Source organism: Cydia pomonella, chromosome 4 (genome assembly GCF_033807575.1).
Source record: "Cydia pomonella isolate Wapato2018A chromosome 4, ilCydPomo1, whole genome shotgun sequence".
Lineage (NCBI taxonomy): Eukaryota > Metazoa > Arthropoda > Insecta > Lepidoptera > Tortricidae > Cydia > Cydia pomonella.
In genome coordinates, this window is record NC_084706.1 from 9,373,525 (window position 1) to 9,950,240 (window position 576,716).

At 36.6% G+C, this 576,716-nt stretch overlaps 16 protein-coding genes and 2 long non-coding RNA genes across 45 annotated transcripts; 13 read left to right on the forward strand and 5 right to left on the reverse strand.

The window, feature by feature from the left end:
- The first annotated feature begins 5,457 nt into the window (after positions 1-5,457).
- LOC133517039 (large ribosomal subunit protein bL28m) lies at positions 5,458-7,722 on the forward strand. Its single transcript, XM_061850161.1, has 5 exons — positions 5,458-5,640; positions 5,716-5,983; positions 6,111-6,430; positions 7,107-7,288; positions 7,548-7,722. Exons 1-5 carry the CDS (start codon positions 5,620-5,622, stop codon positions 7,606-7,608), a joined length of 852 nt encoding a protein of 283 aa, XP_061706145.1. The 5' UTR covers positions 5,458-5,619; the 3' UTR covers positions 7,609-7,722.
- A 7,023-nt stretch (positions 7,723-14,745) lies between these two features.
- On the reverse strand, positions 14,746-50,776 carry LOC133517037 (probable phosphorylase b kinase regulatory subunit alpha). Of its 8 annotated transcripts, XM_061850155.1 has the most exons (20): positions 50,420-50,776; positions 49,316-50,304; positions 46,583-46,796; positions 44,283-44,392; positions 40,195-40,342; positions 38,527-38,691; positions 36,718-36,885; positions 36,042-36,171; positions 35,433-35,521; positions 34,838-35,023; positions 32,302-32,558; positions 31,503-31,541; positions 30,600-30,728; positions 29,957-30,095; positions 28,538-28,582; positions 27,260-27,367; positions 22,243-22,361; positions 21,854-22,111; positions 19,640-19,904; positions 14,746-19,295 (listed from the first exon to the last, which is right to left on the reverse strand). In XM_061850155.1, the coding sequence occupies exons 1-19, from the start codon at positions 50,676-50,678 to the stop codon at positions 19,683-19,685; spliced, it is 3,774 nt and encodes a 1,257-aa protein (XP_061706139.1). In that variant the 5' UTR covers positions 50,679-50,776; the 3' UTR covers positions 14,746-19,295; positions 19,640-19,682. The 8 variants fall into 8 exon arrangements, with proteins under 8 accessions (XP_061706139.1, XP_061706137.1, XP_061706138.1 ...); XM_061850153.1 differs by having other exon boundaries at positions 14,746-19,904; XM_061850154.1 differs by lacking the exon at positions 40,195-40,342 and adding an exon at positions 43,759-43,906 and having other exon boundaries at positions 14,746-19,904.
- Positions 50,777-55,115: 4,339 nt separating this feature from the next.
- LOC133517036 (adenylate cyclase type 9-like) lies at positions 55,116-70,451 on the forward strand. The gene is made up of 8 exons (XM_061850152.1): positions 55,116-55,243; positions 55,812-56,170; positions 56,304-57,319; positions 58,175-58,429; positions 58,681-59,022; positions 62,054-62,430; positions 63,349-63,513; positions 66,769-70,451. Exons 2-8 carry the CDS (start codon positions 55,884-55,886, stop codon positions 68,578-68,580), a joined length of 4,254 nt encoding a protein of 1,417 aa, XP_061706136.1. The 5' UTR covers positions 55,116-55,243; positions 55,812-55,883; the 3' UTR covers positions 68,581-70,451.
- A 1,608-nt stretch (positions 70,452-72,059) lies between these two features.
- On the reverse strand, positions 72,060-148,341 carry LOC133517040 (gamma-aminobutyric acid receptor alpha-like). Of its 5 annotated transcripts, none has more exons than XM_061850164.1 (11): positions 146,645-148,341; positions 107,962-108,311; positions 105,554-105,621; positions 102,290-102,510; positions 98,207-98,289; positions 93,629-93,763; positions 84,479-84,606; positions 83,168-83,353; positions 82,448-82,579; positions 78,273-78,447; positions 72,060-73,296 (listed from the first exon to the last, which is right to left on the reverse strand). In XM_061850164.1, the coding sequence occupies exons 1-11, from the start codon at positions 146,683-146,685 to the stop codon at positions 73,268-73,270; spliced, it is 1,548 nt and encodes a 515-aa protein (XP_061706148.1). In that variant the 5' UTR covers positions 146,686-148,341; the 3' UTR covers positions 72,060-73,267. The 5 variants fall into 5 exon arrangements, with proteins under 5 accessions (XP_061706148.1, XP_061706147.1, XP_061706146.1 ...); XM_061850163.1 differs by lacking the exon at positions 72,060-73,296 and adding an exon at positions 76,844-77,692 and having other exon boundaries at positions 83,267-83,353; XM_061850162.1 differs by lacking the exon at positions 72,060-73,296 and adding an exon at positions 76,844-77,692.
- LOC133517035 (uncharacterized) lies at positions 120,746-129,039 on the reverse strand. Its single transcript, XR_009799316.1, has 2 exons — positions 127,230-129,039; positions 120,746-121,815 (listed from the first exon to the last, which is right to left on the reverse strand). It is a non-coding gene; the product is annotated as an uncharacterized LOC133517035 (long non-coding RNA).
- A 25,585-nt stretch (positions 148,342-173,926) lies between the features above and the next one.
- On the forward strand, positions 173,927-215,167 carry LOC133517042 (gamma-aminobutyric acid receptor subunit beta-like). 3 transcript variants are annotated; one of them, XM_061850168.1, is made up of 10 exons: positions 173,927-175,002; positions 191,242-191,345; positions 192,769-192,836; positions 195,641-195,786; positions 196,516-196,673; positions 199,075-199,190; positions 199,798-199,966; positions 200,211-200,459; positions 200,954-201,142; positions 212,590-215,167. In XM_061850168.1, the coding sequence occupies exons 1-10, from the start codon at positions 174,920-174,922 to the stop codon at positions 212,766-212,768; spliced, it is 1,461 nt and encodes a 486-aa protein (XP_061706152.1). In that variant the 5' UTR covers positions 173,927-174,919; the 3' UTR covers positions 212,769-215,167. The 3 variants fall into 3 exon arrangements, with proteins under 3 accessions (XP_061706152.1, XP_061706153.1, XP_061706154.1); XM_061850169.1 differs by having other exon boundaries at positions 196,516-196,670; XM_061850170.1 differs by lacking the exon at positions 173,927-175,002 and adding an exon at positions 183,746-183,865 and having other exon boundaries at positions 190,590-191,345.
- A 4,679-nt stretch (positions 215,168-219,846) lies between these two features.
- Positions 219,847-287,435, forward strand: LOC133517053 (low-density lipoprotein receptor-related protein 4). The gene is made up of 35 exons (XM_061850196.1): positions 219,847-221,736; positions 226,166-226,311; positions 229,795-229,971; positions 233,148-233,260; positions 236,653-236,857; positions 243,494-243,623; positions 250,227-250,333; positions 254,869-255,028; positions 256,742-256,889; positions 256,987-257,306; positions 257,393-257,579; positions 257,652-257,805; positions 262,925-263,134; positions 263,228-263,409; positions 263,513-263,676; positions 263,809-263,946; positions 264,057-264,162; positions 264,272-264,422; positions 267,333-267,494; positions 267,777-267,992; positions 268,401-268,591; positions 270,515-270,604; positions 271,697-271,859; positions 272,119-272,252; positions 272,331-272,418; positions 272,504-272,609; positions 272,690-272,993; positions 273,223-273,551; positions 273,625-273,748; positions 273,901-273,995; positions 274,240-274,483; positions 274,612-274,870; positions 278,434-278,625; positions 278,902-279,071; positions 279,732-287,435. Exons 2-35 carry the CDS (start codon positions 226,257-226,259, stop codon positions 279,864-279,866), a joined length of 5,709 nt encoding a protein of 1,902 aa, XP_061706180.1. The 5' UTR covers positions 219,847-221,736; positions 226,166-226,256; the 3' UTR covers positions 279,867-287,435.
- A 3,119-nt stretch (positions 287,436-290,554) lies between these two features.
- Positions 290,555-318,017, reverse strand: LOC133517043 (sorting nexin-25). Of its 3 annotated transcripts, none has more exons than XM_061850172.1 (17): positions 317,991-318,017; positions 313,174-313,481; positions 311,079-311,251; positions 309,927-310,113; positions 308,389-308,632; positions 307,658-307,867; positions 307,069-307,243; positions 306,314-306,474; positions 303,906-304,079; positions 302,832-302,969; positions 302,063-302,203; positions 300,951-301,081; positions 300,435-300,577; positions 299,670-299,820; positions 298,957-299,087; positions 296,898-297,046; positions 290,555-291,383 (listed from the first exon to the last, which is right to left on the reverse strand). In XM_061850172.1, exons 1-17 carry the CDS (start codon positions 318,000-318,002, stop codon positions 291,324-291,326), a joined length of 2,688 nt encoding a protein of 895 aa, XP_061706156.1. In that variant the 5' UTR covers positions 318,003-318,017; the 3' UTR covers positions 290,555-291,323. The 3 variants fall into 3 exon arrangements, with proteins under 3 accessions (XP_061706156.1, XP_061706155.1, XP_061706157.1); XM_061850171.1 differs by lacking the exon at positions 317,991-318,017 and adding an exon at positions 313,676-314,256; XM_061850173.1 differs by lacking the exon at positions 317,991-318,017 and adding an exon at positions 313,562-313,679.
- LOC133517051 (vesicle-associated membrane protein 7-like) lies at positions 293,353-296,220 on the forward strand. 3 transcript variants are annotated; one of them, XM_061850193.1, is made up of 4 exons: positions 293,353-294,492; positions 295,069-295,252; positions 295,740-295,798; positions 295,888-296,220. In XM_061850193.1, exons 1-4 carry the CDS (start codon positions 294,421-294,423, stop codon positions 296,179-296,181), a joined length of 609 nt encoding a protein of 202 aa, XP_061706177.1. In that variant the 5' UTR covers positions 293,353-294,420; the 3' UTR covers positions 296,182-296,220. The 3 variants fall into 3 exon arrangements, with proteins under 3 accessions (XP_061706177.1, XP_061706175.1, XP_061706176.1); XM_061850191.1 differs by lacking the exon at positions 293,353-294,492 and adding an exon at positions 294,503-294,925; XM_061850192.1 differs by lacking the exon at positions 293,353-294,492 and adding an exon at positions 294,503-294,925 and having other exon boundaries at positions 295,743-295,798.
- Positions 315,938-318,133, forward strand: LOC133517049 (pyridine nucleotide-disulfide oxidoreductase domain-containing protein 1). The gene has a single exon (XM_061850190.1). It carries the CDS (start codon positions 316,099-316,101, stop codon positions 317,533-317,535), a length of 1,437 nt encoding a protein of 478 aa, XP_061706174.1. The 5' UTR covers positions 315,938-316,098; the 3' UTR covers positions 317,536-318,133.
- A 3,740-nt stretch (positions 318,134-321,873) lies between these two features.
- On the forward strand, positions 321,874-333,723 carry LOC133517052 (vesicle-associated membrane protein 7). Its single transcript, XM_061850194.1, has 4 exons — positions 321,874-322,320; positions 322,397-322,625; positions 329,433-329,500; positions 329,946-333,723. Exons 1-4 carry the CDS (start codon positions 322,117-322,119, stop codon positions 330,102-330,104), a joined length of 660 nt encoding a protein of 219 aa, XP_061706178.1. The 5' UTR covers positions 321,874-322,116; the 3' UTR covers positions 330,105-333,723.
- A 2,172-nt stretch (positions 333,724-335,895) lies between these two features.
- LOC133517046 (proton channel OtopLc-like) lies at positions 335,896-420,662 on the forward strand. 2 transcript variants are annotated; one of them, XM_061850186.1, is made up of 9 exons: positions 335,896-337,290; positions 371,724-371,972; positions 373,925-374,071; positions 382,774-382,891; positions 385,109-385,217; positions 389,190-389,378; positions 411,764-411,924; positions 414,513-414,675; positions 419,324-420,662. In XM_061850186.1, the coding sequence occupies exons 1-9, from the start codon at positions 337,067-337,069 to the stop codon at positions 420,331-420,333; spliced, it is 2,370 nt and encodes a 789-aa protein (XP_061706170.1). In that variant the 5' UTR covers positions 335,896-337,066; the 3' UTR covers positions 420,334-420,662. The 2 variants fall into 2 exon arrangements, with proteins under 2 accessions (XP_061706170.1, XP_061706171.1); XM_061850187.1 differs by lacking the exon at positions 335,896-337,290 and adding an exon at positions 364,227-364,909 and having other exon boundaries at positions 419,324-420,658.
- On the forward strand, positions 395,259-397,675 carry LOC133517047 (uncharacterized). The gene has a single exon (XM_061850188.1). It carries the CDS (start codon positions 395,669-395,671, stop codon positions 397,517-397,519), a length of 1,851 nt encoding a protein of 616 aa, XP_061706172.1. The 5' UTR covers positions 395,259-395,668; the 3' UTR covers positions 397,520-397,675.
- Positions 397,668-401,585, forward strand: LOC133517048 (uncharacterized). The gene has a single exon (XM_061850189.1). It carries the CDS (start codon positions 399,679-399,681, stop codon positions 401,479-401,481), a length of 1,803 nt encoding a protein of 600 aa, XP_061706173.1. The 5' UTR covers positions 397,668-399,678; the 3' UTR covers positions 401,482-401,585.
- A 10,568-nt stretch (positions 420,663-431,230) lies between the features above and the next one.
- Positions 431,231-502,739, forward strand: LOC133517044 (proton channel OtopLc). 10 transcript variants are annotated; one of them, XM_061850174.1, is made up of 16 exons: positions 431,231-431,496; positions 470,980-471,171; positions 474,240-474,400; positions 489,533-489,717; positions 490,609-490,844; positions 491,103-491,183; positions 491,905-492,019; positions 492,140-492,300; positions 492,408-492,573; positions 494,693-494,854; positions 494,984-495,349; positions 495,759-495,975; positions 497,184-497,468; positions 497,903-498,137; positions 499,229-499,396; positions 500,317-502,739. In XM_061850174.1, the coding sequence occupies exons 2-16, from the start codon at positions 471,007-471,009 to the stop codon at positions 500,455-500,457; spliced, it is 2,844 nt and encodes a 947-aa protein (XP_061706158.1). In that variant the 5' UTR covers positions 431,231-431,496; positions 470,980-471,006; the 3' UTR covers positions 500,458-502,739. The 10 variants fall into 10 exon arrangements, with proteins under 10 accessions (XP_061706158.1, XP_061706162.1, XP_061706163.1 ...); XM_061850178.1 differs by having other exon boundaries at positions 497,957-498,137; XM_061850179.1 differs by having other exon boundaries at positions 497,238-497,468.
- Positions 502,740-508,020: 5,281 nt separating this feature from the next.
- On the forward strand, positions 508,021-511,013 carry LOC133517054 (uncharacterized). The gene is made up of 3 exons (XM_061850197.1): positions 508,021-508,691; positions 508,813-509,008; positions 509,650-511,013. The coding sequence occupies exons 1-3, from the start codon at positions 508,250-508,252 to the stop codon at positions 509,993-509,995; spliced, it is 984 nt and encodes a 327-aa protein (XP_061706181.1). The 5' UTR covers positions 508,021-508,249; the 3' UTR covers positions 509,996-511,013.
- A 34,447-nt stretch (positions 511,014-545,460) lies between these two features.
- On the reverse strand, positions 545,461-546,807 carry LOC133517513 (uncharacterized). The gene is made up of 2 exons (XM_061850845.1): positions 546,686-546,807; positions 545,461-546,400 (listed from the first exon to the last, which is right to left on the reverse strand). The coding sequence occupies exon 2, from the start codon at positions 546,358-546,360 to the stop codon at positions 545,881-545,883; it is 480 nt and encodes a 159-aa protein (XP_061706829.1). The 5' UTR covers positions 546,361-546,400; positions 546,686-546,807; the 3' UTR covers positions 545,461-545,880.
- A 3,225-nt stretch (positions 546,808-550,032) lies between these two features.
- LOC133517055 (uncharacterized) lies at positions 550,033-573,776 on the forward strand. Its single transcript, XR_009799318.1, has 3 exons — positions 550,033-550,067; positions 552,567-552,614; positions 572,780-573,776. It is a non-coding gene; the product is annotated as an uncharacterized LOC133517055 (long non-coding RNA).
- The last annotated feature ends 2,940 nt before the right edge of the window (positions 573,777-576,716 follow it).

Genomic DNA, 576,716 nt, shown 5'->3' on the forward strand with positions numbered 1-576,716 from the left:
AAACGTTAATTTCTCTCTAATTTTTTTTCACTTGCACCGCTTTTAATATATTTGATCACTTTTAAGGCAGCTTACTGAAATACTAATCGACTTATAATTTTATTATTTATTAAAAAACTCTGTATTTATACTATACTATTTCTATTGTTTTATTAGTATTGAAGTCTAACAACATTTTGGTGGTAACTACTGGGAAATCCCACCTTTTACTAGTAGTTACCAGTGGTAAAAGGTGGGAAAAAAAATCCCAGTATTTACCACTAGTAGCAACTGGGTGGTAAGCTGGTAACTAGTGGGAATAACCCTTTTTGTACACAAATGTGACATTTCTTTCTGTATTTGTTTCTGTATGTTGGTCTCAAATTAATTGTGTTGGAGCAACATTGTGATTTTTTGTTTGGAGTATTTGAATGGCCGTTTGATTTAACAGTGGCGGTACTTCCATACGAGCCTAAAAGCCGGGCTTGCCTTACTTGTATTTATATAGTTAAGAACGAATGAATTCTACGACACTCCTTCCACAGAAATGCCACGAAAACATATCATTAGCCTTGCCTACTCCAAAACTCATGGCCCGCCACTGCCTTAGAAGATATTATTACAAAAACAATATAACTGGGAAATTCACATACTTACAACAATACGTACAGTCGTATATGTATACCCATTGTATTATATACATTCACTGAAGATATATAGAATAGAATAGAATTTGTTTTATTCATAAACACACAAACAGTAATAGACATACATAAAAGAGAACATAGTGAGAGTAAAGTGTCACGACATGGCCTCATCTCAGGATGTTGCTGGCGACTTCCAGCGCTGATCATCCGATGAGACCATCAAGTGCGAAATAATCACGGAAAGTAACAGATAAAAGGAAAGAAACATAAAATAAACCGAAATAAATTATGCAAAGTAGACAAGCTAATACAAAAAGATATATTCGTACAACATAACGAACGAACATACTTAACACTAAGTTTAAATAAAATTGCACGGACGAAACGAACGTACCTGTACCGGTCCAGTCGGATCATATCGTGGCGCGGCATTAAGCGTGCATAACTAGCGCCAGGGCTCCTACCAGGAAAATCGAAGTTCGTCAATTGCGGGCATTTTTCTCTGTCACTCTAATTACGTCTTAGTAAGAGTAAAAGAGAAAGATGCCCGCAATTTGCGAATTTCGGTTTTCGCGGTAAGCTCCCTGGTCAGCGGTAGCTACACGAATTAAATTCAATGACAGATTTGACAAACATACTAATAAGATGAATCTCATAATGTCAATCCGTTTTCGATCATGAAAACCATAAAACAAAGTTGACTAAAATACGTAAACAAAAGAAAAACGAATAGTAACATAATAAAAGGATGGTGTGTGGGGAATGGTGTCGATTCCATTGCGGAAGGAACAAACAATAATATACAAATAATAAAATAAGGATTCAATCACAACATTTGTCCCCTGATATTTATTATAAAATGAAAAAAATAAACTGTCTAAAAGACTTACTCCCTTACAGACACATATTAAAAAGCATTGATTAGTTAACTCACGGGTTACAAATAAATTTCCGACATAGTGTAATTGGTGCAGTCGAACTACATAAAGGTGTACCTATCCACCTAATCACTCATAAGATTATTTATTATTACGTTACGACTAGGGCTTGCAATTATTCGCCCATTTTTGTATCCGGATAATTCGAATACTGATTATTTTACTATCCGGATATCCGGATAAAACGAATTAAATCTTTTATTTGATTAAACTCCCTTTAGTATAAAAGGTTGCGTAACAGCAAGTGTTATGGTATTTTTAGGCGTTTTACCTTTTCGCCGATGATTTTACGGTGATAATCAACTTCGGAAATTTTTTATGAGAACGTTTTATTTGGTTAAAATTTTTGTTTCTAAGTAGATTATTATTACGGTATATAACATTCAGTTACATAGGCGTGATAACGCGATGCACGTGAAATACGCCGTTGTAAAATGTCCTTGTAAGGTCTTGTGCAAACATACAGTTGGTAACCGTTAGGTTAGGTTAGTAAAGTTAGTAGTATTAATTATTGTTGGCATGCGATGTTAAACTTAAAAAAAACACCTATATTTCTTACACATTTAATTGCTTGATTAGATGGTTTTTCGAATTGTAGGCACCTAGGCACAACTGTATTTGTTACAATGTATGGGTTATAGAGATTCTTCAATCCTCCGTTTAATATTGGTTGCCTGCCATGCGACATTTATTTCTTAAATAACTTCAGTTGATGCAGAGATATTTGGCTTTATTTCATATAAATTTGTCTACCATGAACTTTAATGCTAGTCAATTCCTTCAACAAGTTGGCCAATTAGACAATAGGGTTGTTTCCATCTACAAATCTTAGGGCGGAATTGTATCCCAATAAATTCTTTTGGATTATAAGAACATGTTAAACTACTTTTAGGGGACCTGTAATGACCATATTTTTGTAAATATTTAATTTAAAATATCTTTTGGCACACGTCACGTGACCAAACTCGAAACGTCATTGAAGATTCTGATGACGTCACAACTCTCGGATTGACACTGTTGACAGTTAGGCGATCAATAACAAATGAAAAATGTCAGTTGACAGCTCGTATCTTCTACGTGTGTATGTAGTTATGTGTCAAACCGTAAACTGTGACGTCATACAATTTTCAAAGAGCGTTTTGGGCGCGAAAGCATCTGTCAAAATATATTTTGTTAATTTAAATGAAAAATGTCAGTTGACAGCTCGTATCTTCTACGTGTGTATGTAGTTATGTGTCAAACCGTAAACTGTGACGTCATACAATTTTCAAAGAGCGTTTTGGGCGCGAAAGCATCTGTCAAAATATATTTTGTTAATTTAACATATTGAAAGCCGTTTTTAGTATAAAAGTTGAATTTTAGGGCAACTTTTAGTTAATATAGACCGTAATACAAGCGTTTCAAAAAATTGGAAACAACCCTATTGACATATGGGACAGAACGAGGTTTTGATGATATTAAAAGAATCGAATATGTCTTCTAACTTTTGAGACAGTCTCTTCTCGTTGAGATATTACATTGCGTTTAAGGTCAATCAAAGTTTTCTTTGCAAATTTATTCAAACTACTACTTCAATGGCTACTTCAGTGACCCAAAAAGTCTCTTGGCCTATGACAAACATCACTCAGCCCTGTTCTGCGCCACTTCCCGTCTTAAAAGACTTCGTCACTCTAGCACAGCGGTACCTGAGACGCCCGAATGGACGTTCTCCACCTGGGTGCCCCACATATGCTCTTCTCACAGCTCGATCCTTTCCTATCCTCTCCAGGTAACCAAATCTGCGAAGTCGTGTTGTTTTAAGCGCTCGCTAGATGGTCACCAACAAGCCCCCCTCCCCCCCCCCCCCCCCCCCCCCCCCCCCCCCGACCGCGTGGCCTTGGTCTTGACAGACCGTGTAGGTGTAAACAGTTGATTCCAGCAACATTTTGTTTGTCCTTTAGACGCCCTTGGTCTGCGATCGACCGCCGTCTGATGGTCTGGTCTAAGCCGGTCTTAAGCCATCTGGCCAAGCGACAAAAGTTTTTTTAGTTGTGTATGTATTTTATTATGTTTTTCAGTTGGTTTTCAAGACTTCTAATAAATATAGGTTTCTTTTTCCTTGCACCAATTTTACATGTCTCTATTTAGTCTGATGGTTAACTGGTAAAAAACGATAAGGCATTAAGTCCGCCATTTGTACATTATTTTTGAGTTTTAAGTATATAAATAAAGGCTTGCATTAAAAAATTACATTTATGATTTAAAAAATGCTTAGGTAAGGCAGTGTTTCATCCACATCCTTTCATTTTTTTCTATATATCAATTGCAGGTGCCACGCCGAATTTTTTTAATTTCTATAGGCTACGGGACATTTTGTGCGCTTGCAATACGTGTTGTGTTGTCCCTCCGCGAGTTCTGAACACACTGTGGTCTGCCAGCCGTCTAGCCAGAGAACTCACGACGACCCACAGATCAAGGTCAGACGGTCTGAGACTTGTCACTGTCAGCGACCGTCTAGCAAGCGCTTTGATCTTGCTAATTGTATTGAGTGTTGTAATCACCGTCTATAGCGTTTTTATTACAACTTTAACGTTTTCGAATAGATTTGTCAAAAAATGCAATGAGATTTTTGTCATATAAAGTGGTATTCGAATTATTCGTTTTATCCGGATATCAACTTAATAATTATCCGGATAGTAAATTGGACGGATATCCGGATTGCAAGCCTTAGTTACGAGTTAGTTGCGTATGCTGAGCCCGTTCGTTTTGCCGCGCATGCCACTTTTTTTAAAGCAATGTGTGGCAATAAATGGTTTCTTATTCTTATTCTTATACATAGGATTTATTCATTGGCTATTAATTCCAGGCGATTTTTTTGTTCCCTTACACGGCAGTAGCCTTATGTAACTTAAATTATGTGTTATCATTTCAATATACTCTTGTTACGACTGTATGGCTGGCTTCATTCCTAGGGTGACACAATGTAGACCATATTTAAGGATATTTGAATTAATAAAATCCATTTCCTGCCTTATTATATGCGTTTATGTTCAAGATTTATGTAATACACATATTAGTAAATTAAAACATGTAAAGGTCATCAGTAAATATTTCGAAATATACTGCTTGCAGTATTCTACTAAAATGCCTGAAATAGCCTGAAAAATACCCTGTTATTTACTTAATTATTTTGAAATTATATCAAAATGTATGGATTCACTTCATATAATACAAACAGCATATTAAGGTCATAAATTATGTGTAACCGAAGAATTTTGATTATAAGTGTAAGTTTTTATTAAATATAACGTGGAGGCAAACAAGCGTACGGCCCGCCTGATGGAAAGCAGTCTCCGTAGCCTATGGACGCCTGCAAATCCAGAGCAGTTACATGCGCGTTGCTGACCATAACACTCCGCACCCTCGTTGAGCTCTGGCAACCTTACTCACCGGCAGGAACACAATACTGTGAGTAGGGTCCAATGTTATTTGGCTGCGGTTTTCTGTAAAGTGGAGGTACTTCCCCAGTTGGGCTCTATCTGGAATGACTTCCGCTGTGCTGTGCCCTACCACACAAAGCGAGATGGCATTCACAGTCCCCATACCTCTCTTTTGGACGTAGTTTAAGGACATACCCGGGTCCGTCGTCCGGTCCAGAAGTAATTCCTAAATATCTTCATTTACACTTCACTGCCTTTTTAAATGGAAACCACGTAAAACGGTCAAAATCTCTAAAAATGTAAACTACCACAATGATATCATTTTAACATTGGCAACATGTGCGAGTGAAACAAAGGGCTCTTGTTTTGCTGTCTCAAGTGGACTGTGGACAGTTTTCTCTAGTCTAGTACGAACAGATTTCTTGCTCAATGATAAGGTTCAATTTAGTATGGCAAAAAACGTGACAGCGCCCTCCACTCGATGTATGACTTCAGGCTTTTACCATAGCATACATCATATCTGTCTGGCAAAAAAATCACATTTCAAAGGGCATAAATCCCTAATAAATTGAACCTAGTGATAGTCTCAAATTTATGACGATCCTAAATTTGAATTGATATTTTAGGAACAAATAAATGGCTTCGTCACGCATTCAGGTAACCTTTTTATATTTCATCAGCCTTTGAATGAACTCATTTATGGCCACGATCTATATCCGTATACTTTTTCAGGCTACTGCGCGGCATTTAGCTAAGACGTTCAAGAAAAAAGGCAGGTTTGATGTTGGAATAGCAGCTGACTTGCCTCAGGCATACAAGAAATTTTGGCGAGAGTGGAAGGTTTTGAAACCTGCTGCTGTTCATTTCGTCCCTCAGGAGGGAAAGTGGAAACGAGACGAGCTGACGGGAGAGACCTTGCCCATTCAAAACGTTGCTATTCCCCTAAAGCATCCTACGGAAATACATGAGGGTATCTGGGGTGGTGAAGCTGTGATTAAAGGTTGTTATTATGTTTATGTAATGCCATTGTTTGCCAACATTACTGTCTAACTACTGCGTAGTTTGTTTTTGCAAGTTTTTAATGCAATTAATTGCTGTTACTTTTATATTTATTATGTCTTGTTTAGGTTTCCAAAAACGGGATCCTCATAAGCGGCGTGTACCTCACTACTGGGTTCCAGTATTGAAACGTACAGTGGTTAAGTCTGAAGTCCTCAACACTCATCTCTCAGTGACAGTCACTGATCGGACTATTAGACTCATCAATGACCACTATGGATTTGACCATTACTTGCTCAAGACACCGGCTTGTGACCTAGTGTCTATGCTAGCCCTGAAATTGAAAAAGCACATATTAACAGAATTGATGAATGGGTGCCCAAGATATGCCCATGATCCTGCAAAACAAAAAGAAATTTATGAGGAATATAGAACTTACTTGTCTTCGGTAATGTTCTTTTTTTTCATTTGTGTTCCTACTGTTGAATTTTTATTCTGTTACATATACTTAGTGTATTTATTTTGTAGAATATTTAATAACAAACACATGTGGTTGAGACCCTCAGTCATGAGGAAACAAGGAAGAAGAAGTATATATTTACAAGTGTTGACACACGTAACACTTTCGTTGCTAGGCGCCCCATTTCCAGTTCAAAATGAACACACATACATGTTCTTGGCAGTGAATGTATTAGTATGGTATGACCAGTAAAGGGGTCTCGTAATCCCATGGTGGTAAAGAAAGCTAAATTACAGGTTCACACACTAACTTCAATGGCACAAGCTAGCTAATATAAACCTACTTGATAACATAAACTAAAGTGACATCTTAAGGGTTTATTTATTTTATCTTTATTGCATAATACAGGAATGGACAGAATAATGCCATAAATAAGGGATTCTTTACCTAGCAGAAAGAGTTAGTATTAGGTCATTTAGTAAGATAATATAAAACATAAGGGTTGTTTGATTCCAAGGGCTTAAACTGATTTCTGTAGCAAAGGTGTAAAAGGTGTTAATTGAAGTAGCACTCTGCACTGGAGTTCTTTATTGGGCCTCAATCTTCATAGTACTAGAAACTTGAACCAAGCAACATTTTAGATATAAACATACTTTTATTTCAGTACACTCCAGAAGAAATTGAATGGTATGGACTGACCTGGTATGAGGCTCTGTGTAAAGTAGCTAAGCAGAAGGAAGCTGCCTCCAGACCTGTGCCTTTAAAAAATGTGTACAGAAAGAATTTAGTGGAGAAATTAAAAGCAGCTGGTATTGATGGTAGCCCTGCATCGGCAGAGGAAATTTCGTGAGTATTGTTTTGTTACAATCTGTTCAGATTGGAAATTTTGACATTGCACAGTACATTCATTACTCACACCGAAGAATGGCTGATTGGAAACAGTAGGTCTGTATGGACCCTTACTATCAATTGAAGAGAAATTTGAGAGCTGATAGATCTCCAGTTTCAGTAGTTTAACATATATTATTTAAAAGATGGAAACTGCAATAATATTCACATGATTTAGTGATAGTTATTTCAAAAGGAAATTATTATTGTATTTCAGAAACACCACATCCTGGTTGTCAAAAATGAACCTGTTTGGGAAGAAAGATGAACAAGCATAGTGAAGTAATGTAGTGAAATGATAATATAAACAAATTGTTATGTAAATGTATCATTTAAAAAAAAATAGTTAGGTACCTAGTGAAGTTATGAATATAGTTTTGTTTCTTTGCGAACTGTTTTTGAATGAAACCTCATTTCAAAGGAACAAGTCATTTATTAACACATATGGCTCATTTGACACTGATTTTAACTATCAGAAAAATTACATTTGATACTTATAATAAGTATTTAAAACTATTCACAATTATAATCAAGTCTACATCTGTCTTTGATGATTATTTTATGATGAAAATATGAATTGATAGTGTACAAATACAAAGGCATAATTGGCTACCATAAATATAATTACTCCCAGTTACTCTATGATCTCTGCCTTAATACTAGTCATCTCATCTAACTGCATTGCAACATAATTAAAATATACGAAAAGTTTATATACTTAGCCAATTTGTGACATGCAGGTCAACATTCAACATCTTGTTTAAGGTAAGGTTTTGTAGAAAAAAAAACATTTTTGGTGCTGATTTTAATTGCCAAGTGAACTTCTCATCAGCTGGCTATATACTCAATCATAATCCTAAGTTCCTCAGGAGCTACATTATAAGAGACTATTATATTTACCAATATTATTATTATACCAAGTATATCATCATGGTAGCAACGTAATTAACAATCCTGACTGTTTTAATAGAAGACATAGACATTTTTTATTTAACACCACCTTAAAAAATGTTTACAGGCAATGTTACAAAAAATTACAAGCCTTAGAATTAAACTAAAGTAGGCACAAATTAATATTTACATGTAGATATAAAAACTTTTAAAATTATGATGCTAAAAAGGAGTGAACCTCAGCATGTGTTGCAGCAGTCTTACCTACTACAACGTTGGTTATCAGGCCGACCCTTCGTATAATACGAATTTGCTTGCTGCTAGTCCGAAACTATATGGCTTAGATTATTTTAGTTTATGTAGAAAATAATAAAGGTATGCATATACAGGCTGTTTCCTGTAACAGGAGCAATAAATTAAAATGAAGATTCCTTAGATAATTAGTACTCATAATAACAATAACTTAATTTTCCAAAGTTCTTAAATTTAGAGAAAATAGCAATTAAAGTTAAATTTAACAGTCAATGGATGCCGACTATCGCGATATGATCGCTCAACGGTGGTTTAGTGTCGTGGTACCGGCAGGGACCGGAAAACCCGTTCATTTGCCTTACCCGTTCGGAATGGGTAACCCCTTCATACGATAAGCTAATCGTTTGGGTAACCCGTTCAACCGGTTACCCAACAATAATGATAACCCGTATTATTCAGATTAACCTAATCGTAACAAGTGGTTACCGCTTACAGGAGCTGATTCGGTTTGTGTTTTGCGTGTACTAACCGGTAACCTTTCGGTTTAGGGTAAGCCTTACCCCTCTCCCGTGCCTTTCCCCCGCCGCTGCGGCACCGCGGGAGAGATGGGCATTACGTAATTGATTCGATAGGTATATTGTAACTACCGACGTAAAAGTACTTTTCGTTAATGTTGACTTACTATATAGATGCTTATTTGTATCCGGTTTATAACAGGTTTTAGTAAGATGGCGGCCACACACTTTGTCATAAAAATCATCATTTTTAGGTTTTAGGGAGTTCCGATTTCGAAAATGATAACGATTTTGGAATTCAAGATGGCGGCCATGCAGTAAGTCATAAAAGTCGCCATGTAAATCGGTTTTTAGGTTTATGGGAGTGCAAATTTAGAAAAAGATGACCATGTTGGAGTCCAAGATGGTGACCATGTACTATGTCATAAAAATCGTCATGGATGTCGTTATATAGGTTTTAGGGAGTGCAGATTTCGAAAATCATGACTATTCATGACTATTTTGGAATCCAAGATGGCGGCCATGCAATTTGTCATAAAAGTCGTAATGGATGGAGTCCAAGATGGTGACCATGTCATAAAAATCGTCTTGGATGTCGTTTTATAGGTTTTAGGGAGTGCAGATTTCTAAAATCATGACTATTTTTGAATCCAAGATGGCGGCCATGCAATTTTTCATAAAAGTCGTCATGGATGTCGTTTTATACGTTTTAGGGAGTGCGGATTTCGAAAATGATGATCATTTTGGAGTCCAAGATGGCGGCCATGCAATTTGTCATAAAAGTCTTCATGGATGTCGTTTTATAGGTTTAAGGGAGTGCGGATTTCGAAAATCATGACTATTTTGGAATCCAAGATGGCGCCCATGCAATTTGTCATAAAAGTCGTCATGGATGTCGTTTTATACGTTTTAGGGAGTGCAGATTTAGAAAATGATGACTATTTTGGAATCCAAGATGGCGGCCATGCAATTTGTCATAAAAGTCTTCATGGATGTCGTTTTATGGGTTTTAGGGAGTGCGGATTTCGAAAGTCATGACTATTTTGGAATCCAAGATGGCGGCCATGCAATTTGTCATAAAAGTCGTCATGGATGTCGTTTTAGGGAGTGCAGATTTCGAAAAAGATGATCATTTTGGAGTCCAAGATGGTGACCATGTACAATGTCATAAAAATCGTCATGGATGTCGTTATATAGGTTTTAGGGAGTGCAGATTTCGAAAATCATGACTATTTTGGAATCCAAGATGGCGGCCATGCTTTTTGTCATAAAAGTCGTCATGGATGGAGTCCAAGATGGTGACCACGTACTATGTCATAAAAATCGTCATGGATGTCGTTTTATAGGTTTTAGGGAGTGCGGATTTCGAAAATGATGACCATTTTGAAATCAAAGATGGCGGCCACACATATTGTCATAAAAGTCATCTTGGTAGTCGTTTTTTAGGTTTTAGGGAGTGCGGATTTCGAAAATCATGACTATTTTGGAATCCAAGATGGCGGCCATGCTTTTTGTCATAAAAGTCGTCATGGATATCGTTTTATAGGTTTTAGGGAGTGCGGATTTGGAAAATGATGACTATTTTGGAATCCAAGATGACGGCCACGTACTATTTAATAAAAGTCATCATGGATGTCGTTTTATAGGTTTTAGGGAGTGCGGATTTCGAAAATGATGACCATTTTGAAATCAAAGATGGCGGCCACATATTTTGTCATTAAAGTCATCATGGAAGTCGTTTTTTAGGTTTTAGGGAGTGCGGATTTCGAAAATCATGACTATTTTGGAATCCAAGATGGCGGCCATGCTTTTTGTCTTAAAAGTCGTCATGGATATCGTTTTATAGGTTTTAGGGAGTGCGGATTTCGAAAATGATGACTATTTTGGAAGCCAAGATGACGGCCACGTACTATTTAATAAAAGTCATCATGGATGTCGTTTTATAGGTTTTAGAGAGTGCGGATTTCGAAAAAGATGATCATTTTGGATTTCATGATGCCGACCATGAAATATGTCAGAAAATTAGTCATGGATGTCGTTGTATAGGTTTTACGGAGTGCGGATTTCGAAAATCATGACTATTTTGGAATCCAAGATGGCGACCATGCAATTTGTCATAAAAGTCGTCATGGATGTCGTTTTGTAGGTTTTAGGGAGTGCGGATTTCGAAAGTCATGACTATTTTGGAATCCAAGATGGCGGCCATGCAACTTGTCATAAAAGTTGTCATGGATGTCGTTTTAAAGGTTTTAAGAAATGTGGTTTTCAAAAATGATGAACCTCAACCATGTGTATCGTAAAGAACTCGTCAAGACATTTAAAATGAGCCTAAACTCGATAGCATTATGGGAAGTCATCGATGAGTTCCGCTGACACCTTCCGATTCCACCATCAGACCTTCGTCACCATGTGTATCGTAAATAACTCTTCAAGACATTTAAAATGAGCCCTAACTCGATAACATTACTAGTAGTTATCGATGAGTTCCATCAACACCTTCTGATTCCACCATCAGACCCTCGCCAACATGTGTATCGTAAAGAACTCGTGAAGACCTTTAAAATGACCCCAAACTCGATAGCATTACTAGTAGTTATCGATGAGTTCCATCAACACCTTCTGATTCCACCATCAGACCCTCGCCACCATGTCTATCGTAAAGAACTCGTCAAGACATTTAAAATGAGCCCATATTGGATAGCATTACTAGTAGGTATCGATGAGTTCCATCGATACCTTCCCATACCACCATCAGACCCTCGCCACCATGTGTATCGTAAAGAACTCGTCAAGACCTTTAAAATGAGCCCAAACTCGATAGCATTACTAGTAGTTATCGATGAGTTGCACTGACACCTTCCGATTCCACCATCAGACCCTTGCCACCATGTGTATCGTAAAGAACTACTCGTCAAGACCTTTAAAATGAGCCCAAACTCGATAGCATTACTAGTAGTTATCGATGAGTTCCACTGACACCTTCCGATTCCACCATCAGACCCTCGCCACCGTGTGTTTCGTAAAGAACTCGTCAACATATTTAAAATGAGCCCAAACTCGATAGCATTACTAGTAGTTATCGATGAGTTCCATCGATACCTTCCCATTCCACCATCAGACCCTCTCCCCTATGTGTATCGTAAAGAACTCGTCAAGACCTTTAAAATGAGCCCTAACTCGATAGCATTACTAGTAGTTATCGATGAGTTCCATCGACACCTTCCGATTCCACCATCAGACCCTCTCCACCATGTGTATCGTAAAGAACTCGTCAAGACCTTTAAAATGAGCCCTAACTCGATAAAATTATTAGAAGCCATTGATGAGTTCCACTGACACACGAGCTGTGCACAGACAGCTAACGATAAAGAAAGTGACAATAATAGGAGTAATAGGTACTAAACAAAAATATACCAAAATCAATGCAACGCCTTACCATATTAGGTAATTTGCCTTAAACCTTAGCATGTGTTTTGAAATCTACGTTGTGCGCTATTTGACTTAACGTACACTTTTGTTTGAATTAGCAATATTAGGTCGGCAAATTACAAAGCCTTTGACAAATACCGACTGCCGCCGCGCCGCGCCGCGCACTCGCACGTGCACGTAGGGAATGGAACCGCCGTGTTTCGCGTCGGGCGCTACGTTAATAGACCATATGCAATTTACGTAAAAGCTAAAACAGCTTGTTCGTATTTAATCAGCGCTTGAAGCGATAACCCTTTCCCGGGTTTTTAATATCGGTAAGCGCTAACCTGAATTAATTCAAATAAAAGGATTAGCTTCTTAACCGGTAAGCCAATCAAAAGCTTACCGAAATGAAGCGGTTTTTGGAACACAGCTTTACAATAACCCGGGTTTTTGAACGGGTTAGGGTAAGCGGGTCCGGTCCCTGGGTACCGGGGATGCTACTTCAGAAATAATTTTAAAACAATCGAGATTAGGTCTTATTTAGGTGTACTAGGAACTATTTTCATTTGTAAGATACACAAAATGGCACCCGAATTCAGAGATGGGCATTTCGTAATTGATTCCTGATTTCATGATTACTCGAAATTACTTTTGGAATCTGATTACCGGTTCCCAGATTACTTTGTAATCTGACTAGCTGATTACTAAGTACAATTACATTTGAGGAATCTGGAATCATCTGTTGGAATATTAAAATTACTAGTAATTGGGAACCAGTGTAGATTCCTTATTACATGAATGGATTACTTGATTCCTTTCAGATTACTTCAAAATATATTTTGTTATACATAAAGCTATATTTCTGACTACAGACGTAAAGTATATTTCGATTTACTATATAGATGCATCTTATTTGTATCCAGTGTGCAGATTTCGAAAATTATGCCCATTTGAAATCCAAAATGGCCATCATTTTCGAAATCTGTATTCCCTAAAACCTATAAAACGACATCCATGACGATTTTTATGGCATACTGCATGGCCGCCATCTTGGATTCCAAAATGGGCATCATTTTTCGAAATCTCCACTCCTGAAAACCTATAAAACGATATCCATGACGATTTTTATCACGTAGTGCACGGCCGCCATCTTGGATTCCAAAATAATCATTATTTTACAGTAATTATAGAGTTTCACACATAAAATGTATTTGTCTTCTGGGATAAAAACGAAGGAAATTATTTTGACATTAAGTAATTGTAATTTAGTCTGGATAATATTACGTAATCAGATTACTCGAGTAATTGATTACCGAGGAATCACGATTACACTTGTAGTTAGATATATTCAATTCCGAAGGAATCAATTACGCAAGTAATCGGCGGGATTGACTACAGTAATTTAGATTACCAAAGGAATCGATCACTAAGGAATCATGATTACTGTAATGTAATATGTAATTTAATTCCAAAAGTAATTGATTATGCCCAACTCTGCCCGAATTTTGGTTATTTCTTTTAAATTTGTCCTCAAAATTGTGAAAATCTATCAGTCATAACTTTTTGTTCAATTCATTATGATAATTTAAAAAGAAATTTTTGATTTTGACAATTAAATTGTCAATGTCGGGGAAAAAATGGCACGAATTAATTACGATGCCCGAGAATTATGTGAGATGATTTTGTTGTACGGAGAAGCGAGAGGCAATTCTGTTCGAGCTCTTAATTTATACCGCGAACGTTTTCCTAACCGGATGCATCCTGCGAACGGTCGCGTCATTGTGAACGCTCTGCAGCGTGTGCGGGACAATCAGCCCATAGTCGGCAGAGTGCAGCCGGCACAAGGGCCTGCTGCAGCATTCAACGTCAGACTAAGACTAGCACTGGAACGGCGGCTTCTTCAGCACTTCCGTGAACGTCCAACTACCAGCACAAGGAGAGCGGGTCTGATATTTGGTGTCAACAACAGTATTGTGTACAAAGTACTAAAAAAGAATAAGAAGCATCCATACAAATTTTTAAAAGTACAGGCTTTGTTGCAGCGAGACTACCTAGTGCGGCAAGTTTATTGTGAGTGGTTTATGGCTCAGTGCCATGGGAACAGACGCGATATAACATTCGCACAAAATGTTATTTGGACGGACGAATCAACGTTCACTAACAATGGACTATGGAATCCAAAAAATACCCATTATTGGAGTACGGAAAACCCCCGTCTAATGAGACAGACAGCTCACCAATATCGGTTCTCTGTTAATGTCTGGGCAGCTATTCACGGAAATACAATAATTGGTCCGGTATTTATTGATGGTACTTTGAATACAGTCCGTTTTTTACAATTGATAAATGTCACTTTATTACAGTATTACAACAATCTGCCCGAAAATGTAAAAAATGTGACATGGTTCCAACTCGACGGAGCCCCTGCTCATTCCGTTGTGGCAGTCCGTGAAAAGTTGACCGAAATATTCGGAAATCGATGGATCGGACGATGGCCACCGAGATCGCCCGATTTGACATGTTTGGACTTCTTTTTATGGGGAGCTATCAAAAACGACGTATATTCTACCTCTCTCAACGTATTTCCCTTGCCATACAGAGAGGTAATGCCGCCAGTATCATGGGGTCCATGCCGCAAACAGACCTGTTAGAAGGGGTATTCTCTTTATAATTGGTTCCTTTTTTTTTTGTAGGTAAGTATATTTTATAGTAGATAATTTTATTTTATTTCTAGGTTTAATTTTAGTTTTAATTTTGTAATATTATATTTTAGTTAGATTGTTTAAGAGATTTATTAGAATAAATTTTATATATTTCTGCCGAAGTAGATAATGTAGAAATGCTAAAAGATCGAATTACTCCGGCATTTAACACCATACGGCAACGTGATCTAAATGTAGTACATCGAAATACATTGTTAAGGTACAACGCATGCATACGAGCACATGGTCAGCATATTGAGAACATTTTCAATTAAGCAGCTAGTAATTGTGGATTCTGAGAAAAGTATGTGCAATATTAGTTTTTTGTACAACAATATTGTTTTCTTTATTTTTTTTTATTATACGTGCATAAAATCTAAATGTGTTAATAATTTCATTTGTACCAAATAAAAATCGTTAAAATACTCGAACTTCTTTTGACAGGTGCCATTTCTGGTTGATTTGATCTTCTTGACAAAACTATAGTCTGGCAATCCAGTTTTGTCAGTAACAGTAGAAGAAATAATATAATGCATATGCATATGCACTCATCCCTTTTTTCGGGGTGATAGTACTAGCATAAGATAGAGACAGTATGATTCATTCAGACTATGCTTTAAGTGAGTAAATTCCTAGCCCAACTATAAATTAGTCCTTATTTTCAAGGAATAGGAGTATTATTATTGTATTACGAAAACGGCCACCCTTTACTTTTCAGTTTCGTTGGAGGTTTTCGCCAATGGATTTTTCATTAAAAAAAATATGATCGAAGATATAGGCTTGTGGTACGACAAACCACGAAATCCCGAATGCAAACTTTTTGATTGGGATGGGTTATTTTTTTATTTAGTCGTAACATACGATTCGAACTTACTCGGATATATTCGTTTAATCAATTGCAAGTCTAGTAACCGTAACCTAGCAACTATGGTTATAATAAGTAGTACCTACTTGACTATCCGGTCACATCCGGTCTGTCTTTTTGTAACGTTTCTATGGCTACAGGCTATTATTATAAAGTAACCATAGCAACTTCACAAATGATTGGTAAATAAAGTTCGGAAGTAATCGTGGTTTCCGGTACTTTCCTACGATCATAACCGAAGTCCGTTTTCACAACGCTCACGTGACAAGACTCAAAATTTGCGTGTTAAGATTACATTGACAATGTCAAGTTGTCGAGTCAAAAGTTTTTTTTTCCAATAAGTATTACAAAAAGATTACAAATGGTGTGAATTGTGTTTACGTTATTGTGTGACGTTACTTAATTACAATAAAGCCAAAAAGGAAACCTAAGCCGAGGTTTAAGTACTTTGTTTACGATAACCATCCATCACTTGCCTAAGAGCCGCCATTGTAAATAATGTGCAGATAATAGCAATAACCAGAGCGGCGTCCTGTACAGCACGTGCCCAAAGTGTGCTGTAATTCTCTATTATCGACAAAACATATTCGTCTTCAAGAACCCTACTCCTGGCTTCAAAACAGCTGATTGGCGTATATCATGAAACATGCCTTCAAACTGCTGGTACAATAATTACTAATAGAACATAAGTACCTACACATCAGTAAAAAAAGTAAGCCGCGTATTGTTTGGACTGAATAAACATGTTAATTCTATTCTTGTTTATAATTATTTTAGGTAGGTAACGTTTTTAATGTTATTTTCTAAACAGGTACGTAAAAGTCTGTTGTGTCTATTTGTTTAGTCGCATTTTTATCAGTTATCTATCGAGTATTTATGCGTAAATAACACTTAGCGTAATCTTTGAAGAACTGTAGCTTCCGTTTTGTTGACATATGTGTACGTTTCTGTCACGTTTACCGAAGTATTCCGACTAAACATGATAGTGAATTAATGGTTGCCCAGCGTGGCGGCTGTACATTGCTGGTTCGATTAATTGTGTAAGAAAATAACAGTATTTTTTTTTTCATTTTAATTAATTAAAACCACTTGGACTTAATAACTGATTACTTAAGGGGTCTATATTTTAATTTATTGCTCCTGTTACAGGAAATACCCTGTATATGTTTGTGGATATATTTATAAGATTATACTGTATGATACTATGACATATGTGAAGGTATAGGAAAAGGAAAACAATAAAAAATATTATGTTTCTTTTTCTTGGCTTGACTTTAAAAAATTTATCATATAATCTTATACAAATGTGGCGACAAAAATCCTAGGTTTAGATTAATTATAGCTGGCGCGGATTTTTGACAGTTCAATGCAAATCTCGCCCAAGCCACAGAATATTCCTATAGATATAGGCAATTACTGTGACCTGTAATTTTTATTATTAATAAATTGATTATGATTATGAATAATAATAGTACTACCGTACAGAAATTACACTTCCTACAAAAACCGATGTTTGACAGCGATTCAGGGACGAATCATGCTGTCCCTTTCTAATGTAGGGCACTATCCCTTTCGGCTATTTAGGGTTGTCAAAATTCAAGTTATTATCTTATCTGTGGTACGACCGCATAGGGACGTCAAGTTGTGCCAACCTTAATATAGCTCATCAAACGAAGCCCAAAAACAGCCCAAAGGCGGAAATAATTCGTGTATAAGCGAATTGTGGTATAGTTGTAGATAAAGGTATCTTGCACAACATACTGAAAGTACTGATGGATGGGGGTGGCGCTAACGGGTGGGGAGGTTAAAGGTCCCATTTTGTAGTTTTTCGTGAATAACTCGTGGGTTAATGGCCCATAGCAAAAATGTTCTTTCACGCAAATAAATCAATTTGATGGTCCATTTTTCTATATTTTCGTAAATAACTCGTAAACGGTGGCCAATAGCAAAAAAGACTACTTAAATAAATAAAGAATCTATAAGGGTTCCGTTTTTTGCCATTTGGCTACGGAACCCTAAAAATGGCGCGATACAGCACTAATAGCACTATAACTAACTAATGAGCCGCTTTTTGTCTAAATAATGGTCTTTGTTTAGATCTTTTACGTTCAGAATCGCAAAAGTATAAGTTAGGTAGGTATGTCAAACCCACAGATCACCTGTATTACAATATACTTACAAAGGCGCGTCCTGTAATAATTTAGTATGAGATAGCAACCGCTTATTTCAGATGAGTTTACGTTAACCACTTGTTCTCATGTAGGTACCTATACTAAAAATACCTACAAACTTTAGCTGTAGGGATGAACATGGGCCTATAATATGCCGACAATATATGTATTTAAATACTAGAGATGCTACGAATAGTGGTTTTGGCCGGATACCGAATATTCGGCCACACACTCGGCCGAAGCACCGAATATTCGGTAAAACACGTGTACCTTTTTTATCACATTTTTCAGAAAAATAGTCGCCTACAAAGAAAGGACAATGTTTGCTAAGAGTTAAGTTTTATTGCTCATTAGTAGTGTATTTATTTATTTATTTATCCGTTATTGCACAATACAAAAAAGTACAACCATTGGGCCAAACAGAAACTTACAATTGGTGCAGAGAAAATCAGTACAGAGAGATAAAAGTCACAATCTAAACACTACTATTATAAATAAACATGCATAAATACATAGTATTATATTAAATAATGTAGTGTATGTAGTTAAGAGTCGAGCATATTTAGCCTATGATAAAAATTAAATCATTTACAAGCAACATTGCTAAAAAAAATTCATTAATAAAAACATCCCTATAATACATTTTCAGCACATAAAAAATATAATATGGTTTATGGTACACTTTATTAGTGCATTTTTAAATAAGTGGGTGTAATAGCTATTCGGCGTTCGGCCGAATACCGAATATTCAACAAAGTGGCCGAATACCGAATAGTTGTCGAATATTCGTGGCATCTCTATTGAATACTGTAGGATGCAATTCGGTAGGCCCGTTCGTAGCATTTTTTAAGTAATAGGTATAATATATTGCACTCATGTGTGGTGACGTCGTCATACTCGTGAAGGATTCATAATACGGTCGCCGCGGAGTCTGTGAAACCGCGCAATCCACGTGAATGTCGCTTTATTAAAATGCCAATCTACTAATACTTCTAAAAACATTAACAGGTAATATTTCACGATTCGGCTAACAAATCGGCAGTAAAGGTATTCTCGAGCTTCATGCTCAGCATTTCGCAAGCGACATTCGTGAAACGCCCCATAATCGGCCTCGCGTGGGGGCTGGGGCCGGGCCTGGAAGGCCGGGGTGGCAGCGGCCTACGTGATGGCGCACTCGACGGGCGCGTCGGGCGGCAGCGGCCTACGTGATGGCGCACTCGACGGGCACGTCGGGCGGCAGCGGCCTACGTGATGGCGCACTCGACGGGCGCGTCGGGCGGCAGCGGCCTACGTGATGGCGCACTCGACGGGCGCGTCGGGCGGCAGCGGCCTACGTGATGGCGCACTCGACGGGCGCGTCGGGCGGCAGCGGCCTACGTGATGGCGCACTCGACGGGCGCGTCGGGCGGCAGCGGCCTACGTGATGGCGCACTCGACGGGCGCGTCGGGCGGCAGCGGCCTACGTGATGGCGCACTCGACGGGCGCGTCGGGCGGCAGCGGCCTACGTGATGGCGCACTCGACGGGCGCGTCGGGCGGCAGCGGCCTACGTGATGGCGCACTCGACGGGCGCGTCGGGCGGCAGGCGCTCGGCCAGCAGCGCGGCCACGGCGCGCGCGAGGTAGCTCATGGTGCCGTAGGAGCCGCTGGGCGCCGAGTCGTACAGGTGCTGGCACACGCCGGCCGCGCCGCCGCACAGCAGCGCGCCCTCGCCCGAGGCCGCCCCCGCCTTCGCGCAGCACAGCGTCGCGTCGCCGTTGCATCGCATCTGAAAGTTGACGGTGCTCGTCGATTACCGGAAATTTTCATCACCGTTGCTCGAAAAAGATCTTATTTCATGCAGGACTAAGACCTATATTATTCCCCGGGAGTTTTGGATTAATTTTGTGTCTTATCTATTCAAACCTTCCTTGCGTTGTCCCGGAAATTTTGCCACGGCTCAAGGGAGCCTGGGGTCCCCTTGAAAACGAATCCCCAGAATTGGCGTAGGCACTAGTTTTTACGTAAGTGACTGCCATCTGACCTTCCAACCCAGAGGTAAACTAAGGCCTTTATGGGGATTAGTCCGGTTTCCTCACGATGTTTTCCTTCACCGAAAAGCGATTGGTACTCGCGACCTCCGGATTGAAAGTCGCACGCTCTTACCGCTAGGCCACCAAGAGGTGGCGTCAGGCGTGGGCGACGTGGGCCATCGCCTACGGCCTCGCGGTCCGAGTGGACTCGCGCCTCAAATAAGTATACGTCGAACACAACGTAAAAATGTTCATTATTTTTTGCGCCACCAGAGGGCCTCGCTAAATGTACCTTGCCCACATAAAATTTTGATCTTGCCCCGCCACTGCCACCAGCGCTTCTCTAATTCATACAAACCAAGTAGCATAAATGATTAAATGAGTTTTAAAATTACTGACGTTTATAATTTAATATTTTTGTTTATGTTTAAGTTATTTAATTTGATAAAATTAATAGCCCCGTTTAAAATATTTTTACATGATTTTCAATCGTGGCTGAATGCCGATTAGGTGTTTATTATTTGTGACCGCGGCCGACAAAACGTCCCTTGCCATAAGGACGCCTTGTCAGGTTATTCGTATAAAGATACAAGCAAATCTCGTCCTTATGGTAAGCGACAAAATGGGACGTTTTGCCGGCCGCGGTCACATTTTTCCGCTACGACGCACGGTTTAGGAGATACAACCCTATAAAGATTTCTGCATGGCAAAATTTTTCTTGGTAAAAAAGAAACCTTTCTTTATAGGGCTGTATTTCCTAAACCGTGCGTCGTAGCTCAAAAATAATAAAATTTTCGTTCCTCATTATTACCCGTATTTAATAACAAACAAAAAAAAAACTAATTTGTGCGATCTGTATGTATGTTGGTTTTTCAGGGTTAATTCTTTATCATGAACTGATTTCAATAATTTTTGTTTTATTTAAAAGAAGATGTCTTTAGTATAATTACATAGGAATTTCAACTATAATAAACACCTGCAAACGGGATTAAATTGCAAATAAAATTATAAAATGTTTTTTGTTAATTAAAAAAAAGTTATCAAGATGTGGTCGGATTTATCTTTATGATAATGTTATTATTATGTAAAATTTTCATAATTTTTCATTCGTAAACTTTGCGTTGCGTCAGCGTTGTTCATTATTATTCCAAATTTCAAAATCGCACATTCGATAGCTTCGCACCATAAAGGTTCCTTTTGTACGGAACCCTAAAAACAACATTTATTGTACAAAAATTGCTTAGTTTTTTTAATGGCTGAATGCCATGATGCTGCCACAAATGCTGCAACTTCCCGGCCAAGGTCTGCAATTTTGTAGGAAATTTTATTAAAGAACTCTCGTCTAGCCGCGCCCGAAACGCGATACTACCCATTGAATGATTGATGAAGAACATAATATCAATATGTCATTGCATGTTTGCATTGCAAGATATGTCATGTGTCAGACCTCACTTCTATATTTTAAAAACACTATACTCCTGTTTCTGTCGACATTGATGTAGACTTTTTTATTCACTGGTTACGTTCTAAAGGATTTAATTACCAAACACGAATTTTTGTGGTTGTTATAAATCCATTCCATCGAGGGCCATCTACTAAGTACAGTAGTGGAAATGTGTTACATCATTTTCCCTAACCTAAGAGACTGTTGCCGTGTCCTCCTAACTGACAGAACGGAATAACAACAAAAAATATGTATCCTCACCTGGTCTTCCAAAAATATCTGATTAGCCTTATGCACCAGATGCTCCACTGTAATAGTCCCGCCCAGGTGGCTCACCGCCTTGTATTCTACCACTAGAGTCAGCACCATAAGCGCCTCTACCACTAGCTGCCGGTACTCAGGCTGGGGTATAGAGTTCAGCACCGTCTCGACAGCGAGCGCGAATTTCAACTCTCCGGGCGTCATCTCTTGGGTCAAATTCGGTTGCAGCACTTTGCCTTGGATGACTAGACCTTGGCACTGGGGAGAAAAATATATGGTTCAAAACAAAGTTTTGGATTTTCAAAGAGAATAATTCCTGAAATGTAAAAATCACATGGTCTTTTTAACGCCGTTTAAAAATCCACCCAATATAAGTGGTAGAAGTATACCTTTTCCAGCACGCCCCACACGCGCGGGTAGAAGTCCCGCGGCACGCGGTTGAGCGCGCCGTCCAGCCGCCGGCGGCGCAGCCACTGCCCCTGGCGGTCCGGCTCCGCGATCGGCGCGACTGACAAATTATATCGGCCTGTATTATTTTCACCAACCAACAGGCAAGCGGGAAATTCTCTAAAACTTATATACAAAGTAATTAACGGAGCTCGTCACTGGTCTAGTAAATATCAACTTATACTTACGTCATTATCATTAGAAATCGGAGTAATACCGTGTTCAATATGGGCATTAGCATTTGGAGCACGATACTTCCGAATCCCATTCTCATTGCGGCTGATTAAGGTGGTTCGATTTTCATACAAAAAACAATCGCTATTTATTAATTAATTACACAATATTATTACATAAATAGTTGCGCATCTATCTACTTTCGAATATTCATTTGCGCTAAATTAATAAAAAAACTTTGTTTCATACAGAAATCATGCAATAATCAACGTTATATTTTTATAAATTTTACTCATGTGTGTGTGACAAATGTCGTGTACAAATACATTGCGGCGTTGCCACTCCATGCAGCGGCGCGACGTTGCGATGTTTGACGCGTTTTTAGCTGACTCTGTCGACACTGACACTCAGTGTGACCAGGCGTACGATAATTGTCGTACATGTACGATAATTTGGGCCCCGGTATGACGTAATGTTCCAAAGAGCATTATCGTACACTAAAGTACTATAATTTCAGCCCTTGGATGATGCCACCTTAAAAGTCTAGTAATTTGAAGCAAAATATGACACTTTCTCTCAGAAATAGGCTAAAATTAGTATCTTTTGGGTGTTCGGCTCCTTGGTGTAAGTTTAAAATGTCACAATTTCCTGTATACCGTTTGAGTCTATCCCAAAAATACACAAACATAAACAGATTTTTTGCGCAATTTAGACGAAAATTGTCTTTTTTTTATTATTAATTGGAAGTTTAAGCTTATTTTGCAAGACATTTTTAGGGGCTGCCTTTTTGATTGGCGTACGATATTTTTTTCAACGGTACAATAATATTGACACTCAAGTACGATAATTCTCTTCCGCTCACCTGGCAACACTGCTGAAACTTGACAGGACCTGGGGGCCTACCGCGAAAACCTAAATTCGCAAATTGCGGGGATCTTTCTCTTTTACTCTCACTAAGACGTAGGTAATTAGAGTGACAGAGAAAAATGCCCGAAATTCACGAATTTCGATTTTCCCGGTAACCGCCCTGGTGCTTGAGGTACTTGATAGAAAACAACGCTGCCGCATGTTTTGAATTGTGATTTTATGTGTTTTTGGATTGAAAATGATAGCAACGTCTAAATCAAGTTACAAAAATCATCGATATTCTGGTCCGCGAAAAACCAGGAAAAGTGTAACTGTAATTGGAGTCTACAAAAATGACCAATTCATAGAAAATATGACCTAGAAACTAGTTCACTTTTATAAAACTCAATTTTGCCCGAGATTGTACTTAGGCGAATAGGTACCTAAGGGAGCTAAGTGTATTGATCTTGAATAATTAGTTGGCTAATACATATATGACTCCAACATGATATGGACATTTACATCATAACTATTATACCTAGTTGGTTACTAAGTTCTGTTACTCGATTTCTTTCTTTCTTCCTAGCGTTGTCCCAGCATATTGCCACGGCTCAATGGAGCTTGGGGTCCGCTTTGACAACTAATCCCAAGATTTGGCGTAGGCACTAGTTTTTGCGAAAGCCACTGCCATCTGACCTTCCAACCCAGAGGGTAAAACTAAGCCTTGTTGGGATTAGTCCAGTTTCCTCACGATGTTTTCCTTCACCGAAAAGCGACTGGTAAATATCAAATGATATCTGTTCTGAAGTTCTGTTACTCGATTTGCAACCTCTTTATTTCCGTTAAAACAAATGCTACCGAAAAAATAAAAAATGACATAATGTGGTGGATTTGTGAGCTATAATTATATACCACACATAACGCTTATCTCGTCGTATCTATAATGAATTGGGGCCTAAAAGAGAATCGTATTCCAATTTTTTGAAACGCTTGTATTACTTTCTATATTAACTAAAAGTTGCCTTAAAATACTAAAAACGGCTTTAAATATGTTAAATTAACAAAATATATTTTGACAGATGCTTTCGCGCCCAAAACGCTCTTTGAAAATTGTGTGACGTCACAGTTTATGGTTTGACACATAACTACATAACCACGTAGAAGATACGAACTGTCAACTGATATTTGTCATTTGTTGTTAATCGCCTAACTATCAACAGTGTCAATCCGAGAGTTGTGACGTCATCAGAATCTTCAATGACGTTTCGAGTTTGGTCACGTGACGTGTGCCAAAAGATATTTTAAATTCAATATTTACAAAAATATGGTCATTACAGGTCCCCTAAAAGTAGTTTAACATGTTCTTATAATCCAAAATAATCTTTTGGGATACAATTATGCCCTAAGATTTGTAGATGGAAACAACCCTATTGCGTTGCACAAATGTGGGCACCCGCCAAACATGATTTTGGGTGTGTCATACTCAGGGCTAACACAGATTCATTTCTGTGAAAAAGGTGTGAAAACCGGAAACTGGAAACCGTTCTCGAACCAATAGTGAAGCCCTTAAGCCACACCCTATTTCAAAACCAGCCATGGATCTTTGAACAGGACTCAGCTCCTGCACATAAGGCAAAAACAACTCAAGCCTGGTTTCGAAGGAACAAAATTGACTTTATTGCCCACGAAGACTGGCCGTCCTCCAGCCCGGACCTTAACCCCCTGGATTATGCCATATAGCAGGTTATTGAGGAGAAAGCCTGTGCTAAACCCCACACAAATCTTAACTCCCTCAAGCGGGCCATAGTTAAGACACTGACGGAATTAGACATGACAATCGTGCGTGCCGCTATTGATGACTGGCCTCGTCGTTTGAGGGCCTGTGTGAAAGCCGGAGGAGGCGATTTTGAATGATATTGTCATACGTAATTCCTGATTTTGTGTACTTCATTTTAATATATACTTTATTAAACTTTCGTTGGTATATTTTATGTAGATAAAGATTATTGCAGTAACAGAATTTAATAACCAACTAGGTAGAAAACAATGAAACACATAAATTGGATATGATGTGATCCGTTGAATGAAATTGACAATAAATAAAATAAATAAATAATTTTCTATCTCTAGGCATTGTGTGAAACTTCTAGTTGTGTCAAAATATCGGGAAATCAATAATATAAACAAACATGGTAAATATCTCATTTCTTTTTATAATGGTTATAAATAGAAGGCCATGCAATTTTGTAACTCACTGTAATTTAATTAAATGTATCGTAAAAAAATGTTTTAATTCTACTGTAAAATAGTACCTACTTTTTTAAAGGCTGGGCAGTAAGGGATTGCTTTAACTTTAGAACAAAACAACGTTTTTTTTTAAAAAAATACCGGAAAATCTGACTTACAAATTTGGACTTTCTTAGGTTCATTCATTCTACTTAGAATCTTCTCCACCCTAGCATTAAAAAAAGATATCCTAAAATATCCATACCATTACGTCACATTTTAGTGTGAAAGAAATTACAATGTAAAACTAAAATTTCAGTACAAATTTTCGGGTTTTTTTAGCACGAGGATTGATTATGCTAGTGATTCTGAGTTGGAAGAACCCAAAAATATCATGATGTGTGAGAGTCAGATTTTTAATATTTTTATGGAAAACGCTCATATTTCTCATAAAATAATTTATTAATAATAGGTACTTGATAATACTGATAACAAAAAAAAAATTAATGAGTCTCGAACCCACATCCTCTTGCATGTATTTCCACGTACATACCGCAACGCTATTGAAGCCTACTCACGCTGTGCCAAATTGTCTACTACAAGGATCCCAGTAAGACTGTTTGAATGTGTGAGTGATACTTAGAAATAGAGTCAAGAAACATTCTGTCGACATTAAGGGGTAGTTTTTGTACAATGAAGTGTTCAATGTTTGTTGTAATAGTTCAATATTTATTTAAAGAGTGCGCTAAACATAATTTACAGTATAGAAATACCAAGACTACTCCACAAAAAAATTAAAACTCAAAATTTGCAATTGTGGCGCCATCTAGTGAGGTTTAAGCTTTGGGTAACCTAGTCGAACCACCTTAATATCATAATATGCTAGGACCATAGAGATAATTGATAAACATGAAATAGATTTCGGCTTGCGGGATTGTTTGAATACAATAGTGAGTAGAATCTCGAGACGAGCTCAAGTCGAAAACGAAAAACTATAATAGACCATTGTTAAACCTGTCTTTGTGTTGCATGCAATATCACTATTAAATAGATGTTCCATTGAGAATGTTCCAGGATTAGTCAAACTATTAGGAGTCAAATTATTTTCAAATAGCCCCATGTCACAAAAATATAATTATATGTTAAAAAAATTAGAACAATAGATTAATAGTACCGGCAGAGGCCGGGAAAGGGTAATTCGTGGAAGAGTTTCCATTTCACAGAAGACGAATCCACGAATTGCTGTTCCTGCCGAGGCATATATAGTGCTTTTCTCCAAACATGCGAGGAAATAAGGTAAATTAATCATATTTTCTTAAAAGAACCTTCACATCAAAAACGTCAAAATCAATTTCCCTCTTTTAATAATTAAAATTATTAAAAAAAAGTTAAAGGCATAAGTTAGTCTGCCATTGAGTACAATTCAATATTCGTTAATTAAATAAATTAGGCGTAAATTTTTCCCGTATACCGCATATGGGATTTTATAGAATACCGTAGTGACAGCAAAATTTGTATAGCAACGTTTAAAATCGTTCACACGGCGTCTATGCGGGAAAGCCGTCTAGCCTAACTTAGCCTGTCTTATTATGGTATAGTTCGTGTCATCCACGATGACGCACAGATTTTTCAAATCTAACCTTTAATAACATGACATTACGAGTGAAGGCACTCGTCGTCGTGAATGACACGATCTATACAGTATATACATACTGTCCTCAATGTTGCCCTGGAGCGACTGACCAGACTCCAAGATAATTTGCGACTTCTTGCCGTAGCGATGCGATTTGTTGCTCACGATCGAGAAGTTTCCGCGGCCGACTAAAATAAAAATCATACATTAGGAAAATCTGTTGTGAACATTTGTTTTGTGTTAATTCTATTGAGTTGCAGAAAAAAAAGGGATATCCTGATAATATTGCATGTTCCTGTTCTAAAATAAAAAATAATTATTAGATACAATTTAAACAAACAATAGTAGGTAACAAATATATATTACAAAAAATAACAGACATATTTTATTAATCTCATATACACAACTATTCTAGTTTATAATGGTCTATAATAGTACATTCTGTATTAAGGGCGGTAAACAAAAATTTACGAACAAGTGTTAATTAAGCCCGAAGCCGAAGGTCAGGGCTTAATTAACACGAGTTCGTAATTCTGGTACCGCCCGCGGCACACAGTGTTTTTCATCACACTTGTGAGTAAAAAAAAACTAAAATTTTTGCGAAATAATTCTTAAATACAGTGAAATTTCAAATATTCGTCGGCCATATTGTCATTTTAGACAGGTTAGGCATCGAACGCACAGATCCATCCATTGAATATTGTGTAAAAATATTTTAAACGGCTATTAAATTAATCAAATTAAATATTTTTAAACATACACATAAATATTAAACTATAAACGTCAATATTTTAAAAGTACAACTTTTTTATATTACTTGATTCGTATGAATTCATAATATGCTATTATGACATAAGTAATTAAAAAATATGGCCATACTGAAATAAAAATAATTAAACTATTACCGCCGGTTAGCATTATATAGCTCCTTCCATCTCAGTATGCTGGCATACAATAACACCGTTTACGAGCAAGTGTGATGAAAAAATATAAGGAGTTGTATCTATGACGGCGAAATTAGTAAGGAATGTAGAAGTAGCTAAGCAGGTGAGGTGTCATAACTAAACACTATTGTATAATCTGTCTCTAAACACATTTTTTAAGAGAATAAGAGCGTGTAGACCATTTTAGACACCTGGCCCGCTTAGTCACTTTCTGCTGTTAGCTGTTCATAAAAATGATGAAGCTAACAAATTACAGTGAAGAGGGGCCATTTGCATGTAAAACCGCAACAATGACGTCACAAATACATATACATACATAAACAAACGTAAAACTCTATATCATCGGATTCTATTACAAAGGGGGTTTACATTCGACATATACAAAAGCAAAATTCCGAGTGCACAAGAACTAGCCTTTACTCTTGGCGAACTTCTCCTTTATTACACACAGAGAATTTGCTGGAAAGGAAATATATATTTTATATAATTGCAGGTGGTATATAACGGTAAGAGGACCATCGGAGGTAACACTTGTATGGAATTTCCTCTTTCCCCACATAACTATAAGTGTAATATAGAAATATGTATATTAGATGAAGCGGAAGATAATATTATATAGAATTTTACAAACCCTATATAAATATTTATTATATTCTACATTAGTACCGATACAGCTAGAGTCTGAACACCAAGTCGTGTCACAAAAAAAAACGGGGTAATTTCAGTACAAGCCGCACCTGGCAATAAAATTACCATGAAATTAAATGACAGAATGAAACTGGCAGCTTATTCGATATGAAAAAAAGTTGCCATATAATTTAAAGAAATAGTTTGTAACACGATAACCCTATCGTGCCAACCTTAGTACGCAGGTTTGCGTTACATTCAGTGTTCAGTATATTTATTGCATCATGTTGTTTTTTATAAGGTGTTAAGTTTCTGGTATAGTCTAGTATTACATTTCTGGAGCAGACATTTGCGATCAAATTGCGGAATTAGGGTATAAAACGCGGGACTCCTTCACCCGGCCTCAGTATACTAACTCTAGTAACTCATATTTGGCCGTCAACGTATTAAAAAGCACGAAAAATTAACTTTCTAGGCAGGGTAGTGCCAAGCGAGCGAGTGAGCCCAGGGTGTCTTCACGCGTTACTCCCGTCGCGGTATATTCAAATTAAAACCACGCGCTCTTTACTTTATAACTGAACGTTCGTTTCAGAGCTTGTAACCTAGTCTGGCATGAAAACGGGACAATCAGCGTCCCGCGAAGGCCCTTTGCGGGACTCGACTCGCTGGTAGACTCCAGTAAGACAACAAGGGTACTAAATAACGTCAAAATAGACATTGACACGAAACAAAAACAATTCTTTTTATGGTGGCTAAAATATGTATGTACCTACGATTATAAAAAATAAACCGTGACCCATAAAGTCTCGATCTAGATCTTAATAGAATGTAAAATAAAAACAACGTGACTCGTTCCTGACCGGTACCTGAACCGAGTCACGTGGTTTATGTTTAGGTACATGGTTCTTATTTCCGAATGGAATCACTATAGACTAAACAAAACTATGTACTTACCCCCTTATTCATAAACGTCTACTAAAGTTACGAAGCCGCTAATAATCGTTTGTTCCTTTCCATCATACCAATACGTCGGAAAGGGACAAACGATTATTAGCGGTCTCGTAAGTTTAGTAGACGTTTATGAATAAGGGAGATACTGTGTACCTACTATATTAAACTAGAATAACACTATAACTACAATTCACAAGTTGTATGGAAACAAGCATGTTCCCAGATACTCATAAGTGGAATTGGATTGATTCTTACCACTGTTGATGGCAAATTCTTTTCCGCTGAGAATGTGGTACAGCAAATTTTTCATTTCGAATGGAGACAAGTTAAGAAGGTGCTCCGATGCCTCCTCGCCGTCGCAAGATAGCGTCCTGGACAGTTCCGTGGCCATTACCTGCACAAAAGATAGTTTTGTAACTATTAGAGGTATCAGTGCTTGCAATCGTTCATCTTTAGAAGTACGATTTTACGCAAACCAAGAAATTAACACTTTTCTCTATTAAGCAAAGGTTACAAAACTATGATGGTAAAACGAATTAATTCTAATGTAAAAGTCAATTAATTACAATTTATAATATAGGTAATTATTGTTTTTACTCATTTAATAATTTACCTTAATTATTTGGATATTATCATTCCGTATTGTACAGTCAAGGTATTAAACATCGACACGGACAAAGCGCCAAAAATATGTATACACGGCCTTACTGCCTATACATTAAAGTAGTGTGTACATATTTTTGGCACTTTGTACGGACTACAGTGACTACAGTGAAGGTACGGACCTTCACTGTAGTCAAGGTATTAAATATAGACACGGACAGTGTCGAAATATATAAAATAATTACCTATGCGAGTAGAGTTTATTTAGTATTTTGCGTCAAAAAGGTTACGAAACCTGAATAATTAGTCCGACGCGTAGTCTAAGCATCTCCAGGAACAGCTGCGGCTCTGTCCTTATGAACATGGCCAAGTACACGAGGAGCTCTTGTGTCAGCATCGCCGTACTCTCGTCGTCGCCATATGCCTGGGGTCAAACAACTTGTCACTGAATATTTACTAAGAGGTCTCAAAATAAGCACTCGAAAAAATATCATACTTTGCTCTCTTGTTGTACAAATAACTATAGTTCTACGATTTTTCTTTATGAAGGTTACGATCCTCAGGGCTAGGGGATTTTGTTCAAGTCTAATTCCCACGAATGGCTTTTCTGCGTGTTAAATGACTCACTCTCATCTCATACTAAGAAAGAACAAAGTAACTGAAAAAAAAAAACATAGTAACGATGATTTTTTAACCTAAATATTCTTATCTGGGCAATGTAGCGAAACGGTGCGTGAGGAATGAAACATAGTAACGCACACACAAAATGTACAGTTAGCAACAGAAGTTGCCAAGCAGGAGAAGTGTTCAAAATGCACCCGTTTTAACCCGCGTAACAATAAAGGTGTGTTTAGATAATATCCTAGAACATCTGGTCCGCTATGCTACTTCTGCTGCTGACTGTATATAACATTTCCTACTGTATAGTAGGTACATGTATAGTTATGCCGTTCTCGAGAATGTTCTCCATTTACTATAGGGAATATTCTCGCAAGAGAACATTCCCCATACAAAACCGAGAACGTTCTCGAGAAAGCACAACTATAGGTACATGCATGTTTGTATGTATTAAGACAAATTATATCTAATTACACCAAACATTACCTTCTTACGGAAATCATTCCTCTTATAATAGGTTGCTTGTTTGTGGAAACGAAGTTCAAAGCAAAACGGGAATGTCTATCTACCAAAAAATTACCTTCTTATGTTCGTGATCATTCTTCTCATTGCGAAATGTCTGCGTGTAACAAATAGTGGAATATTTTAAATACAATTTCGATTAAACCTTGTAGTTAAAACAGCAGTAGAGTCGCACCAAGATAAATCTCCCCATGCAGATTTATATTGGTGCGACAAAGTGTGGGAGTGTCCTTATTGATTTTTTAATGAAAATACAACGTTCATAATGACACTCCCACACTTTCTTCTATTCCAATCAGTGCAAAGTTAGCTTAGACGGACACCGCAAGCGTTTACAAAGAGCACGAGTTCACCACACATAGGTGCAACTTTACTTCTAAAATGCTTATGTTCGACCAGAACAACTATGTCGTATTCTACACCATTTAGCTACAATAATGCATGCATGCATAATGCTACAATAGCCCAGTTATAACCAGCTTAATTTTTTGTAAATATTTATAAATAAACGAGTAATGGTCGTAATTGTAAGCGCAACTAAAAAAATCGCGTCGCGGTCGCGCTTCTATACTTATCCGGGAGCGCTGTGTGGTGACCTCGAGTGTATTATATGCTCCGTCTAAAGAAAGGACGCTTACACGACGAAATTTTGTACACCGACCCACCTGTTCCCACCTTTATCGCACGCTTGATCTTAATGATAATTACATTGCTATGCCGTCCATGATGCCGGCTATCAATGTCACTGTGCGAGCGGGACAGCGATATATTTATGCGCGTGCAATAGAGATGGCATAATGTACAATCCTTGTGGACAGAGTCTTTAGTGGTTGAGATGGTCTGTGAATTGTCCTCACCAAATGTATCAACTGCCTCAGCTCGTTCTCGGGCAGCGGCGCCGTGATGGTGTGCTCGTTGTTGGGCGGCATGCCCACGGTGATCTGCTTCTGGCGCACCAGCAGGTCCGTGACGGCCTTGGCGAGGTCCTCCACGCGCTTGCCGAGCATGCCGGCCGTGTGCCGCACCAGGCCCCACAGCTTCTGCGTGCACGCCTTCTCGTATAAAGCTTTCAGGAGGTCTTTCACTGTTACAGCTTTGCCGTTTTCTGTCATGCCTGGAACCAATCGTTGATAGTATAAGCAGTATAAAGTGTAAGAAAAAGTCGTAGTTTTAATTTGAAATGTGGACATATTGAACCTTTAATGCGCTAACGTAACTGATTTTATTCTGCTGCATCATTTTTTCTTCCCATACACTGAAATGATCTGTGCATGAAACTGAGTCGATCCGCATTCAATTTAGGGTAAACTCACACTGGACCAAGATTTTGACTACACGAAAAGATTTTGAAGACAATTTTCCTATATCTTAAATAGATTCGGATTTCCTCTTACTGTCGCATTAAAAATACACTCTAATTGACTTCACGCATGAAAAATATTATTCAACTTTTGTACAATAATCACGAAACTCAGGAAAGTAGTCTAGTAATGTGATATCCGCTATTTTTTGTAACATTTTTGTACAGATATTCGAGTTTAAAAATTATACGACTATTATACGTACTTAAACGCATTTGTTACGGCGTAAATAGTCAAAAACTTATTCTTCATAATTCTTTTGCATACATTTGGCGAAACTCTGAGCGAGATGATGTCTTGATGTCACATCACGCTCGCTTTTTGTATGAACCGTTTTCACGTGCGCGCGCCACTTTTACTATTGCAATTTGTAAGTTTCTGGCATACAATATAATAAATAAATAAATAATAATAAATAAATATTATAGGACATTATTACACAAATTGACTAAGTCCCACAGTAAGCTCAATAAGGCTTGTGTTGAGGGTACTTAGACAACGATATATAAATATTTATAAATACTTAAATACATAGAAAACACCTATGACTCAGGAACAAATATCCATGCTCATTACACGAATAAATGTCCTTACCAGGATTTGAACCCGGGACCATCGGCTTCATAGGCAGGGTCACTACTCACTAGGCCAGACCGGTCGTCAACTAATATATATCAGGTTTATTACAAACAATTGAATCTCACGGGAAGTAGCTTTGATTGCTCTCTTTAAAAAATATCATGCATGAGGCTAACCTTAGACCTAAAGCTCAGCTTCTCTCAACTAGAAAATCACTGTGCCACTTTTTTTTTTATACAGTTGTTCAAAAAGTGTTACTTTATGTAGCTGTTTAGCGTTCGCATTCGATTAACATTCGCGTTTACTGACAGTAATCCATACATCCACACCAAAGAGTTTGGATGTCCAAAAACTTTATATGCTTATTATTCCGCCATTACACGTTTCTTACGTCCAAAAAATTATTGAACGATATAAAATAAATATTTATTTGTTAGTAAATAAATTAAATGTTATATAATACCATATTTCATTAAAACATTTTATTTTTAATTACTTATTGGCTCAATGAAACTATCATTGCCATGTTGGCTGTTAACAGAAAAAATGAAAAATGAAAAAGTATAAGCGGTGCCCACTATTTCCAGTATTTTCTCTTGAAATTTAGTTTATCAAAATAATTCAACTTAAATTGCAACTGTGATAGTGTTTTTGTATGGAATGAGTTGTTGCAATTAATGTTTGCAAAATAAATCATCGCTGAGCGTAGTGTATAGTGCTGAATTAACATTCAAGTTCAAGGGAAAATTCGTAACATTAAGGTCTGTAAGCCGTCTCTCACTTAACAAATATTTGTTTTATTGTGATTTTCGCCTATGGCTCATAAAAGATATCTCGGGACTCGTATATAATGACATACTTTGTACAATTGCATTGAAATGTACTATACCAACGGCCTGAGACAGGTGGTAGACGAGACGTAAGTATAGTCATGATCTGTAATGGCGATGGCTAAGATACGAGTCATACTCGTGAACGGGTGCTGTTTATGGAGACCGGTCTGTTTAAGCTTACACGGGCTACATGTTATGTTATAAGTATGTAACTTTACTTTTGAGTGGCATTAACGTGAGACACTTCATTCGGTTCTTGTCAGATTTTTTTTTTTTTGTGTTTTTATTATTTATATAAGAATTCAAACCTTGGAAACCCTCTACATCTCTAAGGATAATTTAATGTTTTTTTTTCTCTCTGACACTTAGAGACTTATACATCTCTAAAGAATTTTAGTATTTGTTGGTTTAATTTTTTATCATAGTTTTTTTTGTGTAATTTGACATTTAGAGACAGCATACATCTCTAATAAAGTATATATTATTTGATCGATTACATATTTGTAATTGTATTTTTTATTGATTGTAAAAATGGACATGTAAAAGTGCCCCTGTGGCCTATTTGCTGAATAAATGTATCAAACATTTATTCAGCATAAGTGTGCGTTTTTCACACTTACCGGTATTGAATTCAAGTCCGTGTGTGTCGACCAAGTACTGCAGGATGTCGCCCTGCTCGTCCAAGCTCTCGGTCTCGCGCAGCATCGCTACCAGCTCGTCGGTTTCCTGCTCCGCGTACGACACGCCCTGCGACTCCGATGCGGTGCGGTTGCGGACGATGACAGGGATGTTCTTGTTTATAAGTCCTGAAATAGTACATTACTATAGAGGACGGGAAACGGAGGGTTGCAGGCCAAGTAGATATAGACGGCCGAGCGTAGCGAGGTCGAATGGGGATACGCGTCCGGCAACCCCTGTTTCTCGCCGAGATTTGTATAGTGCTTTTCTCAAACTTACAATGAAATAATAATAAAAAAATAGGATGATGATGATGATTGTTTCATGTCCTAATGTCATAGGTTATTCAGTGCGTTGGGTTTCAAAGGGGAACGAAAATTTGATTATTTTGGCGCTACGACGCACGGTTTAGGAGATACAGCCCTATAAAGATTTCTGCATGACTTAAAAACTGTTACAATAAATTCTCTTTGGTATCAGTACGAAGAGTTAACAACTTTGCCCCCTTGTAGAACAAATAACTATTCTTAAACTGACCTTGTTCTTTGGGCGGAGAGGGTAGTTTTTCTTTGGCGACATCCGTAGGTGTAATCGAGCCAACTCCCAAACCGGTTGTAGACGTACCTCTAAAATATTATTAAATAATGAAGATTGTCTTGATTAAATATATGCAGATACTGTCGAATGGTACCGTGTAATATGTATGTCAAACCATGGTCAAACCTTAATAAGACAAAATCTTCAGTAATATGAAATAACGTGTCATTCCCTTCCCTCGATATGTGCCAAAACTATACGTAATTAGAAATATTTGACCTCAATTAGTCCAAAGATGTATCAAATTATGAACAGCAATAAAAAACAGCCTGTTAAAACCTTGTACAAATATTGGTTATCAGTTTTTGTGATATACTATATATTAAACTGAATTGTCGTTTCTGGAAATTACAGTAATTTTTTCTCTTCAATAAAATAAAATATTTCGAATTCGGAATTTTCGGTTGCAGATTCGCAAGCTGGCGCCGTTCCGGTTGCGACAGGGACATCGCTATACACGTGCATAGAGCTAGCTGTCTTCCTCACACAACGGAGCGGCCTCCGGATCCTCCTCAGTGTGATAATCGTGTAAATGTGTGGGTGTCATACTTGGTGATAGATTTCCTCCTGGCGTCGTCAGGAGACGGGCTGCGGCCGTAGTGCGGGTCCACCTCGAGCCAGGAGGGCTTCCTCTCGAGCTGCGGACCCACGTACTCGCCTTCCATGCCGAGTGTCTCCGCTGAAAACGTATTGCTAATTTTTATAATACAACCACAAAATATGTGCATAGAATATGCACTGTCTAACAATACTGTTTGATTTCACTCGCTAGACAAAAAATAAAAATGTTTGTTTGACGTAAAACAGTTTACATTTTCACCGGTTCTAACTTCAACCTTGGCTCATACCGATAAGTTTTTCTGGGCATATAATATCATTTGATAAATCTCAGCCGCGTTTGGGTGAAGGAAATCATCGTGAGGAAATCGGACTAATTCCAATAAGGCCTGGTTTCCTCGTTGGCTTCGTAGCAATCGTAGGCAGACGTTTTCGCCAAAACTAGTGCCTAAAGCGTGAGTTGGGATCACTTGCCAAGCGGACCCCAGGCTCCCATGAGCCGTGGTAAAACCTGGCACAATGTTAGGAAGATTATGAGCTGTATCCTATATTTCGCGGTAGCTATCATTTTTATTAATGTGAGTATTGACAACAGTTATATCGAAGTTTGCTTTTGTCAACTCCTCGTTTTTGCTAGAAAAAAGTTCCAGCAATAAATATGACTCACAGTCCACATTGATGGAGCGCGTCTTCTTGATGGCGCCGCGCACGGACATGCGCCGCTTGAGCATGCGCGCGTTGGGCGCGCCCGCCGGCCGCGGCAGGAAGCTCAGCTTGTTGCTGAACGACTTCAGCAGGTGCTCTTCCAAGTAGCTCTGCACTTGAGGGTTGAGTTCTAGAAACAAAAAAAACATAACCTTTTAACTCTTAGAGACTTTATACATCTCTAAGGATAATTTGATAAAAGTCATTTAGTTCTGACATTTAGAGATATTTACACCTCTAAATAATTTTAGATTTTTTTTGTATCTCTTTGTTTTTTATTATTATTTGTATCTCCGTTACAAACTCTCGGGTTTTTAAGCCCGGTCATTTATAAGGCGTGCGTGGGGATATAGATCCAACACGTAGAGGCCGTTTGGAGAGCTTTGATGTCATGTAAAACGCCTGCTGGAACCCATTCATGTGTACATAAATAGATACCCATAAACCGGTTTCAGCAGGCATTGGAGGCTATTGCAGAAAAATGGAAAGAGTCCTGGTCTATGGTTTGAATTTGGGTGAAAAATAAGACTGGGCTATTGCTAAGAGTTCCGGACACCTGCCATAACATTGTGATATACAGTGTTATCAAGGCAAGCGGTGACTCGCCACTCGCTAGATGGGCACCTGATGCGCCATCGTTAAGACGGCCAGGCGCAACACCGGCGTGAGCGGCTCAGGGGTGTCGAGAGGTGTGCTGCGCTTTCTCCGAAGTTACTCGCGGCGTTATGCCCTTTAACACTTCCACCCCTGGAGCGTATAGCTCTAACGTCTCCCCTCTGGATGGCCAATTAAGGCAAGCCAGAGCTGAGAATCCTGCGGGTCCCCTTGGGGTTCCACTCCGACCGACGAAGACACGCCGGAGACGGAGACCCTGACCGACTCTCTGGAGCACTCGGGTCCGTGGGGTCGTTACTCCCCAACAGCTCACCACAAGCTGCCCTGCGGGATTATTATTATTATTATTTTAGTTATTTTTTTGTAATTGTATTTTATACTTAATTGTTGATGTGCTTGTTTTTGTTTGTATGTAAATTCCATGTTGACGTGTAAAAGTGCCCTTGTGGCCTATATTTGCTGAATAAATGTTGAAGTTAAGGCCCAGCATACAAGAAAATTGCCATAGAAATTTAAACCAATAGTGTAGAAAATAAGTTCAAATTTCTTTTGTTTAAAAATCATACGAAACAAAACGATCGCATATCTATGTTCGAATTGAAAATATGACTATATTTTTACAATCCATAAATGCAAAACGGAATTAATTCAAGTTAGGGAAGGTCTCCCAAGACCATTTTCCAGTATGTATTTTCGAGCATGCTCCCAAGGCCCGTTTAAAAAATTCAAGCTGTATGAAACATACAATCTATTTGACACTAAATTACTTCCAACTATATATCCGTAATGGAATCCCTTTGTTTGACATAGACATAATTATTGAAAGTCATAATGTAATGATAGTCAGATTATAAATGTTATGTATTTTTCATGTAACTAAATGATGTTAGTAATTTTTTTAATTAATTAAAATTTATTCTGTAGTCATAACTCTGAAACCCTTAATTCTTCAGGAATTTCCTTAGGTTATCCTATAGATAGGTTAGGTTAGGTTTGTTTTATGGCAATCCTGAAAAGTTACGCGTTTCTGAGAAAAAACAAATTACGACTAACGAAAATGCGGACAAACAATATATTATGACATAAAACTTTATGGGAAACAATTGAGACCCATCTGCAATACTTAACTCAATACTATTTTGATATCCGGACTTACTATCTGGATATCCGTCTTCTTGACTTCCCAAGAAACTCAAATTGGTTATGGCAGAAGTGCTTAAAAAGTCCCCCAAATGTCCCAAAGTCACGCGGGTGCCATTAATGTATCCGGACTTCAATTTCTTCATGGTTGTAATCATGGCCATAGGAATTTTACCCTGGTCTGAAAAGCATTGTATGAATCTATTAGATGAATAATATTGTTATTGGGTATATAATAAAAAGCTAGAAGCAAGCAAGTTCAATCAAAGTCACCATAGAACTTAATACATAAAGACGCTAAACAAAAAGAATTTCGTACATTGATCAACCGTTTCCCATTTCTATCGCACGCGCAAATGTATATTGCTGTCCCGCCCGCACAGTGGCTATGACCGCCGACATCATCGGCAAAGGCGGGTCAATGAATGAAATTCTTCATGTTAAGCGTCCTTCCTTTAGTATTATTTGTAAAACCAATATTCGCAAGTTGCTTATATTGATTACAGTCAACTTTATGCGACGATATAGATATAATTTAGTGTGAAATGTACGTAACTTAAGTATGTAATCCCCTTATTTCACAGTCAGCATCAAATAGATGGTGACTAATTTCTGTGTTCATATGGTAACAAAAGTGTCTTGTATTATACCCACTTTCGCTGTCACAATCTATATGATGTTGATTGTACAGTGTACATTTTCTAGCAATCATATTTATGGAAAAATATATGAGACAGTTAACAGTCTGAAGAACCGTCAGCGCTTGCTAGATATTTTAGATGCATTGTCAAATAATTATGACTACAGTCGCAACAAAATGTTCATTCTGTTGAAAACTCTGTAGCAGTAGCATGTTAATACTTGTGCAAAAAGACCTCGTGCAGGCATGCAAAGTGTTAACTAAATATTGATGGGATCTATCAAATGCATAGAAATATTAAGTAGGATTGTATAACTTAGTAAGTGAACTAAAATAAGAGAATACGCCTATGAACGTTTAAATTAATTAGGTATAAATAAAATTATAAGACATTATGTTACTTGCGCTAAATTTGTTATATTTGAGATAGTTTCACACTCCCTTTGTCACAATATTACGTCACACGTTAATGTTGTGACAAGGGGAGAAGGGAGTCACAAATTTTGTGACGTCACTTTTTACCTGTATATTATTATGTAACCAAAATTTGTTTTTTTTTTATTCGCTATACAGGAAATCTAGTAATTGGAATGTTAAATAGTTTTTATTCCAAATAGGTTTTGTGATATAAATTAGCTTTTGAAAAGAAAAATATTATCCCTCCCCTGGATCAAAATATCATGAAAATCGTAAGAAGAATTTATGGATGACTCTTAACAATTACAAACAGAAAAAAAAAACTGACTCAATCGTTCGTCAAAAATGACATATGTAAACCCATATTTGCATGTAGGTATAATCAGCTCCAAAATTATATGACTCACTCTGCATAAAAATTTGGGTCCAGCCTATCTGCAGCTGACTGTACCATCGATTCCACTCATAAATAGCTGCCTTCCTATTGGTTGCTAGAATTAGCCTATAGATTTTAACTAATTGGCCTGGCTATTACGGCAGTCAAAGACGAACGGGTCTACTTAATAGATCTAATAGTTATTTATTGTTCGTATATAGCTTAATAAGTAATAGCATCTGCTAGTTTACCTAACAAATACTGCGTGGCTAGTAGCGTGATGGTCGGGCGGCCGAGCATCTGCTTCCAACTCATCCCGAGGAAGGCGACGTTCGCGGTGAATGTGCTCGCGAGCAACGCCGGGTCGCGCGACATGTAGTATTCCTCGTAGTCGAAGTTCTAGGGCACACCCGAACGTTAACACTTTGAACGCCCGCGACGCTTACGACTATACTATTTAGCATTACGTGACAGCACGAATTAACAGCCCGCGTAGCCAACGTGCCAAACGTTGACGCTCCGAAGCGAACGAAACGCAACTGTCAGCGTCGCACTAATATGGAAGGAGTGATAGAGAGAGGTGACTATATACGATACGCTACGGAGCGTTAATGATTGGCACGTTGGCTACGCGGCCTGGTGTCTAGAATCAGAGTCATCACGCACGGATCTTCAATTAAAAATCTGAAGGCCTACCTCGAACCATTTATTTCCTTCGTCCGTCTATTGACGCTCTATTCTATTCTTTAACGCTAGAATATTATATGTAAGAGTGATAGAAAGGCAGATAACGAAATATCGATTTTCGCGGTAGGCCCTCTGACTAAGAGATCTGATTAATTACGACTATTAACGACTATAGTCAATAAGCAGAGCGTTCAGGCGACGACGGCATTGACAGAATGAACTGACGGACAGTCCCGTCTCATTCATATAAATTGTCAGAATTAAATCATTATGGTATACATAAACGTAGTGATTATATGCTCTTTGGTATACATCGAAAATAACATCTAATACCATTAAATATACCTCTGCCAGTTCAATCTATCTAATTCTAGATACCGTAGAGTACAGGACATATTTTAAAACTATCAAAGGAGCATTAATCTCTAAATGTGTTTTGCAGTGAGCATACGGCAGATTTTAACCCCGACAGTTCAATTAAAAACGTAGAATAAAATCCAGCGCGATATAAATCGTGCTGTCATGTCACAGGTGCATTATTAGTGTAGTAACTATTCGTGTTTGCCATGTATTATAAAAATACAGTTTTGCTCCAGGGACTGATTTCTGTTACGGTATAACGGTATGGTAGCAGTATAAAATTACGATATCGATACATTATACCGGTTAGGCCACGCGGCTCCGATATAAAAGTATCGCTACCGTTTTAAAATAACGGTACCGGTATTTTTTCCGGTATATACCTTAACCGTTATTATAGTCAAATTGATAGTATTAAATAAAATCAAAAGGACTTACACTTACATATACAGCTTCATCCAATAGGAACCAAGTTGGCGCAAGGCGCGGGTGGCTTGGCAACGAAGCCTAAGCTGATAGGGTACCTTTATGAAAGCGGTTAAGGTACCCGAAAAAATAACGGTACCGTTATTTACCGGTAGCGAAATAAATTTATTCGACTACCTAAATGGTTCTGATTAAACCGGTATTACGTCATACTGTTATATAAAAGAATAGAATAGAATAGAATTTTTTTTTATTTAACACCACATTGAAACATGTTTACAGGCAATACTACAAAACATTACAAGCCTTAAAATGAAACTTAATTAGGCACAAATTTATGTTTACATGTAGATATAAAAAACTTTTAAAATTATGATGCTAAAAAGGAGCGAACCTCAGCATGTGTTGCAGCAGGCTTACCTACTACAACGCTGGTTTTCAGGCCGACCCTTCGTACAATACGAATTTACTTGCTGCTTGTCGGAAACTGTATGGCTAAGACTGTTTAAGTTTGTGTAGAAAATAATATAGGTATGCAAATATATGTTTATGTTTATGGATATATTTATAAGATTATACTGTATGATACTATGACATATGTGATAGTAGGTTTAATGTTTAGGCTAAATAAATACGTTGGGTAATAAAGTATATATTGAGGAAATAAATAACATGAATGTAATAATTTTACTATAAGTAAGTACCGAGATTAACAAAGTTGAACGGCGCATAAGAACGATTTCGACCACTACAGATACGACGGTTTTACTCTTAGTAGCATGCTTTGAAATTCTAGAAGTTGTTGTTTGAGTTTTAATTTAAAAGTACTAATTGTATTTAAGTTTTTGATAGGTGGCGGTAAGTTATTCCAGCATTTTGTTGCTGAGTATTTAAAACTACCTTTGAAAACGGCAACGTGACAGCGAGGCAGTAACAAATCATCGCAAACCGATCTGATTCCATACAAGCTTGACCTGCTACCACGAAATTTAAACTTATTAAATAGATACTCTGGTTTAGACGTTTTAAAAACACCAAATAACAGAGATGAAAGATGCAATTCTCTGCGTAATGACATTTTAAGAATACGTGCTGAGTTCAAATATGGCGTCACGTGCTCTCGTGGGGCGACTCCAAAACAGTAACGTGTGCAGGCGTTTTGCACTCTTTGTACCATCCGGTCTGTACTAGCTAATAAACGTGGGCCATAAACGACATCAGCATAATCAAATTTAGAGAGTACTAATGAAAGACAAAACTTAATTCGCAAATCAACACTAAGGAAATCGCGAATCCGATAAAGTACTTTAAGTCTGTAAAATGCGTTCTTCGCAATTTGCGCTATGTGACCCTCGAAACGCAATGACTCATCCATCAAAACTCCCAGATTAGAAAAGTATCGTTATTTTTCGGTTATGCAGTCCCTGTTTTGCGTTATGTCTTTGCCATTAGGTTTACGAAGTTCTAACACAACAATATTAGTGGGGATCTCTTTTTTTTTCAAACCTCATCGTTGTCACTAATAGCTCAAGAAAATTAATAAAATCAGGAGAACTTTAGTTATACCTTTTATTCAGATTTTTGCTCATATCTTGAATATTTTTACAAATAGCAACGTAGACTTTTGCAAAAACTTAAAAACGGCTATAGAAGACCCGCATTCGTTTTGAAAGACCTATCCAACGACACCCCCACTATAGGGTTGAACCCATAAAAAAATCATAGGGTATGTTTTCTTCTAGTTTTTATTTTACGACTTTTCTGAAAAAAAGATCCTGTAACCTACACGAATTATTTCCCCAGATTGTCCATATTGGGGTTAATTTTCTTAAGTTATAACCGATATTATTTTTACTGTAAACCGAGCCACAGGACAGGGACTATATAACAGGCAGACTATATAACAAATTTCTTGGCTGTGTTTTTGGTTCGATATCAACAGATACAACGAGTATAACAAAAGCATCTCCTTGATATAATGTAAATAATTTAAATTATAATCAATTCTTTAGACACAATTAAAAACACTACGAGAATACAAACTGAACTTAAAGTGAACATTTATATATAAAACATTTGTAGGTACCTAAAGTACCTATGTGTGCCTCTTCTATTTTATTACTAATGTGTTGAATATACCTACATTGACACATATATGATTAATGTGTTAGTAAAAATAAATAAAACTCTTTTTTTAGCTTATACAGCAAACTTGGATCCTAATGAAAAACCTTTATAACTAAGGGAATCTATAACTAAATAGAAACTCCATAAAAACACATATAAACTGATACCAGGATTCACAGCAAGCATATCTAAATTAAAATAAATCATAACAATACCTAAATATGTTTGATTCAAAGTCAAGACAACAAGTGGACGACCAAGGAGGTTTTGCCAAGATGACTTCAGGAAATTAATTTCTGCTTTGAGTGTGTCAACCATCAGCTCATAATCGGAAGCAATGTAGAAACGCTTCATGTCAGAAAACTAGCAAAATAAATAAAAACCGATTATCTTTCAAAACTATGGTAATACCAAGTATTCATTTTATTTTTTTATTTTATTTATTTAGGATTACCAACAGATAATACATCTTACATGCACTTAAATCTATATGACAATCAGGACTGATGCTTATCTAATTATAGGTAACCACATCTTATATTATAGGTAACCACATCTTATATATTCATAATCAAATATAACTACAAAAAAGTAGGTAATATTTGATTATGAATACTTGGTGAGTATTCTCACCTAACTAAACAAAGGTTAAAGTAAAACAAAACGAATAAAAATTGTATATAATTAGGTAATATCTTAATAGACTAATTATTGGATAATAATACATTAGAAAAATTACCTGAGGTGTGAAGGCGAATATCCTATCGTTCAACGAGTACAGTTTGCTTGTACTGAGTATACCAACATCTCGAGATTTTCTTCCAGAGAGTCCAAGCTTTTTGTTTCTACCTGAAAATAAAAGCACAAGTCTCATAACCTGCCTAGGGATTGCAAACCGGATTGATTTTCAATCCGGCCGGATCCGGCCGGATTTTAGCTATAATCCGGCCGGATCCGGCCGGACCGGATCCGGATTTGTATAAGGATATTAAAGTTAATTAAATATAATTTTTTTCTAGTTTTTTGCGTAATACGTATTCCTAAATCTGTAATCTGAAGTTAATACATAACTTCCTAACAATAAAATAGAACTTAGTAGTAAAAAGTGTTACAATGTCAATATCACTTTAAAAACAAAATATGAAATAGGACATTTATTATATTTAAAAGCAAAGCAAGTGCTCAAATGTTCGTTTACAATTATAAATTTGATTAGTTTCCAAAGCCTGATGATGGGATGTGGGGTGGGAATTGGAACTCCTTGAAAGGACAAGTTTTCGCAACTGCTCTTTGATTGAATTCTTTGTAACGTTGACATCCATTCTTGTAACAAAAAGATATTTTACTTTTGACCAAAATTATATTAAATGCGCTCCAATATTATCTTGCTCTCATTTTTTTGTCGGAGAAAGCAGTAGAATGTATGATTAAAAAAAAATTACTTTTTTAAAATTACAGAAAGTATATTAGTCAAATTACAGGGAACAAAACACGACACGACGATCTCATGCGAAAAATCATAGTGTAGGATTGAAAACCATCGCGGAAAGGGACTCCCTAAGAGATGTTACATAGATCAAATAAAGAATTAGAATGTGGAATTGGCAAGAGACGAAGGAAATTGCATGAGATTGGATGAAATGTAAAGACAATTTTTTTTCTCTTAAATTTGAATAGAAAAAAATCTATGTTTTTTTCATTACATATATATTCTGAGTACACTAAAGATTATTAATATTATCATATATTCATTCACACATATTGATGAGCCCAACTCTAGTCGGTTGAATACCGCCGACTTAATTCTGCTCATTTGTTTAGTTTTAAACTCCTATCATAACATTATGACACAACATTAACCTTCTCTTTAGCATAAATTACAAATGCCTTCCATGGGATCTCATTCCTTTAATTTTTCCTCCTATTACAGTATTTATGTAATCGTCATATCGTGCCACCAACATGAAAGAAGAAGAAATCCTCTTCTGTTCCCAGTCATCGTCATAAAAAATATATTTTTATCTTACTAAATTTAAATTTTTTCATTCGTTTTTTGTTCAGTTCAACTTCATACCTCTCATTCGTCGCCTTTTCCTCATCTAAAACGCACAGCGCGTGCTGTATTTAGGCGTTTATTTAATTTTCCGGATCCGGTCCGGAACCGGTGATTTTTACCGGATCCGGTAGCTCCTAAAAAGTGCCGGATCCGGCCGGATTACCGGATCCGCCGGACCGGATTGCAATCCCTAAACCTGCCCCTCTCTTTTTTCCCTGCAGTAATGTGTATTTGGCAGGGATACTGACAACTACATTAACAAGACCTGCGGTGGCAGCATTGTTCCATTTTTATCACTTGTCACTATGCCCGTCACTTTCGCGCTTACATACACATACTTGTTTGAACGTGACAGGCATGGTGACAAATGATAAAGATTCGATCATCTTAGCCCTACTGCGGCGGTATCATGATCGCAATTTTGTATCACTTCTCATGTCATGTGTCACTTTCGCGCTTACTTACTTGTTAGAACGTGACAGGCATGATGACAGATGATAAAAAATCGACCATCAAAGCCAATCATCATTAGTTTCCGAGATAATAGTACATTGTGATACAAGTGTGCTACGTTGGTCATAACACATGAGGCGATATTGTGCGCGAGAGCTGTAAGCGTGCGCGCAATAAGAAAGCCAATGTGTGTAATGACTAATGGATACGCGTTTCATACGACGTTTTTCAACACACTTACGAAAAAACTGCATAAATTTAGAGTTAGTTAGTTTTTTCGTAGACAGCAGATTTAGTAAACTGCTCTAAAACTGAACAAACATTTTTAAATGAGTTTATCGGTACAAGTATGAAATAATTCTACACAAATCTGTTTAACAATATAGCCGCGGACTACTTTACAGTTTTTTTGCGATTTCGGGGTCGGCCCCATAGTAAAGTTGTTCTGTATGACCTACATAATTTCACCTCAGAGTACGGTCAGATATAATTAAAACACCTGTATAAAGATGTCTGAGGTATGAATTTACCTAAATATGTGTAAAGATGGCTTAGGACTCTAGCTGGTTGCACTTCTATAGGCGCCACCTCGGCTATTGTTTGTACGTGCAGATCGTACTCGATCAACTTGTCCCGTATCTCATTGTCCTCAGCTAAGATGACAATCTGGACGACTACATCTGGCTTCTTCTCTGAGCACAATCGTCTGTTGAGTGGATCTAACTCTCCAACTGCTAGGAAACCCTGCAAAAAAATATTGTCACATTAAATTTAAAATGTTCAATATTTATTTATAGTGAAAAAAACGGTCCGAGTGAGAGTTCGTTTTACTCGCGCACCGAGGGCTCTGTACAAACTTTGAATTATCCCATGGAACTTTAAAGGCGAAAAACATTTAACCAGAAGTACCTATACTGAGTATAATTGTGTACAGCGGCATCTATCGCCAAATGTTGGTTTTTCGAGAATAATTGTCTATCATGTGAACCGATTTCAAAAACTGTTCTTTTATTTGAAAAAAGGTGTCTTTAATGTAATCTCATAGAAATGTTTTTTGTTAGTAAAAAAAGTTATCAAGATGAGATCTGATTATATTTTTCCTGTAAAATGTATAATAATAGTAATGTTAATATTATGTAAACAATTCATATTCTTTTCTTCGGTAAATTTCGGAGATAAGCCCCCTCCCCCTTCCGTATAGGGGGAGGGAATAGCATTTATTTCCATATTTTCCTTTAAATGTTTTTTTTTCACTATGGAAAAAAGAGATAAAAATAGTTTGGAATGTACAATTTGAGCTCTTTCCAATGATACCCCACTTAACCTAGTCACTAGACTTTGAAATTTTGCCCCCTTTTCATATTGGGCATTTTCCGTTGTTAAAAAAAAAATACTTTCAATGTGTCTGGGTTAGCGTTGTTCTAAATTTCAAATCGATAGCTTAAGTGGTTTTCGAGATGTTTAGCATTGTGACAGACACACAGTGGCACAGAGGGCCTACCGCGAACCACGTTCGACGTGTTGCCTCCCTGTCACACTTACGTGCGAATTTACAAGTGCGACAGAGAGGCAACGTGGTTCGCGGTAGGCCCTCTGTATGTATAAATTACTCTATGGTTTACGAAAGGTGCTAGTACTGCATTCTGGCGGCCGAACATTGCAGTATTACTCCATATTATATATAAAAAGTTATACTTTAGATATATCGTAGCTCTCATACTTTAGATTTTTTTGATATCTAAAAAAAAACAGATTTCGTAATTATGTCACTCACATAAACTGATGATCATCAAAATTCTAAAGTAAAGTACTTCCCAAATTCCTAGAAAGCTAAAATTTGGTATTTAATGTAAGCTAGTATCAGCACACAAGCAACAAAAAAAACTAAAACCTGGAACTTGCACCTCCTAACCCCTTAAATAAGGGGATGAAAGTTTGCACGAGACTTCCAAAAATTTTGAAGCTAGAGGTCTGAAAATTGATTTACGGATTCCTTGTCAAAAATAATAAAACAGACACATATTGCAGAAATTATTGTAAATCACCCTTTAAATTAGGGGATCATGTTCTTGTCTTGTAGTGACGAAACGGCCTAGCCACTTTGATTTTGACTAAAGTGTAGAGTTTGTGAAGTTAGGGCTTGTAGAGTTAGAAGCTTGGCTCTACATGAGATCTGATAACTTTTTGTCAGTGTAAGCCTTAAGATTTCATCTAAGCAATATTTTACATGAAAATATTTTTCGTGATATTAAATATTACTCGACCGCAATCAGAGTATGATTTGGAAGTACCGTTAGGACAACAGTACTAATATATAATAATTATAATCATAAGTCAATCTATGATAATATTCCTTTGTACTACAAGCCCAGACTACTATGGACTAGTAAGTAAGTAATCATTTATTGCATACCATGGTACAATACAGGTTGTTACAAGTGATAAAAGAGTTCACATGGCTCCCCGGTGGGGTATGGCTATTTCCTTAACACTATATTTACATAAGGCTACTTATTTCTAAAATATGATTTTGAAAATATGACTAAACGAGCGAAAGCCCACAACTCTTTTTCAGTTTGGGCAAATATGCTTTCGAATGTACTGTTTGTCCGGCTGCTCGGCTGGTTGCAATTCTCATGAAATTTTTGAGCAGCTTTGATAATTATATGCTTGGATTTCTTTTATCAAACTCACTCACTAATCAGCTTGCTGAGGCTCTAGTTGATAATGGCAATGAATGACAATAAAAAGTCACATCTTCACACATATTTGAGCGCTATTCCTTATAAATATTATGCCTTTTTGGGTTCTGTACCAAAAAGGTGGTTATGTACAAAAAACCCTTATGGTGCAAGTCAGTCTGTCCATCTGTCATGTCACTAAATATATATTTAGTAGACATATGTCTATAATATAAGAATTGTGGAAAATTATTAATAGACAGGTGCCAGGAAATTATCTTCAAAATAATGCATCACATATTTGTATAAAGAAAACTATAAAATGAATTTGATGGCTTTTTTGAAGATTTAAAAATTCTTCATAGTGCAATAAGTATTATCATTTATCTGCATGCCCTACCATTGAGTGTCATTTCATTTATTAATTACAAAACTATATATGTGCTCAAAAGTATTCTAATTATGGTTTCACAATATCATAAAATTTTGGACTATTTGAAGAGGCAAACTGACCCACCTGTCCAAAACTTAACCCAATTGAATGTTACCAGATTCATATGAACAGAAAACTTGTTTCCTTACCTCTTGCAAGAGCTTTCCCAAAATATACAAAGACTGGGCCCAAATAAAAGGACAACGGCCCAGGGGTATACGCTCCTGGCTCCCAGGTTGACACTGTTCTAGATCAGCCTTCTCTGGTGGCACAGCGTAAAGTTCTGGTACCAACTTTATTCCATCATCCTCTTTCCTTATCATTACATTTTCTAACTTCTGCATATATCCTGATATATTATGTTTATCTCCTTGGAAGCAATAATCCAAAATTAAGTAGCAGAGGAATAGAGGCCACTCACATTCTATGTTCTCAAACATTCTCAACTCCCAAGGCTCATAATACAACCTATTTGGGTCTTCTCTTGGTGTCTTGTGACCATCTCTAAGAAATCTTTTACAGCCATACTTTCCTTGTAGTTTATTGACTATGGTATCTCTAGTTTTGGTTATTAACTGTGGGTCATCAACAGCAAATGCTGGATAGCTTATAATTGAAAGCAAGCCAGAATCCAACTCTTTACTATTTGATTCTCTGGGCAACATGGACTGTAACACTGCTTGGCATTTTTGGGCTTCATCAGCTAATACATGGATGACACTAGAGGGGCCACCTCGGGCTCCAAAGAGGTCTAGCTCATTCATAGCCTCAAGAGCAGCTTTTGCCATGCCAATAGAGCTGGCATTCAATTCTGGCAACCCATGGTTTGTTTTATCACCTCTCTCCCAGATACCATAATCAGGAGTGCAATAAGCTGACTCAATATAAAACACTAGGTTCTGAATAAAAGCTACCTCATCCAATGAAAACACAATTTGTAAGCCTGATGCTGTCATTTGGGCAAGGATGAGCAAATAGAGGGAAATGGCATCAACCTGCAGGTGGCCCCACTCATTGTCTTTGACCACACTGCGGCCAGTGGTGGATGAATACTTGGCATGCAAAGAGTCCAGGGGGTGTTGAGTACTTTTAAATTTCTCAACTTTGTCTTTTTGTTGCATCATGGCCATTAATAGACCTGTGGATCAATAAATAAATAAAGATATAATCAAACTGTAAGGGTGAATAAATTGTAACTACTATGAAATGTGTGGCAGATTAATAAGAAAAATAACTGCAACAAAGTTTCGTACCTCTCATTAATTTAACACAGCTTTGTTCCAACTCATATGTTTTGGCACGGTCTTCATCTTGATCTGCAATCTTTTTGAAGGCCATAGACAGGCCCCATACTGCTAATATACAGTACAAGTTGTCCCTGATCCATGCATGATCATTGTCTGGGCTCGCAGGGAACAATCCAGTAACTGGTTGTTGGTGATCTAAAATCAACTTATGCACTACCCTTTGGTAATAGTCCAAACGAACTCCGGAATTACTACGAGTCCTCATCGTGGACCACTAATTCACTTGCGTGTTAATAAAGGCAACTTTAACGCAGCATTTTTGCAAAATCGTCTGTCGTCTATTTTGATTATGTCATTTGAAAGTCGCAATTGTCAAATGTCAAATGGTCGTTACCATGTGTCATGTGTTACCATTAAGAGTGTTCGAGTTAATACTGTAAACGCTCAACATACCAGCAAAGTTATTTGTTCATATCATTTTGTTTTGAAATTAATTTGACATTGACTATGGTATGCATTGCATTGCCTTGACACTTGACACGTCTAGTTGAGCATCAACGTCGCGCTACGCAACTGCAAAACTCATTTATGGAATATACTCAAATCAAAACTTTTAAGCCCAAAGTTTTTTGGATTTTTTGTTTACCACAATGGTTTTGTGTCGCTTACGTTTTCTTATCCTATTTATTCCTACAGCCATAGGAATAAATGAGACTATGTCTGAAATCGAATCTGCCCACAATACCACAACAAGTGCACCTAAAAACTTGTTACAAAAAGTAGACAACAGCACTAGGAAAGAAATGACTTTGCCCATTGAAGGTGGTGGTAATATTGTAGTTACGCCGCGAAATCTATCTTTATTAAAAGAAAGTGATGGTATTCTATTATCCAAGATGCCGTCCGAGGAATTTGGAGATACTTCTACTAAAACCAAAGGACACGTCGTAGGCAGAACAGGTGCTCCGGTAATTCCAGACGCAAAGGAAATTTCAACAAAATCTGTTGTTATTCAGAAAAGTAGTATCAAATCTAAGCTTACAAATATAACAAAAAAAGTGCCTCCTCCATCATCAACTAAGGCCCCTCATAAACCCACAGTTTTAAAATATGAAGAAGAAAGTAACATAGTTGCAGATAAAACATCTCATCCTGGAATAAGTGATGGGGCATCTAAAACCCAGGCTAATAAGGCAGGCAGCCATCCAGGGATGATAATGCCTATTGTAATAACAATACTTGTAGTTCCTTTGTTTGCCGTGCTGGGCTACATGGCTATAAAGAGGGGACAAGAAGCCTGGAAGAATAGGCATTATAAAAGGATGGACTTTTTACTTGATGGGATGTATAATGACTAAATTTGAAGAACATTTTGAATACAAGTAGTATGATTAAAAATCACTGCTTTATAAATTAAGGAGAAGCAATAATGTTTAATTCAACTATTTGTTTAACACATTTACATTGGTTATAAATTGTGAAATCATGTGTTCATTGTTAACAAAATACTATGATATGAATATTAAGTTGTTAATTTAGTTAAGGGGTCATCCATTAATTACATCACATGTTTAGGGGTAGGGAGGGGATAAAGAAAATGTGACATATTGTGACAAGGGGGTGGGGGGATTCACAAACTTTGTGATGTCACTTTAACTTTATCAGTTACCAATTTTTTTTATTCGCTGTACAGTTTAATAAGGAGTTTTGGAACGATCATAGTTTTTATTCGTTTAATTTTCTTTCCTAATTGGTTCTGTGTTATAAAACTACTACCTAATATTTCTGTTATCAAAAATATTTTGATAATATATTAATAATACCTAATTCGATTAGCTGGTTTTGTTGAAAAAAAAAAAAAAAACCACCAATGAGTCATCACACCAGGGGGGAGGGTTTTGCCAAATGTGATCAACTGTGACAAGGAGGGATCAAAAAACCTCGAAAAACGTCTGACGTAATTAATGGATAACCCCTAACATAATTTGAATTTATTGTGGTGCTTCAAATTGTGCCTTATTGATGTTAATCAATTCAAACTGAATAGACTAGAAAATAATTTTGGTCTGTAGGTGTTATGTTGCAGACTCAATATTACAATGTTTTGTCTTCCTTTTATGATATTACTAAAATTGTATTGTGATAATAGGTAAAATAAACAAGTAGCTTCATAATTGGTTGTAATAATTATAATATTAAATTTTACATAAATGTTAAATATTGTAGTTACCAGAATTTATGGCCAATGTTTTGTAAAAAGTGTTGTCTAATTGCATTAATATCTGTGTTACTTTATTATAGGAGAAAATTTGCTGGTTGGTTCAAATGACAAAAATTAAACAATTAGTGTAATTAAAAATTTGATAGACTTAAACAACTACTGATCCAAACCTGCCATTTGAAGGAATATAATTCATGATATATCATAAATGCTAGACATAAAGCTAAGCAATATATAATCTATTGTTGAGTATATTCATGATTCATTGGTAATATAATTATATAGGTATGGTATATAATCTTGCAACAAATTCTGTGATGCTTGAGCAAAAATATATAAGTATGTTAAATATAGTTATTGTATCAGCCAGTTCAACAGGTCAGGTGGTGTTTACGCAAAAGCCAATTTGGTTCACCAATATTAGTGATAAATTTTTGGGGGCATTTTTGTTTAATTTAGAGCGCTCAAATATCACCATAAATCTAAAATCGGCGATTAAATTGGAGATTGACGCCAATTTGGTTTCTGATCAAATTGATCTGATCATCCCATGGTCTGGCCTTTAACTACAGAATAATATGTGAGCCCCTGAGTCATTATCAGAATGTAATGTGTCATGCATTTGCCTCAATAAATTTGTGCATTTTTTGTAGTGATTGATAGGTTTTTGTACTTCTAATTTTCTACTAGCTATTTATACCTAAATATTTAAGAGTTTTTTTGGATTATTTTTTGAGTGGTAATGTGTCTAAGAGTGTAAGTACAACCATGTTTTAAGATTTTTACTAATCTATCCAAACTTGCTTTTTAGTTTTTACCAATTTCCCTGTATTTTTATATTACATATAATTATGATCAAGTATGATGTTAATGGCTCTTGTCTATTTTGTTGAATACATATATATTTGATAAAAATGTTTTTATTTATTTATTTCGGCATCTATTAGGGTTGTTTCCAATTTTTTGAAACGCTTGTAATACGTTATTTTTACCCTAAAACGGCTTTAAATATGTAAAATTAACAAAATATATTATGACACAAATGCTTTCGCGCCCAAAACGCTCTTTGAAAATTGTGTGACGTCACAGTTTACAATTTGACATAACTATGTACATACATACATACACCATGGAGATATAAAAATAATTAATCTTCTAAGTCCGTGACATACACACGTAAAGCCCCCTCCACTATGCGCGTGAATCGCGGCGCGAATTGTATGTCTATGCGGCGCGACTTCGCGGCAGTGTTGCCAGGGCTCTGGATTCATAAGTTTCGTTTCCCTAAAAGTCACATTTTTGCTGATTAAGTCACATTTTTAGGGTTTCGTACCTAAAGGGTAAAAACTTAAAAACTATTACTAAGTCTCCACTGTCTGTCTGTCTGTCTGACTGTCACCAGTTGGTCACCAGGCTGTATCACATGAAACGTGATAGCTAGCTAGAGTCTGGCTAACCAAATTTTGTTGACAGATATTTTCATGTTGTATCACCAATTGTCTATGGCTTAAAAAAAGCTAAAAGTATGTTGTCAATTTATGTCATTCGTTCATATACTTCGCGCTTAATAAGGGGTTTATTTGAAATAATATTAATAATGACTATACTGAGTGAGGTCCCCAAACTATTATTTAAGCTCATAATTACGATAATGTGCGAAGTCGACGTGAAGCGTTGTATAACGAAAAACTGCTATGTTTACAAGTCGTAAACAATTTAGTAGGTTGGTGCTCTATTAATATTTTAATACTTTAAGTACTAGTTCTAACATTTACTGATTAAGTACGTGAATTTATTAATACCTGAATCTCATGAACAGGATAAGTGTGTAAAGAAACGGATAAACTAGAAGTTCTGGAAAATATCGATAAAATCAAAACATTGGAACGTAACGAGTTACTGAAAACAAGGCTTGAGTCGGTCAGGACCGAAGAACTAAAAGGAATGAAATCCCACCACGGACCGAAAGGAACTAGTTCATCTTAAGTGCTCTTAATCGGTCTCGGTCCTTTAGTTCAGGGCTCCTACCGGGAAAATCGAAGTTCGTCAATTGCGGGCATTTTTCTCTGTCACTCTAATTACGTCTTAGTAAGAGTAAAAGAGAAAGATCCCCGCAATTTGCGAATTTCGGTTTTCGCGGTAAGCCCCCCGTAGTCGGTACGTCAGTACCTAGTAACAAATCGGTCGGGAGCGAATGATCGGACTGAGTCAAGGTCAAGAAAGTCGTTAGCTCACGCTCTCGCTCTGTTTATTTGATTGATATTTGCTCCTGAATTAAATGAACTAAAAGAGCGAACTAGTTCCTTTGACCGATTGACCGAGATCGGAGCGCTCTTTTTAAAGACCGAGCACAACTCTACTGAAAACCACAGACTACTCTTTGGACAGGCCTTGGATTTAATCGTTTGGAATCCATATTTGTAAAGCGCAGAGCATTCTAAACCTTGTCTGGAACAGTGTCGGTAGCAAAAGCAAATGTCAACGTCAGTTCGATAAAATAGTAAATTTTGTCTGTGGTCGTAGACTCTCAGTACTTTCAGCTTTTAGTGAAGAGACTTATTTTTCATTGCTGATTTTAATTAAGTGAAATGATAGACTGGATTTGAAACGTATGTTTGTTTTATGCTTACGAATAGAAATTCTATGACTTACATTTTTAAGAGTTTATGTATAATTTAGTGATAACCTTGATTTTGTGCATTCGACTTGGTGCCTTAACTTTGGTCACAGCGATTTTGTTATTATTATCGTAGTAAATACTGATAATCTCTTTCCTCATCATAATATATTCACCGGTTCTATCTTTCTCAAAGGGTTGTAAACTCTCAAATAATGAGGTCCAAATTATGTTTTTTTATTTATGTTATACAAACAAATCTTGTCAGCTTTTATAATTAGATGCACCAGAGTAATTTAGTTACTATCGCATGTTATGTGTTCTGAATTAAGACCGGCTTCACTTACATTTGACATTGAGTGCTTTTTGTTCCCATTACATTACTCATCTCACTCCTACAATATTCAAAATTGCAAATTATGGACAAGGACATAATATATCTAGGTTTATGTTTAGAAGAAAAATCAACCTTATAAATTAAAATAAATGTGACTAAATATTCACTTTTTGGAGTACACTCTGGTAATACTTGTCTACTAAAATCAGTTATCATTTTGTAGATTTCAATATGGGGAGGCCCTACTCTGGTATGATTGGACAATGGATAGCATGAAACACTTGCAATATACACAATGAGTGCCCCAAGTGGGTGTGTCAACTGCAGTGATGGCTCAGAGAAGTCTGACTTGAAGCATGAGGCAGAGTGCTCAGAGGGGGAAGATGCTCAAATTAGACTTGCGCCTCATGTGCAGGCATACCTTGCACATAATAGCCCAACAACCAACTGTTGTGGGCTCACCATCCCCATCGCTTTTGAAAGGGCTGCCCCGGGTACATGGTGGAATCCCAGATTTGATTCCAAGATACTTGAAGGCCAATATAGACATAGTTCCTTTAGACAAATAAGATTAAGATTCAGGTGAGTTTAAAATATAAATTTAAAACTATGGTAATATGAAAAAAAAAATGCATGAGAACCCATTTCTAAATGTTATAGCTGCTAATTTTTAAATGTTGTCTTACCAAAAATGTTGTTTTTCTTTTAATTTCAGATTTGCACTTTTATACATTTTGATATTTTCTATATCATGGTTTGTCTACTTTGTGGTCCTGGGTTTGAATGGTATGACAGTGAAATGGCCATTTCTGTGTTCTATATTTGCTGGAGTCCTATTGATAACATCTGTTATGTTGTATGTCACATTCACAAATGTATACAAGCGGTATACATTCAAGATATCCTTAGTTATGGCCCTGGCGCTGTGCACTCTTAGCCTGTCACTTGTGACACTCACCACACAGGTGCAGCCGCATGGACTGCCTCCCCGCGCGGCCGACATTAGCCAATCAGGACACTTCATCATGTGCATTGAAATCCTGTTAATTATATATACACTTACACCTCTACCACTGTTTGCCTGTGTTATCACTGGAATTTTATATTCAGTTGTTTTTGAAGTGTTGAACATTGTGTTGCACCTGACCGAACAAGAATGGCAAGGTCCCGGGCTATTTGTAAGGATCCTGTTGCAGCTGTGTGTGCACATTATCGGTATACATATATATTTAATGACATTTGTCAGAATGCGCGGTACGTTTATGAAAGTAGGTCAGAGTTTGTTGGTGCGAAGGCAGCTAGAAATGGAAAAGCAGTTGAAAGAGAAAATGATACATTCAGTGATGCCTCCAAAGCTCGCGAGCTGCCTGATGGAGGAGCAAGTTTTAGAATCAGAGCCTAATCTGAAGAATCGTCATGATCCACTCAATGCAAGGCCTTCTAACCCCGCAGCAGGAGATATTAAGTCACTGTTCCGACCATTTAACATGAGCTGTATGGACAATGTCAGTATTTTATTTGCTGATATTGTCGGTTTTACGAAAATGTCCAGTAACAAAGGTGCTGAAGAGTTAGTGAATATACTGAATGATTTGTTTGAGAAATTTGACGAGCTGTGTCAGATACACGGCTGTGAGAAGATCTCGACATTAGGGGACTGTTATTATTGTGTGTCGGGTTGCCCGGAGCCGCGCCCGGACCACGCCACATGCTGCGTGGAGATGGGGTTAGGTATGTATAATCACTGACACATGACACGGTTGTTTACAACAAGGTGGTTGTATTGTTAGTATGTTCTAAAATGAAAACTGACGCGTAAAACTTCCGATCTGCGAGCTAACTAATCTAGTAAGATACTGCCTCACATATTTTTTGAATTATGACCTACCTACTAATGTCGATTCTTTTAATTCGTTTGTACAGTTTTGCACAGCTTATATACAGTTTTTTTGTCAAATTATGGGCAAGCTTGACGCCCTAAACTTATAATTCGTCCAAAAACCATACTTAATTGGGGGCCACACAGAGCTAGCATACGCGCGAGGCAATTTCCTCACGCACAAACCAGCCAGTGTTGACGTGTTCGCTCTGTGTGGACCCGCCTATTAATGTATATATCATTCATAATTACACATAAGGTATACCCGGTCGGATGGAGGGTAAGATCGTATGATCATATTTTCTACCACATAGCAGTTATTTTACATCACAATACACCAAACAATACAGTGTGTGACGCAATTTCATTCCGCCCCTCTTGCTATATTGTACGTAACTGCTCAGTCGTATCAGTCGTGTGTTGCGAACGTTTTAAAAAAAATGTGAAAAAGTTGAAATTTAATGGAAAAGACCGGAATTTTTCAACGTATGCAACTTATTCTCCTTGCTTTACGCTATGGCGTATTCACACACGGTATACGATACACGGGAACAATTTACGCCGTGTGAACCTAGCCTAAGAGTTCGAATTAGCAATTAGTCCGATTTTAGTCCAAGAAGGTTACATGATTTCTTTGTACCACTGAGTCCACTTACTTCATTGGTAGTTGTAAAAAATGGATAGGTGAACGTGTTATTAATTTGTAGGTATGATAGATGCGATCCAAGAATTCGACAGAGAGCGCGGGGAGGGCATCAACATGAGAGTGGGCGTGCACACAGGGACGGTGCTGTGCGGGATCGTGGGCACCCGCCGGTTCAAGTTCGACGTCTGGAGCAACGACGTCTCCTTCGCCAACAAGATGGAGTCCACCGGCAAGCCCGGACGAGTACATGTCTCTGAAGAGACAACCAGGTTTCTCGGAGGCTCGTATGTTCTCGAAGAAGGCGACGAAGTATTTGGTAATTATTACCCATAAGTGTATTTTAATGTCTCCATTGTGATGACTTAATTATAGTCGCGTCAAGATAAAGTTTTACGATGTTAATAACGGTTATCACACTGATTAAACTGGGCCACAATTCTTCATTGTTTTAACAGCTACTCTTTTCATATTTTGAAAATAGCCGCATAGTAGGTTGGTAGGTAGTTTGACATAAATTTCATGCATTTTGAATTGATCATTTTGATAAAACTTATTGTATATATCCAGGTCATAAAACATACTTCATAGAGGGTCGCCAGCTGAGCTCCCCGTACGACCACGAGCAGTGCCTCACGCCCTCCAACCCCGTCAACTTGCGCCTCATTATATCTCCCGCAGCATCCCCTCAGTCCGTCCTTTCTTTCATGCAACCCCCGCGCTCTCCCCAATCTCCGCAAGGCTTCAATGACGCTCGGAAATCGGACAACTTTCTGGCGCCAGCTCCCTTTCATTTCCGTGCTAAGGCTAGTTCGCTGCCCAGTATATTGGACTCCGACGAAATGGATGAAAAAAGGGAGAAAGGCTTTCCGGAGGGAACCGACAGCTCATCTAAAAGTCCTACGTCTGTAGGTAAGTTGACTGAATATTATTTTAGTCTATTCAGTTTCCTTTCAAACATTTTTCATTTTCCAGACGCGTAATGGACGGCTTTCGGCATATTTCAGATAATAAATCATATTTGAAATTGGTCGATACAGTCATAGAATAATATTATCACAGCGTGATCGTGACAGCGTATCATTCTAGTCGGGTAAACTCAAATTATGTTTCGGAACCAATTCGGTAAATATTGTCATTAGGTATATCGGTTTCGTGTGCTTGGCGTGTTTTCCCATACCGATTTTATAAATTCGAAAGTAACGTGCTAAATTATTAAATTCTTTTGGAAATCCTTGGAATGGACATGACACTGACTAAATCTCACGCGAAGAGCTAACAAGATATATCTTATAAATTGTACCCGGGAAAATTCATTTTATCAGCATAAGGCCCTGATAAGATATGATGACTCGCCAAAGGTGATTCTACAAATAGAACTAAGAAGATGAAAAATGAACTTATTTCATTGATAAGCTGTTTACGAGATTTGAGTGTAGAGTGTTAAATATAGAATTACTAATTTACAAAGCCATGTTGCCATTTAGCAAACGCTTGCATCCGCACTATCATAGCGCGTGACATAGAGGTGAAGGACTTCAAACGTTTCCACGCTAAGTCCATGGACGAAGATTATGGCGAATAAACTGCTCGAGATCAAGTCTATCGTTACACTTATTATGTCATCAAATGTAGAGCATGAAGCTAAACTATTAAGGTTGTGTATATCATGACATTCATTACTGAGGCGGATCGTCACGTTGTCAATGCAATCAAGTTGAGTTAACACGTGCTTAAATTCTAACTGAGAGTTCAAACAGTTCAGGTGTCAATAAGATAAGCGGTCATTCGATAATTAGTTGTCATAACATGCCGCCGTTATGGATAAAGTCAAACATTTAAGTCGATGCCCAAATTTCATCATATTTACCTAATCACCTGAACAGGAAAAAAGAGGGCTGCATTTTCGATTACGTATTATACATATAGAATGTTTGTATGTCTGTTTTCTTTGGGCCTGCTGGTATGCATATAAATAAAAAAAATCAATAGATCTTTATAGCCGAACCAATTTTAATAAACAAACGCTTATCGAGCGAAGCGTTCGCGAAGGTCTCCGTTTTAGCTTGGGCTAAATGCTTTCGTATGTCCGGATGTTCTCGTCTACAGGTCGCAATTCTCAACCAAATCTCGTGAAATTTTGTGACCGGACTCCATGATTAAATAGTTTTTTTGTCGTTTCAGTTTTTTTTTTTCAAAATGGCGTGTGTCATACATTTAATCAGTTTTAACCCTTTATAATGCATAAGGTCGTCAGAAATTATGCAAAATGTAACCCTATCACTTTGAAACAAAGTTCAAAATCATGTGGAATATATATTCCCTCTGCCTTATAGGGGAAGTACGGACAAAATGACACATGCTGTTTGGTTTTTTGAACCATATATCTCGTTATTTAAAGTAATTATAATTATTTTCAGTTAATAAAACTTATCATAAGTTCATTGGCTAACACTAACACAGCCTTTTAATTGAATAGGAATAATATTAATATTATTGTTTTATTCAGAAAAATATACAGGAATAAGAAAACCATTGGGTCCATATAGTTGTGGGTAAAATTACACACTAAGCATTATGCGAGTCCAGGCAGGGTGAGTATTAGTGAAACAATGATAGCCGGTTGAATAACGAACATTAATTGTATTGAACCGCTGCCGTATATATATATATATATATATATATATATATATATATATACTATTTCCGATATTGCTAAAAACAGAAAGATAGGTATCCTAGAATATTAATATCTATTCTACCCTTCGATTAAGATCGCGTTTGTAGCGATCGCAAAAACATGTCTTCTCTCTCATCTTCAAACACGTAAGTCGGGTAGATCAAAATCCAGCAATTTAGGATTACCCTGAGTGGCCGTGTCCGCCGTTAGACTGCGACGCTTAGGCTGTAGCGGGTCGCTCCCCACCGATGTAGGAAGGTCATTCCATGTCTTTCTGTGGATGTGTGTGCTGCTGGTGATGGCCAGCTCTTCGCTTGATTGATTACCCTGCCGCGGAGACTATCACTACTACTACGCATGTGAGAGTAGCACGCCCTGTCTTTTGTCTCGCTCCAAGTGCTGCATAAATAGCGCGGCGCCCGCGCACGCTTCATTCAGTTGACTCCGGCCGCCGATGCGAACCCATGTCCCATAGCATGGATATAATGGCATACTACAATTCTAAGGACATAGTTTAAATGTTTGGTCTTCTTTAGAACATCAGCACATGAAGTATGAGCCCAACGAGGACAATTTTTACATCATAACCAGTTTTCACCGGGCTTAAAGTTCATTGCAATTATTATAGGGACAGTTCTCTTCATCCTCTGTATGGCATAGACTATTTAGTTTTGTCCAGTGTATATGTATGTACTTATGTCATTTTGGCCAATTGTAAACAAGACGCATTCAGAATTATATTTAATGAATATCATTGGTATTTAGCTAAATAATAACAAATTACTACTTATAATTCTCATAAAAACTGAAAAAAAAAACTCTTGTATAAAATAAACTTATGTGGGCACCAAAAACGTTCACACTCATTACTTCGGTGCGACTGAGCCAATGATGCCGGGAATCTCGCAGAATTGTGTCGTTAAACTCACTACAGCCCGCCAATTTCGAAATAAGCCCACTGTGTCATTTTGTCAATACATGTTATTTCCCCTAAAGACTTTTAAGCTATGCTCGCGAGATCTACAGCTCACAAAGCCGCTAGTCTTTTTTTGTTCCATAAATGTAACACCTCTGGAGTTGCAGGCATCCATAGGCTATTGTGACTGCTTACCATCAGATGGGTCGTATTTTTGTTTGCCATCGGCGTGGTATTAAAAAAAATCGGCATTACCTTAACGCATGTAATCAGTCGGGTATACCTACAAACATTTTCTTTAAATCTTTTTAGGAAGTTCTACAAACATTTTCTTTAAATCTTTTTAGGAAGTTACGGCAAGTACGCAAGTAAGTTGAAGAATTGGAAGGTGTCGAAATTCTTAAGAAAACATTCCGATACCCCATTGCACGCAATAAAGAAACAAGCATTCAATGATGCCGACAAAACACTTCAACTACTGTCGTGCGGCGACGCGCCATCGAGCAACGGTTACCAGCAAGTGCCTATCGTGATAGAGGCTCAGGACACCAAGGCCAGGCCGACCAGCAGCAAGCTCAACACGCCTGTGAACCCCGACATGGTGTCGTTTGAGAAAGAGATCATCGATATCCGGTCGTACCTGAGCCAGTCAAGGAGTAACATGTCGCCCTTCGCGAGAAGTAGCAGCTATAGGTCGCAGTACGGAAGGCCTACTAATATTGACGTAAGTTGAACGTGACAGTTACTGCACTCAAACAGCTGATTTTTTAACAATTGGTTCTCTTAGGTACTTTTGCTTATATCGGTACATAATACATACTCAGTCAGGTCATATAAGTTCTGTCACAACAGGTTTTGACTGATAAAATGTAATACAACGCTTTTAATAAAAAAAAGTTAGCCATGATTTGAAAGCTTGTTTTATACTGATCAAAATAATTCGTTTAAATTTTCGATCGGGACTTTATTTACTATGTACTTGTTTAGTTGTCGTTATTGTCGTTTGATGCGAATACGCCACTGGATTATGAAACATTCGCAAAGGGAGTAAAAATCAACGATATTCATAGTAGCAACGAGTACCTACGTAAACAATTCGTATTTGATATTGCCAAGCGCTTGTATCGCTCTCCTCTTGTCTTGTAAGTGTAATGAAGCTGGGCTGGGAGTCTGTGAGATGCGTATTTTATTCGCCAACTCTATAGACAAATGAGCCATAGTGTCAGAGCGGAAAATCTGTTTTGTACGACGAATATTTTCTGTTCGAAGTACATTTCGGAGCCCAAGTAGCTATGCGGGTGAGGTGTTCTAAATGATCTGAGCGCAACTTTGCTGCTAAGGCTGCTATCTTCAGGAAAAGTTGCACTTACCACACTTGACAGACCAATGAACGTTGTTCAGGAAATTTCTCTTGCAATAAAATTTAGCGAACGTTTTAACGGTGACAGATGGTTTTGTGTAACCGAGGGGCATCTGGCCCGCTTAGCAACTCGTGCTGTAAACTGGCCGTGGTTATTTATTGACAAACTTAAAAAAATATCGTGAGTGCAAGCTTCGCTTGCGCTTGCCTGTTAGAGTAGAAAATCGATCTACGAAATGAAAAAATACAAAAAGAGTGAAAAAGAAAAGGTGTATGTTTTAGATCCCCGTGTGTCGCGCGCGCAGCTCGACGCTGGCCACGCAAGGGGAGCTGCGCGCGTGCGTGCGCAAGCGGCAGGACGACTCCGTCAGCCTGTGCCCGTCCGTCAACAGCCGCAAGGACAGCGGCATACGGAGCACCAGCCGCCGCTCCAGCATACAGCAGCAGGTAATCATTTAAACTCGCTCTTACCCGAGGGCCACGCTATACCATTGTTTTAAGAGAGGCCTAACGCGAAATTATAGTTGTTATATCGAATTATTACACATTCAATCGTTACAACACAGAAACTAGATTATATTTGTAAGGCAGACTCTAGCCAAAACCTTACTATACTAGGTCAAAGTTGGCTTGATAGAGACAGGAAAAAAAACACGAAAACGTGTCTTATTGTATGTAATTTCAGTTGTATATCGTTATCCTAAATAACTTGGAAGTATAATTTTAGAATAAAATAACTAGCGACGTCACTGGCAACAGTTTAGGCTGTAAGTATATCATCAGTCTGAAAGGTTTTACCCTTTTTATGCCGCTTGATATTTCAATCTCGCGTAGCAAGTTTAATTAATTACCGCGTTCGCGCTGGCGCGGGTGCATTGTAGGTAAAATCCGTCGCACTGCTATTTAACTCACTTACCCGCTTCGTGTAAGCGCGCCAGCTAGCGGACACCCGTACCCGCATCTTAAAGAGGGAAGAATAAATCTTAACAAATCACTTTGATTTTGATGTCGATAGCTTCAGCATAATATATTCTAGGTTTATAGGTTTCGCTTTAAAAAAAAATTGTATTGCAAATTTTGAAAAAAAAAGGAAAATCTATAAACCTAGTTTTTATTGTGTCAATAGGCGGGCCGGTCCACACAGAGCGAGCAGCCTCGCGAGGAAATTTCCTCGCGCGGCAAACGCCTGGCCGGCCCCGCGCGGCCGCGTGCTCGTGTAACTTTTGCCTCACTCGAGCTAATTTGCTCGGCAAGATGGCGTCACTCAGTCAGCTGTTCAAAATGGCGCCGCACGTAATGAGTGCAGTGGATTGCATTTCCTTTATTTTGCTATTTAAAGCAATTCAAAAGAATATGAGGTTGAAAAGAAGGACACGACAATTTGCGACACTCATTATTATGAATTTTTTCCAACGTTATCACGGTTTGACAACTTTTAACGTAAGTAGATACGATCAAAATAACCAGGCGCACCATCAGCAAATACGTCTACACTGGCGCGCTGTAAACGTCTGAGGCGCCTGTGAGCATATTGAAAAACCGAAACCGAGCGGCTCGGCCAAGGTCACGCTCGCTCGTCTACACTGGGCGTTTTGTGCGCGAGGAAATTGCGTCGCGCGTATTCTCGCTCTGTGTGGACCCGCCTCATCATCATCTCCTAGATGTTTCCAACCACAGAGACTGCGTTCTACCGCTGAGAGCGTCGCTGGTGCGCTCTCAGGTGACTGATATAGCCAATTTTTGCTGCAAATGTCCCCTCCGACATAATTGTAAAGTATGGCCACAGGTGGTCTGGCCTTCAGCTCGTCACGCTTAGAGTCGAGTTCTGTGTGCCGCCTAGCTTCAAACTAACGCAACTGCGTCTGCACAATATGCCACACTGTCACTGGCTAGACTCTCCCATTTCGTTGGCTCTATATGAGCTCTTTTCATATGCCGCTTCAACACATCTTTGAACAGCAAGAACTGGCCGCCTTGTTTGCGCTTTCCATCTTGCAGTTCGCAGTAGAAGATGCGTTACGCGACTCGGTCTTGGTACATGCGGGAGAAGTGACCGCACCATCGTAGTTGTCGTCTCATTAGGTAGGCCTGTATTCCAGCGACATCGGCACGCCTAAGGATCTCTGTGTTTCTAACACGGTCAGACCAATGGACGCCCATAATTTCGCCTAGGCATCTCAGATGAAAGCTGTCTAATGAGCGAATATGCTTACGATACAGGCACCACGTTTCTGAGGCATACAAGAGATTCGGCAGGACAATAGCCATGTATACAGCTATTTTAGTAGGAAGCTTTATATCGTGTGACCGAAACACCTTGAAACGAAGTTTGCCGAACGCTGCCACCCGCCGAACAACATACTAAAAAATCATGGAGAATGGAAATTATTTAGAAGTGGAAAAACGACGATCACGTGGTATATTTCCCTCTTAACGAATGTATAGCGATCGGTGTCATCGTCAAGCATTTCGTGTCCGGGGCGTTACGTGAAATCTGCCAACAGCTGTTAACAAGCAGGGCGCTACTGGCAAACGGGCATTTCTGTTAAAATAGTACGGGAGCGCCTAATATTGGATTTGTTTTAATTCTTGCATGCTTTGCTCCACTTTCATAAACTAGAGCATAAACATATCTTTTGTGCAGCCTACGCACATCCATAAAAACAAACTTTACGAGAATGATAAACGGAAAAAAGTATTTTAATGTCATAGGTTACGCTGACGGGTATATGTATAACTAAATTACCTATCAGTGCACTATGTTAACGGTGCAAAAAGATCCTTTTAAGATTGGATAAAATCATTACAATACTTCCAATCCTATATAGCGGGCTTTTATTTAAAGATGGACTACTGATAAAAAAAAATACTCTGGCCTAGAATGAGGATATTTGATTGTTGTAGGTTGAAAATTCTTATAAAACATCTAGATCGAGATCTAGATATCTGGCCGGATTAACTGTGTCGTATTTGTTGTCTTTAATACCTTATTCTTCTTTTTAGAATCTAGAACAACTCATCCAGCCAGCTTGGTTGCATGCTGGCCGTAACGGACGGTTAGAGTTTATGGTTCAATTTGTAATGGTTACTGGTCAATTGCATTAACGTTACGGCCAACACTGATATTAAGTCTTTATTAAAAATGTTAATCGTTTAAATCTTAATTTAATAACCAGACATAGAAGTTTTTGTGGCAAAAACGAGTTCTTGAGAAAATGAAACATCGACAAATAATAACATCGATAAGTCAGTCATAGATTAATAATTAAAATATGGAAATTCTACTTGCTGTAATTTACCGGGAAATTTCAAGAATGCAAATCAATTACCGATCCGACCATAATTTCTTTATTATATATATTAAGTTTTTAAAAATAAAAACGTAAACTGTAGAATACAGTGTCAAAATATAAGAAACCTACCAATGGGTGTATCAACGTGTCGAACGTGTTGTGTATTTCGCGGTAGGTATCTTTTTATACAATGTTAAAAATATCTATAACGCTACGGTAACATCGATAGTAGACATGTCGATATTTGATTTTGTCAATCACTTTATTTTGCCACAAAAACTTCTATGTCTGTTAATAACGATGTTATATTTAACTTAAATATTTCCAAGCCTCCAAAATATATAGTCCAAATTAAAACAAATAGAAAAACATGTTGAGAGATGAGAATCAGTTTGTATTTAAATTTCAGATATTTGCCCTGAACCACACGGCGATAGCGGTGTCGCAGGTAGACATGATGCAGCACCGCGTGTCAGGCTACTACACGTCGTCGCAGTCCTCGCTCAACGAGCCGTCCTCGCGCACGCGCCTGCCGCCGCCCCTCAACGACCAGCAGGTGCAGTCCCTGCAGAAGCTGCGCAAGCAGTCCGACCTGCAGCTCATCCGCTGCGTCCAGGACAACGCCAGGTCGGGCATCAACTACTTCGTCCAACCGCCCCTCAATAGATTCACTCTCTTCTTCAAGGCGCCAGAGATAGAGGCGCAATATCGCGACAAAGCGCACCGAAGCGATGACTGTGAGGATTTCCCTCCGACTCTGACCACTTCAAGATTTAACACCGCTTTAGATATTCTTGTTTCTGCTATAATCTTTTTAGCCGTTTCCGTTTCGATATTCGTTTTGTATCACGCGTGGAGACAGTGGATCGGGTGGTTCGTGCTCTTCAATGTCATAGAGGCTGTTACAATATCCTGCTGCGTCTACCGACACTACTTGAAATGGAAGACGAAAGGGAACCCTCCCGTCACGGACACCATCCAGCGGTCCGTGAAGGTATTTAGGCAATTAACGGATTGGTTTCCGTGGCATGTATCGGGCGGGCTGCTAATTAGCCTGCCGATTCTGGCTATTTTAATAAATTTCTCCTGTAATTACACGACGATGCCCATTTTGAAGGGCGAGCAGTCCTTCTACGTGTATTTGCTGTGCATTAGCATAGTCCACTTCTGTAATTTTACCCAAATGAACTGGCTGGTGAAGAACACTTTGGTGACTGTATATGCTGGCCTGTTCCTGTTCCTCGCCGTACTCGGGTGTCACGAAGTAAATACTCAATATTTAGACGCTGATATTATGCGGCCTTCAATACTAGCCGCTACTTATAATAACTCATTAAACGCGACCAATGACTATTCTGACGACTGGCTAGAGAACAACAGTACCGAGACAGGCGAAGGCACGCTGCACAAGATGCATTTAACGGAGCTTTATTTAGACATAGTTTTGCTGCTGATGCTGGTATGGTTTCTCAATAGAGAGTTTGAGATCAGCTACCGTCTCAGTTTCTACAGCAACGTTGTAGCCAACCGGGATAAGCAGAGGGTCCAGAACATGCGAAACCAAGCGGACTGGCTCCTACACAACATCATCCCGCGCCACGTCGCCGACCAGCTCAAGAACACCGCCAAGTATTCTGAAAACCACAAGGACGTCGGTATTATCTTCGCTAGCATAGTCAATTTCAATGAAATGTACGACGAGTCGTACTTAAAGGGAAAGGAATACCTTAGAGTTCTGAACGAGTTAATCGCGGATTTCGACGAGCTATTAGAGAGACCGGAGTTTCAGCACGTAGAAAAAATCAAAACTATCGGAAGCACGTTTATGGCGGCTAGCGGACTCAATCCAGACTTGAGGCACTCTTCCCGCGGCTCACACGATCATCTCTACCAGCTGATGGACTTTGCTTTAGAAATGCAGAAAGTTGTGGACAATTTTAATCAAGATTTGCTAGAGTTCGATTTCATTCTTCGGATCGGGTATAACTTTGGGGATGTTACGGCTGGGGTTATCGGCACAACCAAATTGTACTATGACATTTGGGGCGACGCGGTGAACATCGCGTCTCGGATGGACTCGACGGGAGTCGTGAAGCGTATCCAAGTGGGCGAGGCGTGCATCCCCGTCTTGTCACCCATCTACGAGTTCGAACAGCGCGGCAGCGTGTACGTCAAAGGCAAAGACGATATGAACGTATATCTCTTAGTCAGAAAAAAATAACTCTAGATGAAACAAATTATTTATAATGGAAAGTAGAATCTGTGATTTAATTATATGTATATTTGTTACTACGTAACTAACGTAATGAGGTTACAGTTTAAGAGATGCTTGGGTCATACACTTATTTAGGTTCTAATTGAATTCCTCTGGAGTTGCAGGCGTACAAAGGCTACGGAGACTGCTTACCATCAGGCGGGCCGTATGCTTGTTTGCTACAGACGTAGTATTAAAAAAAATTTGATTGGATTGAATCTGTTCCTGCAAGTTCTGAATATCGTTGAAACCATTATCTATAATTTTGGTACAGGCCAAAGTTACGTCGGTTTGATCGTACAGCTCTCAACCAGAAAGAAGGCTCCAGTATGCTTAACTTTTGGGGACAGAAGAAAGAACTTTTGTTTTAGAAGCCTGTGTATGGCCCGCTTATTTATTGTGTGCATTACAAAAGTGATATAATGGCTTAAAGAAATACTCCAAATATATAAAGGATATTAATTTATTGTTATTTGGCTTAAACCTAGCACTCACTACCCTGCTTGCAGTCCTGCTATAGCGGGAGGTAGCCCTGCTAGAGCGAGATGGTAATCTTACTAATGACTATGTTTGTTTCTCACTTCAGCAGGCAAGCAGGATCGTGTGCAGGTTCTAGCTTTTAGCGTGTCGAATGGCAGCGTGTGTGACGCATGTTTATGTGGTGTAAAACAAATCTCCTTGCCGCATTCTCTAATCTGTAACCAGTGCTCTAGTCCACTATGAAATTTCATTGAACTGTATTATGTGACTAAATATTATTTATCCGTCTTATATGTATTTGACCGTAGTTAATTATGTAATTATTAATGAGGAATATTAAAGATTCTTCCAAAGGGTAGCTAAATGATTTGTAATGATTCGAATTGATAAGATGAAAATCGTGTTAACTACGAATGCGTAATACAAAGGCAACGAAATGGTATGGGTTGTGGGTGAAACCTGACTTATGTTTATGACTTTGTTAGCCGTGTCGATGTATCGTAATATCATACTTAAATCCGATTTAGACAGTTTTTGTAAATGTACGAGTACTGCGTTCCGAAGCTAATGTTTTCCTATAGCTTACAGAGTAATATTGTAAAATGAGTAGCAAATTATCCGTCAATGTGTAATGCCTCAGCTTTGGTGCGCCCTATTTCAAAAGTAGAAGCATGTACTGTTCTTTATATCCAATAATACGATTATTCAAGTAACTTAGTAGTGATTAATATATTACAATCAACTAGCGCAATTTACTAATGTATAGGGTTGCTGCGTTTATTGTCTACATAAACATAAAATTGTATTTACGTCTGAAGACGATTTGTGTCTTCGTTAATGAGTTTTTTGTGTGATTGTATATGTCAGATACGATGAGCTGTACTTGTACTTATGTACTATATTGCTCGCAAAAGATATTCTAATGCGAAAATTTTACAACCGCGTGTCTTCTCATTACATACCTTGTAAGAATTATTTAAACTTATGATGAAAGCCTTGACTGTACATTCCACTTGTATTTATGATATTGCCTTCGAATATATATTTTCTAGGGAAACGAAGTATTTAAAGAAGGATTTTTTCAGAGGGGAATTTTTACTGAATGTTGGACCAAAACTGGATTATTAGACGCAATTAGCTCTCTTTAAATCTTACCTCTTTGGTAATATATTTGCTCTTTATACAGTACAAATTCGAAGATGTACTGGTATATTTATAAATAGAAACCTTCTTGTGATACGTGAAAATCGATATATATGACTATAATATTTAAGGAAAACATTTTTCTTTATATACATGATACCTAATCCCTACCTTTTTCAGTAAAACAACGTACAATAATAAAATATTAAATTTAATCTTTCGTATTACTTATCCACCACCTTTCATCACCACCTTACCTTTCATTACCTATTACGAATAGGGCTTGCAAATCGATTATTCGAATATTCGACTTGTTTTGATATTCGAATATTCGGCCGCAAAGTTTTCGAATATTCGAATATTTTTTTATTACTCAAAAAAATCTATTTCATCCGCTATAGTTACAGTGTCTGCGTGTTTTGCCTGTTATTTACAGTGAATGAGGAATGGTAGGTATCCAAATGTGAAGGAAATAATATTTTTACTAATACAGTATATATTTCGCACATGATGCAATTTTAAAATTTTTAACATCGAATAGTTGCACCAAAGCGTGCTGGACTTGTAGGCACTTATTCGCCAGTTCATTGAAGTAAGCTACCAACACGTTTTCCAAGACTGGACGTTTTGCTGATTTTCCATTGAATAAAAGTTTCATATGCCGCCAATTATTTTTTACCCGATTTTGATAGTAAAACGCTATCTTTCTCGGCTCTTGCCTCTATTAGTATTACTACTGGCAGCGTCAATTTTATGTGTTCTTTATTTTCAATGCTTGAAAATTACATTTTCGTCAATATATGTATAAACTAAAAACATGCAAAACTATTCCAATTTTATGACAAATACGGAAAATGAAATTTTTTTTACGCACGATTCTAATGTGCGCGCAAGACAAAGGCGCGAATGAAATCGACAAACAGCCAATAAAAAAAAAATGTAAAAAAAGCTAATATTTTCGTACTTTTATTCGACGGATGGAGATCAAATCGATAAAATGTTATGTTATTTCATTAATGTAATTTACGAGATAATTTAATCTATAAATTATGTTTGGTGTGATAAAACCTCTTTGAACTAACATTTGAAACCTAATAGTTGGTTTAAAAAAATGTATTACTCAACCAAATTAAGAAGGCTCCGTTTCCATGCATATTATGAGCAATCAGTTAGCTTCTTAACTCAGTCGGATAATATTATGAAAAAAGCACGAGTGTTATAATATACTGAAAAAGCACACGTGTTTAATATCTAGGATTATGAGCGAAAAATCGGTGCAATGAAAAGGTCGTTTTAAGCAAGTGTGTTGAAAACGAATATGAATATAAAGTACCCGGGATTGCTTACTTTTTATTTTTTTTACTCTTTCGTTTTAAAACTGCCAATAGTCAACAGCATTACTCATACAGCCAATGAAATTGTTTTAGAGAAATTAAATATTAAATAAAAATAGATTGAGAAAAAATGTACGTCTTTTTACTATGAAGGGGAGACTTTTTGCGATAACTCAATAACAGCTAAACTGATCATGTCCGCTATAGTTTTCATTTAATGTCTTTCTTAAGTTCTATTTCTACGATTATTTTCATATCTTTTGGACTTTTGGGGGACAAAATCTCCGAATATATTCACTTGATCAAAAAATGTTTGTTGAAGACCCCTATTAGTTTTGAAAGACCTTTCCAACAATACCTCACACTGTATGGTTGAAGGAAGAAAAACTTTACGTGAAGGGAAGGTACCCTAAAAAAAAAAAGGTTTTATTGTACGACTTTGTCGGCTTTATTGGTTTATATATCCATGCCAAATTATAGAGAGGAGAGCGTTGGCAGTACGAGGAAATATGCTCGCCCGCAGGTTTGCACGCTGTACACAGGAAGTAAAGATAACACTGTTCAAGGCTTATTGCCAGTCGTTTTACACGTGCAGCATGTGGGTGAGGTTTACACAAAAGGCATATAACACGATACGTGTGCAGTACAACAACATCCTCAGAATGCTGCTGAAGCGACCAAAGCACTGCAGTGCCTCTGGCATGTTCGCAGAGGCAAGGGCAGATGACTTCTTTGCAATTAGGCGCAAACGAATTGCCTCTCTGCTGAAACGTGTGCGCGGTAGCAACAACAGCATGCTGAGGACGTTGGCCGAGAGACTACTGCCTGCTCACTAAATACTGGGTCGGTGTGGTGATTGGGAGGGATAAGTAGGGTAAAGCCTCTTGGTGAGGTGGTAAGGTATGGATTAGTTTGTAGTTAATTAACATAGAGAATAAGATAGCTGTTAAGATTTTTACTAATATCGCTATGGATTTTTTTAATGGTCCGAAATAAACAATTTTTATTTTATTTATAGCTTTCTAGCACTAACCATTACGGAGTAAAGCCTCGGACAGACAGACACAGACAGACAGACGGACATGGCGAAACTATAAGGGTTCCTAGTTGACTACGGGACCCTAAAAACGTTGAAAATCTCTTTCACTTTTTAATTAACGCGGACCTAAGCGGAATGTAACTCATTGGGCAATGTCAACATAAGCATCCGCTATGATAAAGTTAATTGTTTTGCTTTATATATTTTGTTCCTCTAATATTCATGGCGCCAAGTTTGAGACAACACAGCTGCCACCGCGGTAATTAAAGAGCCTGTTTGATCAACCAGTCTTGTTATTAATTGAGAGCCTTAATTTCTCTCTACGAAAGATACTTTCAATGACTTTGCTGGCTCTTATGACTGTATTGAACGTCTTGTTCGAGTACTTAAAGCTACAGTTAGTGTAAATTATTCCATTTAAGAGTCCGCAGCAAGCTCAGCCGAATTTCACCTTCCCATACAAACGGAGTTTCCTTCTCATTTTAAAACTACGTGTTGGATTGTAATGAAACTGCACATACAATCACATGAGGTGTATCTATGCCTGTAATTAGTTTATATAGCTCCAGCTTGATTCTACCCACTTTTATTTCCTTTCACTGGATGCTACCAATATTCTATTGTTACCAAACCGAAATGACCTACAATACAACACGTGCTACTTCGCACCGGAAGATCGGAACGTATCTGGAAAAATAAAATAATTTAATATTAGGTACGTCATTTATTTCTCTTATCTTTACATTATAGTGGAAAATTACATTTGACATATTATCGTCATACATATTATTATTATAATTGTAATTAGGTAACAATTTTAATCCCATTTGTTGAAACGATCACAGTAAATGTATAATTATATAAGTTATGATATCTGAATTTTTCACACATACATTCTACATAAAATATATGTATATAAGTGAGGTGTATTCGGGTAATTCCGAAACAAGAAAAAAGTGGTGGACATTTCCCATAAGGGATTCATTACAACGGAATATCAGAACTGAAAATGATTTTCGGGAATAGTCAATTTCCGGGATTGCCCGATTACACCTTAATTATTTAAGCAAGTTAAGTGGATGGATGCAAACACGACAAAACTAGTAAAAAATATCGTTTTTGCTCTTCCGATAGACAGGAAAAGTAAGTAGACATTCTCAATATAAGTACACCTATTGTTATTATTTTTAATTACGATACTTGCCAGCTACGTAGGTGATATTGAATTTCCTTAAACATCTAATATTTTTTACTATTTGAAATAGGTACCCTTACTTTTACGGTCTTTTCGTAGCTTTGGTACATGTTTACAGCGGCGTAGCGTATGTGTTTGCCGCCCGGGGCCGATCAGAAATTTGCCGCCCCAATTTATGATCAACATCACTTAGTCAGGTCATAAGTTCTATCACAAAGATTTTTACTGATAAAAAAAATATAGATACAGTTTTGCATTAAGTATTCATTTTTTATACTACGTCGGTGGCAAACAAGCATATGGCCCGCCTGATGGTAAGCAGTCTCCGTAGCCTATGTACGTCTGCAACTCTAGAGGAGTTACATGCGCGTTGACGACCCTGACACTCCGCACTCTCATTGAGCTCTGCCAACCTTACTCACCGGCAGGAACACAACACTATGAGTAGGGTCTAGTCTTATTTGGTTGCGGTTTTCTGTAAGGTGGAGGTACTTCCCCAGTTGGGCTCTGCTCTAGATCTGGAATGTCATCCGCTGTTCTGCCCATCACAATGCCCATACCTCTCTTTTGGACGTAGTTTAAGGACGGATCCGGGTTCAAACATATGCAATATTCGAAAAAGAAGTTATATTTTATTTTATTTCGCGTGTATTCGCATCTAACGACAATCCCAAAGTAAACAAGTAGTAAATAAAGACGAGCTTTACATAAAAAAAAATATTGCATTTTTATCAGTATAAAATAAGCTTTCAAATCATGTCCAACTTTTTTTATTAAAAGCTTTGTATAACATTTTATTTGTAAAACTTGTGACCTCACTAAGTAGTTAATAGACAAGACAAAGTTAGTTGGAAAAGGTAAAATACAAAAAATATCCTCAAAAACTAAAACTCGACTACTGAAAATTTAAAAAGAAAAAAAACATCTGAAATAATCACACAGAAAATAGCGTATATTTAATTCTTTTACATAAAGAAATACAATGTAACATAATTTATTGAATTACGTTCATACAGTGTATACAATTACACTGTATGAACGAGAAACCCGTCAGATTTTAACCACGTATTCCTGTCTTAAGGAGCAAAAAAAATTATTTGTATTTTGATCAAATTCGGCAAAAAAAAAGTGTGTGTGTACCTATGCGTTTTTTATGTGTTTCCATGTACATTATTTTCAGAGGTTGTGCAATAAAGAGGATTTGTATTGTATTGTATTGTGTTTTCTGCCCACGACACGTTATTTATTTTTACATGTTGGCAAAAAAAAACTTTACACCGAATAAATAGTAGTTTTTTTTTATTTGCACAAAAATTTTGCGAGTTTACTTTAAAACTTTAATGTGTCTTAGTAAGGCCACATAGTGCTGGCGTTGTCGCAGCCATAAAGGCGTTTTTCACTGAGTTATTACAAAAACGAATTTTCACAAGAATTGTCATTATCTTTAACAAGACCGATTTTAGAAAACTTCGTATGACATTTTAGTTTCTAAACATGCGACAAGACCGATTTTAGAAAACGTTGTACTTATGACATTTTACTTTCTAAACATGCGGTCAAGAATACACTTTTAACATCGGTCGGATTCCCATTGTGTATATTCAATATTCACAAAAATATTCAAAGCATAGCCGTGGTCGTTTGCTACGGTCATAAGCTTTAAGAGGGAAGTATAAAGCACATGATTGTCCATACAAAAAGATAAAACGTTTTTCCACTTCTAAATATTTTCCATTCTCCAGGATTTTGTAGTATGTTATTGAGACAATGAAAAAACTAAATTAATAGGTTTTCCTTTTTTTCAAAATTTGATAACAATAAATAAATAATTCTTAAAAAAAAAACGAAACCTAAAAACCTATAATAAATTATGCTGAAGCGATGGACATCAAAATCAAAGTGATTTGTTAAGATTAAGTTAGTGGAAAACGTTTTCTCCCGAAATGTAATTTCATAGAAAAAAATACCGCTATTCTTCCCTCTTCAGGTACCTAAAGGTTCAGATGAGAATGTTTTCTTATTACATACGTTTTAGAGCGCGATTTTCAGTAGTCTGCCTTACATTGAATTATTAATTATGGAGTTATAATTTCGTATTTAATTATTTTCTGCCCTCCGGGCGGAAAGCGTCAACTTTTCTCTCGCTGCGCTAAGCGAAGCTGCCGCTTCTCGCCTCCAGCAAAAAATAGACAAATTTAAATTAAATTAAAGTCTTTTTCCATTATTTTTGTGGCAGGGCGCCTTCTGTACAGCAGCAAAGCGCCCAATGCATCAGGTTACGCCCGATGCTTTTGCATGAGGGCGCCGAAAGCGCCCGCAGCGCGACACGTACGTCGAGCTACGCCCGACACTTTCAATATGAGGGCACCGAAAGGCGCCCGGCATTGAATCGCGCGTATCGCGCCACGTTTATCGGGCTACGCCCAACTATTTTTGAACGAATGATGGCACCGAGGGCGCCCGGCTGTAGATCGCTCGCAGAAGGCGCTGTGTTAAATTTGATGTGACAACATATAGGGTTATAGGCGTGTTATAGGTTATACCTATAACCAGCGAACAAGCGTGTAAGCTCGTCAGTGATTTGGAACGCACTCCGGTAGCGATTGGCCGCCCCCGCACACCCGCCCCGCGCCGTTCGCTTCCGCGGTGCGTTAGTTCGTTTCGTGGCTTGATTTGAAAATATTGATTTCTTAATTTTATATTTTTTTAAATACCGTTTTTGCCGCCCCCTCTTATATGCCGCCCGGGGCCATGGCCCCCCTAGCCCCCCCCTTGCTACGCCTCTGCATGTTTATTTTAACGACAGTATGCCCAGGTCGTATATATAATTATGTTTAAGTATTTATGTTTTCTCTAATATTTTTCTTTATTGTTTAACATAAATCTATCTGGTTTTAAACTACCTACACGAAGATTTACAATTATATTTTGCTACGTTCATTGCACGGTATATAAAACGGCGTAAACACTGCGGGTACTGCAGGGAGGTGTCCTTTTAAAATGTTTCGCAGTCACTCATCGGAATGAAACGCATACACGGAATATTATAATTATTTATTGCAACTTATCTCTTGTCTTGGTCGTCTGGAAGAGATCGCTCCTTGTTACCTAGCTAGTCCTAAGCTTGTATTTCGCTTTCTGTGTATTTTTTAGTTACTTACTTGCTTACTTATCTTGCTGATAGTTATTATACGCTATCCTTTTATTTATTTATCTATTTATTTCATGTTAGTTTGACAATTAAAACTTATATTTGTACCTACTTAAGAAGGTAGGTATCTAGGTATTTTCTATAGAATCTATAGTTTAATTAGATACATACTTATTTGTAAAATCATTTCTAAGCGTCGGCAACCCTAGCGTTGTGCGGGTGCGGGTGCGGGCCGGTGCCGGTGCGCGCGGTGCGGTGAGTGGTGCGTTGGTCACTCCATTGTATTTTTGTGTAGGTATTGAAACCGTAGGTAGGTATTTGCGTTTTCTTTGAGATATAAGTATCTGTTCGTAAGAACTATCATATAATCTGTGATTTTGGCGAATCGCTAGTTGACAGGTCGGGGCGAAGTAGTAGTAATTAAATAATCGAAAAAAAAAAAACAAACTAAGAGGCATAGCTGTGGTTAATATGCAAATCGTAAAAATATTTTTTCAATTTTAATATCTAGAGAGGTAAATGGGGACTACGTTTGTATGGAGCAACGGTCACGTGACGTCGTCCTCTTTACTCTTAATGAGACAGCGAGTTCATGGGGTTGTCACTCCAGGCAAAATCAGTTGCGGAGAACACGTAGACGAGCCAGTAAAAGAGGTTGAGAAGCGCAAACGAAGCTGGGAAGAGGACACGAGCGGCGCGGTCGATGTGCGATACGCTGTTGATGTGGCCGCGCATTCCTACGGGCAAAGAAATGCCAGCGTCAGCTTTTGAACACAATCATGGTAATACAATACTACTGAAGTGGCCCTTGGCTTTCAAGCCACGATAATAGTCAGTCAGTCAGGTTTTCTATATTTGCATTGCTATCTAAAGTTAAACAAGTTATTATTTACCAAAACGGACTTAATCGCGTATAATTAAGCTTTTAAATTTACCTCCAACATTTCGAGGACGGCGTTATCACCACAGTGAAGTCCCGTTTTAGTCAGTATTAATGAGTAAAAATCGTGAATGTTACATCAGCGTTAATCAAGTTATTAACTGAGGTGGCTGGTGAGAAGTTATTATGGTCAGCAGAGCTACAAACTGGTTCAAGGCTTGGCTGCATGAAGTCGATTTGTATTAAGTTCCGTACCTAAGTAGAAAGGTAATATATAACCTAGTTTTAGCCTAAAAACTCAGCTAAGTACATCGCGAGTTCTTACCCAATGGCCTCAGTGGTGATAAGTGGTAGACCTATAGGTAGTTACTTGATGTTATGGAAGGAAAGGAAAGGTTTTTTTTATTAGTTGCTTGGTGGTAGATGGAAGTCCTCACCAGCTTCGACCTGCCGCTTCCTCCGGTAAAGGTCGTCTCCGGCGAGACAGTACAGCAGCTGCCGCCAGCGAGGCACGCGCGACTCCGTCTGTGTGGTGCGTTCCATGGTCAGTCGGACTACGGGCTCAGAGCCGGCTTCCGCTGGAGAGTTGCTTTGTTGCGGCAGAGTGAAACTCTGGAAAAAATGTTAGTTAGTTTACTTTTGTATCTTATGTCCTGAAAAGTTATTTATATTGTAGCCTGTACTTGTGTTTAATAAAGTGTTTATTTCTACTACTAATTTCCAAATGACGCTCACGGCAAGCTTCAGCGTTCATTAGGCTATGCTTGCATCAAGGACTTGAAGTCCAAGAGAAGTAGCTGTTGCTAGCTAGATATCTCAACTCTGCAGAGGATGAAGCATATGAAAATCATTTTGAGGGATGTTATGAAATTATGAAAATAATTGCATCAATCAAAACAAATGCTTGTGGAGACGATTCAGTTTCAATTAAAATGTTACGAACGACCCTACCCATAGCTCTACTTTTAATAACGGCCACCATTAATAAATCCATTTCCTCGCAAATTTTCCCTACAAAATGGAAATTAGCAAAAGTAAAACCGCTGCTTGCGAAATGTAGAGTTGTATAAAGATCTCCGACCTTGTAAAAAAAACCGTCGTTACTATTCCGTCACAATAAGCTAAACTGGAGCTTAAAGTATAGTAAATTGTTAACCAAGGAATGAAACGGTACCTTTCACCCGAGTTAAACAAATAGGCAAATTTGCATAATCAGTACCTTATTAAAGTAAGTCTTTTTACTATGAAGGGAAAACTTTTTGCGATAACTCAAAAACAGCTAAACTGATCATGTCCGCTATAGTTTTCATTTAATGTATTTCTTAAGCTCTACTTTCACGATTTTTTTCATATTTTTTGGACCTATGGTTCAAAAGTTAGAGGAGGGGGACACATTTTTTTTTCTTTCGGAGCGATTATCTCCGAATATATTCACTTTATCAAAAAATGTTTGTTGAAGACCCCTATTAGTTTTGAAAGACCTTTCCGACGATACCCCACGCTGTAAGGTTGAAGCAAAAAAAAAAAAATCATCCCCAATTTACGTGTAGGGGAGGTACCCTAAAAAAATCAATTTTTAGATTTAATGTACGACTTTGTCGGCTTTATTGATTTATATATCCATGCCAAATTTCAGCTTTCTAGCACTAACGACCACGGAGCAAAGCCTCGGACAGACAGACAGACGGACATGGCGAAGCTATAAGGGTTCCTAGATGACTACGGAACCCTAAAAATACAAAGTAACCTAAAAGTAAAGAAAAGACCACAATATTTTTAACGTACTTATAAGTAATAAATAAAACGTATAATGAGTCGTTAAAAATATTTCCAAAGTTTGATGGGTCAATTTATTTTCATGCAATTTTGTATTGCAGAATTGTTTCATTTATAGCGACTTCTCATTTGATGTTGGAGAAGGAATTATAATTACTTTATATTTTTAAACCACCCTATTATCGAACCTACCCAAATTTTACGGAAATCGGTTTAGAAATGCGACCTGTAGAGTAGAACAGATGGACATATGAAACAATGTTTGCCTAACAGGCCAATTCGAACGTACACTGATGTCATTACCATCTAAAAGATGTCATTCAGTTATCATGCTTTTCGCTCGTACTCCTTACATGTATTGGCTCAAGCGAGACGCAATATAACTAAATAAAATGGTTCATATTCGTGCATTCTGATGTCAGAGTACGTTCGAAAGTGGATTGAAAGCTGTTTAACCGAGATGCTTCGTACGCATTGGTTTGTTTGGTTTGCCAGACTTTTATTTTTTTATTTTTTTTATTAAGAAACAAACAGTCTTACAAAACAGATAAGTATATAAAGTAACATCTTTCTAGTTATAGACCTATAGTTTCCTATATGTAAACAAATATTAATAAAAACTTATCACTATAAGTATAAATTACATGCATATGTATGTGTGACAGAATATGTAATGAGATCTTAATTTAGCTATTCAGGTATTTTTATTTTAATGAAAAGTAAACTAATTTCTTAAACAATCTTAATAAGCTGCTAAATATGTCTACGTTTTGGCACTTTCCATTGTACAACCTACATGTGCGTTTAATGTATGAGTGCTGCGCATGTTAGTTCTGCTGCTTTTCACTATTCACTATTTTTTCCTCCTCGAAGTCCTCGAGTCGCAATAGAAGGAGTTTTATACGGCTCGATTCGAAGAATGATTAAGACACGTTTAAGATCTTGGAAAGATCTTTAAAAGATCGATAACTAAACGACATGTCAAAATTGACGTTATTTCGATCCAAATTAGAATTTAGAAGGCTCTAGGATAATTTTATTAAGACACAGCACCCGAGACAGCGCAGCGTATAAACAACTTACAGCAAGATACCCAAGGTCAACCACTACTCTAAGCAATATAAAGGTAACTTTCGGATTCCCGATCGCAGCTGCACTACTGCCGTAGTATTTGTAGCGCGACATTACTGCCGACTGCTGCAAAAAATCATCATCATCATCAGATCCACTTCATGGATTTGATGGTTTTTGAGAGAAAATGCTCGATTTGCTTAAGGATACACCCAAATCACCATAAACGTGCCCTTAAAAATGAGGAGTTCCCTCAATTCCTCATGGATCCCATCATCAGATCAGAACCAAATTAAAATGGGACCAACTTGGATATAACTCCTTTCAAACAAAAAAAAAAATATTACTCAGATCGGACCACGGGTGCCGGAGTAATCGGTGAACGTACATAAAAAAAATAGCCACAACCGAATACAGAAGCTCCTCCTTCTATGAAATTGAAGTCGGTTAATAAATTAAAATACCCGCAGTAAAATACTAAACAAATTATCCTTACCGCACCACAAAACTGTTGGGTATTGAGGGGGCTTTAAATTCTCAGGCAGCCAAAACCTGGAACGATCTGCCTCCACCTCCAAGAAATAGTTTGTCCCAAAATACTTTTAAAACTAAACTGAAATCAATATTACTCTATAAACAGAAGAATACTTAACCACCCTTGAAACAACTAATAAACAGTATTTTTTTTTCATGTCTTGACATACTTAGTAGTTTTTTTCTTGTAAGGTAACTTAGATTATAAATAAATGTTTCATGTGTAAATATGTACTTATCTGACCACATATGCCTTGTTATGACTTAGATTTAGTTATTCATAAATTATAAAAACACTTATTTTATATTTTACTTACTTTTGTCACACTTATTGTTTACATAAATAAGACTTAAGAAATTATGTTTATTTAATTGTGGCTATTCAACATGTCTATTCGTTTGTTTTTATTTTTACGTGTTTGTATTTTTGTATGTGTTATCATTGTTCTTATGGATTTTTATATTTCAGCATTAGCTGGTAGTTAATGTCAGCTACGGGCCAAAGCAAAGTAGCAGATGACATAAAATCAAAAATGTACTTTTGTTATTATTGAAGTGAAACTTCTTATGCGACTTCCAACAAGGTTGCGTTAAACGTTTAACGTTATCATGGAGGGGGTGTGAAAGCACTGTTGCGTTAAACGTTCAACGCTCCTGGGGAGGGGGAATAGAAAGAGACAGAGTCCAATATTCCAACGCAAGAGGGAGAGAGAAAGAAAGATACACAAATGTAGAAAGTAGGAGAGAGAAAGACAGAGAGTCAGTAGATCCCAAGCACATGCGCGTGGTATTCTTGCTATGCAGCAAAGTAGGTACACAGTGTGAGCGTCGTGAAATTAGCTGAAAAAAGTACTTGTTGTTCCATTTTAATATAATATTCATTACTAGATGACCCGGTGAACTTCGTATCAATTATATCTTAATATAAACCATATGTATTGTAGAGTATTATTTTCATCTCCACATTACGAAGTTTCACTTCTTCCGCGCGGAGGGGCTCCACGCACAATTTTTTTTTCTTGCAACTACTTTAATGCGACCTACCATTTTGGTATATAGGGGGAGTTCGAGAGACTTGACAGTGTTATTAAAAAAAAAGTGACAAAATTAATTTTTTTTTTTATCAGCACTTAAATATCACGTAACGTAATACCAAATACCTGGGCAAGTCCTCCGGACGCTTACTACCTTGTGACTGGGAAGCTTATTTTAATAAATTCAGGTTGCTCACGTAGTTGGCAGCTGATCTGGCGGAACTCCGGCGGCGAGCGGCGAGTTGTCGTGCGGCAAACGCGTCGCCCCCCACCTCCTCGATTAGCTCTTCCCATTCCGCGTCGTCTATCACGATCTCGCCAGAGCCGACCTGATCAAAATAATAGGTACTTAATCATTTTATAAGATAATACTGACTGGTACCTACAAAAATATCAAGCGATATTTAGCTAGTACGAAAGTTTCAAGATAATCTTTGATAGATACGAGCCGGGGTTTCGAGCCCACAACCTCTATTTTGAAAGTCGCTCGTTTTACCCCCGGCCACAGATTATATAATAGTTCTTACGAACAGATACTTACCTCTCAAAGAAAACGCAAATACCTACCGTTTCAATACCTATACAAAAGTACAATGGAGTGACCTTCAACGCGCCACTCCCCGCACCGTGCGCACCGGCACAACGCTAGGGTTGCCGACGCTTAGAAATGATTTTACAAATAAGTATGTAGTAGTTCATATGGCGAATGGCCGAGGGGGGGGGGGGGCATACATATAGTTAGAAATGCCTACCCCCCCTTTCCCCTTTTGCAAATGCCCATGAAATAACATGATTAAGCATTATACTGTCGATTTGGCCTGCTGCTGCCTTGGATTTATATGAGAATTCTGACAGTTCAGTAGGTACAAGTTTTGCGCCTATACCTACCACAAGACGATTAAATGCTATCATACTACCTTGGTAAAGTAATGGACGCCAGCAAATTCAAGAAGAGTAGCGATGCAGTAGAAGAAGCTCATGAGTAGAAACCAATCCAGGGCCGTCGCGTATCGCACCTTGGGCAGATCAGTGCGAGAGTCCAGACTTATGGTGGACAGGGTCAGCACGGTTGTAATTCCCAAGCCCACGCGATCCGACGTTGCCTAAAATGCATAATAATATCAATAATGTCGACTCTCAACAATGAGATCAAAATCAATAACAATATTCAGTTAGGCAGTTCTGTGTCAACGTATATGTTCTTGTTCAGATGCTTTTAACAAGCTAATCAGTGACGAAATGAAAATTTGTTGATTAATCTTGTAGATGGGTACGTATTCACTAGGGTTAAAGTAAACCACGTGTAGTGTACTTGTTGCCTGTTTAAAAAAATATTTAATGATGCACTAAAAATATTCGTCTAACAATTTTAGTGTCCGACTGAAGTTTCGGTTTAGACATAAAAATCATTTTTCGGCCGAAGGTTCGGTTTCGGCCAACAAACTACCGAACCTTTCGGTCACGACTTGAAAACTTACATTGTACTTTCAGATCGCGTTCAACTAGTTTTCTATCATGATAAGTGAATTGTAATTACTTAGTTTTTTTTTACTTAGAATTGGTGTGGTCCGACACCTACTCATTACACTGGTTTAATTGTTCATATGTCTAAAAAGAAAGGCTACAGACATTTGTTTCAACGATTTTCACACCTCTAAAAGTTTCGGTTTCGGCCGAAACTGAGTTAACCGTACCTTCGGTTTTGGTCGAACTCTAAGCGCCACTTGCACCATCCCACTAACCTGGGGTTAACCGGTTAAACCATTAACCCAGTGTCAAATTGTACTGGTACCAAGGTAACTCCAGATTTGACCGGTTAACCTCGGGTTAGTGAATGGTGCAAGTGGCCCTAACAAACTTGGAGGTACCTTTACTGCCCCACCACGCGTTGCCATTGGAAAACTCATTCAATTACTAACTAACAACAGCGTCTGAACTATCATCTGGCAAAGTATCAAACGGGAGGCGATGACAATTTTTTTCCGTATTTCGGTGGCTGCTATTCCTCAACCCACCAACGGAGCGGCAGCTGACATCCACGATGGTTCATAATACATAGTCGTTAACCACTACTTATATGAGTTTTCGCCCGATTGGTCATGGCAATCTGTTCCTGGCTCGCGGTATATTAGTACGGTTTAGCAAGGACACAAAACCGATGATTTGGCCTTCGTTTGACCCGCACTAAATGCACTGTGTATAATATCTTTATTTAATACATAGGTTACCTCGCGGTGTATCCAGAATGATACCCAGGAGAGGACTACGATGAGGATGCACGGCACGTATACTTGGATGAGGAAGTACCCAGTGTGTCGCTGCAGGTTGAACGATACTTGAAGCACGGAAAAATCTCCTGCACAAAAATTACTCTTATAACATTAATAGACTTTCCAGTAACATTAATAGTTGTTTAATCTGCCGTAGACTGGGGGTCACTTTGATTCGTGGGGCAACATTGAGCGTCAATATGAAACTTTATATATAAACTGCATAATTTTACACATTTTTAAATCATAGTAACGGGACTTAATCGCGACCACTCGAGACAACGGGGACAACGCCGTCCTCGAAACGTCGGTGGTAAATTTAAAACTCAATACGCGATTAAGTCCCGTTTCTATGATTTAATAATTATATAATGATACCAATAGTTACTAAATAACGTTACTGGGTGATACAACTGTACAAAATCAACAGCCACATTCCCACGAGGGGAACACCAAAATGCCCATTTTAATCTGTCATTCATTTCCTTATCGAAACCCATGTGAATCCTTCGAGGCGTAAAAGCAGATTCGTGTTAATGCCGCGTAGCGCAGAGTCACGCCACCGTTCTCTTAAAACATTTCCATTCGCCTGTGGCAGAAAAACTGAAACATATTTTTATTGGACAGCACTTGAACGTCTATTTCGGGCGTGAATGAGACATTCGGTGAAAGAGTACTTAAGAAACATTTTGTGATCGGAAAACGATTACCTACACATATCGTTATATTTTGATTTTTATTTTAACTTCATGCCAAAAAACCGGACTAGGATGAAGAACAAGAACTTTAAAGTTTCACTTTTTTATAGATATACGTTTGTCAGCCTACCACATGTTTAGCCATGATCTTCTTGGCTAAACTATTTACTAAATAGATAAAGCTAAAGTAAAAAAAAATGGTTAAGTACCTATTCTTTTTTTTGGGAGAAAAAAAGAAAATGACGAATTGATGCGATAGGAGCTGATGGCACATCTAGAATCCATTACTTACCTCCTTTAATGCAATTTCACGTTATTAGATATTATATAAATAGGTTCATACTTAGAATATAATAAGTATAAATATGTGTCGTCCCTCCAAATTGACTTACAATGAAAATGCCTTTTTCTAAGCAGACAATATTAATTAGAAGAGGTGAAGATGTCTGTATTTAAAGCAACACACACCTCATTACCTCTGTGATGTGGAGTAATTATACAAGGTGATACTCGTATAAAGTACCTAATGTCAGAATGAGAATGTGTCATCAATGTGTTTCATATTCAATTACCAAGTTAAACCCTATCTAATATGAGTAATTAATAGTAGGTAAGTAGTAACGCCACGTTACAACAACGAATCTCAACCTACTTTGTGTGTTTTTCGCGAGCATAAACAAAACCAATCGTATTTATTTTGTACTTATGATCAGAGGGTATTTATCCTTGGGCCATATGCTTGGAGCAAGCCGTACCGCCCACGGCTACCTTAAACCACACGCTACTGAATACTTAACTATGTTTCGGTAGTTATTTTTTGATATTCATTTCATTTTATAATGTTACTTACAGTATAAAATGAAATGAAATGAAGGTCAAAGACTATATCTACACGTTTCAAAACTTTCAAAGAAACCTGGAACCACTTTTCAAAACATCGATTAACTATCACTTGGAAACCAATTCACATTATGACATTACGAAGGTACTTGTGACACGTCACACCTTGTAAAAAGCATAGATAATGTAACATCGTAACGTAATATTGTTTCTGAGAGGAGCACGCGACATTGGTAATTCGGCACTTACGATAAAATGATCTGTTAGGTTGGCATTTTCCTGAAGTGCGGACAATCAAGTTAGTCCGTGAGCGGATGAAGCTTGTTTGCGATTAGTAGAAGAGATGAAAGCTTATGAGTACCTACGCGGGCTCTGCGAGGTGCGCCAATATTTATATTCATAAATATACTTTAGCAAGTCATATTTATGCGAGATGTTTCATGTAAGCAGGACATAAACATAAACTAATTAATTTTTTTAAGATGTACAAATGTTATAAACATGCAAAAAATATAAACTATAAATGAGATTTTTTTATCCGAATATAAATGTTCATGTTTGATGCAAACTTTTATTTTTAACAGGCAACGAGACAATTTTAACAAGCCCAAACACAATTGGGTTACGTTGTTTTATCACAGAGTACCACTTCCTGTGTCCATCATCAGATCAATTCGATGGTACCATGATATTGCATTGTCACACAACTTACATAATATATGAAGTTTCAGCCCAACCGAATAATGGGGAGTCAGTGAACGGAAATAAAACTTGGGGAGTAGGTTAGCTTGCAAAATTTAACCAGAACACATACATACCTACATACAAACATTGCAAGTTAAAAGGTTGTGAAATGAGGAGTCTTTCAACTCGCCGGTATTTTGTCGGTTTCCGTATCTAAAGGAATGGAACTCTATGTTATTAAGCCTCCATTGTCCGTTTTGTCTGTCAGCGAGCTCTAGCTCAAGAATTCCAATATTGTTCACGTTGAACATATATACTGATACTATAATCGTATATACGCTGGTGGTAATTACTGGGAATTATTTTTCCTAGTAATTCAATTCAATTAAGGTAAAACCCATAATTAAATCACAACAACAACAATAATTATAACGCTCTATTGGGATCGATCTATCATCACTGACAGGACTATTGTAGCCAATAAGCATGACATCGAGATAATAGATCGGTCGCAACGCCGGGCCGTGCTCGTCGACCTCACCATCCTCCATGATGAGAATCTCGTGAAAGCCGAGAAGGACAAGTCCAGCAAGTACCTAGACTTGGCTCACGAGATAACCGCCATGTGGGATATACATTCGACGATAATTGTCCCGATAGTCATTTTAGCGAACGGTCTCATAGCGAAGAGTCTCGACCAACACCTTCAGAGACTCTCGCTAGGTGTTTGGATCAAGGGTCAGATTCAGAAGGCGGTGATCTTGGGTGGTGATACCCCACTTGACCTACTCAGTAAACTTTGAAATTCCCCCCCCCCCCCATTGATATTGGGCATTTTCCATAGTTAATAATAAAAAAAATACTTTCAATGTGTCTGGGTTAGCGTTGTTCATAACCAGGGGTCGGACAAAAAGTGCGGATGACGTAAAAATGACGTACTTAATCTTGCACACAGGATGATGTTTGAGTTTGTATTTAAACTTCCGTGTGACATGTAGTAACAAAGTAGTATTAATGAAGTAACAAAATAATCGTAAATAAATCCATGGAATTAATAATACAGGTGGTAGGGTGATGTAGTGAATAAAATAAATTTCACGAAACTTGTTACCATAAGGTATAATTATTTGAAATTAGTTAGAACAAGTCTGTGGGATCCTCAGATAAATAGGTTTAATAGTCAAAAGTGGGAACAGTAGGTAAGATTAGCAGTATACGTGTTTGTCACGTACCTCCAAAAACGGAAAATTGCCACAATATTCGAGTAAAGATGACATTTTAGAGCGTTTTCCTTATATATTAGTAAATATAAATTTTAGCTAAATATAATCGTGAGGATACAATAGCTAAATAACGAAGTCAATTTATTGTTCAGTTAGCGTCAAATACTTCGTAGCAGTCAAAGTAGCCAAATAGTTCGGTACACCATATATTTAGTATGGTGTACCGAACTATTTGGCCACTTTGACTGCTACGAAGTATTTGACGCTGACTGTTCATCTGATTGACAATGTGTCAGTCAAAAATGTACTTACTCATTTCAAGTGGCGATATCGTTTAATAAAGAGGTTAATAAAGAGATTGATAAATGATACGTGATAATTGTTTATGAAAATCAAAAATACTATTTGAAATCATCCTATAAGTGGTTTGACGTCATTCGCACTTTTTGTCCGACCCCTGTTCATAACTATTCCAAATTTCAAATCGATAACCTAAGTGGTTCTCTAGATATTTAGTGTTGTGACAGACGGACTGGTGGGACTCTGTCCCTCCGACAGAGTCGCACCATAAGGGTTCCTTTTTGTACCTTTTTGATTCAGAACCCTAGAAACGTCGTAATGGCGGGACATGCCCCTACTAGCCAGCCGAGTATGAAATTCGCTTCGAGCGAAGCGCTAGCTCGCTCGATTATTTTTGTTGCCTAATTTTCTTTACCGGCACCGCATATCACATTCCCGTTTCCCGATTATTTTTTCGACATTTTTGATTTAAAAATCACAGAAGATGTACGAGGTAATTCTACAAAAATAACTGGCTGGATATAGGTATAATCTTGGTAATAAAATCAACAAGTCACTTAATCCAAAGGGTGTCCGTGGATGTAAGATTGTCGTTTATAAAAAGGGTTTCAAAATCAGGGTATTTCTTTATTATTTCATAAATAATTAATTGTTCCGTGTTAGTCAGATAAAAAGCTATAATGGAAAATGTGGTTTTGATTCACCCTAGATTATTCGGTCGAAACAAAGCCAGACAAATAATCTAATTGAATCATAAGAATGGTCGGAATTGCAAGACGCTATTTATATTTGTATAGGTCACAATTAGACCGCGTTAATAAAGGGAGTTCGTCATGTTTGCCGCAAACAAAGTTACTTGGGAATAAATGCTTCTTCTTTGGCTGACAACAATTAACAATATAACGAGGAAACTGTTCTCGACGCCGACGGACCACAAACATGATGAATTTGGTATTTATTTGTGCTTACTAACACGTATTTCGGGTGTTACTTAAATGTTTTCTTTATTTTGAAATTCATGAAAATAATAAGCACCTATAATTTAATACTTCCACTATGCACCAGCTTCATGGTATGAAATGAATCCCGTCAAAAACATTTTCATGTAAAACAAAAGGTTGTCAGATCTCTTGTAGACCCAAGCTTCTAACTTTGTAAGCCCTAATTTCACAAACTCTACACCTTAGTCAAAATATATCGCTTGGCCGTTTCGATACTGTCACATGGGCGTAAGGTGAAAAATTGATTCACTACTCATTATTTTTTATTATATAAAATACTTCTTGTAGTAACGAAACGGCCAAGCCACATATTTTGACCACGGTGTAAACTAGGCTTGTAGAGTTAGAAGCTTTGGCTCTACAAGAGATCAGCCCGTGTAGCCAACGTGCATATCGTTCAGGCTCCGTGGCGAACGAAACGCACCTGACACAGTCGCACTAATATGGAGAGTGATAGAGAGAGATGACTACGCTACGCTACGGAGCGTTAACGATTGTAACGTTGGCTACGCGGCCTGATAACTTTTTGACAGTGCGAGCCTTATGGTTTCGTCTAGGCAACATTTTTTTAAATTTGGATTTCACACTTTTTGTAAGTTGCTTATGACAAGCCTCCATCCTCTAATTTAAAGGGTTGGGGGTGATTTACTATTAAGAATCCTGAAATATTTTTTACTGATTTTCCATACAAAACTTCAACTCCCTTTTCCCCCTAATGCCCTTTTTCTCCCCCTTTTCACCCTTACGTGGTGATTTTGGGGTTGAAACTATTATATATTCTTGCCCATAACAAAAACTATCTGCATACCAAATTTCAACTAAATCGGTTCAGCAGCGGTTATTGATTCCCCATACGACATTTCACCCCTTTAGGGGCTAAAATTTCAAGCTTTCGAATTTTTGGGTACATTAGTATGTATGTTTTTTTTTTGTTTTTTTTTAGGACATTATTACACAAATTGACTAAGTCCCACAGTAAGCTCAATAAGGCTTGTGTTGAGGGCACTTAGACAACGATATATATAATATATAAATATTTATAAATACTTAAATACATAGAAAACACCCATGACTCAGGAACAAATATCCATGCTCATCACACGAATAAATGCCCTTACCAGGATTTGAACCCGGGACCATCGACTTCATAGGCAGGGTCACTACCCACTAGGCCAGACCGGTCGGTATGTATGTATTTCAGGTTCCTAGGACTTCAGGAAGTACCCTAAGGGTTATGATGATCATCACTGAGTCAGTGACGAAATCGGGGTTTTTAGATATGAATAAAATCTAAAGTATGAGAGCTATGCAATTGGAATTTTTTTATGCTTAATAAAATCACTATTGATATTATATCCCGAGAATTTTGTTTATTACAGTTCCGTAGCCAAATGGCAAAAAACGGAACCCTTATAGATTCGTCATGTCCGTCTGTCTGTCCGATTCTGTCACAGCCACTTTTTTCCGAAACTATAAGAGCTGTACTGTTCAAACTTAGTAAGTGGATGTATTCTATGAACCGCATTAAGATTTTCACACAAAAATAGAAAAAAACAATAAATTTTGGGGGTTCCCCATACTTAGAACTGAAACTCAAAAAATCTTTTTTCATCAAACCCATACGTGTGGGGTATCTATGGATAGGTCTTCAAAAATGATATTGAGGTTTCTAATATAATTTTTTTCTAAACTGAATAGTTTGCGCGAGAGACACTTCCAAAGTGGTAAAAAGTGTGTCCCCCCCCCCCCGTAACTTCTAAAATAACAGAATGAAAAATCTAAAAAAAATATATGATATACATTGCCATGTAAACTTCCACCGAAAATTGGTTTGAACGAGATCTAGTAAGTAGTTTTTTTAAAACGTCATGAAATTAAAAAAAAAAATTTTTTTCATCATACCCATACGTGTGGGGTATCTATGGATAGGTCTTCAAAAATGATATTAAGGTTTCTAATATCATTTTTTTCTAAACTGAATAGTTTGCGCGAGAGAACCTTCCAAAGTGAAAAAAAGTGTGTTCCCCCCCCTGTAACTTCTAAAATAACAGAATGAAAAATCTAAAAAAAATATATGATATACATTACCATGCAAACTTCCACCGAAAATTGGTTTGAACGAGATCTAGTGAGTAGTTTTTTTTTAATACGTCATAAAATTTAAAAAAAAAATTTTTCATCAAACATATACGTGTGGGGTATCTATAGGTCTTCAAAAATGATATTTAGGTTCCTAATATCATTTTTTTCTAAACTGAATAGTTTGCGCGAGAGACACTTCCAAAGTGGTAAAATGTGTGTCCAAAGTGGTAACATGTTGAACAAGATCTAATAAGAAGATTTTTTTTTAATACGTCTTAAATTGTACGGAACCCTTCATGCGCGAGTCCGACTCGCACTTGGCCGCTTTTTACAAATTCACGTCTTATCATTCCTGACAACATACCATAAACTTTTTTTAGTAGATCGGTGGCAAACAAGTATACGGTCGGTTGGTGGTAAGCGGTTAACGTAGCCTATGGACGCATGCAACTCCAGAGGAGTTACATGCGCGTTGCCAACCCTAACACCCCGCACCCTCACGTACCCCCGTACGTAAGGGTAGACATAATTAGGTCGGGTATTTGTTACCCACCATAAACCCTACTAAATTTATGGTCCCCACCCCGATTCCCAATAAAAAATGTGCGACTGTGACAAGGACAATCAATCGCTTTCTCTGCTACAGAAAGATACATAAGACTATCCCGTTCTGTCAGTTCCCTCCACCACTCATGTCCAACCCATACTTAATAAGATTCATGGTTTTTTCCTTTTGAGGTACGGAACCCAAAAAACGGTCAAGTGCGAGTCGAACTTGCGCTTCAATGGTTTCGAGTGCGTCACATAATTTTTTACTTTTCTTCTTATGATTTACTCACGGTCAATCCTTCTTTTCTGCTATTTAATTTAATAAAAGGTTTTTCTGCTATTTAATTTATACAATATGCTTATATTTATATATATTTATTAGTTTCTGAGATAGTTAATAGTGCATCTTCGCCTATTGTCTTAAATTTTAACTGACAAATTATTAATTAATAATTTAAGAATGTACATAAAGCTCCGACTTTTTTTAAATGATAGAGACGGATCACTTGATGGTAAGCGATTACCGCCGCCTATGGACACCTGCAACACCAGAGGGGTTGCAAGTGCGTTGCCGAAATTTAAGATGGGAGTACGATCTTTTCTTGAAGGTTTGAAGGTCGTATCGGTCCGGAAATACCGCAGGCGACAGTTCATTCCAAAGATTGGCTGTGCGAGGCAGAAAGTTTCTGGAGAAACGCACAGTTGAGAACTGCCAATCATCTAAGTGGTGAGGATGGAAATATTGTCGCTCTAAGCGATGGCGAAAACAAGCGGCAGGGATTAATCTGAACAATTCCTCGGAGCAGTCGACGTTATACATGCTATAGAAAATACAGAGCGAGGCCACATCTCTACGCAGCGCCAAGGAGTCTCAAGACGCATGTCAAGACGCATGTCAAGACGTAGCATGTGTTTCCCATGTGTAACGAAAAAACTTCTTAGAAGATGGAATGACCAGAAGCGGGATTTAAATGTCAAATGTTAAATGTTTTGGCGAACGGCCTGTCCCAGTGAAGTGACCCTGCCTATGACGCCGATGATGGTCCTGGGTTTGAATCCCAGTAAGGGCATTTATTTGTCTGATATTTGTTCTTAAGTATTTATATAAATATAATATTATATCGGTTGTCTGAGTACCAATAATAATAATATCATATTTTTTTTATTTCGAAGCACGAATTGTACACCTATGGAGTCTGTACAAATTTGAAATTAGAATATTTAAAACTATGTTAGTACTTAGACTAAGATATATTAAAATTAAAACTATAACTAAAACTAGGAGCACATAATATTTTGTAGCTATATAATACATTCTTGAGCTTACTGTAGGGCTTAGTCAATTTGCGTAAGAATGTCCAATATTAATTAATTAATTAATTTATGTAGTTATGTATCTTTATTTATTTATATACGATCGAATGCGCTTATTGCGCGCGAAATACACTGCGAGTCGTGTCAAGGTGGAATCATAACAATATCAAGGCTTTAACAAATTGTAGAATCTGAATACCGCTCCAGGAGGCGTCTTTGTTGAACAAATACTAATTTTTACGACCAACAGCGTGCAGCGCTCGCTGAACGTCTCAAATACACGTCAAGTGCGTCTTGTCGTCGTACGTTGTCTTTGGAAGCTCAACGCTATGCTGCACGCCCTCCGAACGCGCCGCTAGACGCTCGGCACTTTGCTATAAGGTTTACAAAATGTCAGTAGTGTAGACGATAAAGTACCTTCTCGCCTGGTGAAGGTGAAGTTTCGGTAAGGGAAGCTGATTAGGTCGAACTGGGACAGCGTCATTCCTGGGACAAAGTTGACGCTTTGCGAGTTCTGCCACTGGTACACCAGTTGCTGGTTGGAGTAAGCATCTGGTCAAGCAAAAAAATGTTACTTATAATTGTGTATGTAATTGTAAGCTACGGTTTTAATCAGACCAAAATTTTATAATAGGAGCAACCTAACACTGACGATTCTAAATATACATTACTTACAAGAATTATATACTTTTTTCTAGTCGTCGATTGTAATAGTTGAAATAAATTTCGTATAGAGTCAAAGTAGTCAAACCAAGATAACTTGGCAGCGATTTTGATAGCCCAGACGGTGCATGGGTTATTTTAAACGTTAAATTTCTGGCTTATTAGTATTAGAGTTAGTATTTAATTTTGGAATATTTTTTTTCACACTGCACCCACCTTAGCAAATTTCTGTTTGGCCCAGTGGTTGACTGGTAGAGAATGCCTCAAGGCATTAAGTCCGCCTATTGTACGTTATACTTGTACTTGTGAAATAAAGTTTAAAAAATAATAATAATAACAAATTTCTATGAAATTATGACGTTTACTTGACACTTGCACCGTCTGACTGGGCTATCAAAATCGCTACTAACTTATCTTGGTCTTACTCTACCAAGCTATAACTGCGTACTTTCATGTATGTGCACTCACTCATCTATAAGATTCGTTTCGATACACTGTAGTCAACTATAATAAAAATTTTGACCCATCATGCGCCGCCGTGCTCCCACGGAAAAACTATTGTCCGTGAGATCTAAGTTCACACATTTGACACATGACAACCCAACTCCCATAGAACGTGAACGCGCATGACCCATTGAAATTATAAATAAAATCCCGTAATAATGATTGGGTATGTCAAGTACTTAAAAACAATATTTCGCTTTCCTTATATATAACTTATGTTACGTTTTTTTATCTTTTACTTATTGAATAATTTACGATACTAATTTATCACGCAAACAGTTACCTCTTATGTCTTTTCTTTTTTTAAAGTAGTGTTGAGGTCGAGCCTGCCGTTTCCATTCAAGCGAAGCAATATGAAATTTCCGTAAGTTGATAAAAATCAATTAAAAATTAATAAACGATACATTTAAAACCAAATTACTATAAAATGAAATACGATGTGAACAAAAGGATATTTAATAATACAAACTAATCAATACAAACAAATAATACAAACTTGCAAAAATCTGCTGTAAAATCCATGCAACTAATTCGTTTATAATCGCTAGATTTAACTAACGATACGCCTGCCTCATCACTACAAACTTCAATACACAACTGTCAAATGTGTGCATGAACTTAGATCTCTCAGACAATACACGGGCGCGGGGCGGAAGTCGTGCGTTTATGTCTACATTTTTAGGGTTCCGTAGTCAACTAGGAACCCTTATAGTTTCGCCATGTCCGTCTGTCTGTCTGTCTGTCTGTCTGTCCGAGGCTTTGCTCCGTGGTCGTTAGTGCTAGAAAGCTGAAATTTGGCATGGATATATAAATCAATAAAGCCGACAAAGTCGTACAATAAAATCTAAAAAAATAATTTTTTTAGGGTACCTCCCCTACACGTAAAGTGGGGGTGAATTTTTTTTTTCGCTTCAACCCTAGAGTGTGGGATATCGTTGGAAAGGTCTTTCAAAACTAATAGGGGTTTTCAAGAAACATTTTTTGATAAAGTGAATATATTCGGAGATAATCGCCCCGAAAAAATAAATAAATGGGGGGACACATCTAACTTTTGAACCATAGGTCCAAAAAATATGAAAAAAATCGTGGAAGTAGAGCTTAAGAAAGACATTAAATGAAAACTATAGCGGACATGATCAGTTTAGCTGTTGAGTTATCGCAAAAAGTTTTCCCTTCATAGTAAAAAGACTTACTTTAATTAGGTACTGATTATGCAAATTTGCCTATTTGTATAACTCGCGTGAAAGGTACCGTTTCATCCCTTGGTTAACAATTTACTATACTTTAAGCTCCAGTTTAGCTTATTGTGACGGAAGAGTAACTACGGAACCCTACACTGAGCGTGGCCCGACATGCTCTTGGCCGGTTTTTGTCTACTGAGATACTTACCAATTTTGCTCGAAAAAGATCTTATTCCAAGCAGGTGTACTGAAGAACAAAGGCCTAAATCATTCCCGCGGGAGTTATGGATTGTGAAAAACTCCCTAGGGAGTCATAATTTTTTTTAATTATGTCACTCATTCATACAAACCAAGTAGCATAAATGAGTTTTACTTTTAAAATACTGAAGTTTATAATTTAATATTTTAGTTTATGTTTAAAATTATTTAATTTGATTAATTTAACTGCCGTTTAAAATGTTTTTACATAATTTTCAATCGTGGCTGTATACCGCATAGCATAGGTCTGTGCCTTCGATGTCTAACCTGTCAAGAAATAACAAAATGGCGGACGAATGTTTGATATGTCACCGTATTTAAGAATTATTTCGCTTAAGTTTTTCTTCGCAAGTGTGATAATAACATTGCGTGTGTAACTCCGGGGGTAAGAATATTGGAAACTCGACTGTTTTTACAATACAAATACTTACTCTTTATTGCACACCTCAATACAGAAACAGTACAAATAATACAACACATAAAGAAGAGGTAAACAACAGGCGGTCTTATCGCTAAAAAGCGATCTCTTCCAGACAACTTTTAGGTAGCGGAATAAAAAAAAAAATGTCATGTCAGTAGGTGTTCCAGATGCAATAAAAGAAGTCTAGCACAGAATAAACACAAAACAAAACAATATATCATATACAAATATAAATAAAAAAGATAAATATACAGGGTGGCTATATAGCTGTTTTTCTGATTACTGTATATTTTTTATAACGACATCGTATTTACCTATAGGATATGTAAAATATGGATCACGTAAACAGGTCTGAAATAAAGCATTTTTATGTTTATTATTATTTATAGACCTAACCTAGTCTCCGCTGTATTCTACCGAACTATAATAATATTCCATTGCCTAATACCACACACATGTAGGCACACTAACGTTACGGGGCTAAAATGTAGTGCGTATTACGGTAGGTACTGGGGCCCATTTCTCGAACGGTATTAGACTAATATTATTAGTGTGTTGGCATGGTAACCTATACGATTTGACAGTTCATAGACTAATAATATTAGTCTAATATCGTCTGAGAAATGGGCCCCTGATATGCGTGTAGCGTTTAAGCTATTTATGTCCCTAAGTCTCGTTCCAGTAATTTTGCCGGTCCATTTAGTACTGTTCGAATTTCGATCATAAGCGCACATTCCGACCGGATAAGTTTCACAGGTATGCACTATACTGTAGGTACAGTCGAGTGCATTTTCAACACATGAAGTTAGCAGAGTTTTGCTATATTGAAAGACGACGAGTTTTAACACGTTATGTAATTATCTATAAAACTTTATACCTACTTACTTAAATATTAAAACAATTCATGTTCATAGCAATCGATGTGTTTTGGAATATTTATGGTAACATTATTTTTTTAAGAAGAGGTACCTACTTAAGCAGATTGGGGGAATTTCGGGGCATATTTCCAATGAACTTCATTTAACTTGACTATACACATAAAAAAACCTCGTGGAAAGGTCCCGAAAATACATCAAATCGGCTTGAGATTACCTGACCCTGATTTAGATAAAAAATCCATAGTCGGTAACAAGGCCGATAATCTCATCACTCCTAACCTATTCTTTATACCTATTATTATTTTGTCCAATTGTTAAAATCCAATAATAGCTACTCATTATATCCAAAACACTACTAATTTATCTTTATACTCCTCTCTAGAGATAAGCACACAAAATGTTCCATTTGCACAAGCATGTCGAACAAGAGCTTGCATCGGTTAGGGAAACAAGGTTAGGGACTAGGGTACAACCGCTGCATGTTGAGCGCTTTAATGCAACTGAGACGCTTTTGAGTGAGCTTTATTTAGACCACAGTTTTCAAAATAGATTTCAATAAAGATTTATTGCTCATACTCGTAGTAAATAGAAAGCCTGACTATGAAATTCAAAGAAAAGCAAAATTTGTTCAGGTGTGAGTTCAATATACTATCAATTGTAAGTAATGTCATAGAGAAATAAGAAATACATAGAGTGCTCACTCTATACATCAGTTTTGTAACCAAAACGCTTATTATTTTCGTAGTCGACATCTAACATCTAGCTACTTGACGCTAGATATAGACTACGAAAATAATAGTATATTTGGTACCAAATTCGTTGTATGGAGTGAGCACTCTTGGTCTTCTTAATTCTCTTTGGTAATGTATCTAATACCTCTTATATCTAATACTTATACATATAACAATTCACCATTTGAAATCTTACCGTGCAAATGCACATGCACAATGAAGCCAAGTGGCTGTGAAAGGTGTAACTTATAGTTAGTCACCATGATTTTAATGAGTATCCTTTAAAGAGTCCAATACCTACGGTTTCTGTCGATTATTACGACATTTATTCTTATTAAGAATTTCTATTAAGTACTTACAACTACCAAGTATAAGTGGACAGGACTGGCGATCCATTGGAAAATTCCGAAGCTCCATGGGGCATTTAGCTTTAATTGTCAACCTGCAAAAAATATTGCTTTTAATTGTCGGGTTTATTATGTTCAGGGTACAAAATAGGAAAGTATATTAGTTCAAAATAACACTAACGCACAGTTTTTTAGTATATTTTTCTGTTGCTTTGTGAAAGGGAAACATTCATGGGTTTGTCTGTTTACTTATCACATATAAATTTACTCTTTAAATAAAAACAATTCTTTGTTACGACGATTCCTACGATTGCCTACGAGTAAAGAAGGTGGATCATTTTGTCCTACCCTAATCAAATGTCATCTCTCAGGCAATCCATGACCATTGAGCACTTTGCCATGGTAACTAACTACACCCTAAAGACATAAGTCACTTTGCTTGGCTCACAAAAAAAGGGAACAATCTCCATTTATTGGTCTCAGTGTCTGTTACATTACATCCATAGATTAGTATATGTTATTACTGTTACATCCTTACAGCATTCTGCAATAACGGAACATCTGTAATATATAAACAAAAAAATGAAGTTCCCCATCTTACATATTTTTTGGGGTTGTTTGTTGGAATTACTATGTACCTATAGCTAGATCATTCCTATATCATGTGTTCCATAAAACAACATCTTTACAAATTATGTCATACGATTAAGTAATTTATATAAAAAAAGGTAAAATTATATCGAGACTTAATTTTTTATTATTACCTACCGCTACAACCGCCATCAGTCCAATCAACCAGTTGCATCCGCATTCGTGCATAATCAGTGCCTGTTACGGCTGTTACCTATAGGTAATTAATATAACTGAATCGAACCTAACATCATGGTGATGTCCAATCAAATATTTGACCAAATCAAGTGCCAATATGTAAGATATGCAGTAAACGAACATATCGAAACATAACTTATCAAAATTCTTGGAATAGGTAAAGAGACATCTTTATAATCACAATAAATTATGATTACGGTTGGCCTAAGACTCTAAGGCAGTGTCTTACCTGAGCGAAACACTCGCGAATGCGAAGCGGCGCGGGTGAATTCAATCCTTTGATACCTATGGAAGTGTCCTACGTGGGCGACCTCCGAATGCCGTTGGGCCGCCGCGCCGCGCCGCGTCGCATTCGCGAGTCATCGCCCACGTAAGCCGCGCTGTAACACGGCCTGATACTTCGACTTACGAACTGACATATTGAACTTGCCGTAGCATTAGAGTGTACAAGAGTACTCTTACCCTTGTATCGTTGTGTTGTGTGCTGTTCTGTATTGTCAGCCTTCAACACAAGACAGTGCTGTTCGGTGTTTTTTAGGGTTCCGTAGTCAACTAGGAATCATTATAGTTTTTAGGGTTCCGTAGTTAACTAGGAACCCTTATAGTTTCGCCATGTCCGTCTGTCTGTCTGTCCGAAGCTTTGCTCCGTGGTCGTTAGTGCTAGAAAGCTGAAATTTGACATGAATATATAAATCAATAAAGCCGACAAAGTCATACAACAAAATCTAAAAATTTAATTTTTTTAGGGTACCTTCCCTACACGTAAAGTGGGGGTGAATTTTGTGAATTGTCTACAACAAACATTTTTTGATCGGAGATAATCACTCCAAAAGAAAAAAAAAATGTTTCCCCCCCCTCTAACTTTTGAGCCATAGGTCAAAAAATCGTGGAAGTAGAGCTTAAGAAAGACATTAAATGAAAACTATAGCGGATATGATCAGTTAAGCTGTTTTTGAGTTATCGCAAAAAGTTTCCCCTTCATAGTAAAAAGACGTACATCCACAGTTCATCCCTTGGTTAACAATCTACTATACTTTAAGCTCCAGTTTAGCTTATTGTGACGGAGGAATAACTACGGAACCCTACTCTGTTTGGCCGGTTTATTATTTATTTATAAACAAAAGTGATACAAAAATGTTACGCAGTTGTATAAGAGCATAGAACACATGGCACAGTGACACTCGGACACTGCATTAAAGTTAAAGCAAAATGTGTAGTACATACCTAACAATTACTACTACATCAGTACAGGAGGTTTTACTAATAGTTTATCTACTTTACGCATGAATCTTCAAGTGCGCCAAGCACTGAAAAGGGTTGTGAAGTTTCTTTTTTTAAATTAATATTATCCATCACAATTTACGACCAATGAATAACTCGGAAGGGTAATCGGAGCGTGAGATTTTTCACTCTGTCAATTAAATGGCGGATGCCGACGGACGCTATGTTGCTCGGCGGGTATGAAATTAATGAGCGCTATTTCCACAACCATTCGGTGCCTACAGGAAAACGCATTCATGGACCTTAAAACCACTTTATTATGTTTTGGGAAGATTATTTAAATTAGTGAAATATTGGATCTTTAGAGTCCGCAGCAAGCTAGGTTCTCCATATAAACGTAGTTACGCTATCATTTTTAAATGACTAGCCAGATTGCTGTGAAACTTTGTACTTACAATAGGGTAGGGTATCGGCCTGTAATTAGTTTATGTAGCTTCTACCATACTTAAAAAAATACAGCGAAATTAAGTTATTCATACATAACTTGTTTTGCTCTTTTTCGTTTGGCTTGTAAGCTGGAGCTATATAATCTGATTACAGCCATGTCCTTGTATGGGAAAAGTTTCATTACAACCCAACACGCAGTTTTACAATGAGAATGAAACTCCGTTTGCATGGGAAGGTGAAATTCGGCCGAGCTTGTTACGGACTCTTGGTATATTTACAACACAAATTATAACTAAAATAAATATAAATTATAAGAAGATTCAATCTGTATCCATCTAGTACATACAGGTTTTTTATTTAATCAACTGCAATAATTTACAGGGTGAATATATCTGAGCAACTTTTACTATGGGACCAATCCCGAAATCGCGAAAAAAATTGACTATTTCATACATTTTGCTTGTCTGACCTTGACATTTTCTATGGGAGAGTAATTTTTTTTTGCGATTTTGGAGTTGGTCCCATAGTAAAAGTTGCTCATATGACCTATATATTGACCCCATAAATTATGATGGTGACTAAATAAACACCCTGTATTTATTTACAGTAACGATATCTAGTTAGTTGCTCTTAGTTTCTTAGGCATTTTCTGCAAATAGACAGTCACTGTGTTTATTTATGTGTGCATTGTTTTGTTTTGTTATATATTAATTTTCAATTATAAAATTTATAATTTGAATGTATATTCTGTTATTAGATTCTAATTATTATTATGATGTCTGTCTCTTACAAATTCTCGGGAACCATGGGGTCCCTGACATTTGGAAGGCTTGCGTGGGGCCGAAGCCAACACGTAGAGTCCCCTTGCAATAAGACAATTTCCTCTAAATGTAATGTGACATCGACCGACGGTTATCTCTGTTCACACTATAGTAGTGCACCACAGGACAAGCCCCGGTTAAAGAAGGACTATTGTAAAAAAAAGGGGGACTAAAAGAAACCTGGCTGTTGGGTTGAGTTGCTAGTGGACTAGAAACTGGACTATGGAGGATACTATTTAATGGGACTTTTAGAATCATTTTGGAGAAAAGAGCCGCACTATATTATATATAAGGAAAACAATTTAAAACAGTACATTTGTGATGACAAAATTATATTTGCAGTTGGTTGTTATGTTTATTAGTATGGGGAGAACTACAAGGTTAAGTTTGTACCGCAATCTTACCTGCTATTTGTACCTATTCGTATTCGTGTAAAATTCTAAAATAATAATATAATAATAAATAATATTATAGGACATCATTACACAAATTGACTAAGTCCCACAGTAAGCTCAATAAGGCTCGTGTTGAGGGTACTTAGACAACGATATATATAATATATAAATATTAATAAATACTTAAATACATAGAAAACACCCATGACTCAGGAACAAATATCCATGCTTATCACACGAACAAATGCCCTTACCAGGATTTGAACCCGGGACCATCAGCTTCGTAGGCATGGTCACTACCCACTAGGCCAAACCGGTCGTCAATACTTAATCGTATTCGTTCTTGTAAAGTGCTATTCTTTGCATCACGAATTCGGACATACCTCATCGAGTACAATATATCGCCATGCTGACTGATCCTTAACAGCTTGTTGGGCACAGTTATAGTGTGCACATATGAATGTTTGCCATTGTAGAAGTAAGTGTCGGGGCGCCAGATCCGCTCGAGCATCTTGATGGATAGGGACAGTGAGCGAATGGGCCCCAGGAAGGAGAGTCGGGTGTCGCGCCAGTATTGCCTGAAGTAGCAGTCCATTGAATAATCCTGGATGTAAATCTTTATGTTAATTGAAAAATATAAACAGTAGCATATTGGGATTACTGAGCTATATCTATTATACACTAAGATTTAAAAACTCTCTCTCAGGCAACTCGTTTGCATTCATTTACCTATTTATTTGGTCGTTATGTACAGTCCACGTCAAAGATATGTTTACATTTTTCGCCTTCAAAGTAAGTAAATTATGTAAGTAAGTAATGGTCGAATCGAGATATTTCAGAAAATGTAAGTTTCTGCTTTTTGATTTTTATGCTTTATTTTACGTTTTTGTAACCGACAGTTCTTTACGCCCTCAAGTATTGCACTTCTAAAAACAATTATATGAGCGCAAATTTAAGAGTTTAATTAATTAATACTTAAGAACCAAAGAGTTCCGATCCTTTCCGCATTCCATCGGAGATGTGATAAATTAAATTCGATGGTGCCATTTTTTTATATTGTTGTCTAAATACATGTAGTAGGTACAAAAGTAGCTGATGAAACAAAACGCCAAATATAGATAAATTTCTAGAATTTGCGTTCAAAAGTATATCTTTTACAGTCTTTGTTGTTCTATATTAAAGACATCAGTTTTTGTTAAGCTGTTACAGAATGTTACTACTTTTGATGCTGACTGTACCTATTTCTGTTCCAAATTTTTATGTCGCTATGACAAGATAAGTAATAAGGTTTTTATTACATTGTTAGTCTTTTGTTTTGTTAACAAGTGGAATCAATGGAAATCTGATTGCCGCTCAATGTTGTGGAGTATGAACAACATTGACTTACATATTTTCAGGTTTATTTACGACAGAGAGAAGTCCGTCAAATTCCGGAGATGAGGCTGGCAAGACTGAATTTTTAAGGATTGGATTATGCTATATAGCAGTTTAAGGATAAACCCTTATTAATGCCGAGGTAATGATTATAACGACCAAATACGGCAATCAATAATTAAGGCTGACATTCGACTAACCGTCGGCCCCGATAACGGCTAAGGTTAATTATCCTTACGAAGAGATTTTTTAACAATGAGTATTTCATATCTAAGTAGAGTGCCATAGTTGGAAAAAACAGAATGGTCGGCAATCATTCTTCCATAAACCGATTGATTGATGTTGACAGCAATATCTTTGAATGAGTTTTACTTTAAAGTGGAAAAGTTTACTTTCATTGACCCAAAACTTGCATTGTCGACGGAATATCTCGTTTTTACTACAAATTAATGAAATGACTGGTGGTGGACTTTTATGTTGGCTGTTGTATTGTAATCCTACATTGCAGCAAAACTTAGCCGTTGGATTAATAATTGGACACCACGAGACATTTGGCTGGCAGTGCTGGCACAATGTCTTCTCACTCAAAAATATATTTGTTCTTGATACCAACATTCTCCCACCCCTCAGAGGAATTTTCAATATGATGTATTACTTATAAACATCAAGTGCCCCTCCGAAAATATATTGTAGGTACCCAATACAAACTATCAACCTATTTACAATCTTCTAGAGGTGAATTTTCAAACACGCTGAAATCCCGACGCAAAAAAGGGGTGTTATACCTATGTGTTTGAAGCAAATGTCTATCTGTCTGTCGCATCGTAGCTCTCCAACTGTTAGACCGATTTCGATGCAGTTTTTTTACGTGAAAGCGAGTTTCCTTGCGGTGGTTCTATTAGAACCGCGGTGGTTGTATAGAAATCGATCCAGCAGATTGAAGAGTATTAGCTCTTTTCCAAAATAATGAAAGGCATTTTTGGCGTAAAATAGATTTTTTGGCATGTAGCGGAAGGGTTTTTTTTTTTTTTTAATTGAATAGTTATTTTCTCATGCCTATTGTGTAATTGTGTATTTTTACGAAAGCTTAAACAGAATAGTCGTTACTGATACAAATTTTCAACCCCTTTATTAACCTCACCTCAATTAATTTTCAAAAACGCTGAAACCTTTTTTTTCTAATATTGTGTTTATCTATAGAGTTCCAAATCTCTTACTAAAAATAATCATTCCCGAAAAAACTTTCAATTCCTTTTTAACATACCTACTTCGGGGTTGAATATTTCAAATGTTTTCAAAATCATTTCTTACAGTCCGACTCAAAAAATGAGATACGATAACGATAAGTTCTGGTTTAGATAAGTTCTCATTTAGATATAGTCTGTACAGAAGCAGCTCGATTCGGGCAACCAATATCACTTTGATGTTAGAAATATCGTAGATAGATCTTATCGGGTTCACAGCGGAATCGAAATAAACGTCTTTTGATATGTCGTTTAGCTATCGATCTTTTAAAGATCTTAAACGTGTCTTAATCATTCTTCAAATCGGGCCGTTATTGGTTGCTTGCGTTAGGTTAGGTATATAAACAGCCAATTGCGAAAAATTCAGCGATCTATGTTAAACAGTTTGGGCTGGACGTTGATTTAAGTCAGTTAGGGAGGACTTTTACGTTTATAGGAATATTATATTATATATTATATGGAACTTCGATGAGGCGAAATCCTTGTTAACACGAAATAAAATGACATTCCCTTTTCTCTTCAAAGCCCAAAACCTCCAAACTCGAAATATTTAACGTCATTATCACGAGTAACCAAAGATTCCCTTCACGACACGACGGGAATGATTATATGTGTATACCTACGTCTTATTTTCGTCCTAATTAAAACGTCCCGCTTTGTCGCTTGCCAATCTTGCCATAAGGAAGTCTTGTTCGGTTATTCGTATAAAGATACAAGCACATCCCGTCCATATGGCAAGCGACAAAGTAGGACGTTTTGCCGGCAGCGGTCACTTGCCTATCTTTCTACTATCTTTTGATGTATGTAATATAAGATCAGAGGGCCTACCGCGAAACACGAAAAAAACGAAATGTATGTATGACTCTTGCATATTCGAACGATAGAGAGGCAGATAACGAAATTACGATTTTCATGTTTCCCGGTACGCCCTCTGGTGCGGTTGTCAGCCGCGCACAGAATGATGTAGAATGTAATGTTGTTTATGAACAAAGAGGTCCCTATGTACGCGAATAATGGATAAACGCTCACCATATCAAGCTCTGATATCGGGCCCATACTCCTTATCAATATATTGGTTTGCACAACTGTAGGGTAACCTGAAATAAAGTTAAATATGAATACCTGTAGTGGGAACTAAATATCTAGACTAAGGTAAAAGAAATCCGTATTAAGAAAAAAAATCAAATAATGACAGTTTTTCATCACACTGGCTCGTAAAAGGTGTTATTTCATGTAGGCGATACGGTCCGTAAATCCTAAATTTCGACCTAGGGCTAAAATGTATTTTTCAGTACATAATGTTGCTACCTTATTAACTATGTCGAAAATTTAAAGAGCCATATCAAGCGATATATAATCGTCCTGTAAAACGTTATACTATACATGTACGATACATTGCGAATAGGCAATTCGCAAATCATGTCTATTTAAAACACTCCCTTCGGTCGTGTTTTAATTTATCGCCACTCGTTACGAATTTCCTATTTATTGCACTTGTATCGTAATGTACTATTTTCATCATCTTGCTAGACGATGCGGTACGTAAATTCTAAATTTCGACCTAGAGCTTTAATGCGCAAAAGTTTTATATTACTCTTTTTTCCTCACAAGTGCGATAATAGTACATTATGATACAAGTGTGCTAAGTTGGTCATTACATTACGAGGCAATATTGTGCGCGCGAGCTGTAAGCGAGCGCGCAATAAGAAAGCCGATGTGGATAATGACCAATGCACACGCGTTTCATACGACGTTTTTCAACACACTTGCGAGGAAAAAACAAAACTTGTAAATCAGATTTTTTTTGTCAAAACAGTAAAGGTACAATTTTCAAAATGGTGACATCGAATAATTGCACCAAAGCGTGCTGGGCTTGTAGGTACTTATTCGCCAGTTTATTGGAATAAGCTACTAACACGTTTTCCAAGAAAGACTGGGCGCTTTTGCCGATTTTCTATTGAATAAAAGTTTTATATGCCGCCAATTATTTTTCACCCGATTTTGATGGTAAAAAGCTATCGTTCTCAGTTCTTGCCTCTATTAGTATTACTGGCAGCGTCAATTTTATGTGTTTTTCATTTTCAATGCTTGAAAATGACATGTTCGTCGATATATAAACTAAAAACATGCAAAACTATTCCAATTTTAGACAAATACGGAAAATGGTTGGCGCGTTGTTTTTTTTACGCATGAAAAAGGCAAAGGCGCGAACGAAATCGACAAACAGCCAATTTAAAAAATGTAAAAAAGCTAATATTTTATTCATTAATGTACCTAATTTACGAGATAATTTAATCTATAAATTATGTTTGGTATGATAACACCTCTTTGAACTAACATTTGAAACCTCATAGTTGGTTTAAAAAAATGTATTACTCGACCAAATTAAGAAGGCTCCGTTTCCATGCATATTATTTGCAATCAGTTACCTTCTTAACTCAGTCGGATAATATAATGAAAAAGCCCGTGTTATAATATACTGAAAAAGCACGCGTGTTTAATATCTAGGATTATGAGCCAAAAATCGGTGGAATAAAAACGTCATTTTGAGCAAGTGTGTTGAAAATAAAATTGTATGTGCCACGGGCTGTACACAGTAATTACGAACTTGTGTTAATTAAGCCCTCGAATTAGACTTAGGGCTTCAATTCGGCCTCGTTAGTAAATTCTTGTTAACGGCCATCTACTCAATTTCTACGCAAGGAAGGTATAAATTAGTTATATAAAATACACTTCCTTTAAAAAAATGTATAAAATATTAAATATTACACAATTTTCTATCGTGGCCGAATGCCGGATGGATTTGATGCCTAACTTGTCAAAAATGACAATATGGCGGACCAATGTTTGAAATGTCACCTTTCTTCGCAAGTGTGATGAACTGATGAAAGACATTGTGTTTGCCACGAGCAGTACAAGAATTACGAACTCGTGTTAATTAAGCCCTCGCCTTCGGCTTTGGGCTGAATTAACACTTGTTTACCGCCCTTAATACACAATGTAGTAACCTAACCTTAAATTAATTTTTACCATACCAAGTTGTGTTACCCATTTCTAAAGTAATCTGATGCAAATTTGATTTCTCATGTTGATTAGTAGAATTTGACTTTTAAGTAATAATTTTGAATGATTAATAAATAACAACTTTCGTTTTAAATTTGATAAAACAATTGTAATGTTTTACAGTTAGTATTATACTCGCGTTGGTGCGATGAAAGATTTTGTGTTTCATTCCGGAGCAAAGTTTGTCTATCCCTCGTGTGTTGATGCCTTCGCAACTACGCTTGTGGATCAATTTCGGAATCTTTCGCTTACTCGGGTATCAAGCAATCGGGCAACACAGGGGGTTAAACAACAACTCCCTCAACTTGCCTCCCTATAAAACAAATAACCATTCCTTAACTGGCACACTAATATTAAAACATGTCGACGCATACCTTTTCCATGAGTAGGGAGCTGCGAGTTCTCATAATTCTTCAAAAGGTTCTCGAGCACCAGAGTAATATTTCTGGAAACCGCGTCGTTGATGCTCCTTTTGTTTTTCCACATATAGCGCGTGTCCATTTCACCAAACGTTGTGTTCAAATAATTGGAAATTATTTTGTCACTGGTGTCCCAGTAGTCACGGTCGCTATAACCGGGGGCTTGTGGAGCTTTTTTATCAACGCTGGACAAAATCTTGGGAGAGTGTTGTGACGCCGCCTCGCGGGACTTCGCGGTCAGCGATATTGGAAATGTTCCATTTTTAGTTGTCAAGTAGACCGGTCCTTTTGCGTCAACTTGCGGGCTGCAAGCAGAGAATGTTGACGTTATTATATTTTTTTAAATGCTTCAGTAGAGCGCTGCAATGCCAGCCTCGATGAAATTGCGCTCGGCAGCTGAATAGTGTTTTTTTTTGTTTTATTTTACCCTTCATTGATCTCTTTCCCATTGGACCGTGTAATGAAGATTTTGTTTTTGCAATTATATTGGAAGCTCGACGGAAGTGTATGTTCTTAGAGGCTTAAGATATTAGTACCTACAGATATACTCGTAAGACCAAATAATATTTGATAATATTTGACCTTTTTATTAAGGTAGTGGCGATAATGCAATGCAACCATTTTTGGCATTGAGATTACATTCAAAACATTAGACACATGTATGTGTCACTGTCGATATGGAGTTATTAGTACTTTCTAAACCTAGATATCTATTGGTGAGAGAATGAAGTCTGATGTCTATTAATAGTACATTACTATACCTTAGAGGTCGGGAAAAGGAAATTATACAGACCAAGTAGACATAGACGGATACGCGGATATCAACTACTACTCAAACTTGCAACAAATAAAATATAGTCCATTTGTTATATTCGTAAATTGTGTTTTTAGAAGTTAACACAGCAAAAAACAATTTACGAATCTACTACTATTTGATTGAATGCCAAGACGTCGTGTCACAATTTGACGTTTAAAAACAAAAGAAGGTTTAATCAATGAATTGCCTAGGTCTGTTGATCAATGTCTGGCTCAATGATCGATGGGTAATAAAGATACTTCAAATACATAAAAATAACTAGTCGATTATCAATCGCTTCAACACTAAAGGGCCCCTTTGATTACTCGTACCAGTTCGCAGAACAATATCGGCCTGTCAGTTATTCGCGATTGTCAGCTTTTGCGAATAACTGACACGCTAATATCGTTCGGCGAACTGGTACCTAATCAATGGGTCCATTAAATAATTAGCAATGCAAATGCAATAATAGCCTGACTAAAATATGATATCGTCGTTTTTTGGGTTCCTTAGCCAAAAATAGCAAAAACGGAACCCCTATTACCCAAAAACTGTAATTTATATTTTAATTAAATTTAGAATGTAGGTAGATTCATATTTTTTGTAGACCGCTACGTAGTTTAGAAGTTAAAATTAAAAATATATATTTTTAGGGGGCACTCCATAAAAACTTAACTGATTGAACTATTTTCAGTAAAAATCAATTTGTATAGGATTTCAGGGTGTGTCCATTATAAAAATTGTTCAGTATGGATACCTACATATTCATCCCTCAGAGTAGGGTCAAATATAACAAAAACAACCTGTATTTACTATTTACGTAAGTTCATTTTAATATCTAAACCACTTACTTGCCAAGTCAGTTAATTAATAAAAAAATAATTCTAAAGCAATACTAATTTCTGTCTAGAGCTATCAGTATCCACCTGAATAAATTGGAATCGGCTAAAACTGTTTCTTTGACGATATTCATCAAGTCGTATTTCTTTTTAATTGCTTGAATATAAAGCAAACCCGGACTAGTTGGAGTAATGGCATTTATTCTGGAGCACCTTTGGAGACCCTTGGCACGGGGCCCGGGCGGTTCTTTGTTTTGGGTTATGTTAAAGAGGGTTTCGGTACATCTTGTGGATAAAAAAATATTCATCGCTGCCTTAAATCTCGCAATTCCTTCGATATCTCTGCATACTATTAGTCCTAAATTGTGTTACCTAGCTATATTATACATACTTAGGTTACGTCCTGGAGCAAACTTAAGATTCACATATAATGCCAGCACAACACTGGAGCAGCATGTGCAGTTTAATTTACCTATAGATTTGCTTATGATTTTTGTTCATGTTATTTTATGACTTGCAACGGACCTTACGATTCCCAAGCCCCAATACGATTATCTCTACGAAGCATTTGTCCTGTGACACGAGTAACACATGTAACACATGACCTTCATTTAGCATCAAATAAACAGTGGGGGGGAAGGGGGGGGGGGGGGGGGGGGGGCAAATGGCCCCATAAATAAAAATAAAAATTGGGGACAATCTTATATAGAATATCGACCTAGCCCCAAACTAAGCACAGCTACTATGCATAGTAGCTTTGCTTAGTTTGGGGCTAGGTCTATCCATAGCTATGGGTACTAGGCGACGATATACATACGTATAAAGATAAATATACAGGGTGGCACTTAACTATGGTATTTGCTGAAAGTATAGTGTTATCTAATTAATTTTTAATCAAATTATTATCATTTTAAAGCTAGGTTAAGTAAAACAAAAAAACATTAACAATTAAACGTTTTATTATAGGTGACAACCCTGTCGCTATAAAGTTACTATTTACATTTGCACATGACACATATCAATCACTTCACATACCTAAAACAATTTTACACAATTTACATGCGATGTTCAAAAGTACCGCCATGTCTGATTATGCAAGCTGCTGCTCGTGCTCGCGTATGTTGGTGTACTTGCGACAAAATTTGGGTGCGGATATTTCTCCTGCGGAGAATTTCAAAGGCGACCGTAAGCCTATGCTTCATCTCTTCTGCGGTGTTACACTCTTCTTTGTACATCATGTCTTTTAAAGTACCCCACAGAAAGAAATCGAGCGGCGTTAGGTCCGGAGACCTAGGTGGCCAACGGCGTGGACCAATCCACTGACGCCCGAAAAGTTCAGTTAGTTTACGTCGCACTTCATCTGTGGAATGAGCTGGTGCTCCATCTTGTTGGCACCAGATAAGTTGTCTTTCGGCCAATGGCAAATCTTCGAGATAATCATAAAGCTCCGTATCTAAGAGGTTCATGTATCCCACTCTATTGAGAGTTGGTGGTAAAAACACAGGCCCTATAATGGTGTTTCCGTGATTGCCGTCCAAACGTTCACTGACCAACGATATTGGTGTCCTGTATAACGATATTCGAACGGGTTTTCTTCAGCATAGACATGCTCGTTACGCCGATTCCACATTCCGTTTCGTGTGAACAAACTTTCGTCGGTCCAAATTACGCGTTTGAGAAACTCTCCATCGTCCGCCAACCTTTCCAAAAGCCACCGACAATATGCTTCCCGGACAGGACAGTCTCTAGGAAGCAAAGCCTGAACCTTTTGAATTTTGTACGGGTGACGGCCGGCACGTTTTAATATTCGTAGTATTTTTGTATCATTCGTTTCAAAATGTCGGCCCACCTGTCTCGAACTTGCTCTTGGATTTTGATCGAAGTATCGCAGTACCCTCTTCAAATCGCACAGCATGCTGCACAACGCGTCCACCGCGTTGGTCGTCCAGCCTTGTTCGTGGTACGATGTTCCTATTGTTGGTAACACGATCAATAGTACGCAAAATTGTCATATGCCCTGTTGGATGGGGTGGTGGGTACCTGTTTCGGTACACTCCGCGTACAAAAAAAGCTAATTTAAATAACCTCTAGCATTCAATTAATTTTGAGATATTTTTAATACCATATCAGATATTTTGCCAATGACAAAGTCAGCTGTATTCAATCAATCGTCAAGCAAAAAACTGGCCAGTATTATTAAGTCTTAAAAAGTTTCGTCGCTACATGATAGCTTTGTTACTCTTTTAAATATTCTTGACGAAGATATTTTACAATTTAAACATTAGATTAACTTGTCAATAAATTATAAAATTGTAACAAAAATTAAGTAGCAAGTATAAGTGTAGTCCGGCAAACCAAATGTCAGTATTTAATAAGAACGTAAAAAATACCATCATTCTAAACAACATATCTTTTTTTAGAATGATGGTACTAGAAAATAAAGAGACAGTATGATTTTGTTTGTCTTTAGTTGAAATGAGTTACTTCAGTGTCAATTCCTACACATGTATAGGCAATATGTCATTTATTTTGCAGTGACATGTAATTGTCATTTTTTTATTTTTGATACTAAAGGTCATTCAGGAATCACCTTCAAATTGCTTAAAATGTTACCTTAATATTTATTTGTTAAATACTTAAATAAAAAAGTACCTTATTTAATTAGATTTTTTTTTGTGTTTTTTTTTTTTAATATAATTTCAGGTTTTAATTTTATAGCTTTTTGACGTTTAGTAGATAAATGAGTTTTATTCTAAATTAAATAAATTCACTGTTTTATTCGAATTTCAACATCAGTCTTGTTAATACTAAAACAACACATTTTGATCACGAAATCTAACATCAATGGTTAACAAAAAACATTGTGTTGTCATTAGATGATCAAACGTCTTTGAGAAATCTGAGAATATACTTACTGCAATTAGTTTCACGTCTCTCTTTGTGGTCATACGCAAAGTCGTACCATAGAGAAAATTATCTGTTGTGTGAACTGTTCAAATAAAAAATAAATATTACTTATATGCTCACAAGTTGTTTTCCACACGACAACAAAATATTTTTTATGCGCAAAACTAAAAAAGAACCCTAATCACTTAAACTAAAATGATGAGGTACTCAGCAGTCTATGGAGGTTAAACCTCTTTATTAATTTCATTATCTCGGGCCGACAATATCTATGTCTAACTTCCGTTCCGAGTTCTATGAGCGACCAAATATTAAATTACCTGCCTACGTAAAGGTTACGTAAAGGTCAAAAGGTGGTCTAAAGGCAATACCGATATGCGGCAACTGCTACGCTATTGCGAATGACAATGATAATGTATAAAAATAAATTATAAAATATCCTTGAACTATTTGTAGGTTAATAGTTTCTTCAACAATTTCTGTAGGTGGCCAAACTGGCCGATATTATAAGAGCGTTGGCCGACATTGAGTGAGATCTCTTCACTTTACGCAAGATGTTCGAGTTTGGCGTGAAGAGCCCGGATGACTTTGTGCATGTATTGGAGGAGCGTCAGATGCACAGTCGCCCCAATTGCCGAGTGATAGGCTATGATTGCGCCTTCTATGCATGAACTACCTACTTGATTACTACCCTTTATGCCTCCCGTATAAGCCTTGCGATTGATTCATCAATAATCCATAACAGTGTTTTTGACTATCTCCACAAAAAAATAAAAATAGTTGAAAAAATAAAGATAATTCACACAACAAAATTATGACTGATGATACAACTTTTAAAACGTCGAATGTTAGACATTTAAGAAAATTTTAATGAATAGGTAATAGGTAGCCCCACGAAGAGAGACTAAATAAGTACACACAACAACAGTCATGTTACATATTTATTCATAGGTTAGGTACATGACTCATGTACCTAACCTATGAATAAATATGATGTATAAGTCGGTGCCATTTTAAAATTAGCGAATAAATATAATCACACATAGGTATAATAACGTAGGTTTACTTATTTGTATGTGATTATAGTCATTTATCATTCGTTTAATTCGCCTCATCTCCAAATTGCAAGGCAGCTTTTTATCGCTCTAGAACTCGTATTTCTATATGCCTTTGTCTGAAAGTAAGGGCAGAAAAGAAAGGCTCTTCATTGTTACGCTCGGCTCGATTGATCTCGTACACGTGACAATTTAATTAATTAAAAATGTTTAATGAATAAAGCGACACTTTGACTTTGCCAAGAGAGGTAATCATGAAAGATATTTTGGCGCTTTACTAAGGAAAGCATTTGTCCTATAATCCCAAACATGAACGTTGCGTTGGGGTGAGTGGTATTTAATTAGTGGCAGTAGAGCTAGAGATCCGGGTATCACAATAGCTTTTTCAACACACTTGCACAAAACGGCGTTTTTATTCCACCGATTTTTGGCTTATAATCCTAGATATTAAACACGCGTGCTTTTTTCAGTATACATATTATACCACTCGTGCTTTTTCATTATATTATCCGAGTGAGTTAAGAAGGTAACTGATTGCTAATAATATGTATGGAAACGGAGCCTTCTTAAATTGGTCGAGTAGATTTTACAACATAGACTGGCGGGAGCCGGCGCCCCACCCGATCCCGATCGCCGGTGGGGCGAGGGGCGGCAGACAGTATGACAGATGCAACACTGCATACTAACCTATTTAACAATTAAAATTTGATTAATATGAAAGTTTCTTATTTCCTCGCAAGTGTGTTGAAAAACGTCGTATGAAACGCGTGTGCTGTGGTCATTACACACATCGGCTTTCTTATTGCGCGCTCGCTTGCAGCTCGCGCGCACAATATCGCCTCGTGTGTAATGACAAACTTAGCACACTTGTATCATAATGTACTATTAAAGCACGGACGCAGCGTGAGCCCAAAATAACTAGTATAATACGCCCTACAATTATGCTAAATTGTTATGGATCTAAAGGTCATGTTACACTAGACTACATACTTAAGAGCTATAGAATAGAAATATCTCCGTGCTGCCAGGCCTCGCGGACAGATCTCGCACGTGACCAGTCCCGCTTTCAACTATCGCTAACATTAATGAAAATGATTTCCCGCTAGTCGCTAATTTGTCTAAATTATAACGTTACAGTTTTGCAGACGATTCAGCTGTACTGGATAAGCTAATTTATCTCAAGATTGCTATTCTGCAAACAGATTTACCTAAGATACCTACGACGACGATGCTTGAGGCAAAATAACTAATTAGATCTTCCAGCTCCTGTTTGATCCCATTATCTAAAAGGAAGTAGGAACGTTAGAAGATAATTAAATGTCGTTTCGTGCGTAGGTACTAATAAAGTATCAAACACGTTATTAGAATTGTTGGTTTTTGTTCCCCAGTTGTGATATAAACTGAACGCCCTAGAGAAAATGGCAGGCTAAAACCCACGTGGTGGTCCAATATTAGAAACGACCTGAAGAACCTGAACATCGCAGAACAGACAGCCCAGAACCGACCACTCTGGCGCAAATTGACAAGGAGACCCGACCCACACATAGGTGGGATAAGGGAAGGAAGAAGAAGAAGTGGTGATATAAACTGAAGCCTACCTGTCTTGTTACAGATTCATGTAAGTAGGTAGTAAATAGTACCTCCATTTCAAGTTTGACAACTAGATTTTTTTATTTTGAATATTAAAATCTAGTTACAGTAACTCACTTGAAGATTGAAGTAACTAAATGCCTTTTCAGGGAAATTTACGTAGGGTTATTTTTGGGCCCCCCGCGGGTTGCCCACCTTGTCGTGGTGGAGGGGCTTAGTAGCCGTGGCTTGGTCACCCACGGTGAAGCGAAGAGGCAACCAGGGCCGGCCTGTTTGAGGTGCGGGCTGGCCCGAGGAGGACGCTCCAAGTGGGCTTGGTGAGCCCGCTTGTGACGCGCTGGAGGTGGACCGTCGAGGAAGAGGAGTGTCGGTATTGCGGTGAGCCGTTCTCCCTATCCTCGACGGCCGAGGTGGGATCGCAGGGGAAGAGGCGTGATGGTATCACGATGCGCCACTCTCCCTATCCCCTGCGACCTTGGCGGGGCCGTTCCGCAGTAGCGGCGTTGGTGGGGCTGCAGAGGAAGAGGAGTGTCGGTATTACGGTGTGCCGTTCTCCCTGTCCTCTGCAGCCGAGTTGTGGTTTGCGGCAGAACCATGGACCTCATCTGCCGCCGGGCGCTGGGAGTTTTCTGGCGCCCGTGGCCTCCTTGTGGCGGGCTCGGGGGGGTCCGCTACACTGCAGGACGGAGGCCGAGGAGGAAGGCGCGTCAAACCATCTGGCGCGCCTAGCGTGAAGGGCCTTCGGGCATTTGCGAGGGAGCCGCTCGCGGGCGGCTGCCGCCGGTGGGGTCGCGGATGAGTGCGCAAGCGTTCCCGTAACCCCACCAATAAGGCGGCGAGGTGACATATGGGGGGTTTTTAGTGGGTATACCGTCGGCCTCATTAGCCTGGACGGGAGTCCCACATAACCACTCGGGTCGCCCCCCGCACCCGGGTGGTATGCGGAATGCATTTTCCCACCTAGAAAAAAAAAAAAAAAAAAAAAAAAAAAAAAAAAAAAAAAAAAAAAAAAAAAAAAAAAAAAAAAAGGGTTATTTTTGGTAAAAAAAACTCAGTTTTACTTCACGGTTATTTTCGTATTGCAAGTGGGAGGGGATGCCTCCGAGATCTCTTGACGAATATTTTTACCCACACTATTTCATTTATTCCCTCCCAGGAATCATATCTGTATGTTCGGTAATAAGACAAGTGACGGCTATTCAACATAGTATGTACAAATTTTATGCCAATTTCGAAGTTTCTACGTACCTACCTTATAAAAACAAAAGAACAACTTCGACATAAAACTTAACTGCGAATCATGGGGTGGCTAGTAACGACGAGTTAGGAGCACTTCGTGGGTGCGAATCGAGAAAAGAGAGAAATAGGAGAATAACTCTCATTAGTACGCCGAAGCTACATGCCAGATAAGAGCTTGGGACATTTTGCTGTATTATTCGCACCCTTTTTCTCAACATTTCTATTTATCCATATTATTACGCTACTAAAATATTTTATATATGATATTACAGTAACAACAGAACAATACTTCTTTATTCGGGCCTATTAATAAATGGTTCTTTGGACATCACTTTTCTCAATATTACATTTAAATAAGGGTCAACTTCACCAAATCAGCATTTTTATCTTATATCCATGGAATTTTAATATATTGATTTGATACATATAATAAAATGTAATGTGACAATTTGTAGAAAAATAAAATAAAGCCAATATTACTTTCAGCATACACATATTTATGAAATTTTGGAATAAATATTTCAGTTTGAAAATTCGATCCGGGCACGGGATTATTTTTGTCCATGGGAATTGGATTTGCTGGCACGGGAATTGATTTTCTAAGAATTCATCCTATTTAAACTATGTTTTATCATAATTCAAGAGTGGAATAATAAACTTCTAGGATTATTAAGGACCTATTTCACATTTGAGATCTATTTGCATGTTTTTAAAGCATCATATAAATAAAACTAATGATTCAAAAACTTAAGTAATGAAGTTAAGGATCTTTCTGAATTAAATAAGAACAGATGTTATTTTCTTCGTCTGATTGTTATTAATGATTAATAGCCATAATCTGACTTTAAGAAACATCGTCGTAGTTGATTTTAATTTCGTCGATGATCGTATGAATATTTGGACAGCCTTTATGTAGGTTTGTTTAAAAGTAGCCTATTACTGATATTTACGAATTATTTCTATTGTTTTGGTATTTTAATGAGTCTAAATATTAGCATCGTAAGCTTTAACGATAGAAATTGTTAGCATTCATAAATATTGGGCCAGTTGTAATAATTGTTCCACGATATATAACGCTGCCTGCAATATATAACCTAAATAACGCTGAAAGACATATAACAACCATAGTACTAGCATTGAACTAATAAAATAAACGATGATTTCAAATTCCCGTGCCTAGAAAGTGTGGCACGGGAATTGGGTTTCGTAATAAATAAAATCCAATTCGCATTCTACTGAAATCCAATTTTATCCTCAATATTAAGATAGAAACGAGCTATAAATAATAGGTATAAATAAAAAAACATAGGTATAAATAAAATAAATAAATATTATAGGACATTATTACACAAATTGACTAAGTCCCACAGTAAGCTCAATAAGGCTTGTGTTGAGGGTACTTAGACAATGATATATATAATATATAAATATTTAGAAATACTTAAAATACATAGAAAACACCCATGACTCAGGAACAAATATCCATGCTCATCACACGAATAAATGCCCTTACCAGGATTTGAACCCGGGACCATCAACTTCGTAGGCAGGGTCACTACCCACTAGGCCAAACCGGTCGTCAAAATAGGTATACATTTACATTTACAATAAAAAGATAACAGAAAAATTCTTGACTAGACATTAAAATTAAATTGAGTATAGTTGACCCACAGGCTGCACGTGTAAAAAGATTAGCAATATGCATCAGCGTGCAAACCTGCGAGCCCCCATGTCACCCCGGACAGCCAACGCCCTGCGCTCCCTCTCAATGTTTGGATTGTCCGAGAGGCACTCCCTAACCCAGTGACCCAGGTACTTGAAATTCTTGGTCCTATTTAGAGGTATTCCGTACAACGAGATTTCCGGTACCCTATCCACCATATGCTTACGCGGCTGGAAGGCAAGAACCTCACTTTTAACCACACTGTACCTGAGTCCATCAGTTACGGCATACTCCTCGCATTTACTCAAAAATTTTCGGACTGCACAAACAGAGGGCCCCAGCAGCACCATGTCATAGAGGTATTCCGTACAGCGAGATTTGCGGACCCTATCCACCTTATGCTTACGCGGCTGGAAGACAAGAACCTCACTTTTAGCCACACTGTACCTGAGTCCATCAGTTACGGCATACTCCTCGCATTTACTCAAAAAAATTCGGACTGCACAAACAGAGGGCCCCAGCAGCACCATGTCATCCGCGTAACTAATATTATTTACCATTTCCCCAGCAATTGTACATCCAATTCTGGTACTGCTGAGATCCTCTATGAGCGCATTGATGTACAAGTTGAACAGTCGCGGCGAGGTTAGAGGTTACGAAGTTTGTGCCAAAGAAGGTCGTAAGCCATCATATCAAAAGCTTTTGATAGGTCAAGAAAACAAGCGTCAACTGGCGTTTTCCTAGCGGTATAGTATCGGACAGTGTTCTTGAGACATAATATAGGTACGAGTATGTAAAACTAGTGTTCGTTAACGAAAATAATATATTTAAAATATGTATATACATTATTGTGGCCATGGAAATTAAATAAAAATTGTCGTCCTGCCCGTTTTTATAGTTCTGTCGTAAATTTCTAGAAACTTCAGTAACTTGTCAAAGTCCTACGTATATATATTATCTGTTGAAGACATATGACAGAACAAGAAAAGGGAAGTGCAGTACGAGCCAAGGCTTCACGTGTGACGGAATTTTTCGACAAAAATTTACTCTCGATCTCGGACAAAACATAGATCACGAGTTATTTACCACATAGAAGTTAATGTCTTATATGCTCAGTGATAGCAAATATCATCTAGTTTAAGTATTTAACATTCAATAAGTGATATTAGCAGTTTTTAGTAGGAATTTTCATTATACTCAAAAACAGATTCCGGACAGGGCACGGGAGTAATACTTAATTTAAGCCTTTAAGTATTTTTAAGTGTGCCCTTAAAACAAATTATCCAGTGAATTCATATTGACCTCGGTGTGCAAATGTGACTTCTTTATTATTATTTTTTTTAATTTATGTAGGCTCACAAACAGGTTACAGTCATTGCGTTTACATGGATATTAGAGGCTTACAGCGTTCTGAACTGGACTCTAACCCTAAATATGTGTGTACATCAAGAACCAAATTTACATGCAATAAATTAGTGTTAATGTATAAAATAAGAATACAAAATAAATAAATGGTACGTATTATCTGATGCAACCTTCCGATTTTCATCTCGTACACAAAAAAAATAGCGTTTAGAAAATGACCCATAACCATCTTATGTTTTAAGTATAGTTTATAGTATACAAAATGGCAAATTGCTGCAAATACAAAATAGCTGAGGACAGATTAAATGTATGCGTAATTTTTCAGTATCATGATTTTTACGGAAAATGATTGTAGTATTCTACTTACACGAATTACTCACATACGTAAAAGTCTATTTGCCCCGTGTTTGGTGTTTATTAGTTACGTTACGGATAACGACGTGTAGTAACGTGGCCAAAAACGTATTATGACAGTAAAAACACATTGATGTAAGTAAGCCAATGCGGTGTAAGTAAAACTCCCCGTTAATAGTGTATTATTATTAGGTCGGTAAATAGCAATTCGTGGATGGGATTTGAAACGGACTCTGACAAATAAGACGAATCAACCATCAATTAATCAATCATTCCTGCCGAGACATAGCAAATGTTTAAGGCACAACGCATAGCAAAATAATCGTGCATTATAAAGTAATAATTGTGCAATAGTAGATGGTTAACCATGGGATGAAATGATGGCTTGCACCCGAGTTAAACACTCTTCTTTTTATTTCGAATACGGAAAGTACAATTATTTTTTTATAGCATTTCTTGAAGGTACTTTCAAAAGGTTAAAGTTAGGTAAAAGTATACGTTATTTATGGAATGGGGAGTTAAATATCAGGATAGAAATTGTATAACAAATCAATTTAAAACCAAATTTCAATTGCTCATCACAAAACAAATTTAAAAAATTCGTACTTGGAAAGTAAAATGCTCTATTGCAGACACGTGTCACTTTCTGCACACTTCTTAGAACAACAACGACCCTCTTTCAGAGCATGAGAAACGAAAAATGTATGTATAAGCACGTTGTTTTTAAATCATATGTGTATTCTGGCACACCCACTTTGTCAGTAGAAAAAGGTGGCAAATTAAAAAAAAAATGAAAGCGCTAAGACTTGAAATTCCAGAGAACATTTAAATTTCGCGCCTTTTTCTACTGATAAAGTGCGGTCTTGTAAGAGCGAGACATGTAAGGTCATTGATCAGTGTATCCCACAACATTCCGTCTGCTAAAACAGTACAATAATGAATTAGTTTTTTATTTGAGTTTGACCACAATGGAAAACTTTCCGTGCTATTTGTGATACAATAAGTTAGGTTATTTCCGAGTATATTGGAGAAAAAGAAGATAACGAGATTTTGTCTAGCAGGTGACCTTCAGTAATTATTTTCCCTTTGTGTCGACGACAAAAGCCGTGATTGTACAGCCTCATCGGCGGCGTGGAGAGCCCTCAGCACGAGCACTCTCCGCCTGTTACAAATTGTGCCAAATTGTCAACTCAGGCCCCGATCGCTCTTGATTCAGATATCGCAGCTCCGTCCACTTCATACTATAACACATTTATAAATGTTTGGCTGGATTATTGTACCTCTAATTATTATTTAGGTGTTATCAACGCTTATTCAAACTAAAATGTCATCAAACAAGGATGCCATGCCAAGATACTAGTCTGTTAGCAGTGTCCACGGACGAGTTTTAATTTTGCTGTGCCAACATTATCAAGTAGCCAATTAAAATTCTCTGGTACCGACGGACACCCTCTTTTATTAATTATTCTATGAAAGATTTAATTTATGTACCTTATTTTATTTAACATGAAAATAAGTGAATCAAAAATGAGTTATCTGGCTAAAATTGGTACATTTGAATTTCATCAAGACTATCTCCGAAAACGGGTTGGGGGAGATCCTGTGCTGTCTTAGTAGGCGGGCATAGTGGTGTGGTGTTTGGGTTTGGGTCACTTAACACGTGTAGCGACAAACAGCACGAACTCACTATGTCCACTATACTGTCACCACACTTACTGGCTTTCTGCTTCAGGATTACAGGCTTCCATGCTGGCGGCACAGCCCAGCCGCTGTCTCGATTGAAATTAGGGTGCCGCCCAATCTCGATCGCTTCACGTCCAGTAATTTCGCAAAATCTGTCAAATCGAAGATAGTGCGACGTGCCTGTATCCAGGGCGTGCTCTGCCACTGCGGAGTTGCTGCAGTCCATCTTCTTCACACTCCGTATGTGTTCTAGGAGTCTAGTGGACACGTTGCGTCCGGTCTCTCCTAACTTTACTTTTGAGTAGCATTATGGACTAAGGTCTGAAATAAATGATTTTTATTTTATTTTTTTATTAACGTGAGACACTTCATTCGGTTCTTGTCTGATTTTTTTGTCTTTTAATTATTTATATAAGAATTTAAGCACACTCTCAATTGGACACTCTCTACATCTCTAAGGATAATTTAAGGATTTTTTTTTTATATTTTATCTCTGACACGGAGAGACTTATACATCTCTATTTTAGTATTTGTTGGTTTTATTTTTTATCAGTTTTTTTTTGTGAAATTTGACATTTAGAGACAGTATACATCTCTAATAAAGTATATACACCGTGTCCAATAAGTTCAAATACAGTTATGATCCTTAATAAAATAAATTTACGCGTAGTTTATGTTATGAAAATTATATTAAATGAAAGCCACATTTATATACAATATTTACAACAAATGTTTTGGAATAACTCCACCTTTAACTTTTTTTACAAGTTTCAAACGTTTCTCAAAAGAGTCACAAGCGGCACGCACCGCATCCATCGGCATATCGTCCCATATTTGCATGATAACCTTTTTAAAATGGCTCAGGTTTGCGACTTTATAATTATTTAGTTTCGAGAGCATGTATGACCATACGAAATAATCTAGTACGTTTAAATCTGGAGAACTTGGTGGCCATTCAGTTTTCGGCAAAAAATCGGTCAAATTAGCCTTGCACCAAGCTTGAACAGCGTTTGCCGTATGCGACGGAGCTCCGTCTTGTTGGAAAACATAATAATCGTCTGCAAACATATTTTTTAAATTTGGGGCAACATTTTTCTCCAAAACCTCCGATTTATAGTATGCCGCATTGATTTTGACGCCTTTATCAATAAAAACTAGAGGCAGTTTGCCCCTCTTACAAAGAGCACCCCAAACCATCACTGATGGTGAGCTCTGGAACCTAGGCACATTCTTTTCATACTCTGGAATGTCTTCTATCCGTGCTGCCCACAACCGGTCGTTCTGGGCGTTATGAGGCTGCTCTAACACAAAGAGTTTCTCGTCTGAGAAAACAAATTCGTCACCTGCGTGCCAAGAAAGTATGGTGCTACATCTTTCTACTCTCTTTTTCTTGGTTGCATCTGAAATGCCATGTACTTTTCGTTTTTTATAAGCATGACATCCAAGATCTTTTTTTAATATATTATGTACAGATCCCCTGGAAATTTTCAGATCAGCAGCTAATTTTCTAATAGATCGGTGTTTTTTCCGCCGAATTCGCTCTCTTATAGCCTTTACCACTTTTTCAGTTCTAGCTGAGCGGGGCCGACCGGATCTTTTCCTGTCCTCTGTAGAAGAGATCTCTTTATACCTTTTTATAGTAGTATAAACCAGATTCCGTTTAATTCCATGCGGTTGTAACGCCTTGAATATAGCACATGGCCTGTCGCCTTTAAGGAATTTTCTAATAATTTCTTCACGAACGTACTTCATCGTGTATTCAAGCCAAACTAAAAATACGTGACTCATGAAATTATAGTACTATGTTTATGTCAATATACTTTTTAAATTAAAATAAGAATTTTATATCCAGCGATCCGTATGTCTATACAGCAAGTGCTAAAAGTTTGTATTCGAACTTATTGGACACGGTGTATTATTTGATCGATTCCATATTTGTAACTGTATTTTGTAATTTTTATTGTTTGTAAAAATGGACATGTAAAAGTGCCCCTGTGGCCTATTTGCTGAATAAATGTTTGATATTTGCACCGCCTTTAATAGCACAAAGAGTGGGAGTGTCATTATACCTATACATCACATTTTCTTAAAAATTTGCCATGGAAATTTGACAGACTTAAAATCATCTTCTTCTTCTTTTACGATATGGATTCCATTAAATCTATGATGTTTTTTCCAATGTCAAGTGTCCATGTTTAGTAGTAACTTTTAAGTGTGGTCGTAGAGTATGACGTTGTTCGGTAGTTGCTTTTAGTAAAGAGTTAGCTGGGCTAAAAGCCACGATGACATGGTTAAACGCGTTGCAAGATTTGTTTTTCATTGGCTGCACACTTTCCCGATTGTTCACTTCATAATAAGCTATCAATATTACACTTTAAACAACATTAATGAGCAAAACACAAAAAACTATTATCGTGACGTCTTCGCCATCTTGAATCTCTACGACAACCCTCAACTTAGAATCTCTTGAGGCCAACAATTATTTAATGACGTATTATTTATTTAGGTTACAGTAAAGACGTTTTGAAACCTCATTTGTCCAATTATAATGAGTACCTATTTTAGAGAGAGGGTTAGAGCCTGCGTGCTTTTTTGACGTTCATAAGGCCATTGCAATAATGTCTACTCGAAAATAAGTTTTTTGTCCAAAATATTTTTTTGATACAAGCTTTTATCGCTGACAGTACTTTTCTTTCCACAGGAGCCTATAAATACTCATCGAGACTAGCGATGGGCAATTTCGGAAACATTTCACATATTTTCTTAACGGTGACATATCAACTGTTGAAAATTACATATTTGACAGGAAATGTTTCTAATAAAAATGTTACCGAATAAATTTCATGTAACCTATCTGCTACTTCAGACGTCAGTAGAATGGATTTTCATCGAAAAATTCGATATTAGATGACAGTAGCCGCGTGGCTTAGGGGTAATCGTACCCGGTTGTTATACGGTGGATGGAAGTTCAAGACCACGTTACGCTGCGTCTTATTTCCTTTTTTTCACATCTGCTATGGTTTTGCTTCATATGCATGTATTAAACATATTATGTACCTACTTACATGATATTTCATTTCAATCTCTCATACATGAAATTTTATTTTACTCTCTCATATTCTCTTCTTAGCGCTTCATTCTATTTGTCATGCTGTAATTTCGATATAAAAAAAGAGGCAGAGCTTTAATTATATATCTAAACATATTATAATATTAAAGGCGCCCCGCAGCGTCTATGTCTGTTCGTTAAAAACTCGAAAAGTAAGAAAAATTAAAAGAAATATAAGCGAAATTTTCCATTTGAAATTTAAGTATAAGTTTCACTTTGAAAACTTACAAGTTGCCCATCACTAATCGAGACAGGTTGCGTTCTTTTATCATAGAGGTCTAATGGCCACCTCCTGGCTCCTATCTCCAAACATACCCACGCTTTTGCTTTACTGCAGTCGAGTAAAATATAAAAATATACTTGCTTCGTTAAGTTATCACCGCGAACTCACAGTGGTCTTAAGTCCTTTGAGCCAATCCTTGCTATTTTAAACAGTTTCCAAAAGAACGAAACAACAGGGAAGTTCTATGTAACTATCAAACGTGCTCACACAATTTCACGAGAGTCAATTCAATAATACCTTCGCGGCGGCAGTTCATGTACTTAACTCATAACTTAAGCTTTTTTTCTTAAGTCCGACTTACGCTTGACTGTAGATTTCTTATAAGTTTTCCTGTAATCTATACGTAGGCAAAGAACTATTTTGTGTATTAACCCAGTAATAACGGAAATAAAGAGGAGGATGGTAATCTTTTGCCTATTTTCTTGAATAACTACGAAAAAAAAAATATTGGAGATTCTCACAATGAGGCCTTTCATTTGATATGTAACACAATAAGTATAGTTTGCAAAAGTTTTATTTTTAATTTTCTCTTTTACCTCCTATAAGTGGCCCCTATGTTTAATATTAATTTATTTAAGTTACATGTCCGGCTTTGGGTCACAGATTTACATATGTGTACTAAATATCAACATTATTGGTCTAGTAGTTTCGGAGAAAATGGGCTGTGACAGACGGACAGACAGACACACTAGTGATCCTATAAGGGTTCCTATTTTCCCTTTTGAGGTCTCAGAATGTCTCAAAAGTCATGGCGATATAATCACCTTAATGACACTACGAGCAAGCAGAAAAGTCGATAGTTCAGGATCTCTTTATTATATAAATAAATTTCAAAATGTCAACTATTTTAGAGTCCTAAACTAACAATTCACAGATTGGTCTATTTCATAGCTGCGCGATTCATATAGCGATTTTATGTAATCATACAGGAAGACTAGAATGTTGTTCATAAGAAACAAGATGTTGATGAGTTGCACGCTGGGGCGGGCGGGGCTGAGCGCGCGCGGATCGGTGAGCACGCATAGATGACCCATGAGCACCATGCCGCTGGCCACCGGGGCCTCCACCAGGAACAGCTGCTCCAGCACGTACCCGAGTGTCATCACAGCATGACCGAAAAAGGGCAAGTATAGCGTAACCAGTTCCTTAATTTCTTCCATTAGGTTTTTTTACCTGCCTTGTGAAGAGGCTTCTTCTGAATAGTCGTTGATTGACACTCTAACTTATATTTTTTGAATTGTGCTACAAGTGACAATATGTTTGCTGCTGCATAATAGTAGTTTACATTACAAATACTGGGTTTAAACGATCCTACGTACGTAAAACTATGAGCAATGTGCATTATCTGAATGATAAGTGAAATGAGTTCTCCCCCGAAGATGAGGCAGTTGCTGCACCAAATAAAACAGGTCATTTTGCAGCGTGTACCAATGTTTCCGGTTATATATCCAAGGCACGCCATGCAGGTCCCCAAAATCGACAGGCAGATTCTTCTATAATGTTGTCGTGCGGTTTCCTTGCTTGAAGGTCCACAGCATGAACAAGAACTACTACACTTCACAGTCAACATAATTATGTGAGTTTTCTGTTTGTTAATATTACTTTAATGCCAAAGCTTTATTAATCTTCTTTGAAAGGTGAGGTTCCAGATAATATTTTAAATCCATAAATATTATGGTTTAGGACATCTTTTACCCAAATTTCCTCACTTTGGTTTGAGAGTATTACTTATTTATTTCATTTTGACATGTGCCAAGGCAGGTACGACTTTGACTCAGTCGTTGCGACACAGTCATCGATAAGTATAGAATATGTACCTAAGTAACTACTAGCAAAAAGGCTGATTACGATTCATAGAGTACTTACTACGACACTACCTTTATTTTTGTCAAGATAGTTTTTAACAAATCTTCATAAACACATAATTATTTTCTTAATGGTAATACTTGTAATAAAGCTATTTCTCGTTAGGCGACCGGTGCGTGTCGCCTTGGGCGTTCTGGGAAAAACAAGTCGTAAAGGAACACTAAGAGGTTTCCTGTTAGGATCGTCAGGCTGACAAACGTGGCTCGGGGCCGGTTTGGAGAAAACAAATTCGGGTCCGCGAGCATAAATACGTGCCCCATCAAAACCATGCCACTCGGGAATGGCGCATCTAATACACCTAAATATTCCAATGCATATCCCAATGCCAGCAAAACTTGGCCTACATGCGGCAAGTACAGCTGAATCAAGGTTCTGTGGGGCATGAGTGCAGTTTGCGAGAATCAGTACAATAATTCATATTAGTTTTGGTCCCTGTGTTTCTGTATCATTTGGATAAACATATAGATAGGTACCTACTCATCAAGTCATTGTAGATTCCGTAGCAATATGACTGTTTGCCATAATGGTAATTCATGATGAATCCAAGAATAGGTAATCCATACACAGCGTGGACTATGATATTTAATTTTTTTAGTTGCATTGTTTATTTATTTTGACCATTTTGACGTAAGTATGTTTACTTATTTGTAATGATTAGGTCAGACGTCGTTTTGACGTATATGTTTTTCAATCACTTCAGTTGCGTGTTAGCCGATATGAAGAACCAGTATCATTAGGTTGAATCACCTATTCTTTACCGATAGTTGTAGCTTGGATGTAGCTACTGCAAAAATAATAATAAAATTCAATCACGGGTTACTTCGACTCAAAAAATGGTAGCCAAAGGACCAATAGAGAGTTCTCTCGAAATCCACTGAGAGTCGGACAGAAGTTGTACTTATAGTAGCTGACATTTGGAAATTCGTCGTCCGCGATGTAGGTACCAAATTCAACTTCAACATTTTTGAAGGGAAAACTTCTTTAGCGGCGCTGTGCACTTTTTGTGATGGGGGCAAAATGTTAAACTCGCGACAGGTCACATGACCGACAGATTCGTCAGATTGAAAATTCGTAAGACGGACACGTGATCTGATCGAAAAACTCCATGATGGTTTTAGTAATGGTGATGGTATGGAAGGTAAAGGCAAGGAACAGAATCTCCTTAGGCAGAACTGTTGCAAATATTGGGAGCGTGCACCAAAGAGCATATAATCACTATACGTTTTAAGAGACGGGACTTCCATACTAGCGAGTGGAATCCGTTTGTTTCGCAAATCATTACCAAAATGTACGACAAAGAACTGTCAAAGAACCATAGTACCAACATAAGCAATTTAATTAGTGTAGTACGCTACACGCTTGCGATAATCGATAAAATGGGTTAGGGTTGAAATATAGACTCTTGTCTGCAAATTTTGTACTCGAAATCAAGTTAGGATCGAGTCCACATTTAAGTTGTATGTTATATAGTGGATAGTTCTATGAGTGGACTAATACGTGGTCGAGCTTAATGTGGACCCGATTTTTTTTAGAACACTTTGTTGTTCTTCACCACTAGGAAGGATCAAAGTAGCACTTTTCTTCCCTACTAGGAGGGATCACTTTTTTCCTCTTTTTGCATACTTCTTAGGTTAAATTATTTAATTTAATAGGGTTGTTTCCATCTACAAATCTTAGGGCAGAATTGTATCCCAATAAATTCTTTTGGATTATAAGAACATGTTAAACTACTTTTAGGGGACCTGTAATGACCATATTTTTGTAAATATTGAATTTAAAATATCTTTTGGCACACATCACGTGACCAAACTCGAAACGTCATTGAAGATTCTGATGACGTCACAACTCTCTGATTGACACTGTTGACAGGTAGGCGATAAACAACAAATGACAAATGTCAGTTGACAGCTCGTATCTTCTACGTGTGTATGTAGTTATGTGTCAAACCGTAAACTGTGACGTCACACAATTTTCAAAGAGCGTTTTGGGCGCGAAAGCATCCGTCAAAATATATTTTGTTAATTTAACATATTTAAAGCCGTTTTTAGTATAAGAGTCGAATTTTAGGGCAACTTTTAGTTACTATAGAACGTAATACAAGCGTTTCAAAAAATTGGAAACAACCCTATTAACATTAATTAAATTTATTTTATTTATTTATTTTTTATTTGTACCATAATAATTTCCTCATAGGTGATGTAAAAAGCAGTATGTAAATTTATCACGTGGTAGCAAAAATATTTCCACCTTAGGGTGGTATTCCACCTATCCAATTTCTTGGTCCAATGTTATTGCGTCTCACTCTGTTATTAACAGAGATCGGACAAATTTGCGTCATTGCTCGCAATAATGTGGACATGACTCCAAAATTAATCAAATATGTAATCATTTAATTAATTTCTTACTTGACTTAAATTTTAATTCCTAGTCAATAAATACAAAAGTTTGTTAAAGTATAGATTTATTAAAGAAAATAATCAGTATTTTTTCCAAATTTTCTGCAGTCATGTGTGTTTTCTATGTATTTATATGTATATATCGTTGTCTAAGTACCCACAACACATGTCTTATTGAGCTTCCTATGGGATTAAGTCAATTTGTGTAATAATGTCGTATAATATTTTTTATTGATCACAAAAAGAGAGATTAATTTACTTACATTTCAGATGAATATATTAAATAATTACTAGATTTAAAAAAATATGTCAAATATTGACCATTAATGCATAGATGATAGATAATTTTCCACTGAAAATCTTCGACGAATTAATTTTGTGTCATATTGCATGCAAGTTCTCAGGAAATTTCTCATATTTTATTAAATTACTTACACTGATATACAAATAAACATACAATTATCGATAGTTTTAGTACATCCCTAGTTCACAACTAAAAATAATATAAAATATCAAATTTTCGATGTGTTTAAAGCCTGCTGCACCAAAATAAGGTCATAAGTATCTAAACCAATACGTACCGGTCTTTATCCAAGGGAAATTTCGCCATAAAATCCCTTTTTTCGTGATTTTCTCGAGTGGCTCGCTTGCCACATATTTCACACTTAGTAAACCGTTTTCTCGGTGGCATTGTAACAAACTCGTTCTTTACTCTGATCACGGTTCACTATTTTCAATATTTTCACTAAATAATAAAGAAATTGCACGAAATACCCGAACAAAACATTGAAGCCTTCATAACAAACAAAACAATTAGGCTGACAGTTGCCTTGATGTAAACTTGACAGAATAAATAGCACTGACGTTTTATTTTCGTTGGCAAAAATTTGCGAAATAAGTTCCATACAAAACTTATTTTGTTCCTAGTTGCGTCAGCCTGGCGTGCACGATGGCAGCGCCGCTTAGCGTTCGCAACTACTGGGGAGCTGTCAAATAATGAGCTCAACACAATAAAGATTATTCCCTAAAAATGTTTACTATAATACAGTTACCAATGTGCGGAATCTTTTCGTTTTTAATGTTAAAACACTTGACTTTTGCTTTACTGGAAATAGGCAGAATTATCTGTGTATTTTATATTATTCGGTTAATTTTCTTCGTCGTTGTTTCGTTACAAATGCAATGAAAAAATTATGTTTCACTATGTTTTGATGGCCCACTTCGTGATCCTCTTCCTGGGGATATGTATGATGCTTTCAAGTATAAAGTTTTGCACTTCTTTACAGGTTTTAATCAACTCATTTTATGTTAAAACATACGTTTCGCTTATCACGTTTGTTGTGACAGACGACAGACAATTCTGCCAAAAGTATGTTTCTGTCTGACGGGCTTTCAGTAACTGTCATTATAACTAATATTACAATAGGGTTGTTTCCATCTACAAAGCTCAGGGCAGAATTGTATCCAAATATTTTTTTTTGGATTATAAGAACATGTTAAACTACTTTTAGGGGACCTGTAATGACCATATTTTTGTAAATATTGAATTTAAAATATCTTTTGGCACACGTCACGTGACCAAACTCGAAACGTCATTGAAGATTCTGATGACGTCACAACTCTCGGATTGACACTGTTGACAGTTAATTTCCTCATAGGTGATGTAAAAAGCGTTTTGGGCGCGAAAGCATCTGTCAAAATATATTTTGTTAATTTAACATATTTTAAAGCCGTTTTTAGTATAAGAGTTGAATTTTAGGGCAACTTTTAGTTAATATAGAACGTAATACAAGCGTTTCGAAAAATTGGAAACAACCCTATTACCTAATGTTGGTACACTATATTAGCCATACTATTTTATTAATATCCAAGCAAAACTCTGCGTTGACATAGACTAGATAAAATGTTTAGCCGTTACGTTGGTAAGCCTGGAATAATACTATGTGATATAAAAGCCTAATTTCTAGCTCGATGTTGGAAATTGAAGCGGTTATTGGGTGTGGGTAATTTCAAAATAAACACCAACGCTTACAAATTACTAATTATATTTTAACACAAAAAAAAAAATGGAAAAAAAACTGAGCGGAGGTCGTGGTAAGGTCCGTTAGGTTATCAATAAGCCTGTCTGATTTCACTGACGTAGTAGGGTACTCCCCTGACGTGGCAAGGTGAACGAGCAGGGCCCGGGTCGGTCGTCGGGACGTCTCGGGAAGCGCCGAGGTCAGCTGGTGGGTGGATCGAGGAAGACTCTGGCTGGCTTCCTTCTCTGCGGCCGGATCAGCAGGTCCCTCCTGCCGCCGCCGTAGGCTTACGCCGTATAAATGCACCCTGGAATTTACGTCGTCCAGCTTTAGGTCCGTGTATTAAATGGCCGCTCGGTATGAAACCCAGTGATGTCGCAAAGCCGTAAGCAAGGGAGTAGCGGCAAGTAGATGGTGGGTGTTCATAACCAGAACGGAGTTACAGCGTGGCAAGTACCAAAAGCATAGTGCAAGCCTTGGAAATTAACATTACAATAAGAGGAATTTACTAATATGGTAAGAGTGCATTCGAGCTAAGCTTGAGATGTAGGCTATTAATTCTCTAGAGTTAATTAACTCTCTTGGCCGAATGTATGAGGCGCCATTTTGTAACGGTACTTTTTATGGTACGCCGCAACGGCTACGAGCAGTACATAGTAGAAATGATATTTAATGCTTAAATTAGGCAATAAACAATTAGAAAAATAACATTATAGGACAATTAGAACACTAGCACTTTCTTAAAACTAGGTAACGTTCAACACTTACCCTTAACCGGGGGTGCACAACGGAAAATACGTTATTTGACTAGTTCGTTAGGTAGCTCATTACTGCGAATTAAGTATTTAGAAAAAAAAATTAAATTGTCCACGGCGAACACTGCCGATTAAACTATATTACTTGAAATCGAACCGGCGCGTGAGACGACACGGCACAAGGCTCGTGAACGCGACCGGCAACGTCCGTCCTTTAAGACGATTGCGCGCAGAGTGAGGAGCGGAGATATATGGCCAGCGCTATAAGAATGTTCGCGAGAGTAAAACTGCTGACGCAAGTAGTTCGGCCGAGAGTACACTCGCGCGCATTATGTTGCATTATTTAAAACAAATTAACATATTGGTTTAAGACCTATAATATTTATTATTTAAAGTATTAGATGAGATTGAGATTACGATTAATTTAATACCTATAGTAACGTGCATCGTTACAAAATATATAAAGTTTATTGTTGCTAGGCCTACATGAATAAAGAATATATGAATAATTTTACAAATCGGGTCAGAAATGACGGAGTTCTGAGGTAACAAACATACAAAAACAGAAAATACAAATATAAAACGAACTCAAAAATACTTACCTAGAAGGACTTTTCTCATAGGCTGTCCTTTTATTAGGGACCTTAAAAGGATTTATTTAAACCGTTACCGCCTCACAATTTACTCAGAAACTGAAATGGTAGATCTGTTATTGTTTGGCTAGGCGGTAAACTGGATCAGCCGGATTAACAGTCAGCTGATCCGTCATCATTGATCAGCAAACAACAACCGGACCAAACTTATTCATGCAATGTCTACTGAACTGAAAGTTTCAGCACATCCGAGCCTATGGATTAATAAATTACTTCATATTTTATTCAGAATACATAATATATATTATAAGTGTTTATTATTGTAATTTCATGTTATATTACATATTCACATTCCAAAGTTGAATGTTATGCAGTAGCAGAAGCAATGCAGTGTTAACTGGGAAATTAAGTGATTAATTTTGTAACTTTATCAATTTTTTAAGTATGTAACTCAAAAACCCTTTCCTTTCAAAATTATTAAAGGAAATTAATACGCATTATTTACCATCCCTCAGAGGTTATCATTCCCAGGAATTAAGATTGATAAAGGTGTCCCTCGCGTAATAAATCTCTTTTAGAAATATAAAATGCTACACGAATAAACATTAGGCGCCCGTAAATAATGACGCGGTGAAATATGGATTTTATGTTAAATCTATCTTCATAACGAGTCTGAGTTTGCATATAGATAGTGGGTTATGAATATTGCATAGGTATAGCGGGTTGAAGGTAACGGAGGGTGCATTTAGGCGCGCGCTCATGTGTCCCTAAAACCTCCGGCAGGTAAATACGAATTTAGTCGAGCGCGTTCATTTCCACCTCGTTATATCATACCACTAATCGGATTTTTGCGTCTGCTCAATACTGGTCTTAGACAGTTTCTCACTGATAGTTGAAATAAGTACTTACTTTGATGTAGGAAGTAAAAGGTGTATGTAATACGGTTAGGTTAGATTCTGAAAGAGGATTTAAATCCGCGCAGTTAATTGGTTTTTAGTAATGCGTGTGCTTTTAGTGTCTAAATTAAATTATTGTGTTTAGTTTGATTCAAGGCTCGGAATCGGTTTTAAAAATATCGGTTTTACTCCTAACTTTCATAAGAACTTTTTTGTAACCTACATGAATCGGTTTATTCAACGAGCGACGAGACGGCCGGTTGGCCTGGTGGTGTGCCGCGTAAACAAAGACACTGACATTGTAATCTGACAAGAAAATTATTTATTTATTTAATTTATGACCGGTTTAAAAATAATGGTTTATGAACGAAACCGAAATTATAAGGTTTTGCGCCAAGTACATGATAGCGGTTTGGAAATTTAACCGGTTTCCGAGTCTTGGTTTGAATTTTGAATCGATTAACCTTGTTTCAATTGGATCTATATCTGAATCCCTAAAGTTTTTACTCCTATCTTTGCATTCCCTAATATTGTTTGTCATAATGATCAGTTATTATTATTATGTTAGTTATGGAAAGTAATTGTTATTATAATTGATGAATAGGAAAAGTAACTGTTATGATAATTGATCATCAGGGCAATAGCTATTAGGTCAAAACAGTTAGAGCATGTTATTTTGTCCCAAAGATTATTAGGGATTTCAAAGAATATGGTAAAAAATATTAGGGATCATGCTAGTTATGGTACAAATGCATAGGACAAATGTGTCTTAGACTAACCATTACATTATGGAAAATAATTGTTATGACAATTGATCGTTAGGGCATGTGCCCATTAGGACAAACCAGTTAAGACAAGTGACTTTAGGACAAATGTTGTTAGGGATTCAGAATGACACCAGTTTCAATTACCTACCACTGCAACAAAAAATCTTAGGTACCTAGTAAGTAGGCACCCAAGTAGATATAGTTGTTTTTTCCAACCTCCTACCTCCAACCACTTATTTCAAATCTACATAGATGTTAAATACTTAAGTGTTTAGTGGTTGTTGACATTGACTAGCGTCATCGCGGTCGATAGTTGGCAGTCTGTCAAGTTTGCGATCTGCCCTTGCACGGCGCTCATTAAGACCCTCGTGATGATGTGACATTTTCCACGTTAACTTTCTACAATTGGTTATAAATAAAATTCATCTTATTTCACTACTACGGTTAGGGCCTGTTTCTCAATGTCCAAGTAAAGTATTGGATAGCTAATTAACAAATAAATTAACTGCCAGATAAAACTAACTAACAGTTAAGCATATTTGAAGATTGTGAAACGCGAACGATGTTTTTTTCGTCAGATAAGTGGCAAGTAGCTTATTCATGACTTTACTTCGACATTGTGAAACAGGCCCTTAAACTCATGAATTTTACTGACAGTTATTTGCTTTGGACTCGGGCATCTTTCCTCGCGTTCCAATCTATTAACTAAACAGGCGTACATAGTCAGCAGGTATCCGGGAAACTTCCCCAGTTATTATATAGCCCTCCAATATTACCTAACAGCTAATGGTACCTATGCCAATAAATAAATATCTTGATTTTGGCACTTTTTTTTATAAATTTGTTCAAGTCTGGGCAAGTCCCCTGGACACATTATAAAAAGCCTTCCTAAACCCTACATCAACCATTTGACCTCGTTACCTTTTTATACGTGTTCAAACTGTTCGTTCGTTTTATGCCCTATATCTGGTTTGGTTGAATATGTAGGTAAGTATGTAAAGTTTGTCACGATCTCGTCATGATGTCGGGCAAGCACTCAAAGGATACTCGTAAATTTCAATACTCTTAAAATGTATAGGGTCGAATCTCTTGAAAGGCCCTTTCTATAGACGTCGCCGAGTGCGATAAGCACGTACGTTGCGATATTTCGTGTTAACACCCCTTAGCGTTTGCGATAGCGGGTACCTACTTCGTTCAGTTTGGTTGCACGGAAAAAAGCATGGGAAACGAATATATAAGTGAGATTTGAGTCTGTCCTATTTCATTATTGACTTGTTGCTGCCGGTTCAGCTCAACCATATAGAATTCATATGGTTTTATAAATGAATAAGAATGGATTTTATTTAATCCACATGCCGTAAAAGGTGTCCCAACATCTTTCCTCTTCTAAAGAATCAGGAGTAGGTACATTGAATTTATTGACCCTACATTTCAAAAATTCATAATGTAGGTAAGAAACAGTTCTGTTACGATTCATACACAACGAACCAAGGTACGAGTAACATGCAACAAAACTAACAAACTATTAAGACGAAAATGGGGCATAAATCAAGGCATTTTAAATCGACTCTCAAGTCAGCTGTGAGTTATACGCACAATGCCAATCTGGCCTACCAAGTATTACTCTTAGGGTTTCTGGTTTCTCGACCTTTTTCATTTCTTAGAAATTTTGAATTTTACTATTTTCAATTGTTTGCTTTACAAGTATTCTGGGGGCTTTGCACAAATCAGAGTCATAGGAGTCGTAGGTGAGATCAATAATCAAACAAATGGTAAATTTTTAGTTACCATAAATTGGACTTAATAATCAAAAATTCAACGACAAACAAAAAAACAAAAAGCTATAGGTGCAGGCGTGCGCGTCGGCGATATCATATGCTATAGTGTATTTATTTTGACATTTAACAAAATGTAAACAAGCCACAAAAAGGGTATTTTTATTCTTATGTTTTTTTTGTGTTAACTGTAAGAATAGCATGTATTTTTAAGAAAATAAGTAAACTCTATATCAATATACTTAGCAATTTACCTATAGTTTGTCATGTCAACCTAAATGTATTGTACTAAAAGTATTAGAAATATATAAAAAAAAATTTAAAGTACAAAATGTCACGGAACGTGTAGAGTAACTTCCCCGGATTTTGTGATATTTAATTTTTATTTGAAAAAATATGAAGTGATTTGTCCCTATTCTACAACACTGTTAAAAAATGTATGGATATATAAAGACTTTATATAATTTTATACAACCTACATTTTGTAATCAGTTTTCGTGTCACCGCCGCGCGTGGTAATATAAATATGCAGTACTTGGTAAAAAAATATCTTTACGATTGGCAGCCTTTTATGTAGAACAGCAACACTGTTGTTGTCAAATTTGCAAATGGCTGAAGGGAGAAGTTTTGTTGAAAATTATTTATTTGTGTTAATTTGAAAAAAAAAAAAACGGTCAACCTTAACGCGTCACCGCTGTTTTGAGTGTTAAAAGTCAAGTCGAAGTAGTTTCACGTTATTGCTTGTAACATAAGATATACCTCAAACATTCGAGATTAAGATTATTATTTAACATTTGCAAAGTCAAAGGAAAATTTTAGGTAATACCGAACATGTTCCAAATTATCACAACCGTGGCTTCAAAATTCTATCACCACCACGGACTTTTGAGCCCGCGTTCGTGACATAAAGACACGTGGTCGTGACATGCTTAATCAGTTTGATTAATTTAGAGGCATACGCACTCTTTAGAAATGGTTTTTTATTATCTATAGATCACTTGTGATTAATGCCCGACTGTCAAAGCAGAAAAATGGTTTTCACGTGTATGTTTGTAGGATGTGTATCCGATTATTTGTCACGCTCTACAGCCTTTATAGTTTGCCGGATTTCAACGTTTGAGCTTTCATTAGACTTGTCGTAGTCATGAGAGTGACTTAGGCTATGTTTATATTATTATAATAGTGGAGTTGGCCGCCAAAATGCCGAAATGTCACGAGTGAGGGACACTTTTTCACAACCGTGATTGTGTACTCATTTTATTTACCTTTGAGGGTGTTAAGCTTGACCATAGGCATCAAAAATTTGCTTTTTATATGTACTTTTGATATATGTAACAATATGTGAAAAATAAAAAAAACTTTTACGTAAAAAAATCTGGACACAATTTAAGAATCACTTAGGCAAAAACTTTCAAGTCAATTAATTTAACTATTGAGGTATAGTATAGTATTAGAGTCGGCATCTCCAACAAAATGATTCCACACCTCATTGAAGTGCCGGCACTTCATTGCGTTTAGTACGTCTCCGACTACTGGCGAGATGCCAGTGCCACACATGTAACGAAAATGTATTCTAATAATATCTAACACGGAGGTGCTAATGATAATCTACCTTATTGTTATCTTGTAATTTTTTGAAGTGGTTTTATTATATTTAAAGAATATATTATGTTACAAGCGCGACTTCATCAAAATTGCTACGAGTACGAGAGTGAAACACAAAAGGTTTTAAGACTATTTTTATATACGAGTATTTCAATATCGGCAGTGTCACAAAAGAAACAAAAATCATTACACTTTAATGGAAATAAATACATTTTATCTAGATTTTATACAGTACGTATTTAGGCAGAAAATGAACAGTTTCGCCACTGACTAGCTATTATTCTTAAACTTAGTGACAAACTTCAAAAGCCGAAAATGGCGGACACAAGTTGTTCTCAATAGCGTGTCTAGTACGAAGTACATTTATGTCAGTGGATTTGTCGCCTCGATAATTCTCGAGCACAAAACCTAATCACTCTGATAGTCGTTATTATAGGTAGTTTATATAATGCGTTTAACTATTTATTTGTAACTAGGTAGGTACATAGATTTCTGTAGCATTCCTGTTAAAATCCTTGTCAAATAAGGCTATCGTTTTCTCGTGGTTTTCTTTTCGTATATTTGCGTAGGTAAAACTTAAATCAACTAAGAATTCCATTTTATTTTGTATCTTATACTTTTAAACGAGCAATTCTTGTATATTTATATATATATTTCGGAGATCTCGGAAGCCGCTCTAACAATTTCGATGAAATTTTCTACATGGAGGTTTTCGGGGCCGAAAAATCGATCTAGCTAGGTCTTATCTCAGAGAAAACGCGCATTTCTGAGTTTTTATATGTTTTCCGAGCAAAGCTCGGTTTCCCAGATACTAACATAGGAACAACATGACGACTAAACTAGCCGACATTGGGATATCTGGAACAGCGTTAGAAATGTTTAAATCATACTTATTAAATCGAAGTCAAGTTGTTAAACTAGACAACTATGTTAGCAAGCCAAAAAGCATCAGTTATGGTCTGCCACAAGGATCTATATTGGGACCTCTACTTTTCCTAAGTTATATCAATAAAATCCACGAAAAAGGACTACAAGGATATATCACCTTATATGCTGACGATACTTGTCTGTTCTACTTAGGTAGTTCGATCGAAATGGTAGTCAGTCAAGCACAACAGGATTTACTCCTACCAGAGAAGTGGTTTCATTCTAATCTTTTGACTATTAATGCATCTAAAACTGCTTGCATAATATTCGCTGCCAAAAATAAAAAAAATATCAGACTATACCCCACTAAGTATAAATGGCCAAATTCTTAAAGTAGTAGACGAAGTTAAATATCTAGGACTGATACTTGACAAGCAATTCTCATGGAAACCGCACCCAGAAAAAAATGTCGCAAAAATATCAAGTCCAGAGGTTCGATTAGACCAATAGTCAGTTGCCTACCGGTGAACGTGCGATACACAATATATAATTGCCTAGTAAAACCTCACAAAAAGCTTTTGAGTGCGAAGATGGTGCAGGAATCATAAACTGAAAGTCCTCTAAGACCCTTCTCTTCTACTAGCTCTTCATATCACTACTGAAGGCAGCAGCTTTTTTTATATACTCTTTACCGTCCCCATGTTTATGTATATTGTATCTTACTTTAATAAATATATGACACGTTAAAAAAAAACATTCCTAATTGTATACACTATCTATAAACTCTATATTTTGAATAACATAAACGTTAGGTAAGCGCGCGTAGTAAACCATCAATTATGACTCTTTTCGAGCATATATGTTCAAGAGTTAGAAAATTCAGAGAGTCATAAAAATGAATCGACCGACACCCCATTCACCAAAAGGAGGTAATTAGTTTGACGTAACCGTGGAACACACGACACAACTATTTATATCTTATACCTTTAAACGAGCAATTCTTGTATATATATATTTCCGGGATCTCGGAAACGGCTCTAACGATTTTGCTGAAATTTGGTATATGGGGGTTTTTGGGGGTAAACAATCGATCTAGATTAGTCTTATGTTTGGGAAAACGCGTGTTTTCGAGTTTTCATGCGTTTTTCTTTCGACGCAGAATATGGTCGCTAATTTCGTGTTGCCGGCCACTGTTCGTCTGATCCAGCGGATTAAGACGCGGACTGCTAAACGAGTGTTACGGGTTCGAATCTCGCCCGGTGAATAACTTTTGTTTTTTTTTTCTATGTTCAAGTTTATATATAATTTTTTAATTTTTATTGTTTTAGACAAGTTTAATTTAGTAAAAAAATGTAGTAAAGATTATCACCTATACACCACCATATTACAATAAATAGTTATAACCGAGCAAAGCTCGGTCGCCCAGGTACTAAACTGCTAATATCGTAATCCTTAACGTAGTCGGGTGAAACAGTACCTAAATTAAAACATAAGATCCTCTGCCTCTACAGGCTTACAGAGCGCTGCAACGGCAAAAATATTTCAAGTGTTAAATCGATTCAGCAATTTAGCATAAGTACGAAAGGCTTAGTAGATACAGTTTGTCCGCCCATAAAGAATAAGTTAGTAACAATATTGAACTGTTTTTATTAATTTATGACCAATTATTTCTGCCTTAGCTTTAACTTGTAGTCACTATCGCACGTAGGTTCCTACTAATGAATCTTATTACCTATTAAACTTTCTATTCGGTCTGCAATTTCATCCTTTTTGTCATTATGGTGTTTGGTTTGGTATTATCGCATTATAATGATGTTTTGTAATAAGTTGCGTTGACTGTTTACAATTATATATATATAATGAGTGTATACTTTACCGTGGACCCCCTCGTCAATGGCACGTTACACCGTCACGATACATAAATATACGAAAATACAAAGGCACGTTACACGTCATACTTTCCCCCCCGTCTTGCGTGATCGTAAAACGTGGCGATGACGTGGCAGTCTGCGGTAAAGTATGAAGCGCCCAATAAATAGAAAACTGTTCAAATCCGTTGCCATCGGTCTGACACGCCATTGGCCTGTCAGTTGATGATTCAAAATAGAGGAATAGATGGCGCCTCAAAATAAAGAAAGCCGACCTCGCGTAACGGGATAAGGCGAGGACCAAGAAGATGAACAAGTGACATAATAAAACAAAAAGCTATAACTCTCTAAGAAGCCCTGCATGAAATAAGATCTTTTCCCAGCAAGTGCGATGAAAAGATATTTATCTATGGGCCAATAGTTACCTGAAAATGAAGATTTTCATTTCATTTCATTATTTAACACTCAAACTGTGTCTTTATTCCGAGTAGCTAAAGTTAAAATTCACAGGAGTCCGTCATGTGGTAACATTCTGTTAAATTTCGTTTTTTTAGGTTACTGGATATATAACACTGGGTTCACTTGATAATGTTAGATCCCAATCCATCAAACATTGTGAGTCAACGGCGGCGAAGTGCAGGACATGAGTGAACGATTGATAAACAACATGAAAAATCTGCTTAACATATGTCCTTGGCTCCTTGTCAACACTTATGAAGATAAATTTCGACTTAGGTTCGTTACCGGCCGTTTTAGTCTGGCTTTTATCAGCTACTTCATGAAAAGTGCCGCTTTCAATGCCAGTAAATCAATAAAATTGTTCGCTACACCCGTTCGTAAAGGCTCTCTTTATTCTTCAAAAACTAATGACAAAATTGTATTTAATCCACAAGAGTGGCAAAGTAAATTCATGAAAATTTTGAATGGTTTTCTCATGCAACCTAGTAGAAAAGTCTTTTACAGTACATATGGTGCTACTTTACCGCACTAGTGCGCAAATTAGCATATTACGTTACTGTGTCAAACATTTAAAGGGCCATATGTACCTACTGTAAAACGTTGTACGATACATGTGCGAATAGGTAAAATTCGGTCGTGTTTTAATTTATCGCCACTCGTTTTGAATTTCCTATTTTTCGCACTTGTATTGTAATGTACTATTAAGTGACGATTTTGAATGACAAATATTTGATAGCGTTCATTTAGATTTGATTTGTAACGTTTTACAGTTAGTATTTTATTTTCCTCACGTTGGTGTGGTGAACGAAAAAAGTTGTTTCACTCGGTAGCAAAGTTTGATTATAAGGTGTAATGCCTTAAAACCCTCGCAACGCTCTAGAATACACTGTTCGAACCACTCGCTACTCTCGTGGTTGAATTTTGGAATCATTTACTTGCTCGGTTATAAATATTGGCAGGAGGGGTAAAACAAAGCTATGCCGCCTTGTAAAACAAATTTTGCCACCGAGTGAAACACAAAACTTTTCACCATACCAACACGAGGAAAATACAACCTGTAAAATATCAAACAAATAACTATTGTTTCACAAGGGTGCAAAGTTGTTATATTGATAATATCGATACGCGAGCAAGCAAAAGATTCCAAAATTGAACCATAAGCGTAGCGAGGGGATCGATAAGTGGAATCTTGAACGTTGCTAGGGTTCCAAGGCACGAGGATTAAATTTTTTTTGCCACCAAGTGAAACAAAAATTTTCACCACATGAACGCGAGGAAAATACAAACTGTAAAATATCAAACAAAGTATCAAATCCAAATAAACGTTATTAAATATTTATCATTCAAAATCACCATTTAAAAATCAGTTCGGGTTCGGTTGGCTGGTAAGCCAACATAAGAAAACAACTCAAAATTTGCATCAGATTAGGTACTATGCCCCACGTGTGAATAAAATACAACTTTCTCATCAGTTTTTAAATAATCAAGGGAGCCTTTACCAGCTGGTGTGGTGAAAAAAAATTCCGATATTAAGGTGTAGGTATTGTTAATAAATCTTGTATTGATTGTTAATAAATAATAATTTATTCGTACATTTATGGTATTCCCATATAAGAGCTTGCTAGGAAAACACCCGTACACAAGCATTTAGATGTGAGTGCCAAAGCTAAGGCAGCCGTGCTGCCAAGTAAATATTGTGCATAAACAGAGCAAGCTGGGTGTTAAACGAACCACGAAAGCTAACTAACCAACGGCACCTGATTGGGCTCCCGTGCGGAGAAGTAAAGGAGCACTAAGTTAATATTATATTAATATACTGACGAAGGTAAAATTACCACATACATAGTTTGAAAGTTAGAGAAATTGTTTGCTCGGCCTACCTACTTGGACAAGATAAAATTACTTACAAAGGTACTACTTAGGATAGATTTTTAAATTAATGGTATAATAGTAGTTTTCAACACACTTGCTTAAGACGACGTTATTATTCCACCGATTTTTGGCTCGTACTCCTAGATATTAAACACGCGTGCTTTTTCAGTATATTATAACACTCGTGCTTTTTCATTGTATTATCCGACTGAGTTAAGAAGGTAATTGATTGCTAATAATATGCATGGAAACGGAGCCTTCTTAATTTGGTCGAGTACCTAATACATTTTTTAACCAACTATTAGGTTTCAAATGTTACTTCAAAGAAGTTTTAACACACCAAACATAATTTATAGATTAAATTATCTCGTAAATAACATTAATGAATAAACATAACATTTTATCGATTTGATCTCCATCCGTCGAATAGAAATACGAAAATATTAGCTTTTTTACATTTTTTAAATTGGCTGTTTGTCGATTTCGTTCGCGCCTTGGCCTTGCGCGCGCAATGGAATCGTGTGTAAAAAAAAATAACGCGCCAGCCATTTTCCGTAATTGTCATAATATTTGAATAGTGTTGCATGTTTTTAGTTTATAATATTGACGAAAATGTCATTTTCAAGCATTGAAAATGAAGAACACATAAAATGGACGCTGCCAGTAATACTAATAGAGGCAAGAGCTGAGAAAGATAGCCTTTTTCCATCAAAATCGGGTGAAAAATAATTGGCGGCTTATGAAACATTTATTCAATGGAAAATCAGCAAATACGCCCAGTCTTTCTTGGAAAATGTGTTGGTAGCTTACTTCAATGAACTGGCAAATAAGTGCCTGCAATGAACTGCAATTATTCGATGTTAAAACTGTAAGCCACCATTTTGAAACTTGTACTTTACTGTTTTGATAAAAACAAGTTTTGTTTTTTCCTCGCAAGTGTGTTGAAAAACGTCGTATGAAACGCGTGTGCATTGGTCATTACCCACATCGGCTTTCTTATTGCGCGCTCGCTTACAGCTCGCGCGCACAATATCGCCTCGTGTGTGATGGCCAACTTGGCACACTTGTATCATAATGTACTATTACAGTACATATGGTGCTACTTTATCGCACTAGTGCGAAAATTCGCATATTACGTTACTATGTCGAACATTTAAAGGGCCATATGTACTGTAAAACGTTGTACGATACATGTGCGTATAGGTAATTCGCAACTCGTAGTATTTAAAGACAGAGGATACAAATTGGAGGAGGCCTTTACCCAATAAAGTGGGGTTCCTTTACATAAATACATAAACAAAAAACAAGTTTAAATATTTACTAACCACATAAGCTTAAAGAAGAAAATAGATATTATTTAAAATAAATTTAGAAATAGCAGTACGTACGAAAGAAAAATATTCCAAGTTTGTAAGTAATTGTCAAGGAAATAAAGAGCCTTTATTATTTTTTTATTTTAGTATAAGTGTCAGGATATTCGAATTTAGGCTATACGGGTTATGCGTATAGAAGGATTCAACATAAGAATCTTATGACATTTAACCTCTAGGTTGGAAATTTCTTAAGCAAGAAAAGTTTATGATGCGCATAAACATTAGGATAATCAATTTATTTGGATCATAGTAATGCCAATATTGGTTATGCGAAGTGAAAATAGGCAAGAAAAATTTATGCGTTCCAATATAGACCCGTCATGTCATTAAGGGCTTGATTTGACGAATCTGCGCGTCATCGTGAAAGACGACACGAACTATACGCGCTTTGATGTCGTATGCGACAAAACTGATAGGGTCGGACCAAAATAACTATGCACGGCATTTGCATTGACAAAGTGTGGCGATGTCATCATTAATGTAAAATTTTCTGAAACCCTTACTTTGTTACATTCAAATTGGTACAAATTTAGCTGAGACGAACTCTACTAACTAATCTGAATCATGTCTGATGTGAATAATTTCAAAATGACGTTCAGTGTTTCGAAATAGTTTAAAAAAAATTATATATGGTTGCATATTTACGGAATAATATCACGACTTTGCTCGCCAAAGGCAGAATTCTTCAACTTACGGTATTGAGTTGCTCTGAACAATGCAAACGATATGCTGCAAAGTTATTTATGCTCTGAATAGTTCACAAAGGAGCAATTAAAAGTTTAATCCCTTTAGTTAAACACTGATCGCGCTGACGACAGCACCTGCTTGTGGATAAATCACTCTTAGTAAGTAGTAAGGCCTCATTCGCACGAGCGTTTAAAAAGCGTCGCATTAAAACCTGACATTAGCAGTTCCACGCAAAAATTCGATATAATGGCCAACGCCCAAAATCGAAAATCCGACAACGCCCGATAAATACACGGTAATCCATTTGTGTCATACAAACGCCTTATAACACGCGATGTACAAGCACTCGTACGATGACAGTACCTTAAGTAAAGTAAAGTAAATTTTATTTGTGGAACACAGGTGTTACATTTAAGGTCTTATATATAAAGTAATAAATAGAACTCTGTGTTTTGCCTATTGGCGTACAAATATTTAAAAAAGTCACATACATATGTTAATAATAAAATTATTACAAATCAATTACCTAAATTAGGATTATCAGTAATATTACAGCAATAAAAACATTTATAATAGAATAAAATAGCAACATTTCACAAATCTAGAATATAATGATGAAGTACTTACATGTTAAACTAGTATCTATATATATAATGGACAAGTTATAACTATTTCAGGTATCTTCAAAAAAATCATTTACTGAGTAATAGCATTTGTTTATTAAGTATGATTTTAGTCGTATTTTAAACTGGTCGGTTGCAGGCACTTTATATAATTTGGGATATTATTGAAAATTTTTGGACCCATACCCAGTATACTCTTACCCAAGAAAGCTGTGTTGTGTTGACTATTACAGATGTTATTAAGATATTGTACACGTCCGGGAAGATTAAGATTACAAATACAAATAGGTAATCTTTTTTATTGCACACCTCAATAGAAGAAAATAATACAGAAAGAAAACAGCAACGCAAGTTAAAGTACATAACAGGCGATCTTATCGCTAAAAAGCAATCTCTTCCAGACAATCTCCAGGTAGCAGAAATTAATGAATTTACACGACATGTCAATATTCATTTGGAAAACATAGGTACAGGATATAACAAAAATAGTGGGGATCCGTTTTAGGGCATAATCGGTATCGTATTTTAATTTGAGAAAAGTAGAAGAAAAAGTTTTGTGACACTAAGTTTCTGGTTCTTGAGATAGCGGAGAGTTACGAAGTTGAAAAAAATAAAATACAGAAGGGACAAAATGTGAGAGTTACGACCTTACGACGAAGACGAATAGCCACCTGAGCTATGAACAGAAGTGATATATTGTTTTTTTTTCTTTATTGAAAAAAAAAACAGATGCCTTTGTCTACAGTCCAATAACATTTACAGGTACATGGTTACATGGTATAATTAGCTGTGCTCGAGATTCCACAATCCAAAAAAAAGCTATGTCTATCCGCAGAGATTAAGTTTTCTATGTGTACAATTTTATTGAAATTGGTTGTTTAATCCTGAACATGTCACAGACAGTTGCTTTCGCTTTTAAAATATTAAGTATGGATTATTTGTGTAGTCAATTAACATAAGTTTGCAAATAATTTACTGAAATTGCTATCCTTATACCACATCGCAACTAATATGCTCGGACAGTAGTTGTGATTTTTGGCAAAGTGTTAAATTAACATTCTACATATTGTTTGTTAATTGTGGAAAATATGGTAGTAATTTATTTTAATGTCCTTGATATTAGCTAAAAGACATAATATTATACCTATAGGTACATATTAAAACATTACTTTCCACTTTGTTACGAAAAGTGGTATACATATTTTTAAATATAAAAGAGTGAACCGCAAGTACACATTATAAGGTCTCTTGAAAACATGCGGCTTTGTATACAGAGCCAAATATACCTATATGTATATATCTACGTAGGTACGTTAACTTAATAATTAAACCTACCTTAAGAACAAAAAACCGCCAACCAGCACAGCCACAAACATGTCTTAAAAGTTCCTATATAGTTAGACAAGTTATTAAAAAAGTGGAGTTACAGTTGCCGCGTGTTTATATCGCTTAAGGGCGCGTTAGGTATTTGCGGCGCCGAGACGTGCGACGCAGATGTTCGTATAGACTTGCAGCATCCCGCCGAGCGCGGCCGAACCGCGCATGCGTCCACTCCGCAAAAACACCACCGCCAACCGCGACCGTGTGGTTCTCCGAAACCTGTTCATTGAAACAGGTGTTTTCAAAACACAATGAACTTGATATATTTGAATCCTTTTAAATACGAAGCTGAATAGGTAAATAAATTATTTAATAAAAACGAAACTTCTTAATTAAAGTAAATAATGAGCCTGCAAGTGCAAACCTTACGTCTTATAACAAATTTCAAATATATGGGACGTCTAGCCGAAAACTTTATTACTACATGCAAAAGGGGTTTTCAACCTATATAATTAACTTGTTTTAAATACATAAAATAATCTAATACAATACGGAATCTGCTTTTTGACATTGTTTGTTTGGAAGTTTTCAGAGTTCCCTACCATGCATATTATTATAATTGTGGCGAGAAACTCTTCGTTAATTCAAATTGGTTTTAGCATGCAAGCTTTAATGGAAACTGAACTAATTTCGAGACTTGATTCTGCGTTACAAGAGATATAAGAGATATAGGTCGGACTTCTTATTATTATAACAGTACTGAGAATATATTTGAAATACCAGTAAGATCGCTAAGGGCCTATACAGCATTACATTGGTCCGTAACACCATACAATTTAAATGAATATCTCACGACTTATCGTTAATTAAAAATTACATTATGAGCCTACGTGTAACTTGTACGAAATCTGCTTGATGCTTGAAATTAGTGCCAACTTTTACCACGACATGCACTGCAATCGCTTTACTGTACCCCTGCCATGCACTTCGCACGTAGCTAAAGTTCAATGATTGGATTGTATTGTCTTTATTAACCCAAGGTTTGTACATGAACCCACTCGGACAATTAGCCAATGTTTATAGTAAATATGTCACTTTTTGAACTGTTGTGCACTGTTTTATATTTGCAATAGGGTTGAAATATTCTTAGAATCAGAGATTGTATAATTCAATACGCTGTCAAATTCAAGTTCTGACAGCGGCTTCCCATTTAAAAGCCTCTCCAAGTCTCCAAGTCTTAAATATTAGCCAGTTTTTGTCGCACTTGTATATTTTCACCGCAACAGCTGTTAAAGGCTCCCTTGATTGTTCAAAAACTGATGACATAGTTGCATTTTATCCACGTGGGGCAAAGTAATCAGATGCAAATTTTGAGTTGTTTCTTAATGTTAACTGGTGGAATTTAATTTTATATGATGATTTTGAATGATAAATATTTAATGACGTTCATTTGGATTTGATTTTGTTTCATATCTTATAGTTAATATTTTCTTCGGGTTGGTGTGGTGAAATATTTAGTGTCACTCGGGGGCAAAATTTGTTTAACCCTCGTGCTTTGAAACCCTTGCAACGCTCAAGATACCACTCACTTTTCGGAATCTTTGGTTTGCTCGGGTATCAATATTACCATGAGCGGTTAAACAACAACTTTGCGCCTTTGTAAAACAAATAACTATTTTCTGGGGTACCTATCACAACCTCAAAACATTTATTGTTAAATGTTTCATTTAATTGATAATTTAAATTTAATTGATAATTTTAATTTGATTTAATTGATAATGTTTTTTATTAGCCAAATTTTCATATGACTAAAGGCGTTTTTTTTTAATCCATTCGTTTAGGTTTTTGTGTCCCTTCACAAAAACCTAACAGAATGGATTCTTCTGGATGCCTTTTCCAAAAAATTTAAATATTAATGTTTTTTTAAATAAGTGAAATGAAAATTTGGAAAATGTATTATAGGACAATCATTTTTCGAAATTGCGATATCGTTTTTCCTGTTTATTTTTTACATGCCAAGCAGACACGAAAGTGCCTATTTCTTCATCTATATCGGTAACGCGAGTCCTTATTGTGGCCGCCGCCTCGCCCGCCTGATGCGAATTCATAAGGCTATCAGGGTTACGTAAAACGGTTATTGTTCACATGCAAGAATATTATAAATATGTATGGTTGTTTTATTTATACTTAATATAATAAAAATAAATAATATAAATAAGGAGCGGCTGCTGAGCACGCGGCGTCCCTTAAAAAAGATAAATACTCGGCGCTGAGCGGGTATTTATCCGTTCCTCTCGCTGTGGAGACTTCGGGGTGCTGGTGCGCTGAGGGTAAATCCTTCCTCGGGATCTGGGTTGTCACCTGTTAGAAAGATGCCTTGATACCCGCTCCGGGTTTTTCCGGATGCAACGCATGCGGCAAGGCAGCGAGCGTGATGGGAACCTTTGCATCGGGGGCAGCCCGGTAGTCAATAGGTAGGTAGTTATTTTATGCATATTTTTAATTAGTTTTATGTTTAGATATATTTCAGTATGTATTTCCATGAAATAAATATTTGGGAAATAAATAGTATAAATAATTCCTCTTTGAAACTATCCACCTGTCAAGAACAATTATTCCACATAAATTCCACTGCAATACGTCATCATTTCATAGAAGTTTGACGTCCAAAATCGCTGCAGACTTATCTTGCTCTAACTCTAAAAATATACCTTAGCTATGTGCCTATTGTATGCCACTATCCCGAAATGAAAATATCGTGTCTAAGTTTATTTTATTTTCTCGTTTAGAGAACGTATCTCATGGGTACCAAAGAAGTATATATTATCCCTTACATTTATGAGAATATAAGTTCAGTTAGATTTCGTTATAAAAGGAGATATTTCTAGTAATTTATTAATTTACACAAATTATATGTACTAGTGAATATAATATGTACGAGTCTTATGTATATTCTAAAATAAAGTTAACCTATGCCTATGACTTTTTATGTAATTTTATTAGAACTAAAACAGGAATAGACCGATCTTATCACGCCGATATTATGATGTAAATTTGGAATGAACAAGATGTTGCAATCCGAATATTTATCACTGCAAAACACAGGCCCCCGTGCGTATAAGTTTGAGCTCTTGCAAGACATGTAAAGCGCCGGCACAGAGAACAATGGCGGGCAAATGGCGTGATCCCTAAAGACCGGGCTGATTGCTCCGCCTCCGCCTGGACTCCAAGGTAATGGGATTCGAATCCGCTGACTGATCACTCGTGAACACTCTAATTGTTTGCATTAAATTTGAGATTGAATAACTCGGCGAGCAACTTCGAGTGCTTGGGTAACGGAAGGGATGTTAATTAAATGCCGAAATTAGATTTGTTTATATGAAACCTCGGTACGGATTTGGCTTGCTTTGAATTGTGTGTGTATTTTTTTAATTATATATTAAATATAATACACCTCTTTTATAAATACTTGTATTCATGGGACTAGTAAAATTTACATCGAAACAGTTAAACGAATGAAATGAAATATCTCATTATTATTCAACAACGGCGACAAAAAATCCGGAGGCACGTGTGTCAGACGCTACGTCTTATGTACGTTTAACATATTACGTGATGTATATTTTAAGGTTTTTTGTAATAATACATTTTCAACGTTCATTATTTTTGTATGCCGGATTGAGATAAATAAAATAATAAATAAATAAATATTATAGGACATTATTACACAAATTGATTAAGTGCCACCGTAAGCTCAATAAGGCTTGTATTGTAGGTACCTAGACAACGATATATATAATATAGGTATAATTATAAATACTTAAATACATAGAAAACACCCATGACTCAGAAACAAATATCCGTTTTCTTACAGGAATATATGCTCTTACCAGGATTTGAACCCGGGACCATCAGCTTCATAGGCAGGGTCACTACTCACTAGGCCAGACCGGTCGTCAAATAAATATATTATTAAACAAAACGTAGTTTAATTTTCAAAGGAAAAGACAATATATTATATCTCAGTATTATCACCGTCATTTTGATAGGTAATTTACTTAGTTACCTGAATATTAAAGCGCGTTTAAACCGTCAAGCAAGTTGGTGAGAACATTTTTACAACAAAGTTATCGGGAATTACGTAGCAATCAAGGTATTGGCGGCGTAGCTCCGCTACACTCGTTGCGGGAGCTACATAGCTACAGCGCTGCAAAGTGCGTGGAAATAAGCCCGTAATGTAAAAATAATTTTGTATGTAAATTGCATTTGGAAGCTCTTGGAAAACATTTGGAACTTTAAAGCTCTTTCTTAGGAATATGAGTGATGTAATAAGACCCGTAGCATCTGACACGACCGCGAAATAACTGAAGAAGATAAATTAATGCAAAATAGCACCAAAATATTCATAAATGCTCGATTTGATTACGTGAGCAATCTACATTAGTTTGAAGACAAATTAAAGCATTACCCATAGAATTAAGATATGTATTAAGGCGCGGTGTATAGTAAAATGCGCTATTTTTAAATCGATATTTACAGGCTTGTACAAGGATTTCATCGATTATTTTCTAGTATGTATAATTTCAGTCTTTGAACTAGCCGTATGCTTGTCAGAAACACGATGGCTCATCTTTTTCTCGATAGATTTTTGCTTTGAAAATATGCTTAAAACTGTATTTATTTCGATATTTTAGAAGTACTATGATGAATATCAATATGAAATTTACTTCATTCAATAGCTTTTAAGTAACTCTAACATTTTGCTTGTCAGTTTATCGATGCGTTAAATTTTTCATTCATAATTATGAATTCAACATTTTGTCTACTAAACGTTACCCTGCGCGGCAATACCGTCAGTACGCCAGTACGCCCGTGACCACTGTCAGCGTCGGACCTGTGCTAGTTTAGCGGACGTTACATAAAATGGATAATCACACTATAAATACACAAATATGTTAAACACACAATGTTTTCATCACTCTTACGAAGAAAAAACTAATTTTTAAGCTAATTGATTCTTAAATACGGTGACATTTCAGACATCCATCCGTCATATTATCTTTTTTGACAAGTTTTACACACGCACCTGTCCGGCATACAGCCACGATTAACCAAATGATGAAATGGTGCCTTGCACCCGAGTTAAACACTCTACTTTTCATTTTTAATACGAGGAAGGTAAAATACATGTACATTTTAAAAAACACTGCTAAGTATAAAATTCAGTAGTACTTATTTCGTGAGGGGTACCTACTTTTAACTATCAATTTAGGTAATAGTACATTACGATACAAGTGCGAAAATTAGGAAATTCGAAACGAGTGGCGATAAATTAAAACACGACCGAAGGGAGTGTTTTAAATCGACACGAGTTGCGAATTACCTATTCGCACATGTATCGTACAACGTTTTACAGTACATATGGCCCTTTAAATGTTCGACACAGTAACGTAATATGCTACTTCTCGCACTAGTGCTATAAAGTAGCCCCATATGTACTGTAAAATAATATTTTAAATGGCTATTACAGTAGTAATCAAATTGAATACCTATTTTTAAACGCAAACAAATAAAATTAATCCACTTGTTTAATTTATATAAGTCATTATATTGGAACAGCTTCATTTTTAACACATACAGGATGCAGGAGATATACTGGATTTAAATATGTGGGATTTAAATAGTGCTTAGTGAAAGGTACCATTTCACGTTTTTGTGGAAGTGCTCAAATGGCTGTAATAGTTGTTGGCTGTAATGTTATAAGTGTTGAATTTGTTTGGTATTTCTGGTTTATTAACTTTCATATGGTATACACTTAAGACTTTATTTACAACATTTATCAACTATTTTATTTTGTAAGGTGAGCAGGAGTGATATTTACCCTTCAAATTCCATTAAAAATTTTGCAAGTACTCGGTTCGGCAGTTCGTATATATTTGTACCTCTCGCCAATATTTTTATTTCACTGGTTAATTATTCTGTAAATTGAAGAATGTCACTAAATTCCATTTTTGATAATGTTAAACATAAAGTCCTTTGTAAAAGTTTGGTATAATACTTTTATACCATGCTATTTCTGTTTTGTATGAAATGAAAACTGGTGACATTTTATTTCTTATTTCAAGTATAAATTTCGATGACACTCTGCCGTCAATTTCAGGTCTTAGCCAATTTTACCTTCTTCTTTAAAACCTTGGACCTTGTTATGTGATATGCTTTTACTATTTTTCCTGCCAATACAAAATATAAGTGGAAAAATCGATCGAAAGTTTCGCAAAATATATTTTCTTCATTTTTGCATTAGGGTGCTTATGTGTAATATGTATATATTAAAATAGTTTATTTTTAAATTAATCACTAGTCAAGGCCTATAGTATGTCCCTTCAAGTGGCAGAAGCCAAAACGTAAAAAGTAGTCACGTGGCGGGGCCCCGTCGGGTGTTCAGCGCGGATTTAGAGAATATTACAAATTCAACTATTTAAGCTTATCTATGTATAAAAGTATATATTGAAGCATATATCGTTAGAATAAGAACTAAATACGCTATTCGAATAGAACAATTAAATTATTGTCTTCTTCTTCTTGGTCCCTCGATGCTGAGGATCGTGACATCATGTCCTTCTGTTGAAGTTGTCCTTGTTGTTGTTAAATTATTGTAATGTTTATGCATTTCGCCACATGCACCTAACTAATCAAACCTAGCAACAGTGACAGTTTTCCAGTTTCGTTATTAAAAATGACTACCACCACAAAACAAAGTTATGATCGGAGGTAATTGTTAATTAATTTTCTACGTAGGGCTTAAAATTCAAAGGTTAAGTCATAAAAAGTGCCCGTGAGGAAACGGAATTTTTTTAACCACGTATTCCTGAGGCCATAAGAAGAATTTCATGTACAAGTTTAAGTCAATTCCGTAAAAAAAAAATTGTTTTTTTTTTTTACTTTTTGTATGTTTTTAAACATATTAAGTTCATGTTCTTGGAAAATTTATGGATTAATATAAATTGGTACATTAATTTTCGTAAAAATTAGTCCATTCAAATGGTACCTTGTGACTTTGATATCTGTCAAGAAGGTAGTCTAGACTAAGTCCCAAAGTGGCGACTGGCGACATAGCCATTAAAAAGGCGTTATGCACTAAAACACAATATTTTTTTTAATTGGTATTAACTCTGAAACTAGGCGAATTAAAAAAGTTTATATGACATTTTTGCCTCTAAATACGATCCGGAATATACTGTTAAAATCTTTCCGTTTCCTCGAGGGCACCGTGTATTTACAAAATAACCTCTTTAAAAATCAAGACAGAACTCGACCTAGGCGTTCGATTCCGGATGAACGGTCCTTAGCAACCAAGCGTTAACAAGCGTGTGTATGTATGTTTTCCTTGTCTAACTTGCTAGCTACTTTTGGGCGCTAGAAGAGCGTAAATATACTTCAAAGCCTTTAATTTTGCCACTAAATATGGCAACACCTCACTAGCCACCCTCTGTTGGCCGACAGCTTTCTGGCTATCGCATCGACCGTGAGTGGTGGGCCACCACTTGAAGGGATAAATAACATAGTTGACGATAAAATAATTTTGTTCATCGGAAAAGTTTTGTATGTTAATTAACTTTACGGAACAGGTCTTAACTGTACTTCTTTCCAAAGGAAAATAATACTCATTGAGACAATTCTAACAACCTCAAACGCAATTTGGTTGCGATATTTTGACACAGAGTTCCTATGGCCACCTCCTCTCTCATGCATCAGATCAGCTGGATGGTACCATAATATTTCATTGTCACCCTACTTACATATGTATGCAGATTTTCAACTTCATCTGAAACCTCAGTGGGTCAAATATACTTGTAATATTTGATTACAGACAGAGTAGACAGACACCAGACTGATTCTTTATTAAACATTAATTAAAGTCAGTCAATTATACTCATTACTATATAACTTCGAAGTAGTAGTAGTAGTATAAGTGCATTTTTGCCATTATAAACTTTAAATAATAAATAATAATAGCAGTTTTCTCGACTTTTGCATTTAAAATTTATAATCGTCTTCATTGTCGTCAATTCAAAAAATAACATAGAGTTAGTCGTTACAGTTAGAGTCATGGTTCTTTTTTGAGAAGATAGCATAATTTATCTACTTTTTGGAGCTACATATGCTTGTGCATACCTTATGCTTATGTTTTCAGTTATCTCAATACCAGCAAAAATATGCTACCTTTTTACGTTCACTTTCACAAATTACTTAGCTTTGCTAGTATTCTTCCTTTTTTCACTACTTGCCCGAAATTGACTTCTATTGCATTTTTAAGGTCAACTAAGTTTTGAATAGGTATCTATATATGATTTAAAGCAGACAGTTGTAACTTTTGTCTGAATTAGTAAGTAATATTATTTCGACACAAAACGATTTGGTATCATTTTACTAGGTTCTCAATTTGCCGCGGTATATTCTAGTATTATATATAATTATCAAATTTTTAATTTAATTAAGTTTAAATCATAATCAATATAAATTTCCGGAAAAGATCCCAGAACTAACAAACCAGAATACGGATGGCGTCAGAATAAGGACGTAGGCTTGCTGCGAGCGCGGCGCGTGGGGCGCCCGCCTGCCTGCTTTACCACTTCGTCTGCTTCACCCCCTTAAGGCGCTCTTATAGACGGATTTTAGGTTTTTGAGGGGGTGAAGCAGACGAAGTGGTAAAGCAGGCAGGCGGGCGCCCCGCGCGCCGCGCCCGCAGCACACCTACGTCCTTATTCTGACGCCATCCGTATTCTGGTTTGTTAGTTCTGGGATCTTTTCCGGAAATTTATATTGATTATGATTTATACTCAATGAAATTAAAAATTTGATAATTATATATAATACTAGAGTATACCGCGGCAAATTGAGAACCTAGTAAAATGATACCAAATCGTTTTGTGACGAAATAATATTACTTACTAATTCAGACAAAATTTAAGTTACAACTGTCTGCTTTAAATCATATATATAGATACCTATTCAAAACTTAATTGACCTTAAAAATGCAATAGAAGTCAATTTGGGGCAAGTAGTGAAAGAAGGAAGTATACTAGCAAAGGTAAGTAATTTGTGGAAGTGAACGTAAAAAGGTAGCATTTTTTTGCAGGTATTGAGATAACTCAAAACATAAGCACAAGGTATGCATAAGCATATGTAGCTCCAAAAAGTAGATAAAATTTGCTATCTTCTCAAAAAAGAACCATGACTCTAACGGTAACAACTATTTCTTTATTATTTTTTGAATTGACGACGATTATAAATTTTAAATGCAAAAGTCGAGAAAACTGCTATTATTATTTATTATTTAAAGTTTACAATGGTAAAAAATACACTTCTACTTCGAAGTTATATAGTAATGAGTATAATTGACTGACTTTAATTAATGTCTAATACAGAAGCAGTCTGTTGTCTATTACTCTGTCTCTAATCAAATATTACAAGTATATTTGACCCACTGAGGTTTCAGATGAAGTTGAAAATCTGCATACATATGTAAGTAGGGTGACAATGAAATATTATGGTACTATCGAGCTGATCTGATGCATGAGAGAGGAGGTGGCCATAGGATCTCAGTGTCAAAATATCGCAAGTATCGCAACCTAATTGCGTTTGAGGTTATTAGAATTGTCTCAATGAGTATTATTTTCCTTTGGAAAGAAGTACAATTAAGACCTGTTCCGTAAAGTTAATTAATATACTTAAAATAATATACAAAATTAATATAAAATAGTATTATTAAATTAATATACAAAACTTTCCGATGAACAAAATTATTTTATCTTTAACTATGTTATTTATGCCTTCAAGTGGTGGACGACCACTCACGGGTCGATGCGATAGCCAGTAAGCTGTCGGCTAACAAAGGGTGGTAAGTGAGGTGTTGCCATATTTAGTGGCAAAATTGAAGGGTTTGAAGTATATTTACGCTCTTCTAGCGCCCAAAAGTAGCTAGTAAGTTAGACAAGGAAAACATACATACACACGTTTGGTAACGCTTGGTTGCTAAGGACTGTTCATCCAGGAGCAAACGCCTAGGTCCAGTTCTGTCTTGATTTTTAAAGAGGCTATTTTGTAAGTACACGGTGCCCGCGAGGAAACGGAAAGATTTTAACAGTATATTCCGGATCGTATTTAGAGACAAAAATGTCATATAAACTTTTTTAATTCGCCTAGTTTCAGAGTTAATACCAATTAAAAAAAAAAATTGTGTTTCAGTGCATTACGCCTTTTTGATGGCTATGTCGCCACTTTGGGACCTAGTCTAGACTACCTTCTTGGCAGATATCAAAGTGACAAGGTACCCTTTGAATAGACTAATTTTTACGAAAAAAAAGTACCAATTTATATAAATCCATAAATGTTCCAAGAACATGAACTTATTATGTTTAAAAACATACAAAAAGTAAAAAAAAAATTTTTTTTGGCGGAATTGACTTATATTTGTACATGAAATTCTTCTTATGACCTCAGAAATACGTGGTTAAAAAAAATCCGTTTCTTCACGGGAACTTTTTATGACTTAACCTTTGAATTTTAAGCCCTACGTAGAAAATTAATTAACAATTACCTCCAATCATAACTTTGTTTTGTGGTGGTACTCATTTTTAATAAGGAAACTGGAAAACTGTCACTGTTGCTAGGTTTGATTAGTTAGGTGCATGTGGCGAAATGCATAAACATTACAATAATTTAACAACAACAAGGACAACAGAAGGACGTGATGTCACGATCCTCAGCATTGAGGGACCGACTGCGTATTCTAACGATATACGCTTCAATATATAATTTTGTACATAGATAAGCTTAAATAGTTGAATTTGTAATATTCTCTAAAGCCGCGCTGAACACCTCCCGCCACTTGACTCCTTTTCACGTTTTCGCGGCCGCCATTTGAAGGGATATGTTATTGGCCTTGACTAGTGATTAATTTCAAAGTAAACCATTTTAATACATACATATTACACATACGCTCCCTAATACAAAAATGAAGAAAATATCTTTTGCGAAACTTTCGAACGATTTTCCACTAATATTTTGAATTGGCAGGAAAAATAGTAAAAGCACATCACAAAGACAACAAGGTCCAAGGTTTCAAAGAAGAAGGTAAAATCATTGCTGAGACCTGAAATAGGCGGCAGAATGTCATCGAAATTTATACTAGATAAAAGAAATAAAATGTCACCAGTTTTCATACAAAATAGAAATAGCATGTTTATGTTTAGTATTATCATAAATGGAATTTAGTATCATTCTCGAATTTACAGAATAATTAACTAGTCAAATAAAAATATTGGCGAGAGGTACAAATATATCCGAACTTGCGAAAATTTTGTATGGGACTTGAAGGGTAAATATCACTCCTGCTCACCTTACAAAATCAAATAATTAATAAATGTAAATGAAGTCTTATATGTATTCCATGATACATTCAAATATGAGAGTTAATAAGCCAGTAATACCAACCAAAATCAGCATTAGTTCTTGTAAAAAGACTTAACGGAACAGGCTATATAACACAAAACTATTACGCATCCACAAAAACGCATGTAACTCGGAAACATGCAAACATACAGGGTGTGGTGGCATTCCTTGCTTCAGCTCCCATGAGCTGCCAAAGTCCCATGACTTTGGGGCTTGTTGCTCGTATTTTGTCCTATAATGGCGACAATACCCAAATACCTTTAGTAGCTGAGGCTTTTTCTAGGTGGTCCACGATTTGCCAAACTGATGAGCGTCCTGATAACCTCAGTTCCCAGAGAGCATGGGATGATATCTTGTGTAAAGATATTTTCGCAACTTTGCTGGGCAGCACGGCTGGGTCGAACTTAGCGCGTCTCAAGGCCGCAACTAGGCCCGAATCGGGAACATGGCTCCAGGCATTACCTTCCCCTCAGCTAGGCACCCTGCTCGATAATGACTCTCTGAGGATAGCGGTTATCTTGCGTTTAGGTTGTAAAGTCTGCGAGCCGCACCGGTGTGTCTGTGGCGTCATGGTCGAGGAGGATGGCCACCATGGACTAAGGCATCACGCAATAAATGATGCGATTCGCCGGGCTCTAGTATCAGCCAACATTCCGTGTGTGTTGGAGCCTCCAGGATTGTCTCGCACTGATGGCAAAAGGCCGGACGGACTTACATTGGTTCCATGGCAAAAGGGTCAGTACTTCTTGTGGGACGCCACGTGTGTCAGCACGTTTGCACCGTCTCATCTTAGCCTAACGCTTAGATCTGTTGGGGCAGCTGCTGAATATGCGGCCAAACTCAAGCACGCTAAGTACAGTGCCCTGGAACCAATCTACGATTTTGTGCCAATTGCAGTTGAGACTGCGGGACCCTGGGGAACAGAGGCTAAGGCTTTTGTAAAAGAACTTGGTCGCCGACTTAGGGATAGGGGCTGTGATCCACGCTCCGGGTCGTATCTGGTGCAAGGGATTTCATTGGCTATACAACGTGGCAACGCTGCTAGCGTAATGGGAACTTTTGGATCAGATGCGATTCGGGGTGGTCCTTTTTAAATGAAATGTTTGTGTATTGAACATGACGAAGCCTGTTGCGGATAGCTTTATTGTTGGTGTGCAATGACGACGCCTGTTGCTGATTTATGGTTGTACCCTCCTGACGAAGCCTACGTTGCGGATATGAATTTGTCATTATTTTATTAATGCTTGATTTTGATTAAATAAAATTAAGATTTTAACTCGGAAACTAAAAGTCGTGAAATGGTACCTTTCACTAAGCACTCCCACATATTTAAATCCAGTATATCTCCTACATTCTGTATGTTTTAAATTGAAGGTGTTCCAATACAATGACATATAAATTAAACAAGCGGATTAATTTTATTTGTTTACGTTTAAGAATAGGTATTCAATTTGATTATCATTGTAATAGCAATTTAAAAATTTTTTCATTCCTCATGCTCTGAAAGTGGGTCTTTATTGTTCTCAAAAGAGTGCAGAAAAGTTACTGCTCTAGAGCACTGTACGTTCTTAGTACGCTTGCAAGAAGCAATATATTTTACGATAAGCATTTCAAATTTTGGTTTTAAATGGATTTGATGTACCATTTCCATTCTGATAATTAACTCCCCATTCCATTAATAATTATATATTACCTAAACTTATAATTAAAAGTACTTACCCTTACTGAAGTTTATGCTTAGCCGTGTTTTTTTTAAATGCATATATATTTTACTTTCCTCGTATTAAAAATGAAAAGTAGAGTGTTTAACTCGGGTGCAAGGCACCATTTCACCCTTTGGTTAATCGTGGCTGAATGCCGGACGGTGCGTGTGTAAAAATTGTCAAAAAAGATAATATGACGGACGGATGTCTGAAATGTCACCGTATTTTAGAATCAAGTAGCTTAAACTTTAGTTTTTTCTTCGTAAGTGTGATTAAAACATTGTGTGTATGACATATTTGTGTATTTATAGTGTGATTATCCATTTTATGTAACGTCCGCTAAACTAGCACAGGTCCGACGCTGACAGTGGTCACGGGCGTACTGGCGTACTGACGGTATTGCCGCGCAGGGTAACGTTTAGTAGACAAAATGTTGAATTCATAATTATGAATGAAAAATTTAACGCATCGATAAATTGACAAGCTAAATGTTAGAGTTACTTAAAAGCTATCGAATGAAGTAAATTTCATATTGATATTCGTCATAGTACTTCTAAAATATCGAAATAAATATAGTTATAAGCATATTTTAAAAGCAATAATCTATCGAGAAAAAGATGAGCCATCGTGTTTCTGACAAGCATACGGCTAGTTCAAAGACTGAAGTTATACATACTAGAAAATAATCGATGAAATCCTTGTACAAGCCTGTAAATATCGATTTAAAAATAGCGCATTTTACTATACACCGCGCCTTAACACCGAATAAATATATGCTCGTAGCAACGCTTAGCCGAACGGAGCCGAAAGCGCCCGAAAGGTCCAGTGCCACCCCACTGGTATTAATATAATTGACACTTAATTTTTAGAATGTCAAGTGTCATGACATAAAAAATAAAACAATCTTTCAAGGGTTATTTTTTGAAAGTTAGATATTGAGGTACTTAGATATGAATTATGTATGGTATGGTGTGGTGGGTGTTGTAATGATGAACGCGGCACCGGTCGGCTTATGAAACAATTCGGAGCGAGATACGCGTCCAGAGACCATACCCGCGCCGCTACGCTACCACGGGATCTCGACTTAAAAACAAATGTACCAATTTTCTTGGATATTGAACAGTGGTATTATTTAAGCGAACAACGTGTAACGTAAATATAGCAATTTTAAAATTCTGCAAAATTTTACAACGGTTAAAAAAATGAAGTCTTAAAACCTTACAGCAATACTTCTTGATTGTTACGAAGTGAGAAAAAAACAGTGTCTGTTCAGAAGAGTAAAACAATATTTAATAATTTACTCATCTTACTAAGGAAAATTGGACGTGAGGGGCTGTACTGAACAAAAACCATCAACTTTTGTAAACTTTATTAAACAACGGAATATTAGGAAAGATTCTGAGGAGGATAAAAATAATTAAGGCAAACTTTGCGATCCTAGTTACCTAACAAGTATAAGTTTTAAGCTACGAACAGGCATTACAAGAGATTGTATTTTAAATAAATATTGCCAAACCGGACCACGGTTACCACGCAGCGTACTGGTAGGATTCATTTCGAAACGTCAATATTGCGTTAAAACGAATTTTAGCTGCTTAGAAGTCGATCCCAAGTAACAAATTTATGTAATTCTGATACGATTTTAATACTCGTACTACTTGAACGTGCATCTCTCTTGTACTTATGCATTGATTGACTACGACACACTTTTTATGTAGCCAGGCTCAAGAGAGAGCTCAAGACAGCTCTGTGTTTCGAAGCGTGTATTATACAATCCTTAAATAAAAATACATATGCACCATACCTTTAGCTATCTATTTATAAAACCTAGTAAATAAGAATTTTGAATTTTCAATATATCGCTAACATACATCTCTGTCACCTCGTATACCCGTCTTTTGAGATACTTGTATCCGGATGCAGGTACGTGTAGTACGTGTATACCTACCTAACAGCCATAAAAGCATCTATCTATTCACATTCCTTCTCTATTTACGTCCGATTGACTGTGGTTTATGTGCCATGGCTATTTAGGTATATGTAGTTAAATGAAGTTTAGTAGCGTTAATGAAATCCCCGCATTATTTGGGCTCACAAGCTATCAAGATAGTTTAATATGTACAGTATTTGATGATTGATCAGAATGCGGAGTTTTTGATTTCAAATCACAAGATTCCAAGGGCATGTTCCGTATTTTCTTGCGCACAGCTAAATTAGGTACTATCGCACAAATAATCACTTGAGCATCTATGAGTTATTAATCATATGTATTTAACTGCTATCAGAAGCTGCTGCTGTGCTGTAGTTATATGATGTGACCTATGTGTGGTTCGGAACTTTTAATGATCTTATACATTTCATTTCATTTCGTTTATTGCAGAACCATGGTTACATTAAGGTCTTAACATGTATTAAGTTCATGCATGGTTACCCTGTCAGGGCATAGCAACATTATTGATATTCTAAAAACTAATAACTAAAATAAATACATAGTTAAACACAAAATAGCATACACGTAATACTAGGAATTCCTTACAATTAAAATAAAGCAATAATACTATAATTATTAAACATGTCATAAATATTAGTTCTAGTCACAAACCCATATTCAAGTAATTGCGAGAAATAGCCATAATACATACATTAAATTGAAATTCATTAATAATTAAATTCATAAAACATAGACATAATTCATAGAAGGTTCATGAGTACTAGCTAAGTTATTCACATTTTATTATAATTTATTTACAAGTAGGTAATTTACACATTAATTAATAAACATAGAGGCGTAATTTACATATTACAATTTACACATATACTTTTGACTTGATTAGAGGGCTATAAGGTATAATTTCCCCACCAGTAGCCCATAGTAAGAGAGCCGCCGGACAGCGTATAAAGCACGTCTCACTTAAATCACTATCATTAGGGCAATGTCGCGGCCCGACAAACCGGGGCACCATTACAGGAGCTTCGACCCTTTCTCCACTCAATATTTCTCACGTCTACTCCTGCATGTTCCAAGCACCTATTTCTGTTACTTTCATACGTTGACAAGTCAAGAAGCCAAAAAGCTTTCACGTGCTGTCGATTGCGACGAAGATCAAAAAGGATTTATATATTGGCAACATTAGGCCAGAAAGCATTTGAAATAAAATATAGCGATAGCTATATTTAAGGTAGATTTATTTTTTATAATATAATATGTTCGGTTGGATCGAACGTTTTAATTGTTTATATTTTTGGTTAAATATTTCGTTTTGCCACCGGTATTAATTTACTTTGTCGTTAAAGGCTAGTAATAATCTATACATACCTTGGCGGGAAATATGGGGTTGCCCGCCTCAGACCTATCCGACCTCGCTTCGCTTAGTAATATACTATAACTTCTTTTAACGGGGATACGCAAAGGTTTCCGACGATTTTGGTCCCTCCAAAAACCATTGTATATTAAATACTAACTATGATGCAAAATACATACATTTGATTACGGAAATATACAAAATACTGTTACAAGTAACAACTCAAGTAAGTACTCGTATAAATGTGTTAATGAAAATATTTTTAAATTGAAATTCATTAATAATTAAATTCATAAAACATAGACATAATTCATAGAAGGTTCATGAGTACTAGCTAAGTTATTCACATTTTATTATAATTTATTTACAAGTAGGTAATTTACACATTAATTAATAAACATAGAGGCGTAATTTACATATTACAATTTACACATATACTTTTGACTTGATTAGAGGGCTATAAGGTATAATTTCCCCACCAGTAGCCCATAGTAAGAGAGCCGCCGGACAGCGTATAAAGCACGTCTCACTTAAATCACTATCATTAGGGCAATGTCGCGGCCCGACAAACCGGGGCACCATTACAGGAGCTTCGACCCTTTCTCCACTCAATATTTCTCACGTCTACTCCTGCATGTTCCAAGCACCTATTTCTGTTACTTTCATACGTTGACAAGTCAAGAAGCCAAAAAGCTTTCACGTGCTGTCGATTGCGACGAAGATCAAAAAGGATTTATATATTGGCAACATTAGGCCAGAAAGCATTTGAAATAAAATATAGCGATAGCTATATTTAAGGTAGATTTATTTTTTATAATATAATATGTTCGGTTGGATCGAACGTTTTAATTGTTTATATTTTTGGTTAAATATTTCGTTTTGCCACCGGTATTAATTTACTTTGTCGTTAAAGGCTAGTAATAATCTATACATACCTTGGCGGGAAATATGGGGTTGCCCGCCTCAGACCTATCCGACCTCGCTTCGCTTAGTAATATACTATAACTTCTTTTAACGGGGATACGCAAAGGTTTCCGACGATTTTGGTCCCTCCAAAAACCATTGTATATTAAATACTAACTATGATGCAAAATACATACATTTGATTACGGAAATATACAAAATACTGTTACAAGTAACAACTCAAGTAAGTACTCGTATAAATGTGTTAATGAAAATATTTGAATACTCTACATTGTAGTGTAGAATATTCAAATATTTTGTATGAAATATTGAAATATGAAGTACCGAGAGCAAGAGTGGTGCCATTTACACAATGTAGTGTAGTGTAAATGGCACCACTCTTGCTCTCGGTTCTTGGCAGGACTCGGTAAAACATGCTGACTCGAAAAACACGCTCTGAGCGTTTCGACGCTGGAAGCGTGGAGCGTTTAGATTTACAGCGTCGACTTAAGAGCGTCGAAACACGGCCAAAAGTTGAGCAATTCGCTCGCAGCGTTTCTTTATGTAGTGGTGTCCGTAGGTTCTTCCAGGGGTTTCAGTGGTACTGAAATCATCATAATTATCATCATAACAGCCAAAAGAAGTCCACTTCTGTATATACGCCTCCCAAGGATCTCCACAACGACCGGATGTGCGCTGTCCTTATCCAACAGTTCTTTCTATCTTTACTAGATCCCGATCCACCTTGTTGGGACCCTTAGGTATCCTGCTGCGTCCTCTTGTTCGCGGTTTTTTTTTTTTTTTTTTTTTTATGTAATAGGCTGCAAACGAGCAGACGAGCCGCCTGATGGGAAGCAGTCATCGCCGCCCATGGACATAAGCAACATCGGAGGAGCCACTTATGCGTTGCCAACCTTTGAGAACCCTAAAAACCTGCTTCTTGAAGAACCCCATGTCATAGCGCAAGGGAAACACCTCAGAAGGTAGCTCATTCCACAACTTGCACGTTCTGGGAAAAAACGAGCGAGATGCCCGCTTGTTCTTGGTTTGCCACGTGTCGAGAAAGTGAGGATGAACTTTGTTTCTTTGGCGGGAGGTGCGGTGATAAAAACGTGACAGTGGCACCAATTCAAAAAGTTCTTCAGAACATTCCCCATTGTACAGACGGTAGAACAGGCATAGAGAGCCAACGTCTCTCCGAAGACTGAGAGGTTCCAAACCGACTGTGAGATCGGGGTCACCAACAATACGAACTGCCCGACATTGGATGGAGTCAAGTGGAAGAAGTTGGTATTTCGGTGCTCCAGACCAGAGGTGAGAACAGTACTCCATATGTGGTCGAACCTGCGCTTTGTATAACGAAAGCCGGTGACCTGGTGTGAAGTACTGTTTCGCTCTATTGAGCACCCCGAGCTTCTTAGAGGCCAGTTTGGCTTTGAGTTCCAAATGGCCCCGAAATTGGACTTCGTTCGTAATGTCGACACCGAGTATCCCGATACTCTCAGAAATGGTAAGGGGAATGTTCTGGAACTTAGGCGCTAAGACAAATGGGGTTTTCTTAGCGGAAAACGCGCAAACTTGTGTCTTACTGGGGTTAAACTGGACGAGATTACGTTTACCCCACTCGGATACCTGCTCAAGAGAGGCCTCGATTTCGGACACAAGTTGCATTCTGCATTCCAACACCTGCTCACGAGAGGCATTTGCACGACCTGTATAGAAGCTATCACCCGTGCTGTCATCCGCATAGCAATGGATATTGCTAGTCAATAGCATATCATTGATATGAAGGATGAACAGTGTAGATGACAGTACAGATCCTTGGGGTACGCCGGCGTTAATGGGCCGGAGATCTGAGCATTGTCCGTCGATGACAACTGCAATGCTACGCCCAGATAGAAAGCTCGCGACCCATGTGCATAGCCCTTCAGGAAGCCCGTACGAGGGAAGCTTGGAAAGAAGCGCCTTGTGCCAAACCCTATCGAAAGCCACTTAAGAGGAATTGCTAGTTGCGATTTTTCCATAAAAACGCTCTTGACTGTTTCCTTCCTGGATTTTTAACCTAGAGCAATGTGTTTTTCAGATAAGATGAATATAATCAATATATGTGCCGCTATGATTTGCTGTTTTTGTTTTTTTTTTGTTTTGACGAAACTTACACCGAACTTACCGAACTCACTTACTTACCGAAGGGCAAACGTCCCAGATATACCACTACGCGGGGCTCCGTCGACTCAGGGAAAAAAGTAAATGTTCTTGGAAATATTGAGTTTCAAAGTACTGTCATTAGGCTTTTTATTCGTAGCTATTTTGAGCACTAGAAATATTGACTTTAAAGTATTGTTATTACTGAATTAGGCATCTTGTACAGGAGAGTTTTGATTTTCGATAATGAGATCGTTCGATTAAAAGTGTATTAATTAGGACATATATGTACGAGCTGGAAAGTAGGTAAGCATGCGCCGACTGCACGGTTGTCTCACTTGCTCTCATACAGAGGATACGTGAGGGAATTATTTAATTCTGGCGATCCTGATCAGGATAATGAGATAAACTAATCGAATTATTGTATTGTCACCGGTTCTTGATAAGTGTACAAAATTTAAATTAAATTTGTCCGTTTAAAGTGGGTCAATATCGAGCCCAAAGAAGTTGGTTACAAACATACAGGTAAAGTTAATAAAAGCGTGTTAAAAAAAATGTTTAAAAAAGATCCAACTCTATCTTTTAAAAAAAATACCATTATTTGCAACGCCTATCAAAATCGCCCCGACGCAACGCTCGTGTACGAATGCTCCTAGAGAATATCGCTACAACTTGCAGCGCGACTTTGTGGATGCATCGCGAATGCATCCCTATACTGTCGCCATACCATTTATTCACAGGTAGCGATTTGTCTCGTCATTTTGTAGTGCGAACTGCTAAGAAATTTTGCCCTCTTCGTCTGTATTCCGTGATAGATACAGTCTACATATGAACAATTATTAAACGGAGGTCACAAGGCAGTAAAATAGACAAATACTATATACATATATAGGTATGCGCTGCGGGCCTAGCGGTAAGAGAGTGCGACTTGCAATCCGGAGGTGGTCGTGCCAAAGAGTTTTTCGAAACTTATGTACGAAATATCATTTGATATTTACCAGTCGCTTTTCGGTGAAGGAAAACATCGTGAGTAAACCGGATTAATCCCAATAAGACCTAGTTTACCCTCTGGTTTGGAAGGTCAGATGGCAGTTGCTTTCGTAAAAACTACGCCAGTTCTCGGGATTAGTTGTCAAGCGGGCCCCAGGCTCCCATGAGACGTGCCAAAAATGCCGGGACAACGCGAGGAAGATGACCATACTCGTATGTATAGGTAGTGGTGAAAATTAACAAATTATGCGTATTATATTCAAAACTATTTTCTGACACATAATTCATTCACATTCTAACGGTACGTTCGTCCTGAATTCCACGATTTGTGCGGATGCTGAATGCTGCAAGCGTGTTTATCACGAGGCAGCGCAATCTGGGGGCGGACGCGCGGCCGGCTTCGTCAAATAACTTCCGCAGGCACCGCGGCACACGTGTGCCACTTTACAAGCATCGCACCTACAGACATTCCTCTGACAACCCCCTCAACACTGCCCCAGTCGAGCAAGAATAAATTCTAAACTGACACGCCTAAGGACTTTGCCTCTTCATATTTACATTGGCGGACCTATGGTGCATATCACTTTGTGCTCTCTTCCGCTGTAATTACAACAGCTACTCAACGGTGTGTAATGAACGTGGGAACTTCTTTTGTCGAAATACTTTGCAAAGTGAAATTTTCTTTGTGCGTGTCGTTTGGCGTGAGATTTTAGAACCGGATTGGTTGTAGAGATATTTACGATATTTGTAGACTCTAAAATTGATCAACGGCTTACTAGCCCTTAGCTCTTACTATGAGGACATCGGTGCTCGGGATTTGTTCTTCTTTGTCGTCACACTCTTGTCAGAGTGGTCGTTGTCGTTCATAGATATCTATAGATACTCTGTCATCGTCAGTTAGTATCAGGACCGATGTCGCCGCAGTTAAAAATGTGTGCATTTCAACTACAATTACAATATTGTACGCATAAGGCCTATTGACACATAGACAGTGCACTAGGGATTGCAAACCGGATTGATTTTCAATCCGGCCGGATCCGGCCGGATTTTGGCCCTGATCCGGCCGGATCCGGCCGGACCGGATCCGGATTTGTATAGGAATATTCAAGTTAATTAAATAACATATTTTTATAGTTTTTTGCGTAATTCGTATTCATAAATCTATAATTTGAAGTTAATAAATAACTTCTTAACAATAAAATAGAACTGAGTAGTAAAAAGTGTTACAATGTAAATATATCTTTAAAAATAAAATTTGAAGTCGGTTTTTTATTATATTTAACTATTTGCAAGTGCTTAAATTTCCGTTTACAATTATAAATTTGATTAGTTTCTAAAGCCTGGTGATGGGATGTGGGCCATGTGGGGTGGGAAATGAAACTTCTTGAAAGGACAAGTTTTCGTAACTGTTCTCTGATTGAATTCTTTGTAACGTTGACATCCATTCTAGTAACAAAAGAAGATATTTTACTTTTAATGCGCTCCAATATTACTTAGTTCTAATTTTTTGTCCGAGAAAGTAGTAAACTGTATGATTTAAAATAATAATAATTTACAAAAAAGTATATTGGTCAAATTATAGGGAACGAAACGCGATACGACGATCTCATGCGAAAAATTATAGTGTAGGATTAAAAACCATCGCGGAAAGGGACTTCCTAAGAAAAGTTACATGGATCAAATAAAGAATTGGCTAGGCGTAGAGTAGCACGTACCAGGAGATGAAGGAAACTGCATAAAATTGGATGAAATTGTGAAGACAAAAGAGAATCTTTTTAAACATTAACCTTCTCTTTAGCATAAATTAAAAATGCCTTCCATGGCATCTCCATCCTTTAATTTTTCCTTCTATTACAGTATTTATGTAATCGTCATATCGTGCCACCAATATGAAAGAAGAAGAAATCCTCTCCTGTTCCCAGACATCGTCATAATAAATATATTTTTATCTCACTAAATTTAAACTTTTTCATTCGTTTTCTGTTTTGTTCAACTTCATACCTCTCATCCGTCGCCTTTTCTTCTTCTAAAACGCACAGCGCATGCTGTATTTAGGCTTTATTTTAATTTTACCGGATCCGGTCCGGATCCGGTGCTTTTTACCGGATCCGGTAGCTCCTGAAAAGTGCCGGATCCGGCCGGATTACCGGATCCGCCGGACCGGATTGCAATCCCTACAGTGCACTTACACGTGCGAATTTGCGCTCAGGGCGCGTAGCCAACGTGAATCTCGTTAACGCTCCGTAGCGAACGAAACGCAACTGTCACTGTCGCACTAATATGGAATAGTGATAGAGAGAGATGACTACGATACGCTACGGAGCTTGATTGTAATTACACAGTAAAAATGACAACCGAAAAGTCTTATCTTCATACGATATTCATAACACATGTGGCATTTTGCTTTCGAAGGTACTTTGACAGCCATTCAAACTTCTCATTCGTTTATTCATTCACTCAGTAGAGATGGGTAACATCAAGAATTGTTATATCGATAAATGTATGAATGAATGATATTTGACTAATATTTTGCATCAGTGGTACGCTACTTACATAATTCAGAGTAAAAATCGTTAGAATAGCGAGTATTATTGCAATGTTCTGCCGCCAGAGTGCAGAACTAGCACCTTTCGTAAACCATAGAGTAACTTATACATACTGTGCCTTAAACTGTTTTTTGACAAGTTTTCATAGATAATAAAATATGATATTAAGGCGGTTTGTTTACATAGGGCCTAAAGGGAAACGCAAAAAACTAAATTTTGTTATCTGCCCCAAAGAGCATATAATCGCTACGTTTTACTCGAATATGCAAGAGTGATAGGTAGGTTATACTTGACGCGGCCAATGATGATCCGTATGACAGTTTCTCGATTTCACTATTGGATGGACTATTGGATAGATTTAAGGTTTTTACCGTATTTTTATTACTAGATTGTTACATTTCTCAATAGAAAATTTGTTAAGTACCAAAAAAACTCCAAAAACATTTGACATTGTCCGTTACTCCATACAAAAATTAACTGCCATAGGGATCATCATTGGCCGCGTCAAGTAAATAACGTCAATTTTCTTGTTTCACGGTAGACCCTCAGATTGTGATGGATTGTGGTAGTGGCGCCCCCTACGCAGAGTTTTGTGTAATATTCCATATTGAAATAAATCACTATCACTATATGAAATTGCAAAATTACAGACTCGTACATTTCGATACGAATGCACGACTCTGAATTAGTATGTATGAAAAGCTCGCTTTATTTCTATAGTTAAAAATAAATGTTTAATGTGTATTTAAGATATATTCAGAATTCAGTTTTTAGCGTGCCAACAAGATTCTTTAATTTACTAACCCCCTTATTCATAAGACTTTACGGGCCTGATTTAGTTAAATTATTATCCCTTTCTGACACATACAGAAGTCAAAATGACAGATAAGGACAAACGATTCATAGCTAATTGAGGCCAGTAACGCTTTAATGAATAACGTCATAAGCCTATAACGTCCACCGCACCAACCTTAAAATATCGTATCTTAAATAAGCGAAATAGATAGGCAATCGAGTTGGCCGGTGACAACGAAGACCGCGAACAACGAAGTTCGGAAATTGCGGACATCTTTCTCTGTCACTCTAATTACGCCCTAATTGGAGGAAAAGACACTTTGATGTTCGCGGTAGGCTCTCAATTTTCTGATTCAATCCTAACAATATGCAGTGTCAAATAATTGTTTTTGGTATTTTATGATCCGGACGTTAGCCTTTTTAGATAAATTCCATAGAACAAAACTAGAAACAGAGGAAATATTTGCTGGTGCCATTTATAGAAACCTTTGTAAGTTTAACAATAATAAGACGGAGTCATTCTATTATATACAAAAATGTAATTTTTATTTACAGGGAACCAAATTTGGTTATAATTATACATGAAACAGCAACAAAATAAGTTTCATTGTGTGGAAATGTACCTATACACAGTGAACAAACTGGCACGCTGAACGAATATAACAAAAAAAAAAATAACGCGTTGCATCCCGAGAGTGCCGGTAGAAGTGAAAACTTGAAATTTTGGAATGGTTAGGGAATAATTTTGCACGAATTGCTTTAATCATCAGTATAAAAGTACCATCATTTATGTGGTAAAATACAATATTCATTTATTGTGCTATCGTACACAAACACGATAATTTATATTACATTAAAAATGTAACACTTCAGAACTATTACAATTACATTAAAATGTTTATCTCTCAGAAAAATCAACTTCCATCCATAATTTCAACGACTCTACTGGCTTCAATGACATTGTAACAGTTTTTCGATCAGGTCACGTGTCCGTCTTACGAATTTTCAATCTGTCGAATCTGTCGGTCACGTGACCTGTCGCGAGTTTAACATTTTTTTCCCATCACAAAAAGTGCACAGCGCCGCTAAAGAAGTTTTCACTTCAAAAAAAAACAAAATCTGATTATTCGAAATAATGTCTTTAAGTGTTTAAACTTCTATGAAATTATGCTTTTTAATAAAACTTGCACGTGTGCGCTATAAGAATCGCTGAAGATTTATCTTGGTCTCTGTTAAATTTCAGTCGTATCCCTACTCGATACTCGTCACCTACATATACAACTACATTGTAAAAATTGCGAAAACCGTAAATTCTTAGTTACATCATATAATAATAAGTATATAACTACAGGTTTGTACGGAACCCTCGGTGCGTGAGGCCGACTCGCACTTAGCCGGTTTTTTATTACACAAATAGATTGCTAGTAGTCTTACCTACGGTAAGTAACTCCATAATTATTTTAATTTAATGTGGTACTGCGATTTTTGCACGTAATTACGGCGCAAGCCGGCTTAGCCGGCATTTTGCATTGATATTTACACCGCAACGGCTGTCCATCAAATGACAATGCGTTCGTGCTTTCTGATCATTTTGATCAGAAAATAGAGACACGCGCCTAGCTGTCAAACCACTTCTCCTTATATTCATATTTTTGTTGTCGTCATATCATGTAGGCCTTCTATTACTTGTGCCTTCGACTTTTCCTTGCACTAAAAGGTGTCCCACAGATGTATCGTCTCGACCTGTAATATTTCCAAAGAAAGTGAGAAGACGGCTATAGATGATAGAAGAATGACGCTGTTTAATACCAAGTTCCTGGAGAATTAACACGTTGATTCGGAACTGTGTCCAGGTTATGCCAGCATTCTTCTCCGGCCCCACATTCCTAGAGCGTCGATCTTCTTTTTATAACAAGCTTTTATTTATATTTTTATTATTATTTATTTAACTTGTATGTATGGGACAAATCTTGCTAGTTAAATTTGACCCACTTCCCGGCTTCCGATGAAGCTGAAAATTTGCATACATATGTAAGTCGGGTGATAATGCAATATTATAGTACAATCAAGCTGATCTGATGGTGGAGACAGGAGGTAGCCATAGGAACTCTGTGATAAAACAACGCAACCTAATTGTGTTTGGGGTTCTTAGAATTGTCTCGATGAGTATAAGGTGCCTGTGGACAAAAAAAGTACAGTCAGCGATAAAAGCTTGTACTAAAAATGTAATTTTTGCCAAAAACTTATTCTCGCTTTCCCTTAAAGTTCACGCCTCGGGATTTGTAATAAGCTAAAAATCGGTTACTAAAAGAATCTTTGTAGGGTCAAAAGGGTAAAAAAAACCTATGGCGCGGGCGCGACTCTGTCCGTCCGTCTGTCTGCCACATCGCTAATAAATATCTCGAGAATTACTTAAAGCTATCGATTTGGGAATAGTTATGAACAATGCTAACCCTTTTTTTGACGACCGGTCTATTAGCCTTGTGGTTAGTGACCCTGCCTATGAAGCCGATGGTCCCGGGGTTCAAATCCTGGCAAGGGCATTTATTCGTGTGATGAGCACGGATATTTGTTCCTGAGGCATAGGTGCTTTCTATCTATTTAAGTATTTATAAATATTTATATATTATATAACATACATACATACATACATATATACATATTATGTATATCATTGTCTAACACAACACAAGCCTTATTGAACTCACTGCGGGACTTTAGTGAATTTGTGTAATAATGTCCTATAATACACAGAAATAATACCAACCAGAAATAATACAATAATACTAAGTATTTAATATTCGAACACTATTTCTCCTAGTAGCAACGGTATTATACATTAAAACACCGGGGGCGAGTGCGAGTTTGTTTAACTCGCGCACCGAGGGTTCCATACAGACTTTAAATTAGCCCATGTAGTATCTATAAACATGAAAGTCTTTTGACCAGAAGTATACTAATTGTAAGTATAATTTGTGTACAGCATCATCTATCGGCAAATCAGCTAACTAATTTTCGCGACCTAAATGTATGTTTGTTTTTCAGGATTAATTATTTATCATGTAATATTATAGGATAGGATAGGAATCCTATCCTATAATATTACATGATGTTGTTGCACCAAATAATCAAACGAGCGAGCGAAGCAAAGTTAAGCGAAGCGAAGTTCTTACATTTAACTTGGAACGCAGCTGGTTAGGGGCACATCCCGGCATTTTGAAGTTTTCATAGTCGGGGGACATATATTTTTTAAGTTCTAACATTAGCAGGATCGATCAAGGGGTTATGGGTCTAGGAAGTCCAAGAGCGATTATGTTAGTGGTCTTGATATCCTGGTCACTTAGTTTGTGAGAAAATACGGTCGAGTTTGGCACCAAATGAAAAAGCTTGACTAATTCAATTGAATGGAGAACCCTTTTACGAAATTGTTTTTATGCTTACTGTTTTATATTATAGATAATAATTGATATTTGTCATTTAGATGTAAACATTTTGATAAGGCGAAATGAGTTCAGATCTGAATTTCTGAATGGTCGCGGATGTCAGCTAGAATAAAGACTAGACCACCCTACGCTCGGCTTACTCTATGGCGCTTTATGAGAGTGTATTCACATTGCCCGATCCGATATCGGATGTAGGATCCTACATCCGCAATGTTGGACCGCAGGGTCTCTTTCGCAGGGCCTGCTTCAGCGGTCACTCACACTACAGCAAACATTATGCCTATGTTTTCTTACTTCAAATTGATTTACGTCGAATTCATCATTCATGGTATGGTTAGGTTAGGTTTGACTTTTTCATGACACGGTCAACCGATAATTTCATGAGATTATTGCCACATCAATCTTTGCTACAGTGCCAATCCGATATCGGATATCGGTTGGCCCCTCATGAGTAAGACTAAGCACGACTCATGAAGATTCAGATCATGCTCTATTCAACAAAGCATGGAAACTAGAGTGATTGATTGATACCCTAATCTAACAAACTTGGTTGAGAACTTCAAACAAACTATAGGGAACGAAGGCAAAAATGGAACAGCTGCCTTCTAATTGGACATAGAGTTAGCGGGTTACGCGACAACTTTGGTTGGTCGAGGATCAGCGCAAGCGCGAGGCCACTCCGCGCGCCGCCACCGTCGCGGCCGCTCCTTGGAATCGCGAGACGACGCTGTCCGTCGGAAAAAAACTTTACACGACGCGTTTACATTTACGATAGCGTCTTCCCTGGGAACAAAAAAAATGATTATAAAGTCGTGTTTTAGAACGGCACATTAAATATACCATAAGATTAGGAGCCGCGCTTGTTATAACAATATGTATACGTAGTCCAGAACATTTTGAAATTTTAATTCGTTTGATTTATTGCATTGAATTATCTGGTTTCGCGCGGTGGTTGTAAAGGGAAGTGCAGCATGTGAGGAGTCGCGATGTACGCCGCGCCAGCCGCGCGATGAGGCCGCGCCGCCAGCGTCTCGCGCCAGCCCTTGCCCTGGCGCGGTTGCTACCGCTAGTCTTCTCGCTCGTGCGAGCACAGTGAGTACATTTCTTTGTATCCTCTTTCAACAGTAAAAATACAATCGTCAAGTTCAGCCTGCATTATATACAATATACTACCCGTAATGCGTCATCACTTGTTTTTTGGCCTCAGCCGAAAAATAATCTTTAGGCTTGGGCCTGGCGTTAGCGTTACGAGCGTAGTTTAGTAGTAAATGAAACTAGGTATAAGGAAATGAGGAGCTAGGGGAACATTTTCATGCACCTATCTCTTATTGTGTTGTTTCCATATAAGTGATGTAGATGATGTAAGATAAAGCAGGTATGCCTGAGTTGAATATTCGGCACCGCAAAGACATTCCGCGGCCGCCGACACCGCATGCCGAACCTCAAACTATGCAAGGCTTTAGTTACACTTTGCAAACTTACACGGGTAAAAGTCATCTAAAAGTTTGATAATTTGGAAAGTATGGAAATAGTTAGTTCATATATCCATGAATTAAAAACTAACATAAAAAAAAACATAGTTGTTTATCATGTGCGACGGTAAAGACCGGGTTATATTTAAAATATGCATGCAGTTTAAAAAGCGCACAACTTTCCGATATTTCGTCAAGGAAATTAGCGTGTTCTCGGGAACAGAAGTTACTCGGTAATAAATTATATTATAAAGTAGGTAGGCAGTTAATCAGTTATAATGAAAATTATCTTTTGTGCTTGAAATCGTATAGGTACCATATTTTAAGAATAGTTTAAAAAAACTTCTACATAGAGTTTTTACATACAGATTTTATAAGTAGAACGGACTAAAGATATATTAAGTACCTATTCTATTCTTATTTTTGGCCAAAAAGGGCCACATGGACCATGTGAGATAAATTGGTAAATGACGAATATAAAAAACTAGACTGCACCATATTAGGTATCTAGCCTAATATGGTGCAATGGCCACAATCAATAATACTATGCATGGTGTTTTTTTATTCGGCTAATGAGTATTCTCGGATAATGAGGAAACTCGCAGACACAGATTATCTCCTGCTCATGAAAACAATTTGAATTAATAGGAATCTCGAAAAAAGTTAATGAAAATGTTTCCGCAACAGCTAATAAATTGGCAATTTGATCAAATCCCGAGCTGCCATGAGTGGGTAACTAGCTTAGCAGCCGTCACCTGGCTTAATTTAATATCAGATTGGGGAATCGCCATGCTAGATGGTAATTTTGCTCGCTGCCCACTAAGAGCTCTTCTGATTAATTTAATAGCTGCCTTCAATTTCATTATGGAACTGCCTGAATTAAAAATTTCTAACGATATATAATAATAAGATGTTTATGACCTAATTATATGAACCTATCCAGCTGTTCCTCAATGAATCGGGATTTTTATACATTGCGTTATACTTTCTAAGCAGAGGGAATATATTTTTCACTATGATAATTTATTAAGAACTTTATTGCAAAGTGATAGGGCTCAATTATGCATAATTTCTGAAAAACGGCGAAATTACCGGTGAAATAAACTTTTTTTTTTTGATCCAGTGTTGCAAGCAGTGTATTGGTAAATTTCGTAACAATTGATTAAACAACGGTTTAGGCTCAGGTAAATAAATAATACATATGGTAACAGAAGTGTTCAATATAAATAGCAATCCTATAAAAAAAGGCTCAGACCCAGTACAGTGTTGCAAATTGAAGAATGTAAAAGTTGCGAAGTTGTTGCGGTGTGACTAAGGGCCAACAAACAATTACACGATACGACGTCGTATCGTGGGACGATGCGACGTCGTGTCACGTTGCGGTGTACGTCGTGCTCCGGCACAATACGATGTCGCTCACAGCACGATACGACGTCGTGTCATGTTGCGACGTCGCGTCGTGGGACGATACACGACGTCGTAACATAGCATTATACAACGTTGTGTTTTGTTGCCGTGTCGTGGAAATCTCTAAGATAAGACCCACTGTATTATCTATAATACCAAGACCTATTGTTTATATGAACACAGAGAGAACTCCTACGTATGACTAAAAAAAATCTTTTTCCGTTAATAGCTGTTTTTATTATTATTATATACACGATAAAATTTAATCGGTGATCAGGAACCATTTTTTTTTAATTCAGTTATTGTCATCGATACAATTGAAGGCAGCTATTGAATTAATCAGAAGAGCTCTTAGTGGGTAGCGAGCAAAATCACCATTTAGCATGGTATGGGATCGTGTATATTTAATAAAATAAAACATAAAAATGTTCTGTGAGTTTATTTATTTTTCTTTACTATAGATTATTTTTTGATGTTCATGTTTTGGTGCGTTGTGATGGTGTTTCAAAAAATTGTGCTGCTGAGTCAGAATCTGAATGTTTATAACATTTAGTACACTAATAAGGCCATACGTATTACATAATATTGGGGCTGTATAAGTTGCTTCATATTTTTTAACACGCAAAGTTATAGTTTTATCACGATTATTAATGGTGTTTACGTATTTATCATATATTTTGCATTTTTTTCTTGAATGCATTGTTTATATTTTGTTTACTTTCATTGACGTCTTTATTATTTTCGTAATTATGGCAACGTCAAATCTTTAAACATTGTAGAATGAAGGTTGAATCGTTGAACCCGTAAGAAGGTGAGACAATGGCCGACAATCACAAGTATGCCGGTCGAACAAACGACAAGCACCAAAGAAAAAATGCAATGTAGTATGACGCGTCAACTGTGTTAATCTATGTTCGCAATCTGTGTGTCATTGTGCGTGTCGCTCTCCCCGGTTTGAACATAAGTTTGTCTTTTTCTTTAATGCTATAAATATTTACGGTTTACATCGTAGGTATCCACGACACAGCGTCGCAACGAGACATGACGTCGTATTATACTACGACACGACGTCGTATCGCCCCGTGACGTGACGCCGCAACGTGACACGATTTCGTATTGTGCTGTGAGGCGACATCGTATTGTGCTGGAGCACGATGTCGTATCTTGCCACGGCACGACGCCGCAACGTTACACGACGTCGCAACGTGATACGGCGTCGCATCGTCCCACGATACGACGTCGTATCGTGTAATTGTGTGTTAGCCCATACATAACTGTGTGAGAAAAAACTACTTGCAAATGAAGTGAAAATATGCGAGTAGATAAAATAACTGCTACGAGTATACAAACTCAATAGCAAAGAAAACGGGTCACTTCGTATGGAAATTATATATGTTATCCGTATATCAATGTTATCTGTTTTAGTTGCTCTTAAGGGTATAGATCTCCTACCCGAGATGCAGCGTCTACCCGAACACTCGATCAGGGTAGAAAAAGATTGAGTTTTGGCGTCCTTAGTTAAATATTTTTGCCCAAATTGCATTAATTGATTTAAAGATTTTTAGTTTTTCGTAAATAACTAATAAACGGTGGCCAATAGCAAAAATGTTGGTAAACGTAAATATAAATATAAATATTATACGACATTATTACACAAATTGACTAAGTCCCACAATAAGCTCAATAAGGCTTGTGTTGAGGGTACTTAGACAACGATATATATAATATATAAATATTTATAAATACTTAAATACATAGAAAACACCCATGACTCAGGAACAAATATCCATGCTCATCACACGAATAAATGCCCTTACCAGGATTTGAACCCGGAACCATCAGCTTCGTAGACAGGGTCACTACCCACTAGGCCAAACCGGTCGTCATAGAAGACGTCATAGAAGAAACGTGAATATCTCCATACATTTTTCGAGAAAATTTTATGTAAATTATTTTCATAACATACCTACACATATAACACATAACTTAGAACAATTTTGTTATGAGCCACTGTTTACGAGTTATTTACGAAAAACCAAAAAGGGACTTTAAAATTGATTATTTTTAACTTTCTTGCTTTGATATATTTTTAAATATTGATCCTAGTGAGAAGTGCTCCACATGCTTCTTGTAGGAAATTATATGTATTTTTTATTGTATAAGTTTTTTTTGCTATACATACTTAACAATAAAATATATTATTAACGAAAAATAAATAAATGGAACCTTAGAATTGCAAATTGATCCTTACAAAAAGTGAACTTAATCTTATTTGTACAAAATTTTGTGTAAATTATTTACGTTTAACAACATTTTTTACTGTTGGCCACCGTTTACGAGTTATTTACGAAATAAAATACAAACTTACCATAGAATTGATTTTAATTAAATTCACCGCTTAATATCTTTTTAAATATTGATGATAGTGAAAAATTGTGCGAAATCTTTCATGAAGGCAATTTTATGTAAGAGAACATTTCTATTTATTTACGAAAAACTAAAAAAAGGACCTTTAAACTAACCTAAAACTACTATTAGTTAGTAGCGACACACAGAAAAAGAACAGACTTAATAATAACTTAACCAATAATTATTTCAAAAATTCATATATCTATAAAAATATTTTTTTTTTATGTGTCTGGCCATCAGCACTTTCGTGCCTATATTGTATTAAGTGTTGTTTAATTTTAAATTGATTTTATTAGAATATGTCTTGTGTCCTAAGACTGTGTCCAAAATGATTAGTAGGTAACTACAGTTACGTGGGCCGTTGTACCCTTAATCACTTTTCATACAAAAATTGTATAAGTGTTTAACTTCGAAGCCACTTTTTTAATACAAAACAACATTATTTTGTATTAGTTTTACACTTTTTGTTTAATTTTATTCATAAACTAACATGTACAATGCTTGTTGACAACTAATTACGCTAGTTTTATGTAAGATTTATAAGAACGATGTCGGTTTTTGTTTTGTTACTTATACACAAATTTTATTCATTATTTTACAAAATTTACAAACTTACATTAAAATACAATAGTATTTGTTTTGTTTAAAAACAAGTTTATTTAACAATGTAGTGTCAAGTTTTTTTATTATTATCCCTACATTATACACCGTGTTTTTATTGAATTGCGTTAACTTCGAGGTATTGGTAAGTACGTTTAAGGAAACTCCATGACATAGTTGTTTTCCAAAAAAAAAAAATTTTAATATTTTTTTTTGAATTTTTTTTTTGTTATAAAAAGTAATTAAATGTTGCATATAGCGTTGTTGTTGCACGGGCATTACATTTATCTCATTCAAACAATTGAAAATTGTGACATGTCAATGTCATTTTGAACATCGATCGTCCGAGATAGTACCTACGTTTAGTAGCAAATGTATTAACCCGTACTAAACACTAATCAATATGTGAACGGGGCCTAAGATAAGTGTACACACTCGTAAGGGCTTTATAAGATAAAAATAAAATAATGATTATCTCCGAAATGGAGTTACTTAGAATACCGGTGTCTTTGAGAAAGGTACTTAATTTAAGCTCAGGAATGCACCCTTGAAATTAACACAAATCAAAAAAAACACGGTGTAGACGTGCAAGTTAGCCGAGAACTTGTCCTTTTTAAGCCATTAAAATATTTATAACGCGCTTGATTTTATAATATCCCAATTTAAAATCGAATATCTCAAAACTGTACATTTACATGGTAAATTTAATAGATAAATAAGTACTAAACTTAGAGGCCTGATTCTTTTTGCATATAAAAGAGCATGTTTTGAACTATTTGCTGGTAGTTATAACTTAATACCGACAATGAGTTACCTTTTGATTGAGAATGACACTGTTAGTGGATATCATAACACATGTTATGTCTGACCGAAACCAATGAACCTAGAGATCAGATACCTATGTTTAATCCTGCAAAGTAATCTTACATCTCCGATTACACGGCTATCGCAAGAACCCTTGAAGCGTTCACAGCTCAGGTGCTAAGGAAAGGAACACTTTGATGCACGGCGCTAAAGGTACATGAACGTAATAATCCGTGCTCGTGGATATATAATTAAATACTTACACCCGTAATCGGGAGATGAAAGCAATGCGCGAAATATATTTGATTGGTTCTGAAAGGACACTGAAACATGGAATCGGTCTCCATTCTTACCAAAAAAAAAATGATCGCCCTGAAGATACCTACTTATTTATTGTAAATATTTTTTCATTGCTGATGCTTGTTGTGGGTCGTTGTTGTTCTAAAAAGTGTGTAGAAAATTGTACGTTTCTGCTCTAGAGCTCTGTACTTTCTAAGTACGTTTTTTTTCTCTTTTTTACGAATAACAACGGCCCACTTTCAGGGCATGACAAATGAAAAATGGATTTGTTGTAAAATTTCCATTCTGATAATTAACTCCCCATTGCATAAATATCTAACGATATTTTTACCAAAATTGTTGAAAGTACCCTCAAGAAATACTACTGAAGTTTATACTTAGCCGTGTTTACTGTCCTCGTATTTGAAATGAAAGGTAGTGTTAACTACACTCGGGTTAAAGGAAACGGTTTAATAAATTTTTCATCATCCGTTCATCCGTTGTTTAACTATCTACTATTGTTGCACTCCTTTACCTACTCATTTACTAGGTAGTATTAGGTAAGTATCATAAACAGGCCTCGGAGTTTTTTTAGCACGGTAAGACTAAGGAGAGCTATGGAGTCTTTGTTAACATTAAAATTAAGTTCATACTCATACTCATCCTCATTAATTTAGTTCATAAAATAAATAATAGCTATAAAAAATACACCACCATCTTCATTGACGAGTAACAAATAATATGAAGGTAAACAACCCCATAGAATTAACAATCAATATCCATAGAACACGTAGCTATAGGAATGAGTTCTTCAAAATTTTCACATGGTACGTGTACGTTGTTTATTTCATCAGTCCAGTTGTAAAATGTGTAAATAATTGAGACTTTTTCCATGTTCTCTGGAGTGAAACATGTTCTATGTTGGTCAAAAATCCACTTATGACACGAAAAAGATCTTTCCACATCGACTGAAGTTAAAGTAGCATGTTTTAGAACTTCCTCAAATTGTTGTGAGCTTGCCATCGTTCGTATTTCATTAATATCTGGGTTCCTTTGGAGAACTTTTACAAATTTATCTCTAATCGTGTCAGGGCCGAAACATGTAAAAAATTGTGTAATGTCGTCTATTACTTGAAACGCTTGCTTTAATGGAATATTTGTACACTGTAATTTTGTAATAGATTCAACAATAACCTGATAATTGTCTTTAATAAAACTAAGCTCATTTGGCATGTTCATATCCATCAATGCGGTTTGGGCGTTTGCTATAGAGATGGCTTCTTTTCTTGAAAATTCAAAAATAATACTTTTTATTTGCTCATAATGATCCGCGTAGTAAAATGCAGCATTAAACCATGTCCCCCATCTGGTTATTACAGGCCGCGGCGGTAGGGGCACATCAGGGGCCATCGTCTTAAATATTCGTGTTCTCTGTGGCGATTTCAGAAATATCTTTTTTGCATTTGATATTAAGGCGTTGACTCCTTCATGTTCTGATCTTATTTGTTCAGCAACACGATTTAGGGCATGCGCTAAACAAGTAACATGTTTCATGTTGATAAATTTCCGTTTTAAAATTTTGCCTGCGAGAAGCATATATGCAGCGCTGTCCGTGCAAAATATTAAAAATTTGCCAATGTTACCTTCGAAATTACCTTGCCACAAAAACATAAGACTATTTTCTACCACTTCAGCGATCGAGTTTCCATTGACTTTTTCTAATACCTTACATGATAGTAAGAAGGGTCGACACGAGGATCCTTGTAATGACTTTACTATAACATTGACAACGCAATTACCAATAACATCTACTGTTTCGTCCACGGAAAGCCACAGGTAACAATCTTTAAATGAGTTCCTTATTTTGTCCATAACTGGGTTGTAAATTTTTTGGAGATAAAATTTTCTCAAAGTTGATTCGTGTGGAAGTCTTTTATTCGTTATTGGGCAGCAATATTTTTCCATGAATTTTCGGAATTCGGGATGATTAAGTCTGTTCCAAGGAATGTTGCAGGTAACCAGGAACAAGCAGAGATCAATATAGAAGTCGCTTATAGCTCCACATTTCTTTTGGTGCTTGTCAGAATTAACATGTTTCAGAACGTTGTCCTTTTTCAATCTAGTTATAGAACTTTCACACACAGTGCAGTATATAACTGCTTGATCGGTATTATACTCTAACTCTTCATAGGGTTCTATCCAGCGCTGTATAAACGAAGAACGTTGGCGAGATTTTGTATTGTGTAGAATGCTGTTGACATGCTTTAATATAAAAGTGTGTCTTAATTGCGTGAGATGTACGTCACAAGACACACACATTACTACACATTTTTCGTGATCGTATATAAGATCTTTGTACGGTTCAATCCAGTGCAAAATTTCAGATATTTGTGGATCCGTCATAATGAAATCAGCAATTTATTCCGAAATTTGCCTTAAATGAATATATTGAAGTAACAAATCATACGTCTTAATATGTTGATACATGACATATGATGTCATTAAGTGCATTATCTAAAGCGGCCAGTGACAACGTATAGTTCCTTATCTTAACAGTAATTATAGTATGTAGGTACGTTAAGTACTTAAATAAAATATTGGAGCGATGACACTGCAATATGGGTAATATAATAATATTAACATACACATATACATATTATTACTTTTTTATAATATAACATTTAATTAAATATATGTAAACAGAATTAATTACATATAAGTAGTCTAAGTATTTATAAAACGATTCGGACGAACTTAATTAATGAGGATGAGTATGAGTATGAATTTAATTTTAATGTTAACAAAGACTCCATAGCTCTCCTTAGTCTTACCGTGCTAAAAATACTCCGAGGCCTGATCATAAAGGTAGCTTACAACCATCAACACTAAGCAAAGTTACTTTGTTACCCGTGTTTATTGTTTGATAGGGGATTGCTTAGAATATTATTTGTTTGGTTACTTACGAGTACCATATACAGACATATGTAAACAACCTCGGAAATAATGAACACTTGTTGTGATGAAGATAAATTATATTTCAAGCTACCACTTGTAAACAACCTCAAAAAACAAATCAACACTTTTTGTATTTCCAACTATTTTAATCACAGACGTCCGTTCGGTTCCGTCGCCCGGTCAAGAATGCCCCTGCGCGCCAAGTCACCTCACTCCCGTTTTTTTTTCCGCCATCGGGCATGACGCCACCAGAATAGTCAATGCAGTTACTAATTTCGGTTTAGTTTATTTTCTAAATATAATAGAACCTTACACTCGACCATCCTGATGACGTGCATGTCCCCAGGCACGTATCTGGTGAAACCAAAACCTTACACTCGGCGAGCAAGGACATTCCAGACCTAGAAATTGTTTTGCATTCAAGATAATTTTATAGAAAACTAAATCAATTAATTCAATTCAAATTTTATATAAACATAAATTCATCATTATGTCATTCATATCTAATTAAATGTAACGAATATAAAACTAGTATATATATATTTTTAGACATAATTATCTATGACAATTTATATTGATTTTAATAGCAATTTACTGTTATATAATAAACATTATGTAAGTGATTATCTATTGGAATAATAATTATATTCATTACGATTTACCATGTATCCAAGTAGCTATATAATTAGTTAACTCTCTATCATAGAAACTATGCATATGGAACTAAGAAACTGAGTAAATGAGTAACCTTATAACAAAAAAAAATATATATAACCAATTATCCCTGCTGCCTTATTACCAAATATCCTGTTAACCTTGTAACCAAATATCCTTGTAACCAAAAACCTTGTAACCTTGTAACCAAATATCCTTGTAGCCGTGTAACCAAATAACCTTGTAACCAAATATGCAATCAAACATATATCCAGATTTGTTCATCTCGTTTCAGGCCAAGCTAAGCACGCCAACCATTTCCGCGTCTTCTAGCACTCGACCTGAAACGAGACAAAAAAGAATACATTTGCGATAGCTAGTTTTCTGAATCGTCTACCTCTTCTATGTAAGAAACGTCGTTATCGCTTTCGTTATCACTATCGATTTCTAGTGAGGCTATATGTATCCAAGGGCGGATTCTGTCCGCAGCCACTGTAGTTTTTCGTTTGTTCTTCATACCTTCATATCCAGAAATAGGAGCTACCTTATAACGGTCGTTACCTAGTACCTTAACGACTTTAAAGGGCCCCTCGTATGAAGGCATAAGTTTGGTACTCTTGCCATTATTTTGGAATGCAACTTTAGTAATTTTTACTAAATCGCCATTCTTATAAGAACGCGCAGGACGTCTACCCTGATCATAACGTAGTTTTTGAGCGTCTTGAGCCTTGTCAATTCTATCCTTAACCTCGCTACGAATAGACGTTAGGGACAATTTATTTTGTGTCTTATCTGCAACTTGATTTAAAACAGGATTATATTCGCTTGTCATTTCAACCCCGAACATAACTTCAGCTGGTGCCCTACCGATCGTCTTCTGCACTGTATTGTTTAGTCCCCACTGAATTTTCCCTAATTCCCTATCCCATTCTCTCTCATCCGTTCCAAGGCCCTGAGCTGTCAGCGAGTCGAGGATCGTTCTATTGTATCGCTCGACTTGGCCATTTGCTCGCGGGCTGGCTACTGCGTTTAAGACATGTTTAATGCCTCGATCTAAACAAAACCTTCTGAACGCATGAGAAGTGAAGCACGAGCCACGGTCACTAATGATTCGATCAGGCACTCGGAAAGTGTCGAATATGTCCTGCAATACCCTTATAACGTTCTGAGTTTTCGTGTTTTTGACCGGTTTTATGAATAAAAACTTCGTAAATGCATCTACTACGGATAATATATAAGTGTGTCCCGTTTTTGATCTAATGAAGGGCCCAAGATGGTCTATATGCAGCGTGTGAAACGGTTTTTTAATCTTTTCTATAGGATGTAAAAGGCCTTCCTTTGCATTTGTACCCTTTTTGGCATATGCGCACTCAATACAGGCTCCTACATATTTCTTTATAAACTTTTTCATCTTTGCAAACCAGTAATTTCTTCTAACTCTATCTAGTGTTTTTTCAAAACCTACATGACCTATATCATCATGATTACGCTTGCATATTTGCCATCTAGCGCCCTTCGGGACTACCCACCTCAAGCATTCTTTATCACCGCCTATGCATCTAAATACTTTATTGTCCCGTAAAACGTAATTTGATTTAATGTATTCTACGCCTTTGGGGTCTAGATTACTACTGATAGTATCGCGGATGCGGCAGAGTTCCGAATCACCCATTTGTAGCGTAAGAAGCCAGTCATCATCGCAAATTGTCATGACAGAAGGGTATTGTTCGGGACATTCGGTTTCTACATCGGTAATGGGATTTCTAGATAGCGCATCGACGTGTGCCATTTTGGTTCCTGCCCTATACTCCACCGTGCATTGAAATTCCTGCAGTGCTAACCACCACCTGGCGATCCTAGGTATAAGATCGCGTTTTTCGAACGTGGAGCGGAGAGCACTACAATCGGTGACTATCTTAAATGGCTTACCTAATAAGTACACTCTCAGTTTTTTAAGCGAGCATATCACGGCTAATGTCTCCAATTCATAGGAGTGGAAGTTCCTCTCCTCCGGGGTAGTTTGGCGACTGTAATATGCCACCGGATGAAAAGAGCCCCCACTCCCCGAGGGTCGTTGTAGGAGAATTCCGCCGACGCCTAACCTACTCGCATCTGTGTGCAGTTCCGTTTCTGCAGTAGGATCATAGATTGCCAGTACAGGCCTATCAACTAACTTTTCTTTCAACGTTTTAAACGACTCTTCTTGGTCGTTTCCCCACTCCCATATAGCATTCTTTTTAAGCAATTTTGTTATAGGCTGGGCTAACTGAGCAAAACCTTGTATAAATTTTCTAAAATAACTCACAAGTCCAAGAAATTGTCTAGCATTATGCACATTTTCGGGTCGTGGGAAATCGACCACACTCTGGATTTTTGCTTTTCCCAGCCGCATGCCAGCTGAACTAATTTCAAACCCTAAGTAGTTGATTTCGTTTTGTAGGAAACTGCATTTAGATAAGTTAAGCTTCAAATTAGCCTTTTTTAGCGACAAAAGGATTTCTTCTAACCTACTTAAACATTCCGCGGAGGTCTTGCCAAAAATTAACAGGTCGTCAATATATACGGTAGCTTTATCGAATCTGGCCGGTCCCAGCACACGGTTCATCATACGTTGGAACACCGCTGGCGCATTTGCCAGGCCGAACGGCATCCGGTTATATTCGTATTGGCCATCCGGCGTGACAAACGCTGTCAAATGCTTACAACCTTCCGAGATTGGTACCTGGTAGTACCCGGACATCAGATCCAACGTGATAAACCATGACTGGCCGGCCAAACGAGCGATCTCGTCTTCTATCACCGGTATTGGGTAGCGTTCCTTTACGGTTATCGAATTGAGTAGTCTGTAATCGACGCAAAGTCTGACGCCACCATCCTTCTTTCGGACGAGTATAATAGGACTAGCATAATTAGATACGGATTCTCTGATTATACCAGCTTGTAACATATCATCTATCATCGCACGGACCTTCTCACGTTCATGATGTGACAGTCTGTAAGGTCTATATACGACCGGTCGCTCACTATTTAACTCTATATTCATTTCGGTCGTATTAGTGCAACCTAGACTAGCTAAATCAGAAGCAAAGCAATCTTCGTAACAGCTGAGAAGTTTGACGAGCTTGTTTTTATCATCTTCGGTAACATTTTTACCTATATGGAGTTGTTTTTCATCAAACGGTGATGACGCGGTTTCTTCTACAGTTATTTCATTTTCGTACTGGCGTACTGTTGTACCTATATCCGATAACCTATATACCGCCTCTACACGTTCTGCTCGCGCAAATACAAAGTTTTCTTGTAGGTAACAAGACGCAGCACAGGGCATAACCATTACAAAAAGGTTACCCTGCTTCACCTCATAAATCCCGCCACAAACCAAATACTGATCTTGAGGTTTCCCTACCACTTTAGTATTTAACACAACGTTGCCACTAAACTCTGTCCCAGTGGCGGCTCTTACGCTAGCTACCCCATATATCCTGTTACGTGCTACAATTCTTACTCTATCTAACTTTTCATCGGCACGCTCTTGTAAGTTAGGAAGCTCTGTACCTATGTGTAAAAATTGCAACTTATTTGCATCTTTGTAAACCACGATATGTGGTTGTTCAGAGTAAGTCTGACCTATGAGCATCGACTTTTCAAGCAGACTATCATTAACTACCCTACACATAACGGTGGCGGATACACCATCAATTGTTATGGTCAACTCCGCCGATCCTAAAGACTGTACGAGCTTATCACCGAAACCTATCATCGTAATAGGAATGCAATCATGAGAAAGCCCAAGATGAGAGAAACTGGATTCTCGTATAAGAGTGACTTCGCTTCCTAGGTCGACAAAGGCTCCCACTGTCTCACCATTAACTTGTACTGATTTTCTAAATTTGTCAGACGGGTTAGATCCGTATATGCGCATCACTCTGGGTACAGTGTCAGCCTTTGTCGAACCAGAGTCTGACTTTAGCCTACACATCTCTGGTTTATGGCCCACCTTTTGGCACGTACTACATTTAACTAAAGGCTTAGGACAGCGAGAATAAATATGCCCTTTTTCCTTGCAGTTATAACAAAATATGTTAGGATTTAATTTCGTGCTGGCTCTACTAGACGTCTTCTCATCACCCCCAGTCACGCTCCTATCCTTAGGCAACGAAATATTTACGAATGATTCTTTATTATTGCTTAGTAGAAATTTAAGAAGCTGATCGGGTTCCTCACACCGTAAAGCTAAAGCACTAGATCGCATAGTTTTATCTGTGATACCATGAATAAGGCAGTCGACTGCTCGCCTTCCCGTGATTTCGCACTGATTAAGCAACGCTAATTTCTCGTAAAAGTAAATTTCCATAGATTCTTGGTACTTACTCCTACGTTTCAACATGTCTTCTAGTAATTGCCCGTAGTTTTGTTCTGATGGAAATGCGTTAGCCAATTTAGTTTGCCACTCGTCCCATGAAAACAAAATTGTATTAAGGCTCTCAAACCAAGTCTTAGCTAACCCTGTCAGTTTCTGCATAGCAAAATGTATAACCGTCTTTTCGTCCCAGCCGTAAACTTTAGCACACTCGTTGACTTTTTTTAACCACACATCAATCCTTTGATTTTTTTCGGATGGGTTAAATTCTGGAATAATGTTTTTGTAGTCGATATTTCTGTTAATCGGAATTTGGCTTTGTGTTGTCGGCTGAGACGGTATGACATATTTAATTGATTTGATTATTTTGACAATATCATTAGAAGAGAAAGAAGGACTACATGACCTTTTATGCCGTCGATCGATGCTCGTGGAATCCCTTCCTGCCCGATCGCGCGTTGCTCTAGGGCCCCGCTCTCGGCTGCGGCTGCGCGGCTCGTGGCTGATCCCGGCTCTCGGTGGTCGGCTGCGGCTGCGGCGCTCGCGGCTTCGTCTTGACGTCGAATTGCGTTCGTTCCTCCGTGAGCGGCGCTCGGCGTCTTTTTCTTTCTGCAGATCCTCCTCCATCTGCCGAATACGCTCTCGCTCCCTCTTTAGAGCCAGGTCTCGCTCCCTCAAGCGGCGGCTGTGGCTGCGGCTGCGGCTCCTGCGTCGTACATACGTCCCACTGCGCCTCGATCGGGAGCGATCACGCTCTGGAGTCACTAAACTTCGGCGTTTCCCATATTCTTCATCCATTATCTGAAACTCGTCGCATACAGTAACATTAGTACCTTAACTAGGGAGGTAGGGAGTAATTTTAGGCGACTAGAACTTTAAGATTTCTCTTTTCTCTTATATCTCAAAAACGGTGCGTCCTAGCGCAAAACTAATGAAATTTTAGCTCCCCTGTGATACCCCTGTTGACCTTAGGCACGATGATTGACAAAGCAAAAATTTAGAAAATCCTAAGTTTTCCAAAAAAAAAAATTTTAAGTGGTTACAGCATTCATGTAGGTAGTATAGTACCTTGGGGTACACCTATATCTGTTTATTTTTTTATCACCCGCATATCCGGTGGCTGGCGTAATTCAGATGTTGTATAAAACATGTGTTTTATAAAACACGTGGTTATCACGTGATCGTAATCACTAATACAAATATGCAGGAACAGGTAGTTTATCGAAATAAAAGTGTTTGTTCTAAAAATCTGAGTACTTATTGCATTCAAATATATTTTACACAAAACTATGTAAAATATACCAACCTAACTTTACACTCGTGTCCAAATTACTCTAGCACCTTATTTAGCAAAGACTCCTTATATCATATTTGATATAATATGCATTATTAACAGAATATACATGTGAGCGAGTACTTACGGAATTTCGTTATCCCACTGGCTGACTTGTAAACAACCTCGGAAATAATGAACACTTGTTGTGATGAAGATAAATTATATTTCAAGCTACCACTTGTAAACAACCTCAAAAAACAAATCAACACTTTTTGTATTTCCAACTATTTTAATCACAGACGTCCGTTCGGTTCCGTCGCCCGGTCAAGAATGCCCCTGCGCGCCAAGTCACCTCACTCCCGTTTTTTTTTCCGCCATCGGGCATGACGCCACCAGAATAGTCAATGCAGTTACTAATTTCGGTTTAGTTTATTTTCTAAATATAATAGAACCTTACACATAGAAGTTTTTGGGACACAAACGAGTGTTTGAGAAAATGAAACATCGATAAATCTGTTATCGATAAGTCAGTTTGATTGATAATTAAAAGATCTCAATTCTACTTGCTGTAAATTACCGAGAAAATTCAAGACAAATCTTTTTCTATGACATATAGTTAGTACTTTATAATTAACGTAAACTACAGTATACAGTGCCAAAAATAATAGGAAACTACCAACGTTTTTACGTTACGTTTTTTGTATTCCGCGGTAGCTATCTTCTTATACAATGTTAAAAAAAAATCTATAACGTCAAGGTAACATCAATAACAGACATGTCCATATTTCATTTTGTCAATCACTTTATTTTGCTACAAACACTGCTATGTCCTAATAATACGTAACATTTTCTGAAAGCTTACACTAAGGGTAGGTACGTTAAAAATTGATGTAATGTCTGTGAGTGCTACGAGTATAAGGCTGACGCCCGAGTGCTTGTAACTGTCCCGGTCCCACTTTATGAATGAATTCCATTGATAAAAGGGTATGCACTTTTGCAGCTGTATGTACATGTGCAATTGGAGTGACGACATGGTGTCAACTATTGGGCATTAGCAAATCGAGCACGAGGGTGTATATTTTACCATAAAAGTTAATATTCGACTTTTGATTCAGAAACGAGCGTGCTGCGGCCGCGGCTGATCGTTTGGAGAACGTGACGCACACCGTGTCACGGATCCTGGACGGCTACGATATTCGTCTGAGACCAAATTTTGGAGGTAAGAACGGAAATACTAAACTTTGTTGGGAGTTTTCAGTAAATAGTGTCACTACGAAACTGACAGTGATTAACTTTTCGTAACAACTTACGCTAATTTAACATTTACTTGGCCTTACGTCTCTTTGGCCTAAGTAAAAATTGAGAAGCATGAGGTTCTTAATCGGGCATAATCGATAAAATGTTGGTATGGAGTAAATAATGAGTAATCATCGTATTAGGTGAAATCATTATTTTTTACATACCAACTCGTAAAGGCTCTCTTTATCCTTAAAAAACCGACGAGAGAGTTCCATGTTGTCCACAAGACTGGCAAACTAAGTTGATGCAAACTTTGAGTTGATTCCTCACTGGCTGGTAGAATTGACCGATGTTTTTGAATGATCTATATTTAACAGCGATTTATACAACTTTCTCATCAGTGTAAGAGAGGTATGGGCATTGTGAATGTCATCTCGCTTTGTGTGGTAGGGCATAGCACAGCGGATGTCATTCCAGATCTAGAGCAGAGCACAACTGGGGAAACACAACTACAGAAAACTGCAGCCAAATAACACTAGACCCTACTCATAGTGTTGTGTTCCTGCCGGTGAGTAAGGTTGCCAGAGCGCAACGAGGGGGGGGGGGGGATGTTAGGGTCGGCAATGCGCATGTAACTCCTCTGGAGTTGCAGACGTACATAGGCTACGGAGACTGCTTACAATCAGGCGGGCCGTATGCTTCTTTGCCACCGTCGTTGTATAAAAAAAAGGGTATGAACAATCAAGAGAGCCTTTACGAGCTGTTGTGGTGAAAATAACTATTTCCGTATAAAGTACCCGATACATATCATGTCATGCCTGCATCTGCGGAGATCCTATACTACCCTAAAAATAAACGAAGTACGTATAAAGGTTGACGCATTCAGTATTGCTCATATCTCTTGAATATATATAATAAATGACCCCACTGTATCTAACATATCTAGACATGATATTGCGCCTTAAAGTATTACATTAAGGATTTCATAGCTCATTTCCATCAGATACTTATACATATTATTATAAGATCGCGACTGAATAATAAACGTTGAAGCTAACAAGTACTATTCTAGAAAGATAGACACTTATATTACCTGTCGTAATCTAGCAAAATGAGATTCTGTCTCGCTAACGGCGGAAACGTAATCATATCGGCCTACATCCGTGTTGCACGCCAAATACTACCGTTCAGCAAATAGCAACGTATTCGAAATGCATGCTATACGGAACGAGGCAATCTCGCCAAAGCCTTAGACTGCGAGAAAGTTATTGCGGCCTCCGGACCATGAGGATTCAATATAGAATTTACTCCGGTAAACACGGTATGATTTGTCAGAGACTCGCTTGAATGCTCTGCTTCGCAGATGGCAAGTTCGCTGCTGACTGAATTTTATTGCTTCGCAGGCGATCCGTTGTACGTCGGAATGGATTTAACTATCGCGAGCTTCGACGCGATATCTGAAGTGAATATGGTGAGTCTGTCTCGCATCTGTGTGAAAAATAAGCGATCTTCTTTCATCATCTTTTTGTTGATGATTCAGTTTATTTACACTAATATTAAGATGTTAGATAGATATTGTAGTAGCTGAGTTTGTGACGCTATGGTGTCAGCTGTAAGTTGCAAATGTAATACAAATAAATACAATGAAATTCTGAACCTGCGGGAAGTAATTAGATTTTAAACCGTTGTTTTCTATTGACACACATCAAATTTAGTCGTAAACAAAAAAAACTCATATTAAAATGTCGTCTAATAGCATGGTATAAATATGGTCCACATATTAACTTTGATTACTGACGCCCCTATATCTATGTCAGTTATACTTGTTACAATTATTTTCATATAATAAAGCTCTTTTTTTTTTTTTTCTCATACCCAAAATGATTTCAAAGCTTTGTATACATAGTTTACACGAACTTGAATTTAGACATAGTTCAAATAGTTGCGGTAACGCATATTACCTAATATCATTAGTTAATTTTACCGTGGAACTACCTGTTCGTTAGTGTATGTTAGTGCCCATTGAGCACTTGTATGTTGCTTGTTGTGTGGGCGCTTGTATGTACAAGCAAAGTTTAGATAGGTATTGAGACTAAATTAAATTCGCATCTGCTGTTAGAAGTTTTAATTTTTTCGTAAACGGTTAACTTCTTATCCATATATTCACTTGCTATAAAGCATAAATGCGTGAACATTTCATGCCTTCTCAACCTAGTTCTAATCTACAAAACATTAACCTATTTTATCGAAGATTGATTGATAGTGTCGCTTGGAGCATCAATATAAAGTATAAGATAATATACGATAAAATATGGCTAGAGGTGTAGGCATGACAGACTTTGGTTCGCAAGGAGGACCTCAGTGGCTCAACTCTCAAGGCTCGTCCATCATAATTCATTAAGCTTTTAATAGCAGCGAAAAGAGAGCAAGGCTGCGGTCACTTGACATAGTTGGAGGGTCGCTGGTGCCGGAGGCGGAGTGCTGCGTCAGCCAATCGATGGCCGCCACTCGGCTTAGGTCACCGCCCACTCATACTCTAAATGCTAATTTAAAGAATACTGCATATAATAAAGTATGAAAGAAGTATGCTGCTGACGACAAATATAAAGTGCCTGTGCCTCCAATAGGTCTATATGTGGTGTCAGTCCCAAGGGTTGACTGTTCTTGCTCGTGCCATCATTACAACAATTTTTAATTCGGCTTATTTGAACAAACAAGTAAGGAATAAATAGAATTAGGAGTAAGTAGGTAGGATATAATATGCATGTCTATTTAAAATACCGAAATACCGTAAAATCACCCCATTTTAGGCAGAAACTTTTGGGAAAACTTACCTATTGTTTTTGGTGTAGCTTAACGGGCATAAAATTTGCATTAGGTACTCGACCGACCTTCCGAGTTAATTAATTAGATTAAGTACTATGAATTTATAGTTACCTTTTACCAATATCCAAAGAGGTAAAAGAATATTATTAAGAATTAAAATAAAATAATCCTTTATTTCAGATATTGAATAATCCATATACTTCGTTAGTTTATCTTATATACCTAATAACTAAAATAAATCTAATTATAAAAATAAGAAATTAAATTAATATGGCTTGAAAACTGATATTATAAAGTCACCCCTGTATGTACTTCAGAAGCACCCTCTTAACCAAGACGCCCTTCAGCTTAACTTAAAAGAGTCACCTTGTGGGAGTTAGGTACCTATGTTTTTAATAATCAGCCGGTTAAAAAAATAGCTTTTAATATTAAACAGGGAACGTTTAATATTAAATCGACAGCTTTAATTAATAAACAAAAATAACATACCTCCAGATCCACAGTGCAGGCTTCGTCATCTTACAGAAAGCTCATCCACCGTAGGTCACACGCATCGTCAAAAATTAAAGCAAATTAGTGAAATAAGTGATTACCAAAAAAAAAAACATAAATAAAAAAAATAAAAAAAACATAATAAGAATAAAGCAAGCCGAAACGGCGGGCCGGAGGCCGAAGGCCGTAGGCCCGACGTGAGCTTGTCAAGACACTTTTACTATTGGGTCGTGTTTAAGCTCCAACTTCCCTTCAACCCCCAAAGTAACTATATTGCGAAGGCCCGGAGCGTCCCATTGGATCGCCCAAGCACGCGAGGCCGAAGGCCGAGCTGCGAGAGTGCATGCTCGCACGCGGACCATTCCTTGCAAGCAAAAGTACAACTGCTTTACCTTTTCCCTTTGGAAAACATACTTCTTCACTATAACAACAGCATTAACAACAAGACCAAAACAACAACAACATAAACAACAACATTAATAACAACATACGCGAGGCCGAAGGCCGAGCTGCGGGAGTGCGTTCTCGCACGCGGATCATTCGCAAGCAAAAGTCAAACTGCACCACTTCTTCCGTTTGGAAAACAAACTTTTTCACTCAAACAACGGCACCTACAACAACAACTCATCAACAACAACATCAACAAAAGCACCAACTACAAAAACAACAATACCAACAACAGCACCACGCACACCGCGGGGCCCTCGGGCCCCGCGCACCAAACAAAACTCTAGCTATATATAGCTGCAAAGCCTAATCCGGTACGTACCCGGCACAAACGTCCCCAAAATACCGGCAGCGTTCCCGCGTTGAATAGCCAACGATATACGTTGGACTAGGTACGAACCAGACCTAGGATCGCAACCCCTATCCCGCAAGCGTTTACCCAGGGCCCTTACAAAATCCTATGTTTTCTTTTCTTTGCTTTTAATATTGGTTGAAGGTCTTATGTTTCAGGACTACACAATAACGCTGTACTTGAACCAGTACTGGAAAGATGAAAGATTAGGCTTTGGCCTACAGGACGAGGTGCTGACGTTATCGGGAGACTTCGCCGACAAGATTTGGGTGCCTGACACGTTTTTTGCTAATGACAAGAATAGGTAAGATATAAGCTGACAAAGCAATTTCATACGTTTCTGGGTGATCCCAGATTACTTCAGATGTAATAATTCACATATTAGGTAGATGTTTACCCAAATTTCTGTAATTGTACTTATAATGTTTGAGAATTGACTCAGTTTCTCTTTAGGTTAGATCATCAAATACTATCAATTTTTATATTTGTTATTGTAATATAAAGGTACACTTGCAAGAGATCTCTTTGTTTTTTTTTTTTTTCAAATATAAAACATACCACTGACATAAAATTCATACTTAAAAACCGGACAAGTGCAAGTCGGACTTCGGACCCGTCGAGGATTCTGTCCAAATTTAACTTTTTTTTTTACATCTTTATAATTTTTCTGATTTTTCTTGTACTTGTAGTCATAAGACGATATTTCCTACTTGCCAAATTTCATAGTTCAAAGTCAACGGAAAGTATCCTATACAAGTAAATTTGGATTCCCTTGAGAGTGTCGAAAATACTTGCATGACTCCGGAACAAATGTCTGTGCTCATCACACAAATAAATGCCCTTACCGGGATTCGAACCCAAAACCATCGGCTTCATAGGCAGGGTCACTGTCACTACCCACTAGGCCAGACCGGTCGTCCAAATTTAAGTTATATAAGAACCGTGTTCACTATTTCATAATTAGGAATTTTATTATTTATAACCTTTGTAAGATATACATAATATAAATCAACGAAAGCGACGGTTGTTTCAGTTTCCTCCACGACGTGACAGAGCGCAACAAGCTGGTGCGGCTGGGCGGGGACGGGAGCATCACCTACGGCATGCGCTTCACAGCCACCCTGGCCTGCATGATGGACCTGCACTACTACCCGCTCGACTCGCAGAACTGCACCGTCGAGATTGAAAGCTGTGTGACTCTTACACTAGTAACACGTGGCTGCTCACCGCTTCGTGCATCCAGCCTGAAACACGTCATTTATCGCAAATTATTTTTAGATAGCCCTTACGCAAAACGCAAGTTACTGTATCTCTGCGAGGCTTTTCATTCGCACATGACGCCATCGATGGTGGTCTCCGTCTTGTAGTATGATGAAAATAGATTAGTTTTCAAATGATGCCTGTGAAGTAAACCTGGAAGCGTATTCTGATTGCAGTAACCACAGACTTGACATATTAAATTAGACTGCCCCCATAAAACGTAACGAGCTCGAAGATACCGCTGTCCCTTTCTTTCATTAGGGCGACTATAATGTGAAAATTAACTGGATGTTGCCACAGATAACCTAAGCATGCTACCATTTTGGTAAATATACTGAAACAGCCAACATGTCAGTAGAAACAGGCGCGACATTCAAATATTCTATGGGAAGCAATGGGAAGTCAATTATTCGCGCCTACATTTTTTTAATTTGACACCTTTTTCTATTGACAAAGTCGCTGTGCCAGAGTATATAATTGTTATAGATTTTCCCATTTTAATATATTAATTCACTTTAGAATATACAGTGGCAATATGTGGGACTTACCTACATCACATTATAACATGATAAATACATGAATAAAACCTTTTTCAAATATCATGCAACATACTTAACTAACAAACTAACAAAGAAGCTTAATTTTTCCTAAAAGACAAAATTTAGAAAGGGACAGATGTCTCCCTCGTACTTCTCGTTCGGCACGTTTCCTCTTTCCCAAATGAAATTGAATTTCAAGCTAATAGAAAATACAGGATGATTCAGGAGACGTGAGCAGGATCAAGCCTGCATATTCGGTAAATTATCAGCAACTGTTTCGTACCAGTATTTGTGAGATTAACGTTAATTTAATTTTTACTGTTCAAAAAAAAGAGTTTTATTTTATTTACGATATTTATGGTCACCCTCTTTGTTTTATCCATAATAAGTGACAAATTGAGTGTCATCGGAGTGTGGTTACTTTTATAAAATCGTATCTTACTCAAGTGTGACATTTTATTTTCTTCATAATCAAAGTGCTGTCATAACGGTTAAAGAGGTTTTATCTTTCTTAATTAAGTGTTGTAGGGTGTCCATGATTGTAGATAATCAAATTTGTCCTTAAGAAAAAGTTAAATAACAGATAAAAAGCGTGATTGTTTTACTTAAATATGATGGTGAACGATTCATTAACATTTACTGATTGTGTAGGCTTAGTCCAGCTCACGTCTCATGAATCACCCTGTAGAGTGCATTTTATTTATTGACTTTTTTGTCTATTATACTAGCTCCCCTTGTATGAAAACTCCTTGGTAATTGCTTCAACTAGAAATGTCACTTTTGACAGATCAAACTGTTATTGATTATAATCAGAATACGCCTCCTAACGATTCGAATTCGAAACATTAAGCGATTGAATTAGTTTTCTTATGTCACATACAGTTGTTATGTGTGGGGAATAAAAATTGTCTTTCAAGGCATACCTATCTACAGGCTCTCCAGCACGTTCTGTTGGCCAAACAGTAGTACAAAATTTCAAAGAATATAGTGCTAACGAATCAGTACCAGCCGCCTAAAACAAAAATGAAACTAAATTCTAGCCCAAACGTTTTCCCGTCATTCTAGCTAACGAAGACGTGTTAGACTTCTATTATACAGACTTTGACCATTTTCCCGATTGGCCAATTAGCCTTGCATGGCTTGATTTGGTGCTACGTTAACAAATGCTCCATACACACTCTACTCGTATTCTGGCCATTTTACTCGCACTCTTTTTTTCGCGCGCCAGTCACATTTTTTAATTTTAGTTCGCAAATCAACAAGCTTTGATTTTACCAAATCACTTTAATAAACGCCATTTCGTGAGTTTTTTTTAAATAAAGTACGTAATTTATGGAATATTCTTAAAACGTTTTGTTAAATTTGTAGATTACCTACCTACTCTACACGTGAAAAGACTGCAAATATTTCCGAAATAGGCTAGATTAGTATTTTTGGGTAATGAAGGAAAGTATTAAGCAGACGGAATTGTCATGTCTTAAGGTGATCTTTTAATATTAAGTATCTACTCAATACCTAAATACAAATGTATGTACGGTCACAGACTTCAATTGTTGATCCATTTAGGGTTCAAGCTAATCTGGTTGTCAATAATAACGATATCAAATGCGAAGTAAACCCTAACTCAATATTTAAAGTCCGGGATTGTACCTACGTACATATTAACGATGTCCCTTTGAAAATGAAAACGGTGGCTCGATGTACCAAGAGTAGCTCCCAGATACTTGACATATTGGGTCATCTTCTGACAGCGTATGCGTTAACAGCATGCTAACATACCGTTCACGCTACAGATGGGTACACGGTGTCGGACGTGGTGATGTATTGGAAGGAGACGCCAGTACGCGGTGTGGAGGACGCCGAGCTGCCTCAGTTTACAATACTGGGACATGAAACTAATGATAGAATCGTAAGTTATTAAGTTTTTTTTACTTCTTTTATTAAAAAAACGGACACAGTTTGATAGGCCCAGGCCTATATAAAAAAAAAAAAACTGCAATTGAAAATTAGTTATAATACTATTCGTTTTGAAACCTTAAAAAACCATCAAGGTCCTGTCAGCAGTTTATTTATATGAATTAAACATGTAACCTCACTATTAAGTCCAGTTTTAAAAGCATTATAAAATTGCGGAATAATGGAATATCTAACACCATAGACAAATAATATCTAAACTAATTGAAGTGTGTACGTCCTTAAACTAGGTACGTCCAAAATAGAGGTATGGGCATCTCTCTCTTTGTGTGGTAGGGCACAGCGCAGCGGATTTCATTCCAGATCTAGAGCAGAGCCCAACAGGGGAAGTACCTCCACCTTACAGAAGCCAAATAACACTAGACCCTACTCATAGTGTTGTGTTCCTGCCGGTGAGTTAGGTTGCCAGAGCTGTATGAGGGGTAGGGTGAGCTGCGGAGACTGCTTACCATCAGGCGGGCCGTATGCTTGTTTGCCACCGACGTAGTATTTAAAAAAAAGCTATAATTATACGAATTGTTCAACGAAATGCAATGTTCCAGGAGAAGTTAGCAACGGGCGTGTACCAGCGGCTATCGCTGAGTTTTAAACTACGCAGAAACATCGGCTACTTCGTGTTCCAGACTTACTTGCCTTGCATCCTCATTGTAATGCTCTCGTGGGTGTCGTTCTGGATTAATCACGAGGCTACGTCGGCGAGAGTTGCCTTAGGTAAGCTATTTGTTTTAGTTTCTCTACTAAAACTTACGCTATAACACGATACAGTTGTTTTCTTTGATGCAATCAGCATTGCAGACAGCAGTTGCAAAGGAGATCATGCTATTTAGCTGTGTGCCAGCAATATATTGGAGTCAATACAAATGTTCCTATTGTTAATTACACAATTGTAACGAATTTCCTCACAGTAGGTGGGTACCTATTTTAAGTTTCTACTTATCGAGTTTTCTACTTCCAGGTATAACAACGGTACTGACGATGACCACGATAAGCACGGGCGTGCGCTCGAGCCTCCCGCGCATCTCCTACGTGAAGGCCATCGACATATACCTGGTCATGTGCTTCGTGTTCGTGTTCGCCGCGCTGCTCGAGTACGCGGCCGTCAACTACACCTACTGGGGCGCCAGAGCGAGGAAAAGGGCCAAGTTAAAGAAAGGAGAGATGTCAACGAGCACTAGTGTCGAGAAAGACTTGAAATGTTCTGGTGGTAAGCCATTTTGTGCCATTATAGTTCTTAGCAGACATCATATTTTTTACGTTTTACTATATCATATATACCTTTAAACGAGCAATTCTTGTATATATATATATATATATATATATATATATCTATATATATATTTCGGGGATCTCGGAAACGGCTCTAACGATTTCGATGAAATTTTCTATATGGAGGTTTTCGGGGCCGAAAAATCGATCTAGCTAGGTCTTATCTCAGGGAAAACGCGCATTTCTGAGTTTTTATATGTTTTCCGAGCAAAGCTCGGTTTCTCAGATATTGTAGGTAATAAGGGTTGAATAAAAAAGTCTATACGTCTACTAAACGTATACGTGTGTAAGTCTTAACGTTTATAAGTTACAGATCACGTGAATGGTATTTATACTCGTATTTATGTAGACATCTATAGTTAGATTTAGTTTCACAAGCATGAAATTGAATTCGAAACGGCAGTAAAATTAATCAAAACATGCTACCTCCAGGCTCCCGCTCTCCAGAAGAGATCATAGCACTCCGGGAATGCACGAGCTCCGCGGGGCGTGTGTCCCCGCTGCTCGGGCTGCGGTCCAAGCCGCTGCCGGCCGCGGCGGGCGCGCCGCCGTCGCTGCGTCTTCAGCGGGACCACACGCATCTACGTTACCGCACCAGACCGCATTCTAGAAATTCAAAAAGTTTGTAACAAGTATACTATTGCCCTCATAATTCAATTGGCCACTTCATGCACTTCTAGTTAAATGGGTCAAAATGATTTTCGTTGTCTTGTTCATTATCCCCAAAAAATGCGACGGAGTGGAGATTTTTGTATGAGATGAAATATAGTTTCTAATTTTCCTCATGTAAAATATGTATAATCTGCAGCTAGAAAGACATAAGATAGCACTCGATTTTTTTATTTGCTTGATAGAAGATGGACATACAAGCGTGACAGAGTGGTTAGAAACAAGACAACGAGAAGAATGTTTACCCAAATACATACCATAAAGGTGGACTTTAGAATCATCATTCATGGCGCCAATAAAATGACCAAATTGATCAGGGCCCTTATTCGACATGCTAAAAGTGACGTTTCGTGTTGATTTCCATTTGATGTGAGAAATATTGTGACTTGTCGAATTGCTATTATCACCACCTGTCAGTGAACAATATCCACACTAGAGGCGGGGCGTTGTACCGGAATAGTTTTTGGAACAGGTTATTTGTAATAGACTACTTTTAGCTTGTCGAGTATTTAAAAGTACGGACTTTGATTTCTGAAATAAAACAAATATGAAACTTTTATCACCTCGTACCTCCATTCTTACCGTTACTTTAGGTAAAATAAAATTTTGTTAACAGATGGTCGTCTGGGTGTCTGTTGTATCTAAAAATAATGTAATAATATATAACAAAAATATGACAATAGATTCATAGCCTTCACTCAAAACGTCACCATATTTCCGACCCTTACCGAAATAATAAGTCGATATTTGTATAAATAATCCTTATTTGTAAGACGCCTAAGCACGGCAAATACGTAAACTGCCTATTGGGGGTCATACTCGTAAAACTGGTATTTTAGACGTACTTTTGGTACGAGTAACAGAGACGTACTTTTGGTACGCAGTCCCAGCTCTAGTCAGGATTCTAGTTGTCAAATATAAGCGTGTCGAATACGTATTAGTTAACTGTCAAATGAAATTAGATCAACGGTAGACTTTTTTGTCGATGGGTATGGCTGCCATGTTTGGATTTATGACATTTAAAAGGGGATCCTAAGGCAGAGAGTAGTTTTACCTGTACGATTTTGATTCTTCTACTGGACGCAAGATGGAGTTAGCTGCCAAATTCCGATCAGGCTGACGCAACTAGGAAGAAAAAAGTTTTGTATGGAATTTGTTTCGCAAATCATTGCCAACGAAGAAAAAGAAAACGTCAGTGCTATTTATTCTGTCAAGTTTACATCAAGTCTACTGTCAGCCTAATTGCTTTGTTTGTTTTGAAGGCTTCAATGTTTTGTTCGGGTATTTCGTGTAATTTCTTTATTATTTAGTGCAAAAATCGAAAATAGTCAACCGTGATCAGAGCAAAGAGCGAGTTTGTTACAATGCCAGCGAGAAAACGGTTTACTAAGTGTGAAATATGTGGCAAGCGAGCCACTCGAGAAAATCACGAAAAAAAGGGATTTTATGGCGAAATTTCCCTTGGATGAAGACTGGTAAGTATTGCTTTAGATACTTTTGACCTTATTTTGGGTCAGCAGGCTATAAACACATCGAAAATTAGATATTTTACATTATTTTTCGTTGTGAACTAGGGATGTACTATAACTATCGATAACTAGTTTTATTTGTATATCAGTGTAAATAATTAAATTAAATATGTGAAATTTCCTTAGAACTAGCATGCAATATGACCATAATTAATTCGTCGAAGATTAATAATGCATAAATTATCTATTACTTATGCATTAATGGTCATTAGTTAACATATTTTTTTTATCTAGTGATTATTTAATATATTAACCTAAAATGTAAGAAAATTAATCTCTGTTTTTATGATAAATAAAAAAATATTATAGGACATTATTACACAAACTGACTTAGTACTAAAGTATGAATGGCATGTGTTGTGGGTACTTAGACAACGATATATATATATATATATATATATACCCACAACACATGCCATTCATACTTTAGTACTAAGTCAGTTTGTGCAATAATGTATATATATATGTACATAGACCTAATTTATAAGTATTTATAAATACATAGAAAATACCCATGTCTCAGGAACAAATATTCATGCTCATCACACTAATAAATGCCCGTTCCAGGATTTGAACCTGGGACCATCGGCTTCATAGGCAGGGTCGCTGCCAACAAGGCCAGACCCGTTCTCATGATTAACAGACATATAAATACATAAAAAGTTAAAGCATTGATATAGGGTTGTTGATAACTGGATGCCGAAAAACATGATTTATAGATGCATATTAGCGCGAAATAATCAGTTGATCATCTCATTAGCAAACACATGGAATATAAACTGTAGATAAAGTCATGCTTTTCCAAGGCTGTATGTTTTCAGATGCATGCAGTGGGCCAAATTTGTTGGGAACGAAGACCTGATACATTTTCCCATAGAAAAGTTACATTTATTCAAACATGTATGTGCACATAATTATGAAAATCAAGCATTTAATAAAATAAAAAAACACGACTTAAAAACTGTATTAAAATAATTCGGGTCCACATTAAGCCCGACCAGATAGTAGTCCAATTAAGAACTATCCACTATATAACATACAACTTAAATGTGGACTCGATGCTAACCTGATTTCGAGTACAAAATTTGTAGACAGGAGCCTATGTTTCAACCCTCCCCATTTTATCGATATCGATAAGAATCGTAAGCGTGTAGCGTACTACACTATTTAAATCGCTTATGTTGGTACTATGGTTCTTTGACGGTTCTTTGTCGTACATTTTGGTAATGATTTGCGAAACAAACTGATTCCACTCGCTAGTATGGAAGTCCCGTCTCTTAAAACGTAGTGATTATATGCTCTTTGACAATGACATGCAGTTGCGTCGATGTAGATCTATCATAAAACGTACATGTGACGCATGTGACAATTGTCCAGGATGAAAGAACTATCTTGACAATTAACATAAAGCAATACAATACCACAAAATGTCAACAAGAAAACAGATTTATTATAAAAATACAAATTATATACAAAGCTTCATTTTAAAACCAATGGTCGTGGGTTCTAACCCCGGCTCTTAACAATGTGCATCTTGTAACATGTACCGATTGCTTTACAGTAAAGTAAAATATATATTTATCATGAGGAAGATGGAGTAGCCCCAATAAGGTATATTTTCCCCTCTGGGTTAGAAGGTCAGATAGTAGTGAGACAGGGAGATATAGTGAAGAATGCGGAAAAACAAGCATTTATTGTGTTGTTAGGCTAGTTCTTTTTTTCAAAATTTGAAAACGAACGCAACAGCATGCTCAAAGCCCCCTGTGAGTCAGAATCTGTTAAATTCAGGCTTAAGACGAAACAGGAGCTGAGCCCGTACACAAATTTGAGATTTTTAGGTAAAAGGTAAAAAATATCGCCGTCGCGCTGACGAGTGTGCCACCCCGTACCTAGCTAGAGACTATCCCTTGTGTGTGTACCAACAAACCAAATTTTAGACAAATATGATACGTCTTCTTCTTCTTTGTCGTTGTACTCTTTGCAGAGCGTCGTGGTCAACTGCTGATATCAGGCGCAGATGTTGCTTGCCGTACGATTTCTCGCCATTTTTCGCGGTTGGGGGCCATTCTGGCAAATGCGTTCAGGGGACCCTTCATGGCAGATTTGATTTGGTCAGTCCATCGCATAGGTGGCCTTTTGCGCGGTCTTTTTCCGTTTGCTCTACCCTGCACCACTAGACGCTCTATGGAGTCGTTGTTCCTCCTCGAGACGTGACCGAAAAAACTGAGTATGCGGGTCTTTACGAGAGTCGAAAGGCGCTGCTTGATACGGAGTTCTTTAAGGATGGAGACATTAGTCCGAAACTCGGTCCAGGATATCCCCAGCATTTTCCTCCAGCACCATATTTCTAGGGCGTCTATCGTCTTTTCCTCTGTCTTTCGGATAGTCCAGGTCTCCGCAGCGTGTAAGAATATAGGAAAAACGACGGCCCGTACAAGTCGAACCTTCGTGGTGTTTGTGACGTTTCGGTGATACGTAGCCTATACGTAAAAACTAGCCAAGACAAATCTTTTATAATTTCAGGATTTTCTACACAGCACAGAACATGGGACCCATATAGATCTCAATTCCGTTGTCGGCGAATCAACAACGACTCATATTCTTAATATTGAACTTAACTGGCTCTCATTTCACATTTATGTTTTAAATTAATTATAGGCATAGACATACCATATCATATTATAAGTACAAAGTTTCAGAGCAATCTAGCAAGTCATTTTAAAATGAGAGCGTAACTACATTTGTATGGAGAACCGAATTTGCTGCGGACGCACTATGTAGCATAATCGGATTAGGACCAACCTCGAAATCTCTGTAACAGTCATGAAATTTATTATGTATATAAATTAAAGGCCCCTTTTTCATGGCCAAACCATTTAACATTTGGGGATCTCGAGGAATCCGAGCCATCTTGGAAAATGTGTACCATCAACACAACAGTCAACATTAAAACTTATTAAATTCTACACAAAAAAGTCCTCGATATCTTTGCAGAACAATACATCTTGTTATAGAGAATACTTGCTGAATCTAAGTTTAACGCTTATACACTTCCAGGGGACATTCTCTTAAAAGGAAACTCGGAGGAATATGAATTCTATTTTTAACTATACATTTGTACGTGGTCTACCCCAATATTAACATTTTACTCTACTGTGACTATACCAGAAAGAAGGGTTATGGGTGTACGTACTGATGATTCAGTACACCCAGTAGCTAGGTATTAGGATACTGGACGGATTTTTTTAAATGACGTATCGTTAGATTTCTCTTGCCATTCACAACCTACTTTTACTTGTTCTATTAAAGAAAAATCAATACAGCCGCCTTGAGAGGACTCCGAATATTAAATCATATTTTTTCTTCTAGCGCCTAAACTATTGAGCGGAGTACAGTAAAACAGACATCAGTAGATCCACAGTTAGTATACAAGTGCTATGCAATACAAAGTTACTAAAATTAACGGAAGAAAAAAGTTTAGGGCTAAATAATACGTCATTTAAAAAATCCGTCCAGTATCCTAAGGTACAGGGTGTCCTGAATCCTCAGTACTTATACCCATAACCCTACTTTCTGGTTAAGTTGCAGTCAAGTAAAATATTGATATTGGGGTAGATTATGTACAAATGTATAGTTAAAAGTGGAATTTTTATTGTTCCAAGTTTCCTATTAAGAGAATATCCCATGAAAGGGTATAAGGGCTAAATCTGGGTTTAGCACGTATTTTTTACAGCAAGATCATTTTTTTTCGCAAAGATGTCTAAAACTATTTTATGTAGAATTTTATAAGCTTGAATGTTGCCTTACACGATTATTGAATAAAGAACGTAGATTTAGAGTAAAACGCGAATTTCTCCTGGATGGTCCACATTTTCCAAGATGGCTGCGGTTCCTCGAGGTCCCCAAATGTCAAATGGTGTGGGCATGAAAAAGGGGTCTTTAAGGGGCGTATATACATACCACATTTCATGACTGTTCAGACATTTCGAGTTTGGTCCTAATCCGACTGTGCTAATGCCACTATGTACGTAAACTGTAACTGTACTGCGGACTCAACCTTCACGTTATAATTTTTTAAGTATTAACGTTGACATAGTAATAATAATAACAGGCCTTTTCATCTGCGTGAGATGTTTTAAGCAGCATCCTGGTAACGACACTTGCGTTCGTGGCTGTATAGCCCTATGCGAGAGAGGATCCCACGTCCACACACGCGGCAGGTGTATGCTTGCCCAGGTGGGCGAGGGTTGGAGGCCTGCTCGTGGCGCCTCATACGTTTCTCTCTTAAAGAGGTAAACCAGGCATCGTCGTGTGTGGCTTGACCATCGTGAATAGCACGACGCCATACGGGTCGGTCTTCGGCCAGTTTTTGCCATTGGTTACATGTGATATTAAAAGTAACCATATCACGCTTGACGCAATCTTTGAAGCGCAGCATTGGCCGCCCGACCAGTCTTTTTGCGTCTGCAACCTCCCCTAGCAGGATTTGACGTGGCAAACGAGTCCGTTCCATTCGATACACATGCCCAAGCCACCTCAGTCGTCTCTTCTTTAGTATGGCTGTGATACTATGGAGCTGTGCCTCGCTTAGAACAGACTCATTTGTCACGCGATCCTTCCATGTGAAGCCAAGTATGCTCCGCAGACAGCGCATATGAAAGGAGTTCAGCCGGCGTTCTTGTTTTGCGTAAGTTGTCCAGGATTCCGCTCCATACAGAAGAGTGCTTAGGACACACGCTTGGTAAATAAGCATTTTCGTTTTTACCGTAAGATGTTTGTTGTCCCAAGCCCTTGCACGGAGTCTTCCGAACGTAGTGGCCGCTTTGCCGATGCGGGAGTCGATCTCCACGTCGAGCGAGAGATTGCTCGACACAAGCGAACCAAGGTAGCAAAACTTGCTGACCACCTCGAGAGGTGCGCCGTTAAGTATAATCGTTGGCTGTTCTGAACATCCTTGCGCTAGTATCACGGTTTTTCTGGCGTTAATGGACATGGAAAAGAGGTCACATGCTCTTGCAAATTTGTCCAAGATGGTCTGCAGCTGAGTCTGACTGTGAGCGACGAGAGCAGCGTCGTCAGCAAAGAGAAGGCTGTCTACAAATAAGTCCTCCCTATGACGTTTGGACTTGAGTCTCGTAAGATTATACATCTGACCATCGGATCTTGTGTACAGGTGAACGCCCTGTAGATCGTCTCCAAAAGCAACCTTCAAGAGTACAGAAAAGAAAATTCCAAAGAGAGTAGGTGCCAATACACAACCTTGTCGAACGCCTCGGCGTACGTCAAAGGGGGCAGATGTTTCTCCGTTGTGGAGGATTGTGGCTTCCATACCCTCGTGGAATGATCGTACTATCTTCAGGAGCTTAGGAGGACAACCAATACTGACAAGAACCGAGTATAGCCCCGCCCTGCTCACAGTATCCTAAGGTACAGGGTGTCCTGAATCCTCAGTACTTATACCCATAACCCTACTTTCTGGTTAAGTTGCAGTCAAGTAAAATATTGATATTGGGGTAGATTATGTACAAATGTATAGTTAAAAGTGGAATTTTTATTGTTCCAAGTTTCCTATTAAGAGAATATCCCATGAAAGGGTATAAGGGCTAAATCTGGGTTTAGCAAGTATTTTTTACAGCAAGATCATTTTTTTTCGCAAAGATGTCTAAAACTATTTTATGTAGAATTTTATAAGCTTGAATGTTGCCTTACACGATTATTGAATAAAGAACGTAGATTTAGAGTAAAACGCGAATTTCTCCTGGATGGTCCACATTTTCCAAGATGGCTGCGGTTCCTCGAGGTCCCCAAATGTCAAATGGTGTGGGCATGAAAAAGGGGTCTTTAAGGGGCGTATATACATACCAAATTTCATGACTGTTCAGACATTTCGAGTTTGGTCCTAATCCGACTGTGCTAATGCCACTATGTACGTAAACTGTAACTGTACTGCGGACTCAACCTTCACGTTATAATTTTTTAAGTATTAACGTTGACATAGTAACGAAAATAATAAACACGTCAATTGAAGTAAACAATATTATTATATGCAAGAAAATTTTGCAAAATAGGTACATTAAACATTAATGATTAATATGTAAAACACCATTAATTATTGAATTAAAATTATGATTTTGTGTTAAAAAATATGAGACCAATTATACAGCCCGATTACACGGGCTACATATTAAAAATGATTATCATGGAAACAGTAAATATACACAGGTGAACAAAGTTATAGTAAAATAGGTGCATAATTTCAGAGCTTGCCTGGCCCACCTGTACCACCTACCATGACCACGGCCGTCTCCTACTATTATTTTTTTCTAATACCTATGGCCTTACTAGCGAATAGTATTCCATGTTCTTGATCCAGAATTTAAACCCTTAACTACATATTTGTGGCACTTGGGGTTGAATTTGAAACTGTAGGGCACTAGCGTGGCTCTATGAGAGCGCCTTATTTAGGCTTCTGGTGACCAGAGGATCAGCATTGTTAACCAGCGCGGAAATGCACCCAGCCTTCTGGGCACCCTACCGAGCGACCAGAATATAGGGCAAATATTTTATGTATACGTTTTTGACTTAAGTGTTTTTATCATGTTTTATATTTAAACTTACAGATGTCGAACTACCAGCAAAGTTTTTGAAGAGGTGTAGTTTTTATATTTCCTGGTACCAAACTGATACAGGAAATTGGAACATCAGTAAATAATCTACACCGAAGACAATGAAATATAGTCACATAATACTTTAATGTTTTATTTTATTAAAGAAATCGGTAAAAAAATGTGTTAACTGAAAAAGATAAATTTTATTTTATTTGTAGTTGAATAACAAAATATGTATTTAATCTCCTTTTAACATAGGAATTCTCTTTGTGTAGGTACATATAAATAATAGGTACTTAGGTCTTGGTAAGTAATATAGACAGGACAGTAGGTCTTATCTTAATAATTTGAGATCTCATACATGCGTTCCGATATATCTGATGGCGACTGTACATACAATGGGGTCGCGTATACGAGTACAAAGAGCATTAAAATAGTTGTTGATAGACCAAGTGAGCGAGCTACTATGGTACCTATCTTTATATCAATTTTATGCATTATGTAATAGCGCAATACAGAATTTTTTTTTGACAAATGTAGTATTATTTTTATAGTAATAAAGGTTATTCATGAACCATCTCGTAATTTTAAAAAAACGGACTTTATCTCTAAATCATATGCCTTATATTTACAGATGTGTTAGGTTACAACTTGGTTCGTGAACGTGGTTTAGAAGCAACTTGAGACTGGGTGCGGAGTAAATTGCATCAATTTTTTTTACAATTTGCGTTTCTAGGAGAATATGTGGAGCGAGCATTATTCGACGTGTAGGTGTGGGTTCAACAAAAAGATCGCATGTCAATAGTGCTTTATTGTCGTTAAAATTCAATTAATAATCGCCTTTATCGACCATCAACTGTGTGGTCACTTTTTAATTGATTGACATTGTCAGGTATAGTTTCACTACTCGCCGCCGCATTATTCATAGCGCATTACTTATACTATCGGATACAAGATGTCGCTGATTCTTGTAAAGTTATGTTTTTAAAAAAAAAGACGCCTTACTCTATGCCATATATTGTATGAAAGGAAGGGTATTCCCTGTCGTACGTCAAAAAATCCAAGATGGTGCCCAAGCCCATAGACAATAAAGTCTAGCAATAAAATCAACACTTGTCAAAATTTGACATTAGCAATCCACAGTCAGGTGACAATCAAATCAAACCGATCCACTTCGAGTTCAGAGCCATTACAAACTGTATAGTAGTAATAAATAAAGTTGATTTTAGTTTGATTATTTTTTCTATGAATGAGTTTTGATTGTTCCAAATGATAATATCCACAGTTGATAGAATCAACACTTGATACAATCAACATGCGATAGAATCAAGTGTTGATTTGATGTGGACGCGAAATTTGACAGTTGTGCATGTCGAATAAGGCCCCAGGATGCCTAGCCAAGTAGCCAAGTTGACAATCGTTTGCGCTGCGCTTTGTGACTCTAACTCTTCCATAGTTGACAGTGACAGTAGCATTTCGTTCGCTACAGAGCATAAACGATTGGCATGTTGGCTACGCACCCAGTTTCATTTAACATTGACCGTCAAACTTAAAGCTGCACTTCACCCCTCTAGCATTAATGCGGCAGAGAAGTCACGTCCCTTAGTAGTATGCATACGACACGACATAAATAATTATAGTACCTAGTAGTGTTGTATTTAGGTAGGTACTAATCGTACATACCACACTGAATGTTTTGCACTACTGGCCACTCGTAAACATTTGAATTACAAATTGTAAATTTAAAAAAAATACGGACTTAACGCGAAAATAATTTAGAGCTAATTATTTTGTATGACTTTAAAAGTTCGCTTACTCCGCAATAGTGCAGTGCTCGCCTTCAAAATGCGTTTGGGCTTGAAGCACCACACCTGAGGACTGCGAGACGTTGGTATGCTGAATTTTGTAGGGGCTGTGTTACTTTTAATGATGACTCGTGAAGGTTAACCGTCGACCGCGGTCACTAAAGAAAACGTAGCAGCTGTGAGACGACTCATTGAAGGAAACGGATGGGAGATAAGTATGAGTCAAAAGAATATTTAAAGCTATGTTATCGGTGGATCCCTCATTAATTAACTTTAGTTCAAAAACAGGCCGTTGACTGGTGCCGAGAAATGCTGCTAAAGTATAAGCAAGGGAGTTCAAATGTTGTATATAACATCGTAACAGGAGATGAAGCTTGGATTTACTGCTACGACCCGAAAAATAAAACAACAGCCCAGTGCATGGGTCTTTCAAAATGACAGTAGGCCCACAAAAGTTAACAAGCCAAAAGCATTGCCAAACATGTCTTTTTATGCTTGCAGCCTGTGGACCGGCTTCTCGCAGCGATCGTACAATGCGCTGCGTGTGCAATATAATAATGCGTTTAGGATACTGATGGGTCTGCCTCGGTACTGCAGTGCATCGGGGATGTTCGCCGATGCCCGTACGGATGACTTTTACGCTATTATGCGTAAAAGAGCGGCATCCCTATTGCATAGGTTGCAGGGTAGCACCAACAGTCTCCTAAACGTATTTGTCGTCAGAGTGGACTGCCCACTGATGAGGCGTTGGAACCAACTGCATGAACCCAACGGACCAACGCATCATCGAAATAGATTATGTTAATTAGTTTTAGGTATTTATTGTTTTGTTTATATTGTACTAACTTAGATATATAGGTAGATAAATAATAATTGTTGTATGTACTAACACTATATGAGTTTTTAGCTCGAAATAAATGATTTTCATTTCATTTCATTTCATTTCATTTCCAAACAAATGATCGCTTGTTTCTTTTTTAAAACGAACGGTAAATGATCAGTGATACAATTCCCACAGTTATTGAGAAAGTACACGAGAGACGACCAATAAACCGCATCCTTCTACATCATGACAATGCGTCACTCTATACTGCAAAAAGACAAAAGCATTTTTTGATTCCGAAAATGTGGAGAATGTCACTCACTTGTACCCTGTGAGTTTTCCCAAAGTTAAGAATTTAATGAGGGGTTTGACATTTAAGACCCCCGGAGAGGCAGTAACCTAATACGTTTAGTCACCACGTCGAAAACATGCAGTCAAGTGATTGGGCCATATGCTTCCAAAAATGGTTTTAACGCATGGACAAGTGCATAAAATGTAATGGGAAATACTCTTAGAAGCGTTAAATGTATTATTATTCTTATGAATGGTTTTATATAAAAGTTATGCCGAACTTTCAGTGTGGCCATCGTATCGAGTGCGAATCTCATAAATCTATAACTGTTTTATGTTTTAGATGGTTCGACCGGTAAACCGAAGATGATCCACGCCTTGCGGCGCGGTGCGTCCGTCATAAAAGCGTCCATGCCCAAGATCCGTGACGTCAACGTCATTGACACGTACTCGCGTGTAATCTTTCCCGTCTGTTTCCTAGTCTTTAATGCCGTTTACTGGGTCTTCTACATCTTTGATTGAATTCTCATATTATGAGAAAAATATAACTGAAACTGATAAAATTCCAGTCCAGGAATTCCTACAGAATAAGGATGGGGACACAACTCGTCTGGTATCGAATGCACTATTAGAATTAATGTAACCTTTATCTAAAATATATTTTCCAGTTTCTTTAGAAGGTTACAAAACTAACATTTTTATAAATGTGCCAAATTAGTAAAAGTGACTATGTTTTAGAAAGATCAAAGTATATTATGTATGAAATGGGCATTGAACATGTATAAATAAAACAAAGGTAGAATATTTAAACTTAGTTTTACTCTATGTAAATTACTTATTATCTACTATCTGGATCTATGTCAAAAATTCATGTAGGTATACATATGTACAATAAAATATATCAGAATATATTTGTTTAACTAATTAAATTGAGTAAAGAATTAAACATTGTACGAGAAAGGCATAATTAAAAAGATTTTGGAAATTACTTTGAATAAACTATTGTCTACAAACAGGCTCCAATGTTAGCGGTCCCGTGACAATCAATGGAATACCAAAAAATGGGATGAGTAGGGACGAAATCGAAGTTCACAGCTGGGTAAAAGTTTTTTTTATAAGTGGCACATTGATTAATATACAAAAACAGTGTTCCGGATATATGAATTTCTGTTTATCAATGATAATTTGTTGTTTCATTTCATGGTTTCAACGATAAACACATAATAGCACGTACTACTGTTTCTGTTTAGCCTGATGGTTGACTGGTAGAGAATGCCTTTAGGCATTAAGTTCGCCATTTGTACTTTATTTGTTATATTGTGCAATAAAGTTTAAATAAATAAATAGTAGGCAATCCTAGCTCACCCCGTAGTTGGAGTTAGAAGGGATAGTAAGGAGGAGGTGAGACGGGAAAATTACTAGGGTTATCACTTTCGGATTATGACAATAGCTTGACTTGTCAAAAGAATATTTTATTTATGGAGCAAAATTATGTTATATTTTTGCTCCTACATAAAACGATTTAATGTTTACTGTAAGTTGTGATGATCTTTAGTTTTATGTGTTGTCTATATGGATAGCTTGTATTATTGTATGAAATGAAAAAAGGCACATTTTAATATAACATGTTTATTTAATTTGCAATTTCTTCCAACTCCTCCGATACTTCACTACTTTTTAATAGTTATTTGTTTTACAGGGGGGCAAAGTTGTTGTTTAAAAGCTCGTGCTAATATTGATACCTACCTGAGCAAGCGAAAGATTCCAAAATTGAACCACGAGCGTAGCGAGTGGTTCGAGAACTGGAATCTTGAGCGTTGCGAGGGTACTAAGGCACGACGGTTAAACTAACTTTGCCTCCGAGTGAAACACAAGATTTTTCACCACACCAACGCGAGGAAAATATTAACTATGAAATATCAAATAAAATCAAACCAAATCAAATCCGAACGAACGTAATTCAAAATCATTATTTAAAAGTAAATTCCACCAGCTAACATAAGGAAACAACTCAAAATTTGCATCTCATTACTTTGCCCCACATGTGGATAAAATGCTACTTTCTCATTAGTTTTTGAACAATCAAGAGGGCCTTTACCAGTTGGTGTGGTGAAAAATAATATTTACCATTTTCACATAAAAACGAAGTTAAATTCAAACAAAAATCCGCCGATTTAGAGAATCAACTTTGACAGTAAATTTACGAAGAAGAAATATTTCTTAAAATATAATCAAAATTACTTTAAGAGTCACGACCTGAGCAAGAAAATTAAAGTAGCTACTGAAAAAAGAAATTCTGGATTCGCATCCCTACTCCCCCCGCAATCCTTACTCACCCCATTTTACGGTACCAAAATAGTAGTTTTAATATGGTTAAGATTCCATTCTTTTTTTTTTTATGATTCGATTCGATGAAAATACTTTTGAAACTGTTCGACCGGACTGTTTGTTGTGTATGTTTAAGTATAAGTGCGGCATAAGTATAAGAATATTTCTATAGTCCTTTGTGCAATAAGGAACTTATTTTAGCAGTATCACACTAATGTCGCATTTTGCCACGCGAACTCCTTTATTTGACAGTAGAGGGATTCACCGAAAATAATAAATTTTCGTAAAGCTATAATCTTATTATTTGAATCTAATAAAATATTAAGTAGAAGTACAGTCAGCAAGCAGCAGAAGTTGCTACTTTCGCAAGTTGTTCAAAACGAACTGACCACAATCACAACGTTAGTGTTAAGAAAATAAAATCATGTGAAGATCATTTTGAATAAGTACCTCAATTCATTTAGAAAATATTTCTGAAGTTGACTACGTTTTGAATAACCTTCCTGTTTAAGTACCTATGGACTAAGAATTCTTCGTATGCGGGACCGATTTTAAAATTTCGGGCGCTTGATTTCATCATTCGAAAACCTGCGGTTTTTCGCAGATTTTCGGCGAAATTCTGTTATAGAAATATGAGCGATAGAAATTGGGAATCGGGTTGTAAGGATTTGTTTTCAATTCGATTAGTAGAATTGAAATGCCGAGTAGTTGAGATATTATTGAACGAAATAGACAAAATCGAGCGGCCAAAATCCTAAAATCGACCCCCAGGGGGTAAGCATAAGTAACAGAGATTTATTTGATTGATGTTATTATATCTACGAAACAGTTACATGCCTATGTATTTAAAGCTCTATCTGCTAACCTTTTACTGAGGATAATTCTTTAATTCACTATCATTTTCTGCATAGGTATTTCAAATATGGAATATATATATAATTATGCTTGTTGTAAATAACTATAATAATTATAATACGACCTTGTCTTAGATGATGAATAATTAAATATATTGATGTTTATAGAATGACATTACAAAACGAATAGTACATACCTACCATACATACGTTACTAATAAAATAAAGTTTATTAATAAAGCGTTTTATTTTAAAGGTCGTTCACCCTTATGTTTAGTGCCATTAAATAACACTTGTATTGATCACACATATTGAAGTAAGATATTTATGTGGCGTGAATCTTTTGTTCATCTGTTTTCCTCATCGGTCATCACATGTGTAATCAAAGTGTAATCGTGTTTAAGAATTATTTCGCTTAAAATTTAGTTTTTTTTCTGACAAGTTTGATGAAAAACATCGTGTGTGCCACCTAGAAGAATAACGAACTCGTGTTAATTAAGTTCTCGCCTTGAACTTTGGGCTTAAAATTAACACTTGTTCGTAAATTGTTGTCTACTGCCCTTAATACACAATGTAGGTACTATAATATGTATAATCCATTTTCACTGACATGCGTGGATGCGCCATCTATGATGAAGCACCAAGAACTAAATATAACATCAACAGACTAGAAATAAAAATGTTTCCTTGGCTGGAAAATATTGAGTTCCTCACCAAAGGTTCATAGTGTTGCCATCTATCGTTAACACCAAAATGCGATGCGATTTCGAATATGTGGGGTGTCGAGGTTGTGTTGTTTCAAACGCATGCCAAATGGTGGCGCTGTTTAATAACTAGGATTTGCAATAGAGTTCCACTGCTGGCAATACACTTTCCTGTGGGTGGCTTTGAAATGCAGAGGCGATTTTCAGTAGTAAGCCATAATATTTTTATGCGGAAATTTTGGTATCTAGTAGGTTAAAATGAATGTAACTAGTTTCGCGAACGGTTCGAGTAAATAAAAATAATGCTAATTTTGTGACCCTAAAAGTAGTATTTTTTATGTTATCCCATTTTATGGTTTTTAATACGTCTCCAATTTTATTTAAGTAAGGGCTCATTTACACGATGCGAGAACTCCTAGGCGAGTTTCATTACATTGCGGTATTTGATCGATCGGCCGCATTGGTTGTAATTGTAACTTTGTAGTGTGCACTAAAAGGAGGAAAATCTCTTAGAGTTTGTGCGGAAAGAGAATAGTCGTGGCAGAAATGCGAACTAACATTATCAAATTTACATGGCAACCAAACATTAGACAACTTTCTAATAAAAAGTAAACAAACTTCTGTCGTTTATATGTCATTGTGTATTTATATTTACAAAAACTGCAAGGTTTATTTATACAATAAAGTCGTTACGGGGTTAAATCGTACATAGTTCAAAAAAGGAAATTAGATTTTAATGTTATTCGGTTTCGTCAGCGTGAAAAAGCGACTAAAAGCTTCGTAAAATATCATCAGAGAACTGGAATAATCCCAAAAAGACCTACAACAGTGCACGAGCTGTTTTTATTTTTATATCATACATACTAAATTGATGGTTCTAAAATAACTATTGAACTGGGCAGATTAAGTTGTATATAGGAACTCTATCTTATTTTGTACAAAAATGGCAGTTGGATAGGGCAGGTTCTTAACCAGTTTTAGTATTTTTGCATAGAGGTACAATAAGAATAGAGATGAAAGATGAAATGGTAGAGCTGGCAGATGACCGAATGAGATGCTCTTATGGAACTTTCAGTAGGAGTAGCAGAGAAATCGCTATGATTGTTTGTGCTCTTATCACATTTTAATTTTTTTATTCCCCACCGTAAATTTTTGTATGGCTTATGGTTGGCAACAAATAACCCGACCAAATTACGTAAGTAGGTTGTTTTTGGTATGTTGTCAGGAATGTTAAAACCTGTTTTTAATTTGGCGCATTTCGTATGTTCTGTCCCTTACGGGTTCACGCGTATAGCACACCTAGTTAATCCTACCATCTACGGTTTTTGTCAATCGAACTGTCGCTTTAGTACTTGGAAGTAAAAACAAAAGTTGGGTTTGGGTTAGGAAGGTGAAATTTCAGTAATTTCCATGGAAACTAGTGCTTGTGCTAGCTCATGGGATTCGGTTACCGCACTCAAAGAGAATTTTAAATAGAGGTGGGCTGTCAAAGAAAACTTTGTAGCCACAGTAAATTTACTGCCATCTTTCGACACATGGTTAAAACTTTTAGAACGCCATTTGAGTTTGATCCTTATTCTTTCACTGATAGGTGTGGCGCCATTTAATAGATCATAAGCCAACGATATAGCGAAGGGAATGCTCCCGGTACTGAGTTTGTATGGCGAGAACCGGAAATTCCCGGTTCCGGTACTGTATTTGTATAGAAAACCAGTACCGGGAGCACTCCCTAATATGGCAGCATCGTTTCGATCTATTTCAGATTCTCTTTGCTGTACCGAATCCAGGGGGTCTACCGCGAAAACCGAAATTCGCAAATTGCGGGGATCTTTCCCCTTTTACTCTCACAAAGACGTAATTAAAGACTAAAGTGACAGAAAAAATCCCGCAATTGTCGAACTTCGATTTTCGCGGTAGGCCCCCTGGCTCCCTTTGGTGAACCGCGGTAAAATGCCGGGATAACGGGATTCAAGTATCATGATCTTTAGTGTCGTACTATAACTACGCGACAGTGTTGTCAGCATTACAAAAACTATAAAATAGCACTGGCACGCCCTTAAATCCTACAACTCCTCTCTTTCCGCACAGACTCTATCAGCTGAAAATAATAGTTCTAAAGTTCTCACTCCGGTGGCGCTAGGGTGGCACAAGGCCGTGACATGAACTTAGGCGTTATTGACGGAGTGCAGTGCGCTGTCAGTGATTTGAAATTTAATAACGACGGCGCTGCTGTTATACTTTTGTATCGGATTTTTAATTTTGAATTTAGAGTTATCTTTACACTTGCTTATAAAGAGTGTAAAATTATAATTAAATTCACTTCCAATAGATTAATTATTTTCATTTATGTATATTAGTTATACGAATTACAAAGAGGTTACAAGTCTTATATTTTGTGTAAATCAAGCTTTACATACATAAGGAAAACTGACCTATTAACAAAGAGTAAATTAAGTATATAAGGTACCTATTGTTTCGATTTACATGTCCTTTAACTTTCTTTTAAGGCAACAGTAGTGACTTATTTCATTAATGTTTTGTGCATCGTTAACAACTGCGATGTAAATCAAGTCATAATAATACCCTTTTGGTTAAATCATAATTGCACAATGTGCACCAGTAGATATGCTTTTTCCATGTAAACCAGCATCTCTAGTATTAGACCGCAGTTTGCTTCTGGGGGACAATTATTGAATTTGACCACTCGATTTAGTGTATTTTGTTCAATAATATCTCCAATACTAGGCATTTAAATTCTCCTAATGGTATGGAAAACGAGTGGCCAATACTACTCGATTCCCAATTTCTATCGCTCATATTTAAAATATAGTTTTTCGCCGTTTTCCACAGATTTTCGAGTGACGAAATCGAGCGCTCGTAATTCAAAAATCGGTCTCCTGATCCCTGTAATGGAGTTCCTAGGCTTTGTAAGAGAGAAGAGTAAGGGGGAAATTCAAAGGCCTGGTGGGGGTAACGGCACCACTTTTTAGTCTGGCTACATCAGGTTTCTAGGAGCCTAGGAACTCCACTACAAGAATCAGGACTCAAATTGCGGTCTAATAATTATGCATACGACACAGTTCTAGTGATCGGTCTAATGAGATTTTTCATTGCTCTGGATCCTTTTCTATACAAGTACAACAGGCTTAACGCAAATTTAGATTTACATACACTAAGCTACACAAAGTGTAAGGAAACGCTCCGGGGAAAGCCCTTCAAAATATGACGTACGAAGACACAGAGAATCTACTAATAGTTGTAAAAGGATTATAAGTAATGTGACGATTTACAATATGATAAATAGGATAATTATTCGATTGACGTATTAGTATTAATTTGCTAAATTATATTATATATTTTATAAGCGAAAATTAATTTTGATGAACAATGATTGCCATATTTATGTTATTTTTGTTTGCTAGTGGGACGATTTATTTATCACTTTTAAGGCAGTTCACTGAAACAGTAATCGACTTATAATTAAACGAATAACTAATTAACTTATAAGTAATTATGCATAAGTTTAATTAATTATTCATTAAAGCACTCTATTTATATACTGTTTTTATTAGTATTGAACGCTAACCAAATTTTGGTGGTAACTACTGGGAAAAAAAATCTCACCTTTTACCAATGGTAACTACTGGGAAAAAAATCCCAGTAGTTACCACCAAACCAAGTTGGTGGTAAGTAGTGGGATTTTTTTCCCAGTAGTTACCACTGGTAACAACTTGGTGGTAACGAGTGGGAATAACCCAGTTTATTAGGTCGATTCGATGCCTGCCATGGAGTGATTGTTGCACCCAGGTTTGTAGTATTTGTTTCGGTTCTGTGACTTCTTAATTTTTTTGTTTGGTTTTGTCTTTTAAGTTGAGTGGAATGAATTTGTGATCAGCGTCAGTGACGGCCTGGTGAATTAGAGAATGAGAGAATCGATTGTGAAAGAACTTTCTTAGAAAGATTACCTGTTTGTTGTGGAAATTTTTAATGTCTATTAATCCCTGCCGCCTTCTGCTTTCGGTAGTGTCTGTCTCTGGGTGCATCTCCTCGGATGATGTTTTCGGTATTTGGTCATTAAGGTGTTGGTCATTTTTTTCAGGTTAGAGAAATCGGTTTGGGAACACTGCATTTCACCAAAAGAGTAGGTAAGTATTGGTATAGCGTATGTGTTAATAGCCTTAATTGGGTTGCGTGCATTAAGTTGAGTACTTACTCAGTTAAAATTTTATGACGCCTGGCCGTACTTTTTCTGTTTCAGTGCAATTCTAGTAGTTTTATGATGACTTTATTATTATTACTTCTTCGAAACCATTAATTTTCGCTGAGCATACGTGGGGTTTAAAAGGGTTGCTTTTAAGGTCCATCTATCATTGGCCTACGTTTGACCATGACACCACATATATCAAGTCTTTATTACTCCATACCTACTTAACTATATATATAATATAATATGTATTGAATGTAATATGTAAATTAATAATAAAGAAAACAGACACAAGATAACAAACACCAGCACACACACCACCACATTTCAGTAGTCTGTACCCACTCGACAACGATGTTTTCATTTAAATTATCAGTAGCTTGTTGCAATGATCCATACGATAACTAGGTAGGTATACCTATATTTCCTAATCTACAGTTACAAAATGACAACATACATTCAAAAAACGTTTTCATACGTATCTAACTCACAAATACAGTACAAAAATTGCGACTTCTATTTCTATCTAGGGTTATTTCGAGTGCCCTATACAAAACGAATGCAGCAGAGCACTGAAAGAGAGTTCTATAGCGGAGAAAGGTATTAAGGTCCATTCATCGATGGAAGCGCAGACTGCACGGGGTCCGTGGAGAGGGGGTCGAGGTTCCAGCTCACCTATAGTAGCTACCCTAGTCAAGTGTTGCCAGGCGTACGGTAATTATCGTACATTTACGATAATTTGGACTCCGGTACGATGTACGTTACAAAGAACATTCTCTTACGCAAAAGTACGGTGATTTGAGCCCTTAGATGATACCTCTAAAAGTCTAGTATTTGAAGCAAAATATGACACTTTTACTCAGAATAGGCTAAAATTAGAACCTTTTGGGTGTTTGGCTCCTTGGTAAGTCAAAAATGTCGAAATTTCCTGTAAACCGTTTGGATCTATCACAAAAATACATAAATATAAAAGTGATTTTTGCGCAATTTACTCGGCAAATTGTATTATCTTTTTTGTATTTAAGTTTATTTTGCAATAAATTTTTGGGGTACTGCCTTTTTGATAAGCGTACGATATTGTTTTCAACGGTACGAAAATTTTGACACACGAATACTATAATTCTCGTCCGCTCACGTGACAACACTGCCCTAGTCGCGGCAGTTGCGCGAGAACGACACTGCCGATAAGGCGCCCGTGCTTTTTGCTTAACTCCTATTAACAAAAATATAAAGACAAGGACTATAGAAGAAAATTTGTGGACTGTTTCTAATGCTTGTGAAATAATCTTTTCCTGAGACTATTGTGTGGCCAGTGTCTTGGCTATATGTGGTGTTTTAGTGCATCTCCTGTCCTAACCGCAATAAAAGGCAGATAATGCTTCATCACTAATTGCGTAAAGGTATTTATAAAACAAAATCAATGTTAGTGTTAAACAATTCGTTTCATGAGTAATTTCATTTAGTTTTATGTATAAAGATGTATTGACTACTTAGTTTTAGTCAAAATAAATAGTATACATGGTACCCGCGAGGAAACGGAAAGATTTTAACAGTATATTTGCGAATCGTAATTAGAGACAAAATGTACCAATTAATCCATAAATTTTCCAAGAACATGTACTTATTATGTATGAAATCATACAAAAAAAAACTGTTTCCTCGCGGGCACCTTGTATAATTAAGTACATATTTAATTATGTGCGGTTATGGTATAAATGCTAAACTTAGCTAGCATGAATAATTGGTACCTATTTTCCTACTTAGATTTTGTTTCCGTACACGGCCGTGGGCGGGGGTGGGTGTAAAGTTGCGTCCGTAGCTTTTGGGCTGGAAGGAGAGGAACTGTGCGCGGGCGAACGTGGGCGCAAGAAGCCGTGCGCACCCCGTATTGATTCCTCGATAAATTCTATATTTATTTCCCTAATTAAGCCATAGCATCCTTAAAATTACTTCAGGTATTTGACAAGTCATAAAAAATCAAATGAATATTTCCAATTAAAAATCTTACAGGCGATCTAAACATTTCAGGATAAAGTTGACACCTTGACAGCGAGAGAAAAAACATATCGATTTTTCATGATGAATGTTTAGGGACTGTGTTTTAGAAAGCTTTGATATGATATTCGGTACAAGATAAATTAGCTATTTTTAACTAAGATATGTATTGGGCTCGTCATTAACCTTTGACAAATAATGGTTCTTAGGTAATTGCTTTTTGAAGACACATACTATTAAATTAACAAATTGTAAATTACGCTTTTTTACGCAAATTAGTCATCTAAGTATATACAAGAGTCGCCTTATATACTTAAACCATTACAACTATTACATTACAACTAACCTAAACCATTGAAATACCTTGACATTTGTAACAGGTTTTTGGGCTCCACTAAGGAAGGGCTTTATATACATAATTGTAGATAACACTAGCAGAAACAAATCAATTATTTGTTTTGCAGTAAAATTATTATCTATGCAACTAAACGTAAAACACATCTTTCTCGTACTCGTACCACTTGGAAACTTAATTGTGGAACATTTGTGCTAAACTGCTATCTGCTATTTGCTTATGTTTATATTTTAAAAACATGATGCCAATCAAAGATCATTCTGCTCTCATTTACTTATTGGTGCCTGAAGGATGTATTAAGATTGATATGCTATTGGTATCAAATTTTTAAGATCTGAATTATACACTTCCTGCAGCTCAATTGACAAAATAGTTTGGGTGTAATATAATCAATTTATATATGACTCTGTCCCACTTAACTACAAATTGTTGTGTTTAAGAGAGCGTAAACTACTAAGTAATATAATATAGTAACAATATAACTTTAAGCATGTGAGAATAAAAGCCCCATATTGCAACCAATAATCGGATTAACTGGCCACGCTACGGGCCGTAATGTATTTACTGGCCGCAAAATCCATCCGAACAGATCGCGGATAAATTTATTTTAAGCCTTTGTTCGTTAAGCGAGTAAAGCTTTTATGCATTTAGAATATTAAGCTGTAATAGTATGAAATTGTGCAAGGAACCTATACAGTGTCTGTTTCTTCAATCTATAGACTTCATGCCCTCCATGGCTTATCTAATATAAAGTAAGGTAAATATGCCGCGTAGTTCCCGTACTCGTGTTACTGCGTAGAATGCGCGGAGCCATGCGTTGTGAATGAAAAAGATATCAACAAGTAGCTCGAGAGGCTTTTGGCTCCGGCGCGCGCAATTGCGATGCAGGGTGGCTTCTTGAAAACAGGCCAGCGACGTAATGAAAGCGCCCGCCATTTTTATTAGAAGCTGATCGCGATATCCTGACGTTGGATAGCTTTTTAAAAGATTGAAGCCTGTATTAGTGGTTCAGGGCACATTTTATACCAACTCGGGGCTTACTATGACACTTATAAATGCGTTAGACACGCAAATGACCCAGGCGGCTTTCTCGGTATAGAAAAAAGATGCAGCCAAAAGCTTTAGTGTAGCACGTGACGCGGTGAAAATTACGTAACGCAATTGTCACAGGTATTTAGGCAGTCTAGGTTATTACACATCATTGACAACAGTTTTTTTTAACTAAGACATTTTATCACCTATCCCGAATTAGTACATGTACTTTAAATTAAATTTTAAGGTACACATGTTTTTTATTTCTCGCGAATTTATTTTTATTCAAAACTAAAAAATGAAATTAGTCGTTTCAAAAGCTCGTAAATAAAATATGTTTTCTATGTGGCGACTGAACCGTGGTCGTAACACGCGCAAACTCTAAATACAGAGTGACTCATGAGACGTGAGGAAGAACAACCCTACACGCACAGTAAATGTTAATCGAATTTTGACCATTGTATTATCCTGATTTTTAACTTTTTGTTAAGTAAAAGTTTAACTCTACAACCATGGTCACCCTACAACACCTAATTAATAAAGATAAAACGCCTCCTTAACCGTTATGACAGCACTTTAATTATGAAGAAAATTAAATCTCACACTTGAGTGAAATACGATTTTTCGGAAGTAACCAAACTCAGTTTATATTCAGTTAATTAAATTCAGTTTGATACTTTATCACGGGAAAAGCAAAAGGAATCTGTATTTCACGGTAGTATTTTTCACATAGCTTGGGTACGGTGACAACTGTCATCTCCATACAATTTATAACCTCAAAAGGCAAAATATTTGCATTGAGATGACATCTGTCACCGTACCTAAACTATGTGAAAAATACTATAATTGTAGGGTGGCCATGCATGTTGTTTTGCATTCAACGCTTAATATAAATGAACGTTAATCTTACTAATAGGTACTGTTACGAAACAGTAGCTTAAATATGTAATTTGCTGAATGCGTGCTGATCCTGCTTACGTCTCCTGCATCAACCTGGATTGAAAAATTCTAAACACATATAACATTTTACAAAGTAGCCTGTAAACATCTACGTGGATTTTAGAGACACATTGTATATACATAGTTGTTAGAACAAAATATACGTAAGCTATGTTCAAACGAAGGGGGTTTGACCCTTAAATAATTTGGATGTTATTTTACGTTCGCTTATCGAAATATTCCTAAATGAAGATGATTCATTACAGTATAGAGCATTCAACTTTTCAATCACCGTGAGGACACCTCCGGTTTATACTTTTTCGTTTTTTTTTTTCGATACAAGTGAGGGAAGAAATATAATAACTGTTGTCAGACGTGCTGGACTGCTGGTAGCATATTTACTTAAAAGGTTATCAAGTTGGCCTACTTTACAAAGGAAATGGTGTCAAATACGCCGAAAAATTGTAGAATAAAATCTTCAAAAATACCTGATTTTTAAGGGGACTACACGTAAAACGGGGATTAATTTGAAATGTATGTACATTTATACCAAATATAAACCAATTTTTGAAAACTTCTTTAGTGGCGCTGTGCACCTTTTGTAATGGGGAAAAATGTTAAACTCGCGTCAGGTCACGTGACCGACAGATTGAAAATTCGTAAGACGGACACGTGACATCATGGTGACGTGCAAATTGAATGACATCGAAGCCTGGTTACTTTTGAAAAATCGTATCTCATTCAAGTGTGACATTTTATTTTCTTCATAATCAAAGTGCTGTCTTAACGGTTAAAGAGGTTTAATCTTTGTTAATTGTGTTGTATTGTATCTTTGTGTTGTTGGGTGTCCATGATTGTAGATACTCTAATTTTTCCTTACCAAAAAGTTAAATAACAGAAAAGAAGCGTGATTGTTTTACTTAATATGATGGTGAACAATTCATTAACATTTACTGATTGTGTAGGCTGTAGTCCTGCTCACGTCTGCGTCTCATTAATTACTCTATATATGTTATATATTAACACTAAAATATCTTTCATACTCAAATTGATTTACGTAGGTATAATAGAGAATTATCCCTTTTTATAAAACTGCTACTCATATTTCTCCAAAATATCAAAAATTTACAACGTTAATATTCAAGTTTTCACTTCTGCCGGCACTCCCGGAGTGCAAACCATTGTTTTTTTTTTACCATGGCGTATTTATTTTGGCAAAAAAGGATCCCTGTGTCTTCTAAAGTTTCGGATTTACCTACGAGTACATGTCTCGGTTAAAAAATAAAAAAAAACTCTGTGCGAGTATGACTCACTGGTGCATGATGGTATATTGAATTGGATTTATCAATTTGTCGCAAGAGTTACACCCAAGGGCCATAAAACGCGCGCTCCGAGCAGCATATATTTGTTGTTTTAACGAATGCATGGCTGTCGACGTCAACGTCAAGCATGGATGCTCGGAGCGTGCGTTTCGTGGTCGTGGGTTTCACTAAAGTCATGTTTTACAGATCAGCGTGAAAGGAGAGATGGTCAGGGTGCGAAGGCGCACCGCCGCGCGAGTGACTTAGGCGATGCACCGTCCCCAGCACTGACAACACCATGCCAGCGCCGCTAGCCGCATACTTAACACTCCTCACCGTCGTATGGCTTTGTGGTGAGTATTCAAATGTTGCTAAGTTTTATGACACCCAAGACACAGGAACAAATATCCGTGCTCATCACACAAATAAATGCCCTTACCAGAATTTGAAGCCGGGACTATCGGCTTCATAGGCAGGGTCACTACCCACTAGGCCAGAACGGTCGTCAAATTCTATATGAAGTGAACTCTACGTTTGTACACGGAATACTAAGGATGGTCGCATTTTTGTCGCCTGTCACCTTGCCTATCACTTTCTAACAAGTATGAAAGTAAGAAAGTGACAGGCATAGCGACAGGTGATAAAAATGCAACGCAGGTGATACAAACAGCTCGTAATTGCGGAAAGCTTAAAAAAGGCTGATAGAATAGTATATTTAAATGCAAGTGTGCAAAATGCGTCATTATTTACGAGTCCCGAGATGTAAATAATGACATTTGCACACGTCAATTGAACGACGTTTTTTAATACATTTGCGAAAAAATCACAATAAAACAAATATTGGTATAATCGGTTACGTAAGCAGGTATTAAACTACAGGCGTTCATACAAAAACACTCTGACAGTTACAATTTAAGTTGAGTTATATTCATACAACTAAATTTTAAGTGAAAGTACTGAAAATAGAGGGCGCCGGTTTTACTTCTTAATTTTTTTCTGTTAACGACAGCCAACGTGGCAATGATAGTTTCATTCAGCCAATAATAATAATAAAATGTTGTTATAACTTTATACATAACTTTTTATTTATATAATAACAAATAAATATTTAATTTATGTCGTGTAATAAGTTTCTGGACGCAATGAACGTGAAATAGTGAAATAAAAATATATATAGTGTTTGGAAATCCAAACTCTTTGGTGTGGACGTATGGATACCGGTCAGATATAATTTTAAAAAGTTGGAATGTAAAAAGCACTAGTTCGCAATAAACATAAACAACTATGCAAACGCTAAACAGCTATGCTATATGACAGCTTTTTGAGAAACTGTATTTAAAAAAATTAAGCTGCTTGCTGCTTAAAAAATAATTTAAATAGAACATTCTGTCAACATTCTGTCTGTTTTAACTGAGTAATGTGTGCGTTTTTCAAAAAGATTTGCTTTCAAACTAGAGGTTTAAACCTCGACATAAATAATAAATTTACTTATCTGAATTTATTCAACGGTTATTTACGATCCAATGTTTATTATTCGCATTTGGCTAAATGATGTTTTAATTTAAACAAACAATACCGCAACATAATCGCACGCACATCGACAAACAGAGGTTATCAACAATAATGTTTTGATACGGATTGGTGGTAGTATTGGTAGGAACTCGTGTCTTTTGAGTCTAAATTTAAAGAATTCGAAAGAAAGCGTTATTGTATGATTTGTGTATCTGACACATTAATTTTACATGAAGACAACTGTCCGTAAATGTCAAAGCCAATGCTGCTGCCCGGATTTTTGATATTCGCTGCAGCAATGCAGTCGGCGGAAACGTCGCTTAATCCAAACATCACCTTAAGACGTTCTCTACAATTGCATGTTAGGTACTTAGCCAATTGGTTAGGATTTTGCAGATTTAAGTAAACTATTTTTAACTTAGTACAGTCACGCCTGAAAACATCGATACGAAAAAAGTGCCAAAAATATGTATACATACACGACTTTATTGCCCATATATTAAGGTAGTGTATACACATGTTTGGTACATTTTTCATACCGATATTTTCAGACGTGACTGTACTAAGGTACATAGAAACAGACATTTGGCACGTTACATTTACAATAGATGTAATTTATATTTAATCTGTAGTGTTATTTTTCATTTGATACCACAGATCACTAATATCACTATACAATAGGCACAACTATGTACCTACACAGCTATTCTCGAGGCAGATTGTACTTATTCAATAATGGTTGTTTTATAACATCACGTACCTATGTGTATATGTATAAATATAAAAGGCGCTTGTGATACTATACCTATAAATCATAGGTACTTATTTATTTTGCTATAAGACCCGAAACAAAGAGATTTTAAGAGGTACTTATGTTGTTTGTTCATATGTACGTAAATAGATATAAGTATTGATTCTTGATTTAATATTCTGTGGGAGGCGACTTCGGCGCATCCCACATAGTAATGATATTAAGAATCAGAATCTCTATATGGTTACCTACAAAGTAAATTTCGAATGTCATGAATGGAATTAGGTATTTATGGTCTCAGTTTTTAAACACAACATATTCTATGTATCCAGTAACCCTAGAGATTCCAATTCTTAAGGGGCTTGTAGTCTAAGTCCTAGGCCAATAACGTCTACACACATACGACATTATTAAATTAAAAATTAAATTAAATTAAATATCATTTATTTTCAGGCAACTAAGGAACTTACAGACTAACATATATACAATAATAAAAATCTTAAAATATAAAAATCATTTTGACGACGCAACCGGCAATGGGCTGCTGCAACTGCTAGTGTGTAGTCGCTCAACTGAGAGTCGTCAGTTTTCGCCCCAAGACCACGGACTGGCCGGCCGATATCTGTCAAGCGGCTACACACTCTCGGTTCTAGTCGCCAGGCCGAAACCCGAAATGGAACTGCTAGTGTTTGACTTTTTGCGATTAACTGACAGACCTATAACATTCGACGAAATGGTGTAAGATCGTGTGGGATGTGCCTTACTATGTAGTACAACATCACAAAATGTATGTGATCACATGTCAGTTAAGTAACTACAACTAGCCTAGACACGGCATATATCATTGCGGGGTTCTGTTGAAAATTGTATGGTATTTATGAACAATTTTATAAGCCTCAGTTTCTTAGAGCAACATTCACAAAGAAAATGAACCGGTAAAAGAGAAGGACTTGTAAGTAGTTGAGGAAGTTCGTTTTGGTCTCTAAACACACTTCATTCACGAAAGGTCACTTTACCACAGGCATTTTTTACTTAAAAAGCGCGACTTTTTATGAAAATACATGTAAATTGCCTTGACATATATATCTAAGGACGGGCCTTACGAGCAATAAGAATGGGGCCAGTACAGCGGTGTCACGCACACGAATTCGAGCCAATCGTGCAGTCTAACGCCACAACGCGATTGGTTGATGAGTTCGCACCACGCGCGCGATTGGTCGCAACTAGTTCCGTTAGACTGCATGACTGGCTCGATTTCGAGAGTGACACCACTGAAGTAGCGCCATCCTTAGTGCCCGTAAGGCCCGTCCTTAGATATATATTTCAATGGCATGCACACTTTACGCCTATAAGGTTTGAGGAGATTCTCAATTCGCCATACTCTTACATTTATTGTCGAGCTCATAAATTTGTACTTATACATTTGTTCGCCTTATTCCAATGGATAAAGGTAAAGAAATTTATATAGATTTATGAACTCGACTGTTCATATATAGTACACATCTATTACAAACGTGCGTGCACGTGTGTGTGTGCCTACCACTCAATTCAATTGAAACCATTTGTTTACTAGCAATCGCGGATGAGATCCCCTCGGCGGCGGTTCCGCGGTCCACCAACACCACGTCGGTACCTGCGGACCCGCGGTCGCCAGTAGGCCGTGTGCCGCCGTACCAGCCACCGGTTGGGGCCGGACCTGTGCCTGGCTATCGGCCCCATAACCCGTATACACGGGTGGAACCATGGCACCGTGAGTTTATCACCCATCTTCCATATTGTATGTTTATTCGAAAAAGCGTCTCTCTTCCGTTTCGCATGATCAACGGTAGTAGCTTCACTGCTGCTACGGATGCAAACTCATCCATACCTATCCGTAAAATAAAGCAGAAGTATCTTCTTCGGCATGAACCGGAGCATGTGCCTACTTTCCTCTAAAATTCGAAATAATAAATAGAATATAAATATTTTTTTCACGTCAGCAGCTCGAACAAGGGTAATTTGCTGCTTAAAAACAGTGAGCAAAATCGCATTTTGCTCACCGAGTGAGACAAAATAACATTCAAGTGACCTTTAGATTCGAATGTCATTTCAACGTGCGGGGCCTAATACAAGTTCGAAATATTTGGATTCTATTGTCTTTATCCCTTTCACGTAATTAGCAAAAAGAAAGAGACAAAAAAAGTGCATACGTAATTCCACGGTATATTGACGGTTTATAATAGACCCCCGAAATAAGTCAGACCGCATCGTTCCAAAACACCATACTCTTCATTCGTAATAATTAATTAATAAAATAAAATTTTAAAATTTAATAAAAACACCATATTTTACGTATGTCGTACGTGTTATACAATAAAAACAATGAACTTATACAAATTTACGCAATTGTTACGCAGTAAATAATTCTACTTAACTACTTTTAACGATCTCTACTATAGTTGACAAATAGTAGTATCCGCAATTCGGACCGTATCTTACAAAGATTTTATTTTACAAAAAAAAAAAATGTCGATTGAACTGTCAATTGATGTTCGTTAATTCATTATTTTCGTATTATTTTATTGAAATTTCTATCGTTTTGTTTTATTGCGGTAATTAAAGTTAATTCCCTTCAGTGAGTGAAATAGTGATCCGTCCGTCTGGATTACATTTTTTCAGGTTGTATTTTTTGATAGCTGACTGACGTGAAAATTTTTGTGTACTACACGAGATCAAAGTTATTTACACCTCGTGCGCTTTTGAGTCCCTTGCTACGCTCAAGATTCTAAATTAGATTCACGAGTGTAGCGAGTTATAGAATCTTTCGCTTGCACGGGACTCAAAACAAGCACTCGAAGAAATATCAAACTTTGCTCTCTTGTTGTACAAATAACTATTTCTATTTATTTAGAAACAAACTGTCATACGTTTCATCAAACGTTTTTGATAGACAAAAAATCGACGTATAGTTTCATATGTAGAAATAAAATATAAATAGGTCCGTGGCTATTACAAAAAAGACTTAAAACTGTATTTTACAATAATAAACACTATACTTGAAATATGTAAATCAGTGGTTTGATACCTCTGTAGAAAATACGTTACGTATAAATCGTAGTACATTTAAGGAAGTTACTAATTCCAGTTATATTCAATATTTAAATGCATTCTGAAGTTGTATTAGTGTACAGTTAAAAATGTCTAAATCATTAAGTTTAAGATTCTCATTAAAAAGTTTACAGTTTCCAATATCCTCACCCCCGGAGTTACACAAAATGTTTTTATCACACTTGCGAAGAAAAAACTAAATTTTAAGCGAAATAATTCTGAACTACGGTGACGTATCAAACATTTTTCCGACATTTTGTAATTTCTTGACAGGTTAGTTAGGCATCGAAGGCCTATTCGGCATTCGGCCACGATTGAAAATTATGTAAAAATATTTTAAACGGCTGTTTAATTAATCAAATTAAATAATTTTAAATATAAACAAAAATATTTAATTATAAGCATCAGTAAGTACTCGTATTTTAAAAGTAAAACTAATTTATGCTACTTGGTTTGTATTAATGAGTGACATAACTTTAAAAGCGCTATAACTCCCTAGGGAGTTATAGGTCTATTTTTTTACAATCCATAATTCCCGCGGGAGATTGGTCAGCCTTTGTCCTTCAGACCCTTCAGTACACCTGCATGAAATAATCTTTTTCGAGCAAGTGTGATGAAAAATACAATCCCACTGTAACCAGTCCTGCTGAATGGTCACTAAGAGTTTGAACTTTTAAACTTTTACAGTATAAACCAAATAAAATTATACCAATAGGTATAGTCAGCAGTATAAGCTAGTCCAGTCCTGAAGGCCAGTGATTCAATAAACCTTTTTTGGAGTCACTCAATTCCGACAATGTGACCTTTGTAAAATGTTTCCATACTGCGCAAGAAAATTCAAGGTGACTACGCACAAAACTATTGTAGAGAATTTTATATGTCAAGCCGCTTTTAAATGGTTTCCCAACTCGCATTATGAATACTGTTTATATGATTTTGCCAGCATTTTATCACTGTGTGGGATAAAGGTGAGTTTGCTATCCATAATCACACCAATATCTCTAATTTCGGTTACTCTATTTAATTTTTTACCTGATAAGCTGTAGGAGTAATTCATTACACATTTCTTTTTTGAGAAGTTGATGACATTGCATTTATCTAAGTTATTTGATTAATTATTATACTTATTGTCATAAGTTATTTGCATAATTATTATACTTATTGTGATTCAACACAATTCACTGCCAACGTTTTCGTAGCGCTACGTTCGTAGCCAATCTCTGCATTTTTGGCTTTGTAAAGGAAAGCGACTACGAAAAGAGAACAAGCCAAGTATCGGCACTTAATGTGTTAAACTTAAAATAGCCCATCACTACACTACTATCATGTTGTAACACTTAAATGAGGTTGTGATATAGTTTTCATAATAATTATATAAGGTATACATATAAAAACTGTTCGAGTACATTTTTTTTGCACAACATTTTACGGTACGACCACCTGACCCTCCACCACTTTTTAACTCGCTAGACATTAACGGCCCGATTCGAAGAATGAGATAAGATAACGATAAGTTCTGGTTTAGATAAGTTCTCATTTAGATATCGTTTGTACGTGGTATAATTGACAGCAGCACCTCGATTCGGGCAACCAATGTCACTTTGACGTTAGGAATATCGTAGATAGATCTTATTGGGATCACAGCGAAATCGAAATAAACGTCAATTTTGACATGTCGTTTAATTATCGATCTTTTAAAGATCTTAAACGTGTCTTAATCATTCTTCGAATCGGGCCGTGGGTAAGTATAAGTATTCTAACAATGCGTACTTAGGTGTTGTAACCAACTCACTCAACCTAAGTACCGACAAATTTTTTATCGATTAATTTTGCACGCAGAACGACCATGGATATTCGATAGAAACGCGGACATCATAGCGGAAGACATTGATCACGAGGAAGACGATGGCGGCTGTAACGTTCCGTGTCCTAAGGAAAACTTTTCCTGCCAGGTACGTGTTTATTGATTTTGTGTTTAAAAATTAAGGACCTACAATCTACATATACCTCTATACTCTGGCTAGGATTGCGTTCCAAGAAAACTGTATCAAAATTTTGAGAATGTGGATCGTGTTCTAAAAAACTTTACCAGACTATGTAAGAAGAATGTTAAAAAAAGGTTTCCATTTTTCATGCTCGTAAAATTTACATTTGAGTCGCGTGTAAGCGAAAAAAATTGCTTATTATGCTCTAGACCATAATCTACTACGACCCTTAATAACTTTGTAATAAATAAAAAAAAAAAATATTATAGGGACATTCTTACACAAATTGACTAAGTCCCTCGATATGCCAAGAAGGCTTGTGTTATGGGTACTCAGACAACGATATATACAATATACATATTTAAATAAATAGAAAAAATCCATGCTTCAGGAACAAATATCTGTGATCATCACACAAATAAATGTCCTTACCGGGATTCGAATGCAAAAATCAAAATAATAAAGTTCACAATCTGCCATACAAACTGCCGGCGCGCCCCCAACCGGCACGATCCCGACCGGAGCGTTCCGCGCGCCCCCGACCAGCCCGAGTAAGATTTTCTTTAGTCATGAACAAATACCGTAAAATACCCAAAAATTTTAGAAATTTTTGTAAATTTTCCTCGCAATCGAAGTGAAAAGCAGGGTGTATTATTCAGGCACAAATGGCCATTTTTGTTAAAAATAGCTCGCTTTATGCCCTTGTTGTGCAAACTTTTATTAAATCCCTGAGTAAAGTAGTAAAATTGTACACGTCGAACGTACTACGTACGAAACGTAAAAGTATATAGGTAACGTAGCTCTGAAATATTCGCTGTCACGGAAATAGGATAATCTCTTAAGCTTTTTCCCATAGTTGTAAAATCTATATTTAGGTATTACCGTTGCGCGTAAAACCGAAGTTATACAATGGAGCAAAAATAAATCCGATCTAAAAGCAGATGCACTCCATCAAATTGAATTGTTATATTTAGATGTAACTTTAAGCGATATTGAGTTCATTGACCTGTCGGGATTATATTGGATTGAATATTGAAATTTCATGATAAATGGGAATGTCACATCGGTAGCACATTATACCTATGTGGCGCATGGTATCTAGGCAGGTAAGATATGCTTACTGCAATACAAAATCTTGAGATTGACATGGAACAGTTTTTGAACAAAGTTCTAAAGTTTGTAATAGTCTGCACATGGGGCGTCACTTTAAAACTTTGGCCCACTGTAACTTTGGCCCACGGTGGGTGCAAGTATAAATCCATCCTCGACCGGACGGAACGGATGTTCCACAGGAACCCGCTTCAAAAGAATGGTGCTCTCATAAAGAATGGGGCTCCCAAAAGACCCTTAGAACAAAGAAAATGTTCTCGATTAAAGAAGATTCTATTTTAATACGATAGTTTTTAAGTTAGTGAGTTTTGAGTACATCATGATCATGACCGACGATGACATCCGCGCATAGGTTGGTTACTATGCGTAGAAGGCGTTGCTTATATGTGTGATTATTTTATTTGGAGCGTAGCAAAACAAATGCTTGTGAAGTGTTGCTTAGTGATGCTAGATTAATCGTTTCTTTGTACGGATGTTGTTGTCATTTCATTAAATGTGCTATGTGGCCTAGTGGTAAGAGCGTGCGACTTGCAATCCGGAGGTCGCGGGTTCAAACCCCGGCTCGTACCTATGAGTTTTTCGGAACTTATGTACGAAATACCATTTGATATTTACCAGTCGCTTTTCGGTGAAGGAAAACATCGTGAGGAAACCGGACTAATCCCAACAAGGCCTAGTTTACCCTCTGGGTTGGAAGGTCATATGGCAGTCGCTTTCGTAAAAACTAGTGCCTGCGCCAAATCTTGGGATTAGTTGTCAAGCGGACTCCAGGCTCCCATGAGCCGTGGCAAAATGACGGGACAACGCGAGGAAGAAGAAGTGCTATGTTTATATCAATGTAGCTCTTGAATCTCCCGGTGTCAATCAGAGCGTCGGCGCGAAAGTCGTTGATAGACTTGATAGTTACGGCGACCGTAGCTTTCCGTAGGCTCGACGGGCTTGTAGCAGAATATTCGGTTTCGTAACAATCTTGAGATGGCAAGCGCCGATGTGACTCGGAATGGCATTACTTGTGGAAGGAGAGCCACGAGACCGGCAGGCTGACGCAGAGTATCCCTTCTTGGTGCATAATTGACGGCGAGCGTGGAAAGCGGGATATTTTATTCTTTGGAGTACCTTATACCACCGCGAAATAAACAACGTCGTATTGATGGATGAGGGATAGGGACAGCAGGGACAGCAGCGTTATGAGGATTTGTAGCTTTTTGTGAGGGCAGTGCTGGCAAGGCATTTAACGCACTTGGGATATTAACCCCGCATAGTTTCAGAGTCCTTCTCGACTATTTCGAGACTTACCTATTGTCCGGTTATAAGCTTCGTCCATTGACAAAGACGTTTCTTCTAATAAACGTTCCCGTATTTTTAGCGATAGGATACCAGCTATAAAGTCGCATTGTACAGCTTGTTCTTTATGTTCTTCAGCTGAAACTGACTTGAAATAGCACTTTTGTGCTTTTGCTTTCTTGTCCCGAGGACGTGGCGTGTCAATATTTCAATTTGGGGTTTCACGTAGGCTTCCAATAGAACAATAGCAGATTCATAGGTTTGTCAGTCCTTGATAAGTAAGGAAACTTGTGAAGGTATATAACCAATGCAACCACTTATCTCCAGCCACGGGGGCGGTTACTGAGACGTAATTAGAGTGACAGTAAAAAATGCCCGCAATTGACGAACTTCGATTTTCGCGTTTATAGCCCCGATCTACTTCTACCAAATCATCAAATCTCAGTTATTTGTGCCCAGAATATCAGTGTTATAAATGTATTTTACATGTGAATATATGTATCACGACATCAACAAAGTGTCAACAAACAATGCGACTATGAATGCACAAATTGACCTACCACTTCGGGTAAGTTTTATCCTCACACTATAGCTAACAGTGTAAATGTGAGGCTTAAGAACAACAATACGGGTCTCCACCCAAGAATTATTTACCATAACAACCGCTTTAAACGTACATGAACTACTAAATTCTTACCAGACAAACATCAAAATATCTAAGCTACAAAATACCTATACACAACTACATTTACTCGTTTAAAACACTGGGTGTATACCCCAGTGTTATAAGTTTTCATTATTTAATAGGTAATTAAATATTTATAAATAATCGTACTATGTACCCATACAGTCAGTGGACATAAGTATCCACTTTACTGTAAGTACAGCTAATATGGCGACTCAACTAGTAAGTAACTAGTCTAGTTCTAAATGAAATAACGTTAACCTTGCTATGGGATCGCCAGATCTCATGCACCTGCATTACAATGGAGAAGCGATGCGACGGCGTCGCGGACTGCGCCGAGGCGGAGGACGAGGCGGGCTGCACGCGCTCCTGCGAGGAGCATGAGAACCGAACCCTCTGCCACACCACCAACATCTGCATCGCCGTCGAGTGGCTCTGCGACGGCGATAACGACTGCGGAGATTTCTCTGACGAGACACACTGTGGTAAGCGCTGTCTGTTACTATTGTCGCTATTTTTCGCGGGTTGAATATACAGGTCGTACTGAGCAACTTTAAGAGGCTGTCAATACCTAAAGCGCGCACACTGTCTATTTGTATCGGAGTAAATGAGATAGCACTGTCGCATGTTACTGGGCCTGGGCAAGGGAATAATAAGAAAAATATTTAAATAAAAAAAGTGGATTATTAGTGTAATATTTTACTCAATCACGGTTTAGATATAAATGTTTTGAAATTGTGATTTTAATTGCAGACCCATAAGTCAAAACAATAAAGACATAAAACCGTTTAATTGTGATTTTAAGACTAATCTGCAATTTTTTTCTATCGAGCCGATTTCGTTCAATCGTGTATCGAGTACAACCACGGTCTTTGAAATACAATTAATATGAACATATATTTTTCTTTCTGGACTAACAAAAATAGTCTTTCTTAAAAAACTGTTTAAGTACCATCAATTTCAAGGACATTGGGTGTTGACAGCCTCTTAACTATTGGACCAACCATGAAATCCAGAAAAATCATTTGGCTGTTTCATACATTTGTGGCTGATCATATGCCGATGTTTTGAATGAATGAATGAATGAATATAAATCTTATTTTAAGGTAACTAGTGGCCTATAGATAAATACTTTAAAATATGTAGCATACATGTTACAGAAATCTATTTTAAAACTAAACACTAATCAATTAATAGTTTAAAAAACACTACTAACACGCTTTAACCTTGAAACCTGATCGTGTTCAAAGTCCATTACGTGACCTTTCTGACAAGTGTAAACACGTCAAACACGACTATGATACGACATTCCATAATGGAATGCCAGTGCCTTTCTTCCAGCTTCATCATCAGGCCTTGAAACCTAATCATGGTCAAAGTTCATTACAAGACTTTTCTAACAAATCCAAACACAGCTATGATACGATGTTCCATCATGAAGTTCCAGTTCATATCTTCCGGCTCCATCATCAGATCAGTTCGACCATATTATTGTATTATCATCAGAACTACATACAGCTGCCAATTTCCATGACGCTACGATCCTTGGAAGATGGTTAAATTAGTTACCTTAGATTCCATTACATACATAGTTACATACAGGTCGACCTAATAATAAAATTAAAAAAATAATAATAATAAGAAAGAATAAGAATAAGAAACCATTTATTGCCACACAAAATACAATGTTTCACTTAAAAATAATAATAATAGGCATGCGCGGCAAAAGGAACGGACTCAGCGTACGCTGCGTCAGCCATTTTATTACAAATTGATTGCGCAGCGCTGATTTTCAGTCCGTCCCCTTCACTGAACCACATTGATATGACATGCGGGTTAATGGATTTTTTGTTTTATTACCAGAGATAGCTAGTGTATACAATTATAGTACGAAAAAAATAAAGAAATTTTTATTACAAGTGAAAATTTAATATTTTAATTTGGTATTTACTTGATATTGACAACTGGTTACATTTATAACTCAAGTATTTTACTGAATAGGTACAAACAATGCCATAGTCATAAGTTTCGTTCATTGAAACGTACAGCGATAAGTAATAGTACTTTTTGTATGAGAGAATACTTATAAATAAAATAAAATAAAAATACAAACTTATAAACAACAGGAATAGTAAGTGTCCAAAATATAGCACAACACCATTTTAAATAATTATATCCTCTGAGGAAATTTGGTAATTTAATAAAAGTAAGCTCAATTTGCCTTTAAAGGTTGGAAGGGACATTTTAGCTCGCAATGGCGGTGGTAGGTCGTTCCAGATCTTAGATGCAGAGTATTTGAAGCTACCACGATAACCTGCTGTTTTATGTTTCGGGGCACTCATTTTATTTAGAAACTTACTGCGAGTATTCCGACCGTGAACGTCTTTCATCCATCGAAACTTATTATAAAGATATTCTGGTTTATGACTAGAGACTATATTTTTAACCATACTGGCCATATGCAAGGTTCTACGTGCTGCCATCTTCAGAATTTTTCTCTCGTTTAGAAACGGTGTGATATGGGCTCGCTTTGGCACCGAGAAACAAAACCTAGTACAAGCATTTTGAACTCTTTGAATTGCCTGTGCGGTTTTGGCCAGCAGGCGTGGTCCATATACGATATCGCAATAATTAAACTGTGATAACACTAGCGACTCAATCAAAACCAGCCTCACCTCTTCTGTTAGGTAATTTCGGATACCATACAAAATTTTTAGCCTATAAAATGCGTTTCTTATTTTTGTATTAATATGATCAATGTAGCGAATATCACTATCTATAATCAATCCCAAATTTTTGGCTGCATCCACTCTCTCAATCCTTTTACCATTAATCACCAATCTAGGATCAGAATTAATTATCCGATTACGCTGTAATTTAGATCCAAATATAAGGTACTTTGTTTTTGAGGGGTTTATAACTAGGTTATTATTATACGCCCATTTGTATATTGCATCCAGATCCTCATTTATTTGCTCTATAGCACATTTTGTGTCTTTTGGGTCGAATGAAAAATATACCTGCGTATCGTCGGCATATAAATGAACACTACAGTGCTTGAGTAGTTTGCCGAGGTCAGCAGTAAACAGAATAAAAAGCAACGGACTGAGAATCGAGCCCTGTGGTGTGCCTCTTTTAACTAGTTTTACTGTCGACCGAATCTCCTGTCCCTGACCATCCTCTGTAAGAACATACTGCTTACGATCTGTCAAATACGACATAAACCATTTACGTGCTGATACTGACAATCCGTAGTAAGCCATTTTTGCTATTAACAATTCCTTGCTGATACAGTCAAAAGCTCGTGAAAAATCCAGTAATACTAATATAGTGCACTTGCCATCGTCAGTAGCTGATATTATATTATCTGTAACTTGAGCTAACGCGGTGGCCGTACTGTGGCCGCTACGGAACCCGGACTGTACGCTCGGTAGCATATTATTTTGTTCTACGTAGTTAGTCAACTGAGTGCAAACCGCTCTTTCAAGAACCTTGGACATAACCGGCAGGATGCTTATTGGTCGTAAGTCTTTATGGGATACTACAGAAGTACTTTTGGGCAGACACTTAACTCTGGCAAGCTTCCATGCCTCCGGAAAGACCTTTTCAGAAATTGACATATTTATTATAGCCGTAATTATAGGTAGCGTAAGCGGCAGGGTCATACGAATCATCTGTATAGTAATTGAATCACTACCGCAGGCATTCGTTTTAATACTAGTAATTAATTTATAAATTTGATCCTCGGAGCATTTTAAAATATCAAAAGTATTGTCTCCGAACCTGTTTTTAATGAAATAGCTATAAGTGTTTAGATCAAGGTGACCATTACCTGGTACGTCTAAAAAGTAATCATTAATGGCATCGGGATTATTCAGATGGTCAGGTATTAGGATAGCATTTTCAGTACCTAACGCTGAAGAACGTTTTAAGTGCTGCCACATTTTAATAGGCGTCTTAAAATTATTGTTAATATAAAATTTAAAATAAGCTTTTTTTTCTCGTTTAATAGAACTGTTTACATAGTTACGCATTTCTTTATAGTATTTTATATGTGATTCGGTTTTGGTTGAGTTAGCTTTTACAAGTGCTTTATTACGCATACTTATCATAAGCCTAATATTATCAGTCAGCCAAGGATGTGGTCTCTCTTGTACACAAACTCGTTTGGCTGGTGCATGCTTATCAAACAATATTGTCAATAAACTTTCAAAACGTTTTACCATTTCATTAACATCGCTCGCTAGCAAAACGTGTGACCAAGGTACGGCATGCAGGTCACTTAGAAATTCAGTCTCATTTATCCTATTTAAAGATCTACAGGTGGTAAATCGTGGTGCCTCTTTAGGTTTCTTGATGAGAAATTCAGAAATCACCATCGCATGATCGCTTAAGGACGGATTATGATACACACTTGTTTGTTTACATAATTCAGAAGCATCTGTCAGAATTAAGTCTAAAAGGGTAGCAGAGTGTTCCGTTACACGTGTCGGCTCTTGAACCAGTTGTTTAAGGTTTTGTTGTGTCATGAAAGTCAACAATTCGGGACCATGGTTCCTATTTGGCTGTAAGAGATCAACATTAAAATCAGTTAATACGAACACATAATTACAATAGGCGAAAACACTTACCGACTCACTAAGCGCATCCATGGCCGTACCCACTGTCAACGACTCTGGCCTATAGGCCGTGCCCACTGCTAGCCGCAACCCGCCGGGCAAGACAACCTCGAGCCACATTTGCTCGAGCGCCGATACAGGGTGATCGCGCACGCGCACCCGCAACCCGCGCCGCACATAAAACCCCACCCCACCGCCTCTGCTTGCGCCTGCTCGCGGTTTATGCTTGAACACGTAACCCGGTACTACTGGTGCACACGTTTCTTCGCCTTGTTTTAACCAAGTCTCATTAAGAGCCAATATATCTGGTTTATAACTGGTTATTGCAAATAAAAACTCATCTTTACCTGTATTGAGCGACCTCACGTTTAATAGTCCCAATAACAAATACGATTTCCGTTTATTTGTCGCGCCGCCTATGAAAACATAAATGACCTACATTTGGAGATATATTCAGATCACGATGTTCTGTGCTAAAACTATCTAATAGATAATTATATAGGTGGTAGCAGTTTTTGTAAAGTATTCTCTCATATAAACTATTTACTAAAATCATTATTAAAAATAACTTAAAATATAACATGCTTAGATTACGCACGAGAAAAATAAGTCATAACTGAAAATTGTTCTGCCTGTCGTACATTGAGGAATCAAAGCTATTTATTTCGGGTGGAAATATCTCTTCTATATCTTTGTTTGAACGCACTGTGTATAGCTGAGAGCCATCGGATTTTCGAGCATATATTTTCCCATATTTTGTCCACACATACCGCCAGCTCAACCGTTTCGCTTCTTCTTTGGCCTTTTTGAAAAGCCTACGATTTTCTTTTGTCAATCGTTCATTTACGTACACCGAAGTGGGTTTCCCTGGCAGAGACATATCAGCTGTAGTTACGTTGCGCCGTACACGCGCCGCACGCATCAGGCGATCCTTGACGGCGCGGCGAGTCACTCGCACCACCAGAGGGCGCGGCTGAGCCTGGGGCCCGCCGGCGCTGCTCACTACGAGGCGCCGCGGGCCGGCCCGATATGCTTCCACGACGTCGGTCTCTGCGCAAGTTGTTCCCAAAGTTGTGGCAAGAACACTTACTAAGTGGTAGACATTTTCATTATTTGTTTCCGGTATATTCATTATCTCGATATCATTTCCTAACAAACTTTGCTCCTTGTCATTCAAATCGCATCTTAATTGTTCAAATGTTGCCTCGGTCTGCAAAACCGCCTGCGACTGTGCGGTTAAACGGTCCTGCAGCTGTGTGACACTTGCCTTTAAATTTGCATTATCTGTTTGAAATTGTTCTAAGGATGTAATTCTTTGTTCACAGTCACTTATCTGACTCGTAACAGTGTCCAACCGCTGATTGCATTGTTGCAGTGAAGTCAGCACCTCCGCGATTTGGGATCTCATTGAACAAACATCGTTTCGTAGGTTCCTTATTTCGGCAGTTAATTCTGCGATTTCTGTCTGGTCCATCTTATCATCCGGTAGGGACTGTATCACTTTTTTGAGGGCAGGAGGGTTGTCCGCCGGAGTTTGAGTTTGAGCTCGTACTGGTGTTGAGGTGTTGTCGCCACCTCGTTTTGCGGCGGCTCGGCAGTCAGGGCACGTCCAATTTGTTAGCTGCTCCGGGGTAAGGTTGGCCGAACTACTGCAGAGGTTACAAAATGATTTCCCGCAAGCGGGAAGTTTGCAGGTCACAATGCTGTTCTCCGAGCCTTTTGAGATGGTGTTGTGGCACCCTGAGCATGATCTAGCAGCCCTGGTAGATCTTTGGGTCTTCATTGTCAACAACACAAAACAATCCCGTTAAACAAATGATTGACCGGTACCACGATAACGGTTGACGAGCGAGCGTTCGATAATTAATAATAGCGTGTTAAAAATCACATCATGGTTGCGATGCATTACTGTGGAGTGTTAGGGAGCCGGCCGCGGAACCGCTGAAACTATATCGGTGCATTTTTTTTGCGATTTAAGATTTAGTCCCATAGTAAAAGTTACTCAGTATGACCTAAACAATAAATATTCACATGGCAAAATTTGGCTAAGGGTTGAAAAAATACCTCGCATTTTGCCAACTGTGCGTACTTTCTCAAATAATAAAACTATCATTCAGAACAAATGGCTTTTATACAATAAGATAGACTGATGTTACTCGTACTAAGTGACTACGACTTTACATACTTTGAACTGTATAATACACTGTGTGACATAAGCTCATCAGTTAAATAGCTGCTCGAACCGTGATGAGTGGCGGAAAAAGAGAACGCCTTAAATGGGCTATTAAAAAAGTATATGAACAAAGCAATGCAATGAACAAGATGCGCGAGGCGTATACTGTATCATGCGTCCACGGAAATTAAAAAACCGGCGAAGTGAGAGTCCGACTCGCGTATGAAGCGTTCCGTACATATAAAAACGGCGTAATACTCGTAGTCGCGTTTTACCCTTTGGGTACGGAACATTAAAAAATTAGAGTTTTAACCATAAGTGTATTACAGGTGGCACAGGCAACTGCACGGCAGACCAATTCACATGCACCAACGGCCTGTGCATCCACAAAGACTGGCTATGCGACGGCGACGACGATTGTCGCGACAACTCTGACGAAACCGACTGCACCAAAGACAAGTGAGTAACGGGTATAGCTCTCTTTCTCCCTTCATAGCGTTAATGTACGTAAAGGTGAACCTTATAATTGGTACATTTGACAAGGATTGATTGTTGTATTGGTACTTTTCAGAGTTGTGTAAAATTGTTTGTAAAAAATATTTTAGATACAAAATTCAACTACTTCCTTGATATATTATTTAAAATACAAAATAGTTTTTAAATTTCTATTTAAAATACAAAATAGGTATTTTCAAAGTACTTTTTTAATACATATACTTTGCGATAAACCTGAATAAAAAATACTACAAGGAAAAGAATGGTATAAGAAACAACACATCTGGACGCTTCACTTCGACAGAAATGATATTTGTACAAGCGTACTGGAGCAGTCTGTAGTCACTTCGAAATAACTCGTATTTGTGCAACTCTAAACTTGCGCAAGTAAATCGCTTCGCGTGTGGTTAGCATTATCTCAGATGACTGGCAAAGAAGGTACGCAATGATATTGTAATAAAAGGTAGCTGAATTTTGGAACTAACTAAAACTAAGTATTCATAGCTTATTAAAAAACATTTTCAGCATCATGCAGCCAAGCTTCGTTTAACGAATCCGCAGATGAACCATAGTAACTTCTTATCGCCTGTCTCAGTTAAACGATTGACCTTCCTCGTTGGCTAACTCTGCATTAGTTCATGAAAATTAATAAAATCAGGAGAAATAATTCGTGTAGCTTTGTAAATTGATACAGTTATACCTTGAGGTGTCCAGATGAACATACTAAAAGTCCTCGGCGGTGGGGTTTGTGCTAGATACGAGAAAATAAATATTGGATTTGGGCGACGACGTAACAGCGTGGCTCCGTGGCATCGTGTTATAATTCTATTTGTACAAATATTCGAGATATAAGCATAAATCTGACAAAAGTTACCTTCAACCTCCCCCCTATACCTTCAGCACAACCCACACCCCCGAGGACTTTTAGTATGTTCATCTGGACACCACGTTTTACCAATTTACAAAACTACACGAATTATTTCCCCTGATTGCCCATATTCGGATTAATTTGTCGTGGCTAAATGCAATGCAAGCATCCTCTAGCAAGTCATCTCTGACTGTAAAAGGCCATGCAAACATGAACAAATTTCAAAAAATATTTTCCAACCGTAGTGTATCCGCATCCATAAATCTACATGTTTTTGCATTTATTTCGAACGAACCTAACTACCGCTTAAAATGACTTATCGGGTTTTTGAATATAGGTTTACACTACTACAATAGTGGCGTGGCGAATAGTAGATTTCGCAAACCTACGCGGCTCCGCTAGTTTGAAAAAAAAAAAAAAAAAAAAAATATATATATATATATATATATATATTTCAAGAAAAAAATCTTTCGAACATGCTCAAAAAATTTCACGAGAATTGGTTGAGAAATTAATAATATTGAAAACAATTAGCTGTCTATTGCTTTTACTAATTTACCATGTCCTAATACCCTACCCTAACGCGGAGAAGCGATGGATAGAATAATAGTACATTATGATAGAAGTGTGCTAAGTTGGTCATTACACACGAGGCGATATTTTGCGCGCGAGCTGTAAGCGAGTGCGCAATAAGAAAGCCGATGTGGGTAAATGACCAATGCACACGCGTTTCATATGACGTTTTTCAACACACTTGCGAGGAAAAAACTAAACTTATAAATCAGATTTTTTTGTCAAAATAGTAAAGGTACCTACAATTTTCAAAATGGTGGCTTACAGTTTTAACATCGAATAACTGCACCAAAGCGTGCTGGGCTTGTAGGCACTTATTCGCCAGTTCTTTGGAATAAGCTACTAACACGTTTTCCAAGAAACACTGGGCGTTTTTGCTGATTTTCCATTGAATAAAAGTTTCATATGCCGCCAATTATTTTTCACCCGATTTTGATGGTAAATGCTATCGTTCTCGGCTCTTGCCTCTATTAATATTACTGGCAGCGTCAATTTTATGTGTTCTTCATTTTCAATGCTTGAAAATGACATGTTCGTAAAAAAGCTAATATTTTTGTATTTCTATTCGACGGATGGAGATCAAATCGATAAAATTTTATGTTTATTCATTAATGTAATTTACGAGATAATTTAATCTATAAATTATGTTTGGTGTGATAAAACCTCTTTAAACTAACATTTGAAACCTAATAGTTGGTTTAAAAAAATGTATTATTTCTCGACCAAATTAAAAAGGCTCCGTTTCCATGCATATTATTTGCAATCAGTTACCTTCTTAACTGAGTCGGATAATATAATGAAAAAGCCCAAGTGTTATAATATACTGAATAACCGGCCAAGAGCATGTCGGGCCACGCTCAGTGTAGGGTTCCGTAGTTACTCTTCCGTCACAATAAGCTAAACTGGAGCTTAAAGTATAGTAAATTGTTAACCAAGGGATGAAACGGTACCTTTCACCCGATTTAAACAAATAGGCAAATTTGCATAATCAGTACCTAATTAAAGTAAGTCTTTTTACTATGAAGGGAAAACTTTTTGCGATAACTCAAAAACAGCTAAACTGATCATGTCTGCTATAGTTTTCATTTAATGTCTTTCTTAAGCTCTACTTCCACGATTTTTTTCGTATTTTTTGGACTTATGGTTCAAAAGTTAGAGGGGGGGGACACATTTTTTTTTCTTTCGGAGTGATTATCTCCGAATATATTCACTTTATCAAAAAATGTTTCTTGAAAACCCTTATTAGTTTTGAAAGACCTTTCCAACGATACCCCACACTCTAGGGTTGAAGCGAAAAATATTTCACCCCTACTTTACGTGTAGGGGAGGTACCCTAAAAAAAATTACATTTTTAGATTTTATTAAACGACTTTGTCGGCTTTATTGATTTATATATCCATGCCAAATTTCAGCTTTCTAGCACTAACGACCACGGAGCAAAGCCTCGGACAGACAGACAGACGGACATGGCGAAACTATAAGGGTTCCGTTTTATGCCATTTGGCTACGGAACCCTAAAAAGCACGCGTGTTTAATATCTAGGATTATGAGCCAAAAATCGGTGGAATAAAAACGTCGTTTTGAGCAAGTGTGTTGAAAACAACATTATTAAATCTTTACTATCTTTAGGGTCCAGTACGTTCGTGTTCTTCTCTCACTCTCACTGGGCGTAAGCGTGAGCGAGAAGGATGTGCGTGCTCGGTACCGCGGATATCATGTTTTATTATTATTATTATTTTGTGTTTTAATAATAAAAAAGTAATCGCTGAGTTCCCTCAAGCATAATATTGCTCATTTTTAGAAATATTTTTCATGTTTTTAGTGTTTGCAAAATTTATTATAATTTTTTAAATGCAATTTAGACCTATTTTCGTGATTTATTTTTCTATAAATCGAAAATCAAAAACTCAGGATGCGAATCGCTAAATTGCTAATTAAATGAAATGGAATGCAATTAATAAATGAAATGAATTAATAAATTAAATGAAATGAAATAAATTTTTGGCAACTGTATTGAGATCGAAAAAAGCGCTACGACTTTTCAAAAACTCCGTTCTCTGAGCCTCCTGCACCTTAATGAAATGACTTTGGTGACAATGGTGGCCTCCTATAGGTTCGAAACGCTGTGAAATAACATTGAATAAAGTGTACCTTTATACCTGACTAGCACTTTCTGATATCCTAAATTAAAGCTTTATTTGTACCTGATGTCAAAGTGCCAGTCATAGTAATCATTTAGTAAAAACTGCACTGCTCGACTTTGTTTTATGCAGTTAATTGTATTATGTAAAATACCTCACGGGTGAATAAATAAAACAATTGCTCCCTCAAATACAAAGCTATTTCTCAAATTCAACCCCATTGAATTGCATGCCGTGCATATTTGAATACCGACATCGAATAGAAAATCAAAACGAATCGCACATGGGGTGTATTCTGCATTAAATAATAGGGGACGGTAATTATATTTTTAATTTAGTAGAAAGTTCCGAGAGAAATACGAGTATGATATAAATAAAACAAATTGTTAGTTGTCGGCAGTTATATGGGCGACTAGCTCCTAGATAAATAAATCATTACTCGTAGTTTCAATGTGGTATCGTTGATGATTTAAATATGATAAGATAATTGTTTATTGTTTCCTAACTTTGGCGTCTTAAAACATTTTACTCCTCACTACTATGACTAGTCATTCGAAATTGATAATAAGGTACAATGATAACCAAGTATTTCACAGTACAGAAAACATACTTATATGTAAACAGTGTTTTATTGTGTGTTACAGGGTGTCATGAACTGGCCTTTTTAATTGTAACACCTTATTATGTATATGTATGACAATGCAATATTGAACAAATGACTAAATACTCATATTTCAGATAGTATACAGTAGCGGCAAAAAATATTTCATATTGCTATTTTTATGCAGGCATTCATTCGAAAATTCGTGAAATTAGACTTTATGTCATATAAACAATAATTGTATCATCATGACGACCATATCATATATACATGCGAATCTTACCAACGATTAAACCTAGCTGAACGATGGTTCGCCACTTTAAATTAAATCGAATCATTACTTTACAATTTAATACCCACCGAGCTACCGCGAGGACTCGAGTAAACTAATTATTTCAAAAACGTACCCTAGGTTGATGGAATTGTCGTTTTCATACGTCCCTACATATATTGCAAATTTCATCGGAGTCGCAAAAGCCGTTTTTGAGGAATTACAAAAGAAATTATGAAAATGTATTTGAAAAAATTATAGATTATTTGCTGCTACATATTTTCGAAGCTAATTAAAATAATTCATCAAGAGGATATTAAATTGAGTAGGTAATGCCTATTATTTATGTAATTGTTAAATTTTGTTTATATTTTGCTTTGTTGTGTCTATAGCCGGCATATAGCCAGACTAGAGGGCAAAAGGCGGAGTAGGTTCTGTAAATCAATACTGGCGCGGCGAGCGCGCGGCGCGGTGCGCTGCGCCGTTGCTATGGCGACGCGCCTACGCTCGCAGCCTCCGGCCCGTGAAGGAGACTGGCCCTATATATCAGAGTTCCATGGGCGGTTTTGTTATACATAGAACGAAACCGTTCATGTGATTAACGTTTTGAAAATCTTCGATCTACTAGCTTTCAACAGTTCATGAGTTGAAGTTAATTCTTGTACAAATTTAATATAATTAATGGAAAAAAATCTTTGATTTATTTCACGTAGTTTCACGAGTTTTCAAGCTTCCCTGCCTTAGAACGCAATCACATATACGGTATATTTTCTCATCATCTTCCTAGGACTCTTTATTTAGAATAACCATGTGCTGTAGGTAATAAGGATGTTACGTAATAACGGTGCCGGATTACCATTTCTAGTTAAGTCTGGCGCTCGGATAGTACAACGAGTATTACCATCATTTACAATGAGGGTTATCTTAACGTAGATAACGTAGATTTAACAAATAACCAGTAATAATTAGCTTTTATTTGAAATTTTTTAATTAACTGAGATAATCCTCAGTTAATTTGTTAAATGTAGTTAAAGTAGGTTTAACAAATTGCGTGAGCACAGTTTATTTAAAAATATTCAATGAACTGAGGATTATCTTAACGTTAAGGTAGGTTCAGCAAACTGTGTGGGCATAGTAGCGTACCCTGCTATATTTGTTTTTTATTTGAAAACGTAGGTATATTGTTGCTTGTTGTAAAGTCGACGAATAGATTTCCTTTACTCAAATTTATTTGGGTGTGGAGTTATGGTGCGGTAACAAGTTCTATTTGTATTTAAATTAGTTTCGTAGTACTGGGGTTATAGTTGTAGGTACCTACTTGCACACGAGCACACGACATAAAAAGGTAAAATAAGGCTTTCTCTGAACAAAATATTTCCTTTGGCATAATTAATCTTTCTGTTCCTAAGATGTATTCAAGATATGGAGCCATCCAGATTTTTGATATTCGGTTTTTCAGCGTCGGCGACGTCTGAGGTTGACAATTGTTTAAGTTTAGATGAAATGTTCTTCCCCGGGACTTAAACTATCTCCATACTCGTACCTAATTTTAACTAAATTGGTTCAGCGGTTTAAGCAATTAAGCGTGAAGAGGAATTTAAAAAAGTGTTTATTTTTTCATAATTTATGTTTTTACTTCGGAATGCTGTCAATATAATAAGCCATTAATGAATTCTGCATCCCCGATTTATGCGAAAACGATACCAAACTCGGCCTAGTAGCTTAAATAATATACCTATAGTTGAGAGGTGAGACGGTTTTTATGAGCTTTTATTTAACTTGCCCTGTTAGTTAGTGTAGGTCAAATCTAGGAAGCTAAATATGACCCACTTCCCGATTTCCGATTAAGTTGAAAATTTGCATACGTATGTAAATTGAATGGCAACGCAATATTATGATAACCTGAATCTGATCTGATGATGGAGACAAGAGGTGGCCATCATGGGAACTCTGTGATACTGATAAAACAACGCAAACGAATTGCGCTTGGGTATTTCAGAATTGTCTCGATGAGTATTAGTTGCCTGTGGAAAGAAAAGTACAGTTAGCGATATAATCTTATACCAAAAATGACATTGTTGCCAAACGCTTATTTAAATTTATTCTAAATTAGGTGCAGAGAAAATCAATTTACGTGTGCCACCGGTGAGTGCATACCATCACACTGGCGTTGTGATAAGGAGGCTGACTGCCCTGAAAATTCCGACGAGATCGACTGCCGTGAGTATACAATTATATTTATTGTTGTATGCGAGGGAGATTTTACAGATAAAAATTTATGTTACATCTGATACATAGTTCCACTTTACTAATTTACTAATGGAAAGTTTTAACTTTTTTTATTTTCCCCATGGGAAATTTTCAAAAATATCTGATTAAGTTACAATTTTCCAGATTTTTTTGGAAACTTTTTGCAACTTGCACATTATAGACCGCGAGCCAGAAACAGATTTCCATGACCAATTGCCTCCCGGGCGAAAACTCGTATAGTGGTTAACGGCTATGTATTGAACCCTCGTCGGCGTCAGCTGCCGCTCCGTTGGTAGGTTGAGGAATAGCAGCCACCGAAACACGTAAAAAAATATTGTATTCGCCTCCCGTTTAATATTTTGTCAGATGATAGTTGAGATGCTTTTTTTAATCGTCAGCCGGTTATATCGCGGTGGTAAGAACGTCAGCTGGTCGCATGAACATGTAAAAAATAAGCACTTTACCTTTTTATGATAGCAATAACAAATCATGAAACTTAGCATGTAGCATTTCATCAGGTGAAACGCCTGAAACGCCATAAACGGATTACGCAATTTACACATTACGTATACTTTGCGGTCATAGTGGTAGGTAAGGCGCGTATTTTTTACATGTTCATGTAATAGCTCTTTCCATCGCGACACAACCACCTGACGGTTTTTTTATTTAAAACAGCATCGAAACTAGTATCTGACAAAGTATCAGCCGTGAGGCGATGGCTGACGAAATATTCTCCTGGCTCGCGGTCTATTACGTCAATGGAAATTCCACATTGACATTCTTTGTATTTTCTTTGTATTTATTATTACTATGGGGTTATTAAAAGAGGAACGAAAATTTGATTATTTTTGCGCTATGACGCACGGTTTAGGAGATACAGCCCTATAAAGATTTCTGCATGAGTGAATAAAAAACTTTATAGGGCTGTATCTCCTAAATCGTGCGTCGTAACGCAAAAATAATCAAATTTTCGTTCCCCTTAAGGAAACTCTGAAATAATATTTAACCAAACAAAAAAAACACACACAAATCTATATCTACTTGGCCTGCAACCCTTCGTTTCCCGTCCTCTATAGTAATGTACTATTACGATCCCAATTATGACCGCTGTCAGAATTCCATGCAATAAAAGATGAGAGTCTAATGAGTCATTAGTGGAAATTTGATACTGAATTTTGTCCACATAGCTTGTTCTTGGCGAAACACTGTGGAGTTGTTCAAGTATTGATATCCCCCATCCAATTATCTCACTATTCACCGATGAGCTCACTGGGGGGCCTTGGGACACTGAACCTTGGCAATGGCTTTGTTAATTTAACGTTAGGTATTTATTCATCCGGTATTACTAAACCTACAAAACGTGGTTGTGGTGGTGGGTGGTACGTGTGCAACGAGGGGGGAAAATGAAATATTGGACACGAAGGTGATGATCCGAGTTTTCAATATTCTTACCCCGGAGTTACACACAATGTTTTTCATAGCACTTGCAAAGAAAAAAAACTAAATTTTAAGAGAAATAATTCTTAAATACGATATTTCAAAGATTCGTCCGCCATATTGTCATTGTTTGGCAGGTTAGGCATCCAAGGCACAAACCTATCTGGCATTCAAACACGATTGAAAATTGTATAAAAATGTTTTCACCACACCAACTGGTAAAGGTCCTCTTAATTGTTCAAAAACTAATGAGTAAGTTGCATTTTATCCACATGTGGGGCAAAGTAATCAGATGCAGATTTTGAGCTGTTTCCTTATGTTATTCTACATTTCCATTTGCTTTGGTATGATTTCTTTGGTGTTTCATAGTTAGTATTTTCCTCGCGTTGGTGTGGTGAAAAATGTTGTGTTTCATTCGGAGGCAAAGTTTGTTTAACGCTCGTGCCTTGAAACCCTCACTACGCTCAAGATTGCACTTCTCCAACTCGTGGTTCAATTTTGGAACCTTTCGCTTGCGCTTGCTCGGGTATCAATATTAGAACTAGAGGTTAAACAACAATCTTGTCCCCTTGTAAAACAAATAACTATTTCATTACACTTACTCGAAAAAGATCCTATTTCATGCAGATGTAATGAAGGACAAAGGCCTATACCTATTGTTCCCACCGGAGTTATGGATTGTGAAAAAAAGTTATAACTCCCTAGGGAGTTATAGTTTTTTTAAATAATGTCACTTATTCATAAAAACTAAGTAGCATAAAATAGTTTGTGAGAGTCAGAATGGCGGGTGTACCTAAATAAAATTAAATGAAAACCATACCATATTTTTGTACCTAATTTGTACTATTTAGTACCTCCTTTAAAAAAATTTGTACCTCACGGTACTTAAAGTTATCACCAAAAAACAGGTCACCCGCCATCCTGACAGTCAGAATGGCGGGTGTACTTTATTACGCTATGTTCCCGTGGTTATTGATAAATTCTATAAAAGCCAAATTTTTGTACCTTTTTTGTACCTTCATATTCAATTATAATACGAGTCATTTTATTTTTGGTTTCCAAGTTTTACTCATTTTATATTTTGCTTGCTATTACAATTTTGCAGGCGTTATAATTTTTCAAATTATCGATTTCATTTTTAAGAAAAAACGCTAAGGTACAATTATTTTTATTACGCCAGGATTTAGTACCTTTAATTTTTAATCTGTTAAGTTCAAATAACTCAGTAAATCATGTCTTAAAAATCATTAAAGCGTGTTTTTTAGTTTTTTTTTAATTATATTTATTTTTGTTTATGTTTATAATAAAATTATTCAATCCATAACTCCCGCGGGAACAAATTAAGCCTTTTGTACAACTGCATGAAATAAGATATTTTTCGAGCAAGTGTGATGAAAAATATTTAAAGGAGGATGGGCAGATTTGTATGGACATAGCGACATACCATCGGAAAGGCTTTTCCACCACACCTGCTTGTAAAAGTTCTCTTGATTGTTCAAAAACTGATAAGAAAGCTACATTTTATCCACATGTGGCAATACTTTGCCATTGCAAATTTCGAGTAGTTTTTTCATCAGATGCAAATTTTGAGTAGTTTTTTATGTTAGCTGGTGGAATTTACTTTTGAATGTTTTTTTATTACATTGATTTGGGATTACTTTGTTTTGATATTTCATAGTTAGTAGGTACATACTTTCCTCGTTTCGGTGTGGTGAAAAGGCCTTTTCATCACATTTGTTCGAAAAAGATCTTATTTCATGGAGGTGTACTGAAGGACAAGGACCTATATTGTTTCCGCGGGAGTTATGGATTGTAAAAAAAGCTATAACTTAATTTAAGTTCAGTACACCTCCATGAAATAAGATCTTTTTCGAGCCAGTGTGATGAAAACCCTTTCCGATGGTATGTCGCGTATTCTTATTGGTTCATGGGACAGTGCTCCGTACAAAGCTACCTACCCTTTAAATATTTTTCATCACTCATTCTCGAAAAAGATATTATAGTTACGGATTTTAATTCTGTTACTAAGTCATACAAACCAAGCGTAATAGTACATTATTGCAGAGGCCGGGAAAGAGCAATTCGTGAGTTTCGATAGTGCTTTTCTCCAAACATGCGAGGAAATAAGGTAAAATAATCATCAACCAGCACTCAAATCGAACCTGTAAAGGTCAAAAACAATTTCCCTCTTTAATTATTAAAAAAAAGTTAAAGGCACAACACAACTTCCAATTACAGTAATAACTTCCTGTCCGCTATAACACGACAGTAATGGTTTGTTTTTTTTTTTTAATTTGAGTTTGACCATAATGAAGAACTTCCCGTACTATTTTTGCTGCAATAAAGTGAACATTTCCAAGCATATTGGAGATAATGAGTTTTTCTTTTAAAATACTAATGTTTAAAATTTCATATTTTTGTTTATGTTTAAAAACCATGTAATTTGAATAATTTAATAGCTGTTTAAAATAATTTTACATAATTTTCAATCGTTCCTGAATGCCGAATAGGTCTGTGCCTTCGATGCCTAGCCTGTCAACAAATGACAATATGGCGGGCGACTGTTTGATATGTCACCGTAATAAATATTTATTTAGCTTAAAATTTAGTTTTTTTCTTCGCAAGTGTGATGAAAAACATTGTGTGTAACTTCAGGGGGTAAGAATGTTGTAAATTCAGGTCTTTAATTCCCTCCAGCCTGCGCGTGACGGGAATTACCACCCTCGTTTCCAAATTTCACTTACTCGTTGCACAATGCACTATTTTATATGTATACCTACTGCATTTTATTGTATGGCGACATTTGTCAAATCTGTGTAAAATACAAAAAAAAAACATAGCATGAAAAATATTTTCGTAATTCACAATTGAAATATGTAGGTACTCCGATGTGGGAAAAAAAAAATTAGTAATTGGACTGCTCTAAGGATATGAAATCCTATTATTGGAGTCTTTAAAACCAACCTGTTTTGTGTAAGATGATTATTTTAATTTATGACTAAACTCCAAACAGGAGCCATTATGATATTCGATATCTATAAAAAACCAAATATTTACTTGTTCAACAGCATTAGACTTGATACGCTGTGCGGAGGCAGAATTTCAATGCGACAACAAGAAATGCATTCGCAAAGACTTCCAATGTGACGGCGACAACGACTGCGGCGACTGGACCGACGAGGACTTCTGCCCGATGATGCCCGGTAGCTGCAATGCTGGCGAATTTAAGTAAGCCCTGTATGACACCAAATCGGATACATCATCTGATCTCACCGATTCAACTTTAGAACATTTCTACACCTTTTCCTTTCATATATAATATACTCGTAATCATATCCCAAATAATCAATCGAGAAATTCTATAAAAACATTTATTGGCCAAAATAACTATCGTAAGCAACCCTATCTTCACCTCTGCCCAACAATATTCAGTGACGATAATGTATTTCCCAAATGCATTATCCACTGATCCGATTTGAGTGTACAACTACTCGTACCGGGAATTACGGCGCGTGGTCTAAATATGGATGTGTCCCACTATTGTACGGGTTTTAATATATGATTATTTACTGCTGCACGTAAGGAGTAAAACAATTTTACAGTTTTTTTTCTTCTCTTTTCTACATAATCTGGACTTGCGCGTCTTATCTATAGGCATTCACGTTTTTAGGGTTTTGTAGTGAACTAGGAACCCTTAGCTATAGATTGCCCATGTCCGTCTGTCCGTCCGCGGCATTTCAGTGATGGTATTACTCCTAGAAACAGAAACAGTTTGGAATGGGAAAACGTATCAATCACGCCGACAAGGTGGTAAACAAAAACTAAGAAAAATATTTTTTGAGTTTATTTCCGAAAATATGTATACACAGATATACATTTATATATATTTATACATATTTTCGGAAATAAACGGTCCAAAAGTTCAAAAAAATTCTATGGCATTTCAAATAATTATTTAAATGTTATTATTGAATGTTCAAATTCTAAAATGGAAGAATGATATGAAGGGGAAGAAAAGGAAAGCATTCTTAAAACAAGGAGTTAAGACAGGTGTGTCCACATTCACCATTAATTTTTAACGTCTTCGTTGAAAACTCCATTACCAAAAAAATTGAGAAGGACCAGGGAGGAGTCATGTTCAACGGGAATAAGTTACATTTCGTACGTTACGCGGATGATATAGCAGCATTCGCAGAAGACAATGAACAACTAGAATTATTGCTTAACAATATGGACTAAATTTTTCAGGAATTAAATGAAAAAAAAATATTATCAACAAAACGAAAATCTTAACAGCATCAAAATTAAATAGGAGAAATACACCTATTAAACTAAATGACAATATTTTAGACGAAGTCGATAACTTTAAATATCTCGGGAGTATCATTGATAACAAATCAAAATGTAGTTAATAATCATTACTCGAAGTGCAATAGCCAATCAAGCCTTCAACGATAAAAAAACATATCCTTAAATCAAAAATGTCTTGAGTCATACCAATTGTCTGCAACAATTTTGATTGCACGCGCAGTGCACAATTCTTAAATAGGTATGAAGAATAAAAATTTCCAAAAATAAAATTACATTATTTTTTGCGTGTTATTTTTGAATGTATTTAAAAAAACAGCACTTTCATTTATAAACTATGTACCTATACCACAAAATTAAATTCCTATCATTGCAAAAAAAACCGTAGCATATCCATATTAAGTTTAACGATTAAGGTCATTCACCCCGAGTTGCCCGCCTTAATCCGATTATCCACTATCGTTAAACCGATAAATATATATTTTATTTTTGCTGCCATTTCTGCTTTTTTTGCTTAAATACAGCGAATTGCTACTAAAGACAAAGCGAACAGTGGTTCCTGTTATCGTGATGTTTCTACATTGAAATAACCAAAACATAATTTTGTCTAATAATGCGGATATTTTCATTAAGGTGTAGCGACGGCAAATGCATCCCAGAGCGATGGCGCTGCGACACCGAGCGCGACTGCTCGGATGGCGGCGACGAGCTCAACTGCGAACACGGGATGCGGAACTGCACCACCGACGAATACACCTGCGCTGATAGGCGATGCATATTGGTAAGTCCGGCCAAACCAACTGCATGCTCCGTACTCTAGTAGGCCAATTTAGTGCCTCCTCGAAACGTTTATCATACTCCCCTAAATTGTATCACAGAAAACATGGCTTTGTGATGGCGTCCGTGACTGCTCAAATGGTGAAGACGAAATGCATTGTCAAGTATTTTGTGAAGAAGACCAGTACACGTGCGCGACTCAGGATCATCTGATCAGCAGCGCGTTTAGGAACTGCGTGAATAGAAAACATGTGTGCGACGGAATGAAGGACTGCCCTAAAGGTGATGACGAGGAAAAATGTCCAAACAAGAGGAAGTGCAGTCCAGAAGATAAATGCGAGAAGCAATGTATCACTACTTATGATGGACTCCCGGCGTGTGCTTGTCCTTTGGGTTTCTCATTGGCAGATGATGGTTTTAGGTACGTGTTAATTGACGATATAGAGACATAAATAACAACAAAGCAAAATATAAACATTACAGCTAAGGGTTTGATTACATTTCCAGTTGTCGCGACATAGACGAATGCATGTATGAGCAAGATCCAGTCTGCTCCCAAACATGTTCTAATACGATGGGTAGTTTCCAATGTGGATGTATGACAGGATATGTCCTTCGTCCTGATGCTAGATCTTGCAAACCTACGGGAGAGTCGCCAACTCTGCTGTTTTCGAATCGCATCGGAATTAAACAGGTACATTTGTAAACGCAACTACATTAAATTCTTGTAAAACTTAGTTTACTATTAATTACTTATTTTTCATAGGTTTGGCTCACTGGCGATAACTACATGTCTGTTGTAAAAGGACTTCATAATGCGGTAGCATTGGACTATCACTACGAAAAACAGCTAGTCTTTTGGACTGAAAACAATCTGCGAGTCATTCGTGTGGCACAAATGAACAACAATAACATTACAGGTAGGTGTTCTCATATAAGTAAATTGTATCCCATCGGAATCAATCATAATGTTCATTATATCGAATAACATTGATTATAACGTTTTTTGAGTATAATGCTTATTTTTAATAATAATCAAATGGTATAACGCTTATTTCCTCTAAAGCACAGTGAGTATAACAATTTTTTATATAATGTATTAGAGATATAATTCCAAATTTAGTACCATATAATTGGGTAAGCTAGAACTTTACTGTGAACCCTAAAGAAACGAACTGCTATCACAAATGTAGGTTAGGTTAGGTTTGAACTGTGACCCCTAAAGAAACGGATTGCTATCAGAAAAATAGGTTAGGTTAAGTTAGAACTGTGATCCCTATAGGAAAGGATATAAATTAGTTTAAGATGGTTAAACAAAACGCAATGTATACAAAAAATGATTTTTTTTTTTATTAAACTTTGCAATATGATTTTAAACTTAAATATGAAGCCATTGCTCGCAGAAATTCATCTTCCTTGTATTCTTGTTTTCGCTCAAGTAGGTATTTGATTAATTCTTTGTTGTTGGTTCAAATATTTATGCTTTCTGTTTTTTGGTGGTGTTAGGCCATTTATATATAATTTTACATCTCCTATAATAATCTTGGATTCAGCTAATAATTCAGTTGCCAAACAATAGAATCCGGGGTTTATTTTATTAATAATTGAATTGATGCGATGGTGCCAAGACTCCGCGTAATTTTGAGTGCGTGGTAATCCTTTCTCGTGTGAAGAAGCAATACTCCACAAGGAAGGAGGTAATGTTTGCTTCTTTATCCCCTGTCCTAGAATGTAATCTTTGTTAAAATCATCGGCTAGGCTAGTACTGTCTAATGTTATGGTTTTTCGCCATACCTTAAAATATTTAAGTATCTCTATTTTTTATACTGCTAGTTAGTTATATAATATGAGTTGTGTATTAAAAGTTAATTATACCATATGATTGTTATAATAAATAAGTGTTATATCCAGAGATCGGACAAATTTGCGTCATTGCTCGCAATAATGTGGACATGACTCCAAAATTAATCAAATATGTAATCATTTAATTAATTTCTTACTTGACTTAAATTTTAATTCCTAGTCAATAAATACAAAAGTTTGTTAAAGTATAGATTTATTAAAGAAAATAAAAAGTATTTTTTCAAAATTTTCTGCAGTCAGTCTATTTCTTTTTACATCAAAAATATACTTAAGTGCTGAAAAACTCCGCTCGCACTCCATTGATGTTAATGGGGCAAACTTAAGTAGTTTTATAGGAATATTATTATTCCAGTATAATTCAGAGTTTATTTTTTGTTCTTTGTTTAGTTTATCCCGATTTTGAGGTTATCGCCCACAACTTAGTATTGTATGTATTTTTCATGTCACTATATGATGTTACTATTAATGTTGTATTGACTTGTGGAAGAGCCCTTGAGGCCTACTTGCAGAAAAAAACTTGAATTATGAGACTTAACGACAGGTTTTGTCACAATCCAGTTACGATGATGGGAACCATGGAAAATCGAGGGAACTCCTCATATGTTACAGGCATACATACACGTAGTGATTTTTGTTTTTTCATGTCGATGTATTTTTTTAAATGGAAACGCTTGATGTGTCGACATCAAGCGTTTACACTTTAAAAAAATACATTTGATGAAGTGAAATTGCTGATGAATACCAGACCGGAATACTTCAACTTGGGTAATACTAAGTTTACTTAAATGTTACAGGCAATACTAGAAAGTTAAGTAGGTAAACTTAAGTTTACCTAGGTATCGTAAACTTGAGTCTATTCATAATCAACCTTCTAACATTACCCGTAAAACTTTCATGCTCGTAACAGATACACATCATACATACATACATGCGAAATACATTTTTCTGCATTGGTAGTCGGGCAATAATAGTAAATTATCTATAGCTAATAAAAATCAATTTCTAAAGAGTGCATATGCCTCGAATTAAGAATATCACGACCACGTGTCTATATGTCACAAACGTGGACTCAAAAGTCCTTGGTGGTGACAGATTTTTGCGGCCACGGCTGTGACAATTTGAAACATGTTCGGTATTACCTAAAAATTACCATTGACTTTGCAAATGTTAAATAATTAGCTTAATCTGCAATTTATGAGGTATATCTTATGTAACATACAATATCGTAAAACTAGTACTTACTTTTAATACTCAAACATGGTGGTGACCCGTTAAGTTTGACCATATTTTCAAATATACACAAAGAAATAATTTTCTACAAAAGTACTCCCTTCATCCATTTGCAAATCGGACAACAACACAGTGTTGCTGTTCGAAAAAAAACATTAAAAAGGCTGCCAGTCGTAAAGATAATTTTCTACCGAGTACCGCATGTTTATATTACCACGAGCGGCGATGACACGAAAACTGATTACAGGATGTGTGTTGTTTAAATTTATATAAAGTCGTAATAAATTAATAAATAATAATAGTATAATAATAAAAAGAGAATCACCGTATAATTATGTTTTTAATGTAACCTAATATAACTGTACATTTAATTATTCTAATACTCTTAGGACAATACATTTAGGTTGACATAAAAGGTTAATTGCTAAGTATATTGATATAGAGTTTATTATTTTCTTATAAATATATGCTATTCTTAGAGGCAACACAAAAATAACGTAAGAATAAGAATCACCTTATATGTTTTTAATGTAACCTGATATAACTGTACATTTTACTATTAAAATACCATATCACCGTCACCATGTCATGTCATGTCTTTATAGACACATAATAGATCGTATCTGTTACCGAAATGTATATATGACATGCATCATGTTTTGAAACTATATTAGGAACGGTATCCTCGGTGACGCACTGCAAATCGATTTCATGTAGGCGCCCCATAGAATTGCGGTTAAAATCAGGACTAAAATTCAGAAACACGACAGAAATATCGAATCGTTTTCACTCTAAACTTTATCCTTTAGGCTACCTTTATACACTAAATACTAATTGAATACAACATATTAAGTTGGTGTCTGCTAAAAATAACTTCCTTAGGTTTATTGTTACAAACTCGTCGCTTGTCTAACGTAATAGTCCGCCTGTTGTTTGCCTCTATCTTCATATATTGTATATGTTTCCATGTACCCTTGTTCTGAGGTTGTGCAATAAAGAGGATTTGTATTGTATTGTAATGGGGTCTGACTATCATTCAACGTCGGACCAAGCTAAGTTTGTCGACCTCACTGGCCTAATGGGTAGTGAGACTGCCTATGAAGCTGATGGTCCTAGGTTCGAATCCCGGTAAGGGCATCTATTTATGAGATGATCACAAATATTTGATCCTGGGTCATGGTGAGTCATGGGTGTTTTTTATGTATTTAGGTAAGTATTTTTTTATATATAATTTATATTTATCGTTGTCTGTTCTTGAGCTTACAGGGTGTTTGTCAATTTGTTTAAGAGAGTCCCTTATTTAATTATTTATATAACTCTGTATGGCATTGCAATGACATAAATTACCATAAACTTCTTTGAATGTATCGTTTATAATTTTTACGAAAAAAAACCGTCTTCAATGAGGGAGACCGGTGAAAGAAAGATTGTTGATTTTGGATTTCATACAATGAAAATAAAAAGACAGCGTCCTACGCCTAATTATGTAGAAAAGGAGGTAAAAGGAGGTTTGTCACTGCACCCACCTTGACACATTTCAGATTTGCTGGTTGACTGGTAAAATACCCGCAATTGGGTATTCGACTGTAATTAAAATAAATTGTTTCACACCATGCATTAAATAATATTAAAATTGGCTAAAAGTTTGCTTAAAAGAGTTGAGAAGTACCCTCACTTCCTCATGGAATCCATCATCAGAACTCAAGCTTGACTAAAATGTGCCTTGAAAACCTAACTGTTTCACAAACCTGCAAAGAGAACAAATCGCCAAACGTGAACTATGCGGCGTTGAAGAGTTCCATTCTGATCATCATCAGTAGTTCCACTTCATCAAATGTCACTTTTTAAATGTAAATGCTTGATTTGTTGATGAAAATACAAAAATCACTATTTGTATGCTCTTCACATTTGAAGAGTTCCCTCGATTCGTCATGGATCCCATCATCAGAACTGAGTTTTGACAAAAACGGGACCAATCTGTATTTATATAAATTAAAGCAAAAATAATTTTCAAAATCGGTTCAGAAATGACGGAGTTATGAGGTTGTTACCTTATTTAAAAAAAAAACATACCAACCGAATACCTCCTCCTTTTGAAATCTTTAAGTCGGTTAATAATTACCCTCTTTCACTTTGTTCTATTCAGGGATTTTTTTTAGGAACTGCGGGTCAAAAATTTTGTTTTAAGCTCTAGTATGCGTGTGCCAAATGGCGAAACTGTACATCGATTTGCGGTTTTTTATGCGTACACCCTTACACTATGACCAGCAGCTCACGATGCGTGCGCACCGCGTAGTTTTACACGCGCGTTGCGTTACGTGCGTATCTGACCAAGTTCAGTGAGCACTAATTTGTATTACTTAGGGCCTGTTTCACAAAGTCTGAGTAAAGTATTGGATAGCAAATTATTAAATAAAGTAACTGCCAGATATAACCACCTCAACCCTTTTCCAGGCATAGTACGATTTATCGACCACGTACGCACCATTAGAAATTAACTTTAGTATTCCGATTTAAGGTTCAAATTAGATTACACTTTCAGTAAATGTTACTTGTCTTCAAAAAATTAATCATCAAAGCTGGATTAATTGGAATATATTTGGATTTTTGGGAAAACCTTGTAGATTGGTGCGGCCTGGAAAAGGGTTAAGTTTTAAAGGTATTTGTATGCCAATTAAGCTTATTACATTTGACAAAAGTGAAATGCCAACGATGACTTTATTCGAGCTTATTCAGGACTTTACTTGGACATTATAAAATAGGCCCTTAATCGACATTAAACTGTAAAATCGTAACCAAATTGTCAAAGATTCAGAAAATACAAAAATGCCCGCAGTTGCTTCTGAAAAGGTACTTGGCGGAGGCCCTATCGAGGCATATTCTCGCTTACATCCGATACCTCTACAGAAATTATGAAACTAGCCAAATTTTTTGTTATTGTTACAGATGTTATAAGGTGGGGTTTGGAAACACCAGGTGGTGTGGCAATAGATTGGATCCATGATTTAATTTTTTGGACAGACTCTGGAACCAGACGTGTTGAAGTAGCTACTTTAGAAGGTCTCCATAGGGCGGTAATAGCAGCCAATGATTTGGATAAACCGAGGGCTATAGCTGTTCATCCCGGAGATGCTTTGGTGTTTTGGACCGATTGGGGTAAGATCGTATAGGTGCTATTTTATCGCCAGAAGTTTCTTAACTTTTTTTTTAATACGAGTGAAATTAAAAAAATTTTCATTTTACTTTTAGGTCCTAATCCAAAAATCGAGCGAGCTGATATGGACGGCAACAATCGCAAAAGTGTCATTGTAAGTGAGATATTCTGGCCCAATGGCCTGACTATTGACTACATTGAATCTAAGATTTACTGGGCGGACGCAAAGCACCATGTTATAGAGAGTGCATCTTTCGATGGAAGAAATCGAAGACGGGTATGTACCTGTTAACAATTAAATCATATATACGTAAGGTGATTATGTTGCATCTTACTTGATATTTTTTAATATGTTGTTATAATAAAATATTTTTATACAGATCACGAATAAAGGATTGCCCCATCCATTCGCATTGACAATGTTTGAAGACGCAATTTATTGGACCGATTGGCATACGAAGAGTATATCAACTGTCAATAAGAGGACTGGAATGGGAATACAAACTGTCCATGCTGGATTACATGCTCCTATAGATATTCACAGGTTACACTATGATTCATTTATATTATACATCTTTTTATACTTTGAAATAGCATAGTATGCACCTAGTTCATAAATAAAATAGGTACATATACAATATATATATATATTTACTTGTTTTGTTGGCATTTACAGTTATCACCCGTTGCGCCAACTGAGGACGTATAAGAACCGTTGCGGTGGAAATAATGGCGGATGCTCACATCTATGCCTTCCTAACAGCAATGGCTACTCCTGCCGATGTCCTGTTGGCTTTAATTTGAATTCTGGCGGGTAAGTGCGTTAGCGCAATAAAGCTGAACTAATTTTTTTTATTTTGATTATTAGGATACATCCGAGAAATTATAATTTGCGTATATTTAAATATATATTTTCCTTTTTAGACGAACATGCGATGAATCTCCGGAAAAACTTTTACTGTATGCCCAAAGGAAAGATATTAGACTAAAACAATTATACCCACGCAAGCAAATGGATTCCTTAGACATGGTAAACTCTTGATTATTTAATTAAACCTTTATGCTTATACCTTAAATGCTTTATTATTTTCCATATATACCTAACTAATTAAAAACTTGAAATATTGGCTTCGGATCAGGTGATACCGGTGGACCATATCAAATCGGCCATGGCTTTGGACTGGGACCATAACAGCAATTCAATATTCTGGACCGATGTTGAAAAAGATACCATCAATCGAGCTTATTTGGATGGGTCCAATCAGACGGTTGTTGTAGGGTCTAATCTAAGTAAGTAACGATACCAGATTAATCCAAAGAATACATAAAAAATTGAAGTCTTTAATAGTACATTACTATAGACAAAGAGAATTTGAAATAAAGGTGTATTGTCAAAGAAAACTTTGTAGCGACGCAAATTTACTGCCATCTTTCGACAGAAAATTAAAACTTTTAGAACGCCATTTGACTTTAATCCTTATTCTTTCACTGATATGTGTTCAATTTGCGTCGCTACATTTTTTCTTTGACAATACACCTCTATTTCAAATTCTCTTTGCTATAGAGGCCGGGAAACGAAGGGTTGCAGGCCAAGTAGATATAGAGTATATAGACGGCCGAGCGTATACGCGGATACGCGGCCGCAACCCCGTTTCTCATCGAGATTTATATAGTGCTTTTCTCAAACTTGCAATTAAATAATAATAAAAATAGGATGATGATGATTGTTTCATGTCCTAATGTGATAGGTTATTCAGTGCGTGGGGTATTGAAGGGGAACAAAAATATGATTATTTTGGCGCTACGACGTACGCCATTATGCTTTCTTTTTTTTTGTGTTTTTATCATTACTTTGGGGCTGGCAAAAGGGGGACGAATATTTGATTGTTTTTGCGCTACGACGCACGGTTTATTTATTTAAGGTTCACCAACAATTGTTGACATCGATACATTAAAAACGTACAAGCTAATACATGTAAGGAGTGGTGTCACAATTACTTACAGGTAAACACGGCATGCGAAACAAATATAAGTAAACAGCTATAGAAATACCAAAATTTAAACTTATATTCTAATTACTTATGTTTTAAGAAATATTTCGGACAGATTTTATAAATTTATTTAGTGGGTTATGACCCATATGCGCCTTATCACAGTAACCATTAGCAATTTTACATAACCTGCATATTGGAGAGTTAGTGCCTGAAACTGATCTTCTAAGCGGGGCGTAAAGAGGGGAGAACATTACGAGGAAAACGGGATGGAGCACGAAAGTTTCAATAATGTCAGCAGTTTTGGACAATCTATTTTGTGGTTCACTGACTTGTACAAAAAAGTTGCATCTAGGAGTGTCCGTCGGTCTTCCAGGGAACCCATCTTGAAATATTGCAGTTTCCTTTGATAGGATATTGATCTTAGCCATAACACGTGCCTGAAAGCTAAGTGCCGAGTGAACCTTTTTTGAATTTCTTTAACCGTAATGAGTGAGTAGCATAATGGGATTTAGGAAATACAGCCTTAAAATTATTTTTTCTTCAGTCAAGTTTTTATAGGGCTATATCTCCTAAACCGTGCGTCGTAGTGCAAAAATAATCTAATTTTCGTTCCCTTTTTGATAACCCTGAAATAATATTAAAAAACACAAAATAGAAAAAAGAAGAAAAAAGCACGATGGCAGAATTTAGCTTATAGGTTCTTTATGGTTGAATGCCAAGACGTGTCACAATTTTAAGTTTAAAAACAAAATAAGGTTGCCTTACAGGCCTAGGAGTGTACGGTTGTATTAAATTCCTTTTTTACATATCATCTCATCATCATCATCTCATCGCACCGGATATGTAGTATTTCCGGCCCTAATTCTGAGAAAAATAATTTCATGCGCTGAAATATCGTCGTTATGTCGTGCGTTGGCTCCGAAACATCATCCTACATAATTAGACACGCCAGCGATGGATTTTTGGACAATGTTGCCGACCTAGTCCGGCAAAGTGGCCGCTCAACTGTGGACCCAAATCGAGAAAAGTGGGACATTGCTTATATCGCTATACAAAAAAATTGCATAAGATAGAGGATTTGATTGAAAAAAATGTCTGAAATTTATCGATAAAATGCGCATAAAAGCTGTAAAAAAATATGAAAATTATAATGTACCTATGGAGACAAAACTTCAACTTTGTTTTCTTTTAAAGCAAAAATAATGCTATCGAGGCATATTTTTATTGTTGTAAAAAATATGCAGCAGTGAAAACGCGAAGCGATTTATTTTTTACATTTTAATAGTAATTTCTACATAGACTAAAGTGACATATTGCTCATTATGCTACAAAATAAAGAAATACATACAATCGAAAATTTAATTTTAAATAAAAATTATATTTTGCAGTAAAAAAAAATTAATTAATAAAAATACTAAAATTTCAATCGTTCGGCATTTCCGCTCTCGCAGCTTTTACACAAATAAAAAAAATATGCCTGGATAGGATTATTTATGTGTTTCAACAAATTAAAATTTAAAAATGGTGTTCGGTTTCGTTTTTGAGAAGAAAAAGTTGTTTTTTTTTCCATACATTATAATTTCCATTTTTTTCTACCGCTTTTACGCTTTTTTTTCATTGCAAAGAATAATTTTGCAAAGCTCATCGACACTACCGATGACCAGAGAGCTGGCAGCTTTCTCTCGCAGCCCATAAGTATTGCCATTCAGCGAGGGAATACTGCCAATCTTTGGCACAATGTCGGGGGGGGCCTTATTAAGATATATTTTAATTTTATTATAAGTAGTTAATTTTATATATACGTGTGTGTGTGTGTGTGTGTGTAAAGTATTTGCTGTTTGTATTTTATAAATGAACAAATAAAAAGGCGGGATTTTGTTTATATATCAAATTCTCTATCGAATGCAATTTTCTTTTATAGTGATATAAGCAATGTCCCAGTTTTCTCGATTTGGGACCACAGTGCGCTCGCCGCACGTGACGTACCCGGACGTAAGCCAGCACAACGCCTCGAGGGCGTCATTTTACACATTTTTGGTTACGTTATACAGTATTGTATTTCCACGATTATTTTGAGAATAGTACTTTCGCATGAAAAGTGATTACCCGCCTCGTATTCCAATCTGTCTACAACTACTCGGCCGGAAAACCTAAATTTCTCGGCCTCTAGAGTAATATACTATTACACTTTCTTTTTTGTTTTTAGTTTCTCCTGCTGGCTTGGCATATGACTGGTTAACTGACAAGTTATACTGGACTGACGCTGGAACTAACAGAATTGAGGTGGCCAATGCTAATGGCAGCATGAGAACCCTATTAGCCTGGAAAAATATTGACAAGCCCAGAGATATTGTATTAAATCCTAAAGGTAAGAATCTGTCTATAAAATGAATACGAGAACTGTATTGAACTTAAAGCGCTATACATCAAAGTTAGGTATTACGAACACGCAAAATTATCTTCTTATCGATATAAAAAATAACAAGCATGTTTGATCAATAATTTAGTACCTATTTACCATTAAGCTGATCTGATGATGAAGCCAGGAAGTGAATAGTGTAACTTCGGTAGTAACCAGTAAACTTTTAGGGGATGAAATAATTCGTATTGACGAGTTCCTTTTTGTCATCGGCTCATGGTTATCTTACAGGAGGGGTGATGTATTGGTCGGATTGGGGTCTGAGCCCCTGCATTGAACGGGCGGACATGGATGGCGGAAACAGGAAACGTATCATCACCGGTGACATGGTTTGGCCCAATGGTTTAGCCCTAGACCTTGATCGACAGCGTATTTACTGGACAGATGGAGGCAATAAAACTATCCAGTATGCCCGTTTAGATGGCACTGGAAGAACTATTTTGATAGGTAAGGGAATACTTGCTTGCCGTATTTTCTGTATTAGCTTTTTTGGGTTCCGTACCAAAAGGTACAAGAGGAACCTTTATGGTGCGACTCTGTCCTTCCGTCTGTCTGTCACATTGCTAAATAATAAATATCTCGAGAAGTACTTAAGCTATCGATTTGATATTTGGAATAGTAATGAAAGTGTATTTTTTTTAATAATTATGTAAAATGCCTAATATAAAGAGGGGGCAAAATTTCAAAGTCTAGTTACTAGGTCAAGTTGGGTATCATTTGAAAGAGCTCAAATTGAATTTTTACATTATAATAAAATTACAATAAATATTACAGGTTAATAAGATCAGACCTCTATCTCGATAACTTTTTTTTTATTAACATAAAAATTACAAAGGTATGGTCTATCCCTAACAGGTCAGGACCTTTCACATCCGTTCGGCCTGGACTTATATGGGGATGAAGTGTTTTGGACAGATTGGGATACACAATCCATACAAGCTGCTAATAAGGACACTGGAAACAACAGAAGAACCCTTGGATCTGGTGTTGCTGGTATTATGGACGTCAGGGTTTTCCACAAGGAAAGGATCAGTGAAGCTAATCAGTAAGTACCTTAAGCTGTTTTAGTTGCAGAATACGTTTTAGATTCTGACAACAAAACTTAAAGGATTCCGTAGCGAAAATGGCAAAATCGGAATGCTTGTAGTTTTGTCATGTCTGTCTGTCCGTCTGCCCGTATATCACAGCCATTTTACCCAACAACTATAAGCTTTATTTTAATGAAATTTGGAAGAAAAGTGTATTTTGTGAGCCGCTTCTTAGTAAAAAAATGTACTCTATACATGTAACTAAAAGTAAAATTATAATCGTGTGGCATATCATGGGTTAAAGCAACATTAAGTTTTCTAGAAAATTATTCTGACTGAAGTTAACACTTTTGAAATTAATCGCTTTGATAGTCCAAAAAATAAAATAACAAAAAAAAAAAACTAACTAATAGAACTTAGTCGCCGACTTAGGGATAGGGGCTGTGATCCACGCTCCGGGTCGTATCTGGTGCAGGGGATTTAATTGGCTATACAGCGTGGAAACACTGCTAGCGTAATGGGAACTTGTGGATTGGATGCGATTCGGGGTGGTCCTTTTTAAATGAAATGATTGTGTATTGAAACTGACGAAGCCTGTTTCAATTAAAATAAATAAAATAATAAATATTACATTATTACACAAATTGACTAAGTCCCAGAGCAAGCTCAATAAGGCTTGTGTTGTAGGTACCTAGACAACGATATATATATAATATATAATTATAAATACTTAAATACATAGAAAACACCCATGACTCAGAAACAAATATCCGTGTTCATCACACAAAATATATGCTCTTACCGGGATTTGAACCCGGGACCATCAGCTTCATAGGCAGGGTCACTACCCACTAGGCCAGACCGGTCGTCAAAATGTGCCCAGATAATGTATTTCAAAAATCGGCCAAGTGCGAGTCGGACTCGCACAGGAAGGGTTCCGTACCATTATCTATCAAACGGTCACCCATCCAAGTACTGACCCCGCCCGACGTTGCTTAACTTCGGTGATTGGAGGAGAACCTCGAGATTGGAAAGAAATATTTATTTTATTCTGTTTTTAGTATTTGTTGTTATAGCGGCAACAGAAATACATACTCTGTAGAAATTTCAACTGGCTAACTATCACAGTTCATGAAATACAGCCTGGTGACAGACGGACGGACGGACGGACGGACAGCGGAGTCTCAGTAATAGGGCCCCGTTTGATGCTTTGGGTACGGAACCCTAAAAAACATCTATTATTATTAAAACGTGACGTTTTTTGAAAAACGCCCTTTTGCTTGTATGGCTTTTTCCCTCGCACGAAGTATGCACTTGGCCGGGTTTTTAGGGTACTGTAGTCAACTAAGAACCCTAATAGTTTGGCCATATCCGTCTTTATGTCTGTCTGTTAGCTAGAAAGCTCAAATTTAGCTTGAATATGTAAATCAGTTATGCCGACAAAGTCGTACAATAAAAACTATATTTTTTTAGGGTAGGTCCCCAACACGAAAAGTGGGGCTGATTTTTTTTCGGCTTGAACCCTATAGTATGGTGTCGTTGGATAGGTCTTTCAAAACGAATAAGCGTTTTTAACAACCATTTTTTGATTAACATAATATTTCCGGAAATAATCGATCTGAAAGGAAAAAAAATGTGTGTCCCCTCTAACTCTTGAACCATGAGTCCAAATTTTTTTTTAAACTCGTGAAAGGAAGGCTTAGTAAATACTTTCAAGGAAAAGTATAGCGAACATAATCGGATGAGCCGTTTTTGAGTTTTTGCAAAAAGTTTATTTTGACGGACGTGTACCTAAAGTACACGGAACTCTACATACTCTTGGCCGACTTGCTCTTGGGCGGTTTTTTATTTATAAGTAGGTAGGTACTTATAAAAATAAACGTATTTAATCCTAATTTATATTCATACAACAGTGACTGATACTATTTTTTATTAATAGATGCACCAAAAAACAATGGAGGCTGTTCTCATTTATGCTTGCTAAAGCCAAGAGGCCGTTCATGTGCTTGTCCCATTGGAATAAAATTAAGCGTAAGTATCATATTTTTATTAACTGACAATCAGACATGAATTTTCTGCCTTGAGCGAGGGATTCTCATAATCAGAGATCGGCGGGGTGAGCTGTTTTTACGTCATTAATGTCATGTAGCTGTGTCTTGTAGATGTTAATATGGATATGGAGTATCCATATATAAATATTAAAAGAAAAGACAAGACTTAAATGATTAAACTAAAGTTAAAATTCATTACAAAACGAGTGCTAAGCTTTTTTATTTATTGTAAATTTAATTTTCTGTGCTATTGTAATAAATAACTATAAACATTTCTATATTTTCAATTTTTAGTTTGTTTTGCCTTGTGTTTTATTTGAGCTTTATTTATATATAGAAAAAGATCTTTCTACATCCACTGATGTGAGTGGAGTGAAATGGATATACAATATATTTATATTATCTAAGGAAGCTTGCTTTAATACTAGATGAAACTTTTTTCTCACTTAAGCAGAAAGCTGTGCAAAATAGATTAATCACATTCCGTAGGTTTTGATTGCAACGTGACGTGAAGACAGCCGAAATAAATTAATTTAATTAGTTTATAATTATTAATTACACATGGGGTAATTACCATTAAATGACAAGGTATGTCCATGTTATGCAAAAACTGAAAACAGCTGACCCCCGCCGATCTCTGCTCATAATACAGCTGAGATGGCAGATACATTTAAATGGTAACAAATAAGTTAGTAGAGAGAATTCGTTCATTATCTAAGTCTTAGGAGATGCTTAAAATGGAAAATTCTAATATACAAGGTGTAACAAAAATAGTGGAGATCCGTTTAAGGGCATATTCAGTAAGAACATGTTCTAATTAGGAAAAAGTAGAAGAAAAAAAAAATTACGGTATTTTTTTTTTCTATGGGGTACGTCGTCCAAGCGGCCAACCCTCCATACAAAGGCCAAAAATTGTTCACGTCTAAAAAAATATTCTTCTACTTTTTCCTACTCAGAACACGATACTGAATATGCCCTTAATTGAACCCGCACTGTTTTTGTTACAACCTCTATGATTTTATTTCTTTTAATTTAGGTATAAAACATTTAAACGGTTTTAACTTCATTGCAGAAGGACGGTAAAACCTGCACGGACGGTCCTATAAACTTTCTAATCTTCGCCCATCGCACCGATATTCGCGTGATTTCGCTGGACGTGCCCTACCAAATAGACGTTGTGTTGCCCCTGCCGCCACTAAAGAACGCCCTTGGAGTTGATGTTGACCAAAAGACGGGTATTTGTTCTTAAAATAACAAACCTTTGAATTATGTTGATCTTTTTTCATATGATATCAAAACAACCTTGACTACTCTATTATCTTCTTATTTATTTACTCATGAGATTCTTCATTTGATATTTGATTTACTTTATAATTAAGTTAATCGAATCGAAGGATGTCAATCATGTTATTTTTTCATCTTGTGTTTTCGGTATTAGGTAAAGACCCCCTAATTATATTTTTTTGTATGATAACACTGTATTTATATAAACAGGTCTTATATACTGGACTGACACCGCTGAGAGGAAAATTCAACGCTCTAATAAAGTTGGTGAAAATATCGAAACAATAATTGGCAAAGGTCTTCATACTGCAGATGGTATCGCGATTGATTCAAGCGGGAGGAAGGCGAGTTAAATAGAAAATGTATTTTGAGAAGAACTTGTAAAAGTGCTTATGCTCATTTAGGCCTATGTTTTTTTACAGATTTATTGGACTGACGGCGGCCGTAATAGTTTAGAGGTCGCTGAATTAGATGGAAGCAATCGAAAAGTTTTAGTGTGGACTGGGCTAGGTATGTTTTTCATAAAACATGACTAACTCACAACAGTGAAAATAAAGTCTGACTATATTAACATAACGTATAACATTGTCAACAGATTCTCCAAGAGCTATTGCTTTACACTATAATCTGGGTTACATGTTTTGGTCGGACTGGGGCACTTCAGCTAAAATTGAAAGGGCCGATATGGATGGCAAAAACAGGCAAGACCACATTCTCTCATCTCATGTGATAGTTCAGTACTGTAGTCATAAATATGTAATTTTAATTTTTCATATTTTAGGCGTGTTATTGTCGATAACGACATTAAATGGCCAAATGGTTTAGCCGTTGATCGTGTCGAGGGTCGTCTCTATTGGAATGACGCGAAAGTATATACCATTCAGACCTCAGACTTCAGTGGTAACGACCGACGTACCATTCTGCATAAAGTCCAATATCCCTACGGTATCGTCATCGTGGGTCCATATATCTATTGGACGGACTGGAAAACAGAAGCATTGCACAGAGCCAACAAGACGAATGGGAATGATTCGATAATTATTAGGGAGAACTTGAAAGGTCTTATGGATATTCGAGCAGTTCAGGTGAGTGCAGCTTATGGATATAATATTAACTTGTGTCAGTAACAGAAAACTCGATTCGAACCGGCTTGGTTTTTAGACAATGACAACAAGACATGACATATGTAGGAAGGCAGGTCGGGTAAACTCTATCTAGATAGTCAGAATGAGTTTAATTGCATGTTATACCAAGGCATGCATGGCTAGCTGAGACCGATTATACAGGAGCACTTACGTTTCCCAATATTTTCAGAGTGAACACCTCGCGAAAAATTCATGCGGTCCTAACAACGGGGGTTGCTCCCATTTGTGCCTCCGTTCACCGGAAGGATATTCCTGCGCTTGTCCAACTGGTATCTTATTTGAAAATCAAACGGAACAACACCCAAAGAAGTGTAAGAAACATCCAGATAATTTTCTTGTGTTCGCGACAAGAGGAAGCGTAGCGTTTATATCGTTGGACACTCCAGAACAGTGGGACGTCACCCTTCCAGTCACTGAAGTTCAGAATTCTATTGCAGTTGATTTTCACTGGGACATGAAATTAATATATTTTACTGATGTAGAAAAGAACGTAATAAGGTTTGTAAAACTCAAGTTGCGTGAAATTTAGGAAACTTGGAAAGTAGAAAATAATTTCGTTGTTTTGTTTTAGATCTATTAACATGCTGAACATGAGCGATACAAAAGTAGTAGTGAAGAATAGATTGGATACTCCAAATGGCCTAGGTGTCGACTGGATAGCGGACAATATTTACTGGTCGGACAATGAGTATAAGGCACGTAATTTTCTTTTTATGCATATTCCTAAGTAAACATTGTCTTATAAACTTAGAAAAAACATGTAAAGGAATGCTTTTACGTCCTTCCTTAAATAGGCAATAAAATACAACAAAACACAACAAATGTTAAAGCATATGTTTGGTTGCAGGTGATCGAGGTATCACGATTGGATGGATCATGCCGAAAAGTCTTGATGAATGGCCTCACAGAACCAAGAGCGATAGCGTTATTCCCCGCTAAAGGGTAAGATCACGTTAGAACTAAACGATTATACTTTACTTACTTACTGCTGTGGCGAAGCGACCTGAAGTGGATCTTGGCACCAAAGACCGCCATGCTTCTCTGTCCAAAGCCGTTTCTGACAAGTCGACGGCGCCGAGTTCGCTAAGGTCTTTTTGCACTTCGTCTCTCCAGCGGTACCTAGGATTATACGTATAATATATTTAAGCAGTTAAGGGTTTTATTGGAGTTTATTAATTTTTTTCAGGTACTTGTACTGGAGCGACTGGGGCGAACACCCTAGCATTCAACGAGCGTACTTAGATGGAAGCCAGAGAACAGTAATCGTAAATAAAGACCTAGGCTTTCCTAACGGTATAACAATAGATTTTAGAGACAGACGATTGTACTGGACAGACGCTTTAAAGGACAGAATCGACACATCAGATTTGCACGGTAACCACAGAGTACAGCTGATACCCGATGCTAAACACCCCTTTGGCATGACACAGGTAAGGCGAATCATGACCTGATCTAGTTAAAAATAGTAAAGTCTAATCCATCAATAAGCTATCTTCGTCTTGACATTCATGAAGTTGCAAAGCGATAATGATTGAAAACAATTAATATTAATTTTTAGTTCAACGACTACATCTTCTGGACAGACTGGTTTAAAAAATCCGTAATGCGAGCCGACAAGAAGACAGGAAAGAATATCACAGCGGTGCGAACTGACCTGGAAATGGCGATGGAGATAAAAGCCGTGACTTCGGAGAAACAGCGTGGATGGAACCCGTGCAAGGAGAGCAATGGCGGTTGCTCGCACTTATGTCTTTTCAAAGGACATGATTACATCTGCGCCTGTCCAGATGAAGCCGACTCAAGGCCCTGTGACACAAGTAAGGCTTCAAACACGGAAAACGCCCCCAACTATGTTGCGCGACGTTGGCTCTAAAGTTATAAGTCCATAAAATCTTCACGCTCGATGTTCTAGCGTCGTATAGCTAACGCTTCAAGCGAAATCGCTTGTTGCTTTATTTTCGTTGACTTAGAGTTCAAAGACTGAAATTTTACATGCTCAGAGCAATAAGAATAGATGCTTTAGTTTCATTACTTTCATTGTACCTTAATTTCGTTAAACCCATTTACCAAAATTACTATATATCTGAATAGAATAATGTGAAAAATGCTTGAATCCCAGATAGCCTATTTTGTTTCTCAAAACGCCAGGTTCTCAAATTTTCTAAACTTATTATATTGTCCAAGTATTGGATAGCCAATTAACAAACAAATTTACTGCCAGATAAAACTACCTTAAGTTGTAAAGGTATTTATCTACCAGTTAAGCTTATTTGAATATGATGAAACGTCAACGACGACTTTGTTCGTCAGATGAGTGGCAAATAGCTTATTCAGGACTTTACTTGGACATTGTGAAACAATACATTAGTGTCAGAATACCTAAAACTTAAATCCCTATATGTACTTATTACTGAATGCTGTGTTGTCCTATATGTCTTTAGTATAGAATTTAAAAAAATGTTAATACGACAATGGTTTTAAAAATTGCACGTAAGACGAAGAAGAATTTAAACTTAATAGATTTAAAAACCGGCCAAGAGCGTGTTAGATCACGTATATACGGGTTCCGTGGAGTTCCGTGCCTTCATACGATGCTGTACAAGAAAAAGGGCCGATTTAGATCCGAGAAAGGGATCCGCAGAATAGAATTCCGTGTTATATAAGCGAGGGATACGAGATAACACTGCATTGTCACCGTACTTAGTCACGTGAAAAGGAACATGAAATAGGGCGGTATGTCTAGTGCGACGCTTTGGGGCTCGAAATGATAGACCGGATAACAGTTCTGGGCAATCGATGCGACCATTAATTACATCAAAGAGAAACCTCATGTCAGATAGTTTATGTCTGTCTTTTAGTGTTAAGAGATTATATTGGCGACATTTATCAGTGTAGGAGATAGATGCTATAGTTTTTTTATTTGTAATTTAAATATGACACAAATTTCCTCTGATTTTTTTCAATACCATCTTAATGAATGGCGTAATTGACTGACCGTATGGGAGAGGCATATTCTAAATATATATTTATAGGCCACTAGTTGCCTGAAATAAAGATTTTCATTCATTCATTCATTCTAAAATAGGCTAGCTTCCCTACACGAATAGTAGGAATGTTTTTTTTTTTTCACTTCAACCCTATAGTGTGAGGTGGCGCGTTGGAATGGTCTTACAAAACGAATAGGGGTCTTCAAGAACCATTTTTGGTAACCGACCATATGGGACCAAAAAATATAAAACAAACCGGCCAAGTGCGAGTCGAACTCGCGCACGAGGGTTCCGTACCATTATCTATAGAAACGAGAAAAAAAAACACGTTTGTTGTATGGGAGCCTCCTTAAATATTTATTTTATTCTGTTTTTAGCATTTGTTGTTATGGCGGCAATAGAAATACATCATAAGTTGTTTTGCCAAACATAATTTAGGTATAATAGTTTGGGATATTACTTTGGGAAAAGTTTTTTTGGCCATTCATTAGTAAACCGTCAAGTATCACATCCCAAACTATTATAAGTAAGTACCCAAATTATCATTTCCCAAAAAAATGTTTGGAAAAACAACTTATCCCAATTTTACAGTTAGTAAATCTCTTTTTTGGCAAGTTATTGTTTCAAACAAAAAATATTACCTTGCGGGTCCGCGAAAAGCGCTAGTCAATCAGTGCTAACCCATTATACTTACTTGCGTATTTTTGCATGCAATTAATGTTACCACCCTCCCACCGCAAAAATAAATATAACAATCCACCACGACTCCACAACTGAATTGACAACTGCATTTGATTTAGTTGTCGGACGTTAGACCGTCAACATCTCCAGCATCTCCTGAAGATGCCTCGTAGAGAGGCGAAACACCTGTCGAGTTTTGTACTTTTGGTGGGGGGTTGTTATATTTGCGTATTTATTTTTGCAGTGGGAGAGTGGAAACATTAATTGCATGTAAAAGTAAAAGTATAACGGGTTAGAATAGAACTGATTGGTTAGCACGTTATCTTTTCACGGATCAGCAAAGTAATATTTCTGCTTTAATTAGTATGGAATTTCCGCAAAGTAACGCCTGATTCTATTCATTAAGTTATTGTTTAGCAAATAATTACTTCGTCAAGTTTCATTTTACTAAATATTATTTAGTCAAAGGTATCGTTAGGCATAACTTACATTTCCCAAAATATTGCATGGTTTACGATTTACATCTCGATAGAGAGCTATTTACATTATTTATCCTTTCATTGCGTGTATTTTTATTTTTCCTTTCAATTGAAATATGTAATACCAACCTTGGTTATTTTCATCAATTTGGTATCGTATTTATAATTATATATTTAATCTGAATGTTACGCGAATAAATGAGATTTTGTGAACCATATGTAAATGTAACAATTAAAAGAGTATCTCTAATAAACTAAAATCATACACACACACACATTACATATATTTATAATGTCCCATAAGTATTTATATTTATCTATTTATTTATGATTTCAAACTCAGTGTAATAATGGTCTATTACATACTTTGAAAAACTGAGTAAGTACATAAAATATCTGAACTGTTTAAGTTCGGTAGAAACTTCCAGTCAAATTGCGGGTGAAATAAGCACGGAATTCATATTTCACTTAAATCGGAGAATATGACTGCATTAAATAAATTTATTTTACCACAATACACAAACGAATTAAATAACAATCTGTAAAACTACATTTTGTAGAATAAAATAATTTTAAACTGTTTTATGACTTTAAGGTGCAGTTGACTCAGCCAGCAGAGTTTTTGGAAAATCTTAGCGCTTTTTTAGATCACAATATTGTCAATACAGTTGCTAAAATGTAATTAGCAATCTGATGACCTTTTTCTAGTAACTTCATCGATTCGAAACCTTATTATTTACTTTTGCTTGATAGAAAAATATCCATTTTTGCAGTAAAGCTAAAAATATCAAAATTGCTTCTAAAAATGCGCTATATTTTTGCTCGAACTCATGAATTAGGTACCTATGTTTTTTTGTTAAAAAAATTTATAAAAAAAAATTAAAATCTAAAAAATTAAAATTAAATCTGCCATTCCGGGCACGCACACTGCACAGCCATCTCGCTTGCGCTCAGTGAGAGTGAGAGAAGAACCCGAACCCATGGGCCGTAAAAATGCGCGCAATTTGTTAACGATTTTCTTAATGTCGCCCATCGACTGACTCTTTCAATTGTTCCATCCCGACTAAGGCGCAAATAAGCCGGCGCAAAAGATCGACTAGGTAGTATAGAAATGCAATCTACCTACTTATGGCTTCAAACAGAAGAAATTCTACGACATTCAATGAACCGTACATTTATTTTACAGCATCTATCTAAAAAGAAGTAAAAGGAAAATTTGCTTTCGTTTTGCAGTTCCAAATCCCAAGGTCGACATTAGTCTGCGTCCACCATATCCCGACTACGAAATAGATCTGGAGAACCTCGACAAACGCCCCCCAACGCCCACTCAAATCCCTGACACGAGTATTATGAGCATCTTGCTGGTTATTGTCGGCGTTCTGGTTTTCATCATTTTGGCTATAATTGTCCTGGCAATTGTTTGCGGTAAGTTTTAAAGGTTTATCGATTTAATGATTAATAACGATACCGCCGTTAATTAAAAAAACATTAAGAGAGTTGCCAGATTTAAGTGTTAGTATGTGAGGCACATATCTCTTAGAACCGACAGTTACTGAAGTTTGACGAAAGACACAAGCATCACTTGATTTATACATAAGTATTCAGGCGACATGAAAAGCCACCTATTACAGAGTCTATTTACTATTTAAAAAATCTATGTATGAATTCAAAATGGTAATGATTGACTCTGTACAATTACAGTAAAAATAAAACGCGAGCACGGCGGAGAACTGAAGGAGAACTACCGAGAATCAAGCGGTCACATCTCCTTCCACAACCCGAACTACAACTGCACCACCGGCGGCGGCCCCGACTCCACTGAGCGCAGACCTAATCGATTCCAAGGCATCTTCAAATATGACAAAAGCCAGGTAAGCAAAAGTCTGGCTTACAAATATGTTACTCAAAATTTTCTACGTATTAAAACAGGGATAGTACCTAATAAGTAATAAGAATAATATTGAGAATTTTGATAAGCCCGCCGTAGTTTAAGTACCAGCGTAATATACAAGAGCGAACAAAGATACACGGCCTCCAAATGTAATTTACGGATTTTCTCTTACGACATTTGATAGGCGATCATCATAGCTGAATTAGGTACATAATATACATTTTGACGACCGGTTTGGCCTAGTGGGTAGTGACCCTGCTAACGAAGCTGATGGTCCCGGGTTCAAATCCTGGTAAGGGCATTTATTTGTGTGATGAGCATGGATATTTGTTCCTGAGTCATGGGTGTTTTCTATGTATTTATAAATATTTATATATTATATATATCATTGTCTAAGTACCCTCAACACAAGCCTTATTGAGCTTACTGTGGGACTTGTGGGCTCAATTTGTGTAATAATGTCCTATAATATTTATTTATTATAAATACCTATATAAATACCAAAACCCGTGGCTCCAAAAGTTTATACACTTCTATTTAATCAAGCAAAATAGTCATTTCCGACGTATAAATACGAATTACGGGTACTTGCTGTGAACCGAAAGTTGCTTAGACATGACTTACCTTTTTTTCTGTGTAGGAGCGCGTTACAAACGTGTACATCCCGGAGGGAACCAGCTTGCTCCCGCCGCCGCCGCTACCGCCGCACCGCCAGCCGCCACGGCCCGCTACACACGACGACTTTGAGCCCGTCACGCTGCACTCCTTCGCCTAATGCGAATAGGATATTAATGTGTATTTCATACTGTAGAGCAAGAACAACAAGCGAACGGAGGTGAAAATTGAACACAAAGCGATATATGATTTTATATTTGGCAGTGGACTATAGGTACAGTCGCTCTTAGATATATCGGAGCGGCCAAGGTGCTCAAAAATATCTAAACACGTACTCTAACGCCTCGTTCATCAGATATTTGTGAGCACTTTGGCCGTTCCGATATTGGCGACTGTACCTATAGCATTAGCCCACTACTGTAAAAAGTACTCATATGGTCTCTGATAAATAGGTCGTCATAGAATATTGCACCAGAAGCGATATTCGACTGGATATGTTGTTATGTACCTACATATCTACGAAGAATTTCGTATTATGTATTTTTGAAAACGATACCAATTAACCTTTACTTTATCCAAAAAATTACGTTGCTTTCTCCACGAAGTCTAAGTCTCATCGTTTATTTTCGTGTTCTTAAACTCTTGTTCGTGTCTGTTCATCTCCGTCTCCTCCTTTAGGTAGTATCTTTAAAGATGTCCTGTTCTCCAATAGACCTATAAATAAGAAAACTGAACTCAATAATCTTAACAAAAGTTATTAAATGAAAGGATTTACATCGAGCTCGTATAAAAGCTATACGGATGATATCAGAGAAATTTGAATACCAATACAGATTAGATGCACTTACTCGGCCATATTTATTTAATCGTATGGCTTAAATACAAGAATAGGCAATTCATTATATTAACATTATTTGTTAGTTTTTTAAACGTCAACATTCAGTGCTGATCCAAGCAGCTGCGTCAAGTGTGAGATGCAGCAGATCTTCTGGTGGCCCTTTGTATGGACACAGGGGGCAGCGCTGGATAATGTGTTCCATGGTCTGGTCTTCTTCGCCGCAATCACACAGATCTCACTTGTGCAAAAAGTAGTTGCATCGACCGTGACTAGGACTTGCAATCGGATATCCGGATAACCGTTTTATCCGGATATGCGTTCACTTTTACTATCCGGATACTTACTAAGTTGATGTCCGGATAAAACGAATACTTCGAATACCATTTATGACAAAAAATATCGTTACATTTTTTAAGAAAACAATTTGAAAAACGTTGAAAGTCAGATTGAAAACGACGTTTTCGGTTGAGTTTTTTATTTGAGTACATTTTAACGTTATAAAACCTGTTTAATTAAATTTTACTCCTTTATTGTCACTACTCCCTAATTTTCTTTAATATTCGAGGATAATCTTATGCATATCGCCTTATTATAGCTCCATAAAAGTAACTTTCATTATTGGTAGCGTACGAATATTTTTTTAATAAAATGCTAACAAAACTAAAACTCTTGTATGGATTCAGCGGAGGAGAACATCGATAAATATTGAACTGCAGAAGTAGTTTAGCAGATATGATAAGGAAGTGGCACAGAATAGGGCTGAGTGGTGTTTGTCAGAGGCCAAGATCCTTTTTGGGTCACTGAACCAGTGAATTAGTAGTGAAGCATTTTGCTTTTGAATAAATCTGCAATGAAAAGCTTGATTGACCTTAAATTAAATGTAATATCTCAACAAGAAGAGACTGTTTTAACAGTTAGAAGAAGTATTCGATTCTCTAATCGATAGTAGTCAAATTTACATGAAATAAAGGCAAATATCTCTTGAACAACTGAAGTCATTTAGTAAAAAAAAAAATTCGCAGCGCACATAACTAATATTAATCAGAGCATTGTAGAATCGCTATAACCCATAATCTGTTACAAATACAATTTGTGTCACCAGTTCGGAAAACCATCTAATCAAGTAATTAAAGCTTATGTAATATCATTAGCAATTTTTTTAAAATTGTAACGTCCCAACTCAACACAATAATTCATAATAGCATAACTCTAACCTAACCTAAAGGTTACCAACAGTATGTTTGCACATCATCTTCAAAGGACATTTTACAACGTTTATTTTACGTGCGTCGTCGTCGCGCCTAAGGAATCAAATGTTGTTTGTATACATACCATAATAATAACCTACTTAGACAAAATCTTATGCAAATAAAACGTTCTCATAAAGATTAATTCCCGAAGGTTAATTTTCACAGTAAAGCATCAGTAAAAAGTTATTTCCAAGTGAAATTCGGAAAAAAAATCTGCGAAAAGGTAGGCCGCCTAAAAATACCTTAACACTTGCTGTTACACAGACTTATATACGTTACACTTTTCATAAAGTTCGTGTGAGTTTTATTAAATAAAAAGTAAATATTTGAATTATCCGTTTTGTCCGGATATCCGGATAGTAAAATAACAAGTATTCGAAATATCCGGATACAAAAATGGGCGGATAATTGCAAGCCCTAGCCGTGACCCGTTCTGAGTCTATTAAGCCGACACCAATGTTTTCTCGGGACGTCAAACCCTGGGAGTCGACGTGTAGCGGCGATGATTTCACTTGACAACGCGTATTGCTTTAAGACGGTGCACGACATACCAATGAATCGAAGTGTTCGAATCTCAACGTACTTTACTTGTAAACTTATGGTTAAGTAGTTCATTAAAGTTGTTTGTTATGAACTTATCATCGAACTCTATACGCTTTCAGTATTTGAACTGCGTGTCTGGACAGTTGCAATTTAACTAGGCGATGTTTGTGTGGAACTGTGGATTGCTCATAAGGTTATTGCTTTAATTATTTATGACTGAATAAACGATTTGCGGTAGGATATGATCTGGGTTTTGTTAACTGGTGAGATAACAACAATATCTTTGGTTTTGTGAAGAATGGCGATATGTGAACTCTTTAATGCTGCCGTTTCAACGGCAGTGTTTTAGGTTTAGATTAAATACATAAATAAACAAGTAAAGAAATCCAATATCGTAATATGGCGGCACAAAATATCCTAAAGAAGTCAAATACCGTTCGGGTGGTTAATTTAGATCCATATTTTAACGGGATTTAAATTCTAATGGTGTACCTATATAGGTACCTGCTGTATGAAGATACTTGTCAATCGCAGCCTCTGAAAATTAAAAAAAAAAACAACAATTATATAAGCTTACTTATTTAATAAATTCATGTTACTTGTATGGAAGCCATCAGACTTTTTTTTAGTTAGTTCTAGTTTGTGATTGACTGACGGTTTTAAGAATTGATTTTCAACGTTACCCGTGATGAGCCGTACCTAATAAAATGATAGTATGATATGTACCTAACCTTATCGTTTGTCATAATAATAAAACTATACATATGGTACCTACTTCTTGGCTTTGACCCTTAAGAGACATTCATTACCAGCCTATGATGCGGTACAAAACCCCCCGAAATTAATAACAATTATTTACATAACATAAGTAGGTACTCGTACAACATTCCAAAATCACCAAATGTGCTATTCATTCTTTTTGCCAATTTTCAAACAGCATTCAAGAGGTTGTCCAGGCGGTTATCTCAGTCACGGCGCCTCCGGGAAGGCAACTCTGTTGCGCATAATAGGTACCTACCTAAATACTTCCCCACTGGCTACGAAATGCTTATTTATTAAAGAGTTATTTCCACATCAAGATCGTCAGAGTTCCTCTGTACCCCAGTTACTTAAACTTAGTAATAATCGTTAACTGAGTTCCTCTAAGTTTTATATTTCGGCTTTTTAGAGCCTGCTCACTTGATTACCCTGCCTCTCATAAATCCCGTATCCTGCTTATCTTTATCACAAACTAGTTTACGTACCTGTACTACGTTAATCTTCGTTCGCTTTCAAGTCAACAGTTTAAATTAAGGTAATTCAAAGTTATTCCGTCAAATATATTACATATAGTATAAGAAAAATAACATCCTTTTAGTAAGTAAATAAAAGATAAACATATTGTTATAATTTACAAATAGGAATAATTAAGTAAGTGTTTAGAGTATGAACTACTTACAGGCCAAAGGCCTTATTTGTACATAAATTATTGATACACGAATACCTACTTAAAGTGTAGGAAATACTAGTGATAATCATTATTAATAAATATGAAATATAAGGATAAATTCGTCCTTTCCTCTATTTTGATAACACGTTTGGTAATCTCATTCTTATACATGTCGGACACTTCAATATAACATAATTATGTCTAATTTATGAACTAAACATACTTATCGCGATGGATTCTATTAAAACATTTAACATAAAAACTATTCTCGTAAAGAGTCTTTAAAGCTCCTTAAGAGTTATCGATGATAATGGTTGTAGTTTCCTCGAGAACGTTTGCTTTTACGGAACGATACAACTGAAGGGTGAAAATTGTATAAAGAGGACACCTAGATATTTGTATTATTTTGTACAAGTTTCTAATCTCCTACATATACATGTATCCTTGGGGCGGGTGTTAGTACCTATGTACTAGCTTATTATGCACCCATCTACTTTAGGCACGGATAGCTGTTTGTACAGATTTAGGAATTGGTATTGACAGCAAGCCTATACACATATATGTGACTTTGTAACACTATGAATATATTAAATTGTTAAACTTAGGTATATATTATTCTAAATATTTTCAGTTTAATATTTTTAAACAAAAAAGGTGTTAAATATGTTATAGAGATAAATTTCACCAAAATAAATATGGTGACAATAATATATCAATGTAAATAATTAGTTTTAATCATGAAATTGTAACGTATGTTACATTACATTGTAAATAACAGATATTTTTTTTTAGTTTACGGGATACTAGGTTATGTTAGCATGGCGCTGTTCCGGCTACTACTCGACATTCTACTGTAAACAACCCTTCGGAGGAATGTAATCTAATTTTTGATAAATAATTTGTTCAATTTCCTGATTTTTTGCCTATCTGCAAAATGGAACATAACTATTATATCCAAATGTCAATTCAAAATCTAGTTTGGTAATTAATAAGAAACTGCTGCGCGATATCCAATCCTGTTTTTGACATACTTAAGACAAATTTTACCCGGACAGGCCGCTTTCGTAGTAGGTACTTAATATCTTCACGTCCAACATAGGTCGCAGTTTCTTAAGACAAAGTCAAAATCAGTGTGTGTTGATAGTAATGACAAACGGCACCCCAATGTGATCGCTCATAATTTAGCTGCATAGGAGCTCAATACTGCGTACCTACTCAAAGGACAAAAAAGCTCGCAATTAAAAATAAGATCTGTGTGGGGCGAATTTTGAATTTTGAGCGCTCGATTTCGTCACCTGAAAGTCTGTGGAAAACGGCGAAATGCTATTTTTGAAATACGAGCAATATAAATTGGGAATCTAGTGGTATGGCCCACTCGTTTTCAATTCTATTATTAGAATTTAAATGCCTAGTAGTGCAGATATTATTAAAGGGAGACCACGAAATCGAGCGATCGTAATTCAGAAATCGCCCCCCAGGCGGATAATTAAGGTTGTCACCGATCCAGAGTTGTCAGAGTTAAAAATGCAGCGCCGAAGTGCCCCAAGGTGACAATTAAAACACCAAAACCTAGTTAAAATATCACAGCTAAAACATTGTATTTCGGGAATCTAATATTGTTCCTCTAATCAGGTAAATCAGATGAACGAATCAAATGTGTGTTTATTGCTTTTTTTTAATTGTGCATTTACATCGTGTCCTCGCGAAAAAATGCACACAAAGTTTCACAGGGTGTTTTAATCTAAGGTAGGATAAGGATGGTAATTAAATGAACAGATGTCCGTCTAGCGTGACGTGCATTCTCGCGCGCGACTCCATACCTATTTGAAGTCTCGCCAGATGTATGGAGTCGCGCACGAGAACGCAAGTCATGCTAGCCGGTATGGTGTCAGAGGCAAAATAAAATAACGAAGTTCTTTGACATAAATGCGAGTTGATGCTTTTACGTTTTTATAAATACAATTGTTAAATATGTTTATGTATACATTTTCGTATCTCATGTTATAAGTAAGTGAAGCAGCTAATTAAATACATTACAATACAATATACCTATTCGAAATAATAATTGTTCATGAGAAGACATCTCGTTGCAATAAGGTACATCGATGGTCATGTTAAGGTACAGACAGCACCAGAAGTAGGTAGCAGAAGAAATGCTCTAAGTACTCTAAGTAAGTACCTAATATCTACTCTGTACAAAACTTTAATTACTTAGTTAATAGTTTTTTTTTTTGTTTTATAAGGAGGCAAAGTTGGTGTTTAACTCCTTTCACTGTCTATTAAAATATATTTTAAATATATTTTCGAAAAGTTGAATCTTGAGCGTTGCGAGGGTCTCAAGGAACGAGAGTTAACAAACGTTGCTACCGTTTGAAACACAAAATTGGACCGTTCAAAATCATCACTAAACTTAAAAGTCAATTCCACCAGTCAACATCAGGAAACAAACATTTGCATCAAACTACTTTGCCACTCTTATGGATAAAATGCAACTCCAACCACATCATTTTTGAAGAATAAAGACAGCTGTTATGAGCTGGTGTGGTGAAAAATAATTGTGAGCACCCTTTGACAGCCACTTCTACTGTTGCTGACTGTACAACCTGTCACGCCGTTACTTTTGTGATAGTTAGGTTTATTAATGAACGATACATTCCGCCCCCGACTGTTTGTTAGGAATTTAAGTGAATATATTAACACCATTTTTAAATATTTATTAAGATCAAAATAATATGAAAAAGCCGTGTCGCAAATTTGATTTATATTTAAAAACGGGAGCTTAGCTCCTTATATGGAATATCAGTTATAAATTTAATTGGACATTCAGCATACTCAGGTTTAACACATTCGCTACGATTTTGGAGCGGTACGCCGGTAGCCAATCCCAGCGTTTTCCCGCTTTGTAGAGGAAAGCGACTACGAACAGAAAACCCGACGAGCGGGTTCCCGGTATTCAATGTGTTAAGCTCAACACAAGCTATGTAAATGATTAACGTTCCCATGTATGGAACTCTTTGAAATGAAAACCACATCTGTGGGTTGACATAAACAATACAAACTTTAAAACTTTCAAATATGTTGATGCCGATTATATAGGTTATTGATTTTGTGCTTGTTACTCAGATGATTTTTTATGTAGCTGTTAAGGGAAAGAGTTAAATAATACCTATAAGAGTGCTGTGATACCAGATGCTTTGAAAGCTATAGGATGGAGAACTAGAGACGGCAGTTACTTTATTATTAAATATTAAATATTTGAATGTTTACTTCACCGTAAGACTAGGCCATGTGAGTGAACAGATAAGTTGAACGCTCAGGTTGCGTAGCCAACATGCCAATCGTTTACGCTCCATAGCGAACGGAACGCAACTGTCACTGTCGCACTAATATGATATTGTGATATGGTAGAGCGATAGAGAGAGATGACTACACTACGCTACGGAGCGTTAACGATTGGCATGTTGGCTACGCACCCAAGGCTGATGTAAACGTATTTCGTTGTCCCGACACTGTTTGTGCCAAAATTCAGTATTATGTTTGTCGATTTGGCCAAATTCATGTCTAGGTTTAATATTAGGTAAAGATTAATACGGCTTGGGCCCCAGTGCCTCCTGGGTCCAAAGTCGTCAGATTTATTATATTGAACATTAAAAATAGAATTTATTCGAATGATTCGTGTTTTATTTTTCACCTTAAAATAACAATAAATTGAATGACATTGCAGAAATGAAATAAGTACCTATACACCGTGTTTTAATTGAATTCCGTTAACTTCGGGACATGAGTAAGTACGTTTAAGGTAAATAAATGGCATGGGTAATTTAAAAAAGAAAAAAAAAATTATAATACGAGGGTGGCTGAAAAGTAATCTACCTAGCCTACAAAAAAAATACTGGCCGCTATGAGTTCGTGTTTATTGACTATTCTTTTTTCAAAATTTCAAACTTTTATTATTGAGTTGCTCTTCATTTGTTTTTGACATTCGAATTCTTGCTACAGAAAAATAATTTGATCAAAATTGAGCAACGTTCAGTGATTAAATTTCTCACTAAAGAAGGGAATACGCCTTGTTGTCCGTGTTTGGTGATTTGTGTCCTTCCGATTTCACAATAATAAATAATAGGCAATTTAAATCGGGCCGCAAAAGCCTAGAAGACGATCCTCGTAATGGACAACCAATTTCTGCCATCACTGAAGAAAAATGTGACCAAGATAAAAAATATAATTCTTGAAGACCGACGAGTGAAACAGTGGGAGATAGCTAGTAATGTGGGCATTAGTAAGGAACGTGTGATGAAACTTATGACGACATTTTTTTGGGATACTGATTTTACTAATAGATTATTTACCTAAGAAAACGACAATGAATGCTGCTTATTACGCAAAGGGTCTAGCAAGCTAAGCTAAGAAGATTGGCCCCCGCAAGGGATTTGGTTGTAATTTGAGGTGCAGTAGTGGCAGGTCCTAAGAACACTGTATGCGTAATATCAGCCTTGGATCTTCTTTTGTTTCAGACTTATCCACGAAAATGTCAAAAAAACAAGGTAATTTTTAAACTGTTATTGCAGCTAAACCAAGCAAGCGAGAGCAACCAAATAAATTCAGAATTAAGGAGCATAAAATGGGGTTCATAATGCATATTTTCACAGACATTCATTTCCTTGAACTTGGATGAAAAAAATAATGTTTTTTTTTTTTTGCTCAATTTTTTTGCCACTTCTCGCGGAGACACAACTATCAAAAAAATTACTTGATAAGCCACAATTGTTAACTACGTGTCAATTTAAAAACATTTTGAAAAATCATGGTGCGTCATGTCAAAAAAAAACAATTACGAAGATATGTTTACTATATCATATTATATCAATAGAGTAGTACCTACTACCTAGTGGCAAATGTGTCTGTAGTATAACTTCCTCTTTCGTTCATTATGAAATAATTTTAGGTTTTTTGATGACACTTTTACATGCTACAATACCTAGAATACTTAAAAAAATCAAATCATAGACAGCGCACTTCACTCCGTCAATAACGCCTAGGTTCTTAGCTACTCTAGCGCTACTCTGGAGAGATTTGGAACTATTATTTATAGCTGACGGCTGGACACTTTTGCAACAGTTCGTGTGCTACTCTGCAGCGGCGCCACCACAAAGAAAATTAGTGAAATAAGTATATGACGAAATTATGTACCTAAAACGTACATGGCAGGTGGACCTTTTTTGTTTAATATCTCGTTTTAGGGAGAGGTACACTGGGTTCTGTTAAAGGTACGCTGAGGTACACAGAAGGTACAATATGTTTATAAATATTTCGTTTAAATTCGCTCAAATCCACCCGCCATCCTGACTCTCACGGAACGCGGAATGAATGGAAGTAAATAAAATCACTAATTAATGATTTTAATGATTATTTTCAATACGTACGTAATAAACAGCAGTAGTACATCAATTTCCATAAGAAAACAATAGCTAATATCATTTCTATGTGTACTAAGTGGCGCCGCTACAGAGTATGCTCCCCAGCGGCGCCACGACACTCTTTTTTCTTTTTTTTATACCACGACGGTGGCAAACAAGCATACGACCCGCCTGATAGTAAACAGTCACCGTAGCCTATGGACGCCTGCAACTCCAGAGGAGTTACATGCGCGTTGCCGACCCTTTAAAAATCTGTACACTCCTTTTTTGAAGAACCTCATGCTGTAGACCCTCGGTACTGATGAATCTGCTACTTGACGCTAGATGTGGACTAAGAAAATAATAAGCGTTTTGGTAAGAAAACGGAATACTCCATTGTGCGAGATCCCATACACACTTAACCTTTTTATGTATTAAATAGTAGGGACTAGTTAGATAACAACAATTGTCATAATTACTATACCAAAATCTGTCGCATATACGTATGGTTCTTTGATAATCATCATCTTTGAGTCCGTATGTTTTATATCATTGCATACATTATACATTGCAATAAAATGTGGTTTGAAACACACATAAAAATTTAAAACTATAATAAAAATGTATATTAAATCATTCTGGGCACATTTAATAGGTATTTATCATTATCGGAACCGGTTTAAAAAAAAAACGGTTAAGCAATACCAGTTTATTTTGGTTTTACTCCTTTTTATAAGAACAGAACTTTTTAAGATCTTTATTGCAACCTAAATAAACCGGTTTATCCGACGAGCAATGAGACGGCCGGCCGGCCTGGTGATGTGCTGCGTAAACAAAGACACCGACATAGGAAGATATTTTTAATGTTCTACACAGGTTAATCGGACAAGAACTTTAACGAAATATTCTCCTAAAAACCGATTCAAAAATAAAGGTTACACGAACAAAACCGAAAATAAAAGGTTTTGCGCCAAGTACATGATAACGGTTTTGAAGTTTTACCGGTTTCTGAGCCTTGCCAAATAGCCTCATATGATGGTATTTTCACTATTAGGTGCGAATTGTGTGAACGCGTATATACTTGTGTCATTTAATCGTGATGGCTTCGATAGTAACTTTTATGTACTTAGATAATAACTAAACTAAAAACTAAAGGTGCATTGCGGTGCTTCGAATGCGGGGTCATTTGGACAATTGCAAATATCTACTAAACTTGACGCATTTTCTACTGTAGAAACAGTGAACAAGATGCCTTTAGTGGGCTTCGCAGTTTAGCATTAGTGTTGTTGAAGTATTCAGTGCCAATAGTTTATTACTGATTAGATATTAGCGATTCTCAAAATTACCCCTCTTTGGAAGTTGCCTCAATACACCTTACATAAAAGACAACAATTAGATTATTTAACTAGTTTATTTTGTAAATTTCAGATGATTAGAATAGAAGAACCCATCCTAATATAAATTAAGTAAAGTACTGTGTATATTAATATGAAACGACTGTGTATTTATATAACAGTTGCTTGGTGCACCCTTAGAACCACAGCCAAAAGCTAAGAGACTTTATACATATAGTTAATACAATACCAACGCTTTAACACCTACGTCTATAGTTCAGAAGATCAACAAAGACTAGAAAATGGTGGAAATAATCATCAATACATTCGTACAAAAAAGATAAAAGTCTAGATAAATAGATTTGATAGGTATAAAACTCAGGTACATGTTAACATTTAAGCCATACAACTAAGAAGCTATTTACACAGTGCAATCTTTGGCACGTAGATATATCTAAGACATATATTACAGATCTAAACATATTACATAAATATAAACTGAACACGAAGGTGAGATCAACCTGAACTCGCAAAATCTCATTACGATGTTTTTTAAATGTGGTGGACGAACTTCTAACCTCCACGAGTTCGAAGTTTGTTTACCAATGAAATTGAATGATCAGATTTTTGTTACTTGAAGGTACATACTAAGTTAAAAGCAACGGATTGTAGTTTTTTCAGTCCACTGTTGTGAAAAATAGTATAAACTGGAATGTTAAGAGAGTAGCAAAATAACAGACAATTTAATTTTGTCTGTAAAATCCCTGTACGGTTACGAAATTTGATATAATATTGTCTTGAGCGTCGCCGTCGCTTACTTTTGAATGTTAGGTATGGTAGCGTTTTAGCTCTGGGAACACCTCCATGAGGACCAGTTCGAAAAGTTCCTGAAAGAAAACGAACATAAATAAGTACTTACATAGTATAATTACAGGCTTACGAATGGGTCAAACACATCTTAGAAAAGGGTCACTTCTGTGGACCGTGACTATATAAAAGTTAACGACTCGGGTACATATATATCCCATTTTTCTTATTTGAGTCTCATGTAATAAAAATTAGCGATAAATTCCCTTAACTTTGAGATGTCTACAGGAAAGACCTGAACGAGTTAACCATACTACAAAATGTGTATGACCCGAATACGAATATGTTGAAAGTAAGTGACATTTCTCAGAATGTAAAATAAATGAGCTAAAAAGATATGAAATAAAAAACATATAGTTTTAATGTTTCGTGTTTGAATAAATTTTTTTATATGAAAAGGAAAAACGATTATTTCATAAATTAATTCTTCGTCCCTAATAATTTATACGGAAATGATACCAAACTTAACCTGATATCTTGGAGGATTAGGTCATATATTTTCTATGGACTAACGTTTATCTGACATGGCTATTTGTACGTTATGTCAAGTTACGTTACGTTACGTACAAATAGTCATACATTTGGCGTGCCCCCCCCCCCCCCCCCCGCAAAAATCGGCAGACTGTTTTGTAACGAAAATTACAGACAACCAGTTGTTAAATCCTCCAAGCCTGATATTTACAGGTAGGTACAAATAGAAAGCTGACTTAACCCGAGCATTAGGTCAGCTTAGTATGATCCAAGGAACAATATTGCCAAATTTTCACAGATGATGTATTTCTGTTGCCGCTATAATAGCAAATACTAAAAAGTACGGAACCCTCGATGGGTGAGTCCGACTTGTCCGGTTTTTTTTTGTGGCATCGCCTGGGACCAAACTGCACATGGAGAAAGGAAGATTCACTATTGTGAATATAACAGCACTTGCTTCTTCCACTACCTATACTTCGTTTTTAGCATTAAAAAGTACTTCGCATGGGGTTGGGGTTCCACAGCGGGAACTTATTGCGGTAAAATATTGAAATACCCGGGTACGTCCTTAAACTATGGAACCGGGTACGTCCTTAAACTACGTCCAGAGAGGTATGATCTCTGTGAATGTGTGTGGTAGGGCACAGCACAGCGGATCATTCCAGGTCTAGAGCAGAGCCCAACTGGGGAAGTACCTCCACCTTACAGAAAACCGCAGCCAAAAACACTAGACCCTACTCATAGTGTTGTGTTCCTGCCGATGAGTAAGGTTGCCAGAGCTCAACGAGGGTGCGGAGTGTTAGGGCCGGCAACGCGCATGTAACTCCTCTGCAGCACAAAAAACCGCCTATAGAAGCCTAATATTGGCCATTTTGTTCGAGACGCGAATCACCAAACCGTGAGGTGCGGGACGGGTGCTCACGGCGTTGCATTGGTCGTTTCAAACATGGCGCGCTGTCACGTGCATGCGTAGGGATGGGACATGTTCATTACGGGAAGTGGTACTGGTACCAGTGGTACCGTAATTTATTGTGGTAAAATTGTTATCATTAAAGTCTACAGAAAAATTACTTAATAGTATTAAAACAATATAATCTGTCATTAAGTACTTTAAAAATATATCTAAAAATTTTACTTAGCATATTAATGGGATAAGATTTTAACATAAAATAATAAAGGTCCCAGAAAATATGTATGAAATTGAATACTCGATATTGCATAATTTTTTTGGTTCAGTTTATACTTATGAAGTTATGAGATTTACACGGTATGTATGTATTTGGTAAAGGCGTTAAAATAATAAGGTGCTTCGGGGTAACTCCAAACGGGATAATACAGTGTCAAAAGTGACGTTCTTCGTTAACTAAACGTTACTTTTGACACTGACATATCGGTATCGTATCGCTGTGACATATTATAATTATTATTAATATACGGCCTTAAGAGGTTAGCAATGCAAATTTTCTTGATTTATAAATGAATCATGTTATAGAATTTCAAAAATACACATTCTTATACCTCGTCACTTTGGCGGCAATCGCAGCCTTTGGATGTTTGCAACTAGGAGAATGTCACATGGGCGTTCCCGACTCTGAAAACCTGCTAAAAATTGGATTTTTTTATTTAATTTCTTATTTTCATAATAATAATAAAATTGTATACTATCTCAATAATGATCATTCTAAAAACTACGCCAACCCTACGCCGCTAAAAACGCTGGTAAAATTAAACTACGTATACCTACCTACTACGATAAACTACCAACTAAATAAAACTACATATTAATTATTCTCAATTAAAAATAAAAAAACCGGCCAAGAGCATGTCGGGCCACGCTCAGTGTAGGGTTCCGTAGTTAACTCTTCCGTCACAATAAGCTAAACTGGAGCTTAAAGTATAGTAAATTGTTAACCAAGGGATGAAACGGTACCTTTCACACGAGTTAAACAAATAGGCAAATTTGCATAATCAATAGGTACTGAATTAGGTAATTAAAGTAAGTCTTTTTACTATGAAGGGAAAACTTTTTGCGATAACTCAAAAACAGCTAAACTGATCATATCCGCTATAGTTTTCATTTAATGTCTTTCTTAAGCTCTACTTTCACGATTTTTTTCATATTTTTTGGACCTATGGTTTAAAAGTTAGAGGGGGAGGACACATTTTTTCACAATGATAGGTCACAGCAGATATACATTAGAAAGTACAAAAGAGAACTTATTCCTATGAGGGATGTGAGTAGGACCATCGTTAACGTCATCCCTAAGAGCAGCTCTAACAAAAAATATCATTTACAGTACATATGGGGCTACTTTATAGCACTAGTGCGAGAAGTAGCATATTATGTTACTGTGTCGAACATTTAAAGGGCCATATGTACTGTAAAACGTTGTACGATACATGTGCGAATAGGTAATTCGCAACTCGTGTCGATTTAAAACACTCCCTTCGGTCGTGTTTTAATTTATCGCCACTCGTTTCGAATTTCCTATTTTTCGCACTTGTATCGTAATGTACTATTTTAAAATAAAATAAGTTCATAAATTTACCGGCGAACGACATACAGATCACTGTCCCGATACTTACATGAATCAATTTATCAGAGTAAGCGACAGATTCAGTGGAGCGCGCGTTTTTAGCACCGAGCGAGCCAACAAGGTAAATAATTTTAGAACAGATATCTCGCCGCTATTGCTAAGATGTGAGAATTCTTCGATAGTGCGCTGGTGACATTGATATGTTTCCGCGTTATAATGTATCTAACATATAAACTGTGTTTTGTTTTTTTTTTATATTAACATAAAATGTGAATTAAAGTTGCTGCACTAATCTTGAAATAAAGAGGTATACTGAGTTAGGTTTTAAGATAAAGAAGTGATATCGAACAATGCCAATCTTATTCAGTGCGGTGGCTCTGGAAAATGTGGTTTTATCCAGATTTGCGTGTTGTGAGGGAAATTTCACAGAAATTGCGAACGAGGTGTTATCAAAGATTTCGCTACAAAATGGAAAATGCACATATTTTCATGGACCTTACTTGTTCAACTACATTGCTGAAAATGGACATTTATATTTCTGCATCACAGACAAAGTAAGCAACTTTCAATGTAATTGGGTCAAATTAGTTACATATTTAACAGTTGCTACAATCACAAATTATCAAGTAGTAAATTACTTATTTAGTTTTAGATCTAATTGCAGACACAAAAAAAATGTCTTTGTCTTTTTACGCAGACTTGTCAACGTTCAAAGGCGTTTCTCTTCCTGAACCAAATCAAACGGCGTTTCAAGTCCGAGGGCCAAGCCGACATGCAAATGCTGGCAGACGAGATGTACCGCTACAGCGAGGACCATAACACCATCGTCATCCATAAAGGAGAACTCGATGAACTAAATACCATTTGTGTTCGGAGCAGTGGTAAGATGATTCTTGGGTTTGCTCGTTTTTAGCGATAAAAGTAGGTACGAAAATACGATAAATGTATGTTGGTATTTAAAAGTTGGTCTCCCTTCGAACGAATAGAATATGTTGATTTGCTCCCCTAGTAGCCTAGCATACATATTCGTATTTAAATATTATTTTAGATAAACGTTTGTTAGACTAAGTATCTTATGAATGGTAACAGGCCCACTTTTATCTTTTCTACTTTTTTACTTTTATAATTAAAAAAAAAGAACAACGGAGTAGTATCGTCAACCATATTTATTAAGTAAAATAATTTGCACCGATTCACGATACGAGTAGTTCGAAAGATCGGTCCAAGGTTACTGTATCGATTTTTATACAATTTGGTTTCCAACATTATTCAACTTTTTTTATAATTCGCCCATGGAAAATGGCTGGTCAAATCTTGGGCGTACACAGCCACGGGTACTACTAGTAATTAGTATTTATTTAATTTCAGAAGAAATACTAGGAGAAAAGTTGCTGTTAGTTGAAGACGTCAAAAACTTAAACTACGGCGTAAGTAAAAGATTATAAAGGTCACGCAATACCATTAAGGTAGACGCCCGAGTGCTGTCACTGTACCAATACATGTTATCTCTTTACAGACAATTACATACTTGGATAAAACCCCCGAGCAAGCCATGATCTCTAACAGCATCGAAGTCGCAGGCAAGAAACCAACATTTATTACTAACCTTGAAACCAAGACTATGACTGAACCTGGAGTTCGTATTACTGGCAGCGAAATAATATACTCTAATGACAAAATTAAGCCCAACATGCGGATAGTAATAGCAATGATTCTATTGGGCCTAGCGGTCTATATTTGCGATTTTAAGCCCATCGGGCATATTTTGGTTTTAGTACTATTTGTGATATTTGTTATGTTTAATAGATAGAGATAATTCAAGAAAATAAATATTAGAACTTATTAAAAATATTGTCATTTACAAATCGTGCACAATTAAGCATTTTCCTGTCATAAGTGTCCACTTTGGAAAGTCACAAGAACTAGGCCATACAGTCGATTTTGAACTACATTCTTAAATAACATCAAAGTTAGCATCAACATTAAAGTAACATACATCTGTATGGTCTGATGCTGTGAAGAGGGTGGTTTGCGGCAACATGCAGTGCGTGACCCATATGGCGTATGATCGCACACTATGGAGACAGAGCATGGCCGCGATCCTCAGCCATGAGGGACCGAGGAAGAAGAAAGAATCTGTATAGTAAATAACATATGTATGTTATTTGTATTCATTGCAAAAAATTGTAAAAAAATTAAGTAAAGTAGTTGATGTGCAAAGAAAATAGAGCGATTAGAAGTTACACTCGCAAAACTTGTACTCGATCGAGGGCGTAACTTCGATTGTATGACAGCGGCTAAGTTCTTGTGACTTATAAACATAGAAAAGATAAATACAGACTCGTAAAGTGTAGTGGAGTCTCTCTACAGGAATTGAAAGTCACCATTTTTTTTCAACCTGTCAACCGGCCTTTGATTCACTGCAACCTGAAATTTCAGTTAAGTACCTAATCCTGACACCTCACGAACTGACAACAATAAAAGAACGGCCGTTAGTGTTGCGTTGGAAGCGATGACAGTACTCACGTAGGCCAGCTGCTTGTTGTGCGTGGTGTTCTGCAGCGTGTGGAACAGCTTGTGCGCGCCGCGCGCGGCCGCGTGCGCGCCCACCAGCGACGACAGCGCGTCCACCACCGTCTCGCTCAGTTGTTCCAGCGCTAGCGTGCGTGTGTGCTCTGCACCGGACAAGCATCGATGAAGGGCATTAAGAGGATATTCAACGACTGCTTCTCCATACAAACCCAGTCCCCGTTTTCCTCTCTGGATCCACATTAACATTAATACATTGAACATTATCGAAAATATTTTTATACAATTGTATATTAACCATAGTTATGTCCCTTTGTCCCTCATTTTTGGATTTTTTAATTAGTTATTATAGTTAAGAGCGAAAAACGAACTCCTAAAACTTTTTGAGAGCTCCTATTTAACACTTATAATATTAAAAAAAACAAGGATACGGTAATTATGGTTAACATACATCAAATTGAGTAAAAATGTACCATTCTCAATGAAAAAGGTACTTATAGTCAATAAGGCCCTATTTCCATATAGCTTATATTTGAAATCAATCTAATCGACAACCGACAATGTGTTACAGTCGTGTTCATAAATATATAAGCAAAACCAAGGCTTCAAAAATAAATGAGTATAGAAAGGTACATATGCATCTGAACAGATTAACCAATCAAAAATATGTACATATATATGTTTGACGACCGGTCTGGCCTATTGGGTAGTGACCCTGCCTACGAAGCCGATGGTCCCGGGTTCAAATCCTGGTAAGGGCATTTATTTGTGTGATGAGCATGGATATTTGTTCCTGAGTCAAGGTCAAGTAAATAGCTGCAGTATAGCCATAAATAGCATAGCCGTTGCCTACTCGTATAATGGAAGCTACGCTCTCAATATAAGTTATCCAATCAGTAAGTTCCCTTGCATCAATGATACCGTTGTTAAAAACGCTCAATTACACAATGAAGGGCATTAAAAGCATTTTTTTTTTTTAAGTTTGTAGCTCCTCCTAAGGCTAAACGCAGTCCAATTAGCTGTTTGCATTGATTTCTCTTAGTCGATACTAGTTTTTAAAAGGTAAAAAACAATACAGTTACGAGTATAACGTCCTGTCCACTAAAACAGTACACTTGTTTTTTTAGTTCGTCTATCATAAAGAACTTCCAATACCATTTTTGCTGCAATGGGGTTGGACCGGTCGAAGTATTTTACGGATGGCGCCAACATAGCTTGTCCTGTCAACCCCTAGAATTATGTTAAATTCTTATTTTTTTTTAATGCCCTGGATGACAAAATTAAAGACATGGGAAAGCTATGATGACGCCAACGATGCAAACCTTTACAATTGCCAACCCCATTAGGTGAACATTTCCGAGCATATTGGAGAAATAGTACATTATTGCGGAGACTGGGATAGGGCAATTCGTGGATGAGTTTCGCTTCGCGTCGTCCGACAAAGAAGACAAATCCACGAATTGCTGTTTCAGCCATGACATATATAGTGCTTTTCTCCAAACAAGCGAGGAAATAAGGTAAAACGATCATATTTTAAGCATAAACCAGTACTCAAATCGAACCATCACATAGAAAACGTCAAAATCGATTTCCCTCTTTAATTTTAAAAAAAAAGTTACAGGCACAACTTATTCTGCCATTCAGTACCATTCAATATTCGTTCATTCAATACACCTATTAGTGCAATATAAGCTGTATGTGCACGCATGAGATCCTTAAAAAATATAAAAGTTATATAGTCTTTGATTTTATTAAGCAATATTCGCACGATCTTACACGACACAACTCTATCCTATAGCTTGAAATGATGCTGACCGGGTCGTGTAGACGCAACCTGCGGCTATAAAAATTGGCTGTTTGCGATTGTCTTTGTGGATACATGTTTAAAAAAAGTAAAAAACAATACATTAATAACTTCCCGTCCGCTAAAATACGATAATAATAGTTTGAATTTTTTTAATTTGAGTTTGACCATATTAAAGAACTTCCCGTACTATTTTCACTACAATAAGGTGAACATTTCCGAGCATATTGGAGAAAAATACTATCAACGTACCTCGGTCCCGCACGTTCCGGTTGCCGGGCTCGCTGAGCACGCCGCCCGGCCACCACGATTTCAGCACCACGCTGATGTAGTAATGCAGCATTTGCTCGGAAAACAGCCACATTACCGTCTCCTTTATTTGCCTGAAACCGAACTTCGTTAAATACTGCGATTGTCAAATGATGAAAAGTTCGTTGTTGTTGACTGTACTCGTAGATGGGACATTTCATCGTTGTTTTAGTAAAAGAGAAGTTTTATATGGCTATGTTTGTGTTGTATGTTCCGTCACAGCGTGAAAACGACAGATTAGTTTGTATGACGCGGGTGACATTTTTAACCGTCGTTGAAAGAGAAGACAGACTAACCAAGTCTACCAAAACCAGCTATGTACTCGGTCCGAAAATATACAATGCTATCCCAAATGACTTACAAAACGTTAAAAAATAAGAACTCATTTTATAGGAAATTAAATTTTATGACATCCGAGAATACTGTGACATTTAATTGAATTTTATTTCCTTTAATTTTTAAATCTATAATTTTTTTTGTTAACAATTATCGAAAATGTATTAACTGTTAATCATATCTTTATAATGTGTTGACGTGTAATGTATCATGCATATACGAAATAAATATGAATGAATAAAGGGGGTATTTTTTACGAAAAATCGCAGCCGAAAAACATCGCGGCTAAAAATGAAATACCCAACCAAAAAGCAACTAACCTATTAATAGTTCTCCCATACGTGATTTGTACGAAAGTGACTAGAGTCTTCCTGAGCCACCGGAATACGCCTCGCATGTCAAACACTTCGCTCAGCAGCGCGTACAAAGGCTCAGCTATGCTGTCGCGCTCTTCGCCCGACGGACCGGCAACTGGAAAAGTAATCTACATTATGTCCGTTGAATTTTTAAAAGCGCTGGTGGCCTTGCGGTAAGAGCGTGCGACTTGCAATCCGGAGGTCTCGGGTTCAGACCCCGGCTCGTACCAATGAGTTTTTCGGAACTTACGTACGAAATATCATTTGACATTTACCAGTCGCTTTTAGGTGAAGGAAAACGTGATCGTGAGGAAACCGGACTAATCCCAACAAGGCCTAGTTTACCCTCTAGGTTAGACGGTCAGATGGCAGTCGCTTTCGTAAAAACTAGTGCCTACGCGAAATCTTGGGATTAGTTGTCATGCGGACCCCAGGCTCCCATGAGCTGTGGCAAAATGCCAGGACAACGCGAGAAAGAAGAGTCCTTGGAATTTTTAAACGGTGTTGATAGGTTTATCGCACGATGGGCATGCAGTTAGTTAAAGTCGAACATTACTCACAGAGCATGGCTGTTGTAGATAAAACTTTTCGTTTCCAAAATAGAAAATATCTGTAAAGTTTTTCATAAATTTCTTAGAACATTTCCAACTTTTAGGAAATTTTCCACAACCTGCACATATGTATATCGCAATTCAATTTATGAAATTTATGTACACGTGGAAACTTTACCTCGCATAGCATTAGTAATGTTCTTATTCGCGGGGTCCGTGCCATTTCCGTCTAGATAAAGCGAGATTTCATCTTCATCTGCCGACAAATGGGTGAACGCCTCGCGATCCGTCGATGATCTATTCGTTGCTTCGCTGCTTGTACTATAATAAGAACGTCAATAATAAGTTTCCGATATATAAAAAAAAAAACACATTTTTAAAATCACACTTAGGCCTCGACAAAATAAATTAATCTCGAGAGATATGGTAGCTACTGAAGAGTTCCATTATCTATCTTCTGGCTCCATCATCAGATCAGCTTGATTGTCATTAGGGGTACTAATGATGGGTAGTATCCCAAATTATTATATTGTTATCTCTTACACATTTTTACTTAAAGGCTCAAATCGATACGGCTATTAAAGGAAGGTTAAAATCGACTTGCAAGATTTTATTACATTATTACATTTTAAGTGAAGTTAATGTGTGTTAATTACCTAACAGGGTACATAATTAGCTTTATTACGTGGCGTACCTTTTAAATAACGTAGAAAATGAGAATTTGTTTTTCTTTGGATTGTCTCCCTGTCTCATATATTCGCTGGTTGCGTTGAGGAATGTATATAAAGGTTCACTTTGGTTCAGTCTGTCGTCTTCTAAAACAAACTGTATATAATCATTCATAAGAGGTCTCAGAAGAAAGTAAATTTTTCTTTACGATTATGAGTTATTGCAATATATTATTTAAGTTAGAAGAATCCTATGCACGAAATCGATTAAAAAAGGAATTGTAATCGATTATGCGCATACTGATTTCATACTTCATTGTGTTCATATTTTATACTGGCAATAAAACGTCCTTGAACAGAAGAGTGCCACTTTGATCCCCCTAGCAGGGAAAAAAATGCCCATTTCTGTGACACACAGTGAAGTCAATAATGGCGGTTTCAGATTAGTAGCGTTTTATTCGAGCGACCATATACGCTAGTCTGAAACCGCTTTAAACGTATGTAAATCTAAGTCTGTCAACTAACCAGAGCATTAATTATACCATTTCTACTGAACACTAAATAAGATTGCAGGCATATAGTTTAATCGATGAAGCACTCATTATTGTCGTCCTACGCCTGTATTGTATATTATGTCCTCAGACCTCTCATACTCGAAACGGATTGGGCTATACATATAGCTCCTACATTTCTTGGGGTAGAAGACTTAAAACATCTTGAAGAAGTTCTTCCTTACAATAAATTATCTTATTAAAATAGTTCGTTTAATATGCAAATACCGCAGCGTAGGAGTCTACTGGCCACGGATCATCTCCAATACTAAATTATGGAAACCGACCGGATAAAACCCTTTAGCTAAGGAGATACTTAGTAGGACATGTTTTACGAAGGCCAAACAACCACCTATTCAAGCAAGAGCTGACTTGGAAAATTCCTGGAAAAAGAGGGCAAGGTCGCCCACGTGCCACCTGGAGACGCGCAGAGGTACAGGAGGCTGCATCAGTTGGCTTCGGCTCGGCTGGGCGGAGCTGGAGGCGCGCTGCACCATGAAAAATTCCCATCCCTTCTGAGAGCCTTATGTCCTTGATGAGGGATAACAGGATACCATCATCATCATCATCAATCAGCAAATACTTACTTCTAAGTACTTTTGGATGAGGTTCTTCGCTTTATCTAAGGAATTTCTATCATTTTTACCAAACAAAAACTTAAAAGAATTCGAAGGTAGTTCCAAATTTTTCAATTCGGAACACATAGGCCTTAATTTTCGATGTAGATCCTGAAAAAAAAACAATAATACATTTGAATATTATTAATACTATGTTAACTGTGAATAACAATAACACTACTTTTTTTCCAAATAGACTTATCTATTCTACCTAACATGATATTTGACTCCTGGGTGGATCAACTTTTTCTTGACATTCGTCAGAGTTAGGTTTAGCGGTCCATTAACTTTACTACCCACCAAACACGTATTTCTACTGAGCATGAGTAGATGTTATTATCTACACTGCAAACTGCATATTTCTTGGCTTTAGTTTGATCACCACGACTTTGTTATACTATAACACATTATAGTAAACTTTATTACAATGTATTAAGGCTAATTTTATATTGTAACCTTTGTCTTCTTATTTTATTCGGCCATGACTTTACTAACATTATATTAAATATTTTTTTTTTACAAGGGAGCAAAGTTACTCATCGTGCTAATGTTGATACGCGAGCAAGCGAATGATTCCAAAATTAAGAGCGAAGCGAGTTGTTCGATAAGTGGAACCTTGAGCATTACGAGGGTTTTAAGGCACGAAGGTGAACAAACTGTTCTTCCGAGTGACACACAGCATATTTTTACACAGGAGTCTTTACGAGCCGGTGTGGTGAAAACTATAATATAGTGTTACCTGGAAATCGTTTAGGGTTCTCAATATAACCCAGCCCGTAGAAATCTGCTCTGGCCTCTCGTCTTCATTTGAGGTAGTTTCCTGTTCGGCCATGTGTACTACTATCACGAACTGTGGGGGCTTGTTTTCGTCCAAGATCTAGAAATAACGAAATTTAAGTATGTTACAACGATTTAAATGGAATCAGAATATAATAATATAAACCATACACCATATCTATGTTGGGAATTTTAATTCTACACTGGCAAACTAACTTTGTCAGTAGAAAAAGACGCGAAGTTCGCATTCTCTATGGAAGGCCAACCTTGCGCGACGGACCATATACAATGTGTTTGTGCACGTATAGTGGAGCCGTTAACCACGTATAGTACGATGAATTTTATCTACAAATCACCTCCCCATACCTATGTTTTTTCTGAACCATTTTAAAAATGCAGCCCTTCAAAGTTTTTTGGCGCCAAACACGACTGCACTTGGTTAATGTGTCATTATCTGTCCATTTACCTATCGCACATTTAAAAATATAATAATCATTCGATAGCTTATGAATTAGGGCATAAAGGCCATAGTCTGGTTTCCATAGTAAGTCGGCCCTTAAATCAATTTGACTCAGGCATTTTTTTGTGAGTACCTCTTATGGTGAAGGATATTTATGCTAAGTATCAACATACTACCTAGTGACATTTTTTGACTAATTATTTTTTGAAGTTTTTTTTTTTAATGTATGTACTTCGAGATGTATTTAAGCGATTTGCTTAAAATTTTAAAATGATGTTTTTAGTTAGATATGCATCGATACTCAAATAACGAATAGCAGTTGTCATATAAAAAAAAAAAAGAAAAAAAAAACAAGACAAAAAAATTCGACGCACATTACAGAAGGTCTTATTTGGACTCGTGTAACTTGTGAAATGTTTTGATTAGGGCTATCATTTTGATGTCATCTTTTAGCTGATATCCTGTACTATCATTTAACAATAAAAAAAGTACAGGTGAACGACCCCGTTTTCGAAAAAAAATATTAAATGTGAAAAAAATTTTTTTTAAAGACCTCGTTGCACAATGTACTGTTACCTCGGCACTCTGCACGGTGGCCCGCCACGTGCCCAGATGCTCCGCCCACGTGTCGGTGCGCGCCAGATGCGACTCCAGCCGCATCTGTTCCTCCGTGAGGCGCTCCACTTCGTTCTCGAGCATGGCTAGAGCGCGGGATTCGGGTTTCAATGATGCGCGGAGAGCCGCTAACGCCTGGAATGGTTAAGGTACGGTATGGTGAAATGGTAAAGCTATCTGAATTCCTTTTTCTATATCCGACGATATTTTAAAGGCAATTCTAAAACAAATTTAACGGCCTCGTAGCCTAGTCGGTAGTCACTGCCTATGAATCAGAAGGTCCCGAGTTCGAATCCCGGTAAGGGCATTTATTTGTGTGTTATTCACGAATATTTAATATGTTCCTCAGCAATGGATGTTATCTATGCATATCTGTATTTATCTATATAAATATTATGGAACCTGACATAAATCGACCTAGCCCCACAATAAGCTCAATAAGTCACAATAGGTCACTGCTTGGTCGACGTGACAATCAAAGCTCAGAAACGCTTTTGTTGTATATGTAAATTAAAAATCACGATCACAAATTAGACCACAAATAATTACTATTATTTATTATACACAATTTATTTATATTACACTATTTACACAATACCCATTATTGTATTGTATTGTAAATAACATTTTTATTAAATTGGATCATGCAACAATGGTTCACATATGCGCAGTCGAACCTGCTCGCAATAATTGTCAGAATGCTGTTGGAGCTGCCCCTCACACGGCGCACCAGGGAGGCGCAGCGCTTGAGCATGGTGGCATGGAAGCAGTCTACCCTGGCTGTCGCAAACATCCCGGACGCGCTGCAGTTCGGGGCAACCTTATCAGCACTCTGAACTCATTGTTATCTTGGATTCGCAAAGCATTGTACTGTTTCTGGGTATAATCACTCCACAGGTTGCTGGTATAAAAGGCTGTACAATAGGCCCTTAACAGAGTGACCTTGAGCTCAGCGGGACAATGTAAAAACCTGCGGGCGATCATATTAGCCCGTACAGACAATGCTCTGCGCTCCCGCTCGATGTCTGCATCGTCTTTAAGGTCAGAAGTTACTTGATGTCCGAGATGTTTGGGCAAACTAGTTTTAGCGGTGTGCCATTTAGTTTGATCGCAGGGACATCAGGCAGGCATTTTATATAGATAAATACTTAAATATAAAAATAACATTCATAACTAAGGAACAAATATCGATGATAAGCACATAAATAAAAGCGGTACCCATAGTACAGTCTATAAAGCAATAGAGTATTTGACTACTAGCCATATCAGTTTCTTTTTTCGAACTGTCAAAACGATTGGCCACTATGGAATTTATATGAAACACTAGCAAATGACGTCACGGTCAAGTTACCGACTCTTTATAGTTCTATACGATTTATAAAATAGAAATAGTGTCTAAAAATAGCTGATGTCTACGTTTGTTTATTAATGTTGTGGTGCTTTATTTCGTGCATGATGTGAAAAAAAATATTTTAAATACAGTCAAATACCCTATACAGTCATTCGACAAAGCTGTCTAGACAGGGCAATCGTGCGAAGTGCGAGTGCAAGGGGAGGGTCGCGCGCACCCGAGCTGCATACATCGCCATTGTTAGTAGCTCGGTACTACTTACAAGGCTGCCCATAGTGTTTTATCCAGCTGTCCTTTTGGGCTGGTTTGTAAAATTCTGTGACAACCCTACTGTGTTCTTGTGCGGTGTCGGCATCTACGCAAACATCAAAGGAGTCGGTCCACTGTTACTTTTTACACTGTGGAACAAGCTTTACTTAGTTTAGGGCTAGGTTGATCCGTGTAAGATTATGCCATGTATTTATTTATTCCTTATTTGAAAATTAACACAGGACCGATAGAGAGGCATAAAATTATTTAGATAAACGTTTACTTAACAGCAAAGATCAATTGATTGTAGGTATAAGATATGTAAAGTCTATGAAAAAATCGTGGTCAAAAGTTTGGAAGCTGCTGAATACGGCATCATACTCGTATGTTTGAGGTAACTAAATTGTCAAACGTCAACTTGTGACAACCAGAGTAGCTTCATCAACACAGCTGTTAAATTCAAAACACGAATTTGTTTTAGACTTAACACATCTAGTACAATCAATGCATCATTGCCTAACAGTAAGTGTAAAGAGTATATTTGATACTGAAGTGTTTCCCAATAATATCGCTTACGAACGCTTCCCATTTGATTATAGTGAGTGATAAGAAGGTGAGACATGGACTGAGACCGTTGGGATTTTTTTAAATCAGCTTCCCTGCATTTTCAGAACTGGACCTTAATTGAAAGCACGAAACTTCATTTAAAAGTATAAACTGCTCGTTAGTCCGTCTTTAGCGGTCAAAAACAGCGACACTGAGTATTCACCTGAGTTTTATTGTTATGCCTCTCCTGAAGTTGGTCGAGCTTCCGCCTCGCGTACGTGGAGTGCTCGGTGAGGTGCAGCGCGCCCGCCACGCTCTCGGCGGACGACACGGACTCGTTGGACAACTGCCGATCTTCTATCGGAGACCTTTCAGCAATTATTTCTAAAACGAACGTCAGTATAAATGAGTCCGACGAGTCTCTTGCGTCGGTTCTTCTCGGGGGCTATGGTGTAGATGTCGAGTACCGTTGAACCGTTGGTAGTTTTTGATATTCAGAAGAATAAAGACTTTCACATATACTTTCACCTTGTTGTTCCTATTTGTTTAAAAAACAAATTAAGGTTAACGCACAAACACAATGAATGCGCGATTCCTGCATTCTCTGAAGTTCAAAATGGTGGTACACGGTACCATACACCGTTTTGTTTGATTATGGCTACGAATGGTCTGTGGCCAAAGATTATTTTAGGGATGCACTCCGAATTTGACCTGCCCTGACAGTTTTTGGCGCAATAAAATAAGATTATGTAATATATGAAATAACGTAATTATGACTATAAAAATTAAAAGTTGTTTATCTTTGGATTCTAATAAGAGTAAACAATTACGTACGTATCTCGTGAGATACGTTGCTAAGAAAGGAATTAACACGTTCGCTGCGGCATATAGTGTAACTCGTAATTAACCATACTTTTTAGTCACAGTCAACGTGTTTTGTATAAAAAGTTTAATTTGCTATGAGCAAAATGTACAAACCTTTATTTGCCTCTTCGTTCGCCAGCTCAATCATAAGTGCTTTGTACTGCTCACTGAGCATGAAGGACGAGTAGTACTTCTCCTGTATTGTGTCGACTACGGTGTCTTGCACTTCGTAAAATACTTCCGGCCCTTTGTCCCCCAGTAGGAATGCCTCCATTCGCTTTCTCGTATCCTGTCATGTCGATATCATAAAAAACACTAAGGGCCAGTTGTACCAACCGCAGTTAACAGACTGATCAACGTCACGTAGCAGAGGTCTATAAAACTTCTCATACAATAAAAATTTGCGAACACTTTGACGGTGACAGACGGTTTGGTGCAACCGACCCTTAGTTAAATAAACATTTTTTTTAATAACAATTAAAAGTTTTAGCAATAGAAGGTTACAGCTCGCCTAATAATAAATGGTCACAGTAGATAATAGACGATTGCAAATTTTCTGAATATTTTTTAAAATTAGTAGTAGGTATACCATACCTATAAATCATATATGTATATATCATCACATCATCACGTGTATTTTATCCCTCCCTTGTTCACATTTGGCAATCCATTAGGTTATATATATTCTGACGCTATCCTTTACCTTATCGACCTTGATCTCCGCCGTGGGCGACCTGATGTAGGTGTAGAAGATCTCGGCGCCGAGCTGATGCCAGCTGCTGCGCGGGCTGTGCCGCAGCTCCTCCACGCCCATCCAGAACCCGACCAGGCCTTGCGAGCACATCGTTTCCAGGAACATGGACAGGTAACGCCGCCCGGTCACGCTTTCTAACACTTTGTGGAGGGGTAGACACTGAAATGTCACAGTACATAGGTAATATAAGTCCAGATCTAAAGGCATAATAATACCAAGTCTGAAGGGTATGGTCTTATGGTATTTTCAGTAAGAGTAGCAGAGAAAGCGCTATTTCCATTAGTCCTTGTCATAGTCTCCCTTTTCATGTTTGCATACTACTGAAGAGTTCTAAGTTCCACGTCAAAACTGTAGACGTCTTGTTATACCCACCATAGCTTGGCGGGTAACAAAAACCCCGTCTAAATTACGTAGGTTGTTTTTGGTATGTTGTCAGCAATGTTAAAAAATGCTTTTAATTTGGTCGCATTGCAGGTCCAAGTGGACTGATACATATTATGGGACAATTTTACGCAAATTTACCTGTCTCACAGTAAGTATAATACTTAAGGCGTCTGCTGATGGCATAATTAATAAATTTTCAAAAGAATGACTTACATTACAACGCAAATAAACTAGAAAACAATATGTGACTTTCCATATAAGCCGCACATGTATTTAAATCATCTTTACTTTCTTACCTTGTTATCAGACTCATTTACTGCAGGGAAGGCCCCATCCCAGCCCAACCGCTTGAGATGCTCTTCGCACTCAAGTTTAGCAATACTGAGCTGTGTGATATATCTCTTCAGTTTCTTAGCGTCTGCGATCTGCTGCCGGCTTACGTTCTGCTGTCCTGCTTTTTCTGCGTCCACGTCAACGCCTTTAGCTCTTTTCATGTTTTGCAGAGTGGTTGCTTGCATTATTTGGGTAACTATGTCATATCTACAAGAAATTGAGTTGTAAATTACAGTTCAAAACATGGCTGTTTCAATGTACCTAAAGGTACAGTCATCTGCAATAATATCTTACACGGCAAAGCGCACAAGAATATATTAAACGTCCTTATGTCGCTACACATAGGATCGTGTCAGGCATTTTAGGCCTTATTAAATATACATGTTATTATTTAAAAAATAAACTGTTGTCTGTGTATGTGTGTTTAATTTGGGTTAGCAAACAATTTAGCTTATACTTAGAATGCTAAGTAAAAGAATACTTTTAGATTTTAAGATTGTAATCCATAAGCACTTGAATGGGGATACAGGCTGTATTGTCACTGTATCATACAGCCCGTATTGTCACTTTTTTCTATAATATATTTATCAGTGCCTTTATAATAATATTTTTAACGTTACTAGGTTTATTATTATTTTCTATGAGATCTATAAGAAACCTGTTTAGCGTTTTAGGTAAGTATGTAAAAGGTCTAAACTCTATTAACATATTCATTATTGTTTTAGTAGTTATAAAATCAGGTTGAAAGTGACTCCAAGACATACCAGTCACGTGGGTGACTCAAGCTTTATATCGTGCCGTACCGTGATTGTTATATCAGTAAAGGAGTCCACAAATATCTAACCATGCACCCTAATACCTTGACTATAAAGGCCGATTCAAATATTTATGAGGAGCTTGGCTGTTCCGATATATCTGATGGACGGATATGTAATTTGTCTTCTTTACACAATATTAAGTATAACAATTGAGTTACTAAAGTAATATTTAAATTATTATTTAAACCTTTATACCTTACTCTAGAGTAATTAATAGTAGAAGAGGTATAAAGACTAAGAAAAATTTGTGCCTCAAGTTTTACAGCTACCTATAGTTGATGTCGGAGTAAGGCCTCGTAAATTATGCTGTAGTTCTGACCTGCTAGCAAGAGTTGCTTTCTTGCGCGCGAGCCCATACTTAAAGTCGCGCTAGATGTATGGAGTCGGTCAAGTCAAGTTTAGCACAAAACAATATCTTCCTGGGACCCCGCGTACAATTTTTGTACATATACCACAATCTGTTTTGAGCTTATACCTACAGATTAACTAAGAGTTCGAGATTCAAAAACAAAACAACTGCTTCTGGATCTAAGGAGGCTACTCGGCGCCATCTAGCTTGGCTGTCAAACTGGGGGGTCATTTTTTTAAATTTACACGAATTCCACAATCGATCAATTTACCTTGTCCTTGACATAATGACACAGTATATAATGAAACAGTGAATGTTACAAATGCTTACTAACCGTAACCGCTTCAACTGGTCGACATTATCACAACTGCTTATGAGTCGTATGTAGTCCTCAAATGTTTTCGCGTATTCGTGGGTCCGGACATGCATGGCGTTCACTTCTTTTTGAGCTTCGAGGTATTGGATGATCTTTTGGTTTATGATGTCGGGCTCCGTGATTAGATCTATGGCCGGTTGGAACACTGAAAGATGAAATGTATATGATTACAATGTTATGTAAGATGCAAAAAGGTAGAGATAAAATCAATTTTTTAACCAAATACTAGGCAGCAAATGAGATAAATATTATAACATAATTTTTGGCGACTCGTTACCATTTAGTTTTCCAGAGGAAGGACAACTATTAAAATCCAGATTTTATGATATTTAAATTTACCAAACATGGATTTTTGTGTTATAATCTATTTTCATAATTGGCCATATACCTATGTCCTGTCCTAAGCATGTTAGTAGACCGTGACGTGATACAATATTTCTTCTAACAAACTGTGTCCCTTGCAAAACGGGATAGAATAGCAACATATAAAAATAAATTTGTCCTCCCACATAAGAGTACATATGTAGATACCTAAGCAAAAACGTACTATAGGCGGAAGACTTACACACGCACGCAAGCTTCGTGAGTTAATCAATTCTTGCTACCACTATAGTGGGAGATTAGTTATATAAATCTCTCATCTATTATTTAATTCACGCAAAGACCGTCACGTTAGACAATAATTATTATTTACCTTATACAAAACATTGAATACCTAGTCGTACATAGGTTGCCTATAAGTGCCCGATTGGAGGAAAAAGGGGATGACAAATATTAAAATAAAATAAGTTTGTATTTTATGTTTCATTTGACACATTCTTTACAGATTCTTTAGTATGGCATGACTATGGTGACGGTTATAAGGTAGGAGACTCCAAGCAGCAACACGATATTGTCCAGAAATTTCAGATAGCCAATCATAGTGGTGCATTTCTGCCAAAAGGAAAATCTCAAACGATACCACTGACAGGCAAGCAGAGTTAATGCAGTAGCCGTAAAAAAAACAAAGCTCTGAAATGTTTGAGCATTTATATCTGCACCGCTATAAGGGTTTATATTTAAAGTGATCCAAGTTAAAAATAAAAAATATTCCTTTATTTATAGGCTTACCTTTGCATGCCAACACTTCTCTCATGAAGTGAGATATCGGAGACAAGGAGTAGCATCTCGGCATGAGGAACATGACAATCAGCTCACTGGTCTGGCGGAGGTAGTGTAGCTCAGTCTCACAGGACATCAAGTGAGGTGCTAGAGCGAATACTGGTGCCTGGTTTAACTCTAACCTATTTTAAAGGGCAAATGATTAACTAAACATATATGATATATTTGCGTTATATTTATATATTATATATACCGTATTTTTTTCAACTTCGTTAATTTCAAGGGTACATTTATGAGCTAAATTAAGTTAATTTTCCAAAGACACAGGTATACTAATTCACTCCGTTTTGAAGATAAACAATTTTTTTTTTCAGGCAGTTACGATCGTGTACACTTGCCATAAATTACTCATATAGTAATAAATATAGATACCGCAATGATTTTCTACATTGTAAGTTTCTTGCTTAGTTTTAAATAAAACCTGGCCGCAGTTACATTTTTTTATAAGTATACTTATATGCTGTTAGTTAGGTGTAAAGGTAAGATCTTAAGGTAAAAGGTACCCTAAGTTTTTTTGTTGTTATTTAACTGGGAAATATAATGATTTGAAAATATTCTAAAAGAAAGACCACAATAAAACCTAAGAATATACAGTCATACTTTTGATGACATCAGACATCATGTCTGTGCTCAATATGTCTTAATTAACAATCGTCATAAAGGTATGGAAATGTGTATTAAGGATGGATTTGGTTTTTTTATAGGTTTTTAAGACCTTTAGATTACCAAGTTATATTTACACATTTACAAAGAAATTGTATTTCTCCTGAAAATATTTAGGTACATACATCATAAGAGTTCCTTTTCCTCAGATGTAGGTTGTTTATTGTTTAAGAGAAAAAGTTAACTTCAAGATGAGGATAGGTACCTAAATTAATAATGAAATTGACATTTTGAGTCTTATGTTCATGATTTTTTTTTCATTGGTTATTATTATTAACTAGGTAATAGTATAATTGAAATACTTAATGATAAATAATCACCTTAGTTCTATTACTTCAAAAAGGCATTGACATAGTTTTCAATTGCACAGTTAATTATAATGACTGTTTTGCAATAGCGGTAGATATTAGAGCATTTAACTATTAAATTTTATTACCTAATGCCTAATCCTTTAAAAAAATAATTTTTAATGTGTCAGGTAGAGAGGGTGGTAAAGGTAGGTATGGACGGTGTGGTAGAGATTAGCGGATGACATCAATATCATATTGCTGTCTGCAAACCCTTAATAAATCTTAAGAAAACTAAATTGATGACCAATGACTAATAGCAAAAGTGTAGTGTTAGTGATGAATCTTGAAAAAACTAAATTGATGACCAATAACAAACAGCTACCTGTTTTAGCAAACAACACCACACTTGAATTTGTCCAAAAAATACATATATCTTGGGAAACAAATATCATTTAACTCTGGTAAAAATACAGAAGAAGTAGAATAGCCAATACATGGAAACAATTTTGGGCTCACAAAGAAATACTAAAATCACAACTTCCTGTGCACTTGAAGAAAACAGTGATGGATTCAGCTCTACTACCTTGCCTCACATATGGCTGTCAAGCCTGGACCTTAAATCAGGCTACCAGAAATAAAATACAGATCACCCAAAGTGCAATGGAAAGAAGCTGTTGAAGCATTAAACTAAAAGGTAGATTAAGATGCTCCAATATTAGAAAAAGTACACAAGTATCTGATGCCTTACTCTTTGCTCAGAGCATGAAATGAAGATGGGCTGGTAATGTGGCAAGGCTCAATGATGAGAGGTGGACAGGAAAGGTGACCAAATGTAAAGGGCCCCAGGGCTCTAGAAAGAGAGGACATCCATTAGCCAGGTGGCAAAACGAATTGTTGCTACTGCAGGCCAAGAATGGCAAAGTGTATCATTAGACAAAGTTAGATGGAAACAGCTGGAGGAGGATTTTACCCAGTAGGGGTCTACAGCAGAAAAATAAAAATTAAATAAAAAAATGTATCAAAACTATATAATTCTTTATAGAATAACTAAGCTTTAATAAATAAATAATGTCAGGTAATTAGATACTTACGCACAGCTCTGGGCAATCCTGATACGCTCAAAATGCTGAGTAATTTTCAAGACCATATCATTAGCCAATAGCTTTTCAGCATCTACCCGCAACAATCTCTCATGTAGATTTTTAATTGCTCCCCATAAATGTTCCTTAAATTTATCCACCACAGGCTCTGGTCTATAAGCAAACTCTTTCAGCCAGCAAGTAACAAAGTCTCTAAGGACATAGTCAATCAATTGCTGTAACTGGCTGTCAACCGTGCGGCCAAATATGACTGGTAGGTGGCTCTTTTTTACAGCATGCGGCCAGGTGGTTAGGTCATCCTGGCGATGTAAAGTTTTAAATTGATAAAAATATGTATGATCTCATTGTAAAGCATTTTTAAGGAATTAGAATCTTATACCATCAGATTGATGCATCACATCTATCAGGAGAAATTTTGGATATGAATATACATATGCAAGATAAAAAAATACATTCATCAATTCTAGGGTTTTGAATAGAGATGCAATCATACCTTTAATGTATCCTCCAATTGCCTCAGCTCTTTTTCTACTTTATCCATCAGAAAAATCGAAGGCTGGTGAGGCGAAGACAGAGAGATGTGCCCCCATAACGTCAGTGCTAACACCAAAATTACCAGAAAAATTGTCAACACTAAAAGAAAAATTGGACTCCAAATTATTGGAAAGTACCATGCAGACATTAACCACAAGGGCACTGAACTCATTACTATCCACGTCCACATAATAACTTATTTTTAGTCACAGTAAAGGGATATTATTAGTGTTTTACAGAATCAATCAATAAGTTTAAGTTACTCATAATAAGAATTACATAGCAATACGTAGTAACACGTATAGAACTAGACATAAAACCAATTAATTATTTTTTGTGAAATCACATTTTATGAATATTTTATTTGTTAATTCAATTTCCTGATTTGTAACTCGAATGAAGAGGAGAGACTTGATAAATAAAATAAATATATACTGATTATACTGTCAGTTTGTGACAACGACGAAACAAAAGCACCTAAAGAAAATAAAGCCATTTCCGAGACATTCCAATCAAAAAGTATCGTTCAATTTTAAACCTTATGATAAGGAACAAAAGTATATTTATTATATTTAGACACGGTGCCAGATTTGAAATAAAAATCAGTAGACATATTTGTTTTAATCCCCGCTTTATTTTTTTAAGTTCAATTGATTCGGAGTATATATGACTCTGGCAAGTCAAATTTGTCAGTAGAAAAAGGCGCGAAATTTAAAATTTGAATGGAAATTCCATGTCTCTGGGAAGTTTCCTTGGCGTCTATTTCAAACGATCTATGGTGCAATGTCCGAAATACATTTTTTTTTTTGGTGGCTTAATAGACCGATGCGAGATCGGCACACTTTGCCACAGAGCTGGCAACGGAAGTTCGCGACGGATTGCGCCGTTTTGCTACGGTGCCTTTTTTCCCTTTTGTCTGCCAGTGCTGCAAACCAGGCCTCGTCGCAGAGCTTGCGACCATCTCCAACGCACTTGCGCCACTCCGTTCGCTTCTCCGCAAGCTTCTCCCAGTTTCGGTGGTCGATCTTAAAGGCTGCCATATCCCTCTTAGCACAGTCTTTAAAGCGAAGCAATGGCCTCCCAACACCTCTTTTCGCATTCGCTACCGCACCTAGAAGAACACGGCGTGGCAGTCGAGAAGGTTCCATCCTGTGCACATGCCCCAGCCAACGCAGTCGCCTCTACTGGAGAAGCGCGGTCAGGCTCGGCAGCTGTGCAATTTCTAGAACCCTTTGGTTTGTCACCCTATCCTGCCATGATATGCCCAAGATCTTTCGTAGGCAGCGCATAAAGAAGGAGTTGACGCGGCGTTCGACTTTGGCATACGTGGTCCAGAGGGCCTACCGCAAACCACGTTCGATGTGTTGCCTCTCTGTCGCACTTGTGCATTTGTACGTAAGTGTGACATGGAGGCAACCTGTCGAACGTGGTTCGCGGTAGACCCTTAGGTCTCAGCTCCGTACAAGAGTATGCTCAACACAGAAGCCTGAAAGACCAGCATCTTAGTGCTAGTAGTCAGGAGTATGTTTTGCCATACACGAGTACTAAGCTTCCCGAACGTATAATATATTACTATATACGTAATAGACGAACGTATAGTATATTAAAGTAGCTGCCTTACCGATGCGAACGTCAATCTCTGCGTCGAGCGAAAGACATCAAACAGGCAACATTAATAGACATGCTAAACAAGGAACATGCCTCTGCTAAACCGCGTGCGCCCGTGAGGGACAAAACATACGTAATGCGACAAAATTAGAAACATGTTTTAACGTTCCTGACAACATACCAAAAACAACCTACGTGATTTGGTCGGGTTCATTGTTACCCACCATAATAAACGGTGTGCAAATGCAAACGTCTACGTCACTTAAGACTTTTTAGAAGTAGGCAGAAATGGCAAGTGGGACTATGACAAGGACAAACAATAATAACGCTTTTTCTGCTACTTTTACAGAAAGATACATGGGGCCTACCGCGAAAACCGAAATTCGCAAATTGCGGGGATCTTTCTCTTTTACTCTTAGTAAGACGTAATCAGAGTGACAGAGAAAAATGCCCGCAATTGACGAATTTCGATTTTCCCGGTAGGCCCCCATAAGACTATCCCGTTCTGTCAGTTCCCCTGCCACTCATGCCCAATCCATACTAAATACTAGATTCATGGATTCATGCCATCATGAGGCAAATGTGAGGCAAAATGTCAATTGTTGTTTTGTCAATGTCAACTTGTCTAGCGCAGAGGCCGCAGAGCGCAGCGCAGTCAAAGAGCATATAATCACTACGTTCTAAGCGCAGTTGTTGTCACAGACTAATAAGAGATACTACGTGGTTGTTGTTGCACTTATTGCCGCCTGGTCATGCTTTTGTGGAAACATTGTAATGGCTGCTAAGCAAATAGATTTAAATACCACTTATTTGGTAGTAGGTGGTGGTATTGCTGGGGTAACATGTGTAGAGGCTTTGGCTATACTGAATCCCGAGGAAACATTGGTAATGATAACAGCATCTTCACTGGTGAAAAATGTGAGCAATGTCAGTTTTTTCGCGAAAACTGTGGTTAAGTTCGATGTAAACGAAACTGAAGCAAGTTCGCTGCAAAGAATACACCCCAACTTGAATATAGTTTATGATTCATTACAAAGTGTAGACACGAAAAATAAATTAGTGAGAACATCAAAAGGTGTGATTATTAAATATGATGTAATATGTATATGTACAGGAGGCATACCAAAGCTCATCTCAGACTCGAGTAAATCTAAAAGAGTGCTTGGAATCAGAGACACCGAGTCTGTTCACGAGTTTCAAGAGAAACTGAAAACAGGCCGAAGAATGGTTATTGTTGGTAATGGTGGCATTGCATCAGAAATTGTTCATGCAACTAGAGGAATCCAAAAAGTTTGGGTGATAAGAGATGACTACATATCTTCGACATTCATAGATCCTGGTGCTGCTGAATTTTTCCAAAACTCTTTCCGGAGCAAAACCTCGAAAGCTGATCCACCTAAACATATTATATCAAGGAGGCATGTGTTTTCCGAGGAAGACACTGTTGTTGCTTTGAATAAGGACCTGAAATCTGCTGCCCTTGGACCAGATTGGTTTAGGAAACTTGAGAGTATAAGAAATGAAGCTGGGGAGCAAGAATTAGATATAATTTATAAAACTGAAATTGAATCTGTCAATGAAATTTGGGGTAAAGAATACCCATTACAAGTTAAGCTGACTAATGGTAGAACAGTATTATGTGACTTTGTTATTTCAGCAACAGGAGTGGAGCCCGCTGTTAACTTTTTATGGGATCAGGAACCAGAGAAGGGACCTGACGGTGGATTAGCAGTTAATGAGAACCAAGAAACAACCATTAGAGATGTATTTGCTGCTGGTGATGTAGCTCATGCTGCGTGGACTCATGCCCCACACTGGTTTCAGTTAAGACTCTGGACCCAAGCAAGACAGATGGCAGCAATGGCTGCTAAGTCAATGCATGCCCGCACTACAAACCAAGAAGTCTTACAAGATTTTTGTTTTGAATTGTTCACACATTGCACAACTCTTTTTGGTTACAGGGTGGTATTACTTGGTAAATATAATGGACAAGGATTGGGGACTGATTATGAAATTCTGTTAAGAACAACTCCTAACCTTGAATACGTAAAATTTGTGCTTCAAAATGGTAGACTTCAAGGAGCAATTTTAATAGGGGAGACAGATTTAGAAGAAATGTGTGAAAATCTTATACTTGACCAAATTGATTTGTCACCATTTGGAGATGATATTTTAAATCCTGATATAGATATTGATGATTATTTTGATTAAAACAAGGCCGAAACCGATCAGGATGGGATGATGATGACGATATCCCATAGTGGTGCAGTTGACAAACAGCGGCTTAGTAATAATAACGACCATCCGGGTTTGACCCCCGGATGTGTATGCAGATATTACATTTTGTATTTTTTTGCACTTGGATTTCATATTTTTGATGGACTAAACCACTGTGAAGCTCGATATAAGCATAACAGTTTCAGCTTGTACAAAACTTTTCTTGTGTTTAGTTGTTCTCCCTGCCTGTAAGTCACATTTCTGAAATAATTTGTGAAATTTTGTGAGCAGTTTCAATTATTATTATTTTGTTCATTAAGTTTTATTTTGTGTTAATCCAGTCACTGCCAGGGGCGTGATTTTGTATGACGATGAATGCATATGTGCGTTGCTGGCAGCGAATTTGTTTATCCATAATATACTATGTTTATCAATAATAATATACTTACTTCATTAGTCATTACTCATTACTTTCTAACCAAATGTTCCATGACACTCACACTTTTTTTTAAATATTGTTATTTAACTGAAATTGTTTATTATTATTTAGGCCAATGAAAAGACAAAATATAGAATTCAAGTGTGGAGTATATATATATTATTTATTATACTCTTTTTGTGTGCAGTGCAACCATATTAGATATAATATAATATTCACGATTCAGGACTAACAACATACCCAAAACAACCTACGTAATGTGGTCGGGTTATTTGTTGCCCACTATAAGCCATACAAAAAATTACGAGGAATTGAAAAAATGAAACAGGGCGGCTACCGGGAAAATCGAAATTCGTCAATTGCGGGCATTTTTCTCTGTCACTCTAATTACGTCTTAGTGAGAGTAAAAGAGAGATCCCCGTAATTTGCGAATTTCGGTTTTCGCGGTAGGCCCCCTGACAAGGACGAATAATCATAGCTATGGAAGGTAGAGTTAAGGAATAGAATCTCCATATACCAAAAAGTGTCCGACAAAAAACCATAAATATTAAATAGGTGGCGCTACAATACCTAATACTTGAGAAAAAAATCTAATCATAGACAGCGCATTTCACTCCGTCAATAACGGCTAGGTTCTTAGCTACTCTGGAGAGAATGTATTAATAATTTGAATTTTGTGTAGGTATTTGTAAATTCGGATGATGATCGTGGCGAATAATTTTATTTTATAATGATTAGCTTAGATTTGTAAGGTATTAGTATATTGTTATTGTATGTCCTCACAGGGCGTCATGGACTGACTTACTGAATTGTATTGCAACACCTTAATAATGTATGTACATGACTATACAATTAATAAATAAATGAAATAAATGAGATTTGGAACTATTATTTATAGCTGACAGCTGGACACTTGCAATAGTTCTGCCTATGGAGTGAGAGTCAAAATGACGGGTGTACCTAAATAAAATTAAATGAAAACCATACCATACTTTTTTACCATGCGTACATGATTTTCTGAGTTATTTGAACTTAACAGATTAAACATTAAAGGTACTAATTCGTGGCGTAATAAAAATTATTTTACCTTAGCGTTTTTTCTTAAAAATGAAAACGATAACTTGAAAACTTATAACGCCTGCAAAATTGTAATAGCAAGCAAAGTATAAAATGAGTAAAACTTGGAAGCCACAAATAAAATGACTCATAATTGAATATGGAGGTACAAAAATTTGGCTTTTATAGAATTTATCAATAACCACGGGATAGCGGGATTCTGACTATCAGGATGGCGGGTGTACTGTTTATTGATGATAACTTTGTGTACCGTGAGGTATAATTTTTTTATTTAGGTACACCCGCCATTCTGACTCACCCTATGGAGATTCTATTCCTTGCCTCTACCTTCCATAATCATAGCGCTTTTTCTGCATGGGCCTACTTAATCGAAATTCGCAAATTGCGGGGATCTTTCTTACTCTAACTAAAACGTAATTAGAGTGACAGAGAAAAATGTGTGCAATTTGCGAATTTCGATATTAGCGGTAGGCCCCCAGTGGAGCCCTAAACAGTCAGTGTATGGAAGGTGGAGGTAAGGAAAGAAATCTCCATGTACCAAAAAGAGTCATCAAAAAACCTTAAATAGGTGGCGCTACAATACCTAGAATACTTGAACAAAAAATCAAATCATAGACAGCGCACTTCACTTCGTCAATAACGCCTAGATTCTTAGCTACTCTAGCGCTACTCTGGAGAGATTTGGAACTATTATTTATAGCTGACAGCTGGGCACTTTTGCAATAGTTCTGCCATAAGAGATGTCACTCCTCTTAATTCCACACTCCATAAGTCAGTGACAGGCCAGTGACAGTTTTTTAACCTTAAATTATCTGTAGCCCAGGCCCAGTGTTGCCTGGCGTACGATAATTATCCTAAATGTACAATAATTTTGGCTCCGGTACTATGCACATTCTAAAGAGCATTATCGTACGCAAAAGTACGATAATTTCAGTTGTTCGACGACGCTACCTAAAAAGTCTAGTCAGTATTTGAAACAAAATATGAGACTTTCCTTCAGAAATAGGCTAAAATTAGCACCATTTGGGTTTTTGGCTCCTTGGTTTGGTGTAATTAAAAAAACCGAACAAGTGTGAGTCGGACTCGCCCACCGAGGGTTCTATACGTTTTAGTATTTGTTGTTATAGCGGCAACAGAAATACATCATCTGTGAAAATTTCAAATTATAGAATAGCGGAATCTTAGTAATAGGGTCTAGTTTTACTCTTTGGGTACGGAGAAAAGGCCATGCCAGGATAAGCTAAGTGAATCTGCCCCCAGCGAGTTTTGGCTTGTATTTTTTTTTGATGATGTGGCTTTATATTAGTAGCGTAGCATATATAATAGGGTTGTTTCCAATTTTTTGAAACGCTCGTATTACGTTCTATATTAACTAAAAGTTGCCCTAAAATTCAACTTTACACTAAAAACGGCTTTAAATATGTTAAATGAACAAAATATATTTTGACGGATGCTTTCGCGCCCAAAACGCTCTTTGAAAATTGACTGACGTCACAGTTTACGGTTTGACACATAACTACATACACACGTAGAAGATACGAGCTGTCAACCGACATTTGTCATTTGTTGTCTATCGCCTAACTGTCAACAGTCTCAATCCGAGAGTTGTGACGTCATCAAAATCTTCAAAGACGTTTCGAGTTTGGTCACGTGACGTGTGCCAAAAGAAATTTTAAATTAAATATTTACAAAAATATGGTCATTACAGGTGCCCTTTAAGTAGTTTAACATGTTCTTATAATCCAAAAGAATTTATTGGGATACAATTCTGCCCTAAGATTTGTAGGTGGAAACAACCCTATTGATATTGTTGATTGATTGTGTTGTTGAAATCTATAACATTTGGGAGGCTGATATTTGAATACTTGCTACTAATATAAAGCCACATCATCAAAAATTACAAGCCAAAACTCGCATGGGACAGATTCACTTAACATATCCTGGCATGGCCTTTCCTGTAAACCGTTTGGACAATAGTTAACAATACACAAATAAAAACACTGATTTTGCGCTATTTAGATGAAAATTGAGTTTTCTTTGATTATACACCGTGTTTTTTTTGATTTGCGTTAATTTCGAGGGTGCATTCCTGAGCTTAAATTAAGTAATTTTCTCAAAGACACCGATATTCTAATTAACTCCATTTCGGAGATAATCAATCATTAATTTTTATCTTTTAAGGCCCTTACGAGCGTGTACACTTGCCTTAGGGCCTGTTTACTTATTGATTAGTGTCTAGTGCGAGTTCATACATTTGCTACTAAACGTAAGTACTATCTCGGACGATCGACGTTCGAAATGACATTGATATGTCACAGTTTTCAATTGTTTGGTTGAGTTAAATGTAATGCCCGTATTACAACAACGCTATATGCAACATTTAGTCACTTTTTATAAAAATAAAAATAGTAAAAAAAAACAAAAAAATTTTTTTTTCGAAAATAACTATGCCATTAAATTTCTTTAAACGTACTATTATTATTATTGTAGTTTGTGGGCCTTTGAATGCCACGTCGACCAGGCATTGGTCTATTGTGACAGCCCTTTAAAGTTCATTACTAATGCCCGTTGAATCCAGGAAATTCCAGATTCTTTGGGTTAAACGTACTAACCGATAGCCCGAAGTTAACGAAATTCAATAAAAACACGGTGTATATTGGAAATTTAAGCTTATTTTGCAAGAAATGTTTGGCGTACTGCCTTTATGGTAGGCGTACGATAATTTTTTCAACGGTACGATAATTTTGACACTCAAATACGATAATTCTCTTCCGCTCAACTGGCAACACCTGGCCTAAGTCGAAGTAGTTAAATTAAAAAAAAATCATATACTGATTGATACGTACGTCTTCGTGGACTGTTTAATTTTGTGTTTCTGTCTTTTGTGAAAATAAATATAAATTCAATTAGTAGACATTCGCATTTACGTAGATAGAAGCAAGTGATGTTCTAGGGTGATCCTTCACTAGGTCCATACTATTAGTTTTAATCGAGATTTGGTTTGTGTTATTCTTTGTTATTTGAGATATCCGATTATTGTGATTCATCTTTGCATCACAATGCCTATTTTATTCAGTGTGGTGGCCCGAGGCACAGTTGTATTGGCCAAATTTGCCTCGTGTGCAGGGAATTTCACGGAAGTCACGGAACAAATATTGTCGAAAATTCCGCCCCACGATGATAAATTAACGTACTCTCATGGGAATTATTTATTTCATTATATTGCTGAAAACAAACTGGTGTACTTCTGCATCACTGATGATGTAAGTAATATAAATACTTTTTGTGCCCTCTAATTTTACCCTGATAGGACTGAAAATGTATGTGTAAAAATTACAGAAATTCCAACGTTCGAGAGCATTCCTCTTCCTCAATGAGATCAAACGAAGGTTTACTGCAGCTTTTGCGGAAACGGCCCAGACTGCTATCCCTTATGCTATGAATGGAGAGTTTGCCAGAGTCCTGGCGGCTGAAATGAAACACTACACAGAGTCTGGAGACCTCAACACTATATCTACAATATATGGAGAACTCGATGAACTGAAAAACATCATGGTTAAAAATATAGGTAAGTTTTACACCTATGGAATAGATTTTTTCTATGCAAAAATACACAAACAGGCACTATACATACATAAAATAGAATATACGGAGAATAAAGAAGGTAACAGACAAAAGGAAAGAAACATGAACAAATAAGAGATACAACATGACAACATACATAACATTAAGTTAAAATTAAATTGCATGGACTATATGACTTAATGTTACCTACTTGTACTCTCATTAGCAAGTATGATCTAGTCTAGAAAACTAGTTGGAAGGAAAAGTTTATGTAGAGCTAGATGAGTATGAAGTTGTGGAGATATTATTGAAGTTGTGACGATTGTTGGGGTTAATATTTATATCTTAATAATGTTGTTCCACATGACATGATAATTAGGACAAAGGATAAAACAATTTCCAAGTTCATTTTATATGTTTACACACACACACAATGAACATTCAATGATTGGTTTCTGGTTCTGATAGCTAATTTATTTATATGCAAACAGCTTATCAACCCTTTATCTTTGTTATTTATTTGCCAGCAACAGCATTGTATGTTTTAACAAGTAATATGTATGGAAATGTTCCTAGCTGTTGTTACTCTAATGAGGTGGAAGCATTTACTGTTCAATGAATGAATGAATTTTGAATGAATGAATTTATTTCATAAACATCAATTTACATGGATTTCCTTAAAATAGAAACTCTGCTTCCTAAATAGGTATAACCTGTACTTTAGGGTAAACAGCGCTCCTCCCCAAAAATTTAGTTGCAGGAGATGTTTTATTTATATAAATTTTAGATAAAAATTGAAAAACTTTAGTATCATTAATACTGAGAAATTTAACTTATAAATCTAAACATGTGTGTGTGTGTGTGTGTGTGTGTGTGTGTGTGTGTGTGTGTGTGTGTGTGTGTGTGTGTGTGTGTGTGTGTGTGTGTGTGTGTGTGTGTGTGTGTGTGTGTGTGTGTGTGTGTGTGTGTGTGTGTGTGGGTGCGTGCGTGCGTGCGTGCGTGCGTGCGTGCGTGCGTGCGTGCGTGCGTGCGTGCGTGCGTGCGTGCGTGCGTGCGTGCGTGCGTGCGTGCGTGCGTGCGTGCGTGCGTGCGTGCGTGCGTGCGTGCGTGCGTGCGTGCGTGCGTGCGTGCGTGCGTGCGTGCGTGCGTGCGTGCGTGCGTGCGTGCGTGCGTGCGTGCGTGCGTGCGTGCGTGCGTGCGTGCGTGCGTGCGTGCGTGCGTGCGTGCGTGCGTGCGTGCGTGCGTGCGTGCGTGCGTGCGTGCGTGCGTGCGTGCGTGCGTGCGTGCGTGCGTGCGTGCGTGCGTGCGTGCGTGCGTGCGTGCGTGCGTGCGTGCGTGCGTGCGTGCGTGCGTGCGTGCGTGCGTGCGTGCGTGCGTGCGTGCGTGCGTGCGTGCGTGCGTGCGTGCGTGCGTGCGTGCGTGCGTGCGTGCGTGCGTGCGTGCGTGCGTGCGTGCGTGCGTGCGTGCGTGCGTGCGTGCGTGCGTGCGTGCGTGCGTGCGTGCGTGCGTGCGTGCGTGCGTGCGTGCGTGCGTGCGTGCGTGCGTGCGTGCGTGCGTGCGTGCGTGCGTGCGTGCGTGCGTGCGTGCGTGCGTGCGTGCGTGCGTGCGTGCGTGCGTGCGTGCGTGCGTGCGTGCGTGCGTGCGTGCGTGCGTGCGTGCGTGCGTGCGTGCGTGCGTGCGTGCGTGCGTGCGTGCGTGCGTGCGTGCGTGCGTGCGTGCGTGCGTGCGTGCGTGCGTGCGTGCGTGCGTGCGTGCGTGCGTGCGTGCGTGCGTGCGTGCGTGCGTGCGTGCGTGCGTGTGTGTATGCAAAAAAGAGAAAATGAATATGCAGAAATGTTCAAAAATAGTTAAGTAATTATGTTCATAATATCTTCAGTGTTTTCGTAATTTTGATGTAAAAGCCAGTCTGTAACAATATTTTTGCATTCCCTTTTAGTTTTGTCGTAAATATTTAGTGTTTTATTAAGTTTATTATAAATATACGGCCCATTAAAATCAAAGAATTTTCTGCTAAAGGCTGTGTTAAATTTTTTTGATGTTAGATGATAGGTAATTTACTAAATTTTAGTAAATTACCTTATCAATGGCATTTTAATGTAGATCATTTAGTCACAAGCCTACTGGGTTACTATTGAGTATTTGTTTTCAATATAACCATGGCACTGGCTGATTTAAATACCTTTGGTATAATTAATCAATATCTAGTCTCTTGAGCTTGACATACTTGTAAATAAATAAATAATAAATATTTAGATAATCCTACATAAATCAAGCTAGCCCCAAACTAAGCAAACCTTTTACTATTGGAACTAGGCGGGAATATATATATAGATAAATACATACTTATATACATAGAAAACACCCATGACTTAGGAACAAATATTTATGTTTGTGTTATAATTTTCTGCCTTTAAAGGATAGGCAAAATATGCATAATATTTCCTAATGACATGAGACTGCAAAGTTTTGAAGCTGTTGCACATAAAGTATGCTATCTATATTATTATTATTCTAATATAGCTTCTATTAAGTGAAACAAAGATTATGACCAATATCATTTCAATTTTTAATTTTCAATTAATACAAAACTTTTATTTACAATAACAATATACATAATGGATATATACAGGGGATTACTATAACTAGCTTAAATCTAAAATAGGCCCTTGAGGCATTGTACCAAGGATGCTAGCGGCATTTCCTCATTCGCATCGCCATCACAACACTGATACGTTGTGCGAGGAAGCCACCAGCTCTTCGGTTACCAGTTACGTCAACTAGAAGCTTCGCGATTTGTGCAAAAATCTTGTGCGCGCTGGGACCCTATTGACCTAGGGTTTCAACACCAAACTTACTGATGGCTTAGAACCTCTTAGCCTTCGGAGAGACGTTGGCTCTCTTTGCCTGTTCTACCATCTGTACAATGGGGAATGCTCCGAAGAACTTTTTGAATTGGTGCCATCATCGTCACGTTTTTAACATCGCACCTGCCACCAAAGGAGCAAAGCTCATCCTCACTTCTTAGATATATGGCACACCAAGAATAAGCGGGCATCTCGCCCGTTTCCATGTCCATGGGTGACAATGACCGCTTCCTATCAGGCGGCTCATCTGCTCGTTTGCTGACTATACTATAGCATAAAAAAAGGTACAGAATGGTATTCTTGATATGATTCATAGTATTAAGTTTATTATAAAATGTTTTACATATAGGAAACTATAGGTCTACACCGTGTTTTTATTGAATTGCGTTAACTCCGGGGTTGCGGTAAGTACGTTTAAGGAAACTAAATGGCACAGTTAATTTTCAAAAAAAAAAAATTTTTTTGTTTTTTTTTTTACAATTTTTATATTTATAAAAAGTAACTAAATGTTGCATATAGCGTTGTTGTAACACGGGCATTACATTTAACTCAACCAAACAATTGAAAACTGTGATATATCAATGTCATTTCTAACATCGATCGTCCGAGATAGTACGTACGTTTAGTAGCAAATGTATGTACTCGCACTAAACACTAATCAATAAGTAAACAGGCCCTAAGGCAAGTGTACACGCTCGTAAGGGCCTTATAATATAAAAATTTATGATTGATTATCTCCGAAATGGAGTTAATTAGAATATCGGTGTCTTTGAGAAAATTACTTAATTTAAGCTCAGGAATGCACCCTCGAAATTAACGCAAATCAAAAAAAACACGGTGTATATCATAAGAAATTCTAGCTGCTAGCTTATTTACTTAAATGTTTTATAAGACTGTTTGTTTCTAAATAAATAAATATATATTTTCGGAAATGTCGGCGCTTTCCGCCGCTGCTTTACATTACAATTTAAACATCTCTCTCTCTTAATTTAAGAGCAAGGCTCTTGTCGGTGGAGTAGACGCCAGTTTTCGCGGTCCTCGGCCAAATTCTTTAGATCCCTGTAAGACAATTTAAATATATAAAAACAAAAAGCGGCCAAGTGCGAGTCGGACTCGCCCATGAAGGGTTCCGTACCATTTATGACGTATTAAAATAAACTACTTACTAGATCTGGTTCAAACCAATTTTCGTTGGAAGTTTGCATGGTAACGTATGTCATATATTTTTTTTAGATTTTTCATTCTGTTATTTTAGAAGTTACAGGGGGGGGGGGGGACACATTTTTTCACTTTGGAAGTGTCTCTCGCGCAAACTATTCAGTTTAGAAAAAAATGATATTAGAAATCTAAATATCATTTTTGAAGACCTATCCCTAGATACCCCACACGTATGGGTTTGATGAAAAAATTTTTTTTTTTTTAATTTTTATGACGTATTAAAAAAAAACTACTTACTAGATCTCGTTCGAACCAATTTTCGGTGGAAGTTTGCATGGCAATGTATATCATATATTTTTTTTAGATTTTTCATTCTGTTATTTTAGAAGTTACGGGGGGGGGGGGGACACTTTTTACCACTTTGGAAGTGTCTCTCGCGCAAACTATTCAGTTTAGAAAAAAATGATATTAGAAACCTCAATATCATTTTTAAAGACCTATCCATAGATACCCCACACGTATGGGTTTGTTGAAAAAAGATTTTTTGAGTTTCAGTTCTAAGTATGGGGAACCCCCAAAATTTATTGTTTTTTTTCTATTTTTGTGTAAACATCATAATGCGGTTCATAGAATACATCTACTTACCAAGTTTGAACAGTATAGCTTTTATAGTTTCGGAAAAAAGTGGCTGTGACAGAATCGGACAGACAGACGGACATGACGAATCTATAAGGGTTCCGTTTTTTGCCATTTGGCTACGGAACCCTAAAAATCGGGTAAGGTAAGAAATGGGGGCTAGCTTGGCACTAGACGGTAGAGTGCTCAGTAGGACGGTGGTATTGCCGCGCTGTATAGCGATGTCAATTCACCACGACGTAGGAACCATCCCTCTGCTAGCTAGTTCTCTAGCTCCCTAAATATAGAATACACTCTGGGTCGCCAGGGCTTGAGGGTCATCATTCCAAACAACTCATGCAATCAAATGAGAATCAATGGCTGCATACTATTTAAGGGCCGGCCCAGCTTCCAGGGAAAGAAAGTTATGTCATCCGACTGCTAGCTGTCGCTCCTGGTTACAAGCTTCAGTTAGCTTCATTTATATATTTTCATTTTATTTCACAAATCTCATTTATGGTCCGATACTGTTAAAAATAAAAGTCATGAAATTTCATCATGCCAAATATTATGCTCCCTAGCATTTTCAGAAATAGGTATAGAATAAGCTGCATAGTGTTAGCTACATTCAAGTTATTATTTAGTCTATCAGGACTTATTGGAGTATACATAAGTTTTAAAATTAAATCCGACGTTTCGAGGACGGCATTGTTTCGGAGGTAATTAATTGCATTAAGTAACATTAAAGTGAATAATAGTGTGGGAAAATCGTCAAAGTCATACTTTTATATTCAAGCTGGTACACAACACAACTTTGTTAGCCATTTTGTCTATCTAATCTATAGTATAATGTGTTACCAAACCTTAAGTGAAATCTGGGCAGGCATTACTAATGTTTGCTGACAAGGCCAGAAGTAATTCATGTAGATAATATAAACTGATAGCTGAATCTAGTATGATTTCTAACCTTGTACTTTGAAGGCCTTATTTCCATACGGGTTACATAATGACATACGTCTTTTTGACTTCGGATGGCACTTTGATTCATTATAATTTTCAAACAGGTACTTTACCTAGTTAGAGATAATTTAGGTATGTAATCATATGCAACACAACTAGGTAATGTGTTTGTTCATGGTTCATGTCTTCCTGTCAATGGAATTACAGTCATAATTTCATTAGAATTTTCCTTGTAACATAGTAGGGTATACAACGTGTTCATATAGCTAAGGTTACCTACTATCGACAAATCACCCCCTAAATATACCTATGTTTTATCTCAACCATTTTTAATTTGCCTCACTAAAGTTTTATGGCGCCAAACACGAACACACTGGTGTATTTTTTCCTTCGGTGCGATTATTGCCATAAATATATTTTTTTATCAAAAATGGTTCTTCAAGACCCCTATTCATTTTGCAGTTGTATCTATCTATCAAACGACACCCCACACCTTAGGGTTAAATGGAAAACTTATTTCATCCCTACTTTACGTGTAGGGGATGTACCCTAAAAATATTTTTTCTAGTTTGTATTTTACCACTTTCAACATGATCGATTTGTATATCCATGCCAAATTGTAGCTTTCTGGTATTAACGATCAAGGAGCAAAGCCTCGAACGAACAGACAGACGGACATGGCAAAACTATAAGGGTTTCTAGTTGCCTACAGAATCCTAAAAACGAAGCTATAGTTATCACAGTACCATTACGTTATGGGCCACGTTATACCTAGGTAATATAGTAGGTACCATTACGTCATAGAAAATTCAAACAGCTGATATTCTTCAGCAGATATTATATGGATAGAAAATATTTCCTCTTCCTCGCGTTGTCCCGGCATTGGGTCCGTTTGACAACTAATCCCAAGATTTGGCGTAGGCACTAGTTTTTACGAAAGCGGCTGCCATCTGACTTTCCAACCCAGAGGGTAAACTAGGCCTTGTTGGGATTAGTCCGGTTTCCTCACGATGTTTTCCTTCACCGAAAAGCGACTGGTAAATATCAAATGATATTTCGTATTCGTACATAAGTTTCGAAAAACTCATTGGTACGAGCCGGGGTTTGAACCCGCGACCTCCGGATTGCAAGTCGCACGCTCTCACCGCTAGGCCACCAGCGTTTCCTGTATAAATAGAAAATATTTATACATATTATATGTCTTTCTTTTTCAGACAATATGGCGACTCGGGGCGAAAAATTAGAGCTGCTTATCAACAAAGCTGATAACTTGGCCACAAATGTAATTATTTTTTGACAAAATAAATCATATAAACACAATAACATTATAATGTAATTATGTAAAATATTAATTTATAAAAGTAGGTAAATCAAAAGGTCAACTATTAAACTGTATGGCAAGTGCTTAATTAAACGCAATCAAAATTGCGATTTACTTGTATTTGTATGTATTCTGCTCGGCTGCTACTTAGCCATGCCATCACTTCTAAGTATAATACCTTAACTATTTTTATTATATATTTAACCTATTTTTAAGCGTTTTCAGTGCTAAGTGTATTCAACACTCGACTTTCATTCTTTTTTCTGATTTTTTCTTGCTTTCATATTTTTTCGATGGCAGCCTGACAGAATTATTGACCAGACCATGAAAAAATGTTCATAAAGCTTGATCTCAAATGCTTCCAAATGGTGGTGTGTTGTTCATCCAAACCTTTTAACTTTTCCAGTCTGTTTCCTTCAATGGCACCGCGCGGACGTTGCAGCGCAACCTCTTCTGGAAGAACATCAAAATGTACGTGATCATGGCGCTCGTGGCCGCTCTGGCCGTGTACTTCATCGGCGCTATGGCGTGCGGGGGCCTGGCGTGGAAAACCTGCGTCGGTTAGACTTTGCTATATGAGAATAATAAAATAAGGCGTATAGAAGCAACGAACGATCCAGGCGTCATTTAAAACTGCACTATTGTGGGACCAAAATCAAAGTGCTTGCAGAGTCGTAAATGATTAAGCCGGCCGCCTCACTCGCTTGCGGCCTCTAATAACGATGCGTGATGCAGCTCTCTCATTTTCATTTATATTGCCCGAAAACCAACGTACCAGTGGTTTTGGCCTCACAATAGTAAGAACGGTACAGTTGACATCACAGATCATTCATATAAATTACATACTGAATAAAGATCGATTTGACTTGTCGAATAAAGTAATTTAAGTCGCCAGACCAATTCTCTGTTGATAGATGAAGAAGGCTTTATTCTATGATAATATAACTAATTTGAAATAAAAATATAAACCGCATCGTACTGGTCATTCAAACGGATAATTATTTGCATGAAACGCGATGGTAATTTAACTAATTTACCAGGGTACTAGTAATTTCAGTACACATTTACCAGTTTAGATTTCATTTCCTATTCGTTAAATGGCTTGCAATGAAATTATTACCTCGGTTATCATGTTTTTAACATTCTTACATAACCTTGGGTTAAACTACTCATTACTTTAACCCAAGTAAGTTAGTTACACAGGTATTATTATGTACATATGTATTTATAGCCTTACGACGAAACCTTAATATGCATGTCGATAAGGGTATTTAATTCGAACCATTATAGAAAGTATCATAACAATCGGCACACTAGTTACGATTTATTAAAACAATAAAACATATACATTTTAAAACTAATTATAAGATAAACTGTACGTCAAATGGCGGTAGATGAAAACTTTTTTCACGCATGTCACGCATTCGTAGTTTTTTTTTTAATTCAGAGACAAACTAGAGTCTGCCTATTTCAGTATCATTTGATACAAAGTAACATGCGAGATTTGTCAAAATGGGGTTGGCCGGTCGAAGTATTAAACAGATGGCGCCATCATAGCTTGCCCTGTCAATCCCTAGAATTGTGTCAAATTCTTGTTTTTTTTTTTGGAATTTTGTGACCTGGATTCAAGTACTTTAAGCCAAATATCATAGAACAAAACTAGAGACAGGGGCAAGCTATGATGGCGCCATCTATGCAAACCTTTGACAGTTGCCAACCCCATTGTATGCAATTGACATTTCATTTAGAACAAAAAGGCATCTCGACTGATATTAGAATCGAATTGCTTTTTTACATAGATGTTCCTGTAGTAATGAAGCAATTACAACATTATCACAGGCAAGAAATTTGTTGTAACAAAACAGTTTATCGTCATGTTAGCAATTATTTATGGATTTTGAAGGCATCATAGAGGGTTCATGATATAGCGAATTTCACAACCCGTTCTTAGTCAGAAAGTTGCATGACCTCTGGATAAACACTACATCGCATCTACACGCTAACATTATTTATTATTGTTTTGGTTAATGTAATGATTATTTAAATGACCAACACATGTTCACGTTAAAAAACAATTGTAGCTATTTTAACGTATTAATATCAGTTAAGGTGCTTCATATTTATTTCAACAGCGTATAATGCACCGAACAACTAGGTACTTATACCTAGACAATTTGAACTGGGTACCTAAGCCTAATTTTGCGAAGTAAAAAAGCAAACTCATACATGAAAAACTACAAGAACTCATAAAAAAAAGATTTGAAAAGATTCTATTGAGTGCGAAAGGCCACTTTGGCCAATGTGTGATTTAAATTTTTACTTAATGTGCGATACAAACGTACTCGCATTTGAAATGCACTCACGAAATTGAACGAAAATTACGTGAGTGACCCCTTTAATATTGTAGTGTGTGATTGTGTTTTTATGCAAAATTTAGAAAAAGCGGTTAATTAATAAATTTAGATCTTTTATAATGCTTGCAATGTTTGGCACCTATGCGCTGTCGCCACTGTCACGATGAAAAAGTTAAATTCTCCCAAATTTTCAAACGACTTAAATATTCGCCGTATGTCACTCCAGCACGATGCCGCTTAAAATTTGACCGTATTCCAATATATGTGAATTGGAATTTCTTTGCTAGCGATGAAAATATATAACATAACGTGTACCTACGGCAGTAATTTGTCGTACTTTGAAAGGGTTATTATATAAAACGTAGATCCAAAGCTACTCGAACAGAATATAGCTAATATTATATGCACCTTTTCTATATGTTTGTAGATACTTATGGAAGGTTTCCCAATAAGTTTGTCCGATGTTGAAACAGGATAAATAAAAACCGGCCAAGAGCATGTCGGGCCACGCTCAGTGTAGGGTTCCGTAGTTACTCTTCCGTCATAATAAGCTAAACTGGAGCTTAAAGTATAGTAAATTGTTAACCAAGGGATGAAACGGTACCTTTCACGCGAGTTAAACAAATATGCAAATTTGCATAATCAGTACCTAAAGTAAGTCTTTTTACTATGGGTAAACTTTTTGCGATAACTCAAAAACAGCTAAACTGATCATGTCCGCTATAGTTTTCATTTAATGTCTTTCTTAAGCTCTACTTCCACGATTTTTTTCATATTTTTTGGACCTATGGTTCAAAAGTTAGAGGGGGGGGGACACATTTTTTTTCTCTTTCGGAGCGATTATCTCAGACAGACAGACAGACAGACGGACATGGCGAAACTATAAGGGTTCCTAGTTGACTACGGAACCCTAAAAACTGAGTGACAGCTAACTGACCATTCGTGAACCTTGTTGCACCGAGATAAGATTTAGCCAATGATCAGTAAGTTGTTGCTGCCTGTGTTTACGAAATTATTTACCACAATTATTTATTTAGAAATAGCATGATTTGTTCTCACGGGATGTTTGCGATAGGGCCTAACTCGCAATAATGACTATGCGATATAAGTCGGACAAATTGTGGCATCAATAATTGAATAGTATACCATGTATTTAATAGAAATCCATAATAAATAGCATCCAACTACAGCCTTTCAATATCGGTTAGCCATTACGGTAAAAAAACATTTATAAAAAGCATCCGTGAAATTATAGCCAAATTAAGTTCGCTTATTAAATATATGTACCTATAAACCCTCTTAGATAAACAATAAATAGTTATGCATATGGGTACATAAAATAAGATAGATCTACCACTTAACTGAGACGGTACGTTACAAGATACTCTACCCTTTGACCGCTAAAGAAGGCCACAGACGCACACGGTTACAGTGTCATATTGTCTTCATGCAATGCAATTTTACGATGATGCGTTATAATTATAATAGGCACGGCGTTCAAAGGGTTAAGAAGTAAGTCAATCAAAATATAACACTTTAACAGACTTAGACCCAAACTTTACTATGGAACCACTACAGATTTACCTCATCAATCGGCTGAGTTAAGTGGTAGACCTATAATAAATTCCATTTATTATAAATATGTATGAATTAGTGCTGTGAGCTTGTGAATAACTCGGCGCTGTTAATTTTTTTATATCAGAACTATTTTATTCCAAATTGTATAATTATGTTTGAATAGACTATGAAGTATTGTGATATCAAGTATATGTTATAAGTGAAAATGACTTGTTTACATTGTAAAAATATGTTATAAACTTGTATAGGTTATCACTATGTTTCATTTCTAACATCCAACAACCATTTACAATGTATGGGAGAAGCATCATTTAAGTTTTTTTTTTTTTTTGAAAATTAAAACTAGTAAACACAAAACATAAAATATATTTTGAAAACTAAAGCACACACTATGGCTACGATGCATTTCGCAACCCGGCTGTGTCAGGGAGCCGGCCGCGGAACCGCCGAAACTTGATACCCTTCGGCCAAAACCCCTCCTTTGTGAAGGTCGCTAGACGCTCAGTAGGAACGCTCACCACAAAAGAATTGAAATTCGCATTGTGTCGAGATTCCAACTTCGCGACCCTCAGGGCGAATCCGGACTTGACTCGTACATACTTTACGATGTCCTCGACCTTCGTAAGGTAGTGTAATCGGGACACATACAGCAGCGTCGACGGTGTTGCGGGACGTAGCAAATGTTTGGGTCCAGTCGGTGCGGTACCGCACTTATTCTGACGAGCTGGCTTCTTTCTCTTCCCCACCTTTTTGAATCCATCTCCGTCGCATCGGCTGTTGGTCCGTGTGAACAGGTTCACGAAGGCTCTGTACCGCTTTCTTCGGCCGCTGCTTAGACTTGGACGAAGCAGGAGGCTTAGCGGCAGTAGTAGCCTAAGAACGTTGAGGGGTTTATACCACGAGCAGTAAGCAGTCACCGCAGCCTATGGGCGCCTGCAACTCCAGAGGTGTTACATGCGCGTTGCCGACCCTTTAAAAACAACACTTCTTTTTTGAAGAACCCCTTACTGTAGACCCTCGGGAAAACCTCGTGCTCGTCAATTCTAAAATTATTATTATAAAGAAGTAAGGGGGTAGGTACATAAAAACGACATTTTGTTTAAACATTTTTCGAATTGTGGCGAATCTTGCCATATGCCTACTTCGGGCACATCCGTTCGTTCCATAATATTGTTAAAACCTTAAGAAATAGAGTTCATATTCGAACAATAAGTATAAGTGTCATGGAACTGTCGTTCGCGCACGAACTCAGGAATTTTCACGCCACTGTTCGGAAATGTGGCAATAGATAGTCTAAAACCAAGCTGGAAAGTAGGCAATAGCTGTAGCACCTGAACCACCACTACTACAATGTTTCATTGTTATCATCATCTGTCATTGGTGATCATTGTTGTCATTTTGGTGATGGAAAAAGGTCTTTTTTGGCGCAACTTTTTTCCTTCAAAAATAAAATTAGGTTATGTAATGCTTATAGGACCAATTGCTTGTTTTCTTTTTAATAATTTCAGTTCATCGAAAAGGCGCTGGTGGCCTAGCGATAAGAGCGTGCGACTTGCAATCCAGAGGTCGCGGGTTCAAACCCCGGCTCGTACCAATGAGTTTTTCGGAACTTATATACGAAATATCATTTGATATTTACCAGTCGCTTTTCGGTGAAGGAAAACATCGTGAGGAAACCGGACTAATCCCCACAAGGCCTAGTTTACCCTCTGGGTTGGAAGGTCGGATGGCAGTCGCTTTCGTAAAAACTAGTGCTAATGCCAAATCTTGGGATTAGTTGTCAAGCGGACCCCAGGCTCCCTTGAGCCGTGGCAAAATGCCGGGACAACGCGAGGAAGAAGGGAATTTCAGTTCATCGAATACATTTCGAGTACCTATAGTTACGGACTGTAGCAATGTGCGCGTGACACCTGTTATCTCAATACTGCCAATCAGTCATTTAAGTATGTAGTTGGGTTATATAAACAGAGCATACAACAATTAAAATGTATCAGAATTCTAAATCCACCGGTGACGGCTCACATATTCAAGTAGTTTCACAAGGTATTATTAAACAAGTCGCATTAGCTTCTTCTTTAAGCTCTGTTATGTACGTTTGATTTTAAAACAAGCTTATAAGCAAAATCCTACTGAGCGTGGGATCTTTTGTGATAAATTTATCGATGCTTCCCAAATGTCGCGGCATCGGCACGGAGTCTCGACCGGGAGCGAAGCAGGTTAGATTGATCCCGGAGGGTGCATCCCCCACCCTTCCCGCTCGCGCGCCTCTGCCGGCGGCCGCAATCGCGCGCCAACTATAGCCGCGGGAGGGCGCCAGCTCGTCCTGACTCTGACGCGCTCGTAACGCACGTGCTTACTACGATATTACCCCTGTGTGAGTGTTCCGTGTCAATACACTGTGCGTGTCTAGCATAGGAATCGGATTGTGCGACGTGTGTAAATGATCATGTTTGTTCTTGGGCATTATTGTTGTTCCAGGGAAACCGGCGATTAATATCGCCGGTGAATGTGGTTTTAATATTCATGTCCTTTGTGTTTCTGGATTTTCGTGAATATTTCATACCTAATTAATTTGCTATAAAATACTTCATAGACTTATAATTGTAGTTGTCAATTCTTATTAGGTTCTTATATCGTTTTCGTATACAATATTTCTAGTAAAAATTTAGCACTGTAAAGTGCAGTTATCCGGTTGGAAGGACCACTTATTATTTGTATGAGATAGGTGTTGCTGTTAAGGGACAATGATTTGTTTTGTTACCAACTGAGTTTTGAATATATTATTTTTTATGGACTGTAGTTATGATAACAAGGATTAATTATTATACACACCTCATATCTTTGTTGGTTGACATTGAAGGCATCAAATACCTACGCCATGTGATTACATAGGTAACTTGTTACTTGGATTCGGTAATCGCTACGAGTCACTCTGTCTAAGAGCGCACTTGAATGTGTGTGTATGAATGACTGTGTGTGTTTGTGTGAGCTATTAACGCCACAGGAAGCCGTGTCGATTTTAGGGAAGGTTAAGCTACGAATGGACAGGTCATTGTTCCTTTACGTCGATTCACTCTTTTTGTGCTGAAGATAAATGACCATTTCGTTGTTTCTGGTCGGACCGCTTTTTGTTAACAGGTCGGATGCGTTTTATACGCTCGTTAAATATTTGCGTCGGTCCTTACTTTTACTAATAGTTTACTGAATGCCGAGTTTCGTATCAGATTTAATCCGATTAATTTCTCCTAGAGACCCATCTAATGACCCAAACACGATACCTACATGTTGCATTTTTTGTCAAATTACGTTGGGCATGTATAGGTTTAGATAGTCCATGAAACACTAAAAATAAACAGAGTGAAGCTAAATAATATAACTGCTACAATTCGTTTTCATTTAAATTTTAGTTCGATAATGCTCAAAAACAAAGATTCCATTGACATTTAAACTCAATTCAAATCAGATTCGAGTCCTAAACACAATGGGTTAATATCCAAATCCCGCCCTCCAAAATGGATGAAAAAGATCGAAAATGGACCTTACCATAAACTATGAAATACAAGTTTTACTAGTGACATGAAATAGTGCCGTAAAGATGGATGACAGCTCGCCAGATCTGTCGCTCAAGCTTCGGCGAGGCTCGAGCGACTCGCGGGAGTCGTTCTATATGGATTTCGCTCAGGGCATCGACTCGGACATCGAGGAGGTGACGACGATCGAGCGAGTGATACCCGAGCACCCAGGAGGCAGATCCGAGGGCGACGCTGACACCCTCGCCACGCCGTCTGGACTTGAGGAGACCAAAGAGTTTCCGCCATGGTGAGTTACTTTGGATCTTTGTATAGCGATCCGATCGAATAAATCATTCTTTTCCGTCTGTGACGGGCTTAAGCGAAAAATATTAAAACTGCATCACGAGCGTAGCGAGTGGAATCTTGAGCGGATCAGGGGATCTCGCTCGCACTCGTGGTTACGCGTGAGATGCCTAATGAGACGAAGTGGTCGTATCAAATCAATGTTAAACCTTGTCGAATTCCTTCTGTGATGCGGAAGTAACTTAAAAAAAAAACTTTCATTTTTTTTCTCCGAAGTGAGTCACGTTTTAGCCCACGAGCTTTCTGCTCGCTGAAAAATCGCCAGCCATGTGTAGTCAAACTTCTAGTTATAAGGTTCAAACCTTAACTGAAGCTAAAAGCCACCGTTAACCAGATTAATTTTTCAGCAGGTTTACCTCGGCACTAGTTCGTCGTTCACGTTATGTACCTATGTATTAATTAATTTAATATCCGGTGTACGTACATTGGCGGTAAATAAATCATGCGGCCGTAAATTAATATGCAGGCAAGCAGACATGGTGAAATCGTAAAGCATTTTTAATTGGGTTTGGGCCAGTTTAATTAATGAATGGCGGGCTTAATTTTATTCAACTGAATGGTATTTGGATAATTCTATAAATAAGAGTAGACTCACTTATGTAATTAAGTTTTGCTTGTCATTTTGGCTGAAAAATAAAATATAAAAATTAATAATTTATTTAGAAAAATAAAAAGGTAATAAAGATTTAGAATGGTGGGCGGCTATCAATGTACATAAAGCTTGTCCCAGAAAAATATGACATTATGTTATTACAAGCACCGATTAGGTTGAAAGTTTCAATCAAAAAGGTTTAAAAATACTGTCGTTTGTAAGATACTGGCCTTTATCAATATTTCATAGAAAGAAAAATTAAAATTAAAGACATTTCTAAAGATATCGTCGAAAATATATTGTACAAATACGTCGAATATGGAGGCAATTCTACAATTCCGAAATTGTTTCTTTCCTGGGTAATACCACGAGACTGTAACGTCAGTTACCAATGCTTTCGTGGGTTCTAACATTAATAAAGCAAATTTAAGTGTATGTAGGTATGTCTGGCCTAGCCCTACAGGTAGATATCTGGATACTTAAATTTGCTTAATTAATGTAAGAATACACGAAAGAATTGGTAACTGACGTTACAGTCTTGTGTAATTACCCTCCTTGAAAATTTATCTTCATAAAACATGTAGGTATACACCTATTAAATTAGTTGATCTATCGTCTTGATCGCTTGAACGCGAGCAAGAGATTTTCTGCAATTAGGCAAATAACCAATTGCACTGCTGAATTGAACCTACCATATTAAAGAACAATACTCTGTGATAGTACAAAGTACACAGCGATGGGAACCGGGACTCGCGACAAATGTGTGCCATCGCAACCGCCGGACGGGTTCCACGGCGGCTCCAGTGACTTTCTCCAGCCAGGGGTCAGAGTAACCGCACGGTCACTGATTGATATGCCGCGGAGTATTTATGCCTAGCCGGCTTATATTTATGCGGTGAATATCGAATGGCACCTACACGCGCGGATGTGCTTTTCCTGTGCCAGCAGTTCATTGTCGAATTTTGTCCAAGTTTTAACACACCGGGTCCGGTATACACAGGAATTTAATCCTTTGGCTGCCGTATTCAACTTTACTGGAATTCTGCCGGAATCCCTTTGCAAAATTGCTTTTGGCTATGATTGTCCGATGTCCATTGTTCACAACACAATTCTGTTCACAGTACAATTTCTGAGCTTTTCATATATATCATATAGAGAGAATGAATGTGTTTCACAAAACGTCTTTTCAAACTCCAAGAAACAATACTTACCTACTCACGATTGTAAATCACGTGAACTTAGGTGTGAATAATAATAGCACATTTATAAAAATAACAATATCAGCCTAAAATTGAACTATCAAAGGTTACTGGCACTACTTATAGTAAGTAACTTTGGAATTCAATTAACGAACATAATTCACGGTATAAGGAGTGGTTCAGAAAAGAAAGAAAAAAAATTCCGACTTCAATGAGGGTGAAAGACCGGTGAAAGAAAAATTATTATATTATATTAAAAAATGTCTTGAAAATCTAATTTACTTAACAAAGCGAAGACGACAAATCGCCAAGCGGGAACTATGCGTCGTTAAAGAGTTCCATTCTGATCAGCATCAGCAGTTCCACTTCACCAAATGTCACTTTAAATGTAAATGCTTGATTTGTAAAAGAAAATACAAAAATCACTATATGTATGCCTTTAACATTTGAGGAGTTTTTTCGATTCCTCATAGATTCTACCATCAGATCTCGAGCTTGACAAAAATGTATCTTAAAAACCTGATTTGCCTAACAAACATAAAGAGGATGAAAAGTCGCCAAGCGGAAACTATGCGTTGTTGAAGAGTTCCATTCTGATCAGCATCAGCAGTTCCACTTCACCAAATGTCACTTTTTAAATGTAAATGCTTGATTTGGTGATGAAAATATAAAAATTACTATCTGTATGCCTTTCTCATTTGAAGAGTTTAAAAAACATACACCCGAATTGATATCCTCCTCCTTTTTGAATTTGAAAAGTAGCAGCACATTATGTGGATTTTTCATTTTATTTAGTGATCATTGTTAAATAGCGCATTATTGTAGTAATCCGTACATACTATTCTATACAATGAAATACAATCGTATTTAAAATAAAAGGGCAAATTGAAGTGTTTACCTTTTATATTACATGTCTCCCAAGACTTTATGAGCAGAGTCTTCTGAGAGAATTTATGAGGTGTTTCTCATAAGCATAGTTTTTTCTTTAAGTTTGATATGCTACTTAATACATTATTAAATTGTCTTATGTTCGATATTGCACTTTTTTGATTCGAGTTCACTTTGAGGTAGTTACATGGAATTTCTATTTTTGTGTATTTGCGATTTTTACAGAAATTTGACTCCCATAGAAAAACCTCTGTGAGAGGATAGATTGGAGAGACTTCCTGATTACCGAAGATGAACTCCAGTTTATTGGTATAAATTACTCGTAAGATGATATTCCTAAAAGCATACAACTAGTTATAAAAATTGAAATTCAAGTGTGGCATTGTGGAAAACGGCAGGTGAAGATTGACAAATTGTGTTGCACAAAAAGTCACGAAGTACATTGCAATAAAAATGAGAAAACTCAAACAATTTGATATTTCTCAATATGATTTTATTGTTATTATATAGTATTTTATCTGCAGATTACTGAAAAAAAGAAACTACTGACATCATAATTAGTAAAAAGTAAAAAAATATTTACTATACGTATAATTCACTGCCACTTTTTTACTGAAGCACTCCTTAGTACGTTGTTACGTGTAGGTACACAATGATGATAGAACGATGATTTGGACGACACTTCAAATTAGGCAACGCGCCTTTTCAATCATCCGGAAGGGTTTACTTTATGGTGCAGCTGGCTCATTGTTTTACGACTTTGGTGGAAGGGACATTTATCAAAATCTCATTTAAATGCTACCCAACGATCTTTACTTCTATCAGCGTTACTCGGGGCAAGCTCAGTGCTTGTTTCGTAGTTACAAAGTGAGTTTTTATGTTGAGTTATGTAAATTGGGAGTTATGTAAAACTTGGGCACACATTTTGGGTTGTAATTTTTGTCACGGTTGGTTTAATGTTTTTTGTTTGCTTAATTATAAATTGCTATAGCATGAGGAACATACTTAAGTATGATACCACAATAGTTGTCAGTTCTATAATTCGTTTTCATGATAACGAGCTTTAAACAATGACGAAGTGAAATCACTTTGCACCAATAGCCTTGGAAACTTTGATTAGGCTTAAGAAACTTGTGAAAATGTTAATAGGTATATCAAGAATCGATTAATATTTTTTTTTCTGAAATGTTGAGGAGCCGTTAATGAATGGAAACACATCCAGAAAGCAGAAAAATACGAGATTAAAATGAGAAAAAAAGGAAAGTAGGAACATACAGCGTTCTTACATAAAGATCGAAACCTATATTTTCTTATGTTGCAAATAAAAACTTTTTACAAAAAAAAAAGAAAACCGACTTTAAAAAGAATGAAATAAATTATCCTTTTTTTAGTATATGCGTTACCAACTGATATATTTGAAGTCGGTGCTAAGCCAAATTATGAAGCATACCATGGTTTTGGTGCGATATAAGATAATGTTATCTGTAGGTATAATGAAGACACGGTCGTATCTTCTTAGCGCAGTCCGTACCATTTTTGCCGTCGTAATTTTTTAAGAGCTATGTTTACTAATTTTGTGCAATTGAGACTGAGTTATTTCCAGTTCCTTAAAATCGGTTCAGATGTTTAGCCCTGAAAAGGTAACAAAGAGACAGACAGACTTAAATCCACGTTTATTACCTATTACTACAGTTGTAATGTGATTCATACATAGAGCTGATTATTTATGACGGGATGATATTGTTACTATTTGGCTTGGCACCGACTTAAACATATCAGTTGGTAACGCATATATTTCGAAAAGGATACTTTATTTCATTCTTTTTGAAGTCTGTTTATTTTTTTTGTAAAAGTTTTTATTTTTCAATTTTTAGTTTTCAGAGCGTTTGAGTGACGCGTGATGCATGAATGAAAAGCACCAATCATACCATACCATAATAAATTAAGTACTTAACTTTACTAAATAATCAAGATTTTCCTAGAGTCCGTCTGAGAAATCATTCCTGCCGCTAGGTATTCTAAATCTATCCTCCGCCCCGCCACTGACCCAATCCCTTAACCCTCCGATCACTAAACCTCACAGCATATCAACCCCTGATCACTGAACCCCTCGACCCTGAACCACCAAACCTTCAACCCCAGACCCTTAAACTCCTAATCCTAACACACAATCCCTCAACTTGCAACCCCCGACCATTCAACTCCTATCCCCCGATTCCTCAACTCCCAGCCCCTCAATCCCCGACTCATAAACTCACCGTCCCCCTCAACCTCTAACCTCTCGAACCCTGACTCGTCAAGCTCCAACCCCCAACCTCAGACCCCCGTCTACCTTCACCACAACCGTCTACCTTCTCCTCTCACACCTACCCCTCACTTCTTACATGAAAAATCATAAGAGACCCAATTATAAGAAGGGAAGTTCCATTTATCGCCCGTGGTCTTCATAATCAGTAAGTAGCCTTACCACGAGTTTGACACTGACATATTCGATAGCGTACTTTCTATGCATCTCGATCATACTGGTATCCTATTAATGATAACCAAATTAAAATGGGACCAACTTGGAGGTGCATGGGACAAACAAAAAAAGAATTACTAAAATCGGATCACGGGTGTCGGAGTAATCGGTGAACATACATAAAAAAAATAGCCACAACCGAACACAGAACCTCCTCCTTCTATGAAATTGAAGTCTGTTAAAAAGTGAATTTAAGTTAGATTAAGAGCTAGGTAGAGCTTATCTGCTCCTATTAGTGGTGCTAAATGAAATTTGTATGCAAAATGTAGGCTATAAAAACGTTAATTATTTTTAACGTATTTGAGCGCGTTAAGTGTTACACGATGGATTCTATAGAAATACAAACTTCAAACAATAACACAGAATAAAAACTTTTACTTTTATGACAAGCTGCTAATACATTCCAGAAGATTGCAAGATAAAAATATTTAATGCTAAGTATCTGCATTATTTATTGGTTCAGCAAGCTACTGTGATTTTATCAAGCGTCGTCGTTAATTGATTCGCATAAGGGGCATTTACTATAGAAATATATGCAAGAAGTATTTGCGAAACTGACAAACCAATTTTTAAGAAGTTAAAGCTCACAGTTACTATTTTGGTAGCATTCATAGTGTTGTCACTGCATTATAACAGTGACGAAGGGGTATTGACACGATACACATGCTGACAATGCCCAACGGGTACTTTTGCGGATGGTTCTAAATTAAGGCAGATGGCAATGGACTGAGTCCATATCAAGTAATATTTGAGAAAGACACCTGTTAAAGTTACATTATCAACTAGTCCGCAAATAACTCTGGGCTGGACTACTTAAATAGAGGTAATCACGTCGTGCAAAGTGCCTGTGTCCTTCCTGATCAGAACAAAGTCTGTGAAATTCAAATCCTGAGGCTGAAATGAAATCCTAGTATATTAGCATGATAAACTATAATATTTTTAACTATATTCAATATATATTTCATTCCAGTAGACCTTTATTTTATATTTATGTATTTGTAATTTTATATGCCCAAATTTTGGCGTGTTCAAGCTTTAGAATAATCTTTCAAATTTTATTGTATCTTCCACGACGTCACGTCATGTATGTATGGTATCTCATAATCGTTGGGCTATCTAAGTATGTCTCGCTGTTGGCCAGAGCTTACTACGAGTATCACGAGCAAGAGGGAGAGAAACCAAGAGAACTATTCAACCGCTAATAGCTGCTTAAATCATTTTGTTCTTTTTTATCAGTAATAAATGAATGTTTTAAAGTTAGTTAAATCCAAAATAGTGTTTGTATACAAATAAAAACATTAATCCTCCTATTGCTTAGTCACCTTAAGTATAGACATGTCCGGACCGCTAGAGGTTTATTCAAATCCCTTAGCCATAGATCAATCATGGCGTTACAAGGGGCGATGGGCGATTTTACTACATATCACTCCCCATAAATCAGAAGCATAACACGGAGGGATGTTTTAAAGCGGGGAAATGTGTATTTAGTTAGGATGATGCTGCAAAACAGCCTGCCACCTCGAGCAAGTCAGCAGAAAAGAATAACATTTGATACAGGCTTCACGTTAACTTTTGTTATTAATTAAAATGCTATGGTATGAATTAAAATAGAAGATTGATTTATGTAGATTACACAATATTATAAAACCAAATAGGTATAAAACCGGTTTATTTAAACCACAAAGAAACAAAATTGGTGCTTATAAAAAAACAAGTAAGTAACATCAATTAAAAAAGTTCATACATCTTTGTCTACGAGGCGACTGATTCAAGTTGCAAAAATATATTAAATATTACCTACCGCCTGTATCAGCTGCCACTGTCATAAAAATAGAGCGGTATCCTGCCTTTCGCCGAAAATTGTAATGCCGAATTTCACTTGCCAACCAAATTTTTCGCAGACGTTTGCATAATAACTTTTACCAAATAATTATTTCGCAACCATTTCATTTCCCAACCCCATAGTTGGGAAATGAAAATTGCGTACTAGGTTGGGTTAGGTTAGGTTGGATTATGTAAAGTTGGGAAATGAAATTCGCCCAAATGAAATTTCGGCGAAAAGTTGGTTGGCAAGTGAAATTCGGCAATATAATTTTCGGCCCAAAGGCAGAGAACCAAATAGAGCTAGTATCAAAGAATATAATACTCACGCTAGTATCAAATCAAGACATTTTGGTCAGAATAGATCGCTAACTGTAGCACATAATTTAGTTCTAAAATTAAACATTGTTTAGCTGCGGGAAATGTGAGAGCGCCATCAGGACGTGTATTCTGATTGTTCACCGATAGCAGGTGAGCGCAAAGCTCAAGAAAACCATCCCAATGACCTCGATACTCGATATCCGTAAGAACTAAGTTCTGCTGGTTTATCAGTACCCCTAGTGTAACTAATTTAGACAGCGAAACGTGACGTACGCGTTTGCGTTAAGTGTCATTTTGTATGAGATTTTTGACTTTCCAAAACGTCCCGCTTGGCGCGCTGTTCAAAAACCCATACAAAATGAGACTAAACGCAAACGCGTACGTCACGTTTCAAAATCGAATTTATTTACACTAGGGGTACTGAACGAACTACATGCTTACGTTTGTTAAGCTATTAGAATCCCAGTTAGAGAACTATTTTATGTTCCTCAATAACTTAGTTACGGATGCGGTGTTATGGAATGTTGCTATTTGTGGTCTGTCAGTCTGCTTGAAGCGCTATTAGTTAGTGTACCCACGCCTATGACTCTTGAATGATTAAGTAGGAACTTTACAGACTAAAACCTAGAGAAGAAACATCGTAGAAATTATATATATATATATATATGTAGGTAGTGGCAGCAGCAGAGGAGGTAATATATTAGAGGTCTCAGAATAGAACATATTTGGTGCAAAATTACAATACAATCTTAAACTAGGTGTCCGACCAAAACAATTTAGCAGCAACGGTGCATCGGCAAACTACGTATGGTGGCGGTGACGTGGGACGACGTAGCTCGACGTGAAGGGATGACACAGCATGGAGGCCTAACGTAGTAAGCCGTAGCGTCATACCTGACATAGGAGTAGCCTATTTTCATATTCAATATTGTATAGTCAATATCAAATTAATAATATTTCAAATTAAGGTATTTACTAAAATAGCAGACAAGCTGGTTAGAAGTTGTCTATGTACTAATTCTTATTTTTTCCTTCAAAATGTTAGCAAAATTGAAATTGTCTATTAATACTTCAAAGGAAATGAATTGCTTCTCTGTTTCTATTCATAATATCAACATCAAAGAGGTAAGCACTCCTTCGGTTGTACAAGCGAGCTGCAAAATACTTAAACCATTCATAAAGTGGCCATGCAATTTTGCGGCTAGGTGTATGTAGGTACATATGGGCGTTGGTATTTCACTATTAGGACTTTACCTAAGAACGAAGAATGTAAATAACGTAATGCATTTGAATTTCTGTTTGGAGTCTCTACTGTACACGTATTAAGTTTTGCTTCGCTATGCTGATTGGCTACATCTTAAATTATTTACCTTGGCTGACATCATCCCTTCAATTGCAATTGTAGCAAGGGTTGGTAAGTCACACACCCCCAACTAGTGAAAAGCTAAGCAATAAGCTGCGTAGTACGCAGGTGAAGTGGGCCCGGAGACATCTGTAGAGCCCTCGGAACACAATGAGGCTGTGCTAGACTGCCTGCTACATTGAGGATATGCTGTTTAGCAATCTAGATAGGCTAATTGGAAGTGGTGCTTACGTGTTAAGTATTTTCACTCCGCTCAATTTAGGGTTTGTCAGCAAAAGATGCGATTAAATCGCGTGGCATATATTTAGTGCCAAATACAGTTTTAGTATTTTTTATTTACTTTATCGTATGGTTTGTTTTAGTTTTTAAAACAATTAATTGTAAAGCCATACGCTTTGTTTTGTTAACATATTGTATATCATTTAAATATAAACAATAAGTGTAATATAAGGTATCTCACTTTTAATTTATTTTAATTTCACTATCTTTTTAAGGAAACTACCTACACAATTTATTGCAACAATAATAATATAGATGTATCATCTGATTACGAGTATCTTAAACATCAGTCCTAAGTCCTGAGAAAGAAGTTGGTTGGAACTACTGTTAGACGCAAAACCAATCCTCCTAATGTTTCTCGACAGCTGACATCGATAACAGAGGAATAGCATTAGGGTATTAATAGCAGCTTTATGAAGTGCCGACTTTTTGTTTCTAAGAGAAAGCTTTTTATTACATACGTATATTCATTTTATTACATTAGTAACTTATAGTTGCGTGGCATTTAGTTTTGGCTCCTAACCCATTGCCATTGTTTCAATTAAAACATAACATGTCGTAACTGACGTTTAGTGCAATTTAGTTACGTTTCTGTGTTGATGAATGATGATCATAATATTTTTTTTTTAATTATTATATTATCTTTTATTATCTTGAAACTCTAGGTCCATGGGGTCCCAGCGCGCACAAGTGTTGTATTAATATATACAATGATGGACATTAGTATTTACTAATGTATCATTTGATCTACCTACCTATCAACCACATTAACCACATTATGTCTTTTCCATATAGGTCATATACGAGTTTTATCAAACCTACTCGTTGGATGGCAGTCAAAAATTAGCGCGTCACTAAAAAGTACCCTAAGTATGAAGGGTAGGTATTAGCTGAAGTACAGACTCGTCGGAGAACTAAATGCTGGTGATAAAATAACGTTCTAATAAAGGAGCTTCATACAAATAAACAATTGTACCTATTTTATTAATGTGATACTGATTTTTTACTCCCTCTTGTAAAGTATAATTTTTCACAATCCAGCCGCGCATTCGCGTCTAACGAAAATCCGAAAGTAAACAAGTAGTAAATAAAGACGTGATCTAAATCTTAAACTAATTATATTACGCTTGGATCAGTTTGTTTTATACTGATTTCAACTCATGCCAAACTTTTTATTTATTAAAAGCTTTGTATTACATTTCCAGCCAGGAACAGATTTCCATGATCAATCGCCGCCCGGGCGAAAACTCGTATAGTGGTTAACGGCTATGTATGATGAGCCCTCGTGGACGTCAGCTGCCGCTCCGTTGGTGGGTTGAGGAAAGGCAGCCACCGAAACACTTAAAACAAACAAAAAAATTGTCATCGAGGCCGTTTGACACTTTGCCACATGATAGTTCAGATGCTATTGTTAATTAAAAAAATATCAGCCGGTTACATCGCGGTGGCAAAAACGTCAGCTGGTCGCATGAACATGTAAAAAATAAGCGCTTTACGTTTCATGACAGCAATAATAAATCATGAAACATTGCATGTAGCATTTCATCAGGTGAAACGCCTGAAACGCTAGTAACGCATTACGCAATTTACACGGCGCGTATGGTAAGGCGCGTATTTATTACATGTTCATTTTACAGCTATAAACTGAAATATCTTTCAAATTTTCATGAATATGTGTACCCTGAAAGTAATATTGGTTTTATTTTATTTGTCTACAAACATTTGATTATATAAAATCAATATTTCTAAAATTCTATTTGAAAAATCAACATTGATGCGGATTGATGCATGGGATGCGTGCGTGGGGCTGAAGCCAACAGCGCAGAGCCTCTTTAAGAAAATTTAATCTAAGGCAAGCGATACCCTTGGCGGATCCATCCCCGAGCGCACAATATGTTACATCCGGATATGGTCCCCCGCTAGGTGCAAAGACTGTTGCAGTAAAAAACTTTTGTGCTGCGATGTGATCTTAAGTCATAGGCTATTGATTTGCAAGTTGGATGGACTGAATCAGCAGGCCGCCGGCGTTATGACATTTTACACCTGGAACATAGGTCCCGGTCTTGCGATTCCACTCTGGCCGGCCGGTGAAGGCAAGCACTGAGGCGACGGCCAGATAAAAAGTCCCTCTAGAATAGAGGTCCGTGGTGTCGCCACTCACCATCAGCTCACCACAAGTTGCCCCCGCGGGGACCACATTATTATTATGAATACCACAATTAACACAAAGCATTAAAATGGCACTGGAAGCAAAATTACAGTTTCATATAAAAACACAATAAGCGCTAGTTTATTATGCAAGAGTATTGAATATGTTGTCAAATGAAATCTTATTTGGAGGTTTTCTCACCTCGTTATCCCCTGGAGCGCGGCATTTGCCTTTCACAGGATACAATAAGCAGCTCATTAGTCGCAAATTACTCTGGCTTTGAGAAGGTCTGCTGTATGACTCCACATAGCTGTGTTCAAAAACACGGGAGTTTGTTTATTACGGGAGAGTAAACTTTGTTTCTTATTACCCATATGTATAAATGTATTTATAATATATAAAAAGTATACTTATTGAAATTTATTTCGATTTTACTTGAATGATTATATTAATATCATACCTTTGATATGAAAAAATATTTTTGCTACGCTCTCTCCTCAAAAGTCAATTAGTCATTAGATTTTTCTCAGATGTCATATTTATTTATTTATATTATTACTATGAATAAATTTAAAAACTTGAGCTTAAATTTGCAAGCTTAGTTAGGTATAACTTCTCGTGTGTGTTTCTATTATTTGATTGTAAATACACTAATAAATAAAAATAACTCTGTTCTAGTCATGTTCTAGTAATCCACACAAGTTTACCAATAGTATATCAGGGGGCCTACCGCAAAAACCGAATTTCGCAAATTGCGGGGATCTTTCTCTTTTACTCTCACTAAGACGTAATTAGAGTGACAGAGAAAAATGCTCGCAATTGACGAACTTCGATTTTCGCGGTTGTAGGCGTTGTAGCCCAGGCCCATTCCACCATTTCCGTTAGGTACAATAATACACAGCGACGGACACACTTATTTGTTGATCCAGCTGCTCCCAAAATAGCCGTATCTATGTGTCTTACACTCCATTAACGTTATCTCCTTGCCCTATTCTGGGGCGTTAAGTCATGGCGCGTTTGCATGCGTGCGTTTAGGATGCATGAAAGTGTTGGAATGGAAGCATGGAAATGCACCGTCATCGTCATCACTATTTTTCGACAAAGCGGGAAATAATCAGTAACAATTGCGAATGGTGACAATCGTTTGCGCTACGATAACGAAACGCTTTGTGTCTCTGTATCACTCTTCCTTATTAGTGCAACAGTGACAGTTGCGTTTCGTTCGCTAAGGAGCACAAACGATTGGCATATTCGCTACGCACCCTGGAGTGTTGTCTAACAATTTACGTTACCAGAAAAGGTGCGAAATATAAAAATGTAGGAGTGGAAGTTAGTTACTTACTTAGTGGGTCATAGACATTTTTTTGCAAACTCGTTCGCGCCTTTCCTCTAGACATCGCCAATTTAAGGGAATCTAAAGCTAATTTTTGGGTCGTTCTAGTTCTATCGGTTCGTGCCTATTTGGCACTTTTTAGAGATTTTTTTAAAAGTTATATTGTAGTTAGTTTGATATTGTGAATGTGTATACTATTGTGTATATTATTTTTGATGCACCTTTATTATATACTATTTATACTTAGAAAACAAATAAATAATGTAATGAAGGCACATATGGGAATGAAAAACCAAGGAAGGTAATAGAAGGGAATGAAATTATATAGAATACCTATAAATGAACTTATTGGTAGTAAAATAATATTTTAAATGATGGAACAATAAATATCTTGGCATTTAAAAAGTAAAGCTACCCTGTTGACCTTTTTGATATAATAATCTACTTTTTAACAATATTTTTTACGGTGTTTCCGTGTTCGTCTTCGGTTTCATTATTTGCCAGAACTAGAACCAATAATAAAGTAAAGTAACCACTTTATTGTACGAGAAAAAAAATAGACTTAATATGATCCAAAAATTATACAAAATAAATGCGGAGCAATACATTTTATAAAGAAAACAATCCTTATTTATTATGAAATATATTATTCGGGAAAGAACTGGGGCATAATTTTAAACTATCCAGCTTTTATAATCACTAAGACGTAATTAGAGTGATAGAGAAAAATGCCCGCAATGACGAATAGCCCAGATGCCGTTTGTTTGAAATAATGTAGTGGAATGTTATATTTCGGACACGACCAATCGACCATAATCAGTCGTTTTAAAGGGAACGGCGCGCCGAGGCGAATCTGAACGACATCAGAGCATAGAGACAAGAAAAGAATGGTGTATTAAAAAGCAAACTAGCGGACCGCAAATACGCTGTTGAGAGTGTACAAAACGCCAAATCTACATATCGCATGTGTAGATAGAGGCCAAAGGCCGAGTTGCTACGCAAGTACGCAGTGCTGTAATCGTATGACCAGCAGTCGCACTTTCGAGAAAAAATGTTAAGGTCGAGCCGCAGGAGGGCCAAATAACAAACTCTCTCGTTGTGCAGTAAGGCGTTCTATAGAAGCGCAACGTGATCAGACGGACTGGGCCTTTAGCCTTTATATGGATCTCGGCCTCACTTAGCTAAGTTCTGCTCTCACGTAGATCAATATTTGGCCTCGTACGGAAATGTGCCCCTACATGAAGCTCCCCCAGGCCTTCGGCTTTGCTTTTTAAGGGCATTGAAGCAATTTTAAGTTCTGCTCAAACTGCAAAAGTTCGGCTTTCAGCCTCGTATTAGGAAAGCGCGCCACAGTCGGACGCTCCGAACTGCCTGCTCGCAGAAAGGGGTGGGAATGGAACGCTCCTTTCCAATTCTAGATGGTGTTGGATCATCGGTTCATGAACGATCTTGATTTTCCTAAAGCTTCGGCTTTAAACGGTTACAAAGTTACAAGAACTTTGGTGTGAAATACCGTGTCTTGGTATAAACTAATATAATATTAATTATACACTTAATTATAATCAATAAGGAAAACGGAGGGTTTCTTTGCAATTAATATATATTTTAAATCATAAATTCAATGGTTATGCTATTTAAGGTAGGAGGGGAATGAAGATTTCTCATGTTTTTTACTTTTATTTAATAGATGATTCAGTGTATCTAAATTCTAAACGAGGCGCCTTTTACGTGTCACGTAAACATACTTTTTAGAAATAATTACTGATTTAATATAGTAATTTTGACACCTGATTCGAGGTCGGTCACTGAATTGGCACGAAACGGTAGAACAACCCTGTTACGCGGGACCTTTACAGGCGGGATACATTTTTTCAGTAGGTACTCGACACTCAAATAAGATAAACGGAATATTTATGTCCCAGAGTCGTTACCTTCGATTGTATTGTCCACAGAAGTGTCATTTTTCCTAAAATGTGGTTGGCCCTAGTATACATTTTAAAAGGCACTTACGTGTATACGATACGATACGTGACTACCTACGACAAGAAGCTTGCGATCTTTTATATTAGTTCGTTTAGCAATAAAAACACACATGCCCTGAATGTGACATTGGTGCTTCAGAAACAATACAGTAAAAATTTAAGGGAATGGTTGTAAAATCAATAAAAGTGTTTATGCTGGTAGAAACCTACAGTCATCATGATTGTTTTCCCATACGTGTCAACCAGCATAGTCAATTGGGTGTTATTTTTACATCCCTTCACTCGGTACTTTTACCGCCATTCTCGAGTAGAATTCCCTATTTTCTCACGTGACAGGATGGCGCATCTGCTCCCTATTAATCAGCGTGTCTGTAAAGTTTTGTTTAACTTTTGTGACAAACGTAGAGATTTAATTAAGGCGTGAAATTTATTGGCGTTACTTTATTGGCTAGGTTTTTGGGACGCAACATTTGTGTTATTATTTTAGTGAGTAATCATTTATTGACAGTTAATCAGGAATAATAAACAACAAGTAAATTATTTAAAACTTAAAATTGTACAAATGGCGGACTTAATGCCTTAAGGCATTTGCTACCAATCAACCAGAGACTTGTAGTTAGTGTAGACGTCAATATAATCGATTTTTAGCAACCTTAACGCAAAATTTACAAAAATATATTTCAATCAAATTATATCCCTTAAAATACACAGTTAGCTGTACTTATTAGAATACGAACTACAGTCATGATCCGATGGATTAAATAAGGAGTTAAACTACTAAGTAACTGCCAAAACTTTTGCTCGAAGCAAAATGTCTCTTGTTACACGAAATAAAAGATTTTTATTTTTTTTATTTTTTAAAATAAACAGTATACTTGTAACTCCATCTAGCCTTAAGTAAAAGGTATATTCTGCAGGCGGTTTACGTTCATTTTATATTGAGATAACTGACAAAACTAAGCAAACTTTTTTCTAAGAATTTAACCTAATAGGAGTTCTAACTCAGGGCTGCTTTTGAAAAACAGATTTTTACAAATATATATACAGTACATCTTAATAATGTATGAATCAATACCTACCAGTATACTCTTAGGCACCTTATTATTCTAGAAGCCAGTTGATTAAAAAAAAAGTGCTACATGAAACGATCAATTTAATTTTTAGATTCAATTAATGTTTTGCCCCTGAAACAAAATTCTCACACGCTACCACGTAATAATGTATTTAAAAATTTTGTTTACCGCTACATGCAGTACCTAACGGGAAGTAACAGGCACAATAACTAATACCAAATGTACGAATTCTATAAGAGGTTTAGTAAGACTCGAATCTTTAAATATCCAACCATTATTTCCAATTCCTCCAAAATCAATTTCCAACCAATAATTTGTAAATATTATTATTTATTTTAATCTTATTATGTGAATATTTAATTGTAATATTGACTTGTAAAACAACGATTTTACCAATAAATCAATCAACCATTGGATAAACGGAGAAGTCAACCTATCCGGCCCGCTCAGAAGTATTTTTTCACAACACCAACTGGTAAATACTCTCTTGATTGTTCAAAATGTGGGCAAAGTAATCAGATGCAAATTTTGAGTTCTTTCGTTTCCGTATGTGAGCTGGTAGAATTGACTTTTAAATGGTGATTTTGAATGATTTTTTTTTATTACGTTCATTTGGATTTGATTTGGTTTGATTTTTTTGGTATTGCATAGTTATTTTCCCCCCGTTGGTGTGGTGAAAATTTTTGTGTTTCACTCGGAGGCAAAGTTTGTTTAACCCTCGGGCCTTGAAACCCTCGCAACGCTCAATATTCCACTTCTCGACCCTTCAATTTTGGGATCTTTCGCTTGCTCGATTATCAATATTACGAGCGGTTAAACAACAACTTTGCCCCCTTGTAAAACACATAACTTTTAACTATTTTATTTATGTCAATAGCCAAACTAGCAGCGTTTTTAGAACGTTGACTTCTTAAGTACAAATAGATGCTGCTGAGTTAGATTATCTCCCCACGGTGCCACTTCTCTTCTGTGAAAGGATAGTTCTTTATGTGCCTATATTTTTCTTGTAGTAGAAAATTGAGGCGATTTACAAACTAAGTATTACTCTATAATATTGCACAAGAAATGACTTTCCTCGAAAAGAGGTAATCAGTAGGTAATCGTATTGATTCCCCTGGTTGTCTTCCTCCTAAATAAAAAAAATACCAACCAGAGAAATTGTAAAGTCATGGGCATTCTAAAACCAGGAAACCGTTGTAAGTCTGAAAACAACAGCTACATGTCGGGCGGGTCGGTTTCCGGCACAATAAAATGCCAGCGGGCGTTGTATCGATCCACAACGCACAGGTACTCGTGTATTATTAGGAATGCGAGGATTTGCTCCATTCTGTGTTAAAAAGCGGCAATAATACAAATAAATAGAAACTTTTGCGTTTTTCTATAGCCACTTAGTCGTTTTTTGATCACCTAAGTTTTTCAAGAACGACAGCAACGACAATCGTTCGCATTTATTAATAGTGAATAGGTAATGTGAGTTAATGTACTAGTAGCTACGAAATGACGCTACATGGTACTTACCTAATTATTATATCTACGGTTTCCATTAATTTATTTTCTTTGCGACTTAAGCACAGCTGTGACGAAATGATATGGCTATGGACCTAAAGCGTAAGCGAAATTAAGAAGAAGTAGCCCCTCCACGGAGCTAAATTATACTTATCTACAAAGAGTTTAATCTTTCTAAAGTCCTCCAGGCACTCAGATATTAATTTGATAAATCAACGTTGAAACTTCTATAATAATACTTGTAGCACAATCGGATAAGGACCAACCTCGAAATTTCTAGAACAGTCATGAAATTTGGTATGTATATAAATTATAGCCCCCTTTTTCATGCCCACACCATTTGACATCTGGGGACCTCGAGGTATCGCAACCATCTTGGAAAACGTGTACCATCCATGAGAAATTCGCGTTTTACTCAAAATCTAAATTTTTTATGAAAACATGGCGTAGGGCAACATTAAATCTTATTAAATTCTACACTCAAAAGTCCTTGATATCTTTGCGGAAAAAATACATCTTGTTATAGAAAATACTTGTTGAAACTAAGTTTAGCGCTTATACACTTCCAGGGGACATTCTCTTGATAGGAAACTCGGAGGAATATGAATTCAACTTTTCACTTTACATTTGTACGTGATCTATCCTATTATTAACATTTTACTCGACTGCGACTTAACCAGAAAGTAGGGTTATGGGTTTAAGTATTGATGATTCAGTACATCCTGTAGCTTAGGATACTGGACGGATTTTTAGGGTTCTGTAGCCAAATGGCAAAAAATGGAACCCTTATGGATTCGTCATGTCTGTCTGTCTGTCCGTCCGTGTCACAGCCACTTTTTTCCGAAACTATAAGAACTATACTGTTGAAAATTGGTAAGAGAAACACAAAAATAGAAAAAAAAAAACAATAAATTTTGGGGGTTCCCCATACTAAGAATAAAACTAAATTTTTTTTCAAAACCATACGTATGGGGTATCTATGGATAGGTCTTCAAAAATGATATCGAGGTTTCTAATATCATTTTTTTCTAAACTGAATAGTTTGCGCGAGAGACACTTCCAAAGTGGTAAAATGTGCCCCCCCTGTAACTTCTAAAATAAGAGAATGATAAAACTAAAAAACATATATGATGTATATTACAACATACTTACCATGCAAACTTCCACCGAATATTGGTTTGAAAGAGATCTAGTAAGTAGTTTTTTTTTTGTACGTCATAAAATTTTACAATTTTTTTTATCTTACCCATACGTGTGGGTTATCTATGGATAGGTCTTCAAAAATGATATTGAGGTTTCTAATATCATTTTTTTCTAAACTGAATAGTTTGAGCGAGAGACACTTCCAAAGTAGTAAAATGTGTAACAAGATGGCTGCCATTCCTCGAGGTCCCCAAATATCAAATGGTGTGGGGATGAAAAAGGGGCCTTCAATTTATATACATACCAAATTTCATGACTGTCCCAGATTTTTCGAGGTTGATCCTAATCCGATTGTGCTATTGTTGGTAGGAATATAAACTGCAAAAACAGTTTCCGATCATCGTTGATAATCTCTATTTCTCAACCATAAAGATATTATAATTTTCAGTCATGATTTATAAATTGAGGGACAGATTTTACCCAGCCACTTTATTGGTAGTAAAAATAAACTACTCCCCCATTTAAAAATAAGTCGTGTTGCGCAAAATGGTTTATGAAGCTTGATATTTCATGCGCGGCAAAAGTTGAGGAAATGTGTGCGGGCTATAGAGATTAAGACTAATGCTTAAATAAAACGACGTAAGTAACATTGAATTAGGTATCCAAAAGTATAAGTACTTTTTCAGCTTGACATAGTAGGTATGAGATTGTCTTATTATACGTTGAATGTACTCGTATATGTGTATGGAACTCTTTGAGGTGTACGAGGGTCTTTAAGGTCATTACAATGTAGTTGCCAGACTTGGAGTCGCTTATTGGGCTTGAGACGAACGCTTTATACATTTGTATTCTAAATATTTATTAAAATCAGTGGGCAGAACTGCATTGTATTTTCTAGAATGTAGAGTATTTTAAATTCGAACGTAACAAACTACCACGAGCCCTTTAAAATAATAACCGTTTAAAATATTATTTGAAAAAAGTATGTGTTTACATAACTATTTTAATGTTATAATAAAAATATGACGCTAATAAAAAATACATAACGCACGTCAAAAAATCAAATTTATTTAGTGTATTTTGATTTCCATGTATTGTTGTAAAAGTGTTTGATGGTTTTAATTAGCACCCTTACGCTTGTTCTGCCCTGATTATTAAGCTTTTTGAGCAGTAACAAATAAACATCATGAAAGAGAACGCAAAGACAAGAAACCTAGCAAATAAATGTCTCAGTAATCTCTAAAAAAGCCTCTCAGATGTGCGGGCGCATTAACTCCCAGAGCACGGAGAGCATTACCGGAGGATTACCGGACAAATGATGCCTCGACCTCTAATTTAGTCTCTATTAAGATAGTTTCTACTAACTACGAGTACAAGATAAGAATAACTACAAATTCGGATTCAGCGGAATCAAATTAGGTAAAAAGAACCCGGTTGCCAAAAAGTAATATCATTTACCATACGACAGATTTTTTTCAAAAATATGACCTGAATAATAGGTAAACAACGAGCTATTTCGACGATCACCGGTTGGGTGCCAGATATTGAATATTGAGGCGTGTTATTATCATGTCGCTCATGTACTCGTAAGCTGTCGCTTTCAAGTCATGACATAGCTATGTTATGTTATATGTTAAAACATGGACCGGTGGTAGGTATAATATATTGAAATCGAAACTATCCATAAGCTCCCTCTTAAATAAGGAAACCATATGCGGGGCTTCCCAAAGGTTCAACCGTAATAAAACACCTTGCATTTACATTTTTTGCCACGTTTCTTCGCGTTAGAAAAGGGATATGAAAATTACGGTAGGTAAATGAGGGAACAATTTCGCTTAATTTAAGCCCGACCTACGGAGTTAGTTAAATGCTACTGTATAATTTTAAATTCACTTTTTAATGCACATTTTAAGACTTGCTGTTTGATTATCCTGTTCATTTAATTAACTTGTTTAATTTTTTTATTAATTGATTTATTAGTCTTAGAGTTTCAGCAAATAGGTAATTAATAACTTATAACATTAATGACTACCGTATGTATTAGTTTAAACAATATCAATTGCATGTTACCGAAAATTAAATTTATTTTATTAGTAATCTTATTGCGTGTTAGGTTGCTGAAAGTCACACCACTCACACCTTCTCTCCCCAAATAACATTTTGCTTTGACCATAGATGATTTCGGAGCGTACTACAGTAAATACCACGTAAACCAATCCCGCCGCCCCATGTTCAGTTTAATTAACCCCCGTAGGCAGCCTGGCTATCACAGTGTTGTATTGGGAAACGAATTTGCGCCGACGAGCAACGGGCGTGAAATTATTGTCACATGGGAGCAGAACATATGCTCATATTATTCGAAGTTGATTTGAAAAATGAAACTTAAGGGTGTACCAAAAATATACTGTTAACTTCAAATGAAAAAAAAAACTGATGCGATTGAGAACAAACGAAGGTTTTTAGAATAAGTTCAATAAAAAGCAGCTTTTAATTTAGATAATTGATAGTTTTTTTAATTACTTATACCTTTTTCTGTAGGAGTGACAGGCAACTTCTTCCTATCAGATTAAGTGGCTGCTTTTTACGGACCCGTTTTTCATATTTGCCTGCATCAGCGCATTATGTGCTGGAATTGTTAATGTTTTTTTGTTTTGCTGTTTCATCCTTCTCTTTTAATACAATTTTGATTTGAGCCCAATAATAGTTGAGAATGGCTCTGCAGGACGTTTGGTGCTCTTACTCTGCTCTTTGGCAATTACCAAAAGCGATTTTTGTACGAAGGAGATCGTATGATCTACTTGGCCTAGAATGAAATAACGCAAATTTTCGGTTACTTTAGCTATCCTAACCTTCAAACGAAGAACTGAATAATAGAATTTGCGAAATCGAAGCATGCCTGTCATATTTATCGTAAGAACTGGGGTATATATGCGTTTAAAGTGGAACGAACTACGACGAAATTCAGTTCAGTTCTTCGTACGAAGGTTAGAATAGAATAGCTAAAGTTTGCGTTATTTAATTCTAGGCAAAGTCGAAAATCATAAAATTTCCTTCGTACAAAAATCGCATTTGGTATTTATCGAAGAGAAGAGCAAGATCACCAACCGCCCTGGAGTGCCGTTCTCTCAACCATTATTGGGCTCAAATCAAAAGGGTATTAAAAGAGAAGAATGAAACAGCCAAAAAACATTAACAATTCCAGCAGGTGATGGGCAAATATGAAAAACGGGTATGTGAAAAGCTGCCACTGAATGTGTTAGGAAGAAGCTGCCTATCACTCCTAGAGAAAAAAATAAATAAATAAAACTGTCAATTATCTAAATTAAAAGTCGCTTCTTATTGTAGTTATTTTAAAAACCTTACTTTGTTTTAATCGCATCAGTTTTTTTCATTTGAAGTTTACAGTAGGACGGACGGACGGACGGACGGACAGCGGAGTCTTAGTAATAGGGTCCCGTTTTACCCTTTGGGTACGGAACCCTAAAAAAGACGTCTATACTCAGCAATTGGAGCAAAAAAGAATATTTACTTACTTCTAAACGGATGTAGTTAAACAGGACATTGTGTAAAAGATAATATCCGTAGCCGTATTTCCGTTTGTTTCTATCTACTAAATTGTGCGATTTATGTAGATCTTCGCGAACTTATGTTCTAGAAAACTTAAACAAAAACATGCTTTATTCTTAAGGAATACGTGTTCTATTCTCGGTAAGTAAAAATGTGTGGATCAGGGAGCGTAGCCGGACTTGGCACGAGACTGCGTGACGCCTGTTGGCCGCCGACCTAACCGATAAATGATTTGAAACAATTGAAACTTACATATTCGTTTATTCAAAAAAATCAATTAATATGTTTAGTAATATTTTTCCAATATCTGGATTACTCCTTTAAAGTTTGACACCTGTGTATTCGCTCTTTCTTAAAAATAATATAAAAACAATGAATACTAAAATTTAATTTAAATATTAAAAGCGGTAAAAGTTCTGGTGGAAGATTTTTCCCTGTCAGTGTATATGCATTTAAGTGTTCACAGTTATACCATTTGCAAATATAATATTTTTTCTACATAGATTACATACTGTTTACATTTCAAGTAAAGAGGGTAGTGATCTAAGTTAAGTAAACTAGTTGATTCTTCTTGATTTGCATGGTTGAATGAGCCTTGTGAATCTCGGAGAAGGTGCGATAAAGATCAATGTATTATTTTTTCTGTTTTCTCGTATGTTTTATTTTTTAGCCATATTGTAGTCTTTTTACACTCGTTATATGTTTCATTGAAATACTATTACTTCTGTTAGCTTTGTTGTATAGATAAATAGGTAGTAAGGATGGGTATAGAGACAGTGTCGAATCCTTTTTGTAGATTAAGAAGTATGCCTTAAGGTTTCTTTTTACTACGAGTATCTAAGTGTTTCGTAATAGAATTTTTTAACTATACCGCCATTTCAGTGCTTTACCCTTTTCGAAAACCTAATTACCGGGATGATAGTAGGTCAAATTTGTATTTAAACAAATTGATTAATCTAATGTTTGTTCACTCTTCCAGTATTTGAGTAATTAAAGGTAGCTTGTTACATACTTTATGAATCCACAACAGGTTTCATCCAAATCCTCGTGTTCAAATATAGGTATAGTTGACGAAATATAATTTGCACCGATTGGTCATGAAACTTTTTAAATGTAACCTATAAATCTTTCATTTTTTAAAATAATGGTCTACGAATGAATTGATAAATTGGAATTCTAGTAGTAGCTAACTTGTAAAAAGACACAATATTAAAAACAAGACAATCATTTTCACCGTTTTTGACAGTTCGTTCTATAAAGAGGTTAATAGAAGGTGGAAAGTTTGTATCGGGAATGAATGTTTTTTCAGTGAGGGACTTGAATATTCTTAATAGTTCTCATATAAAATTCGCGCAAGCCTTCGTGAATCAACCTATGTATATAGTCAATTACGGTCTATATCGTTTCCTCTCCATGATGTTGATCACGAGTATAGACGGAGAGCTAGCCGCGAAAAAGGTACTTATACAAATTTGAAGTGCAAAGAACTGGTTTATTTGGTCTTGAAATGAGTTACTGGCCAATTCGAACGTGCACTGACATCCAACCGATATTAAAATCATCAGTAAGCCGTCATTTGCGAGTTCATTTTACCCGATGGAGGCAAGCCAAGGGTTTTTAAAATCAATCGGAAAGTAGGAATCCCTTTAAAAACATTTTCATGTAAAATGTTGCCAAGACGAAACCATAAGGTTCGCTTTTATGTTAAGTTCCTTAATAATTTAATTATAGTATCTTATATACATTATAAAGTAAAATATTAACGAAACAGTGGAGGTGTATACAATGTCAAACATTAGCCGTCTCGGCAATTTTACTGTGTCATATATTAACAAGATCATATTAATAAATAAAACTAATCTTAAAAGAAATGGCAGCATTTCCTCGTTGTATCGCAATACAAAAAAAACCTATATCTTAAAAATTTATCAGATCTTACGTAGTGCCAAGCTTCTAACTCTATAAGCCCTGAACTTCACAAACTCTACACCTTATAGTCAAAATATGAATCTTAGTCGTTTCGTTACAAGAACTATTGTTGTTGATGTAAATAATGTCGTAATATCGTAGTCTCAGAACCATGAGATCTATAAATTGCACATCTATCTATTAATTTTAGAACTTTTTACTGGTCTGCCACAGTGTCTTCCGCCGATGAACAGCGGCTAGACACAGTCAGCATCAAAAGTAGCGGATCAAACAACGCTGCAAAAGTATCTAAGTAACAGCTTAATAAAAAGTGATGGTTCTATATGTAGAACAATTAAGACTATAAATAAAAGATATACTAGAGAGGTGTTGCTGCTGTGGGCCTGGATTTAATTGTAGTTAGCTAGAATATAGTAAGATGCTGGTGCTGAAGCATGACAGAGTTTGAACAAGTTCTCCAAATTTAGCCGTGGTGTAGACATGGTAGTCACCGCGACTCAGCGTCTCTGCGTTCGAATCGAACAAGTGTCCTGCTGCAGCGATCATGTGATCGTCACGGTTAGCAAGGACACGAACCACACACAATTAGCTCAACACACTGATACACTGATTCATGTTATTCATGTAACTATAAGTCTATAAACACTGTCACGAAATATTGTAATTAGGTAAGAACGCGTCGCGAGAGCTTTGGTTAGCCCTGATGTTTTCGCGGTCTATTGTTAGTACCAGCAAGACAGAAATCCACTCAGTAAGCACAATTAAAACAACAACTTAACTAATCATATAACATCATGGTTGTACGTCAAATCATTAAACTCCTTAGATACGTATTAGATACGATCCAAACACCACCGATGCCCAATTAGGTTGCTCAGTCAGGTTTAGGTGAGGCTATGCAATTCTATAAAATGATTTGTTTTAATTTTTCCCATAGTCGCCTTCCTAGGGCCCATTTCTGGACTAATAGTCTAATATTATTAGTGTGTTGCCATGGTAACCCATATGACTTGACAGTGATTAGTCTAATACAATTCGGGAAATGGGCCCCTGATTATACTCTTGGCTAGTCTCTCTGTATATAACGTATGTCATCTGTGGAGACGGCTTTACTTTACACTTAGCGCCCGTACGCAGCTTTACACAGAAAGTAATTGAGCCTTCACTTGTAATGCAATCTATAAAAACGAAATCTAGCTATAACAAAACAGAGGCAAACTTCGAGCACAAGAAAACTGACTGCACTCTGTCACTTAAATAAACAACACTCATATTATTAAATTTCATAAAAACCTTTAAATAAATATCACTTCACTTGAATTAGCTATCAAATATAAATATATAAACATAGGTTTTAATTAATTTGTAGAGTGGTAGAGATCCTCTTATTCGGCGTAGGTAGTGAAGTGGCCGTAGCTATCCTTTTTTTCACTACACATGTTGATAAGGGCTGGGAATCGTAAAGAATATAAAAAATATTTTTAAAGCGATAATCACTCGCGATCAATAAGGTAATAATAGTTTTGTTGGGTTCTGACTTTATGATTCTTTTGTTTTAGGCAGATTTGTTTTGCGTATTACAGGACCAAATTGTATCAACTAAATTATTTACTCGTATTATCATTGGTCATTTCGCGCGCCTAGCAAAAACCCAAAAATAAAATGTAATCGTGGTATGTGACCAATTAGATTTGCATATATTATATCTATACACGGTGCCCGTGAGCATTGCGAGAGATTTTAACAGTACAAGTATATTCCTGATCATATTTAAAGACTAGAAGGTCCTATAAACTTTTTTGGAATTCGTCTAATTTCAGAGTTAAAGCCACTTATTAAACAAACATTGTTTTATTGTTACTGAGCTCAAAACGCCTTTTTGATGACAATGTTGCCATGGGACCTAGTCCAAATATCTTTATTGATAGATGTCAAAAAGTGACAAGTAACACTTGCCAAAAATAGGTTTTACAAAAAAAAGTTCAAATTCATTTTGAGTTACAGTTTTACAAATAGCGTTTACATTTTATGTACAAACACATACAAAAATTTGTAAAAAAATAATATTATTTCCTTCTTTTGGCCTCAGTAATGCGTGGTTAAAATCTCTCGGGATCCTCGTGGGCAGCTTGTATATCTATAAATGATTACACCCACCCAGTTTATTAGGTTGTTACGAACAACCTAATAAACTGTTTATTTTAAACTTAATTTAAGTAGGCGGGTTTGCAACGTCGAAGATCTTTACGAACTTAATCCTCTTTCATAAGTAAATCCTAAGGCACTCTACCTATTTTGGGACGCAAGAGTCGAAATAATTATCTACGGTAGTTTGTAGGCAGCAGTACCCAATACAGTGCCTAAAATCACTGTTAAGAACATACAGTTATTTATACGTGAAATGGAAATATCTCACCGGTAATTCGCATGATGACTTTTCTGCTGCTTCACTTCGACGAATGCGCATTGATTTTATATATTTGAAAACCCACAAAGAACAAACCCCCGGACCCAAGACGGTATAGAGGTAAGAAACGCAGACTGCCATTAATAAGGAGAGTACTACATATTAGATGGGTTTTGTTGTTTTTATAATTGTATACATTTTTCCGGGAGCTAGCTCTGTGTCTATTGCAAACACACGTGACTGACAGACAGGACTACTACTGCATAACATAAATTGACACTAATCGCACCCGCGTATTTACGAAGCAACCGTCAGGGGACTCTTCCTGTAAATGAAAGGACGTGATTTAACGCCAATCTAGCTCTTGCGATGAGAATAGTCTCATATTCGCCTCGTTATCTAAATAAATATATACCCATCTTGATGCTGGCGGAGCAGCGCTTTCTTCACAAAATTTGGTTTAGTTAGTTCCTGAAAACTAAATATGAAAACGTTCCAACCATTTTCTTAATGTTTATTCAGCTTAAGTTAACATTAGACTAACATACCATAAGCTGATGTTTTACTTTGATAAATGAACACTTCTAATTTGTAGTACTAAATAGTAATCTTTTTGCTTATTACACAGTGCTACACCATTTTTCCTGAACAATCAAACAATTTTTTACCAAGCACTAAACCAATACAAGACGATCGTAGTGTAATCAAACAGGTTTGCTGCAAAAAAACTGCGCAGTGCCATGTTATCCGGGATATCGGTGACATCCTATCAACGTTCCCCTAACGCGTCTCGCAAGCCCATTAAAGTCCAATAAATCTATGCTATACGTTTGTAGGTACAGATCGAGTAGTGGTACAAGGCATCCATAGACATAATAAATACATTATCCCTGCTTCCTCTCGAGCTTTCTCGTCTGTGTTATTTTACTAGCATTATGCAGCTAACTACTATAAAAAAGATACAATGATGAACCCACTAGGGAATTATCGAATAAGTTTTCATACAAATAACACAGATTTGGCGATTTGATGGCATTCCATAAATTTTGTCATTTGTATTTTGATGATATTGTTAACTCGACTATGTTTTGGGAGTCTCGTCAATGCAATGTTATTAAGTGGTTATTTTCCAATTTCGCTTGAGAGCCTTCCTCTTTAGCCCGCCCCCATGCCTGCTATCACAGTATGAAATTGCAGCAATCCAGAGCCGTGGTATCATTGTATTAGATCAGTGCTTCTTCCCGGATCGCGACGCGTGGTGCTCGCAGAAAACTATTCAAAGTAAACTTTGAATTCACGGTCAGTCTGCGATCTTGAGGCTTTTCTGTAACGCACCCATAAAATATTAATTATATTTTAATATTTGTTCGTTTTAGTTTTGAACTATGTAAGTGTTCTGTTCAGTGCTTAAAAAAGTGCAAACTTAAGTGTTTCGCAATGAAGATCACCGAGTCCATAGCGATCGACAATGAAGTACCACCCGACGAAAGGTTGAGTTTTGAGTATTTTATTCAGTACTGGTACTCATTTAATTAACGATTTATAAATTCGTCGTATGACACTTCACAATACCGGGCGAGTTTGTTAAATTACTAGCGTTTGACATTTCTGCTATGCATAGGTAAGTACTTACAAAGCGACATACGTATTTACATAAACTTGTTGCTTTTCTGCCCTCTGTACCTACCTAAATTAAAATGTAATTAACAGGAGAATAACAAGGTGTTCATTCAGGAAAGTGATAGATCGCTGCGAAATGGTCGCCAGTGTGGTTGCATGGGCGTCCCTCGTCCTACTTTCTACAAGTATTTTGTTTAGTTGTAAACACTGATGGGTCGTCCTAAATCCGGGGTCGTCGACCGCTACCTCACAACGCGCTGACAGGGGTGGCCGCGATTAATTATTATAAAATTCAACAAAATGTGACTTGTTCACGCGACGGCTCATTCCTATTGTAATGAAATAAATGGTATTCTCGCCCGACCCGTAGGCGGTAATTTTTCGTGTAACACGGCCCATAGCTACTTGACATAACCAATTGAATCCCTTCCTGCATTTCGCAATGATAGGACGTATACATTAATGTGTCTATAAACACCGCGGAAAAAAACATTTAATCATTTTAGATTCAGACCAAGCTAAGATAGCATAAGTGACATGTCACAGGTTAAATAGATTAAGATGCTTTTTTACTTGTTTAAAAAATGAGCGCATCTTGCCATCATACGTTAAAGTTTGGCTAGTTCTAATTGTAAAATTATTAGTGTAATTTAAATTATAGCAAAATAAATTAAAAATACTCTGCATAAAGTCTGCAGTGAAATACTGCAGGTATAACAATAAATGTGCAAATCCTATTATACAACGATTCCACTCTTTGTTTTGTCAAAGTCGGTTTAAAGTTAACCAAACCTTGACTTTATAACTTACTGCTCTTATGAGGTTTTACCCGCTTATTGATGCTTAGGTCATGATACTCATGATCCATCGTAGCGTTTTCAAGAAACCATGCAAATTAAGTTAAAGAAGAAACAATGATATGGTTCCATTTACATAAGTTGTGCTCAGTATGATCATAACGCTCACGTACATCAGAGACAAAGGAGGGCTAAAAATGCGCGAAACGACGCAAATGTGCCTAATGGAGACATAATTACATTTTTACAAAAGGTGTTGTTCAGCGACAGGTGATAATGTAGTCACGGAAATTTGTTTCTGACCACACCAGCTTCTAAAAGCTCTCTTTATTCTTCAAAAACTGATGAGAAAGCTGTATTTTGTCCACAAGACGGGGCAAGTAATTTATATAGTAAGCGTGCTGTAACACAAATAACTATTAACTGACTCTGTAAATACAGGTTTCGCGCTTTATATCGAGCTATTGTTAACGTTCACAAAGGACCAATTTTTCAAAGTTAAAAATGACATCATTTTTCCATTTCCTTGGATACCGTTTGACTTTGAGGCAATGGTTTAATATATTTCGTCTGCTAAATATTCTGTGTCTTCTGGTCGCCAACTAACCAGCAAATGAAAACAAATGACTTTGTTGTTTCTTGTGTAGATTTTTTAAAATTAGAAATTCTCAGAAGAACTAGAGAATGTTTATTCGGACTGTTTTGTTTCAAGCAAAGCCTTTGTGCGCTTCCAAGACAAACAAGGCGTCGGTATCTCGCCAAGTGAGAATATGTGGATATTTCACGTGGTAAAAACAACATTTTTGTCGAGGCTTTTGTTTTGTGGAAAATACACACTAAGACAACGAGTGATGCGGCGCTATAAGCCAGAGTAGATGATCATCAACTGCGTAATGTCGTATGCTCCATTATTGCCTTAATGTTGAATGCTGATGGGAATCTAGTTTTGCGGCTGGATGGAAGGCCATTGACGGTCCAAATTAAACATAGGCACTACTCTTTCCATGCATTATATGCATTAGAGAAAATACCAGTTGTTTTTTAACAATGCTTCTTTTATATTTACCAATCAAAGCAAATATTAATTTCTACATACACTCGTAACTTAGAGTTTGACAGAACAAAGTGTGGGAGTAATATTTTAACGTCATATTCCTTTAATTGTGTCACTTACACACTCTGTCACTGCAAGTTCTCTGCAGGGTTAGCTTAATACGTAAGGATTTTAATTTGAATTACCTATTTATTGAAATTATTTTAGATTTACTGAATAGAAATATTGTCTAAAAATAGGCCTTTTATCGATAATTCTTTGCTTTAGTTTCGTGCATAAAATATCTCGTTTTTTTAGGTTAAATACAACAATCTAATTCGAAACAAAAGGCAGTTGCTACCTCCGTACCGTTTGTAAAACAAAATCAAAGCAAAAAAGGAAAGAAAAATCAACGAAGGACGTTTCAAAACAAGATTCCTAACCAGCCAGCAGTGAATCAGGAGAGAAAACAAAGAATCCAGACACTACGTTGAACGTAGACGTAGACTGGTTAATTGTGTATTCTCATTGCTTACACCTAGCCAAACTATAATAATAAACTATATTAAAAATAAATTATTTCACACCATGCATAAATTAACGCTCCCCAAAATAAATAAAAAACCACAAAGGTTAGTTAATTTGACCATGATGTAACATAATAATATCTATGGCGTATACCTACCGAGGTACTCTTTAAAAAAAACTTTTGTTGAATAACATTTTAAAATTATGAAGTGTAAGAATTTTATCTTTTTCATACAATAGTCTTTTATACCATCGTGACATTATTAGAGCTTTTCAGTCGAGTAAGTACCGTGTTAAAGCAACGAAGGTTGCTGAGTTGCCTAAGTAAGGTATGAGATTGAAAAGTTTGATTATATCACTATTGTATACAATACTTTTTCTACGAGTCATCTAAAATAATACTTTTTTACTATAAAACCTAAATAATTAATGAAAATTGCTAAATATCTCTGTGGACAAAATATAGTACAAAAGACATAAACGCGCGACTCCGCGCGACCCCGCGCCCCCGTCCCGTGGCCGCACGTGATTGGTCAATTATTTTTACAGCGTATCTAAATGAATCTTGTAGTTGAGTTAGGAGCCCACACATGAAAAGTACGCAATTATTGTTTGGAATACGAAGTCAAAAAATAAATTTTATTTTCAACGTACGCTACGCTATCATCAGTCTAATTTTGAACAAATATTGGCCAGTTTGAGGAGTATATAGCCTACAGTTTAATTTATAAATCTTTATCGAATGAAGTTGAATTGGATGAAAGCCGCTCCTCGTTTTCAAAGTCAAAAGTTCTGTAAGTGGTGGCAACAACAGTCCTGTAGACGTAGCCGTTCATTGATCACGGCGGCGGCGGCGGCGTGCCAACGAAAGCGAGCGCTACGACACCAGACTACGGGCCGGGTCGAGTGCCAGAGGCAGCGGGTGTGACGCTTGTGGCATACTCATTATTGGCACACCTCACTGACAACATGAGGCCTTATCGCGGTAGAGCGATCTCTTCCAGATAACCTTTAGCTACCTATCTATGGGTGATTAACTTTTCTTGAATTGTACTACGGCAAAGCAAAACCCCCTCGGTTTTGATAGTATTTGTTTGATCACTTGGTATGGATACTAAAATAATTTAAGTAACTATAAAGTAGTCGACGTTTCAAAAAATGCCCAAATAAATATAGTAGAATTTGATAAAGACTAATGTTTACCAACAGTATAAGCAAACGTTGCAGTACTTGAATATGAAAATGACTTCGATATTAAGTAGATATTTACACTTGTTTCGAGGAGAAAATTGAATTCACTTTGATTTTCTCTTTCTCAAAGGCAATAACAAACCGTATTCCTAAAGTACAGGGTATTAATAATACAAAATATTCACCTAATAGCAGAGTAAACTTCTCGAAATTTACAAATAAGAGCTCACAATTCAGTGTTTCACGCGGTTTTTCGTAAAAGACCATCGGAAAACTAACATTTATAATTAAATAAATCCTTGTTCTAATATTTAAAACCGTATTCCTAAAGATAAGAAGATGTTCTTATTAGAACAAGTACTGTTTGTTTCTAATAATGAGCGTAAAGTCCTGAATTTCATCAAGGAATATTATAAATTTTACATTGTTTCGACTTTTCTTGTGAGAGCGCTCTTAAATAATATCTTTTGTCTTCGCGTGCACAGGCTAGTAGCGCTTGGGCTCCGTGCATTTAGGAGCTCAGGAAGTGAGACGTTATGCCGTACCCCTAGCGTAGGATGTGAAGGCCAGCGTGTAGGGGAACCCCCCCCTACAATTCCAACACACGATATTTACAATATGGCTTGATTTGTATACCGGGTATTTCCTGTAACAGGAGCAATAAATTAAACTATAGGTTGTACTCTTCAAAGTGACCACAATTTTTGACCACTGGTTAAAAACCCACACGCACGCATACACAGCTTGCACACCACCTAAATGGCTACGGCTTGAGTATCAAATTCTGCACTGAGAATAGACAACCGGAGGTCTTGGTGTTACGTGTATATATACCTATATACTTACTTTACTCTTTGGTATGTACATAGTTATGTGTCAAACCGTAAACTGTGACGTCATACAATTTTCAAAGAGCGTTTTGGGCGCGAAAGCATGGGTCAAAATATATTTTGTTAATTTAACATATTTAAAGCCGTTTTTAGGGTAAAAGTTAAATTTCAGGGTTTCAAAAAATTGGAGCCTTAATTACACTGCTGTTGAGCGTTGAGTGAAAAGTAATTTTGTTGGTTGTTCGCATCACAAAGTGATCACGGCTTGATCCCATGAGCTCTGTCCAAAGAGCGATGCAGCATTGGCTGATTAAAATAAACGTCGCATGTAATCCGACATAAACCATTTACTCGTCGGGCCCGGAAATCGAACGCCGTATTGAATTGCTGCTTTTCACAAACTCGTATTTCACTAAATTCTCATCCCTGAAAAGCAACCTAGCTCTGGATAAAATAAGGCTCACATTTTGCAAACAAGTACCGTAAATACAGGGTTGAGAAAGTAACCAAACGGCATTGAGCGAGGAAATGGCGTTCGGCGGCGGTTGCGATTCGATTTGTGGATCTTCATTGCTTTAGAAATTCTTATTTCAATTTGCGTGATATTTAGTTTTAATTTAATGATTGAAAATTTAAAGGAATTTGTATTGGGTGTTGATTTTAATCATGGTTGTCTCAAAAATATTGCATTAAACTACGAGTAAAATAACAAATCGATAGTCAATCTATAGTTAACCACTTAGTCCGCGTATTCCATAATTTGAATTAATACAATGATAGTAATCCTCGTCCATACGCTGCCTGTTTACTTTTAGGATTTATGTATATATGTTATGCTATTAGCCAAAAGTAAACCCTTAAAAGACAACTGGCGGTCTGCAATCTTAAGACTGACAGGTCAATTCGGACGTACACTAAAATCCAAAAGAAACGTATTCCATATCTACTTGCTTGCTTTGCCTGAAACCATCAGATGTGAAAATAAAACGTATAAATTCAAGTCATTATTAAATAAACTTTTCCATACATTATACTAATTATACCTAAAGGTTGTCTGGAAGAGATAGCTTTTTACCCATAAGACCGCCTGTTGTTACCTGGTTCTATTTTCCTTTAAAATTTATTTGTAGTTTTACATGTATGTAAAATGTATAATTGTTGGTGCAATAAAGAATAGTTACTTACTCAATTATAGTAGGAGTTAGGTACGGTAATAAGGCCGACCTTCACCGATCTGCCTACTGGATAAAACTTCTATTTTATGAAAGAAAATACGTTCATGAACATGTATAAATAGGATTGCTTAGAAAAACATGTTCAAGTCTAATTGTATTTAATTTTTGCAACACAAAAAAGCTTATAATTCCACCGACTTGCCCGCCGAACGAACTAAGTTCTAATGGAAGGTATACAACTTATAAAACATAAATCAGTGAGGTTGCCTATTTTATTCTTCGAAGCATTTGTTTCCGAAATAAATCACTTTATTAAAAATGTTTTCAAAATACCCCTATCCATTTCAAGAGACCTCCAACGATGGCAACCATAAAATAGTGACCAGAAAAAGATAGTCAATCTAACTGATTGTTGAATAAGTTGTATATTTCTTTTAAAGATTTTTTTTTCAAAACTTAATTAAACTAAGCCTTGACCATATATTTCTTTAGGCAATCCTATATATATATACACTTTTTTCTGCCGCCATTTTGAACTGTCATTATTCAACTGTCTTCCCGCGAAATTTCTATTGGCGTCTAGTGAAACATTTCAAAGTTAAACTTTGAGGTCGCACTTTTGTTTTGTATCTGGTAGATAGTTGTACAATGTAATATGGTAAAATTAATAAGCAACTAAAAAAAAATAGGCATGTAAAATATTACGCTTTATTACCCGTGCGAAGCCTGGGCGGGTCGCTAGTTTATCTAATATGACACTTCAAACGATACCCTGATTTTTTTTAACATTATCCTTAGTAACTCGAGAGCAAAAAAAAGATCGAGGACTGATATTAAGCATACAGTGTTCTTAGGGCCTGTCAGTACACCTCTCTTTCTTCAACTCTTGTTCCCTTAGCCTGATAGACCCTTTCAGATCTGTTTTTGTCTTAATTTGATTTTGTAATTGAAAACTTAACTAAACCGAAATCGATTAAGGTTTTTTTATTATTTCGCTATTAATATACCTACAAAAATGTCCATAAATATGCACCTTAACAACGCGAAGGCTTGCTGTTATCACAAGAACATTACTCAGATGTCAAGTAGCGGTATCGACAGCAAGATTAAGCGTCGTTCATTTGTTACAGTTGCTACTCGATCCCTGCAAACAATATGTCGGGGGGCTCTCACGTGTCGCGCACGACGTTCGAGTCCAGCCGTGAGTCCGAGCCGAGTCGCGGCTCGGCGCCACCACTGCCGAGCCCGGCGTCGGCGGGCGCTGCGTTGGTGTCGCCGGAGACGCTGAGCCGGCACAGCAGTCCGCCGCCTTTGCCTCCTCACTCGCAGCCCGCGCCTTCTTGCTCATCTCACCGAGTGCATATGGAGTCGCCGCTGAAGTAAGTGATCTGATTACCGTCCCCCCTCTGTCATTCCGCCTACCTATCCTAAACAAACATGGATCAAAGGTAATATAAAATTTTGCATATTACGATGCAAAACAGTTAGCTTAGCTTATTTCGTGGTCCTAAGGTAATTACTATTGTGTTTGATGACAACTCAAAGTGTTAGTGTCTTGTCTGATGAGGAGTAGGATGGTATCCATATTAATTCATCTATTTGTATCCGACGTAATACGAGGGTTGCACTAAATATTTCGGGAATAGAAAAAATACACAAATGTATCGAGTTAAAAATACCTACTTTTACTGTTTTTCAAAGTATTCTCCTAACATATTCTTGCATTTTTCCATATGATTAAACCAATTATTGAAACAGTTATTCCATTCCAAAGTAGTAGTCTCCGAAATGGCTTTTTTAAAGTCATCGACTGCTTCTTCTGGCGACTGAAATTTAAAATGGTCGTCTTTGATGTAACTTCCTCCCCAAATGCAGAAGTCATCCGCTCTAACCTTTGTTTTTGTGATAGACCACTTTTAAAATCGTAAAATATACTCGCTCTTAAAATTTTCCCGCGTTAGTTCCATTTTGTCAACGGCCACTCCAATTAGACAACAAAAAAAAAGTGTGTAGTTTTTTTTTCATACTGCCAGTTGTGTCGAGTTGTCAGACCTCTATGATTATAAAAAGGTTGAATTTGAATAAATAAATAAGCGAATAATATATAAGTAAATAAGCGATTCCTCAAACTTTTAGTGCAAGCCTCGTATGTTTAAGTTATCATCTGTATAATTGTTATAGAATAACCGGAGAAGTGCGAGTTGGACTCGACCAGCGAGGGTTCCGTACAAATTTAACATTTTTTCTAAATGTATAGGTTTCAGATTTTTTCCTGTATTTGTGGTGAAAGACGATATTACTTGCCAAATTTTACAGTTCTAAGTCAACGGAAGTACCCTATGTTGATTCCCTTAAGAATGTCGAAATTTACGTCTTTTGCGGCAAAAATGGCCGTATCTTTTTTTACGTAAACTTAGAAGTTTGATTTTTTCACAGCGTCATATTTACAGGGACTGTAGACTTGAATTAATTTCAATTGGTTTCATTGGTTGGTTGGTTTTAATTTCAATTCGATACCTCCACACGTTCCCGAGATAAATGGTCTCGACAGACAGACGAACGGACGGACGGACAACGAAGTGATCTTATGTATTTTCCTTTTGAGGTACGACACCCTAAAAAGAAAGTGTTACCGACAGTATTTATTAAGGTTATTAATTTTCCGCAGTGTCAAATAGCTGTTTTACAAGATGTCATTAAGGTCAGTGAGTGTGAGTGTTTCATGAACGTAAAACAAATCCTCGTACGTATTGTAAATGTTAAATATAAGATAAAAGTTACTCCGTTGAAAGATTCAGTGATACTAATTATATACTTTAAAAAAATGTCATTTAAAATTCCAAGGCATTGCTCCTAAAATGATGGAACAAGTTTTAATATATTTTCAAGATATATTATATATTTTAAACAATCTTTTTTTGTATACCCGCCCCTGAGCAATATAATGGAAGGGTTAACTAGATTGTAATACACTCCGAACAGGGCCTCAGGGAGGCGTAAAAACTGAATTATAGCGGCTAAACTCGGAGAAAATGATGGTTACAATTTACGGATATTGTAAATACGAACCCTCTCTATCTACATTATCTACTATGAACATTTTAGTCGTGTTGATGCAATCAAAAGCCTTTGCGTAGTCAATAAAGCATATAGCCATAAAGACGTCATTCTCACTCTCATTACGTTGAGTACCCACTAAGGTACACAAGCCTTACTGTGGGACTAGGTTGAAATGTGTATGATTGTCCAATATTTATTTATTTTATTTACGTTATTCGAAATACTTCACCATATTATTTCTTTCGAAATATATTACAATGGTTGTTCACAGGTGTTCAAGTCCCCCATCACTGTCCCTCGGCGGCTCGCTGTCTCTGCAGCCGGTGCTATACCCCACGGGCTCGGCGCATGCCCCGCTGCCCCCCGCGCGCCACACCCGCCCCTCGCCCACCATACCGCATGTGCATCTCATCAGCGCGTGAGTTGACACCTTTTAAAAATCTGTTTATGTTATTTTTGACAAAAAAAGTAACTTATTGTCTATAGGACGTTATTGCTGTAAAAATGCAATTTCCAATTAGAAATCCGCAACCGGAAATATGGCAACTTTTTCGAAAACCTCCCTTGGTACTTATTGTTACTAATAGTTTTTCGGTCAGAAAAAAGTGCAGAAGCTCTACCAAAACACTGTTAAAACGTTTCTACTAAAGTAAAAACTCAAAACTCTTGCCGGGAGCTGACGTTATAACATCAGGCCGCTGCGCGTCGGTTCATTTCATGCTTCAGCCCCTATATTGCGACTTCATGCCTCGCCTCGACGCCATGATGCCTCTTTACGTTGCCGATTGCGTCAAGCCTTTGTGGGAGCGGCATCTAGAGCACTCAAAGATAACTAACGTAATTAATTGGTGCAGAATGCTCTTAGATACTTTTATATATATACATAATTTCCTTTTAAGGCTGTTTAGTTGAAAGTTTCACACACGGCAATACCGGTCGACATTTACTAAGGGTCAAAGGAACGTAGCATCCCTGCGAAACGATCTTCCGCTGCAGGAGGACAGACATCTGACATGACTTAATTAATGGTGCCTTAAATACGAAGCCGACGGCTGGAGGATCGAAGGCAGAGTTTCGCGTAGGGCCGATGGCTCGAAGTGGCTCACCGGAACATGACCCCGCTGCAAGAGGACACAGATCGGTCATAATTCAAAATTGTTAGCTTCTTGCATATTTCAAATCGGCTTGACTCTTTGGCGCTGCGTGGAGAGGTAGCCTCGTTCTGCATTTTCTATCGCATTTCTTTTCGCTATCGCTCTACGCGACAACATTTCCTCCTGTCCTCAACTGTGCATTTCTCAGAACCTATCTGCCTCGCACAGCTAAACTGTGCAGTGTGCAATGAACTGTCGCCTGCAGTATTTCAGGACCGTTACGACCTTCAAAAGAAAGAAATCCTCCTCTCTCCTTTTAGAAAAGAGCTTACGCATATCTTAAATGTCGGCAACGCACTTACAACTCCTCTGGTTTGCGGGTGTAATTGCTTACCATTACAGGTTATTCGTCGGATCATTGCTTCTTATATCATGAAAATAATTACAACCAATCCGATAAAATGCTGTGTAACACAAACTGCTGAAACAAAATAGCTTTAGCGTAACTTCGTAACCTAGCGCAACGATTAGGTACCTGGGTCGAAAAACAAAACTGTGTTCACGTCTTTCCTGTAGACATACCCAAAATTTGAGGGCTATAAAGGTTAATTTTCTTATTTAACCGATACTCTTCTATGATTGCATGTCACAAATCAAAGCAAATACTCATCAAGACTATTAAAGAGCCAATCTTTCACAGTATACGGTTTATTTTATAGACGCTACATTCCTTACTCGCAAATACCAGTCAAGAAAACTATTTTACTAGGTTCTTTTCATTCGTAAGTTTTTGTAGTAATTTACCAAACGATTGTATTTTTTCCTGATTTAAAACATATGCAGCACATAATATATACCTATATAAAACCGTTTATGCTAAATAAACTTTGCCCTGACAGTGGCAAAGCGAGCAAGTATTCAATTAAATATAAAACTAAGCTCTCGTTTATTAACTCTCCCTCATGCTTTCAAATTTTAATAGAAATATTTACTGAATTATTGACGTTTCAAAAACACCAATTTAACGTTATTTGTACTTAAGTTTGTGTTTGAATTAAATATTAGTCCAGCTCTGTTAGTATTGCGTCCGACTAAAATAATTATTAGATTAATCCTTATTCGCTATCCCTGAAATCATGGACAGAATACTCATGTAAGTACATAAACTCAAAGCGGAAAAATAAACACTTTCATTTCAGTGGCGGTCGTTTTCATGCCCACCTCATTGAGCTTCTAATAAATGAGACACTAGATAAGCACTAGCCCAAAAAGCAGACTCCGACCAATGATTGGCTGGATAAAAATTGCGATAGTGAAAAATGTGATCGCTGAGCGCACGGCGCCGTAATAAATTACAGGAGTACGTAAAAGCTTCCAACCTAAAGTGTTCTCCCCTTCTCGCAAGCACTTCAGAGTGGGGGAAAATTTAATCTAATCGACCATGGGCGCTTTATTGCAATACTAGCCAGCGGTTTCCCGTCTCATTGATCGTAATTTTTCACTTGAAAATAGTGTTGGTTGCTATAGTTTCCTACTGTTTTTGCTGAAGCTACATCCTTTTGAAATAAGTTTTTAAATTGCCGGTATCAAATGTAAACTGAAAAATAATAACCACCTTTCACGCGTTGTCCATGGATTTTGCCACGTCTCAGCTAGGGAGATTTCCGGCCTAGCGGTGATAATTGCTATCGCTACAACAACGAAACGCTTTGTGTTTCTCTATTACTCTTCCATATTAGTGCGACAGTGACAGTTGCGTTTCGATCGCTACGGAGCGTAAGCGATTTGCATGTTGGCCCGGGCAAAAATAACTACTACATAATAATATACTACTTATATTGTAACCAACTTTTTGGCACTTTGAATATGAATGGCGAGCTTTAGGAATGTGTATTTGGAACTATTTGTAGGAATCATAAGCTATGAGATCTAACATGTTGTTCTAGGATTCAGTAACAAATGTTACATTACCTGTCAGCCTACTTTAATGTATATGAAATATGAATACAATATTGTCTTGCTTTCCCGTCTTACAATGGTTGTACAACAGTCCCATTCCCAGTGGCAGAATTTGCACTTGGCGGGGAAATTGCATTTTCCCCTCTGAATATGCACTCTAATGAAAAGCTCTCGGCGGTGTCACTGTGTAGACTAGCGTGCTTGGAATTAGCCCTGGAGTACGTGTGGAGCGGACAGCGGTTGAGCGTGTGTGAAGGGTACTTACGCAACTGACCGTAGTAAGTACTTTATGCAACCACAGGCTCTTAAATATCAAGGAACTTAAATATCATTATATAAGTCTTCCGTAATATTTAACCAAATCGCTACATTTATGTACCTACATTAGTTGCGATATCACGACCGAACTTCGGATTTTTTTTTGTTGATTATTGGAAAACTCATTCAATGGTTTACCTTATTGTCGCGCGAAAAATTCAAACTGGTTTTCCAATGGCTGCTAAAGTAGTTATCTGTTATGGGGCAGTATTGGCCTCACTCGTCATTTGAAAATTGGCAGTTGCCACGTCCACGTTCTCGGGTCGAATTGGGCCCCTCATATTAAAAGCTATGCATAACCTATGGGTTTTTGAGACTTGATGGGAAAATGTTAATAATATTTATTCATTTATATTTATAATTATTTGTACGAGCTCATAAAAATCATCTCCGCCCGGATAGGTACGGATATGTATAGGGATGGTTATTGTATGTATGTACACGTAAGTATAAAAAAATATATTTATATAAATATTTTTATGTAATGGCTAAAATACAACTGTATTTGTTGTGTTATTTTTATTACATTATCTAACGAAAAAGCCAAAGAAAATTATTAATATGCGAAAGCGAAAACAGTCAAACATGTTCTTTCGCTTGTCGTTTGAACATCAACACCGAATAGGTAGTAGATAGCTAGGTATCTAGGTACAGCAGGAACCGCCATCTCGAGAGCCTTATTTCCGTTTACTTTGTGCAAACAAAACAACCAACTCGGTAATAATGCTGAACATTAACAATGAATCTCACGGGTTGCCACTGAAAATAATACTTTAGTTACGAAATTATCTTTTTGTTCAATTACTGAGTAATTAGAAAAGTACGAAAAAAGTATGTAAGTAAATATGAAAAAAGTTTTAAAATTGGGTTGTACTGCAAATATTGGTTTTAAGTAGAATGTTTATGAATAGTTGGCCCAGTTTGGAGCTGATTCACTGCTTTGTTTTCTCAGAATCCCGTGACGTCATCATTCCTTGAGGGTGAAAATCATGACGTCATATCGGATAAACAATGAATATTGGTACCTATATTGTATTAAGCAGAAACATCGGCAAAAAATAACATAATAATAATTTACCCCACGGACCCGAGTGCTCCTGAGTCGGTCAGGGTCTCCGTCTCCGGCGTGTCTTCTTCGGTCGGAGTGGACCCTAAGGGGACTCGCAGGACTCTCAGATCTGGCTTGCCTTCATTACCCATCTAGAGAGGAATCGTTAGAGCTATATGCTCCGGGGGTGGAAGTGAAAGGTGCATAAGACGCGAGTTAGCACAGGGGCTGTTATCAGCCAGAGGTCAAGAGGAGGGTTCAAGTCACCGCCTGCCGCGATAACGTGTTTAAGCATTGTTGTGGCAGGTGTCTGGACTGCTTTACAATAGCCCAATCTTTTGATCAGCCAAACTTCAACACCATAACCGGCCCTCTTCTCCACTTTATTTGCCCCTATATCAGCTGGGACCGATTTACGGGTATCTATGGGTACAAATAGTGAATGGGTTCTAGCTGGTGTATTACATAACATCAAATTTGTCTAAAAGGGCCTCTGCGCTGTTGGCTTCGGCTCCACGCATGCCTCCCAAAGGTCCGGCACCCCATGGTCCCGAGATATGGAAAGACATACAAATAATAATAATAAAACCGACAAAACTGTTGTAATAATAATAACTGTTGCGACCGGTTTATGGGTGTCTATTGTAGCGCCTGTGAACGGGTTCTAGCAAGCATTCTACATGACATTAACCTTTTGAACGCCACGCCTATCGTACGCGGCGTGTAATCGTGAACCTTGTCGGTATGCATGAAGATTGATATTGGGCTGTCGCCGCGCGCGTCATATGACGTCTTTGGCGGTCAAAAGGTTAAAGCTCTCCAAGGGGCTTCTACGTGTTGGTTCTATATCCCCACGCAAGCCTATCAAAAGACCGGGATTTATAGGCCCGTGAAATCCAAGGAGATACAATAATAATAATAAAATACTTAGTGGAAAAAAAGCTGAGGTGCATATGGTGGAAATATCCGCTATCCTCGACTGAAGTCTTACGGTACGTCAGTTAGCAGAGCGATGGGCTAGTGATCCAGAGTCGCGAGTTAGAGTATCGCTCGAGACAATGAATTTTTCCACTTTTAATTTATTTCTAAGCTTTATTGGTACCTATATTTTGCACAGGAGGAGGAAGATTTTTGGGTGATTATTTTCATCAAAGTGGAGGTTTAGAGAGTTAAAGAGGTTTTATCTTTATTAATTAATTATTGTACCGTCAGGGTCACCATGAGCTCTTAAACTCTTACATGACAAAAGCTAAAAAACCGGCAGTGCGAGTCAGACTCCCGTTCCAAGAGAACAACACACAACACAATTCACATTTACATCACACAATTTTTATCAACCTGGTTTTTCGGAAGTCTGATTCACGCTTGACTGTACATTTCTAATATGTTTTCCTGTCATCTATAGGTGAACAAGGCTTGGATTTGGCCGAACTACTAGTTTACCTTACATGTCCGTCTTTGGGTCATAGACTTACATATGTGTACGGTGTACTAAATTTCAACTTAATTAGTCCAGTGGTTTCGTAGCAAATAGGTTGTGACACAGACAGACAGACAGAGGCGGGCGAGTAATCTAATAAGTGTTTCGTTTTTTCCTTTTTGGGTACGAAAAAGGAAAAAAAAGGAAGTGTGCTTGTTTTTCTCACATACAATGGTTCTACTCACGTCTTCAGAATGATACTGTACATTGAGCTTTAGTCGGTAACTCAACGTTAGGTTATCTTCTTCCTCGCGTTATTCCGGCATCTTTGCCACGGCTCATGGGAGCCTGGGGTCCGCTTGACAACAAATCCCCAGAATTGGCGTAGGCACTAGTTTTTCGAAAGCGACTGCCATCTGACCTTCCAACCCAGAGGGTAAACTAGGCCTTATTGGGATTAGTCCGGTTTCCTCACGATGTTTTCCTTCACCGAGAAGCGACTGGTAAATATCAAATGATATACTCAACGTTAGGTTCAGGTTAGGTTATACGATATGGGTGTAGGTACTCTTAATATGCTTTACGGCAACATAATATATGTTATGTAGGTATAGGCTCTTTCCTGACTTCCTGATTTTCGTTGCGATTGTGTCATAAGTACCTACTTTTATTGTTTGTCTGTAGTATTTGTTGGTAATGAAATAGGTAGTTTATAGGCTTAGAACAAAGCAAGAATCAAGTAGTAAAATCAGATTAAGTACCCCCAAAGTCAGCGAAGATTGTTCTGAGACCACAACCGCAGCCGGTCCTTTGTCGCGGGCTGTTAAACTTTACTAATTATGTGTTGGCCCAGCCGGGGTAGCTGGGCTTGACATTCGCTTCAAACACAAATCACTTTTTTACAACACGATACATTATTCATGTAGACGCCAATCAATATCCCACGAGAAGTACGGGGATAAAGCGAAACTTAGTACCTACATGTTTGTTAAGTAAAGGTTGGATTTAACTTTATTAAACCTATTTTTTTTAATGCAATAAGTTACATAAATTCATGGGTAAAGTCAATCTCTTAAATATCCTACTAGTAACTCAAGCAAAAGATATGCATTTTAATGCTTAATTTTTTACAAGGGGACCCTTAAATTGATTTTATGGACACAATGAATAATATTAATATTTTATTATAACTAATAATTTTAGTTTGATTCATAAACACTTACCATATAAAACTATAATATAGGTATCATTTTTGCGGCACAAATATTACAGTTGACTATTTGATTCACTTTAAAGCTTCTGAAGCCCCTTTCAACATCTGTTTTGCCAGCGACATCGTAATCCAAAGTTTGAATGGAAATTGGTGCAATATCATTGTCCCGAAACAGGTCGAGTTCCTGTAAATAGGTATCGTTGGCAGCGCACTGGGGAGCCAACAGCACGCCGTTGCCATGGTGACGATTCGCTCAAAAGGGGATCCGATCCCGAGGGAAGGAAAACCAAAACAGTAAGATACCTTCACAGTAAGTTTGAGTTACCGAATTGTAGAGAATTTTGAAGGCTCTTCTCGTTTTGGACAATCATTATTTAGTGTTCGTTAGTCTACGTTGCTTCTGAAACACTCAGCCTGGCAAACGACTGATGACAGTACGAGTATTGAATGGCACCATATTCCCTTTGAATTTAGGAAGTACTCCATACAAGTAACTAAAAATGTAAAAAGATTTTCCAGTAAAATAAGCACGTGGCACATCATTCGATAGGTCTTTAAAAATAACATTAAGGTTGCTTAAGTCTTTTTTTTAATTCAGTGTATACTCTTGGAAATAATCGCTCCGAAAGTCTAAAATACTCGTAGACCGAAAAAATTAAAACAAAGTAAAGCTTAATAAATTATTATTTCCTTTATTTATCTTTTTTCTCTCAGGCTAGGCTTTTTACAATATGTGTATAAAAGTAAAATATAAAAACATTTACAAAGCAACACAAAAGATATAAACACATTATAAAAAACCTAACCTAGGGTGCCGCCAGCAGCGGGGCAAGGCCCAAGCTGCCGGTGGTCAGGGCCGCAGAGAGAGGAACCGCCGGACTATCCGCGCCGTGTCCAAGATAAATAATTTATACAGGCAAAGCCCATAAAACTTAGTATTACACAACATAACTTACAAGACCATTATTACCTAGTATATATACAGAAATCACAAACACAGACATAACCGGATGAGCATAAAAATAATAAAATGTTAATAATTTATCTTTGGTATTATTTTAATTGTCAAAAATAATAGAACATAATAATTACAATAAAATTAAAATATTAAAATTTAAAGCTTTAAAAAATATTATAATGATAGATTTAAAATACTTTCCACGAATTTTTTTTTGAACAGGATCGGTTGAGCCATTAATGAGTTTTTCTTTAAAGACGTATAGACAAATTCCGAGTTAAGTATCATAATCTCATAAGTCCCTAAGTCCATTACAATATACACTCTGTTTCTGTCAGGTGTTATAAGTTCGCAATGTAAGTAAGCAGGACAATGTTCGCAAGTCGCAAGTTTCGCGCGGCGCACCATATCTTTTGTTCTTTACGCCAACTCTTTACAAAAACAAAAAAGCGAAACTGAAAGGTGAGAGACATTGAGATGATTCTTCATTGATATATAAGATTGTATAATAAGCTGATTGTTTTATACATACTGTGATATTATTACGTACTGTTTACATATATTAATTAGTGTTATAAGCCCGGCATGAAATGTCTGAAAGTGAGGTCGAGTTACCTACAAGTAACACTTTTTTGAAATGTACTGTGAGGAGTAGGCACTTTATCGTGCTTGGATAGTGAGATATAATTTGCGGTGTCATTGTCAGACTCATAGAAGTTTCTCTTAATTAAATTTTAACGATATCAATTCCCACTTGAAAAAACTTTGTGACGTTTGTGACAGAAACAGAGCTGTGAGGATTAAATAAATGCTGCGACGCGACGCTTTTTATTAAAGCCATTCGCATTATGTCCCATCTGTGTATGTATTTTTATCATATAGCATTGGTACTGATTTAACTGTGTAGGTATAAAATATTGACGTTCGTAAAACATGGAGCGGGAACGAATAGGACGATTTTAAGTAGAATGCATTGCATTCTTGTAACACAACTTTGTTGTAAATGTGAATGTATACGGCAAACATCTCTCATTTTAACGCCAGTTTTGAGTTGTGTTCCCAGCTACTATTATGAAGAGGGATTTTCTAATAGTTGTTTTTTTTTTACAGAGGCGATGCACTAGCCACCACCCTCTCGGCGCTGTATGGCAAACTGCTGGTCGTCATGGGCGTCGCCTTCCCAATGGCCGAAGTAATCTCTACTTACATTCCACCCTCCTTTTATGAGGTAAGAACGTAAACTTAAAAAAAAAATTTAGGTACCTACATATAATATATGCATTTATATATATTATAATATATGGCGATACATATTATGTATTGGTTTGTTCCCAGAAACTTCTAATTATATATAGGTACAGTCAAAGACTTTAATTTCGGTTCGTGCCTTGTCATTGTGACAATGGTACTGAAATCAAATTCTTTGACTGTACCTATTACCTTCTCTTGTTTTAAGAGAGGGCGTAAAGCCAGAAAATTACAAAGAAACAAAAGATACGGCGCGTCGCACGAAACATGCGACGCAAGATATTGTAATCGCACGGGTAACCTACTCGTATTATCTCAATAATCTGAAAGTATACTTCTATTTCAAATTTTGCTCGTCGGGTTCCTCGGCTATATCACTATTCACTAGCTATTTTATACTGAAATTATATTACTATGGTATGCAGAATTTCATTATATTTGGCCTTGATTAAAACGTGTAAAACTTCAATATAAAAACTACAATTTTGCTTAGCCCCCTTTAAATTTAGTGTTTATGAAGAACTGATGTACTTACACTAAGTACGTACTCGTATGCACCATACACTTTTTATGTAACCTTCATTTTTAAGGTTCCGTAGCCAAATGGCAAAAAACGGAACCCTTATAAATTCGTCATGTCCGTTTGTCTGTCCGTTTATGTCACATCCACTTTTTTCCGAAACTATAAGAACTATACTGTTCAAACTTGCTAAGTAAATGTATTCTATGAACCGCTTTAAGATTTTCACACAAAAATAGAAAAAAAAACGATAAATTTTGGGGGTTCCCCATACTTAGAACTGAAACTCAAAAAATTTTTTTTCATTAAACCTATACGTGTGGGGTATCTATGGATAGGTCTTCAAAAATGATATTGAATTTCTAATATAATTTTTTTCTAAACTGAATAGTTTGCGCGAGAGACATTCCAAATTGGTAAAATGTGTCCCCCCCCCACCCCTGTAACTTCTAAAATAAGAGAATGATAAAACTAAAAAAAATATATGATGTACATTACCATGCAAACTTCCACCGAAAATTGGTTTGAACGGGATCTAGTAAGAAGTTTGTTTTTAATACGTCATAAAATTTAAAAAAAAAAATTTTTTTTCATCAAACCCATACGTGTGGGGTATCTATGGATAGGTCTTCAAAAATGATATGGAAGTTTCTAATATCATTTTTTTCTAAACTGAATAGTTTGCGCGAGAGATACTTCCAAAGTGATAAAATGTGTCCCCCCCCCCCCCTGTAACTTCTAAAATAACAGAATGATAAAACTAAAAAAATATATGATATACATTACCATGCAAAATTCCACCGAAAATTGGTTTGAACGAGATCTAGTAAGTAGTTTTTTTTAATACGTCATAAATGGTACGGAACCCTTCATGAGCGAGTCCGACTCGCACTTGGCCGCTTTTTAATATACAGGCTGGTCCATAAATTAGTCAACGTTTAATATCTTATTTTCAATAACAAACAATTAAACAGTCAAAAAACATTTTACTCTTTCTACTTTCTTTTCTATTTGTATTATTTGTAATGAAAATAGTAAAAAATAAGTTTTATTTTTCAAAAGCAATTAATCTTAAATGTAACCCGTTTTATTCCTATCCCTCCTGCAACCTAAACCTGAAATTTTTTGATACAATGTGCGTACAATTTGCTTTTGTTTTAAACATTACAACATTTTATCCTTGCCTGTGCTAAAAAAAATCATGGTTTAAATTAAAATTCGCGTGCACAAAACGCTCTTTCTTTTGATATATAGTGCGTTTTCCCATTCCCACTCAAACACACTAACGGCCGATTTAAATGTTGACTTGTTTATGAGCCACTCTGTACAATCAGGAATTCTTTTTTTTAAACAATTAATCTGAGAATCAAAAGAAAAAACAGGACAAGTGTGAGTCGAACTCGCTCACCGAGGGTTCCGTACTTTTTAGTATTTGTTGTTATAGCGGCAACCGGAATACATGACCTGTGAAAATTGCAACTGTCTAGATATCACGGTTCATGAGATACAGCCTGGTAACAGACGGACAGGCGGACGAACAGCGGAGTCTTAGTAATAGGGTCCCGTTTTACCCTTCGGGTACGGAAAACTAAAAATAATAAAACGTGATAGTCATGATCGTTCGTCAAATATGTGCACAAAATACGCCTTTCCACTAACAAATCTTGTGGCGTCTAGGGCTTCTACTTGTACCTGTACATCGGCAGCATGGTGTTCCTGCTCTACATGTACGCTGCGCTGCTTAGGGATCGCTCGAGGTCCGGCGCTGATTCCCCGGTCGTTGCTAGTAAGTATAATTTCAACATAATTATCGAAATATATGAACACTGAATAAGTTATATTTTGTTTTTCACTAAAATGGGACTGAATGGCGTATAAATCAGCTTGAAAAATACCTCCTATTTACGCGATTAAGTGCCGTTTTAGTAAATAAAAATGTATGAATATAGTAAAAGTTTAATATACATAATTCAGTGATTAGGGTCCGTTATTTCTATTCAAAGGGTAGGGGTCATTTGGTGAAAGACTTGGCTGTGTATGTGTACAGTATCTCCCTTCAAGGAGTCTAGTCACACATTATTCATGATTCGGTCAAGTTATGTTCTAATGTATGTGGAAGACAAATAAATTATATCCAGCTTTAAACGAATGTAGTATGATACCGTTGGGTATGGTGATTTACGAACACTAGCGTCCCCTCCCCTCCCTCTGACGCAACCCCCACTTTTAGCCTCAAATATGACCTGGTTGACGGTTTATTTCCATTTTTGAGAAAAGTATTAGAGTTAGAAAAAGTGCCAATGTAAGAAATCATCCTTAATAAATTCTTAACAAATATTATTTGGCTCTTAATAAGAGCCTTAAAGGTTATATTTTTTTTGTATTGATGCCCCATTTTCATGTAGCTAGATGAACTTCGACAAAATTTAGCCATTGAACAAGCTGGTTCTTCCTATCTCATGGTTCATCTAGCTGTAACATGAAAATGGTGCATCATAACAAAAAAATGTATGTCACCTTTATTGTTAGGAATTTAATAGGAATTATTTCTTTCATTGACACTTTATTCCTAAAATGTATACTTTAACCAAAAAATAAATACAAAAGTCAAATGGGATATATTTCATCCGAAAAGAGGGGCTCGCGTGAGGGGGGAGAAGAGGGGACGCTAGTGTGCATAAAGCACCATACCTAAAGGTATCATCCTGCATTAGTTTCAATTTGGATATTTTTTTTTTTATCAAAAAACATAATTTGACCGAATCATCAATTCTATTCTAATATTTCTAATATACTTTTTAATGCTCACAAATTGTCCCCTGCCTGCTATATAGCTACATTTAAAAAAAAACAAGACTGAAACTTTAAGAGAAATCGCGTGTCAAAATTCTGACAGTTGAGTGTGCAATTGGGTTGAACTTCTTTTATTTTGAGTCAATCATATTATTGGGCTTAATTTGTCCCACAAAATATAATGCTTAATTTGTAAATCTTAAACCAAGTAAAACAGTATGCATATTTTTGAAGATTGGGAGCGTGCACGGTGGCAGCGCCACTTAGCGTTCGCAACTACTGGGGAGCTGTCAAATAATGAGCTCAACAAAATAAAGATTATTCCTTAAAAATGTTTACTATACGAGTAATACAGTTACCAATGTGCGGAATCTTTTCGTTTTCAATGTTAAACACACTTGACTTTTGCTTTACTGAAAATAGTCAGAATTATCTGTGTATTTTATATTATTCGGTTAATTTTCCTCGTCGTTGTTTCGATACAAATTCAATGAAAAAATGTATGTTTCATTATGTTTTGATGGCCCACTTCGTGATCCTCTTCCTGGGGATACGTATGATGCTTTCAAGTATAAAAGTTTTGCCCTCCTTCACAGGTTTTAATGAACTCATTTTATGTTAAAACATATGTTCTTTCGCTTATCACAACGTTTGTTGTGACAGACGACAGACAACTCTTCGTGCCAAAATAGTGCCAAAAGTATGTTTCTGACGGGCTTTCAGTAACTGTCATTATAACTAATATTACAATTACCTAATGTTGGTACACTGTATTAGCCATACTATTTTATTAACATCCAAGCAAGACTCTGCGTTGACATAGACTAGATAAAATATTTAGCCATTACGTTGGTAAGCCTGGAATAATACTATATGATATACAGTAACGGAAAATAATCTATCATATTTGTGTTATTTTTAAGTATTTTTTTTATGAGAACGACTAAGGTTGCCTAAACGACTATCATGTGAAAGTCCTTTAGATGATATACTACATTTGTATGACACCATATAAAAAACTCGTTTTGTACGAGTTTATTAAAAAAGTGCATAAAATAACTAATACTCGAAATATAGGTAAAAGTGGTTTATTAATAAAGAAAACAACAAAAATTACAGATTCTGCACTGAAAATCAAAATATTAGATTAGTACTTGGTACTGAAACCTTTTGCATCAAGAACATCTTGGCATCTTCGGGGCAGTGATGCAATCAACTTCGCGAGGAAAGAACTTGGAATGCGATCCCACTCTTCCTTTAATTCTTACAGTACGTACGGACACAGAAACTGAATTTCCACACGATATTTTCCGCATAATGTCTCTCCCCGTGAGTCGTGGATTGTGTCTTGCTATTCGGAAAATGTTGCGGTCTACCAAACTTGATGTGCAGCGTGGGTGACCAGGTCTGTTGGGCCTTTTGACACCTCCGTGAGCTTTTTCCCGTTTCAAAACCCCACATTTTTCGATATAGTAGACTGATGAACTTGAAATTGCTTAGCCAGCGTCGATTGTGTGAAGCCATTTCTATAGCCATTTATAGGTAAGTTTTTATTTCCACGAGGTCTCCCCATGATGGAACTGATATTTCTTACAAATATGATTATGAATTAGCACGATATTCCGTTTTTTATCGACCTAGTGACGGACGCTAAATTCCAGAAAAATGAATTCAAATTGAATTTCGAAATATGTACCGGCCTGTTAGCGTATAATTGGTTGAGAATAAATCAATATAACCTTTTTTGATTAGTTATCAACAAATTCTGTTCTTGGTTTATCTAATTTGAAAAAAATTACAGAAAAATCACAATATGATAGTTTTTTCCGCTACTGTAAAAGCCTATTTCTAGCTCGATGTTGGAAATATATAAAGTTTACTATTACTGTTTCGTCCAGTATTATTGCAATTTACCATTTATCAGCTATCGTGACCTATTTTTATCGTAAATATGGTTTTAAAGGAAAAACGTGAACATAATAACGGAATAGTATGGGAATTGACAGCAACACACGTAGCATTTTTGCCATATTTGGCCACATCAAGCGCTGTGATCGTTCCGGTACATGTGGTTACCACGCTTATGTGCCTTAATACTTTTGCTCCTTGCTACGTGTTTACTAGCAAATGTAGGTATTGTATCTATTCGCACCAAAAACTAATCAATGTGTAAACAAGACCCGGTATGAAGGCCCGCCCGCGTAGCCAACATGCATATCGTTTACGCTTCGTAGCTTATCGTAGCTATCTCTCTCTATCACTCTTCTTTATTAGTGCGACTGTGACAGTTGCGTTTCGTTCGCCACGGAGCGTGAACGATAGGTACGTTGGCTACGCGGGCTGTTACTCTTATCCCGGCTTAACCGTCTTGAACTTAACTTAACTTAAGATATGGCAAAACTACGAAAATACATTCCAGTGAGATTGATGGTAACTTGCTTAGCACAAAGTGCATTTTATTATTATATTTTCACGCTTACTGTTGTAGCATGATGAAATTTCATTTATATTGTTTATATTTGAATGGATTCATTGTAATATGGATCATAGGTATTTACTTATATTCTATGATGACACAGCTCAAAAAGTTGCTTCAATATTTGTGCAATTCATGAATAATAATCTTAAAACGGGCCATTTTGATTTGTGTCTATATTGTAGGGAATAAGTAGACGATTTTTTGAAACATACATACGGCCACGGGCTTTAAAGGAACTTTCCTTTTTTTTGAATTAAGGTCGTAATTTAATTGATTTTAGAATCAATCGAATCAATAGATCGTTTAGACGCGAATCTGCAATAATCTCATAAATCATACATTTTGAGATGTGGCCATAAAGCAGGCAGGGGACAAAATGTTCCATAAATGAATTTAGTGGCATCTAAATTAGTTTTGTAAAGTGGCTATTCTTGGTAAAAGTCTTTTAGTAAAAAAATATATTATAAGATTATTTTCCTTATGTAGAATCGGACTCAAGTTCGTCTCCCTCCGAGTCGGACTCGTGTTCTTCGCGGACGGACCGCAGCACTGTCACCGCGCCACACCCGCAGTACCAGATGCCGTCGAACGCTGCGAAGCGGCTGTCCCTCGGGTTCGCTCTCAGCACGAGAACTCACCACTATGGAAGCTTCTACCTCAGAATGGGCGCTGTCGGTAAGTTTAAATACCTACCATTCCATATAAACGGGTCCTACACATTTTATTGTAAGTATGCTTAACTCGTTCGCCTCTTTCCTGTAGACATTGGAAATAAGATTTCTGACGATTTTTTTCCAAACTGCTGAAATGACGAGTTAAAAAAGTAGTCCATGTTGGTTCATAATATTGTAATATTTTAGCACTTATACATTCGTCTCTGGACTTCTAAACCCATTTATAATTGTAATAATTTCCATTTCCAATAGTTAAGAGATTTAGAAGATCTTTTTCGCTGTACGCTTGCAGGTTACAGGCGACATTGCATTTTTTGTACTTGAGACTCAAATAAGTAAAACGTGACATACTTATGTTAACTCAAGCCGCTAACTTTGAATGCATTGTCCACAGAAGGGACTCTTTTTTGAATTGTGTTTGACTCAAACCATAGGTTGTGGGTTCGAACCCCGGATCGTACTTAATGAGTTTCTTGGAACTATTTAATTTGATATTTTACTGCCCATTTTTGTGACCATACTTATTCCTAGTTTGCTCTTTGAAATGGAGAGTTTGGGATATGACAGTTGTTTTCGTCAAACCTTGACTTCTTTTGCCCATGGCAAAAAGGGCTTGATGCCTAGAGGATAAGGATATGATTTCTTTAGGCACGACTGATTGTTTTTTAAGTACGCTCCGTTCGAATCGCCGCAGTTTTTCGTTGAGGTACTTTCAGTACCTTTTAGTTTTAATTCCAATTTCACTGCAAATGTTGATAGCTAGCAGATCATTACCATACTTAAACATTTGATAACAATATTTGAATAGGTCTCCCGTTGACATTTTATCTCGTATAACTTATTCACTCGTAGCGTAGCGTCTTAAGAAAAGAGGGGACGACCGCATCTCCATACAAACGTAGTCCCCATTTTCCTCACTTTTGATGTATATTAACCATAGCTGCCCCTACCTTTGACTTTTTTTAGATTTTTTGATTATTGTAAAAATTCGGAGCGAAAAACAGATTTCATGCAAATTTTTAAATGATCCTAACTCTTATACCAATTAAAAATTAAAAAAAAAAAATCAAACGGCATAGCTGTGTTTAATATACAAAAAATCGTGTCAAAATATTTGCAATAATGTGAACATCCAGAAAGGAAGATAACAACTACGTTTTATGAAAAGGCGATCTCGCACGGATCCTCCACTTAGCCCTGAATGCGTTAAGGAAAGGTCTGTGCTCAGCAGTTAGACGTATGAAAAAAAAAAAATCTAGTAGTTCGACCCGAACTGAGAACTCGCAGTTCACCAAAAAGACAGATCAATTGTATGTACTTAGTCGGAAAAGGATCGAAAACCGCGTGCGATTTATTGCAAGGTCTGTGGAGCCCTTAACTGATAGATTTAAGTGACCATAGAGATTAACATAAACTGTATCTGTGGTAAGCCGTAATATTTTTTTTTCATATGTCAAATACATACATTATGTTTATTTTATTTCGTTTTTATCATGCTAATTATTAAAATTGTAAATTAGAAAACAATATTATAAATGTGTAAACCGAGCACTTTCGTTTGATATCAAACTCGACCATATTTTCGTGCAAATAAAATTACCAGAATAGCAAGACTCCTCACAAATAGCTTTTTGGCCTTCTAGGGTCTTGTAGCTCCAAGACTCCTTGATCGAGCCTGTTCATAATTTAATGACTAAAATAAAATGCCCTCAACTACGAGTTTACCTAATTTAATTTGAAGTCGAACAAATTTACTTAAGTTATTGTCCATCAAACTATCCTCTTATAGTTCATCTTAAAAAAATCGAGATACCGAGACGTGCCCCTAGCCAGCTGTGTGTGTTCCAAGTTGAATGTAAGAACTTCACTTCGCTTCGCTCGCTCGTTCGAATATTTGCATTCAATCAGTACAAAGATTTGGAACTGTCCATACATCGGTTTTTTTTTAATTACCTAGGTACTTTTTTTTAAGAGTGTCGCTAACTGATATTTTAACCAACATTAATTTTCTTGGCTTAACGATGACTGGGTAAATTATAGTTTTGTGGTTGTGATAGAGTGTTATCAATTAATAACATGAAGTATAACAGATTACTAAACGATAAGAATAAAAAGTGGAACAACCATTTATTTATCAGGTGACATTAGGTAGGCAGGTAAACAAATATTATAACGATAACAATCATATAGGTACTGTTAATTTATAGACATTCGAAGCAAACAATTGTGGTTGATAATTCTAGGCATTTCATTATGAGAAATAAGATTGCAATTGGAAAACCCATTATAGTATTTTATGCAACAGTTGTATAAGAAGGGTCAAAAAAGGCGAGTGGCGTGAGTAGAGAATACGCCACGAGCATTTTTTGACCTACTTATACAACGTTGCATACAATATTTTTCCTACGAGTCAACAAAAATAAATCTTAATTTAGGTAAACAAAGCAAAAGTATATAGCCAAGACGCGCGAGCATACCTTGTTACGCGCCCGGCCCGCCCCGGGCCGCGGCCGGCCGGTCAGCGACACCTCGTAACTCATGAGGCCCTGGTACTTGCTACTTGCTAAATTAAATTTTTGGACAGTTGTTTCTCAATTTTGGCCACCCATAGCCTACGGAGACTAACAAGCAACGCTAAGTGGTCTTCGTAGTCTATGGGTGTTGCTATATTACGGGTGTCACATGCGTGTTTCTGACTTATGAAGTAATTATTTTTACTTCGCAACCAAATGAATATTTTGTAAGTTGGCAGCAATGCACTTAGTTTAAAACTGTATTCGTTTTGGTTTTGTTAGGTTGGTAGCCATTAATCGCAGTAACGTTATAGCGATTAAAAGCAAAAGAGCTTTTATGAGGAATAGACAATATAGACTTTTCTTGAAACCTTTTATGTATGTTCTTATATTCGTGTTAATGAATGCATAAATGACAGATAACAGTAGAGGAGTAGGAAATAGTGGATTATACACCAAGGGGATAAAGTTATGTCACGGGCGCGATATTGAATCCTGAGGGCCTACCGCGAACCACGTTCGACGTGTTGCTTCCCTGTCACACTTACGTACAAATTTACAAGTGCGACAGAGAGGCAACATGTCGAACGTGGTTCGCGGTAGGCCCTCTGAACGTAAGGAAGGACTCAGATTTAACTCCCGAGTGCAGCGAGGGGGTTAATACTGAGTCCTGTGTGCAGTGAGGGATATAAGCGCGCCCAAGACAAAAACAGCTTTATCTCCGAGGAGTATACTCTACTTTTCTTACCTCCTGCGAGACAATAAATAAAACTAAGGCTACTAGAAACAATATTTTATTAAAATAAATCAAAAATGAAAATTAATGTTTGATACACAGCGTCAAGCGTCTTGTAGCACTCGCGGCTTTTGTTTTTTTCCCATTTATTTATTCATAAACAATATTCAGCTTGTGGTGGTCAGTACGATTTTCGAATAAATAAACTCGATTTTGAAATCAGTGCGGCAGCCGACGCGCCGCGTGTGGCGGCGTTCGGGCTTCACGAAATTAGGCTTTAAAAACATAACAATAAGAACTATGAGAAGTGAAATCACATTATGTCCCGGCGGGTTATAATGAAATTCAGTACAATATTACTATCCGGCTAAAGCCAAGGGCTATAATGATTTGCTTTCGGTAAGGTTTGCATGATATATAATTTGGAATTGTCGAGCAGGTGGTGTGAAAAATTAATTTCCATATTCTTGAGCACCACATCATTCGCCATTGTGTACAGGGGGCAATGGTATACAATGGCGGGCGACAGGCTATCTGTTGTCTATCGTGGTGAGCAATCGGGAAGTTGTCGGTTTTTTGACACTTCAAAGGAAGGTGGCATTATTATAAGTTATCTTTAGTTCGTTCAATAATCTATTTTTGCGTCATTTTGAGAATAAGCACTATATTGCATTCGGCCGGAACGCATTTCCTGGCTTCGTATTAAATAAACCGGACTACTACTATATGGATCGTGTCATTACATGCGTTCCTTGACTCGTGTTAAGTTATTTAAGCCATTAAAGGTGTTAGATTTGACAAATCTGCGCGTAATCGTGGATGACACGAATACCTGCAACTTCAAGAAAATAAGCTCAAGAATCTGTTTTGTCAATTGCCAACAAGTTTGAATTTCATATCGGATTAGTTCGGAGCGTTCCCTCAAAGTGATACTTAGTCCTTTTTTGACAGAGTCTGAATAACCGTGGAATAACCCTGTTGAGACCGAATTAATGGAAAAATTGGTGAAGGGGTTTCCAATGTTTTTCTCATTCAAAGAATTTGTTGAACCTATTTCCCTGTGATATATTGTTAAGAAGAAAGTGGAGGAACCTTGCGAAATCACCTTTTCATACAAACGTAGTCCTCATTTTCCTCTCTGGATATTAACATTATTGAAAATGTTTTGACACAATTTGTTGTATATTAACCACAGCTATGCCTCTACGTTTGATTTTTTCGAATTTTTAATTATTATAGAAGTTAGAAGAATTTATATCTGTTTTTCACTCCTAATTTTTATAATAATACAATAATCCAAAAAAGTCAAACGTAGGAGCATAGCTATGGTTAGTAAACATCAAATTATGTAAAAATATTTTCCAAAATGTCAATATTCAGAGAGGAAAATGGGGACTACGTTTGTATGGAGAATCGGCCGTCCTCTTTCCTCTTAAGATCAGGCCAAAGTAAATGATGAAAATAGTAGATTGTTAACCAAGGGTGGAAAGTGAACAATGTCATCCGATATATTTTGGCGCTCGAACGAAGTGAATAGCAATAGGAATAGGTGAATAGTAATAGGAGTGAAGTGAAGTGAACGGAGTGAGTGAGTGTTCGAGGGTGAGATGGTTACTTTTACCCGAGTTAAACACTCTACTTTTCATTACGAGGAAAGTTAAACACAAGAAATGTAGGTCATGACTGGAATTGCCGCCATTTACACTTTGATCGAAAACAAATCTAAAGCCATAGACAATCCGATCTTAAATTGGAATGTTTCTTCTGGTTTCTGAAACTGTCTTAATGTATACGCACGCGGCTTAAAAAAAGTGGAACCGATTGAATGAATGTAATGTAATGATTTATTTATTCATAAATATTTATGCTGAACTTTAAACTTTAAACTGAATAATATAGCATATATGGCTGCAAGCAACGGCTTGAAGTACAAATAAATAAAAAAATACTTTCCACCCAAGGGTGGGAAATGTAGTTTTCCACCCGGCTATCAGCATATGAAAGGTGAACTTTCCGAATAGGAGAGATGAAAATAGTATTTTATACAATCGTGTTACAATAGAGAGCTTTTCATTCGAGTACCGTTTTTAAACAAGCTTGCTGAGTTGCCTAAGTAAGGTACGAGATTGAAAAGCTTGATTATATTACTATTGCATACAATGCTTTATATACAAGTCATCTAAAATAATACTTTTTTACCATAAGACCTAAATAATTAAGAAAAGCTTGATTATATTACTATTGCATACAATGCTTTATATACAAGTCATCTAAAATAATACTTTTTTACCATAAGACCTAGATAATTCATGAAAATTGTTCAGTATCTGGGTAGACAAAAACGTAGTACAAAAGACAAAAACGCGCGACTATTTAGTTCCGCCCCGCGCCCGTTTAGTCTTTTCTATGGGAGCGCGGCAGCACGTAATTTGTAATTTTTTGTATAGTTGACTACTGCATATCGAATAGTACATTATGATACAAGTGTGCTAAGTTGGTCATTACACACGAGGCGATATTGTAGACAATAAGAAAGCCGATGTGTGTAATGACCATAGCACACACGTTTTATACGACGTTTTTCAACACACTTGCGAGGAAAAAACAAAACTTATAAATTAGATTATTTTTTTTGTCTAAACAGTAAGTACAATTCTTAGTCATGCTTTTTAAAATACACATGTATTTTACTTTCCTCGTCTTCGAAATGAAAAATAGAGTGTTTAACTAGGGTGAAAGGCACCATTTTAGTCTCAGACTATTGTCGGTCTCCCAGCGTGTGAGCGCCAAACTAGCTCGACAGAAATGAGTGCCTTTTATCCCTTGGTTAACAATCAACTATAAATGTATGTTGTTGATTTATAAATCATTACTCAATTCCAGTTGAGTTTATATAAAGGTAATGGTATTTGTGAATAAACAAAAAAATTAATCTTCTCTACAATTTATCAAAAACTTGCTTTTCCCGACTAAGACTTACCCTTATGACCAATGAATGTATTCACATAATCACTTTTATTTAAAAGTTGATATGAAATAGACATGTATTTTAATCTTGAAGTACTTTTTTACATCATTGGACAATTTCACATTGTGCTCAGTATAGAATATTTTACCTTGGCGGATGATCATATAAACGATTTAGCGACTTGCCTTGTAAATATAATATCCAGAGTCCACATTGGGGCTGAATTGGCTATAATTAACAACGATGAGATGACCAACGATATGATTCGTGGTATTCATGCATCAAGCAATGCCAAGCTATATATCAAAGACTACAACAAGCCAGTGAACAACACATCACCTCATGTGTTTATAATACACGTTGAAGACTTTGTGGCTTTAAAAGTTGTAATTGGTGAATTAGACAGAGATTGGAATCGAAAACCAGAGTCCTTGCATATCATTATTTTAACAGAAACAGCCAAAGAGGACCGTTTAGCGATATTTCGATTATTGTGGGAATACCATATAATAAAAGCCCTCATTATTACTGGTGACGTGGATAATAAAGCATCAATATACACTTATTTTCCTTACGAAGAGGGATGGTGTGGGTTGGGCTACAACAATATTATCAAGGTATGCGAATGTGAAGATTCTGATGTATGGGACGTCTTCCTAATTATTGATTATCTGGATAAACCTGCATTAAGGAATTGCACTCTACGTGTCGCTACTCACAACTACCCTCCATTGGTTTTAGAGGACCCGAACCCTGACAATATATTTGCTGTAGGTATTGAGCGATACTTGGTAGAAATGTTTTTTGCGCAAGAGAACATAACCTTAAATTATACATTTTTCCCCGAAACGGATGAATTTGGAAATATTTCTGATAATTTCACAGTAACTGGAGTTCTCAGCAAGTTATATAAAAATGAAGTTGACGTTGTTTTTGGGGGTTTCGCGCTAAATCATAGACGATCAGCATTTTTTAGTTACATTTGCTCGCACTTGACAGTTGAAGATAGTTTTGTGGCTATATCTCCTAGAGCTGATTTATTGGAAAGATGGAAAATAGTTTATATTATATTTAATACATTCGGTTGGTCAATAATACTGTTACTATACTTTATTTGTGCTATGTTTTTATCATTTTTTAATAATTCGAGTGGGAGCCGAAAACACAATTATTATTGTTCAGTGGTATTCAAACTTATTGGAAACACTACTAATAATACGGCTTTGGTTCTAACAGACAATATTTATAAAAACGTGCTTACAATACATTGGATATGGTATATGTTTTTACTATGCACTTTCTATCAAACGCAATTAACGACTTACACAACATATAGATTGTATAAATCTCAAGTAAATGAATACATGAATTTACGTAACTATAATTGGAGCCCTTGTTTAGCTACTGATATAGGGCCGTTTTTGAAAAACTCGGGCGATATTCCTATAATAAATGAAAAATATTTAGAATATCAAGAATGCGAGACTGGAGATCTAGCTCTGGACCAAGTAGCAAAAACACAGACCAAGTACACCGTAACAAATTACTTAAGATATCAATGGTGGATTACCCAGCATCCACACGGAATAAAAAAAATTCATCTGATGAGAAACAACTTTTATAATTTGCTCTATGGTATATTTTTCAAACGTGGATTTCCGCTTTTGGATACGTTCGAATCACATATATGGCGTTTTGCTGAATATGGTTTTATTGAAGCTATTAAAAGTTTTCACTGTCTACGTAAATATTCAAGGACATCAGCGGCTATAAATCATTCATTAGAGATACGTGTTCTTATATTAGAAGATCTAACTATACCGTTTGCCATTCTGATTTCCGGCATAATATTGTCATGCTTCATATTTACTATTGAGTTTTCGTACACACGCAGAAGAAATGTAAACTGGGTTTTCAGTCCTTAAATAAGCATTATTCTTAACGATGCTTATACAGTGAAACTTGGTTAAGTGTTATCTGGATAGGTGGGAAACCTCCATAGGTGGGACTTATGTTGCGGTCCCGACACTTTAGCATTGAATTACCACTGTTAGTAAGATAAAACAAACCTCTGTAACTGAGATTCGTTGTTTCGATTTTTTAGTCACATTTACCTCTACTATTGAGACTGAGAGTGTATTTTACCTCTTTTACTGAGACTATAATTGAAGGATTACATTAGCTAAATTGTTGTTTTTATTAGAATTTCTTAGAAATTGATCTCTGTATCTGAGATATCATCAATCTATGACCTCTCTAACTTGAACTTTGTTGCAGATCGATTTCCGTATTTTTACTAACTCTCAGTCTATCCATCCTCAAATTCCGCATTTGGTTAATGAAGAGAGTTAAGATATTTATTAAAGTAAGATACAATATACATAAAGTAAAGTAAAGAGTATATAAAAAATGCTGCTGCCTTCAGTAGTGATATGAAGAGGTAGTAGAAGAGAAGAGTCTTGGGGGACTTTCAGTAAATGATTCCTGCACCATCTTCGCACTTAAAAGCTTTAATGTGTCGTCTTGTGCCTCTGACTCTTATTGAGACAGCTCTAATTACGGAAATTTGAACTTTAACTTTCAGCCAGAAAATAATTTGTGAATACGCTTTTCCCCATTTACCATTTAATTTTGATGCTGTTTTTTTAAAGAAACTATTGTATTCTGTCCCTACAGCTCCATCGCATGAGATGAATAGTTGCGTATAGGATGCTCGTAGGTCCTCTGTTGCTTTGTCGTATTTTAGATATTTTCCTTGGCTCTGTGCTGTTTTTTGCCAGGTGAGGTTGCTGTAAGAGGAAGCGTCAGCATTTACTATGCGAACGTCGAAGAACGCTTTCCTTGCAGGTTCCCACACACTGTCTAGTAATAAATCTCCTATGCGGGCTGGTTGAGTCGCAGTGGCATCACGCATTACGGGTTCAGTTGCGCCGGTCCCCCAGGCTAGTTCGGCCCAGTGCTTAAGGTCGTACCTATCTTTGTTGGTCGTAGCCTTGTTTTATTAAACCGCCTTTTTTACAGTTAAGTGCGTGGTTTAGGTCAAAGTTATTTTCCCCGCATCCATCGCAGGCCTGAGGGAGACATGCAGGTTCGTGCGCATAGCGAATAGCTAGGGCATCTTTAAATTGAGTGGCTATGAGGTGGGTGTTGTTTGCGGTAGAAGGGATAATTGATAGCCATTGTGACGAGTTTGTTTCATCGACCCTTTGGATACATCTTTTTATTTTGGTTGGTAGTTTGGATATAATATCTTTGCATGTTGCGGTTTCTCTCATTCGCCTGGTTAGCTTTGCCCCTTTCATTATGTCCGTAGCATGAGTATAGTGAGATTAGTGAGCTAGCAAGTCTAAGTTTTCAGCATTTTTTATGTTTCATCCACGCAACCAAGCTCGTCCGGGAGGTTTATTCAAACTTACATTTTACATCAAACTGATACTAAATGATGTCATTTTGTAATCAATATCATTCACCCGTGCGCTTTGTACTCACCAATATGAGCAACATGTACGAACAATTATGAGCGAAATGCACGCGTGAATGATAACTCTCGTAAATGACATCATTTAGATATGGTACACGGCACTTAGTCAGTTTGCAAAGAAAAAAAACAAGTAGACGAGTCGCCTGATTATTACCGTCCTCCATGGACACCCGCAACACCAGAGGGGTTGTAAGTGCGTTGCTTGACTTTAAGGTGGGATAATCTTTTTTCTTGAAATTTTGAAGGTCCTATTGGTCCGTTAATACCGCAGGCGACAGACTGGTTATTTCGTATTTTTTGCATATAAACTGACGAAGTATCATGGTCTTACATAAAAAAATTAATCGACGTTCGGATAATGAATTTTGAGGTTCCCTTTTAACTGTAGTGAGGACTATGATAATATTGATAATGATGATGTAGGTAAATGAAACGTGAAATAAATATTATAAAATGTTTGGAGTTTATAGAAAGCATAATTATAGCAATTATTTTTCTGGGTTGGTTATTACGAACGTTATCTAACAGGTATTATCATAAATTCATTATTGTCGCACATGGCTTTAGCTGTTAGTATCATTAGCGCACTCACAATAGACAGTCATGCTTTACAAAATAGTGATTTATTATTTTATTTATATAATTTATACTATTATGGCCATTGAAAATATTCATGTTGCCGAAATACCACAAGAATTAGTGGAGCATTGTATTGTAGATATTATTGCATCAAAATCTCAGTTTAACTCAGAGATAGCTATCATTAACAATGAAATTGTCAGCACTAAGTTGATTCGGAGGATTCATGAAACCAACAATGTCAAGCTTTACGTAAAGGATGGTTCCGTGCATGTCGCTACATCGCCCAATAGTTTTATAATATATGGCCAGAACCTATCGTATTTTCAAAATTTGATTGACTTTATGAACAATGATTATTACCGCAAACCAGATGCTCTTTACGTCATAATAATGCCTAATGTAACTAAAGATGATTTTATACTAATATTTCATACATTATGGAAGTATCATATTATACATACGCTTGTCATTGTCAGAGAGACAAATAATTATGCATCAATATATTCTTATTTTCCATATGCAGAAGGCGGCTGTGGTCGGAATTATAATAATATAATAAAAATAAGTGATTGCAATAGTGTTAAGAAATCTGACCTAATGAACTCCATACGTGAACATGATATTCCTGTTCTTAAGAATTGTGTTTTACAAGTAGGAACTCATAATTATCCACCGATAGTTATATCGGATATAGATCCGAAAAATAAATTAGCTGTTGGAATCGAAATAGCTTTGTTAAACATTTTAGCAAAGATGGAAAATATTTCTTTAAATTATATATTTTTTCCCGAATCTTTAGAATTTGGCCACGTATCTGATAATTTTACTGTCAATGGAATACTAGGGAAATTATATGAAAATGAAGTGGATTTAGTGATTGGGGCCTTTGCGTTGAACAGTCGACGAGCGCTATTCTTTGACTCTATATGGACTCACTTTGCGTTTGAAGATAGTTTCGTTACAGTGACTCCTAGCGCCGGTCTCTTAGAACGATGGAAAATCATTTACATAGTGTTTAAACCACTAGTATGGCTATCATTACTGTTCATATTCTTACTTTGTTCATTTCTTCTTTCAAATAATAACACTGTACTAAATAATGATAGATCTTCTGAAGTTCTTAATCTTTTTGGTAATTGGACACAAAATATTACATTGAGTCTCAAAGGACCCAAATTTAAAAACTTGATTATTGTTCATTGGATATGGTTTGGATTTTTAGTTAATTGTTTTTATCAAAGCAAGCTAACAAGTTTTACTACATATCGGATCAGCAAGCCACAATTGAATAAATATATGTCATTAAATGATTACAACTTTACACCGTGTTTCGCGCTAGATATAGCTCCGTTTATGAAATACTCTGGTCAAGTTCCTATTATACATGAAGAATATCTAGAAACACTGGGTTGCGAAACTGCCGATTTATCCATGGATACGGTGGCAAAAACGCAAAAGAAGTACACAGTTACAAACTACTATCGATACCTTTGGTGGATAAATAAAAATCCAGCAAAAAAGGCACAAATCCATCTCATGAAAGAAAAACTGTACAACGCTCTATATGTCATATTTCTTAAACGCGGTTTCCCACTTTTAAAAGATTTTCAGCTTAAAATGTTGCGCTTAGTTGATAATGGTTTTGTGGGTGTCGTTAAAAAAAATCATATGATACATGACGATGTAAATTCGAATATTGGTGGTTCATTTGAAATTAGTAGTTTGAAGTTAATAGATTTTATTGTACCGTTTAGTATTTTAAGCACAGGTTTGGTAATTTCATTTATAATATTATTAATTGAATTAATGCACGCTGATAAATAAATATTTGTACTTGAATAGGAGTAAGAACTTTGAATTAATCTTTCTGCATTTGGTAATATTGTGTGTTTAATATATCAAATTTGTTAGTGAAAGGAAAAAATAAAATTGTATCACTGTGAAAAATAATCTTATTTTTGTCTCATTTTACTCATATTTTTATTTATTTATCCTCTAGCCGCCCACGATTCGAAACTTGCTAAGACAAATTCAATTTTGATTTATCAAAATAAAGATTCAAAAGAGAAAGGAGGCTTCATTGTAATAGACATAATCTACAATATACATGTACCTATAAAAAAAAACTTAAGTTAAACCTAAAAACTCAAAACACAATGCAACCTTTTTATAGGCCTCTGGGCGGCTGATTCTTGAAGAAGGTTCAGGTGTTGTGTAAATTAGTTTAAATATGACGGCATTTGCTAATGATGTCGAAAAATATTCATGTTGCCGAAATACCACAAGAATTAGTGGAGCATTGTATTGCTCATAACAAAAATACACATACATACATACAATTACTTTCACACATACATATATACATACATATACATTGTGTTTTTAAATTTTAACTATATTAAGTTAAAAAAGATAATTAAGTATTGTTTTAAAAATATATTATTCAGGGTTGGAAAATATATAATTGCGAAACATAATGCCTGACATATGTTCACCTTTAACGGCAGGCAAATATAAGCCCTTATCCTCGCAATTTTCAGCATATTTCAGCCCATTTTTAGGGTTCCGTAGCCAAATGGCAAAAAACGGAACCCTTATACTTATAGATTCGTCATGTCCGTTTGTCTGTCCGATTATGTCACAGCCACTTTTTTCCGAAACTATAAGAGCTATACTGTTCAAACTTGGTAAGTAGATGTATTCTATGAACCGCATTAAGATTTTCACAAAAAAAAACAATAAATTTTGGGGGTTATACTTAGAAGTGAAACTCAAAAAAATTTTTTTTCATTAAACCCATACGTGTGGGGTATCTATGGATAGGTCTTCAAAAATGATATTGAGGTTTCTAATATCATTTTTTTCTAAACTGAATAGTTTGCGCGAGAGACACTAGCAAAGTGGTAAAATGTGTCCCCCCCCCCCCCTGTAACTTCTAAAATAACAGAATGAAGAATCTAAAAAAAAAATATGATATACATTACCATGCAAACTTCCACCGAAAATTGGTTTGAACGAGATCTAGTAAGTAGTTTTTTTTAATACGTCATAAATGGTACGGAACCCTTTATGGGCCGCTTTTTTGCGTTATCTTAGTAAATTTGTGCTGGATAGTCCGTTTTAACTGTTTAAATTTCATATTATACCTGCATATTGCACGTAATTTTAGATAGCCCCACAGAAATAATAGCTGCAAAATTTTGGGAACTTGGGTGCCAATTAATGAAATCACTGTCACTTTTTATCGTTTGTCTATTGAATCTAAGGCGCTTAGCTGATACTTGGCGGATCCATCCCAAAGGTGGCTGCAATACTCCATACACGACCGGACTTGAGCTATGTAAAACTGAAGAAGCTGCTCCGGTGTGAAGTACCGCTTGACTTAGAGAGGACGCCTAATCGTCTAGTTGCAGATTTAGCCAGCGATTCAATATACGCCCCAAAGCTCAGGTTAGACGAGATACTTGTGCCAAGTAGCTGAAGTTGGTTGGATATCGGTACGGATACATCTCGGAAAGTCGGAGTCAGGTCGAAACGACTCCGTTTTGCAGAGATCAGACACGCCTGCGTTTTGATAGCGTTGAATTTGACCAGGTTTGCGTCGCCCCAATTGGATACTGCCTTAAGTGGCATATTCAGATGGTCTACCATAGCCTGTCGACAAGATTGGACCTCCTCTTTTTTTGCCCTAGCGTTGGAGAGATATCTGTAGACGACAGTGCTGTCATCGGCATACCTTAAAGTATCTGGGACTAGCATGTCGTTGATATGCAGCAGAGATAAGGTCGCGGACAGAACAGAGCCCTGATGAACGCCGGTATTAATAGCACCCGGATGGAACGTTGCATATTCATAAAATTTTGCACGTAATATGTATAATAAAATTTTAAAAACAAAGTGTATTACTCTTATTTGCCCAATACAATAACTTTACCGACTGTACCTGTAGTAATGTACCTGTAGAGGTACAGTCGGTAAAGTTATTAGCTTAGCATCTGTGCATATAAATATGTATGCAGGTGTGCTAAGCTAAAGGTTTTGCTGACTGTACATAGGTCGGGAACTAAGGGGTTTTTAGAAACGAGGTAGTGTCCGACTTCGCTAAGTATTCTCGCCAAATGTTACGTGATATGGCACTCCCATACATTGTCACTGCATAGTCGATGCAACAATAATGTGACTTTTGGAAACTGGAGCTGCATTACTATTGCAACATTACTACTGCGGTCTTGAAGCGGGCGCTGTTACTGTAAATTTTTAGATTGACGGATAAAACGTTCCAACCGCGGCAATAATGCGGTTACAAACGTCATTCATTTTATCAATTTAACAGTGACAGCGCCTGCGTTAATACCGCAACAGTAATGCAGGTGCAGTTGTATCCGAATGTCACCTTTAAATGGGTGGCGGATTGAACGTTGTAATATATAATATTAATAAATAAATATTATAGGGAAATTCTTACACAAATTGACTAAGTCCCACGGTAAGCTCAAGAAGGCTTGTGTTGTGGGTACTCTAACAACGATATATATAATATACAAATACTTAGATATATAGAAAATATCCATGACTCAGGAACAAATAGATACTACGCCAAATCGACTAGGGCAAGCCAGTCGACAATCGGTATGTAATCGCGGCAGTAATGCAGCAGCGTCGCCTTTAACACAAAAAAGATAGGTACACAAATCAATCTACATACAAAGTGTGCTCGAGACATAGACACTGCTCACGGACACGATATCTCGGACTGGTTGGGACTAGTGCGAGCGCGAGTGTCATTCGCTTGACACACGCGTCTGTGAACTTTTTTATACAATAGTGAGGCAAGAAAAATAAAAGTTATTATAAATGTTCAGTGGACGGTTGTTTAAATTCAACATTAAACGGTGAATTGTCGTTTTTAAGCTACCAGTGGTTTCAGAGAGGTAAGTAGGTAACTGCTTGTATTTCGATGGTTCGTTTTGACGTTACACAGAACAGTTAGGTAGGCAGGTAAGCGCCCCGACCCGGCCCCCGAAGAATATATCTATGATCGTTTTATATAATCGTTTGTAAATTAATGCCACCTTACGTAAGTTCGAAAACATGTTTTTTTTTGTTTGTGTAGATATAGTGTGGTTTTAGTGCCATTTGATAGGTTTGGGTCGGATAGGATAGGGCAATAGAAATTGTGTAACGGGGGTAATCCGTTTAGAAGTTATTAGGGATATTCGATAGTGAAAATGGACAAACGTAAAATTTTGTAGTTTCTGTACCCCTAGTGTAAATATTTTCGACAGCGAAACGTGACGTACGCGTTTGCGTTAAGTGTCATTTTGTATGAGATTTTTGACTTTCCAAAACGTCCCGCTTGGCGCGCTGTTTAAAAACCCATACAAAATGAGACTTAACGCAAACGCGTACGTTACGTTTCGCTATCGACTAAATTTACACTAGGGGTACTGTTCTGTAAGCTTTTTGTATTGTAGTAGTAGTCAGGTTTATTATTTTGTTTTGTAGGATAATTGTACATGAGAATCCGAATTGATTACACTTTAAATATAATAATCGTATATTTCGCCAATGTTGAAATCGTTGCAAGATATTTTCTGTGACAAATATGTAATATAACAATGACATTAAAATTAAAATATTTTAGTTATTATTAATTTATATTTCAATTCTTCCCGTTTCATTCTTAAAAATAAATTAAATAACTAGATACGAGGGCCACTAACAAGATAAGTTTTTAGTGCATAAGCTATAGTTGACAACCGTAGAGCGACTGCCGAGCGTAGGTATGAAAAGTGAAGTACATACATGTGATTGACTTCTGTACCTATCATCTTGGCAACTGTAGCTGCATTACTGCTGCAGTATTGCAGCGCGACATTACTGCGTAAATTGTCAAAAATCCGGGCAGCGACTTAGGTTTTGACATTAGTGGACAGTATAATCGTGCTGCATTCCCTACTGGAGGAAATATCATAAAGGTGGACGGAGTTTACTTAGCACACTGACGGTTTTCAATAAGATACAATTTGAGATGCTTAACTATTGCAGCTACTTAGTCCTTAATTTCTTAATGAAAGTATAAAAATTAATTAAAAAAAATCACCAGGTATTAAAAATAATTGTTTGGTTATTTTTTTGAGGTTTGGTTGTCACCTTTAAGCGAAATAATTCTTAAATACGGTAACCTTTCACATATTCGTCCGCCATTGTCATTTTTACAGGTTAGGCATCGAGGGCCTATCCGGCATTCAGACACGATTGAAAATTCGGTAAAAAAAATTAAACGGCTGTTAAATTAATCAAATTTAATATTTATAGAGTACACAAAAACAAATTATTGAAATATTATGTTAATGTGATATTTGTAGAATCTGGTTACGCCTATTTTAAGGGGCCACAGTACTGGCAGTAGACGGAACCCTGTCAAATTTGTATTTGTGTAGCAACGGTTCTATGAATTGTTTGTTTACTTTTATGTATGTCAGTCGGTCAATAACAGTTCTCATGTAAACACTGAATAAATTTCTAGTATACACTTTCTTGGTTTAACTGTGCTATAGATCTCTGCTAAATAGTGATAGGTTTATTCCCCACAGTGGTTATGTAGCCTACGCACGCTTCAAGAATAGTGTTAACGGTAAAAGAAAGAAATTTTCAGCGGAAATGAGTAGTGCTGTAAAAATTGATCAACTCAACGAGAGTAATTATGAAACATGGAAGATCCAAGTTGAAGCAGTGTTAATAAAAAACGACGCCTGGGGATACGTTAATGGGAGTATCAAGAAACCAGCTGAGGTAGCCGAAGCAGCAAAATGGGAAATTGGCGATTCTAAAGCTAAGTCTGACCTAATTTTATCCATAACCCCGAGCGAATTACGACATTTGAGAGGTTGTAAGACATCGCGTGACGTATGGTTAAAGTTACAGAACATTCATGCTTCTAAGGGACCTGCGAGAAAGGCTACGCTATTAAAAGAGTTGTTACTGCGTAAATTGGATGAAGGTGGTGACTTAAGAGAACATGTCATGCGATTTTTCGATGTAGTAAGCCAATTAGCGGACATGGATATTGAAATGCATGATGATTTGATCTCTATAATGCTTCTGTATAGTTTGCCGTCCAGTTTTGACAATTTTAGATGTGCCATAGAATCTCGAGATGCATTGCCAAAACCAGACGCATTGAAAATTAAGATATTAGAAGAGGAACATTCCAGAAATGTTAAAGAAAGTGTAGATAAGGCACTTCTTGTAAAAGGAAAGAGATCTTCTAAGCCTAAGAAACAAATAGAGCATCGTCAACACGCATATTATGATGCCCCTGAGCAGGCTAATTCGAAATTTAAGTATAAATGTTTCAAATGTCACCAGCATGGACATAAAGCCTCTGAGTGTACACAGAAGATGAAAGTACAACGTAATGATAGTACAAAGTATGTGTCGAACTTAAATGAAGTACCAGATGTTGATTCCAATTTTGTAACATTCAATTGTGTTTCAGATGTTAATGCTGTTTGCAACGAGAATGGAAATTGGATCGTCGACAGTGGGTGTACGTCACATTTGTGCAACGATACAGATAAATTTGGTACTACATTACTACCGTTGCCCGGTAAGCTAAATTTAGCGACAAATTCGAGCACAAACGTACAAGGTAAGGGGACAGTAAGATTTTCTTCATGTAATAATGGTTCTAAAACTGAAGTGCAACTGCCAAATACTCTATTTGTTCCTGATTTGCGATGTAACCTAATTTCAGTAGCTAAAATTACTGATCAAGGGTATAGCGTTACGTTCAAGAAAAACATAGCTAGTGTTCAAGATAGCTATGGTAACACTAAACTTGTCGCGAATCGTAAAGGTAATCTATATTACGTCGAGGAACATTGTGATGGAGTGTCAGCGATTTCTGAGCGAAAGGTTGACGTATGGTCGTGGCATGAGTATTTAGGTCACTTAAATGCGAAAGATCTTGTCCGAGTCTTAAACAAATCTGGCATGAACTTAAAGATGACAGATGTAGCCGAGTTGTACGATTGTGATATTTGTGCGAAAGGAAAAATGAGTAGGTTGCCTTTTTCTAGATCGAGTGGGCCATGCGATGAAAAGTTGAGAATTATACATTCTGACCTCGTAGGACCCATGCGGCATACGTCAATAAATGGAGCGAAATATTTCGTAATCTTTATCGACGATCATACGAGATGGTGTGAAGTATATTTTCTTAGTAAGAAAAGTGAAGTCTTCACTACATTCAAGGTATATAAAAATCACGTAGAGAATCTATTCAGACGTAAAATAACTTATCTCCATACAGATAACGGAGGCGAATACTGTAATCGGGATTTCGACGAGTTCCTGAAGAAAGAAGGAATAGCAAGAAGATTGACAATTCCTGGAGTACCCCAGCAGAACTCGGTCGCGGAAAGAAAAAACAGGACCTTGTTAGAAATGGCGAGATGTATGCTGATTTCGTCAGGACTTTCTCCGGGTTTCTGGGCAGATGCTGTAGCAACAGCTTGCCATGTAAGAAATCGTTGTCCGACCAGAAGTCTTGAAGGTGAGATACCTTTTGAGAAATGGTTTGAAAGACCTGTCAAGTTAGACTACTTACACAAGTTTGGATCTAAGGTACACGTCTTGGACAAGTCAACCGGGAAAGATAAGTTCGCACCAAGAAGCCTGGAAGGAATCTTTGTAGGCTATCCTAGAGATCGCAAGGGTTACAGAGTATGGATGCCAAAACAACGACAAGTTATCATGTCAAGAGATGTGAAATTTCACGAAGCAAAAAGTGAAGGTAAAGAAAACGTGAACCTGAAGATTGACCCCTTTGAAATCGACTTGGGAGAATCGATAAATGTTCAAAATCAACCTGTATCGGTAGATGTAGAGTTCCATCCGAATCAAACTAGTGAAAATCCGGTAATACATATCTCCAATCACGAGGATGACTGCATGGAGTCATCGAGTAGTCGTGATCCAGAACCTGAAGGAGGAGATGATGTTCCCGTTGAAACCCGCCAAATGACAGACGATCCATATATTGTCATGGAACCATCTCAACACGATCATCATCAAGACGATGTTCATGTTGATGGGGGGAGGATAGTAAAGAGAGGTCCAGGGCGACCACGACTGGATCGAGGTCATGTTGGGCGTCCACGGAAGATATACAACATGGTTGATGTAGAGCCACAGGTTTCCACGGAAGAAGGCGTTGAGTCGACTGGAGAGTATGAAGACTGTGTGGATTTCGCTGGAGTCGCCGAAATAACTCTAAAGGAGGCCTTATCCGGTAACGAACGAAAAGGATGGAAAGACGCTATAATTTCAGAAGTTCAAAGTTTAATCAAAAACGATACATTCGATGTTGTTAAAAAACCTATGGGTCGAAATGTTGTTGGTTGCCGATATATATTAACAAAGAAGTTGAATATCGATCGAACTGAGAAGAAGAAAGCCAGACTAGTGGCAAAAGGTTTTAGCCAACGTTACGGCATCGATTATCAGAAAACTTTTGCGCCAGTCGCTAGGCTTGACTCGATAAGACTATTAGTTGCACTTGCAGTGGAGTTGGATCTTAAAATTCATCAGTTGGACATTAATACGGCATATTTAAATGGATTATTAGAAGAGGAGATATATATGAAGGTGCCAGATCTCCTAGATGAATGTTTGCAAGATCTAACACGATTGGAGCAGCCAGGTTCACTTATACATGAAAGAGCTAGCAAGATGTTATGTGACCTGAGGTCTGGAGGCAGTGTGTGCAGGCTCAAAAGATCGCTGTACGGGCTTAAACAAGCTGGTCGACAATGGAACATCAGACTGGACGAGCAGCTGAAGTCCATGGGATTACAAGCATCTTTAAATGAGCCTTGTCTTTATTTTAAAAATATAGATTCGCAAACTAAACTCTTTGTATTAGTTTACGTGGATGACATTCTCGTCGCTTCGCAAAGAGGTGGATGCATCGAAGATTTCAAAAAGGAACTGGCCACTAAGTTTGAATTGAAAGATTATGGCATTGTGAAATATATGTTAGGCATAGAGTTTGACAGATGTGACAAAAGCATGAAATTGTCACAAGAAAAATACATTGATGATTTATTAATCAAATTTAATATGGATAAAAGTAAACCAATATCTACGCCTATGGAAGTTAAGCAAAAGATTGAAAAATCTGTAAATAAGTGCAGTGACAGTGAACAGTACCCATATCGTGAGATTATAGGTTCACTGATGTATCTCTCTACGGGAACAAGACCTGATATTACGAATACCGTGGCTGTATTGAGTCAATTCTTGGATTGCCCTAATGAGGAATGTTGGAATGCTGCAAAGCGTGTGCTGCGATACCTAAAGCATACAAAACAATATGGACTTGTTTACAAAAAGACAGGTAAATCTTTGCATGGTTACTCGGATGCTGATTGGGGAGGATGTTTGATAGATAGGCGTTCTTATTCCGGTTATGTTTTCATGTTAGGAGGTGGATGTGTGTCGTGGAAGTCGCAGAAGCAGAAATGTGTCAGCACCTCAAGCTGTCAATCAGAGTATGTAAGTCTAGCCTCATCAATGAAGGAAGCTATCTACTTGAACAGCTTACTTACTGAAGTTGGGTTACGTAAGTTTGCACCATTATCTTTACATGTAGATAATCAGGGGGCGATTTACCTTGCGAACGATCCAATGTTTCATTCTCGGAGTAAACACATTGACATAAGGTACCACTTTGTACGAAGTGTATTAAAGGACAATAAGAGTATTGAGTTAAAGTACTTACCGACCGACTCAATGCTCGCCGACATATTAACGAAGGCTCTGCCTAGAGAAAAGCACTATATGTGCATGCGTGGTTTGGGCATTGCTTGTTAATTGTTTATTTTTTTATAGTTGTTCTTTGATATCACTTTGATTTGTTTTTATATGTTTTATTTGTGTTACCGTTTATTTTGAATATGCACATTAAGGGGGCGTATTGAAATATTATGTTAATGTGATATTTGTAGAATCTGGTTACGCCTATTTTAAGGGGCCACAGTACTGGCAGTAGACGGAACCCTGTCAAATTTGTATTTGTGTAGCAACGGTTCTATGAATTGTTTGTTTACTTTTATGTATGTCAGTCGGTCAATAACAGTTCTCATGTAAACACTGAATAAATTTCTAGTATACACTTTCTTGGTTTAACTGTGCTATAGATCTCTGCTAAATAGTGATAGGTTTATTCCCCACACAAATTAGAAACGTCAGTATTTTAAAAGTAATACTCATTTACACCTACTTGAAAAAAAAAACAGTTTGCCCAATATGGCCATTGACGTAATGAAATTTAAAAGAAATCTATTACGCCCGTGTCAGTATGCCGGCATACAATAACACCGTTAACGAGCAAGTGTGATGAAAAAACAAATTAACTCATGCCAGGAAATATGTTCGATCGGTTTACGAGCTGCATTTCGCATTTGTATTATGTTCAAGTTCATATCCTATTTTTGTTTGCAAATAATCAATCAATGCTTACCCGAAATTATTGGTTATACGAAAAATCTGTCATATTAAAAGTAAAATGTAATCAGTTAACGAAAAACTCGCCATCTTCGTTCAATGATATATAACATAACTATTACTGTTGACTCACTCAGTCACTCGTTTTTAGAACCATTTTTTTTATTTAGCTCGTCATGTTTTAACACATCATGAGACTACCTGCCAGAATTATGCTACAATTAACAATAACTTGTAATTACTATTATGTGTTAAATGAAGTACTTTTCTGAAACTGTTTATAAAACATAATTATGTAAAATTGTAGATACAAGTGTACAAATTTGAATATTTTCCGCTATGACAAATTTGCAACTTACAATTTTTACTGAAAAGGAAGTTATATAATTATTACCTGTTATCGACAATTTGTAAGATACATTAAACAGGGCCCAGCTAGTACGAGTATAATATATCACATCATAATTCGTATATAGGTGCCAAGAAACTCAGTGAAGTATAAGCAGAGGATCGAACGATTTGGAAGCTACACATTTATAGTTAGGCCTACGTGAGTGTAGAGTATTATTTCCTCTTTAATTTTATTTTTCAGCGTTTGGCATCGGATCTATGATCTACTCGGGTCTTGAATTCGGCCAGTACTGGGAGCTGGAACGTAACACCAATTGCCACAACGTCCTGCTGGCGCTCACGCCGGCCACTAGGATGGCCTTCATCTTCATCCAGATGTACTTCATCTTTCTTAACAATGAGGTTAGTTTTACATACATTTGCGTTTAGTTACCTACACATCTAGGCTTTCAGAGTAATCATCATCATTCGCTTGCCTTTATCCCTTGTTTGGGTTCGGCGCTTGGCGCAGCATGTTTTTTCTTCAATAACTCTCTCTCGTCTGATATCTCATCATCCAGTCGCGTTCGTTTCATATCATCTCTCACACAGTCCACCTTTTCCTCGGTTTTTCTCTCCCGTTGCTTCCCTCCACATTCTTCCCCTCCTTACTCGCCATACGATTTTCATCCCTCCGCATCACGTGCCCGTACCACGCTAGGGGATTCGCTCTTACTTTTTCTACTATGGGTGTAACTTGCAGGCTTCCTTTTATATACTCATTCCTTATCCTATCCATTCTTTTCACACTACACAAATCTATCTTAACATTCTCATTTCCGTTACATCCAATATCTTTTCATCCGTCACCTTTAGGGCCAAACACTCATATCCATACATGAGGACAGGTCTTATGATGATTTTATAAATTTTACCCTTCAGTCGGTGGTGTATCCCAGCGTCACTACTTGTACGCGTGACCTGTCGCCATTTCATGCATTCTGTGCTAATCCGGTTTTCCCGTCACGCGCGGTCAATATCGCCATCGCACTGGAAGAGCAAACCGAGGTACTTGAAATCGGAGCAGCCCGGCAATGTAATGCCATCGAGTTCTATGGCAGCGAAACTGGAGAACATGTTCAGTTTTAGATCTGCTGATCTTCAGGCCAACATTCTCTACTTTACGCCGCCATTTCTCAAGTCTGCTCACCACCTCGATTCTGTCTTCACAGACACAATGTCAACAGTGAAAAGCATATACAAGAGTGCCTATATGTCCGACGACAGGGCGTCAATAATAAGCAGGAAAAGCTAGGGACTTAGAGCTGATTCCTGGTGCAAGCCTACCGTGACACTGAATCTGTCGGTGGTGCCAGCGCATCTAGCAGTCAGTATAATCATGATAGTTACATTAGTAATACTAATAATTGGCAATGGAATTTTTAAACTATTACCAATTAACAGGTTACTAACTGCGTCTAGGCTTCCCAAAAAGGAGTAATTAAAAAAGTGAGTGTGTCGTGGTCTGTTGGAACGAAGTATATTATAATTAATAAACGTAGTATATTATTGATTAACAGATACAAAAAAAAAACGCAAAATAAAAATCTCACCAAAAACATTTCCATGTAAAATGTTGCCAAGACGAAACCATAAAGGTCGCACTGACATATTTTAATTTTTTTTTAAAGTTGCTTATGACAATCTCCCATTCCCTAATTTAAAGGTTGGGGTTGATTGACTCACTATATGTTGCATATTATTTGACGAGCTTACCCATCCTGAGTCTATTATTATTGGTCTTCCCGCTGTGTGTACCTACCTTAATGGTGAGTAATCACGCTAACTTTTGCCCCGGGAACAATAATCAGGCAGCGACCGCGAGTTTCCAAAAAGAGCTGTATGTACAGTCACGGAATTTAATTGTTAAGCCATTGAGGGTTTAATTTATTAAAATACCACGTCGGTGGCAAACAGCCCGCCTTATAGTAAGCAGTCACCCTAGCCTATAATCTCCTGCAATTCCAGAAGTGTTACATGCACATCGCCACCCCTTCAAAAAACGTGTACACTAAATTTTTGAAGCATCCCATAACCTCGGGAAAACCTCGGCAGGGAGTTCATTCCACAGCCGGAGCGTCCGCGGGAGGAAATTATCTTAAACCGCACAGTGCGCGACCGTTTAGGCTCTAAGGTTTGAGGACGAAATCCCTGTCGACGGCGAGCGGTGCGGTGATAGACAGTATCTGTTGGCATCATGTAAAACAATTCTTCAGAGCACAACCCGCCCATTGTACAAGTGCCAGAACACACAGAAGGTTCGTTGTCGCTTGTGAGTTTGGGATCGTCGACGATTGGACTGAGTCGAAGGGTCGAAGCTAACATCCAGGTGCTCCTACCCAAAGGTGACAGCAGTACTCCATATGGGGTCTGACTTGCGATTTATACATATAGTACATTGGAGACATACATTACTTTACATTGGAGATGCTACGCTGTAAATTACCGGCGGTATTTGATCCTTACTGTGGAAACTCAGAAATGGAATGGAATTGATTAGTTACTGGTATAGAAGGTAGAGGTAAGGAATGAAATCACCATGTTCAAAAAAGTGTCATCAAGAAAACTTAAAAACAATACCTAGAATACTTGAAAAAAAAAAAACAAATCATAGACAGTGCACTTCACTCCATCAATAACGCCTAGTGAGGTTCATAGCTACTCTAGCGCTACTCTGGCGAGATTTGGAACTATTACTTATAGCTGACTGCTGGACACTTTTGCAACAGTTCTACCATAAGAGATTTCACTCCTTTTAATTCCACACTCCATAGTTACTGGTTTAAATTGAAATTGATTGTTTTCGAATATTATCAAATACTAAATGTATGTCTAAATAACTTCCTTCATTTTAATTTCTGGCCTTTAATGTATCTATAAAAGAAAATTATTGCAGTGTCTTCCACTAAACTCTGAGAACTTTACTATTACGATATTCTATGTAATTCCAGATGAAAGTGTACAAGCACAAGATAGTGGCGAGATTCGGACTGATGCACATGGTTGGGACTAACCTTAGTGTGTGGCTGAACGTGCTCGTGCAGGAGACCAAGCACGAGATCCTGACCTTCTATGACCCGGAGAATAAGACCATAGGCTTATCTCACAGACTGGGTAATTTTCTTTCCTTATTAAATACATAAAATACGGTATATTTTCGGTAAGTATCCAAATTTCATTGGAAAATATTTCAGGATTCTTACTTACTTTGCATTTCGATTAGAATCCATACATTAAATTGATACTAGATGCCTATTTAAAGCCTTGAAGAATCACATCTTAGTTAGTTATTCATATGTATCTCATTTACAGGAATAAGTGCGACCTTAATGAAAGTATTTTTTTTTTCATTCATACCTGTGCTGCATGCTTGAACATAATATTCAGGGCTTTAAACGGTGCCGTCTCAATCGTGTTTCTTGCGTCAATCGATTATGGTCTACGAGTGTAGTTTTATTTTTATTTGTCGACGCCTATTATTTAGCTGAATCATTAATTAAACTGATTTACATGTAAACTTCTAAATAAAAAGACATTCTGAATTTTGTGAAACACTATGTAATTGTGCTCGAATACTTAAAATCCGCTACGAGGATCATCGAGTTAGCATAGCGTTTATTGTACATAACAGGTTTTTATTCTTGTAAACCTTTTTATTGAATTGAAAACCCCGTATTATAAAACATTTTCATAAATGAAGTTTCCACATACAATAATAATAACATTAATAACAGTTTGCCAGATAATGTATAATATAAATAGATAGATATGTAAAATGTGTGTATGGTTGACTGGTAGAGAATGCCTTAAGGCATTAAGTCCGCCATTTGTACTTTTTTGTATTGTGCAATAAAGGTTAAAAAAATAAATAAATAAAATATGTACGTTAAAACATGTAATTGTAATTAGGTACCTACGTAGGTGTATCGTATGTTCTAATTTGCTAATTTATTCATCGACCTTTTGATGGAATTTGACATCCCATCCACTAAAATAGGTATATGCTTTGTCCCCACAATTGAATAAGCTTGGAATCGTACCTCCACGTAATATAATTGGTTATTGTGTCCTGTGGCTACAACATAGGCTTACATAGAATTGTTTCTACAGGGTGGGAACGAGTAACCCGACAGATTATAACAACGCATGCTGGAGTTCATAAGAAACAAACAATGTTGTATGACTTTTGGTGAAATACGGCAAAAAAACATTTTTTTTCCCTGTTTTTTTTTGCTGTCTGCATATGACAAGTTATTTATTTTACATCTTGGCGAAAAAAAAAATTACAACAAATATATTTTTTTTTATTTACAGATAAATTTTGCGAGTTCCCTTTAACTTTAAACTTTGATGTCTGTCAGAAGGTATACGATACGAGTACGTCTAAAGCAAGTGACATAGGGGTAGCGTCGCTGCCAAGAAGGCGTTATGTCGGTTTAGTTTCCCACCCTGTCTAGGTTGTACTTACTTACCTACATTTACATAATATCATTTTCATTTCATTCATTCATTCATCATTTTACATTTGAATTAGGAATATTTATTCAATGACGATGCGATTATTGAAATTCCGTCCTGTACCCCTAGTGTAAATAAATTCGGTTTCGAAACGTGACGTACGCGTTTGCGTTTCGTCTCATTTTGTATGGGTTTTTGAACAGCGCGGCAAGCGGGACGTTTTGGAAAGTCAAAAATCTCATACAAAATGACACTTAACGCAAACGCGTACGTCACGTTTCGCTGTCGAAAATATTTACACTAGGGGTACAGATAGTTTATTGACATCTTAGCCTTACAGCATTTAACCTACCGGAGACGCCTTGTCTGTAATTTTCTGTACAAAACAGTCTGCCGATTTTTGCGGGGGAGGGGCACGTCAAATGGCTATTTTTAGGTAACGTAAAAATAGCCATGTCAGATAAACGTCCTTCCATACAATATATTGGCCGAGGTTTTCGACAGAGGAGTAAGCTTTTAAAGGCGACTTGGTTAAATGCTCTAAGCATCTTAGCTGTAAATGCATGCAATATTTATGAGTTGCTTTTTTAAAAACATAAATCTCGTTGTATACGTAAATAAGACACCGTAAATAATCACATATTATACTGGTACATTCTACTTTAAAGCGATTCTTAAGAAATAAAATACAATACATTCATTTGTCAGCAAGCAAAATCCGTCCAGACACTGCAGACTTCCCTTGCTTAATTTATCTATCTATTTTAATAAAACACGATTATTCATTTCCAAATATACTTGTCAAAATACCGGTTTTACTTAATTAATAAGGACCTTGCCACGCCATCGTCCCGATTGCGTTCTCATTCCAACCCGTCGGTATTCGACCTAAATTCTCGGCGAAGCTGCATGGAAACTGATCGGCGGTTAGACGTGCTTTGCCTCATAACTGAAATGATATTTGTATTGATTGGAAGCTTCAGTTCACAAGCAATTTCAGAGTTTTCATAATTTAGTAGATTGTGTCTTGTAGTATCTATCTATATCTAAGCCTTATTTTATTAACCGACTTCAATTTCATAGAAGGAGGAGGTTCTGTAATCGGTTGTGGTTATTTTTCTTATGTAGGTTCACCGATTACTCAGACAACCGTGGTCCGATTTGAGTAATTCTTTTTTGTTTGAAAATAATTACCTGCTGATGATGGGATCTATGAGGAATTGAAGGAACTCCTCATTTTTTAAAGGCACGTGTATGGTGATTTGGATGTTTTCTTAAGCAACTTGAGCATTTTTTCTCAAATACCATCAATTAATTTAATGAAGTGGATCTGATGATGACTTTTTAATGATAATGATGATGATTTTTCAATGTAGTATGTTCACCGATTACTTATTTATTTATTTATTGCAACCATGGTATTATCGATATTACAAAGTCTGGGTAGTTCCACATGGACCCTGTAAGGGCATAGCAATACTCCTACACCCGTGGTTCGATTTGAGTTTTTTTTTTGTTTAAAGGAGTACCTCCAAGGTGGTCCCATAATATTTTTCGTTCTGATCTGATGATGGAATCCGCAAGGAATTGAGGGAACTCCTCAATTTTTAATGGCCCATGCTTGGTGAGCTGACAGTATTCTTTAGCAACTCAAGCATTTCCTCTCGAAAAAATGATAAACTTGATATAGTGCAACTGTAGCTTTACCACGAGTTTAACTCTACATATTCGCTGACGTGTTCGTGACTTACTGTCTATAAATCTCGCTCGTCCAAATAGGATCACAGTACGAGTGAGATGCAAGGAAAGTAAATTATGCTAGCGAATATGTCAGTGTCAAACTCGTGGTAAGGCTACTTACTGATTATGAAGACCACGGGCGATATGTGGAACTTCCTTGTTATAATTGGGTGTATTATGATTTTTGATGTAGGTAGTGTTGGAAATAAAAGGTGAGGGGTGGGTGTTAGAGGTGAAGGTAGACGGTGGTGGTGAAGGTTATTGGCGAAGGAATGACGAGTCAGGGTTTGAGATGTTAGGGGGTTGAGGGGGCGGTGAGTTGATGGGTCGGGGGCTGAGGGATTGGTAGTTGAGGGATCGGGGGTTAGGAGTTGAGCGGTCAGGGGTTGGAAGTCGAGGGATTGGGGTTTAGGATTAGGAGTTAAAGGGTCTGGGGTTGAGGGGTCAGGGAATGGCGGTTGAAGGTTTGCTGTTTCAGGGTCGAGGGGTTGAAAGATCAAGGGTTGATGTGCTGTGAGGTTGAGTGATCGGAGGGTTGAGGGATTGGGTCAGTGGCGGGACGGAGGATAGATTTAAAGTTGATATGAATTCCCAGACGCTCGGAGATGAAGGGACTGGAAATAACTGAGTCTCAATTCCTTACTTGCGTGCTATGGACAGTTCGAAAATTAGTCAAAATAGCTATTTAAAAAATACGAAGGCAAATAAACGCATTGAATTTATATTACCTAATATACTGACAGACATGGTACGGATTGCGCCAAGAAGGTTCGACCATTGTTCTTAGGTACCTACCTACAGAAAGTATGTTCAATGATGTCGTGTAAGGCGACTTGCAATCCAATGTATTGTACATAATTATAATTATAATGACGATGATGTCCTCTCAGACGTATTCGTCAACGGCGATATCCTGACCAACTTTTTACTAATATTTTTATTTTATTAATATAGCTCTTTATTTTTATTAATATAGTTTTTAAAGGTTCTTTATTAATTTATACGCGCATGGGCGCGAGCGTGACTTGCAAATTTAAATTTGGCTTTGAAAGTCCGGCAGCACGAAGAGTAGAGCTGTCCAGATGAGTTGTATGTATAGTTGTAGGAGGGCTTGGGCCGAGTTTTTCGGAGCTAACGTATGAGCTGCTGCTGCTAAAAATAAATATTAATTTTCGAACTGTCCATAACACACAAGTGTGGAATTGAGACTAAGTTATTTCCAGGTCGTTATCCAGAGAACTTCATTTCAAAATATAAAACAATTCAAGGACCGTTTTCAGGGCTTAGACTTTTTACCTTCATGCCGAATTACACCTTAAGAGGGTAACAACTACAGTTGTAGTATGATTTATAGACATAATGCTGATTATTTTTGACCGGTATTGTTACTATTTAGCTTGTCACCGACTTCAAACATATCAGTTGATAACGCATATACTTAAAAAAGGAAAACATTTTATATTATCCTTTTTGAAGTTTATTTCTTTTTTTGTAAAAGGTTTTTATAACTAAAATATTAGGTTGCTTAAGTTTAATATGATACAATGACCATTTTACGTTTCAGCGTTCCAAAAGGCGTTTGTTGCATCATTGTCAACCGAAGTACCTCCATCGCACCCAGCGGCAGCTCATCTCCGAATACCTCGGGGGTTAAAGGGACCTCATCACATCTTCGAGTGTCGGCGGACTAATATCATGGGGTCTTTAGTGCAAGACGCTTCGCCTTTCCTCTTTCCGTGCACCATAGAGTATTCCCTTATATGCGCTGCTATCTTATACGTCATGTGGAAAAATATATCTAAGTATCCGTCAAAAGACGTCGCAGCTGCCATCGCAAAAGCACGATTGTTGGAAGGCCTCGCGTATAAGAAATCGCCACACTTGTATAGCGTGGACTGCGCAAGAGCACATAAAGGCCTGTTCTTTGGAATCTTGGTTTTGGTACTCACAATTATTTCACTTATACTGTTCTTTGTTTTGATTTCAAAGAAAGACTACGCAACGTTAGCTGTGGTCGAGGTTAACGTATGTGAATTAGCGTTATATGCCATGACAACTTTCGCAAGTCTAGCAGGGATGGTGTGCGTACGAAATCTCAAATATGATGGGAACAGAAACCTGGAGCTGGACAATATCCTGCTTGTCGGAGCGCAGACTGGCATGTTCATCTATGGAACTTTTACAATCATCGGAGGTCATTTTACTATTGAGAAAAATACCATTTTAATCTTGATTACAGCCTTATCGTCACTAGTGCAAACGACTTGCCAGACGATGTTTATCTTAGACGCGAGTCGTCGGTCGGCTAAAACACCGGATCAGCTCCGGAAAAAACCCGGGAGAGAAATAGTTACATTCCTTCTTGTAACTAATTTGGCTATGTGGGCGATAAATACGCTTGAAAAGTCTAGGGCGGAGTCCCATCCGGTGCAATTGCACTTTTACGGGTTATGGGCGTGGACGATCATCACCCACGTGTCTATGCCACTGGCCATATTCTACCGGTTCCATTCTACAGTTTGTTTGTGCGAAATTTGGAAGCGAGCCTACAAGATGAAGCCTGCTTACATGTAATGATGAGCCTTGTACTAAGTGTGCCTCGCTCACGCAATAAGCTATCCACAGATATAATAGATATACTAGGTAATGCAAATGCATCTACTTCGCGTCTCGGAACCCCGACCAAGTGTCGAGGTTGGCTGCCGCTACTGACAGTCCGCGAAAATATAAAAAAATGCCTTCATTCCATTGAAGGGAAAACGATCATTAGCAGGCGGAGTTTTTATCGCACGGTATGACTAATAGCGAGCTATGGAGTCGACATTAGCAATAAAATTCAACTCATATTCATACTCATTCATCCATTTAATAAGTGATTTTAATTTTATAATCAAGAACTAGAACTTTGACGAGTTATATACTAATCTTTAATATTACAAAAAAAAATATTTCCAATTTTTTGTATTGAATAAAATTACAAATTTCGTAAAATAAAAACAATATGTATATTAAGAGGTAAAAATAATATTAATATAAATTAATCAATACAAAAAAAATGGGCATTATTCTTATTTGTAATATTTATGCCCTGAAAGACAAAATTACAGGATTGTTTACAAACATTCTTGTCCTTGTAAAATTTAAATCATGAATGAGTATGAGTATGAATATGAGTTGAATTTTATTGCTAATATAGACTCCATAGCTCGCTATTAGTCTTACCGTGCGATAAAAATCGGTGTTTTTGAATCGGTTTGGGTTTCAGACCACTGGGTTTCGGCTGTTACGTCACAGAAAGTGGTAAAGAGTCGGCACGCTTGGTTACAATACTAAATCGTGATATTTGTTTTATCTAGAATGTATCTCTTATATCTGTAAAGCTATCGCACTTTTCAAAGCGTATATGTATTAGAGTAAAAGAAACGTAAGTAAAATAGATTGTGCCATAGATTTAACGTCAGTGGATACCGGATTAGCACAGTTAGTTATTTGCTGTTTGGACAGCAAAGTATTAAACTTATAATGCCAATTAACCAAAGCTCTCATCCAATTTTATAGTTGCTTATTTCCGGTGTGCACTAAAAGTTTATTGTATGTGTTAGTTTGAAGTTGACTGCTTTAATGTTAAGTTATTGTATTTAAATATTTTAATGTGTTATTTATTTGTAGCTTTATTAGATGCTTTAAATATCACTAACAGATTCATATTGAAATAAACATTGGGGTTTCATTGAAAGTCAAGTTTAAAGGTCAGTTTAGATGGTTCAAGAACTTGTATGCAATATTCGATATTGTTGCTAATTACAGAGTACAATGAATTCAATCGATCGACCAAAGACCGCAATGTCACGAAAATCGCGTGCAAGTTCTTGAACGGGGCTTAAGGTCCATATTTTCTTTTCTCGAATTGTGCACATATTTCATACATTTATTACGCAATATGATAATATAAAAGAAAACTATAATAAATACCGATACCTACTATGGATCATTTTACAAAAAAAATATATTTCGGATAGTCTTCCAATAGGTTACAGATCACTTTTTATGACTTTTTATCCGTATTCGCATTTGCAATATCACTATACAATCAACATCTCAAAAGGGAACAACATAAAATGGAAATATTGCGAATGGGGCAACTGTGAATATCTGAAATGGTATCTAACACTGATTTATTAAAATTATGTACGTAAGTGTTTCATATTACTTCGGGCCCCAAAAAAAAGCATAGTCTGATCAGATTTATACATTTTGTAGCGATATTTTTGCGATAAATTAGTATCAATATTTTGGAAAAATTTTAAACTGTAGGAATACGTAGTATGTACCGAGGACCCAGTAGGTAGGCAAAAGTAACACCAAAGTTTTATATTACAATTAATGAAGTATGTAATTTTTGGAGCTTATAATTGTATACAGTCCAGTGTTTTCACATTTTTTAGAATCTATGAAATAATAGAATTGACTTCCATTCGTACGCTAGTTTAAAAAAAAGGGTAATTAATACGTCCAGTGAGAACGTGCATTCCCCGTGGAATATATAGAACTAGCCCGAATAAGTGAAATTTGATTGCTAATCTTATTTTTGGCTTACTCAATTGCTCAAATACCGCCTCAACGTGATTAAGTAGCTGACATACTAAAGTGGTTATTAATAAAATATTTGGAACTATGAAGTTATTATTCCTAACGTTGGATTACAATTGAATTCAGTACCCCTAGTGTAAATAAATTCGATTTCCAAACGTGACGTACGAGTTTGCGTTTAGTCTCATTTTGTATTGGATTTCGAAAGAGCGCGCCAAGCGGGACGTTTTGGAACCTCAAAATCCTATACAAAATGAGACTTAACGCAAACGCGTTCGTCACGTTATGATGTCGATCAAAGTTACACTAGGGGTACAGAACACTTAAACTCTTTGATATAATATATTAATTTAATAATAGCGTACTATTTTATTTTGTATTCCTCTTTTATACATTTTGATTTTATAGCTCCAAAACGTAGGTTTAGAATTTTGGTAGCTATTTTATTTTTGTACAAATTTACAAACACTGTGATCAGTATGCTGCCGTAACATTGGGTTGTATCTCATACAAGAACAATGTTAATTCGAGCTCTGTCACTGAGCAAATTCATGGAACGAAATTATTTGATACATTAGGTGTAGTATTAATACAGTTTTATTGTATTAATATAGTTGTACATACAATAATATATAAGATTCAAACAATACTCGAGCATGACAATGTTAGCTTTAAATTGTGTGAGTACTATAAAATATTTATCGTCATAATCTCTACCTTCTACCCGAATGAATGAAGTGGAAATATATGTAAACTAACAGTACTAATATAGGCTCAATCGCTTTAAATGTGTTTTACCTTTATACAATAAGGCATTACTGTTACAATTCGTATTATGGCCTTTGTTATTAAGTGCAATAATGTTTTGAACCGCATAAGTATTTAAGTGTTCTAGTTTTCCGACTTCGGCAAAGTGAAAATGGAAGAGTTTTGATATTAACAGTCTGTGTATGTGGGTGAGTGGGGTATATATTTGTGTCATGTTTTCCAGAGAAGCGTCTAAACGACTAAGTTTTGTTTTTATGAACGTATATGCCAGTGTTGACACTGTCAGTGACTCGTGGTACGGGTTATGGAAGCTAGAGGCAAAGGAACAGAATCTCCATATACCAAAAAGTGTCCGACAAAAAAACCATAAATAGGTGGCGCTACAATACCTAGAATACTTGAGAAAAAAATCTAATCATAGACAACGCACTTCACTCCGTCAATAACGCCTAGGTTCTTAGCTACTCTAGCGCTACTCTGGAGAGATTTGGAACTATTATTTATAGCTGACAACTAGACACTTTTGCAACAGTTCTGTCTAAGGAGATTCTGTTCCTTGCTTCTACCTTCCATAGTATTGGTATTGATGTCAATCGATTCGTGTTCATAGCCAAGTAGAAACAGGCAGAATTTTTGACCTCTAAGGAGGAGTTTATTCTTTACGAAAAAAAAACCGCAGTCGGGTTAAAGTTATGAAAAGATTTACTTGTTATAGGTACTGAGATAAGAAAGGTTCGGAGTCTATTTTATATTTATAAAATTCTCCATTTTGTTTAAAACTAATAGCTAAGTACCCAAAATATTTATTTCGATCGCTAAGCAAGATTTAAAGTTCATTATTTAACCAGTGCTTTCTTAATTCTTTAAGATAATACCTATATACACCAGTTTTTGTAATACTTTAAGTACTCAAATCCTATCTTCTAATTGCTTCACTACAGTTTCGTACCAAATATTTGTTGAATGTCCTTTTTTACTGCTACTAATTTAGTTGTGTACAGTATTATAGTGATATTAGATTAATGTCTTTTATATATATATATGAATTATTTATTTGTTTCGGTGCGATTGTGTATTATACCTAAATAGTTTTAAGATTGTCTTTTCGGATGTTAAACGTTTACAAGCAAATAAACTCTTCAAATTTTGGATCCCACTATCATATTGTTTTATTGACTAATCATAAAACCTAGATCAAAGTCATAAAATAAGGCATTGTCTTTTAACTGGAGACTATTCAACCGATCCTACCACTGATACATTAGTAAAGATTGCCGTTTTTTCTGGCACCTCCTGATTTGGGTAATGACCCAAATCTTCAAGAGCGTATTCCCATCATAAATGTCGGCAACGCATATACAACCTCTCTGGTGTTGAAGGTGTCCATGGGCGGCGGTAATCGCTTTCCATTGGGCGATTCGTCTACCCCCTATATCATAAGAAAACACAATATATGCCATAATATATTTACTGACTACCAGAAATGCTAACGCTGACCTAGACGCGGAACTAAAACTTAAGTATGTAAACGGACATATTAATTTTATAATGTCAGACCAAGATAAGTTGGTAGCGATTTTCACAGCCCAGACAGTGTAAGTGTTTTTTTAAACGTCAAATTTCTGTGAAATTATGACGTTTACTCAACACTTACACAGGCTGGGCTATCAAAATAGCTGCGACACAGTTCATTTCATACTAATGCAGCTGCTTACGAACAAATAGGTATAAAATGTATCTTACTATGTTTAATAAAAATCTTTAAATCTCTTTAAACTTAGCTTGTTCTGACTCTAGATAACGATTAACGTGGGCGTTTGTGCAAATAAATAAAAATTCAAGCCGGAGGAATGATATGTCTCGAGTTACCAATTTTAATAATAGGTAGGTAAATTTGTAATCCAAAACATGTTTTTTAAAGTAAAAATAAACGCAATTTTGTAAAATGTTACAGCATACTTTATATAAATACTTAAACAAGTCAAATATAAATACCTCGACAAGGAGCATTTCTAAAACTAGCTAGTGTGACATAACATAACTACCCGTATTAACATTGCGTGTGACACCCGAGGGGTAGCGACTATTGATCGTTAGCCAATCGGAGATATGTATGGGGGTGCAGCAACCTAATTCTCAAACTGTTTTGTCGCGACTGCGAGCCATGTGTTACTAATTTTATTTGACCTCGAGGTCTCAAAGTTCAAAAATTCGGGTCACCAGACGTAGTATTTTGGATAACAGTAAAACTGAAACTTTAATAATTTAACCGACGTCCCGGAGGATGATTTTCGGGGTCTTTGTGTTTTTTGGCATTATTATATAATTATGTTCTATGATGTCTTTATCATGGACCGATTTGCATAAAGTCTATTTTATTTGCGTTTATTTGGATCGATTGTTTCAGTAATTAGACTGGTTTACCTGAAGCGATGCGCTTGGTAGACGTAGTGAATGCCCTTAAACTAGGGTAAAGAAAAATCAAGCGAATACCCCCTTAATGCATGCAACGATTAGCGAGAACAAAGGGTGTCATTCAATAGCTGTACCGTCATCAAGAAAGCGAACGCAGGCGTTTGAAGAGATTAGAGTAGATTTTAGGGGTTTTGGTATGGTTAGGTAAAGTATTCTTTCTGTTAAACTTGTATAGTTCTACTTTAGGGTTTATTATACTGAAATAAGATAGTATGTATATTTAGGGCTATTTTTATATTGCCCCAACCCGCATTGCAATACAAAATGTGGAACGAGCGTTTGCGTTTCTACTGCGTGTATTTTTTATAAATATAACCACAGTTTAGTGGTATGAATTGATTCTGAAAGAAAATGTTAATTTAGTGTTAACCATAATAGCATATTTTTCAATATTTCGTACAACTTGATCACTTGTAACGTGGCGTCATTAATGACTGTTTTGAGTTAAAATGAAGTAGTGATACATTTAGTTGCTGAATTATTTTATATGGAAAACTAAGCGTCGTCGATTTTTATAAAAGCAATGAGTGTGTTAATTAAAGCCTATACTAACTTCCCTTTGATTAGTCGTATAAAAAATACACGCTATATATTTTATAAAAAGATAGATATGGTGACGGTACGACCTCCCCCCGCGTTCCCGCGAATGTTTGAATGGGGAAAATACCAGCTCTTAAATGAGTCCCTGTGCAAATGGAAAAACTTGCCAGGCATCGTTAATTGCAGACATTGAAGAATTGTGGAAGCGTTGGTGGCAGAGCGGGTGTAATAGTGGCGGGTTTGTATCCCGACTCATTCCAATGTGTTTCTTGGAACTTATTTGTTATTATTATTTAATTAGTAAGCAGGCAGTTATGACAACTGATATGGCCTGTATCCAGTAATAATAAAGATAAAGATTTTTTATTTGCGAAATTACTTAATTCTAGAATAAATTGGTGTAGTTTTGTAGTGATAGTGCATGAATTAATTTAAATTGTATTTTTTCTTATTTAAATCATGTTAATTTTTAGATGTAATGTTTTGATGTATCCCGCTGAGTTTCTTGCCGGTACCATATTGGTCCTCAAATTGAGGGTGGATTTAAATCTTCTCGGGTCAAAGGTAGCTTTATTTGAAGTTCATAACTAAATTTCAATAAGGCCTCGTTTCTCGTCTCTGCGTTAGAAGATCAAATAGCAGTCAATTTTGTAAAAACGAATGCCTGCGCTAATTATTGGGATGGGCTTACTTTAGAATACTTTGATGACACGAACATATGACGTTAAAGTTTCATTTAGGTACGCCAAAAAGAACCGCTAAATGTAAAGTAAGTACTTACTTACTTACTCCGTTGGCTCAGCGACCCAAAATGAGACTTGGCCTCCGACACAAGACAGCGCCACTTTTCTCGGTCCTGTGCGACCTCTCGCCAATTGTCGACTCGAAGCTCGCGCAGATCCGCCTCCACCATGTCGCTCCAGCGATACCTAGGGCGTCCGATAGGACGTCTTCCTGCTAGGCGACCCAGGTACGCTCTTTTCACGTTCCGATCTTCGTCCATTCTCTCAAGGAACCTAACTGAACCTAACATCATGGGAGAAAGTAAAGCCCACAGACTCCGTTGGTTAGGCCAAAGTAAGTAAGTAAATATTTTTTATTGCACCAACAATTAATATACATTTATGCATTTGTAAACAATAATTATAACAGCAAAAACATCAAAATTGCCCTCATTGTTTTATTTTCCCTTTGAAAAGGTCATGAACGAATAATACCTATAGGGTAAAAACCAACAAATTTTGGAGGTTCCCCATACTTAAGGCCCCTGTTTCACCACGGCGACAGGTGTGACAAATGTCACAAAATATTACATATGTAGTATTATCGATTTCACTACGGTGACAGGTGCGACAATTCTAGAAAACAATTGTAACGACTAAACATAGGGAAACATGTATCAAATAATTCAATAGCAATAAGTAAAATTATTTAATCTTAAATATTTAGTTCTAGTAATTAGTAACAATAATAATCTAAGTATTTCACATACGCTTAAAAACTTCAATGGGTATTAAAGATCCATCAACGACTTCACCAATTCTTGGAATATTTGCAATTTCTCTAAATAAATGCGGGATAGCGTTGGAATTCTCCGGCCATCGTACTTCTCTCCCAAACATTTCATTGACAATTGCAATCGTAACTCTTTTTATACACCGATGAATGGTAGCCTTTGATACTCCATGATTATCTCCGCTAACGTGATATTGAGAACCCAACCAATGCAGTGTACAAAGAATTTGTTGGCAAGGCGTTAAAGCTTTGTTTTTTGTCGCTGGATGTTGAATACGTGCACCGATTCTATTTAATAAATATTCTACACTGATTTTACTAACACGAAATTTTTCCTTAAATGAAAAATCCGTGAGATAAAAGAAAAATTGATTATTTCTTTAAATCTTGTTCTATATGCGAAATCATCAAGGTCACTGTTACTATCACTAGCGTCACTACTACTCGCATGAAGAGCCATTTTGAACTAAGTACGCGTATGTCAACCACGACATACTACAATTGTCACGCAACTCGACACAGCTTCAACCACATGTCAAGATTCACCGATAATTCTACAAATATGTTGAGTAGAAAAAGTAATTCTTGTTTCATAACATAATTGTAATACATACAATTGTAGCAAAATGCCTGTCATGTTTGTAAGCATTTCTATAGAAAATATTTTATAAAATTGTAATATGTCACCTGTCGCTTGACAATTGTCGCTCGACATATGTCACTGACAATTGTAGCCGTTGTGAAATAGGGGCGTATGTTGCCATTTGTATAAAAAGTAACGTGGGTATTACTGTTCCCAATATATTACATAAACTTTCACTGGCCATTGATTTCTAGTCCGCGGTCAGCAGTGGCTTATTTTTAGACCAAATGCAAAGTGTCTTGAGAGACGATAAGAGACATCATGAGTGTCGCCAAGGCTACACATATTATTTAGGCAAATAACAAAAAGGTGGCCAAGTAGGCATTTTTATTACATTTTATTTTCTTTTACTTGTTTAAAATAAACGTATAGAACAATTTATAAATGGATAATTACTGTTTATCAGACATTTCTATAAAAAGTTATTCAATTTCATTTCCTTATAAATGCAGATATTAAATGATAAGTAGGTAGGTACCATAAAAATTTTAGTCCAGAATATTTGACCCAAGTTTCAACGTCCTAACAGGTCAATTCGAACGTACACTAACATCAAATCGATATTTGAATGATATTAGAATCATAATTGTATTGTACCTACTATTGTGAGCCAGACGAGACGCCCGCGCGAATGACAACTAATTGATATGATTCCAATATCAATCAAATATCGGTTTGATGATAAGTATTCGAATTGGCCTGTAAGTATAATCTGTCAAACAAGTTTTGTCAGTAACAGTAATTTGGAGCCTGTTGTGTCCCAATGCTGGGCAAAGACCTCCCCGATCTCTCCACTGAGTAACAGTAAGAATAATAAAACTACTAGGCCATTCCTCTGTCATGATGTAATTTTCTCTCTGCATATGCTCTACAGATAAACGACTCTTGCCAAACTATAGTTTTATTTCTCATAAATAATAACATTAATTACCAAAACTATAAAGCCTGTACGAGTTATGTAAGATAATTCATAACTAATAAAGAAGTGTTGTATATTATATTTGTCCAAACGTCCGATCCGGAATAATTTCGCAAGTACCCTGACGATATGAGAAAAATGTTTCCCACGTAACACCCACTTGTTTGTTAGTCCCAAGTGTTGAATGCCACTTCGTTGTTTACAGTCAACAATGCAGATCGGTATGAACAATACATGGGGTATTTAAAGATTCTAACGTAAAGACATAAACTCAAATATGTGTTATGTTGTACACGAAAAAAAAACAGTGACTAAGGTCTCCAGTGCCTAGGGCTGATAATAATAATCGATATACATATATATATATATATATATTATAAATGACTAAAACTAAATAGGATAGAAATATAAAAATGTACCTTGAAAACCTAACTGCTTGACAAACATGCAAAGAGAACAAATTGCCAAACGTGAACTATGCATCGTTGAAGATTTCCGTTCTGTTCATCATCAGCAGTTCCACTTCATCAAATGTCACTTCTACAAATGTAAATACTTGATTTGTTGATGAAAATACTAAGATCACTATATATGTGCCTTTAACATTTGAGGAGTTCCCTCGATTCCTCATGGACCCCATCGTCAGAACTCCAACTTGACAAAAAAAAATCTTGAAAGTCTAATGTGCTTAACAAACACTGCGAAGGGAACAAATCGCCAAACGTGTACTATGCATCGTTGAAGAGATCCATTCTGATCATCATCAGCAGTTCCACTTCATCAAATGTCACTTGTTTGAATGTAAATGCTTGATTTGTTAAAGAAAATACAAAAATCACTGGATGTATGCCTTTACATTTGAAGAGTTCCCTCGATTCCTCATGGATCCCATCATCAGAACTGAGTTTTGACAAGAACGGGACCAATCTGTATATATATAGAAATTCAAACAAAAAAATAATTTTCAAAATCGGTTCAGAAATGACGGAGTTATGGAGTAAAAAAAACATACATCCGAATTGATAACCTCCTCCTTGTGAAATCTTGAAGTCGGTCAATAACAACGGGTTGCACTCCGGGAGTGCCGGCAGTGAAAACTTGAATTGAATATGAACGTTGTGCATTTTTGATATTTTGGAGAAATTGAGTAGCAGTTTTATAAAAAGAGATAATTCTCTATTATACCTACGTAAATAAATTTGAGTGTGGAAGATATTTTGAAATGCGAATTTTAGTGTTAATATATAACATATACTGAGTACTTTATGAGACGTGAGCAGGACTACAGACTACACAATCAGTAAATGTTAATGAATGGTTCGCCATCATATTAAGTAAAACAATCACGCTTCTTTTCTGTTATTTAACTTTTTGGTGAGGAAAAATTTGAGTATCTACAACTACAATCATGGACACCCAACAACACAAAGATACAATACAACACATTTAATAAAGATTAAACCTCTTTAAACGTTATGACAGCACTTTGATTATGAAGAAAATAAAATGTCACACTTGAATGAGATACGATTTTTCAAAAGTAACCAGGCTTCGATGACATTCAATTTGCACGAAACAATGATGTCACATGTCCGTCTTACGAATTTTCAATCTGACGGTCACATGACACCTGACGCTAGTTTAACATTTTTTCCCCATCACAAAAAGTGCACAGCGCCGGTAAAGAAATCATAGCCACAATTAGCGTTGAAATATCCCTCACAATGGTATAAGTAATATTGTAATTGCATGAGTAGAGCAGGAGCAACTAACAACTTTAGGACCAGCCATGGTATTTGTATGTTAGAGCTATTATTAAACACGGATAATATAAAATACACATACTTAATTTTATTGCAAATATAACCCATTATGATTGTAAAATATGAACGAGGGTTGGAGGTTGATATAGCTTTCTATAGTTATTAGCTATAGCGAGAGGGTTCGCGTGTCTGGCAACCACCACCGCACAATAGAAGACTGTGCACCGTAGTTATGCGTGTTTGTATACCTCGGCGCGCTATCCGCGAGTTGGCGTCTGGCTGCGAACTTGATCGCGCGTTCGCATGAATTTTAAAATTGAACGCAAACAAATTAACGATTGCGAGGAAAACAAAAATCGAATCGAAGTGACATTACAAAAGTGTACTTTTTTCTTAAGGTGACGTTTGAATTTTTAACAACGACGCTTTCAGGATACGTGTGGTGTGCCTGCGTATTTACGCCACGCTGAATGGACCCAATAGAAGTTTTCTGCTAGCAGTTTTCATCACAAGAAAATGAGAAAGTAAGGATTGTAAGCTTTTGATTTACCTATTTTCTGAGCCTAGCCGCTTACAGTCATTGAAAACTAGTTGAATTTAATGTTAAACGCACTTTCATAAAACTAGCTTGGTGGCATGTTTCTCCAGCGGCGATGGTTTAACCGCACAGTGATATAATTACAGAATTACACACTTAGACGCATGCTGGCATCAGACCGCTTCTGGAAGTAAATACTTGACTTGAGGCTTATTTATATGGTGCGAGAACTCGTATGCGAGTTTCAATACATTGCGGTATTGGTCGGCTGAATAGGATGTAACCTCAATAGTCCGCAATGTAACTAAAATCGCATGCGAGTTCGCGCGCCGTCTAAATGAGCCTTAAAGAATGTTGTACAATCGCCATCAGACATATCGGAGCGGCCGAGGTGCTCAGAAATATCTGAACACACACTCTAATGCCTTAACAATAGAGGCGTGCACCTTGGCCGCTCCAATATATCTGATGGCGTCTGTATCTACGCTATCAAATAAGGTCACACATGAAGAATTGACTTTGCATGAACCAATTAGACTGCATTTAAATAATAGGTAAATTGCATTACTAACAAGATGAGAATAAAATATTGATTACCGTATTTGTTTTTATGCATATTACCTTAAAACCTCATCACTTCTAAATAGATTTGGAATTTATTTTTAGGGTTCCGTAGTCAACTAGGAACCCTTATAGTTTCGCCATGTCCGTCTGTCTGTCTGTCTGTCTGTCTGTCTGTCTGTCCGAGGCTTTGCTCCGTGGTCGTTAGTGCTAGAAAGCTGAAATTTGGCATGGATATATAAATCAATAAAGCCGACAAAGTCGTACAATAAAATCTAAAAATTTAATTTTTTTTAGGGTACCTCCCCTGCACGTAAAGTGGGGGTGAAATTTTTTTTTCGCTTCAACCCTAGAGTGTGGGGTATCGTTGGATAGGTCTTTCAAAACTAATAGGGGTTTTCAAGAAACATTTTTTGATAAAGTGAATATATTCGGAGATAATCGCTCCGAAAGAAAAAAAAAATGTGTCCCCCCCCCCTCTAACTTTTGAACCATATGTCCAAAAAATATGAAAAAAATCGTGGAAGTAGAGCTTAAGACAGACATTAAATGAAAACTATAGCGGACATGATCAGTTTAGCTGTTTTTGAGTTATCGCAAAAAGATTTCCCTTCATAGTAAAAAGACTTACTTTAATTAGTTACTGATTATGCAAATTTGCCTATTTGTTTAACTCGGGTGAAAGGTACCGTTTCATCCCTTGGTTAACAATTTACTATACTTTAAGCTCCAATTTAGCTTATTGTGACGGAAGAGTAACTACGGAACCCTACACTGAGCGTGGCCCGACATGCTCTTGGCCGGTTATTTATTTGTTTAAAAGCATTTCTTCAACTAGAACTGTCACTTTCATAACCTGTTGTTTTAATCACAATACGCCTCAGGGTTGGCATTCGGTTCGACAGTGTGTTAACGCTTTTATGGTTTGGCTTGGCAACGACTTCAAACATATCAGTTATTAGCGCATATTAATATTAAGGGGTAATATTTTATTTTATTATTATTGAACTAGATTTGTCATTTATAACTTAGATATTATATTTTACATATACATACACATAGAAAAAGTGTAAGCTTCACCTAATTAATTCATGTATAATTGCAACTTTGAATCTGGCAGACCAGACAAATCTCTCGTAAATCAAAGTCTTTCTAGGGACAAGCAGTCGCGGAATATGTAATGCTTTGTGAACGAGACAGCGGGGACGTTGTTCTACTTATTGGGCTTCCAAGGTGAAGCGACAAGTGAATACTTAATCGTATGCCGGCTTTATTACATTTAGGTCTGATTTTTCAATCATCGGATAAAGTGATTTGGCAGATAAGATAAAGATAACATTCTCTTTTTCTTCTTGCTTGAAAGAAAGGCAGCGTGTTATTTTTATCTGACAGAAAATTTTATGTGATGTTTGAAAAATCAGACCTTAGTAAATAAGACCAATTTTGTTTTGGTTGCATTAATTTCAAGATTTTATTCAGTTTCACCTGCCCTGTTAAATGTGCAAGGAGTAACAAAAATAGTGGGGATCCATTTAAGGGCATATTCGGTATTGTGTGATTAGGAAAAAATAGAAGGAATAATTAAAAAACGCGATTTTTTTTCTATGGGCAAGTCGCCCAACCCTCCGTAAAGAGGCCAAACATTTTTTGCGTCAATTTTTTTTTCTTCTACTGAATATGCCCTAAATACGGATCCCCACTATTTTTGTTACACGTTGTATGTCCGTAGTCAAATCTTGCAAGCTTAAATAGACCAAGTTCCTTTATTCGCATACTTTGGGTGTGTTAATAAATTACATAAGTTGGGTGATAATGAAATATTATGCTATCGTCAAGCTGATGACGGAAACCAGAGGTGGCCATAGAAACTGTGTGATTAAACACCTTAATCTCATTGTGTTTGTTAGAATTGTCTAGATGAGTATTAGGCGACGACTGTTGAACGAAAAGAAGGTTCAGTCAGCGATAAAGGCTTGTATTATAATTAAAATTATTGACAAAAAACTTTTTCTTTCGCTGATTTAGTAGTAGCTTCTTGTAGCGTTTCGAGTTTTGTTGTATCCTTTAGAACCAAGTTTTTTTATTATACTTATACTCTGAACCTTTCAAAAAGTTACATAAAATGAGAACTGTAGCTGTAGAGTTGGCATATCGTTATGGCGTTCAATCGAAATAATGTGTTTAAAGTGTACTTTATTTATAAATAAAATTTTCAATCTAAAAACATTTACAATTTGTTAGTTCTAGAAGAGACATTATACGCCATTTTAAATAAATACGAGGACCTATACTTGAATGACGTTTGTGAAGCTTGTAGAGTTAAGAGATCTGATAACTTTTTGACAGTGCGAGCCTTATGGTTTCGTCTCTGCAACATTTTACATGAAAATGTTTTTGGTACGATTTCACTTCCTTTTGTAACTGGCTTACGACAATCTTCCATCTCCTATTTTAAAGGGTTGGGGGTGATTTACTAAAAAATCCTGAAATACGTATGCATCTTTTATACAATCTGCTTTTTATTGGTTCCCCATACAAACTTTAACCCCCTTTTCCCCCCTAACGCCTTTTTCCACTAGTTGCCTCAAATAAAGATTTTCATTTCATTTCATTTCCACCCTTCACCCTTACGGGAGATTTTGAGGTTGACAACTATTTTATAACCTTCCACATAACAAAAACTATCTACATACCAAAGTTCAACTACATCGGTTCAGCGGTTGTTGATTCCCTATACAAAATTCCACCCCCCTTTTCACCCCCTAAGGGGCAAACAATTTAATGTTTTAGATTTTTTTGTTGTTTGTGTACTAATACTATCCTACATACCAAATTTCAGCTTCCTAGGACTTCAGGAAGTACCCTAAGGGTTTTGACGATCGTCAGTGAGTGAGTCAGTGAGAAAATCTAGGTTTATTAGATATGGATAAAATCTAAAGTATGAAAGCTATGCAATATAATTTTTTATGCTTAGGTCATAAGTCCACTATTGAAATTATATCTCGAGAATTTTGGTTATCTGGTATGATCTAAACCCAAGTTATGAAGGTTCAAAAAAACGACGAAGCGCTTCGAGAAAAGATAGGCAGTGCCCTTGCGCATCGCTTTGCTCGTCTTGGCGGGGGCACTACCGGGCCTCCAGATTATTAATTCTACCTATAGTAGGTTTTACTACCTAAAAAACAAAAATGTAGGCTTCAAGGTTTAATTGACAACATTTCAATTTTCTGACCCTATAATTTTATAGTTCTCTACATTTTAATTGAAACGAGGAATACGCTAATAGAGTCTGGCTACTGAAATATTACACAATATTTTGGCGGGAAATTCAAAAAATCGTGGGCTGGTCACACTTTGTGTAGTAGGTATTATAGTTTTGATACTAGAAAATATTTTTGATTTTCTGTGCACACGTAAGGTCCCTTCGGAAATAAGTTAATATACATTGACGTGCACTCAAAGTCAGCTCATGTAATTTCTACCTCTATGTAAAGCACAAAGATATATATAGACATGTTCCGCCAAGATATTTTTATATATTTTATATTTTTATAACAATTTAATTTTACTACTGACCAGTCATTCCACAGGTTTCTTCTAAATATTAGTTTTCAGTAACTCGTTACATTCCAATGTTTCGATTTTATCGATATTTTCCAGAACTTCTAGTTTATCCGTTTCTTTACACACTTGTCTTGTTTATGAGATTCAGGTATTAATAAATTCACGTACTTAATCAGATATAGGTAAATGTTAGAACTAGTACTTAAAGTATCAAAATATTAATAGAGCACCAACCTACTACATTGTTTACGACTTGTAAACTTAGCAGTTTTTCGTTATACAACGCTTCACGTCGACTTCGCACATTATCGTAATTATTTATGAGATTAAATAATAGTTTGCGGACTTCACTCGGTATAGTCATTATTAATATTATTTAAAATAAACCCCTTATAAACCGCGAACAATTTGAATGAATGACATGAATTGACAACAGACTTTTAGCTTTTTTTTAAATCATAGACAATTGGTGATACAACATGAAAATATCTGTCAACAATATTTGGCTAGCCAGACTCTAGTTTAGTTATTAAAATGGCGTAACTCCAGTTCTACGCTAGAAGCTAGGTCTTATCTCGATAGAAAAAAAAACACGACTTAATTAATCTGATGTTGTCTGTCATTGTCAATGTTTTAAACTGGTCCGTTGTTGACTTAAAATAATTTTGATAAAATATCAGATTACTACGACAATTTGGATTATAACGGATACTGATACACGAATACGATACCAGGCTTTCATACGGATACGACGGATCGACGGATAAACACTAACGAATGTAAAGTAATTAAATGTTTGTACCGATATCTTCGATGAATCATTTTTGCTATTTTTGCAGTAGGTAAGGGTCGAAACAGTATTTGGTATACTTTGGAGGAGTATATACCACATCGATCCATATGGCTTTGTCCATTTTAAAAAAGATTAGTAGATAGAAACTTAATTATAAAATAACTTTCTCTTTGTTTTGAAATTCAATCAATACGTCGTATTTAATTGACAATGTCAAATCCAATATTATGACAGCTAATTTTTTTTCGTGATGAATGGCAATGGCATTTCACCTATTGTGCCGTAGAATTGGTAAAATCACAACATTTTTTTTAATTCTTTTGATTTTTTTTATAACAAGCCATATTAAATTTATATTAATATATTGCAGTGTTCAGGAAGCAAAATACTTCCAAATCATATGTAAAATTTCAGGTTTAAAAAAAAATGAAATGTCGTCAATTGCACAATAAAAATTATTTAATTCTTACCTTACAAGAAAATTACTCATAATTTCAGCGCCTACATTTTACACTTTTAATGCCGTATTGTTTATGACGGCTCTAGGTCTGACCAATGTTCCCACACTTCTACCATTGTGTCATAAAATGACGTACCTAAGGCTTTTGAAAAAATACATCACTTAAGCCTTTTATGTTTTATGCCTACGAGTAGTAAGTAGACAGATTATGCCGATATATTTTAATTTACAGCTTTTACCCACAACCAGATTGTAGTAATTACTTTACCTTCTACTTTTTATCTCGTACAATACCTATGTTTAATTGATAAACCGGGCCCGAAGCCAAGACGTTTTGGTGCTAATTATAATACATGGGGCATACACATCAATTCGGTTCACGTCTCTCCTGTGGACTGTAGACATACTCAAAGGGCATTTTTATTTCAAATCCTTATTTCTTGATTGCTCATTTATCAGCATAATCTATCACCTCCATTGATATAAACAAAGACTTCTCCGTCCATCAGTCAGTCGAGTAAAAAAATCCTATAATCACGATACCTACAGTTCAATATTACAAGGCCAAATGTCTACTCGTGGCGGGCGCAGAAGCACCGGCGAGCCTAGTTTTTTTGATAATTTATTGAATCTTCGGCCAATAACGTGCCATTTTAAAAATTTAGTGTCATTTTTTTTTGCTTCGCAACTGCGTGTCCTGTACAAAGATATTGTTCCTATCAACTCCCACCTTGTGCAATGTTGGAGAGATAAATTCGTATTGATTGATGACGTTCTTTTTTAAAGGGTTTTATGAATAATTCACATTGAACTATCGTATTATTCTTATTTATTAATGAACTACGATAAGGGGATGCTGTTCCACCAAAAGACAGACTCGATTTTTTCTTTTTTAATTTTAGTTTTTATTGAAAGGATAATAATTAAAAATCGTAATCGACATATGTAACTACACAAAAAACGTAAGTTCAGTTCTAAATAACCCACATTCTGGCAGGCAGGTAGTCAATGCCCATAATATCAATGTATATACGTTGGCATACGTAATTTATTGAATTGGAACCTTCAAGGCTATACCTATCAAGTTACGGCCGAGATCAATAGATTCTGTTTCTAACCGACCTGTCATCTTTTGTCGTCCTTTACTTTGGAATACCACGTCACGGAGAAACAGAACAAGACACATATACCATTTTGCGGAATTGAAGCAGTAACACAGCAGTAAGTTATTCGGGCATGCATTATCGGATGATTTCCAATTCCGGAACTGTTTTTCGATATTGCGTCCCTATTCCAGAATTCCGGAATTTCAAATTCGACGATACGATACGACGGGTTCTAACACTGAGCATGGCCCGACATGCTCTGGGCCGGTTTTTTTTAATGTTAGGAAAGGAATGTGCACAGCACGTGTGTACAAGGTTCATGGGTTTATGGTATTGGTAACTGCTTACAATCAAGCGGCAGTACCTACGCTTATTTACCACCGAAGCGGTGTATAAACAGATACTTACATCAAAAAACTTAAGGTCAGATGCACGCTTGTATACTCCATTTGCATAAACATTTGGACGAGTTTTCCCAAGGCATGTTTATGACTCCGCGACAACGAAGTCCAAAGCCATTACATTACTAAGCAGAAGTTCAAGGCTTGAATGACATAATAAGCATAATAATTGCGTTATTATGTCTGCGGACCGCGAATCGCGATGCAACAACGCGCGCCAATGGCAACTACGACCGTATAGGTAAGTGAATATTTAGTAATAGGACTTCGTCGATTTTGCGCAAATACGTCTATGCATCTTTTTATTGTGAGAAAAGACTAAGCAGAAACACGAATAATGGGCTATCATATATTATATTTTGATATACCATTTTGAAATAAAAGGCATACTTTCATATTACCTAATCAACAACATAATTATATAATGTTATTCTTCGTATAATGGTTATATTGTATATTTACACTACGTCTAATCTACACTACCATATATAATTATTACATACTCTAAAATATGTTTTTTATGTAATAAAGGCCTCTAAAAATGTGGATTTGGTTAGGTTAGGTTAGTTAAAGCTGCAACCCCACATAAACGAATATCTAGCAAAAAGTGGGTTAAGTTAGGTTAAAATTGCAAAAATTCTAAAAAAATACATTTTTAATAGGATAAAATATTACGTTATATGAAAATAGTATAACAAAAGCCATCATGCAATATGTCATTATAATAATTAAAAATGATATAAAATAGACATATATATATTATGGTTTAGATTAAATCAAAATATAACAAAAGCAACGTAAAAAAATACGTTATTAGCGTAGCGTAGCGTAGGATGTAATTCAAATTAGTATTGTTTTCGATCTGCCTCCACAACACAGGCATAGCCTAGTGTGGCAGTCATTGGTTAAGAAAATCTTTTACACTTTTTGGTAAATAAACTTTTATTTTATTTTATTATAACATGTAACATTTTTATTATATCAAACGGCATTATGGCAAGTGTATGATATTTTTAATATAATTATATTAAAAATTACACACCCATAAAATACATAGGTAGAGTCAAACCAAGATAAGTTGGCAGCGATTTTGATAGCCCAGACGATGCACGGGTTATTTTAAACGTCAAACTTCTATGGAATTATTCATTTATTTAAACTTTATTGCACGATATAAAATTGTACAAATGGCGGACTTAATGCCTTAAGGCATTCTCTACCAGTCAACCATTGGGTCAATTATGACGTTTACTTGACACTTGCACCGTCTGGGCTAACAAATTCGCTGCCAGCTTATCTTGGTCTGACTCTAGGCACTATAATCACATGTACAGTTTAAAGCTTGGCCACCCTACTCGCAAGCCGCTATCGCTCGTATCTCAGGAAGCAATCTCATTAAATGTGTCTTACACTTGAGGGTTCACGAGAGAATAATTAAGTTTTTTATTCAAAAACAATCTCTGTCGTCCCGTGGTGCATGGCGACGTCGATTAGATTAGGTTAGCTATAAATTTTCCCGTCACATATAAAGAAGGGTTGTAATATGTTTCAACCACATGGACATAACCAAAGTATTTTTATCTTAGGTACGTTACTTCGCAAGGTGTTTGACAAGTACGTGTGTGAAAGGATGTTGCTGGTTTTAAAAATGCCGCAAGTGTTCATATTAATATATTTCTATTAGTATTATATATTAAACTACTCGGCGTATATTGTTACACTAAATGAAAATCTCACTTCAAAGCAATAGCTCAGTAGTTTTCTGACGTATTTTGTATTTTAAATTCCTATATTTCTAAAATCAACAAATATATCTTGACTAATAGATAGTCATTAAATAGTTTAAGTACTAAGCTACATTTATAGACTACATTTAAAAAATAAAATGTATTAAATCGTGATGTATTTACACAGGATTAGGGATCAAAACATGTGACGGTAAATAGTAAGTACAATCTGGTTGCTATGGCTGCAGAAATAACCTATTATTTCTGTTATTTGTACACTAATAAGCAACATATGCATTTTATATAAAGATTATTAAAGTGTCAATCTATTTATGACTATATTTTTGGACCTCCGTGTCTAAATTCGTCACAAAAAAATCATGAACATAACGGCAGTTTCCCGGCATTCAAAAGTTTCTTTACGGACATATAACGACAATACAAAAAGTAATCCATAGCATAGTGAACAGAAAACATAGCCAATAACAGTTTATATAGCCCACAACATTTTTTTGTTATTTATGTACTAATACTATCCTACATACCAAATTTCAGCTTCCTAGGACTTCAAGAAGTACCCTAAGGGTTTTGATGATCATCAGTGAGTGAGTGAGTGAGTCAGTGACGAAATAGGGGTTTTTTGGGTTTGAATAAAATCTAAAGTATAAGAACTATGCAATTGAATTATTTTATGCTTAATAAGTCCACTATTGACATTATATCTCGACAATTTTGTTTATCTGGTATAATTGGATTATTCTTTATATATCTGGTATAGTGAACAGAAAACATAGCCAATAACAGTTTATATAGCCCACAACATTTTTTTGTTATTTATGTACTAATACTATCCTACATACCAAATTTCAGCTTCCTAGGACTTCAAGAAGTACCCTAAGGGTTTTGATGATCATCAGTGAGTGAGTGAGTGAGTGAGTGAGTCAGTGACGAAATAGGGGTTTTTTGGGTTTGAATAAAATCTAAAGTATAAGAACCATGCAATTGAATTATTTTATGCTTAATAAGTCCACTATTGACATTATATCTCGACAATTTTGTTTATCTGGTATAATCCAAACACAAGTTATGAAGGTTCCAAAAAACGACGAAGCGCTTCGAGAAAAGGTAAATAGTGTTCTTGCGCTTCGCTTTGCTCATCTTGGCGGGGGCACTCAGATTAGAAATCTACAGTCAAACGTGAGTCAGATTTCAGAACAAAAATGCGGTTAAGCTGTTTTAGGGAGACAGCCGCAATAGTTTACGTGATGTAGGCAGTTATTGCGAAGGCCAAAGGCGGAGATACGCGCAGGGCCGAAGGCCCGAAACGTCCCGAAGAGGCTTGCCTATTCGAGGCCGAGACCGAAGGTCGAGTTGCGGGAAGTTAGTGCTCAGACAAAGAAGAATAGTACAAGTGATTGAAGTCGATGACCAAAAGCTGAGCCCCGAGTAGAGTCGAAAGCCCGAAGCGTTCGACCTTTGCATGCTTCCTGAAAATTCCACAAGTATTTTAATTGTGAAGGCCGAAGGATGGAAGTGTCCGGGAGAGTTAGTGCTTTTATAAATAAATAAAAAACTAGATTTTTATTGTGGCTTTATTAAAAATGGTATGGTTTTCCAAAAGTGGAGATGATTTTTTTTTTCCTGTGTTACTTTGTAATGTGTGGTGTCGTTGGATAGGTTTTTCAAAACTAATACCTACGGGTCTTTAATATCAATTTTTTGATAAACGTAATGGTTTCAGAAATAATCACTCTGAAAGAAAATAAATATGTTTCCCCCTCTACTTCCCCTAACTTCTGAACCATGGGTCCAAAAGTATGAAAAAAATGGTGAAAGTAAACCTTAGTAAAGACTTTCAAGAAAAACCACATCGAACCTGAACGGTCTAGCCGTTTTTGAGTTTTTGCAAAAAAGTATATTTTGACGGATGGGTAGGTAACTACGGAACGCTACATTGAGCATGGCCCAACATGCTCTTGGCCAGTTTTTTTTGTTGTTATGTCGATAGCACCACGTGATGACAAATTCTTCGTCACCCTCGAATAAAAGTATCTCCTTTCAATCAAGATCAAGTATCTACTTTACGCAGGTACAAAACTTAGCCTCACTGTGCAGAGAGGGAACGCGGCCAGTGTCCTGGGAACAATGCCTCAGGCTAATTTAGGCTTAGTTTTTTGATACTATAGCTATTAATTGTGTTTGTCGTTAATTTGAACAATATATTTTAGTCTTTAGTAGGTACAAAACAGAAATCGTTGAATATTGAATGCTGAATATGTAAGCTACTAGCTAATAAACTACTGATATACGGGATCCAGAAACAATATTTTTGAGAAGTCTTTTTATTGGTCCCAAATCCTTCAACAATATCTGACAGTCATCTTAAATTAAGTCTCTTTATACAGGTATTTTAATCGGTGATGTATAATGAGAACATAGGTACCTATGTAAAGGTAAACAATGAAAACGATTGATTGATTAGGCTTTAATATACATATATTAGATCCCAGAATCTTATGACAACTTGAAAATCAAGGCTATCTTATAATGCAGTGCATAATTATAAACAAAGTGGCATAGATTACGTAGGACGAGTGGAATCGAACATCTGTTAGGCCATTGCACCCACTTGGTTGCAAAGAGTAAGAGACCTTGGACCAGTTGGATATAGTTAACGGTTTTGTGTCTCATGTAGTGTACACCTACCTAATTATCACAACTTCGGATGATTAGGATTAAAAATCACCAAAGTATAGTGTCTACTACTTAAATCTTTATCGATTGCAGTGGCTACAGGTGTTCTTTGTTTTGGCGCGGTCATTCACCCAGGAGGGTCGTCTGCCGCGCCCTTGTGATTTGCCTATGCTGCTATAAAAAGTTCTAAGCCACCCAACGTAAAACTACGCTTAGGTCGTTTCTGAATGGCGGTCTACTGCATGTCCGGGCATGCGCAAACATATTTAACTACTATGCGTTAGCTGTGGCTTAAGTAACCGAACCGTTTGCGAAGGTCTCTGTTTTGACTCGGGCAATCTGCCTTCGTATGTCCGGATCTTCTCCTCTACGGGTCGCAATTCTCAATCGATTCTCGTGAAATTTTGTGACCAGGTTCAGTAAATACATAGAATGATTAAGTCTTTTCGTTTTTTGGGAAATGTTGGAAATTGGCATAAAGGACTTACGTGCCATTAGCGTCCTTGGCCCTAACGCCATTGTGATAATGACTCGACGAAGTATTTATTTAAGCTCTTAAACTAAAAGGGTTCCTAGTTGTACGGAACTGCGGAAATCGTAAAATAAAAACCAGAAGACATTTTTTTTTTAGGGTGGCTCCCCTACACCAAAAGTGGTGATGATTTTTTTTCTGTTCAACCTTTAAGTTGAGGGTGTCATTGGATAGGTCTTTCAAAACTATTTAACTGTTTTTAATAAACGTATTATTTTCGGAAATAATCGCTCTGAAAGAAAAAAAATGTTGCCCCTCTACTTCCCCTAACTTCTGACCCATTGGTTCAAAAAATATGAATAAAATCGTGAAAGTAAAGCTTAGAGGACTTTCAAGGACAACTGTAGCGAACCTGATCGGCTTAGCCGTTTTCGAGGGACGGATGGGTACCTAAGTACGGAACCCTACACTGAGCATGGCCCAACATGCTCTTGGCCGGGTTTATTTATATATTTGGTCAGCAGGTGTCTAAGCTTGCTTATTCTAAAGTAAAATTTGAGATATGATGAACAATTAAGAAAAAACTATGTTTTCTTAAATCGTTAATCGTAGAGTGAAAATAAACACAACCAAATTTGTATGAAATGTTATGGTAAAAGTTTTGTCTGAAGTGGTTCTATTCATGAAGATATTTGAGCTAAAATCTGAAAAAAGGTACCTCGCCCCCGACACGCCCGTCAACATAACCCCCACCTTCGAGGACTTTTAGTATTTTCATCTGGACACCACAAGGTAGAATTGTACCAATTTACAAAATTGATTGATTGATTGCCCATATTCTTGAGCTACGAGTAGTAGAGGTGTGCACAAAGGAGCAAACATATATTGTTAGATATACATGTTTGCCCTATACCTACACCTACATATGTATATTCAACTCGAATTCGAATTTTCGTTTGCATGCCAGTGTAGGATGTTTCTGTAATATCCGGTAAGATATGAGCATCAGATTGACTACTCGATCAAACGGAAGAATTAGAGTCTTCCTAAATCTCGTATTTCACTAGCGGATTTTTTCTAAAGATGAACTGTATAACATAGGTCTCACGGTTGCTTGTACAATGTCACTATCAAGTAACATATGCGGTGGTCTAAGTCATGGAGTGAAATGCGTTGCATAACAACTTGCATAATGATCGTCCAATGACGGAGCGATGGAAATTGCTACTTTGCTTTTAATACGATAGCTTTTATAAACGTCATGTTTTTACGGCAATAGGAAAACGATACGACAGTATTTTTTTTGCGTAGGAGAAGTGAAATTTACGTTATAACAAGATTGTTAAAAGGAATATAGGTATATTTTTATGAACACATTTCGATTATTTTAGACCGGATAACACGTACAATCAGCGGACCGATTTATGTTTATGTCGCTGGTGACTCCATACTTGTATTATAATTGTCAAATTTACCATATCTCAAAGCACTAACTAACTAACTACCATATTTCAAAATTAAACGAACTACTACGATTATGGACGGTTCGGTGAATTATTATTATACCTACTTTACCCCCAAAGTAAAATTACAAGAAATAAAAAATAAATTATTATTATTTTTTAATATACCTACTTTCTTAATTTTGAAGACGATGGTAATAATAAAAATCCCTTAGAACTCGCTTGTATCATAATAATATGTACTATCCTACACTACAATATGCACCGTGTTAGTGCAAGTGACTTATTTTCTTAACAAAACGGAGGAAGCGATTAATATTACAACACTTATATCACAATGCACCAGCCGGCCAGTGAACTTATCGTTTCCGGTTCACGTCTTGCTTACGCTATGTGGTATTTTGGTATGATAACCGGTCTGTTACGACCTAATGTTATTAAGAAAAGTGTAGAATTATATTAGTTACAATTGTTACAATAGAAACAGTGTAACGCACTAGATAAATTATGGTACACTGTTAAGAATTTGAAAAGTACTATTACTATGTATACGTATCACCTTGATGATTTGTTTTTCTTGTATAATGCAATATCTGGGAAACCGAGATTTGCTCGGAAAACATATAAAATCTCAGAAATGCGCGTTTTTCCCTGAGATAAGATCGATTTTTCGCCGAAATCGAAAATTTCATCGAAATCGTTAGAACCGTTTCCGAGATCCCCGAAATATATATATAAATATACAAGAATTGCTCGTTTAAAGGTATAAGATACAGAGATTCGTGCACTTTCTTTCGAAATCGGAACAGTCAGTAGGTACCAATAGTTTTCCTCGCAGTTATTATAGTAAGTCGTGCAGTCGTTCTGTCTCTCTCTCTCTCTCTCTCTCTCTCTCTCTCTCTCTCTAGGAAAGCACCATTTATTGCAGTGAGACTAGTGACTTAGTGAGACAGTTCATGAAGACCATTAAATTATGGCATTTCTATTCTTTTTCGTGAAATCAGATGTCTTTTAGGGTTCCATAGTTAACTAGGATTTACATGCCTCACGATCACTTACAAGTTTCGGGTTTATTGTAAAAGATTAGATATACAGGGTAACATTATTATGTTTGACTATATGTATAATGAGGGGTGGATATGTACATAACATACTGAACAACTTTTACTGCCTTGATTTGTCGTTTACACATATATAATCTTAAGCCATAAGTATACACTAAGTATCAAAACCAATTCATTTTGGTGAATCACATGTCCATGTTTTCTATGGAACGGCTGATTTTTTTGTGCAATTTCTGGGTTGGCCCCAAAGTAAAAGTTGTTCAGTATGACCCACATTTCACCTTTCATCGTATGGTCAAACAATAATTTCACCTGTATTTGACAAACTTCATAGTTTCTAAGCTGCCTAAAGATTTCTAAAGCGATCCAAAATTCGGGCCCGTCATGTTATGGCCAGCTACTGTTATGAGTGTTATGACAGATGTCGGTCACGTAAACAGCGCAGCGTGCGCGCGCGCGCGCGTTTGTTTGGAGCCGCGTAATGCGCGTTCTCGGAATGAGAATTCTTGGAGGGAATAAAGATCGAGATAAGGCGAAGCTTTATACAACGCTTCAGGTTAAGGTAGTTGTTTCTATTCAAGAGTACATTTTTGTCAAGTAACAAGAACGAGGAAATTAACGTTGGTAAAGAGGCAATTTGACATATCCTGATAAATATAGGAAGATAAAGTACTACCTAGCCTACCTACCTAGTTTTTCGTAGCACCTTCAGCCAAGGACTTGGAATTTAGGATAAATAGGTTAAAAGTGGCCTGTGAAATTAAAGTTTTATGACCGACAAACGAAAAACATTATATCAATATATTACTGCTATAAATATAAATAAAATAAATAAATGTTTATAGGACATTATTACACAAATTGACTAAGTCCCGTAGTAAGCTCAATAAGGCTTGTGTTGAAGGTACTTAGACAACGATATATATAATATATAAATATTTATAAATACATAGAAAACACCCATGACTCAGGAACAAATATCCATGCTCATCACACGAACAAATGCCCTTACCAGGATTTGAACCCGGGACCATCAGCTTCGTAGGTAGGGTCACTACCCACTAGGCCAAACCGGTCGTCAAACAAACGGTGCTATACAAGTATACATAAAATCAAATAATGTAAACGCTGTAAATATAATTGTAAAATAGAATGTAGCTCGCTATAGTACATACGTTACGTTATACATTATTTTTTCGTAGGAATCTCTCATCAACAAAACTAAATCGTCACCATCATAAATAGTGCCGACGAATTGATGGTGGTGGCACCCATTATGAAACTCAGAAATACGACAATAGCGAACGACATTGCATCGAACGAACCCCACACACTACGCCCCCATCTGTTTCCTACGCTACGGCCATTCATTCGCCTAGACACGACAGATTTATATGGATATTATAGCTACTTCTTGGAATTTTGTTTTATTAAAAATATTTTATTAAACATATACGTTTTGATTTTGACCGGACACAAAGTAAACAAATATTTGTTTACTTTGCGTTAGCTTGTTTTATTAGGAACCTGTGGTACTTTAATAGTTTTCTCGTTTCTAAACTAGGTATACATTTTCTTACTGTGATCCGATTAAAATGTATCAATGTGATTGAATTAAAATCACATGGCCTGACCAAAGCTTTAATAAATAAATAAATCGAAACGTGTGTTGCACTACGAAAGTATAAAAGTTAGCGCAACTTTTTTATGTCGTTTTAATCAGATACCTTTAAATAAGCAGTAATGTTGAGTACCTATTTATTTTTCTGAGTAATTAGCTAAAGTCTTGCAACCTTGTATTTATATTTTATATATTTGTCATGTCCGCACTGTTCTTTCCTTACAATCCAACAGGCGCTACGGAAGACGCCGAAGTTAGCCGAAAGTTTATGTTGTTTTTTGTTCCCTCTCGCTCTTTCACTTAACGAAAACATGGTGGCCATGCTTGGCTTGCAAGCGTTGCACTTAGTCGCTCGCCATAGATGGGCTGAACGTGCTACGAACTCTGCCGATAAATATTGTTTATGTTATTAAAATATACGAACGAAGTTGTTCGCTTGCGGTTTATTTGTGAAACTAGTGCTGTTTAATTTATAGTCCGTTGCTGGTCGGTGTTAATTTAATAGTGGCAGAAGGATTTTAGATAAAAGTGCCTACTCCAATTCGAAATATGTGAGTAGATTAGTAGAATATAACAAATAATTATCGCAATGAATTATTTTAGTCTTATTAATTATTTATGCTTTATACCGTTAATATTTTCGTTTGGTTGCGTGTACAAATAGAAAGGTTTGCGTAGAAGACTGTGTGAAAGTTCTCTATCACGGATGTTTTTGATATAACAAAACACGGTTATTGACTTGTGACCTAGAATCAATTGTTGTGATTTTGCCGTACAGAATATAATTTTATATTTACCACTGACAACACTGCCGAGTGCATTACTGCCGCAAATGTCAAAATCGTTAGGTATTGACCAAAGAGCATATAATCACTACGTTTTAAGAGACGGGACTTCCATACTAGCGAGTGGAATCCCTTTGTTTCGCAAATCATTACCAAAATGTACGACAAAGAACTGTCAAAGCACTGTCAAAGAACCATAGTACCAACATAAGCAATTTAAATAGTGTAGTACGCTACACGCTTGCGTTTCTTATCGATATCGATAAAATGGGGAGGCTTGAAATATAGACTCTTGTCTACAAATTTTGTACTCGAAATCAAGTCCACATTTAAGTTGTATGTTATATAGTGGATAGTTCTATGAGTGGACTAATACGTGGTCGAGCTTAATGTGGACTCGATTTTTTTTTAGAACACCTTGTTGTTCTTCACCACTAGGAAGGATCAAAGTAGCACTTTTTTCCCTACTAGGAGGGATCACTTTTTTCCTCTTTTTGCATACTTCTTAGGTTAAATTATTTAATTTAATTACCATTAATTAAATTTATTTATTTATTTGTACCATAATAATTTCCTCATAGGTGATGTGAAAAGCAGTATGTAAAATTATCACGTGTTAGCAAAAATATTTCCACCTTAGGGTGGTATTCCACCTATCCAATTTCTTGGTCCAATGTCATTGCGTCTCACTCTGTCATTAATCAAAATGTGAGACGCAATACACATTGGACAAAAAAATTGCATAGGTGGAATACCACCCATAGGCGTTAACACTTGAATCCCTCACTACGCTAGGATTCTATTTTAGAATACCTCGTTACACTCAGAATGTAATTATAAAATCCTTCACTATTTTTTTTCTTAATTTTTTTTATTAAAAGCACTATTTTCAAAATGATCTGCAGATACATGTTTCAATAAATGTAACTTTTCTATGGGAAGATGTACCACGTCTTCGTTCCCAACAAATTTGACCCACTGCCTGCATCTGAAAACATACAGCCTTGGTTATGTACAGTTTATATTCCAAGTGTTTGCTAATGAGATGATCAACTGATTATTTAGCGCTAATATGCATCTATAAATCATGTTTTTTTGGCATCCAATTATCAACAACCCTTTATCAATGCTCTAACTTTTTATATATTTATATGTCTGTTAATCATGAGAACCGGTCATGGTCCTACTGGGCAGTAACCCTGCCTATGAAGCCGATGGTCCCAGGTTCAAATCCTGGTACGGGCATTGATTTATGTGATGACCATGCATATTTGTTGAGTCATGTGTGTTTTCTATGTATTTATATATATATATCGTTGTCTAAGTACCCACAACACATGTCTTATTTAGCTTCCTATGGGATTAAGTCAATTTGTGTAATAATGTCGTATAATATTTTTTATTGATCACAAAAAGAGAGATTAATTTACTCACATTTCAGATTAATATATTAAATAATTACTAGATTAAAAAAAATATGTTAAATAATGACCATTAATGCATAGATGATAGATAATTTTCCACTGAAAATCTTCGACGAAATAATTTTGTCATATTGCATGCAAGTTCTCAGGAAATTTCACATATTTTATTTAATTACTTACACTGATATACAAATAAAATTTTCAAATTTTCCAAATTATTTATTTATTTGTTAAACATAGGTATGTACAACAGTAGGTCTTAAATTTATAATAAAGTATCACTATGCTACGCCACATGGCATACAAATAGCTACAGAGGACATAATAAACAGTTATCGATAGTTTTAGTACATCCCTAGTTCACAACTAAAAATAATATAAAATATCAAATTTTCGATGTGTTTAAAGCCTGCTGCACCAAAATAAGGTCAAAAGTATGTAAAGCAATACGTACCGGTCTTTATTCAAGGGAAATTCCGCCATAAAATCCCTTTTTTCGTGATTTTCTCGAGTGGCTCGCTTGCCACATATTTCACACTTAGTAAACCGTTTTCTAGGTGGCATTGTAACAAACTCGTTCTTTACTCTGATCACGGTTCACTATTTTCGATATTTTCACTAAATAATAAAGAAATTGCACGAAATACCCGAACAAAACATTGAAGCCTTCATAACAAACAAAACAATTAGGCTGACAGTTGACTTAATGTAAACTTGACATAATAAATAGCACTGACGTTTTATTTTTCTTCGTTGGCAAAGATTTGCGAAACAAGTTCCATACAAATCTTATTTTGTTCCTAGTTGCGTCAGCCTGGTATTGACAGTCTGGAATTTAGATATTTTCGGCAGCAATACAGTCGGCAGTAACGTCGCGCTGCAATACTGTTGCAGTAATGCTGGTGTAGTCTGAATCCGAACGTCACCTTAGATAATGCGGCAGGTAATTGTATTAGTGAATGTTTTTTTAACTTGACTTAGGTATCTAAACGACGATAAGAAATAAATAATAACATTTAATTTTAATTGATATGTTTTATAATTATTCTAGTACTTAATAAATAAATATAATAGGAAATTATTATGCAAATTGACTAAGTCCCATAGTAAGGTCAATAAGGTTTGTGTTGTGGGTACTAAGACAGCGATATATTATAATATATAAATATTTATTAAAAACTTAATTACTTAGATAGAAAATACCCGTGGCGCTGGAACAAATATCCGTGCTCATCACACCAATAAATGCCCTTACTAGGATATGAAAATTATGAACTCAGGAACCCAGAACCTTCGGTTTTGTAGGCAGGGTCACTATCCACTATGTACTAGATCAGACAGGTCGTCATAATAATACTAATACTACTAATAATACTGTGCTAAATTTCTAAAATAAAAAAGAGTGATTGAACAGAATAAGTACTAGTGTTATAATACTTAATTGTACCTAGCATAGATAAATATAAGTCAAGGTTAATTTAAAGCCATAATACTAATTATCAATAAAATTAGTAGCCAACTCAGATGTCGGATATTTCTCGGAAGAGCTTGGTGAACAGCCAATCCACAGAGGTGTATTGAAATACGTATAACTCAATACCTAACAATCAATATTGATGGGATATTTTGTCATGCAGCGTACCACTCCTTTACATGTAACTGTGCTCCGAAACCAAGAGGATAATTCAAACTAACATTGTGACATCAAAATTATATCTAAATTATGTCAAAGTGAACATACATTACCGCACTAGTGCGATAAATAACTATTGACATTTATTCACAGTATGCAAGGTCACAATGTAAGGTTAAATTGGCCTCCAAGCTCCAAGTCAAACGTCAAATGCATTTTTTTATAATAAATCAGGGCATTCGATACCATCGGATGCCAGATTCTGGCAGTCGATCGCATCTCATTAAAACTTTCTTGCCCAGATTACTGAAGTGTGGGCCATAGGTACATAGTTTCAGAGCAATTTACGCGCAAGCCGCATTGTATTAGAAGAATGGTGCAATATTTTAAAACGTAATCAATTCCAATTTGGAATGGATAGATTGAGGACAATGACAGCTCTCCGTATCAACGCCACCGCAGTAGCCATCCGAATGACAACTTCATCATCATCATCAAGTTATAATTTTCATTTCAAATGTCACATATTCCCATTTCAGCTCAACAAACGTTACGCTGTATCCCAATGTTCATAAATCAGTAAAATTTACAGCCGTCTTAAAAATAGGTTGTGAGAACATTTCTTAGGTCGCGTCTCCAATGTTGAGGGTAATGTAACGTACTCGTAATGGCGTTATGTTTACGGGTCAGTCGTCTTTACTCTGCTTGGAAAGCTAATTATAAATGGGTCTACCCCGTTCTTCTATTATTGAGACCTAGATATATTTAGACAGTGGCAAAGAATCACTATTTTATCAAATATTTCCAAAAACAAATTTAGCTCTCTGTCACAGTTTGTATTTTCACTGTTGAACATGTATACATTCAATTAAGAATTATTGAAATGCTTTCCCATAATATTTATTTGTATACTATTAGCAGGCCATTGTTTTAGTCGTGTGTTTGTTACGGTATGCATTGTGCTAGTGGGAATTTTGTAACTTCCTTATAAACATTCTAAAACGAGACTTCTTTTGAATGTATTTTCCTAGTATGTTTATAAACAGCTAATAGTTACTAAATAATGTTATCATTGTATACCTGCATAAATATTTGAAACGATGACCTAATAGTAAGTTAAAATGATCCGCTTTTGGTGGTAACAAAATGACAAGAAAGCGAAAGTGCTACATCTTACCGTAGATACTAATCAACAAAAAATAAACAAAAACCTTTACTGACTCCAACAAGTGATATAACCTCTCCTGAACAGAAGTTATGACTACATAATTTCATTGCTAACGAAAAGTTAGCACGCGTTTAGCTGAAGTTATACTTTGGCGTTGCAAAATAACAGGTGCACGTTGCATGGGATTTAAGTCATCTGAATAGGAGTTTCGCCATTTAACACCTGCTTGTTGTTGAAAAGCGTATAATTATGATACTTGATGATTACTGTTGTAGAAAACGATCATCAGTATTTTTGGGGTGATAAAGAGTTTTTTGTTCCTATTAGGTTAACGGTCGTGACGAGTTTAACTTCGACGCTGAAAGCGCTCATCTCACCTGATACCGACCCAACCCTTACTATAGGGTTACCAGGAACTTGGTCGGTTTAATTACATTTATCGTTTTAAAAATAACACCTTTTGGACTTGCGGTCATAAGCAAAAACACCTTTTAAATTAAGTAGTTATGGATTAATAGGAAACATCTTAGAATTCTTAGTTCACCAACACGTAAGCATGACATCATGTCCCTATCCGTCAACCCCTCCACAAAATATCGCAATAAACCGACATCTCTCCACAACTTGGCAACCCTGCGCACTATTTGCAGAACAATGCAGGCTTGATGTGCGCACGCCGGGAAAGCGCGGGAGGGAAAACGTGCGCGGAGCCGTCCGCTCAGTCTAGGTCCGCGAGCGCGACCGGCCGCGCGAACCCCGCGACGCAAGCGCCCTGGCGCACGCCGCGCGCCGCGCGAAACGCGGCGTAACCTTCCTCGAATCGACCGAGGTAGGCAACACTGCCGCCGAAACCGAAATTCAGTGTCAAAAGGTTGGTGAACCCTGAACCTAAAGTGCACCTAAAACAAACCCCCGAAATACGAAATTTGCTCGCCGGCCCCGGTGACATCTGTTATTACGGCGCGCGCTCGTAATTTCCTCGTGCCCCGGTACTGTCAAACGTACAATAGTTTGTTAATTCCTATGGATGTGCATGTCTCTGTTCTGTTATGTTGATTGGTATCAAGAAATCGATGTTCGATAAACTCAAACGGTTTTGTCGTAACAAACTTAAAGTGTTTAATTTTGCTTTACGTTCGTGAAGAATGAAAGTCATGAAAACTTATCACGATCGTATATTTTTATTCATAAAACACGGAAGTCATAATGAATGAAAGTACCTATGTAATGATTAATGACATTCAAATTAATAGTTATTTACGGTAAAGTCTATTTTCAAATCTGAAACTAACGTCAGCGCCCAGAAAGTGTACAATACTAAACGAGAATAAGAAACCAGGAAATCTCTCCACAAATTGCCTCGACTCTCAGTCTACGGCTCATAAAGAGAAAATTGTGACCTACATTTGTGTCTTAAACTGAATTTATACCGCGAAATGTGCTCGCTAGGACAAGAGTCTATGCCAAGTGGTCCCATGTCACACATTAGAAATATCGCCAGCATCATGCTTAGAAACGTCGATGACAAGATGACATCATCTTATGCAAATGACACATCCATTCAGTAAATAGAATTACTAATTTTAAAAATGCAGTACCTACCTATCTATTGAAATGCATTACAAGTTAGTAAAGTTTGAAAATTGATAACTATGTAGGTATGTACAGTCAAAGAATTTAATTTCCTACCCATTTCGTACCTTGTCACAGTGACAATAGTATGAGGTCTCTAGCGAGTTTCATGTTGTTTGTCACTGTGACAAGGTACAAAATGGGTAGGAAATTAAATTCCTTGACCGTACCATACAGGTTGAATTGTTTCACCAGCCATACTCTGCGTAGTGAATTTAAAGGTTATACTGAACAACTTTTATTATGAGACCAATGTCGAAATCGCGAAATGTTGGCTGTCCTGTAGAAATCAGTCGAAATCAAAATCAAACAGCCATTTTTTTTTCACAATTTCGGCATTGGTCCTTTTCTGTGGCTACGCGCGGTTTTAAAGGAAATGTAGTAAAATATGTAAAAACAACATTGCACTACTTTGTAGCGTTCCGTACGTCAAAAGAAAAAAAGCAAACCCTTATAGGACCACTTTGTTGTCCGTCCGTCTGTCTGTCTGCCATGACCCTATATCGGGATTGCGTACAGTTAAAACTAAAACCATATAATTAGGTTTACAGTCACTTTCAATGTTAGCGTAAAATAAAAACCGGTCAAGTGCGAGTTCGTTTTACTCGCGCACCGAGGGTTCCGTACAAACTTTGAATTAACTCGTGTAACTATAATTGATATTTATATGAAAAGCTATAATTTTTATGTAATCTCATAGAAATTTCAGGTGTAATGTACACACGTAAAGTTGGTTAAATTGCAAACTGAATTCGGAAATGTTTTTTGTCAATTAAAAAAATGTTACCAAAATAGAGGTGTGATTACCTATATTTTTCCTGTAAAATAATAATAATAAATATTATAGGACATTATTACACAAATTGACTAAGTCCCACGGTAAGCTCAATAAGGCTTGTGTTGAGGGTACTTAGACAACGATATATATAATATATAAATACTTAGATACATAGAAAACACCCATTACTCAGGAGCAAATATCCGTGCTTATCACACGAATAAATGCCCTTAGGTACCAGGATTTGGACCCGGGACCATTGGCTTCATAGGAAGGGTCACTACCCACTAGGCCAGACCGGTTGTCAAAATATGTAGTACCTACCTACGTAATGTTCTGCCATTTAACTAGTATTGAAAATAGAACGCTGGAAAAGCTAGATTTAACTCAGCAAGAACAATAGCACTAGAGTTTCAGCAAAATTTAAATACTATCACCTATAGTCAGCAGTCATTGTAATGCAAAAGCCAACTCTATTGCAATAGCAGTAGGGTTTATTAGTCAGCGCCTACGTCGAAAAAGCAACAGGCAGGTGAAATAATGAAAAAGTTTCTGAATACCACACTCATCATTGCATCGCAGCTCATATACCTGTATTCCTTTTGAAATCATACACTGGCAGCGAGGTAATAACGCGAGCTAGGCAACCTTTTTAGTTTTTATAATTAAGATGTTAATTTTATCTAACATTAATCCTTTGAAGCGGGTTATACAGCGCGCGTGAAAGGTATGTTCCAGACGGATAGTAACACCTTTTAGCGTTATTTTTATCGTTTAGGGCGTTGTGGTACGACCACGTTCGCGTCCATGCCGCTTAATGACCCGGAGCGGTAAACTTTTTATTGTTTACTAATTATAGACTAGGATGATACCTTAAATACCTGTATGTTCTGATTTTACACAAATCGAAATAGTAACACGTTAAGCCCAGTGTTTCTGACGACAATATATTGTATACTTTAACGCACAAAGTAAACATATTTTAAAAAATCCGTAACTCAAAAGATACACTAATTAATTTATCGGAATATCTTGAGCATTTTAAATTGAGCCTGTTTTTAATCGGTTGGTCATACATAACATTGTCGGTCAAATTTCCGGATTGCAACCCCAGAAATGTATCTACTAATATTTTTATTTGGAACCTGGAACCCAATAGCAACAATCGGGGTCCAAAAAATTCGAATTAGGTACATGAAAAACTGAAGCCGGCGAAAAATGCAGCTGCAATTTTATTGTGCATATTATGCGCGCATAGCTTGTAGATTTATGTCATTTTTATAGTTGCTGCTTACTGAAATAGGTATATAAGTGCCCAAGTCACCACTTTCGGTGACCACATTGTCGTTAAAACCGCCTGTTAGCAAATATTATTCTAAATTTCCAGTAGTAAATTGCTCGTAAGCAATTTTTATGAACAGTGGGATATGTAAATACTACCGAGCCAAGCTTTATGCCGTGCGAAAAAGAAATATTTTTCAATATTTGCGGTAACTCTTCAGTAATCGAAAACATCCTGAGGAAACAGGACTACTCTAACAGGGCCTAGTTTTCTCTGTAGGTTGGAAGGCGAGATGGTATACCTTTGCAAGTGCTTATTTACATTATAGGTACCTAATTACTTGTAAGTTGCCATGTGGGTTCCTTACGATGCAACCAAGAAAGCGCTAAAGTGTGTATAGTTGTCATTAAAAGGCAGCTTTTGTAAAAATATCTCTACAATTCCCTTAAATATAAACTATAAATATATTTTCTCCAATAAGCTCGGAAATGTTCACCTGATTGTATCAAAACTAGTACGGGAAGGTGTTCATTATGTCAAAATCAAATAAATAAATGAAACTTTACTGTACAGGTTTAGTGGACGGGAAGTTATTACTGTATTGTTTTTTACCTTTTAAAGACATGTTTATACTAAGAAATCAATGTATACAGCCAATATAACTTGTAAAATAGGATAACGCACGGCCTTTTTCGAAGTGTCATTAGTTTTAAATAACCTAGTCTTTTAAAACCTGCGCTCGCGATGCGTTCAGAAACTAAAGTATAAGTACTAGTTTATACGAGTACCTTATATTCTCGTATTATCCAATAATCAATATTAAATGCCAAAAATAATCTTATTTGTTTGACAGCGCTGGTGGCCTAGCGGTAACAGCGTGCGACTTGCAAACCGGAGGTCGCGGGTTCAAACCCCGGCTCGTACCAATGAGTTTTTCGGAACTTATGTACGAAATATCATTTGATATTTACCAGTCGCTTTTCGGTGAAGGAAAACATCGTGAGGAAACCGGACTAATCCCAATAAGGCCTAGTTTACCCTCTGGGTTGGAAGGTGAGATGGCAGTCGCTTTCGTAAAAACTAGCGCCTACGCCAATTCTCGGGATTAGTTGCCAAGTGCGGACCCCAGGCTCCCATGAGCCGTGGCATAATGTGGGACAATGCGAGGAAGAAGAGAGAGAATCTTATTTGTTTGAAATAATTGAAGAATTGTTTGTACGTTTTGTGTTTTCATTAATGTTTTACAAATGAATACGATATTTTAATAAAATTGGCATTTTGAACAAGATTGTAAACTTTAAATAAAGTTATGTTTGGAACATGATTGTTTTTGACGTTTTTGATGTGAAGGCTCGATTTGAGTGATGCTTGATGCTTGAATAATGATTATTTTACCTTATTTTCTCGCATGTTTGGAGGAAAGCGTTTGGAACAGTAATTCGTGGATTCGTCTCAAAGTCTTCCACGAATTGCTCTTTTCCTGGCCTCTGCAATAATGTTCTATTGTCGGAGAACGGCTGAATTGTGCCATCTATCGCCTTTAAGAGGAGTTTTATCACGCCATATTTGAGAAAAAGAGCCAACTAGGGTGTTACGTAGGTACACCTGAGTGGCAACTTAGTGCCACCAAGGTGTTATAGAGTGCGCTATCAAAACAATTAAAATCCAGAAAAAAATCAGTTATGCTGTCAATCAATCTTCAGGAGAGAACGAACGGGAGAAGATGACGTCGGTGGCGGTTCTTGATGAAATTCACTAGTTTGCTTAAGTTAAGAAACGTAACGTGTGCTTGACTTAAGCAAACTAGTGACTTGCAATCAGCCTTTTCAAGTAAAGATCGTATTTCACATCCACGATTGCAGGTTTTGATGTGCTTCCGATAGTTTGACACGCCTACGATTCCCTACATATTTTTATCCTACCTAGGTGCTCCTAAACTGTAAAACAAAATGCAACAAGAAACTTATATACACTGAACCAACAAAATAATTCCATATTTTCGATTACCCAATTACCGCGACCGAATTAGATTACGCAAACACATCAGGGAGCATGCTTGGTGTCTCTTTCATCATGGATTGAAAACAAACCCAGTTTTGTTTCCGCTCTCGTTGCTATTTGCGGAAACTGATGTTGGACAAGAAAGCTTTCCTCGAAACTATAGGGCAAAGTAGTAAACCAACCTACCTATATGAGTTTTTTGATAAAGTTAGATAACAGACGGTATTTTCCAATGATTTCAAAGTAAAGATAAGCCCATGCATACAATTCCGACCGACCATTCTCGTTCAGCAAATCACAGTGCCATCTGTTGTATACTGCGTAAACTACGTGGCTGATGGTCAGAGCAAAGTTACAATCAATCCTCTTTGGTCAGATACATATAGGTACTAAAGTAGACTGCACTCTCGCCTTCAAAAAACGTGCCTAGAAGAATAGAGGGATAACTTATGGCATAGAACCGCCGTAGAAAATTTAGGGAAAACATTGAATGATATTACTTAAGTATGGTAACTACTTGACTCGTTTAGGTGCATAGTATAAAATTGTTAAGAATGAGCGCTGTCTCGCCAACAACTTTAATATTGGCGAAGAACTTTAATATTGATTATGTATGTGCCTTTGAAAAAATGAATGAAAAAAAAAATTTTTTTTATATAAGTACTACATTTTTTGTATGGAGTGACTTGTCAAATCTTTGTTTAAAAAAATTGTGACAAAAAAACAAAAAAAATAATACAAAACTAAAATATCGTGACACAAAATCATCGACAATAACAAAACCTTCATGACCTGCGACATAGGAAATTAGTATCTTAAGAAATAAATTGTCACGTTGCAACTCACACTACTTTTTGCGGCGATAACTTTTTTCACACAAAGATTTGGGACTACCTGCCATATAGTAAAAGTTTTACAACTTACAAGGAAAGGTACCCAACTGTCCAGTTCTGATTTGATTTATATTTATATGTTATAGAGTAGTCTAAAATAACAGACACGTATTTATTTTTAGCTACCCAAACTCAACCTATTGGGAGAAGTTCGCCTTCAAATTACAAAAAAAATTATTGTGTCTGTTATTTTAGACTACTCTATAACATATATAAATATAAATCAAATCGGAACCGGACAGTTGAGTACCTTTCCTTGTTAGAATAACCTATCCGGTGACATATCGCCCTTATTGGTCAAATGGGCCGATTAGCCCACCCTCTTCTGAAATGATTTAGCAATAATCTGAAATCTCATAAGTGTATTTGATTTTTCTGTCATAGTTTTTTTTTACAATTTCATGACTCGATTCAGTATTTAAAAAAAGTTGGGAATGGCCATTACGTAACTCCTTTCCACTGCGCAATTCGCCACACGAGCATGACTGAGCGCAGGGGAACATCCCTGACCCTGGGTATCAAAATCGCTTTTACTCATAGTAACAACTAAAAGCGATTTTGACACCCATGTATTGGCCCCATTCGTAGTGCTCGTAAGACCCGTCTTTACGAAGTAATAATATATGTCTATGGTATTTTTGCCAAAGCCGCCCATACTTTTAAGCATATCAATTCTTTTTCATTTCTCATGCTCTGAAAGTGGGTCGTTTTGTTGTTCTAAGAATTGTGCAGAAAATAAACGTTTCTGTTATAGAGCACTGTACTTTCTACGTTATTTTCACTTTTATAACGATAATACATACAACTTTTGGTTTTAAATGGATTTGTTGTACTATTTCCATTCTGATAATTAACCAATTCTATAAATAACGATATTTTTACCTAAATTGTTGATTGAAAGTACCCTCAAGAAATACTACTGAAGTGTATATATTACTTAGCCGTGTTTTTTTTTTCATTTATTTATTTAAGCTTTATTGCATGATATAAAATTGTACAAATGGCGGACTTAATGCCTTTAGGCATTCTCTACCAATCAACCATTGGGTCAAACAGAAACTCTCGTATCAACGTATTTCTTTTCATCGTATTTGATATAAAATGTAGAGTGTTTACTCTACTTTTCATACGAATACTTGGGTGAAAGGCATTATTTCAGACTCGGACTATTGACGCTCTCACAGAAATGGGTGCCTTTCATCCCTTGGTTAACAATCTACTATTTATCTGTTGTCATCTGGCCATCACCGACAAAATGGAAATGATGATAAACAAAGTAGTGAATCTTCTCTACGAGTATATTACATCTTCACTACTACAACAATATAAATTACTAAGAGTCAATGTAATACTTACCAGCATAGGTAGGTACTACGGACTAGCAATATGTGTAACGTATGAACGGCTTTATATGGAAACTAACGGGTACATTACGTGACAAAAATCAATAACCTGCAGAAGCTCGAGCAGGAAACTACTGGAAAATGAGTCACATTTGTCATTTCGAACTTAAAAGGTACCACTTTCATCGTATTTCCTATGTACGAGTATAAGGGGCGTTCTATTTCTCTCGGAGTAAATTGGCGATGGCGGCGTAGCGTAAGAGTTTACGTCCTTATTCATAACGACTCACAATTCTAAAAATTCTTTATCCTTATCTGTAATTTTGACAATTGTTTGTTTATTAGAAAGAGACACAAACTTAATAAAGTTTGGTAAGTTCTATAAAAAAGAGTCTCGGTGACAACTGGTAAATAGGGGATGATCACATTAACTTTGAGAAGATAAGCCAAACAGAAGAAGCAGTCAATATTTTTATTCAACCTCTGCAACACAAAAACGAAACAATAAACTATTACTAGCAAACCTCAGTACAATAAAACCTCCGTTAAAATGACGAAGATATTTTAATATTTAAAGCTCACGCCACCTGCCGATGACAGTCGCTAAGCATCGGGCGCACGATATAATAACAACGGTACGATTAAGCCACGATATGTTTACAACATGGGGGGTTTACGGCTTGCGATTACTACATGACTGACCTATATTCAGAAATAACCTGTTAATAGACTGTTGGAATGGGATATTTAATTTTGTAATGCTATTTGTGTTACTTTGCTCTTTCATATAATCATATAAAACGAATATTTAGATATAGGTGCTTGAAATGTTGTAAGCTCCACTAAGCTAGGATTTTGATTAAATTCATATCCGTTGGTTTGAAATGGGGTAAAGTATTTAACCATTTCTACTATACGGACAAAGTTTCGGGCGGAAGCTTGTACACGAAGATCTTTATTTTTACTTTTAACTTAATATTATGTAACGAACAATCCGCAATTAATAACCTTATCATATCCATAACACTAACCGTATCTAAATTCTAGATCCGCGCGTGCCCGTGAATATATTAATAATAAATGGTTTCTTAACTTTACTAACATCTTATCTTATTCAATAGTATAATCAAAATCAACCTTGTGTTGTATAGCATACAGCTCACTATCAAAACAATGACACAAGTTAGATAGGTTGACTAGAAAGTTATCAGTGGACATGGACCCACACAGCCACAGGAGTAGAGAAACTATTCAGAGTAACAAATTTAAAGGAAATGCATCATTCAACCTCACTGTACTTATGGCGTGTACTTTAGCGCTTCTCACTTACGCTAACGGCCGGAGGTGTTCAGAGAAGATAGAAAAATTACCAATTTATTGGCAGTAGTTGGGTGAAAAGAGAAAATGTTCTATGGCAATCACTGACACCATACATTTATTTATAGATTTATAACAATTAAAAACAAAGTTTTTTTTATGTTAAAAGTATAAAAGATAAACATCGTACGAGTATCTGATATCTAAACTACCACGGAGTTTAACCATACACCTGACCCGAGATGATGCCGGCGCAAGAAACTCGGCGGGACTTTTATTAACAACTTACATCATAATATATTATTACCACGCGTCAGCGGCAGATCGTAAAATCAGGCAGATCATGAAATTCCTCCGCATATCGTGAATCGTGAGTCTCGTTTACTGAGTCAACGAAAGCCCGCTACGCGCAGTTTTTATTTATTTTGTGGACAGTTTGCCCTTCGGGAAGCTGAAGCCCAAATTAAATTTTGTGTATGCCCCGCGCGCTGTAAACTGTTGTTATTCTGAACCATATGTTTACTCCAGTAACATAACTGCACACTTGTAGAGCTGTCAAGAGACACAACAAAGGGCGTCTCAAGGGCCCCCGTTTCAGGGCTTCAGTCCGCTTCGAATGGGCTTTCAGTTTCCTTTGACGTGTGTTTTGATTGCGGCTCGCGAAATGCTTTGTATTTGTCGTACGAGTAAGCACGAGCACAGGGTGGACACGCCGTACGGAAATCGTTTTAATTTGTATGTGCGGCACGACATGTGTGTGTTGTATGTTCCTTAGGGCAGTTAGTTCGAAATATTTTAACGTAACCAAGGCAATGTAGTTCCAGGAAAAAAATGTATTTGCCTATTAATTTTGAACTTTTGTGATCGCGTTGTTAATTGAACTGAAATTCGGTCAATCTGTAAAGTTTGCCACCGCGGGGTGAGGTAATTCATTTGGGGCGGAGTGGTGCATGTCCATAATTGTATGAAATACTATTAGGTCAATACTTATTCTGTGACGACAGTAAGCTTCAGTTTAAGGCCCCGTAGGTTCGTGTTCTTCTCTGACTCTCACTGAGCGTAAGCGTGAGCGAGATTGTGCATGCTCGGGACCGCGGATATCATGTTTTTGAATTTTCAATTTGTTGTACTCGTAAGTTTTTAAAAAGAAAGAAAGTAATCGCCGTGTTTCCTCCATAATTAAGCAATTTTTACAAGCAATTTTCATATTTTTCGTGCATAAATTGTTAGGTACAAACTTTTAAAGTGCGTCTTAGACCTATTTCGTGTTTTTTCTACCGAGCGGAAGTCAAAAAATCAGGATTTGAATAAAAAAATCCTCAAGATTGCTCATTAAGTTTTTGGCAACCGTATTGTTATCTAAAACAGCGGTACGATTTTTCAAAAACTCTGCTCTCTGAACCTACGGCACCTTAACGAATCTTATGCGCACGTACTCGCAGGCAGAGGTTATATAAAAAATAATAATGTAGCTATTCGTTTATCAGGTTTACCTTAATTTGTTTTATATTATAACTAAGTAACTAACTGCTTTGGCTCAGCGATCCAAAAAGGATCTTAGCTTCCGAAACGAGAGAACGCCACCTGTCCCGATCCAGCGCGGTTTCCTGCCATGAATTGGCATTCAACCGACGCAGGTCCGCCTCCACGACATCACACCAGCCGTACCTGGGGCGCCCGATCGGTCGTTTTATATTATATTATTTCCATTTTGGTTCATAAGTGTAAAGCATGGATTGTTGAATGAATCATGAAGTACGTTACCTGCGTAGTGCCTTACATTAGGCATGCCTTGAAAACGTAAGGTCTGTGTTTATATTACTTCCATAAATGGATGCTTGCAAATGCATATGCAACCGATAAATGCATGTTTTTCTTATAAATATGCACTACACAAACTTGTTATGCTACTGGGTGTGTCACAAGTCCATCACCCACATATTTTAAGTAGCTACATAGGACAGTTTGTATCATTCTTTGGAAAAGAGATCATGCGTCGATTGGTAATTAATTCGTTTATGTACGTAAATATCACGCAAAAATCAAAAATTTAAACAAACCTATAAACTTAGATATAAAAAAAGTTTGTAGATAGACCCCAAACTTTCTACTTTTCTATTTAAGTACTTAGAGCTTGTTTCTTTCTCCAAATTTTTTTTATCATTCCGTAAGTATATTCTGTCTGGAAGAGATCGCTTTTTAGCGATAAGACCGCCTGTTGTCTGCCTCTACATTTAATCAATTGTTTATTTTTCTTGTATCTTTTTACTGAGGTGTGCTAATAAAGAGTATTCTATCTATTAATAGCAAACATACCATGTCAATCTTATTTATCAATATAAGATCTAATAAATAACCTTTACGTATTTGGGTAGGTCTGAATTAATGAGATTTAGGTACGTCTTTCAAAAATATTTCATTATGAATAAGCAAAGTATATAAGGCACGATGATGTGTAGGTATTTTATCAGCGTAATTCCTATAATTTTGTAATTACCAATAAAATCATTTACTATTAACTTAATTATAGTTAGTATAAACTACCAAAATAATAAAATTCATTAAAAAAATAACTTCAATAAAGGATTTAGTTTTTGTGGTCAATAGGCCAACAATATATTACACACTCATTATTTTTTTCTCCCTTCTGTGAGTGGAAAATTGGTAGAGCTGTACCAGTCACAGTAGTGATAGATTTTTATTTGTCCTTTTACACAGTTTTTCTTTTTTCGCTTCGTGAATGGAAAATTTGTGGCATTTGCAGTTATATTGGAGAAACTTTTTGTGTTTTACACACTCTTTTTATTTCCTTTTGTGGATGGCAAGTTAATCGGGTTCAGCTTTTCACATTGGAGAAATATTTTGTATGTCTTTGCACACACTTAAAAAATAAGCTCATGTTTTCTTTCACCTTATGAAATAATTACTCGGTAAAAGTTATTTATAAGTCTCATGTTTTGTTTTACGGCATCATAATTTTTGACAGAAAGTTTGCCAATTTTTTGGGTAGATATATAGATTATTATAATTTTTGTAATATTTTAGTGATAGTTGAAAAAAATTAATATATTAAACGCTCAGAATAAGTCGGGAACAAAAATAATATACCGACCGGTCTGGCCTATGTGGATAGTGACCCTGCCTATGGAGCCGATGGTCTCGGGTTCGAATCTCAGTAAGGCCATTTATTTGTGCGATATTTGTGAGCACCAGAGCATAATTAATTTTTGAATTTTTTTCGAGCGGCAATGTATTTCGTACATCCTGGTCTCTTGTGACAGTTGTTGTGACGTCGCGTCATTAAATGCGTTGTTTTGATTGAAAACAAAGTAGTGATACATTGCTTGCTGAATTATTTTATAGTTATGGAAGAATAAAATTTGTCCATTTTTTATAAGTGAAAACCTATGACAGTGGGTTCATTAAAGCCTAATCTAACTACCCTTTGATTATGAGGTCGTATCAAAAATACAGGCTGTACAAGTATGTATTTATCTATATACGTATTTATAAGTATGGTCGCCCATAGTAAAAGCTTTCGGCCCGATTCGAAGAATGAGATACGATAACGATAAGTTCTGACTTAGATAAGTTCTCATTTAGATATCGTTTGTATGTCGTATAATTGAAAGAAGCAGCTCGATTCGGGCAATCAATGTCACTTTGACGTTAGAAATATCGTAGATAGATCTTATTGGGATCACAGCGGAATCGAGATAAACGTCAATTTTGACATGTCGTTTAGCTATCGATCTTTTAAAGATCTTTCCAAGATCTTAAACGTGTCTTAATCATTCTTCGAATCGGGCCGTTTGCTTAGTTTGGGGCCAGCTCGATCTATGTAAGATTGTCCCCAAAACTGATTTACCTTTACCGTAATGCGGACCTGAAATTATTAGATAACTTCTGATTTGGAGTGCAGAGCGAACAAAGAAAGATCTTATGCAAATACGTTATCAGATTAACATTCAGTAATTAGCCATGTCATGTCACTGCCTGCTTTGTTACGTTGGGTGTCAACTTAGTCCGCTGACCTATTAGCCTCATTACTGAAATCGATTACAGCCCTTAGGTACATACATTGCGTGGACCCAAACCATAATACGTGTACTGCAGGGCTTTTATAACATTTTATATGCATGAATCGGTGAATACAAAAGCAATAGACAGTTACTTTAGAAAGTATAATACATGAGACATGTTTTAATGATAGGTAATTATACTTTCTTTGCACAATAATCGAAACGACTTTATAAAAACCGGCCAAGTGCGAGTCAGACTCGCGTTTCAATGGTTCCATACATTACACAATTTTTAACAATGTTTTTTTGACGTTAAACGTGAGCAAAACGACTTTGAAACCGTAGAGCTCGGATCAAAAACCAGATGTGACGGAAAGTGTTATTGCGGCGGTGGCTTATTTTTATGCACCTATATTATGTACATACTTATATGCATATAAGTATAAACTTTCATATTTATGTTTAGAGAGAAAAAAGCTATTACCCGGACTTTAACATACCGCTGACAGAGATGGCGCTGATTTTGCGCTAGAAACGACGAACCCGAAGCTAAAATTACCATTATGCGCGATGTTAATTTAGTGATTAGTTATCAGTCCATGGACGGATTTAGAAAGAAGCATTTATCATATGATAGATTTTTCTTGAAAAAATGTAATACGTACGGATTATAACAAACTATAGGTTTTTTTTCTTAAGTCCGACTCACGCTTGACCGTATATTTCTAATAGGTTTTCCTATAATCTGTAGGTAAAGAACTACTTGTGTATTTTTTCAAAATTTTAGATCTAATAAGTATTTTCGGATATAAAGAGGGGAATGGTCATTTTTGTCTATTTTCATAAATAGGTAACTTATTAAACTACTTATTTTAAATCATAAAAAAATGTATTTGAGATTCCAACAATAAGTAAAAATAAATAATTTTCATTTGATATGTAATACGATATAGTTTAAAAATTTAGTTTCTTAATTTTTTCATTTGCCCCTTAAAAGTGTCGCCTATATTTAATATTCATTTGTTTACGTTACATGTCCGTTTTTGGGTCACAGACTTGCTTATGTGGACCATCAACTTAATCGGTTCAGTAGTTTTGGAGCAAATAAGCTGTGATAGATGGACATACGGACGGACGGACAGACAGACGCACGAGTGATCCTATAAGGGTTCCGTTTTTTCCTTTTGGGGTACGGAACCCTAAAAATATCGTTTGCATCCGTCATTTTTGTCACAAGAACGTTTTTTCAACTCTACCTATTTGTTATGGATTTCAAGTAACATGATACTATCGCCAGAAAATAAATACTTAGATACGTAATTTGCAAATAAACGAACGGAAAATTAGAGTCAGAAAAACTTTTACAAAGCATAAAAAATAAACCATAAAACTACCTTTTAAGTACTCAAATAAACAAGCTGCCTATACTTAATACCTAAGTAGTCTGGTGGTTTGTTTGTAAACAAATCAGTTGCGTAAGTTAGGTAATTGGATTGAGCCGCGCCTACAATTCGCCAGTGTACGAGGGGCGCGGGCAGCTCGCCAACTGGTTAACGACCTTTGTTTCATTACCAGTTGTTCTGACCGAGTAGGTAATAGCTGGTGAAGCTTTTTAGAGACCCAGTATAATTTGACCTCCAGTTTCCAAGAAAGTATATGTATTCAAAGAGCGCACATTATATTACTGACTCGCCCAAGCCGCTATCATTCGCTCATCGCAGTTTGCAAATTTTGCAATTGTCCAGATGTCACATCCGTCCGGTAGGAATTGCAAATTAGTTTCAATAAACACTTTCACGTTGGCAAAATAGGTATGCGATTGTAGAACCTGACAAAAGGTTTTTGATGTGTCAAACTTAGGACTGGAAAATAAAGAGGCCGACTCGAGTAGGAATACCACAACATTGAGATTAATGACTTTCCGAAATTAAAAAGTTTCGATGTGTACCTGAACTCCGAAGAAAATCGAGTAGGTACTTATTTTTATTTGACTACATATTTACGTCACTGACTGTCTGTAGCATTCCTTAAACTAAATGGAGTAACCGTTCGTTATACATTGTGGAAAATTCCGCTGGTAATAATTATTCTGATTTAAAAGGAACACATTCTTACTTGTAGGCCACCTTTTACCTCGGATTGACCTAGCCAGCGGAGAAACATATCTGGGGTGGATAGTATCCACCCCAGATATGTTTCTCCGTAATCTCGACCTAAGTTTAGTGGTTAAATTATAAACCAAAATAACTGATGGTTGTGATTAAGTTTTGACTCTCAGAATTATTTATTTGTGTAAAGTGTCAAAACTATAAGTTAATTACATACTATAATAGTGCTTTACTATAGAGGCCGGGAAACGAGGGGTTGTAGGCCAAGTAGATATGGGATAGGGATACGCGGCCGGCAACCCTGTTTCTTGCCACTTTCTCGCCGAGATTTGTATATTGATTTTCTTAAACTTGAAACGAAAAAAAAAAAATCGTAGTTAATCTGGGGGCGCGGCAATGCCTCGGCCAAGTCGAGCAAAAAAGCGGCACGGCCGTATCATCCTTTTCTTGAAGCAGTTCAGGCCATTTTCGACCCCCCTATACCTATGTAAATTGGTTGTGGATAAAACTAGAAGACTGAATATTCAGTAACCAAGCAGGCATTGTATAAGCACAGTATATTTCAAATTTCATTCAATTTGAACCAGTAATTTAAGAATTATAACTAGTCAAAGTTTCTTAATTTAGTCACTCACTGACTGACCGATCATCAAAACTCTAAGGCACTTCTAGCAGACATAGAAGCTTCAAATTTAGAATACAATTACATAGTGTTTAGTGTATAGATCAAGGAATAATTCAAATATTTAGCAATTTCGGTCTAGTTTTCTAGATACTGCATAAATAACCTTGTAATCCCATATAAATGTAATTATAGGATTATAAGGTTACATTTGCAGTGTATGAATCAGTGTACCTGTATAGTGTATATATGTATAATAATATGGAATTCAACAAGTAGAAGGTACCGGAAAAGAAAAAAGTAGGACTATCTACGAAAATAAATGAGATGCCATCAAAAACATAACTTGAAAAAAAACCTAGTCTTGCAACTCAGTTCTTCAACCGTAAAAACTATAAGATTAAAAATCTTTTATGTTTAAAATAAACAGAATGACTTGGCCATCGTATGAAAACACAATGTTTCTCACAAGTAATAAATATTATACTAGATTGTTTAGTGCGATTGCCAAGTCAATCTATTTATTGAAAACGTAAAATAATTTTAAATTTGATATGGTCACTATAGGATGTTGTTAGGTTAGCTAATTACGTAATAAATAACTTAAGATTTAAGGTCCCTTAAGTAGGGACTGAATAAATTAACCGACTTGATATTACATGGATCTCACTACTTTTTACGGTAGAAGAACTGAGTTGCGAGACTTGGGTTTATCTTACAAGTTATGTTTTTGATATTTGTTTTATTTGTAGGTTTTTACAGCAAAAAACAAATTACGAATCTACTACTATTTGATGGTTGAATGCCAAATTGTGCCACAATTTGACGTATAAAACAAAAGAAGGTTGCTTTACAGGCATGATTGTGTAAGGCGGTATGAAATTATTACTTTACATATCATCTTCACTCATCGCACCGGATATAAGTATTTCTGGACCTAATTTAAAGTCAGGTCAACATTTCATTGCAAGTTTGAGAAAAGATTTATTACTTAGATAGCTGAAATAACACCGTACGGGTGTTTAATTAAACTCCCGCTAGATAGGACATCCCCTGAATTTCTAAAAGATCCGATGAACCGCAAACATGTAAATGAAAAAATATAAACTAATTGGTAAGTTAAGTAATACTCGTATTCCCACCGGTTTTATTGCAAAATATCCGAAATGCGAATTAATTCATACATGTGAAACAGACTGTACTTAAAAAAAACTTTTTTTTAGTGGGAGAAAGGTAACAGCTATGATCGTTTGCCTTCGTGATCAAGATTAAAAACCCATTAAATTGAATGAAACGCTCGTAAAAATACTCAAGAAGCTCTCCGTTACTTGCCTGTGTCTCCGAGCGCAGCTTCCCCATATGGCGAAACGAGTGCCACGACGGGCGATGTCCCAGTATTTTTCACATAATAGAAACGTGTACAAAAAATGTACTGAATTCAGGCCGCTTTCTGAGCCTCTGCGAACTCTGAATTAATCCTCGTAATACTATTGCTCCGAGAAGCTGACCTTAATTTGTTGCTTGCTGTTTTACTTGACTTTAGCTGACTTATAAAGAAGGGAAAATGTCTGTTTGTAGTGAAGTGTCATGGTTTGATATCCTGCTAGAATCTAGAATGCGTATGGTAGTAAGTTGGACGTTTAATAAGTGACGGTATTTACTAGACCTAAATTGATTAAATTTAAATAAAAACAACCTCATTCAATATTAAAGCTAGTTAGTCTTCCCAAATGTTTTCCTTTTTTTAAGTTACACAGTCAGTCAAAATTCTCTGTATCTGTGTTGATATCTCAATCTAGTTTGTTGTTCTGGGTGCCTAGCCAACGTGCCAATCGTTTACACACCCTAGCGTAGCGTAGTCATCACTCCCTCATATTAGTGAGACATAAATACTTGCGCTTCGTTCGCTACGGAGCGTAAACGATTGGCACGTTGGCTAGGCGCCCTGATAACTTACTAATTTAGAGATTTTTGCTTTGAATTATGTTAACGTTATTTTTGGGGAATATTTTTTTTTAGGTATAGGTACTGTATAAATCGATTTGTGGACCAAACGGTTTGATGGGTTTGCGGTATTATAAAGATTTTTTAAACGCGCAATATCATCGATATGTTTACAATACTTACGTCACCTTATTCCCTTGTAATAAAGCATAATAATATTTAACATGGCCCGTACAATCACACCCATTCTTAACCTCAAAATCGTAAAGAAATTCCGCTATTATAATGTTCTGTGAAGTGTCCGTGAATTTCTAATAACTATCGGGACTTTCATTTCATGCTGGCGTCGATATTACGATCATTTTGATAGTTGTGTACAAATCTCACGCCAGCTCTCATGAATATCATATAAAATTGAGTCAACTACAGGGTATCCGCGACCCCAGGCACGCACACCTATTTCACTCACGCTCCCGCTAAGTGAGAGTGAGAGAAGAACCTGAACCCACGGGTCCTTAAAAATAAGTTTACCTGTTTTCTAAATTGAATAGGATATTATTTCACATTCTTACGACAACTCGTGTTCCGCAGGTCCGCGTACGCGAGTTCTACATCGCGATGCAGCGTTGCCCCTACATCCACGAGATGAAGGAGCGGCTCCTGACCGTCGACGGCGACTCGCGGGAGAGCCCTCGGGAACCCCGGACCCTCCCTGACCCCCGGGACACGCCCCGCGAGCGCCCCCTTGAACTTCAAGACTCCCAAGTTGGGACCATCGTCAAAGTGAGCAATAGTTATTTGTTTTACAAGGAGGCAAAGTTGTTGTTTAACCGCTCGTGCTAATATTTGTACCCGAGCAAGCGAAAGATTCCAAAATTGTTCACTCGCTATGCTCGTTGTTCGAGAAGTGGAATCCTAAGCGTTGCGAGGGTTTCAAGTGAAACACAAAATTTTTCACCACACCAACACGAGGAAAATAATAAATATGAAACACCAAAAACAAACAAACCAAATTAAAGTGTTTATAATTTAAAAGCCAACTTTTGATGGGGTAGGGAGTTAATATCATCTCAATCGCGTTTTAAAAAGCTCCATGCTGCAATTATGTTGTTCTGCCTTCTCTTTCTAACAACCATATTTGTTACAAATAGCAGTTAACAGACCATTGTAACTTGTAGCCTTATAAAACACTATCCAGGCCGCGTAGGCAACGTGCAAATCGTTAACGCTCCGTAGCGAATCGTAGTCATCTTTCTCTATGATTGTCGTACTAATGTGGAAGAGTGATAAAGAGAGAGATTACGAACGCTACGGAGCGTTAACGTTTGCACGTTGGTTACGCGGCATGTCATGTTCTCGCGAATTATATCATTGCAGTTTTTATATTGATTTTTTACACGTAATCATGGACACAAATGCAATGAAAAAAATCACACGGAAACTAGACTATATTTGCAAGGACTGCAACAAAAAATGTAAAGTTGGCTCGATAGGTAGAAATCACGAATACATATATAATTTTAATTTGTTTTCATTGTTACCCTAAATAAAATACCATAGCAGTATAATTTTGGTATAAAATGTCTAGTGATACACTTTTTTTTAAATACTATGTCGGTGGCAAACAAGCATACAGTCCGTCTGATGGTAAGCAGTCTCCGTAGCCTATGTACGCCTGCAACTCCAGAGGAGTTATATACGCGTTGCCAACCCCAACACTCCGCACACTCGTTGAGCTCTGGTAACCTTACTCGGCAATAGGAACACAACACTATGAAAAGGGTCTAGTGTTATTTGGACACGAAGAAAAACGGAGACAAGTAAAATTTTTAATAGAAGTTTAGTTTCAGAGTAATTGATGATAAAACCGCCCATGATTTCGACGACAACAATACCTATAATAATAGAATAGAATAGAATAGAATTTGTTTTATTCATAAACACACAAACAGTAATAGACAGACATAAAAGAGAAAAATAATGTGCGAAAAAGTTAGGAAATAGCTTTTCAATGTATAAAATTCTTGGTGCTCAGCGTCCTTACTTTAAGAGGATAGTGGATGACCGCTTCTGGTCACAAACGTAGTCCTCTATTAACTTAATGCCCATAAAACTACCTCGAGACTTAGAGCTGATTATAGGACTTAGAGCTGATTATAATATGTATCAGTATAAATGATATCCGAAATTACAAAAAATATTATTACACTTTCTTCTCTTAATCTAGACCTATAGTTTCCATTTTTGTTAAACATATCTTTATGTAGAAGCACGAAAAGTACCTATCTTCCTTTAGGTTCAGCTAAATACAGATGTAAGAGGTTACACAGATTTTGAGAAATCAGATATACTAAACACTCAGTGAAAAGCACAATGTAAAACACGTTCTACGTTTATAACAATTTTTGAATAAGTATGAAGTATCGACAAACATGACATATAATAATACTTATTATATACGCGTTAAGATTTATAATATGCTACTAGTCTTGAATATTGTTTTCAATTAACTTATATATTGTATCTTATATTTAATAATCATATTCACATTTTTTTAAATTAGGAGCAATGTTTCTAATTATTTTAGAATAATTGACCGTAGCAATATTGTTTGACTCAGGCAATGCTTTCGTATGTCCGGATCTTCTCCTCTACAGGTAGCAATTCACAGCCGATTTGCGTGAAATTTTATGACCATCTATGATTAAATGGATTTTTGACAAAAAATATATGTAGTATCGCGCACTGTTGTTTGATACGCCAGCGATAATGCGAATACCGATCCCGCTATTACCTTGAAATGACAATACGTAATGGCATATTAAGATACCGTAAACAAAACCAGTTGATAATGACAAAATGATAGTAGTTTGCGAACAACTAACTATTTCTTAAAGCCGAGATCCGAAAACAGGTCATCACGTGTGCCCCACTTCAAAACTAACACGATTTGTTTGTATATATTTACCCACTTTTATAAAACGACATAAAACACGCCATTTTAAACGTTTTATATAAACCGATTAGACTACTAGCAAATTTTATGCGTATCCTAATTTAAAGTGGGCCTTATGATATACATTATTTTCATTTGTTAATTAAGGTAAACCGACATACTGGACTAAAATGTTGTATTTATAAAGGTTAATGTATTCTTAACTACTTACTTCCCTACTTGTTTGCCACCGGCGCGGCGTGGTATAATAATAAAAACACTTGTTTGCGACCCGTTGTAACTTACACTACAAATTTCTGTATGAATGAGATAAAAGCGCTAAAATACAAAACTTGGATACAAACGGTTATATTCTGATTATATTCGCATATTTAAATGTTGCGTTAATGTCGTTGCTGCATTTCTGTCGCGATTAGAAAGGTTCCACTGGTCGCTCATTTAGGACAGAGATATCACTCGCGTTAACTCTGCGCTGTAGCATTCAAGGTGATATTGCAACTATACATGCGACTGCAGCAGTCATGCCTCCCGATAAAACTCGTTTGTCACTGCTGCAACGCTGCAGCACTAACGCTGGACTAATAAAAGTGACATTCGGATGTCAACTGCAGCTGTAGTGACTTTCGCCGCCGCATTACTATCGCGGCTATGATGTATGACGTTTATTCCATCACTAATTTTATCAAGGAAATGAACAGATACAGCGGCAATAACAACGACGCGACGACGGCGCAGCAGTAATGCAGCTGCAGTTGACATCTGAATGTCACCTTAACGCGGCAGCAGTAATGCTGGAATACTAACGCCGCATGCTGTAGCACGATATTGAAGTTTTTAGTCCTAACGATAACCGGTTCGAATAAATTCACGAACTATAGATCCGAGTTTGTTTCAGCTGAATTCCGACGGGTACGGATCGCACACGTCGCCGGCGCGCGCGCCGCTGGTAGCCGACGAGTGCGACGCGCCGGAGGAGACCGACGCACTGTCGCCCACCGATGCCATTCTGCGGTACCGGGCTTGCTGTCAGCCGGAGACGAAACCCAAAAATGCCAAGTGAGTTTTATATGATTGACTGAGCTAGTGCCAATCGCGAGGGAAGTGTCTTCGTTTCAGTTTAGGCAAAATTGTTTTAGTAAGTCCGGCTCCTCTACAAGTCGCGTTATTAAATCGATTTTAGAAAAAAAAATGTTAGTAGGTTCGATAACTAAACACACAGTATTTTTATTTTACTTTTCAAAATGGCATAGCCATGGGGGCTTGTAAGGTCTTCAGCTCACGGCCCCGTATATACTCTGCCTGCCTGTACCTGCCTACGCCTGTGAACGTTATTATTATCAATCAAGCTTTTTATGAGAAATATCCCTACCCCTACCCACTGCCACTCAAGTTTGGAAATTGTATTCAAACAATCATCAGGTAGACAATAACTTTACTGCCTACACACAAATGCTGCTATGAGAACTCGGTATAAAGCTTATGTAGAATCCGCAATCACTTAAAAAGATAAAAAAATATGTTTATTGCACAAGAAAGGACACAGAAAAAGTATACAGCGGTTGTTTTTAAGAGTTGGTGCATAACTAGATTGACAACAGAGTTTCCAGGAGTCCCCGCACTAGGCTAGGCCTGTATCGCGGGAGACCAGAAGTACATATAAATGTCATGCAAGTCAACGAAAAACGAAAATTTATTTTTATATAATAAATATGACATTCAGGTTTGGCACTTGGCTCTTATCTCGCGTCGAATGATGGTCCTTATGACAGTTCCTTCAAGTCTCTTTTGGTTGGGCTTAATTGAAAAAAACCGGTCGAGTGCGAGCTTGTTTAACTCGCGCACCGAGGGTTCCGTACAAACTTTGAATTATCTCGTGTAACTATAAAGGCGAAAGACTTTTGATCAGAAGTACCTATACCAAGTATAATTGTTGTGTACAGCGCCATCTGTCAAACTAATTTGCGCGATGTAAATACACGTTAGTTTTTCGAGGATAGTTCATTATCATGTGAACCGATTTCAAAAAGTGATCTTTTATTTGAAACACCTTTTTGTATTTTTTCTGTAATGTTGTAATCTCATAGAAATTTCAAATGTAATAAACACACGTAAATTTGGTTAAATTGCAAACTGATATCAGAAATATTTTTTGTTAATTTAAAAAAGCTACCAACATACAGGTCTGATTATTTTTTTTTTGTAAAATTTGTAGTAATGTTAATGTTCTGTAATTGTTTTCGGCTAGTTTCAGTGATCCGGAGGAAATGGTATTTTTTTCACATTTTCCTTCATTTTTTTTATACTACGTCGGTGGCAAACAAGCATACGGCCTGCCTGATGGTAAGCAGTACCCGTAGCCTATGTACGCCTGCAACTCCAGAGGACTCCTGCAACTTCATAAACCTTTTTATTTCACTATGAAAGAAAAGAAACTGGAATGTACAATTTGAGCTCTTTCAAATGATATCCTACTTGACCTAGTCACTAGACTTTGAAATTTTGCCCTCTCTTCGTAGGTAGGTATTGGCCATTTTCCATAGATAATAAAAATAAATTAAAAACATAATAGGTACTTTCGATGTGTGTGGGTTAGCGTTTTTTGAACTATTCCAAATATCAAATTGATAGCTTGAGTGGATCTCGAGATATTTAGCGATGTGACAGATAGACAGACAGACGGACGGACAGAGTCGCACCAAAAGGGTTCCTTCTATACCTTTTTGGTACAGAACCCTAAAAATGTTTGAAGTAATATGTTTTTACCGTAATTTGATCACTTAAATGCACACAAGTTTTGAAGAATAGATGAAAGTTGTTAATTGTATCAGCTCGGTTTTTTAATGTAATAGAGTGCCATTTAAATACTAGGAATATGCAGAAAGGTTAAGCAATACAGGAGTTATTATAATTGCGCCATTAAAGACAATAATACACCTATCTATGTAAAATTCAAAACCAATACTAATTTTTTGTGATACAATGTTAAGGACAGAAGTACATACTTATGCAAGTTTGGGAAAGTAAAGTAAAGCAGTTTGCAAGCATTAGAACCGCATTTTTTTGATACGGGTAGGCCCACGACTGGTGCTGCCCTCATTATGTGGGCTTTTCTACGTTAAATCAGGCGAGGTTCATTCCGCGATTTCGTCGCGCCGCTACAAGTACATACGCACCCCACACCTTCATCAGTTCTGGTGACTAGCGATGGATGCCGCGCACTGCTACGGAACGGATAATTTTTGATACATTTTTATAGGGTATCATTTAATCGATCTGCATAATATTCCTATTTTGATAAACAAAAATATATATTTCGTCAGCCAAAAGGTATATTTGGTCAGCAACTTATGATTATCAAGTATTTCTAAACCAGTTCGCAATTAATGTCATACTGAGCTGCTCTTAATTGATTTGGTTGGCAAATTAATTATTTGGTCGGCAGTAAGAGATCCATCATTAATCAAATTTTGATAAGCAATCAGTGGGTAAGCGTATTATTTTATTTTGGATTACAATTTACCTGATCCGCAAAAATTGGCTAACTGAAAAATCAGTTGATCAGCAAATGTCTAACCAACCTAACCTAACCCCTTTGCTAGTCAGCTGATTATTTAAACAAATAAAATATTGGCCATCATTTGATTAGTTATTTCACATTCATTTTGTCTTTCAAAAGACTTACTGCCCATGCACAAAATATGCGCAGCTAGCTCTTTGTTGGAGCTGCTTTTTTACCCAATGGTAAGGGTATAGTCAACACTATACCCTGTATTCAAGGGTAAAAAATTACAATATGGATGGTATGGTGAGCGGTGAGGGGGCCGGGATGCAACTGCGGCAGGGTAAAAGCTGTTGGATCTGGGTAGCTCCGGCGCTGCGGAAGAGCAGCCCTTCCGCCCTCGCGTGACAAAGCACGGTCACTACACTCGGCTTCGCAGCTTCGGCTTGCTGGTCGCCATAAGACCAGCCTCAACCGCTCGCCTCACTCGTTCCCGCGCTCCGTCACAGCGGGCGAGGGCTGCCCTCCCTCCGCGCCTCCGTTTTCGCAATTGGTTTCTAGAGGTAGGACAGACAAGACCACGTCGTGGACGTGGTGCTCTGATTCGGTTTTAGATGACCTTGACATTTTGGTAACCTTTAGATTTAGGTGACGTGTATCATGTCACGTGGGCTATTTCGCTCCGCCTGCAACTCTGCCGATTTTTCAAATCAAACGCCAGTCACCTTATTATATCAGATTACCATTCCTTTATTATGCATACGTCTCAATTAAACTGCTTAGTTACATGGTTTTTTGTACCAACCAATTTTTAAATCTGGCTGACCAAATAATCATTTTGCAGCTCAACTCTTTATTAAGCAGATAAATTATAACAGAAGCAAGTCGATATTGTTTATAATGTTGACCGTTTGTGAATTATTTGCTGAACAAGAGTTGTAGCTCGATTTTTATTTAGTGCCAGCAAAATGTTTGTATGCTGTCTAAATGATTTAATGTCAATTTTTTTTCAGCAGTATTGCAATGCGACATTACTGTATCACTGTTGCAAATGTCAAAATCATTGTCCAATGTTAGGAATGAAATCATTCATAAATTGTCCATGCAAATTTGAACCTGACGGTACGTTAAACATAACATAATATTAGATGACGGCACTCTCTTCGGTCGGTGCCAACCCTAGCGGTAGCTAAAAGAGCTCGGTCCAATCAGCAACGTTTAGGCACGTTTTGTATACCTAAATTATAGGGGTTTGGTTTAGTTATACAGTGAACCCTCTGTACGTAGAACTTTTATTTATTCAGTGGTTAAATCTTATGGAGTAAAATTAGAACCAACGGCTGCCGCTAGCATTAATGTTTGACAGTACATAAAATACGTGTGTTTGTGTCAATCAGTGCCACTTCTCCCTCTACCAACTTCGCACCTTCCCAATATTGGATAATTTTACAGGGTAACGGTGTCAAAAGGTACTACATAGTTAATACATGCTCGCGAACACTCGTGCATATATGCTTAAAACACATGTGTAACTTTTGCATTTGTATTCTTCGAATACTAGAATCATGTTTGCTAAGCAGGTCGGCTTTGTAACAAAACTCTGAAGCATGAATAAGGTATGACTCTTAACGTCCGACATTGAATTATTTATACCTTAACCCGCAATTCATCTCAGCATCGAAGAAAAAGGTTTAGGTTTTAAGTAATCCTCTTTGAAATGTATCAATGACCCAATTCATATGAAATGGCTTTACAATCGCATTTGATTTATTCTTTATATAAAAAACGTAGATGACATCATCGGACAAAAAACACGAACAATTTAAAAATAAATAAAGGGGAGGAAGCTTTAATCAAAGGACTTCCCTGCCGCATGGATGGACAATCGATTAAATGGTTACGCATACAGACGTGACTAAATGACCACGTGTGCTGAGACAGGGCATTGTAAACTAAATTTACTGGCTTCGTCATAAAGCTTACAATTAATGAGCAGTGTGGGAATCAGGTAACATACTGGAACGTGGTCAAAAGGCGTTCATCCGTTGTGGGATGTGGACAGCGCTTTAATGAAGGATCACCTTGCTATGCAAAACTAAGCTCTGAGCTAATGTAATACAATTATACACACATATTTATGTATACATGTGTATGAGCTTTCTGTAATGTGACGAAGCCTGCGCTGTGGACCTGATGGTATGCTATTTTTTGGTTAATAAATAAAATACTTTGATTTATTCGCATATGTATATTTGTATAGTATGCAATCCTCGGTCCTTTGACATATTTAGTTATGCTTTTACCTACTTAGAAGATTATCGTGATTATTTCTGCTGCCAAGCAACTTTAAATTTTTTGGCAGTACATAGTTCTTTTTCAGTAATTAGTGTGCTTTATGACAAGGAGAAAATGTCATGTATAATCTGACTTCATATAGATAAACTTATATACTTGATTGTTAGATAAGCAATGCAAGTAATCGCAACTAATTTCACAAATATAAATTAATTACAGTAGGTAATAGCCGCCTAGCCGGCAATACACATTGCACATCGGTCTTTGGGAAGAGACAATTGGCTTTTGACGACGATTTACGAACATTGATGACCGTCCACCAATCATCGTCTTCATTAAGAGTCATTTTATATCAAATTAATATACGGTCATAAGGAATTAGTGCGACAAATCCATGACATGTACATTTTAAATATGGTATCTTGTGACAAGTCCCACAAGTAGTGCGTGAGATAACCCTCTACGAAGCCGAAATTAGCCAAGTTTCTTTCCAAAGACTGACGTACAATATCTCTATCACTGTAAGTATTTAAACTTCCACAATTTAGATAATGAACATATCCAATTCACTATAACTTTATTAATTATTTACAGAGTAGGAAACAGAAGAAAGCTTGTTTTAACATTTTTATCGTATACAAATAAGTCAAAGGTTAAAGATAAAGATAGTTTATTTTCCAAGTAGGCATATTATACAATGTGCTTATGAACGTCAAATAAAGCTATGCCGGCTCTAAACCTCCCCTCTGACCGAGAAGATTTAAATCCCTCCTAAATTGTAGGAGGGGACACATCTTTTCAAACATTACATCTTATAACTAACATGCATTAAATAAAAAAATACAATTTAAACTAATTTATTTATTTATTTAATATATATATTAGCACTAACAGATAAACCTTACATGCGAACACTCAGATTACATTTATATTTACTTCTTAACTTATAATGGCAATATACAATACATTTTATTATTATTTTATTTACGGAGTTAACTAGTGACATATTTATTTTTAACAATTTGAAGTATAATTTAGTTTATTAAGCTTATGTTTATTTTGTGTTGGTAGGTAGACTAGGTAGCTAATATGGAATAAAAAAAAAACATGCATGTCATAGAGTAGGTACTTTCTTTTAGAAATTTGATGCACTAAATAGATAGCTAATACTGAGCATTATCATTGCCCAACATCTCTATCCATGACATAATCGCTTATTTTATAGTATGCTCGCGAAATGAGTTTTTGCTTTAAACAGTTTTGAATGTAGAATCTGTAAGCTTGGTGGCATTTTTGGTATCTTTTTATAGAATTGTATACAATTTCCCAAGAACTGTAAGACGTTATTACTCGTTATAAAAACGAATCAGTAGCGGAAAACCCAAGGCAGAATACAATACAATACAATACAAATATACTTTATTGCACACCTTAATACAGAAACAGTACAAATAATACAACACATAAAGAAGAGGTAAACAACAGGCGGTCTTATCGCTAAAAAGCGATCTCTTCCAGACAACCTTTAGGTAGCGGAATTAAAAAAAAAATGTTATGTCAGTAGGTGTTCCAGATGCAATAAAAGAAGTCTAGCACAGAATAAAGACAAAACTAAACAATATATCATATACAAATATAAATAAAAAAGATATATAAATACATATACATACATTTATATTAAAATACATATTATATACATATATATATATATATATATATATATATATATATATAATAAATGCCAGCCATAAGTATGGAAAAGGAAGCAGATAAAAGTATTACGGAGCAGCTAAAAACTGAAGTTTAATGAGTCTCTTGAAAGAATTAGGACATTGAGCTCGCCTTAAGTCTAAAAAATAATAATAGAAAAAAAGAATAATTGTCTAGAAAAATAAAATCGGCCAAAATATGGGAGCAACTACATTATTCTTAAAAACATCGATCACTATTTGCTCGGAATAAGGAATAGTAAGTATTATCATCTATTTGAAGGTCCAGCTAGAAGACGAAAGTTGCTTATTATTTTGACTACACAGACTAGAAAGTAGATAACCAGACGCGTTGGAATGGTGAACCCGTGTTGCTTTGCCAATACACTATAATTTTGAACAAAGCCATTGAAACGAATCGTCTTCAGACCTACATTTACAAAAATTACGTTACGCATTGGGAATGCTATGCGCTTTATAAAGCGCTTGAAGTCCTATTTGCCCGGTTAGATACTCACCTCTATGGTTATGCTCCAAACATTCGCAATTACGCTCCATAAAATAAAACAACCCAATTCTTAAGCCGATAGACTTTCAAGTTAACTTAATAAAGTCTATATTTGAATGAAAACCATTAAAGTTTAGAGGTACAGTCGCCAAACAAAGGGGCGAATAAATCGACTTGGTGACAGACTAGTCTCGTAGCAAACCCATTAGTGATACGGCCCAGACGACAATAATGCTATGTTAGTGTGCATTGTGTGCACCAAGGCCGAACGTTATGTCATTCACTAGTTTAATTCTTAATTGAAATTGATATCGTGTGATAATTGAATAGAATAGCGGAAACTTTATTAAAAATATTGATTAATGCAAATGCCATTAAATTTGTGGTACCGAATTGCCAATTCCAAAAACAAGTTGCTTTATTATACATAGTATGACTCATAAATAGCAATGTGCCAAAAGTTTCGCTTCGTAAAGTTCTTCTTATAAAAAATGGACGACTTTTATTTTTTCATACAAAATAATTCAGCAAGCAATGTGTAACTAACTTTGTTTTAATTCAAAACGTCTCATTAATGACGCGACGTCACAACTGTCACAAGTGATCATGATGTACGAAATACATTGCTGCTCGAAAAAAATTCAAAAATTAATTATGCTCTGGTAGTGAAGACTAAACTAAAAAATCTTTCAGAATTGTTTTATGGCACTAAAACCTACGTCTAGTTTAAGTTTGAGGTTATATCAAAAATACACACTGTATATCTGCATGCATGTTTTTGGTGTTTTTTTTTGTAATTTGTTTATGTCAATCTTCTAGCCCTAATTCAAAAGGGTAGGAGGTAATTTACCTCCTAAAACTCAGAAATACGTATTTTCTTTAATATACGTATTTTATACGTATTTTTTAAGGAGAAAATACGAAGTTTTCAGACATCTAGCATCCAAATTAGCGGAAGTCTCATACAAACTTTCATCCGTTAGTTTAAGGGGTTGAACCCTCAAGAGTTCCAAGTTTTAGATTAATTTATTTCTTTGTGTACTAATCTTAGCTTACATACAATATTCAGCTTTCTAGGAATTCAGAAAGTACCCTAAGACTTTTGATGATCGCAGTGAGTCAGTGACGAAATCGGGCTTTTTTAGATATCAATAAAATCGAATGTATAAGAGCTATGTAATTGGAACTTTCTAAGTTTAATAAGTTTACCATTGATATTATACTCCGATAATTTTGTTTATATAGTATAATCAAACCCAAGTTCGAGGTTTCAAAAAAAGGAGGAATCGCTGCGAGAAAATGTACGAGTAGGTACTGTCCTTCTGCTTCGCTTGGCTCGTCTTGACACGCCCGTGCCCCCAGATGATCAATTGATTACACCATATATAAATATTAGAAGGTTTACTAGGTATCTAAGATCCGTCTTTCCGATCTTTACAAAACATTTTAGTGTCCTCAAAACGACTTATGCCCATAGTGACTGACTATTAAAACTGGCAACAAAAATATTCGATGCGGCCCCGCGACGATCAATCGCGATTCTGTGAAGTTCGTGTGATTGGCGACCACGATTATCCGTTTACACGATGGAAGAGGTAGAAAGGTAGAAGAGGAGAGAAGAGGTATGAAAAATTCACAAGTATCTTGAATGCGACGTAACAAGACAACGACGTAATGGACGTAAAAAGAGCGTACCTGGGTCGCCTAGCAGGAGGACGTCCTATCGGACGCCCTAGGTATCGCTGGAGCGACATGGTGGAGGCGGATCTGCGCGAGCTTCGAGTCGACAATTGGCGAGAGGTCGCACAGGACCGAGAAAAGTGGCGCTGTCTTGTGTCGGAGGCCAAGTCTCATTTTGGGTCGCTGAGCCAACGGAGTAAGTATCTTGAATGCGAAGACCCGAAGCGGGAGAGGCAAGCCTACATGCGAGGCCGAGGGCCAAGCTCCGCGTAGAGCCAAAGGCCAGAAGCGTCCGAGAGAGTTGCGCCTAGAGGTTCAAGCGGACTGAAGAAAAAAAGGGACTAAGGCTGTATCTGGCACACAGCCGCAATGTACTATTGATTGATTAGGTACTTATACTTTTATTCCTTGTTTGAGCACTACATTCAAGCAATTTTCTCTTCGGCCTTCTCTATTAAAATACTTGGGAAAGTTGCGGGAAGCACGCACCCGTCGGACGTTCCAAGCTTTCAGCCTTACGCGGAGCTCGGCTCCTAACTCGGGTTAGGTTAGATTAGAACTTCGATCCCCCGTAGAATAAAATAACTACTAATAAAGTGATTTTGGTAAGGTTTTAACTGCGACCCCCGCAGAATCAAAAACCTTGAAAATTTAGGTTAGGTTGGGTTAGGTGGGATGAAAATCTGTACTTAATTATAAGGCTTGCGTTACTACTTGTTATAAAAATTATGTAAAACTTTACGTTTTTATTAAATTAAATATGACAAAAGATGTTATACAATATATGTATTTATACTTGATAAAATTGTATAAAATATTACGTTATACAAAAATATAATATTACTAAAGTCATTATAAAACATGTCTTTATATACTACTTAAAAATAATATTAAAATAGGCATTATAAATCAATGACAGTTTAGATGAAATCACATAAAAAAGAAACGTATGACAAAAATTACATTGTAATATATAATAATATATCAAATGGCATTGTAACAAACGTATGATAGTTTTTTTTAAATAATTATTTTAAGCATTACACACCCCTATTATATAATCTTGGGGATAGTTATAATGAAAGAAGCACAAATGACATTACACTGCTCGTAATTCCTTGGAACTAACAAGATGACGACAGCGACAAAGCAGGATCTTGCGTAATGACCATTTAGAATGCAAGTGACAATTCTAGCAAGCCTAGATCACATCGCGGTATACTAATTACTTGGCTCGTGTCTCAACTCAGAATTAAAGGTGCTAGAAGTAAATGTAACTTGAAAACGACTCATAATTGTTGATCAGTAATACATAAAGTTAAATAAGTAAAGATACTACTACCGTCGATGCTGGAGTTACAGGATTCCATAAGCTATGGTGACTGCTTCATATCAAGGGGGCCGTATGTTTGGTTGCCAGTGACATGGTGTATAAAAATCGGCTAAGAGCATGTCGGGCCATGCTCAGTGTAGGGTTTCGTAGTTATCATTCTGTCAGAACAGGCCAAACGAGGGCTATTAATTAGTAAGTATCATGTACATTACAAGCATAAGGGAGTACCTTAGCAGCGCTTTGTACGTCATGTTTTTTTAAATTTATTTATTTATTTAGGATGATCAACAAACAATACATCATAAAAAAATAATCTGTAGCTTACTACATAACATTAAGGGAAGATGTTTGTCCAATTATAGGCAACCACAGCTTATTCCAGTGTCTTAGGATAAACGATATAGGTACAGTAGGACATTTACACTTAAGCTATTAATAAATAAAATTTAACAAATATTATAAGAATAGCAGGAAATTATGATAACTGATAATTGAATTAAATAATTTGCACTTTGCGACAGAAAAGTAACGAAATAACATATCATTAACATTAACATGTTTTAAGAAAAAAAAATACGAAGGAGATAGGAAATACAATACAATATAAGTTGCAGTCTAACTTAACATGCACATTACTGTCTCTCGGAGTCCTGGGAGCTGAAATGCTTCAACACTTCTTTTAAAATCTATGAGGCTGTTACCAAGTATACCTATCTGTCTCTAGGAGTTCGGGAGATGGTTGTAAGTTAGATTTTCTTAACCTATCTTTGAACAGCTTGTAAACACCAGGGCGCGGCAATCTCGAAGGAACGGCAAAGTTAACCTTAGCAAGCAGTTCTGGGCAATCCACTCCTTTGTGGTTTATTAATTTGTAAGAAACGTAAGATCAAGCATTTTTCTTCTACTTCTTAGCGTTGAATCATGGAAGAACTTAAGACGCGCTGTTAATACGACCGTAGTTTTTGTCCATTACGCAATACAAATCTTAAGTGAGTCAAAAATCGTCTTTGTATTTTTTCTATACGACTCTTATGGACTTCGTAGATGGGTGACCATATATGTGAGCAGTACTCTAGAATGCAGGGCGAAATAAAGTATTTTCCTTGTATGAACGTGCTTAATATGTTATGAGTTCCTTACCAAAAATCCTAACATTCGAGATGATTTCATTATGCGATACTATCATATTAAGCGTTGAATGTTAGTTTACTATCCATAATAAAACCCAAATCACGTATATGTTATTTACTTTTTGCAGCTGCTCTCCATTTATCTTATACTTTGTGTCTTTTTTTAAAATACTATGTTGGTGGCAAACAAGCATACGACCCGCCTGATGGTAAGCAGTCTCCGTAGCCTATGTACGCCTGTAACTCCAGAGGAGTTACATGTTTTTGTTTACATGTATAGCTAGTGTGGAAACATTTTTTAGGGTTCAATTCCATTTATTTTTCTAGGCTTCAGTTGTATATTCTGTTGATATCAGCTTGTAGAAGCAACCTGTCTTCATCAGTTTTTATAGGTCACACTATTTTTAGGTCATCTGCGTACAGGTATGGTTCCTAGAATGAACAACAATAAATAAAAGGGAGGGAAACATATATTTTTCTTTCGGAACGATTTACTTTCTAAAGTATTAAGTTTATCAAAAACCGTCATTTGAGACCCGTATCGTATCGTTTTAAAAGACCTATCCAACAATACCAGCATAAAAATAAGAAAAAAAAAAACTAAAAATATTATTTTGTATGGGAGGTACCACATTATTTTTTATTTTTTTACCATTCTGCCGCCATGCATGACTTATGTTCCTATGCCAGCTTTCTAGCACTAACGATCACGAAGCAAAGCTGAGGACGGACGGACAGACGGACATGGCGAAACTATAAGGATTTCTATGTAACTACGAAACTCTAAAAATGTCTTTCACAATGTACATCCACGCATCTAGCAAAACTGGTTCCTCTAACGTTTTATGTTATGAATAAAATCATAGAACCCTGACATCCCCCCGTCTCTATTTTGTATTATAATTAGTCCATCAAGGACGGAATCTCCGCTGAACCGAAAGTGGCTGGATATCCAAGAACAGGAAAATGTCTTTAACAATATATTATTTATTATCCTTTACTTTGTCATCAATCCTTTATCTTTTATTATCCAGCAAACGTGAGAGAGATCTGGCTATAATCTATTTGCTCTTAATTCTCCAAGTTTCATTTATAATGTCTATACAACATGACGGAGTAGTGGCAACGTAATAGTGACCTCGATTGCATTGGAACATACACAAAAACATAGTGTATACGGGGATCGTCGACCCCGCTCGTAGGTCACTATTCAATCGAGACTGCGCATGCGTACCTTATTCATCCTTTTATTACCATTAACTTTACCTTTATAGAACTGTACTGAGTACCCCTGGATGCATATTAGGGTTGGCACGCACTTGCATCTGAGAGTTAAGTATGCATGTTGCGTAGCATTTTGGTAAGGGTGTGCGTCCGGGTCAGTGGGTCGCTCGCGCAGCTTCCCGGCGCTCCGGGACGCGTCTCTATCGACCGCTTGCTACTGGTTTAGGGTTGTCGAGTGGAGAAATTTTGGAGCCTACCAAATATACTAATAAAGGGCTTTTGAGTTGTTAAGATATTTCGACCGGCCGTGCTCGGTTCGACACGGTGTAAATAGGTCGCGTTTGCACACAGGGGCGTTTTCTTATTGGTCAACGTCTTTGTCTGTGCTTGCCAAGCCAGACCTTAGAATGTAGGTACTCAAAGGTTGGAGTCTTTTCAAAATAGAAATAAAAAAAAGAAATACCAATACACAAAATTCAATAAATTGGTAATCCCGTCGAGTATAATAAAGAGATAAATAACATTCAAGTAAGATATTGAAAGCAGCGACGGAATATACACATGTAGACGCCGCTCTCCATAGAAAAATGCCTTCCAAAAATGACTCCAGCCACACTGACACTGATAGCTATCCCATAACCAAAATTATGTCCCACCAGCTTTGAATTATATCCAATATTCAATTATCCGCTATTAAAAGAATGTTGCGATTGATCAATAAACGTTTTGATTGTCTATCTTCCGAAGACCTTGATTACAAATTTTTGTACTTATTCCAAAATCTATTTTGAACTTTTATTGTGTTACTAAGAATTCCAAATTCAAAAACAAAACAATTGCTTCTGAGTTCCAGAAGGCTATAATAAAATTCTATGCGTCAAACCTCTCGCGCGGCCGGTCAATATTTTGGCGTTGTCAAACCTTAAAAAGATGCTACACTAACAAAGAGGGAATCAATTCATATAATTATTATTTTGACACATACTTTATGATTACGCATGTCCATACTTTACAAGTAGGTACATTCGGTACATTGAAATGTTGAAACATAATGTAAATATAGACTTTTATAAAATCCTGAAATTGTTCCTGCTTCTCTAAGGCGCTGCACTCGTCATAACTGTCATAATTCTCTATTCCGGGTCCTTTAGAAAACTCAAATAAATATAACGGACAGTTTACCGACGATAAATTTGTTCCGTACCTACTTGATCTTCTCCATAAAAAAAACAAATAATTACTTACTCATACCTTACTCATAGATATTGCATAACGATATCCCCATTCAGTCATTATGTAAAAAATGTAATTGGTTATTATTAAACTGCTTAAGAGGTACGACATCGACATTCTGGTTTAGCATATACAACAACCTGTTAATTTAATTAATTTATTATTTATTTATCATGTTCAGGAATCACATTTACACAAACTATAAATCCTATTCTTTCTCTTGTTTTTGATCATTGTTTCGGTACAATTTTACCGTAAAAGAAGGCATTTTATCTGGTTTTTTGAATAATCAGTTTTATACTTAAACTTGTTTTGAAATTTTTTATTGCTTTTGTTTTGATAGCTACGGTTAGCCATGCAAAATATTGGGTTTTATATCTGTCAAATTTTGCCGAGCATAGTCAATTGTTCTGAGCTCAGTAGCCTTGGAGTCATTTTTTATTTAAGCTTAAGTCAGGCTTCTATAGTTATTCTACTTCGTTGCCTGAAAGTCGATAGAGCATTAGTTGCATAAAACATGCATTTCTGCACTTCCCCTTCGCAATCACGAGTCGAAAGAAATTACGACCCTCTCGCCATTAGGAGTACAATTTAAAGAGGGTCCGCACAGGAGGGTCGACACCCCTAGTCAGACGCGCAGCATCCAGTACTGCGCAACTCGACTCTCAGTGTCCCGCCGCACCTTACTTCCGGAGCTTTGAGAGCACAGTCCGCCCTGCCCTCGTATCCTTAACCCTGAGTCTTATGGATACAGCCTAAGTGCATTGAGTGTGTCGTGATGGGGAAGGAGAAGCATCAGCCGATGGAGGCTGAGGTGAAGGTGGCCACAGTGGAGCTGGAGGCGGTGGACAACATGGCGACTCTGCCGGTGGGCCAGCACCGCCAGCAGGGTAGCGACATCGCCATCGCCGAGAAACACAACACGGCTAATAAGGAAATGGAGCTCAAATGCGTGCAGCCGAAGCCATCCAAAAAGTATGTCGATCGATTGAGGAATTGAAATTTTAACAAACCTTCATGTAAAAGCCATATAATGTATGCCATACAATTCCTAAAATGTGTGTGTAATTGTCTTTGTAATTAAAATAGTCGAATAATCGATATTTTGACTTATTAATGCAAATGGATATCTACATAGATATCACTTTATGCACTCTTCTATTCGTATATGTAAAATCGAATATAAGAAGTAATGTTTATTTATATTAAATTAGGTACAATCAAATCTAAATGTTCTTACTTATTGTCGATATCTAAACCCATTGAAAGATAAATATCATCATCAAAAAACTGGTTTAAATTATTGCTGCAAGCATAATATTTTTTGCGTTCTGTTCATTATTGCAGTGTAGGTGCAAATGCGGAGAATAGTGACTAACCTAGCGAGGATAATTCTGTTACGGTTTATGATTTATCCTATTAATTTAACTATGCTTGTTCTTAACCTGTGATGGTGAACAACCGCGACATTGTGTAATACAACTGAAACTTACTACTGATTTAAATATTTCTCTAACACCGATTTCTACGAACACATATGTGCGCTAATTTCATAAAAGATCCTTTGTTTGTTACAGAACCTCCCTGTTCATCATCTCAAGTTTCATCTACGCGAAACTTCTGGTGGTGGTTTGCATCGCCTACGTGATCAGCGATGTCATCACACACAACCTGCCCCTGTACTACTATGAAGGATTCTTCACCTACCTCTATGGCATGAGCATATTGTTTTTGCTCTACGTTTTCTGCTTCCTACTTCAAGGTAAGCGATTAGTCTACCTAGTTATAATAAGAAAGTATTCACCGTTTGTTTAAACGACTTGTTGTTATATGCCACATTGTATCAGCATTTCAGTATTAGCCTCCTGAGATCCAGACGTAGTTGTTTTGTTGATAAAAGAACGTTTTAAATAGGTAGATTGTGGAATGTGTAGTGTAGGTCAGTGGTATTAGCTCAAACATAAATACCTAGTTAAGACAGCCCGTTGAAATCGTTTAAAATAAGAGGGGTGGTTTGCATTAAATAAGGGTCGGCTGGTTTTTTTTGACAAAATGGTCTAGTTAAATTTAAGTTTCTGGGCAGTATATATCTATAATCAATTTTTATATCTACATATTTGAGACCGCCAAATTTTAATGTCTTTCTTAATTTCTACGTCCACGATTTTTTTCATATTTTTTGGACCTATGGTTCAAAAGTTAGAGGGGGGGGGGACACATTTCTTTTTTCTTTCGGAGCGATTATCTCCGAATATATTCACTTTATCAAAAAAATGTTTCATAGAAACCCCTATTGATATGAAAGACCTTTCCAACGATACCCCACACTCTAGGGTGGAAGCGAAAAAAAATTTCACCCCCACATTACGTGTAGGGGAGGTACCCTAAAAAAAATTAAATTTTTAGATTTTATTGTACGACTTTGTCGGTTTTATTTATTTATATATCCATGCCAAATTTCAGCTTTCTAGCACTAACGACCACGGAGCAAAGCCTCGGACAGACAGACAGACAGACAGACAGACAGACAGACAGACGGACATGGCGAAACTATAAGGGTTCCGTTTTATGCCATTTGGCTACGGAACCTTAAAAAGGGATGTTCATATCATTTCTTTAATGATTAATATTAATATGTGGTTTTATTTGACAGAAAGCGCCTGCTGTAGTGGAAGTCCTCCAAAACCTAAGCCACCCCCAAAAGAGAAGAAACCGAAGAAGGAAAAAGAAAAGAAAACCAAAGATAAAGACGCGAAAGAGGGAAAAGACGGCAAAGAAGGCAAAGACGGAAAGAAAGATGGAAAGAAAGAAGGCAAAGGCAAAGACAAGGATAAGGATGCCGGAAAAGAGAAACCAACCAAAGAAGCCAAGAAACAAAGTCAATTCCAGGTTCGTTTACCTTAAAATCATTAAACAGCACATCCATTTTATCAGTTCAATTTTGTCACACACATTGTTATCGCTTCGTTTTGTTAACCCTATAAATGTTCGTTTTGAATTATTATTTTTTGAATATCACCATGATTTTCGCAATTCGTTTGTTTAACCACATCGTCACTGTGACCGCTTGACATGGACGTAACAGGCGCATGACCCCTTTATGTTTACGCCGGCTACTTTTTTGTTTTTTCATATCATTTTGGGCAGGAGGTGTATCCCCGTAAGATGCGTGATAAAGTTCGTCAACAACAATTACAGATTCAAATGGCGCTGTATGCGTCAGACCAGGTGAGGATCATCGCATCCCGCTTGACACTTGTATCATATCATTGTGGAGAGCTTTGGATGTGCTGTCGTAGTTCATTGGTTGACAGTAGTGCTTTTTGTGTTGAGTGTACGTTTTATAGGCTTATTGAAGACATGAGACGCCTCCACGCCATAAGTTTTACACGAAGTTAACGCGTTGATATTCACTGGCATATTACCATTAATTGACTGTTAAAATCGCTTGTATTTACGAATAAGGACTTAAATATAATTTTTGAATCAAATGATAATATAATTTTAAATACGCACTGCCCGTGCTGAAATACATACTGTAATTTTAGCAAATATCTATACTTATTGTAGAATGAAATTGACGATTATTTTTACTACCTATATATATTACACTGCTCGTGTTCAATAAGTCTATTATTTGCTGTTTGGTTATGCTTTCTTGACAAATGCCTGGTAAGCCGACAGAGGAGTTCCTACTGAACCAGCGATGATAATAAGTAGGTACATATAACATACCAGTATAAGAAAGATTAACAGTGGGCACGAAATCGAGTAGTAATACTAATACATTTGCAACAATTTTATCACCATTGTACAGCGCCACTATTTCACCGAAATTATGCTTCTCTATGAGGAGTGTGATTTTATTGGATGGAGGATCATTGGTGGGTCATCTTTGGAATAAGTAATATATTAAGTTTAAAAATGTTTTTTTTTCCTTTTTAACCAGCAACAAGATATTGTGGAGATGGAAGCCGGACCAGTGGCCAGACCAGTACGCAGAAGGAAGACTTCACAAAATGAGCATAGCCATGGTAGCTTTTTCCTACGAATTGGAGCTATTGGTAAGCAAAAAATATCCTATTTAAATACAATTAACTGCTTTGTATACGTATAATAAAATGACGTATTTTAATGCATGGTTAATCAATTACTCAATTTATTAATAATAATCATTGTTTTAGCATTCGGCTTGGGTACCATGATATACAACGGCTTAGAATTCGGAACTTTCTTTGAGCTGCCCCTCGATTCCCCTTGCTATCTTATCTTGAAGGGGGTAAACCCAGTACTGCAGATGGTTTTCACCTTCATGCAGATGTACTTTATTTTCATGAACTCTCGAGTAAGTATATTTTTATAGACAATAACGTCAGAAATATTGACATACATATCATAAATAGACACAGGAGAACTAATAATAATATTTAAAGTCATCTCTCAATATTTCAGTTGAACATTCATCGATTCAAAGTTATTGCCCGATTTGGATTAATGCACGTCGTAGCGACTAACATCTGTGTATGGATAAGAACATTGGTCTTAGAATCTTTAAAGGAAATCACCGACTACCATGTGAAGTATCCCAATGGAGTGTCCGGCGAGACAGTTCTTGGAGGTAAGATATTGCTTTTTTACTTTATACCATGTCGGTGGCAAACAAGCATACGGGCCCGCCTGATGGTAAGCACCGTTACCTAATGGACCTAATTGGCAGTGGACCATCCATTAGAAACTTATAGTTTTTAAAATAAAAGAGATTTTAAAAAACGCCGAAACCATGTGCGGGCATTGAAATCAATTTGTGTCACCGAATTCAACAATGCTTTCACAGAAATCGCGTTTCATATTTATATCAATATTTTAAAATGTATTCATATTTTTCATTTTTTTTATTATAAACTCTGAAGAAATTAATGATCACACACGCTTACATAAATTTAATAGATAGTACCTACCTTTATTTACTCAAGATTTTAAAATAACCGGTTTGTGAGACAACATCTCTAGAAGATATTCCAACACTAGGTACTTGACTATTCTCATCTTGGACGAGTTAACCAATATGGACTAGCCATTAACAGGCGTTCCCCTCTGCCAAAAATCCCCGGCCACCGGTCATAGAGGTTATATAAAACAGGTTGCGGGACGTCAAGTGCATTCAGCAAACGTCAGTGTAAACGGAATGATAGGAGCTGAAATGGCCGACTTGCAGCGGGTTCTCGTGCAAAATGAGATCGGAAACCTCTAGGGTATAGAAAGATAAAGTTTATTTCATCTGTAAGTACTATTACAATACATATAAATATTATCAAATAGTGCACTAATTTTGCAAAAAAAACTTAAAAACATTGTCAATCTGAAAGTGATACCACTTCATGTTACTAGATCCAATTTAGGTTTTTTTTTTTAAGATGACTTTCTAATAATATAACTAGGTGTAACTTCTAATTTGCGTTGCTTATTTTTATATGATCTAGACACGGTAGCGTGTCCAGCCAAGTTCAAAGAAAAAGAAACTGGCGACGCAACCGTGTGTAATATTACACGAACCATTTTGAGCTACTTTTGACCCCTTCACAACTTGAAACCTATTTAACCTACACACATGCAATTTGGCACAGTGATTCAAGCCCCTTAGCTTGTCTAAAATACAAAATTTCATAAACGTAGCTCAAACAGTAAGTTATTGATAAATTAATGTTCAAAAACCGGCATTTTTTTGACTGACTGAATTATAGATCAAAAACCTAACCCACTTCCAGGTGACCTAGAAATTTGAAATTTGGCACCAAGGTAGGCTATTAGGTGTACATAGGGGAAATAATCTAAAAACAGAAATTTATTGAAAATTAGATTAAAAAAACATATATTGCTATAGGTTAAAAACCTAACCCACTTCCAGATTACCTAGAAACATGAAATTTGGCATCAAGGTAAGCTCTTAGGTGTACATAGGGGAAAAAATCTAAAAACAGAAATTTATTGAAAATTAGATTGAAAAAAAAATGATACAGAAGAGATTTAATAATGAGGAATTTACGTACTTTCGAGGATATCTTAATCACGATATGTATAACGATAAATGCACTAAAACTGTGGCAGTAAATCACCACGCATCTCAAAAAAACAGGACCAAACCCACCGAATAGCGGTGAAACATTAAAAAAAAATAACTTATAGTGTCCCAGTAAGATTGGAGGCTAAATATAAGAAAGATAAAGGATTTGTGTGATGAGGCATGGGTGTTTTCTATGTATATAAGTATTTGTATATTATTTATACCTATCGTTGTCTGAGTACCCACAACACAAACCTTCTTGAGCTTACCGTGGGACTAAGTAAATTTTTGTTAGAATGATCCTATAATATTTATTTATTTATATTATAATAAAAAATAATAAATAGTGAATCATTTTATCACCTTACGCCCACGTGACGGTAGCGAAACAGCCAATAAGCTATTTTGACTAAGGTGTAGAGTTTGTGAAGTTAGGGCATGTAGAGTTAGAAGCTTGGCTTAGCCTTAGCTTAGGAGCCTTATGGTTTCGTCTTGGCAACATTTTACATGAAAATGTTTTTGATGGGATTCTGATTTCTCGAACAATAAATACAACCATTTTTGCCCCGTACACGTAAAAATGTCCCTCCGGACAAATGCCCTTACAAAATAATGATGAAGCCTTATTGGACTTTTGAACTAGATCGATTTGGCTAGGATTATCTTTTTTTTACAGGGGTCATTCGTAAGCATACTTTGAGACACTCTGGGAAAGTGTTTGGAGCTGCTAGCACGGCTGCAACTGCTATTGCCTCAACAGCCGTAAACTCTGCCAAAGCCTTAGGAAATTCCATTGGTATTACCACAACCTCTGCCCCCATAACAACTCCTACAACGAGTAAGTTTTGTGTTACATTAATTATTATTCGTTCACTAATACACTAATGTTGTACTTGTGAATCGTTCGCAATCATATTAAAATCTGCATGTTACATGTCAATAAAATGCGTTTTGAACTAATTTTCAGCGACCACTCCCTCACCATATTTGAGCGGGTTTAATATGGGTGGTTTTCCTTCGAAATCGAAAATAATCGATACCATTAAGAGTACTATAGGGTACGATAATGGGATGGTTTATGGTCGCGAACAAGACGCTTGGCCCAACGATAATCCTTTCACAACGACTACACATGCCCCACTGGTTGATGAGAAAGTGACTCAATCTCAGTCGGCAATGTTAGAAGTGTACCAAGGGTTTTACTCGTCGACCTTGAAACCGATTGTCAGCACTATGGTGCAAAGTTCGACCCCTGGCTCGTACTTCACTAGCAGGGACGAATGGGGTAACAATGTCGAAACCTACCGCGTTGACGAACCGCCTCACTCGCCAGGTTTGTCGGAGTGTCGTTTTGAACTTCACGTTTACATTCGTCGCTGATGCACTTTTTATTTGCCGTTGCCTGAAATATTTTAGTGCCATCAGATTCTATTATGTATCGTATTAGGTTGTCTAGTGTTTCCATAGGAAATCGTCTTAGGTATATTTTGTTACTTTTATCACCTTTTGTGCATGTTTGTTGTTTACTATGTGACTGAAAACTAAGATTCTGATAAAATGCAGAAAACTGTAGCTCTTTGCAGGGTCTTAGCTATTTTAGTCTCATTTAGCATTTATGTTTAGTGCGTAAATAAATCCCAACCTAGACCCGTTTTTACGCCTTGTTAACAATATTACATATATTGTACCTTAAGTATATGACCGTACAATGATGATGCTAATTGAAATTAATATGTTTTCAGCGAACAATTCTTCGGAAGTGTTCGAGTCTTTATACAACCTGCAACCGCAAGCGCTGATTGCCAACATCGATAACACCACAGTATGCGGCCGAATCCCAATTATGGGAACCATCGTTACAGACTCCGCTCCTTACCTTTACCCGTTCATCATCGAGTACTCTTTGATCGGGGCCGCCGTTATCTACGTCATGTGGAAGCACATTGGCCGCTATCCTAGGTAACCTATTTTCATATTTACCATTAGAAGCATGTTGTAACCGAAACGCAACCTAACGTTTTGATTGACCAACTTAACGCACCATCTTTATTATTGGAATAAAAGTAGTTTTCACTGTCCATTATCTGCCGGTTTTACATCATATATAATCAAATATAATGTTCGGCAATAGCATTATCTTGACTCATATTTACACCACGATTGTTTCCACTAAATCTTATCACCCTCATCGTTTGACATAGGGTAGTTACACTAGACTTAGACCAAGACTGTGCAATTGTTATTTATACGTCATAATTTCATAAAATTTTCACGTTTAAAATAACACTTGCACAGGCTGCGCCATCAAAACCGCTGCAGACTTATCTTGGTCTAACTATAATAACGGTCCCTCTCCAATGATTGGCCCCTTGAGTTATTCCCTCAAGTTACAACCAAGGTTATTAGTTCTTATGACTGAGAAAAATCCCAGTAGTTACCTCCAACTCGCTTTGATGGTAACTAGTGAGGTATTTTTTTCTCGGTTGTTACCACTAAACACAACTAATTTCTCAGTAGTTACCACCAAAATTTTGTTAGTGTTCAATAGACATAAAATACCTAGAGAAATATATAGAGTGCTTTAAAATATAGGTATATGACGATTCATGTTTCAGTAACTAAAAAAGTAGTCAAAAATATTTTAAATAATTTTGTTAGTTAAAACTTAAAATATATATGGAGAAATTAATATGAAAATGTGAAAATTTATCTAAATAATTTAGCTCAATTTTAGAGCAGTTTACTGAAATACTAAGCAACGTATTTTTTCGTAATCAATTATTTTTATTAGTACCTACCCATTGAACACTAAAATGTTCGTGGTTCGTATAGTTGACGTAATCATCATCAACTATAAAAAATGTTTTTTTTTTTTTTGCGTTTTCCCCAGTGTCAACCTAGTAAAAAATTCCCACTACTTACTACCAAAGCGAGTTGGTGTTAAATACTGGGATGTTTTTTCTCTAAAATTCTCAGTTATTGGTGGCTTGAAGACGGTGACTTTCAAATACAAAATGAGGCTAATGATTGTATTTTAAAGAGCCGGTTATTGGGTGGTTTGTCATACATATAATATTAACAGTAGTTTTTCAGTAATGTTAGATATGAAGTAAAACCGGCAGGTTAGTGTCAAGATTAAATACTGACGGGTACGCGTTTGGTTGCAGCGTGGCCAACGACGAAGATCTGGAAAGACGTCTGGAAGCTGTTCTATCCCGCAGGGCAGCAGCACTGGCAGCAGCTCAACGTGGAAACCGCGTCGACTGCGCCGGAGCTTCCAAAGGACTCTTCTGTGGACTGCTGCTATTGGTTGCTTCGCTCATCTGCTTGATACTCTTCTTCGTGCTCATTAGACACCAAGAGCTGAAGCGCATCTCGATCTATTTGGCTGATGTATCCCATTGCGCTCTGATGGTTTTATCTATATTGGCGATCTTAATCGGATTTATACGGTAAGTTTCATGTTTTTTGTTTTACTTTGTTTAACCAATTAGAAAGTAGTAGTGCGCAATTTCTTCTTAAATTTTTTTAGAAAAAAATATTCGAAAGTTGTATCCATTTATTTTGTTATTACGTTATCCTTTTCTAATGTGTCACTTTATTTAACAAAAATATACTAATTATAGAACGGTTAGTGAGTAAAAACCTCCATTACATTAGTTGCATTTACCTTCTATTCAACTAGGTAGTTACCTATTTTAACTTTAGTTACATTTCATTTTTTTTGTTATTTACTTATTTAGTTTGTTGTTTTCTCCCACCCTGTCCCTCTCCGCGCTCCAATTTTGTCTTTATTTATTACTTTCATTGCTAACCTTCACCACGATACTGTGTGATCTTTACCCCTCAATCATTTACCATACTTGGTTGTCCCTGTAACGGCCAGTGGTCGAGTAATGAGATGGAGCAATACCCCCTCCTACACCGAACCTCTCCGCAGGGTGCAATCGCTGAAGTTCCGCTCCGAAGAACAGTCGGACTTGAATGACATCCTGCTGCGCGTGTCTGCCTTCGGTCTCTTCGTGTACGCCGTGTTCAGCGTCATCGCTGGTGGGATGGGAGCTTTCACCCATGAGCCGAATTTGCTCGTCATGATTACTGGATGCTTAAGTGTTTTTCAGGTAAATCTTCTGACTGCAGTTTCTAAGTACTCCTAAATACAAGGTACTCGCGAGAATCCCGAATAATTGAAACCACACAATTCTGAGGTGAGGCCAAAGGAAGGAACAAATGTTACTTATATGAGTTTTAGGTCCCGACAAATATTTATTTGTTCGGTCTTATCTGAAAATATAGATACGGACAACAAAGTGCCAAAACTATGTATACACCTTAATGTTATGAGCAATACATATTTTTGGAACTTTGTTCTTATCGATATTTTCAGACGTGATTGTACTTGAAAAGAAAATTTTACTGGTAAAAACTTAAAATGAACTGGTACTTTTTTTCTTAAGAATCTAGTTTTTGTAAAGTATTGCTTGACTTTTTTTCATGTCTGTCAATAATTATATTTATTTAGACTAGGCCCCATAGTGGCAACAGAAAGGTGTTTTACAAAAAGTAATAATGAAAAAAAAAACATATAAGTATATATATTAATAGTATTTTAACTCTGAAACTAGAGGAATTCTATAAATGTTTATCGAGTATTTAAATATGATGACTATTCACTATAAAAAAATCGGGTTCCTAGTGAGCACGTTGTATTTCGTATGCATGTTGACTATATTCATGGTAGTTAAAAGCTATATACTTAATTTACTCTTTGGGTAAAAGTATGTAAACAAAACTTATAGCAATCAGCGCGTGGTAGCTACCTATATCGGCCCATAAATATCACCATCAATAAAACTCCTTTTATATTTAGCTACGAGTGGAATAAGCTTCACTAGATCGTCAGTCTATAGTAGTTTTGGTTTTCCGGCAATTAAGTACTGAAAAATAATACCTTTCCTTCTCCTGTTCCTTGCGTCGATATCTTAATACTTGGGATGCACCATCAGGGCTATTCAGGGCATCAGCTTCTCCAGTAGGTACGATAATCCACCGTATATTCCGGTTGTCGGCAGCATGAACTACTTTGGCATCTCGTTGCATATGTTGAGTGTGGTTAGTCTAACTCTTTGGGCCCTCTTGCTCTTTTTTTTTAGTCGACTTTGATTTCAGCCGGATTTCCGGACTAATGCGTTTCACTGATAATTAATTTCAGGTGATACTCCAACTGTTGTTCATCGCCGACGTGTCCCGCCGCCGCGTGCATCTCCCTGAGCAGGAACGCAGCAAGCCGGCGCGCCAGGCCGTCACTTTCCTGCTCATCTGCAACGTTACCATGTGGCTCATTTACACCTTCGAGGCACAGAAAGTACTGGCCAATCCCGTAAGTATATAGTGTCTTAGTATAGTAATTTATTTGTCGTTTTACATGTATGTAAAATGTATTATTTTTGATGCAAAAAAGAATATTTACTTACTTACATACTTATAGTTATTTAAAGAATACAGACCAGCATAATATATAAGCAACATAGGCCTGAAATATTAAAATTATTTTAAACAGATTACTCACGTATTAAGTTTAGTAAACGCTCGTAAGCCAGCAAGTGACGCAGTGAGTGTTGTGTGCAATCCGTCATATGACAGAAACAATGTGAACAAACAATGACAAAACAACAAAGAGAGCAGACCCGTCCTAAAGTCATTAAGTCGAAGCAGTCGGTGCTCCTAGGCGAAGACCCTCAAAAATGGTATCCAAACATTCCGATCGTTTATTTTACTCAATAATACGTGAGTAACTCGTTTAAAAAATTTACATATGTGAGGCTACTCACGAGAGTTCTATAGTTAGGATAGTACTGAAATATTTTACATGTTGTGTTTTGTCTACTAAGTAACTTACTAATCGTTTCAAAAGAGCTGGCTCGAAATGTATAATAGTACATTACGATACAAGTGCGAAAAATAGGAAATTCGAAACGAGTGGCGATAAATTAAAACACGACCGAAGGGAGTGTTTTAAATCGACACGAGTTGCGAATTACATATTCGCACATGTATCGTACAACGTTTTACAGTACATATGGCCCTTTGAATGTTCGACACAGTAACGTAGTATGCTAATTTTCGCACTAGTGCGGTAAAGTAGCACCATATGTACTGTAAAATAATGTTAAATATCTACACTTTTGTCAGTGTTTTGAAGCGTGTCTGTTGAATAATAAAATAATGAAGTAGTTTCATTACTATGTTCCCAATTACAGTTTTTTAAATTGTTAATCAAATTATTAATATCGATTCCAGGTGCAACTGGACTTTTATGGCTACGTGGCCTGGTCCCTGGTTCAACGCTTCACTCTGCCACTTTGCATCTTCCACCGTTTCCACTCAGCTGTAACTCTAGCAGAGATATGGAAGACCAGCTACAAAGCGCGCCTGGAGTGAGCGCCAGAACTTAACACCACTGAGCGTAATGGGTCTCGCAAAATGAGGGTTTCTTACATTACTTTCCATAACTCAAAACCAGGCATTGCTAACATGATTTAAACAGATATTTCTGAATGTTGAACCCTCGATACAGTATAAGGAATGTACAAGTGAGAATCCGATTGTCAACAACGTCCTGGAATATACTAGGAAGCCACTAATTTCGTACTTAACCGGGACAGCAATTGTGTAGTTCGAATGGAACAAATGTTATTGTTATCAAAATCCTCAATTGTAAATCGTGTGACGAATTTTTCGAAACTGTAGTAAAGTTAAACTGATGGCAATCCCGGTGCAAAAAAACAGCTGTTGAAGGTGAAACTAAATATAAAGGATTTTTCAATCGTTTATTTAAATACTTTAGCAGTTTTTTCGGATTATTTCACATTCCATATTTTTTACAGATCATAATAAAATTAGGTTTCTTCGAAGACTGACTGTGGAGACTAACGCGACCAAACAATTTTTACAATTTGCATTGCCTACGACATTTTTCTTTTGTAGGTACGCACGTAAACACAAATTGCTCATTTTTCGAAATCATATCTAGCGGTTTCTAAAATTTAAATAAAAAATAAACAACTTTTTTACTTAATAGTAAGTAAAATTGATTGAAACAAGATACATAATTAATATCATAATTATGCATATTTAATCCCAGTTGTGAACAGTTCCCTCCTTTGTTAGAATAATTTATGTGCCATGATTTTAGGATTAAGGCTCAATTAAAATTTGACAATATTTTACATTTTACCTTCATTCATAATTTGAAAGAAGTACCTACCTAAGTGAGCAAACTTTTTTTTAAATAAATATCGTTTAGTTCAGAATTTCAAATTCGTTCGATGACGTGCCGCGTTTTTCAATTTTAACAATTAAGATATTTAAAATATTACTAACTGCTATATTAAAGTTTCAGAAGATTTATTAGCCAAGATAATAGATTACCTTGATCTGATTATTTGATGTAAGCGAGTAGAAGTATATTGGAGGTTTAATATAAAAATTTCGGAATATTTATAATCGTAAGCCGGTAGTGAATAGTCGGAAGTATGTACTTAATTTTAGGAGTACATACCGATAGTTATGTACTATTTTCAGCCGCAGTAAACTGCTTTATACGGATGATTTTGGGAAGCTATGTAATATGATTCAAAGATACATTTTTATTGCAAGGGGCCATGCGTAATGTGACAAATCCACCATTGTAATTAAGCATGCCCAGTGGATCATGATTGAAAAAGCAAAATTCACTATTGATGGAATGCGAAAACTTCCTAATGCCCATTTTTATAAATGGTCTCGATAAAGTAAACAGTCAGGTAAAAGATGAAATCTAAATTACCATCTGAACACTCTGGTCTTTTTCTACATTTATACCGGATTTTTCATCTCTTTTAAAATCATAGGATGGACCCGTCTCTGGGTTTGACGTGACACTCGATTGTCAAAAAAAGGCAACGGTACATACACGTACAAAATGGCTAGGCTACCGCCTTGTTGCATTAAAAATGGTCACTGCAGATATTTTCGTAATGATCTTTGTGTGCAATCTATTTTTATAGGCTTACTAATTTTACATACGATATTAGATGATGTTGAATACGAAACATGTCGTTTATACGTGATATCAGTTCGATGTTATGGATTGTGTATAAAATAGTTAATAATTTATTTATTTATATAACACATTTATTAACTTTGTAAATTAACTTAAGGTAAAACAAGTAAACCTAATCACTATAAGATCTGGGAGTGTGTGTGCGAAGCAGCGTGGTGTGTATCTAGTTAGTTTTCGAATGGTTTTATTATATTTTAATGTTAAAGTAAAGTTCGTAATTTATTATTAATGCTAAGTAAGTTGAACTGTGAGCCCCTCAGATAATTTCCTGAAAGCTTTGGCCTCTGTCAGAGTTTGCAAGCTCAGTAAAACACGTGAGCTAGGCTTGTCTCATCACTGCCGATAATTTAACACTAGGACCTTTGATAAATCTATACTATTATCTACTTATCAACTCGTTCAATTTTGTAGGTGATATTTACTGTGTACCTAAATGTTTGGAACAGAAAATGCCGACGTTTATGCGTTAGGTTAGGATTAACATTGTAATCGAACCCACACGTGGATACTCAATCAGTGTTGAATACTTAGATACCAAAAATTAAAATTTGGAAATTCCACTTTATAGTATATGAGTAAAAATAAATGTCTATTGAATAAAATAAAATAATATATGTGATCGTAAGTTTTATTTTTCGCCCTCTGTGTTAAACTAAACCATGACTACAATCGAGAGGCATAATAAAATTAGGGATCGAACGAACGAGTGCATCATTTGTCAGCTGTCAGAACAGGACAGAATTAAGTGAGAAAAAATTAGTGTAAAATATTTTATGCAGTCGATAAATATGTCGATGTCATCGTGGATAAAATTTCTACATAATTATCACGGTGATTTGAATTATTTATGTGATTTGTAGTGTTTAGTTTATATATTATTAAAATATATTATTATTTGATAAATTTCGTCTATAAAAATGGGTAAGTACAAACTTTTATTGGATATAAATTGGATTCTGGTAAATAATTGTTTGTCGAACATACAGCGAAAGATATAAATTAAACTTAACACGCACAACTTTTTAATTTTAAATGTATGTTTATCGAAACTTATTTAACCCTGAACCTGAATCCAGGAATTAAATTAAATATCATGGGATATTTCTTCAATTACTAATAATTGCTGTAAACTTGAATATGCTAATCTGACAAAAGCATTTTTTGTCTGTCTAGACAGAGAGAATGTTGTTGTTGTCCTAGACAACATTGGTACAGAGGGCCTTCGTGAGACGTCGCCATCCGCTCCTGTCATGTGCTTCGCGCTCCGCCGAGTTTGAGGGAGGCGGAGCTCAGCTGAGTTCGGCTGCCCTCAGCTCGGCGCGCGGCGTTGACGACGGTACGTTGCCACGTGTGCGCCGGCCGACCCCATCGCCTGCTCCCATGCGGTCTCCACTTGAAATCGATCGTGGCCGTGTTGTCTTCTGATCTTCGAAGGGTGTGCCCTATCCACTTCCATTTCCGGTGAGCGATTTATAGGAAGAATAGAGTGTATAAAACTTTCTTTCTATGAAATATGTTAGTAAGGACATCAATTGTATTGAATTCAGTTAAATTTGTAAATTTGATCTCAGAATTACAAATAATTCGCATTTAGTGTGATAAAATGTATCCAATAAAAATACACGTCAAGTTTGTTTGCCAATAAAGCTTACATGTAAGTACACCCACTTTTTATAGACGAAATGTATCTCCATTGGTAACTATAAAATACTAAGATTGTGGAAAAAATTCGTTTTTGGTACAAGTTTTTGTCGCTGACTGTACTTTTCTTGTCACAGTCAATTCTAAAAATCCCAAATACAATTACGTTGCCTTCCTTTTTCACATTCCTATGGCTACCTCCTCCTACATTGTATTGTCACCCGACTTGCATATGTATGCTAATTTTCAGCTTCAGTTCATTGGAAACCGAAAAGTGGATCAAATTTGACTTGATTACAGACACACGGACAGTAAATAAAAACCTGTAAAACGTAGACATTTTATTTATTTATTTAAACTTTATTGCACATAACACAAAAACAAATGTCCAAACGGCAGACTTAACACCTAAGGGCATTCTCAACAGTCAATAGAAATGTAGGCATGGTGTAAGAAGAAAAGTAAGAGAATTTTAATTATAATTAAATCTATGGCAAACTGCAGAGCTGAAAAAATATAACGAACGAATATACAAATAAAAATATTTCAAAAAATTTCTTATGTAGGAATCTCTTGAAAGCTGATTTGCTCGGGGTTTGTCGGGGGATTTGTGTGTTGTTGGCTTGTTTATCTACGACGACATCGCCAACTTTCTCGACCATATAAAAAACTGTAAAACTGATTTCTTCTTCGTGGATGAGGGCTTTCCTGAAAAAAAACTATTTTATAGGTCCATGATGCCTTAAAATAATTATCTACCAGTCGGTCCATGCCATGCCATGCCAATTGTATATTAAACATAGCAATGCCCCTCTGTTCGACTTTAGTTAGATTTTTTTAATGGTCCAAACTCTTAAAATACTTGGAATTAAAAAAAAACGAACGGGCATAGCTGTGATAGCTATATAATAAATCAATATGCGTAATCTTGGACTAAACTAAATAATACATTGTGTATTAAGGGTGGTAAACAAGAATTTACGAACAAATGTTAATTAAGCCCGAAGCCGAAGGCTAGGGCTTAATTGGGTCAATTTCACCAAACGAGCATTATTATCTAATTTCCATGAAATCTTGAAGTATTGATTTTCTACAGCGGTAATGGCCGAGTGACCTGACGTCCGACTTTCAATCCGGAGGTCGCGCGTTCGGTGAAGGGAAACATCGTGAGAAAACCTGCATACATCCGTGAAAAAATTCAAAGGTGTATGTGAAATCTCCAACCTGCACTGGGCCAGCGTGGGGACTATAGCCCAAACCCTCTCGCGCATGAGAGGAGGCCTGTGCCCAGCAGTGGGATGTATATAGGCTTAATTATTATATATATTATTATAATTTATTAGATTTAATACAAAGTCAAGTCAAAGTCAGTGTTTATTTGTAAAACAAAGGTGAAACTGTTACAGTGGTGTATAAAATTATCAATTTGGTATCACTATGTTTTGCCTTTTGGCGTACAAAAACATGTTCTTAAAATAATGTATACAATATCTTAACTAGGTAATTAATAAAACATTAATAATAATAATTCAGCCTATTTACGTCCCACTGCTGGGCTCAGGCCTCTTATCATGCGCGAGAGGGCTCGGGCTATAGTCCCCGCGCTAGCCCAATGCGGATTTTGGAATTCACATACACCTTTGAATTTCTTCGCAGATGTATGCAGGTTTCCTCACCATGTTTTCCTTCACCGAAAAGCTAAACATACAATAAAATATTGATATTCTTAAATAATAACAGTAAAATCCTTCATTATATAAATTAAAAACATTTCCAATATATTATCTAATTACATGTCGAGAATTACTCTTTTAAATATAAATTAAACTATTATGTTTCGTATGTCAAGAAATCTGAGATTGAATAAAAGCATTCGTCAATATGTAAGTAGATTTGCTAGCTTTTTCCTAAATTGTTGTATTGGCAATGTTTTAATTCTATCCGGCAATTTTTTATAGATTTTGGTCGCTAAGCAGAATACACTTTTTCGTTTTAGAGCAGTGTTTGATCTTTCTGCAAACAGGTTTTGCCATAACTGGTGCTTCTGGGAAATACCTCAGAGACCGTTCTGAACAAGGTTAAGTTTTCTGTGACAAAGACAGCAGCTTCACGTATATAAAGGCATGAAAACGTTAATATTTTTAGTCCCTTAAAATGTGGTTCACAGCTGTCTTCTCGCCTAAGTCCGCGGATTGCTTTTACACATTTTTTTGAGCCTAAAAAGACAGCTTCTCTGTTGGTGGAGTTCCCCCAATACATGATGCCGTAGCGCAAGGTCGATGCCATAAAACCATGGTATGCTGTCATGGTAGTCTCAGCACTAGCCTGCTTGGCAAGATTATATAAGGCGAAAGCAAATTGGTTTACTACGACAGGTTACTGTCTATTTAAAGTCCTAGGAATTTAGTATTATTTACGGATTCAATTAAAAATCTTTGATAAGCGCAATTAATGGAGCTATTTGGCAATAGTTGATTGAAGTGAATAATTTTAGTTTTATTTAGGTTTATTAATAAATTATTATTTTCAAGTCATTATATAAATAAATAAATAAATAAATATTATAGGACATTATTACACAAATTAACTAAGTCCCACAGTAAGCTCAATAATTCTTGTGTTGTGGATACTTAGACAACGATATATTTAATATATTATTACTTTAATACATAGAAAACACCCATGACTCAGGAACAAATGTCCGTGCTCATCATACGAATAAATGCCCTTACCAGGATTTGAACCCGGGACCAACGGTTTCATAGGCATATCAGGAACGCGCATGTAACTACTCTCGAGTTGCAGGCGTACATAGGCTACGGAGACTGCTTACCATCAGGCGGGCCGTATGCTTGTTTGCCACCGACGTAGTATTAAAAAAAAGCAGGGTAACTACCCATTACACAAAACCGGTCGTCGGTGGCCAAGCTATTCAATATTATTATAAAGGAGGAACAGAAGTGGCCCTAATACGCTGCATTGCGGGATTCCACATACTAATAGTATTTCGTTTTGTAGATGTATAGGTTACCTGTATTTTAGGGTTCCGTAGTTAACTAGGAACCCTTATAGTTTCGCCATGTCCGTCTGTCTGTCTGTCCGAGGCTTTGCTCCGTGGTCGTTAGTTCTAGAAAGCTGCAATTTGGCATGGATATATAAATCAATAGGTAAAGCCGACAGAGTCGTACAATAAAATGTCAAAATTCAATTTTTTTTAGGGTACCTGAGTAGGGGTACACGTAAAGTGGGTGTAACATTTTTTTACTTCAACCCTACAGTGTGGGGTATTGTTGGAAAAGTCTTTAAAAACGAATAGGGATCTTCAACAAACATTTTTTGATAAATTGAATATATTCGGAGATAATTGCTCCGAAAGAAAAAAAAAAAGTGTCCTCCCCTTCTAACTTTTGAACCATAGATATATACATTTGGCTGCATGCTGCTGAGTGCGACAATAAGCTTATTCATATATAGGTTGAAAAGCGATGGTGAGCTCAACCCGCCCTGCCTCACCCCACATTGCAACCTATACGTCTCAGACAATGTACCTGCCCATCTCACGTTGTTGATCTGGTTTCCATACCAATATCTAATAATAATAATAAATAAATAATAGGAAACCAGATCAAACGCTTTTGATAAATCTAGGTAACAAGCATAAACTGGCGTATTTCTGCCAACATTATAAAATAAAATAAATTATTATTTTTTATTTTTTTATTTATTGTATTGGCATTAAAGCCAAGTAAATTTAGGTGTTGAAGTCCCTGCATGACTTCTGAGCTAGGTAAAAACCTGTGTTACAGAAGTCAGTGTCCTCCCCTATATAATAGAAATTATTTGGACTTATGACTTAGTTAACTACATTTACCATTTACATATTAAATTTACATTTTGATCATCCCGTCTGAATGGATCTGTATAGTCTGGCAAGCCAGTATTGTCAGTAGGGACCAAAGAGCATATAATCACTACGTTTTAGTAGGGACAAACAAAAAGTGGGAAATTTAAAATTTGTATGGGAGTGACACCCTTTGCGCCTACATTTTTCAAATTTTCCTCCTTTTTCTACTGACAAATAGGTAAGGTGTATTTCAATCAAATTTCAATCGACCTATCAATTGCCTTAATGTAACATAAATCGCATGCAATTATCGATAGGTGTGAAGAGGCCTTGAGTTTGACACTGACACTACTGACAGTGACAGCCACGCATTGCAGCCTGTTGGTAGCCCGAATCGAACTTATCTTCATCTTCAGATTTTCCTTATTGTAGTGCAAATAACAGCGAGCTGGGTATTCCCTCTGGAATTTACAATATAATGTGGACCCGGGTAAGGTCTATAAAAAAAATATTGCAAGATTTTTCAATGACTTGCGAAGAATGAGTAATATCAATCGTGATATCATAGGACTTCATTGTTTGCATCATTAATTCAGTGATTATTGCCATCTTCAATTAATTTCTTCGTGTGTTTTTTAAGAACGATGTTATTACGTTGTGCGGCGTTATTTTTGTTTCTAAATGTTGTGAGGACATCTGAGGTTGCTGGTTTGAGTAAGGATTTTGTTAGTGATGTTAACGCGAGATACTCATTATGGCCGTCGATTCACCATGGAATTAGATTGATGACGATACGTAAGCGCGAGGTGGAAGCGCAAACAACACTCAAGCCTGAAGTACCCTCTGGCCAAGCTCATGTTAATTCAGAAATTGGAATCCAAGGCCCTAGTGAAGGGCAATCTGCTGCCCAGAGCGAAACTAAGATGAATGTGACTCCTGTTCTGTCCGCTCAGTCTACTGATAAGCCTCAGTCTCCTGATATTGTCTCCGAATCGTCTCTGTTGGTTAAACCTCATGTGTCTCCAAGTAATGTAACCGAAAATGGTAAGGATGGAGGAAAACTGCCAATTTTGGATAACAAAACAGGTTTGTTAAATGAGTTTAATTTAATAGTTTACTAGATGTACAAGTCATGCTTTTTTATGTAGATGATTACTACACCAACTAGTACTGCTAAAAGTTAACTATCTATGTGTTTACATTTCAGTGCACAAACCTGATAAAGCAAACACAACAAGTCATAATTCAACTAGTATAGTTGATGATAAAACAAAAGTACATAACACAACCGCTACAGAACCACCTAAAATCAACCTAAGTGACCCTGGAGTTGTGAAAAGGGCTGCTATAGTGTTTGGTGGATTTGCGCTGCTGGCAACTGCTTACTACTTCATAATATACAGGTGAAAATTAAACGCTTATCTGATTAACACATTCAGTGCCAGTAAAAGCATAGTCGAAATCATGCAAAATCCCATATGTAAAAAACAGTTACTATGAATGGAGAACCCAACTATCGGGTCACTGGCACTGTATTTTGGATCCTTTTTGTTTAAAAAAACTATATTTTAAGATTAATAAATCATCAATACCTTTAGTATGTGCAACATTGGTCTCTCATGGTAGTCACGGTGTAGTAATAAGGAAAACTAAATCCATTATAACAGATGGAGCTTATTACAACTCATTTTCCCCAATGAATCTCTTGTTTTATGACTAAAAAATATCCATCATCAGATCAGCTTGATGGTACCATAATATTGCATTGTCACCCAATTTACATATGTATGCAAATTTTCAGCTTCATTGGAAACCGGGAAGTAGGTCAAATTTAACTTCCAAGATTTATCCCACACATACTAACAGGGCAAGTTAAATAAAAGCTTGTAAGAAGGAGTAAATAAAAGTCACACTCCCAAACCCATAGCTGAAAATAGAAAAAAAAATTGTAAATTGGGATGTTATCAAATTTTTTGGTTTTACTTAATGTGAATATACTGAATATAAAATATGTGAATTTCATTTTACCAATCAATGTTTCCAGGAAAAAAGCCAACACCAGTGATGCTAAAAACATACACAGCTCAATTGATCCAAATCAATTCCGCTATGGCGTTCTCCAATCGGAAGACAACAGAAGTAACATGGAGTTATCCAGGGTGCCGCTAACAATGGAATCAGACGAGGATGATGATGAAGACTTGGAAATATTTGACTTAGGGCAAAAGAAAAAGTCACTATCATATATCAACTTAGAACAACATGATGAAGATATTGTCTTAAATGACTCAAGAAGTATAGATATGGAGAATCTTCTTGTAGACATTGATGACACAAACACGGACACTCTGATTAACTGGTCTGGGAATGGTAGTAAGTCGGTATTATAATAGCATGCTCTGAAAAAAATATTTTATTTTTTTATTGATTAATTCATGTAAAATATGTGTAAAATCTTTAGAAAATGTTACTGGGAATTAATAGACCGCGGGCCAGGAGCATATGTCGTCAGTCATCGCCTCCCCGCTGATATTTTGTCAGGTGATAGCTATAGATGCTGTATTAAATTTAAAAAAAACCGTCAGCCGGTCTATCGCGGTGGAAAGACTAGAGCTATTCACATGCACATGTAAAAAAAATACGCGCCTTACCACTTTATGTCCGCAAAGTATGCGTAATGTGTAAATTGCGCCATCCGTTTATTTGAAACGCCTGATGGAATGCTACATGCAAAGTTTCATGAGTTTGTTATTGTGATAAAAAGGTAAAGCGCTTATTTTCAGCCGACCCTATCACTATCCGTCCGTCTGTCACCAGGCTATATCTCATGAACCGTGATAGCTAGACAGTTGAAATTTTCACAGATGATGTATTTCTGTTGCCGTTATAACAACAAATACTAAAAACAGAATAAAATAAATATTTAAGGGGGCTCCCATACAATCAACATAATTATTTTGCCGTTTTTATAAATAATGGTACGGAACCCTTCGTGCGCGAGTCCGACTCACACTTGGCCGGTTTTTTTTAAATATTCCAGCGGTCAGCTGACGTTCTTAGCACCGCGATATAATCGGCTGACGATTTTTTTAATTAACAATAGCATCTCTAAATTTCAATTTTTTTTTAATGTGTTATGGTCGCTGCCATTCCTCAACCCACCAACGGAGCGGCAGCTGACGTCCACGAGGGTTCATCATACATAGCCGTTAACCACTATACGAGTTTTCGCCCGGGAGGCGATTGGTCATGGAAATCTGTTCCTGGCTCGCGGTCTAAAATTCCATACAGGGACAAAGGCAAATTTTATATGAATCATCACGAAACATGTTGCATTTAAGATGATCTTATTGATAAATCGTTTATAGTTGTAATTATACAGGATATAACTATATATCTAATTAGTAATTTGAAGATGTTTTAGCGCCTAACTGCTGAGCAGAGGCCTCTCGTAAAGAGAATAACAACCTTAAAATATGTAACATAGGGTATAATGTTGAATGATTGTGTTGAAACCGTTCAGTCTGGTACGTATTGCATCAAGGTCATGACTTTGAAATCTAACGAGACTCAATGAGTGTCCTGCATGCCATAGCAGCAAACTATTTTAGTGGCATCAGTACAATAGTTTCAAGTTTGTTCGTATTTAGTCATACCTGATAAGGATAACAACGCGTGTAATTAGCCGAATTTTGCTTAGTTGTTTTGTTGACCTTGTATTCGCTTTGACCACATTTACATAATACCGTAAAACGGTCCTACTTTGCACCAAAATTTGCTCCAAATTTTTGTAATTTCTTTTTTTTCTAAAAATTAATATAGTATGTAATGTCTTTATATACTTCATTTGAAAGTAGATCATCCCTACTATCGTAACAGAATGCTCATATAACGCCTAAATCACGTTTCGTATATACATATATAAAAACTTTAATTTAGGAGCAATGTTACCCATTGTTTGGGTAACTTTGCCTCTGAATTTAACTTGTCCCAAAATTAATACTTTAAAGCGTTTGGTGCAGTTTTACACCATCATCAATAAAACAATACACAATTTACAATCATACGTGCACATTTTTAAGTAAATTTTAGGAAAAACAAAAATCCAAAAAAATATAGGTACAAAAAAAAACTGAAATTTAGTTGAAGTGTTTTATTTTTATTATAATTACGATATTGTTCAGGCTTAGTGTTATTTCACTTAGACAATAATCAACAAGAAACAAAAACAGTCTTCTAAAATACAGAACTAGGATAAGTTTGAAGCAATCAATAAGAGAATCAGTCTCAAAACTCTCAATAGGTAGGTATCATTTTCCTTACTTATTAATCAACAATGCGTAAAAAACCTTCTCAAAAACGTAATTAAATATTATGTAATAAGAGATCAAGCGTTTTTTTTAATAAATTGGGTAGGTAGGGTACCTAGATATCAGATACCTATCCCCAAATTTCGTTCAGTTCCGGAATGGAATAAATCTCCCTTCGTCCATTTTTTTTGGTGGATTTATGCATCCCAATACATCTTTCCAATCATAATGGATTTCATCCTTCGGTTTTGGCCACTTCCAGCTTTACTACCATGCGTAAATCAAAGTTTGTCAGTGGAAAACCATGCTCACTTAGTTTTATAACGCAATCCACAAATGACTTTTCTTCTTCTTCTGAAAATGTAGATGGAGCACCAGGTGGTCGACATGGCTTTCTGGTTCGCAGGAGTTTCAAATGATTTATTATAGTTCTACGTGGAATATCATATTTCTCACTGGCCTTTCTTTGGGTAAGTTCACCGATCACTATAGTTCTCAGACATTCTTGCAATGTGTCCTCCGAATAATTTTTATAATATCGAGCTCCCACCTTTTTTCTATAAGCCCGTGGCAAGATTTGCTGTAAACAAAAATACTATTTAATTCAAAATGCCATAATATTGTAGGATTTATAAACATAATTCACTTCATGAGGTAACTATGCTCCAGGATCAAAGTTACCCCAACACGTGGTGCAAAGTAGGTACTTGAAAAATAATTTGAGGTTAAGCGTCGAAAAAATTTGAAACGGCTAGAAATATTGCAAGAAATGGGTAGCTTATTATATATATGAATACATCAAAACATACTTACCGCGAATCGATGATAACTTTTTCAGATGGAAGTCACTTTTCCTCATAATATTTTTTAAACGAATTCTCGTAGCGGCACTCGGTGACATCTGACAGAAAGAGAAAATGGCGGAACGAAATTTTGACATTCAGTGTTGCCAACTAGATAGTCCAGTGTAACAAATGCGTTCGGAAATTTTGCTGTATGAACCATAGACATCGACTTATAAGGGACATAAACTTAATACAAAATTGGAGCACATTTACCTGGTGGGGAGCAAAGTAGGACCGTTTTACGGTATGTCCAAATTTACATCGTTATCTTGTTTCGCGTGAAATAAAGGAAACTTGGCGTCGTTTGTCATGAAACTCGTTGTTAGGGAAACATTCTACTCTACCCATAGTTAGTAAGATCAGTAGGTATGCCTAAAAATATGAGGTTGGCATAAATATAAAATTTAATTTCTACTTTTTTACAAATGAATGTACTATGGACAGTGGTGGGGTATTGTAATTTATATTCACTATTTGCTTATTCTTGTACTGAACACCACAATGACAATACTGCTGTTTTAGTGGAAATAATCCATATAGGTAAAGAGAATTGATTGTAATAGAGGGGTAAAGTCTAAGAAAAAAACGTGCCCCTTAGTTTGACATTCAAAATACTGCGCCATATGTTTTGCGGTCACTGAATTGTCAATTGTCAACTTTTGACAATCACCAGTTACTGCAAAATGTATGGAGCTGTACAGCGCCATCTCATTTACCTGTCAAATTCGAAGCTCAAACTTGTCTTAGGGTTTACACATCTTACTCAATCAATGGTGTTAGAAATCTGGACCGTTTCTGCACAAGTTTATCAAATAGTTGAAAAGATAAATTGGCCTTAAACATAAATTAGGCTTGTCGGTCAATGCTTCAGTGCACAAGAACCAAATGTTAAGGTTGTGTTATAAATTTGTTATCTTATTCGCATAAGACATAAGAGGAACACATATAGAACAAGTAAACAAGCTTTGATATTTAGGCAGCTTAATTACACAAGACTCTAAATGTACAGATGAAATAGTATAGAGGCGATGGCGAAAACAGCTTTCAACGCCAAAAAACATTTGCTTAAGACATAAGTGGAGGTCCCGCGCGAAATCGCCTTTTCATACAAACGTCCTCATTTTCCTCTCTGGATATTAATGTTATTGAAAATATTTCGACACAAATTGTTGTTCATTTTCCTCTCTGGATATTAATGTTATTGAAAATATATCGACACAAATTGTTGTAAGTATATCAACGACAGCTATGCCCCTACGTTGATTTTCTTCGAATTTTTAATTATTATAAGAGTTAAGAGCCATTAAAAATGTGTATGAAAACGGTTCAAAGTTAAAGTCAATATATTCTTTATTCAAATAGGCCTAGCAATAGCAACAAGCACTTTTAAATCGTCAAATTTCACAAATATCATCTTAATCTAAATATCAGAGCAATTTATTGTAGCAGTTATTATTGTTCTCAAAAAACATTGAATTATTATAGATATGGTAAACTTAATAATAAGAATTTCACAAAAGGATCGTCAAACACTAAAATTGTATAAAAATACTAGTCTAGAAACTTTCTGGAATAAAATCTAAATGTCAAAAAATATGTTATATAATATATACCGTATTATATATTATATACATTGAATTATCAATTTCATTCAATATTAACATAACAATACATAATTCATTATTTACAATCACACTTAATCCCACGGTGTTTCATCATTCATGTAGTCTTGTGTGCTATAATAGGCTTTAGAGATAAGCTTACGTTTTACATAATTTTTAAATGTATTAACAGACAATTCAGTTATAAGCGGTTTTTCGCTCCTACTTTTTCCAATAATCGGAAAATCTAAAAAAAACAAACAAAGTCAAAGTCAAGTCAAAATATTCTTTATTCAAATAGGCCTAGCAACAAGCACTTTTAAATCGTCAAATTTTACAAATATCATCTTAATCTAAATATCAGAGCAATTTATTGATGCAGTTATTATTGTTCTAAAAAAAACATTGAACTATTATAGATATGGTAAACTTAATAATAAGAATTTCACAAAAAGATCGTCAAACATCAAAATTGTATAAAAATACATACAATTGTATAGAACCTTTCTAGAATAAAATCTAAATGTCAAAGAATACGGTATATATATACATTGAATTATCAATTTCATCATTAATAGCATAACAATAAATAATTCATTCTTTACAATCACACTTAATCCCACGGTGTTTCATCATTCATGTAGTCTTGTGTGCTATAATAGGCTTTAGAGATAAGCTTACGTTTTACATAATTTTTAAATTTACTAACAGACAATTCAGTTATAATATTAGGAAGTTTATTGTAAACTTAGGGGCGCATAGCTATTGTCAATATACATCAAATTATGTAAAAATGTTTTCCGCATGTCATGTCAATATTCAGAGAGGAATATGTGGACTACGTTTGTATGGAGAAGCGGCCGTCCCCTTCTCTCTTAAGGCTAAGATCGCTAAGAATACCAAAAAACGCCTAATTAATATATACATCTGGAGCATATCGCTTTGTACGGGTGTGAGATGTAGACAATGAGGCAGAAAGATAGGAATCGATTAGAGGCTTTTGAGATATGGTTGTAGAGAAGAATGGAGAGAATAAGTTGGACTGAAAAAAAAGGAACGAGAATGTGCTGCGAATTGTTGGAGAGAGGAGAAAACTACTGAGGACCATACAGAATAGACGAAACAAAATGATAGGTCACTTGACCTAGAACCTTGACCTTGAAGAGACGACACTTTCTTTGGAACTATTTTAGAAGGCAAGATCGAAGCTATAAGAGGAAGAGGAAACCACGAGCAAACTACACGCAGCAACTAAAAGGAAAAGCAAATGTAAGTCTTACAGGGACCTAAAGAACTTGGCCAAGGACCGCGAAAACTGGCGTCTACTCAACCGACAAGAGCCATGCTCTTAAATGATGATGATGATGAATTTATTCGCGTGGACAGAAGCTGAGACGTGTTGATAAGTATTGACAGTGGATCTAAGCTCGTTGGTTTTTTTTGAGTTACATGATTTTTGTATAAGGTACATGATAAAGCGATTTTCTATTGACTTTTAAAGTCCAATTCAAAAAGTTACTTTCTCATAGGAAATAATACTGTCCGCCCTCAGTCATCCAATGCTTGATGCAATTTTGCGCCCGATAAAAATTAAGCAATCAAGCTTTCACTGCAAACACTTCGATCGTTCATTCGTTTATTTGCTACCGGTATCGTTCTTGTATATTCGAGCGCTAGAGGAAGAGGTTAAATAGAAAGGTGTTATGTGCGCTTAGAGTCAAACAGACGAACCAACTATGATGATTCCTGGTGACTTGTCGACCTTACGATATGATTGATATGCAGATTTAATGCAAGGTGATTTTGTTCATATATTTGTTCGAAGTTACTACAGTTGAATGTGATTATTTTAATAACTAATAAACTGTTTAACACAGTTATTTTCGCAATTAACCTGTTTACTTTTTTTAAAGATTCGTTTATAGACTTGGAAAATTCATGATAAAAAACATAGACACTACGTATATCTACCTATTTAAACCGTATAACCGGGCTCTGGAGTTTGCCCAGTCCAGTGGTTCTATAAAGTAAGATAAATTGCACATTCTTTTAGATCCTTATAATACTTAACATTATTTTAAATTTAAATTATTTTTATGGTGTAATGGATATTGCCTAAGCTCTCTTTATAAGCTTGCATTTTATGTATCTACGTGTACAAGGGTCAAGTCTTGCAAGTAAAATTTAATCTACTTCCCGGTTTCCGATTAAGTTGAGAATTTGCGTACATATATTATGTAAATTGGATGACAATGCAATATTATGCCTCGATCTTTTTTTTTTTTTTTTTTTTTTTTTTTTATTTATTATAACATTAAAATATAAAATATGTGTACCACAAAACAAAATATTCGCCAAACTGCGAGACAGTTTGTTGGCGATCTGATCTAATGATAGAGACAGGAGGTGGCCATATTAGGAACTCTGTGATAAAACAACACAACCTAATTGGGTTTGAGTTTAGTAGAATTGTCTCGGTGAGTACTAGTTGCCTGTTGAAAGAAAAGTGCATTCAGCAATAAAAGCCGGCATCAAAAATGTTTTTTTTTTGACAAAAAGCTTATTTGTTAGAAAGCCACGACTGCTGCTTTAAAATTAAAGGTTAAATAAACTTAAAGGTTTAAAATTAGTATAGTTTACCCTAATTACTGTAAAATTAATGTTAAAGGCCTTTCGTGAGTTACTTACCTAAGTAACACAGGTGTTAATAGGCGGGTCCACACAGAGTGAGCAGCCTCGCGAGGAAATTTCCTCGCGCGGCAAACGACGGGCCTCGCGCGGCCGCGTGCTCGTGTAACTTTTGCCGTACTGAGGCAAAAGTTACACGAGCACGCGGCCGCGCGAGGCCGTTTGCCTCAGCCGAGCCAATTTGCTCGGCAAGATGGCGTCCCTCGGTCAGCTGTTGAAAATGGTGCTGCACATATTCACTGCCGTGGCTCGTGTATGTTTTATTTTGCTTTTCAAAGCAATCCAAAAGAAAAAAACGAAAACTAACAAGTTGAAGGAGATATTGGGTGCAGTCTCAATCTATAAAATCAATCACGATACGGAAATCGGCTCATTCGAGGTTAGAAAATGGAGTAAGACGAATTTTAAACGCATTTAAAAAAAAAAGGAGTAATTCGACATGTTGTTCACAATTACACGTAAAACTTAAAAATGGCAAGACACAAATTCCATAATATCACTTTCAGGGAGATGGTGCTTCCCTGCCACGCAGCGATATTTAGCTATGGAAGATTCGTACACCATGCAGTCTCCGTCTATTTATTAAATTTACAATCAATCCTCTCTAATTCCCCTATTCATATAGTTGGGATGTCTAACATATCATACGAGTATTTTTTTTTTTATACTACGTCGGTGGCAAACAAGCATACGGCCTGCCTGATGGTAAGCAGTATCCGTAGCCTATGTACGCCTGCAGCTCCAGAGGAGTTACATGCGCGTTGCCGACCCTAACCCCCTCCCACCCTCGTTGAGCTCTGGCAACCTTACTCACCGGCAGGAACACAACACTATGAGTAGGGTCTAGTGTTATTTAGCTGCGATTTTCTGTAAGCTGGAGGTACTTCCTCAGTTGGGCTCTGCTCTAGATCTGGAATGACATCCGCTGTGCTGTGCCCTACCACACAGAGCGAGATGACATTCACAATGCCCATACCTCTCTTGTGGACGTAGTTTAAGGACATACCCGGGTCCAAAAGGACATACCCGGGTTCAAAAGGACATACCCGGGTCCAGTATCATGTACTTGCTACGTAAAAGTATATTAATTTGCAACATTGGTCTTTATTCATATTTTCCAATTTGTTTATGAAAATACGATTTTGTTTATATGAAAAGCAAAATGCATATACCTACTTGCAATTTAAAGTTGTTTTAGAAATCTGTTACTTAAGTGGGTATAAAGTAGGATTCAGACGGGACATGGGACAATTTATCGCACAATATGGTCTGTTGTCAGCCTAATTAAAAAGACATGATACGAAAAAGAGTACAAAATTCCTAAACCCATTGTTAAAACTGCTTTTGCTTTGAGATTCTCGAATTATCTGTTTCCGCATTTATATAATAAATTAGTAAAAATCTGCGACATAAGGCACTGTAACTTAACTGAAGCAAAAAGGCATATCCAACCCCTACTAGTGTAGGAAATGAAGCAAGTCGTTGTATGGAGACCCATGCATTAATTTATCAGTCGATGAAATTTTGCTTGGTTATTGTATAGTATGAGTCGAAACTAACATATGAATATCCAAAAAAAAAAACACTTCTAAGTTAGGTATTTATACGTAAAAATATAAATCTGTTTATATTTTTAACCGAGTAATTCCTCTGTCCAAAATTATTTTACCAAATAAGTTATTTGTATCAGTATGTAATACTAGAAAAAAATCTAAAAATTTTGTCAAACATGTGATTTTTTTTAAATGATAATTCCTTTTTTTGACGCTCATTTTCATCGGAAAATTGCTCTGTCATTTTTTTCTTCTTATATGATCTTAGAATATAATTTGGCGTAGTGGGTAAGAATATCCAAAAAAAATACATACCCAAATGTATGTATTTTACAACTATTAAAAACTGAGAGTGGAAAATTTCTCAGCCTGTATTCTTTTTAAATATATACTAAGTAGTCACGTATACACTTAAATTCAAAATATCCAAAAGAAATATCATCCAGAACACCGAAATTTTTGAAGCGAAGATAAATCCATCCCGCGGTTACGCAATAATGTACCGTCTTCCCTTAGCAGGTAAGTGCAGATTAGTGTCCTTGTGCTACTAGTACGACCCGACCGCGTGACCCGCAGTCCACACTTAAGAAGGGAGTTGTCGTTGTCACTGATGTGTGAGTCTGTGAGTCTTTACACTACATTTAGTGATTTTTGCGTTTTCTTTGTACCGAATAATATATACAGTTTTATATAACATTGATTAGAATAATATCACGCTAAAGACGTTAATAACAACCGACGTCAAAAACAACTAGGTTCTAGAATTTTTGCCACGTAATAAAGATTACCTACTTATTGTATGCTTATCGTTAATAAATTGCGATATCTTAAAACTTAACCGTCGAGATCTTTAAAACTACTGAACCAGTTTTGATGAAACTTGTACTATAAGGTTTAAAGGTCCCTTTTTTCAGTTTTTCTTAAATAACTCATAAACGGTGGCCCATAGCAAAAAATGTTCTTTAACGTAAATAATATATATAAAATTGCCTAATCGAAAGATTCAGTGCACTTTTTCGCTAGGATCAACATTTAAAAAATATTAAAGCGGGAAAGTTAGTTAAAATCAATTTTATGGTCCATTTTACTATATTTTCGTGAATAACCCATAAATAGCAAAAACCTTGTAAAACGTAAATAATTTACACATTTTTTTTTTACAAAAAAGTTCAGTAAACTTTTTGAAAGTATCAATATTTAAAAAGATATTAAAGGGGGAAAGTCAATTAAAATCAATTCTAAGGTTCCTTTTATTTCGTTTTTCGTAAATAATTTGTAAAGTATGATCCATAGCAAAAAATCTCTCATACATAAATATTAACCATAATTTTTTCTACAGGAAAGATAATATATGAAACTTTTCGCTAGGATCAACATTTAAAAAGATACTAAAGAGGGAATATTTATACTAATCAATTTTAAAGTCACTTCTTAGTTTTTCGTAAATAACTCTTAAACGGCAGCTCATAACAAAACAGGTTCTTATACATAAATAATTAACATAATATTTCCTACAAAAAACATACAGAACACTTTTCTCCAGGATCAATATTTAAAACAATATTAAAGGGGGAAAGTAAATCACAAACAATTTACAAGTCCCTAATTTTTTTTGTTTTTCGTAAATAACTCGTAAACAGTGGCCCAATGCAAAAAGTTCTTTATACATTAATAATAGAAATGTAATTTTGTACAACAAAAGTTCCGTAATTTTTTTCGCTAGGATCAATATTTAATGAGATATTAAAATTCATTATAATCAGTTTCCAGGTCCTTTTTAGGGTTCCGTACCCAAAGGGTAAAACGGGACTCTATTAATAAGACTGCGCTGTCCGTCCGTCCGTCTGTCACCAGGCTGTATCTCATGAACCGTGATATACAGTTGAAATTTTCACAGATGATGCCGCTATAACAACAAATACTAAAAAGTACGGAACCCTCGGTGGGCGAGTCCGACTCGCACTTGTTGGGTTTTTAGTCAGAGGGGCAAAGTTACTTACAATTAATCCTCAGGTCTCTTTTTTAGTTTTTCGTAAATAATTTTGTAAAGTATTATGACCAGGGGTCGTACAAAAAGTGCGGATGACGTCAAACCACTTATAGGATGATTTCAAATAGTATTTTTTGTCAATCAGATGAACAATAAATTGACTTCGTTATTGTTTAGCTATTGTATCTTCACGATTATATTTAGCTAAAATTTATATTAAATGTCATCTTTACTCGAATATTGTGGCAATTTTCCGTTTTTGGAGGTACGTGACAAACACGTATACTGCTCTTGCTGTAATCAAGATATACCAACGAAGGTAAGCAATATTAAAAGACATTTGGAGACAACCAAACATGTCGGAAACGTAGAAAAAAAAGGGCAAAGTGAATTTAATATGAACCTTACAAATTTTATGATAGCAGCAAACATACCCTGGGTGCAACTACAAAATGAAAACTTCCGTAATTTCATAAAAAAAAATGCATGGATGGTGAATATGCAAAAACAGTTACCATAATTTTTGTCGGACAAAAATAGTCATCTATGCATAATTTCATTAAATAATAAGTATAATAACAAAATATCTTTTTTTATTTTTACTAATCTTACCTACTGTTCCCACTTTTGACTACTAAACCTATTTATCTGAGGATCCCACAGACTTGTTCTAACTAATTTCAAATAATTATACCATATGGTAACAAGTTTCGTGCAATTTATTTTATTCACTACATCACCCTACCACCTGTATTATTAATTCCATGGATTTATTTACAATTATTTTGTTACTTCATTAATACTACTTTGTTACTACATGTCACACGGAAGTTTAAATACAAACTCAAACATCACCTGTGTGCAAGATTACGTCATTTTTACGTCATCCGCACTTTTTGTCCGACCCCTGATTATGACCTATAGCAAAATATATATATAAACAATTATAATAAAAATTTCTACAAAAGACATGCGGAACATTTTTCCCTATTTTTCGCTTTAGTATCTTTTTAAATATTCATCCTAGCGAAAAGTGTGCTACATATTTCTTATAGAAAATTTTATGTTACTTATTTATGTATGAGACATTTTTTTTGCTATGGGTCATACTTTAGAAATTATTTACGAAAACTAAAGAAAAGGAACCTTAGAATTGGTTTTATTAACTTTCCCGCTTTAATATATTTTTAAATATTGATCCTAGTGAAAAAGTGGACTGAATTTTTCTTGTACGAAATTTTATTTAGATGATTTGCGTGAAAGAACATTTTTTGATATGGGCCACCGTTTACGAGTTATTTAAGATAAACTAAAAAAGGGCCATTTAAAGCTAGCAGCCGCGTCGATGCAATTGTCTCACGTGCGCTCCGAGCGATATCATTGTCGCTGGTTACGTTTAGAATTATAGTTTGGCATGCTATGACAGAAATATTTATATTTATATGTATTTCTGTTGCCGCTATAACAACAAATACTAAAAAGTACGGAACCCTCGGTGGGCGAGTCCGACTCGCACTTGTCCGGTTTTTTAGTCAAAGAGGAGCAAAGTTACTTACAATGAATCCTCAGGTCTCTTTTTTTAGTTTTTCGTAAATAATTTGTAAAGTATGACCTATAGCAAAAAATATATATGTGTATATAAACAATTATAATAAAAAATTCTACAAAAGACATGCGGAACACTTTTCCCTAAGATCAATATTTATTAAGCTTTTAAAGCGAGAAACACAAATAATGTGCAGAATTGATTAAAATTAACTTTCGCCGTTTAATATCTCAATAATATTGATCCTAAAGAAAAAGTGTAAGAAATCTTTTTTCCAGAAAATTTTATGTTAAGTATTTATGTTTAACATTCTTATTGCACTGGAGCACCGTTTAAGAGTTATTTACGAACAACTAAAAAAGTACCTATGAATTGATTTACCCCCTATAATATCTTCTTAAATATTGATCCTAGAGAAAAGTGATCGAATTATTTTTTGTAGGAAATATTATGTGCATTCTTTATGTATAAGAATGTGTTTTGCTACGGGCTACCGTTTACGAGTTACTTACGAAAACTAAAAAGGGTTTTTAAAATCGCATTAGTATCTTTTTAAATATTCATCCTAGCGTTTTCGCACACTTTTGTGTGCTAGATATTTCTTATAGAAAATTTTATGTTACTTATATATTTATGTATAAGACATTTTTTTTGCTATGGGTCATACTTTACAAATTATTTACGAAAACTAAAGAAAATGAACCTTAGAATTGGTTTTATTAACTTTCCCTTTTTAATATCTTTTTAAATATTGATCCTTTCACAAAGTGTACTGAATCTTTTTTGTAGAAGTTTTGTGTAGATTATTTACATTTTACAGCGTTTATTGCTAATTGCCACCGTTTACGAAAATATAGAAAAATGGACCAGAAAATTGATTTTAATTAATTTTCTCGCTTTAATATCTTTTTAAATATTGATCCTAGTAAAAAGTGTACTGAATTTGTCTTGTAGGAAATGTTATATAGATGATTTGCGTGATAGATCATTTTTTGATATGGGCCACCGTTCACGAGTTATTTAAGATAAACTAAAAAAGGGACATTTAAACCCTCCCTCCCCCGTACACAATAGCGCCACCCCCATCTATCAGTACTTTCAGTATGTTATTTATCTACAACTATGCCAAAATTCGCTTTTACACGAATTATTTCCCCGTTTTTTCCTTCGTTTGGTGGCCTAATACGTACGACTCGAATTGAATAAATTGAATTTAAGAATATAAATATTTAAATTAGACACATCGCATAACCTACCTACTTCATTTGTAGGTACGGTAGAGACTATACTTACGGTAGGTACTACACAGACAGGCAGGCATTAGGCAGGTCAAAAAAGAAACATGTAGCAATATTTTTAAAAACAGTAACCTATGCACCTAGGCCAGGGGTTCCCAATCTTTTTCAACATGCGGCGCAGTTACAAGTTTAGTATTTTGCAACGGCGCCCTTGTCAATTTAAAATCACGGTCGAAAAAGAGTGACACGGCGCTATATTATTTACCGATGCGAGCGCTCAAATAGGTACCCGCGAATATTTGTGGTTTCGGATAATGATAGAACTCACGGCGCCCCTCTTTACTTTCTACGGCGCACCAGGGCGCCGCGGCGCACACTTTGGGAACCCCTGACCTAGGCGATACGCGAATGAATAGAGAAGTAGCAAGCTGCCACCGCCGCGCCGGGCAGGCGCGGCGCGCGCGCTGGCGGCGGCCGGTACCGCTCCCGCACCCCGCTTGTACACCCCGCTCCCTACACACTGCTCCCGATATGTTAAGTTTTTAATACGCTCGTTATTTTTTTGGATGTTTTTATAGTTGGATGGAAATAAAACTGTGATCTTAATTCAATAAATAAAATGGATAGAGAAATTTTTCACAGCGAGTAAAAAGGCAATTTCTGAAAATAGTATAGTTACATGGATTTTTTTTTAGATTTTCATTTTGTAGCTATAAAACGGCAATAAAATGGCATTTCAGTGAAAAAATTAGATGGAGTAATTTTCCGGTCCAAGACACGTTCAAAAATTATATTTTATTAATATTGGTATTTCTGCTGGGATATTTTTTTGGATATTTCATATATTGTTGTAATACGTTACATGAATATGTCTGGCGAAGAAAGTTTGAACGGAGCATTTTTCCGTAAAAAGATATTAACGATTGAATACTTTAGGTATTTACTTAAATCCTATTATTATTATTCGTTGGAAATTAAGACAATACTTTTTATTTATTGATACTTTATCATACTGTAAAGTTTTTTCTGGCAGAGGAATTACAGCGGGGTCCACTACCTTTATTTCCTACACTATACTATTTTCTTGGAGTTGTGAGTCAGAGGATATTGTATTGCCGAATTTCACTTGGCAACCAACTTTACATAATCCAACCTAACCTAACCCAACCTAGTACGCAATTTTCATTTCCGAACTATGGGGTTGGGAAATGAAATGGTTGCGAAATAATTATTTGGTAAAAGTTGGTTGGCAAGTGAAATTCGCCAATACAATTTTCGCCAAAAAGGCAGTATAGGTAAAAAACTTAAGTAAGTCACCTGTTGTATGTAGTTGTGACGTGTTCGAATAGACAATACATGTTTAAAAGACACACACAAACAAAACAAATGTCTATTCGAACACGTCACAACTACATACAACAGGTGACTCACTTAAGTTTTTTACCTATACACCGTTTTCTCTCACACTTCCATTCCGTAGTTATTCACACGCACATATTCATACTTACCTACACACTCACATACCTTCACATAAACACTTTCACTTACGCCTACGTGACGTCTGAAAATATCGATACCTACGAAAAAAGTGCCAAAAATATGTATACACTTTATTGCCCATATATTAAAGTAGTGTAGGTATATATATTTTTGGCATATTTTCATATCGATATTTTCAGGCGTGACCGTACAACTTACTGAGACCTTTTTAACTGACTCAAGTCTCTGTACTAAGTTAGATAGTCATATAATAAAAAAACTTATATATCATTTAGTAGCTTTAACATTAATTTATATTCTGTTAAAATAAGAACCGCACCATATTCGATTCTCCTCTGAGATTCCCACGTTACAGGCTGAGCTTGTGGTGATCATTGTACTGCTTGTCTTGTAATGCCAAATTCTCCAATATTCTTATTCCTAAATTGCCAATTTAATTGTGTGGTGCGGACGCAATAGTGAAATTCAAGGCCGTGCGTGCGTTTGTTTGGGGGCAATTTATCAATTTCAAGCGTTCGACTGTCACGTTATTATCACTTCAAAATCTGCTTGTCACGATGAAATAAATTTAAAGTAGCGGATCAAACAAGGTTTCAAAAGTATCTACCATTCTGTAACAGCTCAACAAAATGTGGTGGTCCTCTATGTAGAACAATGAAGCCGTTAAAAGATATACTTTTGATAGTACATTTTAGAGATTTTTCAATTTGGAAAAGTTATCCGGAATATCAATTTAATTCAATTTAATTTTTGATCATATTGGCAATTTGATTGTCTCGCGTGGACTGGATTTTAGTTGTCACAGACAATACCTAGAGGCAATTAATAGTATATAAATATCGAATAATGAGAAAATTCCGGTAACATATGAATAACAGATTTTTAGATCTAATTATACCAGAAATTAATGTAGAGTTACTATTGAAGAGTATTATAATTACTAAAATAATACTTTACAATATTAGACAACTTCGGGTACTTGACTTGGGGGCTGCTGCCAGGTTAGCGGCTAAGCCTACATCGGTCTCAGGTCATCCTGAACTTAGTGGGGTACTCACAGTATTCATATTTTGGTGGTAAACCACCGTCTGCCACCTTGATCTCCTTAGCCTTGTTGTCAAGCACGGGCTCTAATAACTTTGACATTGATTGATTGTACAAAATTAAGTACCTACCTATGTTAAGTTCTAGTCTTAGGGAGACATAGCATGAAAAATGTTTTCCAGAACACTTGTGCGTTTTCCAAAAGTCTTTTAATATTTCCTCATTCGAATTCGAATTCGCTTATAATTCTGCGATATCTATAACTAATCATACAGAGTCTTAAAAGCAAGATTCTGGGAAAGTAACCCGAATTAAAAAGTTTATTAAAAAAGTTACAAACTGAAAACATTCATTTCATAAGTAGTTCAATATCACCTAGCGATAAATATTCGCATATGACACACTTATGGCAAAAAATAAATATTTTAATTTTGGCACTTTTTTATATATTGGGTCAAGTCTGCCACCCGGGCTAGTCTCCTGGATTCCTCCCATAGCACAATCCAAATAGGATTGGTCCTACATCATATTCATATAGAGAACGTACCTAGATTTAGAGTAAAACGGGAATTTTTGTAGGAAGGTATACATTTTCCAAAATGGCTGCGATTCCTCGAGGTCCCCAAATGTCAAATGGCGTGGGCTTGAAAAAGGGGCCTTTAATTTATATACATACCAAATTTCACGATTGTTCCAGAGATTTCGAGGTTGGTCATATTCCGATTGTGCTACTTTAGTTACGTTTTAAGATGTTCGGATTGTAGAAGAAACTCTTAAGTACGGTAACATTCGGACACCGTACAGACATAACTATAGCCACTAAATTGAATAATCAATTACTAGGTAAATACTTTGTAGTTATGATAAGTACTTAATCCATGCTTAAAATGTTAACCGTACCGCACTTACATGAATTCTCAGTTCTATAGATCTAAATGGACCCATCACTTCTAAGCTTTGGACTGTGATAGTAGACAAGAGAGTATTTGTACTAATGATAAATGTATATTTTTTGGACGGCCGGTGTTGGTTTTCAAGTGATATCGGAAAGTGGCTCTCTGTCTCACTTAAAACTTATTTAATGTGCGCTTTGTAAAGTGTAAACATTGTTTCTACTAATAAAGTTATATTTAAAAGGTATTCCTTTAATTTTATTAGCCAAAACAGAATTCTGGACCACTTTGGACAATGCTAAATTGTTTCATATGAACCTATTATGTCAACTACAAATTATGAAAGACTGACGCAGGTATAGTTTACCTTTTCAACGCTTTCTCCCTCGCATCAAAATGTGGCATACACGCCAATATGTCAACTATTGAGAAACGAATTTAAACCTTATCTGTCAACAGTAAAATTGCTTTGACAGCGTCTGCCATGACCTCTTTAGTGGTCGTTGGCGTGGTAGGCACGACAGCACACGACCACTTTAGTGGCTCTTGGCGTTCAAAAGGTTAAGTAAGTTTGTATCGTGATGTTGTCAAAGTGGCCCGAATATAAATTTATTTATTGTACTTACCTGAATAACGACTAAAAACGGTCAACGATTTCAAATTTACCATACTATCTTTATTAGGTAGGTCAGCCAAGAAAGTGGTTTACCACTTTTCGACTCTATTTGTCAAGTAATAGAGTCGAAAAGTGGTAAACCACTTTCTTGGCTGACTGTACCTACTGATCAAGATGATAGTATACCAGACTTGCGTTCTAAGTATACTCTTGTACGGAGCAGAAACCTGGACGACGTATGCAAAACAGGAGCGACGGCTCAACACTTTTCACATGCGCTGTCTACGCAACATTTTAGGCATAACTTGGCAGGACAAAGTGACAAATCAGAGGGTTCTTGAAAAAGCGCAGCTGCCCAGTCTTGCCGCTCTTCTCAAACAGAGACGCTTGCGGTGGCTGGGGCATGTGCACCGGATGGAATCCTTTAGAATACCTCGACGTGTCTTGCTTGGTGCAGTTGCGTATGCTAAAAGGAACGTTGGAAGACCGATGCTGCGCTTTAAAGACTGTGTTAAGCGAGACATGTCGGCATTTGAAATCGACCACCATGCCTGGGAAACTTTAGCTGAAGACCGTGATGGATGGCGCAAGCGTGTTGTGGAGGGGAGAAAGCTATGCGACCAAGCCTGGTTTACTACGTTAGATAGCAGAAGGTGTCGCAGAAAGCAAATCGGGACTGGAACCTCAGGTGGCATGAGCTTTTTCTGCCAAAAATGTGGGAGGTCGTGCCGCTCACGCATCGGCCTCCACAGTCACCAAACCCGCTGTCTAAACAGCAATGCTTAAATCGTCTGCAATAGACGCAAAGGCCTGTGATGATGATGATGTACCTACTGGATCCAGCATGTGGCAGCTGTCCATCGGAAATCGTTGATGATTTACCGGGGCTCGATCTCGCCGATCGTACCTTGGACTTTTAGGCTTAATATAAAGGATTGGTTTTTAGGTCATATTTCCGCGCAACATTTTGAAAAAACCGCTACACTTATATACCTGTCGCTGCGTGAAAAGGGATTGCCGGACTCGTATTCTTATCCGAGTACTTTGCCGAAAGGCCTTTAAATTTAGCGTCGTATCTACTAATTCTACGCACTGTATAACGGCATCAACACCAAAAACATAACAGGAGCATATGCTTTCTTTTTCTTATGCTAGGTAGTATTACGAGGGCTGATCCGAAAGTTGTTAGTTGCTTCGGCTCTACTCATGCGATAAAAAAAATATTTATACTATTGTGAGGGATCACCGAAGCAACTAACAATTTTCGGATCAGCCCTCGTATAAACGCAAAAAGAGGGATGAGTATTTTCTTTAAATTCTACTGTTACTGATACATCTTGTTTGCCATACACGCTGTATCAACACCGCCAAAAAACTTCCCAGACAAAAGTGCTTGCTCGTAAAACGCCAAAAGTCTGATTGTAGTCCCCGTGCCAGTCGGGGCACGTGCGGACTGTCTGCTGATATTGAGACAAACGAACCGCGCGTCGGCTGATGCCGAAGGGTTTGTCGGCGTTCGTAACATGGTATGTGACATTTTACAATCCTTTTAATTATGGAGTGTGGAATCTTTTAATCCTAATGCGCACCTTGTATTTTTAATCGACTTCAGAAAAGGAAGAGGTTTTTTTTTGTATTTTTGTTACCTCAGCAACGATTGGAAAATTATTTTTTGTTCAAAAATATGTAGCTCGAAGTTAGTCCCATTTTTGTCAAATCAAGTTCTGATTATGGGATCCACTAGGAAATGAGGGAACTCGTCAAATGTTATAGGCATATAATTATACATACCTATAAAGCGATTTTCGTATTTTCTTCAATCACATTATGCATTAGCAGAAAGGAACTCTTCAACGACGTGATTTGCCTTCTTCGTTCAGTTTGTCAAGCGAGTATAGATCGTGTCATTCACGACGTCGCGTACCTTGACTCGTATTGTCGTGTAATTAAGGTTAGATTTGACAAATTTGCGCGTCATCGTGGATGACACGAACTATATGGTTCTAAGAATCATGTTTGTTAAGGTTAAGTTCTGATAATGGATTCCATGAGGAATTCAGAGAACTTATCAAAATATTGATACATTCAGATCCAGACCTTGAAACCTGAAACGTACCCGAAGCGCGAAACTTTTATAGTGACATGACTAGCCAGAGTCTTGCAGAATGCTGCGTCACTTAAAACTGGTTTATAACTCAAGATTTGGCTCGGTACCGACTTTAGCCGCTGACGACGTCAGCCGTTCGAGCTCCTACCAAGCGGAGGATACATTGATAACGCGCTGTGCTAATAATCTACTTACCCAAGCACGTGTATTCGGATTGCAGTGTAAGTATAAAAAAATAATATTTGTTAAATCCGCCTAATAACGTTAGTGAACTGTATTAAAAGACCTTGACGATGGTGCAGTGTAAGGAGTGCAAATTATCGTTAGCTAAAATCAAAAGCGACAAAATATCCCGTTGTAAAGGCATATGTGAGGGTGTTTCTCAAAAAAAATGTGCCGAAGAAATGAAAGGCTTTAACGAGACTGAGATATGTGAAGACTGCCTACCTGAGTACAAATACTGATTCCTCCAAAATCACGATGGAAAAAGTGTTGAGAGAGGTCAACGAAAAGCTGTCTGTCGTATACAAAATGGAAAAAACCCTCGAAGATATGTCTAGCGACATGAGTTTTTACTCCCCAAAATATCAAGAACTTATCAAGGATCGGGACAAATCGAATAACACGATAAAAACATTGGAGCATAGGAACAACCACCTGGAGACATGCAATCGGGCTCTGGAAACTACAGAGAAAGAGAAAAATGTGGAGATAGTTGGCCTGGAGGACAAAGACGGCATCATGCTGGATAATGCTATACAGCAGTTAGCTCGCAAGCTTGGAGTAGATGCCGGGCAAATTCGCGAGATACAGCGGGTAGGCGTAAAACCCGCCGCTGTTAAATCAGCTATCGCCAACCAGCAAAGTGAGGGTCGCTCGAGCAAGCCGCGCCCGCGACCCGTTGTTATCACCATGGCAACGCGGGCGGCTCGCGACCAGTGGCTTGCCGCCAGCGAACGAAAAAAACATGGAAGACTAACGTCAAACAAAATATCAGCGTAAAAGTGGCCCCACTATTACTATTACTACGCAGTACTCATAACGGACCAATTGCAACTCGGGTCTTGTTTTCTTCGACGTAACTTCGTTTGACCATGATTAGTCAATTTAAACCACCCAAACTACGATTGGTGCATTATAAAATAAGGCGCTGTGATTGGCTGTAGCGTTGACACTTGAAAATACATGACAATGGAAACCAACTCGAAGTAGACGGTTTCATGCGATATAGAACGTTTTAAATGCAATATTTTTGTATGATAATTTATTATTTTATTTTAAAGTGTATTAATATACAGGCTTGTTATTTGTTCGTTTGTCGCACGTGTTTAAAGGCAAATGCCTAAATAGGCCTCCGAACCAATTAATACATTGTATCGTTCATCTTATAGGGCACCTGTGATATTTAGTTTATAAGTGGCACAGAAATATGTCTGATAGAAATTAATGTAAATTTGATAGGTCAAAATCGGAAAAAAACAGCTGGCATTTGGGATTTTTAAATTTTGCTCTGATCAAGATGAAAACCGATATCTGAGGATCCGAGAGGACCTTTATAACGAATTTTAGATCAAACATGAGAAAAAAAACGCCCGCCATCTTGGATTTGAATTTTAATCTTGATCAGAGCAAACATGCAGAAATCGTATTGAAAACGTCGTAGGAACAGTTTGTATGGGAAAATATCATTATTGTTTTTACTATTTTCCTCGCATTCTTTCCATATTTTTTCACCGTTCAAACCGTCCCTGGACCTAGAAATATTCTAATATCAAAATTAGCCAAATCGGTCCAGCCGTTCGCGACTTTAACGAAAAGTTATAAATAGCAGCGAGATACCAGGACTTAGTAAAAATGTACACATAAAAAGCGCCACCTACAACGACGATTCGTATTTACTATCACGAATCTAAATTATCAAAACTACAACCTGCACAGATTTAAAATGAAAGTTTCTTAATATCAACGATTGCTTAAAATGCATAACATCATCCCCATAGAAAATCTGTTTTGATCAAGAGAAATGAAAATAATATTATCCTAGCTAAACTATACGTGAATGGTAATCCCATATTTTTTCCAGTGTTTGTTGGAACGACTAGCACATCATTTATCCGCACAATAAGGCATATGTATTTTATTAAAGATATAATTTTAATACTTCTTACTACGACTGTGACAATGGGCCGCCATTTGCGAACTAAATAGCTCATCGGCACAAAGTTGACGCCCCGCCCGCTTCGGCACAATATGTGTGGGGTCATTTTGCAGAGCTAGTTCGTCATCTATGTTTATTATCAATCGCTGCTTGCCGCTAGAAAAACAAAGCTCTGCAATGATGACGTATTTAGGTCTTAGGGGTCGAATTTTTCAATGCCTTATGTTTATGTCTCGTAAGTATACATTATAAACGTAACCTGATGTGCAAAATCCACCTTTTTAGATTTTGTACTTTCGGCTAACTATCTCATAATCATAGCGAAATTTTATGTGGGTCTGGGAGATGGTTGGGCCCCTGAGTATTATTTTAACCCACCTTTAGTACCTTGTACCGGATAAATGGCCGTCGGGCCGATATAGCAAGTATGCAGATAATGCAGGCATTAAAAGTACATACTTACACTACATTACCCCAGACATTTTATTCATGAGAAAATAAGTAAGGTTTGGCGGCTCTGGGATCTTGGACTATTATTCCCCGGCTCATGTATGGCGGTCGTCTCGAGAGGCGTGGACAAATGGGAATACACCGGCATCGGTACGTCCGCGATTTAGTTGTAATTTTCGTCCACTGTAGTTGGATTAGAAGATTATACACGCGCTCTTGAGAGAAGTCGAAAAAATATATATCCGAGCCGATCTACCTGTCCACAAAGAGTTCACTAAACCACCGCCGCCGCGACTCAAATCGTGCCGACCTACGAGCGAGGTACGGAAGAAAACTGAGGAGTGGCGGTTTTCAGCTGGAGCAAGCGTGGAAAGAAGAATGGGCGGAGGCGGCGACTGGTCAACACAAAAGTCCCCAAAACCCTACTCGGAAGCCGAAGGGCTTCTCGCTGCAGAGGAAATACTGGTGCCGCCTCAACAGAATCCGCACAGGTCATGGCAGGTGCAATTATATGCGTCACAAATGGGGATGGAACGAGAGCCCTTTGTGTGACTGTGGCCTTGAAGAACAAACTACCCAGCACATTGTTGAACGATGCCCAAAGAGACGTTTCCAAGGCAGCCCGGAGGACCTCTATACCAATTTGACACCGGACGGGATCGATTGGCTGCGTGGCCTGGATGTCGACTTATAATAAATAGTCTAATACTGTAATATATTGCCTACAATGTTACGCCTTACGCTTAAATAATAGAAGATTATATGGTAGGTACTTGGTTTTGATTTCACTCAGTCCGTCTTTGTTAAGGTTGAGAAATTGAATGGATTGGCAGAAATTGTTTACACAAGTCTATTCTTAATGCCAATAGACAAAGAGTAATGAATCACTATTATAAAATTCTATTTGCCGAACCTTAGCTTAAAAAAACTGATGTTGAATACGTTGTCAAATGGTTAAGCTCAAGTGAGTTCGTCTCTCTCAATATTTAAAAGGTGCAGAAGCGAAGCCACACATCAGTATACTTATATGAACATTTTATGGGTGCGTAAACGACGTAAACCTTTGATCAGACGCCAAATGAATTTTTTTAACCATTCACTTACCAAAACATAGGTTTAACAGAGTGGAAAATACGAAAAGCTGTGTTCAGGAGATACGGTGGATGCTTATAATTATGTTGGAATGAATAGATATCCTACTTCTGCAAAAGCATAATATTTTACACAATCATATGACACTTGACTGCATTCCGATCTTGGTCGCACTTGGTCTTTAACAGACAATCCTGTAAATTCTAGACCGTGGTCGGGACATTCAGGTATGTATGTGTATGTCAGCTATGGAATAATACCTACCTATGCCGCTGTAAAATGGTTACGTAGTTACGAAACAGTTTGTATTTGTACCTAACTAACCTAACTACGGTTGGAGTTGGAATTCTACATTACGGGACAAATAGGTACGTATACTCGTACATAAATTTTGCAAATTATGTAACATCAGCAAAACTATTAGCTTTACATTAAACAAATTGATTAATGTTAGTGCTGTCACCAGCTTGTTATCCTGAAAGAAAAAGGCTGTTTAAATTAATTGTGTACAAACTCCCCACTGATGAAGAGGGCACGTTAAAACAACAGATAACGTGGCACACACAAATAAACCAGCCAAAAGGGATCGCGTGATAGAAACAAACACACGCTGCAATTTGCACTTTCATGTTTTTACCGTACAAACTATTCCAGTATTTATTGCTTGAGGCATAGAGTCTACTGATTACCTTTTACTGTAGGAAGTAGCAAATTGTAGTAACATGTGTGCGTGGTGCTTTTTAAGAATGACTTCGCAGTTACGTTGTCAAGGGGAGATACGAGTACCGAGTAGGTATATGTGCACGACGAGTGCACAGACATCTTAGACTGGGTTGTCAGTTCTTCGCCATGTTAATGAAGTAGTAAGCCCGCTCCACATTCTCGACAAAACTACACGAGTTGTCGAATACGGGAATGTGGAGTGACTCATTCGCCTATGTTCCTACTTGCTTATGTTTGCGTTGTCTCCGTTCGGATTTGGTAAAATGGCCAAACATCAAAGAGCTCTCGTGAACTTAACTACAGTTTAGTTAACATATACTAGCTAGGTATATACTTACTAGCTAGCTGAGGGACGTGAGGAGCAAAAATTTAAACAGCTGTATCTACTTCTAAGGGTACATTTTCGGGGCTACTAAGAAACCCTCGTAAACTTGCACTTCGAGTTTATCAGTCATTACATTGTCAAAGATGTTTTCTTAGTATAAAACAACTTTCCATTATTGCCTACACCCCTTTTTTCTTTACCGTAAGAAATATGTATTTTAAAACCCCATTTTGTCAAGTATTTTCCTTTTCTACATTTTTATTTATTATTCTTTACGAGTACCGCGTACCTCGTACTCCAGTAACAATATCTTATTTTAATATAAAGGTGGACGGAATAAAGGTATCCAAAATAACTGTAGCAATTAGGAAAACATATTTAATTCCCTTGTCGACCTTTAGAGCTTATTAAAATATTATTTCGTCCCTTCTATTCCTGCACAGCTCTTTGCTCGTCCTACGTTGCATTGATGTTAGGAACAGCTCAAGCTATGGAAGGATAGCGACAAAATTAAACATGTGGGCTGTGAAGATCGCTGGGTTCAAATCAAACAATCAGAACAGACTTGATTTTCTGTGCGTGTTTATCTAAATATATAAAAGAAGAAACTGACTGACTGATTGACTGACTGTCTGACTGATTGACATATCAGCGCACAGCCTAAACGCTGGTTCTAGAGATTCCAAATTTGGCACGCAGGTTCTTTACAAGGTCTAGGAGTGCACTAGGAAAGGATTTTTCAAAATTCATTCCCTAAGGGGAAGAAATGAGGGTCCAAAGTTTGAATGGGGAAATAATATTAGTTGGGTGAATCAACTTTTTTTGTTTTGTTATCCTGTCCCGTTGTCCAAGGGACAACAGTGGCACAGTTTGTTTGAAGAGACGTTGTATGCCGCTCTATTAACATGCTTAGTAGGGGGCCCATTTTGGACATTGGTTATAACGACCACAAAAACGCAAGTTTAATACATTTAAGTACCATAAAATCAGTATTTCAATAAACTTTTGTCCCCTGGACAACTAATCGTAACCATGGCAACGAGTGACGCTAAAAAGTTGATTCTCCCAGTTAGACTATTTTATTCGAAATTTCAAAAGAGTATTCCTAACGAAAAATGAGTAAACACGTGTTTCAGGTTTTTGAGAATTCAACCCCTAAAAGGGGGAAATATCGTGACGAAGTCGAAAAGTCAACATGGATATTATTTCTATGGTTTATCGGGTCGCTGATTACGAAAATAACAACGATTGTAAAATCTAACGAAGTGGACGTGAAATACAAATCCACTGTTGGGGTGCGATGTGGTTGAAATGATTATGGGATCAATATGGGTGTAGTTTTATGGTTATTTGGGACGTTATTTACGAAAATGACATTGAATTATTTTAAAATTTAATATTGTGGACATGAAAAATGTTGAAAGTATTTTTGCCAAATTGCAATTCAATCCATCCAGTAGTTTCGGAGCAAATCGGTTGTAACAGATGGATTGACAGACAGCCACACGTGATCCTATAAGGATTCTTTTTTAGCTTTTGAGGTATGGAACGAGACCCGCGTTATTCTAATATTCCTAATAGATACTACGACAGGACTGTCTCTCTCACGGTTAGTTCTATGTGGCGTGCTCCCGTTTAAGTTCACCTCAAAGTTTGGTTCTAAATATTGCTACCACTTCCAAAAATGGCTACCTAAAAAGGTTGTTCATAAGGAAGTACTTGAACAAGTATTAAGTTGTGGTATACTTCATGCATTTTTCAAAACATGATTCTAAATCTAATAATCGCGGACAAACATACATACCTACATGCGTTCATACAAACATACGGGTCAAGCTGAGAACCTTTTTTTTTTGTTTTACGCGGGCGAAGCCGCTGGCTAAAGCTAGTATGTTATAAAGGAATGCGCCGGGCCCTGTTAGAACATTTACATTGTGTATTCAAGTCGCCACTATGTCGCCAGCTATTATTAAGATATGTGGGTTCATTTTTAGTCAAATATTTCAAAACAATGGTTTTCAGTTAGTAGCAAATGTAGTGGTTATATTCTCTTATCGAAGGCAAAAATAGAAACAACAGGCTTTGACAAATGTCTACTGACAAACCTATAGGGCGCTTTTCTAACGGCTAGCCATGTTTTTCGAACTCAATAATATAAGCCTTTGAAAAGGTTGCAGTTTCAAAGTAAATATCGGTACCAATCTAACAACCCAAACCGTATGAAATACTTTGTTATTTTTTGGGGTCTTTGGTTTCATTTGTCTTTGTCCATTGGTGGTGTTCTGGGGGCCTAGTCAAGACAACAATCGAAACTTAAATATTGTATGGAAATAGTCACGTGACATTTCGTAGCATCTGTCATATTTCATATCCGATACATTTTTAACACGCTTTTATTAGGTCGACCTGTATGTAACTAACGATGTAATGGAATCTAAGGTAACTAATTTAACCAACTTCCAAGGATCGTAGCGTCATGTAGTTCTGATGACAATACAATAATATGGTACTGTCGAACTGATCTCACGATGGAGCCGGAAGATATGAACTGGAACTTCATGATGGAACATCGTATCATAGCTGTGTTTGAATTTGTTAGAAAAGTCTTGTAATGAACATTGACCATGATTAGGTTTCAAGGTCTGATGATGAAGACGGAAGATAGGCACTGGCATTCCATGATGGAATATCGTATCAGTCGTGTTTGCACTTGTGAGAAAGATCACGTAATGAACTTTGAACACGAAAGCGTGTTTTTATAGTGTTTTTTAAACTATTAATTTATTACTTTTAGTTTGCGTTTGTCAATGTACGATTGTCATCTTTGTCTAGGCCCCCTGCAGTGGTATAGAAAGTAAAATCGCGGATCGGCGATGTCTCGTCGCCAGGCCCCGGGGAACGGCCCGCGAGCCGGAGGGTTCTGTCCGCGCGGAAATGAAAAATAAACACGTCCGGTCGACGCGCCGCCTGCGGAAAATGAAGGGCCGCGACTGCCCGCTCACCACCAGCTACGAAACGCGTGTAGCACATGTTTACTTATTATTAACTTACACATTTTAATTTGAACTGCAATAAAGGTGTTATAATATGAACAGTCGCCATCAGATATATCGGAGCGGTCGAGGTGCTCAAATATATCTGAACACGCACTGGCGCTTTGACAATAGAGGCGTGTTCAGCTATTTGTCATGGCGAGTGTACCTTGAAAAGAAGTTACCAGTGAAGGCACGTCAAACCCATTTTTCATTTCTGATCAAATCGGGTCCTTGTTTCTATAGATGAAGTGTGCAAAAAGTGATACATTTCTGCTCTAGGGCATTTTACTATCCAACTACGTATTTTTTTTTTATGATAAGTAGTTTAAATTTGCTAAAACTAGTGCCTACGCCAAATCTTGGGACTAGTTGTCAAGCGGACCCCAGGCTCCCATGAGCCGAGGCAAAGTGCCGGGACAACGCGAGTAAGAAGAAGTAGTTAAAATTTGGTTTTAAATGGATTTGTTGTACAACTTCCATTCCATAAATGACTATACTTTTATATAGGTCCGTGGATCGAACATTCTAATTGCGGCAGTATTGGGGACACATTCACGTACGTTACTCATTTTGCTAAAGTAAATAAGTAGTTAATTCGCAACAGTAGAGTCTGTGCGGAAAGAGAAGAGTGGGGCCCAATGCATTTCGCGACTGTTCTCTTTCTATATAATGCACTACAGTTATATATTCACTATAATGCAACTATAGTTGCCATCTGGATAACACCTTTATCCTATTTACTCATAAAATAATCTAAATTTCGCAATGTGCCAATGTGATTATTTATCTATCATTTATTTGGTATCACAAATAAATAACAGATGAGGGTATATATTTCTTATAACGTATCTCCTACTAGAAACACAACCTTGGCTATAAGTAGTATATTAATGATAGCATGTTTATACCTACTGCTCCGCCCGAGCTTCAGATCACCCATGCTCAGTTAGTGATTGAAATTATAGGTCATCACTTGTTATCCTTGCGACGTAGATAGTCGTGAAACGGAACTTATATTGAATGGGTATTTTTTGTTACGATAACATTCTACGTAATTTGACCATTAAAATTTTGTAAAAATAAAAATATTGATTTTCTACGGGAACTAAATATTTATTACACAAATAAATTTGCTTTAAGAATTATACTAATTGCATCAACACCGTAGTGCAGTATTGCTGCAAGAAATGTCAATTATCCAGAATTTCGACATAAATGTTGACAATTCCTGCAGCAAATGCTGCAATTCAATTTCATCTTGTTTCAAGAATGGGTATACATCTTGTTGCATCACTTCGGATTAGAAAACAGATCATGAAAGTCAAACGCGAAAGTCAGACGTCAACGGTTAAGTAAAGCTTTTCTCCAAAAAAGTTCCTTTGGAAACTTACAAAACCGCTATTGTACAAATGACAAAAAAGGCGATCACACGTAAGCGGGCAGATTGTCCCGTCGCCGCAAACTTAGGCTATTATGACGGGCAAAATAGTTGGCAAGTTGGCAACTAACGGGCTCGTTATGGCTCTAGTTGGGCAATATTTTTGTCGGAGGATGGCGACTTGTTATAACAAACTATTGTGTCGATAGATTAGTCGTATTTATGAGTCTGCAGATATTATTGGAACATTTAGTTAGTGCGATGATAATTTATGATGCTTGATTAAGATTGTTTCCTTATTAATTTGAAATTAGTAGATGAGTAGGTACCGCCGGTTATTATGGTAACGGAGTCGACGGAATGAAAAGGTTAGAAGTTTTGAAACATTTTTCTATTATGATCGAAAAATTTCGATATTCTGAGAAACAATATGTACATAAAATATAATTTAGGTATTTAGGTTTAATTTAGGGACCCCCGGTCCGGATCGTACCTGGTCCAACAGATCTCATTGGCCATTCAGCGCTGTAACGGTATGTAATGGGGCATTTGGGCCAGGTACGATTCGTGACGATTAATTAATTTAATTTAAATTGTAATTAAAAAAAAAAAGTTGACGAAGCCTGATGCGGATATCATTATTGGTATATTTAGGACGTCACATGTTGTATTTGTAGCTACCTGACGAAGCCTGCGTTGCGGATTTCTTACATATAAACTAAATTATTTTATTTATATTTTTTTGTATAAATAAATAAATATTATCTAAAAAAAATATAAATATTTAGGTACAATAAATATGTCAAGTTGGAGGAAGTGGTTTTACAAAACACTAAAGACTAAAGTCACCAGATTACGGACCTTATCTATATAACAAGTCGTAAAAAATGTATTATTTTAGTCATGAAATTATCAATCACAGCCCACATTAACATAAGCTTCGATCTGTATATTTAGCTGTTGATAAGATTTAGTTCATATTGTAGTGTTGTAGGTACAATTAATCCTACTTTGGTTAGCGCTCGTAATCAATTGCTTGTTGCTAATAATTAATTGAATTTGACTCTGAGACACGGCCCGATAAGAGCTTGAATGATTGCCACGATCAATATGTGTCTAATTAAGGAATTTAAGGATCAATACCTAACTAGTACTTTGAGTTTACAAATTAGGTACAAACGATTGCAATTTATATAGTAGGTATAACCTAACCTAACCTATCAAAAAGTAGCTGAAAAAACCTCGCGTGATTTGTGCACAAGCCCTAACTACTGTTAGCCTATAAACCAAACAAATCAAGACACATACAATTTTCCTTTTTATTAGCCCCAGGTGGATAGACAAGTAATAAATCTGTATACAATATTTCAACGGAGGTTTTTAGCGGTGGTTTTAAATTTGTATTCGTGTCCAGTACTATTTGCCATTTCACAATGAATAGACTTACTTCAGAACAACCATTCAAATTTTTAAAGAAGAACTTACGGCTCGATTCGAAGAATGATTAAGACACGTTTAAGATCTTAGAAAGATCGATAACTAAATGACATGTCAAAATTGACGTTTATTTCGATTCCGCTGTAATGCCAATAAGCTAAGATCTATCTACGATATTTCTAACGTCAAAGTGACACTGGTTGCCCAAATCGAGCTCCTTCTGTAAATTATACGACATCAAAACGATATCTAAATGAGAACTTATCTAAACCAGAACTTCTTGTTATCGTATCTCGATGGTTGTTTTGTACGCGGCTATAGGGCTATAGATTCCTATAATATTTATTTATTATTTATTTATTTATTTAAATCTCATGCGATGTATAATTATTAACAAGTGATTGCTACCTTTTGCTGCATAATGTTCTATGCTCCATGTATGTTATATACATGGAGCATAGAACATTATACACCAATATACAAATCCACGCGTACGAAGTCGCGGGCAACAACTACATATAGCTGTCTATTGCCATCTTGTTACGCTTAATTCGTATACCGATGATATTCCGGTGGTTAACGACGTCAAGTTGGGTCTGTTCGCGGACGACGCGGCGTAATTCGCGTCGTCCATCATAGCAACCCACGCCTTAACGAGGATCCAGGGCCGGCTTGATGTCTTACCCGAGTGGCTGGCCTAGTGGAGACTCTCGGTGAATGGCAACAAGACGTAGCCGCTCCTCACAAGAGCAGCCCGTTACCCACCGCCACTCGAACTTCTAGGTGAAAAGATACAGTGGCAGCACATGGCAACACACGGGGGAGGTAGTGAGACGGGCTAAAACTGCGCGTACTCTTCTTCGTCCACTGCTCCACAGTAGCCTCCCTATCCACACAAAGCTCCATAAGACTTACGTGAGATCGTGGCTGACGTACGCGTCTCCTACCTGGTATGACGGAGACTCAAAGTGCAGGAGACGCTCAGTCTCCGAGCGATTGTTAGAGTGAAATGGCCAGCCAACTCACGTCCCCCAGAAAGGGAAGTAAGAAGATGGAGTAAGTTGGTTTTTACTATAATTCGCAACTGAATGACGAAAATAAGACCCGTCCGCGTCCATTCATATTCAGTTTTATTTCAATTCAAAACTAAACAAAAACAATGAGCGTGTTAAAATAAATAGTGAAGCATTTGATGTCCGCACGCTGCGTTTGTTTTGCTCCCCGCACCTCATTCAATGGATCTTCATTATCAAATTGCCCAAATATCACGTAGCAATAATCATAATGACCAGACAATGTGATAAATAATGAAGTTTAGATAATAATTAATCACTTGGCCCGGTATAGCATGCCATTATTCATAATGCCCGGGCATTATAAATAATGCCCATATTAATCACTTGGTCCATAATATCTGTTTAAAATTTTATTCGGTAGTCAAATCCCTAGGCTATATTGTACTAAAATTATGCTGCTATGGTATGCAGGGTACCGATATACAATGAAAATTAGACATGTTTTCGTGATTTTTTTTCTATACAGTCAACTACTTATAACTTTTTAAAGTCTTGCTTAAAGTCTGCCTTACAAAGCAGCCCTAGACTATCTTAAGATGCTACAGTACAAAAAATATTATTTCACCATTGCCTATAGACAAAAAAATAGACGCATGTTATGTCGGTGACGACGGATTCAATCGTTTTATTATGTAACAAGAATACCACTAACAGAAAACAGAAGGTAACGAGAGAAAAACGTAAGAAAAATACGTTTGGAAAAATCATTTTCCCGTTACGCATGCTAGTGATCCCGGCAAATGAGTAATTATTTCCTCATTAACGTGCTAGTGTAGGTAACTGTAAATAAATTACCAACGTTTGTTATTTTCTTGGGAAAATATACCTCAACTTTTCTCATAAACTCTTTGAGGAAACGAGGAAATGTTGTTTTACTTAACTATTTTGTTTCTTTTTTTATTTTCCGTGGTTTGTTTTGAGCTTATGCTATTTTATAGCTCATGATGCCAGAAGACCGAGATGAAATTAACAAATCTATACATATGTTTATTCAATTATAAGCTTTTAACAAGTGATTTTAATTCAGTAACTGACGACAGAGACGCAGCAATACGTAGAAGTGAGATGCAGATATCTCTATTTTTCGTCGTTTCGCCGACCACAACAAGATACAGAATGATACCTTCCACAACAAGACCTAATTAAAGCTAAAAATGCACACAAAAACGTTACTTTTTGCCTCCATTCCGTCTGTCGCTGGGTTTGCAGGCATTTTAATTACCTCTGTAAGTAAAACCAGTCCACAATGAGAAAATAATAAATGCACAGGGATTAGCGTTCTAATGGATGGAAAATTGTGGAAAGGTCTTATAAAGGTAATATTTTACTAATTCTTTTTTCGGATAAGTGTGACTGAGGTAGGTAATATGATATGTACCTTAATATTTATTATTACCTTAAGTTAAAATTGACCCTTTTTGATTTTTAATCGAGCTAAAATATTTACAATGTATTGGTAGAAACCGAAGGTGTTCATCAGAAGCTATGCAATTAAATAATGCAACTTCGTTATAGACTCTATAATATAGAGACTATCATAAGCCGGCAATAAAAGCTTATTCCAAAGTACCTAATTGGTTCTTTAAGACAATAATACATTAGTTTATTTACATAATATATACCTATAATACATACAGAAGTATTACAGTAACTGTACAAATACTAAACTAAATTCATAACTAGCACAAATCTAAAATGGGCCTTTCAGGCATTGTACCAAGGATGCTGACGGCATTTCCTAGTTGTATTGCAGTGCTGATACGTTGTGCGTGGAAATGCACAGGTCATTCGAAACGCGCACAAAATAAAGACCATCCCTCACACACTCAATTGACAAAAGTTGTAATAAGTACTTACCTAGAATCTGTAAGCGACACTAGCTTTAAATATAGATTTAAAAAAAAAACGGTCAAGTGCGAGTTCGTTTTACTCGCGAACCGAGGGTTCCGTGCAAACTTTGAATTATTTCGTATAACTATAAAGGCGAAAGACTTTTGATCAGAAGTAGGTACCTTTTTGTGTATAGCGCCATCTATCGGCAAATTTTCTAACTAATTTGCGCGATGTGCACGTATGTTGGTTAGTTACTTAAATTGCAAACAGTGTTCGGAAATGTTTTTTTATTAATTAAAATACAGTTACCAAGATTGCTTTCTGATTATATTTTTTTCTGTAAAATTTATAGTAGTTTGTTAATATTTTGTAAAAATCTTATGGTTTTTCCGTAAACTTGGGAGATAAGGGGGTGGGGGGTGGTATTTTTTTAACGTTTTCCTCCATAAATTGGTTGACCGGTAGAAAATGCCTCGTCGCATTAAGTCCGCCTTTTGTATTATAAGATTGTTTTTCTTTTGTGCAATAAAGATTAAATAAATATATTTTTGTTTACTACGAAAATAAAAATTACTAAAATGTTTTGCAATGTACAATTTAAGCTCTTTCAAATGAGATCCCACTTGACCTAGTCACTAGATTTTGAAATTTTGCCCGTTATTAAAAAATAAAATAAAAATTAATACTTTCAATGTGTCAAGGTTAGCGTTAACAACGCTATATATAACTAAAAAAATATTGAATAAAAAGAAATAAAATGTGTATGCATAATGCATAATCACTAAAGTAAAAAATGAAATAATCTGTATTATAATGATTAATTTATAATAATTGAATAGTATGTGACCTGTAAATTATTATTACCAATAAAGATGTCTATGTCCATTGTACTTTCTGTATCTTGGATGATGAAATGATATAAGTATCAGAGTCAGCTTACAGGAAATGGCAAGCGTTGGATATATTACCGTTATGTTAAAATGTAATTTTTCTCGAATGTTCACATCCGACGATACTGAATTCGAGGCGAGAAAAGCCCTCTCCATACAATCAAGCTAGGAACTGAAGAGGCAATCATTTTCCAGAATGCGCATCAGGTTCCATAACGAGATAGTAACTCATAATGCGGATTAAAATTAACTTTTCTATTTCCCTGCCCTCTCCAGCTTCATGAATGCGAGGATTAAGGTTTAAATGCCTAACGGATTCTTGAGTAAGAGGATTGTGAAATATTTAAAACTCATTTTTTTGGATTTGAAAGAACGGCTTTATAATTGTCTGGGAATACACTCTTATGCAATCTTAGACAAGTGAATTTATGTCTTACCAATATTTTCTATTTTATTTATTCCTGACATTAATATTTTCGGGTAAACTAACTAAACAGTGATAATAACTTAAGCGGATACACCATGGCTGATAAAATTGCCTTTTCATACAAACGTAGTCTTCATTTCCCTCTCTGGATATTAATATTATTAAAATATTTTGACACAGTTCGTTGAATATCAACCACAGCCCTGAATGCCCCCTATGAATAATTTTTATCATGGAGTAGCGGCCGAAATGTGTCCTCTTAAGAATGAGAAATAAGGACATCATTACAATTACAAAAAAGACTTATTTAAAATAACAAAAAAATATAATTACAGCTTTTTTCCTTAAAGTGTATGACCTGCTGAGAGTTGCTCTGCGTGAGCTATCAAAATCGGCGCAAACTTGTCTTATACGTTTTTGGCAAAATAATCATTTTTGGTTCATCAGCGACAAAAGCTTGTAGGTACAAGCTTTTGTCGCTGACTGAACTTTTCTTACCACAAACAATACTCATCGAGACAATTCTAAAAACCCTAAATACAATTAGGTTGCATGCGTTGTATCATCACAGAGTTCCCATGACTAGCTCCTGTTTCCTTCATCAGGTCTGCTCGATGGTACGATAATATTGCATCGTAACCCGACTTATATATGTATGCAAATTTTCAGCTCAATCGCAAATCTGGAAGTGGGTCTAATTTAGCTTCCAAGTTACTGTGTTGAAGGGCTTAGATAACAGACATTTGGAACTTTTATAATTCTTGATCGTAGGGTTGGCAGCTTCCTCGCACAGAGAATTACGTATCGCGATACAACAAGGAAATTCTGCCAGCATCTACGGCACCATGCCGCAGGGGGATAGTTTATAATTATTTATTTTAAGATTCGTTTTATTTATTTTTAGATTCAGATTTTAAGTTTTATAGGTTATGTAATGTGTAATTTCATTTCATCATTATTAACTAACAATAATTCTTAAGAAAATGAATATAATTTTATCTCAGACGGAATAAATTAGCGTCGAGGTTCAAACAGGTCCAAACACATATACTTAGATTTAATTAACTAAGATAATAAGTTCTCGCTTTTTTATTTTTTCGAGACGTGTGTTCGTAATGAAATTCGCATATCTCGCGAGCACGGCCTGTCAGATACCAGCCGCCGGTCGAACAGGTAGGCTAATTAATCCTATGCAATTTTATCTAATCTCTACGGCTGGGACTCAGTGATCCCGAGTTTTTAACCAACATTCAAAATGGGAGTAGCCGTAATAGATTTTTGTACCTACCTGTTTGTTATTTGTAATAAATTGTTACATACCTGTTTTTTACATACCTACATTAATTTTAAATTTCATGGCGCATTGGTTTTATCTGTGAGGTAATGGAAACATATTTTCAAATAAAATAAAATAAGTCAATATATTTTATATATTGGTAACTAAGAACTACTGAATTTTAACAATAAACTATCAATAATTTTAGTAATAATTATAAAGACTACAAATAAACTTAAAGGCATTATAAATGAAAAACGTCCCTCAAGTCGCTGCCGATGGGCAGTGTGCCCAAAAGGCTGGCCGCATTGCCACGTTGGATGGCAATCCTTATTCTTTGAGCAAAATACTGGCCAGCCTTCTGATTACCTGTGGCATCTATAAGGCACGAAGGACCTAGCCTTGTAGAGCCGACGCGCGTTTGGCCCCCACAGCCCCAGCGTTTCAACCCCAAATGCCTCGAAAATGTAGCTACTGCCGAGGGTGGCGTACTTTCGGCGTTTGAGGTCTTCGGCCGCGGACGCGGCACGCCCAGTATCACTGCTGGTACCCGGAAGGTCAACGGCACGAGGGTGTCAAAGCATGTGGCATCCCAAACAAGAGGCCATCCCAAATTCCAAGGCACCAGAGTCATACCGTCAGGCCTCTTGCCATCGTCCCTTGCCAAACCGACGGGCTCCAGTATGGCCGCAACTTTGACACTGACAGGCCCTTCGGATGACATCGTCGATGCTGGCGTGGCGTGGGGGAGTTTTTACCTAGAACTACTTCAATTGTTATCAAAATGTATATTAAATTAATTTAATTTGGATGTTTGAACCTCCTGAAGTCTATTTCTATTCAAGTGTAGTCTATTAAGCTATTTTCAGTTACACAATATAATATAAATACAATTTAAAAAACAAACAATGACTGAATTGGTTTCAATAATAAAAAAAACTGCTTAATTTTACATTTTTTAAACTGTATGTAACATCTAACATATTATTCATAATTCATTTATTGTATATTAATCATGTGGTATATAATTCCATAATTTGTTCACTTACCTTGTAACCTGCTGCTGCGGCCTAGCGCTATGCCGTAGCGCGTAAAAACATTTCCCGTTAAGATGACGTTCGGATGGCCACTACAGCTGCATACTGTGCCAACATTACTGCTGCGACTTTGAATGAATGAATGAATGAATGAATTTATTTCATAAACATCAATTTACATAGATTTCCTTAAATTAGAAACTCTGCTTCCTAAATAGGTATAACCTGTACTTTAGGGTAAACAGCGCTCCTCCCCAAAAATTTAGTTGCAGGAGATGTTTTATTTATATAATTTTTAGATAAAAATTGAAAAACTTTAGTATCATTAATACTGAGAAATTTAACTTATAAATCTAAACATGTGTGTGTGTGTGTGTGTGTGTGTGTGTGTGTGTGTGTGTGTGTGTGTGTGTGTGTGTGTGTGTGTGTGTGTGTGTGTGTGTGTGTGTGTGTGTGTGTGTGTGTGTGTGTGTGTGTGTGTGTGTGTGTGTGTGTGTGTGTGTGTGTATGTGTGTGTGTGTGTGTGTGTGTGTGTGTGTGTGTGTGTGTGTATGTGTGTATGTGTGTGTTTGTGTGTGTATGCAAAAAAGAGAAAATGAATATGCAGAAATGTTCAAAAATAGTTAAGTAATTATGTTCATAATATCTTCAGTGTTTTCGTAATTTTGATGTAAAAGCCAGTCTGTAACAATATTTTTGCATTCCCTTTTAGTTTTGTCGTAAATATTTAGTGTTTTATTAAGTTTATTATAAATATAAATAATATACTTTGATTCGAACTTATATAATTTTCTTGTACATTATTATCGCGGCAATGATGCGGCGACAAACGTCACTCATCAGGGTTCCGTAATCCACTACGAACTCTTATAGTTTCGGCATATCCTTCCCCTACTTTGTTCCGTGATCTTTAGTGCTAGACAGCTGTAATTTGGCGTGTATATATTAATAATGCACTGCGACAGAACGGTAAAATAAAAACAACAAGATTTTTTTTGCGAACCTTCCATACAAAATCGTTGGATAGGTCTTTCAAAACGATAAGGGTCTTCAACAACAATTTTTTGATAATATTAATATTTTTGGAAATATTTGTTCCGAAAGAAAAAAAAATGTGTCCCCCCCCCCTCTAAGTTATGAACTATGAACTAAGTTGTCAAGCGGACCCCAGGTTCCCATGAGCCGTGGCAAAATGCCGGGACAACGCGAGGAAGAAGAAGATGATTTAGTCGAGCAATTTTTGAATAATTGCAAAAAGTCTTCTCTTCTCTCTGTTTCTAGTTATTAACTGCTGCCATTGTGAAGGAACTTAATTGGCTGGGCACAGGATAAAGGCATTACCCGTTGTCCTTTTGTATGAGGTGACTTAGCAAAGGGTTTGTTTCTACTGAATTGAAATATAAGATAGTTATGTTTTTTAGAACTGCATAGTGAACTTCGTCTAAAAAATCATTATTTATTCCCATGTTAAAATTAAATTATTCCATGAATAAACAGAAACTTATAAGTTATATAAATATTAGACTTCCAAAAATGTCCGCTCCAAATAATATGATAGTATCAGCATGAACCTAAGCGACTTATTCATTGATTCAATGTCCGGTTCAATCACAAAGTCAAGCCTTCCCTGCCCACTGCCCAAACAGAGTTGTTCCAAAGTATAAAGAAAAACAAGGGTTCGGAATCGTCTCATTGGAACCCAAAACACGCGCCCGCTTTGCAAAGAAAACATCGTTGCCCTTTGATACAAGGAACAGCGATTTTTAATGCATATCTTGAACAGAATTATTGATAACTAACCCGACTTCGTATAATAGATTTACCCTTTGGCTTTTTACCTCTTGAATGTATTATGATTTACATCAATGGATTTATCTTTCTTGTTAAAAGATTAATGACTTTTATCGGCTTAAATATGTTCGTATTTATTTATCTCTTTAGTATCTAAATTATACTGACTCTTTATAAAAATAGTATTATTATATTACCTCTTGGGTCGTACCATTATCTTCAATTGTAATAAAACCTATATATTTTGTATTGTATATAGGTAATTGGAATTTGGAAAATTGTATACTTAAAGTAAAAAGTCTTCTTTTGGATTACGTTTTGTTTTACTTTGTTAGTGCAATAGTATAAAGTTTGGACTGCATTTCAGTTGAAACAAGCAACATGCAAAGCGCTTAGGTACTGCACTAATATCACAAAATGGTAGCTTATGCATAGAATTCTTTGTCTCAGAATGCAGTTGCTTAAGAACGATAGATTTAAATTTGTTACCATAAAACCCCGTTTTTAGTGAAAATGCATTTTCCCTAGTCAAAACTAGTTTTCTGTATCTCCTTGGTGAAAATGCGTTTTCACCAGTTAAAACTAATTTTCCGAAACGCGTTGTTGAAAACTAATTTTAAGCTATGATTTTCTAGTCAAAACTAGTTTCCCCAAAGTGCCTTGGTGAAAACTAGTTTTCACTAAAAACGGGTTTTCATGGTAACATATATATATATAATATTAATCTTTTATCAGAGATATCACATAGCGTATAGGTAAAAAACTTAAGTAAGTCACCTGTTGTATGTAGTTGTGACGTGTTCGAATAGACAATACATGTTTAAAAGACACACACAAACAAAACAAATGTCTATTCGAACACGTCACAACTACATACAACAGGTGACTTACTTAAGTTTTTTACCTATACTTTATTAAATTAGCCCGTTCAGTCAGCGTTCACTGCCAAACTTACAACGCGAGCTACGCTCTACGTTCGTAGCCGATGTCACGGGAAAACAAGTTTGTAGAAAAGCGCCTACGAACAGGTAACCCGCCGAGTGCGTCACTGACAGTAAATAATATGTTAAAAGCACAGACCTACCATTCGCTAACGCTTACAGACATCAGTACCCCTAGTGTAAATAAATTCGATTTCGAAACGTGACGTACGCGTTTGCGTTAAGTCTCATTTTGTATGGGTTTTTGAACAGCGCGCCAAGCGGGACGTTTTGGAAAGTCAAAAATCTCATACAAAATGACACCTAACGCAAACGCGTACGTCACGTTTCGCTGTCGAAAATATTTACACTAGGGGTACTGAAGTAAGCGAAAGGGACGCCATTACGAAAGAGGTGCGAAAGAGGCAGACTACAAATGACCATTTTTGAGTTCGACAGTTGTCATCAATGGCCAACATCTTAACACCGTCACTTTTAATTTAAAAAATATAAATTAATTGGGAAGAAAACTACTAAAAATGTGTTGAAGCCAAGAGCAAGATAGTGTCATGTTCTGTGCTGGATTACAGTGCAACAGGGCCAAATAATCCAAGCAATTACCTGTAAAAAGGTAGTTTTGATATTCCGGGCGAAATCATCCAAACAATATTTTGTTAAATTAAGTAAGTAAATATTTTTATTGCATCAACAATAATACATTTTACATGTAAAACTACAAAGAAATTAATAGCATAAATAGAGTAAGAAGCTGGCTTACACAGTCAATTATAAGTTTTTCTTCCGTGGTGTGCTTTAGTGTAAAGATATAAATTTTTGCGTTACGCTAGGGCTTGACAGAATGATCACATCATATGACTAGTCGATATATTAACATAATATTATTGCTTCATAAGATATATTAACTTTCATACGCGACTTAAGAGCCCGGTAACGATTTTAGAGCAAAAATGTAAAATTGACTGATTTAGTTGTTGAAATTGTCCATCTTTTGTTACGTAATATCTAAATAACAAGTATTGGTTTCTATTACCACGTCTTCTCATCTTGCCCTTTTAATAATTAGGTCGCAAGCGTGCGACCCCGGTAATATGTGATGAGACAGGACAGTTTTTAAAAATTCATCAAAAAATGATGGTGGTAAATTATACAAAATGTTTAAGAACAGTTTCAGCAAATGTTGTAGATTGTTTAAGTATCAGAATAATGTTGAAATTAAGTCGATTTTCAGAGAAAATGTCACTCGTTTTGAAGTTTACACTTCATTATACATGTACATTTACACTACTTCAAATTTATAATAACAAAAATGTAGTTTATTAAAGTTGAAGTACAGGATAGTTATATGTAATACAAAATTACCATTTTTAGCAGTCCAAACTTTCAAAATTTACAAATAAGAGCTTTAAAATCAGTGCTTTACGCGCGATTATCTAAACGTCCATCAGAAATATATTAATTATTACTAATTAAGTGAGCCTGTTTAAAAAAAAAATGACTTATTAAATTGAAAGATAACAGCACAGCACAGACGTGCTAATACAAACCATTACTTGTTATTTCTAATAGTTAGCAAAAGGTGTACAATTTCATAGACTAAATCTATCAATTTGTTATTTTTGCGACTAAAATCGATAATGGCCTCTAATAACAACGATTGGTGTACTACGAGTATTTCAAACATGCATAAGTTTAGCGGTAAATTTGAACTACGTTGCTTGATTTATTTCCTGGGAAGTATTGAAGGACCCGCCGTACAGTCAGCATCAAATAGATAGTGACGACCGAAGTGACCAAATATATCGAGACTTATCAATCCATGGTAACAAAGGTGTTACGATTATATTTGTTTACATATTTTGATTCTGACTATACCCTCGGTTATCAGTTTCGTTATTTAATTTTTTTAAGATACAAAAGGCGCTAATAGGATCTAATTATATTCGTATACATTTTTTATTTATATACAATAACAAAAATTGAAACAGTAGTCTATTAAGCAGTCAAATACCGATAGATGATTAACATGTGACATGACATCACTTTTTTTGATCTCACATAGATAATTTACACACTTGCATTTCATTTTTGGTCGCACGTTTGAAGTTTAACAGTTCTATTTCTCACAGTTCTATGGTTAAAAGTACCTACAGCGCTAACCTATCTAGAAAGAAGAAATTGATGTCATAAAACCCTCTAAAATCCGATCTGTCGGAACGTGAAAAATTTAACTCGGAAACTTCAGTCGTTTTTCAGAGCATCGAGCTCCGTACAAGAATCATTTCGATTTCCGAATTTCTTGTCCTTCATTCATTAGCAAGTTCAATCAGAGGGCCCACAGCCTGTGGTTATTTATTACCTTACATCGGCCCACACAATTACGGGAGAAGGAAAAACTTTCCCCATTACTGGCCCTCCATACAAAAAGGAAATGCAACCGATGTATAGGTGTAATGGAATCCGAGTTTCGGCTCAGATTCCGTTCTGATATGGATTGTGTTAGCTAAGTGGACAAGTACGAAAACATAATTTAGAGCAATGGATATGATACATTATTATACGTAAAGTATCTTAACAAACTTTTTCATAATATGCTTTTTTGTTTTTGGTTAATTCGTGTTGGATGAAGGTTAAAGAAAATGAAAAATGAATATGTTGAAAGGTCATTTTTTGGATTACCCGACCTTATGAAGAAAATTATCCGAATACACATTACCTTTGTTATTCCGCTTAGTTTTTAATAAAAAAATATTTCAGCTGATATCAAATTTAAGGGATTTTGTTACAATTTTGCAACAAGCTTAATTGTTTTATATCTACAAGACTATTGTCTTGAAGAAATCCGTTTATTTGCCGGTCCATTTTTTCCAAACTGAGCCTTATAGATAATTAGCTTAACCTGACTGAACTTTTATAATAAAGCAAGTATCCGTCGGCCTCAAACTAGGCACAGTCTGTATCTTGGATACATACTACACTAAATATAAATGTTTATAGGTAATAAAACGCAAATTCTTTTAGTATCGCTGTCTGTATGTAAATCGACCTTTTAATAAACAGCTACTACTAGTATTGCCACAAAACTGTCGAAAATTACTCCTATTGAACCAATCCATCAACGGACAACACAAAGTATTCAAACCCCAATTTTTAATAAATTTCAGTTTTCCTTGTCATCGTATTGTCGGCGCACCTGCGAACTGAATTACGAGGTACGTGCTCAGCGCGTGCCATGTCCGTTAGCCTTAACTTCCCTGTGAATTGACGTAAGTGCCGTATAGCTTGTATACAAGTTGCAACGTTTTACTCAGGCAAAGCAGTACGAAAGCCCAGCCTTCCTGATTCTTGGGCATATTGCTCCTTGAGGAGACATTGGCGTCCAAGGATTTAAATCCGGCGACGTTTATTTGAACAAATTGTAGGGTCGTAAAATGGTTTCCAAATTAACACGGGGCAGCTGTGTAGGTTAGGTTGCTTTATTATTGAGGTTAACTGGCCTTGTATATACGAACATAATAATATATTATAAATCCATACAAAGTTTTTGCATTATTTCTACGGTTAGACAAGTGTAGCGTAGACCTATATATAGTTAATAGTATCTGAATATTTTTCTGCACATAAAAGTGGCTTGTTATTCCCCACTTGTTATAATTTTGATTTACTATTTTAATTTATTTTTTCTTTAAGCATTACAGCTAGTGTGCATATCTAGTTGGTATCTACAACCAACTAGATATGCAGTTATGCACATGCATGAAACAGTTATTTTCACCACCTCTCTTAAACAACGGTTGCATAAAATACTATTTTTTCTCGTTATACTATGTGTAATGTAATATAAATGATATACATTTGGGCAATAAAATGATATTACAATTTTAAGTTTTGAAACTCGAATATTTATCAAAAATATTACAAAACATCGCATGCGGTGTTGTGGAACGTATTTATTTAAAAAAAAAAGTTATAAAATATTTTGACCACACCAATTGGTAAAGGCCCTCTTGATTGTTCAAAAACTAATGAGAAAGTTGCATTTTATCCACATGTGGAGCAAAATAATCAGATGCAAATTTTGAGTTGTTTCCTTACGTTAGCTGGTAGAATTGACTTTTAAATGATGATTTTGAATGATACATTATTTATTACGTTCATTTGGATTTAATTTGGTTTGAGTTTATTTGGTATTTCATAGTTAGGCGAGTGGCGTGAGTAACAATTTAAGGCGAAGGCGAAAATTGTTAATAAAGACGCCACGAGTATTTTTTGATTGAGTTAAACAACGTTGCATACAATACTTTTTCTACGACCAAGCACTTACTTTGAAATAAAATTGTAAATTTAACAAATATTTTTCATTTCATCTATCGCGATTTTGAAGGCAGAAAATTTTTTAGTGACTTCTTGGGCCATCACTTTATTTCTTCAGGCGTAGACACTAAGTTATCGTCTTCATCCATTTTAACTTGAAATACATACTGTTATTTAACATAAAAGTTAAGTTTTTATTCGACAACCAGACAACCACAATAACCTCATTCAAGAAGTAACAAAGAATGTAGGGTACGGGCGAGAAAATGAGTGAATGAAATTATAAAAACTTGTCTATGGTTCACTTATTTGTCACAGATGACATTTAAACAATGTATTTCATACAATATTCTTTAAGTGGTCATTACACGAAGTATCGAAAAGTACCAAAAATATACTGCGTGTATGCAAAAATGCGTTTTTGGGGAATAGACTAAAGACTTGTCTTGACAACTATAAGATAGGGTTTTAAAGATGTGTGCACGACCCTTTAAATGACAAATAAAAGTACGGGAGTAGAAAAAATATGTAAATACACTTAAACACTTTTTTACGGCGTAAATAACAAAAGCTTGTCTTTCATGATTCTTTTCATACAATAATTTGGCGCAGCCGTTAGGCCTGTGACGTCACAGGCCGCGTGATTTTTTAATGGGCAATTTTACCAGCTGTGCACGCGCCACCTTTATTTTCTTAGTTGTGCCTCAGTAGCACGATTGTATAATATATTATCGCAAATAGGCAAATTTTTAGATACGTCTGGAGCGCGAGCGGCCTTAAAAAATCTAGCGGCTGTCTAGGGATAGGTACCATACTTTAGTTTGCTTTACATTGCTACTGACAAGTTCAGCTTGACAGACTATATGTGACAAATACTATCCTACTTCGTTCTCCGGGACTTGACTAACTTCACACCAAATTACAGAAAACCGCAGCCAAATAACACGAGACCCTACCCTCATAGTGTTGTGTTCCTGCCGGTGAGTAAGGTTGCCAGATCTCAACGAGGGTGCGGCAGGTTAGGGTCGGCAACGCGCATGGAATACCTCTGGAGTTACAGGCATCCATAGGCGACGGTAACCGCTTACCATCAGGCGGGACGTATGCATGTTTGCCACCGACGTAGTATATAAAAAAACAACATCTACACACACATCTGAATTCATTTAGCGTTTTAAGCGTGAAGGGGTAACAGATAAAATAGCTACTCTCACGTTTCTAATTTTAGTAGGTTTATATAATATAGTTTATTTGAATAAACTGATAACAATTTAGTCAAAACTAAACAGAGGAACGAGTTGTTTAATTTTGCATACGAACAAATACGAATAAATGTAAATGCTAAGTAATCCGCAACGAAACTCTGAAACATATTTATAATACAAGAGCCTAAGGCGTCGGTAAAATGGAATATTCGCAGCGGCCTGGCCACCTGTACGGAAATGTTATTATCTCATTAGAGAAGCCTTTTCAGTTTCCTCAATTTGTTACGGACAAACGGAATTTTAATATCATTCGCATAATACTGTGCTTTGTAATCATAAGAAATTTAGGCTCTCGCGCGTACAGTCAGCATCAAAAGTAACGGATGAAACAACGCGCCAAAAGTATCTGATATTCCGGATAACTTTTCCAAATACATATAGATAAATTTCTAAAATTCACGCTCGAAAGTATATCTTTTACAGTCTTTGTTGCTCTATTATTAAAGACATCACTTTTGTTTAGCTGTTACAGAATGGTAGATACTTATGAAACCTTATTTGACCCGCTACTTTTGATGCTGACTGTACACGCTTCGTTAATTGCATGTGGAAAGTCATAGTTGTTTTTTTTACAGATACTTACCGATGTACTTTACAAGTAGAAATAATGCTGAAAAATTATATTTAGCTGATGGGGCCCATTTCTTGAACGGTATTAGACTAATAAATACATATTATCAGTCCACAAACTGACAACACACTAATAATATTAGCCTAATATGGTTCGAGAAAATAAGCCCCTGGTACTTAAGAACGAGTCAGTCATTTAAAATATTATTATCTAGATCCTGGTGATTTGTTAGTTAGTAAAATAAGCAAAAATACGAGATATAACACAGTCTTGGCATATCTTAAAATGATCCCAAAAAGCACGTAACATGTGAACGGCGTCAGCAGGGCCCATCAGCGTTCGTTTCGCATAATGGTATGAAAACTGTTCGTAATTAAACTGGCAGCCTCGGGCGTTCAAACAGCGTGTGACGTCGCTGCGCCAGAATGCTGCGACCTAAATATTTATTTACATTTCATTTGGGAGAATGGAGAATGTGGATACAAGAAGCATGAATATGTGGAAGGATGGATGTGGCATACAGTGAACTTAATTCTGTGGTGAATTCTAGTGGATTTTAGATAAACAACAGATAGAAATCTACATTGCAGGCGTTTCGGCTTCTACCGACGGTACAATATTGAGCGACCATTTAATTTTAATTTTTTTATGTACGAATAGTTCATAAATGATTTTTTTTTATATTGGGTTTGCAAGGTCTACAGCTCCCAGAGCCACTAGTTTCTATCATAAGAAAGTAATAATAGTAGGAAGATGTTAATAACAACAATTAACCGCTTACAAATATATGAAATATAAAATAATATCATCTGTCAAAATTATGACGCGGGCGTGACATAATTTGCAGTATTTCACGCCATTACTATTGAAATCGTATTTACCTTTTGCCTAAAAGGACATTGTTTAATAAAAACATGGTTTATTATTGGATTATAACTTAGTGACAGTATAACGAACTGTAATAGCTTTGTCGTCGTGTAACGTCGATAAACAAAAATCTGTTTTGCTATAAAAAAAAGTTATGCGTCATACATAAAAAAAATATATGCGTCGACTTGAGAACCTCCTCCGTTTTTTTCGCCGGTTAAAAATTATAATTCTTAGTTTACCACAGAGCATGCCATCAACACCGACCGCGACAAATTGTACGATAAATTCCATCCATTTCTTCTGTAACAAAAAGAAGAAATATATATTTTTTTAAGTGATTAGGGACCGCAGTAGCGTTATTGTTGTTCTAATCGCGGCGGTTATGTGGCCATGATATCAACACAATTAAATTTATCGAGGAAAGTGACATCGCCCTACGTCAACGCTGCAACAGCGTCGCTGCGATAACCGCATCCAAGTAACCAACCTTGTTGAATATTCTTGAAATGGTTGGCCTAGATTTAGAGCTAGGTGAAAGAGATTTTTTAAATGGCAACTTCGAAACAATCATGCAGCAAAATGCAGAAAGTAATTCCGAACATAAGGATGATGTGTTTGTATAGACTCTGTCTAATGAAAATAGATACTAAGATTAATTAAAGTTTTTAAATAGCATGAAGTTTAATATGCATAGGCATCCATAAGCTACGGAGACTGCTTTCTATTAGGCGGGCCGTATGCTAGTTTGGCATTAACATAGTATAAAAATACATTTCGTGTCAGTTGAGAATAATAAGTGAATTTACATTATTTTAAAGTTTTCATATAAATCACCAATTACGATAATAGTTTTAGTTAATTTGCTCACATACATCATAAATATTAAGATTGATTAATTTTTAAGAAAATTTTTGTGTAATTTGATAAGATGAAGTAGGAATTTTGATACTGGATATGAATATATTGAATGGCAACTAGTTTAGTATGCATACCATGGCAGGCGTCCATAAGCTACGGAGACTCATTATCATTAAGCGGGCCGTATGCTTGTTTGCCACCGTCAATATAAAAACATGCATTTCGTTTCATATACTAACCTGGTTAAATACTTACATTATCAAAATATTGAATGGCACTTTAAAAACATTTAGCCAAGTAAAAAGTATGTGCCTTCATTTTTGAGAGGTAGTTCTCTTAATTGCAAATTAATCTGCAAATTATTGATGATCATTAATACACATGGCGTAACTATATCTACCCCTCATTGCAGTGTGAATTTTTGGAAGCCGAAAGTCTTTGCGGATATCGTGTGTTAATGTTTGTTATATCTCTTTTTTTTTAACAGCTTAACAAATATACACTTCATAACTTTACATTTTAGTTAGTAATTTTAAGCTACTACAATATTCCTTGCAGGGTTTGGGCGGAGGTTACCAAATTCAAAATAGGTTCAATCCTAACTTTTCGAGATTCTTATTTAGTTAGGTAGCTTCTGAAATCGTCCAACTCTCATGAGGTCGTATTGGTTTAATACTGAGTAGGGGTATGTCTTATCCGCTAAAAATTAAATTTTGAGAAATTCAGGTTCTAAGTAAGTTCAATTACCTATGATTAAAGCAAATTATAACTGCGTCAAATTTAATAATGAACCCTTTTCTGATGAGGTCAGATTCTGCATACGTTTAATTCATTGACAGTGTATTTCTAATTTAGTTGGATTTTGATTAGGTTACTCTCGTAAGTGTCATTTTTAGTGTAAGTAATTTTCATGGTTCGTCATGCGAGTAATGCAATAACAGTAGGTACATATAAGGTACAGTACATATGGTGCAAAATTGCATGAATACTTTATGAATGAATCTCTTCTATTACTTATTAATAGTGCAAATATTAATTACTGATTAACCTAATAATCTTCATATGTCATGTACAAGAAAAATGATAAAATTAAAAAATCAAAACTACAATAACTTAACTTATTTTTTTTTAAAGGGAACCGCCTTCAAAAAACTGATCCACTGAAAAAACACAAAATAACTTGTATAAACCCCACTCCTATCCTTGTCCACGAGTCCCGTCCCTATCCCGTCGTGAAGGAATTTTCTGTCAAAAAGTAATTAATACCTAATAATAATAATAAAATAAATATAAACATCCTGGTAATAACTTAGTTTTTGAAGTCGGTCCCAATTATTAATAAATAAAATTTTGTTCAGAGATTATCATCAAACTCTTTTTATGGGCTTAGCAATGGAAATATTACAGACAAATAAGATCCAAATTCGCATAATGTAAGTACTAAGTAATTTGTATTGAACTATAAGAATAAATAAATAAATGTTCAATTAGTTATCATTGTTGCAATACGCTGTTTTTTATTTGCTGCCATTTTTAGCGGAAATTAGACTAAGTTTATTTTCCAGTGATTTATAACGGAAATGCCGAACAATATAGCAAAGCAACTAGACAAAAAATGACGTAATCGGTCGCGAGCTGACGGCTTACCAATCCAAGGGTTTACCAATACAATAGTTATGATAATTGGAATGGGTTCCTGGTTCATATACCTATATGTTATGACATTTTGTAATTTTGATTTCGTTTTTAATAACGCTACTGCGGAAATTTTTGACAACCAGTCTAGCCTAGTGGGTAGTAACTCTGCCTATGAAGCCGATGGTCCTGGGTTCGAATCCCGGTAAGGGTATTTATTTGTGTGAAGAACCCAGATATTTATTCGTGAGTCATGAGTGTTTTCTATGAATATAAATATTTATATATCGGGTGTTCCAGAAAGTATAAGCACGTCTTTGCAGTGCGGCCTTTTTGTTTTTTTATACTGGCTGAAAATAAAAAAAGATATGGAATTGTCAGTCGTTTCATTACCAATGTATATTTGCATTCTACGTAAATATTTTGTGCAAAATACTCAAAATGCGGGGCATTTCTCCAGAAAGGCGAAAACAGATTGTGCACAAATGGTGTACGATACCCAACATCACTTTAAAAGCGTTGGCGATTTCTGAAGGAATTAGCATCGGAGCCGTACGTACAGCTATTAAAAAGTATGGTAATGATTTCACCTTTTACGATGCACCTAAAAGTGGCCGAAAAAAGGGGCCTGTGGACCGAAATCTGGACCGTAAGATTGCACAGATGTTTCGCAGAAAAAAAGATTTGTCGGTTAGGGATGTGGCCAAAAAACTAAAAACATCGGCTAGTAATGTCCAACGTGCCAAGGCAAGAATTGGTTTGAAGACCTTTAAGAAGCAGAAAAAACCGAAGCGGAGCACTAAACAGGCCGCATGCGTGAAACCAAGGGCGAGAAAGTTTTATGATAGCCTTTTGTGCCGAAAATCTGCATGTGTTATTATGGATGATGAAACCTACATCAAATTCGACTATAAAATGCTTCCAGGTGACCAGTTTTACACTGTACGAAAAAATCAGGAAGTCGATAATGCCGAAAAATCGATTTTCATCGAAAAATTCAGCAAAAAAGCAATGGTTTGGCAGGCAATCTGCGAGTGCGGAAAGTTGTCCAAGCCATTCGTCACCACACAAACAATGAAAGCCGATACATACATCAAGGAATGCTTCAATCGCCGCTTATTGCCTATGATCCGTGAGCATAATGGTCCTGTTTTATTTTGGCCAGATTTGGCATCGGTGCACTACTCCAAGGCTACGTTATCGTGGTATAGAGACAACCGAGTCGATTATGTGCCTAAGGAAATGAATCCGCCGAACTGCCCGGAAGCCAGGCCAATCGAGACTTTTTGGGCTCTGACTAAGGCATATCTCCGAAAAAACACTAAGCCTGCAGATTCCATAGACGCTTTCAAGAGAAACTGGTCGAAAGCCTCTAAAGTCATCGGAAATAAATCTGTGCTGAAGCTTATGTCGACCGTTCGATCCAAGGTGCGATCTTTGGCTTACAATTGACGTTGTCCAAAATATGGTACCTGTATTTGTTTCGAAATAAGTTAAAATTTTGGATTAACCAATAAATCACTTGAAATTTACAAAAAATAGTTATTATATTTCATTTAGATCTTGTGCTTATACTTTCTGGAACACCCGATATTATATAGCGTTGACTGAGTACCAATAATACAAGCCTTTAACTTCGAATCGGGCCGTATGTAATTTTAAAACAGCCGCAAGTTCAAATGATTTGAATATGGTGCTAAGAAGGCTACTACTAACGTCACCTGATAATCTGACCTAATCACCTACTTTAAAAAAGTAAATATAAAAAATAATAATACCTATAATGTAGGTAAGAGGACTCCTTAACTCAAAACAACTTTTTAATTTAAAATTGCTACTTAAGTCCATAATTATTTAATGTTATTTTTGTAAAAATAAGCAGATTATTTTTTTAAACTTAATTAATTAGTCTTACAACAACAACAACTTTTTAATTTAAAATTGCTACTTAAGTCCACAATTATTTGATGTTATTTTTGTAAAAATAAGCAGATTATTTTTTTAAACTTAATTAATTAGTCTATAAATAAGATTTTAAAAACGCGCTCCAATTATCATTTAATATATTTAAGAATATATCATATGGCGCGATCGTGCCACATTTAGTCATCGCGTTGTTTTCTGGTGCATGGTCTGAATAAACAAAACAAAAACTTCATTTCAATATAAACTAAACCAAAAGCCAATATACTTAGTAAATCCGTTCAATATACACTTTATTGCCGTCCTCGCACACAACCGCACAACACACATCACAATTGTGCAAGTTGCAAATTAACATTAAACCTTTGACGCACGCGATCGGATGAAGCGATGGGCACGGCGCGGGCGTTCAGCAATAATGGTTTAAAGCAAACAGTGGCTAGTTAGCTGCATTTAACTTTGCCTAATGAAAATTGCGTAATTTGGGGTAGGTCCCATCCAAAGTGGAAATGCCGCCAGCATCACGGGCCAAAAGACTGGCAACGGCAGGGAGCCCTCGTAAATTTATTTTCCCAAACTTGCAATGAAATGTTGACATTTCTTACCTATGTATACTACAAATTAGGTACGGAAATACTAGATATCCGGTGCGATGAGTGAAGATGACATGTCAAGGAATGTCATACAGCCTTACACATCTAAATAAAGCAACCTTCTTTTGTTTTTAAACGTCAAATTGTGACACGTCTTGGCATTCAACCATAAAAAAACGATCAAGTGCGAGCTCGTTTTACTCGCGTACCGAGGGTTCCGTACAAACCCGAATTATATCATGTAAGTATAAAGGCGAGAGACTTTTGAACAAAAGTATGCACCTATATTAAGTATAGTTGTGTAAAGCAAATTACTATCGGCAAATTGTCTTACTAATTCGATAAAGATAAAAGACATTTATTCGTGACAGTCACAAACATGTAGGAATATGTACAAGCAACAAAAACAGAAGAACAGAGCATTAAGTGCGCATCACGAAATGAACCCAACTCAGCATAATTCTAGCTATGAAGCCAGCGCTGGTCTTCCGTAGGACCCATTCGGTGATCTCACGACAAATAACATTGAAATCGAATAGATAGAATTTGCGCGATGTAATGCACGTATGTTGGTTTTTCGAGGATAATTCATAATTTATTGGATAGGAGGATAGATCATGTGAACCGATTTAAAAAAATGATATTATATTTGAAAAAAGGTGTATGTAATGTAATTTCATAGAAATTTCAGGGGTAAACACACGTAAAGTTGGTTAAACTGCAAACTAAATTCGGAAAGGTTTTTTGTTAGTCCAAGATAGAGCAACTGATTATATTTTTCCTGTAAAATATATAGTAATGTTAATATTATGTAAAAAATCATAATTTTTCGTCCGTAAACTTCGGAGATACGGGGGAATGGTATTTTTTTACAGGTTCCTTAATGTATTTATTTTTCTCTATGAAAAAAAAAAATGTTTTAGAATTTACAATTTGAGCTCTTTCAAATTATAGCCCATTTGAACTAGTCAGTAGACTTTGAAATTTTCCCCCCTCTTCATATTGGGCATTTTCCATTGTTGAAAAAAATACTTTCAATGAGTCTGGGTTAGCGTTGTTCATAACTATTTCAAATTTCAAATCGATAGCTTAAGTAAGTGGTTTTCGAGATATTTAGCGATGTGACAGACGGACAGACGGACGGACAGAGTCGCACCATAAGGGTTCCTTTTGTTACCTTTTTGGTACGGAACACTAAAAACCTATAAGCAATATTCTGCCATTATGCTTTTTTTTCTTTTTTCATTATTACTTCAGGGTTATTAAAAGGGGAAAGAAAATTACGAAATTCTGTATGACTGAAAAAAAAAAATCTTTATAGGGCTGTAGCTGTAGTGGCCGAGTGGATATGACGTCCGACTTTCAATCCAGAGGTCGCGGGTTCAAATCCTTGCTCGTACCAATGAGTTTTTTGGAACTTATGTACGAAATATCATTTGATATTTACCACTAGCTTTTCGGTGAACGAAAACATCGTGAGGAAACCTGCATACATCTGCGAAGAAATTCAAAGGTGTATGTGAAGTCCCCAATCCGCATTGGGCTAGCGTGGGGACTATAGCCTAAGCCCTCTCGCTCATGAGAGGAGGCCTGTGCCCAGCAGAGGGACGTATATAGGCTGAATTATTATTATATTACTATATAGGGCTGTGTCTCCTAAACCGTGCGTCGTAGCGCAAAAATAATCAAATATTCGTTCGCCTTTGGATAACCCCAAAATAATAATAGAAAAAAAGAAAAAAGAAAAAAGCGTGGTGGCGTGAATAACCCATCACGTTAGGACATGAAACAATGATCATCATATTTTATTATTATTTAATTGCAAGTTTGAGACAGGCTGCACTATACAAATCTCGACGAGAAATGGGGTTGCCGGCCGCGTATCCCTAACCGACTCGCTACGCTCAGCCGTCTATATTTACTTGGCCTGCAACCCTCCGTTTCTTAATAAATGTACTATTTCTTAATAAATCCACTGAAATTTAAATCTTAACCAAGCATGAGACATGTTTAACATAATATGTGTCATTCGCAATCAAAAGGTACCACATTGTCGCTTATGGATCGACAATGTGGTATAAATCGAAAATATTACAATAAATTATTTAATATAATATCAATATTTTATATCCCGGGTTATAAAATTTATGCTTACACTATAACAAAAACATACATACATACATTTTGACGACCGGTCTGGCCTAGGTAGTGGGTAGTGACCCTGCCTACGAAGCCGATGGCCCCGGGTTCAAATCCTGGTAAGGGAATTTATTTGTGTGATGAACACAGATATTTGTTCCTGAGTCATGGGTGTTTTATATGCATTTAAGTATTTATAACTATTAATATATTATATATATATCGTTGTCTATGTACCCCCAACACAAGCCTTAATGAGCTTACTGTGGGACTTAGTAATTTTTTGTAATAATGTCTTAAAATATTTATTTATTTCCTTATTTATCCCATAAGTTGAAGGTAATAAAGTTTTATAATGTAAATCAGGGAAAAAGGAATTTATGTGTATTCGAAAATAATCGTGGTCGTTTCACCCTTACAGATAAGATTTCAAGTGGCGGACAAATCAGAGATAACAAATGCAGTTTAAATCAGCTGGGAAAAATTACCTTTCTCCATTGTTTAAAGACATTTCTATAGTTAGATAAAGGTTGTTGAGATTAACGGCCCGATTCGAAGAATGAAATACGATTCGAAGTTCTGGTTTAGATAAGTTCTCATTTAGATATCGTTTGTATGTCGTATAATTGACAGAAGCAGCTCGATTCAGGCAATCAATGTCACTTTGACATAAATCGAAATAAACGTCAATTTTGATATGTCGTTTAGCTATCGGTCTTTTAAAGATCTTTCCAAGATCTTAAATCGAATCGGGCCGTAAGTCACGTTTAAGGACAAAGAGTTTATAAAGTTTCAGTTTCTTATTTTTTTTTTTTATTATGTCGCCAAGTGTTTATATATATATCCGACAAGATTCTAATGTACGTAAATGTTTCCAAGGATTTATTAATTATAAACGATCAAAATTATATTTATATATATATATATATATATATATATATATATAAATTTTTTATATAATTAATAAATCCTTGGAAACATTTACGTACATTAGAATCCTGTTGTATTGAAAGATTTCTACTTTTTTTAGGGTTCCGTACCCAAAGGTTAAAACGGGACCCTATTACTAAGACTCCGCTTTCCGTCCGTCTGTCCATCTGTCACCAGGCTGTATCTCTTGAACCGCGATAGTTAGGCAGTTGACATTTTCACAGATGATGTATTTCTGTTGCCGCTATAACAAAAAATACTAAAAATCAGAATAAAATAAATATTTAACGGGGCTCCCTTAGATAATGGGTACGGAATCCTTCCTTCGCAAGTCTGGCTAGCACTTGGCCGGTTTTTTAAGAATATTCAATATTAAATGTTGAAAACTTATTTGTAGGGTGGAGATTTTCTGTGGGTTGTGTTGACACAATTCAAGTACCCATTGCTTAGCGGCCGTGTTAGATCATGGTGTATTTTTTAGCATAGTATCACGAATACCCTTGAGCCAGCAATTTGTTTTATTAATGTAGCCATTGTTTGCGTAGGTAGCAGTTATCGCTTTGCTACTTATGTCAGAATCGATACAATAATACAAGTGTGTCAAATTGGTATGGGTAAATGCAACATGAGTCTTGAATGAAAGATAAAACATTACAACATTGAGAAAATGGGAGTAGAGGCAAAAGATATTAAACTAAGGCAAATTGTTATTCGCCTCCTACTATTATTTTTTGAAGTCGGTTAGAATAATCAATCTATTTAAAACCGAATATGCCAGTGATCAAACATTTACCTACCGATAGATTTTTGTCACATTGTAATCCGTCAATTTCTCCTCGGCGACTTTAACAAAACACAGTCGGAATCCTGAATGTATCTATATATACATATCTTCCCAATACGTCGTCAGGCGACTGATTTCCTCGTAGCGTGGGTGTGACGGTTCGCTTTTAGATATAAAAGCTGCGAGTTTCATGTTTCGCATGCCAAACCGACAAATTGAGTCGCTTAGGAGTAACTAGGTTAAATCGAAAGAAACCATAGTTTCTTCACGAGTCGGGTATAGACTTATGCCTTTGTATTTCATTGTTGTTAGTTACCTACGTGGCACTGTTTTGGTGAGCACTGTCTACTGTTATTTGGAGATACTATATGAGTGCGTAGTTTATATATTTTGTTAATTCACTGGAGTAGTAGGACGGTAAAATATTCACCTAACTTTATATTTATTAATAATTATTTTTAGTTCTAAAGAACAAGTCTAAATAAAAATAAAATAATCATTATACCTGCATAGTTTACCGTGCTATTAAATGCGATGAAAGACAATTAATTATAGGCCATACCTCTTGCAATAACATCCAATAAAATGTACATAAAGCAGCTTGTAACAAAATATACTTATAGCAGCATAATAGCCAAAGTTTAAAACTCAGATCAATTCTATCCACCCAATTGGTGTTTCTTGGTTGTCGTACCTTGGGACGACATACCTCGGACAATTAGAATTTTGAAATCGTGTAATGAATTTACGGCAGCATGAATGTTCAGAACTGTCAAGCACATTGTACGTACCGAACTTAAATTTACGTGTCCCTGTTGCTGTGTTCTCGTGAAAATAGAGAAATTGTATGAAAGCAGCAGTAATGCCTGTCACGTCAGTTCCGCGGCCGCCACGCGTGGAGACACATAAACGCACTGACTGCGCGTATAACGTTGCGTGTTACAGTAGGCTAAGTAAATAACTACAATATTAAATTTCTCAATGAATCGCATAGCTATTGTATTCAGCAGCGTTAATTATTTTTTCACCACACCAACTGGTAAAAACCCTCTCGATTATTCAGAAACTAATGAGAAAGTTGCATTTTATCCACATGTCGGGCAAGGTAATCTCATGCAAATTTTGAGTTGTTTTCGTATGTTAGCTGGTAGAATTGACTTTTATGTTAAATAATGATTTTGAATGAATGAATTTTTACGACGTTAAATTGGATATTATTGGCATTATCCCGTTGGTGGGGTGAAAAATGTGTAGGCCGTGTACTTTTGTTGTGTACTATGTATATATTTTTGTTCTAATTCTGCTAACGGTAAATTTAATCTTAAGTTTTTTGGTAAGGCTCAGTTGTCTCGCAAAGAAAATCAAGGTATATAACCGAAGTTTATTTGCAACTACGCTGTCTAAAGTTTTATAACTGGTGCTTGTACCTCATCTACTGTCTTAATACTCACTATGCGTTTGCACTACATAACGCGACATGAGAATAATTTACGATAGTGTATGCAGTAAGCAAATTTTTGAGTGATTTATGAAAGACAACGAGATTGGCCTGCATTACCACAATCGTTGTGCTGCGAATTATTATATTATTAGACTAGCTGTTGCATGCGATTTTGTTTACATGGATTATTTTTTGCCTGCAGTATCACAGTGACAGTCACATATTTTTACCATAAAATAATTTACATAAAACATTAATAATCTCTACTGCAATCCAGTTGGAATTAGCAAAAGCAAGGTACGCTTTTATGTTTAATCTAATTTTATATTAATAAGGCTTGTGTCTATGATTAAATTCACTCTTCCTAAACACAAACTGACACAGACTGGACACTTGTAAACTTCAGACAACAAAGCATGATGGAACCTTTTCTACGTTTATACTCCTATGATAAATTAGGTGATTTCCACCGACCGGGTTTATCGCACCATAGAGACGCGTGTTTATTTGGACTGTAATGTGGAATGACGCTTGACGCTCAATTCGGACCCATATCCGGTGGCGCTTGACGTTTATGAGGGTCCGAAGCATACTAACATCGCCGAAAGTAATCCAATATATCTATAACGAGGTTTGATGTACTTTCAACTCAAAGGTGTTTCGGCGAAGCTCTGGTTGTAAGCATTGATAGATTTGTCTCGGTTTGTGGGAGTCAAAGGAAGTGACAATTAGTTATAATATCTGTAGAATTAGGTAGTTACCACAAGACCTACACCTGTAGGTCTTGTAGTAACTAGGTATCATTTTATTTTAATTATTGTATTGTATTGTATATTAAAAAAATAATTAATTTTCCGCAACTCGACGACTGGCGCCTGTTTTGCGTGACATGTGGGGGTGGGCTGGTCCTGCCAGCCCAGCTCCTCGAGGAATCCTATCAAACCTTTAATGTTGAGTAGGACCTCGGGGAGGTCTCTCCGGGTTCCGAGATGTTTTGCCCTGTAATGGAGTCACTCCGCTGCATTCTAGCACCACGTGAGAGGCTGTTTTTTCTGTCTCCATGCATCCTCGGCATAGGGGATTGTCTGTGACACCTGTTGTGAAAAGATGTTTGTTAAATAGTCCATGACCTGTTATGACACTGGTTACCATACTCAGTCGGACCTTCCCTAGTTTATTTTAATTATTAGTCCTATATATTATACTTATCTATATAACAGTGATGAATATGCGTGAAAATAATTCCTCAAATATTGTATCGATACAGTTACTGCAATGGGAGTTAATTGTTCGTAAATAGTCTAATGAGTCCCAATTTAACATTCGTGTTCACAATTAATACGTGAGTATGTACACAAATGCACAAATAAAGAACGGTTGACTTTACAACCGTAAAATATTCGTCCAAATTACAGCGGAGTAGTCGCTGTAATTTGGTAATCTCGTTTTACGTTTAATAACAACTTTCATTGTTTTTTTCCGCAAAATAATTTGCCGCCCCGAAAGCCTTTTACCGGATCTTTCACAAAGTGCCTATTGTGTGACAGCACAAAGACCTCTGACAGCGCGTATCTTTTAACAATCCACTGTAGCAATTTATTATATAAATACTCCATCATTTGTGGTTTTAATAAAGGCATTGTTCTTCGCTCAGGGGAGTAACAAATGGTGCAACGCAGGCGGGATTGAGTACCGAATTAACTGATTCATCCACTCAGATTAGTAAGTTGATAAATAAATTTGGATTTTGGAATGATTATTTGACTTTTAGAGAATCGGATCGTAAGTTGTTTTGTTATGGTTCTGTTTGATCGACTTGTAGACTCGGTTTGTAAGTAGTTAAGGTTGGCTATATTATTTATACTTTACACGTAAATATACAATCTACAATGCCCGTTCAAAAATATCTGGTCTATTTTTTACATAAGCTTGAAAACACCCTTTAGGGTCGGGTCGGGAACAGTGACTAGGATTTTTCTGACAGCCAAACTATAAAGAAAAATTTGTTGTACCGAGCTGAAATTTACACTCAACGTACTTTGGTTATTCATCTGTCTCCCTGCATTCTGAGTTTTTCAAGTAGAAAAATGAGACTGAGAATGAAAAACCGACCAAGTGCGAGTCTTTATATATATAAAAACGGCAACAAAATTACGTTGTATGGAAGCCCCCTTCAATATTTTTTTATTCAGATTTTTAGTATTTGTTGTTATGCATTTGCAACAGAAATACATCATGTGTAAAATTTTCAACTGTCTAACTATCACGGTTCATGAGATATGTACATTACGGACTCGTGACAGACGGACAGACAGACGGACAGCGGAGTTTTAGTAATAGGGTCCCGTTTTACACTTTGTTTTTCTTTAAGTAGAATTAAATACTTATTTATCAGTAACAGTCATTAGGGACGGTAAACATGATGAAGACATTGAAAGGAGAGTGTTTTTTTTTTTTAAAATACTACGTCGGTGGCAAACAAGCATACGGCCCGCCTGATGGTAAGCAGTCTCCGTAGCCTATGTACGCCTGCAACAGAGGAGTTACGTGCGCGTTGCCGACCCTAACCCCCCCCCCCCCATGCTGGAAATCGTGTGAATGGGGCACTCAACGCTTTTATGAGCAGCCAGAAGGTGTCGCAAAAAGCACGGTTAGCTGTGCATAGAGGGGTGTTGGTGCCTACACTTATGTATGGTAGCGAAAGTTGGGTATGGCAGAAGAAACATCAGAGTCAAGTGAATGCAGTGTAAATGAAAGCGTTGAAAAGTGTGTGTGTGGTGTAAAATTACAAGATAGAATTAGGAACAGTGTGATAAGGGAAAAGTGTGGACTGAACGAAGATGTAGTGACAAAAATTGAGAAAGGTATGTTGAGATGGTTTGGAAACGTGGAAAGAATTAGTGAAAGAAGGTTAACAAAGAGAGTGTATAAGGGAAAAGTAGAAGAGGGAGCTGGAAGGGGTAGACCTCGGCGAACTTTCTCTGATCAAATCGGGGAAATCCTGAAGAAAGGCCAGGTCAAGAGCACCCTAAACCGAGCGTGTATGAGGAATGTCATGAAAGTGAAGGAAGCGAAAGAGGTATGTCAGGATCGTAGCAAGTGGAAATCCGTGGTCTCTACGTACCCCTCCGGGAAATAGGCGTGATTATATGTATGTATGTATCAATGTAACAGTCATGTAAATGTTATCTTACCAAAACACTTATGATAATTTTTAATTATTGAGATTAACTCATTCTCTGCCTTTTTTTCTTGCAGTTTGGAATCTACAAAAGTTTCCTTTCTATTAATGTTTCATCAAATAACAAATGTGATGGTCATAATATAAAGTAAAACAAATCAAAATAATATAGCAAAAACAATATATGTCAAGGAGGGAAAAATGGTTCGGAAAAAATAACCGGGTACAGTGGCTCACTCACCCTAATTTCAACATGAGAGGCTATTTGCTTCCCTGCCAATACAGCAGAAACATTCAGTAATCGCACAAATTCAAATGAACGAGTAATGGTAATTCTAATACGTGAGGGTGCTACAGTATTTAACGATATTTGGGTGACTGAACCACTGTTTGCGTTGAGCCACTGTTCTCGCCTTAGAACTAGTATAGACTTAGTAGTAGTTGTAAATGGGTTAAAATATTTGTTTCTGGTAACCCATCGTGTGTGCAAATTTAGTACTAGCCACACTATTTAATTATAATATATAACTTCAAAAGCAGGGTCACTACTATCTAGGCAAAAGTGGCCAGCCTTTAGTTAGCATTATTAAGCATCGTTAGAATGAAATGAAATAAATAAGTGTCATTCTAGGTACCGCAATAACTACTAAATTAATATAGAGCTTAATTTCCCCGATTTATTCAAAATACTCTTGTTGAGTGGTACTTTTTAGGGTTCCGTAGCCAAATGGCAAAAAACGGAGCCCTTATAGATTCGTCATGTCCGTCTGTCTGTCCGATTATGTCACAGCCACTTTTTTCCGAAACTATAAGAGCTATACTGTTCAAACTTGGTAAGTAGATGTATTCTATGAACCGCATTAAGATGTTTACACAAAAATAGAAAATAAAAAACAATAAATTTTGGGGGTCCCCATACTTAGAACTGAAACTCAAAAATCTTTTTTCATCAAACCCATAAGTGTGGGGTATCCGTGGATAGGTCTTCAAGCATGATATTGAGGTTTCTACTATAATTTTTTTCTAAACTGAATAGTTTGCGCGAGAGACACTTCCAAAGTGGTAAAATGTGTGCCCCCCCCCCCCCGTAACTTCTAAAATAACAGAATGAAAAATAAAAAAAAATATATGATATACATTGCCATGCAAACTTCCACCGAAAAATGGTTTGAACGAGATCTAGTAAGTAGTTTTTTTTAATACATCATAAAATTAAAAAAATAAATAAAAAATCATTAAACCCATACGTGTGGGGTATCTAGGGATAGGTCTTCAAAAATGATATTTAGGTTTCTAATATCATTTTTTTCTATTGTTTTGAACCAGATCTAGTAAGTAGTTTTTTTTAATACGTCATAAATGATATATTCGGTCAATAATCGCAGTTCTTTAAGAAAAATAAAGTACATTTGCTTGCGTGACTTCAACGGAAAAGAGTCTTCGGGATCAGCAAACAGTGCATGAAAAAATTATTGCTTCCTTTTATCTCAACTGCATTGATATGATACGTTAATCTGGATGATTTACATTTCCCTCATTATGTGAATCTTTTGTAAGAGAGAAGCATGTGGTGTAACTATATATTTGAAAATAAAATATATGGTTGAGGTCTAGGTACATAATTGAAAATCGAATATTGCAAAAATTTCAAGTATGTAAATAATAGTGTTTGACTACCGACAACGAGCGGTGTATGGAAGGTAGAGTAGAGTTAAGGAATAGAATCTCGATATACCAATAAGTGTCTGATAAAAAAACATAAATAGGTGACGCTAAAATTACCTAGAATACTTCAGAAAAAAATCAAATCATAGCGCATATCACTCCGTCAATAACGCCTAGGTTCTTAGCTACTCTAGCGCTACCCTGGAGATAATTGGAACTATTATTTATAGCTGACAGCTGGACACTTTTGCAACACTTCTGCCTAAGGAGATTCTACTCCTTGCCTCTACCTTCTATAGAGCGGTGTGTGAGGTGTCATTGAGTAGGATAAGTATGTAAATAAATCGACGTGTTTATTTTGGAAAATGAGAAGTACCATAATAAGTTGGGTTACTTTAACCCGAGGGTAACTTAACCCTGCATTAAAAAAGAGTCTAATGAAAATATATCTACGCAAAATGTTATTAATAAAAGTCTTGATATAAACCTGCTTAGCCAACACTTCTCAAATTCGACAGTTTTTACAGGCTCAGCAAAAGCTCGCACTCTAAGAGATCTTTCTAGATTCCTAATTCCCCACTTTCCTCCATTTTTCCTTACTTAGCTGACTGACAGTGATGTCAGAAAGAACGTTCTCGCTATCTCGTCTCAGTTTCAGTAGCCTATGTACGCCTGCAACTCCAGAGGAGTTACATGCGCGTTGCCTACCCTAACCGCACCCTCATTGAGCTCTGGCAACCTTACTCACCGGCAGGAACACAGCACTATGAGTAGGGTCTAGTGTTATTTGGCTGCGGTTTTCTGTAAGGTGGAGGTACTTCCCCAGTTGGGCTCTGCTCTAGATCTGGTATGACATCCCCTGTGCTGTGCCCTACCACACAAAGCGATCTCCTAAGTCCTTTCCCATTTTTAAAAATCTTTTGAAGTGACATTACTTATCGCTGTATATATTTATTGTGCATCGTATGTATGTTCATATTATTTTAGTTTATAAAATATTTTTCTTTGGTTTGTTGATTTATATGTATATTGGCACTACCTGTTCAAAGTTGCAAGTACATAACTTTCCTGCTACCCAAGTTCTGTAAGAGATAGCTGTTTAGCAATAAGACCGCCTGTTGTTACCTAGTCTTATACTTGTATTTCGTTTTCTGTGTAATTTTAAAGTTTAAACTTGGTGCACATTAATGAATATATTATTGTTACAGATGTCAATTTACCATAAACCTGCACCAAATTAATCCCGATGGTTAAAGATATCCTCCAAGGCCAATGTACATAATTTGAATTTACTCTCGTAAACTGGCCGCCTATATTTACGCCTATAGGTATAGGTACGTCATATAACTCTTACTCTTCAATACGGGGCCAAAACTACCGTTAGAGATGTTCGGGTTGTTTGATTTCTATACATATATGTAAGTAGGTACGAGTAGCATTACTTTTCTTTTTAATCCATCGAAATGTTACGTAACTTAATCAGATACTCGTAGAGTCGGATCGCACGTCGGTCGTGGCTTGCGCCTACCAAACAAGCTTTGAGAGATGAGGGAATCCCTTGTAACTATATTATTCGAAGTCACGTTCTGTCGAGTACCCAAGCTTTGTACTGACGTTTTAATCACACATCGCAGTTAAGATCCTTCGGCAGACCCGAGATATTTTCTCTCATGGATGTTCATTACTTACAATAAATAGCCGAATCCTCCTCTAATTGTCAGCAAAGTGACGAATGGGGCCATATTACAATATAGGTGTGTAAACTACACGTCATTCAAAACTACCTAAAGTAGAACTAAGATATTATCAATTTATTTTACACAATTATTGTTATATTTTAAATCCGTCCTATACATGTTCAATAACATAAAAAGTTTTGAAACGAATAAGCAATAGGTACTTAGCTGAATGTTTACTTATCTGTGGAACAAAAGTTTTTCTAATAAGCGACAGTAAGTTGGGGCTGAAACTTCGTCAAGTTGGCCTTGCCGTGGTCGTCGCGTCAAAACTCAATAAGTTCGAGCCAAGTGGTGCCATCGTGCGGGTTTCATGATACGAGACTTGCCAGTCTGGCGCAAACTACGTGGTCTTGTAGAAGATACCTACGAAGTTTGGGTTTAAAACGTGTTATTCTATTTATTACATTGTTATCTAAAGTTGTACTTAATGGTGCATCACAATACAACCAACGGGAATTCGTTTGTTTATTAATGCCAAATGCGCCTTAATTACGGATCACACCTACAAAATATATTATTCAAAACACGCTGACACAAAAGATAGAAATGCGTCGCATGAAACGCGTCATTGCGTACTAGTATGTACGTTGGGTTAAGTTAAGTTTCAATGTACTTGTTCATAAAACAGGCATTATCTTGTATTTTCTTATATCGACGATTAAAATTTAATTCTGAAATAAATGTTTATTTAATTTAATTTAATTTAATTTAAAATAAGTTGAAATCTTAGTATAGAGAAAGTATAAATCACTCGTAAAAGGATATCGCGCAAATCCATCTAGTCTCAAGGAGATTTAAGTAGAATTGGAATCCTGAAAAATGTCTGCGGAACATGCAGGCCATTTTCAATTCTAGGATTAGTGACCAGTTCTGAGAGAACAAAGTGCAATGGATGATATCACGCACTAAATACTTATATTATGAATAATATATTTATGTCTTGGTATTTATCATAAATACCACTTAAATGTGTAAAATGTCTTTTTTATATATGTATATTTTAATAAAATCTATAATAAATCTTTAATTAAATTATCTATTGCCGCTAAACATTGTTTGGGAGCGATCACTGATTAACCATAAGACCGCCTGTTGTCTGCCTCTATCTTTAAAATATTAATAGAAAAAATAAATAAATATTCGGGGAAAATCTTACACAAATCGACCTAGCCACAAACTAAGCAAAGCAGGCATTATACACAGTGCCATAGATATTCTAGTTTCCCTATTCTATATTTGACGACCGGTTTGGCCTAGTGGTTAGTGACCCTGCCTACGAAGCTGATGATCCCGGGTTCAAATCCTGGCAAGGGCATTTGTTCATGTGATGAGCATGGATATTTGTTCCTGAGTCATGGGTGTTTTCTATGTATTTAAGTATTTATAAATATTTATATATTATATATATGCTTGTCTAAGTACCCTCAACACAAGCCTTATTGAGCTTACTGTGGGACTTAGTCAATTTGTGTAATAATGTCCTATAATATTTATTTATTTAATTAGATACGAGTATCCAACATCTGAAGTACAACTACAATACCTACATATTTATTCCTAAATAGTTACTTATACTTAGTTACCTACTAGAGGTAAGTATACGCTACGAAGTCACTCAAACCAACAATATTGACACCTTATTAAAATAACCATGCTACGAAATCAAATATTTCTTTTGGCTATATTGCGAAACCGGTTTAAATAAGTAATTACTTTCTTATTTTCACAAGAAAACTTACAAGTTCACCTAAACGGAATAACCGAGAATGTTAAATAAAGTTGCAAACTTTTTAAATTTCGTAGGAAACGCTGTTGGTACATTTTTCTGCTACAATGTTGTCAATCAGTCACAGCCAGTCCACGTATTTCCTCTTCCAGTTTTCTCCTTACTTTGCTGATTTGATTGAAAACTTCTCTTCGCGCACCTGAGATCCCTTTTCTATAGGCGCTTGCGAATAATGTGAATCGTTTTTCTTGTAAATGCTATAATGTTGGCGTATTATAGGTACAGTTGATTTTTTTAAAGGTGTTGACTAGGTTTAATATGTAATAATAACTCTTGCGACGTATTATACGCACCTATTATCAAATATCTTCGTATTACAAGTAGTATTTTTGGTGGTAAAGCTATAAAAAATCTTTTTACGTTGGGTCATAAATAGTTTTCCTATTTAGGGTTCTGTACCTCGAAAGGAAAAACGGAACCCTTATATGATCACTTTGTTGTCCGTCTGTCTGTCTGTCTGTCAAGACCCCTTTACTCAGGAACGCGTAGAGGTATCAAGCTGGAATCTAAATCAAATACTCAGGTCTACTGTCCCTTGGACGCATGAAAAAATAAAACTTCTGAGCCAACGCAATCAAAAGGTACAGCCGTTTATGCCGCAAAATACAGAGTACTTCCCGTGAACTCAGCATCTTGAAATTTGGTACGACGCAACGTCTTATAGCACAGATAAAGAAAAAAATTCAAAAACCGTAAATTTTTAGTTACATTACATATAATAAAAATATTTTTCATAATTTATATAACTCGATTGTCGTGATGGGTGAACTTTTACTTATATACCTACAGGTTTGTACGGAACCCCCGGTGAGCGAGTCCAACTCGCACTTGGCCGGTTTTTTAAATAATATTTAGATAAAACGCCACTAAAGTAAATAATAAAACCTATAGTATATAATAAAACATAAAATACCGCCGAATGGTATTTCCTCTGCAATAAGCGTTTTCGCGTTTGTTCACATTAATATACATTCTAAATATGTAGGTATACTTAAACTTTGATATATTATCTTAACTTCTAACTGTACCAACCAAAATAAACATATTTTATTCAAACCATAGCGGTTAACGGCCAAAAATACCTTTAAGGGCCCGCGGCAAAGTTAAGTATGGGTTCAAATTGTTGGATTAAATTTTATTCGTCCCCTATTGGGTAGGCGGGCGGGTAATGTTGCAATTGGTCCCGCGACGATCCAAGTTTCAGGTTAACTGCTGTAAGGCTGTGTCTGACAATTGCCAGGGAAATTAGGTCATGCGTCATGTGATATGGGTACGCGGTGGAGTGATTTATTTATACGTAGCGCTGTACAACTATTTCAATTTCGCCATTTAAATAATTGGACTAGGCAATGCGACTGCGATTGTGCAAAAGACAGCTGCAATTTTGTTTAAATATTTTTTTTAAACAAAGGTATATATACAATAACATTGAACAACATTGCCTACCATGCTAAACTTTGCCTCGCCTTAGCAATGATTATCTACCAAACATCTGTCTATATCTAATTCCTAATAATGGGAGGAAGGAATCTTCTTCCTCGCGTTGTCCCGGCATTTTGCCACGGCTCATGGGAGCCTGGGGTCCGCTTGACAACTAATCCCAAGATTTGGCGTAGGCAC

What these genes read in the sequence shown, in the direction of transcription:
- LOC133517039 (XM_061850161.1), top strand. Translation starts at nt 5,620, where the DNA reads ATGGCTTCGTCACGCATTCAG. An exon ending in TGGCTTCGTCACGCATTCAG is followed by an intron (nt 5,641 to 5,715) that starts GTAACCTTTTTA and finishes ATACTTTTTCAG; the next exon opens with GCTACTGCGCGGCATTTAGC. An exon ending in ATAGAACTTACTTGTCTTCG is followed by an intron (nt 6,431 to 7,106) that starts GTAATGTTCTTT and finishes CTTTTATTTCAG; the next exon opens with TACACTCCAGAAGAAATTGA.
- LOC133517037 (XM_061850155.1), bottom strand. Translation starts at nt 50,678, where the DNA reads ATGAGGACTCGTAGTAATTCCGGAGTTCGTTTGGACTATTACCAAAGG. An exon ending in CCAGGGCAACATTGAGGACA is followed by an intron (nt 22,362 to 27,259) that starts GTATGTATATAC and finishes ATAATTTGTCAG; the next exon opens with TCGCGCCGATCGCGGAGCCG. An exon ending in TGTGGGGCGTGCTGGAAAAG is followed by an intron (nt 22,112 to 22,242) that starts GTATACTTCTAC and finishes TTTTCTCCCCAG; the next exon opens with TGCCAAGGTCTAGTCATCCA.
- LOC133517036 (XM_061850152.1), top strand. Translation starts at nt 55,884, where the DNA reads ATGAGTGCCCCAAGTGGGTGTGTCAACTGCAGTGATGGCTCAGAGAAG. An exon ending in CAAATAAGATTAAGATTCAG is followed by an intron (nt 56,171 to 56,303) that starts GTGAGTTTAAAA and finishes TTTTAATTTCAG; the next exon opens with ATTTGCACTTTTATACATTT. An exon ending in TAAAAGTCCTACGTCTGTAG is followed by an intron (nt 59,023 to 62,053) that starts GTAAGTTGACTG and finishes AAATCTTTTTAG; the next exon opens with GAAGTTACGGCAAGTACGCA.
- LOC133517040 (XM_061850162.1), bottom strand. Translation starts at nt 146,685, where the DNA reads ATGTTTGTGGCTGTGCTGGTTGGCGGTTTTTTGTTCTTAAG. An exon ending in CATTCTGGATACACCGCGAG is followed by an intron (nt 83,354 to 84,478) that starts GTAACCTATGTA and finishes TATGCATTTTAG; the next exon opens with GCAACGTCGGATCGCGTGGG. An exon ending in CCAGATCAGCTGCCAACTAC is followed by an intron (nt 78,448 to 82,447) that starts GTGAGCAACCTG and finishes CATTTTTTCCAG; the next exon opens with AGTTTCACTCTGCCGCAACA.
- LOC133517042 (XM_061850168.1), top strand. Translation starts at nt 174,920, where the DNA reads ATGAGGCCGCGCCGCCAGCGTCTCGCGCCAGCCCTTGCCCTGGCGCGG. An exon ending in CGATATCTGAAGTGAATATG is followed by an intron (nt 192,837 to 195,640) that starts GTGAGTCTGTCT and finishes CTTATGTTTCAG; the next exon opens with GACTACACAATAACGCTGTA. An exon ending in AGACTTGAAATGTTCTGGTG is followed by an intron (nt 200,460 to 200,953) that starts GTAAGCCATTTT and finishes TGCTACCTCCAG; the next exon opens with GCTCCCGCTCTCCAGAAGAG.
- LOC133517053 (XM_061850196.1), top strand. Translation starts at nt 226,257, where the DNA reads ATGCCAGCGCCGCTAGCCGCATACTTAACACTCCTCACCGTCGTATGG. An exon ending in AGGAAAACTTTTCCTGCCAG is followed by an intron (nt 233,261 to 236,652) that starts GTACGTGTTTAT and finishes TGGGATCGCCAG; the next exon opens with ATCTCATGCACCTGCATTAC. An exon ending in TTCCGACGAGATCGACTGCC is followed by an intron (nt 250,334 to 254,868) that starts GTGAGTATACAA and finishes CTTGTTCAACAG; the next exon opens with CATTAGACTTGATACGCTGT.
- LOC133517051 (XM_061850191.1), top strand. Translation starts at nt 294,722, where the DNA reads ATGCCAATCTTATTCAGTGCGGTGGCTCTGGAAAATGTGGTTTTATCC. An exon ending in CATTTGTGTTCGGAGCAGTG is followed by an intron (nt 295,253 to 295,739) that starts GTAAGATGATTC and finishes ATTTAATTTCAG; the next exon opens with AAGAAATACTAGGAGAAAAG. An exon ending in TCAAAAACTTAAACTACGGC is followed by an intron (nt 295,799 to 295,887) that starts GTAAGTAAAAGA and finishes ATCTCTTTACAG; the next exon opens with ACAATTACATACTTGGATAA.
- LOC133517043 (XM_061850171.1), bottom strand. Translation starts at nt 313,906, where the DNA reads ATGTGGACGTGGATAGTAATGAGTTCAGTGCCCTTGTGGTTAATGTCT. An exon ending in AATTGGAGGATACATTAAAG is followed by an intron (nt 313,482 to 313,675) that starts GTATGATTGCAT and finishes TTACATCGCCAG; the next exon opens with GATGACCTAACCACCTGGCC. An exon ending in ACAACAAGCAGCTGGCCTAC is followed by an intron (nt 291,384 to 296,897) that starts GTGAGTACTGTC and finishes GTTTTCTTTCAG; the next exon opens with GAACTTTTCGAACTGGTCCT.
- LOC133517049 (XM_061850190.1), top strand. Translation starts at nt 316,099, where the DNA reads ATGGCTGCTAAGCAAATAGATTTAAATACCACTTATTTGGTAGTAGGT.
- LOC133517052 (XM_061850194.1), top strand. Translation starts at nt 322,117, where the DNA reads ATGCCTATTTTATTCAGTGTGGTGGCCCGAGGCACAGTTGTATTGGCC. An exon ending in ACTTCTGCATCACTGATGAT is followed by an intron (nt 322,321 to 322,396) that starts GTAAGTAATATA and finishes TAAAAATTACAG; the next exon opens with AAATTCCAACGTTCGAGAGC. An exon ending in CTGATAACTTGGCCACAAAT is followed by an intron (nt 329,501 to 329,945) that starts GTAATTATTTTT and finishes TAACTTTTCCAG; the next exon opens with TCTGTTTCCTTCAATGGCAC.
- LOC133517046 (XM_061850186.1), top strand. Translation starts at nt 337,067, where the DNA reads ATGGATGACAGCTCGCCAGATCTGTCGCTCAAGCTTCGGCGAGGCTCG. An exon ending in TGATTCCCCGGTCGTTGCTA is followed by an intron (nt 385,218 to 389,189) that starts GTAAGTATAATT and finishes TTCCTTATGTAG; the next exon opens with AATCGGACTCAAGTTCGTCT. An exon ending in CCTCAGAATGGGCGCTGTCG is followed by an intron (nt 389,379 to 411,763) that starts GTAAGTTTAAAT and finishes TTTATTTTTCAG; the next exon opens with CGTTTGGCATCGGATCTATG.
- LOC133517047 (XM_061850188.1), top strand. Translation starts at nt 395,669, where the DNA reads ATGTATTTTAATCTTGAAGTACTTTTTTACATCATTGGACAATTTCAC.
- LOC133517048 (XM_061850189.1), top strand. Translation starts at nt 399,679, where the DNA reads ATGCTTTACAAAATAGTGATTTATTATTTTATTTATATAATTTATACT.
- LOC133517044 (XM_061850174.1), top strand. Translation starts at nt 471,007, where the DNA reads ATGCAGCGTTGCCCCTACATCCACGAGATGAAGGAGCGGCTCCTGACC. An exon ending in TTTCTGCTTCCTACTTCAAG is followed by an intron (nt 489,718 to 490,608) that starts GTAAGCGATTAG and finishes TTTATTTGACAG; the next exon opens with AAAGCGCCTGCTGTAGTGGA. An exon ending in AGAAACAAAGTCAATTCCAG is followed by an intron (nt 490,845 to 491,102) that starts GTTCGTTTACCT and finishes CATTTTGGGCAG; the next exon opens with GAGGTGTATCCCCGTAAGAT.
- LOC133517054 (XM_061850197.1), top strand. Translation starts at nt 508,250, where the DNA reads ATGTTATTACGTTGTGCGGCGTTATTTTTGTTTCTAAATGTTGTGAGG. An exon ending in AATTTTGGATAACAAAACAG is followed by an intron (nt 508,692 to 508,812) that starts GTTTGTTAAATG and finishes TTTACATTTCAG; the next exon opens with TGCACAAACCTGATAAAGCA. An exon ending in TACTACTTCATAATATACAG is followed by an intron (nt 509,009 to 509,649) that starts GTGAAAATTAAA and finishes CAATGTTTCCAG; the next exon opens with GAAAAAAGCCAACACCAGTG.
- LOC133517513 (XM_061850845.1), bottom strand. Translation starts at nt 546,360, where the DNA reads ATGTCATCCGAAGGGCCTGTCAGTGTCAAAGTTGCGGCCATACTGGAG.